The sequence below is a fragment of the Mustela erminea genome, chromosome 3, assembly GCF_009829155.1.
Source record: "Mustela erminea isolate mMusErm1 chromosome 3, mMusErm1.Pri, whole genome shotgun sequence".
Taxonomy (NCBI): domain Eukaryota; kingdom Metazoa; phylum Chordata; class Mammalia; order Carnivora; family Mustelidae; genus Mustela; species Mustela erminea.
In genome coordinates, this window is record NC_045616.1 from 97,765,265 (window position 1) to 98,341,980 (window position 576,716).

Sequence of the window (576,716 nt, forward strand, 5' to 3'; positions counted from 1 at the left end):
GAAACCAGTGGTCCATTTAACCATTTGATGAAACACTAAAAATTTTAATGATTTATAAAGGATATGTATAGTGGAATCCCACATATTGTTTACTGAAATATTTTACTTAATGACATTGCTTTGTCTAATTTTCAGGAAAAATCTTTTAGCATTTCCTAAAAGTCCCTCAAAATTTGAGGAAAACTCTAAATTAGGACAGATCTCTCTTCTTATAGATACAAATGATTTTGAGGACTTTGGTCTAAAGAATGGCAATACAGGATTTTTCAGCATGGTATACAGAAGTACTGAATAAATCTTCACCCTTACCTAAGATTTCAAATAAAAATACAAATAACAGCCAATTAGAGATTTAAAAAAAAGAAAGGTTTATTGGGTCTTCTTTCCCTAGATCCACAATTTATACATACCCCTACAAACCTAACCTTGGGGTCACTTTTTGGCTACCATTTTTTGTTTGTCTGTTTTGGGTTTTTTTTTTTTTTTTTTTTTTTTGCATTTTTCATTAACCTGCCCTAATTCTTGCCTTTAGTATCTAACAGATACCTTTATAAAAGTAATAGAAAACATACAGTACTCAACACTAATTGGTCAATGGAAGAAGAAAACAGTGTCCATTTCATTTTAAGTGAGAGAGACTAGAAACGAAAATAACAGCTGAAGGCAAAATTTGACATTCTATAAATTTATAAAAGAGGATATATGGATGAAATTTGGTTAATTTCAGAAGGCACCTCAAGGCTAAAGGCTTTTTGTACTCCTTTCATCAATCACAAAATAACACACTTTTATTGCTATTCAAGTAGCAAAGGAAAACTTTACTCTTGTGAGCTTCAGTCCAACAACAAGGAATCATCATCATTCATTAAGACTGAAATACAGAACTGACTAAAACTGAAGTCTCCATACACATATCAGTGGAGCAACTTCCCTGTGTGCTTTCAAATTAATGAAAAAGTGAAAGAAAAGTCACAGTTCGCCATTGTGATGTTAATGTGTCATTGAAGATTTCAGTGACTTCACTAGGCACTCAAGTACCATCTAGAGGGCTGTCCACTGTACAGGGCCTTTAAGAATAGAAGGTAAGGACACTCTGATGGTTCCCACGGACGAGGAGAATTGGTGGTAGGTCCTTCGAAAGAGCTTCTAACCACGCCATATAGAGAGCGCTAGAGACAGCACCTTTCCGGGCAACTGGCAGACTCCTGGTATCAAAAAAGAAAGGAATGAGACCATGCATTTAAGTTGGAAAAAAAAAAAAAAAAAACAAACTGTAATAAAAATTATATATTGAGTCACTAATAATAGTAACTAAGAGTACAGTGGTTATATAAATCATTTTGGAGTGCAGGCAAATTGTGAACATGGTATAGCAGTGACTATACTCATATCACTATTCCCCCTTTTTCATGTTTGAACAAAAGCTTTTTAAAAATTCACCTAATAAGAGCAGAAATGAGTATTTCTATAAACGGCAACACATTTGGTATCTAACGTTAAACCTCTCATTCGCCCTTCCTCAATAAGGATAGAATTCTTCTAGGAGAAAGGAATGTTTCTACCTAAAGTAAGAAAGCAGAAACCACACATGGGTAAATGAGATTCAAACATAATTAATTCTACGTATTAATTTTCAACTTCTCCTATCTTTCTGGGCTTTGATTTTTTTTTTTTAAAGATTTTATTTATTTATCTGACAGAGATCACAAGTAGGCAGAGAGGCAGGCAGAGAGAGAGGAGGAAGCAGGCTCCCTGCTGAGCAGAGAGCCCGATGCGGGCCTCGAGCCCGGGACCCTGGGACCATGACCTGAGCTGAAAGCCAAGGCCTTAACCCACTGAGCCACCCGGGTGCCCTGGCTTTGATTTTTATCTGTAGATAGTGGTAGTAGTAACCAGCTGCTCTGGGGAGTGTTTCCAGATTTCTGTTTTAACATATTCCATTACAGATATCTGATCAGCAGCCGCAAAAGCTGAAATTTCCTGCTGTATTGTTTTCTGTTAATCAAAATAACAATCATCTGGTAATACTTTATTTCATCATTTGCCCTATTTTTGGAGGCCTGAACTTTTTTTTAACCTATCTAAGGACCCTGGCTCCATGATGGAGAAAATCTGGGTTCAAGTAATATGTAACTAATCTGACTCAGTAAAAGAACAGCCAGATAGCCCCTAGATTCAAGAGAGGACAGAACGTCTGTCTGTATAATTTGTGTGTGAAACACAGGGGTGTAGACTCAGACAGGAACCACTTTTTAAATTTCATCCCCAAGATAAGTTGATGGTATTATTTCTATAAGGATGTTGTCCTGGGTCCAAATTCTCCTTTTTTTACACTTTTTAAAAAAATTATTATTTGAAGTACACTCTACCCTACAATGTGGAGTTTGAACTCAAAACCCCCACATCAAGAGTCAAATGCTCTGACTGAGCCAGCCAGATGTCTCACACCTCACCCTGGGGTCCAAATTTTAACTTGAGGCCCTCATACCCCACGAAGACTTAATGGCTATGTCGTGGTGTCCTTCAAGCTAAGGAATTTTTAAAAGGTGGGAAAAAAGATAAAATAAAAATTCCAGAATAAACTATTATGAAAAAAGAATGACTTAGATTCATATAAACTTAAGGTTAAGATTTTTGTTTTACTTTCCTCCCCCCTTAAATGATTTCTCTATATGCTTAAAGCAAAGTATATTAACAAAAGTTTGTTTTTTCTTCCTTATAACTGTTAAGTCATTACCGAGGTTTATGTAGGTATGTACTTGGCATGGAAATTGATCCAAATTGTAACATCATAAAATGAACGCTCAAGAAAATCTTAGTATAGACAGTACTTACATGACAATGATATTAGCTGTACTTGAATGTTCCTTTAATAATTCATTTAACCTGATCTGCCGGTAGGTCTGAAATGAAACAGGACAAAGTCATTCCTGAACCATTTGAAAAGCGGAATTTAGTGTAGTTCATAGAGCTATAAGTAAACAAAAAGAAATCTTTTTACTTACTTTTTGTAAGTAAACAAAAAGAAATCAAAGAAATTTTGCTGTAATAAAAATATCCATCCCTTAATTTAGAAAAGAACTGAGGATTTATACACACTGTTCACATACAGATCCAATTTAGAGGAGACTGAATTTATTCCTCCCGTAACAAATGACAGTTCCTGATACTTGTGTCTTCCTTATTTTTTAAAAAATCAATGGAATATTAAGAAAAAGAAAGCAGAAGAGACAGAATACCTTGGTTTTATAGAGTTCAAGCTCATTGTCTGTTATTCGCCATGGTTCATCTTCTTTCATTTTATCTGCAATATCTTGTTCTTTGTCATCTTCATGAAGTCTGTATGGCTCAATCATTTCATCAAAAGCTACAATACTTAAAAAAAAAAAAACCCAGAAAGATTACTGACAATTAACTTCAATTCAAATTCCTTAACCCTAAGATCTCAAATGCTAAATTAGTACTTGAGAAGTTAGTGTTTTCCATCTATTATGCTCTTCCCCACACCCTAATTTATAACCATCACTTTGGCAACCTATTTAGAAAATAGCAACTGTTAGTTTCTCAAACTGATAAGAAATTTATTTTTTTTTTAAAGATTTTATTTATTTATTTGACACAGAGAGATCACAAGTAGGCAGAGAGGCAGGCAGAGAGAGAGAGAGAGAGAGAGGGAAGCAGATTCCTGCTGAGCAGAAAGCCCGATGTGGGACTCGATCCCAGGACCATGAGATCATGACCTGAGCTGAAGGCAGCGGCTTAACCCACTGAGCCACCCAGGTGCCCTCAAACTGGTAAGAAATTTAAAACTGGATTCACAATAGCAGAATTGCAATTTCAACTGCTCACACTCACCTGTCTATATTTAACCCCTGCTCCTATGCCCACCACCCCCTCAACCTACATACATTTTCATCACAGCTGCCAACATGATCCTTTTGAGCAATATGTCAAATTGTATTGCTCCTTTACTCAAAATACTCAAATGCTTTCCTAGTTCAAGTACCAATGAGCAAAAAGAGGAATAGTAGTAGAAAAGGTACTAGAATATTCTGAAGAGAGGAGTGGGCAGATAATGAACATTTAAGAAGATGCAGAATTAATCTCTAGATCCAAAGATACTTAATAGGATAAAAGACAGTGAAAGAACATTAACAACATTCTAATCCTCTATGAATGTGCAAAACATTTTTCAGTATCAAGCCTCATACAAAGCTCCTGGTATATATTATTTTATAAAAGGAAATAAATCCTTCCCTGATCCTAACCTTAAAAAGTGTACCTTGTTATTTTATATTTAATTCCTTATACCGGTTTCATCATTTATTCAACATTTATTTGAGAATAATTAAAATTACGCCTGGTGGTATAATTATACACATAATTATAATATCCTCTATGTGCCATTTTCAGGTAGACAATTCCATGAAGATACTTTTCTTTGACTCTTGAGAATTCTGAATGCAACTATTATGGGCAAATTCTTAGATTCTCCCATTTTAGTAATAAAGCAAAATAGTAAAAACGTAACATATAACATGGAGTAGGGATTGAGTGGTGGTAATGAATATAGGCATGAACAATGGAAATGTAAAGAACCATGTGGAATTTCTGTGGCATTAGGATTTTCAGAAATTACTTAGGCAACAGTTGCTGAATTCTCTGAAAACTGAAAGCCCTTTAGACTTACCCTGGTATCTGCTATAGGCACGCCAACCATCAGTGCCAGATTAAAAAGAGTTAACTTCACATGTAATAACAGAAGACAAAACCCCAGGTAGTTAAAATTGAATGATTATCTCAGTAGGTGGTCCATAAAAAAATTTAAAAATCAGAAATCTGTACAGAGTAATTTATGCAACAACTTACTTTTCTTTCTTTGGCTTAGTATTAATATCTCCTAAGACCATGATATCAGAGAAGTCTATCCGGAACTTGCTCAGCAAAGTAGCCATCCTAAAACAAAAATGAATAGCACTGAGAGACATGAAAGCTGTATGTAAGTATTTTTATTCTATTCGGGCCGAATCAGTACATCTGAAGAAGCAGGATTTATAGGAAAACGGAATCAGGTGCTAGGCAAAGTCCATCTGAATTAATTGACATGGTATGTTCAACTAAGAAGACATTTAAATCCCCTGAGTAGAGACTCCTCTTACATTCTTTTACTTTCTCTGAAATCGTCTTAGTATCCAATAATGAATGGGTAGAGCAAGACATTAATAATGAAATCTGAACTAGCTTTTAAATTTAGTTTTTGTTACGGGGAATGAGAACAGACCTCCAGTTACAGAGCGAACAAACCACAAGGCTGGCAGGCATAGCCTGGGGAGCAGAGTTAAGGGTATTTACTAGTGCTGTACAGTGGCCGGCAGCTGCTCCACCTCTGCGGGGAGCACAACGGGCCACACGGAGACACTGAATCACCATGCTGTCCATCTGCAACTAATGGAACACCGTGAGCCAGCTCTAGTTCAATAAAGACTTTTTTAGACAAATTATACTGGTAAGTATATGGATTTCAGCAAAAACTAGTAAACACTTGTAGGTTTAATTATTTTTGGATTATTCTTCCATCCATGAAGAATGTATCTCAAGGTCTAAACATGAGTTTCTTGGGGCCAAACTAAAGCTATAACTGATGCCAAATGAAGTTCACAGAATTCTGAGGTGGCGGGACTGGGACAGACATGAAAAAGGGGCTCCAATAAGTCTTTGAGCTTCCAGTAAAGAAATCCCTTTTCACTGGGGAACCTGGGTGGCTCGGTGGGTTAGGCCTCTGCCTTCAGCCCAGGTCATGGTCTCAGGGTCCTGGGATTGAGCCCCACATTGGGCTCCCTGCTCAGTGGGGAGCCTGCTTCCCCCTCTCTCTGCCTGTTTGTGCTCTCCCTCTCTGTCAAATAAATAAAATCTAAAAAAAAAAAAAAAAAGAAAAAAAAAAAGAAATCCCTTTTCGGAGGCATAGCTGGCAGTGAAGCCTTGGTGACAACAGCAGAAAAATGGAAGGAAAACCAGTTAGCAAAACAGAATTCTATCTTTAATCACATGAGTTTTCTAAATTAGGATATTAGAAAACAGACTGACTACAGGTCTAGCTTTTAAATTATTTCTAGTATTTCTTGCATACTTCACTGTTTGAGATGAGTTTACACTTCGCTGAATTCTAGTATAAAATGACTATGTGTGTATGTGTCAGGGCCCACAAAACTCAAATCTAAGGCATGAAAATAAATATGAAATGAGCCCCAGAATGCAATGAATGGTACCAAGTATGTTGTTTTTCAGGAAGGAAGGGTAACAACTGATGGGGAGACAAGGATTAAAAAAAAAATGAGGGAAGGTGTTATGAAGAAAGTGATAGCAATGCATGACGTAGAGGACGGAGTATTTCCATAGAGAAGGGAGGGAAAGCTAAGAACTATTTCTAGCAGAGATTAGGAAAGAGTAGGAAGGAGTACATGTCTGAAATGGCATGCTTGTTTAGGGCAGGTGCAGAACTGTAAAATGAAGTGTAAGGCAGAGTTGGGGGAACAGGGCATGTAACAGAGACGAAATTGAAAGTGATTTGGGCAGAGGAATCATATGAACAGAGCTCTGGTTTCCAAATGTGAACACAGGAGCAATATGTACAATATATGCTGAAAAGGTCCAAGACAGGACATGGCATACTTAGTGACGCACTGGAATCAGAGCTAGAATAGAATAGCGCAGCAGAAATAAGACAATGGGTGAAAATGGCATCCTACATTTCTGTTGTCTTCAAGTCTAAAAAATGTATCTCATATGTAAATATGTAATCCGGGGGACATCCCCTGATTTTGTTTTAGAAAGTTGCTTAACAGTCTAATGCTCCAAGTTTTTAATACTTTCTAAAATGTCAACGTAGGAAAAAATAATAGGTATCAAGTAACACTAAGTACCTATAACTTAAACATGAAGACTAAATTAAAGGGAATATGGTTTTATTCATGTAACTAGAACTTTTAGTTTTAGTACAGAACAGGGCAACATGACTGGCATTTTCTGGATTGTCTCTGTTTTACCCTACCAAATGTATACTGTAATAATGAGATAGATATTATAATAAGATAAATGCTCTTCAACTTAAATAGACTTACGCTCTCCGGTCATGGTCTATTCGATTTATTTTCCCACCAATGAATACTCTGATTTTACAGTCTTTCCACTTTTTCTTGGTAGTCAGAAGATAAGGTATCAATAAAGTCAAACCTAAATCATAAAAATATAAAAAATCATTTACTATATGCTAATGTCTCAATTAAGAGCTTTTAAGTCAATTTAATCTTTTAAAAAACATGTTTACACAACTTCATATTTAAAAAAAATTTCTTTCCATCCTTCCTTAATAATTCAGTCAAAAAGCCATGAGGTAGGTCTTAACAAAGAGGAAAGCCCAATGGAATCCAGGCCATGTGAGGAAGGCAGTGAGGTGGGGAGAGTGGCCTGGCAGAGTAAGGCGATCAGTCACATAGAGCAGGAGTGAGGGAATGAGAGAATTCACTGAACATAATGGGAGCCAGGTTTCTTACTGAAATGAGAAATACAAGAAGGGGGAAGCTGGACTAAAGTCTGCAGCGTTGAAGTGGAATTGGTTTTTAATCTATACCTACACATACAAACATACACATGTGTGTTTCTGGGACCCATCCACTGAGAGGGCCAGGGAAAGCAGGGACATCCTAGTAGCAATAAGCATATTTAATGCCAAGATCATTGTTCCTAAATACTATTCTCCACTAAAAGCAGCTGGGCTCCTTGTGTAGATGGTCATTCAACGGTGGTGCAGGCAAGTACTAAAGTGAGCCTAGAACATCTTGTTATATCAGAAAATAAAAAATGGCTGGGAAATGCCAAACAGACATACAAGTTGGCCTCCACTGGATCTTGTTGGCCAAATACGGGAACAAGGTGAACACCAAAACAAATCACGAGAATGACAAATCATCTCCTACTGAATACAGTGGGAATCAATGAATCCTCAAGTATAGAAATAAGAAGGCTCCTTCCTTAGAGTAAAATACCAACTAATAAATGAGGAAGAATTAATGGGATTGGAAAATCATCATGTGACAACCACAACCACACCACACCAACAGTAACAAGAGCCAAAACTATCAACAGGTGCTAAAGATGGGGGGTGGTAAAAGTTGCAGTAACAGTGGTCTATTTACATAACCCCTAAATGCCTTCCAATCCCCTCATACATGAAACTACACAAAGGCAACAGTCACTTCTCCTTCTAAAGATCTAGTGAAACCCATCTTACTGAGTGGTCACGTAAACCACACCAATGATGAGGTAAATCCACATCATGTGCCCCCAATGTAGACAGAAGAGCAAGGCATCACTTCTGTGAGATTTCTACCAAAATGACACAACTTGAAACAATTATGATAAAAGATCAAATGGTACTTCAAATCTAGTGACATTCTAAAAAAAGTGAGTCACATTAAAAAAAATATATATTAAGGTCACGAGCTCAGGGAAGAACCAGTCAACTTCCAAAGTGAATGACACTGAAGAGAAAACAATTAAGCCCGACACCTGATTCTGAAATCCATCCTATTGTTTTGGGGAATGTTGTCTATGAGCAAAGCATACATGCCATTTTGCTGTACTAAATTCCCACAACCTCAGTATACATAAAATTACTAAAAAGTGTATCAACAACCTTACCTCCATCATCAAAAAGCCACCAGACATCAATAGTATTCTTTCCTTGTTTTTTCTGAAACTGTGTACTTGCTTCAAGAAGCTTTTGGTCAGCTACATTTAAGGGCACAGCAGGGCCTTTGGATTCTAAACGATTAACCAGAAAAATAAGATGTAAAGGAGATAAATATTCAAGTCCCTTTTGCTGAATTCCTAGAGTTTCCTAACTTTTGTGTATTTAAATGTTTATAATGAAGACAGTTGTATATGGAGTCCATCATAAGCTTTCAGTTGTTTAAAATTTAAATATACTTTAAAAAATGGTTACAGGTAAATGTATCTTTACAAGAGCTAAACTCATCCAAATTATCTTGCTTAATTTAAAATATTTTAAAGCACTGTGAAGGAAAGAGAATCATAAATACCAATCAAGAAAATTATAACTGACTGCTAGATTTTCGTTTTTGGGAAGCCATGTTAGGCTAACTGGACAAATTAAGTTTATGCCTATGCTGTGAACATATTTCTTTTATAATGTGGTTCCTCAATAATATAAAGATCAAAAACATTTCTTACACATAATGTTGTTATCAATAATATAAAAGACAGAAGGAAGTGGAAGACAAATGAATACAATCTAACGATTCTCACAGTGAAACCTCCAAGCCTAAGGAAGGACAACTTCATCTTGACCTAACTTGTCCCCTCGGTGTGTGATGCCCAAAGAAAAAGCCATGTAACGACACATCTTTCTTTGAAGCACAGAAAGATGGTAGGAACTCCTTGGAAGGGCCCCACTGGCTGTAGATCTCAGGAACAAAATACCAAGGGAGTTCCCATTTACATTCTCAGGAATCAAAAAAAAAAAAAAATCAGCACTGACTCTATGAGCAAGCAAATGACTATTATGAGAGTCCTACACTAACTGTTTATGAGCAGGAATCCACAGGAGGAAACCTGCTCACGTCTGCAGGCTGTGTCCTTCACTTCTCATGCTGCCATGATGCACGCAAACGTGATGAATGATTTTGCATGATGACATAGTATGGCTGCCAAACCACACTGCTCCGTAACTCTCACCTCTATCTCCTTCTCATTAAAGTCATGCATGGGGACATGACTGTGTATCTCCCAAACGCAGCAGGGCTGTGAGAAATATTATAATTTTTGAAATGAAAAATATATTAGTATCAAAATTAAGGGCTTGGCTGGGTACAACTGATGGTAAAGAATGCAAGTGACACTGGCAAAGAGACCCATTTCAGTGTCTCTGCTTATCATCTGAACCATGCAGTTTAAATTAAAAAAACCAATATTGACATTCAGTGTTTGGGCATTTCAGAAATGCTATGATGATTTAAAATAATTTGTCTTTGATATAATACCTTTCCCTGGGATGATTTAACTTTTTTTAGGTGAACTAAAGATTTTTTTCTAATCTGCATTCAATAAATAACTGTAACATCACCTTACCATGGAGATAAAACTCAGATAAAAAAAAAATAGCAGAGTTGGAGTTAAAGAGTTAACAGTATGAAAAGGGGATTAAAATAAAATGATGAAAAATGCCTGCCTTTTTTCAACAGTGGTTGAGTTGGAGTCTTGCCATCCTCTTCCTCATCTAGATTATGTTCAAAAAACACAAAATATAAGTTAATTGCCTTTATATTAGTAAAATAATGAAAATGTAAATAGAGCACATTTATAAACAAAGCACAGTATGAAGAGACAGTCTGTGAAAAATAATCAAGACTGAAGATAGATATTTTCTGCACTGAGGGTTGAGGATTTTTAAAAGTAAACATTTTTAGAACCCCTCCAAGAGGGCCACTAATACTCACACCTAAATTTTATTCCTGTAGAACTGATAAAAACTTCAGCAGGATTTTTAAACTTTTAAACTTTCATACTTGAAATCGACTGAAAAGATTCTGAACTATGGCTTACAGAATAGAAATATGACATTAAAAACTGATATTGCAGATAATACATAACTTTTAATCAGTGCCACTGCATCACTGTGCAAATGACTGAAAAGTAATTTTAGAAATATATAATGGATATTTTGTATTTACAAAAATTAATCACTTGAAATAATAAGGAATTTGATCAGAGACAGTCTTTGGTTTATATAAAATACCAGGTTTTATTTATATATATATATATATATATATATAAAATATATAAGCATATCTACATGTTTATACATGTACATATATATGTACTGTTTATACATGTACATGTACGTGTACATATATATGTACTGGTCCTTCTATATTTCAATATGTGTAAGTATTTTCTTGGAGTTAACAGTTTTCCTAACCTCAGATTTTTTTCTTCATAGAAGCTTCTTTTAGTTGTTCAAGGAATAGAGAACTCCCAACTTGCACAGGAAAGAGTTCACTGCTCTTGAGTTAGGGGCTCCCAGGATTCCACTATTATTACCTTTGACTCTTTTACTGGCTTTGTGAGCTTGAACTAGTTAACTCCTCACCTTCCTCGTTAGTAAGAAGGGTGAAGGATACCTACCTCTTCAGATTGTTACGTTGCAAGCATGAAAGCACTCATCTCAGTGTCTAGCACAAAGTAAGTACTCTGTGTGCCCCAATAACTAAGACAGACATACCAAACATCTAGGATTATATTATAATTACACAAGAATGTTTTTTAATATTCTGAAGACTTTTCAAATTATATAAACTTTTCTACAATTTCTATACTAATTTTGAAAAGAACTGGCTAGAGAGGAAATAAACACAAAATAAATGAATGCTATTTTTGAACTCTGATTTCTTATGCCTATGATAGAACAAGAAACATTTCAATGTTTACATTTGATTTTATAGCATTAAATATTATTGTTCTTATAAAGTAGGTATTTGATACTATCTGCTTTTGAGGATAATAAAAGTATATGGGCACACTGTGTATTCATTGTAAAGAGGTCAAAAAATGTCAAGGAAATCCTGACAATTAAAAATGAATTACGCTAAGGTAATTAAAGGTATTACAGGTTTTTACATTTTTATAATAAAAAGGGAGTAGTTTCCCACTCTGTAAAAATAATGACTTCACAGGACTGTGACACACACACTGTCATGAGCTAACGTATGGATAATGCCCACTGCAATGTGGGAGGCACAGAGTGGATGCCTGATGATTACTAATTACTTCTTCCTTTCCTATCATAGTTTTACCTATCCATTCCTAATGGATTCTCTAAAGAAAGGGTCTATTTTAGGAAAAAGAAAATGGCAGTAAAATTAAAAAGTAGGAGGAAATGAAAGCATGTATACCATAAACTAAAAATAAATGCAGGAACATAAGAACAGTTATCAAATCTTTTATAGTTTTGCGATGAAACAGGAAAAAATTATAATTGATACAACAAAGAACTTAAAGGGGAAATGGGTGTTAACTAAAGCCTCAACTATCACTACTCTAAGCATACAAGGTGAGAAAGGAAAGAAATAAAAAGCAACAGTATAATTTGGAAAAGATTAATTTCAAAGAGACAGAATTTGTCCAAGGTAATCAATTTCAGAAAAAGAATGGTACTTCTTTGATAGGAATCAAAAAAGTATGATATGGTTTGATGATTTACAGTGCAGATTTTTCTTGTGGCATGCCAGTTGGGGCTAGGACAGATGGAGATACTGGCCTGATCAGAGGTAGGAGAGTGAGGGTGGGAGAGTAAGATTTGGAAGTCATCCCTCTTTCCGTCTGATAAACATGACATCGATAGATATATGGATGAAATTATCTGAAAGCCTCATGAGACTTAGAAACCTGTGTGTGGCTTAAAACCAGGGGTAATATGTCTGCAATTATGGCCTAATAGTTCAGTAACCAAATACCAACACCTTGTTCCTTCAGAGAAACTAAAATGAGGAACAGAACTACATTTGATTTTTTATTACATGGTTTTACTTCAACAACTCCAGGTTCAGTAGATGTTAAAAAATCTGAATTTCTTAGTACATAAATAAAATCCCTGGTATTTCAACACCTGGGTTGAACACAGAAAAATTAGGTAGATTATTTTTATCAATTTTAATCCTTTCAGTGTTATCTTATGCTCTACTCTCAGATTACATTTCCTTCCAAGTTCAGATTTAACCCATGCTTCAAGCTAAACTGTTCAAAGTATAAATAAAAACATGCAAGAACATAGGAGTGTGTAATTAATGGGCATGTTTTCTGTTCTGCAATATACTTTAATAACTGAAAAACAGCTAGTCATTTTGTAGTCATCCATTTTACCTTATCAACTAGAAATGAGCAGTACTAATTACAGAAGAGGTTACTTAATAAGACATGTTATATAATAAAACCCATTTCTCCCAAAATTAAACATTATCCCAGATAACATCTTTTGTCTGAATAAAAATTACCTTTGTGTGTAACAGCTTTCTCATCAGATGGTTTTGAAGTATCTAAATCCGATTTTTTACTGTACTCCATACTTAGTACTACATCCTTAACACCAGGAGATTTCTCTTGTGATGACAGTAATTCTTCTATGGACATGAAAGTAATCAAAATGTTATCTAAATCTTATTTTAAAGACTAATGAAAGCAACATGGCATAGTATTAATTAAATGACAATTCATAGCAAAGTTTATTATGAAATAATAAGTTTACAATAAATAAATATTTCTTATGTGAACATATGTGATCATCTCTTTTGAAAGGACTATTCACTCAAACATTCTGAGCCATAGTTAAGCATCAGACATTTGAATCAGGTGCTGGGGAATTCATAATGTTTGAGATTCAAGGAAATTAAGAATGTGGTAGACAAAAGAATGATGTATAAAATATGAACGAACTCTCAAAGTCATTTACACATGTAAAAACTACAAAATGTGACAAATATTCACATACCTGTAAGATGACAGAAAACACTGAAAAATTACACTCCAGACTAGAGAGCTGAAGCCAGAGGATAAGCTCATGGTAAAAGTACCATTTCTTCATTTTTATTTAATTTTTATTTTTTTAAAAGATTTTATTTATTTGAGAGAGATAAAGAGCGCACAAGTAGGTGAGGGGCAAAAGGGGGGAAACCTGACATGGGACTCCATCCCAGAACCCCGAGATCATGACTTGAGCTGAAGGCAGGTGCTTAACCAACTGAGCCACCCAGGAGCCCCCATTTCTTCATTTTTAAAGCACTTTGGCAAGGAGTTGGTAAACAGTTAACTTCCACCATGAAAACATGCATCACAAAGACAAAAATACATGAAAATGGACCATCCACACATAATCTTCGTCACTGATTTGTGTATATCATGAGAAAGATCAAGAGAAACGACATTATCGGAGGTACCAACACTATGCTAAGAACTTTACAAGCTATGTCTTTACAACAACCCTTATGAAGTAAGTACTATTTGGGGTTTTGTTTTTTTGTTTTTTTGTTTTTTTTTTTAGTTTTATTTAAGTAATCTCTATACCCACTGTGGGGCTTGAACTCATGACCACAAGATCAAGAGTTGCATGCTCTTCTGACTGAGCCAGCCAGGTGCCCCAGTGAACATGTCTGAAGAGATGAGGAAAGAGAGGCTTGGAAGTCGACAGATACGCCCAGACTGCACAATTACTGTACTAAGAGAAAAAGGTGGGATTTTCAAAGGAGATCCGACTCCAAAGCCTCTGCTCGTAATCCTGTACTGAACCAAATTCCTGTCTCCAAATCCTGATAATGAGTAACAAGACCTTCAAAATAATTTTCATAATAATTATAAACACTGAAAATATTTTCTTAAAGTTCCGGTCACATTCAAATCTCAGTAAATTACAGAGCTATAAATATAATTTATTAGTCAAGCTGTGATACTTCTGAGAGTGAAAGGGAACACTACTAATTCTGCAGTGTTGACAAGTACCCTAAACCTCAATCACTCGTAGTGCAAGAGAGAACTGAAATAGTGTTTTGCAAGGCCTACTCCAGAGGAAGAAAATGCATTTTCAGCAAGCCATACTTTTGTGTTACTGGATAAAGACTTCAAAGCGTTCCTTTCAAAACTGCACAATACCCTTGAAATGGTGGGAGGAGGGGGAGGATTACAACTGTTTAAATACATAAACAGATGACAAAAGTTCATGATGTGCCTCTCAGCTATTTAGGCTTAGTTATTTTTGATGATTTCGTTAATTAATTGATAAGGGCAAAATATTAGGTATGCAATTTTCTTCAGCTTATTCGTTCAAGTACTAGAAAATCATTAGAGGGTACGGAATTTTCCACAGTTTTTATTAAGGTAGGCAAAAGTAACCAGTACACCTTAATTAGATTTTAAGCTTCATCTAAAAACTTTTTTTTTTTTTTTTTTGTAAATGCTTTAAAAATTACATACTTGGAGAAGAGATTAGTGTCACGGATTAATGACGGGGAAAAGACAAAGTCTTTGGGGGCTTAAAGGGGTAGTACAGGGAGATTTTTGTGGCGATGGGAACAGTTAACGTATCTTGAATCTGGTGTTTATATGAATCAGGCACATGTGTTACATGGCAGAGAACTACACATGTGTTCATGAACACATGCACACACAAGTTTAAGTAAAACCTATGAAATCTGAATAAGGTAGGTAAACTGTCCCAATGTCAATTTCCTGGTTAGGACATATAACAACAGACATACAAGATGTTACCATTGGGAGAAACAGATGAAGGGTACTTAGGACCTGTCTACTATTTCTTTTTTAACTTCTTAAGATCTGTAATTATTTCAAAATGAAAAAGTTTAAAAAATGATTCATAATTCGTAGGGTCTTATGTCAAGACAGAGTAAATGTTATCACCAAGTTTAGTTTTTCATTATTAATATAACTCTGTAAAAAGGCATGACCTTCAAGAACGTGAAAATGTCTGATGATTTAGCAGTCATTATTTTGTCCTCTATTTTATTTATTACATATTTTTACAAATTTGGCCAATTTTAAACCATAACTAACCCTTGTTTCTCTTAAGCTTTTTAGATGGTTATGACTGAATTTTATTCTCTCTGTTAATAACCACCAGCCATCATTCATGTTGGTACAAACTGTTGCAGCCAAATAGATCTGATCTCCACATGCCATACAGTAAGTACATGACTGAACTGACAGCGAATGTTGAAGTTACTGAAGAGTATGTGAGAATGCCATCATTTTCTAACAAAGTCACTTCAGTTTTTAAAATGAAAAACTTATTCAAGCAAGATTTACCTTGTCCTTGTAGATGAGATATATCCAGACCCTCTTTTAGGCGGATAACCACTACTCCATATTGTATGTCAAAGGCGTCACTGTAAGAGGGGGAAAAATCAAAATCACAAACATTTTTGTGTCCTCCTCTATAAAATGAAGGCAGTAAGAGATTTTTCTTTCAGCTTTAAATGTCTGATTTTTAAAATACACTTTTAAAAATACAGTGAGGCCCATATGATGATGCTTTCAAATCCTATACCATTTCCTTTTCTTTTTTCTGTAATTCTTTTAAAAACCACTTAAGTATAGATCTTTATAATACTGATACTCTACCTACACCAGGCATTTAAGAGCAGTGCCTGTGCTAATATCATATCCTATCAGAAACAAATCAAAATTATAGAAAAATAACATCAGTATTCCCACCATACTTTATTTAGGCTTATACCCTGAAAGTCAAGATAAATACATAAAGACAAAAGAAAATCTACTGAAAATGTGAACAGGCTGGAGAGTATAAAGGGATCACTTCTGAAAGGAGTCAGTGTATTTTTTTTAACTTTGAGCCAGTGTATTTTAAAACAATTCTTACGTTTTTACAAAAATGGTTTAATGAGTAGTCTAAAGATTTCATATGCATTTGCAGGCATATATTCATATGTCCTTTCAAGTTTTTAAACACAAAAGGGAGCATCCTATAACACACACAAAATATGTTAAAACCTCGAAGACAATTCTAAAAACACAATTCAACGCTGGAAACTGTTGAGATGATGAATCACGCAGATCCAATTCTTCTCAAATCTACTGCAAGAATACAAATTTCTAAACCTAGCTTGTTGCCCAGAGTGTAACAGGCTCGATTAACTTTTATTTTTCATTTTTATTTTTACCTTTGGAAGCAATAAATATTCACTATATGCAAAAAAGTGATATATAATCTATAGTTACATATAACAAAAAGAAAAGGCTAAAAGCTTAAAAAAAACAAATTTTGGTTCATACTGACACACACAAAAACATGTATCACTGTAACAGGTCTTTTATTGGTGTTTTGTTTTTTTAAAATAATGGAGAGACAATTTTGGCCTCATTCCTATAATGAATTAACTAAGGTCTAAAGAGATTCATCAGAAAAAGAAATTAATGGACATATTAACCTACCTCTGTTGTATATTGAAAGAAGTAACACTAGAGAAGAGTAACGTAAGTATTTAAAAAATAGTTAATAAATCCCAAGTGAATTAAAATCAATTTGATTAAAACAAATCCAGAGAATATAAATTCCTGAGCTTACTTTGGATTAAAATAGCTAAATGTTTTTGTTGTCAACCATAGGGATTTCTATAAGCTACATAATTTCTCTAAGCTATAAAAACTGATCTGGAGTTTCAGACCCTCCATGCTGTCACTAGGCACAGTAAATAAACGTCAACTGCTCTAAGTATTTTTAAACGACTAAACTGAAGTGCCATAAGATAAAAGGATATGCAATATCATTGCTTTAAAACTGCCATCAGTCGCCAAGGCCCTGGAAAACCAGAGAGAGTTATTTTCCTAACTTTTAATTGCTGCCTGCTGTACAATACTCAGAGTAATATTTGACTCACAAACATTCACTTCAGTTCCTGGAGTCAGAAAGATCCTTTTCTTTCAGTGTTCCCATATGAGCTACTACAACTAACAGTGTAAAAATTATTTATAAAAATTGCACTTTTTCTATTTTCTCTAACAATTACTCCATCTTCCTGGTCTTTCATCTTGAGAAAGAAAAAGTACAGCCCATGGAGGATGGCCCACATGATTTAACCTTTCTTTTACACCCTCCTTCCTTTCCAAATTCCCATATATACAGAAATATACAGGGCAGAATTAGAAAGTAGGATGAAATGAGGCTTACAAAAATGTAATAACCCCAAAGCTAAAGAACAGTCACAGCACTTGAAGATCCAGCAGGGCTTTAATTTTACTAAGAGCACTTAAGAATTATTTGGGTAAAGTACTTATTCATTGTATACTTTACTAATCAATATAAAGAGGTGTTTTAAATCTCCTTATAGGATTATGGGTGATCCTTCAAAGTTATTTCAAGGTAGCTATGAAAACAAAACTGTCAGGGCGCCAGGGTGGCTCAGTCAGTTAAGCAGCTGTCTTCTGCTCAGGTTGTGATCCCAGGGTCCTGGGACTGAGGCCCACCTCAGGCTCCCTGTGGAGCCTGCTTCTCTCAGTGGATAACCTGCTTCTCCCTCTCGCTCTGCCTGCTGCTCTACCTACTTGTGCTCTTTCTATCTCTCAGTCAAATAAATAAATAAAGTCTTTAATACAAAAAAAAAAAAGAAAAGAAAACAAAACAAAACTGTCTTATATGCTACAGGTAAATAAGAATTGGTTCCAATGGGAGTTCCAGTAAGGGAAATAACTCCGGTGAGTTAAGGGTAATCAGATCAAACTTCAGAGAAATAAGATTTGAATCTGGTCATAAGACCTACTTTGCCAAATACAATTTTTTTTAAAAAGGACAATTGTTTGTACATAAAGGGAATACTTTATAAGAACAAATGAACAGCTCTATTTTACCAGCAGCTGTAATAAGAAAACACTATTCTTCTATCAAGAATGGTGGTGTGGGGCACCTGGCTGGCTCAGTGGGTAAGAGCATGTGACTCCTGATCTTGGGGTTGTAAGTTCAAGCCCCACATTCGGTTGAGATTACCTTAAAAAAGAATGGTGGTATAATAGATTCCTAACCACTGAAAACAGTTGCCAGAGCACAGTCACTAGGGGGATGGAATAAAGAGGTGATGGGGATTCAGGAAGACACTTATCATGATGAGCACTGAGTGACGTAGAGAATTGTTGAAGCACTATATGGTACATCTGAAACTAATATGTTAAAACTGGTATGTTAACTATATTAGAATTAAAATAAAACATTAAAAAAAAATGGTGGGGTGAAAAGTCCCCTTTATTCTTTAAAAAGCTGTTTGAGAGAGATAAAGAGACCCGTTAAGCAAATTCCAGAATACTAGGAAAGGAAGTACTTCAAAATTAAGAAGAAAATCTGGCAAAAATAAAAAGAAATCTTATTCTTTTTATTAAATAACTCTGTTCCAAAAGCATTTGCGGTAGATTAAGCAGATGCATTCATAAAAAATCAATTGAGACATAAACAGACTAAAATCAGTAAGAGAAAAAAAAGACAAAATAAAAACAACAACAACAAAAAGAATGCATTAAACAATCCCTACAAAGGCAGCTGAAGTCATGTTAACCACAACTAGGATCACTGATAAGTATCCTTCATTTGAAATACCACTAACAAGTGAATAGCAGACCCAGAATTTACCCTCAAGAGAAGAAAAGCAACTCATGTAAGTACACTAAAAAAAGAGAAAAGAAATATAAATGAGCTAATGCATTAATCAATTAACTGTAAAACCAGTTTCCAAGGACAGCAAACTAAAACTTCTGAGGGTGATATCAATGATGATATGCCTTTCTCAGCTCCAGATATTATAATGATGTAACAGAAGGTGACGGATCTGACAACACTGGGAAATCTGCTCAGCAGTAGCTACAAGGACTAGAAAAAGCTTCCTAACTTAAAGGGGAAGCCAAAGTATGTACATGTGTGTTCATTTGTATATGTGTGTGAATGTTTGAATGTATGAAGTGACATAGAAACCTCAATAAAAAATTTTTGTTAATAGCTCATCAACTGAAAACCTGATAACCTCATCAGATTGTTTTTCATTCTTATGCTTCTACTAGAAGAGACTATATGAGAAAGCTTTGCAAACAAGGCTTCAAAAACCAGCAAGTTTTCACTTTCTGAGTCAAGTTACTGAGTTGAAAGGATACTTACTGAAATATGTTTATGTACATATCCACATCTCGCATATCTGCTTGCAACCAGTCTTTCTTAAATCCAAGGACAAGTGTATTGGGCTTCATACGCCCAAGACCAGCAGCCTAAAGTACAGGAAAAAATATAACTTTAAAGATATACTATTCAGCAAAATATTTTTTAAAGGATCTAATCCTCCAAATGGATAGACTATAAACATTTTTAAGCTGTGCACCCTTATCAGCAAAAACTCTTGAGTATCTAATTCACGCATGTTTAATAAACTATATATATTACATTATCACATATTATGATGAAACATATGCAAAAACTGAAGATAAATGCTTTAAAAATTCTAAATGGACAATTTCATACTCCTATGATTTGCCATAATTTCTCTATTTTTAGTAAGAAAAAGATAGCAGTATATCTAATCTTTTTCATAAAAATCATAATGATAGTGTTATCCTTGGGTTTTTGCTAGCCATTAACATCCAGAAGCAAAAGTCCAAATGGAAGGCAAGCATTATTTGTTGCAGTTCTGAATTCCACCACTAAATTTTGACTTCTTTTGATCAATCATGCACAAGTTTCTCCTAAGAAGTGGCTAACTTTCTTCCTCAAATGTTCCATCAAATTATTTTTTGTGTAACTTCATCAAAAGCTGTAAGTCAATATGCTTAACATACCCCAAATCCCATGAATCTCTTCTTTTGTAAGATAGTAAAACACAGATTTTTGAACCCCACTACATATTTGCAAAGTTTTCTCAGAGCCCCAAATAAAAATTTTCTCACCATAAAAGAAGTAATTACTCATTTCTTGCCTCCCTCCAGGTCCTGGTAACATTTAATATACTTCTGTCACTTGAATTTGCTTGTCCTCAATGTCTGCCCCTTGTGACTGGTTTATTTTATTTAGAATCATGTCTTTCAGGTTCATTCTCATTACACCATCTATCAGAACTAGGGGCTGAATGATATTCCACTGTTTGTGAGTACCACATTTTGTTTATCCATTTATCTGTTGTTGATGGAGGCTCACCTTTGGACTATTGTGAGAAATGCTATCAACACTGACATACAAAGATAAAAACCTGTTTGGCCGCTTGCTCCAATTTCTTCACATGTATGTCAAGGAGTAGAACTGCTGGTCATATGCAGATTCCATGCTATGCCAAGGAACCACTGAACTGTTTCCCACAGCACCTAAAGCATGCTATGAGCCCGCCAGCAATGCATGCATTTCAATTTCTCCACATGCTCAGCAACACTTGACATTTCTTGTTTTTGGTGGGGGGGGGGGGTGGTTGGCAGAGAGGGGTTGTTTTAAATTATAGATATCCCAGGAGTATAAAGTTATCTCATTGTGATTTTGATAAGCATTTCCCTATGACTAAGGATACTGAGCATCTCTTCATGCATTTATTAGCTACCTTTAGATCTTTCTTGGAGAAACGTTTACTCAAATCCTTAGTCGATTTTTAACTAGGTTGTTGGTCTTTTTCTTCCTGTTTTAGGAATTCATATGTTCTGGATATTAAACTTCATCAGATGCATGACTTACAAGTATGTTCTTCCATTCTGTAGGTTGTCTTTCACTTTCTTGATGTCCTTTGATGAACGTAAGTTTTTAATTTTGATGATGTCCAATTTATCTACTTTATTCTTTTGTTGCTCATGCTTCTGGTGTCATATCTAAGAATATACTGCCAAATCCAAGGTCCTGAAAATTTATCTCTATATTTTTTTCTAAGAGTTTTATGGTTTTAGCTTCTATATCGCTGATCTATTTTGAGTCAATTTTGGTGCATGATGTGAAGTCACATTTATTTATTTTTTAAAGTAATTCTATTGTCAATGTGAGGCTCAAACAGAAATCAAGTGTCACATGTTCTACTTGGTGAGTCAGCTAGACATCCCCACACTCAAATTTTTAAACAGGACATACTTAAATCATGTTTTGCAACGATTAAATTAACTCAAATATATATTAAGTGCCTACCATGGCCCACTCATGGTCCTAAGGACTTGGGATAATTAGAAATCTTTCTAACCATTTAAAACTTCAATTCATTCTCAAAAAATTCTCTCCATGCACAAGTTTCTTTCAAAAAATAAGATTTTTTTCCCCCCACTCAGTATTAAAAACCACTCTTTGCCTTCAAAGGACAGATAAAAAATTACCATTATTGTTTTTTACAACTATCTGTTAGGTACCAAGATAGCCACTAACCCACACAGTTTTTTTGTTTGTTTGTTTGTCTGGTAAAAGTAAAGCAAGAAACATCTTTGAGTTTTAGCACTTTTTAAAGAACTAAGCCACAAGATATCCAGTAACTTCTTGATGGCACAAAATGTTGTCCCTGTAATCCTCTTTTTATTTTCTTTTTCATCACAAACTTTTGTCACAATATTATAATTAAAATGTTTTATTTTTATAAAATTAATAGTAACATCCCACAGCACTCTGTGCCCGTTTCAACTTCATTATTTCAATAACTTTTCCCTGAATGACTGAGCAAAGAAATTTCAAATGTATCACTCATCCCTAAATTCTCTGTAAATTCTAATCCAAGTAGCTATTCACTCACAAGTAATGTTTTGTTTCCATAAAACATCATGTGTTTTAAAGAATCATTTATTCCTGAAAATATGTCTTCTCTAGAACAGATTTAATGGTTCATAAAAAATCAGGTTTTTATGGAATTCCACAATTGAAACCAATCAGGCAGAATGCAGTCCTCTGAAGCTCATCTCTAGTTTCAAACATTCCTGTAATTTGTTCCTCTGACTCTTTAGCAATGTTTTCTGTTTGTCTTCTACCAGAATTTGCTGATGAGAAACGTATTTATTATATTTTTCTGGGCAGTATCATAACCATTCTTACTGCAGCAGAAAGACCACTTAACGTCCACAATGGTACATGGCTTTTATTTTTGCATTTCACTATTAAGTAAAAACATTTCCAAACATTATGCAGTTAAGTACTGCTGTGAGATTTGTATCACTTTAAAAATCAGTGAGAAAGAAACCTGTAGACTTGTGGCTCCTTGTCCTGGATGGTTAAAATGTTCAGCTAACAGTGATGGCTTTAAATTATCATTAGCAATTATCCCATGGCTCCGTAGATTTAGGATGTTGCTATAGGATCTGGACATAATTTATATTTCAAATATTCTTATTGGAATGTGAAATCATTTTGGTCTACTTATTTTAGAATAATTTAAAAGAAATGACCATTTACCTTAAAATCTGGCTAATGAAGGGGAAAGGTGCCAGAAACACTCCGTATATATTACAGAGTATACTTCTAGGCTATTTTTGTCCTGGAAAAAGTTAGAGTTATGTCTATAATGAGATTCTGAATGAGATCCACTGATTTAAAGGGCCATCATAATCTGTGATCTGAATTTTCAGTAAGAACTATTAGATTTTCATCTTTATACATGTAAGTTTCCCTAAGGTACACATGTAAGAAAGGGATGTCCTAGGATGCCCACAGTTTCAAATTTGCAGGACACTGCCAGGTTGCTGCCCCAAACGGTTGTCCCATCTGTGTTATTACAGCAGTGCCAAGATTTCCAAGTGCTCTAACTGCTCCTAACACTTTCAAGTGGCAGACCAAACTCTAGTCAGTCTAATGGAGTAAACATGTATTGTATTATATTAATACATCATATACATTGTAATAATGTAATTACGTGTACATTAATTACTTTAATTCATACAATGTATTGTTTTAATATATCCATTGCCATTTATGTATCCTCTTCTTTTCCTTTATTTTTGCTCCTATATTTCCCTCTTCCTGATTTACACGATTTCTTTACATATTCTGGGCCATATTCTTTTCCTAGTAACATGTTGTCTCTCTGGTCTGTGGTTTCCTATTTTTGTTTTCATGGGTTTTTTTTTTTTTTTTAGAAGGACAAAGTTCTAAATTTTAACTAAAGAATACTTATCTCTTCTTCATAGTTCAACTTTCTCTGTCTCATTTAAAAAAATTCTTCCCTACTCCAAGTCACAGAAGTATTCTGTATTTTCTTCTAGTAGTTTAAAAATCTGCCTTTCATATTTGAGTCCTTAATCCATCTAGAAATAGTTTTTATATAGTCTTTATAATGATCTGTTACATCACTTTTTTACAGGGATAATTCATTATCCCAGACCATCCTGGATTTAATGCTACCTCAGTCATGTATTCAATATCCTATACAAGTGGTTCTATTTCTCCTGTTTTATTCCATTAATTAAATTATCACTACTTCAATACCACTATGTCTTAAGTGGTATTGTAAGTGGTGTTTGTAGTTTACAATAAGGCTTTCTATCTGCCACAGAAAGCCCACTTCCACCCCTTATTATTCTTGAGGATCACCTCAGATATTCTTACCCTTGTACTTGTCAAGTGTGAGAAATGTGAAACATTCAAAAAAAAGGGGCGGGCGCGCACATACACACAAAAACAAAACAAAACAGAAGGAGCACGGATGATAGCACTCTGAGCCTCCCACCTCTGCTTTAACAAAGTGAATGGGCTTCCAGATAAGCTTTCTTTGAAGAAAGGGATTCCTACAAAAATAAGATAGCAAACACTATCTTAGCCCATTTATTTCTTCCCACAACCTTTAGGGCTGATTGAGGAAATTAAGTTTCAAAGAAGATGTGTAACTTGCTCGAAAATATCATAATAAGGAAGTGGCAGTGCTAGCATTTAACTCCAGGACTAATTTCAAATCCCATGTAAGTACTGTGTCATACACAAAAATGAAAGTGAAGTCTAAGTTTAGTAAATAAATAGAAATATAGTAAGGAACTAGAAATTTAAAAAAAAAATTACATAAGAACTGCCATTACTTACCACTTAAAAAAACCCCAGTGAGGTAGAGTGGAAAATGACGGGGAAATATCTTAAGGAAATAGGTAAAGATAACTTCCAGATAGATTTTGCCCTGCCAACCAACAGCACACTATCTCTGTAGTTCTTTAAGCACTCAGATTACACAAATCTTAATAGTAATACAGATATTTCAAAAGATACACCATTTTTATTAATATGAAGAATGACACCTAGCATGCAAAAGGTTTTAAAAGCTTACACAAAACTTGAATTTTGTTATTTGAAAGATGTAACGTATTTACCTGCATTAAATACTGTGCACCTTCTCTCAAATCATCTGCATGGACTGGAGCATAAAAAGCTTTCATCTTGTTTTTGATAAGCCACCGCTGGTATTTGGCTTGATCAATGGACATCTCTTTCATGGCTTGTCTTCGAGGGCCCTTTTGGATAAGAATATTAATAATGCCTTTAACTGAGAGATAAGCAGTCTACATTTATGAAAATCACCCTGTTATACTAGCTTAAATAAGGTGCCTAAACCTTGGGGATGGGAGAGAACATTTCATTTCCATGTCAGTGAATTCTTTCTACATGTAGCCCTGAAGATTATGACAAGTTAGGGTTGATGGAACAGTTAAGGCACAGGAGGCACCATGAAAAGAGAGAAGAGAAGAGGAAGAAATACACACTGAAACATAAATAGGAAGTTTTGCAATACACTAAGTAAATGAGAGAAATAAGAAATTATTGAAAATGGAGAAGAGATCATTGGAGAAAAGTAAGAGCCTTCTGTTTTTCTACAAAAAGTTTCCCAATTTATTGTTTGTCCCCAATGTCTGCATTATTAATTTTGAGGAACCTGAAAATATCACTGAAAAGGCAAGTTTGCTGTAAAATATAAATGCATTTTTTCCTTCATACTTCTGTTAAATGATGAAGAACAGAATTAAGGAAATGAGATTTTCAACTTGGAATTCTATTTTGATCCTTGCAAGCAACACATAAAATGTGTTATATGCAAATGTATATAAAGCAAAAATCTAAAAGTAGGTTTAAGAATACGCCTTGATTGTTCATGAAAAAGTAAAGGAAAAATACAGTTTGTTTTTCCTAGGAGGAAAATTGCCTCATTTGTAATTTCTTGTGGTCAAAACCCCAACCTGAACTGACCAAACCTAGAGACAAATTGAAAAACTCCACCAGTCCTAATGGGGGACCAGGAGCCAGTGTCTTCGTGTTCTCTGCCAGACCGGCTTTGACTTTGGGTCTATACAAGTGAGAGGGCAACTCTAGCAGGAGCTGAGACATGGGGCATCCAACACACATTTCTAACAAGATGCACAGAACGGTTTGGGACAAAAGCTCTTTTGACAAATACTCCAATTTCTCATGCAGAACAGGTGACCCATCATCTAGCAATTCTTCTCAATACACAAAATGCCAAAAATAGAAAACGACTTTTGGGTGAAAAGTTTACCACTATTTTTAGTAATGTTAGTACTCATGGTTAAAACACAAATGAAGAGGAAATTAACAATGTTCGAGCTTGGAAATTTAGCACTCTGCTTTTCTTTCGTACTAGATGTTAGCTATTTACCACAATTCATCTACCTCCTTGAACCTCTTTTTTCCTCTAGTAGTAAACATTCCTTGTGTTCTCAGAACAGTATGAAAAATATTAGTAAGAAAATGCATATAATGTATTTCATTTAGACTCCTTACCAAGAATCTACTTTTCTTAGCCAAGCCATTTTTTAAGAAAAATGTAGTTTGGTAAAATCTCATATTAAATAAGAAAAAGAATGAAGATTCAAAATTCTAAAGTCTTTTCTAAAATGAGGTTTTGAGACTGCTTAGAAAATTTTGAATATTTTGAAGAATATAACTAACTTCAAAAAAACCCCAAACTCAACAGATCCATCTTGTCAAATTGCTTCATACTCAGAAAAGCCCCACAAATTACAAGTTATACACACAGAGCAAAAATACCTTAATATAAAAAAACAATACAAACACTTACCATATGTACATGACTACAGATCATCAAACCAACATTTTTTGTGAAATCATGAACAAGATGAAGTAAAGCTGGGCGTGAATTTGGAGCACCTGTCATAACAAGACACTGTGGCCTAATTTAAGATTAAAAAATAAAACAAAATTAGAGGATTTAGATTTTTGATAACATGGACATGTTTTTAAGTTGCTTCTCTTAAGAATGTATTATTACACTAGAATCTCCTTTATGCAACTGTCTTCAGGACAATACACCACAGAATTCTCAAAAGAAGAGGACTTTGAACCAAGGTTTATCAGTACATGAGAAATGCAAAAACAAAACTTCTTGGAACAAACATCATACCAAATGTGCTTCTAAAATAATAGGTAATATAATATATCAAGATTCTGGTAGGTATTGCAAGAAGAAATAGAACAGTAGGGGCGCCTGGATGGCTCAGTGGTTATTAAAGCCTCAGCCTTCAGCTCAGGTCATGATCCCAGCATCCTGGGACGGAGCCCCACATCAGGCTCTAGGCTCAGCAGGGAGACTTCTTCTTCCTCTCTCTCTCTGACTGCCTCTCTGCCTACTTGTGATCTCGGTCTGTCAAATAAATAAATAAAATCTTAAAAAAAATATATATATGTAACAACTTTTCACCATCTAAAGGTAATAAAATATTCCAGGTTCTTTCACAGAACTCAAAAAACTTCCTAAGAATATGGCGTTCTCTTCATGTACAAACAGGTCACCTTCCTTCTAGCTTGATCACATAATAGTGATTTCTACTTCATAATATCAGCTCTCTCTAATCTAGCTTAATTTTCATGACAGCCATCATATAAGAAAAATCAGCTACAGTTGATTTGAAGATTTTATCTGAGTAAAAGTTTTAATTTTAATTATGATGAAAATCAAAACTAAACTGAATTGCCTTTGTAGATAAAAAACAGTGGTATGACTTTCACATATTCTTAACTCTTGATTTTAGCTGACAAGAAATGGAAATCAATGTTATTTTATGAAAAATATTTAGGTATCCATTTTAGAAGTTCAAATATTACCATAAATTCTTTAAGTTCAAATATTACCATAAATTCTTTAAAGCAAGAATTTATATTATTAAAACAAACTTTAACAAAAGGCAAATAAACTAAAATTTCTGATTTAACCACTAAATTAAATCTTAGGGTAGGTCCTAATCTCATAAAATAAACATGAAAACTTGAATAAAGACTATTAAAAAAAAAAAGAAAGAAAGAAAAACCAGGGCTCCTGGGTGGCTCAGTGGGTTAAAGCCTCTGCCTTCAGCGCAGGTCATGATCCCGGGGTCCTGGAATCAAGCCCTACATCGGGCTTCTGCTCAGCGGGGAAACTGCTTCTTCCTCTCTCTCTCTCTGCCTGCCTCTGCCTACTTGTGATCTCTCTCTGTCAAATAAATAAATAAAATCTTAAAAAAAAAAAAAAACCCAAAAAACAAAACCAGAACAAAAACTAACCTATCCAGAATTTTAGTAAGCTATCTGAAAAAGAATTCTCCCTGTCTGGGAGAATGGCTTGGGAGAATCAAACACGACATCATCCTCTACAGCCCAGTCTGCTCGGTCTCCCCGTCTGAGCTTTAGCAGGTTAAATAGCTCTCCACATAGAAATTACATAATTTCTAACCTTCTTGGTAGCTTACAACTGACACTCTGAGTGACTTACAATCCATTTCCTCTAAAAAGGAAGCAGGCTACCCTTCACACTTTGTTTCCCTTTCCTGTAAGCTACACCATGGATGTGGTGATGACTTTGATCACATGGACAAAAACATCTGCTAGGAAATGACAGACTGACAAGATGCAAGAAATGTGGGGCCTGAATGAGCCAGTGCAGCAAGTGTGCCGGCCATAAGCCACACATATGTCTCTGGACTATCATGTACCAGTGATGTCTGTCTTGTAGAGCCACCGCATAAGTTAGTATATTTTAATGGTAGTTTAACTTACACTTTAACAAACCTAGTCCTACAGTTAAATAACTTGTAGTCCCTATCTTTACTAAATGGTAAATATACCAGACAGGCTTAATTTGGTATAGTTGTATCATGCCAAAATGTATAGTACAAAATATATTAGAAATGATGAGTACCAAAGACATCTGTTTCATTTTAACTCCTTCCTCAAAAACGCCATCGTATAATGGGATTTTTAAGGCACAAAAATCCACAAAAATATGAACAGTAATACAGAAATACTGAAAGCCAGAAAGCAGATGGTAGAACAAGAAAGGATATAACAAATCAAGAAGAGGCTAAATCTATGAGCAAGCTGTGATGCTACCTGATTTTATGCCTAAAAAAAAATCACCAAAATGCCTACGAATTAGAGGTGGTAGGTGCCTCCGGAAGAGGAAGGGGCCATGTATTAAAGAGACCAAAGTCAGAAGCAGTGGTTTCAACTCGGCACAAGACACCACTAGACAGAACCAAATCATTTCCATCCCTATGATGAACAAGTATCTCTGTCCTCCCCCAATTGTTAGGCTAGGGCTTATTTGCCAGAAAGGGCTCAAAATCACAACGTGGTATCACTTCCTGATACTCAGAATGGCTAGTACCAAAAAGACAAAAAGTAAGCGAGGATGTAGAGCAAAGGGAGCCCTCATGCACTGGTGTTTGGGGAATGAAAATTGGTGCAGTCACTATCGAAAACAGTTTGGAAGTTCCTCAAAACACTAAAGAGAGAGTACCAGAGGGTCCTGTAATTTTACTATTGTGTATTTTGGTGATGAAAATGAAAACACTAATTGGGAAAGGTAAATGTACCCATATGTTTATTGCAATGTTGTTTACAACGGTCAAGATACGGAGGAAACCTAAGTATCCAGTGGTAGATAAATGAATGAAAAATATGTGGTATATATACACACAATGGAATATTACTTGTTCATAAAAAATAATAAAATCTTGCCATTTGCAACAACATGAATGAACCTAGAGGGTATTATACTAAGGAAGATAAGCCAGACTGAGAAAGACAAATACCGTATGATTTCACTTACATGTGGAGACTAAAAAAATAAGAGAAAATAAACAGCAACAAAGGGAGAAAGAGAATCATAGAGAACAAACTAATACAACAACAACAACAAAGAGAGAAACAGACTCATAAATATAAACTGCTGGTCACCAAAGGGAAAGGGATTAGGGAGATGAGCAAAATGGGTGAAAGGATTAAGAGGTACAAACTTCCAGTTATAACGTTAAGTCTTGGAGATGAAAAGTACAGCACCGGGAAGAGCTGATAATACTAAAATACATGTATCACGGTGAGCACCTTCATCATGTACGTGATGGTTAAATCACTATGTAGTATACCTAAAGCTGATTTAGATTTTTAAAAATTTTTAAAAACCTTGTTATCATTATTTTTTAAAGTAAGTTCTATGCCCAATGAGGGGCTTGAACTCATGACCTTGAGATCATGCTCTACTCATTGAGCCAGCCAGGTGACTCTAAAACTAATTCAGTATTATACGTCAATATACTTCAATTAAAAGCATTTTTTTTAATTAAAAGAGAAAAAAGAAGTCTGCTGGTCTGTGAGATACCAGCAACAACCAAAGGCAAAAGCAGCTACTTTCATCAGGGGAGGAGTGAGAACACATTTGCACACTGAATCTGGAGATCTCCCAACCTCCTTTCCAACCTGACTAAGAACTCTGGTAGCCAGGACTTTTATCAACAAGCAGAATATTAGAATATTCTTTCTGGGCAATCTAAAAAAAAAAAAAAAACCAAAAAACAAAAAACAAAAAATGAAAACAAAAAACAAAAAACGAAAGTCTTCAAGATGACTTAAATTTCTCAAAGAACCAGTAAAACCACATTAATCTACAATAAGGGTTTTACTGACAAGCCCCACCTACAAATGCAGTTTCCCTGGCCATGGACCACAGTTACTTCAGACCAAGCTAAATCTAGGAACCCAAATTAAAGAAACAGGAAACAGTGAATAGAAGACTTCAAAGAAACAGAAACTATGAAGCTCAGAAAACAACATCTTTCATGAAGTTTGGTGAAGGGTGGAGATGCTCATGTATATAAAGTTAGGAAGAGAAAAGAATGGCTCCAGAGGAAACAAGGAAGGTGTACAGACAAGAAAAAACAATCATAATTTACTACATGGATCAGCTGGGAATCATTTTAAAAAGTTATAAAAATATAAATATGAAGTACGACCTAATCAAAATAATGACATAATAGTATACTATGAGGATGGGATAAAGGGAAGAGCGCAAGTGTATGCCACCACATGCGGATGAAGGGCATGCACAGATAAGGCCTAAAACATCAAAAATACAGTGAAACAATAACAATGTCTGAGAATATCAAGTAATTACTAAATGGATCAGTGAAGAGTTGAAAGTGGTTGCCTGTGGTAGGTCACAAGGGGGGACACAACAGATTTTCATGACAAACCCAAGTTTCTTCTCTCTCAACTATGTTTATGTGTAATTCTGATAAAGATTTAAGAAGTTATTTTGGAATAAAATATGTCTTTTCAATGTTCCCATTCCTATAACGAAGCAAAGCAAAAGGTTTTCATTGATGGCAAATTAACTTTGATTCTACTTAGTAGTTATAGAGTACTTACAGAACTTCGATGGCTGCAGAGGGAAGAAACAATTCACTTTGTGAGCACTGACACTTAAAAGCCTTCATATGGGAGACTTCTAACACTTTCACTCTCATAACATTTTTGTAAGTTAGATAATTCACCTCTTTGTCAACTTTTTGTAACTAAAAAATCTCATCCTTGTTTTTGAATAAAATGCCCAACCAAAGTCCAGCCAAAACAAAAAATAATCTATGCTTTCAGGAAACCTCTCATGAAGTAGCAGCACACAAAAATGTTACTGAATATTAAGTAAAGAATGGACTGCCATATATGACCAATGATTCTATGCTACCTTACTGCTCACCTAAAGTTTTTCACATGGTCTTCCACTCCCGAAAGACGAATCGAATGTTGCAGTGCATTTAGGTAAGTCAGAGCTTGTGTAGAGGATCCCCAGTTCACATCTGTGGGAAGACAGTGTTCATGTAGCAACACACCAACATTAACCAACAATCAAGAACCTATCTGAGACACAGAGAAGTAAACAGAGCTTTCATATATTAAAAAAAAAATCAACTGCTAAAATAAACCACTGTACTCTGAACTATAGCATGACACTATGCTAATCTGAACTGTAATTGCTTTTAAAGTAAAATGTAGAAAAAACTAAGGTGACAAGGCTGCACACATGCCAGGCATGCAACTAAAGAAAGTACCACAAGTAGTTTTTAAATTATTACAAATATAGCCAGACATATAACAAGAAAGAGGCAGATCTCTGAAAGATTTCAAAACTCTGAAAGGACCATTTATAGTACATAACCGTATAAGTTATTTGTACAGGCAAATTTCATTCTGTATTGAATAAACAGCCTGGACACCAAATATGATTTTAGACATCTGTTATTTTAGAGAAATAATTGTTTTTAAGATGGTCAAAACATTACCTTCTTTGTCCATTTCATTTCTAAGGCCAGCACTCTTATCCAAAACCTCATATCTGGATTACAAAATGCTTCCTCACAATTTCACATGGCAACATGTGAACTCTTCTTTTGGGGCCCAAATTTGTCAAACCTTTTTTACTGGTTCTTCCCTCAGAGTTAGAGGTCACCGTACTACACTGGATCAACATACCCAAGTGTCATTGTCTTATGTGGAGATAGACCCAATAGTTATCAGTGTGACAACTTCCGGGTAATCTTTAACTATTTCCCAGTTAAAAACACCTTTGTCGGGAGGCCTGGGTGGCTCAGTGGGTTTAACCCACTACCTTCCGCTCAGGTCACGATCCCGGGGTCCTGGGATGGAGTCCCACATCAGGCGCCTTGCTTGGCGGGGAGATTGCCTCTCTCTCCACCTCTGCCTGCCTCTCTGCCTGCTTGTGTGCTCTCTCTTTCTGACAAATAAATAAATAAATAAAATCTTTAGAACAAAATAAAAACAAAAAAATCCACCTTTGTCAAATCTTCTTTCTAATATATTGTAAATTCCATGGTACTTACTATACAGCAGGTACTAAGACTACAGTAGTAACACATATATTTATGAGACTAACAGTTACTACAGGAGCTATTTCATTAAGTCTAACCCTTCAAAAAAAATTTTTTTTAGGTATATTGAGGGCCACCAGCATGTTAATAATGCAAATTTGTCATTTTTCTGTAAGTAGGATTAGTTAAGTCTAATTTACAGGTAAGTAGGCATTCCAGAGAATAAAGTTATTTCCCTAAAATGATATGTATTTGGAAATGAAGCATTTTAGGTTTTATAAAGCACCTTTCAAGTACACAAAAGATGATGCTTCGATATAAAATAACAAAGAACTTCTAGATGTTTTCTAGCTTGAAATAATAAATGTGAAAAACTACTGACCTGGTTTTTTGTAGGTAACATAAATATACAGCCCAAGGACTATTACATATGTTAGCAATGCAGCCCACCAGTTAATAACAAACATCACTATGCAGCAAAGAATCGCTCCAAGAAGTGATATCCACATGTTGTAGTATTTGAATGCAGGACGCCACCCTAACGGTCACAAATAAAACAGATATATCAAAGTCACTCAGATACCTTATCTGCTTTAGACAGTGGTACATATGTATGCACAAAATAACTTTCTTTGTGGTCACTTTAAATAGTAAGTATAAGGATAATGTGTAACAGTAAAGCCATAGGGCATTACTAAGCCCAAGATCTGAAGGCCAAGAAGAGAGCCCATCTGTTTACTTCTGTTTTATTCTATATTACTAGTTTCTGTATTCAATAAATTCTTCATCAAAAAAAAAAAGTTTAAATCAAACTATCTTAATGAATGGTTAAAAACTACAAAAGACTGAAAGAAGTTTTCAAATCTAGCCCTTAATAGTGTAGTTTTATGTTCTGGATTTTAGCAGAAGACATATCTATATTCTAATGAATATACAAGAGAGTTCAAACAGAATGTTCTTGAAAATTGTTAGAAGTTGACCTACCTGCTAGAAAAATTAACAGTTAAATATAGAAACTTACCTTTGGTTAAGTATTTAAGAATTAAGTTCACTCTAAGAAAAAAAAAATGCTGAAGACCACGTTTTAAAATTTTTATTTCAGAGCCAAAAAATATTTTTAAATCATAATTTAATATATTTCATATTCTTTTTTTAAATTAAGTTTCACACAAAGCTATGAGAAAGAATCCAGGAAAATTCTGGGGACCTTTTACCTAATTTCTCTCAATGATAATATCTTGCAAAAGGATACTGTAATATCACAACCAGGATACTCATATTAATAGAGCCAAGATAAAGAAGAGGCCAGAACAAGTATCCCTTGTGCTGCTTTTTACAGCCACACATACACTTCTAAAATTTATATTCTTAAAGTTCTGAGAAGTTTTTAGGTCCCTAGAAGGAAAAGTGCTTTTTGTTCCTTCAATTCTTTCCCTGGTATCCAACTGTTGTCATGGTTTGTAACAAAAAGCCATCAATAAAAGTATAAGAGGCACTTTTTCAGTTGCAAGTGACCCTTTATAATAGAACTCCATAGAACTTATTGTGTTGAAAATATTTTTCTGGGCAGGAAAATATAGCTAAGAAAATATTTTTCTTAGCTATACCATTATAATGTTCTTAGAACCTAAACAGAAATCAGCTAAATAAACAAAAACAGGGAAAGAAAAGCACAATAATTCTTTCAAAGTGTTAGAATTTGAGATTAATGCTCTTACATGCTTCGAAGACAAGAAACAGTATATTACTGGGAAACTTCATGATAAAGAGATCTTTTAAAACTCACTAAATTTGACTCATCTGTGAAGGCTGACTGAGCATTAATGGGCTAAACACTCACAATACCATCTTTTTTTTTTAAATTTTAAATTTTTTATTTTTTTATAAACATATAATATATTTTTATCCCCTGGGGTACAGGTCTGTGAATCGCCAGGTTTACACACTTCACAGCACTCACCATAGCACACACCCTCCCCAATGTCCATAACCCCACTCCCCTTCTCCAAGCCCCCCTCCCCCCAGCAATCCTCAGTTTGTTTTGTGAGGTTAAGAGTCACTTATGGTTTGTCTCCCTCCCAATCCCATCTTGTTTCATTTATTCACAATACCATCTTTTAAAATGCGTTAAAGTTGGGGTGCCTGGGTGGCTCAGAGGGTTGAGACTCTGCCTTGGGCTCAGGTCATGATCTCAGGGTCCTGGGATCCAGGCCTGCATCCAGCTCTCTGCTCAGCAGGGAGCCTGCTTCCCCCTCTCTCCCTGCCTGTGATCTCTCTCTGTCAAATAAATAAATTTGTGATCTCTCTCTGTCAAATAAATAAATAAAATCTTTTTTTAAAATGTGTTAAAGTCTTATTTTCTCTAAAATCAAAGACATTGGTGCATTTACAAAATTTTTTAAAAAACATAAAATCACCTGGAGATTTTGCAAGTGATGCATGGAACACCGAAAAATTGATCAATGCATATGATGCAAGGAAGAAGTTAGAGATAATTGGAGCAATAACATTCAGCTCAGCTGCAAAAGAAACACGAGGTGTTACTTTTTGACTTTTTAAAAAATGAAATTATTTTAAACCTTTAGATGACAGCCTAAGGAATAGTCCAATATCCAGCATTCAGACTTAACGGATACGTATATTTTGTCATATATAGTTTGTATACTTTACTTTTCAAGAATCTAACCTTGGGTCCACAGTTGAAACCCTTTATACCCCATTCTTCCAAAGTTGGTATATTTTTTTCCAATGGTACTACACAGTTTTACTAAATATATATAGTTCACAAGCATTAGGCAGTTCTGTTTTGGGTATTTTAAAAGTCAGACAAATAATATCACTATATTTATTATTCTACAACTTGACTTGATGCATTTGTTATACTGGAGATTCATTCATGTTGATATATGAAAATCAATTTTATTCATTTTTTTTTACTCCTGAATATTATTCTGCAGTTTCATTCTTTTGCTAATAGGTATTCAGTTTGCTTCCATTTTTCACTATTATAATTAATGGCACTAGGAACATCGTTGCATGGGTCTCCTTGGGTATATATTCAAGTTTCCCTAGGGTAAATATTCCTAAAGAGAATTGCTGGATTGTGAGAAACTTAACTCAACATGCTAATTTGTTCTCCCAGAGTAGCCTTACCAAATAGATACCTAGCAACATTACATGAGAGTTAGTTTCCACACATGGTGGTATCATCAGACATTTAATAAAAGCCCACTGTCATCTTTACCAATGAAGACCCATTTAGTTCACTTGCGATCAGAGGCAAAAGTGCCCAAAACTAGATTACTGAAGTCTATACCTTCAGAAGGGGGACCTGAAATCTTTTCCCTTATGCTATTATCTCATTTGTTTCAGGGACAAGAACCTAGGAGTTCCCTCTCATGAGGCTTTAATGACAGCAATAATTTGAGCAAATATTTACTGAGCACTATTATTTGCAGTATTTTCTATATGCTCTTTAAATTGATCACAAAGAAACTAACTTCATTTAGTAAGCAAAGTAAGGTTTTCTATTAGCACGCCATGTATATGACTAACCAATTAAGATGAATCCAAGGGCAATTAAGAATGTTAAGATGTAGCCACGAAGAGGTTCATTATTTTTCCCATAACCTTTAGCAAACATCTGGAAAGCTGGGTAGATGTTGTCCTTACAAAGGGCCTAGGGAAGAAATGTCAATATTAGAAGGAAACAGAATGCAATTAGCTGTACATATTTCTTACAGTTTTGATAGGTTATTCAGGAATAGAACACAAGTTCCTAATTCTTGGTTCTCTTTCCTCCCCTTGGATGACACTGCTTTACCTACAATCTGTAAAGGAGACCATGTATTTCAAGCATCAAAAGGTGGCTGGTTCAGAACACCACTGAAGTTTTTATCTGTCTAACCCTACCCTCACACTGAAATTCTTCCATGAAAAAAAAAAAAATTTAAAAAATCTGAAAACTTAGGGTGACATAAGTATGACCTACATTAAGAAAAAAAGTCTGAATCCTAGATTTAAAGCATATAAAAATCCCAATTATAAACTTAACCACTTTTCTTAAAACTTTACTAAGAACTGTTTAAAGAAATATATTCTACATTTATGTACTGACTGGCTACAACTTCAATATTAAGAACAAGGCTGCAGAATCAATGTTTCTTTTTTGGACTTAGTAAAAATAAGTATTTCCTGTTCAGTATTAGCTATTTATATCATATTGATTAAAGGGAGATAATGTCTACTTTATGCAACTTTCTACCCTAAGTAGTTAACAGAACATGTGGCATATAGTAGGCATTCAAATATCTGTAAAGTAAAACATAAAGGTTGACATACTGCTAAGAGGGACAAGATCCTTTAATTCTTCTGATTTATGCTTGGAATGCATTCATTAATCTTGGTAAGACAACAGAAAAAATTAGCAAAGAGAGTATGTCAAAAAAAACCAAAAACCCATCACTACTTCCAGAAAGACAACTCAAGGATTACATCCTGACAGTAGGTTAATGCACTAAAGTTTATAAAAATAGAAACATTCACATTCAAACACACAAAGTTAAACATCTGGCTTGAGATATGTGTGTATAAGTCATATACACACATGAGGTTGTAGAGGTAAACAAAGGATTTGAATAAATAATCCCAAATTGAAATGTGCTATCAAAAATTACCCTTCAATAACATCTGTAATATGAAAATACCTACCTGAAATATTTTGGGAGCACTCACAAGGGATGCTAATGCAGAAGAAAGAGTGGCTGAAAAGATACCAGCAGAAATTAATGGTGCAAATCCTGACACCATGCTCATTACCTTAAAAAAGGGACAAAAATGAAAAATTAAGTCTTGCAAACCACTAAAAAAAAAAGTACTATACATATTTATTATGCTAATGAAGGAGACTGATATCAGGGAAATATGGTAATAATGAACAGGAATAATAGTTACATGCATTATAAATTTCTGAAACAGAAATTTTCTTAGCCTTTACCTTCAATCTTTTTTTTTTTAAGATTTTATTTATTTATTTGAGAGAGAGAGAGAGAGAGAGAGAATGAGAGTAGAGAGGTCAGCAGGAGAAGCAGACTCCCCGCAGAGCAAGGAGCCTGATGTGGGACTCGATCCCGGGACTCCAGGATCATGACCTGGAGTTGGTCATGAAGGCAGTTGCTTAACCAACTGAGCCACCCAGGCACCCACCTTCAATCTTTTTATTTGGTAAAATTTCAAAGACATACAATGGTAGAGAAAATACATAATGAACAAATCCTCATGTCACTGTGAATCAAACCCCAGGTATCACTTAATGCATAAATGTTTCAGTACGTACCTCTAATCGGTAAGCACATTAAAAAACCGTAACGGCAAAGCTGCTGTCACAGTTTGAAAAGTAATTCTTTAATATCACCAAATAGCCTATTAGCATTCCAATTCCCCCAACCTGTCCATCTTTTCTTGCCTTTTTAAATAGTTTGTTTCAATCAGGATTCACAAAGGGACCACACATTAAATTTGGTTGATATGTCTCTTAAGTCTTTTTCAATCCACGAGTTCACTGTTTGCTTCCTTTACATTTTATTATTTTTGGGTCACTGTCTTGTAGAAACCTCACACTCTGGATTTTGCTGACTGCACCTCCAACTTGTGTTATTTAACCTGCTGGTCTCACCTCTGTATTTCTAGTCAACTGATAGACAAGATAGAACTAGTCGACTGATAGGTCATCAGACTGAAGCCAGGTCTTCTGACAGGAATATTTCAAGATGGTACAATACACTTCTGTCAGGTAGTTCTTTCTGTTTGTGGTTTTGTTTTGGTTAAGGTAATAGACCTGTACTGTGGTTATGTTTTTTCTTTTTAAAAAGAGACCTTAAGGGCACCTGGGTGGCTCAGTTGGTTAAGCAACTGCCTTCGGCTCAGGGTCATGGTCCCGGAGTCCCATGATGGAGTCCCACACAGGACTCCCAGCTCCGCAGGGAATCTGTTCTCCTTCTGACCTTCTCCCCTCTCATGCTCTCTCACACACTCTCTCTCAAATATATAAATAAGACTTTTTTTTAAAAAGAGACCTTAAATACTGGACCTAAATGTGGAAATATTTCTGCCTGAAAGGATCTAAATCTATGATTGGTCTTCACATAATCCGGGAAGTAGGAAGTTACAAATAAAATGAAGTCAGCCAAGCACTGGTGACGGGTAAAGCTTGACAATGTATGCTAGCTAGGTACATTACACTGCTTTTCGATCTTCGTACATGTTCAAACATTCCCCTACTTAAGTTTAAAAAAAAAAAAAAATGGATTGACCACTTAGATCATGACATGACAACCAGATAAATCCAAACTCAGAGGCAAAATGCAAAGTAACCTGCCTAGACTCTTTAAAATATCAGTGTCCTGGAAGATTACAACAGGCAGGCTGGTAAGTCCCAGATTAAAGGATTTTAAAATAATAACTAAATGCCATGCATGACCTAGATTGTATCTAGGATATAAGAAAAATAACTAAAAGAGACATTACTGAAACAAGTGGGGAAAGATGAAGGTGGAATATATTTCGGTAACAGTATTTTATCAACATTAAATTGCTTAAGTGGGATAACTATACCACACTCATATAGAGTATTTCAAATACTCTGATAGGCATTTTATGATATGTATAATTTATTCTTATATGTTTGAGGAGAAAAAGAATATACATATATTCAAAGATAAAGCAATGGGGTAAAATATAAACTAGTAATTTTAAGTGAAGGGGTAGGTAAACAGGTATTCACTGCACTGTCCCTTCACATTTTTGAAAACTGTGAAAAAATAAAATTAAGCTGGAAAATACATCTGGTAGATTCAGGTACTGCCATCTTGACCCATCCATTAAAATTTCACCAGCAGTGAAATAGTGACCATCACCTAAATTCATTATTACTTCCTTAGGAGATATTTACGTGAGTATGTGTGTGTGTGTGTGTGTGTGTGTGTGTGTGTTTTTCCCTTTGGTAAAGTAAATTTGCATTTATTATAAAGGAAATTTCTATCTGTAGAGAAGTTTCCCTCTCTTTTTTTAATATCTTAATTTAATTTTATAATTTTCAGTGTTCCAAGATTCATTGTTTATGCACCACATTGAGTACTTCATGCAGTCCATGCCCTCCTTAATACCCATCACCGAGAGTACTTATTTGAGAGAGAGAGTGTGCGTGCCTAAGTGGGGATAAGGGGAGAAGGAGAGAGAGAATTTTAAACAGCCTCCATGCCCACCTCGGAGCCCTACACAGTCCTCCATCTCACAACCCCAAAATCATGACCTGAGCCAAAATCAAGAGCTGGAAACTTAACTGAATAAGCTACCCAGGCATCCCTACTTTTCATTTATATTGACTGAGACCATGTGCCAACTGACACCAAGGTGATAAGGAAATATGCTGTTAAGGTATTAGTGACTATTTTACACTTGACTGTAATTTTATATTTTAAGCCAGATGTAAAGTTAACTACAGGCACAATCCTTGGCGATAATGCATAAGTCTGGTTATAAGTGTATATAATTCCACCTTGTTAAAAATCCCCCCGTGTACCTTTCAAAAGACTCAATTTTAAAAATGAAAACTACATTAAAGTGTTTTAATGAACATTAGTATTGTCCTCTCTAAGCATTTCAAGGAGAAAAAAAATCCTGAAAAGATCGTTTTCTATTCAGCCCTTTAGTAACAACTTGGTTAGCTATATGCCATGTGTTTTGCACAATCACTGTATTTCACAGCTATTAATACTAGATCAGCATTGCCAATTCTGTCTTTAGGGAAGAGATTATAAAGAACATATAAGATGGACCAAGATCAAAAGGAGCAGACTTGATTTCTGTTATATATACTTATCAAACACATAATGACCTCAAAGATAAGTGCAAAGACAAATGAAGAGAGAAAGTAAGGAACAGAGAATATGATAAATTGCTGGATTAAGGCAAAACAGACACCACAAGCATTATATGTATCTGTAACATTTCATCTGTCATGTTTTGAGTAAAAATTCCATTTTTCTTCTTCCATTATATCATCTCTTCTACCATGAACAGAGGTAAATAATGCTCCACGCTTACCTAAACATTATGCTTCTAAAATCTGCCAAGTTTCCTGTTTTCTAATTATTTATTTACCTAATAACCTCTGCATTTTCCACCATTTAAAGTTAAAATATGAGTAGTAAAGATAATGATAATGAATGTAAATAATGGTAACACCAGTGTTGTTCAGAAACAAAGATAACAGAAACAAAGGTCTCTCTAATAAGGGGCGGGAAAGACAGAAGTCCAATAAAATGTAGAAAAGTGGCAAGTAAAATGAATGGTAAGATTCTGCATGGTGTGTCTGTGTGGGGGTATGTGTGTGGGTTGATGACTTGTGATTTAGAAAATCTTTATAAAAATGGGTCTCCTTGAAAGCAGGAAGATTTGGACAAATGTAAAGAAAAAAGCAGGTGCATTTCCAGCAGAGTGAAGCACCGAAACAAAACAAAACAAAACAACCCTAAGAGAGTGGGTTAAACATGTATGCATGTGTATGTACACAAACATGTAACCCCTCAAGTTCAGTATGGATAGAAGGCAGGGCGATGTTAAGTCTGGGTATGAAGGGTTTTGACTGATAGAGCAAAGAAGCTCATACTTTATTGAGCAATAAAGCTTAATAGTCAGGTTTCAGATGACATTAAAATATAGAACTATATTCAGAAACATGAAGATTATATATGAAAAATAAAAATTAAAAAAAATTGAACATAACTTGAAAAGAGTATTGTAAAATTTAAAAAAAAATTAAGAAAAGTAAGGCGATCCAAATCACTTTTCCTCTTAAAGTATGAAAAGTCAATTACATGCAAAACAGTGTGATCAAATGTGGCTTTGTATAGACTTCATGATTAGATTCCAACTTACAGCCTCCTCAGATACATTCTGTTCGCCATTCTTCAAATGACAAGCAATTTGCATTTTTACAGGATTTTTTTCCAAATTAGTTTTACTTTACAAAGCACTTAAAAATTGTTTTAAAAATTTATTTAATTATATTAGAAAAGCAGCTTTATGTAAACCAAACTACTCTTTGGTTTCATGAGTCCATACCAGACTTGATAAAGACAACACACTTTTGTATTTTAAGGCAACAACACAGAAATCTGATTGGCATTTTTAGTCACTGGGCAGAGATCAACATTTGCGCTTTTCATACACAATATCAATGTCAGAACTGGCCTGAATCATTAGTGGGATATGAATACTTTCTTTCATTCCTACAACTATGCCTAGTCTTGTGACTAGAACAAACAAACTTCTCTTACATAATTGGGTTCAATATTTATAACCACTGAAAATGTAGTCAATTCCTTAAAACACAAAATAAAAAAATACTGCCATTAAAAATTTAAGTCACAAATTTATTATAAAATTTAAGTATTCTATATAAAATGTATATTGTTCTAAAATATAGTGAACTCTCAGTTACTCTGTTTATGTTTATACTAAACTGTAAAAACACTAGAATCAAAATTTTTAGTTTTCACTCTGAATTAGTATAATCTTCTCTGTAAAAACCTATAAATGTTAAAAAATTTCATTTCACTTTCAGAACCTTACAGAGGTAATAATAAAAAGAAGAAGGACTGATATTCTCTAAATACTGGACAAACAGTATTGTGTTTTATATAGCTCTTGTGTTTTAAAAGGTCACAAACTTTCAAGAATGCATTAAGAATTTTATTCTATTGTTCAATGGGAGTTTAGCACAGCATGAATACATGGGCCTTACCTAATAACAATACTGATACTCACCAATACTTTCTTAAAAGGGAAGTTATTATTAAAGCAGTTATGAAGACACCCCAAAATAGAAACTCAACTCATTTCATTGAGTGCAGAACTCATTTAAAATACTTAAAGGGTGGCCTGGCTGGTTCATTGAGTGGAACATGCAACTCTTGATCTCAGGGTTGTGAGTTCAAGCCCCACATTGGGTGTGGAGATTACTTACAGGAAGATTTTCTAAAAAATAATAAAATACTCAAAATAATACTTAGGTATAAATACTTAGGTATAATACTTAGGTATACTTGGGTATAAATCTAACAAACACATTGAGCAAGTACTCGTATTCTGAAAACTATACAACACTGATGAAAGAAACCAAAGAAGATCTAAATAAATGGAGAAACATACTGGGTTCATGGATTAGAACACTCAACAAAGTGAACATGTCAATTCTCCCCAAATTGAAACACAAGTTTAATATGTTCCTATCAAAAATCCAGTTAAGACTTTTTGTAGATAAACATCATTCTACAATTTATGTGAAAAAGCAAAAGGAACTAAAATAGCTAAAACAATTCTGAAAAAGGATAAAGTGGGAGGAATCGATGTACTTGACTTTAAGACTTATCATGTAACTACTCTTAACAAGAATGGATGGTACCGGTGGACTGATAGATGAAAATGCCAAAGAAGAGAACAGAGAACCCAGAAATAGACCCAACAAGTATGACCACATGTGAGATGTTTCCTTGCTTTATGAATCTATTCACTACATATATTACAAACGATCATCAAAGTGTTGCCTTCGTGAGTCCTTTAGCTCTTGAACAGCTTCAGATTTTACCCTTTAAATTACTTATCTATTTGCCCAATTACTCATTGACAGACTTTTCAAACAGCTATCTGAGTAAAAAATAACAATGGTCCTACAATGGTCCTCCCTTCTAAGTGAGCGCTGTACTCTGAATGCTCAGGTTTGACAGCAGCCTGACGTCTAGGTATACAATGTCAGCAGAATAGAAATATGAGGCTCACCTGGAAATTGTTCATTAGGCCATAGTAACAAGGATTGCTTTCACAAGATGAAAAGTCAAAGTTTAATTTGCAGGCTGCAGAAGTACAGTTTGTTAGCTCTGTTACAATAGTGTCATTAACATTCCCAGTGGCATCTCGAACAACACAAGAACCTGAAGGACAAGAGACAATAAGAACAAGCAATAACTAAAACTTATATTCATTTCAAAATTATATATGTTCATAAAGGGATTTATGGTACTGACTGAACATGAACTGGTTAACAGTATTTACATTTTTAGCATTAACAGTTTAAGTAGATTTACCTGAAACAGAATTGGAATAGCATCATGGCCCCAAATATTTAAGTAGTGAAATAAAATCTTACAAAAACCAGTATCTCACACATGCACACTTAAAAACCCCACACATATAACTGTGGAAAATGGTAATGAGCAAAACTGTTGGGTTAAGTAAATATAAAACACTATGTTGGAAGAGTTCCAAATGGTAGAAATGTTTTCCTGTACTCCAAGTATTTAATATGTGAAACATGCCAAAGATCAGACTTCAGGTAATATCAATCTTCTGTGAAGGGAAACAATTTTAACATTAATGAGTTATAATTCTATTTAAACCTTAGGCTCAAGTAAGTCTATCCTGATAATAAGACAGTGTGTGATTGCCGAGATTTGCTTAAAAATAACCCATGAGGCAGAAGGAATGGGTACAGGTGAATCAAGATTAACCATATATTTCTATTCCTTGATAACTTTGTTGAAAGTAGGTGATGGTTCATTAGAAAAAGCAGTCTAACTTCTCCAATGAAGGCATGCAAATGGCTAACGGACACATGAAAAAATGTTCATCATCACTAGCCATCAGGGAGATCCAAATCAAAACCACATTGAGATACCACCTTACAATACCTAGAATGGCCAAAATTAACAAGACATTAAACAACATGTGTTGGAGAGGATGAGGAGAAAGGGCAACCCTCTTAAACTGTTGGTGGGAATGCAAGCTGGTGCAGCCACTTTGGAAAACAGTGTGGAGATTCCTTAACAAATTAAAAATAGAGCTTCCCTATGACCCTGCAATTGTACTACTGGGTATTTACCCCAAAGATACAGATGTAGTGAAAAGAAGGGCCATCTGTACCCCAACGTTCATAGCAGCAATGGAAAGAACCACAGTGGAAAGAACCAAGATACTCTTCAACAGAAGAATGGATAAAGATCTGGTCCATATATACTATGGAGTATTATGCCTCCATCAGAAAGTATGAATACCCAACTTTTGTATCAACATGGACAGGACTGGAAGAGATTATGCTGAGTTAAATAAGTCAAGCAGAGAGGGTCAATTATCATACTGTTTTACTTATTTGTGGAGCATAAGGAATAACACAGAGGACATGAGGAGATGGAGAGGAGATGGAGAAGAGAAGGGAGTTGGGGGAAGTTGGAGGGGGAGATGAACCACGAGAGACTGTGGACTCTGAGGAACTAACTGAGGGTTTTGGAGGGGAGGGGGGTAGGAGGTTGGGTGAGCCTGGTGGTGGGTATTTGGAGGGCACATATTGCATGGAGCACTGGGTGTGGTGCATAAACAATGAATTCTGGAACACTTAAAAGAAATTAAAAAAATAAATAAAAATTTTTTAAAAAGAAAAAAAGAAAAAAGCAGTCTACTTTTGTGTAAAATATAAAACTTCCATATTACAACATGACATTTAAAAAGTTTTCTTGGAAAAAAGCACTTGGTTATTTGGAACAATATGATGTGTAACTATTAGTAATTAGCATTCTTTAGACATTGGAGGTACTTTTACAGTCCTATCTCATCATATAGGAGGTAAAAATTTTAAACATTGCAGCCAAAAGTGAGCAACAAACAGAAAGTTAAGTTTGAAAGGGAGAATATTTTAATGACCAGACATACTGTATCAAGTTTTTTTCTTTCTGAATTTCTTCATCTAACTTTTGGAGCAGTGTTTAGAAGGTACTTGTGAAACCATCTGGGGTGAGGGGAAAAAAGAGCCCTGTTTACCCTACAGCAGTAATGCTCTTATGTGTTTCCTACTCTAATGTTCTACATTGCAGGTGACTGGGGGAAAAGAGGTTCCCTTACTCTGAATGAGTTACACATCCACTGTTGTAAATACTGGCCCCACTCCTGACTGTCACAGAGGAAGGGCTACTCCTACTGCTCCAAGGGCTAGTACGGACAGAATGAATTAAGTATGACAGCTCGCAGCCAGAGAGTCAGAAACAAACAGAAAACATTTATTTGGTTTAACTAATTATTTTCTGATTTGAAACATAATCAGCTATATCATTCTTTAAATTAAAACTAAATTTTCCTGAGCCAGGAACTTTTAGGGGAACATGAAAATGTTTTTGCTAAGCTTATATATATATATATATTTTTCCTAAATATATATTTATATAGTATATAAAAATATATAAATCTAAAAACATACATACATACATACATATTTTATACACACACACACACACATACACACACACACACACGATTTTTGTTTCTAAATGAATTTCAGAGATCCTCCTATGGACTCCAAGAATGAATAGGGGTGCCTGGTGGCTCAGTCAGCTAGGCGTCTGCCTTCAGCTCAGGTCATGAATCAGGGTCCTGGGGTGCAGTCCTGCACTGGGTTCCCTGCTCAGCGGGGAGTTTGCTTCTCCCTCTCCCTCTGCCCCCCGCCCCCCACTCATGCTCTCTTCTCTCTAGCTAACTTTCTCTCTCAAATAAATAAATAAAATATTTTTTTAAATTTTTTATCTATAGTCACTGCAAGTAAATTATATGTAAATCAATACTTTTTCTTGGGAACATTTCAGCTAAAGAAACTACTTTACTAAGAGTCTTTAAAGAATTGACTAAAAGACAAAATAAAAGTCCTCTTTGCCGGAAAACATTCTTTAAATCAAGTGTGAGTTATCTTTAGTAAGGAATCACTAAGCTTTCAATTCTTCATGTGTACAACAGTGATTTAGAGACTGGCTGACCACTTAAGCCCTTTCCAGTTCATTTAAAATGCTATGATTTCATGAATGTAATAAAAAGTTGAAAACCAGGTTCATTCAATTTAGTTAAGACTTCAGTAACACTTTTCACTCAAAATAGATTACCCTGTTTATCAAAATCAAAATTTTTTTTGGTAAAAAACACCAAACGTTGCTTAAATGTCTTCAAACAATCTTCATACATAGTAAGATTAACACGCAATACAAAATAACCACCATAAACAAAAACATTAAAAATTTTATAAAGGTCACAGAGTAGAATGCATTTACTTCTACTACATGAAGTGTATTTTTTATAAATTGTAGCAAAATCAAATCTAAGAGTTTTCCTAGAAGAGTTTACATAATTTTTAATTTACTTTAATTCATAAAGATCCTACAGTAAAAAACACTAAGGCATCTGGGGTATTAAGTAGTATCTGTAAAACCACTAGTAGTTTACTTAAAACTCTTTCTGAATTAAAACATGCAACTCTTAATCTTTTTTTTTTTTTTTTTCAAGATTTTATTTATTTATTTGACAGACAGAGTTCACAAGTAGGCAGAGAGGTGGGCAGAGAGTGAGTGAGAGGAGGAAGCAGGCTTCCCCGCTGAGCAGAGAGCCCTATGCGGGCTCAATCCCAGGACCCTGGGATCATGACCTGAGCTGAAAGCAGAGGCTTTAACCCACTGAGTCAACCAGGCGCCCCGCAACTCTTAATCTTTTTATTGAAATATATCTGCAATTAAAAGTTAGAAATACAATATTATGGAAATAAATATTTAAAGTATGAATCATGAAATTTCTGAAGGAGAAATGGAAGACTATTTACCTACAGATACTGCAATTCCTATGTAAACCACCGTAGTAATTAAAATGGCTAAAAGTGTTCCTTTGGGTATAGCTGACTGAGGATCCTAGAAGACAAGAAAAAAATTTTAAGTCTACCTTTAAAAATAAATATATATATACCATTTTTAATACAGAATGGATACAGTACTTCATAATACTTACTGCAAGATCACCTGAGATATTTGCTCCAGCAAGAATACCAGTTGCAGCAGGAAAAAAGATGGCAAATACAGAAAAGAAAGTTTCTTCCTCTCGAAAATCTGGTCCAAAGTTCTCATTAAATATTTCAGCTGTGGAGAACAAAATATCTTTGGCAATTATTGACAGCAGATTAGACTCTTATAATTTAGGTCAAGTGCAAGTGTTCAAGTTCAAGTACCTGGTAAATTCTTGAACATTTCCTAGTAGAAGCAGGGCATTGCCTGTTTTCCTTTATGAGGGAGCAGTTAATAATCAAAATGATGATTTGACCTGGGTCATGTCTACTATTTTGTGTATCTTAATAATTATGTTTCAAGCACCTTTAACTTGATTGTTATCACTAGTACAAAGGTCAGTCAAAGCATGGATAAACTTATCAACGTCTGGGGTCAGTAAAAGAGACAGGAAAGGAGGTAGGAAAATAAAAAACATCATACTCATCTGTATCCTTTTTTTCCCCTTATATCTAACTTATATACTATCTGTACAGTTTTCTCTTTCCTTGTGGTGACCTGTTTAATTTTTAATGCTGAATTATTCATCAGGCTTCCATATAATCTTAGCTAAGGCAAACTAGTTAAAGTCCCTTTCCATTTTAACAATAATGAATGCTTCAACTAGTCTTACTATTTCCATCTATTCTGATGGGCCGTGACAGTGAAACAACCAGTTAACTGTCATCCACCCATTTATCCATCATCTGAGTACTACCATGCACCAGGGTCTTCTACTGGAACCATGAAGTATCTTACTACCTTAGTAAAATGAATGACAAGGCAGCAAAGCAATATCAACCACCAAAAAGGAAAAGTCACATTCTGAAGTATATTTAGATTTCAGACTGAGAAAAATCCCAGATATGCTACTTATACATTATTTATTACTATACTAGGTAATAATGCAATACTTTTTTTTTAAAGATTTTATTTATTTATTAGACACAGAGAGAGATCACAAGTAGTCAGAGAGGCAGGGAGAGAGAGGGGAGGAAGTAGGCTCCCTGCTGAACAGAGAGCCCGATGCGGGGCTCGATTCCAGCACCCTGGGATCACGACCTCAGCCTAAGGCAGAGGCTTAAACCCACGGAGCCACCCAGGAGCCCCAATAACGCAATACTTTTATAAGGGGCCAAGGATCTGGGAAAAAAAAAGAAGGAAATGAAAAACATGGTTTAGCAGATATTTGCAGCTATTTTTAAATCAATGGAAGTCACAAACAGAAAATATATAATTACTAGGAATTTTGTAGAAATAATCATCCCCTAGAATTTTTAACACTTATTTTAGAAATAAGGTTGTAAAAAGAAATGTTAAAAAAAATTATAATATAAAAAATTTTTAGTAAAAAATCACTTGTAAGGACAAGAAATGTCACAAATATAATTTATGGAAGCGTAAAATGTAAAAATATATCTACCCAAGGGATGCTATTAACTTTCACTTCTGGCATGGCTAGTCAACACCTTTTCTCCCAATCCAGAAAATCAGGAATTTAAAGTCCCTTTTATAAGTAGGCACAAGCAGGGGAACCTGGGTGGCTCAGTGGGTTAAGCCTCTGCCTTTGGCTCAGGTCATGATCTCAGGGTCCTGGGATCGAGCCCCACACTGGGCTCTCTGCTCAGCAGGGAGCCTGCTTCCCCCTATCTCTCTGCCTGCCTCTCTGCCGACTTGTGATCTCTCTCTCTGCCAAATAGATAAATAAAATCTTTAAAAAAAGAAGAGTTAGAAGAAGAGGAGGAGGAAGAAGAGGAAGAGGAGGAAAAGGAGGAGGAAGAGGAAGAAAAAGAAGAAGAAGAAGGCGGTGGCGGCAGCATGAGCAATAGTAGTAAAAATAGGTATCACACTATCAACCCAGGCAGGACCAGTAGGCACAAAAAATGGGTGAGTGTCACTGGTTAAGGTAGAAACCTTGAAACAATTCCTATCAGAAAACTAACCATGCAACTAAATCAGTGTCTGAGAGAACCAAACCAGTGCCACTCACAAATAATGAAGTACTGCATGTTGTTACCAGTGAGCCAAAAGATTAGTAAGCTTACACCCAAAGGTAAACCAACCAGATCTCTAGGACCCACAGTTTGGGTCGCCTGATTTTTTTTCCTCTAGTAAGACTTTGTGAAGGAAGAAGTGCTCTGAAATACATCCTGTATCTTTCCATAGGTCTGTAGGAGTTGCTCTGGGCTGAATGACTAGGACTACTGCAGTTAGGCCTCTTCTTCCAGGGCTTTAAAACAAGGAGTTTCTTGAGTAGTTTTGGTCACCTGAAGACACATCTATTACCCTAAGTGGTAAACCTCTCTGACACTAATGCAAGTGTTCTTCCTGGCGCCATTTCACCCTGTGCAGACGCAGGTGCAGACTGGTTCCATTAGGTGGAGAGCAGGGGATGGTAACGGGGTGGGAAATAGAGAGAGAGACTTAAGGAAATAACAAATGCAAGTAAATTACACCAGCAGGGACAATTAGAAGCAGAATGAAAATGGTCACAAAGATTAAAACTGTAGAAAATCCTCACAATGTAGGATGTAAAACTGTCAAATAACCGAAGTGGCCATTATACCATGAGTGTTTCCTTCATGGGTACAGGCATGTTTAGACTGCTGTGCTGAAATACAGCTAACAGAATGAAAAAGCCACGTGAGCATAAAAGTCACCATTTCAGTCACAAATTTCTAAAATGGCAGAGAACAAAGACACCTTTCCTCAGGAGCACTGATTTTTCTACATTCTAACATCTTTTGATGCTAAGAATGAAAAACAGAAGACATAAATAAAAGTAGTATTTTACTCTGATCATAACATACATAACAGAGACAACACTAAATTGGATTGTTAGTGTGAGTCACTCCAACAAGAGCAATTATATTACAAATTATCTACAGTGTATTCTTTGTTTACTAGTAAAATGCTATAACATGCACAAAATATAGAAAAAAAAATGTCAAAAGGACAGTCTATATTTTTTTTACTTACATTTATAACCAAAGAAACCTTTGGGCTTCTTGCTCTCCAATGGGATAAATGTTCCTATGACGAAATCAGCAATTGCAAGTAGGAGAATCACCAAAAGAACAATCTGAGCCTGGAATTTTAAACATGAAAAATCAAAATCAAATCTCTCATGTCTCTACACTGATTCAGTTTCATTACCTTATAACTTCTGTGACTGAAGGGATTTGTCTTGTTTTCCCAGTGCCTCAAAAAGGTTTTTGAGGCATTCAATAAATTTATACTATATAAGTGATCTTTAAAGAACTATCCTAAAATGTTCAATATACCAGGGGAAAAATGGATAGTGTAAGTAGGATCATGCCAAATATTTCTGAAATAAATTCAGGATGTGCATGCCACCACACAAATCACAAAGCACTATAAATTCCACAACTCTGCAGGCTTTGTATCCTTTATCATTATTTACCGTCCCCTCCAATGGAAGTACAATCTTGACATGGGGAACTTGTTTGCTACAAAAACAAGTTTTACACCAGGTCCAAGCACAATGTTGAATGTCTGACAGCCACAGGAAAAGAAGAAGAAAAAAAGACAGAAAAAAGAAGACAATATCCAGAAGGGAGACTGAAGTAGCAAGGGGACTGAAGGAACAGTCTATGAGAACTTCCATCTTTCCTCCTACACTCTTTTTGTTCAGTGATATACAAATGACATTGTAACAATCTATCAGTTTCTGGTGTACCACATAACAATTCAATATTTATACACATGTAATTGTAAAGTGATCACCCCAACAAGTCTAGTTAATATCCAGGACCATACATAATTTAAAAACTGTTTTTTCTTGTGATGAGAACTTTTAAGATCTACTCTTTAAAAAAGCAACTTTTAAATATGCAGTATAGTATTAACTCTAGTCACCATGCTGTACATTACATCCCTCTGAGATTTATTTGATAACAGCAATTTTATACATTTGACTCCCTTCACTATTTTGCCATATTCCCCCACCTCTCCGCTTCCACTCTTTACCTCCCAATAAAGTTAGGCAGATACTCATGAAAACCTGGAAACCATGGAAATAAAAAACTGCTTAAATGCTCATCCTGTCCCTACGTAGGATGAAATTCTATTCTTTTCAGTTAAGTCAAATGGTTAAAAGTATAAGTAAATGAGTTAATTATATACTAATGACTTAAAAAAACAACCTTGGGAAAATTATTCTTTCCAAATTGCCTAATTTTTGATATGATAAATATTATTATTATATGATCATATATATGATCATATAATAATATATATGATATATTATATGATCATATATAAGATCATATAATATATGAGCTTACATGATATATAAAAGGAAATATGACACCTAGAGGGGACTTGGAGATCCTCAGCAGATCCATGTGGACACGCAGTCAGGAAAACAGCTGTACTGAGGAATATTCTCTCAGATATAGAGAAATAATGCCAGGTGCTCTGCCTACAAGTTATTAACATGTGACTTTAGCAACTTTTCCCAGAAACAGCGGTCCTGGCTTTGGTAGCCATGATTTCTGAGACGTCAACAGCAAGGAGCGAGATGAGCTTCTCTAATCTCTTACAGGCACTAACTTGACATTTATTACCCCTGTATTTATTTTTGAAGTTGAACTGTTAAGTTACAAAGGCAAGAGTTTAATTTGGGCTACCTAACATATTGACCTGAGTGATTCTAAATAACTTCAATCAAGATTAAGGGAGGGGAGCGGAAAAGAGGGAGAGGAGAGGGGGCAGGAAGTCCAAAGTCAGAAAGTACTGTATTTAAGTGGATGCTTAGACTGACTGTTATCTCTGAACATTCCCGGCCTTGTTGGATAGAAAATAACCTGATACATAAACTTCCCTGAAAATGGCCACTTAAGAAATATTTAAAATCTAAAAATATCACCACACTTTGAGTAGTCCCTAAACAAAAGCTCCAAAAGTTCTTATGTTAAATACATACAGATATTCCAGTGAGTTCATTACTTACTTTTGCTTCCCATTCCATTCCAGCCACTGAGATACCTAAGAGGAGCACTACGGTAATGGCTCCAATAATTCGAATATCATTGATTTCATCTATCATAAGTATGGAATGTTCCTAGAAAACGAAAATTATAAATATAATGAACAATTTCAGTTATTCAGATAAATTCTTTAATTCTTCTGGAAACACTTCAGAGATATCAGAATTTCTTACATAAAGAAGTAGAATAAATACCTATGTAAGGAATAAACAGGGAGGCCTAAGAAAAAGGAATAAATAACTATGTACTATTGAGGCACCATTCAAGAAACTCAAGACATCAAATATATGATCAAATTAATAATGCTATATTTAATACAGACTTAAATAAAAAATGAAATTGCTAACAAGCAAATAAAAATCATAATACACTTAAGCAGGACTCACAGTTAGCATTTTTTAAAGACATATATTTTGTATTATTGTGATTAGTAAACTCATGTTTTTAATGGTCTTTTATGTTGCATAAGAAAAAGAGATGAAGACATGTTCATGTAGATGTCCAAAAACACACACTGTTCCCACTCTAACAAGCAAAAGTATTTGTGGTTTAATATCTATGACATTAAAAACATGCTAAATTAAATAACAAAAGAATATTAACTCTTAATATTTATACTGCTTGCTTTCTTACAGCCCTTGCTTTTCTCATCCCTTAGGCCTATACAACTAAGGTCAATGCCAACATAAGTGCCAGGCTCTCTCAAATCTTACACTTCCTAATGGGCAGCTTCTGACCATAGAACAGAGTTACAACCTAATCTAACATGATGGACAGCTATTAAGTGTCTCTCCAGGTCGCTCTCAGTTAATAATGGTGAATCCTATTTCACTTCTGCTGCTTTAACTACACACACACCTTAACTCTTTTCAAACAAATCCTCTTCTCAATGCCAGGGCAGTATTATCAACTACTTCCTGGCCAGCTCTACTTGGCTATACCTCTCTCTGGTTCTTCCAATCAGACATCCCAAATTACACTGTCCTGTGCTGGTCTTTCTCAGTGAATGCCATTACCCTCCATTTAAACCTCCAACTCAGAAATCTATTTTTTGTATGTAAATCTATATATCTATGTATTTATATATATGAATCTATATCTATAAACCTGAAATCCTTTCTCTTTTCTCTGATTTCCCTTTCTCTTTCTCTAATTTGCTATATCTCAATAATCATCAAATCCACTCATTTGACTTTCTAAAAATCTCTCCAGTTCACCAATACCTCTCTAGCTACACTGGTCATTGTTTGAATGCACACCACCATCCTTTTTCCAGGATAGCTATAACTTTCTGAAAGGTCTCCCTCTACACTGGTGATCCCTCAGATCCATGCCCTATACTATGGTTCCATGTTTCTTCAAGCCCCAATATGATCTTATTTTAGCCCCTAACTCCAACTGAGATTAAGACCCCAATTTAGTAGCAAATAATAGCTTTACTGATTTGACCCTTTTTTGCCTCTCTAGTCTTAAATCTCTATTTTATGCTACAATTATATAGAAATATTTACAGAATTAAAAAACAAACAAACAAACAACAAAACCACACCATACTCTACCCCTTCTGGGCCCTTGTTCCCTTTTTTCTCCTATTCCCTCATGGCACATCCCACCTCTCCTACCTGCCTACTGACTCCTAGACTCCCTTCCTTGGAAAACCCTTACTCACACTCCTTTGTGACCTTTGCCCCTTTCCTAGGTGGTAGTAAGTGATTACCTTTTGTGCTGCCAAAGTCTTCTATAACTACCCACTTCTGACAAGGTATTATCATTACTTTGTCTATCTCCTATACTAAACTTCTTGAAGGACACGTTCTGTGTTCATCACTGCGTTCCTAGGATCCAATACGAGGAGTGGCACATAGACCTCAATAACAATTTGGGAAACCAATGTCTAGAAGTGGAAATTACCTTAAGCAACTCCACCACGGTTTCTGCAAATCCAACCACATACATAGCAACTGCAACAGCATTGGCAAAAGCGAAGATCAGTCCAATTGCACCACCAAATTCTGGCCCTAGACTTCTAGATATTAAATAATATGCTCCTCCTATGGGAAAGGGGAAAAAAACCAAAAACACTCAAGTTAGGAATTTAAATGTCAAACAATCCTCTTAATTACACAAAAGAGTTCAGAAAGCACATGCCTTCAATAAGCATGACTGTTAAATTAATAAGCAAGTGCGTGAGCATATTTTCAGGAAGAAACATCCCAAAAGAATTCTTTACAACCCACTTCATTCATTAACAGTGCTCAACATTCTGCCCATATCAAATATAAAATCATCTGGCCTTTTAAATCCCTATTCTCTCTTATAAAGCTTAGATGAGAATGGACAAAAGCCTCCTTCTCATATTCATTGATACCAATATCATCTCCTAATGGTTTTCTAAGTAAAGTTTTAGTCTTAATGTAAAATCACAATTGAGATGATTGCAATAACCTAAATTGGTATGGTAATTTGTTGGTAACATGATTACTAAGACTCCAAAAAATTTCCAAAGAAATCGCAAAGAACAGCAAGTATAAGGTGATATCCTAAATAGATATAATTTATAGTTTAATAAATCCTGACTAAATGCAATAGTCAACAAGGACATTAAATGAACTATCATGAAACATATATTTTTCTAACTTAAATAATCAGTATTATGATTTTGAGTTCATCTAATGCTTAGTTGAAATCTCTTAAGAATTCTTCTAAAATTCTATTTTATTTCTGGCCTCTAGGTCATAATCAAACTTAGTTTTAATAATAACGAAGTTACACAAACTTATATACATATTCTTAGATACTGATGAACTGCTTAATTCTTAAGGCCATAGGAAGAGGGACGCCTGTGGCTCAGTCAGTCAAGCATCTGCCTTTGGCTCAGCTCATGATCTCAGGGTCCTGGGATGGAGCCCCATATCAAGCTCCTTGCTCAGTGGGGAGCCTGCTTCTCCTTCTGCCAGCTGCTCCCCCTGTTTGTGTTTCCTTTCTCTCTCTGTCTTTGACAAATAAAATCTTAAAAAAAAAAAAAAGACCATATGATGAAATGCCATTTAATACCTGAGTATTTCTCCTGTTCTCTCAGTATAATAAAGACAAATATAACAAAAAATTCTATAGTTCAATAAAGTACAAAGCATGCCAACTTCATTCTGGAAATACCTGTAATATGTTTCATAGTTAATTCTATCAATTCTCTCAAAATACACTATAAATCCATCCACCCTAAACTTCCTTAGTTACTTATTTCACCATAATTTCTATCACCTTGGAATCCTCAAGAAAAAAATGCAACCTGATCATTTGTAATGACTGATCTTATGGTTTTTTAATCTGATGAAATTACCTAGGAATTTCCCAGAAATATTTCTGAACACTAAAAAATTCTAATGGACTTAAAGACAAATTTTTCATAAAATAAAGATCTTAGCCTAAGACATTAAATTCATTATAATTAATCACAAGAAAAATCCCTGAAATACTTTAATTATCAAGACTATATTTAACATATATGTTCACAAAATTGATTTACGCGATTTCATTTACTGCTTATACAAACAATGAATTACATTTTATCCTGACTTCACAGATGAGAAAAGTAGGTCACCATGAAAGGTTAAGTGATATCCAGGATCTAGGTTGGCATCTGGCTCCCTGCCAAGTGGGGAGTCCTCTTCTTCCCTCTCCCTTGCTCCTCTCCCCTACTTGTGCTCACTTGCTTGCTCTCTCAAATAATAAATAAAATATTTAAAAAAAATAAATGAGACTGAGAAACATCACAAATAGGACCTATAAAAACAAAGAATTAATTCATGATGTACTTTATAGTTTTGATTTCAAGTCTCTTTATTACTAAGAAGAAAAAACAGATATCTTAAGGTGAATTTAATATGGCAAAACATAATGGGAAGGGCAATTCTCCCTGGGAATTATGAATATAAGTAGGCAAATTCTGATATTTCAGAACTATTTTTAAATAGTTTAAAATATCTACAATTTAAAATATCTAAACCTTAAAGCCCCACACCTAGTTTTGTTAATTTTTAAAAGATTTTTATTTTTTTCCAAGAAAATAAAGAGTTCATGGATAATAAAGAATATAAGAGTATCTGCTAATCTCACTACACTTTTACTCCTGACGAAAAGCAAACATTCTCTGCCCTGTTTCTTTCACTTCTACTACTGTTTCCTACAGACAACCAGTTTTAAAAGCAGTTTTCCTTTTTTGTTTTGTTTTGTTTTGTTTTCATCAAAATCAAAGATAGTATTAAAGACCTATCACTTAGAGATACTGGTCTGGTATTTTTACTAATACGCATAAAGCAGGTATTCATCTTGAATATAAAATTTCTATTTTGTTAAGAATTACATTTTACTTAATTCTAGCTAAATACTGTTCTCATTCCCATTTTACATATGAGAAAATCAAGGCTTAGAGAAGTTAAGTAAATTGACCAAGGTCATACAAGCAGCCAGGGAAGAACTGGATTTAAACTCAGGTCTGGTTTGAGTCCTTACCATACAATATGCATGACAAATATCAGTCTTTTGTTATGACTGAAAATGGCAATGAGAAGGAAGAATTACGAATGAGTAAAAGGCATCAATAGACAAAAATTACTTTCTTTTAAAAAAATCTATTTGTCAAACAAACACAGAAGTTAATGTTGAAAAAATATTCTTCACGGGGTTTCATAATATGGCCATAAACTACACCCAACTCATGTGTGTAGAGGACATAAATGAGTCAGATACCAGAGTACTAAGTAATGATTCTACATACAACTGGGTTCCATTTTCATCACATATTGATTTGGGGTTGTATGTCCCTATAGCTCTTCCTAAATTTCACATCAATAACAAAACCCCAACTGGGTTAACCAAGAGCTTAAGATTAAAAATGTATTATTGGGGACACCTGGGTGGCTCAGTTGGTTAAGCAGATGCCTTCGCCTCAGGTCATGATCCCAGCGTCCTGGGATCGAGTCCCACATCGGGCTCCTTGCTCAGCACGGAGCCTGCTTCTTCCTCTGCCTCTGCCTGCCATTCTGTCTGCCTGTGCTCGCTCTCTCTCCCTCTCCCTCTCTGATAAATAAATTAAAAAAAAAAATTCTCTTTAAAAAAAAATGTATTATTGGCTATAAAATAAGTGTCAGCAAATTTCAAAGATCTGAAGTGATACAGTTAATGTTACTGACCACCTAAGAATCAAATTAAATGTATGGAAGTTCCCTAATATCTGTAAGTTACACAACATACTTTAAAGTAAACCACTGGTTAAAGAATACACCACAGGGAAGTTAAAAAGTACTTTTAGTGAATGATGATGAAAATAGAACATATCAAAATTAGTGGGATATACCTAATGCAGAAATTATAGGGGAACTTTTTCAAATGTTTGTATTAAAATGACATAAAATCAATGATCTAATAAGAAACTTAAAAAAAAAAAAGTAAATAAAACCTAAAAGAGAAATAAAGTAATAAAGAACAGAAACCAATAAAGGAAAATCAGCAAAGACAAAAGTTGTTTTCAAAAACATTAACAGAACTGGTAGACAATGAACAAGACAAAAACAAAAAAGAAAACATAAATAAACCAAATCACTAATGAAAAAAGGGACATACAGTTATAAATCCCATAGGCAGTAAGTTAAAAGGTAATATAATCAATTTATTACAATGAATATGCAACTCAGATGAAATGGATGTCCAAACTGTGGTAAGAAGAGGAAAATGATTAAATCTTATAGCTAACTAAGAAATTAAATTTATAATAAAAACCTACACACACACACACACATACACACACACACACAATTTATAAAAACTACAGGTCTAGATAACTTCACTGAAGAGGAGGTGAAAAGATCAATTTGACACAAATTCTTTCAGAAAACAAAGGAGGAGGAGATGCCAGCCAATATCCCTTTTAAGATGGGCATCATCCTGATACCAAAATCTGACAAAGGTTATTAGAAAGAAAGAAGATTTCAGATGAATATTCCTCATGATCTTAGACTCAGAAATTCTTAACAAAATGTTAGCAAATAAAATGTTGCAGAAAGTGTAACATCTCTTAGGAAGTGGAACCTACAAATGCCAGGTTAAGATTCAAAAAACCATATTAATTTGTGAAAGTAACAGAGTAAGGGAGGAAAACCATATAACCATGTCAAAAGATGCAGGAAAAGCACAACAAAATTTAATATCCACTCATGATAAATACTCTCAGCAATTTAGAACGATAACTTTCTCAATCTGACAAATGACATTCTCAAAAAACCCGTAGTCAACATCTTCTTACTTGTGGTATGTTGAACTTATTCTACATAAGAATGAGCACAAGGCAAAGATGTCTAGTCTCATCACTTCTATTTACCACTGTATAGAAAATCCTAACTAATTCAACAAAAGAAAGAGAGAGAGAAAGAAGAGAGAAAAAAATTCTAAAAATTGGCAAGAAAAAATATAAGCCATGTCTATTCACAGATGACCTGTCTATTTATGTTTATCAAGATCACAGAGTAATGGTGTCAAAATACTAAAGGCTATTTTACTTCTCTGTATAAGAAACAAAACATGGAAAATAAAATTTACAAATACCATTTATAACCAAAGAACATGAAAAACTTAAGGATAAATTTAATAAAATATAAGCAAAACATATATACTGGAAAATATAAAACACTACTATAAGAAACAAAAGATCTAAATAAATGGAGAGAGACAAATTTTCATAAACTGCAAGATTCAGTATTATTAACATAACCATCCTCCCCCAAAATATTTTTAAGACTGAAATACCAAACCTCATTAGGATTTTATGGGCTTTTTGTTTGTTTTTAACAGAAATTAGTACACCTAGTCCAAAAATGTAGGTAGAAATACAAAGGACCTTGAAGAGCCAAAACACTCTTAAAAAAGAACAAAGTTGAAAGACTTAGAAATTATAAAGGTAAGCAATCAACAGTAACTGGCAAAATTACTTCCATAATTCTCCCATAAATGGGAGAAACAAACTTATCAAAGGAACAAGCATATAGTCCAGAAAATACACAAACAATTGATTTTTCAACAATGGCACCCAAGTTAATTCAAAAGAGAGAAGAAAGCCATTTTAATAAATGGTGCTAGACCAAGTACTTATGCAGGGAGGTAGGGAGGGAGGAGAAGCACACTCTCTGTCTCACTAATACGCAAAAATTTGAAACTATTGACAGTCAAAAACCTAAGTTCAAACTATAAAGATACTAGACAAAAAGAAAAAAGAATTTCTTCATAACCCTTGAGATATGCAAAAGATTTCAGGTCACTACAAAAAAAAAAAAAAAAAAAAAAGCCCTAGCCATAAAAGAAAACTCAAGAATCTGGATTTCTTCAAAATGGTAAACTTCTGCACTTGGTAAAAAAAGATTAAGAGAATTATAAAGTGATGAGGCAAAGTTGAAAAAAGGGGAAAAAAATACATACATTAAACAAATCAACTGTATTGAGAATATATTTTTTTAAAAATTCCTATAAATAAATAAAAGATAAGACAACTTAAAAATCAGCAAAAGATTTGAATATATTACAAGAGAAGATGTACAAAATGGTCATAAGCACATGTAAAGATGCTTACTATAATTAATCATCCACAAGAGTAGGTATAATTAAAAATACATAACAAGTGTTGGTAACAATGTAGAAAAACTGGAAGTCTCATATATTGTTGACGGTAGTATAAAATGGCACAACCACTACGGAAAACATTTGACAATTTTTTATAAATGAGACATACAAGTACCTCACAAATCAACAAATCCACTCATAGGTAATCTCCCAACGTATGTAAAACAATACAACCACAAAGACTTGAATAAGACTGTTCCTGTCAGCTTATTCATAATAGCCTCACCCTAAAAATAATCCCAGTGTCCTGCAATAGGTACTAAATAATTTATTGTTACTATAGGTATACAGTCATAAAATAGAGTAATGTATAGTAATGCTACACTACAACAAACTACTAAACATATAGAATAACATGGATGAATCCCCAAAACTCTATATTGTGGTAAGACACAAAAAGAGTACCTTCTGTAGAACACAATTCCATCCTGGGCTAGAGGAGAGAGAATGATTATAAAGGAAACTTCCAGTATGATGAAAATAGTATGTATTTTTTCTGAGCTAGATTTATATACTTATCAAAACTCAAAGAACTATAAACTTAATGTGTATATTTCACATGTGAGTTTTACTCTAATAATATTGACCTAATTAACTATAAATCTATTGTCAACAACTACCATTTCAAAATTTAAAAATGGTACAAAATGATATAGCAAAAAAAATTTATGTGCTAGACTTCAAGAGAAGATTAAATATGTCTTAAGCAAGTTCATCGACTCACTGCTTTTAATGAAAGGAGACAGAAATTACTTCTAAGCTAGACCATGTGTTAAATCAAAGTTTTGTTTTGTTTCGTTTTTTTCTTTTTGGGGCCTTTCTTAAAAGGCAATTAAATAAGGGCACCTAGGTGGCTCAGGAGGTAGGCATTCAACTCTTGATTTTGGCTGAGGTCATGATTCCAGGGTTATGGGATAGAGCCCTGTGGTGGGCTCCATGTTCAGCAGAAGGTCTGCTCAAGATTCTCTCTCTCCTTCTGCCCCTACCCTCTGCATGTATATTCTCTCCTTCTCTCAAATAAATAAATCTTTAAAAAAAAAGAAAAAGCAATTAAGTCCATAAATTCATCTACATTTTTTTTGGTAAAAACAACCCAACCCAAGTTCAGGATTAGCATCAAACATCTGCCAAATGAACAGAGTTGTGCCCCAGATTCTTCATCACCACCTAGCACCAACACTCTCCATTCACTTCTGTGTTTGTTAGGTGTAAACCTCACAGAATCCTAGTACTGTAAGGCAATTCACTGGTCATCAGGCCAACCTCCTCATTTTACATAAGGATACAGAGATAAAGGTAAGTAGTGACTTGAAGCAACAGTGATGGATAAAGCCATGGAAAGACCAAAGTGATGTGTTGATTAGTCCTACAAGTAAAATCAACACTAAAATGACTGCCTCATCTATTTCATATTGTTCTAAGAATTGATTTAAAACTCCTTGGAAAAATAAAGCCCTATTAAAACTCTATTTTAAATTCGTGCAAAATACTAAAAATCTTTATCCTTGGCTGTTACTAACATACAGAATTCCATGAGTGGTGTATAAGTGTAACAAAGGTTTTTGCAAAGCAGACAACATTTTATTTTTAAAAAATCGACTTTATCCTGTTTCTTTTTTCAAACAGGTGTCACTGGATTTGAAAACTCTTTCCAAGAGCTCTGTCTTGCTAATTTTTGTTATAAAGCATTAATCAATGATTTCCTTAGTTTCTTCTACTAAGAACCCGGAGTTAACCAATGTGAATGTGCATGGTCAGTTTTACTTTTGATTAGGAGTACATTTATCAATCAATCTTTGTAGAAAATGGGATTACCATACACAGCTATTATGAACATTCAGGACAAATGAACTGAACTCAAATGGCACCTTCAAAATAAAATACACAAAGACAAAAACCCCCACGCAACTAGGCAGGAAGGAAGAAGGAGTGCTTACTATCTTTTGAACATGCACTCTGGATGTTTGACTAACAATTATGCCACAAAAGAGACATTTCTTAAACCACACAGGGCTCCTAGAGGTTCTCATCACAAGGTAAATAACATGTTTTTCTTTGTTTTCCCTTGTATCTATACAAGATGATCGATATTAACTAAACTTACTATGGCAACTTATTCACAATATGTGTAAGTCCAGCCATTACGCTGTAACACCTTAAACTTGTTCAGTGCTATATTCGGATTATATCTCAAAATTCTAAGGAAAAAAAAACTACACGTGGTTCAATTTAGTACTTGCTCTTTTTATCTGCTAACATGGACTAAATACTGTATATTAATGTGAAACATTTTTTAAGCTTTAGAAATACATTAACTTCCTTTGAACTATTTCACCTTCTTTTCTTGTAACTCTTGTTTACCCTTGATAAAAACTGCACAAGAAATCTTAACTGTCCAATATGCTGTTGAAAAATCACGGTCAACATGTGATCCAGCACATCCTCAGTGCTGTAGGTATGGGGTAAGGAAGTCTGAACAGAAGCAAATCTTGACCCGTTTTTCTACCAAAATGAACTTCCCCAAAGAGTAACTTGAAAGTAATTCAATTTAAAATACAAACTAATCCAACTACGAGGTAGAAAAACACATATAAAATAAGATAAAATTGGAAGGGTAATGGACTCCAGTTAAAATAAGTTAATTTGGGGCACCTGGCTGGCACCTGGGTTAAGCATCTGCCTTTAGCTCAGGTCATGATCCTGGGGTCCTGGGATTGAGCCCCTCCTCAGGCTCCCTGCTCAGTGGAGAGTCTGCTTCTCCCTCTGCCTCTCCCTTCTGTTCGTCCTCTCTTGAAAATAAATTTTACAAATCTTTAAAAATAAATAAAATTTTTTAAAAAGTTAATTTAGCAATGTGACACTGTGAGGGGATAATTTTATGTGTCCACTTGCTTGGTCCTAGTGCTCAGATACATGGTTTCCATAAGGGTGTTTTTAGATGACATTTACAATGAACTGATGGACTAAGAGTAAAGCAGATTGCCCACTGTAATGTGGGTGGGCCTCATCCAATCAGCTGAAGGCCTGAACAGAACAAAAACAAACTTCTCCGAGCAAGAGGTAAGAGGGAGGTGGTTCTGCAGTAGACAACCTTTGGATATGAACTGCAGCATCACCTGTCCTCTGGATCTCCAGACTGCTGACCTGCCCTGCAGATTTTGGACTTCCCATCCTCCACCCCATTATCATATAAATGAACTTCTTCAAATAAATTTTTCTTTATATATACATACACATCATACTGGTTCTGTTTCTCTGGACACCCTATTATGAAAATACTATAAGGTAAATATACAGAAATCCATATTTCCATTTAACAGCAACAAATAGTAAGAAATTAGAATTTTAAATAGTAACTTTACAATAGCACCAAAACCCAATTAATACTTTAAGTATAAATCTAAAAAAATATCTGCAAGATCTGTATACTGACAACTGAAGAACTAAAAAGAGATAAATGATATTTATGAAATGGAATCCCTGAGAGTTAAGATGTTAATTCTCCCCAAACTGACCTCTATATTCAACAGAAGTTCAAACTAAATTCCAGCAAGACAGTTTGCAGAAACTGACAAAGTAATTCTAAAATTTATATGGAAAGGCAAGAGAACTAGACCAGCCAAGACAATTTTGAAGAAGAACAACGTTGAACAAACTTCAAGAAATACTATAAAGCCACAGTACCAAGGGAGTATGTTATTAGATTAAGGACAGATCTTCAGAAAATGTACCAGAAGGAAGTCCAGAAATAGACTTATACATGCAGGGTCCATTAATTTTTTTCCAGCTTTACTGAGATATAACTGACATACGATTGTGTAAGATATATCCTGTGAGGTTTTGACATACGTACATGTTGCAAGATGTTTACCAAAATAAGGTTAATATATCCTTCACCAAAGAGAATTTCCATTTTTGTTATTGTTTTATGGTAAGAACATTTAAGATCTACTCTCAGAAAGTTTCAAGTATGTAATACTAATTATAGTCTGCATCCTATATGTTAGATCCCCACAACTTCTTATAACTGGAAGTCTGACCAACATCTCATCATTTCCCTTACCCATCAACCCCTTGTAATCACTTTTTTACACTCTGTTCCTAGGAGTTTGGCTTTTTGAGATTCTACATAGAAGTGAGATTATATAGTATTTGAGTATTTGCCTTTCTCTAACTTATTTCACCTAGTATAATGCCCTCAAGTTTCATCTATGTTGTTGCAAACAATATCTCCTTTTATTTTTATGACTAGATAATATTCTATTTTTTGTGTGTGTATGTGTGTGTGTATGATTTTATTCACCTTTCAATGAATGCTTAGGTTGTTTCCATGCCTTAGCCATTTTGAGTAACGCTGCTCAAGGGGGTGCCAACATCTACAACAAATAGAAATTTCATTTCCTCTTAATAAATACCAAGGAAGTAGGACTGTATGACCATATGGTAGTTCTGTTTTTTTATGAGAAACCTCCATACTCCTTTCTACAGTGGCTGAACGAATTTTCATTCCAAACAGTGCACAAGGATTCTCTTTTCTCCACATCCTCACCACGACTTATCATCTTTTTTTTTTTTCTTAAAGATTTTATTTATTTGACAGAGAAAGACACAGCGAGAGAGGGAGCACAAGTAGGGGGAGTGGGAGAGGGAGAAGCAGACTCCCAGCTGAGCAGAGAGCCCCATGCAGGGCTCCATCCCAGGACCCCAGGATCATGACCTGCGTAAAGGCAGACTCTTAAGGACTGAGGCACCCAGGCACCCCCATCTCTTGTCTTTTTGACAATAACTATTCTAATAGGTACGAGGTATTAACTCATTGTGGTTTTGATTTGCATTTCCATGATGATTAGTAATGTTGAGCACCCTTTCATGAACTTGTCTTCTTTGGAGACATGTCCATTCAGGTCCTTTGTCTTTTAAATCAGATTATTTGGTTTGTTGCTATTGAGTTATAGAAGTTCCTTCTCTATTTTGATATTAGCGCCTTAACAGATAATATGATTTGCAACTGTTTTCTTTCATTCTGTAGGTTGTCTTTTCATTTTGTTGATTGTTTCTTGTGCAGTGCAGAAGACTGTAAGTTGATAAAGTCCCATTTGTTGATTTTTGTTTTTGTTCTTGTGCTTTTGGTGTCATATCCAAGAAATTCACTAGGAAGACCAAAGTCACAGGGCTTTCCTCCTGTGCTTTGTTCTAGGAATTTCCTGGTTCTAGGTCTTAATTTCCTGGTTCTAGGTCAAAATCTATTTTGAGTTAATTTTATGAGTGATATAAGAGGTCCAATTTCTTTTGCATGTGAATATCCAGTTTTCCCAACACCATTTAAGAGACTATCCTTTTCACATATTCTTAGCTCCTTCATCAAACATTAGATGAGTGTACACATGTAAGTTTATTTCTGGGCTCTTGATTCTATTCCACAGGTCTATATATCTTTTAATGCCATTACCATACCATTTTGATTACTATAGGTTTAAAATATAGTTTGGAATTGGGAAGTGTGATGCTTTGTTCTTTCTCAAAACTCTTTGACTATTCAGGGTCTTTATGGTTCATGATAATTTTTCCTATTTCTGTAAAAAAATGCCCTTGGAATTTTGATAGGGATTACACTGAATTGATATGGAAGGAACATAAGTGTCCATCAGTAGACAAATGGGTAAGGAAGGGGTGTGTGTGTGTGTGTGAGAGAGAGAGAGAGAGAGAGTGAGTGTGTGTGTGTGTGTGTGTGTGTGTGTGTTGGAATATTACACAGCCATAAAAAAGAATGAGACTGTGACATTTGAGACAACATGGATGGACCTAGGCAAGATTATGCTGAGTGAAATGTCACAGTGAGAAAGATAAAACTTATGATTCCATAAGTGGAATTAAAAAACAAACAAGTGAATAGACAAACAAAAAGCAGAATCAGACCTATAAATACAGGGAACAAGCTGATGATTACCAAAAGGGAGGAGAGTAGGAAGGTGGGCAAAGTGGGTAAAGGGGAGAAGGAGATACAGGCTTCCAGGTATGGAAAGAATAAACAACTGAAATAAAAGGAGGCACAGCCTAAGGAATACAGTCAATGATATTGTAATAGCGATGTAATAGGATGGATGGTAGCTACACTTGTGAACACGGCCTAATGTATCAACTTGTTAAATCATTAAGTTGTAGATCTGAAACCAATGGTAACACTGTGGGTCAACTACACTAAAAAAAAAAAAATTCAAAATCTCTAACTAATAAAACATTTCAAAAAGTTGTTACCCAAGAAACAGGGGAAAATGAGAAGTTTGCGACAGACATCCTTTATCTCCCATGAAGAAATGATCAATGTACATAATATGAAACATCTGTGTATTTTGCAGTATCTGTGGAAATTGTGTAAAATAAAGGTTATTGAGGAAAAAAAACCCTCAAAAGGTGAAGATAGCAAAAACATAATAAAGTTATCGATGATAAAGTAAACTAACAATTTTTGCTCAGAGTTCATCTAGTAGGATTAGAAAATATACCAGAATTCTTATAGCACTAAACCACCTACTTCTGTAAACTTACTAAACAATTTATCGAAAGCCACCTTGTGTAAAATTCCAAGGAACCATTTTGAGAATACAACAGAGTTCTGAGAGATCCAAATGGATCCAATAGCCATGTTGATTATTGTTCTAGTTAATACATTTTAATACCCTGATCTACCCATATACAATGATCTGTCTGCATCTTAACACTGCACAAATTTCCTCTGTTCTGTTGCTATTATTAAGGCAAGTAGAGAAAATGTGTTAACCAACATTAAACCTTCAGACTAGGACTGGGGGCTATATTATCATTATGACTGATCACATGAATAAGTTAAATTTGAAGAGTCAGGACATACTGCCCTAATTCTGCAGCAGAAAATTTCAAAACCAAGTTGAAGTATTTTTAATCATCAAAGACTCACAAAATTGAAATGCCACCAAATGAGTCAAAGAGAAAACCCAAGTCAAAAATTATTTATAACTGTTTGCCAGATTCACATTCAAACTATTTGTGGTTTGTAAGTAGTGTTTTACTAAACTGAAAACAATGTTGTGCTTAAGTCTAATAAAATCTCAAAATACAACTGCTAGAGAACTGCTCGTTACAGCTTCTTCAAACATTTCACTGATCTGAAAAGCTATAATTTGAAAGAAATTCTCAGTTAAAGAAAAGAATTATGGAGCTTAATTCTAAGTTACAAGTCCTCTTTGGTGATGACAGGAATGAATAGTTTATAATGGACTAAACAAAAAACCTGACAATCAATATAGAAAGCACTTTCTGTCACAATCCGTTAAAAAAAATGTTAGTATTACTTCTCATGTTACTTTCACCTATATAGAGAAGGAAGAGGTCTTCAATTATTTCAGAGAAAGGAAAAAAATATACAAAGACAATTCTGACATAATGCAGACACTTAAAAAACTTTGGCCAGTAAAATTTGGATAAGATTTAAATTTGTTGAAAAAATAATAATTGTTTCATTTCTTCTCTCTTCATCCATACAAATTATACATATGACTAACAACAATGTTGCATTAAATCTGATAGATAATGTATATCAAGACTACACTGTCATGCATAGCAGTTATGTTTCATGTATCAGGTCTAGCAGTTAGGTTTCAAAAAGTAATCGCACTATTACCTGAACACAGCTCCAAGAAAATAGGATCTTCCCTGACTTTCATTGTTACAAACCTGCTGCCCATCACAGAGAGCTCAATAATTATCTGCTGAATGACTGATATACAAGTAATATAAAATTTCACCTTGGTCATGGAATAGACAGGTTTATATTAATTTTACATTTGCAGAACTACCTATTTGAATTTGATGGTAACCTGGATTTTTGTTTGAAAGTATACTGAACTTTCAACTTAATGTTCAACACATACAATGCAACACCATTCAAAAACTAGCATTTCCTATTTCACAAATGAGACCGCGTTCACAGACTGTTTGAGGATGGAAGAACACCTGTCTGAGGCATCTAGAAAATACAGATCTTAAGTGAATGTGACTGCTGGCCAGCACCCTCTTGGAGAACCTGCTGCATGTGGCCCAAGTAAATTCTGTAAAACCCAGGCCTCAGAAACACCTGATAAGATGAGCACAACAGTAAAGAGCTCTGGGCTCCCACAGCAGGCCACAGTCATCTGTAGAACCTATGTGTGTCTGTTGGGCCAGGGATTATGACAAAGATGAAGGTGAGAGGTACCTGCTAAAGTTACTTGGCACTGCTATTCTTATTCTGTGCAGAGGGCATGATTCTCTAACCTGCTAGTAGCTTTTAGCACCTAAGAACCTTTACTAAAAACTAACGAAGACTGAAACTATGCATCTTTTATTTTCTAAATTTTGACTCTTTTTTTTTTTTAAAGAAACCTTGAATGTTAACATATAATTTTTATCCTAGATTTCATACTTGGACATAATTATATTTGTTTACAAATTGGCAGTTACTTCATATAAAAAAAACAGCTGCACTTTTCTAGTGTTATCTTTTTAATCTCTAAAATGTATTGATAAAGCCAATGTTAAGGTAACTTGGCAGTAAAATTAAATTTCTCCAAAGGCAAAAAGCACATAGCACTAGGAAGAGTATGTATTTCACATACTTCCAAAGAGACAGAAACGTACCCTATAAATTGAGAATAAATATTATTCAATATTAACAAAATATAAATAAATTTTATGATTGAGTTAAGAATCAAGAAAAACTATTCAATATTACCTCAAAATAGTTCGTTATATTAACAAGATAATGAGGCAAGTTCAAAAGATCTCTGAATTGAAATTACTATATTGAGCAACCAAAACCTTCAGGTAAAATATTTCCTTATTAATTCCCTTAATAATCAACCTCCAATTCATGGATAATTCAGATGGATCACCAGACATCACTATTTCCATGGTATCCTTCCATTTCTCCACTCTAAGCCTTTGGCACCCTGACCTGTGGCTATTTCTAGCTGTAGTCCTCTCTTCCCTGTGTAGCCATTTTAGGAGAAGTAAAAAATCAAGTCCTCAGTAATTGGACTAGAGGAGATCCAAACCTGGCACTCTTGGGCCTACCCCACTAAAAGACAAAACAGTTTTTTGTTACAAATGGCAAAAAACCCACACCTATAAAGTGCGTCTCTCACAGTTTGTTTTAAACCATAACTTCCACTCTTTCTTTCTCCTTGGAAAATTTTGTCAAACAAGGATTCCTGGGGTGCTTGGCTAGCTTGGTTGGTGAAATGGGCAACTCTGGATCTCAGGGTTGTGGGTTTGCGTGTCACGTAGTATGTAGAGAAAACTTAAAAAAAAAAAAAAATTCCGTGTTCCAGAGAGATTCCTAGTCTGGAATTTACTGTCATCATGCTATAGGTCATTTAATATGTTGCTCTCTCTTCTGTATATTCTCTGAAATGCTTCTTTGAGCTACAGGCATGATATAATTCTGATTCAGTCCCTCGAGAAATAATATGTCACATGCTTTTACTGAGTAAAGAGCTTATAAAGTTGAAAGATTTTGATTCTCTTTCCTTTTCTTGCTACGTAGAACAGTTATCAAATTAAAAAAAAAAAAAAACCGTCAGGCACCTGGGTGGCTCCCTAGTTAAGCGTCTGCCTTCGGCTCAAGTCATGATCCCAGAGTCCTGGGATGGAGCCCCACATTGGGCTCTGTGCTCAGCTGGAAGCCTGCTTCTCCCTTTCCCACTCCCCCTGCTTGTATTCCCTCTCTCTCTCTCTCTCTCTAATAAATAAACAAAATCTTAAAAATACAAAACAAAACTCATCAGTTTCTTGATTACAGTGATTTTAGGTAAGGAAATTTTCATTCAGAAAAACTTGATTCCACATGGGTTTCTTCATATTTATCAATTTTCATTCATAGCATTCTTCAAAGGTAAAAAACAAAATTTTGTGCTGTCTGTGAACTTACGAATTTTATCATACATTAGGTCTTCATTTAAACTAGTTATTATTGGTAGTAGTATTGCTGTTCAAACTATCCAAACTTAAGTCAGCATTAGCTCCTTCAAATTGGCTCCTGGGTCCTTCTGACCTGAACTAGTAGCCTCTGTTACACATCCTTTATTTTCCAATGTGAAAAATGTCTAGGCTCTTAAAGTAAGTTTCCTGCCCAGATTTGGAACCAATTATTTCTCCAAGGTCCTCTGGTATTCCTCTGAATGAAAATACATCACGTGGGCACTAGGGGGGCTCACTGCTACTAGGCTGGTTATTTGTTATATGCAATTTTTGCATATAGAACCAAGCAACACATACTTTGGGTATAAAATGATAAAGTCACACCAATACTTTCAATTTAAATCATGACTACAGGGTAATATATTCTTGCCAGATTTAGACCTCTATCAACTTTATCATATGGTGAAAATACCGTTTTGTCATGAAACCAAAACAAATCTCATTAGGACTGTCCAAGTTCCATGAAGCAGATAAAGGGATGACAGAAGGGGCTTATAGTCATTGAAAAAAATCTCCAAAAGGCTTTCACTGCAGATGATGATACAACTTGCTTGTATTCAGTAAAGAATCAGCCAGGTTTCCAAAGTCACCAATTGACAAGTGAAAAATGAACTCCTTCTAACAAAGTTTCAAAGTATGTGCTCAAATTCTCTGAGCTAGATGTATTTATGAATACATACAGAAATTGGTAATTTTGAAAGATGAAGTGGCTTTTTAGTTACAATGCAGGAAAAGCTATGGTTCTCCTACGTTTGAGTTCACATGGAGAAAAATCTGTAGGGTTTATGCTGCCAGTGGCTTCATGCCCCACTACTCCCACTGAGGCTTACAACCTTGATTGGAAAGCTTGAGGACAAGGAGAAATACTTCGATAATTTGCTAGTCCACCACATCCACTTCTTTCACTACCATTCCCCAGCAGTAGCAGAAATAAATGAAGCATGGGGTATGGTACATAAGAAGCCAAAAAGAATCTCTGTGTTGTCTGAGTAACTCTTTGGACATATCCACATCTTATACCCCAATATAGCTCATCTAGACTCATGTACACATAGAAGTTGAGCCAAGAGTCATGCATGCTTAGCACAGTCATATTGCTACCAGTATCCCCCAGGGCCATAGTGATCTGGATCTAGCAGTATATAAGAAATATGAAGACAATGAAGACAAATGAAAGGCTCAATTTGGTTCCCTCTCTAAATACCTGGTGTAGACAAGGCAGAAATTGTGTATGTCTAATGTCAAATATGGATCTGTAAAACAGGTGAGGCAGATGTTACAAGCAGATTCTCCTCTCGGTTGATTGCTATGACAACTGTATAGGAGCTGGTAAAGTCCATTTTCTTTCCTTTCTCCAAGAATATCCTCATTCCATTTAAATGATGAGTTTTGATTTGGAAAATGCAATTTTTTTTCTTCTTGTTCACAGGCGTCCCAAGGCCATTCTTCTGGTCTCCTGGGTGCTTTCCCTGGGAAGGTAAAATCTCACAAAGCAGATCTTGTGGATTCTAATGAAAGAGGCCTTAGAGACCTGAAGAAGAGAGCTAGAGTTGATAGTATGGATTCAAAGTCCCAGGTTTAATTTACACAAGCTGTCAAATTATGGGAAAAGAATTCTAAGTTTCCCTAAAAGGGGAGGAAAGAGATTACACCTGTATAACCAACCAAATACAGGATGCAAGCTCCTGATATAAGAGCTAAAACCAGGAAGGAGGTAAGAGACAGCCCAACAGAGAAGAAACCAGGTCAGAATCTCCATTCTTGCTACCAAATACAATGAACATCCTAAGTAATTTCAAGCATATATGTTCGTGTATGGGCCAAAATTAAATTTTACATTCTAATATGCTAGTTTGAAAGTGCTTAGTAGCAAGTTTCTCACCTATACAGACCTATGCTGTTTCTAAGATAAACATAATTAAAAAATTTAAACCTCAGTTTACTGAGTAACAGTAATCTAGTGACAACGATGTGAAAAGACTGAATTTACCTCCACGTACAAATCCATTAGTAGCTATTGCTGAAGTAGACAATCCCGTGATAGTTGTCACAACAGTGGCCATTATAATTACAACAACTGACAGACCTTTAGGGCAAAAGAAAAGAGACTGAGAATATTTATATTTATTTCAACCTGCCTTATCTAGAATTGGTTAGTATACAATGTTTACATTATATTTAACAATTACCTCATTTCTATCCCATTGTAGAAATATCTACTCAAAAATTTTTAAAAATTAACATTAAGACAACACTCTGACACAACCAAGAAAATAGTTTAGAATAATGCCAATTGTTTGAATTTTATGAGGTTCACAACCTAGACGAGCACATGGTTACTTTGCTTTTTCATTCGCAAATGAATCAAGTAGTATGTAACTTTGCTTACCTATTCCAGCTTGACCCACAATCCATGACAATCTAATGAAGAGCATAACACCCCAAATGTTTAACATACAACGTACCTAGGTAAGAAAAGAGGACAAGTTTCAGATGAAGGCAAATGATCAAAAATAATACATCAGTAAATGCGAAACTAGCCAAAAGGCGGACAACATCCATTTAAAACTATAGAAAGTCATTTAAAATTTCTTATCCTTCTCTTTTTAATACTTTTTAAAAAGAACTTACTGAGAGAGCTAAAATGTAGATAATTTAAGTGTAATATAACATCACAAAGACCTGAAATAACAAAAGGTACTAAACAAGGTTTAAGAAATATTTTATCACTTCAATCCTAAAGAAATAGTTCCTATTCCTATTTATCCATGCAACTAAGTTTAACTTTTGCTTATTTTTTAATAACATCCTTCTTTCATTTCTTCAGAAGATTTAAGTATTGTAAAGTACATCAAAACAAAATGCTAATTGTTCATACACCTTTTTTTTTAGAGTATTTATTTAAGTAATCTCTATACCCAGGGTGGGACTCAGACCCTGAAAGAGTTGTGTACTCCTTTGACTGAGCCAGCCAGGCACTCCTCACACATCTTTTAAAACTCTGAACTATTTGAGAGAGTTTCCAATTTATTTTTACTTTCCCGTATTATGCTTATATACAGAACACAGTCATCTAAAATACTAAAATCTAAGAAAAGGCAAACAATATTACCTGAAGCTTCTTCACATTTATTCTACTGATTAAGCAATGAAATTACTACTGGAACTGGGATTTTCCCTTTGCTTCTCTCCTAAATGTCAACATGACTCAAATTAAGTTCTCCCAATATCTCAATGGGAGGTCAGTTAGTCTACCACTCTCCTCCAGTCAGTTCCTTAGTGCCTATTCCAACACAGAAAAACAGAAGTACATCTGGAACTTAATCACCTGAACCTATCTAATGAAGTAACCTCAACACTTAAGAAAACGATTCTCTTTCCCTGTTCCATGTTAATTTTCATACATTTCTATTCAAAAAATAACGAGGAATATTTAGCTTTACTGCCTGCTCAGCTTTCTTAATTCTGATGCTTCCATCAATTTAATAGTTTCATACTGAATTTCTGAAAAATGACAATATGTGAGATTTATAAGAGGTAATAAAATAAAATTTGGAGGAAATCAAGTATAATATGACTCTGTTAATACATATATTCTGTTTCCTTTACTGAATTTAATATCCACAAGAAAAGGAGGTACATATAATTAATTTGGTTTTCCATAACATTCACATAAGAAGAGAACGAAGAGCTCTCTTAAGAAATGATGAGAACATCAGAAAGATTTTATACTAAACAGAAATGCTCTAAAATTCAATCTATAGGTACATACTAATACACCCTTGATCCAGCCAAACTTCACAACTCCTTTACTTTCCGCAGTGTACGTGACCACAGCATCTCTGGTTGGAGTACTTTCTTCCCCATTCGCAAAGCCATCCTCAAAAGGTTCCTGGTTAGAAAAGGAAATGTGAATTATGCCTAATCATCGGAAGTTTAAAATCACCTGATGAAGACAAATATCACTAAACACATTTATCATATTTACGAGAACACCAGACTTTCAAGAATCAAGGATGTCTGTATACTTCACTTAAAAAATAAATAAATAAATAAATAAATAAGTGAAAGAAAACCCTAATACTGGTGTTGAAAAAATGTAAATCTTATCATGACAGCAAACCCATTTTAATAATTTCAAATTTTAATTACACTGTGGTGGTATCTAGAGAACAAATAAGTAAGTACAGGTTTAACTAGAAGTCAGTTCCAATCTGTCTCTTCAGCCACAACTTTAGAGTATCTGGTTGGCATCCTTCCCACAAATGTAATTTCAGCATTAACAATTTAAAACTCCATCACCAATGAACAGTTCTCCCTCTGTAGTCCATTACAGCAGGATTCCCATGGATCCCAAGATTCATTCCTAACTCCTGCCTTTACTCATTTTGTATCTGCATTCAGTCAGTCACTCAGTACTCTTCATTTTTCTCCTCATAATTTTTCTTAGATTCAGACATAAACTGGTGTTAAGGCTTCATGTCTCATTGTATTTTTAGTTTTTCGCTCTCTCCATTCTCCTTCCCCTCTCACTCCCCCGGTTCTCTCATACTCAATACACTCAAGAACCAGTAACACTGTGTTAAACAGATCACGAGAGGTGAAGGGAGGTACTGGGGCAGAGAAAATGTTTTAGATCTAGAATAATGTCCCTGATACTATCACCATAGTTTTTCCTTACCCATATGTCAAGAGCAGGGAACAAAATACAGCTGTGTTTCCAACATCATTCTTTAAATAGAAAAGCCAACTAAATCAATTATTATTTAAGCCTGAAAATTACCATGGAGATTTCCTACCATACTTTTAAAAACCATTTCCCGTGATGCATACCCTCTAGTGAATTCCCAATATAAATTTTTTTAAAAGATTTTATTTATTTGATAGAGAGGGACACAGTGAGAGAGGGAACAGAAGCAGGGGGAGTGGGAGAGGGAGAAGCAGGCTTCCTGCCAAGCAAGGAACCCGATATGGGGCTCGATCCCAGGACCCTGGGATCACGACTCAAGCCAAAGGCAGATCTGTAACAACTGAGCCACCCAGGTGCCCCAATATAAATTTTTTTTTTTAATTAGAACGGAGGTATATCAAGTTCTGTGTTACTGGGGAGAAAAATCTGTATCATAATCCAAACTTCCCCTTTTCCCTTGACCAGTATCTGTAAGCCAAGTAAACACATTTAATTATATTTAAAGTACTAATGCTATATGTAGCAATATGTATCAGCTTAGATTCCATATTTATACAGCTAAATGACTGCTAATTCTTAGATTTTTATGGCATAGAAGAAACACTGCAAGTTAGATGCAATAATTTCTTTTAGTGTATTTTTTGAAAACTAATTCATCTAGGCTTTTTAATGACCAGAAAAAAATCAAATTTCCAGCTAATCCTCATGTTTGCATTGAAAGACGCAGCAGTAACTTCAACTATGTGAAACACTTGGAAAACAAGTCATTCTAGGATCATTAAGAACTTAAAGACGAATGCTAATGTTAACCACTCCTGAGAATTGACAGGTCTTTAAAAACACAAAATCACAAATAGGCAGAGAGGCGGGGGTGGGGGGAGGGGAGCAGGCTCTCTGCCTGACGAGGGGGCTCCACCCCAGGACCCTGGGACCATGACCTGAGCGGAAAGCAGAGGCTTTAACCCACTGAGCCACCCAGGCGCTCCAATGTGTGTCTTTTTTAACAATGTAAAAGCATGCAGGAATTATAAACCTTTTGCTGTGGGTGCTTATCAGAATTTCACCACAAAGTTGAAGATCTAGAGATAATTATATAAGTTTCCACTATACTACAAACAACTGTATTCAAAAAAATGAAGATTTTCCAGCATATGAAAACAGTATTTTAAAATAAACACGAGTCCACATAAAATGAAAGTTTACCTTCCTCTCCATATTCCAATAGCTCTTTGTAAAAAACTATTTGTTATTAACCTCTAAAGTACAATTTAAAAATTATAATCAAGTACTTATTACTTGCATTTCAATCAACATATTTATATATAACAAAATTGGGTTAAACTGTATTAACTTCCTGCAAGAACAGGAAACCAAAGCATAATACACATACTGTGTTCCTTTAAATACATTAATTCAGGATAAATAGGGAAATGGTGTGGTATTCTGTCTACATACAAAAAAAATTTTTTTTAATTTTATAATCCAGAAAATTTCACATTTACAATTATGAACTAAAATTATGCTCACACAAAGCTGCATAAATAACATCTTCAATCTACCTAACAAGTTTCAAAAAATAATCAGTTTGTGTTTTTACCTGTTTTTCACATAATGAATAAAAGGTCAGAAATAACATGAGTGAATTTTATTGGTAATGCCATATTAAATGAGATGGACCAAATGAGTCAAATTGATTTGGATTTATTTGGGAGGAAAAAATGTTTCCAAAAATAGCACGGTGATTCTGAGTCTACCAAGCAGGGACTAAGGATGGGGTATGAACAGAATGGGGAAGTGAGGAAGAGACTGAGAAAACAATGGAAGACCCAGAGAGCTAGGCCCACAGTAACTGGAGGCATTTCTGAATCAAATAAAGAGATACACTAATAAATTACGGCAGCCTTATTTTAGTTAGACATGCTGAATTTGAAGAGTCATGAGACAACTGAAGAGTTCTATCAGACTATTAAAAAATTCATGATTGGAACTTAGAAGAGGGGCCAGGGATAAAGAGCAAGTGGGTGAAGCTATGAAACAGAATGAAGAGAGAAACTTACAGAGAGAAAGCATGAAGAGTTGAACATTTTTCTGAGGATATAGAAAATACAAGAATAAGGAGGTGCCTGGGTGGTTCATTTGGTTAATCATCTGCCTTCTGCTCAGATCATGATCTCAGGGTCCTGGGATAGAGTCCCGCATCAAGCTCCCTGCTCAGCGGGGAGCCTGCTCATGCTCTCTCCCACGTTAGTCTCTCTTATCTCTGTGTCTTAAACACATTAAAAAAAAATCTTTACAAAAAGAAAAGGAACTCTGGTCTCCACAGCCATTATTTCTTTGCAGAGAGTAAAGAAAAAAAGTTTTTGCAGTATGAGTAATCTCTTCTCTCCTCTGTATATTCAAATTTCCACCTCAACTGCATCATTCTTTCTCCTTTAACCATGGTTAACTTTTCACTGCACAATGACTCCCCCACACAAAAACACCATTACCATCAACAAATGCCCCACCAAATTTGCTCAACTGTTATAGGACGTTAATGACTGCAAACCTGGTTTCACCCCACCACAACACCAAAATAGTTTTAAGACATCCCAAGACTTCTCTGCTGCCAAATTTAATGTACATCTTTCAGTCTCTGTCCCGCTGGACTTATGAAATGGCATATGATACTGTTCACTACTCTCTGTTTCTTGAATCATCTTGAAATGCCATACTTTCTCTGAGCCTCTTCTACCTAGCAGTTAAACAGGAACACTTGGTCCCAGAGCCATCTCCTTTGCTCATCCTGTATTTTCTTTCTACAATCAATCTTATCATCTGTAACGTATAGCCTTAAATACTATCTATATGTTAAGTAATAAGCGATGGCGCCTGTTCATTTGTAGATCAGAACCACCCTCTTGAGTGTGAGTCCTGAGTGCGAATTCTAATGTTGCCACTTGGATATTTTTTTTTTTCCTATTCTAATTCTTACCAAATGAGAAAAAGAAATTGTCAGTGTGTTATACACAGCAACTTTTCTCTAAATGAAAAGAATGAAATGATTTTTCTTTCTTGGATCAGTTGTGGTGAACACTTAACTATCAAAAAAAGAATATGACGAGAAAAACAATAAGGGCTTAATAATTAAAATCCTTTATAACATAAAAGTATGTTAGATTCCTCAATGGAGGTCTTAAAAACTGTTATGAAGTTTGTTCAGTTTCCATATTCAACAACTAAACTTGTCTTTCAATTCTCCCATTTAACTTATCTTTTACATATCAAATGTCATATTTCAATTCTGACCAAAGAGAAGACACCACCTGTAATACATTGACTGAGTTTCCTCATTTTTCAGTAAAAAAGAAAGAAAAAGAAAAATCTCATGAAATCAAGCTATTGTTTCTTCCCCAGCAGAAGAATTCTCTTCAGATTTTTAGAGACAACATATGATGAAACCAGATTTTTCCGAACACTGGACAAAAATCAAGCTTTAGGAAAAAAATACTTAACCAAATTTTTTTTTAAACTGCCACTGAAAACTTTAATACTGCTTTAAACTAGCTCTGTAAGCTGGAATGCAAAGTTGTCATCTGCGTACAGCCTTCTCAGTCCCCAAATATGCACATCAACGCGCTTCTCGATGTTAAATGCTTTAGTTCACATTTCATTAAAATGTCAGTGATTTCTCTTTCTTTGGACATCCCAGTCACTAAATCCAAAGAGTTTTCATTTCTGGAACAAAAGGTAGCAAGGAGATCTTTACAACTATACAGACAAGGATGTTAATAGTCACAGAAGAGGACTGTGCAGTGAGTTCTGAACATGTTTTTTTGCATAGTAAGTTGAAAAAGTGTTTATTGTTGGGCAGAGAAACATCAAGACTGTAGTGCAATCTCTGAATACAGTTAAGTACTAATAAAACACATTTCTAGAAGTGTTTTTTTTTAAAACTATCTATTCATTTCAATAGGAATTTAATTTTTATAGTTAAACTGGTAAACACCTGGTAAAAGTGTCTTTGCTCAACAATTTCAGGTCACAATGGGCAAAAGATAATGTTTGCTATTTTATTTTGTTTTATTCATATTTTATTTTAAATATTTTATTTATTTATCTGACAGAGAGAGAGAGATCACAAGTAGGCAGAGAAGCAGGCAGAGAGAGGAGGAAGCAGGCAGAGAGAGGAGGAAGCAGGCTCTCCGCCAAGCAGAAAGCCTGATGTGGGGCTCGATCCCAGGACCCTAAGATCATGACCTGAGCCAGAGGCAGAGGCTTAACCCACTGAATCACCCAGGTGCCCCTGTTTTATTCATATTTTAAAGAACTAAGCAAAGCTGCAACAAATGTCTCTTTAGGCCTAAGGCTGCCACAATACTATTTCCAGTTAGACTTAAGGATGCTCAAATATGAACATGCTACAAAAAAGAAGTGTTCCAATCCCTTAACTGTATTTAATATATTAAAAAGTCCAAAGTACCATATAACATTCTTCTGTTATTTGAAGACTCTACATTTACAAAAAGCCACTTCTGGGTATAAATCATAATCACATCCTTCTACTCATCATACAACATATATTCATTCATCAGTTTTATCAATCACCCTAATAGGTACCTTCCAGCCCTCCTAGACTTGTTATTTTTATACTAAAGGCTAGAGATGAAAGGCAAGTCGTCTACCTTAAATGTGGTGCATTTTCCACTATATCAAAGTAGTCGCTAGTAAATTAAATGTTTAACTCATTCAAAAAAAGCTAGGGTCCTTTTCAATAATACCTTATCTCAAGTCACTGCCTTTCTGTGACAGTAACTCTCCCAAACTATAAAATGGAGATAGTAGTCCCTGCCCACCAGTACCATCCCCTTGCAGTCTTGGGGCTCTCTAAATAATGATCAGTTTCTGGTAATGCAGCCTCAAGAAGCAGTTGACATTTCTCCCTTGATGCTATAAAGCCAGCTGATGCAACTAGACTTGTAATCTAGAAGTCTAAATTTAAATGCGAGTGCCACGTTAGAAATGTGACATTATGGGGTGCCTGGGTGGCTCAGTGGGTTAAGCCTCTGCCTCCAGCTCAGGTCATGATCTCAGGGTCCTGGATGGAGCCCCGCATCAGGCTCTCTGCTTGGCGGGGAGCCTGCTTCTCCCCCCCCCCCCCCCCGCCTGCCTTTCTGCCTACTTGTGATCTCTCTCTCTCTGTCAAATAAATAAAATCTTAAAAAAAAAAAAATGTGACATTATGACTCACCTATTTCAAAAAAATTAGAAAACTTAATCTTAGGTGTCCTGCTTTTTCAATGCATGACCACTTTTCAACAAGAACAAGATTACACACTCAGTTGACCCTAGCAGAGCCAGGACAGCAGTTTCCCTAGGTCTCCACAAGTTCTCCAGGCAATGATGTTCCCGTGGCACCTGTTGAGAAGCTCTAACCTATCCCAGCACCGGAAGACTAAAGCCCGTGCCAGTGAGCATCACTTAACTGCTCTTGCAACTAGAGATCCTCTTCCTTTTGTCTGCCTACTGCCTCCCTGAAATATATACTGCATTAAATCTTGATCATGTTGTATGGACCCATTGTGAGTCTATGTTTCTGTGTGAAGGTCTGTTTATTTACAGGAACAAAATTTGCTTTTGGTATCACCTTTGCAACTAGAAAGTGGTTGTGACACTAATACGTTAATTTACACAGTTAATGTGAAGATCACATAAGGTATTCTTTTACAAAAAACAAACAAACAAAAAACCCAAGACTGATTATTCACTGAAGATAAGGTTGCAAATAAAAAACTAGATTATGACATAGTTTTAAGTTTCTCAGTAAGACAAGTCTATAAGTATTAACTAATCATTTTCTTGCTGCCACAAAATAGGAGTCAAAAATTCATTTACCCTGCCAAATGCTACCTTGCTTTCTAGCATTTTAACCTTTGAAATAAAATTCGGATCTCAATCACAACTGACATTCTTATGCAGTAAATCAACCTTACCAAATAATCCAAAGTGACAGGAAAAGACCAACATGAACAGGAAAAGAATGTGGAGGCAAGGGTGGGGTGTTGATACACAGCTATAAAGTTTTAATGCATTTAACAATTACTTATTCAGAAGAAGGTGCTAGGTACAGTGTAATAGCCACAGTAAAGAATACAGAAATTTAAAAATATGCAAAAACATTTACCCTTATTTTATTGTGCAATTCCCAGTTTTGCTGGCAGATGACACCATTTAAATGTTAAAAAATTCTGCTAATTACAACCATTAAAATGTCACAACTCCAACATTAAGGGAGATCTCACATAAATAAAACAGTAATTCCTTCCAAAAGTTTTAAATTCTATCCTGTATTAATGCTTGCACTGAAAGAAAAACAAGATAGAAAAACTTCCTTAGCAGTGTCCTAAGCTGCCTTAGTACACTTAGTTCCCTCTATTTCCCTATGTTTCTGAGCAATCCCCTTACTATTTCCTCTAAGCACATGACATTTGGAAAATATAACAGATATAATGGTTTCTTCCCAATTACTTTCAAAGAGTTCAGTTCTGGATGAGAAATGGTTTGTGGGTTAAGAAATAGTCTGATTTTTTCTTTCATATTGGGGGGTGAGGGGAACCCTGGCACTGAATCTGACCCAATCAAACCAAGTCTACAATCATATACACCAGAATTTTCCTACTAACCGAGCCAGATACAATGAAACAGTTTTTCCTGCTTTCAATAAATAGAAGTTTCTTATAAAATGTAAGTTGTATAAAATCTAGGTCTGTTTACTCATTACCTTTGGGATAAACTAAGAATTCTTAATATATGAGACCTTCATAGTCTAACTGACTTATTTATTTATTAGATTTTTATTTGTTTACTTGAGAGAGAGAGAGAGAAGGAGATGGCATGCATTCACAAGCAGACGGGGCTGGAGAGGGAGGAGCAGGTTCCCTGCTGAGCTGGGGAGCCTGATCTGGCTAGATCCCAGGACTCTGGGATCATGACCTGAACTAAAGGCAGATGCTTAACAAACTGAGCCACGCTGTGTCCCCTATCTGGCTTACTTTAGTAACAGCCACCATTTACCAAAAACCTGTTTTTGGTGTGTCAGATATTTCCCTAAATGTTTACATGTCCTATTTCCCTAATTTGGCACATCTTTGAGAGGCAGGTAAAATCTTCACTTACAAAAATGAGGAAACAGTCTTTTGAGAAGTTAACACATCCCAAACCATAAGCTATTAATGTGTTGGTGCAGAGACTCTTCTAAATGGTCTAAGTCCACATATTACAGTGAACCAGTTAAAGTATTCTGGGCAAGGGGACAAAGACAAATCACCCAACTCTGGAAAGTGATCTGCTCAAACTTCACAATTCCCCAGCCATTCTCACTGTTCAACCCTGTTTCATCTTTCCCTCCTTCCTCTGCTTCCAAATCTAAAGATGCTTTTGACATCGTCCTCCTAACAGAGACAGAAACTCTGCACTGGATGGTACCACAGGCGATTATTTCTAAATCTGTTTGTACTTTGTAGAAATTCCCCCAGGATCTACAATATCTACAAAACTTTTTGCCCTACAAGATTCTTACAGACGGCTGCACGGGACCACCTATGGAGGAGAAAGAATGGCCAGCATCTAGACATAATCTATCTGGGAAGGCATATCAAATGTTTAAATATGAAATTATGTACCAGATGGAGCTGTGTGTGTTACTTAACTTTGGAAGTGTATTTGGAGGCTGTTGTGATATGAAAGGTAGGTAAAATAGGCCTGTCATTCAGTTTCTACATTGTCCAGGACTTCCTTTTTCCACTTAAAAACCGCATTGCCTGTTCCAGCTAGCAACTCCATTCAACCCAATGTTCCAGGTCATACAAGTTTCTTTCATCCGGTATATCTTTACCATTGTAACCTTTTGACCCCTGTACCCACCTACACATCCATGTTTTGTTACAACTCACAGTAAGATTTGACACAATTAAAGAAAAGGGAAATATTAGTCAGTTTTAGAAGTTACTGTGTTTTTCCAGTCACAGACTATTTTCCTATTTCTATTAATTTTGCTTGAAAATTTTGTACCTGCCTTATTCACCCTCAAACTTCTGTCCTAGAAGTGAGAAAATTATCGACAAGGTTCTAACTAAAACATTTACTCTGATATAATACTGTTTCACTGCTGAAATACTGGTTTAATTGTACTTTCTCCTGGGGAACATTCTGCTTGTTGCTCCCCCAGCTTGTAACACACTTTGAAGATGAATTTGTCCCTCACATCCTCTAGGTCTGAGATTAATTGGAGCCTCCTCTTTTCTAGGCTGCCCACCTCCACTCCTTCAGAATGTATTAAAATGGAGCATCCATCCACAAGGGCACAGACCCTTCCTGTGATTTTACTCACAGACAAAGCAGATGAACATTGAGTCTTTACAGGCCATCTCTACTTTCCAAATAATGTCCTGAAATGGTAAAAGTAAAATTCAAAGTGTCTCTGAGTCAGTTTTAGGTTATAATTCCAGTTCTACTATTCAGTATCTATGTAAACTCTGGCAAGTTATTTAACCCCTCAGGCTGTCAGTGTCCACATCTGTAAAATGGAGAGAATAATGCCAATTCCATACTGTTTGAGAAGATGAAGTGAAAAAAACATGATGACTAAAAGAACACAAAAACTCATACACTGCTGGGTGGTACCCTAAATTGGTAAGCAATTTTGGAAAAGAAAACTGGGCATTATCTTTTCAAATTCAAAACATGCATGACTATAGATATAAAATACTTATATGAGGGACGCCTGTATAAAAATGCTCATATCAGCACTATTTAATTGCCAAATTTATATTCAGCAAATTATGTAGTAATTGCCAAAACAAGTAATAATCCAAACATTTATAACTGCAGAATAAATAAATTGTAGGATTTCATACAGTGGAAGATGGGTAACATTAAAAATGAATGAAATATAAATACAACCATAGCAGTGAACTAAAGATAACAGATAAAAATATACTGCATGATTCTATTTATATGAAGTTATAAAGCAGGCACAGCTAGACTAAGAGTCTTCAGGAATACATAAGGATGATAAAAGGCATTTAAAAAAAAATCAAAACCAAATCCCAAGGAAATAATCACCATTAAGTCAGGACCTACTTTCCGTGGGGAAAGAGGACTTGAAAGGGGTGCAAGAAGGGCATCTGGGGTACCAGTGATGTTCTATCTGTTTATCTGGGTGATGACTGCATAAGTGTTCACTTGATTAAGTTATACATTTATGCTTTGTGTTTTTCTGTTATAACCCACAATTTTAAAAAAATGACTTAAAAGGTTCAACAAGAACATGTTTTAAGTGCTTGGTGCATTGCCTGACATTAACAAGTAATTACTCAATACGTTTTAGCTATTACTGTAAACAACTAATAAGCAATCTATTACTGCAACTGTCCTGTTGTGCACTTAAATAACCAGATGTTGAACAAATGTAAAAGTAAATACCACAAAACAGCATTAATCTAGACTCTACTACACAGCTTCTTATAAATGGTTAAGAGCAGAGCTTAAAATTACCCCTGGAAGAAAAAAATAAAAAAACAATGACTGTTACATACAAACAGGATCACCGTTCTGCCTGGTGGTAAATAAGACACAGTGCAAATATCATGGCTTTTATTGTTAAGGATCAAACTGCTAAAAAGTTTTGCAATTTACCTGGTACTGAAAAATGGGCTTACTAAGTTAGATAACTTCCTCTCTTCACTATTTCCCTTAGTGACAAATGATAAGCACTTTATTTCAACTAGGGTTAATGTCAGGAAGCACTGTCTGAGAAGACAAGCAAACTTCTGGGCCCAGCTTTATTTATGCCAATCAAATCATCATTAATGACAGGCAGAAGAGTGAAAATTTTTATTTCATGACACTATTAATAAATATGAATTATTCTTTGTTTATAAGCAGCTTATTATTGATTTAAATAAACCCAAAATTAAATCTAAAAAACATTAAAATTCACAAAAAAATGCAATTTAAATCCTAAAAACAAACTTTTTTTTTTTATTTTATTTATTTATTTTTTTTTTTATTTCCAGCATAACAGTATTCATTATTTTTGCACCACACCCCGTGCTCCATGCAATCCGTGCCCTCTATAATACCCACCACCTGGTACCCCAACCTCCCACACCCCGTCCCTTCAAAACCCTCAGATTGTTTTTCAGAGTCCATAGTCTCTCATGGTTCACCTCCTCTTCCAATTTCCCCAAACTCCCTTCTCCACTCTAAGTCCCCATGTCCTCCATGCTATTTGTTATGCTCCACAAATAAGTGAAACCATATGATAATTGACTCTCTCTGCTTGACTTATTTCACTCAGCATAATCTCTTCCAGTCCCGTCCATGTTGCTACAAAAGTTGGGTATTCATCCTTTCTGATGGAGGCATAATACTCTATCCCCAGGGGTACAGGTCTGTGAATCACCAGGTTTACACACTTCACAGCACTCACCAAAGCACATACCCTCCCCAATGTCCATAATCCCACCCCCTTCTCCCAAACCCCCTCCCCCCAGGTGATGCAACATGGGGGCTAAAAACAAACTTTTGAACTAAGGTATTAATAAAGACACTTTAAAGATGAAAATCTCTCATATAATTTAAAAGCCATCTGTTTACTAAGATAAGATAAAGTATTAAATTAACATCCTAAAACATAGCCAAAACCAGTAACTAAAAATGGATGTATACATATGCACATTTAGATGCCAAAGTGGCTGGGTTTATTCTAATAATTTTTTCATCACGTACTAGCCAATTAGCCAAATAGCCAATTATATCATCCCAAAGCTACCAACATTTCCTATCCGTGCTGTCGGTGATTGGTGTATTCAGTGTAATGCTCCCCATACAGACTACTCTCTCAAAACAAAGTATTGTTTTACAGGAATCCAATCTGCTCTGGTTAACAATGGTCTATTAATATCCAGTGGCATTAATGCAAAGCTCAAAACTCAAGTGCCACAGATAAAAGTGGATGGTGTGACCATGTGACTTTACAATGAACCAAGTCAGAACTGCTGATTACAGTCAAAGAATTCAGTACTCTACCTAGCCCATCATGTTCTTTACTAGCCATTCAAGACTGAGTTACAACACTGTGCATTAAAAACAGCATAATGCATGCATGATTTCAAATCCCATAAAACTTGCTAACTTCAACAAATAATTTGAACCTAACTCAAATTATCAGAACACTTACCACTCCCACTATCAATTAATAATATGACTCTGTGATCTACATTTCAAATTGTTTTACTTTTAAAACAAGAAGGACCAAAAGTTATCAAGGATAAAAATACATGACCAGTGGCATCATAAGTGGGGAAAATATTAGAAAAGCAATATAGAGAACCGTGAGACAACAAAAACTACAGCTAGGGCATGGCATGCACTTGGTATTTCATGTACTTCTCACTATGAATTACTGTCTTTCTCATTTTCTATAGCAGGAAGCCAAGGACCAAATGGGGAAAGTCCTTTTCCTGAGGGGCACACAAGTATTAAGTGGAAAGACCAAGATTTAAATCCCTGACTGACAGCTCAACTACACAGGCAGGGTAAAGAACCTGGGGCAGATGGAAAAAAACAAACAAGTATCAGAAAGGAAATGCTCCTGATAGATGCAGCTACGATGGATGAGATCCCTCAGTATGATGCCTTTTTTACTGGAGACGATTCCCCCAAATGTGTGTAACTCAAATGGATGGAAGCCTAAGTAACTAGAAACATCGGAGAAGACAGTCCAAAGCCAAGACAGGAAGTGAGATTTAAGTGGCAATCTCCAGAGGAAAAAATGGAATGATGTCAAGGGTAAGCCCCAAATCTTGGCTAACCATTAAATTACACAGGTATAAGGAAGACCTCCCCACCCCAAGGAGGCAGGCTAATAAAAGCAGCAGCTGAAAACCAGAAAACAGAACGGTTATATCAGCTAACACAGAGCTGGAAAACAGGAACCAGTTTGCAGTCTGAACCCAGGCAGTCAAATACCTGATGGAACAAAAAGCAATAATCCTTAAAAGAAAATAAAACCACCACCACCACCACCGGAAGGCACTATATAATGTATTACCTCCATGTTCAATTTTCACTTCTAAGTATTAATAAATAAGGAACTATAGCTCGTAATTAGGAAAAAAAACAACCATTAGAGATTAATGCCAAGTAGGTCCAGATGTTGGATTTAGTTGATAAAGACTTCAAAACAGGGGCAACGGGGTCACTCAGTTGGTTGAACGTCCGACTCTTGATTTCAGCTCAGGTCATGATCTCAGAGTTTTGGGACTGAGCCTAGTATCAGGTTCCCCACTCTCTGGGGAGACTGCCTGAGATTCTCCCTCTCTCTCTGCCCCCCTCCCACTCACTGTCACTTGTGCTCTCTTTCTCTCAAATAAATAAATCTTAAGAAAAAAAAAAGACCTCAAAACAGCTATAATAATATGTTAAAAAAACTAAAGGTGAATATGATTATCAATTAATGAAAAGGGTATCTCTACAGAGAAACAGAAGCTATATTTTAAAAATTACAAATTCTAGACCTGCAAATTGCAAAACCTGCAATGAAAAGTTCATTAGATGGACTTAATAGCAGAAGGTAAATGGCAGGAGGAAGCAGTGAAAAGCATTAACTTACAGACAGAAGAAATTTAACAAATTGAAAAACAGATACATACACACACAAACAGCCCTATATACAAATGCTGAAAGCTACAAGTAAAGAGAAAATGACATGGTTAATGGCCTTCTTATCAGAAACAATGGCGGTGAGAAGACAGTAGAGGTACATACTCAAAGGGTTGAAAGAAAACCCTGTCAACCAAGAAGACCACATCTAGCAAAATTATCTTTCAAAAGTAAAGTGAAATAAAGACATTTTCCCATTAACAAAAATCATTTTTTACCAGTTGACCTCCTTTACACGAAGTACTGAAAGAAGGAAAGGGCTACCAGCACCATGATCTACAAGAAGAAATAAAAATGAATGGAAATAAATGAGTATAAAATACCATACATCTATTTTTATTTTCTTCTCTCTTTAAAAGCCATATGGTTGTTGAAAGAAAAATGTACAACACTGTACTGGGGTTTCTAATTTATGACAACCAGAGCACTAAGAAAAGGACTGTTTTAAAGTTCCTATATTTTAGCTGAAGAAATTCAGTATTATCTCTAAGTAGAGTAACCACTGAAATAATAATAATAATACAAAGAAACATATCTCTAGAAAGTCAAGAGAAGAATTAAAATGGAATACTAAAAAATATCTGATTAGCACAAAAATTGTCAGGAAAAGAGGATTAGGGAATCACAAAACAAATAAGGAAACAGTGAACAAGTATCAAAAACACCAAAGCCTATTACAACCAAATTGCAATAGAGGTAAATGGAGACTAAATAAGTCAGCAGAAAATGCAAGTTATGGTTATATACATCATATATAACCATATATGGTTATATACATGTATGGGAGTATTACCCAAACACTCACTTAAAAGAGCAGATTACTGTGGGTGACAGAAAACTTTTATTACTTACTTACTAATGATTAGTTATTTAATGCTAGGTCAAATAAAAAAACAGTAGTTTTAAAATGCACACAAAAACACAAAAATTTTGTAAACTTTCCCTATCTTCCAAAGCTTCTATATTTTCTTTTCATAATGAAATAATAACATTTTAAATAAAGTACAAAATGAAGTGTCTGGAGTACATTTTTAAAGTGTTAGTTTTAAAAAGGATTACTCCTCAGCCTCTTAAAATTCGGTACTCTAGGATGCCTTGAGACTGAAATTTCCTCAAATTGTGTAGTTCGCTGACTCTCTTTTGTATTAAGATTTAAAACACTGTTTAAAAAAAATTAAAAAATAAAATAAAACACTGTTGTAAATGTGTGCCTGCACTATGCTGGATGGAGATGCTACAATAACCAAAACTCAAGTGGTGTTCTTTGCATCCATTCTAAAGGGCTACTCTAGAGTGCTATTTACTGAGAACTTTGTTTCTGCTTTTCATGATTTTCTTATCTTTCGTCTCTATGACACGCTGGCTGTCTCTGGCTCCACCTCTGCCATGCTCATTTTCCCTTCTAATTTATTTTGTGCCATACTTGTTATAACTGTGCATAAAGTATAACTATATAGTCCACAAGCATAGGTGGGGTGAAACTCTCTGATGTGAAAGCCTTTATGTTAGTGCTGTTGCTTTGTTTAATTAAGAGATCAGCTTTTTTTCAGGTGAGCAAATCTTCCAAATAATTGGGACTGAAAGAAGTGAGGCAGTTTAGTAATTTCTCCAAACCCACAAATTTACAAATTTGCCTATTATTATTTCTAGAAATTTACAGATAAGTCAGTGCTGCAAGTAATTTATCATAAAGCTTCACTTCTAAAACAATAGAGCTTGGGTGTTTATGTCTGCAACCATTAGGTTCTACAAAAGAGAGATACGAGGCACAAGGGTAGGTCAGTCACTTCAGCATTTGACAAGTGATTTCAGCTCAGATCATGATCTCAGGGTCATGGGTTCCAGCACCACGCTGGGCTCCCCACTCAGTGTGGAGTCTGCTTGTCTCTCTCCCTCTGCTCTTCCTCTCACTCAGGTTCTCTCTCTCCATCTCAAATAAAGTCTTTAAAAAAAAAAAAAAGAGGGGGCAGTACCTCTCTCTGGAATAAGTCTAACTATTCTACATGAACTCTTCAGGATTCAGATTTATCCTTTAGTACTTTCAATGTCTGATTTCCCTACAGGATTTTAATAGGCCACTGAATAAACATACACGTTTGTCCTAATACCTCGCATGTGAGCTATCCATTAACATACCCAGGTTTAAAAACAGCCATCTGTCACTTACAGGCTATGAGACTTGGGCAAATTGTTATAAGCCTGAATTTATCTATAATTTACCTGGTTTGGAAGTCTATCATACCCAGACTATGGGAAGCTCCTGAAACATGGCAGATCTCCAATAATTGGTAACTTAATGTAATGCAGTATAGAGTTACTGAAAGGTTAAAGTCAGATCTTTGAGAGTTACCACTTATCCATATAAGGGTATTCCAAAGTTGAGTATCACCACATCAAAAAAATAACAAATGTAGGGGCACCTGGATGGCTCAATGGTTTAAGCCTCTGCCTTCGGCTCAGGTCATGATCTCAGGGTCCTGGGATGGAGCCCCACATTCGGCTCTCTGCTCTCGGCGGGGAACCTCCTTCCCCCTCTCTCTCTGCGGGCCTCTCTGCCTACTTGTGATCTCACTCTGTCAAATAAATAAATAAAATCTTAAAAAAAAATAATAAATGTACTACTGTTATAGACATAACCAAAGTGTAAGACTCTCAACATGCTTTGGGACACTGGTTCTCAAACCTATCTCTCTGTGAATCACCAGGAAAGCTTATTAAAAACTATATATATATTCTGTGGTAAAGAGGTAATTTTTGTCCAGGTGATTCTTTTAAAAATTTTGAAATCACTAGTTCATAAAAAAAGATAAGGAGAGAAAGACCCAGTTTCAGAAAGATTCAGCCTAAGTATTACTTGTATGGCTGTAGGCAAACCACAACCTTGTGAAATCATATTGATACTCCAAGACCCTCTTAAAACCTACTTCCTCCAAAGATATATTTGAACACCAAATACAGATATATAAGTTAAAAAGCTTTGGATACTTCAACACTTCGTACAATATTAAGAAATTCTTCAGAGCCTTTCCAATTAAAGACCCAGATTTCCATTCTCAGATGGAAATAGGTTTATTCCACTGATCCAACAAACACTTCATGGATGGAGTAATATGTTTAAACACCTTTATGTAAGGAAGGATGCCACGCAACATTACAAGAAAATTTGACTTTAATAATTTTAAACTAGGGATGACTATTTAATGTGGAAGAAAAGAAAGGAGAAATGAAAAAAGGAAAAAAAGTCCCTTTAAATATCACTTTCTTTGACAGCACTAACTGATCTTTCTGTAATGATAAAAATGTTCCAGCTCTCCAATGATCCAATACCATAGCAATTAGCTCCATGTGGGTATTTGAGCACTTAAAATGTGGCTCTAGTAACTGAAAACTTGAATTTTTAACTTAAATTTAGACTTAGTTTCACAGCCATATATAACTACTGGTTATTGTATCATAAGGCGCAGCCCTAGAACATTTAAAAATGTAGTCCTTTTGAGAGATGTGTATCGATAGGGAAAGGCAGAGGAAACAAACAAAAACTAAGATTCCATTTATAACAAACTTTCTTAGGGGTACCTGGCTCCCTCAATGGGTAGAACATGCGACTCTTAGTCAGTGGTTGTAAGCTGGAGCCCCATGTTGGGTGCAGAGATGACTTAAAAGTAAAAACTTAAAAAAAAAAAAAAAAAAAAAAAAAGAAAAGAAAAGAAAAAAAAGAAATTTCCTTATGTAATTTTTTTGAAAATTTTCCAACTTAAAAAAGATACATTCATATGATAAAATGGACGAGTCCAAATCTTTTCTACCTTATCTTCAATGAGCTAAAAAACAACTGTCATGGGTATTTTAAAAAGAAAATAATCATAAAGTAACAAAAATGTACACAGTATTAAACTATATCATACTGGAATTAGCACCAATTAAGAATCAGAATATTTGCTCCAAGTTCCAACCCTGACTCAGGAAAATCACAAGTCCTATAATTTTGGACAGGTTACTGAGCTCTTCTGCTGCTGCTTTTTTCCCCCAACATTTTATTTATGTGTTTGAAAGAGAGAGAGAGAGCACAAGCAGGGGGAGAGGCAAAGAGAGAGGGAAAAGAAGATGCCCCACCCACATTGAGCAGGGAGCCCAACACATTGGCTGGATCCCAGAACCCTGGGATCATGACCTGGGGCGAAGGCATATGTTTAACCATCTGAGCCATTCAGGTACCTCTGAGCTCTTCTGCTTCTTAAACTCCAAATGTGAGTTATCACGGTAATCTGTCAAATGTCCTTTAGAGACTCTAAATAACAAATATAGGGTATGTCAAAGAATTTTTCTTTTGTAGTCCATTGATTTACAAAGAAGGAGTTCCCTTACTGAAAATGTATTGATTGAGGGTCTGCTACCTCAAGCCTATATACAAGGTACTAGGGACACATAATGGTAAGTAGCCACATAGTCTGCTTCTCATGGACGTTGAAGTCAACTCAAGCCAATTCAAATAACCACATTTATAAATATACTATTATTAACTGAAATAAAGTATCTCAGGGAAAAAGTGGTTTGTCCTAGCTAGAGAATAAAAGCTTCCTCTGAGGACAATAGGACTGAAGCAAAATCTTAAAACTGAAAAGTTAACAGTGTGTGTATGGGGGAGAAGGGAGCAAGAGTTCATGGACAGTATCATGTACAAAGGCCCTATGGAAAAGGAAGTACTGTGACACTGAGTAACTGAAACACTGAAGAAGAGGTAAGCCAGACCTAGACAATGCAGGGCTAGTTTTAAGCCAAGGGATAACATATCAATTTGGTTTTAAAAATATTCTGGGTACAATAGTGATGGGAGAGCACAGTGAATAGAGGACCCAGTTAGAAGGCTATAGAGGGACATGCTGCAGTTCGGGTTTGGATAGTAGCAGTGAAGATGAAAAAAAAACTTTGGAAATAAAGGTGATAGAACTCGGTGATAAACTGGATGTGGAACGATTAGAGAAAGCATCAAGGACAACTCATACACTTCTCACCAGTGTAACACAAAGAATAGTGGTACCATCCATGCAGACATAGGGCAAACTAGAAGAGGCTTAGGCTGATTTGCTTTTGGAACGGGAGGGAGAAAATCCTAAATTTGTGAGTACATGGTGTCTTTAAGATTAGAGAAAAAAATCCAGCAGTCACTAGATGTCCTCAATTCAGCAAAGGGATTGTAGGTAGGACACAAAATTTTGGAATTCATTAGCCTACAGATCATATAGCATAGAGGAGAAAAAGAAAGACAGGGCGAGGAGAAATGGCAGAATCTAACCTTGAAGATGGCCAATTTGGAGAAAAAGGAGACTGCATAAGACACTGGACTGAAAGAAACACAGAGTTAAAAGACAAAATGGTGCTACAGAAGCCCTAGAAAAGAGAAAAAAGACCTCAACAGAAAATCAAATACTGCTGGAAGGTTGAATGTTGATGGGAGATGGGACAGGGGAGGGAGAAGGTATTCTTCTGGACTTGATAATAGGGTGGAGATCACTGGTAACATTGAGAAGAATTAAATAAGTAAAATGATGGCATAGATGTTCAGGATCTGAATGGGTCCTTTAAATCTCCACTGGAAAAATCAAGCCTACCCTAAAAAGCCAACTACCCTCCAAAAGTGCTGAAATGACTCAGATACTGAACTATGTTAGAAGCCACATTGTCGAAGGAACTAATTCACACGAACCTAACAAAGAACCATCCCAAATGTTTCTGCGATTCTTAACCTAGGTGAGTATTTAATTAGTCAATGTTCAGGAACAGTATAGTGAAAATTTAAAGCAGGGGAATTTCGAGCCCAGGGGCACTACAAATCATCTGCTGTGATTAGCTTTTGCACAGAGACAATATTCCACTAAGCTATTTTTTGCTTTTCAGATTCTCCCCATCTTCTAAATAGACATCCCTGAGTTCTCTGTCAGTACTCAGGTTTTCATAATAGCTTTTAGAAAGCAGTAATACAGATTCTAGTAAAATATCAAAGGATAAAGTAGCCAGCGGTGGAAGATAGATTTCATATTTATTTATTTATTTATTGTTTGTTTGTTTTTGAAGATTTTATTTATTTATTTAAGAGAGAGGACAGTGAGCAAGAACATGAGCAAGGAGAAAGTCAGAGGGAGAAGCAGACTCCCATGGAGCTGGGAGCCTGATATGGGACTCGATCCTGGGACTCCAGGATCATGACCTGAGCCGAAGGCAGTCGTCCAACCAACTGAGCCACTCAGGCGCCCCTTCATATTTATTTTTTTAAAGATTTTATTTATTTATTTGAGAGAGAGAGAGAGAGAGCATGAGAGAGCATGTGTGCATACACGCCAGAGAGCACCATGAGAAGTAGGCTCTTAGCTGAGCAGGAACCCGACAGGAGGCTCCATCCCAGGACTCCAGATCATGACTGAGTAGAAGGCAGCTGCTTAACCAACCTAAGTCACCCAGGTGCCCCCAGCTTTCATACGTTAAATAGATTCGATGGATAATTTTTTAAGATTTGAAAGAGAACAAGAGCACATGTTGCATGCGTGTGTACACACACACACACGGCACACACGCAGGCAGAGGGAGAGGGAGAGGACCTCCGACACCTTGCTGAGCACAAAGCCCACCGCTGGGTTCCATCGCATAATGCTACGACCAGGACCTGCACCAAAATCAAGAAATGGATGCTTAGCCCATTAAGCCATCCAGGTGCCCCACCACTGATACATTTTTAACTTGAATATTTTAAGTTGTTTTCCTTCTTGTCCATCCCTCACCCTTTCACCTTCTGGAACTGACCCACTATGTTGCACACTTTGAAAACTATTGGTTTTTCACAACCTTCCCTAAAATCTGAAGTATAAAAGCACATTTTTTATGATACAAATTAGAACCCATTTCTTAAATACTATTATTTCACAAACCAGTGGATGCAGTTTTATTAATATTTGCCCCATTATAGAACTAATTTGCAGAATGAAACCCTACTGAGTCTACCTCCCAAACCTGCTTTTCCGACAGTCTTCCCATCTCCATAAATATCAACTCCATTCTAAAGAGGGGAAAAGCCCTGGCATTAATCTTTCCATACACCCCTCATCGAAAACAGCAACAAATTCCAATAATTTTACCTTTTTAATACACCCAGCATCTCAATACCTCTCATTATATCAAACATGGTTATCTCAGGTTTGCTCCTCATTATTGTTCTGACCTCTCCTATCACTCTTCCTCTTGCTCCTCCCATCTTGCTGGGCCTCCTTGTTTCTGTAACACCAAGCACACTCCACCTCAGGGTCTTGATGTTCATCATTCACCTGCCTGGACTGTTCTTCTCCCAATATTTGTAAGGCTTGATCCCTCACTCCTTCTGCTCAGCATCAGAGAGGCCTTCTCTGACTACCCTCATAGAGCACACTGGCCATTACCATCTAGCCATTTGGACCTATTTGCTTACTGACTCCTACGACTAGAATGAAATCTCCGAGACTTGGCTGTATTTGTAGCTCTACAAATACAGCACTTAAAACAGTGCTGTTGTTTGTGCTCAGTAAGGCTGTTGTGAGTAAATAAATTCATGTCACTTCAGCATGGAACCAAAGGATTAGTACTTTGGACTTTCTAAACACTTACATAAAACATGTAAGTAAAAATTATTTAAAACAGATACACTTAACATATAAGAACTGAGATACGTTATTCCAGTCTCATGGGATTGGGACTGTGAGTATAGCAACACAAATACATATAGAGAAGACATCAATTATGATTGCAGTGTACAGTTCTGCCACATTTTAAATCCCAAGGTCTCGTCTTTCCTTCTACCCAGGCAGTCAGCTGGTGTGTACCTGCGTGACTACATACAGTGTTATGGATAAACCACACTTCACCTCAAGTGGCATGGGTTTAGCATGGTAAAGCAGCTGCCAAAAGTGCACAATCTTTAATATTTGACTTTGATATTTGACTTTGCCATGTGCAAATATTTCTTATCATGGTCCTACCTTATTCAGTCTGGGAACTCCTCTACTCCTCCCCCCGTTTATGGGATGTGACCCATTCTTTCCTTCAGGAAACTTCAAGGACCGAAGTTATGTAATAAAGTCATTAGTAGTGTCCGAAATTTCTTGTCCCAGAGTCAATACAGCTCACTAAAAGAAGCAGCTACGCAAGTTAGTGGAGATGACGTACTGTTTAATGTTTTAAAGTCCTTCTTAAGAAGGAAGAACTGCCTACCCTGACACATTCAGTGAACAAATGTATATTAAGTACCTGTTCTATGTGTGGAGATACATGAGACACAAGCTCAGATTCTACGAAAGTCACAGTCATATTTATCACTAACTACACTATCGCAATCATTCCTCCTCATTTCTCTCAGTTATATCATTTCACTTTCACGAAGTCAGGGCAGAGGGATGATGCTGATAACCCACAGTATGTCCTCTTCAACATCCCTCCCATCTCCGAGCAGGTGGAGCGGAGTGGAGGGGGGGACAGGTAGGAAGAAGAAGAGATAACAAAGAGAAGCTACTATGTCCTGGCATGAATCACACCCAAAACTCTGTGATCTACCAAGCTCCCATGCCTTGACTAAGGACAACTGTGCAAAGGTAATCGTACCTGTAAAAGGGTTTTTAATGATGCTTTAATCCTGTAGAAGCTATTACGGGTCATCCACTCAATTTTTCCACATTTGATCATGTTTTCCATTACATGTGTTGAAGTTGCCCATCAAATATTAATTTGTTTGACCTCCACTTTTAAATTTCTCCTTGTAGGGGCAAGAATCAGTACTTTGAACTTACAAAACTTACTTTTTGAAAAAAGACTAAGAAACAAAACAAACAAACAAACAAAAAAACACTTCCTGGTAAGAGCCCTGCGGAGTTTCTGCCTTCTTTAAAACTCCTTTCTCAGCTTCCCTGACAGTGCTATCCTGGCTATTTCTCACCAGCCTAGCAGCTCCTTCTTGCTTCCCTTTTTAATGTCTCCACAACATCTAACAAACCTTTATACATTCTCTACACCTAAACTCAGACCCCATTTCTTTTCTGTTACCTTCCCACTCTCCCTAAGTCATTTCAAGTCCATGATTTGAGACTCTCCCTATCTATACATATATATACCTACACTTCTTTATATTAGATATCCAGTGTATATACACACATACATATATACACATACATGTGTACATACCTGTGTGTATATAAATACTTATATAAATACATACGTACACACATTTATACAGATATAACATGTATTCTGTCCCCCTCCCTCAAAATGATTCTTGGACTAAAATATAAACTACCATTCTAACACAATTCCTTCTTTCCGCTCTCAAATCTAGTTCCTCTCCTGTATTTGCCATCTCAGTAGTAACACCATCTATTCAGTTGCTCAAGTCCAAAACCTGGGAATCAGCTCCTCTTTCACTCCCACATCCAATCCACCTGCATACGATTCATTCTGCCACCAACTCTTATTATCTGTAACTCGGTAATAGCTTGGATCTCCCTGCTTCCATTGTTGTTCCTGCCAATCCATTCTTTATCCAGCAGCCAGAGATGGTATAACAAAACAGATCATGTTGCCACCTCATAAAAATCCTTCAATAACTTGCCCACTATGTTTATAATAACATCTTCTCCTGGCCTCTTTATAGTTCTTTGGACATACAACTCTCTCCTCTCAGTATATTTACATACAGGGCCTCTTTGGCCTGGAATGCTATCCTGCCCTATCATAAACTAATACTTTAGGTTTTAGCTTCAATGTCTCACTACTTGAAAAAGGCCTCCCCAACCCCAATTAAAATTAGGTCCTTTTATAGCCTTACTAGTATCTTACACTTTCCTCACAAAGCCCTGAAAATAAAGCTTGTACCTATCTTATTTGTGCAACCATTTGGTTAAGGTGTATCTAGACAAAGTCAGTATATGTTCTGCTAACCACTCCATCATGCCACAGTACCAAAAGCCATATGGCCAACACTTAAGAAACTCCTCTCTCCAATAAAATTTGACAAATGGAAAACTCATGAGTCCTGGCTCTACAAAGGCTGCACAAGACAGTAACACACACCATGGAAGCGCCCTATTCCACTTCACGTGGATTTTCAGGGGAAAAATCTTTAAAGTCACAGTGGTGGGTAAAGAAAGGAAAACAAGAGGAAGAAAGACTATATAGTCCTCTCCCCTAACAAGTTTCTAAAGTGCTTGTCTTTTACTTCTTTTGATCTTTTGTAGAGCCTGGTAGAGAGTTAGAGTTAAGGTGCATACTGAAGCACTTATTAATCAAAGTAAATTATGTGACATTCAATCAGGCGCTAGAATTAAATGTTACAAAATTCTAAATATTATGATTCACTGAGGGCTAGAAGCATTAGAATAGGCTTCATGGAGGTAAAAGTAAATCTAGGCATGGTGAGGATCTAGTCAAACTATGCTAGAACCTCTCCTACCCTCCTTCAACAGCGGTCAGTCTCCATAGTCAGATCTGTACTCCTTAACATGACATGTTTCTTCAGTCCATTTGTAAAATTCTGAACAAAATTATTTTCCATATGAGGTACTATGCTTAGTTACTATCTAATAAACTTTTTAAACTGACCATAAAGGTCACTTCTCCCAAGTGGCAGAAGGTTAAAACAAAACAAATCAAAACTACAAAGAATTCCATATACTACCTGTTGCATAAATGGAGCTATGAACATAACATTTACACACTACATTCATCATGTAGGAATTAAGAGAATCTAAATTGAAACCCTAGAGTTTGTGTACTTTCTGATAGGCCAAGACAGATCAAAATAATAACTACACAAGCCATTATCTTCTAGGCACTGAACATGAGCCTTGATGTCCTTTTCTTTTCTAATCTTCAAAATAACCACGGAAGCTGAGGAAGATGAGGCTCACAGGTTGGATAGTTGCTTCAGATATACAGCTAACTAAAAAGTTTTCTTTTTGAGACACTGTAAATGGATCAAAAATGCCCAAAAAACCCTCATGTTTTGGAGAACTTGAAGAGCTCTGTTGTTCAGAAAACTTAAGAGTAACAAAAACTTTCCTAGGATATTTACAAGTTCAAGGTATATAATATCCTTCAATTCAAAAACCCTTTTAAAAACTTAGGGGTAAATATAGACTGCCTTACTACTTAACTGTTCAGCTTTGGTGCAATCAATCCAAAATAAAGCTTATGGTATTTTTAATAATAAAATTGCTATAATGAAAGGGAAATTACCAGCTATACATCTACTTTACAGAGATTTGGAGTTTGGCAGGGATAAAAACAAATTACAAGTTTCTTTCTTTTGAAAGAAACTACAAGAGTATAAATAAGTGTCTTAAAAACTGTTTTTCTTCTGATATGACAAAATACTGTAAGGGAGTAACAGGAGTAGTATTATCCAAAGCTAAATGATGTCAGGCTTTTAAAGAATCAGTAAGCTGTTAAGGATTGAGACCTCTGTAATTATTTCAAAATGTATGAATGTTTCATTATCAAACACTAGGACAAGTAGAGTCTTGCATGAAATGAGTCTATGAGAGCAAATAATCACACCTGAAGAAATTACATACTTTCTCTATTCAAACTTTTCCACACTATGACATCTCAGCCTATGGTGGTACCAACTCTGGATTCACAAAATTTCATCAACATAATCCTTTTACACTTGTTAAAACAAACATCAAATAATCCCAACTCATAAAAGTTAAATATTAATTTTCAAAAGCACTGAGCTTATCTCAAAATAGTAATTTTACACCCTGAAGAAATAAAAATTGGATGTGGCCATAAAAAATAACTATGTGGAAACCAGTAGACTTTTAGGGATGGTTTTCTGTTCACAAAGTGTAACTACTTATGCAAGACCCCAGAAGATCTTTCTATACATCCTCCACAGGAAAAAAAAAACAATTCTCTTGTTTCTCTTTCAGTCTTTCCCCTCCCCCTATTTTACACTTTGCAGTCCCCCAACTTTTTATACAGTCCTCTCCCGAAAAGTTTACATACTAAAAAATAGATTTATGCCATTACCAGGAAGAGCGCATCCCAAGATTTTTCAAAGGATATTCAAGAGAGCAGTAATTGAGCCTTAATAATTCATAGACCACAAACACACCCTGTTAAGATTTTCCCTTCAAACACCACTGTTCCCACTCTCGGGACCCCTAATGGGTATACATAAGCCACACAATACGACCTTTAAAATGGACACAGATGGCAGGTGCTCTCCACTCTCTCCCCAGAGACACCCTCACCAAAACCTCCCGCCCATTCCCTCCTCGGGGCCCACAAGCACAGTGTCATTCAGAAGGATGACTCTTAAGGGTGAGTGAGAAAGAAAGCGTACACCAGATACACAAGTGGATGGTGAAGGTTGTTAAAAGCAATCTCTCTTCTATTACCTAACTAGCTTAACCCGCTGCAAACTTTTAAGAGATTAAGTTACATTCCTCGGCAGTTCCACCCTTGACAGCTGACCGCAGAGATGCCAGCGAGTCGTGCCCGTCCATTCCTGCCACCTCAGCCGCGGCGAGCCAGCGGCCACATCCCGCGGTCAGCGAGGACCAGTGGTTGGGGAATGAGGGAGGGCTGCGAGAGCTCACCTTTTCCAGCTCATCGTGGAGCTCGGCCAGGCTGGGCCGGAGTAGCTTCTCGCCCAGCTGCGCTGCGGTGTGCCGGTAGTGATCGATCCTGGGCACGGCGTCCATGGTGTTGTGGCCAAAGGTGCGCAGGTAGTAAGTGTTGGTGTGGGTATCATAGTAGTAGTGCTGGTGATGTCCACTGCCGCCGCCACCGCCGGAGTGCAGGCTGCTGCCCTCGCTGAGCACAGTGTCCCCGCCGTTCTGGAAGCTCACGTTGGGCCCGTCGCCTCCGACCCCTGCCGCATCCGACAGGCTCTCGTCAGCAGATGAAGAGGCAGCCGGGTCCACGAAGTTCACGCGGAAGCGGCCCTTGGCTTCCTCGCTGCCCTTGCCTGGCCCGCTTTCGCCGCTAGCTTTCCCGTCCGCTGGGGTCTCCTTACCCCCAGCCCCTGCACCAGCCGCCGTGCCCGCCGCAGCCCGCCCCGCGTTCTCGGAAACGAGGTCCACCTGGAAGCGGCTCTGGCTCGGGGTGGGCCCCAAGGGTCTGCCCAGTCCGTCCCCGGCCGCCGCGGCGCCCTCACCGCGGACCCCGCCGCCACCCCGGCTCGTGGCCGCAGCATCCTCCGACACTGAGGGCACGGCCGTGCCGGGCAGGTCCACCCCGGCGGCGGCCAGCGCGGCAGCTGGCGGCGTCTCCCCGACCCCGGCCAGCCTCGGGGCGCCGGAGGAGGGCGCCGTGGGCCCCGGTTCCATCGCTGCCAGACCCCCGGCAGACTCCGAGAGCTTGGCGGACGTCGCGGGCTGCACGCCCTCCGCGCCCCCCGCCGGCGGTGCCCGCGGCCGCAACGCCAGGTGACGGAATCGCTCGCCCCTCCGCCCGCCCGCCCGCCGCCGCTAGCCCGGACCGGCACAAACGCCGCCGGCAGCCGAATCGGCGCGCGAGTGCAGTGGGCGCGGGGCGGGCCCCGCTGTTTAAAGCCTCGGCGGGGCCGCAGCGGTGGCGGCTCCGGCAGCAGCACGCGGGAGGCGGGGTCAGCGGCTCCTCCGCCCCTCAGCCCGCCCACCCGCGGTCCCGCAGTGTCGCGCGGCAGACGCTCCCTCGCCGGTCCGGCCCTCCCGGGCTTCTGCCAGACCCCACGCGAGAGCTGCCTGCGCGAGGATCGCGTCCGTCCAGTCCGCGCCCGGCCTCGGGCAGCGCGAGCAGCACGAGCGGCGCGATCAGGGAGCAGGCGCGGCGACGCGCAGCCTCACCGCCGTCGCCGGGATCTCCGCGCCGCTACCTCCTCTTCCGTCGACCTCCTCCCACTCTTCCACCTCCTTCCCCCGCCCCCTCTGCGGCGAAAAGGAGAGCCCCCCCCCCGCCCCCCCGCCTCGCCGCGGGCCGCCTCCCTCTCTCCCCGCCCCTGGGGCTGCACGTCAATGGGCCGGCAGCCCAGGCCTCGGCAGAGCAGGCTGCGGACGACGCCCGGCCCGGCGGACGAACGGGCGCCCCAGTCCTGCCTCGGCGCGCGCCGATTGCTGATGCTCCCGCGGCAATTGCCACCACAGCCAGGGCTTCAGGAGCGCACCCTCCCTCTCTCTCTCTCTCTCTCTCGTTTTTTTTTTTTTTTTTTTTTTTTTAAGTTCTGAGCTCGCAGTACTTGGGCCGAGCCGGCGAGATCTCGCGAGATGTGGCATGGCTTCAGGGCCGCTTCACCTCAGGCTTGTGGTACCCGAAGCGGTGCTAGAGCTGCGGGTCGCCCCTAGCTCCGGTGGGTGAAGCCGGGGATTTTCCCGTCGGGCCCGCAGGTGCTTCCGGAGTTGCCTGCGAGGTGCGCCCCGGGCGAGGTCGGCTCGCAGCTCGCGCCGGCCGCCACTGCCGGCCCTCACTCCAGGCCTGAGCCTAGGGGGAGGCAGGATTTCCTCTGAGCCGCCTTTGAGGCGGTCGACACCCCGCCTGGCCGCGTTAGATTTGCATAACCAGAAACACTCCAGTGGAGATGCAGTGGGTGTGTCCACACTTCGATGACACCTTTATTTTAAAAGCTGTGATGTTTGAAGGTGAGAAGGGAGCTTAGTTGTGATACCGGATCGTTTCAAAACGATTCTTAACTTGAGGCATTTCCAAAAATGATAGGAAGCTCAGCTCAGAAGCGAGTACACAGCAGTTAACTAACCGTAGACCCGTGACTAACCATGGAGCACTAACCGGGAACTTTCGGCACGATTTAGGATGTGAAGAATTCCTGTTTACCTCCTCTGTTCTGCAGACTTGTTTTCTGTGAAATGTAGGGCAATATAGTGATTTTGCAACTTTCTTAGCAGCGGAATCTATTTTTAACCTAAATTCTATGCACAGCCCCACAGAAACGCAGATAACGACCACGATTGACTTCTTACATCACTTGTCTTTTATTTATTTGTATTTATTTATTTTAAGTTTTTATTTCTGGGGGCAAACACCCTCCTTTGCCGAACCCTGGAATTATGACTGAAGAGCTATATAGTTCTCAGAATTGTTTGGAAATGCTGTGAAGAAAGTTGCAATCAGACAATTCTCAAGAAGTTGTGATACCCATGATCTTAGTTGACCTTGGCAAACTTTTCTTCTGGATTTATTATTTCTGTTGTAAAAAATGGAGAGAGGAAGGAACCACTCTCGGATCATGTAGCCGCAGTTTTTAAAGTCCCTCTTCAGCTTGTGATGGTGGCTGACAACCAGAAGAGGCCAGAAAAATCAGATGGTCCTTAAAGCAGTACAGTTGGTACTGGGCCATTGCTGCCTCAGTATTTGATCCGTGTGGTACTGAAGCTAAACTGGTACCTGTTGGAAAACATTCACTGAGCAGAACAAACGATAAGCACCTACTATGGGGTGCTCTGTATTTTGGGACTATGAAGGCAAAGCAGACAGTTGCCTCTCTCATGGAAATGATGGTCTAGTGGGGGAGAGAGAGGCAATAAAGTTCAATGGGTACAATATATAGGGTACTTGTAGTGAGCACGAAGGAAGGAGAATGGGATATGTGTGTGAGATGGAGGTGGCAAAATTTGTCATGGAAGGGCCCCACTGAGACGGTGACATTTGCGTGAGGTAATGAGAGATATGTATCTTTGGGAAAATGATGTTCCAAGCAGAGGAAAAACAAAAACTGAAAGATGAGAGCATGCCTAACTAGTTCTCAGAATTGCATATAGGCCAGTGGGGCCTCAGAGGCCTGCTTAAGGGATGGGGAGAATCAAAGGAAATTATGTCAGAGTTTAGGGGTTGGGGCCATGATGGACCAGAAAGGACCTCTTTGGCTTTTGGAAGGACTTTGGTTTTTAATTTGAGTGAGATGGTATGTTAGTTTGGACTGTCCTAACACAATACCATAGACTGAGTTGTTTAAATAATAGAAGTGTATTTCCATACAGTTCTGGAAGCTGGAAGTTTAAGAGCAGGGTGCGAGTATGGTCAGCTTCTGGTCAGGGCTTTCATCCTGGCTGGCAGGCAGCTGTCATCACTGTGTCCTCACAGTCGGAGAGAGAAATCTGGTGTCTCGACTTAATAAGAAGAACAGCTTCGTTGAGTCAGTGCTCCACCTTTACGACATCATTTAATCTTATTCTCCAAAAGGCACTATCTCCAATGTAACACACATGGGTTAGGGCTTCCACATACGCATTTGGTTGGGAAGGTCATTTCACTCCATAACAGATGGCAAGTTAGTAGAGAATCTGAGTAGAAGAAAGACATGATTTGACATATGTTTAAAGCATCAATCTGCCTTGTAAATATACAAGAACACAAATAGTGGGGCCAAAGAAAGAAAGAAGGAGACGTGTCAAGAGGTAACCCAACAATCCGGGAAGGGATGATATGACTTTGACCATGATGGGTAGCAATGAAAAGGGGGCAGGGGGTACAGGGGGGAATAGTTGAATTCTGGAGAGGCAATAGAATTTCTGATAGTTGTGGAATGTGAAAGAATCCAAGGGTTTTGGCTTGAGTGACGGAAAGAATAGTGTTGCTATTTTCTGAGGTGGAGGAGTTGGTGAGTGGAGCAGGCTTGGGTAGGGGGCATATCAGGAGCCCAGTCTGAGATGTCTGTTGGAGGAAACAAATACATGTGTAGTAATAAATAGCAGTCACTCATATAAATAGGTAATTGCAGACTGAGAAGTTCTAGGACAGACTGGAACACGGTACAGTGAGAATGCGAAATAGAGGGACCAGTGAGGGAGGAAGGGATTTTTCACCTGAGGTCTGAAGGATAATTACTTGTGGGGGTGGGGGCCAGTTCAAAAAAGTGAAATATTGTGAGCAAAAGCCCTCGTGGACTGAACATGGCCTGACTAAGGAACTTGCAGCCAGTTTGGTTAAAGCATAGAGCCCAAGGGATGAGAGAGATAGGAGATGAAGCTATCTATTCTAAAAGCCTTATACAACCATTAATGGGTTTCCATGGTGATAGAGGGGGGCATGATCAGGTGTAACTTCGTTAGAAGTCTCTAGTTACATTGTGGGCAGAAGATTGGAGAGGAGCAAGAATAAGAAAGATAGGATACAACTTCAGTATTCTAGGCTTGGGATGATAGCAGTACTAGTAGCTTATATTTATATGGAATTTGTGCCCTGGATTCAGTGCTAAACTCTGCATTCATAATGTTATTTAATTCTTAGAACAACAGCATGAAGAAAATCATAGCATTACCCCCATTTTGCAGTGAAAAACTGGGTCAAGGAAAGAAGGTTAAGTGACTTCTCCAAGGTCACTCAGCCAAAATCAAGATTTGAATTCAGGAAGTATTGCTCCACTAATCAAACTCAACATTATGGGAGATACACGAGAAATGAGGAAAGGGAAAAATTTGAGAGATACTTCAGAGGTAACTCAAAGGACTTGGAAATGGATTGAAGGAAAGGAGAATAAAGGATGAATTTTGTAACTTTTTTACCTGGAGTTAGATGATGGTAACGTTGGTGAGAAAAAGAACATTCCAAAACTAGGTTTGGAGATAAATATGAGAAATTTGGTCTAGAACATATTGGGCCCGAGGTACTTTTGAGACATCTGATGGGAAAGTTAAGAAACTATTTGACTAGATGGGTCTTGGGCTCAAAGAGTTTGTATGACAGAGTACCAATGAGTGAGTTTTCTGCAAATAGATGATAACTGATACCGTGGACATGAATAAAATCAGTCAGGGGATTGGTATAGAGCAGCAGTGTACAATAGAATTTTCTGCAGTGGTGGAAGTATTCTATATCAGTGCTGTCCTATACAATCACCATGGGTGACTTGTGGCTATTGAGCACTTAAATGCTTAGTGCAACTGAGGAACCAAATATATAATTTTATTTTCCTGAGTTTATTAAATAGTCCCATGAGCTAGTGGCTACCATATTGAACAATGTGGGTATAGAGTTCAAAAGAAGACCTAGAGTCCAGCCTCGTGTAATTCCAACATGTAAAGAGGATGAAAGGAGAACCTGATGAAGTCATTTTTGAAGTAAGATCAGCTGAGTTAAATTGGGCCAAGAAATGGAAAAAAATGAAAAATGATACTATATTGAATTTAATAACATATATTAGCCAACACAATGGGAGGATTATGGGGGAGAACAAAGGTTCCAGGAGATAGAATCAAATTGTGCATTTGAAATTTACAGAAACACTGTCAGGAGAGGTCTCCATTATTTCACTGTCAGCAAACAATTGGTTATCAGATTTACCATGTGTCAATTTAGAGACTAACCTTGAGGAGAACAGACTAGTTGTCATTGCCATGGTGGAGTAGCCCCATCATTTTGCTCACTTTCCCCTTTTGCCAAAAAGCCTGTGACATTGCATGTGTCAATGAATTTACTAGTATGGATTGAATATACTTAGAATTTAGACTAGAAGGGGCTTAGGTTGTTATTCCAAGCCTTTCAGTTAACAAATACTAAAAATCCTAAAAGGAGACATAGATTATGTTTAGATCTACAGCTTTTCATATCTTCAGATTTAGAACAAGTGAGATACAAAACTGTTGACTTTAAAATCAGCATTTGGGCTTTGTTGTTGTTGTTCATAGTGAGTTTTACTTGGATGTGCTGTGTGTACTCATAGTCCACCTAGTTATGGTTTTCTTTTTTTACTAGCTGGCATTCTGCATACAGATTAGGTCAGTGGTATTTTTCTTGACCAATGAAGTTATTATCCTATCATGGAAAAAAAAGTTACCCTAGAGAAGCTTGTTTATGCTGTAAATGTCATAATTTTGTTTTCTTACTCAAGTCTCAATCACATTTTTTTTTAAGATTTTACTTATTTATTTGACAGAGATCACAAATAGGCAGAGAGGCAGGCAGAGGGGGGGGGAGCAGGCTCCCTACTGAGCAGAGAACCCGATGTGGGGCTCGATCCCAGGACCCTGGGGTCATGACCGGAGCCAAAAGCAGAGGCTTCAACCCACTGAGCCACCCAGGCACCTCTCAATCACATTCTTCTTTAAAAATTTGTATTTGTAAGTTATATCTTTCAAAAAAGACAGCTCAAGGTTTTAGTGAATTTAAATCTCATTGAAGTAGTATGTTCATAGTAAACACATTTAAAATAAATGTAGTGTCAATCTCTTTTCATTCCCTACTTCCTCTTATGCTTGTATTTGTCATAAAGCTAGTTAGGGAAATCTTTTTTCACTCAAATTTTGTACTGGAAAAGTTATTTTCTGTTTGCACAGATTTAATACTTATAACTCTATAGGCTGTGAACATTTGCAAACCTTGAAATTAAAAATTATTGTCAAATATTAATATACAGAGTAAATACTTTTACAGAATAGCTTAGTGGTTATAGTCATGGTCTCTCCTTGGCCAGACTACTCTGGATTTGAATCTTAGCTTCCCTGGCTCCTAGTCTTATCACTTGGGCTAGTGTGACTTCTGTGCCTCATGTAAATTAGGGATACTAAATGTAGCTACCTCATAGACTTTTGAGGATTATATCTCTTACTACCTGTAAGGTGCTTAGAACAGTGCCAGACACATGTTAACTCCACATGTATACAAGCATTAAATATTTTATTAAAAAAAAAAAAAAGAAAGAGTACTCAGGCAGAACTTTTAAATTGTATCTTTTTTGTGGGTGTTTCCTATTTAGTTTTATAATTTTGCTTCCTGTTTTGTTTTTGAGGCATTTAAGTGACTTTTTGAGTGGTTTGTAAGCTCCTTTTTTTCTGTTACAGAGTTTGTAATTTTAAAGCAGTTGTTAGCATCATTTTCCTGACACTTATTTGGAAGATGAAAAACAATACCCTAAACTGAGGATTTTTTTTTAAGGATGAGGATTTTTAAGGATGTTCACCTTAAAGCCACTTATTCTTTTTACTGGGCACTTTTACAACTAGTGGTTTGTTACTAGAGCCATTATATATTAAGTGTATGTTACATACTAAAATATGCTATAGTAGTATTTTGTCTGTATTCACTGTATTTACTATACTTTCAAAAAAATAGAGGTTAACAGCATAACAGCAACACTTAAAAAATACATAACCTAATAGTTTAATTGCCTCTTTATGGAGTCAAATATCACAATGTATCCCATAACTAAATTCACTATTCATGAAAAATCTCTAATTTCCTATCCTTTATTATACTCATTAATGATTGATTCATTTTTCACTTTCAAAAAACTGTAAGTGTAATTGAGATACGTTTTTATAGTTGTTCAGGATGCCTGAAATACAAAAAACCCCATAAACATGAAGGGATCTTAAGGATTATGAAGTAAGCCACTACTTTGAAAAAGATAATATTTTTCCATTGGCACTTTTAAAAAATACTGTTTCTTATTTTAAAGTATCTCTACATCCAACATGGTACTCAACCTCACAACCCTGAGATCAAGAGTTGCATGCTCCATCAACTGAGCCAGCCACGCACTCCCCAAAAAACTTTTTTTTCTTTAGTAACAACACATTGTAATGATTAGCAGCTCTTATAGCTATAGTATTAGACATGTAATAAACACTCAAATACTTATTTAAGAATAGGACATTCCTCCTAATGGCTAAATTAAAATTTTCTACTAATAATTCAAATTTTTCTTGTCCTACTCTTCAGAGTTTATGGTAACCCATAAAATGTAAGTTTTCTTTTTATTTTAGTTTCTAAATGATTTCCTCTTACGAGTCATTATAGAGCCCAATTTCTAAGTACATAATTATTTTTATTACTTTCCTCTGGGCCCTTTCCAAGCAATTTAATCTGCCTTTAAATGTGGGCCAAAACTATTAGGTACAGTATTCCAATTAAAAAAAACAACAACTGATGATTGTAAAGGTAAAGACAGACTTTTACAGTACAAGTAATTGTTTTTACTTAAAACTGGGCTTATCACATCAGACTTCAGATTTGGCCCAACAGTTAACTCTTAGATTAGTCAAAAACTATTTTTAAAATTTTTAAAGAAATTTTAAAATTTAAAAATTAAATTAAGAAATTTATAATTATTTTTCTACCAATTTCCAAAGACCTGAAATTCTAGACTATAAATTAAAAATTTCATATTTATGAGGTCCATTAGATATTTTTCTAATTATAAAATTTCTAATTATAAAAGTAATATATATTTAATACAGAAGTCATAGGAAAAATAAAAGGGAAATATAATGCCATCGTCCTAAAGATTTGCCATTTAGTTTTAAACAATTTTTTTATCTTTTATAATTTTTAAAACTTGACAATAACAGGAACATCTTTCTGTGTATATAATCTTGCAACTGCATGATTCCTAATGTCTTCTTAATGTTGCACCATTTGGGTTTATTATAAGTTACTGAATCTATCCTATTTTCTTAATGTTTTGTTTATTTCCTTCCTTTATAAATATAGCAAGCAGTGCTGAATTGCTTTGTGCATATGGCTTTCTTCATAATGGATTATTTCCTTAAGATAAATTCCTAGAAATGAAATTGCAAGGTATGTGTATTTTTAAAACTTTTGGCATACCTTGCAAAATTGAGTTTCCAAGGCTTATATCAATGTATTCTTCTATCAGCATTGTACTTGAGTGCTTGTCTTCCAACACTGTTACAAATTCTGAGAAGGGTCTTCTTATCTTTGTCAATCTGATTAGTAAAAAAATGGTTTAATTTTCAATAACTGAGTGCTGGTGAGGATAAACTTTTTAAAATTTATTAATAATATGAATGATTTTTATTATATATAATATATCTCAATTGCCTATTGATATCTGTAGTATACTGATACTGATAGCAGATATTGATATCTGATGTATCCTGAAGTCTGCCTTCCTTCTGCCTTGTTCTGGTAATAGCGTACATGTGTTTTTTTGTTTGTTGGGGGGAGGTATGGGAATGACCTCTTTAAACAGTTTTGAAGGATATAATATTTAAGGACCTTACCTACCCCAGCCAAATTGAGAACACATTAACAAATGTACCATCTGGCTCTCCCAAGAGTTTTGGATTTTGAATGGTGTGATGCAAAGTCAGAAAATAAGTCCAGTTGCTAGGGCTATTAGCTGCTCATTCCTTATTGCCTCCCTCACTGGAGAACTGCCTTGCCTGGGGGCAGTCCAAGGCAGGACTGGCTAAAGGGACAAAAAACACAAAGGCCATTGCTTCTGTTTGGGACTGCTCTAATGAGCACCCTGTAGGACTGGCAGAGGCTTCAGCTGTATCCTCCTTGTGAGTCCGCTTCTCCCTCTGCCCAGTCCTGCCTACAGCAGTTCCTTATGGGTATATCTTGTGAGAGCACTTCCCAGCCATCCTTCTCTGTGCCATCTCCCACTTCTGTCTGCTTCCAGGAACCTGCCCATTTATTCCAGTGATAGCACTCAAGGAAAACTGTATCGTAGTTCATGCTACCAAAACCCCCAGGAACTCTTTCTCTTGTCCTTTCTGCATCCAATTCTTCCTTTTAACTTTCTCACACTTTAAGTCAACCGTAGTTGGTTCCTATGGCTTGCAAACAAGAATCAGTATTTATACAATGCCATTTTTCTGTCTTTATCAATTTTATGAGCTTTTAAATACCACATGTATAAACCTTAAACTAAATTGGTTTTCTTCCATTTGTCTGTTGCATTGTAGTTTTGTTCATGTAGTGTCGACATTCAATTATTTAAGAAATGTATTGCTCTCAAATATTTCAGTGTTTTTCTTTGTTATTTTTACCTTTGGTGTCATGTTTAGACAGGTCTTTGACATTACAAGCTTGTGTACAAAGAATTAACATGTATATGTTTTGATTTATGGTTTTATTTTTAATCTCCTAACTCATAAAATAATTTATTTTTGCTTTTGTATGAGACAGTGATTTAGCAATTTTCTACAAATAATTTAACTGAGTTTTTAGGTCCTAATGTTAGAGTATACTTTAACAGTATCCTCGAATTTCAGAGTTTAAGTGCAATCACAATATATCTTTTACTCAGACAGCAGTCCGGAAGTGCTATGTCTCAAGCTTGCCAGGCAGCTCTGCCTTCTCATCACAAAGGACGCTTGCATCTCTGAGTCAGAGGCACTTGCTTCACTTCTTGCTACTTTTCAGTTAGTGGGAAGGGGAACTAGAGACAAGCAACTTCTTCAGCATCACACAACACATGCACACACACATAGAGGCATGCACACACACGCTGGCATCCTATTGACCAAGATTTAGGCACTTCACTATGCATAGCAGTTTGGGAAATACATTTTACTGGATATTCATGTGTACAGCCAAAACCTATGGACTTCTGGTATTTTCTATGATAAGGAGTCCTGCCAGTGGGTAGAAACATGCATTTTAAAAGGTTATAAAACATCCTAATACTCTTATTAAAATGGTAGTTATATTGAACATGGAAACTGAAAATGTACCTAGAAACATCAAGATTAGTACATAGCTAACATTGTAAAATGCTGTATGTATGTGCACGCTGTGCACATGCTGTAGCAATTCAAATCTTTTCTTCCCCCTCCTTCACCATCTCTACCACCATAATATTTGAATATTGTGCATGAGTTCAGAAGGGTTTTTTTTTTTTTTTTTAAACTAGATGCTTTTAAGGCTCTGACATGCTTCATGGTACCTCTTTTGTTCAACTCTCAGATTCTTTTTGTGCAGACTAGGTGAATATGAGCAGTGATGATAAAAAGGATACATTAGTCTGATTGTTTAAGAGGATTTATAATTTATGAAGTAAATTCATCAGGAAGTATAATATTCTTGAAAAGATAAAATATTTGCCTAATTCTGATTTAGGAATGAATATTAAAGATCTAATAATGATGAAGAAATCAGAAATTCTATATTCTCATCTAAATACAGAATCTGTTCTTAGTACAATACAATTTTTATTGTGATAGTTTGGACACAGTTTCATATTCAGTCTCTCTGTACTTTATTTTGGGTTTATAAGTGCCCAAACTTTAGAATCTATTCTATAAGCCTTTGACTCCTTGCCAACTAGAATAAGATGTCCTTTGGAATAATGTTGGTCTATGTGAAACATGGTTGTGATGCAGAGTAGTTTTGAATGCTTTATTTTTGCAGTTTTTATTATGACGTATAACATATATAGGGAAGTGTTTAAGACATATATGTACCTTTTGATAAAAATTGCAAAGCAAGTATCTTTGTGAGCCTCCATTGAAGTCACAAACCATAATATTACCCAGTCCCCAAAACCCCCAAGTATGCCCATTCCAGCTCACAACCCTTTTATCCTACTCCTAGATAAGAGAGTCCTTTCCTTCTTTTTATATACATGTATGTCTCTAAACAGAATATAAATAGATTCATATTACAGGGGTTTTTTTGTGTGTCTTGCTTCATTTCAGCTTATATTTGAAGAGTTGATCCATGTTGTGTGTGTTGTAGTACATTCATTTTCACAACACTATAGTATTACCTTGTATTGATATACCCCAATTGATGTAGCCATTCTGCTGTTAATGAATATTTTGGTGGTTTCCAGGTAGTTTTGTTTTGCTATTGTGAACATTGCTGCCATGAAAAATTTAGTATAAATGTTGTAGTGAATATTCGTAAGTTTTTGTAGGTTCTATATTTAGGAAGGCATTGCTGGCTCATGAGGTATGTTCTTTACCTTTGGTAATCATCATCTATCTATAGAAGGGGACACACTGTTGTCCAAGTAAAGTGGTTGTACCGAGAATGGTATTATTTTTAAGGTTCTTTAGCATCTCCTCAGATATTTGCTAAGTTTCTTGTGTGAGGAATGTTATGGTATTGTATTTTATTATAAAAGTTAAAATACCTTGTAGAAAAGATGGAAACCAATTTTTTTCCAGTCATTAATTTAAAAAGATATCTCAGTGTGGATAAGATCTATCAATCTACAGTTTAAAAATACATTATGGGGGTGCCTGGGTGGCTCAATGGGTTGAGCCTCTGCCTTTGGCTCGGGTCATGATCTCGGGGTCCTGGGATCGAGCCCTGCATCAGGCTCTCTGCTCGGTGGGAGCCTGCTTCCCCCTCTCTCTGCCTGTCTCCCTGCCTACTTGTGATCTCTGTCTGTCAAATAAATAAATAAAATATTTTTTAAAAATATATATTATGTGTCATATATAGTATGTTATATTAATACACTATTATTATTAACGTAACAGTATTACATTGGTTGGGTATATGATAATTTATTTACGAGGCAAACTAATTGATAGATATTTAGGTCATGTCCAAGTTTTTATTATTACCAGTGATGGATCCATAAATACCTGGTAATATTTGAGGGCTTATTCATTAGGTATATTTGTAATTACAGAATTATTGCTCGTAGTGTATAAGCATTTTAAATTTTGATATATACTGCAAAGTTGCCCTCCAAAAAGCTCTATCAGTTTATCTTTTAATCAGTTACTATTTTTCAGCATTGTATATTGTCAGAATACTTTATGTTTGCTGTTCAGATAGTTGAAAATATAATTTGGTTTGCATTTATTTAATTATGAGTGAAGTTGAGCATGATTCCATTTATTCTCCTTTTTCTGTCAACTGCCCATTAATATCTTTTGCCTATTTTTCTGTTGGCTAGTTGCATTTTTTCCCTTAGTAATTTGTGAAACTTACTCCAAATTAAAGAAATTAACATTTTTTTCTATTATGTGTTGCAAATACTTTTCCTATTTTGTGGTTAGTTTGTATACTTTGTAACTTTTTGCACATAGGTTTTATTCTTATTTATGATTTTCATGTTGTGCATAACTTGCAAATTGCTTGGAAGCTATTTCATGTGTTGTCATTTGCTTTGTAAATTTATAAAGACAGCTAAATTTAGCTCACAAATAGCTTAGCTTTTTTTTTCTTTTTTGCAAAGACGTGTGTGTGAACATCCTTTTAGGAACCACTATAGATTGTGACTACAGTGAAGCTAAACAGTTTTGGTCGTTAAACAAAAATGTGGTTAACATTTAAATGACTACTATTTCCTTCTTCCTTCAGTGGCCTTAAAAGTCAATGGGTAGGAAAGTATTAGTAAAGGACAGTATCTTCTCGACATAAAGTATTACCCTAAAAAGTTAGAGAATACCTTCTCTCCAACCTTCCTTCAATTTCATGCATTACTTCATCTGAAACACCATATCAAATACTGTCAGAAGTACCAGCATCTCTTATAACAATCTATTCATGGATAAACTTTGATTTGTAATAAATGAAATTGATTTATATGGACTTTATATTTGCCTTAGAAACCCTATAATAGATATTTTAATAGCATATTTAAAGAACAGATATATGAAGTTCCTCAAAACACTTCAGGACATCCAAATGAGTTGTTATTTGCATATAAGGAAATAATCTATGTGAACCTAGCTCAGACTCAGTTCTAAGCTAAAATGACTTCTAGTTCAATCCAAATTAAACTAAGAGATATAACAAGTTCAAATAAATAGTAACACTTATAAGTAGTGGGGAGCAACAAGCCATGCCAGACATTTTTAGCTTATGTTCTTGTTTCATTTGTATTTTAAAGCTTTTTATAAATTACTTTGTAAAATTAGCTAGTATGACATCAAATTTTATCTTTGGCTTTTGTTCAGTAGACTAGAAACTCAGAGCCATCAGAGAGTTCCTAGTTGGAAACATGACATTCCATATTGCCTCAAACTAATCTTGTTCTCTCCAGAGTTCTTCAGCAGCCTATATAAAAGAAGCATCAGGCCAGTTTAGACTGGACCTCATACTTTTGCTTTTAAAGGTTAAGGAAAGTTGCAGTTGGACTGAGGGAATTGTAACTATCCCAGGTCTGACATTTAAAGATGACCAAGATTTTCTAAGATTCTGAATATCACAAAGCTTATTATTTTCAATAAATGCATCTTGTTAAATATTTAACTAAATGCTATTTAATTTATGGCTTTGTAAAACTTTATCTTAAGAGTTTTTTTTAACTGCATCTTAATTTTTACTTAAGTACTGTTGCATTTATAGTCCCATGAGAAAACTACTTATTTGACTCCAATTCTAGAAATTAAATAAAACTATAATACCAGTTACATCATACATTAAAAATGTTCCTAACATATTTAAGTATCTTTACTTAAAATGTATATTTCTCATTAAACTCTGGGATTAACTTTAAAAAATATTTTGGACTATAGTATTATAAGTTGAATTGAACACTAAATTATGCCTCTACTACAGAAAATACAAGAGTCACTTAAGAATTAGTTTATTGGAAGGTAAATAAAATTTTTCTGTTACTGGACCCTATCAGAAATAAACCTTTCTCAGTATCAGAAATTTCAAAGTAGCTGAAAACAGTTTTTTAAATGTTGGGATTTTAAACTGCCTTTAGAAATCTCTCTCTATATATTATTTCCTCTGCTTTTTAAGGGAATACTGAAGATACTTTTCTGGTTCAGGTCAACTTTTGGAAAGATAAAGCTATCATAACATGCTGAAGGTGGTAGCTATAGGTAACGAGTTTAGATTTATTGAGAGACAGTTCTCCATTCTTCATGGATCCTTTGTGTTTCTACATATCTTGCAGAGACGTGGCCTTCATTGCAGCCTTTTTTTTTTTTTTTTTTAATGTTTGTATAGTAACCAGCCTTTGAAGATTGAGATAATGTCTCCCTGGGATCAGAGAGCCGGCCATTATAGAAGGTTCAGGTTCCTTAAGCTCAGGTTCCCTAAATTCCTCTCAGTAACATAGCCACTGTATGTGCGGGTTTTACCTGGTTCTCTTCATGTTGCCTTGTGGGAATGATTGGGGCTTGGGGAACTCATGCAAATGCTGATTCTCTCTGACTGCTATTACTGTGAAAAATTGTCTTTTGTTTCTGATCGTATGGTCTCATGTCTTCTGCCACCACTGATGAAACTATAGCAGGCTAAGCTGCTCACTTGCAAATAGGGTAAAAGTCTCAGAATCTTTGCAAATCTTGACAAGATGATATAGAATAAGGTTCAGTAAACTTTTTCTGTAGAGTTAGATAGATAATCTATCTGTTACATATGCTTCTTTGATTTTTCTTGTGTATGTACATGGTCCTTTAAAAATGTAAAAACCATTCATAGTTCGCAGGCCATACCAAAATAGTCTTGGGCTCAATCTCACCAAGGGGCCATATGTTGCTGATGTAGATAGAGCTCTGATGGACCTCCACTGTTGAACATGGAATTAAGTGGCTCTTCTGCTTTCCTAGCAAGTTCCTCAGAACCTAATTATTATGGGTTGCTTTTTCACACATGTTTTTTAATGATTGATGATAAAATGGAGCTTGTACTGCTGCATATCTGCTGGGAAATAAAATACACAAAATTAATTAGATAATAAAAAGAAAGGCAGTGTTTTCCTAAGTGATTTTTCTGGAACATTTTCATCCTTACCCTCACTCTTGGCAGTCAGTTGATTTGTGAGCGTATAGCTCTGATTTATTTGGTACTAACAATAGAGGACATGAACTTGTCCCTTCTATGACACAATGCTCACAGTAAAAATTTTCATTGAGTTTTTGGGAGGGCTTATTCTAAAAATGTGTAATTTATTCCTTTGAAAGCAGTCATACGTTGACCTATGATGTTCTTGTTTTGTGTGAACAGAATTTTTCTAAGCGTATGAAACATCGGGTCAGAATCAGTCATCTAGTATTGATATATTAGATAATTTTAGTCAACCTTCTAGGACAAATTAAAAAGCTATATTAAAACAAAACAAAACAAAAAAACGTGGGCATCTCACAGTCAACAATAATGAATTAGCAGGCTAGGATCTCTGGGAAGGATGAGAACTCGGGAAATGGTTAGGTAATGGGGCTGCTTTTCCCCTAGGGGTAGAAGTGAAGTGGCTGGCCCATGGTTTTGCAGCCTAGAATAAGCACTTAAAGGCATAGAGATGGGAATCCAGTGCCCACTAAGCAGGAACAGTGGTGAACTAGTTGTTCATCATCAGGATGGGAACCAAACATTACAGCTTAGAAGAAAATGAGAACCAGAAAGGAGATAAGCATTTCCAGGGACTACCACCAGCTTTAAATTATCTGTTTTTGGTCATTTGGAGGCGATCCTGGATTGCCAGTATTCCCAGGAACTTGGAGTCATTCGCTGTAAATCTCTTGAGAAAGATAACAGCATTCTAGACCTCAAGTTATTTTTACCAATTTTGCATGAGGGAGCAAAACCAAAGGGATAAAAAAAAAAATAAATGCATTACAAAAAAGCAATGGAAACAGTAGAAGAGCTACATAGCTACGTAGGGACTTTTACATATTGGAGTTAACAGGCATATGCTCTGTTTATCCAATTATACTTTTCATGAGGCTAAAAGATTGAAAATTTATAGGAAAGCCTGGGTGGCTCAGTAGGTTGGTTGAGTATCTGCTCTTGGTTTTGGCTCAGGTCATGATCTCAGGGACCAGAGATCAAGCCTTGCATCCGGCTTTGTGCTAAGCATGAGGTCTGCATGAGATTCTTTCTCTCTCCTTCTGCCCCTCTTCCCCACTCCCACTGTCTCTCTAAAATAAATAAATAAATCTTATTGAAATTTTATAAATTATAAAGAAGCAAGTGGAAATTCTAGAATTGAAAATAAAATTGAAGTTAAGACATGAATGGACAGACACATCATGTAGAGAATTTGTGAAGTGGAATGTAGGTCACAAGAAAACATGCAGAGTGAAGCTTGGAAAGCTCAGATACAGTCAAAGTGAAAATTAGTAAAATTAAAGAAAGTATCCAAAATAAAGTTAGAGAGAGAAAAGGATGAGAAATAGGTAAGAAAGTATGAGGGACTTAGAAAATCTAGTGAGGTCTCAGATTCTTAGAGATTCCCAGAAGTCAAGGAAAGGAAGAGAGGAACAAAAACCGTATTTGAAGAGATAATGACCTAGAAATCTTCAAAGCTAATAAAGACATGATGCTCCCATTTCAGGGTGGCTAGGAAGTATAGGCAAGAAGAACAAAAATAAGACTTTACATCAAAGAAAAAAAAAAGTAGCTGAAAATCAAAAACAAGAACACTTTAGAGCAGCCGGGGGGTGGCGGGGAGAACAGGATTGCACAAAAGTGCAACAACTGATCTGAGAGCTAACTTTTTTTTTTCATTGTTCTAAAATATATATAACATACAATTTACCATTTTAACTATTTTTAAGTCTACAATTCAGGGACATTAATGACATTCATAATGCTGTGCAACCATTACTACTTTTCATTTGTAGAACTTTTCATTTTCTTGAACCAAAACTCTGGACCCCTTAAAAAGTAACTCTCCATTCTCTCCTCCCCCCAACCTGATGACATCTGCTGTACTTTCTGTCTTTATAAATTTGCTTGTTACAAATATTCCATACAAATGGCATCATAACGTATTTGTCCTTTTGTGACTGACTCATTTTACTTAGCATACTTTCAGGGTTTATCCAGTCTGTACTTCATTAATTTTCATGAGTGAATAGTGTTTCATTGTATGTGTGTACCACATTTTTTTATTCATCTATTTTCTGATATACACATAGGTTGTCTGCACCTTTGGGCATTATGAATGACGCTACTCTGGACAGTGCTATGAAAGTGTCTGTTTGGATACCTGTTTCCAGTTCTTTTAGGTGTATACCTAGGAGTGGAATTGCTGGGTCATATGGTAATTCTATGTATTTTTGAACAACCACTCAACTGTTTTCCAAGAGCTGACATCATAATAAAAATATATAAGCCAGAAAACAATTGAATACCATTTTCAAGATGCTGGTGGGAAATAACTACCAAACTAGAATTATATATCCAATGAAAATATCCTTTCAAAATTATGTTTTCATACAAACAAAAATTAAGAGAATTCACGATCAGACATGACTTATAGGAAATACTAAAAAGAATACTCTAGATAGATGTAAAATAATTTCAGGAGGTTGAAGATGCAGGAAGGAAAGAAACAATGAAAGTGGCAGATATGGGGTAAAGGGATATAAAGGAATACTGATAGTATAAATAAAGATGATGATGATGATGATGATGATGTGGAGTGAAATACAAAGACAATTATAATACCTGACAAGAATGGCATATAAGTCAGGAAGGTGTTGAGTTTCTAAGGACTTTGCTTTGTCTGGGAAGAGGGTGAATCTATTAAATAAGAGTAGATTTTGATAAGTCAATCATACGAGTTCTAATCATTAGGAAAATTGGTAAAAAGAAATAGTAAAAGAGTATATAACCTTCCAGTTAATATAAAGGGTGAAATAAAATAAAAAATCCAAATGAAGAGTAAAAGGAGACACAAGATAAATAGAAAACACTACATAAAGTGGTGATTTTTTAAAATTAATTAATTTTTATCTTTAAAATTTTATTTATTTATTTGAGAGAGCATAAACCGGAAGAGGGAGAGAGAGAAGCTGAACTCCCCACCACCACCCTGCTCCCCCTTCCCATCCCCAGCTGAGCAGGCAGCCCCCCCCCCACAGGGGCATGACCTAAGGCTCTTAACCAACTGAGCCACCCAGGTGCCCCTGGTTTTTTCTTTCTTTCTTTTTTTTTTTTTAAATTTTTCAGCGTAACAGAATTCATTGTTTATGCACCACACCCAGTGCTCCATGCAATCCGTGCCCTCCATAATACCCACCACCTGGCTCCCCCCAACCTCCCACCCCCTGCCCCTTCAAAACCCTCAGATTGTTTTTCAGAGTCCATAGTCTCTCATGGTTCATCTCCCCTTCCAATTTCCCTCAACTCCCTTCTCCTCTCCATCTCCCCATGTCCTCCATGTTATTTGTTATGCTCCACAAATAAGTAAAACCATATGATAATTGACTCTCTCTGCTTGACTTATCTCTCTCAGTATAATCTCTTCCAGTCCCATCCATGTTGCTACAAAAGTTGGGTATTCATCCTTTCTGATGGAGGCATAATACTCCATAGTGTATATGGACCACATCTTCCTTATCCATTCGTCTGTTGAAGGGCATCTGGGTTCTTTCCACAGTTTGGCGACCGTGGCCATTGCTGCTATAAACATTGGGGTACAGATGGCCCTTCTTTTCACTACATCTGTATCTTTGGGGTAAATACCCAGTAGTGCAATTGCAGAGTCATTTTAATTTCTTGAGGAATCTCCACACTGTTCTACAAAGTGGCTGCACCAACTTGCATTCCCACCAACAGTGCAAGAGGATTCCCCTTTCTCCACATCCTCTCCAACACACGTTGTTTCCTGTCTTGCATAAAGGGGTTTTAAGCACAATTATATCATTAATTGCATTAAATGTAGAAGAGCTAAATGCTTCATTAAAAGGCAAACTCAAGATTGTACTATTTACAAACATGATATTTAAAGTGTGAGGATGCAAAGAGAATAAAAAGATATTAAAAAAATGCAAATACTTACCAAAGGTTTGCTAAGGTAGTGGTATAAATATTAGAGAAAGCACACTTTAAGGTAAAAGGCATTACTAGAAATAAAATGTAGGCTTCACAATAATAAGCATTTTAATTCAGCTTAATGTATATAAAATATTTATGTATAAGTATACAGCATCAAATATATGAAGCACAAATTGATGTAACTAAAGAACTAAAATTCAGAATCAGAAAATTTTGACACACACCTCTCTCAGTAACAGAACAAATATTTAAAAATTGTGTGTGTGTATGTGTTCAGCAAGAATGTAGAAGATGTGAACAAGATTAACCAACTTGACAATAGATCATTACACTGGCAGGAAAATTCTAGACCCAGGCTTTTATCAAACATTTAAGGATGCCATATGTCAGTCTTACACAAGATCTTTCAGAGAAGACAAAAAGAGGAAACATCAACTTGTTTTTGGAGACCAGAGTAGTCTTCATACTCACACCTTACAAGCAAATAATGAGAAAGGAAATTAAAAAACTACCTCACACATACATAATGTATCAATGTTAATGCAAAAGATTATGCACGATGACCAAACTGGGTTTATTTCATGAATTAAACATTGAGTTAATATTAGAAAAGCAATCAGTATAAATAACCAAGTTAATAGAATAAAGGAGAATAACTAATTGTATCATAAGCTCAATAGATGCAAAAAGTGTTTGAAAAACTTCAACATCAATCTGTGAATAAAACGCTTTGTAAACTAGAAGTAAACAGAACTTCTTTCATATGATACATTAGTAAAAAAAAAAACCTACATTAAATACTATATTTATACTTAAAGGATTGAAAGCTTCCCTTTTGAGATAGGAAACAAAATAAGAATATCACATATTTTTATTATGTTGAATTGAATGTTATTATGTTGAATACTTTTCTTCAACATTGTCTTGGAGTTCTAGTCATAAAACAAATAAATAAAATGAATGAGTGAAAAATAAGTACTTGAAAGGAAGAACTGAAACTGTCATTGTTCATAGTCAATATGCATGTGATTATAGAAAATCTAAGAGGATCTACAGATAGAAGAAAATATTAGAAGAAAATGTGTTTAGCCAGTTTGCTAGGTTTACACGGAATATACAAAAATCAACTGCATTTCTATGTACTGGCAAAAAAATGAGAAAAAGTAACATTTTAAAATATTATTTATAAGGTGTCTCGGTCAGTTGTTTAAGCATCAGACTCTTAATTTCACCTCAGATCATGATTTTGGGATCAGAAGATTGAGCCCAGCATTAGGTTGTATACTCAGCAAGAAGTCTGCTGGAGGTTCTCTATCCTCCCCATCTGCTCCTCCACCTCCCTCCCAGCCCCTCTCATGCTCATTTGCTTGCTAACTCTCTCTCAAATAAATAAAATAAAATAAAATGCTACTATTTAAAACAGTATTAAAAAGAACCATGGATTAGATCTAACTAAAGATATGCAAGCCCACCACGCAGAAAACTATCACATTTTATTAGAACCATTAAAGAAATCCTGCAGAAGGGTATATTATGCCTATAAATCAGAAGACTATATTGCTATAAAAAAGTTATTTCTTCCTTGAGTTGATCTATTGGGTCAGTAAAATTCCAATAAGAATCCTAACAATTTTTGTTTTAGGGGAGTCTTAACTGGGGAGAAGCACAAGTGATAAGCTGACTCTAAATTACATAAGGAAATGCAAAAGGTTAAGAATAGCCAAAATACACATGAATTGAAGAACAAGGTGGAAGGACTGGTTGATATTTTTGACTTAAGAGAAAGTTATTGTAATTAAGACTATGACATATTGGCACAAAAAAGACCAATGAAATAGAATAGAGATCTCAGACACCCCCCCATACACACGTGTGTACTTGATTTCCAAAAAACATACCACTGCCATATAGTGTAGGAAGAAGGTCTTCTCATTATATGCTACTGCACAAATGAATTTCCACATAGAAAAGAAAATAAATGACCCTTTCCTTACATTTTACACAGAAATCAACTTAGTGGGATATTACATCTAAATTTAAGAGCCATAACAATTCTTCCAGAAAATAATAAAGGAGAATATTTTTACAAATGTATGGAAAGGACTGATTTCTTAAACATACCACACACACACACACACACACACACACACACACATACACTGATTATAAAGGCAAAGTTTAGTAAGACTATATTAAAATTAAGAACTTCTCTTCTTAAAATTAACAGCTTCTCTTCATCAAAATATACCATTAAGAGAGTGAAAAGTCAAGACAAACTGGGAGAATGTATTTGCAACACATATAATATAAAACAGGTTTTATTCAGATAGACAGATAATCTCCCTACAAATCAATATGAAAATGCTATAACAACATAGTAGGAAAGTGGGCAAATGACTTAAAGAGGTATCCAAATGGCCAGTTAGCTACCAATATTGAATTTCATTAGTAATCATGTTAATTTTGATTAAAACCAAAATAAAATTTCTGCATACCTAACTAGATAGGCACACTTAAGAAGGCAGCTAATGGGGGCGCCTGAGTGGCTCAGAGGGTTAAAGCCTCTGCCTTCGGCTCAGGTCATGATCCCAGGGTCCTGGGATTGAGCCCCGCGTTGGGCTCTCTGCTCAGCAGGGAGCCTGCTTTCTCCTCTCTCTCTCTCTGCCTGCCTCTCTGCCTGCTTGTGATTTCTGTCGAATAAATAAATAAAATCTTAAAAAAAAAAAAAAGAAGGCAGCTAATGTCAAGTCTTGATGAGGATGTAGAGCAAAAGAAACTCTTCCATTGCTGGAAGGAACATAGACTGTTATAGTCACTTTGGAAACCAGGCTGACAGTATTTCCTAAAGCTGACCATAATTATCTTCAGTAATCTGTGATTCTCCTACAAGATATGTACCCAACAGAAATGTGTATGGAGAGATATGCACAAATATGTCCACAGCATCATTATTCACAGTAGCCAAAAAGGGGACATAAGTCACATGTGTATCAACAGTAGAATGAAAAAGTAACCAGTCACATAGTCATACAATAAAATATTATACAGCCATGAAAATGAATGATCTACACCTACATGTGAGAACATTGATGGATATCACAAATGTAGAGAGAAGCCAAGCACAGCGGGTCCATACTAAGTGATTCCCATCATGTAAAATACAAAAACAGGCAAAATTTTATATTTTAGGCATCCACACATAAGTGGTCAGCCTATAAGAAAATGTAAGGAACTGATTACCACTGAAGTCTGAGCACTGGTTACCTTCAATTGGTGCGTAGGAATTAGTGATTTGAAAACAGTACAAGTGAGCATCTGGGTTGCTAATAAAATTCTATTTCTTGAGTTGGGTGGTGGTTACACATAGTGTTTTGTATACTTTTCTGTATATGTTACATTTCACCAAAATGAAAAAAAAAAAAAAAAAGATTTTAAAGCCATGGTTGGAAGAACAGGAGTTGGGAAGCAGTGAGCTATTCTGTGACTTCAAAAATTTGTTCTGATGTTACAAAAATGTTAAATGATTATTATATTTTTCAGGATGCTTTTGGTTTCAAGCAATAGAAACCTTTCTCAAAATGGAATGAAATACTTAAGCTAGTACTATGGAACTTCTATTAGAAACTCTAGTGATTGATCCTGGGACTCAGTATCAGTCATCTGTCACCGGCCAAGACACATAATAAATTTATTTATTGAATAAAAGTCAGGCTCTTTCTCCAACTCTAGATTCTGTTTCTCTTTCCATGTTAACATGGTTTTTCTTCTACTGGTGAAAAATTCCTCCGTGTGGTAATAAAATTGCCATAAGTCATTCCTGACATTGTCCTTAGGGCTTGCACTCACAAAAGAGGACTTCTTTTGAAAGAATTCAGAATATGCCACCCTAACACACATCAATCTGGCATATGGGTGATTTTGAGCTGAAGGTGGTTGAGAAAAAGGAAACAAAACAAACCTCTCAGCAACCCCCATCCCCACCCCTTCACTGTGAAGGACAGAACAATTCTTAATCACTGGAGATAATTCTAGACTATTACTTGCTCAGAGATGGCACCAGAAGAATCTATATAACAAACCTTGCTAGCTAGACTTTACCTTCTTAGTTTCCCTCGTGTATTTTCCTTCCCAAAATTTGCTACCTTTGAAAGCATGAACATTTTTCCTTTGTCTTGTCACTTCTCTATCACACATTTATTTTTCTTTTGTTAAGATGCAACATAAGCCCAGTTTCTAACCACTCCTTTGAGTTAGTCATCACTGAGTTCTCCCATAATGTGTGCAATATACACATTAATAAACTTCTGGAGTGTTTTTCCTTATTAATCTGTCTCTTGTCAGTCTACTTTGTAGGACTCCAGCCATTGAACCTAAGACCATACACTTCCTATTGACTGACAGAAGCTTCTCAGAGAGGTCTCCACTCTGCTTTGGATTACTTTGAACTGGGTCATGTGCACACTGTTAGGACTGGCGCTGGGCCGGTAGGGGTAGGTTCAGCCTTCCAGAACCTAGAGGGATGGACACTGGCAAACTGACTGAACGACTGCATCATGAAATCCTTTTCATAATAAACATTTTGGTCTAAAGCAGTGCTTTTCAACTCAGGCTGCCTGCTAGCATCACCTGGTGAGGTTTTAAAAAATATTGATGCAGATACTCCAGACCAGTTAAATCAGAAGTTTTTGGATGTGTGTGGTGGAGGGGAAGGCATTGATAATACTTTTCTAAGTTTTCCAGATGATTTTGATGTGGTATTTCATGTTGTGAACCTTGGGATTATTGTGTAAATCAGTGAGCTAATATTCAAGACATAAAAATAGAAAAAAATATTTGTAGATATTAATCTATTGTCTCAAGTGAGTGCTACAGTTACTTAATGTAAAAATTACTTTTTTTTAATTCATAGGTCGTGATAACCTGTGATTCCAATTAAAGATTTTAAAAAAGAGGAGTTCAGCCCTTCAAGTATTGGTTTGCCCTTCTTAAGCCAGAGGTAAATATAACACCTTTATAAACTCTTGATTAACAAGATAATCGAAGTGAGGTTAACTCTATTTGCACATAAAAAAGGAAAGTGGTTCACATTCTGCTTTAAACCAACAAGAAGTGGATTCATTAGCATCTCCTAGAACCTACTGGTACACATTAGTTCATCAGCAATATAGATGATTGATTGTTCTCTGAAAGGAATTATTTGAAAAATGCATAAAGTTTCCATACTATCCTGTTTTCTCATGGGTTATAATTGCATTTGAAATGCTGTTTTTTTCAAAAGCAGAAGCTACTCCTCTGGAAATATAAAGGATCAGACTGTAATAATTCATCCAAGGCTATGATAAGATAATCTTACAAACTCAATATGAAAAAGGGCTGCCACCATTTCTGAGTTCTAATACCATATTGATAGATAGATTCTAATATTGTATAACAGATGCTACTATTGTGCTAGTCCAACATGTCCATGCTTACCCTTTGTGAGTGGTAGTAACTGTTCTCTCTTAATGTTAGACTCACTATGCTTTTGTATGCAGCAGCATGACACAGTGAAAAGTAACTTTTAGGATCAGATACATCTGGAATTAAATTCTGTCTGCTTTTCATCAACAGTGAGGCCTTGGGAAGGTTAACTTCTTCTTTTTTTTTTTTTTTTAAAGATTTTATTTATTTATTTGACAGACAGAGATGACAAGCAGGCAGAGAAGTAGGCAGAGAGAGAGTTGGAAGCAGGCTCCCTCCTGAGCAGAGAGCCCGATGTGGGGCTTGATCCCAGGACCCTGGGATCATGACCTGAGCCGAAGGCAGAGGCTTTAACCCACTGAGCCACCCAGGCGCCCCGGGAAGGTTAACTTCTTAATGTCTTATTTCTCTCTACTGTAGGATAAGAATGGGACCCATCATGAGCCTTAGGAATGACAATCACCATCATTCTACCATTTTGCTTCAGAATTTTTAAAAACTTATACAAGTATGAAAATGAGTAAATGTATTCTTCTTGTACAAAAAAATTAACCATTACAGAGAAGGAATTTAGACTTTTAAGACCACTAATATCAGTCTGGCACATTTTGAGAGACTAAATAAACAAACAAACAAGGGCCAGACTATATATATAAATAGAACTCTGATACACAACCTCTGCAACAAGCAGGCTCATAAGCCAAACCACAAGATCTGCAGCAACTGGTCCAGAAATCTCAGAAGCTTGATCAATCATGGTCAGCTTCCAACACAGGAGCAACCCAAATATGCTCTCCAGACCAGTCACATATGACCCCTGACTTGTAGTTAGTCTGTCTCTAGCTTCCCATGCCAATGATTTGCAATCACAACATATCTGAAGCTTGTTTTCTTTTTTCTTCACTGTAACACTTCTTTCCACCACTCTTCACCACTGCCTGTCCTGTCCTTGCATCTCTGCCAAACACCAGTGATGATAGTTAACTCCCTTGCAGCTGCAAGCTCTCACTAAATATCCTTTGATTGTTCTCCTTTGGTGGTCTTTCTTTACTTCCACAATATCCTTCCAGGTCTTTTACTGTTATTTACAGATGGACATATCTATTTAATCCATAGAAAATTCATTCCACCTTATGGGTTTTTAAAAACAAAAATATTGTCATTTGGTTCTGTAACTTGACTTAAAAAATATCCCGGAAATCTATCCCTTTTAGTTCATCCATATTGTTTTCAGTGGAGGGTGGTAGTGATATTTATCCTACCTTCTTGTAACACGGTTAGGTCTCTGGTGCTAACTACTCTATAGAGTTTTATAGGTGGTTTGCTTTCCCGTGCCCATCACAGGGGACTGTCTTTTCCATCTAGGCACTGACATCCCACTTCCCCTCCTCCTCCCCAGGCTATTCCTCCTTTAATCCTCATCCTGGAGCTGCAACTGATTCTCCATGACCCGGGCTGGTCATAGAGAATGACCAGCCACTACTGGAAAGACCCCTGGACGGTCTGCTAGTAACAGCCATCCTAGGGCCATTTCTTCAGCCCTGCAAGGTTAGGACATACCTAAGGGTGAGGAGACATTGGTCTCTGGTGGATCTAGGTCCTGTGTTTGTCTGCTCAACTTCCTCATTACCCATGTGTGACAAATGCAAGTCTTAGTCATGCTAGATTCTTTTACCCTGAGTCAGTTTTCCAATTGTATGTAAGGAATTTCTTCCAATGGTTAACCTTAGAAACCAGTTTGAGGAGGAAGTAAAATTAAATGCTTCATGTATCCTTGCTTTCACCAAATAATTTGGATAAACTTTATAGTTACCCAAATAATATCCTCTCCAGTGAATACCAAAACATTCAGAATTAAGACACTGATGGTAGGGTCTTGGAAGAATTGCTTCTATGATTTGACAGTTCACATGGGATAGTAGAGACTTTAGATCCAATATAAACAACTTAATGCATTTTACGAGTGTATATACCATGGGACAATATAGCTTTGTATTTGAATCATGACTCCTTGGGTTCAATGAACTTGAGCAAGTTTCCTAGTTTCTCTGAGTCTGTTTTCACATGTCCACGATGAAGATGAGATTTACTTGCTTCTTATGGTTCCTTGGAGGAAAAACTTTCCTCCACCCTCTTGTGTTCATTAACTGGGGACTTGTGAATGAAGCTGAAAAAAGACAGAATAGCAAGAGAAAAGTCAACTTTTATTCACCTATGCAGTGGGAGCAGAGATGTGACTCCAAACAACTAAAGACAGGAGTTTAAACATCTAACTTATTAAGGGGAAAGAAGGAGGGAGAAGAGACTCTAATGGAAAGAACAGATGGGTTTCTAGAGGAGCAAATGGGAGATAACAAAGTCTGTGCTAATATTTGTTTATGCAGGTGCAAGTGGTCTTCTCAGCCCTCTTTCCAGCCAGTAAAATTCCCCTGCAAGGGGATTTATGGCAGCCTCACTCCCAGAAGTTTCTGCCTTAAGCTAGATAAGAGAATCTCCAAAAAGTCTTCTTCCTGTATCTGTTATATCTCAAATGTCTTTGGTTTAAGATAATTTTTATACCAGCTCGTGATCCCCACAGGGTGCTGTGAGAATGATCAGGGTAAATTTGGTGAAGCTCTTAGCACAGCATTCCAAGTAAAACTTGCAACTTATTATTGATATTTGAAAATTAGACTTTAGGCCTTGCCTCTGGTAGCACGTGGGAAATTATGGTGTTTTTTTTTAGTACAAATGTTGACCCTTTGCATAGATCTCAGCTGGCTTGCATAATTCCTGGATCAGCATTTCTTGTATTCAGTTGCTGATACACCACTTTTTGCTCATAAATCAACCCAACTTTCCCAAATCAATTTCTTACTGATTGTTAAACTTGCCATAGAATTCACTGCAATTGTCCTAAATAATTTGGGTGGCTTTAGAAAACAAACATCTTTTAAGAATCTTTTTTTCCCTAATTTCTTCCTGACTTCCCATGGATGTTCTCTGGTGTCCCTCAAGGTGTTTTTATGTTTTGTTTTGTTTTTGTTTTTATTTGTCTGTAGGGTTTTTTGTTTGTTTGCTTTGTTTTGTTTTCATATTCTCTTCATCTCATTTGGCTTCTTGTTCCTCAGAGGAGAAAAAGAAAAATGGTGTATTTGTTTTTGTAATCCTCTTACATCATCAGTTGTTTATAAATGATTAGCATTTATAGGGCCACTCACTATGGGTTAGTGGAGAAGATGCATCTTACCAATAGATATCTTTTTTTGCCATTCGATAATGTCATGGACATCTACAGAAGTTTCATGAAGTTGGTGTGAACAAAATCTTAATATAGTTAAGGTAGGTCAGAAGATATGCATATGGGGGTATACTGCTTGCAGGAAGATAAGTAACTTCTCTCAGACATATAATTAGCCAGTGTTACCTTCTGCTGCCTAAATTCCCTGGATAAATATTTGGTTTACTTTTCTTGGGAAAGCATTACTCATAATAAAAATACCTTAGCTGTTCCGTATACAAATGCAGTGAAATATAAGCATGCATATTAACTCACTATGTTGCATCAGTAATTGCTATTTTATTGGTCAATAAATGTTTTATTTATTATGATATTAAACAGTTGGTATAGATATATAAATATAATTATTTACTAATTTCTAAAAATATAAGCTGTATCTTACTTATGAAAATGCATTTATAAAACACTTGAGTTGGTCATTGACATGGAACATTATTCCTTTTTGTATTCAGCATTGCCACAAGAAAACATTTAATGCCATCCCTGAAAACTGATAAGTTTATATTTGTTGGGCCACCAGGAGAAGTAAATTCTAGAGCTAAGAACTCCTCACTGATTCTACAGTCAACTGGAGTAAAATAAGATCAATATCCATTTAGTTGAGCACATAGCCTGGCAAAATGCGTAAGAAAGAACTAGTTTGGTAGATATAGGAAATATGATTATTAACAAATTTTTCAATATATTCAATTAAAAAAAGCAGTATGTTGTTTTAAAACCAGTTATTTTCATTTAGTTAAGTCTTTTCATATTTGAGAATTAGAATGGGAACTATGAAATGTCAGAATGGACATCAGCTTTTGTCTTGGGCTTTGTGGATGGGGAATGTGTGCCTGGCATTTGTTATAAGACATGGGGTTGTAGAAGACCTCTTTCTTGGGTTTTTCTCTATCCCCCAAGAAAGAAATTGTACCCTAAAATGTCACTTAAAATATTGCCAGCCCAAATCAGAACATCATTTACAATAGAAGGATAATGGCTCAGGTTTACAACCATAGTTTCTTGGGTAATTCAGGATAGGAACCACTCATTTTTCTAAATTGCCAAGATAATGGAGGGGTTATGGAGTCAATTAGCCTGAATTACTCCAGTGGTTGACTGTGTAATTCAACTAACTTGATAACTCTATCTCCATACTTTGTCATTTTGAGGCTTATTTTTAAAAAGTGGCATTTGTTCAGTTTTCAGATATGTTATTTAAAACCGAGGTGCCTCTTATTGAAAACTACCACTAGTTAGTGACTGAGGCAAAAATATATATTTTCTTCTGCCTGATGGGATCTTAAAGATCTTGATGATTATTTTTAATTATATTATTGTCTGTGTATCCCATAGCATCTTATTTTCTTCAGCTAACAGATGAAAAGTCTGAAAATTAGTCTTCTTACCTGAACAACTGGCCATCTTAGAACTCACAGGTACAAAACTGAATGTTTACAAGACAGACAGATCAGGAAGAGGTCTCACTTCTATTATTTTATTTTATTTTAGAGAGAGAGAGTGCCCACAAGGGCACTAGTGGGGGGGGGGGGGAGGGACAGAGGAAGAGGGAGAAGCAGACTCCCCACTGAGCAGGGAGCCCAATGTGGGACTCCATCCCAGAACCCTGGGATCATGACCTGAGCCAAAGGCAGACACTTAAATGATTGAACCACCCGGGCACCCCGGACCCTGACTTCTAAAAGACTGATGATCCATCATTTTAGTATAGAGGGTTCCATATAAAAGCTGCTCAACATGGATTCTAGAAAAAGCAGCTATTTGGCTTTGGAAGACAGACCAGAAGTAACACCTGGATAGCCTGTCTCTATATGATTGTCATCCCTGCTGACCTGCCATTCTAGGGTAGAGGTGATGCCAAGCCCCAGTAAAGGAGCTGGGCACTGCTAAGCAGGATTTTTTACTTCTAATGGGGTACCAGAGCAGAATGAGAACCAAAACTAAGGCAGAAGTTCAGCCAAACAAAGTAGTGCCAGGGACACAGGGTTGAATTCTGTCATCAGAGACATCAAGTAGCCACACAGAATTCCTGACTCTTCAGCTTTCTCAAATCTGCTTTTCTACCTCCCCTATTTCAATAACTGGTACTGCTACCTATTGCCACTTAGGCCTCCATATCAGATCTATTACTTCTTTATTTCTCAACTCAAAGGTTCCATTCTTTTCTTTCATGGTAAAGCTTGATTACATATTAAAACAATAGCCAAAAATCAACATAAAAACTAGTTTCATTTCACTAAGGGCAAAAAGAACTTAGTTATACAAACATGGGACCCACTTCCACCCTTTTCAGGAGATGGGAAATATTTGTTTCATGTCCTGAGGGTGCAAAAATGGAGAAGTGGAAAGGTACTCTTTCCCATGAATTGACTAGCATGTCCTCCTCCTCCTTCTTCCCATACTACTACTACTACTAAACTACTACTACTACTACTGCTGCTAATTTTTCTCTTCCCCCACCTCCTCCTCCTCTATCTTCTTCTTCTTCTTCTTCTTCAAGATTTTAAGTTATCTCTATTCCCAATATGGGGCTTAAACTTACAACCCCGAGTTCAAGTCACTTGTTCTACCAACTGAGCTAGCCAGGCAATGCTAGCATGTCCCTTTTAATACTAAATTTTAGAGGGAAAATATTCTATATTAAAACAGTCTGATTGTACTTTAGTCACTTTTTATCATATGTGAAAAATTGGCCACTGGTATGATAAATAAATCTTCACCTTACTCTGGTTGAGCTGAGATGAAAGAGTGTTAAGAATCTGACACCAGGGGTACCTGAGTGGCTCAGTGGGTTGAACCCTCTGCCTTTAGCTCAGGTCATGATCCCAGGGTCCTGGGATGGAGCCCTGCATCAGGTTCTCTGCTCAGCGGGGAGCCTGCCTCCTTTCCTCTCTCTGCCTGCCTCTCTGCCTACTTGTGATCTCTGTCTGTCAAATAAATAAATAAAATCTTAAAAAAAAAAAAAAAAAGAATCTGACACCAGAAACAACACAACAACAACAACAACAACCCCACAATAATTTGATACCATCACCATATGTGCTCCAAAGGATACCAGGTTCCTGATTTTCAATAACCACAGAAGTATAGACTTTCTTTTGCCTGTACCAACAAATTCCACTCTTCATTTAGTGCCAAAGCTTATCATATTGTGGTGAACATAGAGAAACTTTATTTAAGGTTGGTGAATATCATTTCATGATCAGAAAGAGTTAATGTGACTGAACATTCTAGATGTCTCTTTAACAGCAGGCATTATGAAGAATAGCGCTTATTAATATATTCCGTTTTGGCATAGATTTTGATGAGACTCAGGAACTGTCCCCCTGAACACTTTTATTACTGTTTAGTATGTGTCAGTTCTTGGGGTGGGTACCATGAAGAGTAAGACATAATCCCAGTACCTAGAAAATGCAGAGTCTATTTGAGTAGAGACTCTTGAATTTTTTTAACCTTTGATTTGTTTCTGTGAAAGTGTTTTTGAGAGGACACCACCAAAGAAGCAATAGAAACAGCCATCAGAGGTTAAAAATGTTTATCGTTGAATGACTGAGTGATTGCAGGTACTTTTATATTTCTGAATTTTTGTTTATTTGTTTTGTAAGAGTATATTTAGTATTTTATAATCAGAAAAATAAACACCAGCTTTTAAAGTGATGAACAAGATCTTATAGTACTTTTTCACAATAGTGTGCTCAAAAGAATATTTGTTAAGTGAATAAGTACATTTTTCAAATTCTCAAACTTTTCTCATTTAAAAACATTAAGGACATTTATTTTGGGTCAAAAGAACTCCCCAGATTTCTGCCAGAGGAGTTATTCTGCTAACTTTATCTTCAACTTTTGAAAACCACTGACCAGAAAATAAAGAGCTTGAAAAATTCTTTGGATGTTATATTGTACCCAAAAGATAAAAAAGGTGAATTTATTTTATCTCCTCTCATTTTTAGAACACTCTATAAACAAACACCATTGATGTGTTGGACATATACATAGTTTGAGGGTCATGATAACTTGAACTGAATACAAAACTGGCCAACTTCTTCCAACCCGTCTTGATGAAATAGATTAGAGAAGGGAATGTAAAAAATGTCTTAGTTGTAGGACATAAAGATAAATAAATGTGACGAAAACCAACTTTAAGTTACTTGAATGATTTGACCTGGATCCAAGGGTAAACTATTTCAACACACAGTCTAAAAGTTTAGGTTAGTTGGCTGGACTGTGAGAGCTAATGAGTCCAGTGTTCCAACTTTAGAGAGTTCACTCACTTTCTTTATTTCTTTAGCAAGGGACTGCCCAGCAAGCTGGTCAAACTTCCTACTTCCTACACAGATGTGCCATAGTCTTAAGGAAAACCAGAATAATGGGAATATAATATATTGGGAATATAATGGGAATATATTGGGAATATAATATAATGGGAATATAGCAGCAGCATCAGAAAATAGTTCAAAATACAAGGTTTAAAAATAGTGGGTGGGGAATGTTTTTGCATCATTATTGGGGGTGGAGATGGAAAGTTGATAGTAGTTATGGGTAGAATTCCCTACTAAATAGATTTATGCCACTGAGACATTTAGACTCCCAATGACTATATTACTCCCATTGGTAAGAGACATATATAACAATGAAGTCATACCATACATCATATTCCTTTTGTAAGTTACCCAGTTCTTTCTGTGCTATGTCTTTTAGGTACAACTGGACAAAACTCACATAAGCTTGAAACAGTTACCTGCCACTTCTTTCCCAGAGCTTCTCTAATGCTTTAGGGAAGTCCAGCAGAACTGCACATATATATGCATGTGCAGTCAGAAAGTGCAGGGGAGTTTTTGCCAGTAGAGTCATTTTTAATCAGTGAGGGACAGGAGCTTATAAGTAAATATTTCCTCCTTTTATCTCCCCTGTGGATTTTCAGAGATGCATTTCACAAGGTCATTAGAACATCCTGGTAAAAACTGATACCAGCTATCTATAGTGGTGGCCAATTCAGTAAGTTATCTTTGAACTGAATGACCTTGCTTCTTTGTCCCACTTCCCCAGGCTTTCAATTGTGCTTCTTGGGAGCACTTTCCAGTGATATGCAAGCCTATGTCTTAGCTCTTCTTTTGAGACACCCACTGTTAGACAAGAGACCATAATTGAAGAAAGATGATTGCAAAGAGCAATTGAGAGTTGGATATCAGAAGCTCTATGAAAGAATTGATAGAACTTATTAATAAAGAAATGAAGAATGAGAATAGTCAGTTTGGTGGGCAGGATGATGGGTTCTAGTCTAGATAGGCCATAATTTAATGGCATTGGTCAGCAGGCAATGGGAGCTAAGTTTTAGGAATCAAGTGAGAGTTGAAATCTTGTGAGTGAATGAGTTCTCTAAAAGAAGACTTTATGAAGAGGTGACCAATGGGCAATAGACTGAATTTCTAGTAATTACCAGATTTCAGGAGCTAACAAGAAAAAGAATTGGCAGCTACTTGGCACTTAGGAAATAGAAGAGTTAAGTGTTATGGGTAATGGTGGGTGAGTGGAGAGAACGTACATTTCAATTCCACCATCAAGTCAGAGACCAGACTGAAGAGGTTTAAGATGAAAATAGATAACACACAGTAATACATAGTAAAAAAGGTGAGGAGGACAGTCATACAGATGGAGTAATGTACAGATAACGTTGCTGGAGATAGTTGACTCCTTAATGAGTGGCAATGGGAACTAAGTTTCCAGGATGTAAAGAATGGACAAAAGGTAGTGGAGCTAATTTCCCTATTAAAAACAATCCTGAGCTTATTTTATTTCTAAATAAACACTATTGAAATCATTAATTAATCACATAGAAATTCTGAGATTTATCTTACTCTCACATTTTGATACCTTTTTATTCTCAAGAACACTCATTTAGAAAAAAAAAAAAAGATGAATACTCTAAGCACTTTCTCTAAGATGTTGGTCTACAGAATGGCATTATTGAAAAGTACTTCTCTTCCAGAAAATATTGGAAGAATTCCACTTGAATAAATATGGCATAACTCAGTGCCTACTGTTACATACCCATATTTGTGTTAAGCTAATCCTAGTTTCCAAAAAAAGGTTTTTGTGCTGTTGAGAAGCATTTCTGAAATACTGCCAACCCCATCTTGTGATTAAAGTTCTCTGGTAGAACACAGGTTAGAAGGGGTGAGATGCCAAGCAGGTATTTAGAGAGAGAGTTTGATATTAACGTTTTATATTTGAGTGAGTCATGGTTTAGATAATCTGTCTCTGCAAAAATGTTTTCAATATGCAATCTGATCATTTTCTACTTTTTCATTGAATATTTTCTTTTTGATCCTTCCCAACCATCTGCTTTAATAGTTAATGGTAGTGTGCTTAGTTTAGCATACATCAGCCCTCCAGGATATGTTTGTTATCTGTTGAACTTAACACTTTGGATCCAACATTTACTGAATGAGTGAGATTTGAGACAGCGGTTAATTGCCCATAGAGCATAACTGAGCCTTACAACCGCATATTATTTATCCAATTAGTTGTTATAAGCCTGTTGTTTTTCTTTACAGTTTAACTGAGTCAAACTATAATTCATTTGCTGGAGGATTTGTTTCATTGTTTGTTGTTTCCTCTTTTCATGATCCTTGTATTATCTGGTTTTAATTGATATTAAGCCACTGCTCACTTTTCTGTCTTTTAATTTTGACAAATATTCTTTTTTTCAAAGATTTTATTTATTTAATTGAGAGAGAGAGAGAGCAAGCAGCGCACTAGTAGAAGCAGGGGAGGGGCAGAGGGAGAAGCAAGCTCCCTGCTGAGCAGGGAGCCCAGTGTGGGGTTCCATCCCAGGGCCCTGGGATCGTGGCCTTACCTGAAGGCAGGTGCTTAACCAACTGAGCCACCCAGGGGTCCACTTCTACAGCTTTTAGTTTTACTTACTTAACTTGCAGACTGACAAACATTATACATTATTATTTTAATTTTATTCTTGGCATGAAACTTTATTTGTTCTTAAGGTACAAGAAGTACAAGTTCCTCACTGATAATGAGGTTGTTGTTGTGTTGGTTTTTTTTTAAGAAAGAAGGATAATAAAAAATTTTTTACAATCCCACCATTTAGAGAGAACCACTATTGACATTGTTGTTTATATGAAGCCATAATTTTGTATGCCTATATATGAACAATTAAAAACAAAAATGTGATCATATAAAACATAACCTTTCCAAACTTGTTTTTTTTCATTAACATGTATCATAAACATGTAGTCCTACCCTAATAATACCATATAATGCAATTTGTGTTGGGTATATTATGGATGTACTAATCTGTTTTTGTTAAATATTTAGTGTTTTTAATGTTGTTATCAACAGCTTCTCAGTTAAATCTTTCCTGATTTCCTCAATTAATCCTCAGAATATATCATTAAGTAATTTCTGTGTTAGAACTCTTGTTTTCAAGAAACCCATTTGAGTTTAACAAGAAAAAACGACTATATTAGAAGTACATAGGGGTATCTTGAAGATCTCAAGGACAAGAAAGTTGTTAGAAACATTCTTTGGACTCCTATGTATATGATTCTCTAGATTTGTGATTCATTACCTCCTTTGCACCCCAAAGTCTCCCTCTGCTTCATACTACATACATACGACAAAAGCATGGCCACTCATAGCAACCAAGTTTATACATCACAGGTCCAGCCGTCCTGAGGAAAATGAAATCATTCCCAATCCTTTCTTGTGGCCCCACCCCATTCTCCATTCCATTTCCAGGTTTAGCAGATGCTCACCTTGACCGCTTCAGCTGAGGCCAAGGGATGGCCTTTCATGAACATGGTTGCCAGGAGTCACTCTATAGCCATAGCCACGTGAAGGATGGGGCGATCAGGAAGGTCTGCGGAGGCCAACCATGAATACCATCATATTCTTATTACTCAGTACACTTATTTTTATTAAGAGACACTTATTGTAGTAAATTGGCACTGTTAAGCCAGTAAAGGAAAGGAAATTCTTTTTTTTTCTTTCTTTAATAAGAATAGATTTTTCTAAGACCAAGTTCATTTCATCCATCAGTGGGCAATAGCACCTTCACATGTGTTTGAGCTATGCATCTACAAAGGAGATACCATCCTCTGTGAGCACTCTCTGATTGAACTGGAATGCCATCCATTGTTGATTCATCATGAGAATAAGAAAATTCAATCATGGAAGAGAGTTTTAAAATTTGTTAACTGTTCTTTTCTAGAATTAACATATGTAAAATCATACTTCTCACATAATGCATTTTATGGTTATTCTAAGAAAAGTACATCTAGTATTTAAGAATAGAACATTAACATTTTTAGAGAAAAATCACGACCAACTTAAAGTAAATCTGAATTTTCTCTGGACTTTCATCATGCAACTAGAAATATACTTCTACAGGAGAGTGAAATCTTCCAGTTGAATGTGCTGGAAACTTTGGAAGAGGGAGGAATTAATGGGATGAAAGGCCCAAGGCAAACTAAGTATAATAGAATTCCATCAGTTCTATTTTCTAGAAAAGTCTATAGTGTTACATAAGTCTGGGCTCTCTACATTTTCTTCAGTTGTCTTAGTCTCTACTATGCTGGTTATTTACTGCTGCATAACAAATTACCCCCAATTTAGTAGCTTAAAACAACAAACGTTTATTATTGCTCACAGTATCTGAGAGCCAGGAACCCAGAAGGAGCTTAGCAGGCTGGCTTGGGGTATCTTATGGAGTAACAGTTAAGCTGTCCACTGGGGGTGCAGTCCTCTGAAGGCTTGACCTAAATGGGGGATCTGCTTCTAAACTCACTTTGTGGCTCTTAGCAGGAGGCCTCACTACCTGGGCTTCATGACAAGGCAGCTTCTTTGCCCTGGAGCATATTATCTGAGAGACAGAATTGGTGGGCAAGGGTTTGTAGAAGCAACATTGTCTTGTATGACTTGGCCTCAGAACTGGCAATCCATCACTTCTGCCATCAGCTGTGGCACACAGAACTTCATACCATGAGGGTGCGGCTCTTGGGGTTGGGGTATGTAAGGCATGGGTACCAGGAGGTAAGCATCACCGGGCATTGTCGTAGAGGCTGGCTACCACATGTCATTCTCAGATCATAAAAATTGACTTTCTAATTTGATGTATATTTACATTTCTAGAACTCTGATTCCCTTCTGTATTTTTTGTTTTCTTTGCATTGGAAATAATGTCACAAATCAATTGTAATTTTATAGTTTGCATGGAGACTTCCTTAAAATGTTCCTAAAGTTTAGGGCTTGGGGTTTAGCAGTTTCTGTCATTTTTATCAATGTTCTCTACCCTAAATTATACATATTATGCTTATTTTAAAAATAGATTAATTAAATGCATCTCTTTATTTAGGCTGTCATTCATTCATTCATTCTTTTAGCAAATAATTATTGAGTTCAGGGAATTGTGTTTTCTTTATTGTTTCAGTATGTCACCTCTGTGTTCTAGCCTCCTTTATTTTAATTTTTCTAATTTTTTGTGAATGAGTGAGTGAGAGCGAGAATGCACATCCGTGAACTGGCCTGGGGCAGGGAGGGGAGTAGGGGCAGAAGAAGAGGGAGAGACTCTTAAGCAAGTCCCATGTTCAGTGCTCAGTTGGAGCCTGATGGGGGGCTCAATCCCCTGACCTGGAGCTCATGACCTGAGCCTAAAGCAAGAGTCAAACACTTAACCAACAGAGCCACCCTGGTGCCCTTAGCCTCCTCTTTTTAAAAACAGCTGTATTAAGGTATATTTCACATATCATATAACTCACTCATTTCACTCATGTAAAGTATAAAGTTCCCTATTTCTAAACTACATTTTTAGGGGTGCCTGGCGGCTCAGTCAGTTAAGTGTTGGCCTTCAACTCAGGTCATGATCCCGGGGACCTGGGATCAGGCCACGCTTCAGGCTCCCTGCTCAGTGGGAAGCCTGCTTTTCCCTCTCCCTCTGCTCCTCCCCCTCTTTATGCTCTCTCTCTCAAATAAATAAAATCTTTTTTTTTTTAAAGATTTTATTTATTTATTTGACAGACAGAGACCACAAGTAGGCAGAGGCAGGCAGAGAGAGAGGAGGAAGCAGGCTCCCTACTGAGCAGAGAGCCCGATGTGGGGGCTCGATCCCAGGACTCTGGGATCATGACCTGAGCCGAAGGCAGAGGCTTTAACCCACTGAGCCACCCAGATGCCTCTAAATAAAATCTTTAAAAAAAAAAATAAACTACATTTTTAGAGCCTGACAATATCTAAGTCACCCTACATGTATTTAAATAAAAGGTCCATCTTTAATACTCCACAGATACATGTTCTTCTGCCAGAGCAAACAGGAAGACATAGATATCTTGTTTATTCTTTCTCTAAGTACTCTGTGGAACTCTGGAAACCTTGCAGGTGTGTTAACTGTGTAGCAAACAGGACCAAACAAGTAATTTCAGTGGCCTGAAAACCTTTTTGCCAGTCAGAGTCCTGTCATTTTCCCCTAGGACTAGATAAACGGCCAAACCTCAAGTGACTGTATAAAAGGCTATGTTTACCAAACTACCAGGACACACCCAAATGCAGGGCTCTAGATAATCCAATCACTAATGAATGGAAATTATATTTTATTTAGTGATATTCCAGAAAGTAAGAGATGTGCTTTTCAAAAAACTATCACATAAAAAACAAAGCAGGTATTCATCTTAACTGAAATGTAGTATATATTCTTTTGTTTTCTTCCTTTGGTGTAATTTTTTAAATATTAAAAAACTATGCAATTAATACACATATATTGCTGAAAAAATAGAAAATGTACAAAAGCAAAAGTACAAAAAAAGAATTCGTAGGCATTTTAATCCTGTTATCCAGAGATAGCCTGTGTTAAATTTCAGTGTATATCCTTTCAAAAAACAAAATTTTAGAGGGTATATATTTACATAAATGATAACTGGCATATTGTAAGCTTTAATAAGTGTGATTAAAAACTGGGATTGTATTAATACTGAATAATCTGATCATTTCTCATTATTGCGTATTCGGCTTGTTCTGATCTCTAGATGTCCACCACCTCTTTTCTCCCTGGGTCTTTGTTCACTGTCATAATGGCCCCTAAAGGAGCCTTGCCCTTAACAGCTAATGGTGCCACTTGCCTTCATAAAGGGATCTTCCATCTCACAGTGCTCAGAAACCTGTGAACTATCTCATGGGTCTCAAAGCAGCACTGACATGTGCTAATTTTCTAAAATTTCTAATTTTCTAAATCTTAAATTTTCTAAAGAAAATTGCTTCTTCAGCTTCTCAGACCACAGCTCCTGATTTTCTGTCAGCAAGCCTGAAAACAAATGTACACACTTATATATAAGAACAAGTCATATTTTTAGGACAGCAAGATCTCAAGCCAAATGTATAAAACAAATCATTTCTCTCAAACAGAATAACACCTGTCATACACAAAGCACTATAGAGGCAGGCTCCTGAGTGAATCTTTTTGTACTAGGACACTCAGATTTGGGGGGCTCAGCATCTCAAAACATCTTCTACTCAGATGAGGGATCAGCTGAATTCTCACATAATTAAATGGCCTATTTAGGATTTTCAGATCAAAGAAACAATCTGCCTAAAAGTTCATTGAATCCTGCAGAACAAACACTAAAAACCAGTTCACGCCTTTGACAGTTTTATAGCCTTTTATCTTTTCCATCCAGGTTTCAGTTGGCCAACTTTCAATAACGGTACAAGTTTAAGGTTCTTGTTTCTTCATTAGTAGTCTGGGCTCCTACCCTCATTCTCTGAGGCGGGCCTTAACTATGCATGGAGGTGGCAAAGGGAAACTCCATTGTCATGCTTTAGGCAGACGTATACTTTTAAGTCTGCAATGAGAATATATTCAGATATTGGTTACATAATTAAAAAAAAAAAAAACCTACCAACATCAAATTAAAAGTAGCAATCGGGCCACAACACTGAAGCATTTAGAGTAGAGCTCATGGTATATCTATTTCTTTTCTTTCTTTTTTTTAAAGGTTTATTTATTTATTAATTTGAGATCGAGAAAGGGAACATGGGTGGGTGGGGAGGGGCAGCAGGAGAGGGACAGAGAATCTCAAGCAGACTTCCCTCTGAGGGGGGAGCCTAAGGCAGAACTCCATGACCCCAAAATCATGACCTGAGCCAAAGTCAAGTCAGCGGCTTACCCGACTGAGTCCACTGAGGCGCTCCTCTCTTGCTAATGTTCTATTAGATAGTTTGTGGCGGCTTCATGGTCCAGTGGGAAGTTCAGAATTCAGTGCACCTGGCTTTGTGAGAAATGTGCAGTCCTTGGGTGTGTCACTGCATCCCTCGTTTCCTTATGAATCCTGCACTGTATTAAGTGTTGAAGCTTCTCGGAATTCCACCATCCTGTAGTCTGCAGGAGTCTCACTTGAATGCTCTGGTTGTAAGTAATGTCACATTCTTTAATGTCTCCAAATAAAATTTAATCTTCTTGATTTCTTTTTTACCAGGTGGTGGCAAAATTCAATGTCCATCTCTTTTCAGATTTCTCTTCCCCTAGTGTAGAGTTCTGTCAGAGTCCCAAGGAACATTGTGCAGGACACATGCAGGAATAGACCCACTCGTCTTCAACACCAAGCACTGGTAATCTACTCTCTGGCCATTTCTGCAAATTCGTGAATGGAGGTAGCTCAGCTTCTTTTTACCTTATTTTGACTGTGAGAATTCTTTTTTTTTTTTTTTAATAAAGATTTATTTATTTATTATTATTATTTTTAATTTATTGGTTTGACAGAGAGAGAGATCGCCAGTAGGCAGAGAGGCAGGCAGAGACAGAGAGGGTAGCAGGCTCCCCGCTGAGCAGAGAGCCCAATGCAGGGCTCAATCCCAGGGCCCTGGGACCATGACCTGACCCGAAAGCAGAGGCTTAACCCACAGCCACCCAGGCACCCCGACTGTAAGAATTCTTTACCAACATTCTAAGACATTTCTCTTAAAGTTTATTGCTACGTGTCTTAAACTGGTCATCTGTCTGTTCGCTTTCAGTTCTGCTGCTGCTGCTCTTTTTTGCTCTTTCAATATTCAAGAGAGCTGCAAGTCTGCAGGTTACATTTCCTGGTGCCCCTTGCCAGTGGGGTCCTAGTCAGGACTGTTAATGGGAAGCACTGGCGGGATACTAGAAGTCAGGAAATCAGGGAAAGGGGAGAAAGGGATTTATCTATGATTTCCCATTTCTGACACCATCTCAGGGAGCAATGACAGTATTTGTTCACAGGTATAGGCCTGTGAATCCCAGCCCAGGAATTTTGGCAGATTCTATTCCTTGGGTGTCACTCTTCTTGGTTTTCATCCTATACCTCCGTTCTTTCCCTATTTTCTCTCTTCCATTACTTTTATACCAGCTCTGTGAATTAAATATTTTGGAATCTTTCATTTGCCTTCTGTTTTTTTTTTTTTTTTTTTTTTTTTTTTTTTTTTTTTTTTTTTGCTAGAAGCTGATTAGCAGACCCCTAGGTCTGTAACCCAGTATCCTTGAGCTGCACCATCACAGATCTAGTTACGTCTTATGGGACTGTGTGTAAGGGTATGATGTTGTATCTGCTATTCTCATATCCAAGGAGACCTTTCTTACTGAAGATGGTTTTGGTTGCAAGTAACAGAAACTCAACTGAGAAAATGTAAGACAAATTTGAAAATTTATTGTAAGACTTCAATTGCAAGCCTTGGAACCTTGGTGCCAGGGTATATCCAGACCATCAGAACTGTGGATAGAAGTGCTGCAGGAAACCATATCAGCTAATGCTGCATAGCCAACCAAGACTTAGTGGTGTATCATAACAACCCAAGAATTTGTGGTTTGTAGTAATAACCATTTATTATTCTTTGTAAGTGTATGGGTTGATTAGTAGTTCTTTTCATTTGAATGAGGTCTGGATGATCTCAGCTAGGTTGCTTCATATCTCTTTGGTCAGCTGGTATGTGATTTGGGGGCTGGCTTGTTCGGGTGGCCTTGGATGGAGCAACATAGCTATGGTCCTTATCTTTTCAGTAGCCAAGCATGGATGGGGTCAAAGGGAGAAAGTGTAAACATGTAAGGCTTCTTGTGATCTAAGCTTGACACTGGCAGTCTGTCACTTTCACCAAGTCATAAGTTCAGTCCAGATTCAAAGGGTGAGATACTAGGCTCTAGCTCTTGATGGGAAGAGCGGCAAAGTCATGTAGTGAAGAGAGTAGAGTACAGGAAGGGGAATGAAGAACTGTGGTCTGTTTTGCAATCTGTCCACTAGAGTAAACCCAGGAAGTGACTTTGGTTTTCTGTAAACTTTGCTTTATTATTATTATTATTATTTTTTTTTCACCACACACTAGTTTATTTCCTTTCTTCCTCCCTCCCTCCCTTCACACACACACACACACACACACACACACACACACACACACACACCCCACCTAGCTTCCTCCCTCGATCCCTTCCTTCATTATTCCACTATGGTAGAAAATGGCCACTGCTATTAGCTTCTAAGTTTATATATTCACTACTGAAGAAGATAGCCAAGCTAAAACGGGAACCTCAATCAACTCTATATATTCTGGAAGAGGTCCCAGTGAGTCATCTTGAGTCAGGTGTGCACTCTTGGATCAATAAATTGTGGTCTGGAAGACAGGGTCAGATTAGTGCTTTGACTGTAGACTTATGCATGGAAGGAGAGTAGAGAGTAGTTATCTGAGAAGGAAGCAGCGAGCCAGTGTTATGCGAATAGAGCCACAACACTTATAAAGTCTTCCAAGATATCTTTCATTTTATTTTTAAGAGGAATATCTCTTGCAGCTATGACTAGGTTGTGAAGAAGAGAAGAAAATGAATTCATGTGGGGAGCAAGAGCATGGACTCTGGAATAAGACTGCCTGTGTGGATATCTCCCATCTGCCACGTTTTAGCAGTCTCATTACTTTAATAGCAAAACTGGAAGGAAAATGATTCTTATCCTATAGATTGTTGTGAGGATTTAATTCAGGTATGCATACTGTGCATACAACAGTGTCTATGCATAGTAAATGCTCAATAAATGTTAGCTATTGATATAGTTATTACCACTAAAGAAAAGCACTGAGCCCTGGGTATAAGAATTCATCAGGACAGTACTTGTGATTTCTATTAAACTTCACTGTCAGAATTATTTGCTAGAGATCCCTAGTTTGAAATAAAAATAAACTCACCATATGATATCCTCACTGGAAATCCCAGATTTGTGTTTACTGTTCCATTAGTCATCTTTTCAAGGCATTCCTTCAGGTTTTTGTGTTGCTTACCAAAGACACAGAGTTAAGTCAATAGGATACAAAGCCCAGGAAAGCCAAGACATCAGCGATGAAGCTGTGAGCCCATCAGAGGGAAGGTAACAGAGAGTGACTCTGTTTGAGGCTACAGTAAGTCAGAAAATCATATAATTTAGAAGAAAAAAAAAATCTTTATCTGATTGTCCCCCAACTCTTACACAAAGCCCAGAAACCTGGAAGTGTTAGGATTGTATACCCAGTAATACTGACTAAAAAGGAAAAGAAAAACATTTAAATATTGAAAATTTCACTATAAATCATTTAAATCATACGATGTAGAACGCAAGTATCAAGGAATGTAGAAGACTCCAAATCAGGAGCTTATTTTAGCGAAAATAGAAAGATCTGTCTTCAGTTTTTCTTTTAGTTTTAATGTAATGTAATTTTTTGATGGTCAGATTGTATCCAATGAATTCAGTTTAAAAGTATGTGCAAGATGTTATGAAAATGTATTAAAATAGCTTCTTCTGTTTTATTTACCACACCTACATTCTTCGTGCATATTCACATAGGAAGCAGCTAAGACTGAGGGCAGGCCATTCCTTTATAATCGTATCAAAAATAGAAGCCAATAGTTGTAATGACTCATTTGTTTCCTTCTGCTTTCAATCTTATCTTGGGACCACAGATTGCATTACAATTGGTAAGTAATTGTGCATCTTTTGTGAAGCACCTTGAAATGTTCTGGCATGGTAATAAATTGGCCATGCTTTAGAATTCCCAAACAAAGCCAAGTTTTTTAACCGAGTCCTCTCCCTTTAATATAACACTTCGTAGTATTTTGAGAACCTGCAGCGAGTCGCTAGAAAAAAAAAAAAAAAAAAAAGACCAGAGCCAAGTACTTAATAAATAAACAACTTAGTTTAAAAAGAGATTTCCTGGGCGCCTGGGTGGCTCAGTGGGTTAAGCCGCTGCCTTCGGCTCGGGTCATGATCTCAGGGTCCTGGGATCGAGTCCCACATCGGGCTCTCTGCTCAGCAGGGAACCTGCTTCCTCCTCCTCTCTCTCTCTGTCTGCCTCTCTGCCTACTTGTGATCTCTCTCTGTCAAATAAATAAATAAAATCTTAAAAAAAAAAAAAGAGATTTCCCTATAGTGAAATCTATTTATGTAGTAATTTTCTATCATGAGCATGTCTTATTGTAATCTCTAGGTAACCTGATGCTTACAGATATTATTTTTTCCTTTGTACCATCCTTGAGTCCAATTTATTTTTTTCTCTGCATGAAGTACAGAAATACTGTAGTGAAAACTACAAATGATGTTAGTTTGGGTGAGGGTCCAACTAGGATTAAATAAATTCCTATGAGAGATTTGATGGTTAATTCAGTGTTAAAATATGTGGTGTGGAGTATGAAAGAGACTGCCGGTTGTTCCCCCAGATTCACTTTTCACTTATTGCCTATTAATAAAGTATTCATATTCATCTGGACACATGGTTGCCCCAAATCAAGGGTGCATCTCCCCTCTTCCCTCCTGTCCTTTAGTTCTGGACAATGGGATGTAAGTGGCAGTTATCTACGACCATTTCTGGACTTTGATGTCAAAGAGAAATAAACCACTGTTACCCCCCACCTCACCACCCACATGCCTCTCTTTGGGTAAAGTGATAGTGGGAGTAGACAATAAGGTGAGTTCTTTGTCATGAGGTGCAATCGAAATAAAGCACTCTGAGAGAGAACTACACTTCAGTCTGTAATCAGAGTGACAAGTGCTGAGCCTTCACCAACAAACCCAATTTCAATAGAAACAACGTATTTGTAAGCCACCATTAACAGTACAAAACATCTTTTTGTGAACTGACATAAACTCTTCTTCGCAAGTTACCACTTGTGCTATAAGGAAAAATTTAGAGAAGAATTTAAAGATAGTAAAGGTGATAAAGTGAACAAATCTTAGTAAAAGATTTTAATTCTGCTTGTATTTGATATAGGATAAACAGCTCCATTTTGTAAGTGTGGTTTCTCCAAGTGTCTGTCTGATATAGACTTCTCTGAGTCCCCTGAATGTTGCCTCTATTTAAAATTCTAGAGGACCTTTTTTGAGAACAAAAAGTACAGTATTTTTTTATTCTTGTCTGTAACTGACATTACTTGGAAAAAAATTTGTATTTGACTTTAGACATAAGTAATTCTTAGGAAAACTAAAACAAACAAACACACAAACAAAAAATAGCCCGGCGCACTGTCTTGCAATTTTATGTTGTCAAGCAATTTTTAGGTAGAGAGCTAAATATATATTTAATTATATCAAAGGATCCAGTTAAGCTATAATCTCTAAGCCATGTTATAGGTCATAAATAGGACAAAGTTATCCTCATTGTAAACTGTCAATATTTTTTTAGAGCATCACATAAGATTGGCTGTAATTATGCTGTTCTTCATTAAATTTAGAAGTCTATCAACCACAACACACATTTTTTTCCACCAGTCACTTTAATCAAGTCTGAAAACCATAGGGCAAACTTTACTGCATTTACTTGTCATCTATGCCCTTGGGACAAATAAGCCTAAGCAATTCTTAATTCTCTTGGACATGAGAAAAGAAACAAATCTCAGAAAACATGTACTTCCTTATAGTGGCCTATGCAGATTCTTGAATGCTGACCATCTTTCACTTTGAAAAAATGAAGTGGGGCACCTGGGTGGCTCAGTTGATTAAGCATCTGCCTTCAGCTCAGGTCATGATCTCAGGGTCCTGGGATCAAGTCCTATCTGGGCCTTCTCAAAAGGGAGTCTGCTTCTCCCTCTCTCTTTGCCCCTCTCCCTGCTTATGCTCTCTCTCTCTCAAATAAACAATTTTTTTAAATCTTCAAAAAAAAAATGAAGTAATTGTCACTTAAAAAAATGAAGTTATTGACAAATTTCTGATAGCAAAACTGATCCTAATTTTTGTTGCTTGAAAAAGTCCCAGAATAACCATATTTCTTTAAGTGTAGTTTATATCTGGGCAGCCAAATCTCAGAGGTCTTTTTCCCCTTTAATTTTATAAACACTTTTTTAAGATATGATAATTGTATCAGCAAATATCTCCTCTTCTCCATCTTCTAATTTTTTTTTTTAAAGATTTTATTTATTTATTTATTTATTTGACAGAGAGAGATCACAAGCAGGCAGAGAGGCAGGCAGAGAGAGAGGAGGGAGGAGGCTCCCTGCTGAGCAGAGAGCCCGATGCGGACCTCGATTCCAGGACCCTGAGATCATGACCTGAGCCGAAGGTAGCAGCTTAACCCACTGAGCCACCCAGGCGCCCCATCTTCTAATTTTTGTTTAAAGGTTTTATTTATTTATTTGACATAGAGAGAGATCACAAGTAGGCAGAGACGCAGGCAGAGAGAGAGGAAGGGAAGCAGGTTCCCTGCTGAGCAGAGATTCCTGTTGCAGGGCTCCATCCCAGGACCCTGAGATCATGACCTGAGCTGAAGGCAGAGGCATAAGCCAGGCGCTCCTCCATCTTCTAATTCTGATTGTACTTCACTTATTATACCAAACACTGGCCAGGATAAAAACATAATATTATTAGAGGGGCATTTCTGCCAATATCTTAGCATGATAAAATGAATTTGATTAATTCCCTTAAATGAATTAGATTAACCAATTGTCAATTAAAATGGGCTAGCTTCCACTTATAGAATGAATAAGTCACAAAGATGAAAGGTACAGCATAGGGACTAGAGTTAATGGCACTGGAATATCATTGCATGCTGACAGAAGGCAGCTATATTTGTGGGGAGCTTAGCATAGCATACAGAAAAGTTGAATTACTGTGTGTGAACCTGAAACCATCGTAACATTGTGTTAACTATACTTCAATTAAAAATTAATAAATTACAATATGCTTTATTTATATTTTTAAACAAACATTTAAAAATATCTACTTAATATATTCAATATATCTCCCTGGTTTTTACTTTAAAACACCATAAAACAGAAATAGTAGCACTTGGGGCACCTGGGTGGCTCAGTGGGTTAAAGACTCTGCCTTCGGCTCGGGTCATGATCCCAGGGTCCTGAGATCGAGCCCTGTATCGGGCTCTCTGCACAGCAAGGAGCCTGCTTCCTTCTCTCTCTCTGTCTGCCTCACTGCCTACTTGTGATCTCTGTCTGTCAAATAAATAAATAAAATCTTAAAAAAGAAATAGTAACACTTGTGGGACAATTATCATGGGAATTTGAAGTAGATTTTTATTAATGCTCAAAGAAATGCTAAGTATCCATTTCATCTCTCTGAAATGAGTGGATTGTGTATGATTATTTCATATTTGAGAATTTAAATACAGAACCACTAATTACTTGGATAAACTGAATAATGAACAAGTCTGCAATTCATTACTAAAGGAATATATATATATATAATATATATAAATATATATAAAATACATATATTTGCAGACTCTACTACTATATCCACTGAATTTATCGATACTTAAAACTTTTGGAGAAGAAACTTGGAAGTATAGGGGCCTTTAATTTATTCAGATTATCAGAAATTATAGAAATAAAACCATTCCAAGGGTGAGCCAGATTTCATAGTAATTCAAAGTTTATTTTTTAATTTTTTTAAATTTCTTTTTAGCGTAACAGTATTCATTGTTTTTGCACCACACTCAATGCTCCATGCAATCCCTGCCCTCTCTAATATCCACCACCTGGTTCCCCCAACCTCCCACCCCCTGTTCCTTCAAAACCCTCAGATTGTTTTTCAGAGTCCATAGTCTCTCATGGTTTACCTCCCCTTCCAAAGTTTAGACGTTAGCCGTCCCCATAGTCCCCAGTGTTATTTTTCTCGTTCAGAATGCATTAATCTTCTCAGAATCCACAGCTCTTCTCATTTCCACTATCAAGTGTCTCCCCCTCCCCAACCCCCTAGTCACCCACCATGCCTCTATACTACTGATTAATGGCACAGCTCATTCTGACCTTTTCTCCACCTGCTGCCCACCAGGCACTGAGGCATCTCAAGGGAATGCAGAATCCTGGGGCCCCAAGGAATCAGAGCGATCTGTCCATCCTCCACAAAATTTGTCTTGGTTTGTTATCTGGAGCCCTCATCCTTTGTCTCTGGAGGTGTTGATGTTTATGTTGTATAGTAAATGTAGTTCACATTTGTGGTTTCAGATTACTACAGATTTCACCCAAATGAAAGTATCAGTTCCCACTGATGGCGTCTTTGACTTTCAAATAAGAGCAATTACCTAAAAGCTAAACTGAATCTGAATCATGCATCAGAAGCCTTTAATTCATTGCATTTGTCTCAGGACATTTATTGCCACTTTTAAAAATTCTTGGCTGATCTATATTGACTTTACAATTCTGCAGACAAAATAAAATGCCAAATAATTTGGAAGATGAAGTACAGTTGCATCAGCTGCTGAATGAATACAGATAAGGAAAGAAAGAACTGAAATTTTAGAAGCACTTCATTTATATTCAAAAGCCAAGTGCTTCAGCCTGACTAGCCAACAGCTGTCTTCACTTTCCTGAGGAAAATTGTCAGAATGGAAGATCCTAGTTTCTTGATTTTAGCTGACTGCTAAGGGACGTCAGAGAATAATAGGTAAACTTTAGGCAACCAAAGGCTGCAGGGCAAAATATTGAGGGCATTCTGAGTCATGCTTAGTTTGAAATGATAAGTTCAGCAACTATGAATACTCCACAGTAAGCTAAAAATCTTGGTGATCTTCAGAAATGAAAAAAAGAAAGGAAAGTTAGATAGGCAGGAAACCCAAATGTGCAGACAAAACATTGTTCAAAAGTATGCCTTTGTGAACTGACACCGTCTAGGGTTGTTTCTGTAATTTCCAGATGTACTTGAAAATTACATGCTTTCAGTTGGTAAATCTCAAATCTTATACGTCCATTCACAGTTAAAAAACATTGTCATGTTTAATCACCTGCTCTTAGAGAAACAGCTGTACCGAAGTCAAGTTTTGGGGTGTTTTCTTAAAAACTACGCTGCATCCATCAAAAAGCTGAAAAAGGCACAGTACTAACCTGCTCATTTCTAGACTCGCTTTTCAATTACACGGTTGCTCTGTTAGCAAATGCATCACATTCAAGTCAGATGGATTTTTGCCACCGCACTGCTGTATTCTTCTGGTGAATGTGAAGTATTTAATAACCTGCCACCAAATTCTTTAACCAGTTCATTATCTGAGATGAAAGTGCTAAATGTTCATTCTAACACTAAGTGGGTTTTCTCCAATTTAACCTGAGAAATGTTACAGACAGCAGACAAGGTTTTGCTAGCTTTATAAATGCGTCAATGCATTGGTTCTAAAATTCCTTGCTGCTTTTGAATTATTCATGATACTGTCATTCGATTAAGAATTCTGTCTTGATTTGTTAGAGCAATTTATTTTTAAATCGCAAGAAGAGTGAGTAAAAAGACATTTATGTATGGAATGAATGATATTGGCTTATTTTATCTTTAAGTTCCTTTGTAATGCAGAAGTTCTACAATTAATATTTCCTCAAGACTCAGAAAGTCTCAAGACTTTTGCTTGATTACTTTCATATAGTAAGTGATATTAACTATTCACACCCATACCCAAATCTTTTCTTTAAAATGCACTTTAAAGCCTTGCATTGCTAGTGTATGCTTAACAGAGTACAAGGCTTCCTAGAGAATAATAACATTTTGAATTATTTTCTGCTTCAGAGCTTAAATATTTGCTGGAATCCACCTCTTTTTTTTTTTTCTCATTTTATTTTATGCTTAAAAATCATGTATGTGTCACCATAGCTGCATGAATAGATTCTAATGCAAAACGGTGGGGTGCTCAGCATTTGGACAATCCTTAATGAACTCTGTAAACTGAGGGAGGATATGTGGCCATCAGTGAGAAAGATTATGCAAATTCACATCCAGATATCAAGAGAAAATCCTTTTATTTCCTAGTTAAGAACCTTGCCCTGAGACCTTCCCTGTGAGACTGTTACTCCAATTCTTTTAAGTGTTTTAATTGGAAAGAGCCAAGCCTTATATATCAGTTTTCTATTGCCATAAATTACCACAAATACAGATGTTGAGATCCACATACATTTATTATCTTACAGCTCTGCAGAGGTCGGAAGCCAGACATGTGTCTACCTGGATTAAAATAAAGGTTTTGGGAGTCCCGAGTTTCTCTCTGGAAGCTCTCAGGGAGATGCCATTTCCTTGTGGTTCCCCCCGCCCCTCCCCCAATAGCTTCTAGAGACCATCTGCATTCCTTGGCTCACATTCCCTTCTACCATCTTCAAAGCCAGCAATGGTGGGTCATGTCCTCATGCTGCCATCTGTCTGGTTCTCTGCAGGAAGGAAAGATTCTCTACTTTTAAAGCCTCAGGTAATTGGTTTGGGTCCATTAGATAATCCAGGATACCCTCCCCATTTCAAGAGCTTTAAATTTAATCACACCTGCAGTTTCCCTTTTGCCAAGGAAGACAGCACATTCACAGGTTCTAGGGATTAGGGGATGAACACCTTTGTGTGGGAGGGTTGTTATTCTGCCTATGATACCTTGATAGCCCTTTATTTGCAAACCCTTTTTCTTCTACTCCTCTCTGTACTGACAGGAGGGACATTCTGTCTTCCCCTCCCTCCCTCCCTCCTCCAGGAATTTCATTTACTGTAATGCATTTGACACCCATTCAATGGCGATGACTTTTTATTGTTGACATACAATGGATTGAGCATTTAGGTTTTAATTTTAATTAAAAATGTGAAGTCAATAACTGACTGTTGCTTATTTCCATTTGTATGACATGTCAATCAGTAATTAAATAAGTTTTAGCCGATTTAGTTGGTTGTAACAACTGTACAAACTAAGCTTGCTTTCTTATCAGCTTACCAGCTCTAAAGTGACTATTTTCTCAGTTCTTGTTACTAGTTGGAATTTTTTATGTTTCTGGTATTGCCTGAAATGAAGGGGCAGCTGGCTCGTTGCTTAGACATCTTGGATTGTCCAGAATGTTGTTGAATACGGATATTTTTGCCCAGGGGTCCTCTCTAGTAGGTGATGGGAGCTCTAAGATCAAATTTCTTTCTTTACTTTACCTTTGCCATCAAACCTGATGCTTTTCTTTCTAGCTCTCTTGGCTGTGTGAGAATGTGGACTAAAATTTAAAATATATTACAGGGATAGGAGTGAACGATAGGGAGTAGAAGGACCTCAGTGGCTTAGATTAGATTATTACCCTTACTACTGCTATTTGTCAGGTACTCTAGTTCCCGGACCCTTTGATTTCAAGTCACTAAACTACTGGCTTTAGAACTAATGTTGCCAGATAATTCCGCACACCCAGTTAAATTTGCATTTCAAATAAATAATACATTTTTTTTAGTATAAGTATGTCCCATGCAATATTTGTGACATACTTATACCAAATAAATCTCCCAGCTCGTTATCTGTAATTCAAATTTAACTGAGTATTCTGTAGTGTTATTTGACAAATCTGGCAACTCTATTTGGAACTAGAATTTTTACCAAAAATGTAGTTGGTGTCTCTGATGAAGAGCAAGTTAAATTTGCCTTCACTTGTTTCCACTAAATTTCTAATGAGTACACTTAAATTAAGGATGGAATGATAAAACCATATATGGGTTTAGGGAAACTTGAGTTTTTCCTCTTCTTTCCTTCTAGGAATTTTGTGGGAGATGAGAAGTTTCCTAGCTTCATGCATTTTAATTTTTCTGTTTGAAACACAGGTTGGTCACCTAAATCAGAGACATTTTCAAGTATACTGTAGAAGACAGTGCAGACCAACCTTAGAAAATAATTCCAAATATGGATGATATTAGTAGATGGGGTAGAAGAACATGGATGCCATTTTTATCATTTTTCCACAACTTCATTTTCAATAAAGCTATTTGCAAAGTTGCCACATATCAAATTCCCTTATTACTACCAGCTCTAAAGTGACTGCATTTTTCTCAGTTCTTGTTATCATTTGGAATTTTTGATGTTTAAGATGTTTCTTGAAATTAAGGGGCAGCTGGCTCATTGCTTAGACATTCTTGGATTGTCCAGAATGTTAGCTGGACAATTTTTTTTTTTTAGGGAATTTTTTTCCCCCAGGAGGTCTTCTCTAGTAGATGGTTGGAGCTCTGGGATCAAATTTTTTTCTTTACCTTTGCCATCAACCCTAAGGCTTTTTACATCTTCATCAGTAAAATTTAGTCTCCTTCTAAATCCTTCAATCTCTGTAATGTCACATATCTTCACCTTAAGCAAATTGTTTGCACATGTGAGCATGGCATTATCTTGGATTTTGCCATCATAAATTTCCCAGAGACTGTGAACAAAGCCATTTCCTTTTCAGGACCACATTCTTATAGCTGCTATCTTTTCTACTTCTCCTCTATCAGGCAACTGTGATCCCTTCCCCCAGTGAAGACCTCCTTGACTCCCTGGAACTCATTCTCTGCCTATCTTCCATTCTGACCATTCCAACACTCTCTGTTACCTTCCCTCTTAAACTTACCATGACCTGAGCACCAGTTTCAGGCCTTCTTCTTTGGCACCTGTTCCTTGGCAAGAGATTTCTGTTAAAGAACAAAAGATACTGTGGGCTAGATGCTCTGCAAAGCCAATTGTGTCATTAAAAAGATTACAGGTTATGTCTAGAGCTAGACCAAAGTATGAGAAGCATGCAAAATCCAATCAGGACTTAAAAAAATTAGGAAAGTTTGCAGGATCTCAGGAGGCAATAAATAGATTAATAGAATCCAATCAAAGAATGAAGGAAGCTAATTGCAACAAGAGTGAGGGTGCAGAATTCTAGCCACAGCAGTTAGGTGATTAAAATAGATTTGATGAGTGGCACGGGCTTATTGGCACAGTTTATAAAAAGAGGGCACTGTGCATTTGTGACTCCAGTGAAATCATGGAAATGTAGAACTCATGTCTTACTTCCTGGTCTTAAATTTATGAACAAAAAGTAACTGTATGAATGTCCTAGAACTTTGATTTATTAACTTACCTGCACTTGAGATGATAAAGCTCCATTAATCTCCATTAATTAAGCCTTCATATTCAGGCAGGTTTAGAATTAAATATGAATACAATGAAGTAAACCAAGCCCATGATACTTACACTTTTATAAAGGAGCATTTTGTACAATCATTAGGAAAAGGTATATATCTGTTAATCTAAGAGATTTGCACTTGTGACTTCCATTTGAACTATGTATTTGGTTTAGATATGTGATAAGTGGAAAAGTATAATAGAATGTGAATAATTTAAAAAATTAATTTTATACTACTTATGAACAATTATGATTCACATTCATTTAATTTATTTGATCTGTAAGAGTTATATAGGAACTGAGGAAGAACTTACTTGCTGGGATTTAAGTATGTCTGCTCAAACATTTGAAATCCTTACCAAGAATCAAATCTATTAAATATTTAACTTAAAATTGGGATAAAATGTATTTAAGGATTTAAACAGAACTACTTAAAGTGATTTTAATCTGTTTAACATGAGTTAATTGAACATTAACAAAAATATGTTAGTTTCTTTTTTTGTTTTATTTATGTGACAGAGAGAGAGCACAAGCAGGCAGAGTAGCAGGCAGAGGGAGAGGGAGAAGCAGGCTCCCTGCTGAGTAAGGAGCCTGACCTGGGGCTAGATCCCAGGACCCTGGGATCATAACCTGAGCTGAAGGCAGTTGCCTAACCAACTGAGCCACCCAGGAGCCCCTAACAAAAATATATGAAAGTGATTTTTCTTGTTTTATATAACAAGTATTAGATTTTTAGAAAAAGACTTTATTTATTTACTTGAAATAGAAAGCGAGAGAAAACGAGAGAGAGCAGGAGCAGGGGGGCAGAAGGAGAGGGAGGAGCAGAGAGAGAGGGAGAAGGAAGAGCAGGCTCCCCGCTGATCAGGGAGTCTGACTTGGGCTTGATTCTAGGACCCTGAGATCATGACCTGAGCCCAAGGTAGATGCTAAATCGACTGAGCCACCCAGATACCCCAAAAAGTATTAGATTTTTTTAAGTGGAAATGTGGCTCTTGAGCTCAAAGGCTTAAGAAAACATTAAATCAAAAAACTTTTATACATTCATTTAAAACCTAAATAGCTGTAAATTATACTTTCTGAACACAAACTGAACAGCAAGCCTAACACTTTGTACTGTTGATTTTCCCTTCCCTAATTTGTTTTTCCACTGCCAGAGTACACTGAACAGAATACCCTTTTCTGCCCCCAATACTTCTTTTCCTTCCCAACCCATGTGAGGTTCTGCCTCTTCCAAATATCTTCCTTAAAATCCAGCTTTCAATAATTCCTCTTTGCTTTGTGCTTTCAGTACTTTTTTTATCTGCTTCATTCACTTTGGACTGACCTGTTAGAATTTCTCAGCCAAAACAGTGTCTCAACCAACTGGAAGGCAACGTCTTTGCATTTTTATGCCTTTGGTGCAGTATTAGATAGAGAGTTGCTTGCATCATATCCTTGACTGGGTGATTTTATATAAGATGTAGTCTTCCTCAACGTTTCTCTTCCTATCAGGGATCAAAATCTCTTCCAGAAATCACTCCCACAGAAAATGTCCATTATTTCTGTTTGACTGACACTGGGTTACATGCTTATTCATAACCCAGGGTCATAACCCAGTCTCCACCCAATGAGGATGGGTTACCTGTTTACTTAGAGCAATTATGCTTTATATTCTAAGGCTGGGTGAGAAATACAAGTCATTTTATGTTGAATCCCACTATTACCATGATTCATTGGACAGTCTTTAGAATCCACATTGGGAATGTCACTTTCACTGTCTGAGCCTCAGTTTCCTGCTCTGTAAAACAAGGGAGTTAATGTTAGACTGGATTAGGTAAATCCAGCTCAGAAGACACCTTGGCATATTAGAGATGTCCCAAATTTTCCTTCATTCTAGTGGGGATTTTGTGGGGCTCATGTCCATTCTTACTTGATTCCAGCAACTGCAACCAAGGTATAGAGGTAGAGAAGGGAGGAAGAAAGTTTTCTTTTCTTTTGTCTTCAGGTAAATCCACTTTTTCCCTCTTTTTTTTTTTTTTTAAAGATTTTATTTTTAAGTAATCTCCACACCCAGTGTGGGACTCAAACTCATAACCCTGAGATCAAGAGTCACATGCTCTAGGGACTGAGTCAGCTAGGGGCCCCAATCCACTTTTTCTTCATCTAACTTTACTTGGTGTCACAGCCTGATATTATCTTGAATTTTAACATACCTCTATTATGGTAGCATTGAAGGAATTCAAATCATGATCTTCAATACTAAAACCCTTTTGTTTAAAATATGACTTTGTGGCTGGCTTGTCTGCTATTTTAAAAGCACTATGGTGCTTAAATATTCCAGCTGCTAAATAGGACAGGTGTCTGATGATTCTCAGAGCAGTTGTCTAAAAATAGAACTCGAAGCCAGAATACATTCTCTGGCATTAGCCATAGGCAATCAACACTATAATTAATGTAAATGAACACCGGATAGCTTTTTTTTGTGAATTTTAATGCAGCACTAGATTTTCATTGTTTATGAAAAAAATGTAGTTAAATCTGAGAGATTAGAAACTAGGGTTTTATGATTTAGGGGAAATTTTTTTTGGCCTATTGCAAAAAAGGGTAAGGCAAAAAATATTGTGTGCCAGAGGATGTCCATTTGATATTTTTCCTACAAACTTCTTAATTTAAGTGGCATGATGAGATTGATTTTTTTGATCTCCACGAAGATGATGGGCATGGAGGCTGAAAGTCTGGTGGAAATGGGGGTTGGGGAAAAGAAGGATGTATTTTGCAAGGTTATGGAAAGCTGATGGAGATAAGAGAACAAACGGAGGGGTATTTATTTGGCATTTATATCAAACCCACTGATATCCTAAGCCCTTGATTTGCATGATCTCACATAATCACCATAGAAACCCTATAAAGAAAGTACTATTGTCCTCATTTTACAAAAGAATAAATTGATATGATTAAGTAAATTTCTCAACCTCACACAGTTATTAACTGACAGAAGTAGGATTTAAATCTACTAACTAATTTCAAAGCCATGCTTCTAACCACTGGTCTATATTGCCAACCACGGAGTTATAGTTCCATTTTTTAATAAGTGATTTTGACGTATGTTATCTCTCATTTTAATGTCAGAGAGGTTCAGTTTAGGTGCTATGAAAGAGTGTGGTAATATTGTAAAATAGTGTACAAAAGCATCCAGGTATATGGATTGGCATAAAAAGAATCAGAATAGCTAAGCTCGGTGGAAGATTGGGAACTCTTAAACAGAGATTGATTATTTTGGGAATTTGGGAATGGGTTGGAGAACAGGAAGTTGTACAAAATAACAGGGAGATAATGTAGTACTTAAGAAAAAGAAATGGAAAACGGTAGAATTCAGCGAAAAAAGAGAGAAAGAAGGATACTGGAGAGGAGTGATGAATATAGCATGAGAGAACCAAGATGGCAGATCAAGCTTTCAGGGGCTTGTGACAGCAGGGGGAACAGAAGTCACACATAAGCTGGAAACCAGAGTTGGTGCAAAGATACAATCCCTACTGTTAAAGCCAGAGATAAGAGCCAGTTAAATGAAGAATTTGGGCCCCATGGAAAGGAATTATAAGGGCTAGAAGGAGGAGGAGGTTTATGGAAAATGTTATGTGGTACTTTAAAGCTTAATTGGTCATTGGGAGTAAAAGCAACAAACTTGAACACGTAATTAAACTGACTCAACAATGTTAACTGTAGTACTGTGGTTTTATATTCATATGCACTTGGTCTATAGGAGTTGTGAAAAAAAGTATCAATGGATGTGGAGCCCGAGGATTTGGGTCAAATACTGGATAGGCTGTTTACTGTCAAGCTCTGTGATGTAGTGTAAGTCACTTACCGTCTCTGAGCCCCTTTCCTCATCTATAGGATGGGTGGTTGATTGCATTAAATACAATTAGGAAAGGAAAAGAGTTAAATACATGGTGGTACTGAACTGTTTGCTATGATACTATTTTTAAGAGACTTTAAGTGAAAAAAATAATGAAATTTAACATTAAAAGATCCCCAAAGCATAAAAAAGTGTATGGTGAAGAGCGAGTCTCTATCCACCCACAATAGTCAGTCCTACTCTCTAAAGGCATTCACCATAGACTCTTGTATCCTTCCAGAAATATTCTATTATATATAAAATCTCCCTATTTATTTTTCCCTTCAGTGGGGATATTCTATACAGGTGGTTTTTTTACTTAATAATATATTGTGGAGATTATTTTATAATAGCACATGGAATTACACTTGATTATTATGGTGGTTTGAAAGTATTGATTTATTTAACCACTTCTCTTTTGATGGACACTTAGGATATACCCAGTCCTTTGTTTATTACCAACCGCTGTGCAATGTAAAATCACATTGCAATTTAACAAACATTAAATACTTAGTGTATATAAAGACCTATTTTTAGCATTAAAGATTTATTTGTTTATTTGAGAGACAGAGAGAGCAAATGGGAGCTTGTGAATGTGAGGGAGGGGCAGAGGGAAAGCTGAAGCAGATTCCCCACTGAGCAGGAGGGCGGGTCAAGGGGCTCCATTTCAGGACCCTGACATCATGACCTGAGCCAAAACCAAGAGCTGATTGAGCCTCCCAGGCACCCCCTTATTTTTAGCATTGTTAAACTAGACATGTTTCTTGCCATCAAACAACTCTTAACCTAGTACAAATAGTTGGCTGACAGTGCATGGCCTGTGCAAAAGAATACAACTCTTAAACTAATTAACATTGCTCTTTACCAGAAATACCTTTCCCTGTCACCATGTTGCCACTTCACTTAGAAAAATCCCAGTCTGTCTTTCTCTTTACATAAGATGTACAGAATCCCACCCCCCACACAGCTGTTTTGTTGGTCCCTTTATATTTCTCAACTCTCCTTTATATTTGGTAGGAGAAGCAAAACTTAAACTCAACCCATCTCAGGTTTTCAGCTGGGACTCTTTAACAAAAAAAACAAACAAATGAAAATAAAAACAGATTAACAGGCGAAAACCAAAGAATTCATTAACTTGCGCAATGCACACAATGGGGGAGAAACTTAAACCCAAACTAACTCAAAATGGCAGCATAGAATTCTAGGTAATAGCTTAAAAATACAGCTTATACAGCATCTTTTACAAAGAACAAGAAATTTGTAGAGTAATGATAGGACAAAGGAAACTAGTTTTAGACTTCCAAGTGTGATGAACCACGGGAAGGTAAATATATAGGGGGAAATAATGGAGTAAGTTTCATTTGCAGGTTCCTTTGGTGCCATTTCTGGGCTAGTATGTCTTCTTCCCTCCTGGTACAGGCAAGGTACCATTCACATGGGAATTTTATGTTCCCTTCCAGTAAGAAAAAGGTGGATTAGTGTCGTAATTTTTAAAAATATCTTTAATACAAAATAATCAATATGCAAAAGTGGGCCACATATTCTGGTTTTCCTTAGTAGCAAAGGTTTGCTCACCAGGGAAAATTGTTGTAAAGGATCTGTGAGCTCTTACCCTTAGCACTATGAATCATCAACATTCTGAGAAAAAAAATGGAGGTACAAATACTATTGCAGTATGCAGTTGTCATGTAGATTACAGATGCAGCTATGACTGAAAACCCTGTGGATATAGCTGCAGCAGCTAAGATCTTGGACTTTGTTGTTGGACAGAACTTTCAGCGATTCCAACTCTGGGTCCTATTGTGTCTCAGCTTGCTTATTTCTAATGATAAAGAAAAATGCCCATCTCACAGTTCTGTGATAAAGAAGAAGTGGGACAGCAAATGGGGAGCATTATCTATATCCCTGCATACAGTAATCACTTGTTAAATTGAGCTATTACTGAATTTTTGATAGGAATAAAAACTGAGCGTGAGTTAGTGAGAAAAGAGAAAGTACAGGTCTAATCAGCTTCACTGGGTAAGCATGATTATAAATAAGACTGTTTTCCTTGGGTCTAAAGAATGAATCTTTGCAAAATTAATTGCACAGATCAGGAAAAAAACCCTGCAGATATAACCAAATGCAGGTAAATATAATAAAATATATAAAACATAATCAAATAATGATATATTATTGATAATACCTAAAATCATTATAGTAATTTTCTTTTAAAACCATTTTAATATGTAGAGTCCAGTCCACCAGATTACTGGATAAATAAATGGACTCTTAAGTATACTTGGGAGGCAAAGCTTTATGGTTATAATCCTGAGGAAATAAAGTTAAAATAAACTTCAGGGTTTTAGAATCATAAAATTTTAGTGCCAGACAGAATTTGACAGTGTGATCAATTGGTTCTAAAAGTTCTATGAGTCTTAGATCCCTCTGAGCATGTGATAGATGCTCTATTTCCTCTCCTTAGAAAAAGAAAATGTAATTTTGTAGGGTCCACAGATATGCTGAAGCAAATCCATGGCCTTGTAGAGAAGTGTTTTGTTTTATTTTTAAATAACTTTATTGAGATGTAACTTAAATCCCATAAAACTCACCCCTTTTCAGTGTATAATTTAATGAACCTTAGTATAAGTGCAGAGTTATACAACCACCAACACAATCTAATTTTAGCATCTTTCCATCACACTGAAAAGAAATCTTAAGTCCATTTACAGTCACTCCCCATTTCTATCCCAGTCCCAGGCAACCACTAATATACTTTCTGACACTGCTGTATTTTTAGGGCTGAATTTAATTTTTTTTCTTCTATCCATAATAAAAAATATGTTTAGCATCCAACTCATAGATGCACATTCAGACACAACAAAAATTCATAGAACCATGCTCTTATTCTGTGTAATATACTCTGATGTATTCCCTTCCATTACCAAAATTGATTTTATGATCCACTGAGTTACAACCTCCAGTTTGAAAAACTACATCCTAGAGGGTCTACCCTAGGTAAAAATAAAACCAAACTTAATCCTGAAGCAGATGGCATCCTCATTTAACAACTAAAGAGACAGGTCCAGAAATGTGATTTGCCCAAGGCAAAGTCAGAATTAGAATTCAGTTCTCTTTTGTCCTTCATTACTTGTTCTACCTCTGATTTCCATGAGATAAAAACACAAAAGAGGTTTTTAAAAGTCATAAAAAAAATTGCTAAGCGTTCAGAAGAAAAAAAGTGTTAATGTGCTATAGTTTGGGGCAGAGGAAAAGAACCTTGGTTCTTCCTAGGGGATGGTGGGTAGTCTGAATGGCAGAACAGTGAGTGGTTGCTCTGGACCATGCAAGAAAGGCACACCTGTTGCAAGGTGACCAAAAGCATACCCAGGAGGCCAATTGCTTAATTGCCCAGTGTAGTGTTCAGGTAATTACAGGTGAAGCCAAGCAGCCTTTTCCACTGAGACGTCTCCTGTGACTCTGTTGCCCAGGAGGTTCTGGCAGGAGTAAAGATGTTTATAATCTTCTTCAGTGACTGCAGCCTGCTTTGTGCAGTGGCTGTGGACTGGCACCTCATCTACATTCAGAGCACATGCCTACAAGGGCATCGTCATCCTTATTTGCTTTTGCTGCAAGTTGAAATGTTAGCTCTCCATCGACTGAATATTCAATGCAATGATTATGAAACTTATTGCCTGTGATCCATATTTTGCATGACAAGCAGCAAAATAACAAGTGGTGGTAGGTTCCAATGTTAAGAATTCAGATGTTGAGCAGATAATCACTCCAATAATTGATGAAAACTGTGAAGAGGATTATGAAGGATAGGTACAGAGCCCCCTGAGAGCCCATAACAGGGGTTACCTGGGTACACCTGACGGATGATGAAATCCAAGCTTCTAATCATTCTAGTTTACAAGATGGGCTCCTTGGCAGGCACATGTATGATTAAACACTTTGTCAACCAAAGCAGTTGTGGGCAGGTGTCACAAAGAATGAAAATTCCATTTGAGATTCCAATCCTAGAATGTCTTAGAATCCCTTGCTCCTAGCAATAGAGCTAAGGGTAAATTAGAGATTGTGTGCCGTTCTTCTTCTTGTCCAAGGGAAGAACTGATAAGCAGGAATTAAAGGCAGTCTGGCTTGAGCAGAGTGTGAAGGAACTTAGGGAATAATAATAATAATAATAATAGGATGAAAAGTTCTTGTAAATTGAGGAAATAAAAAACCCAGGAAACACAGGATTCCAATAAGATGGCAGAGAATCGCAACTGGAATGAGGAGAATAAAAAGTAGAAAAATGTGACAAGAGGAAGGGGAGATAAAAATCTATCCCAAGGAGGAGTAAACCCAGGGAATGCAAAAATGTGAGCCTCTTCATACTTGAGAAGTATATGATAATCTGGATTATCTGCAGAAGAAATAACATGCACCCTTCCAACAATAATGATGAATCAATAGTTGGCTCTTGAGGAGGGAGAGAAAGAGAATGTGAGTTGGAGGAGAGGGAAAAGGAAAAGAATGTGGAACTGAGAGTGGACTGCTGACCTGGGAAGAATGGTGATTCATCAAGGAGAACCTTAAGTACTGGGTGAAAATTAACCTTTTTTAGTGAAAAATGAATGATAGGATTCCCTCTTTGTGGCTACATGCCAATTTGATGTGGCCCATCGTTCGTCTTGCCCCAGGGCCACAATTGGGTGGGGGGCAAGTTTAAAAAGACTTGTTGGGCCCATTTTTGGAAAAGAAAGCAGTATGGAAGCATACTTGGGAATAGTTTCTAGGACCAAAAAAAATGATGTACTTTAGGTGTAAGAAAATTGTCATTCATTTTTTTTTCCCCATTAAGTTCTGTGACTTTACTTGAATGATAAGGATTTAAAAGATAAGGATTCATTACCACCATGGGATCTGAAAATGGGTATTCAGGTCTTTAAATCATGGTTGCAAATAATAGGAAGATAGACATTTGGCTGGGGGCAGGAACATCTTCCTCGAATGGAGAAGAATGCATTTGCTTGGTTTAAAGTTTTTTAAACTGAAAAACTGGGAGATGAAGAGAAGGTGAAGAGAAACACCCAGCCCCTCTGGGGAAGTGCTAGTTGACATGGAGAGAAGATTAGGGAAGCTTGTCAGGTTTTGATAGCTGGTAAGGGCCCAAAAATAACACTCGAAGCCTTAGACATCATCCCTTGTGTAATATGACTATAGATAGCAAGCAAGGTGAACAAAATGAGCCTCAGATTATAATCAGCAGGTGTGAATTCAGATGCATCACTCCGTCTGCAATATCGGAGCCCTCATTGGAAAAGCATGATAGGCTGGGCAGGGCGAGAGGAGAGGTAATGTGTGTTAAGAAGCTACGTACCTGGGAGGGAATCTTTCTACCTACTAGTGCAAGCACCCTGGAGAACAGGAGAGAGGATGAAGCCAAAGAAAAGTGTCTCATTGTTCTACAAGTAGGGTCAAGGCCATCTGGTGAGATAGATAAAATGAATAATGGATTCCTGATCCTGATCCTAAAATATTCACAGAGAAAATATATGGTAGTGTCTCACTTGTTTAAAGTTAATCAAGTTCTGGTCTGTCAATAAGGACAAGCATTTTCACCAGAAAAATCATTTCTGTAAGTCAGTGGTACTCTTTCTTATGCAATGTGGGTCATTTGATGGCCTCAAACCGTGTGGACAGTATTTTGTACCTGGAGAACCACAAGACTAACACCAGATTGCAGTCTCACAGAATCTAAATAAAACTTAGGTTCAACAGTCAACTGACTAAAACAATCAAAATAATCTATAATTTTATCTTCCCATTTAAAGAAGAAATTCTCTTCTATTGGTCATTCAGATAGTATGTGGCATCTGCCCCCTTCCTTTTTCATTCTAATGGAGGATAGATTATGAGTTTCCATTCATCATTACATGACATGCAGAGAAGGGAGTGAGAGCACTGCACCCTGGGCAAATGGTGTACCAGACAGCAGTCTTCAAAATGGTGTGTTAATTAGATGAAGTAAGGAGACCAGTGTGACTGTAGTTGGCTGTAGCATTGATTCGAGAAGGAAGTGGAAGGAAGTAAGATAGATAGATGGCAGTCAGTTTGTGAAAGTCATGAGTGCCAAACCAAGTTGCTGGAGTTTTATGTTCAAAGTACTGGAAGTCTGGAAATGTATGAGTGGGAAATGTCAAGATGAGAATGATCTTTAGTAATATTAATTGGGTTGCCATTGCTAGGGTAAATTTGAGGAGTAAGGGGTTTGGAAAGATACTGAACATAGGGAAATCAGATAGAATACTGTAACAGTGCACGCCTGATCTGGAAAAGGCTGGAACCAGACCCAGGATAAGGGCAATGGAAAAGAGGTGGAACAAAGATGATGTAAAAGAAATGTCAGGGTTTGGTACATGAGAAAGAGGGAGGCCAGACTATGCTGAAATTTTGAGTTCAGGTGACCGGGGTAATGAAAGAGAAGATGAAGAATGAAATAATAGATATATGACTTCTTGGTGATAGAAAGAAATCCAAGTATAGGAGTCTGGAAAACTGTGTGAGACAAGAGAAAGCAGAAGGGGTCCAAAGTTGAAGGTAGAAATAAACAGATTTTGAATTCATTTTCACAGAGTTAATAGCTGAAGCTACAAGAATATAAGATTTTTTTAAGATTATATTGATTCACTTGAGAGATAAAACACACAAGGTGAGGGGGAGGCAGAGCAGAGGGAGAGGGAGAAGCAGACTTCCTGCTGAACAGGGGAGCCAGAGGTGGGGCTCGATCCTAGGACTCTGGGATCATAACCTGAGCTGAAGGCAGGCATTTAACTGACGGAGCCACCCAGGTACTCCTAAGAATGTAAGTTTTAACTAAAACATTCATACAGTTAGAACTTTTTTTTTTTTTTTTTTGGCCAAATACTTTTTTCTCCAGCAAATACAGTCTAAGGTAGGTTTTCATGCCTTTTCCATGAAGGTTCAGTTGTAGACAGCAGAGTCTAAGCAGAAAGGTCATTGGCTGTTACGAGATTTGTGAAATCATTTTGGAAGAGGGAAATGAAGAAACAGACTGTAGGCAAGCTTCTAGGTAGGACTCTCCAAACCTCATTACAGAACTGGACATCCAGGTGAGCTATTGCAGCTTTCCTCCCCTGGGGCCAGGATCAGGGGACCCCTGTCACTGCTGATGACCACAGTTCAATGTTGGGTCTGCCACAGACCTTGACAGGAAAATACTCATGGAACCCTGCTTCTCTCTCTGACATTCTTTTGGAACCATAATCCAAAACCAGAAATTTAAAAGGACCAGGGCATTTTGTTTCTAAGTTTTCCAGCTTTTGAATTCTAGAAGAGATTTGGCATAAATGTTGAGTAAGCCAATCCACAAAATTTAACATAGTGTTTCAGCCTCATTTTCTAGGGAATACCTATTGTTAAGTTGGGCCTTTGGTTTATATGACTCTTTATAAATGTTGAGTAAGCCAATCCACAAAATTTAACATAGTGTTTCAGCCTCATTTTCTAGGGAATACCTATTGTTAAGTTGGGCCTTTGGTTTATATGACTCTTTTTTTTTTTTTTTTAAGATTTTATTTATTTATTTGACAGACAGAGATCACAAATAGGCAGAGAAGCAGGCAGAGAGAGAGGAGGAAGCAGGCTCCCTGCTGAGCAGAGAGCCCAATGCGGGGCTCAATCCCAGGACCCTGGAATCATGACCTGAGCCAAAGGCAGAGGCTTTAACCCACTGAGCCACCCAGGCACCCCTTGTACGACTCTATTAATCAGCCCAATGAGACTGCAGCCCCGATCAGCTTCGTGTTTCCTTGTTATTAGCATATTTTCCACAGAAATGCTAGTTCAGTCATGACAGCAAGGGCCAAGATTCTGAGGTTGTGTCCAGGATCAGTGGAAAAGCATGTCAACATTGATTAATAATGTCTGCCCAGGATGGGGAGAGGGCAATGGTACCTTTTATTTGCTATCTCCATACTAGGTCATTGCTTCATTCGTGGTAAACTTACCGCTTTATGACTATAGACCACTCTTCATGCATATTAGAAGCAACAGCTCCTCCAACATTTTAGTGACTGAAAATGTTTCCTACTGGTAGAATGCATACTAAATCCTAAGTACCCTGAGCATATTATTTTGTTATTTTAACTATTAAAAAAAGCCCCAAACTCTAGTCTTATCCAGTAAGACCCACCCTGCTTCCTCTATGACTCCTTTGCTGATTTTGCCTGATCTTTTTTTCTAATTGCTGCTTGGAAGGGTCAGGTTCCTCTGTGTGTACCGGTGAGAGGGGGAAGAAATCACTTGGTGTGGATAATGCTAGGAATGGCCTACAAATAGCAACTTCCTGTTCTCAAGAAGGGAAGTAATGCTGGCCTGAGGGAATGAACTCTTCTGCTTCTATGGGAAGGGTTTACTCACTTACAGGGATCTGGTGGAGTCAATCTTCGGTCTTCCGAATTTCTCTTTCTGCCCCTTGCTACTCATACTTGAAGGGCCCCTGCTCTCTGACGCTTCACTGATGACTTCTCCCCATCCTCACTCCAGACAGAATTAGCCCCTCCTTCCTCTGTTTTCTCATATTACTTTGTACACACACCCTCTGTTGTAGCAAATATCAAATGACATTTTTTAAAAGTAGGCTCCATGCCAAAGTGGGGCTGGAACTCATGACTCTGAGATCAATACCTGAACTGAGATCAAGAGTTGGGTGCTTAACTGACTGAGCCACCCAGGTGCCCCTCAAATTACGTTTCAATTGTTTATGTACATGTCATGTTTTCAAGTTGAGCCTTTGAAAAACTACTACCCAACGAGCATTTTACATACGTTATTTCATTTGGTTCTTAAAATGAGCCTAAGAGGAAATAGGCGAAGAACAGCTAAATATCATGCTGCATTGTAAGTTAAGTGCTTGACAGAAACAGGGATGAAAGTAGGTCATGTTTTATGTGTATACGTAGCCCAGGGCTTGGCACCGGGCATGGGAGTAGAGGGTATGCCAATAAATGGTCATCAAATGGGTAAGTGGTAGTTAAGTGAATAGGCTATATCCTACAAACTACAAGGAAACCTTTTGATTTCTAGCTGTAAACATGTCCTTTCAGTTACACTTGCAGCTCTGAGCATGCTGCAGACTTAATTCAAACCAGACCTAAATACCTAGGAAGAGGAGGATATATCACAGAACAAAATTATTGGAAACAAGGCAGCTAACCACCTCACTTTAGGTCATCTAGTGAGCCTGGCATTCCCAATAATGTTCTTCTCATCATAATGATTATTTAAAGATTTGATTTAAAATGTTAATACTGCAGTGTTCAGAAATGTACAAACATGAAGAGAAGATGGAATGAAAGAAGGCTTCGTTTCATGACATGAATTAAGCTTTGTCACGCACTGTGCTCAGACGAGAGGCTTTCTTTTACTAAAATAGACTGACCTAAGGAACTCTGATGGAAAACTGATTTCCCTATGTTTGTGCAGTCTTCATCGATGACTAGCTTTTGGTACCATTATCTTCCACTGCCCCAAAGGAGTATGTTGCTCTGATTTTAACGAACAAATGTATTTTACAACTAGGGTAGCTTTCGATTTAACGATCCATTGTTTACTGTGTCATTAATAAATGGAGGTCAGGTGTCTGAGTTAGTTTTTGGCTTGGCTTTTCTGCTGCCATGTGGGTTTTTCCATCACTAGGTCTTCTTTCACAGTTATCATTTGGAGGTTAAGCAGGGTGGGGGGTAGAGTTTGGGAGTGGCCCTGTGCTTCCAGGGTGCTGCACCAGGAATGCTGGACTCCCCAGGGTCCATGAGCTAACCCTGTTTCCATGTGTCACCACACCTGTGTTGGATCCTGGTGGAAAAATAGTTGGGTTTGAGTGGAAATAGCAGGGAGTGGGACAGCTGCATTTCAAAGCTTTTCATTTCCTTTTCCTCTGCATCTAGCATATGGCTCAAATAGCATTGCTGACTATATGGTTCTTTGTAGCTTCCCCCTTCACTTCATTTTCTCTTTCACCCCTGTGCTGACACAGTCCCTAATCTTAAAAGCCAAATCACATTCCCATTGTCTGTCTCTTAGGAATATGAGTTTTATTTGGATTCACACAATTTAAGAAATTCAGGCTTTTAGGAATTCTGATGTAACCTAGGAGTATTTTTCAAATGATCATCCACTATAAAATTTTTTTTTTTTACCTTTTTTTGAGGGGAGAGTGGACGGAGGTTTGGGAAGAGGCATTTTCACATGTGATGGTCCTGTGGTAGTAGAAATGGAGATTTGTTTTCTGGTCCTAACTCTGCTTCTGATGAAATGACTATTTCAGACACTTTTTTTTAAAACTTCTGTGTCTGTAGAACAAAAAAGTTGAAGGCTAATTAGATGACTTCTAAAATCCTTTACAGATTAAAAAAAAATGATTCTGGGATTTTATTTATTTAGTTTGAGATTTTTGTTTGTTTCCTAGGATTTGAGTGAAAAAATTTGGAGGAGATACAAAGTGTGAATAAGACTGTATTTATACAATATGGATTATCTACCATAAACATACTCTCTATCGATTTGTTGTTCTATACATTTTCTGTGAATCAGATTCTTTAAAATTATCTGTAGTTCACAATGTGTTTAGATCTGTTGGAATATAATTAGATCCACTTAAATGACTTTCAGATTGACCATTAAATCATCTCTGAAACTATATTAGTTTAAAGAAAATAGAACCTTAGTGTCTTCTTAAGAAGAAACAGAATCATTTGTGTTAGGAAGAAACTTGCTAGAATGGATCAGTCCGGGAATTTGTGCTCAGGATTCTAGCCTTTGTTACATCTTCCTTTCCTTAATTTTATACTTGATTTGCTACTTTAGCCTTCAACAATCACTTTGTCTCTCTAGGCCACACACAGATTGCCCAGCTAATAAATAGTGGCATTAATTCAAAATTGTGTAGAACTTAAGGGTTACAGAATAAATTTCTGTAACATGTTTTGAGATATTCCAAGAAAAAATGATAAGGACAATGTCTTATTTTAGTTTCATTTTCCTCCTCATGCTATTAAAAACGTTCAACATTAGAAATGCTATTTCTGCCTTCCAAGCCAAACTTTTGAGGATGTTGATGATATTAGCAACACTTTTTAAAAGAAAAATCCATCAGGTATTTATTAAGTATGAGCATTCACATTATTTATTAAGCTTCATATCATTAGTATTAAGTTCCCCCCTATTTTCCTGGGAACTGTCCAATTTCTTTGTATATCTTGGTGATTAAAGGTATTCTATACCCACTAACAAGAGAGTGACTTCACTTTGTGCCAGATAGAAACTGTAATTCTCCCTAGAGAGTTTAAATTATTTTATTTTGTGTAGACTGGATCAGAAGGATGTCTTTCTTAGTTCTATGAAGGCCACTTTTATCCAAGGACCTTTATTCCCTGGCTGAATTTAGCCATAAGTGTCCTTTAAAGATGACTAGTACTGATGATTGATAAATGAAATCTGCATAGAGATATAGCTAGGAACAATCCAGAGACTCTGTTCTTTATCTTTGCCAGGGGATTTTCAAATCCACCTATCTTTGCAGATTATATACTTATCTCCAGGGATGAATAATTTAAAACATCAAAAACTTACTTTGCTTTGAAGTGGCTGCATGTGAACTAACTACATGATTGCCATCCAGATCCTTTATTATTTTATTTTTTCATGGTTTTCAAATGTTACAACAATTGAAGGCCTGCTGGGTCAGGAAGATGGGCATTTTATCTGCTGATGTGTATCCAGGTTTGAGCGGGGACTATCTCGGTCTGTTGAGACCTCTATAACAGAATACCATCGACTGAGTGGCTTATTAGCAACAGAAATTTATATCTCACAGTTTCAGAGGCTGGGAAGTTCAAGATTGAGGCACCTGCCATAGGCCTTCTTTCTGGTTCATAGATGACTATGTTGTCATTATGTCCTCACATGATGGACAGGGCAAGGGAGCTCTCTGCGGGCTCTTTTATAAGGGCACTAATCCCATTCATGACAGCTCCACACTCAAGATCTAATCACCTCCCAAAGGCCCTTTCTCCCAACTGGAAATTAGGATCTCAACATACTAATTTTGTGGGAGGCATGTTCAGTCTATAACAGGGACATAATTGCAGGACTCTTTAAGACAAAACAGGAAGTACATATGAAAAAGAATATATATTTAGAAAAAAGAAATCATATACGTGTAAAATTTAAGAGCTGACAAGTGCCACAAATTAAATCAAGTACTAGAAATGAAACTGCCCTTTCCCCAGTATTTTTGGGTGTATGCTCTTCGATTACCTCTTCACATGTCAACAAATTTAAAATTTTTGTATCATTTTTTGTAGAGAAAATAGGGTAAAATAATCTTTGTTAATCACTAGAATGGTTGATTGAAATTTGTTTTTTTATCATTGTGTGTTTACAGATGTTTCTTTATTTCCACAAACCAGTTTTAGTCACGAAAGTTATAGGTTGTTGTCAAATTTAGGAAAACTCTTAAAGTTTCATTACCATAGGCACTTTCTGCAGCATTCCTCCAAATGCAGAAATTGCAATAAACTTTATTTCATGAAGTTGCCATTGAAAGGAAAGAAATATATAGTGTGTTTATAATAGTATATGCTGCCTTACTGAGTATATGCTTGACAGAAAGAAAACTTCTACTTTCATTAGTCACTTATGGGAACTGCAACTTCCACCCCCAATTTTACAAGTCTGATGACTGGGATGTTTTTCCACAGAGATTTCCTTCTTCACCCATGTCCTTCTGTAGTGGGGTGCTAGAGGACACATTATGTCACAATATAACCTCTAACTCTGTACATATGTGTTGTGATACCAGTGAGCACAGGAAACATTAGCAATATTCCCGAAAACGATTTCTTACCTGGGGATGGCTTGCAGTCATATTTATACACAGAAGTGATTGTGAATCCATGAACGTATCTCACTGAAGCCAAAGTAATTGTATTTATACTCTATTCAATTTCTCCTTAATTGGAGAGTAAACATGCTTACAGGCAAGTTACCACCACCAAAAAGAAAAGTTTAAGTGACCGTTGGGACAAAGGAGTGGAAACAGACAATGGTCTTAATTAACCACTGTTAGAAGATGTCATGTTTTTATATTTTACAGAAATATAAATCCTCTGAACAAATTGCTGGCATCCCTCCCAGAGCCTTGGAAGGTACCTATGGAAGTGAGGGTTGCGAACTGTATATGCTATTAACTTCAAAGAAAACTTTAGTCTGGCCAAGTGCCTGGGCTTTTTGCTTTTGGAAATACTGTTCTTTATATCTCTGGTCCAGGTATAAATAACCGCTAGAGGCACCAGAGCGTAGTGTAGATGGCAGGATCTGTAATCATGGTAGCAGGAGTATACATCTCTTTCCCCCTCCTTTTGTTTCTGGTATTCCCAGAGCCTAGCATTCTACTTCCTACACATCATGTGGAGAAGCAGGGAGATGGGCCCATTTTCAGGGTTCAAATCCCACTTCCATGATCTGGCTTTTGGAAAATTCATTTACGTTTCTGAGTCGCACTTGTAAATTGGAATTAATAATCCGTACCTTTAAAGGTTTCTGTAAGGGATGCCTTCAGCTCTGGTCAGGATCCCAGGCTCCTGGGATTAAGTCTCGCATCTGGCTCTTTGCACAGCCAGGAGCCTGCTTCTCCCTGCCTGCTCTGTGTGCAGCTCTCCCTGCTTGTGCTCTCTCTCAAAAATAAATAAATAGATAAAATCTTAAAAAAAATAAAGGTTTCTGTGAGAATCCAAGGTAATGCAAGTCATTAGTTAATTTTTGTGAGCCTTGGTTTACTCTTTTATAGAATGAAATTAATAACAGAGATCTTGAAAGGTCATTTTAAGGATCTGACATAATGCATATAAATTAACCTGCGCAGGGCTTGGACTATAGATAAGATTGGTCAGTAAGTCATCCCTTCTTGTGGGACATGCTCACAAAATATTTTTCAGTTCTTTTATGCTTCCTAGCCTACCTTGCGGGATGGTTGGCATCATGTGACTACATCTGACTAATGAAATGTGAGGGTAGAAGTGACATTTATGGGCCAAGACAGTTAAAAGCCAATACATTTTCTGTATTGTGCCCTTGATGATGGTGTAGCTAGAATACTCAAGGAGCCTGGATCCCGCATCACTATCAAAGCAGAACTTCACAGAACTTCTGGACTGTACTGGATTTTGTGTGAACATGAAATAAAATTGTGTTAAGGCATTGTGACTTGGGTTTTCTTTTTTTAATTGCTGTAGCTTAGCCTAGCATTATATGTCATTATTACTGTTGTTCTTTTTTTTATTAGTGTTACTTTTGAATTAAGCAGAACAATTCACAAACATTGGCACTTTTAGTGGTACACAGAGCCAGAGTATTGGCTCCTGTACTCGGCAATGGGGACATAAAAATGTTATTGTTGCACATAAAACCCCTGGTTCTTCACAAACATAGATTCCAAGGAGGTCAAACTAAAATAAAATAAGAAGGAGGAAAAAGTGCATTAAATTTTCCATTTGGCTCACCAGCTAATCCTCTTTATTCAGGCTACCTTATTTCCTTGAAACCCTGACTCCAAGAGTCAATGCATATTTTCATGACTTATTAAAAAATGACGTCCCTTTCTACCAAAGTTTTGGAAGTGGTGTTTCCTCCCTTCTAAATTTCATTGGCTCATCAATGCTCCATGCCTTAATAAAAGGTCTAATTAGAGTGTTGTGTGTACTACCTTTGCCATTAAGAATAAACTCCATAGTCAAAAATCCTTAGATGGGCAGCTGGGCATTCAGAGTTTAGCCAGCAGCAGCAGGCACTAGCATAGAGTCAATATTTGTGTTTTTATTTTTGGAGGGGCCATCACTTAAACTGCATTGAAAACCTCCATTTAACTACTTTTTAAAATGGTGTGACTCAAAACCTGATGCCAGATGCCTGTTCTGTTGGGAAGACTGGTAGAAATGCTAGCTTTTCTTGAGACTGGTAGAAATGCTGAGCTGTTTCTTAGATCCTTTGCAGTTGTTACCAAGAGCTCCCAGAAATAATGCAAGGGACCTGAGCAAATTATGGCAGGATGTTAGGAGTACCTGAAGGAGTTTAGGACATGCTTCCCCCTAAAATGCCATTTTGGAATCTGGATTGTTTTGAGCGGAAGGCACCTGAAAACAGCAGATGCAGGAAGAGCTCTCTGACTTAGCCTTTTCTTATTTTTTTTTTATTTTTAAGATTAAAAAAAAAAAAAATCTGTTGAGAGGGAACAAGAGAGTGCATGAGTCATGGGGGAGAGGCAGAGAGAGAGGGAGAAGTAAACTCCTGGCTGAGCTGGAAGCCCAACACAGGACTCGATCCCAGAATGTTGGGATCATAACCTGAGCCAAGGGCAGACTCTTAACTGACCAAGCCACCTAAAAACAGGCCATGAAAAAGATAACTTCCCTGTAGCAGGAAGAGACAAACCATCTCTTAGGGACAGAGACTGGGGATTAACACTGAAACGGAGCTGTGCAAACAAACGGACTCAGTTAAGCTCATTTTATCTGAGGTGATAAGAGATAAGAGAGAGACCTCTCCCTGTCTCTCCCTGTACTTCCACAACCTCCTGCCTTCAGCTGAGACCACATTGTCTTATTATTTTCCACAACTTACCATTTCTTTGTCCAAAAGGTATAAATGCTTTCTGCTCCAGTCACTTCTTCAGCTTCTCATTGTCTCGTGAAGTCCACTCTCCCTCCCCACATGCATTTGTCAGTTTCTAATAAAATGTACATGCTTTTCTCTGGTTAATCTGCCTTGTATCTATTTAATTCTTAAGCCCAGCCAGAGATCCTAAAGGAGTAGAGGATAATTTTTCCTCCCTTACATTACCATAGTAATGTCAGTTTGGAAATTCCTGTCAGGCTCCAGAGAAGAGGCAATCGCACAGGTCAGGACGACAGGAAGTGAGGCGGGCCATAAATGCTTGGGGAAATAAGCCCTGAACCAAGGAAGAGAGGGGAATCTTGCTCTTTCTGAAAGCTGCCTGCACACCAGGGAAGGTGGCAGGCTGGCAGCAGGGGGGAGGGGCAGGCTGCCGGCAAAACGATATAGAATTAAGTTAGACTCTAAGTCCAGTTTGAGAAAAGGGAGAATGCTTTTGACATATAGGAAAAGTTTTAATGTTCACTCAAGATGTTATAAAAGAAATATAGCTGCATGGACTTAAAAAATATTATCACTTGACAGCATTTGAGGTTAAGGGTTTTTTTTTTTTTTTTTTAAGCCTAAATATAGACAGAGGGCTTTATTATCAGCTTAATATGGTCATTGGTTCCAGACATTCCATGACAGAAAAAAAGAGCAAAGACAGAAACAAACAAACCAACAAAAGCACACAAACCAAGCAAAAAGTTCCCACACATCTAACGAGACTGCTTAAATCTCCAAATGAGCCGCTGTGATGTAGAAATTCTTGGATAGTCGTAACAAGTGGGTCTAACTCAAAAAGTCTTTGGACAGTCATGAGCTATGAATGTACATTGAGAAGGATTTGAAGAAATCTACACAATAAATTGCAGATACATTTCTAATAGGGAGAAATGCAGAGGGACAGAAGAAGCAGGTATTCTGAAATTAGGAAGAGTCTCTGTGCCTGTATTATGGGCAGAATCACCATCCAGAACTCCGACAGCTTTGCTTTACTCACAGATGCAGAAGACACCTAGTTCCCCTGAAGCAAATAAGAACTCCTCCAGGAAAAGGAGAAGAAAATACACCCCCACAGACTGTAGTGCGTTTCCCTCTTTCTCCAGCAGCTGCCTCCTGCCAGAGACCTGCCCATGGTCCTCCCTCAGGTCAGTTCAGTTTGGTTAATCACCTGCAGGCAACTACCTCGGCTCCAATTCTTTCCTAAAGTGGGGGTTTGCAAAATGTAGCATCGGAATCACCTGTCCAGTTTATCACAGCACAGATTGCTAGCCCCACTCCCAGAGTTTCTGAGGTGGTCGTTCTGGTTGGAACTCCAGAATTGGCCTCTCCAGCTGGTCTCCTGGACGTGCCCTTGCTGCTGGTCAGGCAGTCACCCTTGAAGAAATGCTGCGGTGATACATACAGTAGAGGTATTTTTATAGCAAATTATATTTATTAACTAAGTGAATCCTTTTCTGTGATCCCCGAGCATGCCTGCCAATCACTTTCTCTTGCTAGATGCTGAGCCCTTAAAATGTCTCTGAAGATGTGTGAATTATGAAATGACTGAATCTTTCAAGTGTTGGACAAACCATACAGGGCCAGATTTTCTAATTTTGTTCTTTATTGCCTTTCTATTGGACTTTAAACAGTTTTACCATTTGTGCTCCAATGCCATATCCCTGGACTTGGTGGAAAAGACTCTCATCCCCTCCAGCCAACTCGCTGTTTATCAGGGACAGGCTCGTTCTTCCTTGTTTTTCCTCTTCACAAGTAAGGATGATAGCCTAAGGAATACATTAACTTTAGTAAAACCATCATACATAGATAGGATATTATAACCTGTTCTACTTATCTCCTCTCCATCTCAGAAACAGCACTACTCAGTCCTGGGTGTTTTTCTCTTCTGTTATTTGATCGTCTATTATTTTTTCCTCAATGGAAAACATGATATCATCCTCACAGATGAGAATCTAGTTGAATTCCTTTTATTCTGAAAATTCTTTTTTCTTTTCTCTAGGTTCATGACAAGGTAGCATCAGTCATTTTGTGTCACACGGTGTCTCATGCTTGCTTTTTGCATTTGCTTGTTTTCATTGTATGTATATATGTTTTACTGTGGAAATATGTCCATAGCAAAGTTTACCCTTGTAACCAGTTTCAAGGGTATAATTAGGTGGCAGTAAGTACATTTACAGTGTTGTGCTACCCTCATCAATACCCATTTCCCAAACTTTTTCATCATTCCAAAGAAACCCTGTGCCCATTCAACACTCACTTTTCATTCTCTTCTCCCAGCTGTCCCCAGGGACACCTCTTTTACTTTCCATCTCAATGAATGGCCATTTCTAGGTGCCTGTAGATATTCAGTGGACTCCTACAATATTCCCCCTATTGTGTCTGGCTCATTCCACTAACAAGAACCTTGTCTTGTTTTCAAGGTTCGTCTCTGCTCTTGTCCTCTGTTTTTCTTCTTAGATCTCTCTGATGGTGTTTGTATTTTCTGTCGTGTTCTTTTGCATAAGAAAGCTGTTGTGATTTCATGACCTACCTTCCTTCCTACCTTCATGCCACCCCTCTTTTTTTTTTTTTTTTTTTTTTGAGAAAACTGGGTGTCCCTATACTGAAGGTGAGGATATTCTGGAATTGTTAATTATTGTTTGGCGTTTACTAGCAGGTGAAGAGAGTTTTGTGTGCTAATTATTCATTCTGTGACTCAGGAGCAGGCCTTCTCTGAAATCTCTGCTCTCATCTTGATGCATAACCAGCCACAACAAGCAGAGTCCTCCGAGAACATTTTAGGTGTCTCTGAGAATTTTCCAAGAGCTTTCTAGACCCTTTTAGAATAATCTCCAAAGCTGAGGACTTCAGAAGTAGGATAAAAAAGAAAAAAGTAGGGGTGCCTGGGTGACTCCGTTGGTTGAGTGTCCAAATCTTGGTTTCAGCTCAGGTCATGATCTCATGGGTCATGGGATGGAGGCTCACATATGGGCTCCAGGCTCCGCAGGAAGTCTGCTTGGAGATTCTCTCCCTCTGCCCCTCCCCCCACTCACAGTCTCTCTGTTTCTCTGTAAAATAAATAACTCCTTAAAAAAAAAGAAAAAGAAAAAGTACCTGTTAAAAGTCATATTGCATGGCCTCATCTGTAACTCAGCACTTCTTTATACTTTAAAGTGGCTATTTTTTTTTCCCTCAAATAATGAGTGAAGGAAGTTAGGTACTAAGGTGGTAAAGAAGTTTGAAAGATGGGAGAGACCTGCATTTTGCTTCAGATAGTCTGTCGCTCCCATGTGACAGGGCAGCAGCACGTGAATCTCTGTCAAAGGGAAGAAAACCAACAATCTCCTAGATGCAGTTAGAACTGGAGGTTACCACTGTTTTTGATTACATGAGTTCAGGCTGTGTATCCATTTGTTAAAGCTGCCTCCAAGGAAAGTAACTAGCACAGCTAAAAGCACTAGATCCAAAGAAATCAAGTTTTCACCAATAGCAGTGGGTTCATTTTACATTCTTTAAAAGTCACACTAACTTAAAAACTGCTTGAAAATAAGGCTGTGCTCAATGATTGCCCCACTATCAGAGGATATCTAGTATCCAATCAAAGACTATTCTGTTCATAATTATTTCATATATATATATAAAACTGCACGCATAATTTGAAAAAGTCTAGGTAGCTACTAGTTTTTTCTTTTTCAAAAGTGCTTCTTGGTACTAATGAGTGAGTGAAAGTATAGCAAATAGGACTCTCTCTCTCTCTCTTTTTTTTTTTTTTTTGTATATGACAAACTCCATGCACACAGAAACTATAGAGACTATGCATCTTTTAACTGGATTTGTAATTCAGTAGGCAAGCTTGTCTTCTTTCCTAAGTTCAAAGTTACTTCAGCAAAGTGGGAAACACAAATAAACCTATATATGCTTTTTTATAAGCAGATAAAACAGAAAGCACTTACCTGGAAATATCAGCTTGCACATTCATTTTGCCTCAAACCTTGATATTACATTAACCCCATCATCATCATGCATCTAGAAAATTATGTTTGAAAAATGGCTCACACTACAGAACAAGGAATGAGGAGGTGATTGCAAAGTTAGAAGTTTTATTCCTCTGCCTATCTTGAAACTCCGCTTCCAGTAAGAACTTGAAGCATTTAATCTGTGTTGCTGCTCTATTTTCCAGCAGGGAACTTCTTAACAGTTATTAAAAAGAAAATTTTCTTTCTATTTTGAGTGCTTCATTCAGTCTCTAATACCTTGAGCACTAAGATAATTTAACTCAATTCAGCCAAACAAATATTTGAAAGAAACTTTGTTAAGCCCTGCTTCCTATTTGAAGATTAGTGAGCAAAATTCTTCCTGGTAAAATGTTCACAACTTGGCAAAGTTAAGGGGGAAAACAAGGTGAACACACACATTTAGTTAATACAATGCAAAGAAGGTAAATGCTAAGGGAGAGTGCAAAGTGCTCTCTGGGTCTGAATGGCACGAGAGGTCAGGAGAGGTCAGGCTCCCTGGGAGGAAACTAGGTGATAACATTTGATATACATCTGGATTCTCTAAATTGACTGTGCTTCAGGATTATCTGAGGATGTGTTAAAATACAAATTGCTAGGCACCGCACTCAACATTTTCCATTCAGGACGTCTGAGGTGGAGCCTGAAAATTTTTATTTCTAACAAGTTTCCAGGTGATTCTCATAGTGCTTTTCCAGAGACAGTGCTCAGAGAACCATTACCCTACAAAGTTTGAAGAAGAATGGAGAACCTTTCTCCCAGAGAAAGAGATGAGCATATTGGAAAGGCAAGAACTGAAGGGCACTTTGAATAGTAATAAAGACGCCTAATGTTTTGAGCTTCCCTTTTTTTTTTTTTTTTAAGATTTTATTTATTTATTTGGCAGAGAGAGACCACAGTAGGCAGAGATGCAGGCAGAGGAGGGGGAGGAAGCAGGTTCCCTGCTGAGTAGAGAGTCTGATGTAGGGCTCAATCCCAGGATCCTGAGATCATGACCTGAGTCAAAGGCAGAGGCTTAACCCACTGAGCCTCCCAGGTGCCCTATTTTGAGCTTTCTTAATTTTGCCAATGAGGAGATGAGGTTCAAAGAGGTTAAAGGGCTTGCTTGCCATCATAGCCAATAAACAGCTGAGTCAGGATTTGAATTCATGGAGTCCACAACCCAGAAGATGATGTCTAACCACTATGATGAATAGTAGCAATCAGTACAGCTTCACTGACACATTTTGTGGGAGTCCCACAGTAATGGGAGTTCAGGCTTAGCATACAAGTTGCAGATAGGTTTCAGAGGGTTTAAATGTCAAGGCAAGGAATTTCATACTCAGGATGTTTAATAGAGATGTGTTGAAAATTTTTTATCTAGATTCTTTATCTAGATTTTTATCTAGATTGACTAGAAGTGTATGTAACCAAGAGAGGCAAAAGGATGGAAACCTAGTAAGAAGTCTTCCATGACAGTCAAGTAAAAGGAAAGGAAGTCAACTAGGGCAATTGCAATTGAACTTGTGATAGACACGAGCTATTTTGTGGGTCAGCAATAGTGGTGATTCCCAGTCTCTCTACTCTGATTCCATAATTCCGAAGATTCTGTTAATGAAGCAAACTGGATTTAACCAAGCAAAGAAAAAAAAAATGTTCCATCGAAGGTTATTATTTTTCCAATTATAACGCATTCAGATTGTAACAAACAGTTGATAATCATCTAGGGCTCAAAGTCACATTATTGTCCCGATTGTGATAAGAAGCAGCAAATGAGCAGATCTATAAAATTTTACTGCTTTCAGTTGGAGATCTTTGTTACTATACTCACATGCAAGGTCAGTTATATGATGGACATTTAAAATTTAAGTCTGATCTACAGTTGATGTTCAGGAATTTTTTCTGATGCCATCAAGAGCCAGTGGAATGTTTTAATAATCCTGGGATAATAAGTTACTTTGCTGATGTAAAATAATCCCAGCTCAAACAAATCCCTGTCATTTTGTGGGTAAATATGTAATTTACACTAGGTATTTAACTGAATATATCTTTACTGTCTTACAGTTTAAAAAAATACAGCATTTTGCTACCTGATAAGGTGTGGGTGTGTGTGTGTGGGGGGTGGGCCTGTGAATAGGAGCTGAGGAAGATTCTCTAAATTCAGGCCAGGGGAGTATTAAAACAAGACAGGAAGTTGGGAGAAGAGTCCCATTGGGAAGAATTTGGTGCTGAAGGAGAAGTAGATTAGGACATGTTTGTTGGGATGTCTCTTGAACTTAGGACTCCAAGGCAGGGTATTGTTACCTATCAGCCTTTATGAAAAGAAGAAATATTGAGACTTTTTAGAGTCAAGAAAACCACATTGTTATTTCTCTGCCATGTGAAATATTTTAACTTTTAAAATGCAGCTTTTAAATAAAATAAAACTTTTCTAATGTGGATCAAAACGTTCCACTTGTACTCTCTGTCACTGCCCATACCCCTAAGCCCTATGGAAAGAAAGGGAGAAAAAGAAAAGGTTGATGTTTCTTTTCCACCTAACTATGGTGGCCTACATGTATGTGGTCATGAAATAGTTAAGCAACAGGCCGCTGGTAGTTGTAGCCACAGAAAGCTCCCGGTGAGGTGATCCATTTTTGCACAACAGGATCCAGTTTCTCCCCATAGTACAGTCTAGGCCCGAAGGCAGTCATTCTCCCACTGTCAAAAGCCAGGGCACCTGAAGGCAGTCATTCACAGAGGGCCTTGGAGAGTCTCTCTCTACAAGTCTTGGTATGTCTTCCCTAGCAAATTAGGAAGAACAATGGCAAGAACTATAAATACAATTTGTTATGCATATTTGGAAATTGACTTCTGAGTAGTTACCATCAAAGATACTGACTATGCACTGGGAATGAGCACATCAACCTTGCTAAAGGAACTAATAGCCCTGACACATACTAGGGTAGAAAATGGAACAGCCCCAGCGTAGAGGACTCTAGCAGATAACATGTGACTAAGATGATGAGAAAAAAAGAGGGCACAAGTAAGACCGTAGCGGGTGTACGATTCTCAGTAGCTAAATGCAGCAGATGCATTATTCTTAGCCACACATGGCTACATGAGTCACCATTCTCTAAAGAGGAAGAATCCGAAAGAATGCTAGAGGGGAGAGTAACCCCAAACTCGGTATTACTGACAATGAATATATGTAGGTATGCATGTATTTGCTTAAATGAACTGTTAGGGAAGCTCTGTTAATTATTCCTCAGTGGGGGCTGAGTCATCAACAATTAAATTTCTACTGGCTTCCTGGAGTCCGCAAGTAACAGAATGTGGTGTGTTGATAAGCAGAACCCAGTGGATCCAAGCAGCATTTGCAGCCCAGGCTGTGGTACCCAGCAGAGAGATGAGGGAGCATCCCTATGTGTCTGAAGCTCCGGGAGCCTACAGCTGGAGTCCCTGTAGCCTTGGCATCTTGACGGAGCACACCTGGGGACAAATGAAAGCTTTAAGGATGAACCTTTAGTTCAAGGTTAACTAGAGAGCCTGAAGCAGAGTAATGAAAGCTATTACATCTTGTAATTAAAAGGGTTTGCTGTGTGGTTGCCCGACATAGTTACTAAACGGCCTGCGTGAAATGACATGCAGCACTCTGCAGTTACTGGGAATTATCTTATATTATCATCATGCCTTGGAAAGACAAAGGAAATGCAGGGAGAAGCTTTTAGCAGCAATTTGTAGCAAAGATGTTTGGAATAAGAACACTTTGCTTGTTACCACTGGCTCTTATGTTGATCACCTAATTGCAAATTGGCTTTCATTAATGTCTGGATACCCCTGAGATAATCTTCTATCTTTTCTAGTCGGATACCCTATTTATATTTATATTGAACATACCTGTACATACAGAGTTGTTTTGTTTTTTTTTCTTTTCATAGGCATTAAATGGCACCATTTTTTCCTTTTTACTTGGAGGCAGGAAAATAAGACTCATGAGCCATGAGGCTGTATTTCAAACTCTAGCTCATAGATAGAATATAATATAAAAATGGAGGTGTTCTAAAAGGCAATACATAGATCTTTATGCACAGAAAAGCCTACCATCAAGTCCAAAATTCTGGGGAAGATATTTGCTGCTTTTGAATATTGCTCTTCTTTTATCATGGTCCAACCTGGCATTGTGACCTTCTCTCCTTAAAGGTAGGCTGGAAGCCACACTTCGCTTGCTGCATTCTAAAGGGGACTGTCATCTTCTGTTCATGAAAAAGGACAATACTCAGCTGTTGCTCGTCAGTGTACAAAAACTAGAGAACAATCTGCCTGGTTAGCTTGGCTCCTAGGTGTGTACCATTCTCCCTAATCCCATGGAGCATGCGGGATCGACACCTGAGTACGTCGAGCTTAAGAGGACCAGTTTCCTGTTGGCTAGTTAGTGCAGTGTTCTACCAAAGGAAAGGCACAAATGTACACGTGGGCTTGGGCAAATGTTTTTCTAATCCTTCTCCTCCTTTTCTTTAAGCTTTTCTCTAATGTAAAATAGGTTTTCTATAGAAAATCACGTAGTAAGAAAAAAAAGTATAAAGAAAACAATTACCCCTCCTCTAGTCTGAAATAACCGATGTAAGTGTTTTGCAACCTTTTAATCCATTTTTCCCAGATTTATTTCTACTTTCTGATACTTCCAGATATATTTTTAAATTCATTATCTAAAATGAACTTGTATGTTTACCAGTCGGGAAATGTTCTGAGCCTATAAGGACTGATTTAAAAAAAAATCTTTTAGGTCAAGATAGCATATAAATTACAAATTACTTTTATGAATTCACTTGTAAGGGCAAAGTGAGTGGGCAAAGTGGACAAAGAAAATGCAAAATTGTTAATCTATTATTCTATTTGTTGCTTAATACAGTGCCAATGTGTATCTCTGGTTTTATGGGTTTTGTTTTTGTGTTTTGTTTTGTTTTTGGTTTTTTTCCTTGTTTTTGTTTCTCTTTTGTTTTGTTTTGTCTACTTAAAATACCACAATCACCTTGATTTTGAATCCACCTACTCCCATAATTTTCTTTCTCATAGCTTTGGGTTATATATTTTAACTGTCTTAATCAATTTATCTTATCTTGAAGTATATTTAATTCAACATGTATCTTTTATGAAAAACAAATATGTCTTATAAAATTAACCTTAGGGAAATAAATAGAATACACTCAAGTAATAAGGAAGAAGGGTAAAAGAAAAAGCCATGAATGTAGCTTGAATTTTCAGTCTTACCTGTTTCATTAAAACCGTCTTTAATCTCACGGGTGCCTGGGTGGCTCAGTTGGTTAAGCATCTGCTCAGGTCATGATCTCAGGGTCCTGAGATAGAGACCCATGTTGGGCTTTCTGCTCAGTGGAGTGTCTGCTTCTCTCTCTCTCTCTCTCCCTCTCTCTCTCAAATAAATAAATGAATAAAATCTTTTTAAAAAACCCTCTTTAATCTCTGAATCACAGAAAAGAAACATATGTTGTTGTCTTAAAATCATGGCTAAACATCAACTTAGTGGTTTCATTCCTGGTCGCTAAAAAACCCTGTTTCTCTAAAACAAGGGTTCTCTTCTTTATAATGGGCTGAACTTGTCAATATATTTTTCAGAAGCTTTCTAAAAATTAGTCTGCTGAGTAAGTGACAAAACCCTTTATCTCTGATTCAAAAACTTAATGACAGAAATGAAAATGTAGAAGGAAGGAAATAGGTTTTTGTCAATAAGTTTAAGTGGGATTAATGAATGAATCCAGTTTTTGGTCTGTAAGCTTTTGCCAGTTGGGGTTTTCCAGTGACCTTCTGGAGATTGTCTGGTGACTTCTGAGGTTTTCTGGTGACTTTCTCAACTAACTGTTATTCTGGAAGCACATGGGTTAATCTGGGCTGCAAACTAGTTTTCCTAGGATACCCTTAAATCAGGAGTTTTAGCTGAAGCCTAAATTAAGCTCACCCAGTATTCAGGCCCAAGTAAACAAGTCTGAAAAATTTGCAAAAAGGAGGTAAGGGATATGCTGTGTTTATGAGTATCCTGAGCAAAATTTCATTTGCAGAAAGAATAGGTAAGCAGTCCTAGAGAAGAGGGATGACACTGTGCCCCCACCCCTGAAATTAGTCCCTAACACTCAGACTCATCCCTGGTTCCTGTGTAATAGCTGCAGCAGCTTTGCCAGACAGGGTCCAGCAGCTTCAGGAGATAGCAGTCTCGGCTCAGGGTTGTACAGCCTCAGTATGGGACCTTCAGCAGTCATCGGTGTGGGCCAACAATTTCACAGTGGGCGTGAATCTAGGACAGGAGAAGAGAAGGATCAGGAGAAGAAAGATTTCTTGTGGAACACAGAAAAAAACAGTTTTTGAGAATTTTCATACTTCTTGGGAGTAACAGATGCTGATTGCGGGCAGAGTCAAGAAGTACTGTTTTGTGGGCGCCTGGGTGGCTCAGTGGGTTAAGCCGCTGCCTTCGGCTCAGGTCATGATCTCAGGGTCCTGGGATCGAGTCCCGCATCGGGCTCTCTGCTCAGCAGAGAGCCTGCTTCCCTCTCTCTCTCTCTCTGGCTGCCTCTCCGTCTACTTGTGATTTCTCTCTGTCAAATTAATAAATAAAATCTTAAAAAAAAAAAAAAAAAAAAAGAAGTACTGTTTTGTGATCATTTTTTTCACAACATACTTATTTTTCTGGCTGCAGTGACCCAGGAAGCATGAGTTTTCCTCTCAGTTAGACTTTGTGCAAGAATAAAGATGAGCCAAGGAGGGTAGACAAATCACCTTAGGGATGTAATGCGTTTGAGACGCTCTTAGCCAGTTTTTATGTAAGTGAATTGCTTGTATTTTACTGATCTGCATGGCCCAAGTACAGTTGGATATTGGGTAGGATAAGTCACATCTCACATCAGAATGTCTATCAACTAGTAAAATATGATTTATTAAGACTTCATGTGAAGTGTGAGGAACATATACATTAACAGTATGCAAGCAAGGTCCGTGTGTCAAATGTCTACCTCCAGTGAATGTGCCCATAACTGTGTGTTAGGCAGTTGTCGATTATGGGCAAAATGGCTACCAGTAACTGTTAAGAGTTGTTACAGATGCCACTTCCTACAGAAGAAGTGTGTCTTTCAGTTTCCCATTGAAAGGCTGTCAAGTCCTGGGCTCCCATAAGCAAGAGCTTTGATGGAGATACAGGGCCCAGGTAGCTGGTAGAAAAGATCAGAGGGACAGCTCTGTAGTCAGGGAGATAGAGCTTATCAGGAGAGTATGCTAGGTGTAAGCTCCTGGGGCTGGGAGTCTTATTAGTTTTGTTCACTGCTAGAGCCCCAGCGCCTAGAGTAGTGACACTCACTAAGTTATTGTTGAATGAATAAATGGACATTGAATGGAAACAGTGCAGGCAGCAGAGGGACTGGCTTAAAGCAACCTAGATGAGCACAGCTCAGTTTCAACTGAAATTAGAAGTAGTCAGACTAGGAAAGGACCATACAGTCTTCCCTAGGAGGCAAGGAAGGTGGTTTTGATTCTGGGGTAGCTGGACAGAAATATTTAAATCAAGTGCCACTGAAAATCCATTTGGACTCTTCATGAGCTACCTGTGTCCCCAGTTGCCTCTTTCATGCCTATAGTCAGGAAAGTTTCGTAGAATATCTATTGTGAGAAGGAGTATAGGCTCTGTAGTTATATTAGTTATCTGTTGCCGAGTAACGAAGTTACCATGAAATGTGGCAACTTATTTTGGAACCCAGGTATAGTTTAACTGGGTGGTTTTGGCTCAAAGTCTTTCATGATAATGCTGCCAAGCAGTTGGCTGGAACTGCGGTCATGTCACAGCTCGACTGGGGGTAGTGAGTCTGCTTCCAAGCTCACGCACACAGTGGTTGGTGGATCTCAGTTCCTCACTGGCTGCTGGTAGGCCAGCAAGTTCTGATCATGTGAACCTCTTCCTAAGGCTGCTCAGACTCAGCACAGTGCTTTCTCTGAGCGAGTGATAAGGCAGAGGCTGGAAGGTGGGTAAAAGCCCCAAGGGAAGTCACAGTCTCTTATCACCTGATTTCAGAAATGGCATCCCATGATTTGTGCCATATTTTGTTGTTGGAACTTTGGAACAAAGTGTCAGAGAACTGTTTTGGTGTGTGAATCCCGGGAGGCAGAGATCATCAGAAGCCATCTTCGAGCCTGGCTACAGTATCAGCTATGAGCATTGTTTCAAGAGAGCGTGTGGCCCCCCAGGACCCCCCTCTCATCTCACCCCTCAAAACAAAATCCAAAGATCCCTCCCACACGTTTCTGCTACAGTATCTGAAATGGAATGCTTCTGAAGCCATGTAATTTTGGCCCCAAGGTCAGAAATTTATTTCCAATCAGCATCTCTGGATCCCTCTTGTCTGTTCAGACTGTCAGAAGGAGCAGAAAGGAGTGACCTTTTCCATTCAGTTTTTATTAGTTCATTTTCTGGGCAGGGGAGTATGGGTAAATAACTTTGATCAGGCCAAATTCTCATTTTCTGGCTTGCACCACCTCTTTCTGATGTTGGGATTATCGTCACTTTAGGGGCTCCCTCGAACCTCTAGCACAGCCTTGAGGAAAAGCTGTATATCTACTTGGGAGAGCTTTAGGGCCACAAGAGTCTCACAGATCCTGCAAATAATTCAGAAGTCATCCGACAAGTAAAGACTTGCGCCTATATCCTCGTGCAGCTGGAGAGACTTCTGAGATCCACTAGGCGGGCTTTTTCCATGAGTTGAACTCAGTAGGCTGTCCCCTGTTTGGAGTGTGTGTGTGTCTTCTCAGGACTTGGTGAGGTATTGGTCCTGTAGCTGTGTTTCCACAGGTGGGAAAGTTTTGCAGAGTAAGTCCCAGCATATCCTGTTCAAGATTCACATTTGAGCACAGATGCAGACTGAGTCCAGCATTCTGCTGGGTCATGTTTCCTCCTCCCACCGCCAACCCCGTCCCTGCTATCCAGATGGACAGCACCCCAACGCTCCCTACTGCAGACCTGGCTACACCACAAGGAGTTAAAGCTGTCCCTCTGTGCTCTGCGAAGCCACACCAGAGCAAGGGAGGCTCTAATTGCTTCTCTAGAACCGGCAGGGGGATCAGTAGATGGAGTGATCTAATAGTTTTTTTCCACAGCTATTGTTCTGATCACATGAGAACTATTGGTTGTCCTGATAATCCAAATTTTCCAAACCCTGGTAATTGTCATGGTTTGAGTTTGAATTAACCTTTAAGCCATTTTGTTCCTTAGATCCTTAAAGCTATTGTACAGTAAAAGTACAAATTGCTAAACTTCAGCTGTTTCATAAAACCACATCTAGATAATTACAATGGTCTTTTCCATTGCTTAGATAAGCTCTGTTGGTATGGACTAATAAACTTTATCTCAGCCTTCTGATGAGGAAGTGTTTTTATTAAACCACTGAGTTTGAGTCTAGCAATAGAATTCTTTACAGTAACATTAATGTAGGAAAATCTGATTCTAGTATAAAGGGATGGTCAGGTCACTTATCAAAGTTTACTCTGGTCTAAATTCCAATTAACTTAATACTTTTTCTTCAGTAAATCTTATTATAAGGACATTGCCCAAATTGTAGACTAGTTATAGAAGTCATTTCTGCCAACTGGGAGCTAAGAAAGTCACAATTTAAAGGATTTTTTTATGTAGGTCTCTGATGAGAGAAAATAGTGCCTTCATTTAACAAAAGGGAAAGAAAACGAATGAGTATTTTTGATGACCATATTCTCTTTCTCTGCTCTTCTTTGTCCCTAAGAGCTTATTTCCTGATTTTACCTATTGACATGAGGTAGGACTGCTTGTCAAAAGCCAGTGTGTTTAGTATATTCCAGTTTCCAAGGAAATACACACAGATTGTCCTACCTTTAACAAAAATTCATTAGCCTTGCACATAATGCTGTAAGAACTCTGGTGGGAACATGACAAAAAGCAGGGTTCACATGGAACTATGGCTGCAAAATACGCCCAAGGCTATCTTATCTCCTGGACAGGTACCTCCAGGACACCCACGATGAGTTCAAAAAAATGACCTTTACAAAGGTCACTTGATTCGTCTGCTAAGAGTTAATGAACACTTGCTGAATTTTACTTCCTGTCAGGCAGGGATGTGGGTGCCCTTAACAATAGATGTTTAGTGTAGTTATTAAGAGCTTGAATTTTGGATGCTAATTGCATGAGTTAGGTTTTTATTTTTGACATGCTAATTGTGTAGCCTCTGGCAAGTTATTCAACTTCTCTCTGCCTTGGTTTCTTCAGCTGTAAACTGGGGATAATAATAGTATCTATTTCATAGAGTTGACATGAGGATTTAATGGGTTAACATTTAGAACAGTGCTTATCATCTTGTATCACTGTAGGTTTTAGTTATTACTGATATTATAAATATTACGTAAATGTAATCTTAATTGGCTATTTTCATCTAAATCTCTCCCCATCCACACTTCTCATAGCATTTCTTATAGTCAATTTTTTTTAAGTATGTTCAAAACAAATTTTCACAAGGGCTTCAAGAATTACAGCACTTTGCAATGTGAGATCCTTATTTTGTAGATGCAAACCAGCCCTGGAGAGGCTATATGAATGGCTCAAAGTCAAAAACTTACTGGTTGCATTGCCAGGATTAACATCCTGTTTATGCCTCTAATACCTTAATTGTAGCTTAAAGGTCAAGATGGCATAGCTCTGGGGGCCTGAGCTCAGACCTAAGCCAGAGAACTTCAGGCCCACTGCCCTGTCCACAAATCAGCATGCATCCCTCCTCCACCAAAGCCAGACACTGTGGCTTTGAATGTCCCTTAGAAAAGATTCCTGACCACTTTTCACAGCCCTATGCATTCCTATAGCTAGCATTTAATCCAAGCACAAAGAAAACGTGAGTTTCTTTGCCTTTTTCTATGGGTTAGCCATTGCCCTGATGACAGAAACCAAAGCAAATTAGCTTACACAAAAAAGATGTATAAGAACTGAAAGATGTATCTTGAGAGATCTCCAGAAGACTAGAAGTAGTTTCCATTCCATCACGAGTCTCCTTGTCTCTCAGGTCTGCTAGACAAGCTGTGAATTGGTTTAATTGTGTAACTCACCATTCTCTGCATGTTAGGGACCTAACAGCTAACAGTTAGGGACCTGTGGCTACCACAGCTCCAGACGGAGGTTCCTACAGCTTTCTGATTATGTGACCTAATACGGCTGCTTCCACTGTGTGCCCCTCACTGTCAAGGAGAGGAGGAAGGTATTACAAGCACCCATTGTGGGATAGTAGAGCAAAGGGGAAGATGGAATTACCAACCATCATCCTTTTCTATAACAAAACTTTCTCTGACATTTAAAAGCCCAACACACCCTTCTGGATGGAAAACCTAGCAACTTGCCTACTGTTTATCATCCCTTAAAATTTTGTAAGAGCTTATACTTGGCAGTACATGGCTTGTTTACAAATCAATTTTATAAATGAGAAAACCAAGGCTCTAGCTTGCTGATGGTTACATATTTAACAACTAATCCAACGTAAAGTACAACTGGGTCATTTTGTCACGCCAAAGATTGTTTCCACCTATTTTACTGACAAGCAAGGGTATTTATTGTTCAGTTTATAGGGAAAAAAAGAAAACATTAAATATAGTGTGCTAGGAACCTGGTTCAGCGTACGAATCAACACATATTTGTTGAATGAATGAATGTCTTGCCTATGTCAGAGAGCAAAGCCTTAACAAGGTGACAAATACAAATGAGGGTCTATGCAATAATGAAGCCCACCAGCTTCTCTTGACATGTGACCCCAGCACTGGCACTCTTGTTGAACGAGTACTGGCTGAGGGAAGTTTTTCTTTGTTTTCTTTCCTGATTCAGATTGACAGATCCTTGAGTTGGACTTTAAATTGATTATGACAGCACGTCCTGTTTACTTGGATTAGTTCACAATTATTCTTTTTGTCTTCTGTTCTATAACACAGGGTTACTTTTTCATACCTGCCGGATGCTTAACATGTCCTTTATGTGTTTGACTTTGTTTAGTTCTTGCAAATATGTTTCGTAACTGTGTTTAATACCCAATCAGTGCATAGGATTGGGGGGTGGTGGTAAGGAGAATGAAATGCTACAAGCTCTTTTGCTTGGCTATTAATGAAATGATTCATTTCATATTAAGTGTTACTCAAAACAGTTCTTAAAGGGATCCAATTTACTAATTAGATCCATCGTGAGGTCCTCACTGAGAGTTTTGATTTCCAAAATCAGAACTTGATGTAGTGAATAGGGACTGGAGAATATAGTTTTGCAAAGAACCTACTTCTGTTTCAAACCTCAGAAATCACTGACCAAATCTTAGAGAAGTTAGAACATAAACCCTATGCTGCATAATTATCAGTGAAACCAGTTTTTTAAAATGACACCTCACCACCAAATACCCAACAATGGAAGTATTTCATAATTGGCAGCAGCTAACCCTTTTCAACTTTCATCGAGATGAGAGCTGAGATTCAATCTGTAGTTTTCCCTTTGAAGCTCTAAGCTCTTTGTAAAGAAATGAATTTACCTTTCATGGAAGTGAGGACTTGGCCCAGACTGTACGCTGTGGAAAATTTCCATGTGCCATCTTGTGGAGCTGTTCAGTTAGTGATCAGAGAAGTCAGTATACATTCTGACCAGATCCATGACTGCTTACTGACCTGATCCATGACTTGCTGTGCCACCTCCCATTTTACGTAATTATGAATGCAAACACTGGGGTATATAAATACTGGCTTTGGGCAAACCTGGGTGGCTCAGTCAGTTGAGTGTCTGACTCTTGATTTCAGTTCTGGTCATGGTCCCAGGGTTATGGGATGGAGCCCCAAATCAGGCTTTGCACTCAGCATGGAGTCTGCTTAAGATTCTTTCTCTCCTTCTCCCCCTCCTCCACTCTCCCTCTAAAATAAATAAATAAATAGATATTTCCTTTATTTTTATTTTTTTATGTTCAGTTAGCCACTGTATAGTACATTACCAGTTTTTGATGTAATGTTCAATGATTCATTAGTTAAGTATAACACCCAGTGCTCATCACAACATGTGCCTTCCTTAATACCCATCACCCTATTATCCCCTCCCCACATCTGCCTCCCCTTTGAAACCCCCATATTGTTTCTCCAGGTCCATGGTCTCTCATGGTTCTTCTCCCTCTCTGATTTCTCCCCCTTTGGATCTCCATCCCTTCCCCTGTGGTCCTCTGTGCTATTGCTTATCTTCCACATATGAGTGAAACCGTAAGATAATTGTCTTTCTCTGCTTGACTTAACATAATCCCGCCCAGTTTCATCCGTGTTGATGTGAATGGTAGGTATTCACAATTTCTGATGGCTGAATAATATTCCATTGTATATATGTAGCACATCTTCTTTATCCATTCATCTGTTGAAGGACATCTTGGCTCCTTCCACTGTTAGGCCGTTGTGGACATTGCTGCCATGAACATAGGGGTGCACATGCCCCTTCTTTACACTATGTCTATGTCTTTGGGGTAAATACTTAGTAGTGCAATTGCTGGGTTGTAGGGTAGCTCTATTTTTAACTTTTTGAGGAACCTCCATATTGTTTTCCCGAGTGGCTGTACCAGCTTGCATTCCCACCAACAGTGTAAGAGAGTTCCCCTTTCTCCACATCCTCACAAACATTTGTGGTTCATTTGTATTGATTTGTATTTTAAAAAAATAAATAAATACTAGCCTTGTACCTAAAAGGAAACAATTAGCTCTATATTTAGGATCTTATTTCTAGATTCTCACTCATTATTTTTTTCCAGGATAAGTACATTCACTAATCTGGATTATCTTTATCTATTGAGGAATTTCCCCTTAAAATAGCATAATATTAGTAGTTTTCTTAGGGCATATACCATGTTTCAGGTACCTTGTTTGTTCTATCTTCCTTGTTCTCCTATATAAATTTTACTTTGCATGTTTTTATTCATTCTCTTTTTTCTTTCTTTGTTCTTATCAATCTTTTTTTGCATGTATTTTTTCTTTTTTTTTAAGATTTTAGTTTTATGTAATCTCTATACCCAATGTGGGACTTGAACTCACAGCCCTAAGGTCAAGAATAGCATGCTCTACAGACTAAGCCAGCCAGGTACCCCACACATATCTTTTCTATAAATTTTCTAGTACGCTCTTGGTTTCTATCCATTCTTTATCCTTTTTTTCATAGAATTTCCTGGTGTTTCTAAAGAGATCTCCTTGGAATGATAAGTATTTAAAAAAAGAAGCACTTAGGTCCAGTAGCACTGTTAAGTTTGGCTTTTGGTCTTCAGCGTATTAAGTTTTCTGCCAGTCATTCTAGTAATACCTCTGAGTGAGAAAACTTCTCAGTTTCAGATGGTTCTACCAACAGTTGTAAGTTCTATAAACCATGTCATTGTCCTCATACTTCTAAGAATTAATATTTTTCCATCTTCTAGATTTGTTTCTAGAAAAAGACAAAACTGCCCTCTGGTCTTTGTTATCAAGCCTAGAGCTAACTTATAGTGAATTATTTAGAAGTGGAAGATCCTAGTCATTGCCTGGCTTTGAGGCTCTGATAGATCATGTGTCTGTTTCACTGCAAGCCACTGTGGGACTTGAACAACTCCAGGCATAGACATTCTGTTTTTGCTCAGGACCTCTTCTCAAAATACTACTTAAAATTATTGGCTATCATTTAGACCCTATTCTTTTTGACCATCCTGGGTGAATTCCTCTGCACACTGGGTATTAAATGAAAGCTATATTTCTTTTATTCGTTTCAAATAATCTCCTGATACCTTTCTGATTTGTTCACCTCTTCTGTGTCTCCACGAACACTAGGGAGCCAGGGAGAGGCAAGAACCTGGCTTTCCTATCCCAGTAAGGAAAGAAAATGAGTCTGATTAGCTCCCATTGCCTCTTATCTTCACATGTCATCACTGAATACTGCTCTCAGGAGACATGGTGCTTGTTGTACCTTGGTTGGCTGTATGGTTCTAGACTGATCTAGACCTTGCCTAGGACTCTGAATCCTTAGAGGGAGTCCAGCATCTCTCTGAACACTAAGTTTGCGCCCACATAGGTACCTCTCAGGGTATTAGTAGGCATCAGGTTGCTGGGTTGATGTCTTGCCATTTATAGGCCCACAACTATAGGCCCACAAGATTGGGAGAGGCTCCCTACTCTCCTTTGAAATCATTGAAAGAGTTTGATTTCCTCATACTAAGAACAATTGTTCAACCTCTCTTCTGAGGATACCTTAATAACTCAAAGATGTTTTATCCTCCAAGAAGTTTTCAGAATGATCCCAGGAAAGTACACGGAGGATCATTTTCCCCAGGGCATAATCTCCAGTGATATAAAGTTGATTTTATGGCAGTTTTCTAGATGACTATATAGTTTGCTTAATTTGCTTCCTGAACTGTGACATTTCTGAAGGGGTACTATTAATAGTTATGTCAGGACTCTAGGACTAGGCAAACTGGGATGTTTGTCCCCTATAAACTTCTTTCACTAGAGAGGAAGGAAAGAAAATTAATCTGTGGTGGACATTCTACTACAATGGACACGAATGTACTAACTTTTAAACATTGACAGAAAAATGAAAGTTTGTCTTCAGACAGAAGTTAATACTATATTACTCAAACAAAATCCCGCAACTAAGTCTTCTTTATATATGTAATCAACATTTATTGAGCAACAACTACATGCCAGGTGATACTAGCCTGGGGGATACATGTATGAATAGATATAGTTCCTGCCTGCTTTTTTGAATAAAAAAAAATATGTCAGCTTTCACATCTGGTGTTTGTCTTGTGAAATTGCTGGTGTTCCTTAAGTTATATGAAAACTAAAATTATGTTTGATGACTTAGTGAATTTTTTCTTACTATTTTATTTATTTTTAAAAAGATTTTATTTATTTATCAGAGCATGTGCACCCAGGCATGTGTGCATGCACAAGCAGGAGGAGGGGCAGAGGGAGAGAGAGAGAAGCAGGCTCCCTGCTGAGGAGGAGCCAGATGCAGAACTTGATCCCAGGACACAGGGATCATGACTGGAGCTGAAGGCAGATGGCTTACTGAATGAGCCACCCAGGTGCCCCTTTTCTTACTATTTTAAATTTCCTCTCATATTAATAGCATTGAAGGAATGGTTTGATTTGGGGATATGCCAATATTTTATTTACCTTCAAACTGAAGAATGTGATAATTCAGAAAACATGCATTCTAGCTAGCTAGCATCAGTCATTCATTTTCCTGGCTGCATTCCGTGTAAATCTTGCCTAACCTTCCAACTTAGAAGACAAAGGGCTCCCAGTTTTACGTGACAGGACCTGGAGTCTTCAGTTGTACCTCAGGCTGCTTCCGAGTAACTTGTGAGCAGATGCCCTGCCCACATGGCATAATTAGATTCAATTGAATATAAAAATGTTGGGATTTATAATAACTCTTGCAAACATTGATCAACAGTGGAGGCCATTTTGTTTGCATTCCACAAAGGATGATCTTTTGTAAAGCTTGCTATGCAGGAGAGATTTGGGACTGTCTTCCAAGATGACTCAGCTCTTGTCTGAGTAGTCCTGTGAATCAGTTACCTGGAAAATAATGTAAATTACATTTACAATGGTAAGTTACAAGTAGGGACAACTAGCAAACAGGTCATTAGCATGCAGAAAAAGCCCTACCTATTAGGGTAGGCATTTAGGTCAATTTGTCCTGCTGTAGAGGCAGATTTATGGAATTGTGTTAACAGGCATGTGTGTGAGAGTGTCATGTTGGATGCACATTGCAATGTTTTGAGCATAGGCACTGACCACAACCCTCGCTCTGCCCCCTCTGGAGAGGGTGCAACAAGAGCAGTATAAATTGATCATCACTCCTAAAAAATAACTCAAAGCTCTCCAAATTCTAAAATAACCATTGTGGTTGAAAAGCTAACATATTACATGCTGCCTCCTTTGTTTTCCTTGATTGTTTTACCTGTGACAATCTTAGGTATCTAGAGAGGTAGTTAGAAGATATCATCATCCCAAGCAAAACTTGGAAGTGTAGGGATCTGATATCGCAGTCCTTTCACCTCCTCCCTCTGGGAATCCTCTGCCACCTCCTGAAGCCCTCAGACTTGTTATTACTGGTTGTGTCCTCTTTCCTCTAGTAGGATGTGATGCTCTAGGCCTAGCCAGTATGACCTTTACAATTAGGCAAATCTGGTTAAAATGTTAAATCAGTACCCACTGTGTGACCTGTGGCAAGTTCCTTATCTCCTGGTTTCCTCATCTATATAATGCTAAAATTACAGGGTGGTTGTGAGGATTAAGCCAAGTGAGGTATTGAATGCCTTACGCAAAGCCTAGCATGAGTTACCAGCATAATAGATGCTACCCTTTTTGCTTCTCCTTCCTCATGTCCCTCAGTCCTGTTCTACCAACACAATACACTATCCTCACTGGCATTTTCATTTGGCCAGCTCTCATAAATTACATCTAGTAAACAAAAAAAATGATGTCTTCCTGGAGATGAAAAAGCTTTAGACTACAGGTTCTCAAGGTGTGTTCTGCAGGACCTCATGTACCCTGGGAGCAGCCCACAAGGGCACCCAGGAAGTAGAGGGGATGGGGCTCTGCCCCTTGACTTCCTTTGACTACAGAAATACTGCATTTATCAATTTTAAATAGTGAGATTTTCATAAGATGGCATTTTGAAGATTTACAAGTGTTTGAGAAACAGATAAAGGAGTTTGCAAGGCTGCTTTGGCCAGTACTTAATTTGCTAGGTAAAGAAAAGGAGACCTAGAGAGGTTAGAGATCACTGCCGTGCTCCATCCACCTCGCCAAGTCATTGTACTCTTCCCCTGGAGCTCCTCCTTTGGGCCACTTTCATGCCGCTTGACTAGACTCTATGAGGAGCTGTAGTCATGTGATCCTTGTTCAGTCAAGATTTGTTAAATTTAAATTCCCTCAAAAGTTTCCCAACTGTCAGGACGCCTGGGTGGCTCAGTTGGTTAGGCAGCTGCCTTCGGCTTGGGTCATGATCCCAGCGTCCTGGGATTGAGTCCCACGTCGGGCTCCTTGATCAGCAGGGAGCCTGCTTCTCCCTCTGCCTCTGCCTGCCATTCCGTCTGCCTGTGCTCGCTCTCTCCCCCTCTCTCTCTCTGATAAATAAAAAAAATCTTTAAAAAAAAATAAAGTTTCCCAACTGTCTAGCATTAAAGTCCCTAGAAAATTATTTACATAATTCTTATTAAGGCATTAATGATTACTAAGACTCTTAAGTTTCATTCAAAAACTGAACAAATCTTTAACAATATTTTTGTGTTTTCTCTATGTCCTGTTTTTATTTTTTTAATTATGTTCAGTTAGCCAACATATAGTACATAATTAGTTTTTGATATAGTGTTCAGTTATTATTTGCGTATAATACTCAGTGCTCATCACAACACATGCCCTCCTTAATAAAAATATTTTAAGAGAATTACTCAAGTAATACATAGGCATAAACTACGAAACATTCAAACAATGTATGGAGTTAGGGAAAGTGTTTCTGAACCCATCATATTGCCCATGAGCAAGCCCAACAAGCTCCCTATTTCACTGTTGACCCATTGTTATGTGTTTAACATAGAGCTTACCAGACAGTATTGTAGTACCTGTATATGTTCATATACAGTTTTGGTCTATTCCCTATAAATAAAACCATCTTCCTCAGATTATTTTATGACTTGATTTTTCCCCTCCTAACAATGTCTTAGAGCTATGTCCAAGAAAGTACATATATCAAAGTTACTCTTTATTTATATGCTCCCAGTATTTCCATTACATTGTATGATATGTCACTAAAAATGGGCAAGTAGATGGTTTCCTTCTTTTCCCCATTATAAATATTCTTGCAAAGAATATGCTTTATATTCCTCTATGTATACACTTGAAGGGGTAGTTTTAGGAATTTTCCAGATATTTATTCAATTTTGTTAATTAAAAATTTTATAGATGTGGATATGTTGCCCTCAAAATTTCCCTATTTATTTATATTCCCATTAGGAGAGTATGAGAGTATGTATTTCCTAATAACCTCAATTATTACAGAATATTTAAACTTGTTTTTTTTTTATTTTCAATTTTACAACTTTGTTTTTTTCTAATCAGAAAAACTGAAGTGATATTTTAAGTCTTTATTGAGGAGGTTGAATGATTTTGCTTTTTATTTCCCCTTGTAATTTTTCTATAAATTATCTATAATGTAGCACACTTTTCTTTTGAATACTTTGTCTTTTATTGCTTTGTAGTTTCTTTATGTATTTTGGGTATTAATCTTTTTATACACCCAAAATACATCTTATCTTAGTCTTTTGTTACATATGTTACACATATTTTCTCTTAATTTGTGATTTAACTTTTGACTTTGTTGATGGCCCTTCTGATAAACTAGATTTACTTTCTCATACAGTCATATCCATTGATCTTCTCCAGGTCCTGTTGACTCTTCCTCTCAAATCCAAACCCTTCTCTTCATCTTTCTTTCACCTGTTCTTGCTTAAGACACTATCGCCTCTTGCCAAGACAAAATGCAATCGTCCTGAGTAGCCATCTTCCACTCTTGCTTCTCCACAGCTCACTCTCCACACCTATTCCATTTAAAAATGTGTATTAGATATTACTCCTCTTCTTAAAATTCTTTAATTCACATCACATTTAGAGTGAAATTCATACTTCTTAATCTTGCTTGCAAAGCCCTGAGTGGTCTGGCATACCTCTTAGACTTCATTTATATGGGTACGGCCCTTTATCTACATAGGTATTAAGTTACTCAAGCAAGCTAAGTTTAGTTTTAGCTTATGGCCTTTGCCCTAACTATTGTGCCTGAACTGAAAGCATCCCTTCCAACTCTTTGAATGACCTGCTTCTTCCCATTCAAATCACAGCTTCAATTTAATCTCTTGCAAATAGATTTTTCTCCTCAAAGAACCAAGGTAACTTGATCTTCACACCCAGCTTTAATTCTCACCACAACCTACACATCACTATTTGATCTTCTATTGTTTGTTGGTTGTTGAATTTACTTATTATCTATATAACTACTCAACTCTCTGTCCATCTACCCATTTACGTATCTGTCCACCTACCTATGTACTTCTCCGCTGATCCATCCCTTCCATCTGTCCATCCATCCCTCCGTTTATCCTTCCATCCATCCACTTATCCATCCTTCTCTTCTCTTGGGCCATGTGACTAAACTATTTAAAAAATGTATTTACTGCCATTTAAGTGGGGCTTGGGGAGGGAGTAAAGCTAAGTGTTAATTTTAGGATTGCCATATAGTTCATCATTCAAACTAGGACACTTTGAAAATAAAAGGAATTATAATTATACTGGGACAGGAAAGGTAACCTGGGACTGTCTTGGTCATATGCTTATCCAATTAACTATCAGAAGTCGTTTTATTTAAATTACTGAGACTTCATAACATTTTTCTATGTGGTGTGCTTTTATTTCCTTTATTCTTTATTTAATAAGGCTATTGTCTAATCTAATGCTTTCATTCTTCCTGATGAACTTCTCATTAATATTATTGAATTCACATAACTCTATGTTGAGCTTTTTCTTGGAATTAAATTATATTTACAGCAGAAAAAATATTGTTGAGGAAGATATATTGAGTTTGGTCTGAAATGACACTATGAAGAAATATAATGTATCTTCATTTATTTTAGTTTTTAAGTATATTTCAGAATATTTAACATTTTCTTCATATGAGCACCATATAATTTTTTGTTAACATTTTTCTAAATTCTTTTGTATTTTGTTGTGCTGATATAAATTCAACATTTTCCTACTTTATTTCCTTATCTATTGTTGATATGTAGGTAAGATTTTAATATTTGCTTATTTATTTTGTAATCATTTAAAGCCTAATATCAGATATACATCTCTTTCATCCCATGTTATATGTGTAAGAAATATATTTGTGCTATTAGGGAAGACTGTATTTTTCAAAGATGGCTACAGTAGCACCCCCATCCCATGTGCTCTTCTGAATGTAACCTTGCCACTCCACTGAGAGTCCCCTTCTACTGAATCTGGGCTTGGTGACTCATTTGTCACTAAAGAAAACATTGTGTAGTATTGGAACCATTTAGCTTTTGCTTAACTCTCTTGACATACTCTTCCTCTGGATGTCCCTTGTTGGGATGCTCCTCCATAGATAGATGCTGTACTGTGAGGAATCTAAGCCACATGAAGAGGCCAAGGTATGTAGCTATTGTGATTTACAGCCTCAGATGAGTGTTGTCATTACGCTTGCCTAGGCATCAGCCATGTGAGTAGAGAAGCTTCCAAATGATTCCAACCCCAGTGATTTTTAGTCACCCCCAGCCATTCTGCCTAGTTGGGGCCCCCGACATTGAGGAACAGGCACAGGTCATTCCCCTGTACCATATCCAAATTCCTGATCTTCTGAATCTGTGAGCATCAAGTTTGAGGTTCTTTGTTTTGTAGCAATAGGTGAACAAAACACTCCTGAATCAGTGCATAGAATAAGAAGTCATAATGCCTCTACCATTTATTAGCGTTAAGACCTTCATCATGTCAGTTAAGCCTTCTTGGACTCAAATATCCTTATCTGTAAAGTGGGGACAGTGTTATCTGCCTTTCCAAAACCACAGAAGACTGGTGAGAGTCAAGTGAAAAAAGACATAAAAGCACTTTATAAAAGTGGATGTGAAATTGTAAAGCACGCCCCATAAATATGAAGACATGCATAAGCATAAATAGAGAAACTAACTTTTGAACCAATTATATATATATCTTTTCTGAAAGTTCAAATAGGCTTAATAATTTCCCTGAACAGAGCTGGCCTAACAATACGGGATGGGAGAACTTGATCCCATGTGGCTGCATTCTCTAGCTCCAAAACATGAAGAGGGCTCTGGAGTTGATTGATAAATGACTAAAATTGCTTCCAAGAAAGTTAAGATGTTGTGGGTCTCTTCAGGATTTAAGAAATCTGGACATCTCAGACATGACCTGAGCTAAAGCTAAAACTGCCAGAGAGAATCCCACCTTTGCTGAGGTTTTTCTTTATACCTAAGTTCATTAAAAGTAGTGACAACTGCTTGTGTAAGAGCTTCTTCCCATTGCTGCTCAGAGGCCCCCTCTAGTCTGGCCACAGTGGCTTATGTCTTCAGCTTGAAGTGCCAGAGCCAGAATGACTGAGCCATGGTCCCAAGGAAACAGAGTTTGCTAAAGAAAGTATTTGACTTTTAGAAGAGCAGTGAGAGAGGTCTCTCATTCTAGTGTCCACTCTGTTTTCTTATGAACCTCAGAAAGGAAAGTATACAAAGTATGAAGACTTGAGCTTCCTGATTTTTATGCCTGGGTTGTTTTCAGGTCCAAATGCTACCAACCCTTTCTTTAAGGCTATTCATTGTGCTATATCTAAAACCAAGGGAGCATCTTTGCTGGTTGCTGGTTTGTTTTAGGAATTTTAAAGCCATGAATAGGAAAATGAATAGGATTTGAGGCTTAAAGGCGATGTGATATACTGCAAAGGACGTTCACTTTTTAGCAAGACCTTAGTTCAAATCATATAACACACATAATTGCATTAACTTCAGTATCTACCTAAACTCTCTGAAGCTCAGAAATGGGGTAAAGGGGATAACATTTACCTCCTTGTCCTACTGTGACAATTAAATGACCTCTTACGTTTGGGGGAAGCAAAGCCATGTTAACAATTTTACCCTAACTTTCCTGGATCAGATTCTCTACAAACATCAGTGCTCAGTATATCAGTCATCTCCTTCCTTTTTCTCACTTTGCTCCAGGTATTTCTGGAACTTCCTAGGTGTTTCTACAAATGTTCATGGGTAGGTCTCAGACCTCATGAAGTTGAAAATACAACAGTCCCTCAGCTTCAGCCTCTCCCCTAGTAGGCTTCAGGCTGGAGATTAGACATACTATCCTCTCCATAATCCTATTTTCCTTTTCCTTCCTCATCTGCCTTCTTGTTCAAGTTCATAACTACCTAGACTTCCCAGTTCCTAAGCACAACCAGACTCTGAATCCTGATTTGGGCTTCCTGGGAAACCTGGCACATAGATTCTGCCACAAGCCTTGTCTGATTCCACCCCAAGAAAGGCTAAATGACCCATTTGAGATCACATTATGAACTTAGTCTTGAGTCTTAGGTCACCACAGAGCCTCTTCTATATGTAAGACTGGAGTTAGGCTCTGGAGCTAGATTGCCCACCTCAAATCTGGTATTATCCCATTTTTCATCTGTGACTTTGGAAGAGTTTACTCTAGGACAGTAGATTCACAATCTATTTTGAGGCTTAGCCTGGTAGCTGCCCTCCATGATATTGACCTCTAAAGGTCATCCTGAAAAACCTGTGACGCCTTTCTTACTCAGTAGGAAAAAAAAATCACATCTTTATTTTTTCTCCCTCAGCAAATATGTGAGTGTACTTTTCCTGGGTAAATAATCATTCTTTGTGTTTCATTTCTATTGTGTATTCACAGTTTCCGTTTATGGGCAGAGTCATGGCTTAAATTAAGCCGACCTCCTAGGATTTCATGTCCAATACTTTCCCTTTCCTGTTACATGTTGTTAAAGCACTGGGATGTTTTTTTTGGGGTGGGGGGCGCGGACACTGGCCAAGAAGCTGGGGAGTGCTGTCACACACATCCATATAGAACAATCCAGTGATTTTTGATCGCCCCTCAAAGGAGCAGACCACCTGGCTTCCAGACTCAGGTGCACAGGACATGGAGTTAATGCTCCTGGGAGTTAGCTAAGAAGCCAGCTGACTCCCATGAACAGCCCCCTGTAACTCAGAAAACCAATAGGTAGAAAATCAATACAGCATTGATTTCCAGTCAAGAAACTAATAACTGTTAAATTATCAAAAGAGATGCCTAGTCAACTAAAATAATCCTTCCAAGTCCCTTTTATGAAGAAAGTATGCAGGCTTCCCCGAGTCTGAGACAAATATTTTCTGCCTCTGGAGGATCTGGGCTATAGACATCAGAAAAGTACTTGAAGCTCTTGGCTCTATTCTGGGGACTCCTGAAGGTAGGAAAAGCATAGTGGCATTACTTTGTGTGAGAAGAGAGAAGATTCCTGTGAGTGGAAATACCATATCACTATTAAGTTCTAAACAGGATGTTTATTTATTATTAGGTATATTTGGTAGAAAATGTCTTCTGAAGAATTTATGTCCTTCCCTCATCATTTGTATTCAGATTTTACTTCATCTCTGAGTTTCTTTAGAAATTTTGGGCAGGCATTTAAACCAAACTGCAACTTGGATCAAAAACCATAACCACCAACAAACTTACTAACCCTGAACCAAAGATAGATTGGTCAATCAATATTGGCTTAAGGTAGAGGCTAAATGAAATGATTTGTTTTTCTTTTTTTCTTTTTTGAGATTCAAACAAATAGGTCTGAAATGAAACACATTTTTGGGGGGGCCAAGAACATCAAAATAGTCTCAGAAATAAACTGAACAAAAGATAGGGATTTTTAATTCCAAGGTCTGCAATCAAAGGGAGAGATTGGGATCACTGCTTAGGCTTTCAGAAAGAAACATCATATCACTTGAGATGTAGGGAAGATTAATAAGATTTTTGTTGCCATGGCTCATTTCTTGCCGGTTCCTCTACTTGACTTCAGGAAGTTGATTATCTGAAACTTGGATTGCCTCCTACACTTTCCTTTTACTGTCTTGACCAGAGAGTCCTTGGAATGGCTAGGAAACTGTTAACCAATGAAATCACTATTCAGTGGACTCCTCTTAGCTCCTGAAGTTTATAAAGGAGATTAGGTGCAGCTCTAACTTTCTGAAAAATAGAGGGAGAAAAAAGTCTAATTTCAAAAGGTATTATAGAAAAGCTCTCCCTCTTATGCTTGCATTATTTAAAATAATTGCTGTAACACCTGCACTTAGCCTTCTCTAAGGAGACCTCAATTTTTTGTACTAGACAAAAATAAACCCCAGGTCCATTTTGTATGCTGAAATTTGCAGGGAAACAAGACTCTCAATTCAGCCTGACATTTCCATTAGTGTTCAAATGAGTGATAGTCAAGCAGCTCACCTTAGAAGCCCTCCAGTCTCAACTCAACATGATAGGAAATTACTCCCGGTACTTCTGGGGACAATTGTTCTCTACCCCCTACCCCATCTCTATATACTGCAAGTTCCACTGTTGTCACCTATGTTGATTTTGGTTCAGTTTGTGCCAGAGATAAGAATTTCCACTTTAAAATAACAAGAATGACTGACATCATTTGAGTGCTTTCTGTATGACTAGTACCATCACAGGTACTGGAGACATTGACTTACGTAATCTTTAACAGAACCTTGTCAGGGAGATGAAGTTGCTCCCATTTCATACAGGGAGAAAGTAGAGGGCTATTTTACATTTCTCGAGTGTGTAGGCTCTGTGAGAGCCTGACTGGTTTCATTCCCTGCTGTTTTTTTTTTCCCCCAACATCTAGAAAAATGCCTGGATCATAGTAGATGTTTAACAAATATTATAGAATAAATAGATGAACAAGTGAATGCACAAACACCCCAAGGTCACATGGCCAGCAGTTCCCACACTTACCCCAAGATCATGAGGCTAACTAGGACCCTGATGCAGCTTTCTGACCCAACACCAGTGCCCCTTGCAGTCTCAGCATACGGTTTCAGGCAGGGTGGCTGTCCTGTGACCTTGCTCAGTTCAGAAGAAGATGTGGCTACCTCCTCATTGACATAGGAGTTTGGTCCAGCCAAAGCAGGACCAGATTTAGGTCCTTAGGGCTGTCATTGCTACTTCGTTGGGTTTAATATAAATAGTCTGGTGATCTGAAGAGGTAACACAACTCAGTGTGGTGGGATGAGGTAGAACTCAACATCTCAATGTAGCGGTTCCATCATCTGTAAAATAGAAGTAAGTATAGTTTCCTCATATACATATTGCTAGGATTACTTGGGGAAAATGTAGACAAACTATCTAGTATCAGTGTCATGCACATAGCAGACATTCAGGAATAGCTGACTTTTTTCTACTTCTATCGAATATGAGACTGTGTCATCTATTTTTTTTTTTGAGTGGGGAACATTCTCATTCTTCTCTCTCTTTTTTTTTTTTTTTTATCTCCTCTCAAGGAAAATGTGGAAGGGAAAGCCCGAACAAGGACATCACCTTAGGGTATAGAGGCGCAAATGTACTCAATTTGTACTGACTGTTCTCCTGCAAGTGTAAATGTTCCTTTCCAGATATTTCAGCACATGTGTAAAATACTCTGAGATAATTCTGGCATTCGTCTGTGTAGAAAAAAGGCCAAGCTGACTGAGGGGTTGTAGAGGCTGGATTAGGGCCTAATTAAATAGGTTATGAAACTCTGTAGGTTATGTGCTAAGGCCCTCACTGGTTTTGAGGTTAAGGGAGGCAGCCTTTTCAGAATTTTTATGAAGAGAAGGAGGGGTTCTAATTAAACACACAAATTTAAATTCAAATGTGATTCCAATCACAAAGGATTTGAATTTTAAGAACCTGCATTTTAGAGTCCATAGTCTCTCACAATTCACCCCCTCTTCATGAAAGACTATAGACTCTGAAAAACAATCTGAGGGGTTTGAAGTGGCGGAGGGGTGGAAGGTTGGGGTACCAGGTGGTGGATATTATAGAGGGCACGGATTGCATGGAGCACTGGGTGTGGTGAAAAAATAATGAATACTGTTTTTCTGAAAATAAATAAATTAATTTAATAATAATAATAAAAAAGAACCTGCATTTTAGAAAATGTACTGATGGAGCTAAAACTACTAATGTGAAAATATACCTTACCAAAAAACAAAAACAAAAACCCACAACAAACCAAAACAAACAAAAACCAACCAACCAACCAAAGGAGTGGCTTCCTAAATTTAATGGCAATGAATGTGAACTTTTTCCTTGACTACAACATGGGATCCTGTGTGGAAAAGAGCAAAGTGGGGAGTTCCTGGAAGTGTAGGGTCCCTTGCGTTGCCTCACCCTGGGCCTGTTACCTGAGCTGAGCCCTGCTGCAGGAGCCAGTTTGGGAAATGATTTTGAAGACACTACTTGGGAAGAAGAGAGGAAAAAGGATGCCTGTTGAATTGCACAGGGGTCCTGAAAGTCCTGCTCAAGAACTGCTCCTTTGGCTCACAGTGTGTTGCTCCAAGCTTGAATTTCAGAAGAGAATGTTACAACCCAGAACAGGACCTTCAGCTAGAACCGAAGCACAGCTCCCCAGACTGGCAAACAATCTCTTTTTCTGTTTCCTCAGTCGTGATCACCCAGCTCCCTTGCTGGGTCTCAGTAACTAGACTTGGAGATTGCAACGGCTGCAGGAAGGCCTGTAGTGGAATGTTCTCCCCTCAAGATGAGGGGTAATAAAGCCAGATTTAGGAATGGGATTTAGGAATAGGAAAGATCAAGTAAACACGAAGTCCCATTTGTCTCCTGTCTCCTGAGGGGCTACGTCATGTAGCCGTGTGAGGAGGGTTGTCTGCTGTGTTTGTATCTCATTGCCATGGCTACTTCAAGTGTCTTCCTTTGGCCTGCCATCTTCTTTTATTGGTGTCTTTATTTATTTCCACCCCTCCCCCGCTTTCCAGCAGTTTAAATTTCCAGTCTTCTGTTTTCTTTCTAACACATTCATGCAAGCCTTTGCAAGCTTGATAGGTTTAGTGATTGACATCCTCTTTTCACCTCTCTCAAAGGGTTAAATGCAAGGAATTTGCTAGAGCTAATTGAAAAGAATACTTCTCTAAAAACGTGTTTTGTTGTTTGTTTGTTTGTTTGTTTGTTTTTTAAATGGAATCCCTTTTGCAATAATTTGTTACAGATTGGGGTGTAGCAAAAGGAGGACCTCTGCATACCAACACTGGAGATCTTTGTAGATCCCAAGCAACGTTAAGTGGGTTTGTCTTCAGTCAGTACCCCGATAGCCCTAGATAATATTGAAGTATAATTTAGATGTGTCTGAACATGTTTTCTGTGAGGACAATAGCTCAGTAAATTAGCAACTTTGTACCTTCATAATAGGATTATCAAGTTTATTTTTTCTGATTATCAAGTTTAATAAGAACTTGAAGGATCTTATTCATGTCTCAGCCCTGAGTGCCTAAATCAAACTTTAAATTATTCATGCATAGTTAAAACAAAGCATTTGGCATTCTCTTATTACAGAGCCCTCTTCTTCTAAAACATTTTTAGGCAGGTGACAGTGTTGCAAAATCCTTAATATGATTGAAATAATACAACTACATGTCTAATATTAATTATTTTATTGACAGATATCAGAGTATCTGTCTTCGGGGATTATGCCTTTTTCTCTTTCCCAATAACCCTGTTCACTTCTTTTTTCTACCCATCCTGGCTTGTTCATTTATTGCACAGATGCTGAATGCTTGCAAGCACATAGAGCTCTGGCCTGAGAATCAGTAATGCAGTGGTGAGCAAGCAGACGTGGCTAACATTGATGTGTTGTCTTACGTGCTTTCCTTCTTACCAGCCTCTCCCTGACTTCAAGAAAAAAAAGCTCCCACTCTTTGAGGTAGATACACACACACACACACACACACACACACACACTGCATCTTCTTTAGTTCTATATATATATAATCTCAATTGTATACCACTCAATCATCAAAAAATGAAATCTTGTTATTTACAATGATGTGGATGGAACTAAAGAGTATTATGTTAAGTGAAATAATTCAATCAGAGAAAGACAATTATGATCTCACTCATATATGGAATTTAATAAACAAAACAGAGGATCATAGGGGAAGGGAGAGAAAAATAAAACAAGACAAAATGAAAGAGGGAGACTAACATGAGAGACAAACCATAGGAAACAGAGGGTTGCTGGAGGGGAGAAGGGTAGGGGGATGGGTTAACTGGGTGATGGACACTAGGGAGGGCATGTGATGCAATGAGTACTAGGTGTTATATAAGACTAATGAATCACTCAACTCTGTCTCTGAAACTATTAATATACTATATATTAATTAATTGAGTTTAAATAAAATAAAATATACCCCCAAAACCCCCTTTCAAACAAAGGCATGGTAGTCTTTCAAATGTCATGAATTTTATTTGGAGTTTGGCTTATAAGAATGTTATTTGAAATCAATAATTTACAAGCTTTGTAAAACATCTACAAAAAGGGTGTGAATCACTGATTATGATAAGATATATTGCAAATAAAACCCAGATGCAATGTTTGAGGAATGTATGGCATATACATGTATATATTTTTATCTTTTTCTACTTTTGAGTTTGTTTTTAAAGTTCTTTTTTTTAAATAGATATAATTTACATACAATAAAATGGACAGATTTTAGGTTTTCAGTGGGATAAATTCTGATAAATTCTTATGGTTATATAATACCTACCTCTATTAAGATATGAAATACTCTTGTCATTCTAGAAAGTTCCTTTCTCTTGCCTAGTCAATCCCCTGCCTTTCTCCAATCCCAGGAACCCCCTCTGTTCCAAATTCTCTCGTCAAAGATTAAGTTTGTCTGTTCCTCAACTTGATATAAATAGAATCAAATAATATGTACTTTTTGGTTTCTGAGTTTTTTCCCTTACATACTAAGTGTTTGAGATTTAACCATATTATTGAGTATATCAATACTTAGTTCCTTTTTAATTCTGAGTAGCATTCCATTGTTTGGATATACCATGGTTTGTTTACCCAGTTATTGATGGACATTTGTATTGTTTTTAGGTATTATAGTAATGCTTCTTACTACACAAGTCTCTTTGTGGACTTTTTTTTTTTTTTTCCATTTCTCTTGGGTAAAGATGTAGAATGAGATAACTAGGTTATGGAATAGGGTTGTTGGTTTTTTTTTTTTTTAAGATTTCATTTATTTATTTGACAGAGGGAGAGAGATCACAAGGAGACAGAGAGGCAGGCAGAGAGAGAGTGGGAAGCAGGCTCCCTGCCGAGCAGGAGCCTGATACAGGGCTCAATCCCAGGACCCTGAGATCATGACCTGAGCCAAAGGCAGAGAGGCTTAACACACTGAGCCACCCAGGCGCCCCTAGGTTATAGTACACGTTTATGTTTAACTTTGTAAGAAACCGCCAGTTTTTCCAAAATACTTACAGTATTTCATATTACTATTAACAATGTATGAGAATTCTCGTTGCTCCACATCTTCACCAATAATTTGTATGTCATTCTTTTTGTGGTTGATTTTTATGAATACTTATATATTATGACATAGGTCCTAAGTTAGAAATATTTATGTGAATATTTTGTCCTAGTCTGTGATTTTCTCATCCGTGTTCTCCGAAATTTGTTGCTATGTGCTATCTATTTCTATGCTTCATCCTCAATTAGTTTAGATTTTTGAAATAGAAAAGTTAGGAATTGGCATTCCTGGGTGGCTCAGTTGGTTGAGGATCTCCCTTTAGCTGAGGTCATGATCCCAGGGTCCTAGAACTGGACCCCGCATTGGGCTCCTTGCTCAGCAGGGAGCCCTTCTTCTCCCTCTGCCTCTGCCTGCTGTTACCCCCTGCTTGTGTTCTCCCTCTCTTGCTATCTCTCTCTCTGTGTCAAATGAATAAATAAAAAATTTTTTTTTAAAGTTAAGAATTCAAAAAACTTTTTAAAAGATTGTTATAACATCTGTCCTCTGAAGAAATAAACGTAAGATGCCTGTGCTAATTAAATGGAGGATAGGCCAGTAAGTATAAAGCAATTAGGAGTTTAAAATTTCAAATGTTCTCTTATAACACAGGATTGGAAAAATTTTTTTAATAAGAGAATGGAAAGATCTCTACTGAGTTGTAGACAGAGAACAAGAAAAGAGTGATGAGAAAGATATGAGAGAGGTGTAAGAGGGGAATAACTGATGGAGCCAGGTGGATAAAGAAGTGGGAGGAGATAATCTAGGAGGCAGAGATGGGGTTCATTTAGGAAAGATACCTGACACTTTACCAGAGAGAGAGGTAGGGAAGAGAAAGGTGAAAATATAAAAATATAGTGAGAGAGAAAAGGGAATTTGTAGGCTGTCCTGTCAAATGGCTTTGATCTGAATAAAGTATAGGATAAGTCTTTCTAGAGACTGAGAAAAGCATAGTTTTCTGGGAGCTTGAAGAGGAGGTATTGCTTTGGGAGGTCTGAAAGAGATGAAGGAGAGGACTGTCAATCAGAAATTAAGGGCTGTGATATAAAAGGTGACCCTTGGGAGACCTGAGTGGCTCAGTTGGTTGAGCATCTGCCTTTGGCTCAGGTCATGATCTCTGGTACCTAGGATGATCCAGCTCCTTGCTCAGCAGGGAGCCTGCTTCTTCCTCTGCCTGCTGCTCCCCCTGCTTGTGTTCTCTCTCTGATGAATAAATAAATAAAATCTTAAAAAAAAAAAAATGAAAGGTGACCCCTTGGTTCACTGGCCAGAATATCTGCAATAGCTATTTTCAGATAAGGAAGGGAAAATGGGTTAGTGTAGACATAGGCATTTAAAAACGTAAACAAATTAGTAGGACAAGATGGTGAGGAATATCAGATTTAGAAAAAAACATCAATGAAATGGCAGACAGAAAGTCTGCCTCTATCCTGAGGAAGGAACTTTTAAGACCAGAGGAAGGCACCAAAGAATACAGAGCTCCTGACAGCACATGTATTAAATGATGTTGGAATTAGTTGGATTGTGGGTAGCCATATGTCTTGAAGGCCTATTTCTTCTTTCATGGGAATTTTCATGAAGATATGGCTGACTCAACCTTTATTATGGCATTGTAGAATTCTATTCTTCATGAAAGGTATTGAAAACCTATCTAGAAAAGGATAAAAAGAATTGTACACCATGACCAAATGGTACTTGTTTCAGGTAGGCAGTTCTGGTTCAACTTTCAAAAATCATTTAGTGTGATCTATCACGTTAACACACTAAAAAAGAAAAATCACATAATCATATTAATTGATGCAGAAAAAGCATTTGACAAATCCAACACTCCTCATGATAAAAAGCTCTCAGTAAACTAGGAATAGAGGACAATTTTCTCAACCTGATGAACACTATCTACAAAAAACCTATAGCTAACATCACAGTTAGTGGCAAGAAACTCACAGTTTGCCAGTAAGATCAGGTACAAGGCAAGTATGCTTCCTATCATCCCTCCTTTTCAGTTTGTCCTAGAAGTTACAGCTAATGCAGTAAGGTGAGAAAAAGAAATGAAAAGTATACAGATTGGGAAGGAAGACAGAAAACTATCCTTGTAGCTGACATGATTGTTTATGTAGGAAATAAAAAAGAAATGACCAAAAAATTTTCCTAGAACTCATAAATGATTATAGTGAGGTTGTAGGATATAAGGTTAATATAAGAAGTCAATTGCAAATCCTATATACCAGCAACAGAAGAGTGGAATATGAAATTAAAAACACAATACTGTTTATATTAGCAACCCAAAATACAAAATACTTGGATATAAATCTAATAAAACATGTACAAAATCTATATTAGGAAGACTATAAAACTCTCATGTATGAAATCAAAGAAGAACTAAGTAAATGGAGAGATAGTCCATGTTTATGGATAGGAGGATTTAATATTGTCAAGATATCAGTTCTTTTCAACTTGATCTATAGATTCAAAGCAATCTTAATCAAAATTGTAACAATTATTTTTACAGATACTGGCAAACTGATTCTAAAGTTTATGCAGAGAGATGAGCTGGGTGGCTCAATTGGTTGAGAATCCAACTCTTGATTTCAGCTCAGGTCATGATCTCAGGGTTGTAGGATGGAGTCCACATTGGGATCTACACTCCATATGGAGTCTGATTATCCATCTCCCTCTGTTCCTCACCCCATTCTCTCTTTCTCTTACCCTCCCTCTCTAAAATAAATAAATAAATATTTTTTGGGAAAAATAACAGACTTGATATAAAGCTACAGTAACCAAGCCAGTGTGGCATTGGTAAAAGAATAGACAGTGGAATATAATGAAGAGGTCAGAAATAGACTCCTATAATATAATCAGCTGATCTTTGAAAACAGAGCAAAGGCAGTAAAATGGAGCAAAGATAATTTCTTCAAATGGTGCTGGAACAACTGGTCATGCACGTGCAAAGAAATGAACCTAGACACAGGCCTTACACATTTCAAAAATATTAACTCAGAATGGATCATAGATCTAAATGTAAGACATAAAACTATAAAACTCTTGGAAGATAATATAGGCAAAAACCTAGATGATCTGGGGTCTGGTAATGCCTTTTTAGATGCAATGCCAAAAGCACTATCCATGAAATAATTTGTAATCTAGACTTCCTTAAATTAATTTTTTTTTGCTCTGCAAAAAACAGTATCAAGAGACCTAGAAGACAAGCCAGACATTGGTAGCACATATTTGTAAAAGATACATCTGGTAAGTGACTGTTGTCCAGAGTATACAAAGAACTCTTAAAACACAGCAATCAGAGAACAAACAACCTGATTAAGGGCCGAAGACCTTAATAGATACCTCACCAGAAAATGGCAAATAATAATGGCAAATAAACATGAAAAAATGCTCCATATGATATATCATCAGGGAAATACAAATCAAAACAGCAATGAGATGCAACTACATATCTACTAAATAGCCAAAATCTAGAATACTGACAAAACCAAATGCTGGTGAGAATGTGGGGCACAGGAACTCTTACACTTTGCTGGTGGAAATGCAAAATGGTACAACCACTTTGAAAAACAGTTCGATGGTTTCTTTGAAACCAAACATACTCTTAACCATACTACCCAGCAATCATGCTCTTTGGAATTTACTTAAAGAAGTTGAAAACATATGTTCACATATAACCTGCACGTGGCTGTTTATAGCAGCTTTATTTATAATTGCCAAGACTTGGAAGCAACCAAGATTTGTCATTTAGTTGGCAAGTATGTAAGTAAACTGTGGTATATCCAGAGAACAGTATTTTTGGCTTTACAAGGAGATGATCTATCAAGCCATGAAAAGACATGAAGGAAAGTTAAATGTCTATTACTAAGTGAAAGAAGCTAATCTGAAGAGGCTACATACTGTGATTCCAACTATATGATATGCTGGTAAAGAAGAAGCTACCCAGACAGTAATAGGTCAATGACTGCTGTTGTGGAGAGGGGGTAGAGAGGGATGAGTAAGTGAAATACAGAAGGTTTTTAGGGCAGCAAAAGATGGTAGACACATGTCATTATACATATGTCCAAGCCCATAGAATGTATAACACCTAGAGTGGACCCTAAAGTAAATGACGGACCTCCGGTGATTGTGATGTGTCAATGTAGGTTTATCCTTGGTTAAAAATTAAGTATCATTCTGGTGAATGAGAATGTTGATAATGGGAAAGTCTATGGGGGCAGAAGGTATAGGAAATTTCTCTACATTTTATCAATTTCCTTGTGAATCTATAACTGCTATAGAAAAATCAAGTCTTTAAAAAAGTTCTGTCAAGCATGACTTCTCGAAAGTGATTCTTTCTTGCTGGTCATTTAGTTCCTTTCTTTTCAACAACTCTTTCTCACTGGTAATTCTGTTTTACATTTGGTGCTACTGAGCTTGCATATTAAGTTTATTTTTGCTTTGCAGCACAGCTCCATATGTCTTGTAGAAAATGAGATACTAAAAATAAAGGGAGAATAAGAGAGAAGGAAGGCAAGACATATGGGATCTTTATGGTGTTCTAGGTGAAGCAGTGTATCTCATAATGAACCCCTCTCAGAGGTTTGAGAAGGTTCATTTATAAGATTTCTCTTTAATGTTCTTCGTGTCTTAAGTAAAAGTTTCTAACAGTCATTGAACAAATTCCATTATTTGCTTGCAGCTTCTAATTTTCTCTCAATCTTGCAATAAATACACTCAATTATTCTGCCAAAACACAGTCAGTCTTTTGTGAAGATAAATTTAAGAGTAAAAATGAAGGCAGGAAATTGAACTTACTTTAGCTCTGGCTTGGTTTGCAAGAGAGTTCTCAATCTGACTTTCCTCTAGTACTAGTTGACTATGCTTATTCACTACAAAAAATTAATAATTCCTCTGAATCACTGTTTGACATAATAACAACCCAATAGATGCCTTGACTAAATATTTCCATTCCTCAGTTGATGGTTATTGTCATATAAACCCAGATTTTCCATCCTATTTTCTGTTTGGCCTAGGAGAAGTGGCTTGTCAGTTGTATCTAATTTTAGAATTTTGGTATTTGGTCTGGTATTATTATTTATCTGTTATCTATTATTACCCTCCTGGAGTCTATTATTATCCCTCCAGCTTTCATTATTCTTCCTTTAAATTGTTTCAGACCAGTGGGCAAGTATCCTCATCTCAAGAGAAGGACGTGGTCTTGTGACATAATCCAGGAACTCAATAAATTGCACTGTTTCAATTTAACAGTAGTGAGGAGAAATGCAAGGTATAAAAGTCCCAGTCCTCAAAGATACAAGCATCTAGCTAAGGAGGCAAGATCCATGTGTGAAAATACAGCTAACATATAAGTTTATTAAGTACCTAATGCTGGTTTTTAAATATGTGCTGTAGATGGGGTGCCTGGGTGGCTCAGTGGGTTAAGCCTCTGCCTTCAGCTCAGGTCTTGATCTCAGAGTCCTGGGATCGAGCCCCACATTGGGCCCTCTGCTCAGCAAGGAGCCTGTTTCCCCCTCCCTCTCTGCCTGCTGATGCACCTACTTGTGCTCTCTTATCTCTCTGTCAAATAAATTTTAAAAAATTAAATATGTGCTGTAGAAATTTAGAAGCAAGAGAAATCACTGAGGGGCTGGAGAACTCAGGAAAGATGTTGTGAAAAGATGGACACTGGAGGATAAATGGGACTCTGAGAAAAAGATGGAGGTGGGTAGGCAGTCCAGGTGAAAGGCCTTGTACAAGTGAGGGTCAGAAAAGGAAAGGTGTATGAGTACATGGGAAATGATTAGGACAAATTAGCTAGAAGGGATGCCTGAGTGGCTCAGTTGGTTAAGCATCTGCATTCAGCTCAAGTCATGATCTGAGGTTCCTGGATTGAGCCCTGCATTGGGCTCCCTGCTTAGTGGGCAGTTTGCTTCTCCCTCTGCCCTTGCTTGTGCTGCTCTTTCTCCAATAAATAACTAAAATCTTAGCAGCCTAGCTAGAGAGCAATATTTGAGCTCAGAAATGGAAGATGAGATGAGAAATCTAAAGTGGAATGAGCATTGGTTGATCTTGAATACTACCAGTCCAGGGACTTTGGAGTATGTTGTGTGGGATGTAGGAGGCTATTTTTAAAAGCAGGAGAGAAATGAAAAACTTAAACCCACTTTCTCGATCATTCTCAGTGGACAAAAAATTACTGTTAGCTTTTGTCTTCTGTGTACTAAAATTTTAATTTCCTGTAACCTAATTATTAAATTATGTTTATCTCTTCCTGGAATTAGATGCATCTCTGAATCCATCCCGCATTCTTTTAAGGGTACATTTCACCACAATTGAGAGCCTTAACAAGACATTATAGTTTTTGTTTTGCTGCTGGAGATGTTCGAGTAAGAACATCTGACTCAACTGTCCATTATTAGGCTGACTCAATAAGTCAGTGGCTGTGTGGCATGAACTGTAGGGTACTGATGCCTGGTATTTAGTTTTACTTTAATATTATTTTTTTTTCTATAGAAAGGTGTTTTTTTATTTGTTTGTTTTTTAAAGATTTGTTGAACAGAAAAGAAGAGGTCAGTTTTCTTTTGGTGCTGTGAAATCCTCCCAGATGGATGATGCTAGTGAAACTCAGAGGGCCCAAGTGGGAACTGCTTGAGTCTCAGAACAGAATTGTCTGAGAGTGATTGTTCATGGGTGGAGTGGAGGGGGGCAGGGAAACAACCGCATACACTCTTCTGGACCTGCTATCTTTCTGAGTGACTCAGTACTGGCAGTTGCAGAGATAAGCAACCTCTCAGTCTTCGCTAGAGGAAACTTCCCTTTTATTTGACCCTTCCTGTAATAACCAGGTCAGAGCATCCAAAGCCCTGCTTTCATTCTCGTTGGAGGCTGATCCTATTCGGACCTTTGCTGTTGATGGCCACTGAATCAAAGGACAGAAATCTGATGTTAGTGGGGCCAGGACTGTGAAGTAAGAGTCGCTTCATTTCAAAATGCAGTTTCCTGGCCCAAGCATTGCCCCTTGCTTCTGCATCTCTTAGTATCTCCTAAGCATTAGATTCTGGAAAAATGTTAACCCTGCTCTGTTAGATAGTGAAGTTATAACTTAACTATATAACCTTGTTGAATTGCATCTTCGTGATGTAAAATGTGCTTTATAACAGAGGTAGTATATGAATAGATTGTCCTTTGGGTTCAGGGAACACTGTCATCATGCAAGCAGCCACCATTTTGTATATATAATTTACCTATCTTTAGAATTTTATAGAATTTTGGATTTTATAGATCATTCATTCTAGCCATCACATTTTATAAAGGAAGAAATTAAGGTTCAGAGATGGCAGTTAATATGGTGACCAACCCAACCATCATGATTTGCCCTGAGCTGCAATGCTTTCAGTGCTGAGACACATGGGGTTGGGTTGGTTATCCCAACAACCAATTAACTAACTCAAAATCTTGTAGCAGTTATTGATATACTGCAGAGTAAAATTCATTCTTTCTGACCTCTGGTATAGAGTTTTCCCCATGACAGTATAATGTGATAAAAAATACTTCCCCATTCATGAGAAACATATTAAGATTCTAGAATACTGTAATGATCAGTTTGACTTTGTGTTCTAGGATAGGTATGAATGTTTTCTCCTACTTCTGATTCAGACTATCTCATCCCTAAGAACTCAATATTAGCACATCAATTTTTAATATAATTTAAATTTAATAAGGATAGTAGGCTATTTGTGTCTTTAGTGGATGGCCAAAAAAAAAAAAAAAAAAAAAAAGAAGAAGAAGAAGAAGAAGAAAGAAAAAAATCAATGAAGTATTTTGAGGATAGCCAAAGAAAGTATTCATTCTGGAAATTTATTTAGAGCTATAATTATGGGACCTAAAATACACAAGGCTTAGATAAAAAGCATAAGGCTGTGGGTAGGAATTCTTTATTAATAAAAATGAGAACAGTTAACCCTAGCATGGTTACCAGTTACTAAAAACTCTTCCAGCTCAAGCTCTTGTGGATGTAGCTCTAAAGCATTGAAGTCAATTCATAAATGCAGCTTTCAAATCACCTCATTAATTTATAGGTCCAAACTCCTACAACTCCTTTGGCCCCTTGAAATAAGGGTGAAATGCTTAATAACCCATTGATAACATGGTTGATAAAAGTTGCTAACCTATGTGAAGGCCTTCTTCTATTACTCCTTAACTATTGATGATGTGTTAGGTTCCTCTTAACCTTCTCATGAGACATGTTGTCTGGAAGCCAGCTCATCTTCACCCATGACTTCAACTACTACTTACAACAGGGTGAGTGGATGTACTATGTTCCTGCCACCACACATTTTTCCTGTGCACACATGGCTGATTTCTCCTGGTGCTCATTCCTGCTTAACCTTGACTTGGCCTTACAGTCCTTTCAAGCATGTGTCTTCAGTCTAACACTACAGATAGACTGCTTAGATTTGGCACCAGATCTATTCTTGGACCTACAATTAGTTAACTTTGGAGCCAGTTAAATTAAACTTGTGTATCTAATTGAGACCTCCTTCAAGCTGTGTATCTGAATGTTTGACAGCACATCTCTGCCTGGATGACCTCAATTTCAACATGTCCAAACATGAAATCCTCATTTTTTTACCTGCAAACCGGTTTCTCCTGTCTCCCTTTTACTTACCATCTAGTTAGTCATCAAAACCTGTATTTTATTCATTCTTGAATCTTTTTTGACTCCTTCTGCTACTTTCTATCCCTACTATCACTGTTTTACTCAGGTTCCTGCAAAACCCCCTTGCTAGTATCTCTGACTTCATTTTTCCTGTCTTCTTTCTACACTACTGTAAGAGGAATTTCTTTCAAAACTGCAAATCTGACCATGTCATTCCTCTCCTTAGGAATTCCTATAATTACTCTCTCCTGGCCTTCAAAATACATTTCAAGCCTCTTAGCTCAGTTTATAAGATCCTTGTCATTCATCTGTGACTCTTTCCAGAGGTGTTGACATCTCATCCATTTTTATATTTGCTGAAGTTTTCACTAATTTGCTTTTCAAAAAGACAACAATAGTTTGTTTCACTAATCAAGTCTTTATTTCCTAACTTTTAGCATTCTGTTTATTTGTATCCCTAATTTATTCCTAATTTATTTGTATTTTTCCTCTAATTTCCTAATTTTCTTATAATTTCCTTATTTCCTAACTGTTGGTATTCTGTTTATTTGTATTCCTAATTTATTCCTAATTTATTTGCATTTTTCCTTTAATAAGTTTCTTAATATGATGCTTAGATTATTTTCAATTTTTATGTTGTCATAAATCATTTTAAGGCTCTGGATTTCTTATGTATATTGCTTTGGCCACATCTTGTAGGTCATGTTCTCCTTGTCACTCAGCTCTCATTTGTTTATACTTTTGATTTTTACTTGGGATTTACTAAAGATTTATTATAGAAAGATACTTAATTTTTTGTCTTCTTTCATTATTCATTTACTGTGCATCAGGGTTAGAAAAATGTAGCTGAAATAACTCCTCCATTTTGAAATGTACAGAATGTTTGTATATACGTGTGTATGTAAATTCCATACATGACCAGTTTTTGGAAGATATTCATAGAACTTAAAAATAATGTATATTCTCTTATTGTTAATGATATACTGTTCTCTCTACATGTATTAAATGAAACTTGTTCATTGTGATATTGTGATATTCATATATTCTTTCAGAACAGGTTTTTTAAATATACCTTTTCTGAGTAAGGATAGTACATGCTTTCCAAATATTTACCTTGTTCTTATCTTTTTGTGAGAGCTGGGCTAGGTATGGAATTCTAGGTTCAGTTGGCTTTCAAAATTGTGATATGGTTCCTTTGTTTTCCAGGAACCCTATTTTCGGATAAATTCAGTATTCATCTAATTCTGTTTCCTTATTGGTATACTCTTTGTCTCTCTGAGGTATACACAGATAGTCTCTTTATTGTCTGGGTTCTGAAATTTGACCAGGTTGAGCTGTGTATGTTTTATTGTTGGTGTTTTAATTTGCAGCTTTTCATCTAAAGATCTGATAAGTGTGTTTTATTATTTTCATTGTTTCTTCCCCTCCATTGTCACACGTCTGGGTTGGTTGGTTTTTAGGATTCCTACTAACCGGATGGTTCTTTTTCCAGATCTCTTCTTCCTAATGTTCCTTAGGTTTCCCCGCACACTGTCCACCTCTAGATCTTTCCATACTACATGGCCGAGGAATTATTTGTCTCTATCTTCCGCTGATTTTTGACTCTCCAACTGTGCTATTTGGGCCATCATATTTTGATCATATTTTCAGAGATCTCCCTTGTTGTTTTTGCATTGGAATCTATTTTTCCTTTTGAACACAATATCCCTTTCAACCAACTTGAAGGAATTAACTATGTTTATTTGGCAGTTTAATTTCCTATGTTTATCTAATTTTAAAGTTGAATTTGTTGTGATTCCATCATTTCCCCAGGGCCTCTTTCTTCTACTTGCTGAGTTTAGAACTTTGTGATTATTATTATTTTAAAAAAATTGTATATGATGTCTTTTCTGTTGGTCTTCCTCAAATATGTAGACATTCAGGTTGTCTGTCCCCAGCCATGGATGTGAGTCCTTACCAGAATTAAAATCACTGCTCATGTAAGATTGAAACAGGTTCTGATTATAGGAGCCTGGCTCCAGCAGTTTATGTGGGGAGGTGGGGAGTATGTGTGTGACCATAGTGCCAGGAGTCTTGTTCCCTCCGGTAACCACAGGCTGCCTGTAGTATTGCTCTGTTTCTCTAGCCTCTGCTACTTTGGAATTTCCTATCCTTCAACTTGAGTCTGCAGACCAATCAAGAGTAGCTCTTGAAGTAACCACTCCCTTCAGGACTGCAGGGACGTGGGTGGATACTGATGTAAATGTTTTGTCATTCTTAATTAGTCACCTCACCAACTGCCTTCATCCTGCTCTTTCCCCTAGTTCCCACTGTTGCTGTTCTTTGGATTATTCTGGGCACAGTTGGGAAAACACACAGTGTTTGACCTTCTCTTGCTTCTGCATGAGACTGTGACTTCCGTAGTTTTCAGGTTTTACTTTCAATCTGGTCTGAATTGCTAAGTATCTTATGGAGATAAAGTTGATGGTATCTCTTTCAAATTTGCCACTCTAGTATATAGATATAAAACATATAAACTCCCTTATTTTATATATACATATAAAAGTCTGTAATTTTAATGGGATTTTCTTTAAAAAAGAGTGGGAGTAAATCTAGTATTTAGTTAGCCAACTTAAACTGGAAAACCAACTCTTTGTTTAGGCCTTCAATATGTAAGCATTTTCCATTTTATTGTTCCCCCTGTTGAAGAATTTAGAACAATGTCTCAAGGTCAAGTCAGAATTATTTTGGGCTTTGCTTCTTAGGCTCTTACCTGGTTATGATCAATCAGAGTCCCTTGCTGAGCCACATCTTAGATGTCTCTTTCTCAGACTGAGAATCTGGAGACCCACCATATATCACTATTTAGGGAAAATGTCTTTCAAAATTGACTTCACATTTATCTCAGGAAGTTTCAAGACCTTTATACCACAAGGACTCCTGGTTGTTTATACTTTCATTCCAGAGTTTCTGGGGAGGTTATACAGATTAGGTCCCCTTGAATTAACTTTTGTTTGTGGAACACTTTGCACTTTGCCTAGACTTTCACACTGATATTTCATTTGAGTGTCTTGACACATTTTCTCCATGGATAAGAAATATTGTCCTCATTTAGCACATAGGAAAATGGATTCAGACAGGTTATTTGCTGAATTAGACAAATAAAAAATGAGGGAATCAGTCCTCCAATGTTGTAATTCTTTGTCTGGATAGACTTCATGTGGACATCTTTAATGGCCAAGATGAAACACATGTCCTTAGACAAAAGCTGGTTTCAAGTCTAGATGAATATCCTTCAGGCTAGACAGGACTTAAACAAGACTGTAGGGTTGAATTCTATGTTAATTGAGAAAAATATGCCTTATTATGACTGATTAGGACTTTTTTACTCTAAAAAGTCACAGAATCAATTATTCTTTTAAAAAGCTCCCCTGAGGAGTGCCTGGGTGGCTCAGGCAGTTAAGCACCTGTCTCCTGATTTTGGCACAGGTCATGATCTTGGGGTTGTGTAATTGAGCCCCATGTCCAACCCCACACTCAGTGGGCACTCTGCTTGAGATTCTCCCTCCCCCCCAAATATAAATAAATAAATCTCATTAAAAAAAATTTTTTTTAAAAGTTTCCCTGAGAAGCTTTTTAAAAATTCTGAGCATGATTATAGGAAGTACTGCTTTAGAATGCTTGATCATTTGCATTAAGTCCATATTTCTGTTCAGGTTCCCTCTGTTGAGTGTATCAGTTACTTATTGTTTTTTAAAACTCCCTGCCCTGAAGCTTTTGGCTTAAAACCATCACCATTTATTCTTGCTCCAAAGCCTTTTGGTCAGCTGGGAAGTTCTGCTGACCTGTCTAAGCTTGGCTGATCTCAGCTGGGCTCACTCATGTGTCTGTTTTCAGCTTGAGTGTTGGTGGTGAGCTGGTTGCTCCACTCACATGTCTCATGGTTGGCTGGCAGGCTTTTGGTTGGAGCAATGTCTTTTATCATTTAGCAGACCATCAGGGGCTTGTTCATGGGGTAGCATCAGAATTCCAAGAGAGCATGTGAAGTCTTACCAGGCTTCTTTAGCCCTAGGATTAGAACAAGCACAGTGTCACTTCCAATATATATTGTTGGTCAAAATAAATCATAAAGCCAGTTCAGATAAAAAGGGTAGGAAACTGCAAAGTCGTATTGAAAGGAGCATGAACACAAAGGAAGATGATTTTTTGCAAACAAAAACTAATTTTTGCAAACAACCTATCATACCTGGCTATTGTACTCATGCCTCAGTTGCTAAAGGCTCACAGATGCCTCCTCTCTCCTGGTGAAGTGCCTTCAGCTGACGGGGGCTGCCTGCTACAGATTATGCCCCATTTTCCTGTGAGGAGAAGGCGGTGTGGTCCTCCACAAATGACTGATGGATATTGGAACACAGGCCAGCCCTTTTGCCCCAAAGGGCAACTACTCTGTGGTGTGATTTAAGCTTCAAGACTAGACTAGACGTGAGACCATATCCTTGCTTTGCTTTTACCCCTTCTGCATCTTACTTTCCTTGTCCCTTTACATGTTTCCCCTGAAGAGTACTCCCCTGGTCATTCACAGACTCCCAATTCCCTGACTCGGGCCCTACATCTAGGCATGCCTTCCAAGACAGATGTTTTATGATGATATGATGATAAAAGAGAGCAGACCCTTGTCATCAATACATATTTATAAGCAAAGTTGCATATTTTAGTTTAGTGGCAGTCTCTTTGAGATTTCAAATTGCCTTTTTGCACTTTGGTAAAATGACAGTGGGTAATATTTGCTGAGTACTTACTATATACTGGGCTTTATGCTCAGTATGTAATATGTATGATGTCATTTAAAACTCACTATGAAAGAGCTACTGTTATCAGTTTTTATACTAGTAGTGTTTTCTAAGTCATTTTGTATCTGGGTTTTGTTGTATTATTCTTTAGGAACAAAAGCCTTCTGAGTCTGCATAAAAATACCCTTTGACACATGATATAAGGCAATACCTGGTTAAGTGTCACAAATCAGAAAGACAACTTGACCTTCCTTCAACTTGGAGTATCAAACCTCTCTGGGTTCATATTGAATAGTATTGAAAGGGAAATGCAATGGGCAAGGGAACATCCCAGCTCAAAACACTAAATCTTTTCGTTAAAGTCTTTTGGTCATTTTGATGAGCAATTTTGGCATTGCAAACTATTTTGCAAAGTCGTGCATTTGTGGGTCCAGGCATATCTAGCTTCATTTTAAAAATCTTGTATGTGGGGTGCCTGGGTGGCTCGGTGGGTAAAGCCTCTGCCTTCAGCTCAGGTCACGATCTCAGGGTCCTGGGAGCCCCGCATCTGGCTCTCTGCTCAGCAGGGAGCCTGCTTCCCACTCCCCCTCTGCCTGCCTCTCTGCCTACTTGTGATCTCTCTCTCTCTCCCTGTCACATAAATAAATAAATAAAATCTTTAAAAATAACTAAATAAATAAATAAATAAAAATCTTGTATGCTGTCAGGTCTCTACTAAGTAAATTTCATTTATTCCCAGAGCAAGCATTAAGTTTTCATCATGACATATTAACTGTTTTCTCTCTATATCCATCTGTGGACATCTATATAGATAGATATAAAGATAGACACACTTACGTATATATAAATATACATAACATTAAATAAAAATATAAAAATGTATAGATATATAAAATAAGTGTTGTGGATGTCACAGGAAGATGAGAAATGAGTCAATAGTAACTGTTCATGTGAGTGGACCCTTAATTTCAGCAGCTGCAGCAGGAAATAGGAAATCTTATAAAGGGAGGGTCAAGGAACAGGCATTAATTCTTTGTGAGTTGTGTGGCAATGCTTTGTCTTTCTCAGTTTAGCTGGAAATGGCCTCTGACTCCAAGGGAAAACCCAGAAAGGAAGACCTGATAAGACTGTTTGGCATGGCACTAAGCCAGAAACCAAGGGTGGGAGAGGTAAAAAGAACCATCCCCAAAGTGACACAGGTAGCAAGTGGTGCGATTGAAATTTGCACCTGGCTGCTTCTCAGCCTGCTGAAGTATCAGGCAATGAAAGAGTGGGCAGCGTGCTGACAGGTGGAGGGTGCCTTTGGAGAGCAGCTCATGCAGTGCAGTTTCTTCTGTAGTAACAGTGGGGAAGACTGCAACAGGCAACTTCCCACTTAACAGCCATGATCCCATCTACCTGAGCTAAACTCCCATGAGTTTTATTTTGGGGAGATTTTAACTGGATTTAAAAGTGAACTCTAGTAGTTACTCAGAAGCAGAACAGGTGTTCTGAGAGAGAGAGAGAGAATGAAAGAGAGAGAGAGCTTGAGAGACAGAACTGAACCATCAATGTCTTTCTGAGTCTGGCTTACATGAAACCTCTGTGAAAACTGACAAGAAACTAAAAAAAAAAAAAAAAAAAAGAAAGAAAGAAAAAGAAAAACTGACAAGAAACTACCAAGAGGCTTAAACTTTAGAACTTTCGTGAAGAAAATTCCTCTGGAAAGTGATGAAGACAAAACTTCTTCAGTGAAAACACCAGAACCCAATTGAGCAGGATCTTGAGTACCTCCTTATGTATGTAAGGGGTCGGAGCTGATAAATTGTCGCTGGGGACTCTGTGGCATTGGGCCCATGAGAGAACCACCACCTTGCACACCACCCAGGAAGGATCCCCAGGAAGAACTCAAGCTCCCAAAGACTAGTTGTTTCATCTAAGAGAAACACAATCAGCCCAGAGCCCCATGAATGAACCATCTACTTTCACCTTGCAGTGGATTTTTTGTGTGTTCCTCACCTTGAGGACAAAGACAACAACTTATTTTTAAATCCATCCAAGTGGTATCTTTCCATTCTCTGAGCAGGCAGCCAGAATACCCAAGTCACTTCTATTACCTAACATGCAGGAGGAACCTTAAGGAGAAAAGCGAGAAAAGAAGTGAAAGCATAACGCAAAAGGATTGGAGAAGATAAAAAAAGAACAATAGGGCCCTGGTGAGCAATCCTTGGCAGAGTGCCCAGAGAAGCTTCAGGAGAGGGACAGAGTCAGAAGAGCATTTCCTGCTCTGGGTTAAAAAAATAAACCCAGCCAGTCTCTGTGAGGTGGTCTAGCCGTCCTACGCAGCATTGGGTCATTAGTTCAAAAACTACAGATAGTAATAAAAACAGCAGTCACTTTCTTCATGCCTAGGTGAATGGGGCTCTCCCTGCATTGCCCGCTACACACCTGGGTTACATTAATCTTATCTTGTGTGTGGGTGGTTTCTCCCAGTTTCAGTCTTGGCAACATTTTTAACGGCCTCTCATGCTTCTAAAACTTCTCCTACGTTTCCTCTCTTCTATTTTTCTCAGCCTACACTTATTCTTGATAGAGAAGAAGGGTAATCACTACATCAGCAAGGAAGCGGCAACTGTTCGTGACCATAATTATTGCTGGAATTAGTAAAATCCCAAGTTGGCTTCTGTCATAGAATGCAAAAATGATTTCATGTTTTCTCTACTCTTTAAAGTTCATCAGCTCCTCTCATTACCAGTACTTTGGAAGTTTCCAAAACACTTCACGCTGTCTGTCTAGATGGCTTTCCCTCAAGGAGCTGCTAAGACTGGAAACCTTGGACTTGGGGGGAGATTTGCCTTAGACCTCCACGTTTGTTACTATGAACCATTTTCCATGTAAAATTTTCCTGATGCTTATACAACCTGTAATAAGACCACAGACCTTTGAACTCTGAGCAGGTGTAGGGTTTTACAGTGCAATATTTTAAGATAGAATTTGTTTTAATCTTCCAGTTAAGCCTCTTTATACAAACAGAGCTGCCAAGAGAACAAATACAATTCCTTTACAAGTTGTTTGTCTAGTTAACAGTAAGTACGCAAATCAGTTTCCTGTTCACACAAAGGATTTTCTTGTGTTTGAAATCTTTGACCAAAGGGACATTGGCTTGGATTTTTATAGGGAATTCGCAATGGTAACGATCTATAGTGCTCTGTGGACCAGGATGTGAGGTGACTTAGCAAGCAGCTGGTTAGCACCAAACAAGTATGTTGTCTGAGCTTCTGAAAAGGACCTTTGTGTGCCCAGTGCAAAGGCATCACAAAGGGTCTACATGGAAACAGAGGTTCAATGCGCAATGAAAGATACCAGGAAGTTGGAGGACAGCACAGAGGAAAGGAAAAGGAAAGCCTTATTGTCAAGATAAAATTAGGACAAGGGTTTGCAAATGGCCTGTTTCCCTCAGGTTTTGTGTTCAAGGTTTCCCCCCCTTTTTTTTTTTCCTTATGTATTTCTTCCTTTCTCTTTAAGAAACATGAAAACATTCACATTAATATGTATTCCCAAAGAGCCTCTTCAGTCTTGAGGTCCCTGGGAGGGTTAGATTATTTTTGAAAGACAAGTCGTAAGCAGCATTGATAGCTGAAGCCCTGCGTGCTCTCGGAGGGACGGTGTCGTGGGATCATTGCTGATTTGTACCCTTGATCCAAAACAGAGGTGTTTTATTGGTATAACACCCACCCGCCAATGAATTAATTGGTGTACTTTGCCCTTTTTTGCTAGGTTCTTTCAATCTCTTCACTTGTTTACCCAAATATATCTCCCTTCAGCCTAGATTAGTTAAATAGAAGTTGCCTATTGCCCTGGGGAGACGAAGATGGTACAGAAGCTGAATAACAAGTAGCATGTTTTTATTTTTTACATTCAAAACAGCTGGTTTTGATGGCAAATGGAAACATTCACAATCATCCACGTAGAACTGGTTTCTCTTGAGACCAGGTCCAAGTAAATGCAGACATGAAGGAACCCCTTGTAAGTGTGCAGTTTGGAAAATACCGAGAACCAGGATTTGGATGAGGAAATAGCAATTCTCAGGGCAATGTCCCCTCCCCCTAATTATGACATTTTGATTTGACAGCTGTCAAGTATTGCTAAGAACTGATGGTACAGGGGATCTAGGCGGGAGTGAGAGTGGAGACAGTTTCCTCGGCTCTATGTGCAATTGAGGTTGTGGACAAAGGCACTCAAATTCTCCCTAATCTCTAGAGCGGGTCACTGACATAAGTGGAGGGGAGCCTCTGGCCTCTGTGGGTATTGTGGCTGGAATGAGGGGTTATGTCACTGCCAGGAGATTGAGGTCACATGTTAGCAGAGAGATACCAGGATGCTATGTGGGGGCCAGATCAATATCTGTGGCCCTTCCAAGCACCACTAATGAAATAGGATGAGCCACACGTGGAGCAGGAGGCCAGCCTGGATGGGCCTGACACAGAAGTAGAAGCCTATCGCCTGCTTCCGCAGGGGTGCCATCTGTTTACTTCCTCTCAGAGCTTATTAGCATCTATGCCCGGAGAAGGATAATGAGGAAACCATCCAGAACAGAGTGAAGTTTCTTCCTATTAAATTTTTAATTTGAGATCATTGGAGATTCACATGCTGTCAGAAGAAATGATACAGAGAGATCTTGTATCTCCTTTACCCAAACTCTCCTATGGTGACAGCTTGCAAAATCAGTATAATGTCACAACCAGGACATTGACCTTGATACAGCCAAGATGCAGACCATTTCCATCACCATCAAGGTCTTCATGTTGCCCTATTATAACCGTACTTACTTTCTTCCCCAGTCTTTAACATCTGGCCACTACTAATCTGTTCTTCACTTCTATAATTTTGCTATTTGGAGGAAGCCTGTGTTTCTCTGTCACCTTGAAGAATAATGTTGCCGATATAAAATGCTAAGTTGGTGACTTTTCTTTCAACAGTTTAAATATTTTACTCCACTTGGGGTGCCTGGGTGGCTCAGTGAATTAAGCCTCTGCCTTCAGCTCAGGTCATGATCTCAGGATCTGGGGATTGAGCCCCAAATTGGGCTCTCTACTCAGCGGGGAGACTGCTTCCTCCCACTCTCTTTGCCTCCTTCTCTGCCTACTTGTAATCTCTTTCAAATAAATAAATAAGATCTTTAAAAAAAAATTTTACTCCACTCACTTCCTGTGTGTGTGGTTTCTGATGAGGAGCCCAGTGTAATTCTTATTCTTGTACCTCTCTAGATAAGGTTTTTTTGTTTTTTTTCATCTAGGTGCTTTCAAGATTTTCTTTGTCTGCTTTTTGCTGTTCGAATATGGTATGCATAAGTGTGTGTGTGTGTGTGTGTGTGTGTGTGTGTGTGTGTTACATTTATCTTGCTTGGCATACTCTGACCTTCCTGGACTTGTGATATGGTGTCTTTCATTAATTTCAGAAAGTTCTTGGCCATTGTTACTTGAAGTATTTTCAAATTATTGAGCAATTCCAGTTACTTTCCCTTTACATATTTTAGAACAATCTTTTCTATGTATCCAAAAAGTCCTCCTGAGATTTGATCAAAATTGCAGTAAACCTATATCATTTTGGGGACATTTAATGTCTTTACTATTTTGAATCTTCCAATCCATAAACACAAGGTATCTCTCCATTTAAGTCTTCTTTAATTCCTTTTATTAGTATATAGTTTTCAGTATATAAGTCCTATATGTGTTTTCTTAGCTTCACATATAGAAATTTTTAAAAGCTTTAAGTGGATTTTTTTTTTTTTGTATTTTTTTCTTATATCCTGGGACCTTGCTGAACTCATATATTAGTCCTAGGACTTCTCCATACATCTGTACTAGTGACAGTTTTACTTATTTATTTCCAGTCTACATGCCTTCTATTTCTCTTTCTTGCCTGATTGAACTGGCTATAACTTCCAGCACTGTGTTGAATAGTAGTGGTGAGACCAGACATCCTTGCCTTGTTCCCATTCTTAGGGGAAAAATGCTTAATCTCCCATTATTAAGTATAATGTCATCTGTAAGGTTTTTTTTGTAGATGTTCTTAATCAAGAGAATAAGTTCTTCATAAGAGAACAAGTTGAAAATTTCCCACCTCTATCACTATATCTCTGAGAGTTTTTAATCATGAGTGCATATTAAATTTTATCAAATGTTTTCTTCTGCATCGATTAATATGGTCATGTGATTTTTCTTCTTTAGCTTATTAGTGTGGTAGATTATACTGATTGAGTTTTGATTATTATATCAGTCTTGAATCCCTGGAATAAATCTCACTGAGTCACGACATGTCATTATTCCTCATTATTGCCAAATACTATATTGCTAATATATAGTGTTCCTTCCTTGTGATGGTTAATTTCCTGTGTCAGTTTGGCTAGTACACAGCACCCAGATATTTGGTCAAATATTATTCTAGATGTTTCAGTGGGAGTATTTTAAAAAATGAAATTAACATTTAAATCACCAGACTTTGAGTAAAGCAGATTACCCTCCATAATATGGGTGGCCCTCATTCAAACAGTTAAATATCTTAATGGAAGAATATGACCTTCCTTAATGGCTGGAGAATTTTCTCAGTACACTGCCTTCGGACTTAAACTGCAGCACTAACTCCTCCTGGGTCTTCTGACAGCCAACACATCTTGTAGATTTTGAACTTGACAGCCTCTGCAATCACATGACCCACTTTCTTAGAATCAATCCCTCCCCATTTCCACACACACACATACATACTCACAGACACATGGATACACACACACACACACACACACACACACACACACACATTCTGTGGGTTCTATTTCTCTGGAGAATTCTAATACACTCCAATATATTTTGGACAAGATATCATAGAACTGGTGTTAATACTTCTTTAAATATTTGATAGAACTTGCTGGTGAACCCATTGGGCCTAAATATTTCTCTTTTTTTTGAATTTCAAAATTATTAATGCAGTTTCCTTACTAATATAGAGCTATCTTTATTATCTGTTTCAATCGGGCAGAGTTGTAGTGGTTTGTATTTTTCAAGAAATTGGTCCATCATCTACATTGCCAAATTAAGGTGGGCAGAGTTGTAAGCAATATTCTTACATTGTCCTTCAGTGTCCATATGAATATCCCCAGTTTTGCTCCTGATATAACATGCTGTCTTCTTTACTTTTTCTTTTAGCTATATTGTTCTGTTAAAAAAGAAAGAAAGAAAGAAAGAAAGAAAGAAAGAAAGAAAGACCCAGCTCCTTATTTTATTGATCATTTCTATTCTTTTTCTGTTTTTAATTTCATTGATTTTTTTCCCTGTTATGTTATGATTTTATTTTTCTGCTTGCTTTAGTTTATTTTGCTCCTCTCTTTCTAGGCTCCTTCTATGAGAATTTAGTTTTTTATTTGGGAATTACCCTTTTTTATAATGTATGTACTTGAAATTGAAGATTTCTCTCCCAGCATTGCTTTAGCAATGTCCCACAAATTTTGATGTGTTGTATTTTCATTTTCATTCATTTCAGGGCATTTTTCAATTTCTTTTGGAACTGCTTTATCTCATGGATTGTTTAGAAGTGTAATATTTAGCTTTCAAGTTGGAGATTCTCCTATTGTAATCTTGTTACTGATTTCCAGTTTGATTTCATAGTGGTCAGAGAATATTCTTCATGTGATTTCATTTCTTTTACATGTGTTGAGATTTGTTTCATGGTCCAGGATATGGTCTGTCTTGGTATATGTTCCATAGGCACTTGAGAATAATGTTTGTTCTCTTGTTTGAGGGAGTGTTCTATGAAGTGTTGATTAGATCCTGATGGTTATTGTTGTTGCTGAGTTCTTCTGTATCTTTGCTGATTTTTTGCCTACTTGCTCTACCGGTTGTTGAAAGAGGGTTATTGAAATATTCAATTAAATCATGATTTTATTTCTCTTTTTAGTTCTAGAAGGTTTTGTTTCTCATATTTTGCAGCTCTTTTGTTTGGCATATATAGATTTAGCACTGATATATTCTCTTGGCAGATCAACTCATCACACTATAATGCCCCTCTCCAGCTCTGTAATTTTCCCTGCTCTGAAGTCTACTTTATCTGATATTAATATAGCAACTACTTCTTTTATTTGATTAGTGTTTATGTATCTTTTTACATTTTTAAGTTTCCATTTATCTATAATGTTACATTGGAATGAGTCTCTTAGAGGCAACAGATAATTCAGACACGGTTTTAAATCCACATTGCCTTTCTCTGTTTTAATTGGTGTGTTTAGACCACTTCCATTTATATTCAACTGTTGCTATATTAGGTTTTGTTCTGCTATTTTATTTTTTAATTTTCTGTTTGTTCTCCTTGGTTTTTTGTTTGTTTGCTTGCTTCTCTGGGTTTTTGTTTGTTTTAGGTTTATTTATTTAAATAATCTCTACACTGAATGTGGGGCTTAAACTCATGACCCTGTGCTCTTCCAAAAGAGCCAGCCAAGTGTCCTTCTGTTTTCTTTTTCTTATTTTCCCTTGCATTATTTGAGCATCTTTTGGAATTCCATTTTGATTCATCTATGCCGATTTTGAGTGTATCTTTTTGTACAGCTTTTTTCCTTCGTACTCTAGATATTACCATATACATTTATATATATCTTACCAAATTCTGTTGTTGGAGATGAGAAAATATTGTACATTATTGAATTCATTTTAAATGATAGTTCTTTTAATCATGTGTGGATAATTTTCAAGGTGAGAAGTATGATAGTGCCATTTCATTACCCAGCCCCCTATGATCCTTTAAAATTCTTTCGAAGAAATTTTATCCACTGTGATTCTATAAAATTATTTCAAAGAAATATACCACAATGAAGACTCTCATAAGGTATTGTCCGCCTGGAAGGAAAGTTAAGTTGCTTATTTTGTAAAGCTTCCATAATACTCCCTTTAGTTCAGTACAGCTAAGGTCACCAGGAAGAATGAAAAAGCATCTATGAATATCTAATATACATAAGACATGTATTTTCTCAAGTTGTCTCACTTTATGGCAAATTCTAATTAACTTTACTCTGGGGAAAAATTCTACCAAATTCATCTTAGAACAAATCTCACTATTACAAGTGCTGGCTGGAAATGACAGAAAATATTTAACTCTCTCTTTCCCATTACCTGGAGAAGAGCTAAGAAGTTCAGATTGGCAGTTCCCTGTCCAGTCTTTAGCTGTCATAGTTAATTACGCTTGCTCAAAACACATCTGAAAGAACCATAATCTAATCATCCATATAGAAGGCTAACTATGGTAGTGCCATGGGCAGGGGTGAAGGGAAACTTGTATCTCTAGTTCCCCTTTAGTAACACAGAATTTCTCGTTTCATCTAAGGAATCATTACTCCTGTAGAACATTCATTAAAGCAATAGAGCATTGGTATGTTGGGACTTAAAACTCTTAGAGATTTGCCACATATTTTCCTGGGGGGGGAATAAAAAATATTGCAACCCATTAAAGGTTAACACTAATAGTAGAGAGAACAGATGGGGTTTATCCTCCAAAAGGGTTTTCCATCTTTGGTTTATAATTTAAGTATTTTATTTTCTGATTTTAGTTACTAAAGAAAAGAAATTTCAATATAGACACAGGCTCACTTTTTAAATCTAATTCTGTTTTCTTAGTATGCATTGTGTTCTCCAGTTCTTACTGAAAAAGTAACAGATGGGAATTTGTTCCCTGAAGTTATACATCACTCTAGAGGCCTATTCAGTTTCAATATTTGATGAGGTCTCAGGGATCTGTCAGTATGGTCTGATGCTTGCAACATCTCCCACTGTTATGGATACCCTCTTCCACAGCCCGAGCCCCTGATTTCTAAACATTTTAGGAGATAAGAACCATGTTTCAAAATTGGGAAGGGATAACAAGATGGAAAATTTTTTTTTTCTTTGTTTTAGGATGTCCAGTTATTCAAGTTCTTAGCAAAAAGCAATCTAGAAAAACAACTGCATGGAATGAGTCTAAGTTTCTATGGTAAAATAGTAGGATTGAATAACTCCCAGAGGATAATCAGATTAATTTAAATTCTTGGCATCTTTGTGAGGCTGGAGGTAAAGTGAACAAAGGGAACCACAGCCCTTCTGCATCGGAGACTTTCCTGCAGGCTTCTGAGTCTGTAATTTGCAGCAGATTGCACATGGCCTGCCTCTCTGAAGGCCATTCGCCTCTGCAAAGTAGCATTCATCCCCTCAAGAAAGTCTGTGGAGGCTTTCAAAAAAAAATTTCCTCTCACCAATTTCAAATGTATTTATTTATAAAAGGAAATGTGGCATAGAAAAACTCCCCTTCTCCTGATTTCTTTTTTACCCGCCATTTCTTGAACTCATTATTTAATAAACTTAAAAGGTGAAGTAAACAACTTCGAGGCTGTATGTAATAAACTATTAGTCTCTTTATAAATTTGGGATAAATCTACACATCTGACATGATTGATAGAGCATACGATAAGTACAAGCTCCTAATAAGTACTCAGTAAATATTTGTTGAGTGAGGGGAAAATATACTCTAGGTATTAATGAGTCCCCCCAAATGGGAAATTTTACCAAAAGTGACAGCGTATTGAGGAGGTTTTGACTTAAATTATAGTGCTCTGTATAGTCTTCGAAATTGGAGAGGATGATAGGACAGAGAAAGAGACTTTGTTTTCTATAAAAATTGCCATATATGTTATCAGCAGCTCTATTTCTAGAGTTATAGTTTTAAATCATCTTTGGAGAAGCCTTCCTTTGTATTAGAAGACTCACAAAAATAGTCATTTAATTGCCAGAATATAAAGCAAATACCCACTTCTCTTTTTTAGGGTAAAGTCAACATATATATGAATATAGATGTGCAAGCTAAGAAACTTATTCTGTATTATATTGAGTATATATATAGAGAGAGAGAATGAGAGAGAGAGAGAAAGTGAGTAAGTATTCTGGAATATATTGAGAATATTTCCTCAATATATTGAGGGATGTATTGAGAATATTTCCTCCTAAGTATAGATATCTTTAAGAGTGTCAGTATCCCACAGAGAGTGTTATTTAAGTGTGAATAACTTGGGTTCTAGGACATATGCTTAGAGTCCATGAAGTCAGACCACAACTTGTAGGTGGGTTGCAGTTATCTCCAGAAAAATATTGTTATCATTAATCATCCTGGGATTCAAAGTGAACAGCTTTGGTTGGGTGAACTGTTGACCTGCTCCTCTCTCTGAGAAAGGAACAGAGCATCTGCAGTGAAATGCCAGCAGTGGTAGGTAAGCTGATGTTTGCCACATGGAAAGAACAAAGAAAAAGCTTGAGATCGTAAGTTCAGGCCTATGAGTCAGTTGAAATAACTGTGTGGTATTTTACACCATATTTTGGGTGTTCCCAAGCATTTAATAAAGTTTTGTTAAATATCACAGTCTGGGGTGTCTGTGTTTTGGGGAATTGAGGGAGATGCTTCTGTTTGTGGCCTGAGCCCATCCCAGTACCACAGTAGAAGCATGGGGGGAAGGGGGTAGGAAGGCTGTCATAATGTGGCAGGAGGTGATAATCATTCTCTGAAGCTATAGACAATCAGAGTGAGGATGCTGGGCTGAGGTGTTGAGTCACCAACAGTGGAATCTTCATAAATCTTTAGGGGAGAGGAACTCAATGGGATGCTGGACCCAGGAAGAATTTCTGGATAGAGGTATGGAGACTTTGTGCATTGCATTTTTAATGTGGACACTTAATAGCTTGGCTTATGTGAATCTCAATCTGGAAACTCATGTCCACACTAATTCCTTTTCTTTATTTTCTATAAATTAACTGAGTATTGACTGTAAGCCCTTATCTCACGAGGGAGGCAGGAAGTTCACCCTCAGTCATACTGAGTCTTCCATTTCCCTGGCTTTATGCCAGAATTCTTGATTCTGAGATCTTTCTTTGTCACCTGATGATGCTGAGTTCCCTGTCTTTCCAGTCAGCTTGGTCTCCTCAGGTCTTCTGCTTGCTTACATCCAAGGTGCATGTGGGTATGGGGCTCTTCATGGGCCCTAACGTCCTGGGCCTCCAGAATTCAACCTGCCTGGTATTCCATATAGCTTATCCTTCTGAGATTGTGCTACATCCCTGAAGTAATGTCAGAGAGCAGGGACAGGCTCCAGCTGCCGGTGAGACACACATGCCTCTCTTGTTGTCCTTTCAGTAGTGGTGGGAATCCTTCCCTGACTCCCATGTTCCTGTCAGAGGCACTTTTTCATCTCTTCTCTCTTCAGTGAGCTTAGACTTTGAAAAGAAAAATCTAGAAAGGAAGTTATCTCATGGTCAGCTTCTCCTTATACTCTGTTCCTTTTACACAGAGCTTCTGGGTCTTAGGCACAATCACACAAAGCAAGCCACCTTTCTATTGTGGGAATAAAACAGATCAATACATGGAGAAAAATGTATTAATAATTTGAAAAAGCATTCTGCTACAGGATGACAAAAGACATATGAGCCTATTTTTTCAGTCATAGTCTAGAGGAATTTGAGGAGCCCTGGATGATATATATTTTTAGGATGCCAAGTTGAGAACAAATCTGTGTCGAGAAGTGTTAGTTCCCTGATCCCAAGGAGTACTCTAACCTGGAGTAAGAACATCAGACTCAAGCCCAGTTCTGAAACTTACTAGCTCTATGACTTTGAGTAGTTCACTTAACTTTTGTCATAGAGGCTCAGCTATTTAGGTTTGCTGGTCATAGGTCTCTGTCACAACTACTCAATTCTGCCATTATAGCAAGAACAGAGCCCAGATAACACCTAAATGAATGAACATGATTGTTTTCCGGTAAAACTAAATTTATGGACAGCAAAATTTGAATATCATATAATTTTTGTTCCATTAGTTATTCTTTGATTTTTGTTGTTGTTGTTCGGTTGTTGAAAAATAGAAGAATTCTTCTGGGCTCACTGGCTATGCTGAAACAGGATTTGGCCTCTGGCTATAGTTTGTGGACTCCTGTTGTGGACTCTGAGATCATAGCTCTAATGTCTAGGGCTCAGTTTCCCCATATGCAAATGAGAAAGCTGTAACTCACAGGATCATCAGGATAAATAGAGGCATAATATTTTACTTTGCTTTATAAATTTAAGGCATTATTGCATAATATGCTCTATGCACTGAGGAGACCCAATGCCTGCATTTAAGATCAAGCAAATAGAGCTACAATGGATAATCTTTCCAGATGCCCGTAACTGATTGTCTTTGTTTTTCCACCTGTGTAGCATAGAATCCATGCCACTGACTTGAAGGGAGAGTTTTGTTGTCTTTAAAAGTGGACTATGTGTGGGATTCCTTCCTTTAGAAAATGCCAGTTCTGGTAGTCATCCTTTCCTTGCTTACTTGTGTTGATGATGTGGATAAGATGACTTTTTGCTATCAGAATTCCCGTCTTCTACACAGCACATCAAAACAGAAAAATTCAGAAGCTGTCTTGACCTGATGAGGATTCTTGATTAGTTACTTTCTTTAGGTCTTAGTTGTGTTGTCTCTGTTAAGCTTATGAGAATATGCATGAACATTGAATGTAGGCTGTAATATACTAATTTTGAGTGTATCCATTACATTCTAAATCAAAAGATCAATGTGGTAGAATTTTTTGGTGACAACCACAACACATCAAAATTATCTGCGAATATTTCCAGCAGGAATTCTAAACCCATTTATGTACAGGGCCAGCCAGATAAGATAAATGTCTTAAGGAGCCTTAAGGTGTAAGACAATTGAAAATGGTGAGGTCTAGAGAGAATTGTACTGTGCTGCCCCAGACTCTTAAAAACATTTATTTAAAAATCAATTTAAAAAGCAAAAACGTGGGGAACCTGGGTGGCTCAGTTGGTTAAGTGCCTGCCTTTGGCTCAGGTCATGACCTCTGGTACCTAGGATGATGCAGCTCCCAGCTCCTTGCTCAGCAGGGAGCCTGCTTCTCCCTATAGCCTGCCGCTCCCCCTGCTTGTGTTCTCATTCTCTCTCTCTCTCTCTCTCTCTGACAAATAAATAAATACAATCTTTAAAAAAATAAATAAAAATAAAAAGCAAAAAACATAATAAGCAAACAGACCCCAAAACACTATTCTGGCTAAACCCAATAAATTGGTTAGTTGAATGTCTTTGTTTCTGTAACCACACAGAGACAGTGAATGTTGGAAAAGTTATGCAGTCCTGGGGGCCACAAGTCTGGGTTCTAACATTTCCTAGTTGTCAACTTTGGGATTAGATATTTGATAAAAACATACCTGATGAGGATTAAGTAAGATCATCAATTTGAAAATACTTTGGTTAACTATAAATTGCACTGAAAATGTTAGCTGTGTGCCTATATACATAACTGATGGCTCGTAAATGCAGGCCCCCAACAAGGGCTTCCATTATTTGTGTTTTTTTTCGTACCAATTTAATTTAATTAGCAGCTAAGCAAGAAGGCACAACTTTTATTTTAAGACCTGTGATTATATTACCAACCTTTTTTCTTTTAACTAGAACTTACTGTTGTTTAGACCCCATGTGACAAAGCTGGTGCTGGGATAATTCTTTCTCTCCTATTCTCCTATCATCCTTTGTCTGTGCTGTCATCCTGTGAAAAAGGTGATATCAGATAATAAACTCTTGGTGGGACTTATTTATGACATTTGGGAAAATGAATTCAGGAGTTATTAGATAATATGTCATGGGATTTTCCCACCCAGGAACAAAGATTTGGGTATTTTTGGATTTGAGTACTAAGGGTCCTCCTTTGTTAAACAAAAGTAAATAAGTAAATGTAAATCTTATAGTTGGATGTGGTCAGACAGTTAAATGTCACCTTACCACAGGTTTGTGTTATTGAGAATGTATTGAGTATCTGATTCCATATACTCAATTTCTTTGAAGCCGGGAATATGAACTGTTTTTGGTTTTGTTTTGTTTTTCCATAAAAGTTCTCATTTCATTAGGTATGGGAAATCTCATGGTCCTGTCTTTTACTGTGAACTTTGTCCCGTTGTACTAGTACTTTTATTTAAAAAAGGTTATTTCCTACATGAACTTGATTCTCCTCTGTTTAGCAAAAAAGCTTTCTTGTGTCTGGGAAATCTTAATAAAAGTTGTTGTTGTAAGAGCAGGGGAAAATTATCATACTCATTTACTCTTTACAATTTCCTTTTTTCTTTTTTTTTCTCTAATTTTTTTTTTTTTTTTTAAGTTACTGGAGTCAGACTTTTTGAATCTCAGGCATTTGATTAATCAAGTCTTTTAAAAATGTTTTCTTTCATCATTTGGAATAGTGTTGTCTCTGCAGTCCCTCTACTTGATAATTGCTAAATAAATATTATTTTGGCTTAGGCCTGCAACATTCATCAACACTTCTCCATTTGTTGCATTAAACCCAAAATTCTTTCCTTCAGTGTAATGTGGAAGGGAATGGTTGGATTTGGGGATAAGCAGGGAGGAGTGTAGGAGATAATTAAAATTTGATTCAATTCATTCTTTCCCTGAAATGCTTTTAGGCAGAAAACATCATAATTTCTTTGCTTTTGCTGAACTTCAAGGAATCCTAGGGCACCCCCTTCACATTTCTGAGCTGGTTTCTCCAATGACATGGCTTCCTGATAGTCTTTAACAAGTCATTTTCTATGATTTCAGCTTGCCATGAAATATGTAAAAGAACACCAACATAATAATAAAACTAAATTGTTAAATTCAGCATTTATTTAAATTAGATGTTACACATTCAATTAAACTTTCTTGCTGAGAAAACTTAATGACTTGTGAGAAAAAAGGCTTGAAACTATACATATATTTCTGTGAATGTTAGGAATATTAGAGAGCTTCTTGACTTACTTGTTAAGTGTTTTAATTTTCTGAATTTCTAGTTGTCAAGCAGATATGTTACCTGAAGATTTGCTAAATTTTCGTTAAGAAGTAGGGTCCTCAGTTTGCTAATTGTCTTGTAATATTTACACCAGATATTTGAAAGATTATTAGGTTGCTTCAGCAACCTGGCTTATAAGAAAATAGACTTTGCTACATTGTGGAGCATAATCTGATTTTTAGTTCATTTGAACCAGGGGTTGGGGGTATAGAGCAATGGTAGAGCATTTGACTGCATTTGAACCAGGTTTTGAGCACAACTGAAGATTACTATTCACTCCTTTAGAGGAAGAGCCAAAAATGGAAATGAACTTTGGGGGTATACAGTGGTGTAAATCTCCAGCTGGGAATGTGAATTTTCCATTTAGAAAAGCCTCAGAGGACAGCAACACCTCTTCGCACTACCACTCCTCCTCCCCCAACTATCCCCATCCCACCCCATAAAACCTGGATATTTAAAGAATGCTTCTTACTAAGATTCACTACCAGAGATTAGTCTTTTCATCTTTAGATGGAACCTTCTTCCCACTTCTGATTTGGAGATCACCTGGACCTGAGTCTAGTAACCCAGAGGACCTTCTTGTAAGGATGGTTTTGCCAGGTAATGAGAGCCTTGATGTTGGCTTCTTCACTGGCTCATCTTGGATATTTAGAGGTGACAGGCTCAATTAATTATTAACTTCATTTCTAGCCCTGCCTGTTATTTTATCTCCATTGTCAGTCTGCTTTCCTTCTAAGGGCTCACCAGGGCATTTGGAAGGGGAAATTGACCTAGAAGTTAACATCCCCCTATCTGGGATATGATGGGATTTTCTGTTCTCTCCTTCTCCACTTTCCATCTTTCTTACTTCCCACCCCACCCCATATCCCTTGGGATTAAGACAATCTCTGGTAAAATAAAGAGCTGGAAAATTGATAATCATAACAGCTCAAAATTGTGGAGATAGTCCTTTGTCTTGGAGATAGTCCACTCTTCAGAAATAGAGATTTAAAGCTTTCTCACAGAAATACACAATGAGAGCCATGTTGTTTGAAACAATGGGCAAAACTTCAAGGTTGGAAGTTTTCTGGCTCCTAATAGCTTTACAACACTGACTCAGGTGTTCTAGAGAAACCTAGTCGGGCCTAGAGAAATAGAAAGTGACCTAGTCGGGCCTAGAGAAATAGAAAGACCCAGGACATCATGGGGTTTGAGGAGGTGAGAAGGAGAAGAGACCAGAGAGAATGGATTTCTGAAGTGGATTCTATAAGGGCTGAAGCACACTCCATGGAAGAGGTTCTTTTTGGAACCACGGAAAAGTACCTTGAGTCACTTTCTGGTGTAGATGTGTATTCATGATCAGGGAGTTGTAAATTGGTTTCATTTCGGATCATGGACTGTACCTGTACATACTTGCTGACATTACATGTGAAACTCTGAGATTATATACAAATATAGGAAGATTCTAGCTTTGTATGAAACAGTACTTACTGGCAGAATCTGTGTGTTTTGTTTTGGAATGAACACCTGAGTCAGTGTTGTAAAGCTATTAGGAGCCAGAAATTCAATCACTCCCCTCCCCCCACCGCCTTTTTTTAAGTCAGATTTGGAATCTTTGTTTTATAGATAGTCAGGATCCATAACCAGATTATGTACAAGTTGCATTTTGTAGAAGACACTTCCCACTGGTTTGCAAGAAGCAATTTTCCTTTTGGGAATAGTCTTTTTTCTGGGAATAAAAGTGTGACAGCTCTGCTTGAATTCTGCCCCAAACCAACGTATCTTGAATTGTAGGAACTGAAATAACATTCCGCAGGAATACCACCTGTGTTAAAATGCATGTTCCTGGGGCCTAAAACCAAAGACCAGAAATTTGAATTCTTGCTGTTTAATCATGCTCAGTAAATTTGAGAGCCTTTGTTAAGGAGCGTTAATCAGGTTTATTCTGTTAAATTCTCTCTTCCATTTCTTATCTCCCTTCCATTTGAAGAGATTCATGTGTGTCTATGAATTCTTGCATTATAAAAGTAGTGGTGATTCTCATGTTTGCTGTGATATTTCTGACTTCTATTGTTGTCTCTGGTAGACAGAAGAGTTTCAGGGAGTATTTGTTGAACTGGTCTAATTAAATCAAGAAGTAGTGATGTAGTCAGACTTATGGGAGAGCTAGAGCTGTTTGCCTGAGTCATTCTGTACTAGCCCAATAAGAATTAAGTCCCAAAGTCTTTCCCAAAGTTAGTGCCTAACTGCTCCCTTTGTGTGGGAAATAGTTTACTTGAAGGGGATACGTGAAAGAGGAATGGGATACAATTCCTTCTAGCCCATTAATTACAGGGTAGCTTCCCTTTACCCATCCTTTATTTTTCCCGACATAATTTTGTGCTGTCCGCACCTCCTTGATACAACAATAACAGAAGAGTATATTTTGTTTTGGTCCGAGTTTGGGTCCAACAGGAAAAATCAGTGTTGTCTGTTTTCCCAAGGAGATGTTGTCCCAGGACACTTTTCCCAAAGGACCACAGTGCTGATTCACCCATTCTTTATTTATTTTTATTGCTTTAATTTTATTTCACTTCTCCACTCGCTAAGTGCTAATAAAAGACATGCCATAAAGAAATATAGTCTAGAGGATATGAAAAAACAGACCTCATGGCTGTTCACTCTGCTGGCAATGATTCTACTCTTCAGTACCCCCATTTCCCCCAGTTTGAAGCTTGCCTTTTATGACAGTTTTCTGTCCACAGGTGAGCTGCTTATGGATACAGGTATGGTGCCATCTTGCAATGTGACAAACCTCTGATAAGACAATGATACTATGTTCTTTGACCATCAGTCTAGCTGTGTGTTTTTCTTTGTCCCGTGGTTATCTGGGATATCTAAAAACATAGTATTCTGCAAGTGTATAGGTTACCTGATGGCTGATGTCTGAAGGGGAAGTATTCAGGAATTACTCCTGAAGAATCCCCTTTGTTTTGTTTCCTTCTAATACAAAAGCTATGGGATCTATTCAAACCCATCATCTTGAACTTGAGTTTGCTACTGGGGAGACTAGCTGGGTTCTGGACTTTACGCTGGTGACACTTAATAAACATTTATTATTTTCTTACTAGGAATGCTTACATATCTTCATCAGAGACCACGGGGGTGACCCTATTATTAAAGAAAATTGGGGCTTCTTGTAAACATTCTGGAGTGTCCTCAACCTCTTGGAAGGGCTGGGATCCCCGCTCAGCTTCCAGCTGCTGAATTTTCCTTTCCTTTTCCTCTAAAACATCTTCCAGCTGGGTGATCTTCTCAGTCTGAAGGGAAACCTGCGTCGACAACTCCATAATCAGGTTAATTTTTCGATCACTTTCTTCCACAGGCGGGAGACCACCACAGGACTCTTCCCGAGCATTGTCTTCTAGGGCAAAGAAGAAAAAGAAAGTCTGAGCAGTTTTAATTGGACTTCCCAGAACTCAAAGAGAGGGAAGATGAAAAAGCTTTATTTCTCACGTTCTTAAAAGGGAACACAGATGTTGCGTCATCTGGTCAGATAGACAGAGAATGGAATCTGGATCCGGTGAGGGGAAAGTTTCTGGGTGCTCATGAAAAAAGAACTTGGAAGCCTCCAGAGAGGGAGGAGAATCAGTTTTTGCCAACTCTTTTTGGTACTCATTGAACTTTTAATTAACCATGGGAATGAGCACGCCTTGAAAATCCAATCTATAAACAACAGCCATCCCAAGTTTCACAGTATCCTTTTGCCTAAGAATCTTTCACAAAAGTGACTATCGAGTAGAGATACACTTTAAAATTGAATTTTTCACTCAACTCGGAAAACAAAAAAAAGTTGTTATTGCCCCTTCTGGAGGATGTGATGAGGAAAGACTAGTTCCTTAACCCAAGTCAGCTTTACAATTGGCAGGGGTGTAATTTGAGGTTATCCAGTATGTGCCATTGAGATTCTTTTTTTGAGGTCTGAAACTTTCAGCATCTCAATAAAAATTACCAGTATCTCCTAGAGGTAAAAGTTTATCCTTTATAACTTCTGACCCTTCAGATAAGGATAAAAGCCTGAGGAGAGAGGGAGAGGGAGGCTCCAATAAGGAGATAAAATTTTGGTGGCTGGCAGTAGGGAAACCGAAAAAAAAAAAAAAAGGAAGTCCCAGTAGACCATCAAAAAATGTAGCTGCTAAAAGCAAACCTCATCCTACTGGGGTTTAGTAGGATCACCCTGCTTTACCACTCTCATCCTGGAATTTTCACCATTAAAATCATGTCTCTATGTTACATAAAGTACAGACATTAGTTTTAAGTAAGGGTTGTCAATTGCTTGGGTGTCATTGTAGGAATAATGGAGCTAATAGCGTATGAATGAATGGTATTGACAGCCGATTACTGTGGTTAAAGGTCCAACATTTACTCAGTCCTCAGTGAACACAAACCCTACAGCTGCACCCTAGGGAAATCTAACTGCAGGTCCAGGAGACAGATGCCTGTTAATATTGTGTGAAGATGGGGCAGCTTTGCTGTGATGGCCCATGCAGGCAGGGAATCACCCACTTCTCAGCAAATAAAACTCACTTTTGTTTGTTTGTTTTCTAATTTCCCCCAGGGGATCCTGGGATGAAAGCTTGAACACTGACGTGCACAGTGGCCAGGATGCTTTGGGCCTCCCAGAAGTGATGAGAAGGAAGATCAGGATGTTCTCTGCTCTTAGCAATTGTGCTTAGTGATGTCTTACATTTCGAGAATCTGGGGGGGAGGTTTTTTGTTCTGAAGATGGGAAATTTTAACACTAATACTGAAGGAGATGGTCGTTTGCCCGCCTTTCTTTGCAAGCTATGAAAAAAATCTCCATATCTCAAAGGAGCATGTAGTTTGTTGTCTGAAATGAGATGTACTGTGAATATAAAATACACATTTGATTTTGAAGGCTTAGTGTGAAAGAAATGTGAACTATCTCATTAGATTTTCAAAATTGGCTATGTGTGAAAACAATATTTTGGATCTGTTGTATAAAATAAGATACATTTTAGGACAGTATTCACTCATTTGTTTTTCTTGTTTTAAAAATGTGGCTCCTAGAAAATGGAAAATTTTGTATGTGGCCTACATTGGTGGCTCTCACTTTTCTGATGGCTGGTCCTGGGCTCGAGTTTCCTTTTGGATAAGCACTTTCTGAAATCCAGGAAGATGGGTTCCTCATAGGTGTCTCTAGCTAATATGTATGGTTGTTATTTGGGAGGGAGGATTGTTGACTCTCAACCTTTAGCACACAGTTCATTTTTCTGTTACTTCCAAAGGTGGAGGTATGGAAATCTGGGCTTGGGAGAGTGGGTTCTTGTAGGTTGAAGTGCGTTTCCATGGGAGCAGAGAGAAAAGACAGAAAGTGGCAACAAGAGGCAGTGAGAAGATAGAAAGGAAAGGAACAGTGGGCAGGATAGGGAAGGCAGGGCCTTCGTGAGGCTCCGGGATGGAGAAGGGCCTCGGAAGCCTCCCTCCTTGTTGTGCCGGCTTGTCCTCTTTCTCCTTGACCCCTTCTTCCGTCTTTTCTTTCTCCAATTTCTCCTCTTTTTTTTTCAGGGGGAGTTATTTCCTACCAATTTACACAACTAAAAAAAGGTGCCTAGTGCCATTACAGAAGGCAAACTGGTCAAAAGTGTTTGTTTTTTAAAAGAATGCAGTATAGGTAGAATACTTTGTTCATCTGATTCTAGTGATAAAGGGGTAAAAATGCAACAGGAGGGCATTACCTAGGAATTGCTGTTACTAGGTCTACATCTGTAGAGTGCCCTCCCAGAGAGAGTAATTGAGAGAGAAGGTAGAGAGAGAATGAGGGAAAGAGAGACTGGGTGTATTGGTTAGTTCAGGCCGCCATAACACAAAACCAAACCGTTGCCAGGGGAGCTTGAACAACAGAGATTTATTTTCTCACAGTTCTGGAGGCTGATAGTTTGAGATCCAGGTGCAAGCATAGATGGGTTCTGGTGAGAACTCCGCCTGGTTTGCGGAGAGCAACCTTCCCACTGGGTCCTCCCGTGGCACAGAGAGAGACCACAAGCTCTCCGATGTTTTCTTCTAAGGTCACTCATCTCATGACCCTACCCTTATGACCTCACTGAAACTTAATCACTCCCAAAGGCACCATCTCCAAATGCTGTTGCACTAGGGTTAGGTATTCAATGTATTTCGTTGAGGACACAATTCAGACAATAGCACAAGTAAAAGACAATTGGAAAAGGAGAGTTAGCACAAGGGCCTTGATTCTCACTGTATTGTTTTCATGTATTAAATGGAAATGCTGATAAGCATACCAGCTTTTTTAGATTCCCTGCTTAAGTGATACCTTATAGTATTTGTCTTTCTCTGTCTGACGTATTTTACCAAGCATAAGGTACTTAAAACCTGACCTGATCGAAAAAGAATGGAGTGGTATTTACTAAGAGATGGGGGTTAGGGAGCGAAGAATTGGAGAGGTATTGGTCAAAGTGTACAAATTTCTAGTTATAAATTCTGAGTAATGTGTAACATAATGATGATAATTAAAAATACTGTACTGCAAATTTGTAAGTTGCTGGGAGAATAGATCTTAAATGTTTGCTCCACAAAATAGAAATGGTAATTCTGTGATGGGATGGTATTCTTAGCTAACTTTGTGGTGGGATTGTTTTGCAAAATACACATGCATCTCGTGAATACATGGTGCACTTTAAACTTGCACCAGGTTTTAGGCCAATTATAATCTCAATAAAACTGGGGAGAAAAAAGAAAAAAAGAAGTACATATGCCAAGAAGGAAATTTCTCATACAGCTATATTTTACAGTCCAATGACCTCTTCACACATACAATGAAAATATTTTTGTTCTGTTTCTAAGCACATTACAAATCACAGAAACATTTTAAACTCTTCAATGAAGTGGGGAACTCCAGAATAGGGACTCCTATCCTATCTGTAGTGGAAATAGCCCAAGGCCACCCCAGTGATTTGTCCAGACTCCACCACTAATCTCTGCCTGATCTGCTGTGCCCCATTCTTCTGGAGTCAAGGCTCCTTACCCGGAAGCTCCTGACAGCTCTACTCATCCCCACATCTGAAACACTGGTGGTCCTTCCTAGATTTTCATTAGCAGCTCATATAGTCTTGCCAAGGTCACATCTGCCTGAAGCATGGAGGATTCTGTCATCTGACCAGATAATCTCAGGAATGGTTAGCCCCATTCCCAGGGACTGAAGGAGACACAGAGACAAGAGAAATTCTCCTGTCACAGGGAAGGAGAAAACCTGATTAGCCATAGTCAGGGTATGACAACCCAGTTGCTACCATTGCAGAGGTTTTTACAAGTACATGCTGTTTTTCATGATTTCCCCTCTTTCTGCTTCAATTTAAAATAGGCGTGAAGCAAGAATGAGAATGATGGCTTAGGGTCATGGTGACAAGGAAATGGGAGGTGGCAGTTGTGCAAGGTTAAAAAGGTTTAGAAAAGACAGACAACAGGGGCACTCTTTTACTCACAGCTGGGGCAGGCTGGGCTCACTTTTTGATGTAGCCTTGAAAGACAAAAGACCCAGAAAAAATTGTGCCATTTGCCTTGGACCATTTCCAGCTTCTCATTCTTAATAGCATTAAACCCTTCATGCTCTTAGCAAAGTGCTGTATGTGAGTTATATCAAAAATACCAGTAACTAAAGAGATAATAGCAGAGGCCATTACAGTTTGAGTAGCTTAGAGACTTAGACTCAGCTTAGAATTGGTATTTGGGACCATCTGATCTCACCTGCACATTACACCTGAACATCCCTATTAATTAGGGAATTCCATCTGCAACATCCCTAACTGATGCTTTTTTAAGTGGCTCTCAGGCATGAGTGTCTCTCCTGCCCTTCATAGGTCAACTGCCAGTAGTAATCAATGAGTAAAATTTGCCTTTTATCGTCCATGTGGCTTCACATTGTTAGAGAGATACCCGGTGGGTAGAAAGCTGTGACGGGCAGACTGAAGGAGAGCAGGATACGGCTTGTTGCTAATCAGAGAAAGGACATATGGTGTAATACTAGGTTCAAAGACCTAAATCACATGGAAACATTGCTTTGTGCATCCGGGAAGTTAGTAGTTTCATGTCCACAGTGATACATTGCTGAAGGGTGACCCAGTGAATGTCTGGGAGGCTTTTTTTAGATTTTCTAAACACTTGTTTCTAAAAATGGGTGTTTCCCCTTTGGATCCCTTCACTCATGCCACCAATGTAAAAATGTTGAATGAACACAGAAATGCTAAGAACCAGTGATCTAGTTTCTGCTTCCCATGCCTTTCATGATGGGAAGCACACATCTCCCCAGGCAGGTCTCCACAGTCATTTTAAAAATTAATTCATTAGTAATTAGTCACTGGGACCCTGCATGTAGAGAACAAATGAGATGCGCACTTGGCTCCCACATTCACAGTTCCATGCTTGGGCAGGAGAGAGGCGGCGTTGAGTTGGGGCCCAAAGGACATTCAGGGTTTAGCCTAAACAAACATCTGTGCTGCGTACCACCTCATCAGTGTTTACTTTTCTCTCTGCTTTTCAAGCTAATGACCAAGATTGCCAAGTGTTTACTCAATAAGAAAGACTCTTCCTGGTGAGGTGATTAAATACCTTATTTCATCAGAGCCACCCAGGATTACTGTTTGGCCTAAAAGACTATGTCAGCTTCCTCCTCTGTACAAATGCCCATCACTCTGACTCACCTTCATGTGGTTTTGGAAGCTGTATATATTTCTCAGTAACCACAAGGGAGTCCAGTTTCATCTACTGCCATACTTGGACTTGAAAATTGGCTCATCCTTATAAATAAGCGCTCTCTCACTACTTGAACAATAAACAAAACTTCAACAATAACCTTCCTAGTTTTCTGTCCTTCTCTAGACTTTCACAGTTACCCTCCAAGGATAGTACTTTTCTGCAATAAATGATTTGCTTATTTGGGGGGTTCCTATAGCACAAGTATTTTACTTCTTGAAAGTCAGATTAGGGGACGCCTGGGGGGCTCAGTTGGTTGAGCTGCTGCCTTCAGCTTGGGTCACGATCCCAGGGTCCTGGGATTGAGTCCCAGGCTCCTTGCTCAGCGGGGAGCCTGCTTCTCTCTCTCTGCCTCTGCCTGCCACTCTGCCTGCTTGTGTTCTCTCTCTGACAAATAAATAAGTAAATAAAATCTTAAAAAAAAAAAAAAAGAAAGATTAGTCTTACTACTTGAAGTTTTCTCTGTTTGCTCCCTTCAGTGTTTTTATTAATACGGAGACCAGGGTCTCTAGTGACAAACGGCCAACTTCAAGGAGTTTTTAGTTACTTTCTATTAATGCTGTGAATGCTTAGAATACATTTGAAGTTGGCACGTGTTTGTTGATTTGGAAATGAGAACAACACTAAAAAAAAACAGAGTTAATTGGGGCACCTATGTGGCTTAGTTGGTTGGGCATCTGGCTCCTGGTTTCAGCTCAGGTCATAATCCTGGGGTCCTAGGATCGAGTGTCACCTTGGGCTCCAAGCTCAGCAGGAAATCTGCTTGGTTATTCTCTCTCTCCCTCTCCCTCTGTCCCCCACTCCCCTGTGCTCTCTCTCCCTCTCAAATAAATACATATTTTTAAAGAAGAATAGATTTAATTGGCAAATAAGTTTGGTCAGTTAAAAGAACTGAAATGTCATTTGATAGATGCTTATAAATTTTCAATGTGTATTCAAAAACTTCCCACATCTTAGTGATGACCACTGTTTCGATAGGATTTTATATTAGCAGAAAAATCTAAGATGCAGTGGTAGACTGGAGCAAATATATATTTTCACCCAGCTGCAGTCCAAGAGCCCCACACCTTAGATCCTGAACACATGTGTTTTAGTAAATGCTTTGGAAGGAACAAAATACTTAGTTTAAAACTACGATGGCAGGGATGCAGGGCTGATGACATGGGAAGTGCTCTGGAGAATGAGCAAAGAGCTTATAGAGCACTTAATGAAGAAAACACTCAGGAAAAACAAGGACTGAGAGAGAGTATGTAGGAAGCATTTGTTGCTTCAAGTTTTGGGGCCTCCCGCAGATGTTGGGCCCATGCCAGTCCCCAGAACCAGCATGAGGGGTCTGGCTGATGTGGATGCTTTGAGGACTTGTACAGTGTTTGAGGACCAGGTAGGATGAAGAACACTCACCTCCAGCTGTTAGCATTGTTCTTGTGGCTGTAGGATGCTCTCACTGGGAGACATGTTGAAGAAGTAAATGGGTTGAGGGAACTGCAAATCCCTACCCTCTTCCCTTTGTTGACTTAGAGGCATAAATGCACATGATGCCCATGTTTTGTGTTTATTGAAATGGTTAGTTCTCTCTTGCCCAGCACAGGTACTGTAGTTGAAGGATTGCAATAGCTTCATGTCTGCTCCTATTGCTTCTGTGACCTGCCCTTTCAGTTTGGTTTCAGCTCTGTACAAAGAGGTCTCATTCAACTTTATGTTGGTCTTGACAGTCTTTTGTCTAAAATCTTCTGATGATTTTTCATCACATGTAGACTAAAAACTCAGCTTCTAACATACTATGTGATCTGGCCCCCCTTTACCTCACGAACACATGTATTCTTTCTTTCCTTGTTCCTAACAGGCTAGGCATGTTTCTACCTCAGGGCCTTTACATTTGCTACTTCTTCTGCCTGGATAATTGCAGCTTGGATGCATACAAGGCTAGTTCCCTCAGTTCCTCGGGTCTCTCTTCTCCAAAGTCACCTTCACCCAGTGAAGTCTCCCCAGATGTCTTGCCTACAATTTCAATGCAGTCCCCACTCCTGGACAAGTCAGATTCTTGTTCCCGGCTTTTTTTTTTTTCCATAATGTTATGTCTGGCTATTCATTTTTGTCTTCTTGGTAGTCTCTTTCTACCCCACTAGAATGAAAGCTTCTTGAGGGCAGAAATACTTGACTGTTTTGTTCACTATTATGTCTTCTCTATCTAAAGCAATGCCTGGCACGTGTCTTAAGTCATTTGTTAAGTGACTAAATGGATGAAAGTTAAGTGCATATATGATCCAAAACCATGGTAGCAATGCACCAGTCTAAAGGTTTCCATTGGTGCATAGTTCCCAGATTTCCTCCCCAGGCACATATTTTATTCACAGAAAGCTTTTCACTACTGCATCCCAGAAAATAAACTGTTGTTATTGTAGAACATTGTACTTAACACTTGTGAATTTAAGTTTTTGTTAAATGGGAAAATGGAAATGTTAGAATAACTCTCTTCCAGATCTGTGACTTAGATTCTATGAGCTATAAAAATGGTTCTTCACACTGGCACTTGGGGAGTTTCATCAGTATGGAGAATCCAAAGTCTCACTGCTGAAAGTCTGCTTGAGTGAATCTAGGAGGGTGTCTGGGAATTTATAGTTTTACAGAGTGCCCTAGGTGCTTCTGATGATTGGCCAAGTTTTGGCAGATGAATTTCTGCTGACCTGTAATAAGCATGGGGAGCTAAATTTCTGGCTAAATCCTAAAAGGTAGGCCAGAAATCTTCCAGGCATGCCTCTTCTTGACAAGGCTGCAGTATGCATAGCAGACGAGAAATCACATCTATTATACTCTCAGTGCCTCTCCCTTGTTACTTGACATGGCTCTGCCTGTGAATATTACCACTGACTGAATGTATCCATGGTCTTCTCCTCCCTCCCTCCACTATTAGCTTAAATCTCCGCAACAATTTGCCAGGTCTAACTTGGCAAGTTAGACCAAGAATCATCTCCAGAATCCCAAGAAAATTATGAGTTTGAAGGTTTGTTTTTGCTTTTGTTTCTGTTTCTCAGTTGGTGGTTGGATCCATTTCCTCACAAGCTAGTCTGGAAAGGAAAAGAGGTGTCTCTAAAAAGAGAGATGATGCCTTGAGGGCAAGCACAGTGATTCCCCGGCTTCCAAAGCTGCCACCATCACACAGGGAGCAAGTGAATTCCCTTCAGCAGATCTGAATCCAGGATTTTCTTTCTGGAGCTTCCTGAAGCCAATTGATCTGTCCCCAAAAGGCTGATAAGAATATTATATTAGAAAGATGTGTGAATACCTTGGTACTAGCTTGGGAGGTGGGAGAGATTTGTGTGGAAGAGCAAATGAGGACATCTCAAAGATGGTGCCACAAAATGAATATAGGCTGGTCCATGATGGGAGAGAGGGGAAAGCAACCAGTGGCCAGACACTAGGTGGGGGCCTAGTGCAGTGCTGCATTCCACCTTCTCTCTTTACCAGGTGAGGGTAGAACAATATGGGTTAACTTAGTCCTGCTCCCTTTCAGGGACGGGTGTCTTCCTACCCTCTTCAGGGTCTTAGATCTTATCAAATTGTTCTACAGAAAGAGTTCTTCAGCAAGATTGGGAAACAACACAAACACTGTTAGCATCACAATGCACATGAGTTATGCCTAAAGGAAATCAATCTAAGGGGAAGAAATGTTTTTTATTGGAATCTCTTCTACATTTCCCAGTGAGCAGGACCTGAAGTCCCCTCCTATAAATCTGGTTGCATTGAAGAGAAGAGTGGTTCAAGCACAATGACTGATGCCTGGTCAGAGGCCGAAAGGTGAAAATGGACTCTGGTAGGGGAAAAGGAAATTCATAGGAGGGAGATACATAGGAGACTGAGAAAAGAAGAAAAAGAAGAGATAGTAGATGAAGGACTATTTCTATGCTTATTGGCAGTGGAATAAGTATGAACTCAAAGGCAATTGGAGAAATAAAAATAAAGATAATTTTATATTATTTGGACTGCATGTTGTACTAGAGTGTACAACTCTCCTGCTTTTCTTCTTGATTCACAGGGGTTATATGAGGCCAAGTCTATAGAATGAAGAATACCAATTTGGTTGTTTGCATTAATTTTCAGTTATTTGTTACAATTTCTGATGTTGCATGGCTTTGAGAATTTATATAATGCTGTAGTAAGAACAGTATTGGCAGTGTTATTCTTTGACAGGGGCAATGAAAATTTTCTTTTTAATGGAGAAAGGTAAGATAAATAATTCCTCATCTTTGTGGATTAGGGATTTGCTTGTATCAACAGGGCCTAAGAATGGGTTTTGTGGAGAAGAGTGCAAGTCATTTTGGTTGAGTTGACTTGACAGTGCTATTAAATGTTCCTGACAACAGGACACTTGGATGTGGTCATTTGGAGTGACATGGCAGCTATATCTCACCACATATGGGTTCTTCTCTGCCTTAAGTCTTATCCTATCCCTCAACTTCTTCCTTTTGCTTAGCTTAGTGATGGTATCATGGAATTTTACCAGCCTCCTGGATTCAGTGCTAGGTCTAGACTCAGTGCTTCTTGGATAAAGATAAGAAATATATGCAGAAGATATAATAAATTGCAAAAAAAAAATACTACTGTAACAAAGACTCTTTTCCTAACCAAACTTTACTTAGGCTCCTCTGAACTCATCTTTCAACCTTGTCTCCAGGTGCCCACTTGCCGAGTGAAGTCTGCTCAATCAATTTTTGAGAATCCCCACCCTTAGAATCTGATCATCCTCCAGATCTGATGAAATTACTTATCCTCTACCCAGGTGACATCCTCCAGATCTGATGAAATTACTTATCCTCTACTATAAATCCCCACTTTTCCTTGTCATAATGTAGAATAGAGTCACCCTTTCTTTCCTACTGTGTTAGTCTGGACACTAATTGCCATCAGTAGCCCTTAATAAAGTCTTCCTCACTGTTTGCCCGGATGTCACTATTGCTGTTTTCTTAAAAATAGCAGCTGAAGGATCATACAGAATTTATTCAGATTGTTGATGTATTTCACCCTAGAATCCTAAAAATGATAAAATCAACTGCACCTAGTACTGTCCAAGTTCAGTTTTCACATCATGTAGAACGGTTGTCCAAGTGGTGAACACTCCTTCTTTTGATAATGACATTGCTCAGATTAATTACTGAGATTTTTAATTATGTAAAACATTAAGCAGAGGATGCTCTCCTGGCTCCATCCATTATTTTAAACAAGCTTCTCAGAGTACTTTAGAAATAGAGAGGTAGGGTAGGCAAAATACTGCCCCTCCCCAATGATATCCACACAGTTATCCGGAATAATGGGCCCCCAAAGATGTCCCCAGACCTCTGAATAGGTTTCTGAAGATGTTACACTGCTGCCTTTGAAGATGGAGAAAGGAACCACAAGGCAAGAAAAGTATGTGGCCTGTAGAAGCTGGAAAAGTAAAGAAACAGAATCTACCCTAAAGCTGCCTTGTGGCAACAAAGAACATAGTCTGTTGATGCCTTGATTTTAACGTGGTGACACCTGTTTTAGACTTTTGGTCTTCAGAACTTTGAGATAATAAATCTGTACTGTTTTAACCCACTAAATTTGTCATAATGTGTTTTAACAGTAATGGGAAGCAAATATAGAAGGGAAAACTAAGGAACATCTAAGTAATGAGGAAAATCTATAGGATTCCCAGAAAGCTCATTTATGTGCAAAGTCAGCAATGGACTTGGATTTCAGCTTAGGTTTCCAGACATCCAGAGAGAACTAGATTCCAGACCCTCCTGTATCATCTAGAATCTCATGCCTTTGTTATTCTCCATTCCTTATAAGTTTTAACCTTTCCCCTGACTCTAACTCATTAGCATGTAGTCCTCTGATGCCATCTTAAGAAGGAAATAAAACCTGGGGCATGTGAGAGGCTCAGTCCCTTAAGCATCGGCCTTTGGCTTAGGTCACGATCCCAGGGTCCGGGGATTGAGCCCCACAACGGGCTCCATGCTCAGCAGGAAGACTGCTTCTCCCTCTCCCTCTGCCTGCTATTCTGCCTGCTTGTGCTTTCTCTCTCTCTCTCTCTCTCTCAAGTAAATAAATGAATAAATAAATCTTTTTTAAAAAAGGAAATAAAACCCTTTTACTACTTAATGCCTCTTCAGTTTTTGCTCTGTAACTGTTCTCCCTTTTACTATCAGATCTCTTGGGAGAGTTGTCTATACTCTGATTCCCTTTCTCCTTGTGAACGTAGCACACTCTAGATTTTGTTTTCCATTACATTATTCAACTTCACCTTGCTGAACTTACTGATGTCACTAAATCCATTGGACTTAACGTTCATCCTGTAGGGCCTCTGAACTTTGGCGGTTGTTGACAGCCTCCCATAAGACACTCTTTCCCTGACTTCTGTAATATGAGACTGTTTTCCTCCAAACTTTCTGACTACTCCTTTGGTCTCATTTTGTGGGCTCTTCCTCAGAGTAATTACTGCATGGAGATCCTTTAAACTCCTGGTCTTAAGCTTTCTTCTTTCTCTCTATAGGTCTTTTCTGTGGCCTGGGTTGCATTCTGTTTGTATGAATGATGCTCCAGTTTCCAGCTCTAGGTGAGACCTGAGCCCTGGACCTGGGACCCCTTCCTTTGAGACCTCTCACGAACATCTAACATACAATCCATCCTAAACTGAACTCATTATCTAACCTCTAAAACTGAGGTCCTTTCAGTATTCCCTAGCTGAGTAAAGTGGCATCACCATGCCTCCCCTTGCTAGAGTCAGAAAGCTGAGCATTATTTTAGGTTTCTCCTTTACTTTCATGCTCTTCCATTTCTCTTGTCCCTAAGTGCTATTGGTTCAAACATCTAAATAACTCTTAACTTTGTCTAGTTGTCTCCATACCTATTAGATCAGGCTATGTATTCCTGTAATACCTTTCAACTTGTAATTCTCATTCAAAAACTAAGTTCTTAATCTCCATGGGGTACTATTTTATCAAGGACTTTCCCAAACTCCGTTATTCCTTCCTCAGTTTTAGTCACTTGATGGAACTATAATAGATAGCCATAAGGAACTAACGGTTGGTGGGACCTACTTTTCAGATGACAGAAATGGACTTTATAGTGACACACCTGAGCATTTGGACATTTATTGTTGGAATCTCCAAGGTTTAGTTCAGAAGAGACCAAGAGAAATGTGGGTTTCAGAGAAGAAGCCCTGAAGTTCCTTTAAGTACATAAGAGGCAACAGCAGAGTTGAAGTGGGTAGGTGATATCAAATCTCACCCTTGAGAAGAATAGCTCACAAAAACAAGGATTGCTTCTCTGTGCCACCTCCTATACAAGTCTAACTTCATTTTTATTAGCTTTCTTTTACTGTTATGCAACTTGCTATTTGTTTACATTTCACACTAAGAAGACAACAGTAAGAAATGGACTCTGGGAAGGGTGAATGCCAGGGATGTCTGTGCTAACTGAAATCAACAGGTTAAATATGTTCTGTTCTTGACAACAGCCTATGGAACATGGTTCTTTCAATTCCTCCTCCCAGTGGAATGACATTCCAATTTTACCAGATTTATTTTATTTTTTTGAAATTTCAAGATGTAATTTCATCTTAAAATTTCAAAAGATAATTCAGAAGTGATGGAGAAATTCCTCATGAGGGAATTCAAACAAGCTTTTCTTTATTTAGTAAATCTGATATTTGGTACAAATGTTAATTTTCATTGATGTTTTCCCCATTAATTAACCTCCTTTATCATGTAATTTATATGCCTTCAGAACATTATCAAAGCTAATGTCAAAGGAGTTATTTTCAGGTTGGGCTTAAATTGAAGACACCATAGAGAAACACAAAAATGTATCTAGGAGACTACTGAAATTCTTAGAAATTTGCTTCTCATACTGGAAAATTTTGTGGTATACTTTGGATGCATTGTATATTTGTATTTGAAAAATAATATTTGTAAGTTTTAGAGCTATCAAAGAACTCCCACAACTATAATTTCACTTCTTCCTCTTTCTATGCAACTCCCCTCCATACTTGTAAGATAGGAGGAAAGAGAGAAAGAGGAAGTGGGAAAAGAAATAAACATTTCCACAGCACCTATTGTGTTACTTTACTAAGAACTAGTTCAGTTTTTTCTGAACTAAAAAATGCTAACATAATAGGAATCTTAGGAACTGGCAGCTAGATTACCATTAAGACTTGTGGGCATTTGTTCTGGCTACTTTCCAAGATGACCCTCCCAGTGTCTTCTGGTTTGAACCACCTGGATAAACAAAAGCTTAGAGACACTTTAATCTTCAGCAGGATAAGTTCTCATTTTGTTTCTGGCTTAAGGTACATCATTTAATTATTATTTAAATTAGTTAAATTTCATCTGCCTTATAAATGAATTGGTTACCTCTTTTCTTCACATTACTTAAACTGAATGTTTAAGTAATGATAATGATAAAGTATACCTAAAATTGTGAAAGTATCTGCTACATTTTTAAGACTCAGATTGGGTTTAATCAATTAAGATTATTTTTGCTTGGAGACAGCCTCAAAGAATTAATATTGTCTATGAATACAGGTGGTACTCAAGGTCTGATGGCTCAACTTAATGATTTTTCAGTTTTCTGATGGTGTAAAAGTGATATACATTCAGTAGAAACCATACTTCAGATTCTGAATTTTGATCTTTTTCAGGGCTAGTGATATAAGATATGATACTCTGTCTTGATGTTGGGTAAGTGGCAATGAGTCCCAGTCCCCGTCAGCCACATGATCTTTGGAATAAGTAATTGATATACTTGCAAACCTTCTTTACCCATACAGCCATTCTGTTTTGTAATTTCAGTACAGTGTTCAGTCTGTTACATGAGATAATTCCACACTTTATTATAAAGTAGTCCTTGTGTTAGATGATGTTTCCCAGTTGTAGGCTAGTGTGTTCTGAGCACATTTATACCTATCTAGGCTAAACTACTATGGCTGTTCTGTAGGTTAGGTATATTAGACACATTCCTGATTAACAATGTTTTTAATTTACTATGGGTTTATCAGAACATAATCTCATTATAAGTCAAGGAAGATCTGTACATTAGTCAGGATTATTTCAACTCCAAATAAGAGAACATGTGGCTATTGCCAGCATAGACAATGGGAAGTTTATTACTGCACCTAAGGTGAAGTCTGGGGAATTCCAGGGACAGCTCATTTTGTGACTCAAGGAAGCCAGGTTGGATTCCCTTATTTCTCTCTCCTATTTGCAAAGTGGCTATATTCTTCACAGAATGCTATCTAAATGTTGGAAGAGAAAAGAAAGTCTTGTCTCCACCCAGCCTTTTTTAAGAAAGTTTTTTAATTAAAAAACACTTTTTATTATGTTTAGTTAACCACCATACAGTGCATCATTAGTTCTCAGTGTAGTGTTCAATGACTCAATAGCAGCATATAACACCCAGTGCTCATCACAACACATGCCCTCTTTAATACCCATAGCTGGGTATCTCTCCACCCCACTCCCCTCTAAAATCTTCAGTTTGTTTCCCAGAGTCCATAGTCTCTCATGGGTTGTCTCCCTCTCGATTCTCCTCCCTTCGGTTTTCCCTTCTTTCTCCTATGGTCTCTTGTGCTACTCATTATGTTCCACATATTAGTGAAACCATATGGTAATTGGTTATTACCATATTACCATATGGTAATCTCTGCTTGACTTATTTCACTTAGCATAATCCCCTCCAGTTCCATCCATGTTTGTGCAAAGAGTGGGTATTCATCCTTTCTGATGGCTGAGTAATATTCTATTGCATATATATATACCACATCTTCTTTATCCATTCATCTGTTGAAGGGCATCTCAGCTCCTTCCACAGTTTGGCTGTGGTGGACATTGCTGCTGTGAACATAGGGGTGCATGTGCCCCTTCTTTACACTATGTCTATATCTTTGGGGTAAATATCTAGTAGTGTAATTGCTGGGTCATAGGGTAGCTCTTTTTTTAAAGTTTTTGAGGAACCCCCATACTGTTTTCCAAACTGGCTGTACCAACTTTCATTCCCACCAACAGCATAAGAGGGTTTCCCTTTCTCCACATCCCTGCCAACATTTGTTGTTTCCTGCTTTGTTAATTTTTGCCATTCTAACTGGTATAAGGTGGTTTCTCATTGTGGTTTTATTTGAATTTTTTTGATGGCTACTGATGTTGAACATTTTTTAATGTGTCTGTTAGCTATATGTCTTCTTTGGAGAAGTGTCTATTCATGTCTTCTGCCTATTTTTTTGACTGGATTATTTGGTTTTTGGGTGTTGAGTTTGAGAAGTTCTTTATTGATCTTGGACATCAGCTCTTTATCTATACTTTAATTTGCAAATATCTTCTCCCATCCTGTGGGTTGCCTCTTAGTTTTGTTGACTATTTCCTTGCTGTGCAGAGATTTTTATCTTGATGAAGTCCCAAAAGTTCATTTTTGTTTTTATTTCCCTTGCTTTTGGAGATGTGTCTTGAAAGAAGATGCTATGGCTGATGTCGAAGAGGTTACTATCTATGTTCTCCTCTAGGATTTTTTTTTTTTAAAGATTTTATCTATTTATTTGACAGAGAGAGATCACAAGTAGGCAGAGAGGCAGGCAGAGAGAGAGGAAGGGAAGCAGGCTCCCTGCTGAGCAGAGAGCCTGATGCAGGACTCGATCCCAGGACCCTGAGATCATGACCTGAGCCGAAGGCAGTGGCTTAACACACTGAGCCACCCAGGAGCCCCTCTCCTCTAGGATTTTGATGACTAGGATTTTGATGAATTCCTGTCTCACACTGACGTCTTTCATCCACTTTGAGTTTATCTTTGTGTATGGTGTAAGAGAATGGCCCAGTTTCATTCTTGTGTATGTAGCTGTTCAATTTTCCCAGCACCATTTATTAAAGAGACTGTCTTTTTTCCATTGGATATTTTCCCCTAATTTATCAAAGATTAGTTGACCATGTAGTTGAGAGTCCATATCTGGGGCCCTATTCTGTTCCATTTATCTATGTGTCTGTTTTTGTGCCAATACCATGGTGTTTTGGTGGTTACAACTTTATAATATAGCTTGAAGTCAGGCAATGTGATGGATGCTCCCAGCATTGTTTTCCTTTTTCGATGTTCCTTTGGCAATTTGGGGTTGTTTCTGGTTCCATACAAATTTTAGGATTGTTCCGGCTCTTTGAAAAATGCCAATGACATTTTAATAGAGATGGCATTAAAGTGTAGATTGCTCTAGGCAGTGTAGACATTTTTTTAAAAAAATTTTATTTATTGGGGCGCCTGGGTGGCTCAGTGGGTTAGGCTGCTGCCTTCGGCTCAGGTCATGATCTCAGGGTCCTGGGATCGAGTCCCGCATCGGGCTCTCTGCTCAGCGGGGAGCCTGCTTCCCTCTCTCTCTCTCTCTCTGCCTGCCTCTCTGTGTACTGTGATCTCTCTCTGTCAAATAGGTAAATAAAAAATCTTTAAAAGAAAAAAAAATATTTTATTTATTTACTTATTTGACAGAAAGAGAGATCACAAGTAGGCAGAGAGGCAGGCAGAGGGGGAGGGGAAGCAGGCTCCCCGCTGAGCAGAGAGCCTGATGCTGGGCTCTATCCCAGGACCCTGAGATCATGACCTGAGCCGAAGGCAGAGGCTTAACTCACTGAGCCACCTAGGCGCCCCCAGTGTAGACATTTTAATGTTTATTCTTCCAGTCCATTAGCATGGAATGTTTTCCATCTTTTAGTGTCTTCCTCAATTTCTTTTATAAGTGTTCTGTAGTTTCTAGAGTATAGATCCTTTACCTCTTTGGCTAGGCTTACTCCTAGGTATCTTATGGGTTTTGGTGCTATTGTAAATTGAATCAGTTCCTTAATTTCTCTTTCTACAATTACATTGTTAACATATAGAAAAGGAATGGATTTCTGTGCCTGCCTTTTTTTTTTTTTTTAAGATTTTTGGTTTATTTTTGATAGAGAGTGAGCACATGTGGAGGAGTGGCTGAGGGAAAGGGACAAGCAGACTCCCCGCTTGAGCAGGGAGCCCAACATGGGGTTCAATTCCAGGACCCTGGGACATGACCTGAGCTGAAGACAGATGCTTAACCAACTAAGCCATCCAGGTGCCCCTTCCCTTTTTAAGAGTTAAATACTCCATGATGCACTCAGAATTTACCTTTTTTATTTTTGTCCATAGTTATATCATATTCCTAAAGAAGCCCTTGACAAAGAAACAGAATCACTATGATTGATTAAGATTAATAAATATTAATGTTTTGGGGTAGGTTGGAGGGTCCCTGAAGCACATTATCTACCCAAATGATGAATAAAGTTGGAATTGTGTTAAGAAGGATGAAGAATAGTGTCTTTTATGTAGGTGACAAATAGCATCGGCTGCAGTGAACAAAATTTTTTAATTAAAAATGCCAGTAGAGGTGCCTGACTGGCTCGGTTGGTAGAGCATGTGACTGGTGATCTCAGGGTCATCAGTTCAAGCCCCACACTGGGTTTAGAGCTTGCCAAAAAAACCAAAACAACAACAACAACAACAACAAAAAACCCCCAAAAAGCCAATAATAGTATATCATTCAGTAATATTTGTGCTGCAATAAAGCTGAAAACCCAACTCTAACTGGTTTAAGTAATAAAGAGAAAGGTTAAATCTAGAGGTAAAGGCTAGTTTCAGGCAAGAATTGAACTAGTAGTCCCAGTAACTGGGGACCCCAGTAACTGAAGATCGTTTGGTCTTTCTGTTCTTCACAAGGTGAGCTTCTCCCTAAGCCTAGCTCTATTCTGGTACCCAGACAACTGCCAGGGTCTTCCTGGGAAGACTCTCCTTTCTATCTAGGGTTTCTACCTTATTTACTATGGAAAAACAGGAGACTTTTCTATCCCTTAATCTTCAACAAATATCCATCATGTTCCATTGGCTTATATTAGGTTATAAGCTCATTCCTGAATCAGTGCATGGGCTGTGCAACTGATGTTTAAGCTTATAACACTGTAATATATTTAAAGCAATGCTTTTTATAACAGTAATTTTCTGACAGAAGTGGAAAAAAAATCAGGAAGACAAAATGAATGAGTGAATGAATGACTGAATGATGAATAAAGACCTCTCTCGGGGCACCTGGGTGGCTCAATGGGTTAAAGCCTCTGCCTTCAGCTCAGGTCATGATCCCAGGGTCCTGGGATTGAGCCCTACATTGGGCTCTCTGCTTGGCAGGGAGCCTGCTTCCCTTCTTCTCTCTCTGCCTGCCTCTCTGCCTATTTGTGATTTCTCTGTCAAATAAATAAATAAATAATCTTAAAAAAAAAATTTAAAAACCTCTCTCAATTATTATGAGTAGCCATTTCCCTAGCAAGAGTCTCAATAAATTGAATAATTGTTGCCTGGAAGATAGCTAAAACCAAGCAATTCATAAACATCAAATTTATAGGAAACATCTAGTGAAAGCCACATGAGCCTCAAAATCTTAGCAGAAAAAGAAGCTGGTCGTTTTGGATGCAGTTGTTGGTTTTGAAAAAGATGAAGTTATTCATTTGACATTTTGATATTGAGGAAATTGAATTAATTATTTCTTGGCTAAAGAACACACACAGAATTCAATTCGTTTAAGTTTAAATTTGCCTTTGATATTCGTTTATCATTTGAAGAGACTTTTAAAATCTAAATAAATGAGAAGTGTTTTTAGTAGCATGGACTATTTAGTGTGCAAAGATGTTTAATGTCAGAAACGTCAACATTTCTAAAGTGACAACTATACACACCACGAAGTAAAACATATATGTGTGTGTGTATATATATATACACACTTACACATATATTACACATATATGTATACATATATACAGTATATATACACATATATACACAGGTATATAAATATATATGTATAAATATAAAAATAAATATACATATATAAATATATATAAACATATACATATTTATGCACTCTAAAATATACCCTTGGACAAATTAATAGTGTCTAAGAGCCAGAGAGTGAACTACATAGTTCAGTATAGGGAGAGAAAGTAGCTCTCAACAGATGCAAGGGGAGGGTTCACAGCCTACACTTATGGATTGCCACTGCAATAATTACTTCAACTCGTGGACAAATCAGCTCCTCTGTGCATGGGCCTCTTCATTTATAAAACATAGATGTTAATCTTTTTTTTTTTTTTGACTGCTGAGTCCTATGATTGTATTAAAAATGTTGAAGTTCCAGGCATACATTCTAAACTATTTTCCAGTAACACAATGTGTTTGTTGGTTTATCTCTTGGCATTTAAGCTCCTTATGCTTGGTATAACAACCCACACTATGTACTTATTGCCTATAGTGGATACATGTTAAGTGCCAGATTCTTGTTGAATTAAATGGAAAGCAATGAAGCAATGACAGTGATTATGACCTTGTCTTCTTTAATAGATGGAACGGTAGGAGTGAATACCTTATTTAGAATTCCTCTAATGTCACTATGACCCCCCAAACTGCTTGTCAGTCTTTTCTTATAGAAAAACAGCCAAAGGACAGAAGTTGGACAGAAATACTTCTTTAGCTTTTTCATCCCCTGGAAATTAGGACCCTTATTGATGATAAACCACAAAGTTATATATTTGCCTAAGAGCATGAATCTCTCACGTGTGGAAAATAAGAATGCTGCCAAGTAAGAATTTCAATTAAAATTTTAAAAAACACTTTTAAAATTTGTTCTATAGTATTACTACTATAATATATGTTTGAAAAGCCAGTAGGGCACATAAATCCTTAGATTAACATCTCTCTGCAAGGGTGACATAGAGATGCAGGTGTGTATATCTGTCTGTGTGTAAACAAGTGTCTGTGTGGTCGAAAAATATCCAGAGAGGAAGTAGATAATGTGACACAAGAAGTAAGAGAGGGTAAGTGGCTACAACCCAATGGGGATCCTTAATCTGGACTTAACCCCCTTAATGTTGTACTCTTTATTGGAATAGCTGATCCTGCCCCTGTAGTATAAGATGGATAGAAGTACAGAGGGACAGAGAGAGAGAGAGAGAGCGCTAGAGAAAGAGACCGAAGGGAAAGAAGGAGAATGAGATATAGCAAGGCACCGTAGTTGAGGGGAAAAGCTACAAGACTGAGTAGTCATTGGGCAAATTTTGCAGAGAATGCTTTGGAAAAGAGTAATTCCTTTTTTTTTTTTTAATTTTTTAAAATTCAATTTTGTGTGTGTGTGTTCCATAATTCATTGTTTATGCACCACACCCAGTGCTCCATGTAATATGTGCCCTCCTTAATACCCACCACCAGGCTCATCCAATCCCCTAGCCCCTTCCCCTCCAAAACCCTCAGTTCCTTTCTCAGAATGATTCTTTAAAGTCTCGGCACTGTATTAGGTAGTAACAAAGTAGAATTTGCTATAAAATCCTAGTGACAAAGACTCTGTCTCAAGGAAGAACTCTGTAAAACTGCAGATAGAGAAGCTAAGAATTCTATGCTTTGTGTATAGTATAAGAAAGTGGCGCTACCATATACAGTCTGAAACTGGGACAGTGCAAGGGATTGGAAAGAAGAGTGGATCTTGCGGATCAATGGTAATGATGCAAAGTATGGACAGAAGCAGGAAGGAGTTGTTTCCTTATCCACAAATTCCTTAATGAATAGGATTGGAAATTAACATAAGAACTACATACTTTGCTCAAGGTAACTTTAGAAAACTGTGTAGAGTGTGTTCCATTGTATGGCTTTAGGCCTTCCCAACCTTTCATCTTTACAACATTCTGAGTCAAAGAACCCTTTAGATAGTATTAGAGATAGTCATGGGAACCAGGTGGAAGCATGTGACTATAGCAATCAAGCATCTGGAGTGGTAAGACTGGATAGGCAGCATCATTTTCCAAGTGCTGGTTGAATAAGTCCTGATCCTATCTGGATGTGTCACACATTCCATGTGCATATGTACATTATATATGTATATATGTATAAGCATGGCTAGGAGTTGGAAGAGAAGAGTACAATCATAGTCAACCAAATGCAAAGTTCTTAAACACCCTTCTATCAAGGCTATACTTTTATACAAAAACAGATTAACATATAAGTTTGATTTCATACAAAATTCTAATGGATTAACATCAATTAAGAGAGAAGTCTAAACAAATGGAATACTATAAATGAGCATTTCTGAATGGGACTTACTTGTTTTGGAAATGTGGATACATTCATTCATCCCACAAAGTGCCCATTATACACATACCTCTTAGTTAGATCTTAAGGATAAAACAGTGACTAGAAACTAGTCTACCCTGAAAGGGAAAATATAATTGCTCAGTTCTTCTTCTGTTAGTCATAATAATCGTGTTTGTGTCAGCACTCTCTTAATTGTCTCAGTTGCAAGGCAAAGAATTGCAAATGTTCTCCAATACCAAACACACGCCGTGATGAAAGCAAGCATCCTAAGAAGTATTGAAGTAACTGTACGTGTACTATATGTGCCTTAGTTTCCTATAGTCAAGAGGAATGTGAGTAGAATGATATATAAGAACTGTTCTCTTTCTGTAGAACTTAACACTAGAGTATTAAGATTCATGGAAAAGAGAAATCTGTGTTCAAACCAGGGCCCTTCCAATCACCTTGCTGTGTGAACATGACAGAATTACTAAGTCTGTGCTTCAGTTTCTTCATCTGTAACTAGGTCTATCAATACATCAGTATTGTACCTCATAGAACTGTAAGAGACTTAGGTAGGTTAATTCATGTCAAGCTCTTAAGATAATGCCTGTCACATAATATTTGCTAAAGAAATGTTAACTGTATTACTGTTATTGTCTACCTACGTTTTCTAAGCATATTCCCTGAATTAAAGTTTCCCATCTTTCTATAAATTGATAGATGAAAATAGATGTTTCCATCTAGTAGAATGCTCAGATAGAAGTTTCCGTTTGTATAGGTTCACAATCCTGTAGCTCTATTTCCGAAATCCTAAAAGTTCTGGAAAAAGAAAGTTTTTCATAGCTCATCTGGTGGCAAAATCTGACCTGACCTGATCTGAATTCATTTGGCAGCAGAATCTGATTTGAGCTGATGGGAAGCTATTTATAGCATTATATAACCCATTCAGTGTAAATATTATTTGAATATATTTGATTATGGAATATTGTCCCTATAGGGAGTACCTTTCAAATTTGAAAAATTCAACCTTCTGAAGCATATTTGATAAGAGATTGTAGAGCTATACTAGTCAGGATAGACAGTATAGAAGAAATTTCCATCTGTGGTTCTGCAAGGCAAGATTTATTAAGCAAGGATGTGCGTTTCTCCAATTATAAACATCCTGAACCAATCAGCTCTCTAGATCCAAAAAATGTGAAACTTGTTTCCTCCATGACATTCATTATCACTAAATCAGTCTTCCCTCCTACTTGTTCTTCCTGCTGTAATTTCCAAGGGGCAGTTATTTTGGTTTGGGAACATATATTAAATTATAATAATTCTACCCCCTCCACTTGTTGTATGGTCTTACCTTCTCCAATCTCTCTCCACATTCATACAAACACATCATAAAGTACAGGTTAAAACAGATTGAAACTGTTGTCCAATCACTATGTTGTACACCTGAAACTAATACAACATTTTATGTCAGCTGTACTTCAAGTAAAAAAAAAAAAAACCCTCAAGTGTCATGTTGGTGGTAGGTATGTATTCCCTCAGCCCTATTCTTGATTGCTTTTTCCACCTTCCTCAAGCTGGGATAAGTGAAGGATTTAAGAAGGTTGGGTCTTACTAAGCATATGAACTCCATTTTGCCCTCCAGCAAATGTCCTATTATGCCTGAGCTATTGGTTGGAAGAACTGTCTAGTCTTCAGGCAATTCATCTGGTTTTATCTCAGGAAGTTGACAGTAGATCTCAATCTAAAAGGCCTATTCTTTTAAATGACTCCTAAGATCTTCAGAGATGTCTAGGAGAAAATTCTTATACAGCTCCTTCCTCTGTGTCTCCAGGGGATCTAAAGTCATATATTTTACAACTCTCCAAAATAGACAATCTCCACATCAGATTAACTACAGTAACTACAGCTGGATTTCAAAATCTGATCTCATCAAATTACTTAGAGAAAGCAGCAGTCTAGGTAGAAGTGAACCTGAAAATCTTTTTTCCAGTGTGCTCAGGATGTTTTCTTTTTCTTCTGCAGTCAGGGAGGCCTCAAGATGTACAACTATGCAGTTACCAAGATGGCCAACAGTTAAGAGGTAAATGTAGGGGGTGCCTGGGTGGCTCAGTGGGTTAAGCCTCTGCCTTCAGCTCAGATCATGATCTCAGGGTCCTGGGATCGAGCCCCTCATTGGGCTCTCTGCTTGGCAGGGAGCCTGCTTCCCCCCCCCCCCCCCACCCCTCTCTGCCTGCCTCTCTGCCCACTTGTTATCTCTGTTAAATTAAAAAAAAAAATTTTTTTTAAAGAGGTAAATGTAGGCTTATTACAGATAGTCATCCAAATGAGTGGGGCATTCAAGCTCCAGTGAGGTGCAGACCCAACTTTAAAGGAAATATGTTAAAATGATATCTGCATTTGAATTCTCCCTGGGCCATTTGTTTATTATGTATCCTGGAGTAAAGTACTGCTCTGGGCTTCATTTTCTTGGTCTGTGAGATAGGCATCCTCATACTGCTTTTAGAGAATTGCTCCACAGTATAGCAGAAAATTACTCAGCTGGACTTCAAATTTAAATCTCTTTGACTCCAAAACCACTGATCTTGTCATGATACCTCTGGAAAATTCACACATAAAGCACAACATTTCTGCCTCTGCTGAACACCGTGGGAACGTATTAACAGACTGTGGAAGAGCTTTTGGATAGTGTAAGTTTTGGTGAAAGGACATGGTGCTGATCAGGGCTACATGCAAAACATAGCTGTAGTCAATTTTAATTTATTTTTAGATTGCAACCACCGCCTTAAGTAATGAGGTGACAGGAAAAGCAGTCAGGAGCTGGTCATGGATAGATGTAAACCCAGTGAGATGGTACCACATAGCAAACTTTAAGAAGTCTCATTGCAAGCATTGTGGAACTCATTGAGAGGTGAATGGAAGAGAAGGAACTGTAGCAGAAATGTCACCTGTTTATAAAAATCTAAACAGAAAGTCACGAGTCCCTCTTCCTGAATAATCCCCAGGTGTCTCCACTGAACACCTTCTTATCACCCAAAGGAATCCAATCAAGATAAGAGGGGGGCCAGTTTTCTCCCAAGCTTTCTGTAAAGGCAGAAGCCCTTGGCTACCTGGAATGCTTTAAATTCCACCATCTCTTTGGTATAAACTTTAAATATCATACTTAAAAGGAAAAAAAAAGAGTAAAGTACAACTTTTCTTCCCCTCTAACCCCATGAACTTGTTCTCATTGGCGATAATAGGAAAACAACAATACATCTGTTGTTACGATGAGGATGCCGGTCTTCTGTTTTACTGGAAGAGCAGTCAGAAGATACCACCATATGTGAGTAGCATTCTTTGCTTGATGTTTCCTTGTTCCCTGACAAAAACTTTTATTGGCAGGAGATGGTGGGGGCTGGGGGTTAAGTGGGTCTAGTGGTTAAAATAAATGGGTAAAAGGCTTAACATGAGGCAAAAATAGGGAATTGTGGTATCACTTCTTTCCCTCTCTCTCGCTTGTACTCTATGTGGTCATCCCCTCTGTGGCCCTAGAAGAAAAAAGTCTCTCTATGAGTATCTGTCAATCAATACATACAAGTTATGGAGCATACCAACTTGTGCTGAGAGGAATACCATATATGTGTGTGCATTTAGCTTCCCGTGATCACTTTATGGGAGAGGGTATAGGATATGTCCATTTCGATGACAAATAAACGGCACCATCTCTAGAATCATGAGGATTTCCCAGGTTTAAATAACGGCAGCAGGTTTGTTGCCCAGTTTTCCTTCACACTTCAGAACATGGTGCATGATTATTAGTATTTGCGTATCTCCATCTGCGTTCCTCCTCTGGCTTGTAAACTACTTGGGGACAGAGACGGGGTATCACCTGGCTTCTTACCTCCAGGACTTGAACACCTACGTGGCCCACAGTCATGTTCCGCAAATGTGGTTTGACGTCTTCGCAATATTTTGGGACGCACTGTTCGCCTTGTGAAATTTAAGAAAGCAGTCTCCGTTCTAGGATTTGATGATGCGACTGGTTGTAAAGGGGCATTGTGGGGAGCTATTTTGTGTTCTTGTTGGATGATGTGCTATATATAGTTTGAAGGTCACATTTTACATTAAAGTAAATATCTCAGTGGGCTACTATAAGTCATTCAGAGCAAGTTTGTTTACGTCTAATAAAATTACACAATGCATGAAGCTACAGGAAACTCATATTCTATCTTCATTTTCCAGCTAAATTAGGCTCCAAGAAAGGAAATAGACTTCTCTCTCACAGCCTGCCACTTTTAAACAACCTCAAAGGCCTATTCCCCATGGATTATACTTTGGCAGAACACTGCTGTTAGCCTGCATATGGGGTCATGTGAAATACTGTGATCTGGATAGTCAGTGGTCCACTGTTTACTACTGGACACTACCTTTCCATGCTCCGGCATGGGAACAAAAATCCCCATGTTTGCTACAATGGCAAAACAATGGGAATGATTGGGGCAACTGTGCTACATACAATTATTTAAACTCCTGTATATTTATTCAGTTCCGAACAATCACTCGTTCAACTCTGGGAGCTTATTGTTGTCTGGATTTCCCTATTACACACCCAACCCTTTAGAAGCATAGCTGGAAGTTTCCTTTTATACTGTTTCATTCTGCACCACTTACTTGCTAATGAAGACGGTTACATTAACCAGCAAATCTGAGAAAGGTACAGCATTGGTCCATTTGATCGTGAATTCTTCTTAATTACTTAGGAAGCCAAAATCAAATGTTGCCACTCGTTCTTGTCTGTTGAGCTTTTGAATTTTCTCTTACATGAGGATGCCAAAGGCTTCTAGGGACCCACTTCATAGTGATGGGGCTTAAAGGTAGATAGAGAATTTTACAGTATATCACCTTGAAAGCAAAATAGGCATATGTAATTTTGCAGATGTACAAACAAGACAGGAAGGGTCTTGCCTCTAGCTTCAGGGAGAAGCTAGAGATCTGAAATCACCTTGAGGCTGTGGAGATTCAGGAAGGTCAACTCTTTGTAATACATTCTGATTGTCTCCATCTTCTTAGACTCAATCACTCCCCCTGTTTGTTCTGTTTGACATGTCTCTTTCACACAGGTGCTTGCCTTGGCAGACATAGCAGAAGGAAGGAAACTGTGCCAAATTAAAATGAGCACAGTCTGAAAATACTGAAATTTGATCCTTATACTGATGCTTTTTCACAGGAGACGTAGTAAAAAAACAGACCAGAATTGAGATTCTGTTCTTCTCTGAGAAGTGAAATAATATATATAAGCCATTTAATCAAATCTTGAATTTTTCTATTTGTCTCTCTTGACCAGAAAAATAAAAAAAAAAAGAAGCCATTTATCATTAGCTCAGTGAACTTCAGTGTATCATCATCTTTGCACTTTATAACTAAAACTTAAAAAACAAACAAAACAAAACAACAAAACCCTCTGTTTATTAGAAAGCACTCTTGGTCTAGTGTCAAAAATGACAGTGCAGTTTATAGTTCTTTCACTAACCGGCCCTATGATGACGGACAAATTGTTTAGCTTTCCAGCATTTATAGCTGTTGAGATTGGGACCATTGAATATGAAGGGCATAGAAGTCTACAAAGAAGACAGCAAATTAAAAAGTTGCATATAGGATAAAAATAGGAAAAAAAATGTTTCCTAAATGCAGCACATCTTGAAGAACATATTTATTCATGTCTGGCATGGTATGCCTCAAAATTTAATTGATGTCTTGTTTTTATTGATCTCTTATTTTCACTTGGGAGCCAGGGAAAAATAGTGAACCTCATTTTGCCCACTCAGGGTTGCTATTTCCTTGCAGTTGAAAATAGTCATCTCTCTGTCCCTGTAGGAGTGAGGTCAGTTCTGGGGTCTTCTCACCTTCTTCTTCCATACTTTGCCGTTATGACTACCATACTGCTGTGGTTTGACAGAAAGCTGCCTGATACTTGTACAGTGTTGCAGTGATCACTGTTGTCCCAGTGCTCTCCTGAGTCCATAGCTGATTGGTGTCTGAGATACAGCTGGTTTTCCCTGCTTTTCAGATGTTACAATGGAACTGGCCATTGGACGGGACCTATTCCCTGGTTTCTTCTCTAAATGTCAAAACTGTCTTCTTGCCCCAACCCTAGCCCTCTTTGAGTCTCCACTCTTTTGCCCCTGACTCCTCATCCCAGATGGGGGCGCAAAGGAATTCCTGTTATTTCCTTGGCTAATATCTAAGGCATAGGGGATCAGAAGTATTCCCACTTCTGGCCTTTCAGCATGGGGTATCTTGGAGGGCACACTGCTCAGGCTATGTGGTAAAGCAGTGAATCTGCCCCCGTTTAACAGGGTGTTTATACTACTGCCTATTGCTTTCTCCTAGAGATTTGACCTTGTGTCTGTCTTCACATTTTTTTCTTTTTCTTCTCTCTTTGGCTCTTCCCCCCCAGGGACAGTAAATTAAGAATTTTCTTTATGTCACCCCACTTAATATCCTTTCCTTTTCTAGGGTATTGTCTTGAGCCATCTCTCCAAGCTTGTGTTCTTAAAATATGTTGTAGGATATAGGAAGAGTAATAATAGGTTTCCATTCTTATTGGTAAAAAATGCTTGAATATTAGAAGCTTCATATGAATCAACCTATGAAAGAATATGATTTTGAGAATCTGAGATAATGACCCTTTTTGAACCCTGATTTTCAAAACTATTATCTTCTTATGGATTTAAAAAATCTCAGTTTGAATGCCAAAGTTAAACAATTATTCTTTGTACTATACAGTTGGTACTCTGCCCTGCCCTATTCTAAGGAGTAAATCTTAGTCTCAAGGTCTACACTTAATGGCAAAAGGAAATTCGAGGAGAAATAAAAGTAAAAACAAGTTACTAAGACTAGAAATTATATCAGGATATTTCAAAACACTTTACTACTGCTACAAAAATTCAAATAAAAAAAAAAACCAGTAATAACAGCTCTAAGTTTTCCTTGAGCAAGTAATATGATAGCACTAATGTACTTTTATCAGGGAGAAGTATTATTAAAATTTATTTCTGTTCTAATTTATTTGGAGTTTTTATTCTGTTTTGGGAAGGTGAAAGATGAGACAAGAATGAATGATAATGTTAGCTCATAAGTAATCGTTCCTAATACTTCTGTAAAAATTCAGATGTAGAAAAACATCTTCATATAAACTTTATTTCATTTAGTTCTTAGTAGAAACCTTTAGACCTTTAAGTTCTAAAGGGAAAACCTGATCTGGCCCAAGTCAAAGAGCTCTCAAATTACATTACCAGGGGAAATTACTGATCTTAGACTATTACTGCATTTTAAATATTTCCTTCTTTTAAAAAAAAAAATCATTGGTCCTGAGAAAGAACCATAAAGTTTGCTGTCCTAGAGATGAACAAGCTATGAGTATGTGTGGAAGATGCATCAGATGGCATGACTCTTCTGCAGAAGAACAAAGTGATGGCATTAAGCCACTCTGAATTGGGAACATATTCTTAGAAAGCACCAACCCTGAGTAAACAATAAGCACCTACATTCCTTCACAAATATACTTCCTGTTTATTACAGTCTAGCTGCCATATCGGCAGAGTTTATACACTGTTGCTATTGTGTCTAGAAGGGCAGAATGCTGTGGGCTACTGAACCAAGTATCTCACCTGTCATTTCGTATTGACTCAGTTGATTACAAAGGGGATAAGGATTATTACAGGTTTCCTTGGTTGCGCCATTTAGTGAAGAGTCACCACAATACCAAAAATTTTTGGTGACTTACTTTTTTTTCATGTTTTGCCTACAAGTTTTAGCTGCTGCTAGTATACTTAATGGAAACTTGAAACCTCTTGAAGTAAAATTGAGGTTAAATATTTAATTATTTGAAGTAGCTGATTAAGATAGAGCCAATTTAAAGTAAAAATTTTAAATAGGTGTTAGACTAACATCTAATTATCTAATTCTTTCAAGAAAAAATAATTGAAAGATTTTGTGATGTATCTAAAAATTCTGTGATATTAACACTGAATTACACTGACTAAAAAATTATAATGTGCAAAAAAGCTTTTTGATGTGAATGACTTGAGACAAATTTATAATCTAAATCTAAGGCTTTAAGGTAAATGAAACATTTCAGTTTGTTCTAAAAGAGAAAATTTGAAAAAATTTTGCCCCTATATAAATGAATTATTTACTTGTGTTGCTTTAAAAGGATTACAAAGCTAACTTGTGGGTTAGTTCGACATTGTTCATTGGTGTGATTCCTCTTGTAAGCAGGAAGTCAGATGTTTTCAAATTCAGAAAACAAGTGACACACACACACACACACACACACACACACACACACACAATAAGGTAACATTTCATACCCATTAAGATGGCTACTATGAAACAAAAGAAAACCACCCACACCCCCCAAATCCCAGAGAATACCAAATGTTGGCAAGGATATGGGGAAATCAACACTTGCACATTGTTGGTGGGAATGTAAGATGGTACAGCATCTGCAGAAAATGGTGTGGCAATTCCGCAACAAACGAAAAATAAAATTACCATATGATCCCAGCAACTGCCCTTTTACATGTATACCCACCCCCAAAAAATTAAAGGAAAAACTCAACAAATATTTATACACCAATGGTCACAGAGAATGCTGCTAGCTATATTCGTGATAGCCAAAACATGGAAACAAGCCTAAAGTCCATGGGCAGATGAAGGGCTGAATAAATGTGGTACATGCTTCCGATATATGATTACTTGGCCTTAAAAAGGAAGGAAATCCTGACACATATTCCAACACAGATGAACTCTGAAGATACTTTGCTTAGAGAAATAGGCCAGTCACAAAAGGAAGAACAATGATTGAGTCCATTTAGAAGAGGTACCTAGAAGTGTCGCAGTTATAGGGACAGAAAGCAGAATCTAGTTACTGAGGGCTGGGGGAGGGGAGGGAACAATTCATGGGCACAGAGTTTCGGTTTGGGATGAGGGAAAAGTTCTGGAGATGGATGGCAGTAATGCTAGCTAGCTACATTATAATGCTAATAAGTAATGGACCAAATTATACACATGAAAATGGTGGAAATGGTGAATTTTTATATTGCATGTATTTTATTACAATTAAAAAGATGTTAGTTTTGGTTCTCTAAATCGAGATTAGCCTTAACAATATAGCTACTTTCTGAATTTCCTGTCCCTATTGGTTACTGGCATAAACTAATAATCCTCAGTTTTGTCTTCTATCAAATGAGCAAGAGGAACTGGGTAATCTCTGGCTCTTCTTGAGCTGTTATTATCACTCTGGATGATTAAATGGAAAATATTAAGCCATTTGTCTGTTTAAAATGGACTGATTTCAGGTTTACTTGTTTTGCATTCCGGTTGTCTTAGGAAAGCATTTCAGACTATGAGTTTACTTTTCCTTGTCAGTTATACTTCTAGATGGCCATAAGCACACAGTTCAGCTAAAATTCATTGGTATCTTGGCAGATATCTTAAATGTAAAATATTGATAGAAAGCAGCAATTTTCATCCCATAAATATAAATCTCCATCATACAAACTTAACACTGAAAGTGTAGAATCTCCATTATCATTATCAATCAATGACAGAAAAACAAGACTGTTGTTTCTTACTTAACAAAACACAAAATTCCTTTCTATTTTCTAAATTAAAATTCATTACTGTATGATGAAAACAACACAAATGAAAGGAATAGTCATTTATAGAATATTGACTATTTTCCCAAGTGCTGTATAAATTACCCATATCCCAGTTGTACATACAGAGAAATTGAAGCATAAATGATACAACTTAATAGGTTAATAAGAGAGGGAATTGCAAAGTAGTTTCCCTATTGAGCTAGATTGGTTGGTTCCTTTGTCTCCTGAGATAGCTTTATTCTGATTAAGTATACCAGTCAGGGTAGTCTTGATTAGTCTATAGGAACAAATAAACCTGGAAATGTCAGTAGCTTAAAATACAAAAATTTATTTTTCACTCATGCACAATCTGTTGCAAGCAGTTCTCCAGGCAGCTCCTTTTCAGCAGACTCTCAGGGATCCAGGCAGGATGTTTGTATCTTAGGACACTACCATTTCTTCAAGAGCCTTCCAGTTTTCCCAGGCAGAGAACTAAAGAGCTGGGCAGGGGAAGAGCAGGGGCATTTCATTGTCTCAGCCTGAGATGCGATCTGTGTTACTTAAGTTGGAAATCATATGACCCTACCCACCTGCACAGAGCTGGGGAAGGTGGGTGACACATGCATGTTCAGTGAGCAAAAAATGCCTCTGCCCAAATGGGGCTCTTCAGTCTGAGCTATTCCAAGTGGTATGAACTGATTGCATCCTAAGTGCCAGAATAATTGTGAGAATTTTTTGCTGCTGCCTAACAAAATGCCACAAACAGCAGCTTAAACAAGACGAATTTACTCTTACCATTCTGGAGGTCAGAAGACCAACATAGGTCTCTTGAGCTAAAATCACAGTGGTGGACAGTCTGTGTTCCTTCTTGGAAGCTACAGAAGAGAATCTGTTTCTCACATTTTCCATTTTCCAGAGGCTGTCCACATTCCTTGGCTCCTGATTCCCATTCTATATCTTTAATGCCATTTATGTTAAATCTCTCTGACCCTTCCTCATGATCATGTTTCCCTCTGACCACAGCCAGGCAAGGTACTATGTTTTTAAGGAGTTGTGTCCTGAGGCCCCACCTGGATCATCCAGGATAATCCCCACATTGCAAGGTCCTTAATATTAATTGCATATGCAGAGTCCCTTTTGCCCTGGAAAGTAACATATCCACAGGTTCCAGGGTTTAGGATTAGAATATCATAGGCAGGTAGGTGTTAAATTTAATGTTACTAACTGGTTGCCATCTTAGAGCAAAATCATTTTCGGTAGAAGTTTTCATTTCCCTGGATTTTATTTCTCTTAAAAACTATTGGTTTAAATATGGTACGGTAAGACAGAACTTGAGACCAAGTTTTTTATCATGTCTATTTGCAGTGTATAGCTATTTTTGTTCGTTCCTATTAGTGCTACTATTATTAGTAAAACCAGCTTAACTTTGTTTGGGTGATTTCCCCTTTTCTGCTCTCAGGCCATATAATTCGGGTGCAGATGACCTTGTTAAAGGCTCCATGGTGCCCATGTAGACCAAGCATACCCATCTAAAACTTCACATTATCCAATTGTAACAATCTACTTAAAAAATTTCCCCGAGAGAGTGAATTGCAGAACTTTGGTGAGACGGCTCTAAGAAAGGAGTTCTTGTCTGATGGGGGGTGCTAAGCATATGCATTGCAAGTGGGAAGCTACTTGCTGGTGTCCACCTCAGTCCAGCAAGTGGGGAATGAACCCACTATAGAGGAAAGCAGGATGGAAAGACAGGGACAGAGTCCCGGATCCCGCTGAGATTATCCACGCATCTAGACCTAGCCATGCTTGAGATTTTTATTATAAAAGTCTACACTTGCTCTTTTTGGTTTAAACAAGTTTAATTTGGGTTCCTGATACTTGCAACCACATGTGTCTTGACCGATGAGCCAATAATCGGTACCTAGTACCCTGAGGCACTAGGGTATTTCATAGGCTCTGCCCACCCAGAACAACTGGTGTCATCATTTATACTTCTCTCTGCAATGCCACACAGACCCAGAAAATTGTTCACAGCCATGGCAAGCAGAAATTTTTGTGGGTATTTACTTTTCTCTTTATAGTCATGCAGAGTGTTGAATGCTCTCTTGACGACCAGTCCAACAATACTTTCATGGCCAAGTATGATGTTTGTTCTACAAACGCATAGACATAGGAGGCATTCGGAAATGGCATTAACGATCAAGTAAGCAGTACTTATGACAGTCATTTGAAGAGCATTTACTAAACTATTTGAATGAGGGCAGGAAGTTGTTTTTTTTTCTTTTTTTTTTTTTTAACAAATATGTTGTCAATGTCGGGACCAAGATTCAAGAATGGAAAATACTGTTTTATAGCTTCCTACTGTTGCTAGACTTTTCAGTTATGGTTAAAAGAAAGATTCACATCCCTCAGCAATTATTCTTTTGTATATATAACTTATTTTCCAAATTGGGGATCCCCATAGTACTGAAGTTTGAAAGATCTTATTAAAGTAACAGAATATATAATACAGCACTTAAATTATAAAACTATGTATGAATATAACATTTTATTTAGAAAGAGCTAATATGAAGAAATAATATTTTGTTGGGACAATGAGATTATGAGTTACTTTTATCTTAAAAATTTGGTTAATATTATTAATGAAATAGTTTTTAAGTACTATATTTTTAGTGGAGATAAGACTTATCAGCTTATATGTAAGAATGCTTATCTAAATATGCTCTGATTTTTTGGATGTATGTAACAGTTTCATGGGTCTTTGATTTAAAGTGGACTACCATTAACTTTCAAACAGTGTTACCGTTCTCTCACTCCTATAACATTTTCCCCTGACCTCTGTTTCCTAAGGGTCAGAAAGAACATGGTCCTGGTAAACTGTCCTAAACTTGCCTCTTAAAATCCGCCATGACTTCTGAGCAGTTGTAGAAGTAACATAAAGACAATTTGTATTGATCCCCTTGTTCTAACCATGAAACAGGGATAAGGCACTGGGAATCAGTTCTGAGTTTCCTGACAGCAGTTTGGTGTAGAGAGAAGGGCCATAAGCTTTCCTCAAGTCCCAGGAGGATAAATGAAGCTATCTGCCATATTAGAGTCCCTATGTTTCTAATTTGGGATTTTGTTTTGTTTTGTTTTCTGAATTTTCTGAACTGAAGTAAACTAGGCAGAAGAGGTTTTCAGAAACATCTCTCAGATTTATCAGAGGCTGCTGGTCTTCCCTCGCCACAAAACCCAGAAGGCTCTCCAGCATGGGTTGAAAATACAAATTCCTGTATGGGCTAGTGAGGTAAATGTGAGTGAGCGAACAGGGTTAGTGAGGGCTGTAGTGGACTCTGGAACACACGCGATCTCAAAAGGAGGCGACACACAGCTCTCGCCATTTATCCTGTGCATGGAAAAACACCAAATCTGAGAATTGCTTGGAATCTTGTTAAACAAGTGGATTCCAGGCCCACCCCAGATATTCTAATTTAATAGGTCTGAGGTAGGCCCACGATTTTGCATTTGTGTCTCTCATCCAAAGTAATTTGGATGCCAAGGGTCCCGAATCCTTCTTTGAAAAACACTCTTGAAAGTTGCAGACTGAGGAACAGAACTTTCCAGGTTCTAATGGGTGGCCAGTGAAGGAGATCAGAACACGCTACCCCAAAATATGCTGCTTTGGCATGTTGGTTATTTGGAGCTGAAGGAAGTTGAGAAACAGCAGAGACAGGAAGGACGTTGTCCCCTCCCCCTTTCTCCCTCAGAGCAGAGCAAAAATTTCCCACGAGAAAGGTACCTTCCTTGTGCCATCCTTATCACTAGAAATACAGAGTTGATGCTGAGCGGAATCTGTACAAACAAACCTTGCTAAATGACCCCAATCCTTCATTAATTTTTCCCTATATGTTTACCTTTCCACAACTGACTCCTTCTAAAAGCCCAACCCTTTGTTCTTTGTCTCCAGCATATCACCCTTTGTTAAAATGGTGTCTGAGCTCTCAGGACTAACCATGCTTTGAGGTTTTCACTTCTTTCCTGTGAAGCTCTGTGTCATATAAAAATATTAACATCAAATATATTTGTATGCTTTTCTCCTGCTCATTGTCTTATTTCAGTTTAATTTACAGGCTCCAATTACAGAACCCAAGAGGATAGAGAAATAGGTTTTCCTCCTCTACACTAAGTCTTGACTCAGTTGAAGAGTGAATTCCCTGCCAGCTCCTTGACCACTTTGCCTAAACCATTTAAGACCATTTACTATCTGTGATGGAGCCACAGGCCTCCATCTCCCTAAATAAGATGTGTGTGTGTGCAGGGAGGTCAGGAAAAACTGATTTTTATTTATTTTTGCTGGACCAAGGTTGGGGATGGTACCTGGTTAGTGTTGCCCACTTTCAACTTTGGTCTTGGTGCAGAAATTTGCTCCAAGGACCTTTATAAAAAGAATACCTTGAAGAAAGCTCATACGTTTCATCCAGCTTATTACCCTGATACTCTCTCATCTATGCCTCATTCCACTTGGCACATTTCCATGTTGAGAAAACGAGGTTGCTCACTGCTCCTCTGGCTCTGTGCTTGAACGACTACTGTAGGTAGACTCCTAACTTGGGTTACTGGGGTTGGTTTGACAAAGCTTACAAATAGGACAATTAGGTAATGATAGAGAATAGAGCACAATCACAGGTGAAAATAGGAAGCATTTGATTAGGACTACAGGTCAGGGAGGAACCAAGTTAAAATAGGACTAGAATGTTGCAATCACTCCAGTGTGGTGGGGTTTGAGATGAACCATCAAAATTGTGTGTGTTGGGACACCTGGGTGGCTCAGTGGGTTAAAGCCTCTGCCTTTGGCTCAGGTCATGATCCCGGGGTCCTGGGATCAAGCCCCACATCGGGCTCTCTGCTTCAGCAAGGAGCCTGCTTCCTCCTCTCTGCCTGCCTCTCTGCCTCCTTGTGATCTCGGTCTGTCAAATAAATAAATAAAAATTTTTTTTTAAATTGTGTGTGTTGGGGATTGATAAAAGGTGAAAAAGTGAGCATGAGAGGGATTCTTGACATCTCTTAGGCTTTCTTTAAAGCTAGTGTAGAAACAACCTCCTTCTTTTTTCTCAGTCCATCATCATTGAATTATTTTTGGTTTTATTTTTAATTGTGTTTGCTTTTCATATCTAAACTAATGTCTCTGATTTATCTTTTAGTTTCCAGACTGTTTATATTTGTTTACTTTTCTAATCAATCAAATTCAATAGGGATGTGAATCTAGTTTTATAAGGTGTCTGGCACCTCATGTATATATTTTTCTCATCAGCAAAAACTTTTACTAATCATTCATAAAAATGAAAAAGAGACACAGGTTTGGCACCAAACTCCTAGGCCCTCCTCCTTTGCCTTACGTCTATCTAGAAGAACTGTGGATTACTAATGATTGTTCATGCCATTTCAGTTTTTGAAATGATTGATTTTTTGCCATTTGGAATGGAACTATTTTTTGTTGTTTTAAGTTTTTGTTTATCTATCTAGGAGAGGGAAAGAGCAGGAGCAGTGGGGGAGGAGCAGAGGGAGAAACAGTAGGGAGTAGGGAGCCCAATGTGGGACTCAATCCCAGGATCCTGGGATCATGACCTGAGCTCAAGGCAGACACTTAATCGACGGAGCCGCCCAGGCGCCCCTGGAATGGAGTGATTTTTCATGCCATTACCTAGCAATGCTATAATTTAACGAAACAGTTTAATTTCTTGAGGAGCAGTCCAGTGAAACAACATGGAATGAGTAGCAAGCACTACGTAAGCTTCATGAAAACAAGGAATCTGTTTTTCGTCTGCCCCAAGTATATGCTTAGTTTTATGGTGTGAAATAAAATTGATGATAATCCTGTCTAATTGTTTAGATTAATTCATATTTCTGCTTAAAAAATAGCCTATATAAGACTCATGTTTTTAACCAAACTGTATATTGTCTTGAGAAAAACATTTTATCCTGAATCCGGTAGTTAAAGTGTTTTTCTCGAATCAGTCCTTTTGCAGAAGAGACACCAGCTATTCAGTAAGACCTGAGCCACGCAGCAGCAGCATCTCTTATGGCACATACTGCTTTAATAAAAAATAATTTGAAAGGAAGCCCAGTTAAATAAAAGAGTTTGCTCTGTTTCTCTTACTTGGTATTTAAGCCTGTAGGAGGCCAAGCAATTATGTCCATGAGGCCCAGGCTCAGGATTCTTATCTGTTTATCTGAGTCTCTGGTGCACTTATGAGAATGTTTTACGATACGTAATATGTGTTTCTCTTTTGTCTTCCTGAATCCCAAATCCTTTGTACTCATCCACTCTAAGTATTTATCGGTCTGAGGAATAACTGGAATTTGTTACAAAGAAAATAGGAGCAGACTCTACTCTGCTTTGGACCTTCAAAATTGGGTTATGCAGCCAGCCACATGTGGATGACCATCCTTCCCAAAGATGGCCAAGGCAATATATCCCATCTCATGTACTCTTCTGGAATGCAAACTGGCTACCACCTCCTATCAAGATGTAGAATCTAATTTCCCTCCCCTTGAAACTGGACCAGCCTTAGGGACTCTCTTGTAACTAATAGAATAAACATTACTCCATTTTACCTGTACATCTGAGTTTAGGATGAACTGAAATAAGCCACATGGCTTTATGGGTGTAGCATCTCTAAGAAGAAGAGATGCCTCTGGGAAAAGGAAGTGGCGTGGAAGTTTCCATCTGTTTTTTTCCCAACAAACTCTTAACAATGTTATTCCAGTTTTAGAGCAATGAGGAAACGGGGGCACAGCCGAACTATTGGGATTAGCAGAGCTGGGATTCAGATCCCTGTTTTTCATTTTCTGTTCTCCCTCCTGAGAATGAGATATTCAAGACAAATGTTAAAATGTCTCTATCAAATAATGGATAAACTGCCACTGATGCAGGTGCTTTTTGGATCTGGCTGGACACTTTTCTCTGGGGATCTGAGGCTACTACTTGAGCATCAACAGAAACACGGACTTGACTGAGGTTAACCACTCAGGACACCTATCATCCCACCTGGAATTTAGAGCCCCTTCCTCCTTATTATGCTCATTGCATTTCCTATGGAATGTTCACACATTCATGATATCTGGGCAAATATTCAAAGACAAATGTGCAAGTTCTTTTGAGAACTTACATTTGTGGAAACACTGCACACAATGAGTCTGGTAATAGAAGATTATGATCAAGCCCGGATCTTCAAGCTCACAGATGAGCTCTGAATCTGCAGGGTCTCTTGCTGGATGACTGGGTTTGCATGGACAGTAGCCGAGTTCTCCTTCATCTCATTGATCCTTTTTCTTTTTTCTTTCTTTATTTATCTGTGGTGGGAGGGCATGTGTAGCCCCCTTTCATATTTATGGGTGGCATTTGAGAAGTTGTATATATATATATATATATATATATATATATATATATATATATATATATATGCCTTTAAATTCGGAAGCAGGCCTTCTGCTTGCTGACTTTAGAGCTTTATAATTAAGTCAGCCCTGTTGTTCCAGAAACTGTCTCTCAACATTTCCTCTTCTGCAAACATTGTGTGAGCCGATGGAGGCTCATTCAGCAGCCTCAGAGCAGAGCCTGGGTCTCTGCTTCTGGGTGTCTTCATTTTTCCACTGCTTGTCTTCTACATCTGTCCTCCTCAAGCAAATGTCAGTTTAGGATGGTTGCTTTTTTAGCCCTCTTTTAACCTATCTTAAACCACATCTTAAACTGTTTTATGGGAAAGAAGTCTCCCCTATACCACCCTTATGCTCTAAAAAAAAAAAAAAAAAAAAGCAAAACAGAAAAATAAAAACATCATTCTAACTTTTAATCTGGAGTTTAAAATAACCAGCATTCTATAACATTGGAACTCCACTTCAAAACACATCCGTGACTCATGAGTCATTTACTAAATTTTTATTCTCTTCCTAAAAAGCTACTTCACTCTAAGAAACCCACTCTCTGGATGTTATCACTGCCCTGGAATCCGGAGCAGGCGCCACAGAGAAGGCAAAACTGAGGTCAGGGACCCGTGCTCACAGAGCAAGTCTGTCTTCCTCAGAAGTGACCCACGTGGTCCAGAGCCCCAAGTCTTGTTGAGAAACCATAGTTCTGTCCTAAGTACAGAATTGCTACAATTTACCCCAGAATCCTTTTGGCCCCAGCGGCCTCCATCCTTCTACCCTCTCCCTCTCTCCCACCCCAAGCCTGAGAGCTGGTAGGACAGTGCTGGGGATGTACATCTGGAAATGGGCCTCACTGTAAGTCTGGTCCTTCCATATCCTGCGTACTTCATGGGATCCAGCGACCTTTCTCACTTGCTGTGCTGTGTTAGTGCCCATCTCCTCCCTGTTTATCCTACTTCTCCCTTCTTCTACCCCACACCAACCTTCCTGCAAAACAGGGCTACTTAATGTTGCCTAAAGTAGGGCATTTTTTTTTTTCTTAAGTTACTGCACCTATAAACAAGCCTCTAGTACATAGGGAACTCTGATTCTGCTAACTAACTCAGCTCTCCTACTCTACTAGCTAGTATTTGGACCACATTAAGAATTCTTTCAGACCCTTAAAATATTCTTTAGCCTGTTTTAAAGGTATCCATTTGCTAAGTTCCTATGTTAATGATAAAGCTGAAACTAACTTTTTAAAACCTCTTTTAAAAACTGCTACTGTTGGGGCACCTGGGTGGCTCAGTGGGTTAAAGCCTCTGCCTTCGGCTCAGGTCATGATTCCAGGGTCCTTGGATCGAGCCCCACATCGGGCTCTCTGCTCGGCAGGAGCCTGCTTCCCCCTCTTTCTCTCTGCCTGCCTCTCTGCCTCCTTGTGATCTCTATCTGTCAAATAAATAAATAAAATCTTTAAAAAAAAAAAAAAAACCCGCTACTGTTGTACTACCCAGTATCTTAAAGTTCTCCTTTGATATCAGGAGGGGCTAAATTACTGGATATAATCATGTCAGATAATTCCTTCTGAAGCATATTAACCTATGTTTCAGTATTATAAAAGTTACTTTTGAAGTAAAACACATTAAAAAGACTCTTAAATATTTTCACATCCTCAAGTAATTTTTTAAAGGGCTTTCCTAAAGTAAAACATCTATTTTAAAGCAAAATGTTGAAGGATAACAAAGGAATGAGAAAATCCTCTCAAGTTAATTCTTAGGAGAAAAACTGAGAAGAGAAAACATTATATATGCCCCTTTCTGAAAATTGTATTATTCCATATATGCATAAGGTTGGTTTCCATTAAATGATACTAAAAATCTTCCATGGCCTTACCTCTTCTTCTAAGAGTGGCCTGATTAGATATGCCTGCTTTCACATCAAGAATTGCTTTATTGTTTGCACTTATAACCCGAGAACCTGAACTTACACATTCAAAACTAGACTACTGGGAATTCAGCTCTGCTTCTATGAAATTCCCCTTCTTTCTTGTTATCTTCTGTAATGTGGTATTACTTCTGCAGACTTTCGGTATGGATTAATTGAAGACAGATATTCCTTTTTTTGGTGACCTTTCCTCTCTAAGAAACTAATATTTTACCTCACTTTTTTTTTTAACCTTTTTTAGACTGAATATAGAATTTTTCCCTTTAAAACTACTTTGAGTAAGATAAGCTTAAGTAGATTCTGCTCTAATATAGCATATGAGATCTAGTTCAACTGGGTGGAATCAAATCATGGTCACATGGGAGGGAACTACTGTGTAACAATATTTATTTTGCTTTTTTGGTTATATTAAAAATCTGTCTAACAGGCATAGGAGACAAAGTATAAAACCTGTAAAAGATACAAATTTTAGGGAAGAAACAAAACAAGTTGACTTCATGTTTTAAATCAAAGTTTTAAAAATTCATGGTAGACTTGGTTCATAAAGGACTATTTTTTTTTTTTTTTTTCAGTTCGAGTTGAATTTTCTTCAATTCAAAGCAAGTTTTCTTTAGGAAGAGTTGCTGAATCCATAGACATATAGAGTCCATAGAGTGGGTAGAAGATACTATAACCATTAACCTAGTCACTGGAAAAAACATTCCAATAGAGCAATTATGTTTAGTGAATTACATTCAGATCCCTCTACTCTGTCAGTTGTATCTTCTTTGGATTTTTCTTTCATAAACCACAACACAGAGAACACAAAAAAAGAAGGAAGCTAATGCAGGGACCATGGTGAACATCCATTCTCTGAGTGAAGAGGACAGAGCCCCATGCTTAAGGTCTGGAGCTTGAGATCAGAACTGAATATCTGAAAGTGACCTCCTACTGTGACAAGTATAATAAATCACCTGTGATACTCATCAAAAATGCAAATTCTTGCATTTCACCATAGCTTTAGTAAGTCAGGACCTCCTCAAGAAAGGGCCTGGGAATTTAAATTCCACTAATTCTCCATGTGGTTCTGAGTGTGTATTAACATTTGGAACCCAAATAAAGGCAGTTTAGAAATTTTTAAAAAAATTATATGATCCAATTGCCTGAAAATAATTAGGCCTCCTTTTAAGAATATATTTGTAACCTAGGATTACAAATTTTATAGTATTTTGTCTGTGGTGCCATTACTTTTTACCTAGATATTTCATTCCTTATAGATATTGCTCTGGATTGTATTTTTCTGCTTACTTGATCTCTTCAGAAGTAGCCAACACTCTAATACTCATCAAAGACTTTCTAAAATGGGAAAACAAACAAATAAACAAACAGCTGTGTGGGAGAACTAGGTCCAAGAGCTAACATCAGTCTTTTGATCTCTCTGAGCTTTGGTTTTTATCTCCTCTCAGATATGGTTTGGACTCTAGCAGGAGCTGTGAAGGTAAGGCCAGTGTGTGGAACTGACCTGAGTAAGCCCATCAGCAATGATGGGAGACGGGCCATTGGAGCACACTCACTGCATTTAAGGGGGCTACAACTGTTCAGTTCTAACAAAAGGCTAGCAGGCAAGACTTCAAGACCCAGAATTACCATGGTGTCCTGATTTTCCAGGGAAGCTAGAAGTCCCGCTTATAATGGGAAATCTCCTAATTGTTAAAGGATTGAAACTAATGCAAAATATCTATCATATAGCACAGGCCCGTACTTCAAGGAGTAAATAAAGCACTTTGGTTAACAAGATTTAGCCTATAGGCCTCCTTACAATCCTTCCTAGTTATGGAATCCTTTCCATCTCCTACCTTTCTCAGCCATCCAGATCTAAGTTACCATATTGGCAACTCTAGGCACATGAAGATTACCTAAACGATAACTAGCAGAAACCAGTTAGAGGGTATTTTCCTAAAAACATAATCCTGTCTAATTAAAAAAAAAAAAATCACATTAATTTTTAAAAGGGCAAGTCTAAAGAGGGCATTCAACAGAGCAGATGCCTGATTGTAGAAACTTAAATTGTTCCTCCTCATTGATTATGTCATGGCCAATGACTGTGTCTATAAGGTACGTTAGCATTAGATAGGACTGAAAGGTCTCAGCAGTCAGATTGCCTGTGATTCATTAAGTCTGTCATGTCAGTGGTAGGGCCTGTATTTCCACGTTAGGTACACTGACAATGGAGATAGCTAATTAGGACAGATAAACATTTCAGATGTCTTACTCTTTGATAAATCATTGTCTTCAGAAATCTTCCTTTACCTTCCTATAAATTCATTCAGTCTTTGAAGTTTTGAAGTTTTTTTCTGTCTTAAAAGGTAGATATATCTAACACAATCTTGTTGAATTAAAAAAAAAAAGGCCATTGTGTACTTAGAAAGCCTACTTTGGCATCTTGGGGCACCCGAGTAGCTCATTTGATTGAGCTTCCCACTCTTGGTTTTGGCTCAGGTCATAATCTCAGGGTCGTGGGATCGAGACCCGAGTCAGGCTCACTCAGCATGGAGTGTGCTTGGGATTCCCACTCTCTCTGTCTTCTTCTGCCCCTCCCCTGCTAAAATAAATAAATAAATCTTAAAAAAAAAAAAAACAGAGTTTTGGCATCCTCTATGAAGCACTGAAACCCCATCTCCACACACATTTATGTATGAAAGATTCAGTTCAGGAAGTTTCCCTCAGTAGTATTTAGAATGTTTGCACCAAGTTACTAGATTTCTGCTCCTTCTGTTCAAGTGTCCTTTACTCTGTTTAAGAACTGGAAAAATCTGGAAGTTCCATTTGGCATTTTATACAGTAGTGACTCATTAAATATTTCCAGGTTATTAAAAGCCCAAGTATTTATAGAATAGTGTATTACCCTTACCACACTCATTTTTTGGGGGGAGGAAGTGTGACTGGGGATCTCTGAGGATATATTGAGGATACACTTGGATTGAAGAGGGCTTCCTTGTTCTGCCACTAATCCCAGGATTGGGGAGAATAAGACTTAGCATTTGTTGATTCTCTAGGTGCCAGATGCTTTGTGCACTTTATTTCTGACATCATAGACCCTCTCCAAAATAGTTACTCCCAAGTTGTAGCTGAAGAAATTAGAGTCAGAGATAATAAGGGGCTTGTCTGAGTAACTAAGCTAGGTTCAGACCAATTCTGTGTGGCTCTAAAGTCCATAGTCTGTGCATTACTTGGCTGGTGCCTCCCAGCACCTGCAGAGTGGAGAGAGGGTTTTCTAGGCCCATTCTTCTCATCTGCAAAACATGGGAGTTGGACAAGATGATCACTAAATTCTGTTTCACTTCTAACATCCTATACTGGTATTTCAGAGCTCCATGCTGCAGAGAATATGACTCATTCTTAGGCGAAACCCTTTGGATGTTTTCAGATACCTCTGATCCTGGCTAAGATTTTCAAACAGGATGTTGACAGATATACTTAGTATTAATCTTGTCTCCCATGGCATTTGGATGCCTGCCAATTCTTTGTCACTCTGAACAATGGAGAGCATTATTTTCTCTGTTCTTTTATTTTCACATAAACCTACTCTCTACTGTTTCTTTTCCTAATGCTGGCATGGGTTTATATTTAACCAGACTCTGACTTTTTTTTTTTTAAATCTTTATTTGCACATTTGACCAACTCTCATACACATTTCTAAAATTTCTTTTTAAATCCATAAAAATCTAAGTTTTTTCAGAACATCATGTAAAACAATACTGTACCTTCGTAAGACTGGACAACAATGATAATGTGATTTAGAGAACCACTGCAAGTTGCCAAGTGAACTGTTAGATTGATAGAGATTAATTCTCTCTGTATCAGTGATGTATCTAAAAAGCTATGTATGCACTTCGAAGTACTTCTCATTATACTAGGAATCTGTATTAAGCTCACATAGATTATTCTAAGGCATTTGGAAATCTAGGCTGCATCTCAACTAAGGTGAGAAACTTAGATACTAAGCCAATTTTGTGTAAGTTAGAAATGACTGCATCTGTACTTTACTGCTAGTTCCATCTAGGACTTGATCTTTCTGATGATTAGATTTACATGGTAACAAAACTAAACAATGACAGCAGCAAAACACAGGCCCTCAATTATCTCAGGATTATCCACCTTTTCTCTTGAGGTAACAAGGTTCTATAATGTTGAGTTTGTTAACTTGGGGGCTTTTAACTCTGCTCCCAAACTGTAATGACACCTTAATTCTGATAAAAAGAACTTAAGCAAGGCACCTGGCTGGCTCCGTCAGTTGAAGCCTCTGCCTTTGGCTCAGGTCATGATCCCAGGGTCCTGGGATCCAGCCTGATGTGAGGCTCTCTGCTCAGCAGGGAGCCTGCTTCCCTTCCTCTTTCTGCCTGCCTCTTTGCCTACTTGTGATCTCTGTCAGTCAAATAAATAAACAAAATCCTTAGGGAAAAAAGAAAAAGAAGAAGAACTTAAGTTGGGGCTTAAGTGACTCAGTCTGTTAAGTGTCTGACTCTGGTTTCAGCTCAGGTCATGATCTTGATGTCTTAGGGTGGGGCTCAGTGCTCAGCGCTCAGCTCAGCGAGGAGTCTGCCTGAGATTCTTTCTCGCTCTCTTTCCCTTTGCCCCACCTCTCCCGCTTTGCATGCCCTGTCTCTCTCTCTAAAATAAATCAATTTTTGGAAAAAAGAACTTAAAAGTCTTCAAATAATAGTTTTTGAAATTCAAAAGTTGGATGCTTAACTGACTGAGCTGCCCAGGCACCTGGGCATAACATTTTTTTCCCCCATTCCTAATAATGATATTCTCCTAAAAACCAACACATGTTGACTATTTTCTTTATGCAAGGCAACAATACTTGGTACAGTGAGAGAATACAAATATGCTAACAGTGTAATACAATTCCTTTAAAGGGCTTATGGTGTAGTAAGTAATAAATGGACACAAATGGTTTATAAGCCAGAAGAGGTAAAAGCCATTAAAAGAACATAAGTGCCTGAGGAGGCCTGAAGAGGTGGCATTTCACCTGGGACTTGAAGATCAGGACAATTTTGAACAGGGATATGAAGAATTAGGGAGAAATATTCCAGGAAAAAGAAATAAAACAAAAATCATCATGACTTTTATCACTGGGTCCTTTCTTCTTCAATTTTCTTCTGTATCCAGCCAACTCCCATGCATCTTTCTCTAAATGGTTAACTCACGTTAATCATTTAAGCCTCATCCCTCAGGAATCCTCCTTCATCCTCAAGGTTATGAACTCAGTTTGATTGGGATTAAGGTATGTCTTTCTAAGTGTTCCCCATTTCATTCAATTAATCCCCTGCAATTTATTTTCACAAGTTAGAATCCTAGGAATCATCTTTGTTAACTTCATATCCATCCTCACATCCAATTCAACACGTGTCTCACTAATTCTATTTCCAGAGTAAAGATCAAGCCAATTTTAGATAAAATATGTGGCACATACATACAATGGACTATTACTCATCCATGAAAAGGATCGTTGTTTTAATGTTTACTCTGACATGGATTACCTTGAAAACATTATGCTTAGTGAAATTAGCCAGAAACTGAGGTATAAACATTGTATAATCCCTCTTATATGAAGTACCTATAATGGACAAAGTCCTAGAAACAGAAAGTAGAGATTACCAGGGGCTGGAAGGAAGGGCGAGTTATTGTGTAAAAAGAAGAGAATTTTTTTGGAGATAATGAAAAAGGTTTTAATATCTTTAGTTGTGATGGTCACACAACACTGTGAGTGTATTAAATGCTCCTGAGTAATGCACCTACCAAGAGTTAAGATGACAAATGTTTTATGTCTATTATACCACAATCAAAACAATTTTTTAAAAGTTAACTGAAATCCATTCTATTCAATTCTGCTTCTTTGGTCCCAGCCACTACTAACTCTCACCTGGACTACTGAAATACTCAGATTTGATCTAGTCTCTGCCTATCCTTACACACTCATCCTGTTATTTTCCCCCCATTTACTTCTCTCTGGGGATATTAGACTTGTTACTATTATGAAAAAACACAAAACTACATTTCTGAAACAGTTTTAAGACTTGCTATTTCCATCAGAAAGTACCCACCATTTGCATCGACGCTGAACGAAATAAGTCAAGCAGAGAAAGACAATTATCGTATGGTTTCACTTACACGTGGAACATAAGGAATAGTGCAGGGAACCACAGGAGAAGGGAGGGAAAACTGAATGGGAAGAAATCAGAGAAGGAGACAAACCATGAGAGACTCTGGACTCTGGGAACCAAACTGAGAGTTAGGGAAAGGATGGGGGTGGGGGGATGTGGTGACTGGGTGATGGATATTAAGGAGGGCACATGTGGTGGTGAGCACTGGGTGTTATACATAATTAATGAATCATTCAACATTACATCAAAAACTAATTTTTGGCTAATTGAACATAATTTTAAAAAGAGAAAAAAAAACTTGCTATTTCCTTTTGGAATATGCTTTTCTTCTGCCTCTCTGCTTCACTGACTCTTTCTTATAATTCATGTTTCAGTTGAAATGTCCTCTCCTTCTTAAAGAGTTTTTTTGCTGACCTACCTCATTAGTGTGTTCTTCCCTTCTATTCCAACCTTTACTTTATATCATAGAGCTCCATTTATTTATTGCAGTGATCTCAATCTGTAGCTTTTCTTCTTACCAGTGTATTTCGATTGAGCAATTGGGTAGTGGCGATGCCATTGCCTAGGATGGGAGAAGATAGGAAAAGACCATGTTTGAAGCACAGTTAAGTTGGAAGGTTAGATAAACAAGAGGAAATACAAAGTTCACCTGCAAGTATATGAGTCTAGAGTCAAAAAGTGAAAGATGGAACTGAGATACAAATATAAGAATTATTAGACTATCAGTGATATTTGAGGCCATAAGAATGAACAAAATAATTCAGGGAAAACCTGAAGATTCAGAGGAAGAATGGGTCTTGAACTAGGCCTTAAATATCTTTAGAGATTCTATAAAGTAGATTTCAATAAATTAGACAAAGAAGTAACTAATAAGGAAGAAGAAAAACCAGGATTCTGTGGTTTGACATAGGCCAGGAATGGAAATCTGTCAAGAAGAAAGGGGTGGTCATTTGTGTTATACAACACTATAAATTCAAGTAACAGGAGCACAGCAAGGTTTACACTGGCTCTGGCATCATGAAGGTTGTTGGGGACCTTGATTGCACTTTCAATGGAAGATGATCATCTAAATGGGGTGGAGGGACTAAGACTGGTGGATTAAATGGCAAATGGGAAGGGTGTGAGCAGTTGAGGACTGTAGAGTTGCTTATCTTAGAATAAGAGTGGGAAAAGGTACTGAATGATGAGAAATCAGAGCAAGTTTTTGCAGAGATGTGAGATACCAACATGTTCCTATGCAGATAAGAATGATCTGGAAAAGAGGAGTCTGTGATGCAAGTGTGAAGCAGGGTAAATTTTAAGGGACATACATAGGAAGGTAAGAAGCATGGGGTCTAGAGCACTAGTGGAGGATAGAACCTTGAACGTGAGGAGGAACTTTTTCCACTGATAAGAAAAAGCAATCAGGAGAACACATGTGACAATATGAAGCAAGAATTTAGTTTTGGTAGTGGAAAGATGAGAGAGTCCCCTTTTGACAGCCGATGTATTCATAGTAAATTATAGGTGAAGTCATCAGCTGGGTGTAAGTGTGGGGGAGGGGAGCAAGGTTTGAGAAGAGATAAGAAGGTAGAGAATAGTTGTTTTAGAGAGTGAGAAAGCAGCTTCCTGGAAAAAAATAATCTCAGCCCTTTGGCTGGGCAAAGTTAAATGCTCATCTGAGATCTGTAATCATGCAGAGTAAAACCAATCAGGCAGGTTTTGTTACTTTGTCAGCAGGAGTAGAGACCAGAGATAGAGGGCTTCCATCATAGGTTTTGTCGGCAAGGGATGGAGAGAGGGAATATGAGTATGTAAAGGGAAATTTTAAGAAATAAATCTAGAAAGATAAGGTGAGTCTACTTTATGGAGGGCTCTGAATGTTGGCTAAAAAAATGAATTTTATTTCACTGGCAATGGGAAGCTGTTGAAGTATTTCTGACTATGAAAAATGATATTACCCAAAATCTACTTCTGCATGATTTATCTTCCCTTAATGTAAAGTGCTGAAATGACTGAAGAAAAGAAACCAATGAGGCCATTTGTGAAGGACCAGGGATTAGATAATCATGATTTAAATGAAAGTAAGTAACAGCTGACTTGAGCCAGATCACTGAAGGTTAAATTTCTAAGAGATCTTGGTATCTATGGGAACCAGACCAGCTTGATGGGAGCATCAGGCCACAGGGGAGAGAATCTTAATGTCTGGGCTAGGATTAGGCAGGATATTACCTAAATATCTGTCTGGAATCTGTCTGGATATTATCTAAATAAATGTCTGGAAGCAGATATACATCAAGGGATATATTGGTCAGTCACTAAATGAGTGAGAATGCAAAATGTCACCTAAAGTATTAAAACCAAATAAATCATCATAAAATTGTTGACCAGTGATAAAGCTAGAAGATGTCAAGAAGAGTTCAGAAAGCAGGAGGCCCGATGAGCAGGATCAGGGTGGCTCAAGGTATAGGCTCTAGCCAACACAAGAATGCTGGTTACAGGTCCGAACAGCTGAGTAGGGCAGGGAGACCAGACAGTTTTAAGAGTAGATATAAAGGATTTTGGAACTAGTGGTCAGTCCAGTTTTACAGGATTGACCAATGTAATGACAAGCCCCTGACTTGAACACGGGTGTCAGATTTTAAGCCATCTAAATATATGTACATGACATTGGTCACAGCTGAAATAGTAAAGTAAAAAGTCACAAAATAACACAGCTAGAGATAGGTCAGAAGCAACTTATTATGATACAGTGCAGCACAATCAGCAATCGTTCAAATCACTCACAGGATTTGATAATCTACTTCAACCTGGGAGCCAGTAGCTGTGCTAACAACTCCGTGGGTATCTGAAAATACAATTTGTTCCCTGGGAAATCTGCCATATGGGCCGGTACTGAATTTTTAATTTAGTAGGCAAACTCATTCCATCACCTAGCAATTCATAAACATATTAAGCAATAGAGCACCAGGACCCATTAAGTTTTGTTCAGTATCCATCCATCTAACATTTCATGACCCTGAAGCATCAGGCACTGTGCTAGGCTGTGGATACAAAGAAAAATAAGACACCATCTCTTGTTTCTTTTTAAGAAACCTCAAGTCTATTGGTAATAAAGAATAAGCAAAAAGATACTTGTAATAGATTTTATGACTTTGGTATACTCAAGATCTATTGGTTATGTAACTCATGGGAAGGCCAGGGAGTGGGTGGGGAGATGCTAGGGGTGGTGGAAATGGCTGCAAAAGAGATTCTGAAAAAGGATCAAAAGACAAAAGAAGGCAAGGTTGGGAGTTGAGAAGAAAGGTTATGACATCTTAGAAAGAGGAAGTGGCGAATGCAAAGCCTTTAGGTAGCAGGCAGCATGGTACTTTGGGGGAAAATTCCTAGTCGTTGAATATGGCTGTCATATTTCAATTAGGCTTGAATTTTGCTCATTTCATGTAGATTTTATTTCTCTCATATAATCTTTTTATTATATTTTCCCCTCCTGCGATTTGAAGTTCAATCAAGATTTTTTTTACCGTTGCTTCACTTTTATAAGCACCAAATAGTGTTTAATATAATGGATGCATGTAACTCCAGGAATAATATGAATACAATTTCACCAAAATAGAAATACACATGTGAAACCAGTCATTAAGAATGGAGAAGAGTGTTTATTACTTTAAATTAACCCAAAGGAAAGCTGATGTAATTGAGGCAATAAGACTATAGGTCTATCACTTTTCTTTGGGAATGATTTCAAAGGACCAAAGTCTTTTTATATAACATTAATAGGAGTGTTCATCATGTGCTCACGGGGAAGGAAAAAAGAAAACCTCAAACCAGTTTCCATTTCCTTAAGAATTTATTCGGAACTGAATTCTTAGCATATTGGTACTGCTTTATTGACAAATAAATTAAGGTGCTTTATTTTACTTGCCAATATTCCCTCATATACATTGTTGTTTGGAACTCACAGCTTCTGCTAAATAAATTACTTCCCTTTGGCTTTAGATCAAAAGCAACTTCAAAAGAAGGACATCTTTTCTCAAATTCAATTACTGACTCTTGGGACTTATATGGAAAAGTTATGATTATGGAAAAGAAAAGATCATCCACTTGCATCTGGAAATGTTTATAGCATTAATATAGATGGATTATATAAGGTCTGGTTCCAATATTTTCTTATGAGTAATTAGTGGAAGATAAGCCCTAAGTCTTGCTTTCAGAGTAGGCAGCTCTGTGTTTCGTTCCATGTCCCCTGACATTCTGCTGGATTTGTGGTGTTAATTACATTCCACTAACTTTCTCTTCTAAGACCCCGGGACTCTTAGCTGCTAAGGTTCACAAGTAAAATCAATTAGATAAATTTGGCATTTCAACTATCTCATGTAATCCTTTTTAAACTCTTAGTGATAACTATATATGGGATTCTGTAGCACAGTCTTGGTTTCAAATAGTTGTGGGTTTTTTTTTTTTTTAAGATTTTATTTATTTATCTGAAAGAGAGAGAGCGAGCGAACCCAGGAGCATGAGTGGGAGAAGGCAGGGCAGAGGGAGAGGGACAAGCAGACTCCCTACTCAGCAGGGAGCCCAATGCGATGTGATGCAGGGGTGATCCCAGAACCCCAGGATCATGACCTGAGCTGAAGGCAGATGCTTACTGGACTGAGCCACCCAGGCACTCCCTGGTTTCAAATAGTTTTTAGTATGAATATAAATTTATATGTTAGATTTTATGGCAGTCAGTATCTTGATTTTTAGTTCTAGTAATATGATTTCTGTAGGTATGTGAGATATTAAAACTTAATTGAAAGTATATATTCAAAGAGTTCTCCTTTTAAAACTCCAGGTAATCTTTGAAAGAGAGCCAACAAAACTGATATATGGATTAACATTATATGTAACTTTAAGATTTTTTATTTATTTATTTGACAGAGAGGCAGGCAGAGAGAGAGAAGAGGAAGCAGGTTCCCTGCTGAGCAGAGAGCCCGATGAGGGGCTCGATGCGGGGCTCGATCCTAGGACCCTGAGATCATGACCTGAGCTGAAGGCAGAGGCTTTAACCCACTGAGCCACCCAGGCACCCCACATTATATGTAACTTTAAATGAAAATGAATAGCACCTGGTTGTGGCATACTTGGAAAAAAAAAAAAAAAGCATATTGAAAATTAACTACCTTTTATCGGAAATTTACTTAGCAACCTGGGATAAAACTGTACATTTTGGCACTCATCCAGAGTTGGAAAAACCTGTTTACCCTAAAGTACCACCAAAAGTGTTTCTCTAGTGAGCTGGATAAAGCATCTGGAAAGGAATCTTTGTCAAATAGGTTTTGAACTCTTGGGATCAGCTCAGAAGATGAGACTTTTTTATCATAAGTCAGAATCCTCTTGTATACATAGCTCAGTGTGGTAAAAGTTTTATTACCCATTACCTTATAAATTTAGGAATATTAGAGTGAAGGTAATGTTAGGATTCTATAAAACTAAGAAGGTTTGATCCTATTGACCTGAGTTTTGTAAGTGCTTTTTTTTTTTTTACCTTTGAGGCCTCATAATTTATAATCCTTGCTTTTGGCCATTCGTGAAACATACATGTACCTCTCTACCATCTGTCTTGTATCCTTTCATTCTTTAGTTTCAGAAATTTCACCTTTTGGAATTATAATTGATAAGTTCATAAGAATTCAAGATCGGTTTGTGACTAAGGGGTCTTCCCACTTTTGTTTGCCAAGTTTGAGTCAACATCCCTTGGAATGGGAACAGTGCTCTTTCCTTATTCACCAGGGTTAGCCAGTGAAAAAAAATGGGCCCATGGACCATGCTTAGACCATCTTTGTGGAGCTGATGTTCTGCCAGTGGGCTTAGGTCTAGAAGACAGCTTGTCATGGCAAGACTTCCAGGTCTTACTGGAAAAGCAGAGCAACATTCTCAGCTGTAATTTCTGGGATTAAGGAAAGCATCTCTAGAAGAGCAAAACTGTTCTCAGATCGTACAGGCACCAATTATTATGCCAGCTTCTTCTGGATCTAACTGCATATTACACAAATCAGGAATAATGATGTTCCTCTTACATTCCCTCTTGATTTCTTCTTAGTTACATCTTTTTTGTCCAACATGAAATTGTGGCATTATTTGATAAGATAATCTGGTCCAAGTCAGGGTATCTATTTTTTTCTTTTTTTAAAAAAATTATTTTTTTAATTTCTTTTCAGTGTTCCAGAATTCATTGTTTATGTACCACACCCAGTGCTCCATGCAATACATGCTGTCCATAATACCCACCACCAGGCTTACCCAACTTCTCGCCCCCCTCCCCTCCAAAACCCTCAGATTGTTTCTCAGAGTCCACAGTCTCTCATGGTTCATCTCCCACTCCAATTTCCCCCAACTCCCTTCTCCTCTCCAGCTCCCCATGTCTTCCGTGTTATTCCTTATGCTCCACAAATAAGCGAAACCATATGATAATTGACTCTCTCTGCTTGACTTATTTCACTCAGCATAATCTCTTCCAGTCCCATCCATGTTGATTCAAAAGTTGGGTATTCATCCTTTCTGATGGAGGCATAATACTCCATAGTATATACGGACCACATCTTCCTTATCCATTTGTCCATTGAAGGGTATCTTGGTTTTTTCCACAGTTTGGCAACTGTGGCCATTGCTGCTATGAACACTGGGGTACAGATGGCCCTTCTTTTCACTACATGGCAGTGTATCTTTAAAAACAAATATTCTTATAGACCAACACAGTGCACATAGGGGGATGTATCTAATAAGTATACAAGAGTATGTATCTAACACTATCCTACTACCAGAAATAAATCCTGTGCTTTCAAACAAAAGACCCCCACTTGTCCAGTGGAATCTTGCTCTGTGCATCCTTTCTCAATTTGATGAGCTCAAGCCCCCCAAAAGTACCCACTCATTCCTCCAGACTTATTCATATGACCAATGTAGCTATTCTCTACTTCAGCCTCCTATCAGGAAACACTGAGTCATTAAATGAAATCATACTGAGGTTTCTGGGGAATGCAGGAGAGAACAGCATTCACTTTTTCTACTTGGGCACCAAGATGTTTGTACCCGGAAAAGCTACACTGACTGGTGTTCCAGCTGGCTGACAACTGTTTGCAACCCCACATTCTCCAGTTCATCTTATGTTGACAAACCTCTGTCCGTTGATGTTTGACAAAGGAGCGTCCCACTGTTTATCTGCAAATTGTCTGCCTTCTCAGCTCTAATCTGGGTTGTTTGACAACATTGCCAAACAGCACATGCTCTTCTGGTGATCACAACAGTCTCCATGGTTAAGTAGGAAACCTTTAAAATTGATCAAGGTCCAATTCCCATGTGCCTGGTTTGACATCAGCTGGTGCTTGCCCTTTTATCCAACTTCTCTGGATCTAGAAGCTGGGATACTTAAAAAAAAAAAAAATTCCTAAGGGATGGACAGAAGGAAGGGACACCATTTCCGGATAATAGTATAATTCCAAAATTAGTCTTACAAACAAAGGAGGGAGGAGACCTTGAGATCATTGAATTCCCACAGCTGGTATAGCTAGCAAAGGTCCAAATTTTGGACCCCTACCAAAAATCTCAGAATGGATCTTCTTACCCTTTGTTAATTATAAAATGAATAGATTTCCAGGCCTTTTGCAAAGGAAGGGCCTAAATATGCAGTTTGAAATTGAAAGTAGATAAGTTTTGTACTTTCCTGACAAGATATGACTGATGCTTCAACTCGTGGGTATCTTCTCTAAGTTTATAAGGTAAACTAAAATAGATTAAAAGAGGATAGTGAGAAGTATTTTTTGTCTTCTGTCCAGAAAGCTTTCCCATTTACCTTTTTCTGATAACATTTCCTTGCCCTTGACCTCTGGCACATGACAAAGGTATGGTCAATAATAACATCCCATGGCCTTGGCCACAGCGATTGATCCATGGGTTAGAATGTGATACAAATCCGGTTGATCAGATTCCTTCCGTGAAATACTGAATAAATACTGTGAGAAAGAAGTTCTGTTCCCTGGAATTGGGTGTAAGTTAAAGTTCTTTGGTTGTCCAAGTATTATAAGCCAATGCTTATTAAAGTTACTTAAAAAAAGAAAGAGAGAGAAAGTTAATCAGAAAGAGGGTAAGATAGCTATTCACAAGGCTTCCCTTGGCTCAAGGGGGAAGGGACATTGTGATGAACCATCGCACTGGACTTCAGAGAATGGAAGAGGAACACAGGAGATCATGCTTCTGCTACGGAAGAAAGAGGGAAGTGGTTCTGAGCAGGCAGAAGCACATCTTCACTCAAGATGAGCACAGCTGGGCCGTCCTTCCTGATCTGCACCTGAGGTCGTTCAACTGGGGCCAGTAGCAACGAGGAGCCAAATGAGCCATCCAAAAGCCCTGTGTCTCTGCCTCCTTCCTTCTTTTCTGCTTACACTTGCATTTCGGTTAAAGTTTCATTTTGGTTTTTGTCACTGGCAACCCATAAAGTCCTCAGCAACACCTAGTTCTCACATGAGTGATTTTTCAGGCCGAGAGGTTTCCAGAATGTCCTTTTAAAAATTAGAATTGCCCTAACTTTGCCCATAGTGAATAAGTAACATATCTTGGGATCTTCATGAAATTTCTGCAGGGAGTCCTGGAGCAGTGGCTTATCCTTGAAGGAAACCTGAAATCAGACTTTGGCTGTGGGGTTCTATTTTAGGAAGCTGCTCTATTTCAGAAGGACTTCAGTGGACTAAAGAAGAGACAACTGACAGGAAATCTCTTAGTGAGACCTAGAGATTATAAAGATAAATATAAACTATTTCTATGAGGTAAATACTGAAACTCCTCAGGAACGTCTTATACTTAGCACATGTTGAAGTTACCACTCCTACGTTCTCTCATTGTCCCTGTTGTTAACTACCGACATTTATTGGTCTACAATGTAGAATATCCCACCTTGCAATAGCTTCTATTTTTTGAGGATTAGGTAGAAGTGCTTAAAAGAAAACCCTTTTCTGAAGATGTTGGGATAATGTGTATGTCTGAGGGGGGAAATCTCCACTTTTTGTTTTCCTAAGTTCTTGTAACCTCTGTCCAAGATAGTCACACCCTTGACAGTGGTAGGGAAGTATAGGCTGTCTGTTTACGCTTCCACCAACCATCAGATGAAAGCCCATGCAGCCTCAATAAATGGCTGGTGAGGAGAGCCTGGGTGGCTCAGTGGGTTAAGCCTCTGCCTTCGGCTCAGGTCATGATCTCAGGGTCCTGGGATTGAGCCCCGCATCGGGCTCTCTGCTCGGCAGGAAGCCTGCTTCCTCCTCTCTCTCTCTCTGCCTGCCTCACTGCCTACTTGTGATTTCTCTTTATCAAGTAAATAAATAAAATCTTTAAAAAGAAAAGAAAGAAATGGCTGGTGAACAGTATGTTTTGACAAGGTCCCACCATTTGAAACAGTGAGATCCCAGGGCCTTCCTTGATACTTTCTTTGAAAACTCTGGTAAGATAAATATCTGTGTTCCATAGTGAAAGGATGGTTGTATGTAGAACTATTGATCAAGTAATTGGTTCTTCATCTGAGGAAGAACAGCCTTTCAAAGAGCTAGGCTGATAGAAAATTAAGAGCACAGGATGGCATTGTTGAAAAAACCTAGACCCACATGGACAACTACACAAGATAAACAGGAATATGACCTCTTTCTGAATGCTCGGAACTCTACCAACTCAAGATTTTACTTGGGCCCAAGGCACTCTCATTAAAATACACTTAAAACTGACAGGGTGTTAGTCATTATATCCTAGTGAGGATCGTTTTTCCCCCGGTTGAGATAAAATTCACATAACATAAAATACACCATGTGTACAATTTAAGTGTATAATTCATTCATTTTCCTATATTAACAATACTGTGCAACCACTATCACTGATTAATTCCAGAATGCTCTTTTCACCCTCAAATCCTAGGGTTTTTTGTTTGTTTGTTTTTTAATACCTCGTTACAATAGGAACTTTGATCCAGGGGAAGTTTGTAGGAGGACAGAGAGTAAGAGGCCTGAGTTCCCTGGGGTGGACATCCTGATAAAAGATACTCTTGAAAATATTGATCACAGTTGGCTCTGGGATGTTGACAAAGAGATAAATCTCTTGATTTTTTTTTAACAATATAGCAGCAATAGTCTAATTCTTAAAATTTAATAGTGTTTAAAAACCGTCTTGGGCCCCTGAAAATCACTGTCGTGTCGATCGATCGTTGTTCATGCCTCCCTGAAAAGAATGGCTGGCTCTGGCCGGACACGGAGTCCTAGAGAAGCTTGCTCTGGGATGTACCTGCATTGACTCGGAGCATCTTCTTAACAGGAATAAAACCAAGAGATGACTCAGTGCTGATATGGCTGTTATCCGGGCAGTGAGAGTTTGCACATTGGGACTAGATACCTTGCTTGGTGTAAGAGCTGTGCATATTAGGAGAAAAGAATTGAAAGAAAAAAGAAATCCAGAAGAATGCATCATAAACTGGCTTGAGATCTATGAACCAGGTCCCTGATGTTTTGGTCAAAGATAAGAGCTTTCATCATAGCAAGTGACCTAAGGCTCATGTACCAGCAACACTTAGTCACGAATGATTTTTGCAAAGTAACTTTGCCCTCTTCAGACAAAAGAAACAAAGACACTTTTTGAAATTTAACCTTAGCTTCCTGCATACTAAGGTTTACTAAAAGGTGACCCTGAAGGGGTACAATAGACATTTCACTGAATTATGCTAGTAAATAAAGCCATAAGCACTTTAGGTGCAGGCTGTGGAAACGTAGGAAGGAATCTGCCTTGGGCTGTGATTATTTGCACAAAGCAAAATCAACAAACAACACTCAGGCTGTAAGTAAGTTTCCTGCTGTGCCAGTTTTATAATAAAGGTGTTTTTCATTTCAGTTGAACTTTCCATTGACTTAAATCATTTATTTCCTTGGAGGTAATTTAAGTACATGGCCAATGAAGAAGTTTACTGTGTTTATATAAAAAAGTTTGGTAGCTCACTGCTTCATCAAATTGAGAATATGCTTAAAGGTATTCCTAATATTCTGGAACACTCCTCTGATTAGAAGAGCTGAGCAGCAACCTAATATATATAAACTGACTTAGAAAATGAATCAAGCAAGGGGGAAAATGCACATTTGGGTAAAAAAATATTCTAATTTATTTGGCAAAGTCTTAATCTGCTTGTTAGAATATAGGCATCAATCTATAACTATAATAGAGAAGTAGCTTTATGTTAATCCAGGTAACACGTCATTTAGAATAAAAACTTTTTTTCCCTCTTGCAATTTCAATTGTTAAAATAAAGCACGCCTTCAGAGTAGGCAACCATGGTGTCACTTGATGGAGGCTGGAAGGGGATTCCTTTCCCAAAGTGGTTCACTCTCCCTTTTTATGGGGTCTGAAATTGTATCATGGGACATTTATTACTTGGATCACAAAGGTCTTTTGTTCATCAAGAAGAATCTATTTAAAAAATGCAAACACTCATAGATGGGTGACTCATTAAGCATTACATTATATTTTAACTTGACCACTGTTAAGAGTGTTTAGGACATGTGGGGTTTGTCCCTCACTCTTTCTTTCTAGGAATGGTTTATCTCTTCCTTTAAGTAAGTGCTTCTCTCCCAATCCAGCCCTGTGCTTCTGGTGGGAGCTGCCAGTCAGAACATTCTCCTTTTCCACCCTGATTTTCCTCTGCCCTGCCACCCAGTAGCAGGTGCTTGACTCAAGCTTGTCCAACCATAGTTCCCTACCCTTGGCCACAGACTGGTTCATGTCCCTACATGGGAACCCACACAGGGACAGAGTGCTTTATTATACTTTTTCTATCTAGAATTGGTGGGAAAATGCTTTCTTTTTCTCTCTGGAGGAAAGATGAGAACAGCCCATAGTTGCTCATGGCCATGTTTCCAGTCTCTTCTGACATCCCACTTGAGCGAATTAAGTCTCAGTGAAGAGAGAAGCAGCTGTGAGAGACGCAGAGTCTTTTGATGGTATCTGAGACCCTGCATCTATTGTACTATATATGGTTAACGGCATGCCCTTTCTTAGTTTGTTTACACTTATGACAATAAACTACCCTTTCTTCTTAAGCTGTAATGTATGACTGGAACATCTGTCATTTGCAAACAGAGGTCTGAGAACTGAAAACATTTTATAAAAGGACACAAGATAGCTAGGGGAGGGGTGTTGTTCTGGTCTAGGAATGTGTGTGGGAGGTGGGTCAATCCTCATTGTTGTATGGCTAAATGGAGGTCATTGTGTGTTAAAGTAACCAACATCTTTGCAGACTTTACTTTCAAATATGTTGAGAGGTAGAACAAGGTGACCAAAGTCTCTGAGAATGAAAGCTAATAAGACTCTGGGGCCAAAAGTGCTTTGACATTCTCTTGGGCTATTGAATTCAGGTTGAGGGGCATGGGAGCAATGGGAGAGCAATAAAGTGCAAATATTTTGTTTAACTCAGTGCACTGACTCAGTTTTTCCACAAAATAAAAGCAGCAACATATGGTCCAAAAGGAATCACTGTTTTCATCCATAACTGACCTTGGAATACCTGTCTTTATTTAAATTTATATCTGTTCATAATACATTAGGGTTTTGTATTTTTTTTTCCTGTACTGGTAGTTGTTTTTTGTGTTTTTGTTGTTTGTTTGTTTTTTAAAATTAGAAATATAGAGAGAAAATTGACAAAGGTAGGATTTCATGTTTCCTATCCTCTCTCAAACCATTAGAGTCCTCGTACCTCTGTTATTTTGATTTTGACCTACTAAAATATCAGAGGGACAAAATTGTTATTAGACAACAAATGGTATTTTTGTCAACAATGAGAATTATATACCTTGCAATAAGATCTTTTTTCACTAAATTCAAAATACAGTTGGGAAGTTGAAAGCTTCTCTCGGGTAAACTGGAGAACTTTCTCCAACGTGATGTACAATCATTATCAGCTTCTTGTGATGCAGCTTGGAATCTGGCTATGATGCCCTAGAATAAAGACCTTTAAGTGGATAATATCCTTGAATGGATTTTATTCTCTAAGTTTTCATGGTGGTAAAAGTAAATTCATAAACTATCATTATGTTCTGTGGAAAGGGAAAAACAAATTGACCTTCAGCATGTGTTTCAAGATGACTGTGTTGCATGCCATTTCAACCCCGGGAAAGTGCTATTCAGAAGAGAAAATTAAAACCAAACTCATTTTAAAGGTTTACCACGTGGCCAGGATGCGGACGTGTCTCCCCTTCTGAAGCCACCACATCGCCTACTTTCTCCTCCTCCATTTATTTCCACGGTCCTCCTCTTTTTCCAGAATTATTTATGAGTAATAAAGGAAGCCAGGGTAAGAATAATAGCATGTTTCTGGCTTTATAAGAGTGCCACACATGAAAGAAAGACATTTATCCGGGGGAACCACTGTTTTCCAAGAGATTCACCAGGCAGAATGTCACAGCTGTAGAACAGAGATGAGGATCCCTGTGCGTGGGAAGGGTGCAGGCACACTGGGGAGGGTGTAAGTGGCTGGCAGGAGCTTCCCTGCCTGGGTGTTGCTCACACTTATTTAACCTGGGGCAAAGTAATCGACATCCCTAAGCCTCCGCTGATTCCTCAGGAATCCATAAATGAACTTACTTCAGAGGTTATTCTGAGAATTAAATACACGTGAAGTGCTTAGCCAAACACCTGGCACATACTATTAAATGTTCACTAACATCATTCCTGGGTACAACGATCCAAGGGTTTTTCCTCCCGCACTTAGAGAAGACTTGTTCAAAACTCCAAACCATAGTGGCCATTACAGGTTTTCAGAATCACCCAGATTTCATCCTCACTCAGCATTCCCTGCTTGTTTCTGGCTCACTCATTCACGGGTTGTTCCAACACTCACTTCTTAACTTCCCTGCGCCTGCCCCAGCATATAAGCCTGTCTACACTTGAAGACAAGCTCCTCTCTTTGCCCCACTCCAGAGCTTCATCGCTTGGGTCTTCCTTAGGCGCGCCCTTTCCCTCGCTGCCACCCGGCTCATGCAAAGACCCTTCTCAGATCCATTTAGTCCAGCTCTTCAGCTTCACGGACTTTTCCTCTAAGGAACCCTTTATTCATTCCCTACCTCACGGACAGTGAACGCGAACCCAGCCTGGAGTCAGTTATTTGTGTCATGTCTGCTGTTCGCAGGGAATGGAGGTGGGGTAGGCCAGGTCAGCGTGCTGCTGGGCCAGGATTCTTCCTGGCCCTGGGGCCTTGCCTTTTGATCTGTGGCCAATAAAAGCATATACCTCACTCATGCCCTAGGGCCAGTGTAACTGTCACGTGGTAATACTGACCTCTAGGGGCTGGCTTCCCTTCACATAGAGTCCTTATCTTCTCATTGAGCTCCAGGACTGTGATGGCAGCCTCTTGCTTAGCTGTTGCCAAATCAGTTTGCAGCTTTTTCAGTTTCCTTTTGTGCTTTAGTTTCTTGAAAAAATAAGAGTTTCCGTCACTAGAGACAGACGCATCAAAGGAATAAAAAGAACTAATGAAGTCTGAACAAACATGGCCTTTGAAGCCCAGCTTGGGTAAACTAGTCCCTGTTTATCTAGCTTAAGTCCTTTCTGAGGTCTGTGAAACAAGTGCATGTGCTCCCGTCCGAGAGTTCCAGGCCCCAGCTCCAAAAGTCACTCTATACATCAGAGTATCTTTTACCCTCTTCAGGGTTTTAATCTGCAGCTGAACCTTGTATTTTGGTTGCTTATAGTAGAGGCAATTAGAGAACAACTCTAGTTGATGGTTGGCATTTGACCAGAGAGGTGCCCATGCCTAAAAGTGCCTGATTTTTTTTTTTTTTCAGTCTGTAAGTAAACTCACAAGAAATAGTGAGTGTGTTTCAGAGAGCCTTGCTTCTGTGTCATTTTCTACCCTAATACCATCAAGGTTTGCCTTCCAATAAACTCGGAAGAGTGTGATGCTACCATTGAAATGCTGATGTTTACAGATATTTACCAGGGTGTCTCTGCAGGGAAAGTGGTCAAGGGTACAAAATCATTGAGCAACAGAAGACAGGAATTGCTTTGCTGTAAAATAGTCTGGTTTATGACATCTAAGCCTTTGAAAGAACTACTTGAAGTTCTTACCTAACCAATTCACCTGGAGACTTTATGACTAGAAAGCTCTGTTTATAGATCCCAGAGTGAAATCGCTGTGTCAGAATTAGATTTATCTGACACTGTGGAAAAACTGTCTGTTGTGCAAAGTGTTGTATTTATACTTATGTACTGCTGCCCTGCTGCCTTTCCACTGAAGAGCTCACTTTGCCAAGTCTTTGTGGACTGGTAATTAGGAAGCCCAGAATATAAATGACTAACATTTCTTATCAGACATAAATCTTGAGATAGGGAAACAAATGGTTTTTCCACATCAGGGAAAACTTCAGGTAGCAGGGAATCACTTCCTTTTTTTTTTTTTTTTTTTTTTTGAGAGTAAAGCCAGTAGAATCAGTTCATCAAAGATGGGATTCTATAGTTGTAGACCACCCATTTTAAAGAGCACTTGTCTTTCAGACCAAAGCAGTATTAGGATTTCACAAAAGCTGAATTAATGGCAGACAAATGGTTAAAAGAGAATGTATTATTAAAATGGGAATGGTAGTCATGGGAATTTTTTAGTGGGAGTTGGCGGGGTAGAATCTAGCATGGTTCACCAACACGGTCCAGGAGAGAGGTGCCCTCATCCACAACATGAGTTCCTGGTCTGTTCAGCAGTTCTCTTAGAGTGTGGTTAGTATGCATATTCATTTCATCTTTGTACTAATTACGAAGCACCCCTTAGGTGTCAGGCAACTGTTGAAATATCAGCGCTGATAAGGCTCCATGCCACTAAGACTTTCTTACTATTTCCTTTCCTCTGGGTCTCTCTGTTCACCAAAATCCTTCAAATTTGACCTGTTTTGTAGATTAACTCAGAGAAGGAGACTGAGCTGATCAAGAAATATCTTGGCCTGGGTATTTGATAGCTAGCTGTGTTTCCCACAGGAAATTACTAGGTTGGCATGCTCGTTGATACCTCCCCCTCTTGTAAGTTGGTTTGTGCGAGTTCACTCATGAGGACCTTGTCCATCCCAGGCCTGAGATGATAATGCCTATGAGGTCCCTTGTGGTCTTCAGCATCCTTTCCTGATACTACTTCAAAGACTGTCCTGTGATCAGATTTTTCACACTTTGTTTTTTACCATTTAGAACCCTGGGGCTAGAGAATGGGAGGAATGATATAGAAATGAGGGACAGAGTGGCAAGGGGATTCAGAAGAGAGTGCTAATTAAAAGTATCAGAAAAGAACCAATAACAGTGACTGTGCAAACTGAAGCATGAGGGTTAAGCGTGTGGATGAACGCACCTTACATGGGCATGTGTAAAAAAGTAAGATGGAGTGATGGACGGAAGGAGATACTGATAAACAGAATGAATGGAATTGAGCAAAAATGGTACTTGTGTCTAATTATTAAGCATATGGGTGTTTACTATAAAATTCTTTCCACTTTTCTGTGTTTGAAATGTTTTATAATGAAATACTGAGAGGAGTAAGAAGGAACGTTTGCATTTCCTTACATTGCTTTTCTCTTAACTCTTAGTAGATAGTATTCACATTCTTTTCAGAATGTGTCATAATGACTCATACGTGGATCCATACCTTTCTGGAAACTTTTCTCAAAGTAGACATTGATAGCAAATAAAGCAAAAACTAAAAGCAACTTGGAGAGACTTGGTGAGGCAGACACTGTCAGGGAGCTGGAGCCAAGAAGTCGTCTTTCAGGTTTCATTTCTGTTTTGGCCGGATGACTTGATGGATGGAGTGATTTGATAGCTATGTCTTAGTGGAAAGACATGATGCTTCTCAATATCATTTAAACATTTCAGCTTTTTGGTTAAAAAAACCTTAAGTCCCTTAAAAAAAAAATCCAATTTTCAGGGGCGCCTGGGTTAGCTCAGTCAGTTAAGCTTCTCTCAGTTTTAGCTCTGGTCATGAACCAGGGTTGTGGGAATCCCCCCACATTGAGCCCCTTGTCTGGCTCCAGGCTCAGCAGGGAGTCTGGTTGGGATTCTTTCTCTCCCTCTCCTTTTGCCCCTCCCCCTGCTCATGCACACGCTCTCTCTCTTTCTCTCTTAAATAAATAAATAAATAAATAAATAAATAAATCTTTTTAAAAAATACAATTTCGAGACCACCTTTTGTCTTATGGTGATCATATGTTTTGCCTTTATTATTGTTATAATACTTGTATATTTGCCATATGATCTGAGAAAGAAACAGGATATTTGGTTTGGAGAGGACGGTATACAGGGGAGTTACAACATCTGACTTCAGTAATCTAAGGTATTATTCAAGAGGAAAGGAAGTTGAGTTAAACAGTATTATTCAAGATATACCATGGGGAACAATGGGTAAAAAACTCAAGAGGAGGCAGATTTTGGCACAGCATGAGAAAGCACCTCTAACAATCAGAGCTGTATTCATAACAAGATAGGATGGGTCCTGGCAAAGGCCTCCTGTTCTGGGAATGATCAAGCAGAGACTGGATGAACATCCTCAGGCAGGCCCATAGTAACCTCTGGGACCTGGGTCGAGGGGTAATTAAAGGTCTGGCTTACCCCCAGTTCTTTCTACCTCTGGCTTCCTCCAGCCTCTGAGAGGCAAAGCACATGCTTGAATGGACACCTCAGTCCTCAAAGTCTCTAAGGTGGGTACAGTTTTCAGGGATCCCTTAAAAATAATTCCAGAACTTGTGGGATGTTCCATCAGAGGGCCAAAGAGGCTTGTGGGGCCCTTAGAACTTAAGGATGACTGTGACTCAGAATGTGCAAACTTCATTATTAAGCTCCAAAGGAAAGGTGAAGGAACATTTAGATTTAAGTTAAAAATTGAATAAAGAACGTAAATTGATTTCTCTTGGGACCTCTCATTTATTCAGATAAATTTTAAGGGAGTTTAACATCTTTGTCGTTCCCCCCCCCCACACTTTTCTCCAGACAGAACTGCTGTATGCCATTAATTCATAGCTCTAACCAAGCCCTTTGGGCATTTCTAAAAATTCAGTTTGCCAACATGTTTTTTATTAGTCATAGACATCAAATGATTTCAGTAATGCTAATATTTTCCTTTGCTTTTTTGGCATTTTCTAGCCAGGCAACCCAAGTGTTGTACTTGAACCTAATGGAGTCTGTTATTGTCTCCTTAGTAACTAGGAACTCCCCTCCATGATTACTGAAAGGGGAGGAAGGCTTTATAGCTTGGAGGTAAATTCCTATTACCTTGCTCTTTTCCTACTTCTCCTACAGGGTGGACAGAGAGAGGAAATCATGTATTTGTGCAATGTTTTGAAAAGGAAATATCTATCCGTATCACATTGCTGAATAGCTCGCATTATACCAAGTCATCGGGAATTAGAAATCATCAGGGAACTATTTATAGAGAAGTTTCAACACAAAGTTGCCAGCATTGTTTAAAATTTCTTGGTCTTTCCACACACTTTGAACTGTGGTGTCAGGTTCTAAGGCTGGGCTTTGTCAACTATTGGCCCTGAAAATTTGGGCTGGACATATGTTATCTACAGGCTCTCCATTCCCTATATCATATAGGGGATATCATATAGCTGGTGGGGAGTCAGTGACCTAACACATAAATGACAATACTCAGTGCTATGTTTGCTAAGTGGCAGGTTGGTCTTTCTTTTTTGTCATTATTTCTTGAAAGACATCAGAGGAGGTCTCAACCCTCCACTAAAAACTCAAGAGTATCTTTTCTAAAGATGTCTTTGTCACACTTTAGGAAATAAATTTGTATTTCATTGAAAACAAGATTTCTCTTTTTTTCAAGATTTGCCTTGTTTTCTTTCTTTCTCCTTCCCCATCTTCCACCACTTCCTCCTTCTTGTCCTTCTCCTAAATTAAGCCTTCTCTATAATTGCATTGCTCTCCTCCTTACTTCGTAGACAACACTTAATGTCCTGAAGACAGATATGCAAATACCCTCAATCCAATCTCCTGCCAGAGCTGGCTCGATGCCTGGCAAAGTAGGTGGCTGCCTCCATGGAATGATGTGAGGAGCTTTCTAAAGCCCTACCTCTTGATGCCTGTGGCATCTGTGGCAGGCTTGCTGGAGCATAGCTTCTTCCCACCTTGTCTGAAATCCACCCAATTCAGCCTACCTTCTTTACTTAGCATATGAAACAAAGACTGGTTTTGTCTCCAGAGGGCCCCTGATAAAATGCTCCCTTCCAAGGACATATCCGAGAATTTGATTTGAATACAGGACCTCTAAGCAGATTTCTCCTTTCATATCTTTTCTAATAATCCATTGTTAATACTAAAACTATTAAAAAGTGATGGTAGCTTTTGGCTACAACGTGGCTTAAAAAATCAATTTCACAACTCTTACTTTGTTTTGTATTAATGCTAACCTCAGGTAAGTATTTTAGAAGCCCAAGAATGGCAAACACATGCCTCATAGTTTCCTTTCTACTCCAAAGGCAGGCCTTTGATTTGGGAATTCCTTCACCGTGGGTTGCCTGCTTGCCTTCGCCATCCTTGATCCACAATCCCAGCAGCCACTGCTCATTGATGATACCTAATTGTTATGTATGATCCTGTCTCTATTTTGTAGGTGAGAGAGTTGAGGGCCCTCAACTCTCAAGTTCACTAATCACCACGACTTTACCATTACTTTGTTTAAGTTACTTAAAGCTAGCTTTTTCTAGTTAGAGCGAGAATGGCTCTAATTAGTAGAAGTAGGCAATAAACAAGATTTAGTTATTAAAGAGTGACACTGAAGCATGATGGAGAGACACTGGAAGCATGGATTGCCATGATCTTGCCAGAGAGCCTAAGAAATAAAGGAAGGATCTGATGAACCCAGCTAAGGGCTATCTGTGTCCAGTGTTGCTTTGAGCCCTCTTAGTGTCTCTCATCAGAAGGTCTGGAATTATCCTGGAGATTGTAGCCATTCTGTTCAGTCCTCTAAAGTGACAAAGAGTAGATTAGATGAAACTCTTGGTATAATGCCTTGAATGAAAGACCAAGCACAAAAGCAAAATGTAACTTAGTCTTCTTTCATTTAATAAGGTCATTGGGGGAATTGTTAATACATAAACCTTTAGGCAGCATCTCAAACTTGACCAAGAATTGGGCCCCACATGACCACTATTGACATTTCATGACCAATAGTAAGACTTTGGAAATCATAGCTGATACTGTTCAGTTCTTTGCAGGTATCCCTCTGATTTGAGTAGCTTATTTTTGTTATCACATGCTATAGAAAGAAATTTTAATTCTGTTCCCTACACCCAGAGGGTTTGGAATTTCTAATTAAAGGAAAAGAAAATCCCAGTAATTAGACAAACATCTTGACTCACTACAAGGGAAGAGTTTACCTATAGCTGGAGCCAAGTGTTTTTTCCCTGTATGGGATAAGTAATTATTAGAGACAGAGGCGGAGTTTGCCAGTAGATGTCCTAGTTTCCAGAAATGTCTATGTAAATGTTTATGTAAGACCAGTTACAAATTAATACAAGATAAAGAGATAACTTATACTTGGAGTGAATTCCAGTGATAAGACAGATGTTTCTAACAACACAACTGTCCAAAAGTCGGAATTTGTTACCCTAAAAGACCATAAGCTACCCTTCCTTCGATGTAGTATATAGGCTACTATTGGAAATATTCCAGAGAGAAGCTGATACTTACCACCTATAATATGCCAGGCATAGTTCTGAGAAGTTTTTACATACTAGCTAATTTCATTTTTGTAGCAACCCAATGAAGTAGAGCTATTATTAATTCCATTTTTAGGTGCAAACACAGAAGCACAGAGAGATTTAAGTAACTTTCCCAAAGTCAAATTTTGACTCACAATTTAAATCTGAGTGATCCAGCTCTAGACTATCCCTTCCATCCCTTTGCCATGCATGCCTCAATGTCCTACTCAGGTTCTTACATTGTGAGCAGTTAAATAATATGACATTTCCTATTTATAAATCCATTTCTTAAAGCAAGAAGTGTCCAATTTCTGATCATGAAGCTCTGAGACATAGGCTGACCCCCCTCAAGCATGATTTAGGAAAACAGAATCACTTAATCTTCAAGGGAACAGAATTGAGTATAATCTTTGAAATCAAATTGTCCATCCCTAGAACTGTAGGGATGCTGAAGTATAAGCAGAGAAAAATTACATGATTTGCCCAAAGTCACAGCTAATAAAACTGCAAGAAACAAGACTCAAGTTCAGATTTTCTGACTCCTCATTTCAGTGTTGGTGGGTTGCCCCACCACCAACAACAACTGTATCATGTTGCTCCTTGGCCATACAAGCTGAAGGGCCATGAAATGGGTCTATGATTGGAAACTGGCCAGTAACTAAAATCACTGGTGTACAAGTTCCTAGTGTCAAAAATAGTTATTTAGGGAGGCTCCCTTCCCTTTAATCGCTCTTCAGACAGAAAGCCAGGACGGACTGGATCCAGGTCAATCTTTACATTTCATAAAGAGAAGAGTTGTTAGGTAATTGAGATCCCACTCACTTCAAAGAAATTAACTGGACCAATTTTGACCAGTCAACTCGCCCTCAAGACGCCTGGAACATCTGTACTCAAACCAACTCATTCCTAAGATTAAGGGGTATTGTCTACAAGCTCTTTTTTGTGTGAGTATAACCCTGCCTCATCATTCTTACCCAGTAAGCATTAATCAGGCTGACAACCAAGGTCTTTGAGAAAGAAAGAACTTACAGTGGCAGCAATGCAATAAATAAGTTTTCATACTGGCTGAGCATAGCACAGAACAAAACCAAGTGTTCAGTAGGTCTCTCTCAAAAAAGAAAGTGTAGCCAGTGCTTGCTGAAGCCAAATCCAGTTTTTGGTCTCACAGTCTCAAATCACACCCTGAGAACAGAGAGAGGAGTGCACTGTCACACCTAACAGAGGCTACTGGGAAGGTGTTTTCCAGTCTAATATTCCCTGAGGACAGAGAGAACCCAAAGGGCCAAAGCTGTACATGAAGCAATTTCAGCTTCTCAGCCCCACCTGTACAGGTGTTGGTGTCATTGGCAAATTGCTATAAAAAGTGATGTGGGTGGAAGAGAACAGAAACCAGAGGACAGAACCTACAGGTGGGGAAAAAGAATTCCCATGTCTGCCTTGTGAAAGTACTGCTAAGCTCTCCTAACATGATTATAAAAATGATGCACAATTTTTCTCTGCAATGACTTTATAATTGGGCAGATACTTTTGTTTTGTTTTGTTTTGTTTTGTTCTGTCTGTGCCCAGAATTCCTTTTGAACTTGACTAAGGCTGCCTTCTGGGAGGAAGTCACCAGCTATTGGCCATCGGTGACTTACCTTGAATCATAAAGCAAAGGCATGTGTTTGAAGGCTGGAAAATTGAGATGCTGGAGCACCAAGGTGCTTAAATCACCTTGAAGGGTTTTATGGTGTGATAAAGAGAACCTCATAAGTTAACCTTCTCAGTAAGTATTTCTCTCCTTCAGAAACCCCATTCTTCCCTCAAAGCAGAGAAATTACAAGGCCTCCAGACAACTGGCCTTGTAAGTATAAGAGCTGGCCTCCAGACAACTTCAAAAATGATAAGCAGCTCTAAATGGAGGGAAGGAAAATAATCATAAGAGGAAAAATGATTCTCATATAGCTTGAAAAAGCTTTGTATAGTGTATAAGAGAAATTAGAGAAAGCAAACTGCCCACCTGGGAAGTTTTCCTCAGTATGTATGTTTTCCCAGGAAATACAATGTTTAAAAAACTGCAGCTTTCTGGGGCACCTGGGTGGTTCAGTCAATTAAGCATCTGCTTTCAGCTCAGGTCATGATCTCAGGGTCCTGGGGTGGAGCCCCACACTTTGAGCACCCCCAACCTCCAGTCCAGCTCCCTGCTCTTTGGGGAGTCTGCTTCTCCCTCTGTCCCTCCCTCCCCCCACCCAGCTTGTGTTCTCTCTCTCAAATAAATTAAAAATCTTAAAAAAAAAAAAAGTCTTCTGCCTTCTTAATGCAGACTTGAAACTATTTTACTGCAGAAACTTCTTTTAAAAGATTTATTTATTTGGTGGGGGCAGGGAGGAGCAGAGGGAGAGGGAAATAAACAGACTTTGCACTGAAAGTGGAGCCCCATGTGGGACTCTATCTCACAACCCTGAGATCATGACCTGAGTCGAAATCAAGAGTCAAATGCTTAACTGCCTGAGCCACCCAGGGACACCATAGTGCAGAATCTTCTAGGTTTAAAGTGAAATGGACCTAATTTCATGTGGAAAAAAAAAGTATTTAATATGTTAAAACTCTGAGAGTGAGTGTTTTGTACATTGCTGATGTTAGTTAATGTTAACACCATCACTATCTTAAAATCTTTACTCCTTAGAACTTCTGAAATAGCTGTTCCTAATAATGAATTATTGAGAATAAATCTTTATGGTAATATCCATCAAATATTGTATAGCTGGATGAAATGAGTTATTTGTCTATTCTGTAATTTTTCAATTGCTTTAATCTGGAAACAAAAGTTTCATAAGGGCTAAAAATCTCAGGTCAAATTTCCCAATAAGAAAATTTAAGTGTTAATCAGGTTCATTGTAAGCAATGTTCGACAGTTAAATTGACTAGGGACATTTAAATCCATGTGGAGAAATCACCAGAAATTGAAGCATTGTACTTGGTTCCTAGCTCAAGATGTGATATGCCTTTTAACTCTAATACTTTAAAGGGGAAGAAAAAAAAAGGATTCACTTCACTATTAGACTAATAGAGTAATATAAATTCAAGGGAATGGAATAAGTTAATGAAGCTGACAGTGGGAAGTCACAACCACCTAGTACTACTGAGCCATAGAACAGGAACCAGTGATGTATAGTCTGTCTCTGTCTTCTCAGTCAGTCACTATTATTAAGAGGAAGTATATTGTAAAAAAGACTCAGGCAGTATAGCAAGTATCTCTAAACCTGTGTCCTGGCCTTCAGTTAGAAAAACCAGGTTCCTCAAGATGTTTGAGATATGAAGCAAAGAACAACTGCTGATGAAATAAATTACAACCCTATAGTCTTGAGGATACTTATAACCCAGTGATTAAAACTGAACTACCCTGAAGTTCATTTGCCCACGATCAGCAAGGCAAGATCACCTTGGTGGTCTTCTTTGAGAAAAAAGAAAGCTTTTTTCTTGACTTATACTGAGGATGCCTATGTAGTACATGACATTTTATCTAGTGATTGTGACATTGTGGTCTGTGTCTGTTGATGATAAGAAAACCACATTTCCAAAACTGCAACAAAATTACTCTTTTCTGAGCTAAAACCTTATACTTGGACAATGTTTTCTTAGTCTCTTCCTTGGGGTTTCCCTGCAATTCCTGTTCTTCACCACTGGGGCAATCTCTACCAAAAAACTTTAAAGATGAGGGAAGAAACAACTGTGGTTTGCCACATCTGGAAACTTCCATACCAAATGGTGTCAGTCCTGCTCTGTGGTAGGGGCTTTGCATTTGGGGGAAATGGTCTCCACAGTAAGCAGTATTTGCAACTGAAATCCAGTTTCTTCCTCATAAACATTGTTCCAGCTGTGACTTGAACATTTTTGTCTTGTCCTCCTCCACTATTTAGAGAAGCTGTCTTGTTCATGTCACGAAGCCACATTTCATAGGTAGAGAGATGAGGATATTTGGATTTATATATAGTTAGTTTCAATATTCCTTAGAACAAAAGATTATTTTCAGAATCTGATGTTATGTGTGAATGGAGTTATATGCATGCAAGATGGGGCTGTAAAAGCATAACCCAATAAAGAAAATATTTGATACTTGTGAATAGTCTGCAGAGAGAGAGAGGAAAGGAAAGGCGTGGTGATGATGTGAACTTTGGCTATGTAGATATTAGCTAGTTTCAGATTGCATATTTTAACAAGTCTAGACAAATGTCCTTGTTATAAAAACAAATCATTGAATACAGATCGTTCCTTGGTTTTGTTCCACTCAAGAGTCTGTCTCTCTTATTTCACTCTTTAGCAAGGTATTTTCTCTAATTCCATTAAGCAAGCTAGCAGTGAAAAGATAGCACATGAATCTGAACTCTCAAACAGAAGTCTAATTAGATTTCAGAGTACTATCTGGTAGACCTCTAAGCCTGTTACCATCAACACACCCTCATCTCAGATATGAGGATAATGGGTAGGGAGGGAACAGTGGACTGGGCTTAAAGCCATTTGCCTCATCTCTTGCTAGTGACTAGCAATGTCATAACTTCCCAGAGTCTGACATTGCAAGATTTAGGGATAATCAGATGAATTGTTCAACAGGAACAGGTTGAAGATGTCCCAAGTTAGACAAATGGGGAGTCATTTATTGTGGTCCTGACCCAGAAAAGCCTTCAGGAGCCATATTTGATCAGCTCTGTTTTAGCCTAGAACTTCCAGTGATTGTTAGTAGTAATGGGAACAACACTGGCCTTACAGGAAACCACTCAGGTCTGGAAATGTAAGGACCCCAGGAATATACATTTGCTATACCCTGGACTGAATCTAATCCTCCCCAGATAAGAATGAGGCTGACCCAGAAGCCAGTCAAGCTTCTATAAACCTAACCCAGGAGATACACAAGAAATATATAGTTTTTGACTGTCTGGATGAATTAATAGATAAGTAATATGGTCCCTAATTTTGCTCATATATCCTGTGTCAAAGTCATAACTGACTTCTGCTTGGTTTAATTTCAATTCTATAGTGCCTTATCTAAACTGGCAGTGTCAATTACTGAGTCTTGGTTTTCAACTGAAGACGTTTCTTTTTTTTCCTTTTTAATTGTGGCAAAAAAACACATGGAATGAAATTTACCATTATAACTATTTATAAGTTTACTATTCAGTAGTGTTAACTGTATGCACATCATTGTGCAACCAACCTCCAGAACTTTTTTATATTGAAAAACTGAAACCCCACACCTATTAAATAACATCTCACCATTTTCCCTCCTTTCAGACCCTGGCATTCTACTTTCCGTTTCTATGAACTTGACAATTCTCATACCTCATATAAGTGGAATCACATAGTATTTGTCTTTTGGTAACTGGCTTATTTCACTCAGTCTAGTGTCCTCAAAGTTAATCCATATTGTAGGGTGTGATAGGATTTCATTCCTTCTTCAGGTTGAATAAATTCAATTGTATGCATATATCAAGTTTTGCTTATCCATTCATCTATCGGTGGACACATGGGTTGCTTTCACTTTTTGGCTCTTGGTGGAAGACATTTCTTGAAATTGTGATCATAGCAATACACTAATTACAATACTTGCCTTTCTTACATGAACTAAAACTTTTCATCTTTTGATTACAAATTGCATTTTCCTTTCCTAAAAAATGTTTCCTTTTTGTTTTCATTGTTAACCAAGTACATTGGTCCTAAAGTGGGAAGACATTTAGGAGCCTCCCAGATCATGAATGATTTTGGTAAGACAATTTTCTATCATTAGAAATCTAATCCTTGGGGCACCTGGGTGGCTCAGTGGGTTGAGCTGCTGCCTTCGGCTTGGGTCATGATCTCAGGGTCCTGGGATCGAGCCCCGCATCGGGCTCTCTGCTCAGCCTGCTTTCTCCTCTCTCTCTCTCTGCCTGCCTCTCTGCCTACTTGTGATCTCTCTCTGTCAAATAAATAGGTAAAAAAAAAAAGAAATCTAATCCTTTCTGATCCTAAAACCAGGTGTTTTATGTCTGATATAGGGCCTTCCTTTTTTATGGAGAAAAGGTGTATACTCCTATCAGTATGACTTAAAATTCTTTTATGAGGAAATGCAGAAGTCCACTGCAAGCAAACAGGCCTGGAGTCATTAAGCAGATACAACTCAAAAATGCAATAACCTAAGAAATGGGGTGAAAATTGATAGATATCCTGTGGTTGTTGGAAAAGAAACACATAGGAGAAGATTATTATCAAGCAAGCTAACTCAGTGATGAGCTGTCTTTCTCTTTCATTGACCTTGCAGAAGGGGGCTGTTAAGGCTTCCCCTACTGTTCTGTACTTTGACATCTGCACATCAGATCCATCTGAGGAGCTTTTGAAACAATACATCAGCTCAAGCTTCTCTCCAGGCCTCCTCAATCAGAATCTGAGGGTTTGGATGTGGGATGGATAATCTAGTTTTCAAACTTTTTGGATGGTTCTGCTGTGTACATCTGTGAAGGCTAACTTGAGGAGTATCTATAGACAAGAGCCAGGTGCTGGCCACAAAGGAAATATGAGTGTCCTAAGGACATGTGTGTTCTTGTATGCATAAGGGCACTGAGGCAGGCATGAGTGTGAGCTGGGAAGTATGGACAGCAGCAACTCTGGAAGGTTGCAGATGGGGGAGGTTTCTGTGCAGGCTTTGTCCATGTAACATGTCTATCATTTTTTGATAGATGGCCCATTTCAGCTATAGAAAGAAAGGAATTAATTGGAGCAAGGAATCTCAGGTTCTGGAAATGATACTATGTAATGGCAGTGCAGTGAGGGAACCTGTGGGGTCTATCACCTTCCTTCCTTAGAGTAAATGTGAAGAGATAGTTATCACAGTATCCAACTGCAACCAAGCCACTCAAAGTTCCAGTACTACTTCCCTCTTTGGCTTGGAGGAAGAAAAAAACCCTCCATCTCTTTGATTCTTATTTCTTACTCACAGTTCCCTTGGAACTCTTTTCAGGCTACCAAAGTTAAGGAAATTCCCATCCCTACTTTCACACTCATTGCATTGTTCAAAGTTATTTCAGTGACTTTCATAAGCTTCATAGACGTCTAGCAGGGAAATTCTAAGTCCTTTTCCTAATTCTGTCAACAGCACAGTAATCTGAGGCAGGTGCCTGATGTTCACTTTCTCTAATGACAAATGGAATTTTTTAAACCACCTCAGGTTTTACATATGGATGAATTAACTCATCCTGATTAAATGCATTAAGCCTCAAATGTTCAAAATGAGATGGGGAACAGAGACAATGAAAGGATATTTCAAGAAAATCTTATTTTTAGCTTTAAAATTATATTTTATTTTATATTACATTTTATTTTTCTTGTATAAAAATAATCGAAGATATTTTTAAAAAGTAATTAATGGTTCCTGAATGCTTTAAATCCCATGAAAATCCCTGTATGCACTTAACACACACACACACACACACACACACACACACACACGGCTGAAAAGAAAAATAAATCATTTTTGTGGCATTAAATATCTCAAAGATATTTGAAGGCTAGCCTAATTTTGTCCACTATGGAGAAAAATCTTATAGGACCTCAAAATACTCCAAGGTATTCGAATATATGAAAAGGAGGAATCTAAAGAAGTCTGAAAAAGTTTAACATGGAATATAATTACTAGCCAGTCTTTGCTCATTTGTATTGTGTCTGTTTAATTTTTTTTCCTATCCCAACCTGGATTCATACTGTGCATAGTTTAAGGAGAGAATATACTATATCTAATTGTTTCTTTATTACTTTTTTTGTTACTTTATTACTTTTCTCTTTATTTTTCATTGGGACTGTTACTACTATTTTCTATGAGAGAACAAATGAGGGGAAAAAACTATAAATTTGATAAGGAATTATACTAGAAGTGGTATTTCTGTCAACCTGACAACGCCAAGACAGCATGTCCACAACAGTTGAATATTTCTACTGGATTGATCCCAATTTTCCAAGTACATAATCTACTAAAAAAACCTTTAGATGAAGACTTTCAAGGATGTGTTTTTCTGACCAGGTTGAATATTTCAAAATATTATCAAAGCAGATAAAACTTTAAGAGAGAATCCAGTTCATTAGAAAGAGCGATTTTTCTGGAATTCTCAGTAATTTAGTTTAGTTCAACAAATGTGTTAAGTGCCATCCTCTGAGGCAGATTTTGGGAATACAAAGATAAAACATAATCCCTTCTCTTTGGAAGCTCTTGTCTTGTGTGAGAGACATATATATTAACTTTCACTATAATGTTTTGTGGCAGAACACATATAGGGTTCTTTGGGTGCACAGATGAAGGATCCCTACCCCTGCCTGGAAAGTCAAAGACAGTTTCCTGGAGGAGATATTGTGTGATCTGAGTCTTAAAACAAGCATAGGATAGGTGAAAAAGAAAGAGGTGCAAGGACAAGGTCATTCCAGTAGACGCAAGACTAGAGTTCATGAACATTGTCTATACAGGTAATCTCATGAGGTCAAGTTCAAGATAATTGAGATAAAAAGCAGGAGAGATATAGACTAGATAATGGGTGATCTTTTATATTCTAGGAAGTTTGGGCTTTATCTTGTAGAAAGTAGAAGAATTTTAGGCTTGGACAAGTAGATGCTGTAGATAGATCACCCTGATGGTATCAGGTGGGTACAATTTTAAGAAAGAAAATCTAAATGCAGAGATTTCAGTTATGAAATAATTTCAGTGGTTCAAGTGAATTGGGGTTTGGAAAGGCAAGAATATTTAGGAAGTAAATTGAATTTGAGTCACAGGCTATGTGTTTGTGGGGTGGTGAATGTGGAAGAGTGGTAAAAAGGAAAGTATTGAATTCCATAATGCAGTAATTTTCAAACTTCATGTGTGATTTCCAAAGCCTAGTGTCTATAAGATTTACATCGTGAGTTTGTTAAAAGTGTCAGTCCAGACTGTTGATTGAGATGACAGATTGGATTGATTTGGGGAGACACCCTTCCCACACAAACCGTATGGTAATACAGAAAAATACATTTCCCATATAAAAATATATGTTAAAAAGTCCCAAAGGAGAAATGTGAACTATCTGGATTTTCAAAATGCAATTGAAACTCAAAACTAGTAATCTTGAATAAGAGTGGAGTTGAATTAGCTTTCAGGTGTATTGTGAGCAGACCTAAAGCTTAGGGGTAGGAATTATAATGGTCATTTAGAATTGGGAGTCAACCTTTGGAGTCCTTGTGCCTGAAAGGGGCTAGAATAGGGCTGCCTTCCTCTAGCATGTAAATTTGAGCTAGGAAGAGTCATTTGATTTGAGAAAATGGCTGAAATATATCCCTTAACAACTCAAGGGTGTCTCAAGAATGCAGGAAAGATGTCTCGGAGAAATTTGAATCTCGAATCCATGTTCTTTATTGTGTATGGTTCTGATTCATATTTATCTTACCATAAAGAAACCATGAGCCAAAAAGAAAATATAAAGAATTGGTTCCAGAATTAATGAAACATGAAGAGAGGCAAACTTGAAACTGAGTATTAGGCATTCTCTTGGAAATAATCCCCACTGAATATAAACTCACAGACTAAAATTCCAAAGTACAAAAGATGACTCACTGCACTGAGAAAGAGAGGGAGTCTCAGCATACACAAAAAAAGGGAAGAACCATACCTGGAAACTCTTTTCTTTTCATTTTTTTTAAAGATTTATTTATTTATTTATTTGATAGACAGAGATCACAAGTAGGCAGAGACACAGGCAGAGAGAGGAGGAAGCAGGCTCCCTACTGAGCAGAGAGCCTGATGTGGGGTTCCATCCCAGGACCCTGGGATCATGACCTGAGCCAAAGGCAGAGGCTTTAACCCACTGAGCCACCCAGATGCCCTGGAAACTCTTTTCTTGTTTAAGATTTATTTATTTATTTTAGAGAGAGAGAGTGAGAGCAGAGAGAGCAAGGAGAGGGAGAATCTCTAGCAGGGTCCCACTGAGTGGGGAGCCCAACACAGGGCTTGATCTCACCACCCTGAGATCATGACCTGAGCTGAAATCAAGAGTTGGATGCTTAACCAACTGAGCCACCTGGGCACCCCCACCCAGGAACTCTTAATAATGGAAAAATCTGAAAGTGTTTTAGTGTCCAAAAATAATTTTGAAAATCATATGACAAGAATAAGGGATTATGGGGGGGGAGAAGGAGTATAAAAAAGAACCAAGTGAAAATTTGAAAATAAAAATCATTAAGGGGCACCTGGGTGACTCATTCATTTAAGCATCTGCCTTCAGATTAGGTCATGATCCTGAGTTCCTGGAATCGAGACCCACGTTGGGCTCCCCGTTCAGCAGGTAGTCTGCTTCCTCTCTCCTTCTGCCCTTTCCCACCACTCATGCTCACTCTCTCAAGTCCGCTCTCTGTGTGTGTCTCTCACATAAATAAATAAAATATTTTTAAAAAATCTTTGAAAAATATATCTATTAAATTATAGAGTAGATAAAGCAGAAAAAAGACCTGGACATTTGTAGACAATCTAAGTGAAATCATGAGAACCTACAGAAGTGAAGAAATAGAAAATAAGAAAGAATATTTAAGAGATACAGAGTAGGGAGAAGAATCTCTAATTTAAGATGCTTTCCAGAAGGAAGGAAAAGGGGATGAGGTAAATTTTATATTTGAGGTAATTTTTGAGGAAATATGTGAGGTATTTAAGGTAAAATGTGGAGATATTTGAGGTAAAAAAAATATGGAGAAATTTCCAGAAATTAAGGAAGACATAATTACCCAGACTTATTACACTGAGTTCTGGCAGCCAATGTTTAAAATAGGCATTTTGGGTCCTACTCCTAGAGATTCTAATTTACCACATATTTATTTTCCTTTCATATCTCCTGGCACACCTAGAACCCATTCTTGGAACACACAGTACTCTGACACTCCACTTGGTAAACTGTGAAATAGAGCAATACCTCAGTCATGTGGGCTCAAGACAAACCATTTTATTTCGCTTGGAGCTATGCGGTCATATTCAAACATTGACAGGAGGGATCTAGTTGAGATGAGTGGCTTAAATATACCAGAAAACAATGAATAGTTGATATTCTAAGATTCCTAAAATGGTGGGACAGGATTGGATCCCACACCAGCTGAGCGTTGGCCCAGAAGTATGTGCACCTATGTATGTCCTGGTAGGAAGGTAGGGTCTTGTCTGGTAACATTTCTAGGATAATTTTTAGCTCTATGCAGTGCTCTACCAGCCTCAAAACTCTCCCTATCCTAATCTCTGCTCAACAATTTTATTTAAACCATTGAGACCAATTTAAATACAGGAAAAGCTGAGAAACTTGGAGAATCAGACTGCAAAACAAGCTGGACACAAAAAAGAGTTCACAGCAACCAGCGCAACCACTGAACTCACTGGCAGGACTGGGCTAGAGTCATAGGCAGCCCTGCTTGCAAAGCCTTCACTGTGGCACTGGGTGATGGATGCTTCTCCCACCTCCTGTTAGTCTTCCCTCTGCTGCTTTGGAAACTAGAATTTGCTGTTGCTCAGAGGAGTTCTCTCTGCCCTTTCCTGTGCATCTCCAACCCCCAGTTCATAGTCCAGGGAATGTAAAAGTCACTGACCACATTCCTTTACCCTGGCTACAAGGGGACCTAGAAGGTTATCCAGCCTGCTACACCCGGTGTGCTCTGTTTCTTCGAAGGTCTATATAACAGAGAATTTCCCCATTGTGGGTAAGGGGGTCATAATTCTGAGAGCTCAAAAGGTCCACCAAGATCACTGCTGCATCCCAAGGAGTACCTTCACGGGAGTTAGTAAAAGACGCCCACAGAGGTCGGCACATCTTTGTGCATTAGATGGAGTACCTTTGGAAGAATTTTTTTAAAGGACCCTTTCCTCTAGGGGCATCCTTTCCTGAGCCAAGGTGTTCATTTAGATAAGAAATGGAAACTGGAAGTGAGTCCCCACTTGCCCTTCAGCTGTGCATCCGCTTCACAGCATAACCTACCCAACTGTATGTGTGTTCTTGATGGCTCCATGCTCATCAAAGACCAAGAGATTAAACATGATCAAGAAACCACATGCACAGAAGTGGCAGGTTTAGGTGACAGCCCTGATCCCAAACTGTATAATCAGTATTTATTTTACAACCATCCTTAAAGCTACAAACCATTGCTTACAGTCATTTGGCAGATGTTATCAGGAAAGGCAGATGAACTCCCTTTTTTCCTTTGGTTGTTGCTGTCCTGATCGGACCTGGCCAGGCATGATAAGTTCAAGTCTTGTGTTCACTCAATATTTGAAACATCTTATTTGAATTTTCTGAGTCTGTGTTGAGAGAATCTTCTTCTTCTTCTTTTAAATTATATTCAATTAGCCAACATACATTACATCATTAGTTTTTGATGTAGTGTTCAACAGTTCATTAGAGAGAGTCTTGTTCACAGGAATTTCTTTAGCTTAGGAAACCCTGAGCTGTAGATACCTGGGTGGCTTAGTCGGTTAATCTATCTCTGGCTCAGGTCATTATCTCAGAGTCCTAGGGTGGAGCCCTGAGTCCGGCTCCCTGCTAAGCCTGGATCCTGCTTCTCCCTCTGCCTGCTGCTTCCCCTGCTTGTGCGCTCACTCTCTCCCTCCCTCCCATTCTCTCTCTCTGTCAAATATTTTATTTATTTATTTGACAGAAAGAGAGGGAGCACAAGCAGGGAGAGCTACCAGCAGAGGAAGAGGGAGAAACAAGGCTCCCTGCCCGACATTGGGCTTGATCCTCGGATCATGACATGAGCCAAAGCCAGATACTTAACTGACTGAACCACCCAGGCACCCCAAGAAATAAAATTGAAAATAAATAAATAAATAAAAGGAAACCCTGAGCTGTTAGTCAGTTCAGTCCTTAAAACAGGACTGGCTTTGGGAAAATGTACGCTGAGAAGCTGAAGATTAGTTTCCACTCCCTCCACCTTCTATCTCTCCCTACCTCTCATGGGTCTTATGTGTCTCTAACCCCAGCTGGAGATAAATTACTTGTATACCAGGGGCTGGCTGGACCTTTTGTGACTGCCCTAGATCAGAGTATCCAGGATCAGTCAGTATCCAGCCCCTGTGGGCTGTGGCTGGGCTGGGAGTACACGGACATAAAACAGTAGCTGGAAATTCTGGCTAAAGAACTAGGGCCCAACAGGGTAATCTATATTCACTCATTTCAACTCAATTCAACATAAGGTGTAAAGAAAGATTTCTAATGTTTGTACAGAAACCTTTATTTCAGGGTAGGTGATCAATTACTCCTATTGTATATGTTATGTTCCATGTGACATTCACAAAACTAGGGTTATTCCAATTTAAACTATGGATACGGCCTTTCCTTCCAGGATGAACTAAGTGTCTCTAAAGTAATAATGAGAGTTGCCATATATTCAGTGTTTTCTCGGTGAGGTTCATATAATACCTTGTGAGAATTCTAAGAGCCCACATCGGGCTCTCCTCTCAGAGTAGAGTCTGCTTCTCCCTTTTCCTCTGTGATCTCTTTTGCTTTCACTCTCTCTCAAGTAAATAAATAAAATCTTAATAACAAGAACAAAAAAAAGGCAAGTCCAGAAAATGGAAACACGCTGTGGAAACTAGAGGATTCAGTTCACTGTCAAGTTGGTTAACGACTGAACTCCTCCACAGCCCACCTGTTGTGAAGTTATATGATGACTTTCAAGATACAAGAACTGGGAATGTGGGGCCATGTCACGGGTTTACTACAGGCCAGTTCTAGAGGACCTACACATGCTTCCTCAAAAGTAATCACAAGAAAGAACCAAGTCTGCGCTCAGGAGCAGGAAAGAGGAGAAAATAATATCGCTCAACAGCTTAGCCATCAAATATGGAAAAGAAAAAAAGCTACTTAAACTAGAAAAGAATAAAGGAAATTTGTTTTATTTTACAGTGGTGTTATTAAAGGAAAACCAATTACGGTGGATCTATATTTTCCTCCTAAGTGAAAACCCTTATGTTCTGTTCAAGTCAGGTTAAAAATAAAACACAACCAAAGAGGTCAGATGTCCCTCCATCACTTATTTTTACTTCCTATGATTTAATTCTCTGGTAGTGATGGTAGACATGTCAAAATCAGGTCCTGATGAACCTCAGTAGTGGCTCCAGAATTTCTAGACCAGGGGCTTTGGAGACAGTAATCCAGATGATGTATTTGGCCAGAGCACTGGCTTAGGCCTGTTTGCATAGAAAGCACACTCTCATAAGATAGCTCATGGTTTTATCTTGGGGTGCTTGGGGGATGAGGGAATTATCCCCCAAGCCACCCTTGGCTGCTACCTCTGACTACACACCATGGAAGAAGGAATGTCTTTCGTTTCCCATCCATTTCCTCCAAATCTTCACAAATACGGTCAGCACCTATGTATTAATGCAGGTTGCCTGAAGACATATCCTGTTTCATGTTCCCTGACCCCAGCCACTACAAATCTTCTGGCTGTGGAGAATGGAGAATTTATTCACTATATCCCTTCATGGGCCTTCTTCCTTTTTTTTTTTTTTTTTTTGAAACACAAACCGCATTATCTAGAAGAAACTAATACATGGCATACAACCATAATGAATGAGATTTATTTACTGAAGCACCTACCAATTCACATTAAGACCATATTCCTGTCTGAATCTCAACTTCTTTTTTTTTTTAAACATTTATTTATTTATTGAGAGAGAGAGTGAGGGGGGAGGGACAAAGGGAGAAGGAGAGAGAGAATCCCCAAGCAAACTCCATGCTGAACACAGAGTCTGACGTGGTACTCCCTCCCAGAACTGTGAGATCATGAACTGAGCCAATAACAAGAGCCAGTGGTTCAACAGGCTGAGCCATCCAGGTGCCCCTGAATCTCAGTTCTGATGAGGAAAACACTGGAGCAACTGAGGAGTTAGACACATAACGGGGCTGACGCAAGGAATAATTTTGTAAACACAGTTGGTATCTGCATTAAAACGTTTTAAAGATGTTACTTTCCTTTCACAAAGGATATACTAACTTACATTCTCGCAAGCTATTTAAAAGTGCCTCTCTCTTGCTCCTCTTTTTCTTTTTAGGTATTTATTTATTCATTTAAGTAAGCTCTGTACCCATTGTGGGGCTCAAACTAATGACTCTGAGATCAAGATCTCATGCACTTGAGACTGATCTAGCCAGATACCTCTGTCCTGTTTTTTAAATCAAGCTTTTGTATTTTGCCAACTGGAAATACAAGGAGTTATTCTGGCTTACTGAAATCTAATTATAAAGTCAAATATACTATCTGTTTATTTGTTATGGCCATATGATTTAATAATACTGGGTTTAAATATTAACTTAAATTTGCTATTTTATCTTTATCTTATATCACTAACATTGTTACATATCTTTTAAAATAAGGGTTTTTATTTTTTGAGAAATACTATCAGTGGCAAAAAAGTAATTAGTCACTGTATGAATTTTAAAAAATGAAGCTTATTGGAAGATGGATTAATAATGATAGGAAATGTGAAGAGTAATTATAACTTTACTATATGGGCTAAAAGGCAAAGTACTCTAAGCAGAGGAAGCAGTACCAGAAAAGTCATAAAATTATGAAAATATGGGCCAGTCCTGAATGGCAAAAGTGCAAAATGGAAAGGGACAAAGCCCAAAGTGTAACAAGGGATTAGAGTCTGCAAACTCTTAAAGGCCACGCTAAGGAAATTTATTCCGTAGAAAATAATGGCTCATATTTTTAGCCAGTGAATGGATATTTGGAAATAACACTGGACGAGTCGGGAAAAATTTGGGTCAGTGATCCTAAATATAGGACCAGTACAATAATCAGGTTGAGAAATGATGAAGGCCTGCACCGACCAGGACTGTGGGAATGTTGAAAGGGAAAAGTATTGATCAAGCTTTTTCCAAGATAACAGTGAAGGCTGTAGGAACCAGATAGTCCTAGAAATGAGGGATAGTGGGGCGGGGGGAGGGGATTCATTGTTCTTCCCCTATTTTTTTTTTTTTTTTTTTTTTTTGCTTTGTTGACTATGTGGATGAAAACACCTTTAATTGCAATAAGCAAAACAGAGAAAGATCAGATTCTTTTGTGAGGGTGGAGGTGCTGGAGGGTGAGAATGGGTACAAAGTGAGTCCCATTTTGATTTTAGGAGGTCAAGGGAAAGAGTCAGCCCTGTTTAATGCAGTCATTCATTCAACAAATACTGAATGTCGATTCATCCAGGTCCTGTTCTAGTTTCTGAGATGCTGTTGTAGAAAAGACGAAGTCCTGGCCTTTATAGAGGTTATAACCCAGTGAAAGTAGCCAGAGTATTAATTTCAGATGCACAAGGAATAAGTTTACTCCCTATGTACTCTGAGGTACATGGAAGCCTTTTGTATAGGTAATATGCATAGCACATATATGTTCCTCTTGACTTAGCATGATTTTTTTTTTAAGTTTTGTTTTATTTATTTGAGAGAGAGAAAGCACCAGGGGAGGAGCAGTGCAAGAGGGAAAGAGAACCTCAAGCAGACTCCGCACTGAGCACAGAGCCCCATGTAGCACTGGATTTCATGACCCTGAGATCATGACCCGAGATGAAATCAAGAGTCTGACGCTTATCTACCTGAGCCACTCAGGGTGCCCCTGAAGCCACAGTTTTACTCAGCAGTGAAATCCTCATTTATTACAAAGTTCGTATAGGAAACTGGGGAATACATTATAAAGATTTGTTTGATGACAGTCTTAGAAAATTAGAGGTTAAACTAGCCTCCCTCAGCCTCAGTTGCCTTATTTGTTAAATAAAGAGTTTGCACAGCTGATCTGAATTGCCGCCTCCCCAAGCTCTGGTGAGTCCCTCCGTTGGGCTTTCTTGTCCTGTCCCTTTAGCTCTCTTCTTAATATTGCCCACAGCTTTCCTCCATCATCCTCCCGTGCACGCCACCCCCGCACCCGCCATGCTTCACTTGGTCCTAGCCTTCCTGGGACCAACATCACTGCTACTACATTCTGTGGGAGAAGAACCTCACAACCTTGCATTTTAATGACACTCTGCAGGGGTCTTGGTTTCTAATATCAGTGAATTCCCAAAATAACCCAGCAATTCTTTTGACTCTCTGCTGCTGCTTGCTCTCCTTTCCAGCAGTGGCCAGCTTAGGCTCTCGTTACTACTCACAAATCTTCTAAACAAATTCTCCACAGATGACTTTGCTCATACAGAGAAAAAAACAAAAACAAAAAACAAAACTCACTCAGGGAAACAATTCAGACAGGAGCTCCCTCAAATTCAGGCCCCAAAGTCCGTGGTTACTTGCTTTGGTGTCTGTCCTTCTCTCCTCACCTTGCAGTCCCAGTGGAGGAAGTGCCCTCTGTCTCCATGTGGCTCATCCCTCCCATTGCCCTTATATGCTCTGGGTCCCATCTCCTCCTCCCTTCATGGGGACTCTTTTCTTCTCTCATATCCCTTCTCCTACAATCTTCAGACTATCCCTCTCTGGGGTCATTCTTTTTTTTTTTTTTTTTTTTTACTTTAAATTCAATTAATTAACCTATCAGGTATTATTAGTTTAAAGGTAGAGATCAGTGACTTCTCACTCATATATAATACCCAGTGCTCCTTACATCACATGCCCTACTTAATGCCCAGCACTACCACCCACTTCCCCTCCAGCAACCCTCAGTTTGTTTCCTATCATTAAAAGAGCCCCTTATGGTTTGTCTCCCTCTCTGGTCTTGTCTTGTTTTACTTTTCCCTCTCTTCCCCTATGATCCTCTCTCTGTTTTGTTTCTTTCTTTCTTTTTTTTTTTTAATTTTATTTATTTGACAGAGAGAGAGATCACAAGTAGGCAGAGAGGCAGGCAGAGAGAGCAGGGGAAGCAGTCTCCCCGCAGAGCAGAGAGCCCGATGCAGGACTCAATCCCAGGACCCTGAGATCATGATCTGAGTCGAAGGCAGAGGCTTAACCCACTGAGCCACCCAGGCGCCCCCTCTGTTTTGTTTCTTGGATTCCACATATCAGTGAGATCATATAATTATCTTTCCCTGATTGAGTTATCTGACTTAGCATCATACCTAGGATCGTTCTTTTTTTTTTTTTTTTTTTCCATTAACGTATAATGTATTATTAGCCCCAGGGGTACATGTCTGTGAATCGCCAGGTTTACATACTTTACAACACTCACCATAGCACATACCTTCCCCAATGTACCTAGGGTCATTCTTAACAGGTATAAATATATATAATGTTTTCCTTTCTTAAAAACAAATTAACAAATGAACCCCCTTATTCATCCCACATCTTCCTCCAGCTGTTACTGTCTCTTTTCTACCACAACCAAATTTCTGGAAAGGCCCACACTTACTATTTCCACTTGTCATCTACCACTCATTCCTCAACCCTCTCTAGAATGGTTCCCATCTCCATAACTGATCCACAGGTGTTGAGTAAATGAAAATATGTTTGATTGATTGAATAAAATTAAACACCCCAGGTTACTTTCAGATTTTTAAAAATTTATGAGATTCTAAGTAAGGAAAGCTATACCAGAACATCTTTCTTCCTTTGAGACAATTTACACTGGATCAGTCATTCTAAATACTCAATTCCGTTCTTTTGATCTAAAGCATTTCTTCTCTCTGAACTGGTCATTTAATGAAATCTAAAGGGGAAAAAAAAGACTATCCTTTGATAGACCAGGTTTTGACTGAAAAAGGACTCCATTCCACAGACCCAGTATTTTGAAGTAAATATGGAGATGGAGTTACACTGTGAATGGCTAAAACTGCTTTCAACACGAAACTATAACCTCTCTAGTAGAAGTCATTGCCTGTCACAGATATGCCTGCAGGATACTCTTGTTTTGGACTACAGTGTTTCTTCACTAATAGAACAAGGCTGAAGCATATAGGTAAATAGGAAAGGTTTGCTGGTCTTACACACAATGACTTACGTCTCTTTACTGCAGCTGGATCCCAAATGCAATCTTTCTTATGATCTGTGCACATACACCATGCATCTCTGAGGAGTAACACACTTGATACACCAAGAAGTCCTATGCATGTCACATAGTTTCTTTGGATGATAGCAGATCTTCCTTAAAGTGAAAATTTCTTCTTCTCTGCTCTGCTTGGGTGCTGGCATTCACTTGTTTCATTCCAAATGTGATCTTTTCAAGTCAGTCCAGCTCCCTCACTTTTTCTTGGGGTTATTTACCTTCCACACATAACCCTTCTTCAGAACAGAGAAAAGCAGTGGAATCTTGCTGTCTTCAAAGAACCACAAAGAAAAGGGTGGCACCCTTTGGTTTAAAAATAATAAACAAATAACAAAAGCCAGTGCCCTGTGAAATAATGGCACAAGGCCCTCTGTGACCGCAAACATTACTTCCTCCTGCCTTCCCAGGGCTACTTGGTATTTTAGGGGCACCTGCTGACGGTATCAGCTGGCAGAATATTGCTGGCACTGCATGGTACCCAACAACAAAGGAGCAAACATAGGGCACTGTTGGCCTGGCGGCCCGGCAGGCTGCCACCATGAATACACAAAGAGCAGCCACGCCATCCACATCCTGCTGTGTCCCCAGAACATCTCACTTGTCTGCCACATAGCCTTTCCCCCACCAAGTTTGTCTCTGCAAGAAGGAAATCCAGTCTAGCACTGGACATCAAAGATCCAGAATGATCTGAGGAAGAACAGACACCCTTACAGGGTAGGGTACACATTCCAAAACAGAACAGAACAAAACAAAACAAAAAACACCCTTAAATTAAATCCAACCCGTAATCTGGCTTGGACTAGGTCTCTGTTATATTTAAGGTACAGGTTACTTGTTTTTGACACTTTACTTGGTGGTCCTTTCTTACCCATATAACCCATACAATCTTTCAACTAAGTTGTCTGTAAATCCTACTACTCCATTAAGAAGTTTAATCTGTTTTGAAAATCAGACTTTGAGGCATACAAGGGTGGCATGATCATACGAGCAGCCTCAGATGTACCATTTTACCATCAGAAATACAACCATTCCATGTTTCAGGATCTGTCCAAATACCTACTCAATTATGAACAGTCCACCAGAGTTCTCATAGGTCCCAGAATTCCACAGAACAGAACAGGAAGAAAGGTATGGAAATGGGGGCATGAAATCAAAGAAATGGAAGCTGGGGGAACTCTTGAAAAGATGTTATGGTGTTTATTTCACATTCTTAAAAAGTAAGTCGAGGTCCAACCTACAATTAAAATTTCTAAAGAGAGCCAATCACTATACTATCTGGCAACCCAGGAGAGCATTCTTTTCCAATGTACTGATTGATGATAAGGGAGATTAAAAGTCATGCTAGAAAATGATTATACATTTGAGAGTGTTATTTTCCCTGCCTCTTACATCACGTAGATTGTTACCAAAGCTGGTGACATGAAACAAGGAAGAAAACAAGAAATTGCCCACATAAAAGCCTGCAGCCCTTGGGTAGGATCTCTTAGGGTACCTCCTGCAGTAGGCTGGTTCTTAGAAGTATGGAGTCCTGGCTCAATCAAGAGATATTCCTTGGATAATTACTATATAAATCACAATAGAATTAATAATGGCTTATAATCACTAGGAAAAAATAGAAGTCACCCAAAGAGGAAGCAAACTTTCTTGGCAGATCCACCATCTAAGAAATTCAAGTCCTGATTTAAAAAGTACACACTGCCACAGATGCCAGAAAACTCGTATTCCTCAAGGATGGTAAGAAGTATGTCCAGGAAAAGCTGCTCCCAACAGGCCCAGGATAGTGGGTGTTCTCTACGACAGCCTGTGTTTCTATTTTCAGTCCTTGTGACTGTTCCCTCATCCGGAGGATAAGGGGATTGGCCAGGTTGCTTCGAGATCTCACAGCTCCAAGTGCTAATAAGATTCAAAGATAATCCCTGAGATGACACTCTACAGGGTTAAAGTCTGCTGCCCACTCCTAGACCTGTTAGCTTGCAAATGCTTTGCCTTCACCACATTTAAAAATTTGAATTGCCAGTATTTAAAAATTGGAATATGTTACCGAAAACCATGGATGCACAGCTTTTCTTGAAGACAGGACTGGCTACATCATTTGAGGAGCCCAGTGTGAAAGGAAACATGCAGGCATGCTTCTTCAAAAATTATTAAGAAATTCATGACCGGGACAGCAGAGTGTTAAAGCAAGTATGGGCCCTTCTGAGCAAAGGCATGGTGTGCCTGTACAGATTGTGTGCCCAGCCACACAACCAGCACCTGTTGAGAATTCAGAGGAACTGAAAACAGGCTCACATTCCTCACATGGCAGTCAGTAGTAGGAGCCAAGGGGTGGCTGCCCCTTTAAAAAGGAGCCTACCTTCTTCCAGCCACCACAGCCTCCTTCAGTCTCTTTATCTCCTCCAGTGATGCCAAGTGTTGGTCAGCATTTGTCATTGCACTTGCCTGACTGATTTTTTTCACCATGGCTTCACTGAGCTCATTTAAACAACCTGCCTAGGCACTGTAGAAATAATGAGTTTGTGCCCTGTGGTCCAAACTGCCCATATGAGGTCATGCTTACAGAACACCTAGTGGTGGCAGTGACCCACAACAAGGCTTTTATTGCTAATTCAAAGTGGGAGTCACCCCCACACGGGTTGGACAACTCTTTTGGCTCTAAGACAGTGAGGTAAAGGGGGGAGGGTGAACATATGATAAGAAGCAGGTCCGCGTGACCCACAGGGGTCTCCCTCCTCCATGACCTCAACATGCTTTTCCTCCCCCAGGGGAATGACAGGGAATAATTTAAGACTATAAGATGGATGAAGCCCCTTTTGCTCTAGGGTTTGCAAAAGTCTATCATTTTATGAAAACCTCCAAGATTCTGTTCTCAAAATTAAAACCAAAAAGAAAAAAAAAAGGCAAGCACAAATACTGATTTTAAAAATCACTCTTTTGAAATCAATACCCATGCAAAGTGTTGAATGGCAGTCATTCCACTGACCCCATCTGTTGTACTTTGATGAATCTTTCTCCTTCCAAAAAGAAGAAATTATGCTCCTTGGGAACTTGGAAGACAGATCTAAAGGGCTTTGCTCTTCCTGAATGGTAATATATCCCCAAATGTCCTTTGCTCACTGGAGCCTCAAAACTTCCCCAAAGCTTGAATTTTATTACGGACCCCAGTATAGCTGCTGGCTGCTGGCTGCACTCTAAAACTGATAGGCTTGCTAGGAGCACATGAAAACTGAAGGAATATCTTTCTATCAACAGTTCCTTTTGCCCTTTGTTTGACCTCTGTGTGATTCCTGGCACCATAGTGTATTTCATTTTTCTGGACCATTTCCAGACCAGGCCTTGCTTCAATACAAAACCTGAAAAGGTTCAGTGGTCAGGGTTCTGGTTGACTCATTCTGCCAGATTTCTCCCACTTGGTCAACATTCTTTATTTCCTAGCAGTAGGTTTTGCCAGCACTTTTGCACTCATCTAACTTAGGCACCCACATGGTAAATATTTGGTAAATACTTTATATGTGAGTAAATAAAAACAAATAGATCCATCCTTTCAATGACCAATATGATGAAAAATATTTTGTAATGCTTTTAATAACTTTCTTATTACTGTTGCTGATAAGCCAAGATTATTATGAATACATTGTATTCAGTCACTATAGTCTTTTAAAGAAATGTTTGAAGAAAAGCATTAATTTCCTGGAACCTTGGTGTAGCTCAGGAAATGTGTGATGATTTACTAAAAACATATTTTTAGCTTATCTCCATTTTTCGCTTATCTTTTTTCAGCACTACTGCAATATATGCATTTAGGCATGTAAATTGCAAGTATTCCTGTATGCATATTTTTATTTATCATTTTATTCATTCATTTGCTTGTTTGTTTGTTTTTTAAAGGTTTTATTTATTGGACACACAGAGAGAGTGAGTACACAAGTAAGGGAGTGGGAGAGGGAGAAGCAGGCTCCCCACTAAGTAGGGAGCCTAATGCAGGGCTCAATCCCAGGACCCTGGGATCATGACCTGAGCCAAAGGCAGTTGCTTAACAAACTGAGCCACCCAGGCACCCCTGTATATTTTTATTTTGCTCACTTGTTTGGAAAGTCTTTAGGAAAAGACACCACGAATGTGCTTTTAACTTGTGGCTTCCTCTCCACTATGCCCATGCCACTGCAAGGCTCTCTATAAAATAGATAAGTGAGATAAATGAGATAATTTGATGACTGCAATACTTAAAGCCACTCAACTTCAACTTGTCTTCCTCTTCCTCTTTTTTTCTCTTCAAACCTCAACTCTTCTTACACAGTTATTTGGGAGTTTCAAGTTTTAGGATGCTACATAATATTGCTTTCTAAAACAATGGCTCTATTTTCTATTGGTAGCTTTCACATCTAAGCAAGCAAAGGTAGGGCATGCGGACTTCCGGTCTTCATAGCTAGAGTCATTCTTCCCTAATGCTCACCCACCTTCGCCCTTTCCTCCATGTTAGTCTACTTGCCATCCTGAGACCTCTCAAACTAGAATCTCTGCCTTCACTCTCAGGGTTTGTCTTGTCATAGTCCCAGCTTAAGTGAGTGTGCCATAATGGCTCACATTTTTTAAGCATTTATTAACTGTCTGACTTTTCTAAGAATTTTATGTATATAATGTTATTCAATCCTCACAAAAGCGTATGGAGTAGGTACAAATATTACTGTATTGCATCAGTGCTCTGACACATTTATTTCACTTTTCTTAAATAGGAGTGTGGCTTAAAATGGAATATTGGCAGCATTTTAAGAAACTTATTGGCACATAAAGTGGTGGTGTATGTATCTTACAATCCATGGAATCTTAAGTTCGATGAAATATATAGTATCCTCATTCACTTGACCAAGAAACACAAGCTCAGGGAAGTTAATCTAAGGCCATGAGGCCATACGTCTTATTCCAGAGTCCTGTGTCTTGACTACTTCTCTGCAACTAGGGTAGTGATCTTTGGTACTTTTCTCCCTCATTTCCTTTTCGTGATCAGATTTAAATGTATAATTAAAAAAAAAAAACAGTGATTGTTTTCATTTTGTGATTTTAAAACAACCATACATTCATTATAAAAAATTTAAAATGCTGAGCACCTGGGTGGCTCAGTGGGTTAAAGCCTCTGCCTTCAGCCCAGGTCACCATCTCAGGGTTTTGGGATTGAGCCCCGCATCTGGGCTCCCTCCTTAGCAGGGAGCCTGCTTCCCTTCTTCTCTCTCTGCCTCTCTGCCTACTTGTGATCTCTGTCTGTCAAATGAATAAATAAAATCTTTTTTAAAAAATTTAATGCAGAAATTTAAGGAAGAAATATAAATTACCTTGAATCCTAGTAAAATATTGCTATTGCCAATGCTGATATAGATTTCCCTGGCTTTTTTTTTTTTTTAAAGTTTTTATTTATTTATTTGACAGAGAGAAATTACAAGTACACTGAGAGGCAGGCAGAGAGAGAGAGAGAAGGAAGCAGGCTCCCTGCTGAGCAGAGAGCCCGATGCGGGACTCGATCCCAGGACCCTGAGATCATGACCTGAGCCGAAGGCAGCGGCTTAACCCACTGAGCCACCCAGGCTCCCCACCCTGGCTTTTTTTAATAGCATTGGTAACATAGCATGATGTGGTTTTGCATCCGTCTCTTTTCATTTAGCATTATATGGAGAGCATTTCCCCATGTTCTTACATGTCCTATGAGCACAAGACTGAATGGCCATCTAACTAACCACTATAAGGTCATCCTATAACTGAACACTTAAATGGTTGCCAAGTTTCACTGTAAGTACACGTGGTGGGCAGCCTTATTATCACCTTAGGGTTTCAAGAACTTCCTTTTCAGTTATCATAATATCCTTAGCTTATCAGTAGAATTAAGAGTATGTGCCACTCATACAGAAGGAGAAATGTGAGCCTCAAGTGTCTGAAAAAGCCAGAGCTCAGTGGCCTACATTTCCCTAAAGAGAACACACTAATGACTTCTGTGGAGTTACTACTCAGCATCATCTAGCCTCTTCGGGGGGGATTTCATCCTCCCTAGAAAATGCTCAGGTGGCCAAATGTGGTTGAAGTTGAGTTACCATAGCAAAAGAGTCTTTGTTCCATCCAAGCCCTCATCATATCATTGACGTGGAGGCAGTGAACTGGACACTGCTTTCACAGTGTTGGGTTCTAGAAATTGGATGTCAGAACTAGAGAGGCAATCTACACATAATTTTTTTAGTGCTCTTCATTTTTTGGCTTCATTTTCTTTTCCCCTCTTTTTAATACTGACAAGAGAGGAGGAAAATCAGCAAGTAATCTTCATAGCCGAGATCAATCTTGAGAAATGTCACAGTGAACTGAACAAAGGGAGGTTTAAGAAAGCCCATGGGAAGACTGCACCCTTCTGACAGCCTATCCACTAATCCCCAGAAAGACATTCTGTTCATAGTCCTACCTTCAGAGAATAACCGCTGTCAACTGTGGCTTTTATTTCCTGGGTGCATTCAAGCTTTCTATTGTTATTACAGTGTATCTTAAAAAGTTAATGTCCTTTGAAGACTCTGGTATTTTCTCAGTATCCCCAGTGGAAAGTCTTCTATAATAAATTTTAATTTTCAGCAGAACAATCTAGAACTCAGTAAGAAACCTTAACTTCCTCTACAAAAAATGAAAATAAAGCACTGTACTTTCTCTAACTGTTCTATCCTCAACACTTGCTTCATGTCAGCTCTGTGTGTGACACGTGCTTGATGCTCTACAGACTACCAAGTACAGATATCACTTTGCCAGAGGCTCTCATCTGAGGCAAAGTTTGAGACTGTATTTGGTATCGGGGGGATGAAACAGAAGAGCAAACAAAGTTGCTTACCTATGGGGTGGGGGGCCATTCAGGTAACGTGTATAACTAATGCTTTCTAGAGTTCGTGTTTCAGAAGCCTCAATATAGATTCTGGCCTAATGCGTATTCTTCAGTATCAAATAATGAATTTGTTTTGAGACTAGTGGATGCCGTTTTCCAAGGTGACTCTTACACATAATCAAAGTGTAATCCCTATACACAAGGTATTTACATTCTAATAAGGGGAGAGGGATTTCTCCAGAAGCACCATGACCCAAGGCGTCATCTGAAAAGGGCCATCAGAGAGATCCAGCATCCAAAGGAAGAAAAAACTGTTTGGTGAAGGGCTCCCTAGGGACCTGACTGTACCAGTTGATTAGGAATTTAGCCTTAGAAATTGAGCAAAAGGAACCCGATGAGAAGACTCCAGAGGGGAAAATAACAGAGTAAATTTGGGAAATTTTGTAGATTCTTGGTTGACTGCTCAACAGTATGGGCTATTTCCTCTTGTGTGAGACCAATTTCTCTTTAATATTTTAGTTTCAGTAAATGTCCCACCTATTTGGGAATCCCTCTGAATTTCTTGTAGAATGAGATGGGAAGGATATATACCTGATACATACCAGAGAGCCACATAAAAAGAACTAAACTTAAAAAATTTTTTTTTGTCATGCCTGTTAGCTTAAAGAGGATTTAAAGCCATGATCATTATTTTTAATCTCTTCTCTTAAGTTGCAGATGCTTGTTGAGACAGTTGGTAGGCTTTGGCTGGAGAGAGAAAATTTTTTGGAATTATGCAGTTTTCATTTTTTATAACAAGTTTACCAATTATTTAAAATCTACTTTCTCTGTGTTGTGAAAGAAAAATGGACTCAGGGCTCTTTAGGCTACTGGGACACTGAACAACACGTTTATCTGTATTTTATTATTGTGCAATCACATTTTCCTCACTCATTAGTTGATAATGTTTTTATAGGTCTAAGACACTCACAGCTGTCTTACCTTCACTTGAGACTCAGGCAATTAGCAGCTGACCCTAAGGGAAGGGATTGTTTGATTCTACCCAGGAGAGGTAGTTGTTTGCACAAGAACAGTTGATCTCTTTAAAAAATTCTTGCAGTGATGATTTTATACTATTTTTCAACCTGAAATCCTTGCCTGAAAAGTTGCTATGATTATGACAAGTTACAGGATAGAGCACACTCATATGATTTGTAAAGTTTGAGCACTGTAATAATTCACTGATGAGAAAGTTTCATTTTTATTGTGATTTCCATTTTCTTGATTTCTAATTACTTTTCTCTTAATCCTGAATGCTTAGTAAAATATGTGTAAGTTTTCGGTATGTGACAAAAGAGACATTTTCAAGGTCTCAGTCTTGGTTGGAAATTAAGAAATTTCCTGAGAGACAAAGAATTCAATTTGTTTTTACATGGCTTTATTCTAACACTATTCTAACTAAGTGCAGTGATTTGATCTTATATAACTAGAAAATCAGCTCATTATATTAACAGGTTTATTAATTCTAAGAGTATACACAGCAATCATCTGCAAAAAAAAAGTACTGATTTTAAGCCCTGGAACTCTCTGAAGGTCTATAGATATATAACGTTGCTTTGGTAAGGGGAAAAAAAGAAAAAAGTATTCTGCCTAACCAGTCATTTAAGCAGTAGGAGATAACTGCTATATGTAGCAGAGTATGCAGAAGATAATATCCCTCAATTAGTTTACTATTTATATTTATAATATAGCATAAACAGAGACCAGAAGAAATAAATCAAAGAATCTCACATCATTATGTATATTGAGCACCTAATGTATCTAATATTGGATACTAGGATGGTGAATTAGAAGCTTAAATCATTTTGAAAGTGATGACCACTTAAAATAATTCTAACAAAATAATGAAATAATTCAAATAAAAGTCCTAGAATAGAGGGATAAATTACATGCTATAGGAGAATTAATTAGCTGAGTATCTGCTATCATTTTATCAGTGAAAGGGAATAAGGCAGGACTGTGAGATGAGAAAGAAGAGGCAGATGCAAATGTTGCCACTTGAATTTTGCTCCAAGCCACATTTGCTGAGTAAAGAGTACATGGAGTGGAGGGGGGGTCCGGGGGTGAAGCAACCAAAGAATAAGACTAAGTCTTAAGGAAAGGGGAAGCCTTTGTAGTGACACTGTAATTAAATATTTCCCTCAATTTCCATCAGAATAACCCCTCTTTTTGTCTGAGTTGAGAATAAGTGCTTTAAAAGGCTAGTTATTTGGCTACCGTTTCAACAATTGGGAGATTTAAGCCCCAAGAGGGTCCCCAGTAGATTAGGGCTTGGACAGAACCTGCTGGCACATTTCAGATAACACATGTGGCCTCCAAGATAATTCACAGATGCCTAGGCTCTCAGGTACTCTGGCTTGGCTGGGTTTAGTTTGGTTTGGTTTGGTTTTTCACCTAGATGTGAACAGGATATAAATATGTAGCTTGGCTTCTGGTGATTTGGTTTAGACATTATATAAATTACCATCAAGATAGCATTTTACCAACAAATTTAAAATCCACTTTGTTCAGTACCCACTGCTACTTTCCAAATTTCTTTTTCCCCAGAAACAGCTACTACTTTGAATTCCTTAGTTATTCTTTCAGATTAAGATTTTTATAGTCTATGTTGTTCTATTGATTCTTCTATTTGTACTTTCACTATAGGCATTTTTCTGCCTTCATTGTTTAATGTGTTTTTTAAAAATTCCACATTAGCGAAATTATACGATTTATAATAGTGTGTGTGTGTGTGTGTGTGTGTGTGTGTGTGTGTATTTCTATCTTTGTGATTCTCCTTCATTGATTTTCCTGGTGCAAGAGCTTCTCTAAGAAATATACCCAGAAGTGGAATGGTAGGGATTTGGATGTGCACATTTTCATGTGTCTAGCTATTGCCTGATACTTCTAGAGTGACTGTACCAATATAAACCCTTGCTAGCATTTTGTGAAACTTTCTGTTTCTCATATCCTCTCCAATATGTGATGCTTTTCCTAGTTTATCTATTTTATCATATGAAATTGCTTCTTATTGTATTAATTTCTATTTTCCTAATTACAAGTGAGATTATAAATATTTTCACATATTTATTGTCCATTCAGTTTTAGTTGTCAGTTTTGACAAGTAAATCACTTTCGCTGATTTTGTTTTCTTTTTCCTTTAAAAAAAAACTGACTTGAGGAATTCATTATTTTTCCAATTTTTTATTTCATTCCTTCTATTTTGAATTTATAGTTTTATTCTTTATCTAGCATTTTCAGATTAACAGATAAATGAAATTATTTTCAGTTTTTAAGAAATAAATACAGTTAAAGTTGTGATTTTCCTTCTAAATATCACTGTAAGTTATATTCATAGGATTTTTTAACATGCTATTCTTACTGTAATATTTTTCTAAGTATTTCATAATGTTCCTTGGTGATTTATTTTAAACTCATAGGTTAATTAAGAGTGAGTGTGTGATATGTATGTGCATGTGTTTATATAGTTAGTTTTCAAATGTATTCTTAACTATCTTTTTATTAATAAGTTTCGTTAAAATTTCATTTCAGTGAGAGATCATGGCCTACATGATAACTGAGTCATTGGAGAAGTAGCCAGTTTTTGAAAATGTTTTATGTGTGCTTGAAAATGATATACTTTTGCTCATTTATGAATTCAGGGTTCTACATATAAGAAAGAGTTTGTCCATCATGTTTTTTAAAATGAACATATAATGTATTATTAGCCCCAGGGGTACAGGTCTGTGAATCACCAGGTTTACACACTTCACAGCACTCACCTTCCCAGTGTCCATAACCCAACCACCACTCTCCTTACCCCCCTCCTCCCAGCAACCTAGTTTATTTTGTGAGATTAAGAGTCTCTTGTGGTTTGTCTCCCTTCTAATCCTGTCTTGTTTCATTTATTCCTTTCCTACCCCCCAAATCCCCCACGTTGCCTCTCAACTTCCTCATATCAGGGAGATCATATGATAGTTGCCTTTCTCTGATTGACTTATTTCACTAAGCATAATACCCTCTAGTTCCAGCCATGTCATCGCAAATGGCAAGATTTCATTTCTTTTGATGGCTGCATAGTATTCCATTGTATATATATATATATCTTCCTTATCCATTCATCTGTTGATGGACATCTAGGTTCTTTCCATAGTTTGGCTATTGTTGTCCATGATGTTTTTGAATGTTTGGTACTCTATCATTTTTTCTTACTTACCCATTGTTTCTGAAAAAAGTATATTGAAATATCCACCTGTACTAGTGCATTAATCTCTTTTTCCTTTTAATTCTATCAGTACACACACACATAAACAAACACTTTTCTTGGTCACACTGAAAGACTGTTCATGTTCATTGAGTCAATGTCTTCTTGGTAAATTGTTTATCATTATGCGGTGTCTTTTCCTATCACTATCAAACCTTTTTGCTTAAGATTCCATTTTGTTTCTTCTCAGTATGATTATTATTTTGGTTATGGTTATTATGTGGTTTTGTCTTTGCCTAGTATTTTTTATATATACCTTTGTATTTATATGTATTTATATATATACCTCTGTATTTATATATATACCTATATATTTATTATATATCTCTGTATTTTTACTAATTCTATGCTATTTTGCCTTAAGAGTATATCAGGTGAGCTGCTCAGAGTTGGATTTTATAATGTTAATCCAGTCTGTTTGTCTGTGACATTTAGTGCTGATGTTAATATGTTTGCCACTTATTGTGATTCACGTTTGGACTTGTTTCTGTCATCTTATTTGATATTTTCTACTACTATTATTTATCTTTGTTTCTCTTTTTTTTCTTGTTCTTTCAGGCCTTATGCCGAACTGATCAGGTTTATTTATTTTTTCTCTCTCTTCTTTCTTTCTTTTTTTTTTTTGCTTTCATAATTCTCTCATTTTGTCTCATTTTTTTCTCTCATTACTAGTTCGATAGTTAAATACTCTAGATCCTCTATTTTCCTTTTAACTTTTATTTTTTAAACACATTTACCTGAACTAACAAAGTCTAAGATTACTTGGTTTCTTTATGTTATATTCCAAAAGTGATGAGGACATTAGGATTTTTTGACCCAGATCTCACCCCGGCACCTACAACCTTCCATGTACAGATTGTTATTAAAATGATAGTACATCAGTTCATTGTACCACCAACTTTTTATTTTGATCAATGTCAAACCTACAGAAAAGTTTAAAGAAGAGTATAATAAGCACAGTGTACTCTTCATTTAGATCCACAAATTAACATTTTGCCACCTTTGCTTTCAAGATCTCTCTCCGTCACGTATGTTGTTCACATCATTCAACACTACGCCCTCATGGTTCAGGAAGGATCCCCTCAGAAAACACCCCATCCCTGTATGACCATAAAGCTTCTCTCACATCCAGGAAATTCATAGCAATGTAGGAAAATCATCCAATATCCAGTCCTTATTCTAACTTCTCCCATGACTCTGAAAATAGCCCTTATAATATTTTATTTTCTAAATCCAGCATAATTTCAAGGATCATGCACTGGATTTTGTTGTCCTATTTCTTCTTTAATCTGGAGCTTTAATCTGGAGCAGTCCCTGCCCTTTAGTTTCTTGCATAATCTGACATTTTTTGAAGAGTTCAAGACAGTTTTCCCATAGAATGTCAGATAACCAGGATTGATTTATTTTTCCTTATGATTAGGTTAAGCATTTTGGGCCAGAAATCTGGATAGACAACATTTTATGTTTTCTATCAGGAGGGACATAATAACATATTGTGTTCTTGTGCTATTTTCCAGACAGCATTATTGTAAATGTTTTTTTTTCCCCATTTGCAATAAGTAAGTAATCTTTTTTTTTTTTTTTAAAGATTTTATTTATTTATTTGACAGACAGACATCACAAATAGGCAGAGAGTCAGGCAGAGAGAGAGGGGGAAGCAGGCTCCCTGCTCAGCAGAGAGCCCAATATGGGGCTGGATCTCAGGACACTGGGATCGTGACCTGAGCCCAAGGCAGAGGCTTAACCCACTGAGCCACCCAGGTGCCCAATAAGTAAGTAATCTTTAAGACCTCCTATGCTTTAAGTTTTTGTTTTTAATTGTCGAATACTGTGTAGAAGAAAAGTATGTATATTGTTAGTGTGTTCCTTAGTAAAGTTTCACAAACTGAACATAATCATTTAAGTGACTGGACTGCAACCTGAGATCTAGAATATCTCAATTATTCTAGAAGCTCCCCTCACACCCTCTTTCAGGTACTTCTTCCTTCAGGGATAACTACCATCAGAACTTCTAACATCATGAATTGATTTTGCCTGATTTTACACTTTGACTAAATGTAATCACACAGCCTATACCTTCCTGTGCCTGGATTCTTTCACTCACTGTTATGTTGGTGAGGTTCTTGTGCATTGTTTCATGATGGCTATTTTTTCTTCATTCTTATTGCTATTTAATATTCCAGTGTATGGGATATAGAAATTATTTGTCCATTTTCCTCTGATGGGTTTTTGGATCATTACCAGAAGAACATTTCTTCTGGTTCAATATGTGCACCTTTCTATTTTGATATATTCTAGCCTAATGGATTTGCTGGGTCACAAGTTATGCCAAAGCTCAGTTTCAAAGTGATTATATTAATTTACCTGCCTACAGGAGTGTTTAAGAGTTCTGGTTATTATTTATTCCTTGTCAACACTTGATATTATTGATCTCTTTCATGTTAGCCATTGGGGGGGGCGGTTATAGTGGAGTTCTACCTCATTGTTAAAGCTCTATAACTTAGTCTACTGGAAAACATTTTTAAACAGTCAATACTAAATTATATATGCCAAAATCTTTTACCCGTTTCTGTGCTTACCATTTATTTTTACATCCAGCTACTGCTTTCTTGGTTCAGTTTCCTTCCTGATACAGAACTTGAGAAGTCCCTTCCATGAGAGAATAGTATAATCTTTCTAACTCCATTGATCTTAATTTCACTTTCACTTAAGTGAGAATGTAGTTGGAATTTGGGGATGACAACTATCTTCTCTCAGCCCTTTAAGGATTTTTTTCCCATTCTTTTTTTATGATCATTGTTGATGCATAGTCTGATATCAGTTTAATTGTTTCTTTGCAGACAATATATCTTTTATTTTTGGTGACCTTTAAGATTTTCTCTTTTTGACATTGATATGTCAAAATATCACATCATTACCTTTTGCCATGCCACTATAACATACCTCTATGCAAACTTCCATTGTTTTTATGGCTGAAAACAATGAAATCCTTCAACTTGGAGATGTATGTGTTTCTATTATATACTAAAAGACATTCATTATTGCTTTAAATATTGCTTCTTTATTCTCTTTAAAAACTCTGAGCTCTTTTCATTCTTTTTGCCTTATGTCTTGAATTCTCTTGAATACTATTTATTTATTTTGCATGATTCTCTTGGATTTCTCTTTCTAATTCACTTAGTCTCTCTAATTATATTACTCTACTGTTAAATTTGCCCTTTTGGACTTTGGAAACTATAACTATGTATTTTTATTTATAGAATTTCTGTTATGTTTTAAATCTTCCTTTTCTTTTTCATACTGCCCTGTTTTTGTCTTATAGCTTTCTTTCTGAGCATTGTAAATAATTGGAAGTCCCTTTAAAGTTATTCCATTTTCTCCATTTCTAGTGTATTTACAAATCTGCCATTTGTTTGTAAACTCACTCTAATGTGGTTAATTTATTCAGAGAGGTTGTCATTCTTTTAAAATGATTAACTCTTCTTTCATAGGATTCCATTCCTGTAGCAGTCCTATTTGCCCTATCTTTGGTAGATTTTTTTTATATTAATTTCTCATATGGAGGATATAGTACCTTGTGTATCACATAAATTCAGACCTTTATTCTTGAATGGGGCAGGCTTAGGTTTTCAATTTCTTGTGATTGGTTATATTTCAACACATAGTAGTGGGTAAATAGCAAACTTCCTTCTAGTTATTCCAGGAAATTCTTGTTTCCATTTCATTTATGAAACAGTCTTACTTCACCCTTGGGTTTATGCATGAAGCTCGGTTCCAGCTCTCTGCTCCCACGATTCTATGTCTAGTGTCCCTTCCCCATGTAATCTAAGTCCCAGCCATTAATTGATAACTTGTTCCTGATTTCCCTTAAGCCTCTTGGCACTGACTACAATTTAACATGCTCACTTTGAAGTACTAATCATGTCTGGTATCTGAGAATTTCCTTCTTTGGGTTTCAGTCTGGACTATGTATTTAAGGTCTTTTATGGGGTGGGGTGATTGTTAAATATTGCCCAACATTTCAACATCTATGCAGCAGGTTGGGAGATTTCCTTATCCAGTATGTCTTCTACAAATGCTGAAAGTCCTGGGTCATTGTTGTTGACAGGCTACTCCTTTGCCTTGGAGCCTACTAAGGGAGTTACTACTAAGATAGATGGATTAGGCATCTACTTCTTTGATAATGCCCACCCTTACTAATTCAGTATCCTTTTGTAATGAAGGGAAATCGTCAGAGAAATAAGAAACTTGAAGTTTGACAAGTATCACTGGCAGAGGAAGGACACCAAGATTAATTTCTACCACTATGCCATGATACTTGACATTCTACAATTAGGAAGCACTTTTAGGTAGTTATTTTTTCATTTTTAAGACTCTTAAAAACAAGTATGTCAAAATCAGTGATTAATACTTGCTAAATTCTTTATTAGCATTATCTGATTGTTTTCTAGTAACTATTTTAAAAACATACATACAATATAGGAATATTGTTTTCGATGGGAAAAAAGCTATATAAGGAAGCTCATACTAAAAAAATGCCTCGCATGCAACATGGTTCGCTCATTTAATGACTGAAGAAATACACACTCACACACACACAATCTTTCTTATATTTGAAAGCATAATTTCTTATCTAATTATAGATTGATTTTAAATTTATTTAATCTTTTACTATAGCTAGTGCTAAATGCTTATGAATTTTAAAAGATGTAACATTTCTTAATCTTTGACAGCACAAGAAATGCAAAAACTTTGGGACATAAGAAATAATTGAAGTTTTAGGGAAAAAAACATTTATTTTGTTGTTAGGACTTACCTTCCAAACAGTCAATTCAATTTAGAAAGTCTCTAGTGCTTCTACAAAAAACACAAGCTACAGTTTGTACAAATTTAGAAGTGACATCCCTCAGAATTAACTATAAACAACTCACCAGCCCTGGAGGTTTTGCCTCTTTGCCAAGCTTGCTAGGTGAGTTTGCTAAACACAGTGCATTAACAAATACTCAATTATGATTGCCATGGGTTGCCAAACTGTGTCCTTAAGCTATCATTTTACATTCTGTATTTAGATAAAGTTTTACTTTTCCATAAAAAAGAATCTTTTTAGTTCATTTTTTGGATTGTAAAGTCACAGAAACAAGAGAAAACAGTGTTCAATTCTTCTTGCTTCCAAAACCATTAGAGTTGTTCTTACTTTCCTGCCTATGAATTTGAGGCAAGCAAGGTGTTAGGGGCTCAACTCTGTCTTCTCAAAATTCTTAGATTGAAGTCCTAATCTTTTTAATATCTCAGAATGTAGCTAGATTGTCTCTTGAAATGAGGTCTTCAGAGAGGCAATTGAGATCTCTAAAGATCCTAAGGACCCTAAGGAAGATCCCCACCTCGTCTGCCTGGTGTCCTTATAAGAACAACATGCATGTATAAAAAAGACCATGTGAGGACATAGTAAGAAGGTGGCCAATGCAAGCCAAAGAGAGAGACTTCAGGGGAAATGAACTCTATTACATCTTGATCTTGGACATTTAACCTCCAGAACCATGAGAAAATAAACTTCTTTTGTCGAAGCCATGCAGTCTGTTATGGCACTTTGTTATGGCAGCCCTGCAAAGTAATACACAGAATAATCACCCCTTCTGTTCAGTCTCTGCAGTAATTAAATGAAAACCCCTGCCAGAGCTCACTTTCTCTAGTGGCCTTAAAGGCGTGGACAAGACAAGAATGTATCTACTAAAGTCTTGACAAAAACAAAACAAAACAAACAAACAAAACACACTGGATGAATCCTTTATTTTCTTAAGAATGCAAAAGGCACCTGTGTATTTTTTGTATGTGAGCATTTTGTTGGTTTTTGTTTCTTTGCTATATAGCATATATAATTGATCCGATAATGTCAACTGCTTTGAAAACCACTCAGGTCTTAGAAATAAATTTGGAATGAATCAAAGGTAGATGAGAAATATGAATTCATATTTTTCATTCTACTTCAAAATGCAAATTTTCAACTTTTTAGGAAAATGGATAATGTACTGAGAAAAAAGTACTTTTTTTCATGACCCTTCTCAAGCTACCGATAGGTTATTCTCAATTGCCAAAGGTCCCTGTCTGTGTCTAGATTATCATTAGTAAATAGTTGTGAGGATTACAGAAAGGATAATATTGCTGTATTAAAGTATATTTAATGGCTTCCATAGAAGTCAAGAAAGACACAAAACACTGAATCTGAAAATTATTATTATTTTTTAAATATTTTATTTATTCATTTGACAGACAGAGATCACAAGTAGGCAGAGAGGCAGGCAGAGAGAGAGGAAGGGAAGCAGGCTCCCCACTGAGCAGAGAGCCCGATGTGGGGCTTGATCCCAGACCCTGAGATCATGACCTGAGCTGAAGGCAGAGGCTTTAAGCTCCTGAGCCACCCAGGTGCCCCATGATTCTGAAAATTATTAATCCAAGAAGTAGAGTAGACTTAAAAAAAATAAAGAATAGGGGCACCTGGGTGGCTCAGTGGGTTAAAGCCTCTGCCTTCAGCTCGGGTCATGATTCCAGGATCCTGGGATCGAGCCCCACATTGGGCTCTCTGCTCCGTGGGGAGCCTGCTTCTTCCTCTCTCTCTTTCTGCCTGCCTCTCTGCCTACTTGAGATCTCTGTCTGTCAAATAAATAAAAAATCTTCAAAAAAAAAAAAAAACTAGAGTATAAAAACCCAGTAAAATATTGTACTTGCTTCATGCATCTAATTTTTATTGCAAATATTTTATGAATAGGAAATATTTTATTTTCTATATTTTAAAAATACATCTCACAGGGTGGCTGTTCCTCACCTATATAAAATAAACTTCCTGTAGCAGTTTATTTTGTTCCCTATTGTCTTTTCTCTCTGGTTATCAGCAATAATGTTAAACAAGCTCATTAGAAATTACAGTGCTGTCACAGATATTTGAAGAACAAAGGTGGGAGATTGTGTTCTCTGGAGATTCCAGAATAAGTTTACAAAGTTAACTAAGTTAACTACCATAAAACAGTTCTAAAAATATATATAAAAGAGGATCTAAATTTCCCATTTTGTTACTTGACTTGTTAAAACTGTTTCCAAGCCCATTCTCATTTTTCACTTTAGATCTGCTTTTTCAACTTACTCCAGACCATGTGCATTTTACATATCCCCCAGGCAATTCAAAGCCAGTGTGTTTAAAATCAAATTAATTATCTTGCCCCCAACTTCTTAATCAACATCTTCTTTCCTCAGTGAGTAGTACCACCTGCTAGTTCCTTGCCCAAGCTCTCACTTCCTATCAGTTTCTCCTCTCCTATGACCCTTCCACACATTTCTAGTCTCTCATGGTCCCAAATATGTTGCCTCCATTTTCAGTCCCCCTGGTGTCTGTCCAAGGAAAGCCATCACCTCCTACCCGGATACTGAAGTAAGTGCCTTTGGGCCATCTTCTCCAGTTGATTTTTCCTCATTGCCCTCAGTTTGACATTTCTAAAATACTAGTCTGTTTATATCCAAAACCATTCACTGGCTACCAACTGCTCTTGACAATGTCTACCTCTTTGGTCTTATTTCTGGACACCTTCCTATTCCAGAAAATGCCCGTAGTCCTTTTCTTTTAAGATTTTGTTTATTCATGAAAGACAGAGAGAGAGGCAGAGGGAAAGGGATGAGCAGGCTCCCCGTGGAGCAGGATGTCCAATATGGGACTCAATCCCAGGACCCCAGGATCATGACCTGAGCCAAAGGCTGTCACTTTACTGACTGAGCCACTCAGGTGCCCCCATAGTCCTTTCTGAAGAAATGAACATGATAGTCTCTCTCACCTGTATTCCTATGTGCTGTCACAGATATTTGAAGAACAAAGGTGGGAGATTGTGTTCTCTGGAGATTCCAGAATAAGTTTACAAAGTTAACTAAGTTAACTACCATAAAAGAGTTCTAAAAATATATATAAAAGAGGATCTAAATTTCCCATTTTGTTACTTGGATCTCAGGTTCTATGTGATTTCTTCTGGGAAACCTCCCAACTACCCCCAGTCTCAATTAAGGTCTCTTCTTAGGTGTTGTCACAAAGACATATGTCTTATTCATGCATATTTACCCTATTTTAGCACTTTTCATACTACATTGCAAATGGCTTAACTTGGTCATGTCATCTACCAGTTTGAAGATGCCAGAAGACCAAGGCAGTTTTTATGTTGTTCATTGTTGTATGTGCACACAGCCTGGCATATAATAGGTAATTAATAGGTATTTATTAAATGAAAAGAAGTAATCGGTAAACAGAGATTACACTATTTCTGATGGACCTTTTATTCTGACTTCTTGTTTGGATATTTTAATAAAATAAGTGGTCGTTCAAATGTAGTTGAAAAATCCAGAAGTAACTTTAGGTGAAACTTTATCTAATTCCTCATACAATTCTCAAGGACAGTATAATGATAGGGAAGGAGAATTAAACGGTACAGATTCCAAATGGATCAGAATGTTGACTCATTAGGCCATTTCTGTTACTTAATAATAGAGCAAGTAAATAAGTGCCATGACTCACTGTTCTTCTCAAGTGTAATATATTTTTCCCAGTGGTTTCTAATTACTAAAGAGAAGTCAAGCCTTTTTCCCAGACTGTATGTATAGAAAGTGAAGGATAATTTAAATGTCTTGAAAAAATGGGAAAGAGATTTTAAAATGAATTGATAATAAGGATATATACACCTCTTGGTTTTTCTGTCCAGGAACAGTTGGGACTACTCCAAAGGAGTAAGGGGTTACTATCTGAGGGAAAGATCAAGCTGGAGGCAAGAGTTCCTTTATCCTTTATTGCTTTGACATTTAATGTTGGTCCAGTATTTTAGGACAGTCTTTGTACGTTGCACAGCTGTGTCTAGCGCAGGGGAGACTTGCCAGCATTAATGGCAATCAGCAGCACAAGGCATTCTGCTGACCGCACCTAATTCTTTTACACTGATTAAATATTTAAGAACAGAAAGGTTCTGCATTTAAAAACACAGTAAACCATGATAGTCCAAATCAAAAATTTTAAATTGTCATATATCTCCAAGACTTTACACTCATCATTCACCATTAGAATGATAAAATTTTCCTAAACTGAAGTGAGTTTTTAGATGCTTCCATTAAGAATGTCTAAAGTGGGGTGCCTGGGTGGCTCAGTGGGGTAAGCCTCTGCCTTCAGCTCAGGTCATGATCCCAAGGTCCTGGGATCGAGTCCCACATTGTGTTCTCTGCTAAGCAGGGAGCCTGCTTCCCCTCTCTCTCTGCCTGCCTCTCTGTCTACTTGTGATCTCTGTCTGTCAAATAAATAAAATTAAAAAAAATTAAAAAATAAGTAAATAAATAAATAAAAAGAATGTCTAAAGTGGAAAGAACTTCAGGCCAACCTTTCCTTCTTTCAGCCTTTATTCCCAAAGGATGCAATGAATATTGTGTGGGGTGTCAAAAACTAAAAGCAGTAAAAACTACTCTTTGAAGTTTACTACCAGGATCCAATGTCTCAACAGACCAAATGGGTGTGTACCTTCAAAGAAACCTGTACTCCTTTAACTCTTCCTAGAAGAAATTAAGGTACAGATGGACTTCTCTGGAAAAGGCTCTGTGCCTTGGTAATTTTTATGCCTTACTTTGTGGAGCCTACCCAGCCCTACCCATATATATCTTGCTTCTATCATTGCCAATGTCTTGGAACACAAACCTTGGAGAAACTGCATAGGTGACTTTCTTCATCTACTTCCCTAATAATGATTTATTCAGCCTTTCTATTTTATCTTGCTTTATCCTATCTTAAAAATTAGTATAACTATTTTAATATTTGATTTTAAATTATCTTTATAAGAGTACACTGAGCAAAACATGGTTCTTTAAATATATTTCATTAAAGTTATCACCAAGATGTCATCAGGACATTAAAAGGTAGAAAAACTTGAGAAGCAGTCTTTATTCTTGTTATTTAGTAAAAGAAACTTATTTCTAATGTCTGTTTTTACAAAATTCAGTTCGTGATTACTGCAGACCAACTTCTATTCAGCATACTATTGGAAGTCCTATCCACAGCAATCAGACAAGAAAAAGAAATTAGAAGCATCCATATTGGTAAGGAAGAAGTTCAACTGTCACTATCTGCAAAAGACATGATACTATACATAGAAAACTCTAAAGACTCCAAAAAACTTTCTGCAGTAATAATGCATTCAGTAAAATAGTAGGATACAAAATTATTACCCAACAATTGATATTTACATGTACCAGTAACAAAGTAGTAGAAAAAGAAATTAAGATAATGATTCTATTTGCACTTACACCCAAAATAATTAAATACCTAGGAATAAACTTAACCAAAAATGTGAAAGACCTATACTCTGAAAACTGTAAAACACTGAGAAAAAAAACTAAACACACAAACAAATGGAAAGATATTCCATGTTTGTGTATTAGAAGACAATATTACTAAAATGTCCATATTACCCAAAGCAGTCCACAGGTTCAATATTATTTTATTTAATTTTTTAAATTTTAAATTCTTAAATTTTAATTTAATTTAATTAATTTTAATTAAGTCCTTATCAAAATACCAACAGCATTTTCACAAACCAGAACAAATAATGCAACAATTTGTATGGGAACCACAAAGGACCCCAAATAGCCAAAGTAATCTTGAGAAAGAAAAACAAATCTGGAGGTACTGCAGTGCCTATAGTAAAGCAGTATGGCACTGGCATAAAAAGAGACACATAGATCAGTGAACAAAATAGAGAGCTCAGAAATAAACCCTCAATTAAATGTATCAATTCATCTATGACAAAGGAGACAAGATATATACTGGGGAAAAGACAGTCTCTTCAATCAACTGTTCTGGGAAAGCTGGACAGTTACATGCAAAAAATAAAACCAGACCACTTTCTAACATCATACAAAAAAGACCTACATGTGAGACCTGGAATCCATAAAAATCCTAGAAGAGAACACAGGCAGTAAATTCTCTGACAATTGCTATAGCAACAGTTTTCTAGATATATTTCCTAAGGTAAGGGAAACTAAAGCAAATAAATAAATAAATAAATAACTATTGGAACAACATCAAAATAAACACTTTGTACAGCACAGGAAACCATGAGTAAAACAGAAAGGAAACATACTGAAAGGATAGGGTTATTTGCAAATGATATATCCTATAAGATGTTAATATCCAAAATCTATAAAGAATTTCTAGAAGTCAACGCCAATCAATCAACACACACACACACACACACATACACACACACACCCTCGATTAAAAAATGGGCAGACGTTTTTAAACGGCATTTTCCCAAAGAAGATACATAGATGGCCAGCAGACACATGAAAAGATGCTCAATGTCTGTAATCATCAGGGAAACAGAAATCAAAACCACAATGAGATGTGACCTTACACCTGTCAGAATAGCTAAAATCAAAAAGAAAAGAAATTGCAGACATTGGGGAGAAAGTAGAGGAAAAGGAATGCTTGTACACTGTTGGTGAGAATGTAAATTGGTACAGCCACTGTGGAAAATAGTATGGAGGTTTCTAAAAAAATTAAAAATAGAAATATCGTGTGATTCAATACTTCTACTGGGTATTTACCAGAAGAAAGTGAAAACGCTAATTTGAAAGGACATATGCACACCTTTGTTTATGGCAGCATTATACAATAGCCAGGACACAGAAGCATCCTAACACATCATCAGTAGATGAATGGAGAAGGAAGATGTACACACACACACACACACACACACACACACACAGTGAAATCTTATACTGCCATAAGAAAAAGACAAGATCTTGCCATTTGCAACAGCATGGAGGACCTGGAAGGTATTGTGCTAAGTGAACTAAGTCAGAGTAAAAGAGACACATACCATATGATTTTACCCATATGTGGAATTTATTAAAAAACAAACAAACAACTGATGTGAATAAACAAACAGAAAGTGGAATCAGACCTGTAAACATAGGGAACAAACCGATGGTTGCCAGAGGTGATAGTGGTGAGGGATGGACTAAAATGGTAAAGGGGAGAAGGGGGTACAAGCTTCCTGGTTATGAAATGAGTAAGTTATGGGAATAAAAGGCACAGCACAGAGAATACAGTCACTGGTATTGTAATACTGATGGATGGTGACATATGGGAGCTACACTTATGGTCACCATAAGTATAATGTTTAAACTTGTTGAGCCAGTATATTTGTACACCTGAAACTAATGTAACATAGTGTGCCAACTACACTCCAAAAAAACAAACAAAAAAAGAACTATGGCCAAAACTCCCTGAGGAGAATGACCTTGAGAGGACACAGAGATTGAGCATAGGACAATCAAAAGAAGAGAAGAATTTTGTCACTCATTTAGTCTCACCTATGCTAACAGGGTTTCTTTGGCAATCTGACTACATCCTTAGTAAAAAGCAAAAAGGCTCATGTTTAAATGTCTCTGACTTTAGGGTGTTCTGTGGTTCAAAGAAGTAATTTTTCTACTTTTTAAAAAAATTTATTTGAGAGAGAGAGAGCGCGCAAGCAAGGACCTGAGCAGGGGGAGGGGCAGAGGTAGAGGAAGAGAGGGAATCTTATGCAGACTCCCCCAGTGAATGCAGAGCCTGATGTGAGACTTGATCCCAGGACCCTGAGATCATGACTTGAGCTAAAATCAAGAGTCAGATGCCCAACCAACTGGGCCACCCCAGTGCCTGAAACGTTTTTTGTTTAATTGTGGCCCACTTTAGTGATGGGGGATTAGTGGGAACTAAAAGTTCTAGTCCATCTACACAATTCATTCCTCCTTTTAGACTAAATAACACATGGATAACAAAGGAAAAAATCAATATTCAGTGTGAGCTTATACATGTGTACTATAAAATACCCTCTAAGCAAAAAAAAAAAAAATTATCACACTTATTTTGATAGTATGTTGACACTCACTCATCCGTACAAATTCAATTAGTACATCTACCATAAATGTGCATGTTATTAGCCATTGGTGAATGTAGGTTGAGGCGGTAGTATGTGGGTTGTACACATCTTCTCTAGCATTATAACATGAATGATTCTTATTTAAACCTTAATATGCACATATATTAACAACTAGCTATTTGAAATATAAGCCAAAATTACCATTAATGCAAATATTCATTAACAAATGATAACCAAATTATCTTCAACCACATGATCCTCAATAACCAAAAAATGTTTAGTAAATTAAATTGAGAACAATAAAGCTAAACCAACAGTAATTTATAAATATGAAGTGAAAAAAGCAAAAATTAAAAATAAAAAATAAACCACAAGATTAACGAAGTTCTGAGAACAAAGCATCCTGATTGTTTTCATGCCTATTACTAGCTTTCCAGTATTTTGAGCACTGAAGCAACTGACTACTTATAAAGTACCTCATTTCTTAAATTCTATGACGTGCTGAGTTGTTTATGATCTTCAAATATTAGTAATCTATAATAACTCACTTATTATTCAACTGGTGGAAAATCTTAGTTCTATGTAAAGGTTAATATATACAGGATTATACTTTTTTTGGTAATAAATGAAGGAAAGGATTTGCATTTGGGGATCATTTGGAAGCCCACCAGAAGTCTTTTCCAGAAGCACCTGGAGATGTGAACCATTCATTCTTTGGGAAACAGCTATTACCTCCTGTGGTGTGAGTTGAAAGGCTGATTAACTGCTGAGCACCAGAGTCAGGCCTATTGAAGGATGTCATCCTTCAAGGACTGGTATGCTGCTGAGAGATTCCAGTCTTTCATGGACTTTGAGCCAGATGGCCTCCAAGTCTCCCACTGACCCTGGATGTCCCCATTTATGACTGACGAGGAGATGTTGACACATGTTTCTGCTAAGAGTTTCAGCTACACATGTTGTTTCAAAGACAATACTCTTTATGTTCTAGAGAGAGATAACACTAATATGATTTGCTGGTTTCTGGGCTGTATCTCCAAACTGATACTCTGATGCCAATGAGAGTTTTTATATTCATTGTAAATTGGGAATGAGTTTCAGTGGATAAAACAGAAGTAAGGGCTGTTAGCAATCCCTTTCCAAGTATGCTAATAGTTTTTAGTCAATCCTCCTCCACAAGCCTTTTCAAACTAATAGTTAATAAAGGTGCCTTAATTTTCAGTTTGATGACGATATCAAAATCTGGTCAAAGAGCTGGATGGCTCTGTTGTGTTCCTGTCAAGATATTCAGATTATCTTTTATTTTTATTTTTTATTTCTTTATTTTTCCAGAGAATGCACACGGAGGTGGGGGGAGAGGCAGAGGGAGAAAGAGAATCTTAAGCAGGCTCTGCGCTTGGAGCTTGATCTCATGAGGGCATGACCTGAACCAAAATCAAGAGTTGGACGCTTATCTGACTGAGCCACCCAGGCGCCCCAAATTATCCAGATTATCTTAAAGAGCACCTCATGTGCTTGAAAAACTACCAAACTTGCCCTTTCCATATTAAAACCTTTCATGAGAACTTTCATTGTTTCTCTTGAAATGAGGAGGTTTGGCTTCAAAGATTTGGCATAAACACAACTTCATTTATCTTAACATGAGTGGTGAAAAAAATAGGCTATTTTGTAAGGACCTCTGTGACTTCCTGAACATTCTCTTTTCCAGGAGGACATGACCCTGAGTGAAGGACAGTGTCTCCCATGAGGCAGGAGGAAAGAAGGCAGGTGAGTGATATGGTTAAAACTCATTCTACAAAGCACACAAGGCTTCTGTCTCCATGGGTCACGATAAATTTTTTAACACAGACTTTGATTTCATCTCGATCTATCTAGGACAATGTTGAAATTAAATGGTATCCAAAGTCTAGGCAACAGTATCTTTGTCCTTGGGTCTGTGAAATTCCACAAGAAAAGTGCTCAGAAAGAGTTGCAAGAAGTGAAGGATTTAGGGAGTTTAGGAATTATTCAAACAAAACCAGTTAAATTTATAGGAATCCCCAATGAGGAATGCATTAAGAATGGGAGTTTTGAAATGAAAATTTTCCACATTATTTCAGAGGTCCTGCTTCCTGACTGAATGTTGCTTGTGTTTGCTCTTATAAATAATATTTCTTCCAACTGGCACCCTTAAACAGGATCCATTCAGACAAATTTCATGGGGCATTGAGCAATTCCGGTACCTTTCTCAATCAAAACTAAAGGTTATGTTATTCTCCTTATCCTTTCCTTTTGAGTGGCTACAAAGGAAGTTGTTGATATTATTGTTAATGTTTCAAAGAAAACTAGAGCTGTGAGTTATTTTCTTATGTGAAGCAGGGCGCCAGCCTTGGAAATGTCCTTGAAGAAAGGCTTTTTTAGGTGTCACTACTCTTTCTCACAGGGCAAAGAGTGGTAATAACAGTCTTTAGTTTTCCACTAGTTTGCTGTCCTTTCTTTGCTGTGTTAGGTTAGGTTATGGTTAGGAATCTCATTCTTGGGTGGCGGTGCACACAGCTAGTGTGACAATTTGGTTGGCCTGGTGTGCTGGGAGGCACAAGGAGGGAGCCATCGGGAAATGCCCATGATTTCCATCAACAAAGAAAAAATTGGCTAGTTGGCAACTGAGGGTCAAATCAATAATGATTCTTTTGTGTGGGCACAGTTGGAACAAAATGCCTTTCACCAATTTTAATAAAACCTCTGAAACATGATTGTAAAGGGGCATTGGGGAAAATCTTGTGACCTCTTTGGAACATATAAGAAGGACTCTCAAGATGACCTTTGAGTTCAGAGATGAAAGAGCCATCTCTGGGGGTGGCTCTTTCCAATGAGTGCAGACCTATATGCTCATTGACTGTTTCAGAAGGAAGGAAGAGACTTCAAGAGAAAAAAAAAAAAATAGAGGGCACCTGGGTGGCTCAGTCCTTAACTGTCTGCCTTTGGCCCGGGTCCGGATCCCAGGGTCCCGGGATAGAGCCTCCCTCAGCAGGGAGGCTGCTTCTCCCTCTCCAGCTCCCCTGTGCTTTTGTTCCCTCTCTTGATATCTTTCTTTGTCATAAATAAATAAAATCTTAAAAACAAAAGAAAAAAATAAAATTTATTGGGTAGCATGGGAGACAGAGTTGGACTCATATAACCCTGTGCCCTTTAATCCATGGGGTGGAAAGAGGCTAGTGTACTAGTAAAATAATCTTCAGTGTGGGATTGAGAAATTGGGGAAATAAGCACAGAGAGGAGAAGACTATGTTAGGGAATACTAAAATGTGAATTTCACTGCTAAGGTGGCATAATGGAGACTTCTGGATTATCCCAAGGGCATACTGGCACTCAGTAATAAAAAAACAAAGGGACTCTTTCTGACCAAAGACCTGGACAGATGGTAGGGGAAAGAGGTGTGGTTGCAAACAGCCCAAGGCTTTTCAGTATCAACTGTACCCACAGGCTTGAAAAGACTGACATTACCCATACAAAATGTGTATGGGTATGATCAGATTACCATCTGTCCTATTGTTGTCAATAACTACTCAGAGGATGAGTACAAACCAACCAAACGCCATAATAGCCACCTTTAGGGGAGGGCAGGTGTGCCTGGATTTTTCTATGGCCACGCAGAGCTGACAGGCAAGGGATTTTGCTGGTTTGGGGAACTTCTCGAGAAGCATAGAGGGGCAAGGGTTCCTATCCTGGAAATTTTGCCTTCAGGCCTAGCACCAAAGAAAGCATGTAGCCTATGGCACAGATATTGTCTAAATTTGGAGCTGTCATTCACTGTGCCTCAGGGGCCTGAGGGAGTTGGAACAGCCTCTGATTGCCCGCAGCAGCCCTTCATACTTGAGGGCCATTCCATCTGTCATACTTCAGAACTTTTCATCTGCAGAGGTCTGTGCTCTGAAGCCAAGCATGTGGCCTTTGCACTTCCTGGGGCTTCAGGTGGAGTGTCCTTCCGCCAACGTTCCCAGAACTTACCCCCTGCTGTCTCTGCTCTGATGATATCTCACCAAAAGCAGCCTTCTCTTGTCATTCTATATAAAATAAATCCTCTCAGGGCACCTGGGTGGCCCAGTTGGTAAGCATCTGCCTTTAGCTCAGGCCCTGACCTCAGGGTCCTGGGATCAAGCCCCACCTTGGGCTCTCTCCTAGGCGGCAGCCTGCTTCTCCCTCTTCCATTCCCCCTGCTTGTGCGCCCTCCCTTGCTGTCTCTCTCTCTGTCAAATAAATAACAAAATCTTAAAAAAATAAATAATAAAAAAATAAACCCTCTCTCTTAGGATCCCTATCCCGTTTCCATAAATTTGTTTTTCTCCTTGGCCTTTGCACCATCTGTTACTTTATATATTTACTAGTTTATTTGCTTGGCCTATTTCTTGCACCACTAGAATATAAGTTCCATGAGGGGAGGGATAATTTGTCTGTTTTGTTTACTGTAATATCCTGCCACTGGCATCTTGTGACTATTTGGAAAATGAATGAATGGGGCCATAAGTAAAACCTTTAATTCTTTCTGATCTGTCTCAATTGACTCAGACCTGTGGGCTGCTTGGGCCCCAAGGGGGAACAACAGATGTAAAGGGCTTTTTTTTTCTTTTTTTTGGCAAAGTGTATAACCTAAACTAATCTATAGACCTAAGCAGCAAAGTGAAAGGTCTTCGCTCTGAGAAAGACAAACTGTTGTCAGGGTTTCCTACTTATCTTTCCAAGGCAGGGTCCTACCACGTCCAGAATTTTGTGCTTGGAGTGACCGTGACAAATTTCTGGTCCTCAGTGAAAAAGAAACAGGACAACTGGGTCGTCATACATGCCCCTGGCTCATGCCAACATCCAGTCATGATAGACTTGTCTCTGGATTTTAAGGTCTTTAAATCTTCCTTTTACTGTCCCTCGATTTAAGGTTTTGAAACCAAGGCAGCCAATAGAGCTTAGGAAATATTTATAGTTATCTTAAAATTGTTTATAGGAAGATGCATAAATGATTGTTCGCCCTTCTGTTCCATGGTTTCTGAGTATCATCTTCTATTCCAAGGGCTTTGATGGCAGTTATGCTCATGCTTCCATGGAGGAAACTTGTCACCCATTAGAAAAGATTCTCCAAACATCAGTGGGCTTAAGGACCACCCAAAGTAGTACTTGAACTCTCTAGTTCTCTTCTTTGTAACTCTGAATTCCAAATGTCAGAGACAATAGATTTGAGCTGGGTTTGATGACTTAGTGCAGGATTCCTGGACAAGCTTAGCTTCAACATTAATACAATGGAGATCAATCCATCAAGTCTGTGAAAACCTGGTTACCCATCTCCACATTAGAGATCTGGTAGGAATTTAGAAGAGATTCATGGGATCCTTAGAAAGATGAGCTCTCTGGTCTCTTGTCAACTTTGGATCAAGAAAAGGAGCTAAGATAACTTTTCAGATTTCTTAAAATAGGCTGGTCTTGGGACGCCTGGGTAGCTCAGTTGGTTAGGAGTCTGCCTTCAACTCAGGTCATGATCTTGGGGTCCTGGCATCAAACCATATGTCAGGCTCTGCACTCACTGGGGAGTCTGCTTGTTCCTCTCCCTCACCCCCCACCCCCGCTTATGCTTTCTGTGTCTTTCAAATGATTTCTTTTTTTTTTTACAAAAAGAGGCTGGTCTTTAAATGGTGTCTCCACCAGCACCAGGATGCCCTATACAAGTCACAGCACCCTCTATCATTAGCAAGCACATCATAGCCTCAGTCAATGAATATTCTGGAGGCAGCTCATACAGGTGTGTGAGAGCACGTTATTAACATTTCGGGAAAATTGGGAACTGGTTGATCTAACATCACTGGCTTAGAAGGGGCCCTGGTGGGAGGGAGTAAGTAAGCCACTGAAATAAGCCTTCTCCAGCACTCCATGGAGCTAGTTCTTAAACATTCACCAGCACTCCACTAGCCTGCAACATCCCTCAACATTACAGTAAGCCCTTTGCCTTCCTGGGTTGTGTGTGTCTGTGTGTATGTGTGTGTGTATGCGGACATGCTTTAAAATATTTTGTAAAAACAAAAAGGATAAAAGTATCCCAGAAAATGGAGATGAAAGTCACCTGACCAAGTTCAAGCACCTTACAGACAATGGACTATTCATTCATGCTGAGGAGCTGGAGTCTAACCTTCCTTCCGCATATTCCAAGTATGACACCAGCAACTTTCCAGTCTTAGACCAGCTGTTGACTCTCCCCATAAATTGTGGGGATCCAAGCAGAGAGTTAACTCCTTTATGAAAGCATGTCAGTGGCCATGAGGCCATATACAATATATGTTTTATGAACACATCTAAAAAAGAAACAGTCATCAGAAGATCTGGCTCCTGTACTAACTTTCACTGTAGTGTTAAATGTTTGCCAAGATGTTAAGTTTCCTCCTCTTCAGATTTTAAAAATCTCATTATAGTAGTGACACCCAGCTTTACTAAAAGAGAATGTATATGATCATATCAATGGCTCCACCACATGAGATAAAGACAATCTCCCTAGAACTTCAAATATTCTTGTGGAAATAACACATGCATTGTTTATCCTACCTGAGAACCACCTCTATTTGAATAGCAGCCTAGAAAGATATTAAGAGTACAGGGTTGGGCCCCTGAAGCAGGGTCTGTTGACATTATTAGGTGTTGACTCCCCAACTCCCAAAGTTCTTTTAGCCATGAGAAGGAAAGAGACACCTCTTGCTCTATAAGGAAATCCTTTTCAGTCTGTTGCCTAGTGATTGCCTAGTTTATGCCTTTCTGCTCTAGGGTACTTAATATAAGGACACTAGAGGATCTTCACCTGGCACCAGGGGCTCAAATGCTTCTGGAAAAGCAGCTTTGCAATTGAGATGAGTAGATATGAATTAATCATTTTATTTATTTTTTATTACAGATTTATTTATTTATTTATCTATTTGAGATAGAACGAGAGAGAGAGAGAGAGAGAGAGAACAAGCAGGGGGAACAGCAGGCAGAGGGAGAAGCAGACTCCCTGCTGAGCAGGGTGCCCGATGGCAGGACTCAGTCCCAGGATTCCGTGATCATGACCTGAGCCGAAGGCAGACACTTAACTGAGTCACTCAGGTGCCGTCTTTAACTAGTTTAGAAAACAAATCACTCCAGGATTCATGGCAACAGCTATTCAGTTTACCAGGAAAGCCCAGCACTACTAGATTTTCTTCCTCTCCGGTCAGTCCGTAATCCAGAGTACTAGGATATTGCTACCTTTCCTCAAATGCAGGAAAATAGGAAGGTTCCATGACCTGAAAATCTCAGCTCTGACAACTCAGGCTGGTTTCAGAGGAAACTTCCAGTGGCTGAAACCAGTTACAATACGCATAACATGTCTGTTGTACTTTCGGACTTAGTCCTTTCCTCAAGGTAACATTTGGGTTCTTTCCTCTCCTTGCACAGGCTGCTACCTCTGCTTAGATCTCTTCTGCTCACCTCCATCTTCACTTGGCCAGTTGCTCCCCATATTATAGTACTCAGCTCATTTGTCACCCCATGTCTGAAGGCTCCCCTGGGCAATCCTCATCTCCAGCCTGGGATAAGGAAGGTTCCTCTGAGTTTTTATAGTAATTCTTTATTATTGCCATCACACCATAGGCCATAACATGCAATATAACCTCTGTATGATTAATCTCTTTCTTATAGCAGTGGTTCTAAATTTTGGTTGCATGTTAGGATGATCTAATACATAACTCTATATGCTATGCCATGCTCACCACTACTGTCTCTCACCATACAACACTATTACCATATCATTGACTATATTCCTTATGTTGTGCCTTTCATTCCCAGAATATTCATTCTATAACTGGAAGCCTGTATCTCCAACTCTCCTTCAGTCCTTTTGCCCATCCCCCTTCTCCTCTCCCCTCTGGCAACTATCAGTTTGTTCTCTGTTTATGGGTCTGATTCTGCTTCTGGTTTGTTTATTCTTTTTTTTTTTTTTTTTTTTTTATTTCACATGTATATAGAATTACATGGTACTGTCTCTATTACTCTGACTTATTTCACTTAGCATAATACCTATCCAGCCATGTTGTCTCAAATGGCATGATCGCATCCATTCTTAAGGGTGTATAGTATTCCATTGTGTGTGTGTGTGTGTGTGTGTGTGTGCATGGGACACTGATATTGCTTCTATATCTTAGCTATTGTAAATAAGGCTACAATAAACACTGACATGTATATAACTTTTTGAATTACTGTTTTTGTTTCCTTTGAGTAAATACCTTGTAGTAGAATTACTGCATCATATTGTATTCTTACTTTTATTATTTTTTAGAAACCTCCATACTGTTTTCTACAGTGGCTGTGCCAATTTACATTCTCACCAACAGTGTACAAGCATTCCTTTTCCTCTACATTCTCCCCCGTGCTTGAAATTTCTTTTCTTTCTTATTTTAGCCATTCTGACAGGTGTAAGGTCACATCTCATTGTGGTTTTGATTTCTGTTTCCCTGATGATTACTGATATTGAGCATCTTTTCATGTGTCTGCTGACCATCTATATATCCTCATTGAGAAAATGCCTATTCAGGACCTCTGCCCCTATTTTAATCGAGGTGTTTATTTTATTTTATCATTATTATTATTATTTTTTGGTGTTGACTTGTATAAATTCTTCACAGATTTTGGATATTAACCCCTTATAGGATATGTCATTTGCAAATACCTTGTCCAGTCAGTAGGTTGCCTTTTTGTTTTATTCATGGTTTCCTGAGCTGTACAAAAAGTGTTTATTTTGATGTAGTTCCCATAGCTTATTTTTGCTTTAGTTTCCCTTACCTTAAGAAACATATCTAGAAAAATGTTGCTATAGCAAGTGTCAGAGAATTTACTGCCTGTGTTCTCTTCTAGGATTTTTATGGATTCCAGGTCTCACATGTAGGTGTTTAATCCATTTTAAGTTTATTTTTGTGTATGATGTTAGAAAGCAGTCTAGCTTTATTCTTTACATGTAGCTGTCCATCATGGTTTTTTGAAAAGACTGTCTTTCCCTCAGGGTATATTCTTAGCTCCTTTGTCATAGACCATAGTGTTTTCAAAGCTCTTCCATCTTGTAGCATGGATCAGTACCTCACCTCTTCCTATGGCTGTTACCAAACTGGCAACTGCTAAGTTAGTATAAATAAGTGAAAAGATCACACTGTTGTCTTTGTTTGACAAGTTAAATCCAAGCATAGCAAAGGATAAGATTTAAAGAAACAAATAGCAAGGAGTAAAGCATCACTGTTTTCCCAGGGGACAGCTGAATACGCCTCAATTTCTTTTTGTCTCAGAACCAAGAGTTTACCTGGCCAAGGAACCAGATTCTTAGTTTGCCAGGCGTAGTGAAAATATGCCCTTCTTTTTGCCTTCCAATCATTTTGAACGCTTTTCCTAAGAGTAGAGGTTTCCCAACGTTACCAGTTCTCACCTCAAGGTAGACATCTAAACTTTGCTACCTCCCTTGCATCCTCAGGTCAGGCGTGGGACCTCCTCTACCAGCCAGAAGCATCCTTGCCCAAATTCCTGTCTGAACAGTTTTGGATGCACTCCACTCACTGCAGAAATACCCTGTGCAGGAAGAGATTCTAGGGGAAGCTTCCAGAGCTGGCATTGGAGGTAGTAGTTGGAGTGATGCAGTGGTGGGCTGTTCCCCTGGGGCAGTTTTGTCATCAAACTGGGGCATCACCCCCAGTTTCAGCTTCCAAGTCTGGTCCTCTCGAGAGGCCCCCCTGGAGAGTCTGGGAGTTAATCATGATCTCCAGTTAATTCTTTTTCTGCTTAAATTGGTTACAGTGTATTTCTGTCAAACAAGAAGAGGATTGCTATCATGGACTCTACCTTAGAAACCCTGAACTGGTGCTGAACTGTAAGGAGACGCTTGCCCCAAATTCACTAATTAACTTTAGGGCCATACCAATCTCTTTTGCTTGCATGGCTCAATTTGACAAATTCTCTCTGTCACTCAGAGTATAAAAAGTTTCACAGGTGCAGTCTGAATGATTGTGATTGTGACATTTGACACTAATAAAATAATAATCCCCCCAACAGTATTTTGTTGTCTCTGCAGAACACTCATTCTGAATCCTGATCTTTTTACCAAGTCCACCGTGCATGTAAATTCAGGTGACCTTATTTCTTTACCACCCTTCCTGACCCACTATTTTTCTCACACACAGGGGCTTTAAAATATGCTGTCTAATAGCTTTATCTGAGTATCAGTGATGGATAGAAAATTTTGAGACACACAAAAAAACCCATAAATCTGTGATTTTTGACCTTGGTATGGACATGTTATATAATTAATAACATCTGATAAGAATGTATTCAACTGCTGATTTTGATAATATTCCTTCTTATACTTTTCTGTGTAAAAACACTCTCAGATTCCAGTGGGCAATCTAGAAGGCCTGCAAGAACATTGTTTTTGTGATGCTAAAGGTAACTTCCATGCAAGAACCTGTCAGAACATGGAAGTTATGTCAAAGCCCCTTCTCTCTCTACCCCACTTCATCTTCAAATGAACTACTGCACAGATCCAGCTTTAAGATACCATGTTTTGAGTTTCTGAGAGCACTCTGGAATGAAATCTGAAAGGAGAGAGGTAGCACTTCAATTGATATTCTGACATTTCTCCTCCATCTACCTGAGATTTATTTTATTTCGGCATATGGGAGACTACAGAAAATATCACAAATATTAATGGACCTTTCCAAAAATATACAGAAGCTGATGATACAGTAGCTCAAATACACATGGTGTATACATACACCATATGGACCTAAGAATATACCTGTGACCATACCATTCTAGATTGAGAAACCCTAGCCTGAAGTCTTAGTACCATGCATTTTTAAGGTGACATGTGGCCATTACAAAAAGAGAGAGACCTTGCTGTCATAATATTTATTCATAAGGGTTGTGGAGAATTATATTTTTAGGCTAAAATTTTTCCCAGAACATATGGTCTCATATGTAAAAATAAAACAAATAAAAACCCATCCATGAAAATGAATCAAAATTAAAGTATCCTAAGAACAAGAATTTGCCATACTTAAAGAAGATTTTTTAATACAGCTCTTTGTCCTTAACAATGTTTAAGATAATACAGATATGTAAGACATAAATGGGAGACCAATGAGAGCCAAGTAGCATATGATTTCATTGGCATGAGTTCCCAAAGGGGTCAGACTTGAAACTGACCAGCAAGAGATCAATTTGTTAGCAAATCATTCTGAAATCTTAAGTTCTATGGTAAAGTCCATGGCCAAATGGTAAATTAATACTTCAGGCAACACACTTTTGGAGAAATCAAAAACCATCTTCTGAGTCTCTCTCCAATTCAACTTTTCCAAACTGTACATCTATGAGCATTTAACATGCTAGTTGTACAGGCTTAAATCCACCTCAATCCTGGGTTTCCATCCAGTGTAACTTTTATCTACAATAATGACTAGTTGAGCACTATAGCCTTTTAAAGGGTTACTGTGATAGAACTCTTTAATTACTCTGGTTACCTCATGAGCTCTGTCTCTGGGGATGAGTGTGTTTCAGGCGTGGAATAGTGTTGAGGGGGAAACATTCCCATGAGCTCAAACTGGACATAACTTGTTTTTAATGCTTAACGTAAACATCTAGCTATATTCTCATTAGCAATTCCACAAAGCAGCATAATGCCTCCTATTCTCATTTCCGCCTATTCCCTCCTCTGAGCTTCCAGTTTGACTGACTACGTTGTTCCAACTCCCACTCACAGCCTGGTGCACTATGCAGTTTCCCCTACACTGGCAGTAGCCTCCCTGTTTGACCACCTTGCCTCCTCCTCCTGCTCCTTCGAATCCTTCCCGTTAACCATTTCTTGCAGGAGGACAGACAGTAACATTTCACAACCATGGCTCCCAGCACCTATTAAACTGAAGGATAAGAGACTGGCTTGCTAGTAACAGCAGAAAGAATTGAAGAATGATCACTTAATAACTATTTCTTTTGGTTTTGTAATCCATAACCTCTTCCTAGAATCTTGTCATTTACTTGTGTCTTCTCTATGAGAAGCCCAAATCTTCCGTATTTCCTGCAACATCGTATTGCCATAACTTATTAATGGAAAAAGTTTAAAAGGTGTGGAGTTATTATTTTTGGTTTTATTTTTGAAATGACTCATACCTAAGCCATTTGTCAACTCTGTGACCTGATTGTCCCTTTCTGAGAAATCACTTCCATTTAGATGAGTCTGTCTAAATCATTTATTTGTATGGTTGCTGACTATTATTACAGGTTCTAAGACTATAACAATAACTTCTCATTTATAAAAGCTCAAGAGATCTCTCCCAGACCCTTCTTCCTCCCTGCAGCCTCCTGGTAGGGTTTATGTCAGCTCTCAGTGACACTACAACCAAGGGAAATGATTGGACAAAAGGTAGAATTATTTATATTTGAAACACTACAGATGTTAAACATCTACACATAAGCAGCTACTTAAATTACCATTTAAAATTAGGAACAACTTCCTTTTTTATTTTTCAAAACAGGAGATTGACATCATCAGTAGTATCTAGGAAACTGTATTAAAATTTTAAAAAGTAAATCCTTGACAGCTCTGAAGTTTCTCATTCAACTCAGTTGAGGGTGCTTCTGTCCTAGAGGAATTCCTCACGGTTTTTTGAAAAGGGAAGGCTAAACAGAATAAGGACAGAATAAAACAGGGCAAATTTAAGTCATATCTTAGGTACTGAAATCAGGAAAGTGAAGAACAACATCAGAAAGGTCTCATAGAAAGTTGTGTGCCCACAGACCCACCTCTGCCTTCCACTGGCTCTCCCACTAAAGACACATTTATTTCCAGAAATGTGCATCCAAAAACGAATGTCAAATAAGACTTTGGCTAACCCAGCTGCATTTCATTTAGCACTACACAGGGGCAATATGCGTCATCAAAACTCCCAGTGAGGATCTTTTCTTTAAGGGGTCAAGCAAGAATTGGACAGAATCAGGTAGGACGACATTCCCCAGAGGACTGAGAAAATAAAGGCTGGGAAGGCAAAGGTAGAAGGGCAGGAGTATGGTCAGAATCGCCTCTGAGCATCAAAGATGATCTATTCCAGTTGCAAAACTTTTCAGCAGTAGTTTTCCATTCCCTGTGGCAATTGCATCTGTGTAACACAATCACTATGTTCTTGCTCAAGCGAAGGTGAGCAAAAACACCCTATTAGCTCCTCTGGGCTTCCTTTGGCAGGTGCAGATGGTCTCCAACATGCCCTTTTCAGACACAGAAAGAATAAGTCCTTATTAAGAATAAATTCTTATAAGCATTAACACTTCTTTGGGTTCAGTAGGGACATGTATTTATTGTGACTACAATGAAGTACTTGAGAGTTAAACTCAATGAAATGGATTTTGGTACTGAAAAAATATGCTTTTTGACTTATATAAACATCAAAGAATATGTAGCAAATGAAGATCAGGGTAAAGCAAAAGAATGGCAATTCTTCATGGGCTATGCCCTCGTCACAATTTGAAGCCCTTTACCTTTATCAACTCATTTCGTCCTTTCAGTAACCCTATTAAGATGGGTTCTATGATGATACCATTTTATAGATAGTAAGGATGCTGAATTTTCTCATCAAGAATGTTGTTAAAACTCAAGAAAAAGCCATAGGAATGTTTGCTGTTTTGTTTTGTTTTGGTGGTGGTGGTGTTATTTTTGTTGTGTTGTATTAGTTAGCAAGCACTTGTATAAAATTTACAGCACGGCAGGTACTGATCTAAGAATTTTCTAAGTATGACACTAACTAACTCATTTACTCTTGATGATGACCCATGAACTAGATCCATTTATTAGAACCATTTTGAAATTGTGGGCTCTGAGGTCAAGCAATCTACCCAGAGTCATATGACTGTTAAGCTAGAAGAGTGGTGCCTTGACCCCAGGTAGTCTCTTTTGAATGTGCAGTGGGAAAAAAGTGCAAGCAGGTAATGCTTAAACATTTCTTGAATACTTAGCTAATATGCTCAGTTTATTGTGGGCTCTGAGGTCAAGCAATCTACCCAGAGTCATATGACTGTTAAGCTAGAAGAGTGGTGCCTTGACCCCAGGTAGTCTCTTTTGAATGTGCAGTGGGAAAAAAGTGCAAGCAGGTAATGCTTAAACATTTCTTGAATACTTAGCTAATATGCTCAGTTTATTGGGTGTATGTGTGTGGAAGGTGTGGGTCATGGGAAGGAGAGGTTGAGGAGGGGAAGGTAGGTGCTTATCCTCTCTCTCTCTCTATCTCTCTCTCTCCCCTTCCTAGACCTTGCCAAAGACTCTGTTATACCTCAAGACTAGTGTGAGAGCTCACGCTTTTTCTTATGGATGTTACTGTCTAATATACCTAGTAACGATGACAGATGAATCCCTGGGGATTGGAAACTGAGATATGAATGAAAAGTCAAAGTCAATTTCAAAGCTAATAGCTAAAGTTAACAGTTCAGATTTTAGTTTAATCAGTAATCATCATACTTCTTCACATTGAGCAACAAAACCAACTAAAAATACACTAAATTTCTACTCAACTATCTAAGCATACATTTCCACATAACTCTTTAGACAGTCTGAGTTTCACATAAATCCAACCTGGAAACAACAGCTTCATAAAGAGGAATTGCCCCTAGGCCAACACCAACACCACCCTTGATTCCCATGCAAGGGAGGGAAATTGACATTCATTGATGAAGTTTTGAGCATCTGGAAAAGCCTTTGGCTGAGAGGCTTTGTCTCATTAATAAGAGAACCTAAAAATATCTCAAGTAGAAGAGAAGTGGAATCTGGTGCTTTGAGAAAGAAAAGAAAGTAAACAAACCTGAGAGGAGGAAGTTGATTCATCCAAAGAGAGAGGGTGAGGTATTGGGGGTTCTTCAGATGGCAGGGAGCATACTCCACTTCTTCCTAATTCCTTTGGGCAACAAGACTGCAAATAGGCAGGTGTGCTTGGCTCTGACTGCTATGTATAGGCCAGAAGCTCCCACAAATCTTCTATTAAAACTTAGTGCTCCACCGAAAGAGCCACAGGTCTTCGTATGGACCCATACACATGGGCACAGAACAGAAAAATGGCAGCCGTAAAGAACATAGTGCTCCCCAGCTTCTGGCGAGTAAAATCCCAGGGGTACCTTGGCAAACCTCAGAGAGGAGAGGGAACCATTGTTCCTACCAATAACTGAGACCGAATTTCTGGATAACAGTGACAGTAGGGGCCTGAGTCAGATTTGATTTTATTTAAGGAAAAAAATACTATATTTTATACATTCTCATGAAGTTAGACATGGAGGTAAATTGTACATTCTCTCTCATACCTTTTGATTGTCTGGTATTTACCTGTTTAGTAATAGTTTTACTTGGTTTAGTAATAGTAGTAGTAGTAATAATAATAAACCAATTTCTCATGTCCTTTACTCTGAGGTAAAGTTGTAAATACTTATAGAACCAGGATAAGTAAAATGACTTAAACTCTGGTGTGGTCAAATCTGATACTTGCTCACCAAAATCCATGCTTCCCTCTTCTTCCTGGGTATACAGACAGAATACCCTTCCCAGGATTCCCTACAATTACTGTGGCCTCACAACTAAGTTTTAGTCAATGAATGTAAGAAGAAGTTAGGTGCATCATTTGCAGATAGGTAGCCCCCCTTATCGGTGGTTTTGCTTTCCACGGTTTTAATCATCCAAGGTCAGCCCTGGTCTAAAAGCAGCTGGTCTTCCTTCTGGTGTGCTGTCAGAAGGCCAAAAGTAGCCTCATGTTACATCACAATGCCTATGTCAGTCACCTCACTTCATCTCATCACAGAAGCATTTTGTCAGCTCTCATCATCACAAGAAGGAGGAATATAGTACAATAAAATATCTTCGGAAGGAGAGAGAGAGAGACCATATTTATATAACTTTTATTATAGTATATTATTGTACATGTTCTTATTATTAGTTATTGTTATCTCTTACTCTACTTAATTTTTAAAATAAACTACATCATAGGTATATATGTGTTAAAAAGTGTGGTATGTATAGAGTTCAGTACTATCTGTGGTTTCAGGCATCCACTGCAAGGTCTTTAAATATATCCCCCATGGGATGAGGTCGAGAATGGAGACTACTCTTTAGGTCATTATAAGCTTCCCAAGTACATATCTCCATGATCTCTTCTAGTCTGACCGTCTAGAAAGGGGATGATCCCAAATCATCATAGTGGGAATCTACCCTTCGAAGATATTGGAGGCTTTGTTAGTCTTTATCACTAAATGACCTTGAGTGACAAAGAATGAGCAGAATCTCTGCACGAACAAGAGCACTCACAATACTTGAATAGGCAAGAAATTTCTTTTGTGCTAAGCCACTGAAATTTTGGGGTCTATTTGTCACAACAGCTAGCCTGTTTCTAACTCAAAAAACTAGGGTGGCTGGAATAGCAGCTATAAAAGCAAACTAATTCCTTCTCACCTACATTCATGACACAATCATGTCCTCTGTAAAGAACATCTCTCAAAATTGTAGAAAAGATATAAGAAAATGGTAGCTTAAAATCCATTCTAAAATTCATATTTAGGCTACCTATAAATGTGTTTTGTTTGCTACACAGAGCATTCTATTTTTTTTAATTAGTTGCCAACATTTATAAGTGGGGAAATTTCACACAAAAATCTGGATTTTCGTCTTCTGAAAAACTTGATAATCTAGCCAAGTTGGGCTTTAGTCTCCCTCTTATGGAAGCTATGCCCCCTCCAGACCCATATGACTTATTCTGGCCATCTTCCTTCTTATGCATTACTTACTTGGGCTTTGAATGCAATTGAATGTTCCTGTTGAATTATCATAAAGAACTGGGGATTTAAAAAAATATGCAATACCAACTAGACTATACTTAGAGTGAGTAACGATTATTTTAACTATTTACATGCTACATCCTTGGCTTCTTTTGATGGGGCTTATAGAACTAGTCATATAAAATCTATAACTGCATTTGTTGACCTGGTATTACTGACAGTTTTTACCCTCTGATTGTATCTCTTAATATTCCCAATATAAAGTCCAACATAAAATCTCATTCAGAATTAACTCACTAGAAAATAATTAATAACATCCTTCCCACAGTACGATAAGAACTACTCATCTATCATTTTCTCCATTTTGCCTTTGGCTGTTAAGAACACATAGCTATATTTCTGCTTCAAGTATACTGCATGGGAAGTTATGATTTAAACATGTATATTCAATTTTTCTCCTTTTAATGCTATTTTGTTTTAATATATATTCTCATTTATAGTTATTTATGTACTTAAAAAATTCATCTATTTCATGCGTACATTTCTTGTAGCCTATCTCAAATTCTTTGTGAAGTTAAATAGAGTATAAATAAATAACTATGGTTAAATTAAACATTATAGTTAATGTTTAATAACAGTATAAAATTATATCAGGAGAACATAAAGTTTAATATTCATAAACTATAGGCCATATCCATTTGAGATATAACATTTTTTTTGCTTTTGTTTCTTCACTAGGGAATTATTAATAAGTAATTTCTTAGTATCTTTTCTAGGTGATTTGCTATCAACTAGAGGGGCACACTTAATTTGCTTTTTATTTATTTTTATTTTTATTTATTTATTTACTTATTTATTTAAGATTTTATTTATTTATTTGACAGAGAGAGATGACAAGCAGGCAGAGAGGCAGGCACAAACAAAGGAGGAAACAGGCTCCCTGCTGAGCAGAGAGCCCTGATGCAGGGCTTGATCCCAGGACCCTGAGATCATGACCTGAGCTGAAGGCAGCGGCTTAACCCACTGAGCCACCCAGGCGCCCCTTAATTTGTTTTTTAAAATTCACATTAAATAGCAACTATCACATACAGATAGATTCTTATATTTATTTGGTCATTCATTCAACAAGGTATTTATTGAACTTACTTTACACCAAGAACTATATGAGATTAAAGCAAAGTCTCAGAACTGGGGAATTCAACTAACGGAGTAGAAGTGAGCCTAAAGGAAAGAGCCATAGAATATGCACTAGAGGGAATGATAGTTACAGCCTGAGGAGTCCAGAGAGGCATGTCAGTTGGGGGAGATGTACTCCTGGTTTTGAAAGGCAAGAAGTGGGTGAAGTAGCAGAAGGAAGGGTCCACCTTGGGAAGGGTTGGAGGCCAGAACCTAGGGGAATATTTAGTGAGTCCTAGATCCTCAAATCACTGTCATAGTTGAGTGTCAATTGTCAGTAGAAGGCAGGAGACAAGGTCAGGAGTTCAAACTGTCAAAAGAAAAGTAGTAAGGATCTGGTCAAGGTCCTTACCTGACCTTTACTCTCTTACTGTTCATAAGCAGCCACTAAGAGATTTAAGTAAGAGACTTACATCTTTGAATCTGTCGTCAATGGAACCAACTCTGGAATCAGTCTGATTACTTCCTTTATGATTCACTGATTTCCTTTGGTAATTATGCATTTCAGAAAAAAATTAGTATAGCTTGAAAAAGTAGGTATATTAAGTTAGAGGCCGCTGAAATAAACTTGAAAGATACGGTAAAAAGAATGTAAAGGCAGGAAAATAAGATGGAGCAAGTTCAGAAGTTTGGTTCACACAGTTCATGTCCTGACATCCTACCTAAACACTTGTTAGAGGTGAGGCACAAAGAACTTGACTCTCAACCTTCTGGTGGTCAAAATAACCATTTATAGAGACAGAATCCATGGAGTAAAAGTAAGCCCAGTGCTTAATGAAGGTACCAGTATTTGTGGGGCAGATGGCATATTCTCTAATATAATAATAAACTTCCTCAATAATAATCTGACAGTAAACAATAATGAGCTTTATAGGACAGGTTTTTTTTTTCTTTCCTTCCTTTTTTTTCTTTTTTTTTTTTTCCTTTAAAGATTTTAGTTATTTGAGAGAGAAAGAGCACCAACAGGGGGAGGGAACAGAGGGACAAGCAGACACCCCACTGAGGGCAGAGCCCAATACAGGCCCTATCTCAGGACTCCAAGATCACGCCTGGAGCTGAAACCAGGAGCCTAACTGACTGAGCTACCCAGGTGCCCTTAAGAAAGCTTTCTTATAAAGTCTTCCCAAACTAAGTTATTAGCATCATGCCATACGTCTTCTCCCACATTCATTGAAAACATTTCTCAGGCAACTTGATACAGTGTAGGAATTGGCTGTCTGCTGACCTCACTTAATTGAGAAAGGATTTTAGGATGTCTCTCTAAAAGAAAACATGGACTTTATTTCAGGAAGTCCTCTGTGATATGCTTTCTCTCATCCAAGCTTTTTAAACCTAAGTATGGAGTGATACTACTGGTTAGACCCTAGAGTACAGTGAAGCCCAGAGCTCTCTCGTAGAAATGGCCAACTATGCTGGGGATATAGCTGATATCCTTTCTTGGAAATTGTGGGACCTGAAATGATACTTATTGAATTCAACTTACATTCATCCACTCACCCACTGTCTGACTAAGTCATTTGACCCCTACTTATTGAGAACCAACTGAGGAGCAGACATCAGGAATTAGATGCAGGCTCTACTCTTAGGAAACTTATAATGCAGAGAAACAGAAAAATTACAAGGAGATAGTTCTGCCAAAGGCTTAAAAATATATTCACCAGGGAAAGAATTGAGCTGAAAAAGTGCTGATAGAACACAACCAGATTCTCTTCAGAAAGTAATTTTGTCTTTAACTTCCTAGTACCCCCTATAAAATAAACTGGCAGCTAAAATAAGGTACTTTATTCTATAAGGCTGTTAACCACAGTCCCATAAAAATCGTGAAACAGTTCATTTTAGAATAACTGTTAGTAGATTTTTTGAACCTTCATATTTGTTGGGCACTCTGCTAACTGTTTCATACATGTCACCCTACTTCACTTTTAAAACACCCTGTGAGGCCAAGTGATGTTATTAGCTTCTCTCCACAGATAAGAGGAACAGAACTTTAGGAACCTTTGCCAGGTCCTTCAAGTCCAGGGACTGGCTCTCGGTTACTACCCTCTCTCTGGCAAGAATCAGATAGTGGGGCCTTTTAAAGAGCCCTCATGAACTATATCAGAACCTTATGTTTCTTTGTAATGGAAAAGTATCATTCTCACTCATCTTAAAGTGATTTGAATTCTTAAGAAAAAATAATGAAAATATAATGTATTACTAGATTCTGTTAACAATAGTACAGTTTGAGTTCTGTGTGAGCATTAATGGCTAGATTAATGCAGCTCAGAATCAAAAGTGAGAAAATGCTTTGTGTAATCATACATTATTCCCATCTGGTTTTTTGACAAGTAGATGGAGATTATAACAATGACCTATATTGGATGTTTGGACCTCTAAAATTTGTGTATTTCTTTGATAAAATGTTGGTGTGAGAAGTACATGCCTACCATATAAGGCACAAAAATAAGTGTTTGAAGAAATGCATAGGTAGCTAATAGGTATTTACCAAAAAAAAGTGAAAGCATTATACTCTGTATCCAACTCAGTGGCAAAACCAAGATCCAGCACATGTGATGGTTCTAAGAAGGTGGAGTGGCACAAATTGTCTTTGGGTGCTTATTCAGCTTAAACTTAGTTATCATCTCTGGAACATGAAGAATAGCACTCAGATCTGGTTGAGGGGAAAGTGAGCCTCTTGGACATCAGCCAGAATCTAGGCTTGCAAGATGTGACCAGACTCATGCGTTAGGTCACTGTACCTCCAACTGCCCTCATTAGGAGATCCAGCAGCTAAGATTAGTGGTTCCCACAGTAATTTATTGTGCCTCTGATTTCTAGGCAAAAGAAACAGAAAGATAAGTTGAATAAGATCCTGATGGAGTTCCAAAGTTTTATTTTGAATATCATCTCATCAGTATTTAGAATTTAGCTACTTAATCACATCTTACTACGCCAGGTCTGTTTGATGGCTCAAAGTTCAGAGAGCACTGATTCTAAATTACAAGCATCCTGCTGGTGTGAAGTGAGAATTCAGACCCTTTCCCCTTCCAAGCCCACAGAGAAGTTTGGTAGTAACATTTATCCATGGTATTTGAAAGCCTCTGTTACTCTTCTCTGATTTTTAACCTCTCTAGCTCAAGCATGTGGGAGATGAACCATGGAATAACCAGGTATGGGATTCAGAAGAGGGACCACATAGTCATCCAGTCCAGACAAACCAACCAAAGAAGGTGGGATGCAGAGAGGGTTGACTATAATATAATCAACTAATGTGATAAAAATATTTCTGAGATTTATTCCACACGCAACCGTGTGGTGTTCATAAATAATCATAGTGGAATTTTCCATTTTGATCAACATGTCTGGCTCTAAAAGAATGGCCCCATAGGGCAGGAATTTCCCCATTGCTCATTGGCTTCAGGTAGGTAGAGCACCATGTGCTTGTACCATCAAACCCTCTCAGGGTAATTAACAGCCAGGAGGTCTATAGAATACAATACAGCTAAAAGATCATAAAAATGAATTTATTGACACACTGGCTTATGCATGTAGGCATATATATTCAGCAAAAATTCTGATTTAAGTGTGAAATTTTAAAATGTGAAACCAAACTTATGCATCAGGGATCCTGAAGTAAATATACCTATGTTCGAGTCTTTACTTTGCCTCCTACTAAAAGTTTGCTGTGAGCAGGCTTCTTACTATCTCTGACTCTCACTTTCTTCATCTGATAGAGGAGTAGTAATACCTGCCTCACAGGATTGTTGTGGGAAATGAATGACATAATGTGGGTGGGAGCATTTAGAAAACGGTAAATCGTTAGAGTACTCTAAGGTGTATTCATTACTGTCACTTTATCTTAGAATTAGTCATGACAAGCTTTGGAAATGAAGTGATACTTTGAGTACATAGAAGTATGGGATTTGGATTGGAAGAGAAGGGAGATTGTTCCCATTTGGCTCATCAGTTGAACAAACATATCCTATGTGCCACAGTCCCAGCTTGCTGTATTAAGAATCAGGCCTAGAGATGTTTCACAGAGGTAGGAGCATGAGGACAGAGAGGTTGGCCCCCAACAGCAAGATGCTGTTCAAGGATTCTGATTCTTATAAAAATAAAGGGTCCAGGTTGAAAGTGGTAGGCTTTTATTGGACAGTCCAGCACTTCTCAGACATTAGCCATCATCACAATCACCTGGAGGATTTCAAAAGCACTATCGCTGGGTCTGCCTCCAAGTGTTTCAGATTTGGGAGGTATGAGATGAGGCCTCAAGATCTGTATTTCAAACAAGTCCCAGTGACTCTGATGCTTCTAGTCCAGAGGCCACTCTTTGAGAACTACTTGAACAGCATAAGAATCACAACTTCTCATGTCTAAAAACCTAGTGTGATTCTGACTAGTTTAAAGAAAAAGGGAATTTCTTCAAACTGTGAGGATTGTTGGATGGTTCCTAAAATGCACAGGAATCACATTCAGAAATAGACGAACTAGAGCAGTTTTGGTGCCAGCAGCACAAACCCCTTCATCATGCTTCTTGGACCGGAGCATCAAAGAAATATCACTTCCAGGTATTCTTCCTCTCTTGCTTCACCTGAATTAATATTCAGAATCTAATTGGCTTAGAGATGATGCCCACTCCTCAGCTACTATATTGATAGGGAATTTTGAATTATAGACCCTCCAAGACTGTGCACGATGAAAGAGATATAACTGAAAAGGATATGAGGGTACAATTGCCAGATATGTTAATGGATGCTTTTGTAGCCAAGAAACACAATAACAACAAAAACAGTCCATGTCTTCTATCATACTAGGAAAAGACCAATTAACAGAGGGCCTGGAATCCTAGGGGAGAGGAGTTTGCTCTTGATCTGAACTGAGGGCTCCTGTAGATTCTTAGAAGGCAGCTGATAGCTTCTTTGGAGGAGGAAAGAAAGAAGTGAAATCAGCTCTTCAGGAAAACTCTGTCTTGGGTACCCACGGTGGGCCCTCCCATGCCTTGTTTTCCTGATTCCAAGCTTCAAGATCTTTATTGCTTAATCTTTATTGCTTCCAGGTTTAACTATGTCCTAAGGAACTTTAAGTCAGGAACTTCTGATTTCAAAGAAATACTCATCTGTCCTACAGCTTGAAGCATGCTATACAATTCATTGGAATGGTTTCTTCTTCTGGATATTCTTAACTTTTTTACTTTACTAGAAATATGTCAAGCATACAAGACAGTGCAGAGAATAACATAGCACTTGAGTATCAACCTCCTAGTTACCCAGATTTCTCTTTTTGAAATAATCCTATTGACTATGATGGAACTTTTGACCATGGTCAGGTCTTGGGGGATAGCTAGAACAAAAGATGGGTTGGCCATTGAGATGGAAGTGAAGCAGGGAGGCAAAACTCAGGGTTACTGCAAGTAATCAGATCATCAGCAACAGAGTAGATAGACACAGCTAAGTACCTATACCCCCAAATACTAAAAACAGTAAAGCAATGGATTCAACAATTTGGAAGGCACTAATTTTAAAAGGATATTTTTCCTTAACGTACCTAGTCCTGACTCAAACTGCCCTGACATGAACAATTACCTTTGAGCGATTATAAATATTTGCTTCAAATATTTGTTTAATCTTGTGTAGATCTCTAAGTAGATAAGTAATCATGTGGGAAGGGTTGATAAAAATGCCTCGGGCAGGTCAGCCCTCTGGGTGGCTGGAGTGGGTATTCATGTGTGCACTTATGACCCTTTGTAATCTTTGAAAAGTGTAAGCTGTGACTACATAAAGTTAATGAGATGAGATTTTAAGCTTCCAAATAATAGTAGTGACAACTCAGACTGAAATTTTTAGGCTTCTGTCTTCTCTACATTTTATAGCTATCAATTTAATTATATGAAAATATAAGTCACCTTTTGGGTAATAGGAAAGCAAACTCTGAATAAAAGAAAGCCACAAGTTGTTAATTTTCATGTTAAGACCATAGTTTTCTTTGGATGTTCTTCTTTCTTCTTTTGAAATAGGGGTTTTGCAGAATTGTACTCCTTTTGCTACTACTTTTTCGTTCTATTTCCATTCTAAGAGATCATTACTTTTTGTCCTTTCCTTGTTATTCCTTGAAAGTATCATATTCAGATTATGATAACACCTTATGTAACTGTATTTTTAGGAAATAAAATTTAAAGTAGATGGCTATAAATACCAGAATAACTTTGTTTTTAATTTAGCCATTTTAATAATTCATTTCAGTGAAACCTGTAGAAGGTATTGAGCTACACCCTGTGAGAGGCATAAAGATAAAGAGACTTGCTCCCTCTTCTCCATGAGCTCACAGTCTTGGGGAAAAGCTAGTTCACATTGCTTAATTCTCGTATGCGTCATAGTGTGACAAGCGACAAAAGACAGGTATAGAGATGTGCTATGAAAGTACTAAAGAAAGAGATCACTTCTGGTTGGATGGTCAGGATAAACTTCCTGGAAGGAACAATTCTGATGAAGAATGGGGAAAAAACTGGCATTCTTCATCAGAATTGTTGGTGGGAACTGATATTCCAGATTGAAAGAAACCACGAGTGTAACCCCTAGGGCAGGAATGCATGGCATTTTTGGAGTCACAGATGTGTGATACGGATGTGTGATACAGAGAAGTCGGGGAAGGGGGTCAGAGCCTCATTTTCAGTGTGATAAATGCTATGGTCAGGAGGTTGGACTTTATTCTGGAGTAATGGGCAACCATTGTCTTACTCTAGGCTTTGAAATGGGAGAAATGACATGATCAGAGTAAAATTCATTTCAGTTTAGCAGATATATTGAGTGGCTGTAATGTGTTTAGCCCTGTACTTGCAGTGATAGTTACAGAGACATGCTCTTGATGTTGCCCTCAATGACCTTTGAGTCTAGTAGGGGACAGATATATGAACAGATAATATCAACAAAAAGTATTATTTTGAGCTCAAATAGATGTATGTACAGGAGGTTATGGGAGTCCAAAGAAAATAACCTGGGGGCTAAGGAAGAGGTTGATCCCTGATACAAGTCTTGCAAGAAGAGTAAGAATTATTTGGATAAAGAGCAGAGGTAGGAATAGTCCAGACCAAGAGAACACAGAGAGTAAACTCACAGGGCATCAGCTGGCATGGGATGTATAAAGAAGACAGAAGTGCCATTTTATTAGCTTGTTCAGTGGGGGGGGGCAGAGTGGGAGTAGGGTAAGAGTGGAGAGATTGGGGTAGGAATGGTCCTTTGGAAATCTCTTACAGGGCAGAGGCAGGGAAGCCAGAAGACTACTACAGGGTCACATCCTGCAGTAGTGTGACATTGAGGAGGCACAGCCCAAAAAAGGAATTCCAAGCTTTCTACATGATTCCTAAACATTTAGGGGGATTCAAATATATACTGCCTAACAATTCCTATTAATATTCTGTTATTTCTTTTTTTTTTTAGGTTTTTTTTTTCTTAACATTTTAACATTTTTCTTAATCATTTTTTTTATTAACATAGAATGTATTATTTGTTTCAGGGGTACAAATCTGTGATTGCTCAGTCTTACACAGTTCACAGAGCTCATCACAATATATCCCCTCCCCAATACCCATCACCAGCCATTCCATCCCTCCCACCCTCCTTCACTCCGGCAACCCTCAGTCTGTTTCCTGAGATTAACAGTTATTTCTTAATATTAGGCATCCCTAGAACTCCCAGGAGCCTACTAGTGTCCTATCCCAGAAGGACCCTCACCCCATATACAGAGTTCTTTTCTGACCACCTTGGTCCTTCAATCCCTGTTCTCTTTTCGGCTGCCCCAGTAGGTTTCATCCTCCCTTTGAACATTACTCTTTGTCTCTGTTTGGTTTTCTGCCTCCACCCCGCATCTTCACACATGAGTTTTACCCCTTCTGTGCTCTGCAAACAGGATTTGATGGTGTGAGAGCAAGAGGATTACATTGTGGTTTGGGTTAGGGGGATAGAGAGCAGGAGCTTCTGAACCTGAATATGTTAATATTGGGGGGCCAGTAGCAATAAGATGAAAGATGGTGAGAAAGAGTTAGGGATATGACAGTATGATGGAATAGAAGACATAGAAGTGAGAAAACTTTCAACGACATATCCATAGCCTGACAACTAACTAAATGTGGGATGGAGGCAGAGAGAGGTAGGATTTTAATACTGGTTGGTAGTTTGGATGTAGAATAAACGACAGCGGTGTGATATTATTCACTATTGTGGGGATCCAAAAAGAGGGACATATTTAAGAGATAGGATTAGAAGATGATAAATTTGACCTTGTGTATGCTGAGCCTAAGGTGTCAGCAAGATACTTAAGTCATATGTAGCAAACATACTGCTTTAATTTGATGCAATATGCTAGCAATCTCTAAACATTTGTGCACTCATGGTCAAACACCCTTGGAAGAAAACATACTATGATCCTCTCTTGGAGATTGATTATACACTGATAAATCCTGCAGTAACTAAACCCATCTAACTTAACTTCATTTCCAGTGCCCCTCCCAATTTTTTTTTTCCCCCAGAATACCTATTAACATCATTTGGAAGGTTATTTTCAAGGAACCATGTTTTAAGAAATTATTACAGTCCTAAGGAGCTTTAATTAGGGGATGATTAGGGTCAAAAGAATTTGATGGGGGTGGAGGGGGTTGTTTATTTGCATGGAAGTGAGAGTTGCAGCATTATGTACTGATGAATCACTCAGAGTGAACAGAGAGACAAGCTTGCAGAAAGAACTTCTATAAACACCATTTGATACCTGAAATGGCGTGTAGAGAATACAGTTTGGAGAGACAGCAAATTGTGCTTGCAAAAGCATGGGTAGAATTGACATGTGTAACAAGTGATCTAATCTCTAATATTGTTTTCCTACCTGAAAAATAATGCCCACCTTGTTGAGTTGTATTGAGACTTAAAATAGAAAATATATGAAGCACCTATCACATAATAGACACAAAATCTACTCTCAATAAACACTGTTATTAATATTTTCATTTAAATCTTCTTGGTGGGTTGAAGCAAAGCTTTCGCAACCACCCTGCTCTATTAAAACCTAACTTTGAGCAGTTACATAGCAGAAATCTCCATTGTGGGTATCCATACCCTAATACAAGAAAGTAATCCCAGTTCAGACAAGCCCAGGCCAGGACCAGCATGGTGCAGGAATAGACTCCCCACAAGCTAGGCAATGGAAGAAGACACCACAGGAATTTCCTAAAGGCATTTGTGACTATGGTTTTGTTTTGTTTTGTTTTTTAAATCCGCTTTGCATGAAGAGACGCTGGAAGCTAATATCAGAACCTTAGTGAACAATCTGCTCTCCTTAACAAATTTCTGAGCTAAACCCACCCTGGGCAAATGGCCTGCAGCCAGTATCAGTCTGGCATGAGACTTCTCTGACAATAGTCATTATCTGGCACCCTCAGGGGCAGACTGGGGTGGGACCAGAGGGTGGCATCTGCAACAGAAAACTGAGCTAATGAGATATACTGCTGTCTGAATATGTCACCATGTCACAAATGCAGGCCTTAATCATTTTCACGCTTGGTCAGTTGAGCATACAAGGCCAAAAGAGTTCTGAAGTTAAAGCTAAAAGCTCTGCTAACCGCCACAGCACATTAGCTTTTCTTTCTCCATACCCAGCCCTCAGTCAATTACCATGATTTATCCAGATTAGCTTATTTCAAATATCAAAGGGATGGTGATGAGAATTTGTTATTTTGCAGTTATTTCTGTAGGACTTCTGGACAGCAGTCTCTCAGGTCTCAGATAGTATAAGACCTTGTTGTTATTCAGATTAGCCATTTAACATGACCAGCTAATATACGTAATCAGGAAGTCCTCCCCCAGCGCCCAACATATGATAGAAGAAATCATTGAAAAGAGGGTGAGCAAGTCTTCTGGGAAACTTGTAAAATATCAGAATTGTTCAGATCCTTGGGAAGGGACAGAGGCAGGGTGACAACTGGTTTATGTGTGTGGAACATGCAAGGATCTTGTGGCAGGAGATGCTCATTCATTCTCTGAGTGAAGATAGGCCAAAGTGTCAATGAAATACACCCTAGAGGGGCGCCTGGGTGGTTCAGTGGGTTAAGTCTTCTGCCTTTGGCTCGGGTCATGACCCCAGGGTCCTGGGATGGAACCCCGCATTGGTCTCTCTGCTCAGCAGGGAGCCTGCTTCTCTCTCTCTCTCTCTGCCTGCCTCTCTGCCTACTTGTGATCTCTGTCTGTCAAATAAATAATATCTTTTAAAAAAAGAAAGAAAGAAAGAAAGAAATACACCCTAGAATTTCATACAGCCTCTCTCAGTGGAGTACTTGCAGGGAAAATGAACAGTTCTGCATCTCTTATGGTCACCTGTCCCAAGAATTACTAGACTGGGGCAGAATGAATGCACACAATACAGTGCTACTTGAAATGTGGTCCAAAATTGGCAGCATCAGCATCACCTGAATCTAGGATCATCTGGAAGTACAAATTCTCAGGTCCTACCCAAGGCATGCAGAAATCAGAATTTCCAGACAGTTTGTTTCTAAAAGTTTCCCAGGTAATTCTCGAAACACTGAAGTTTAAGCAACACTGTTCTAAGCCTGTATTCAATGTGCCAATCATTTCCACTTTCATTCACTCACTAAACCTGCCTGGTTTCCTCATCTTTCTACCCTTAGTTTCTTGTTCTCTTATCCTGGTGGTCCCTGATTAGACCATGTGGTTATAGATAACACATCAATTTTATAATTTTTACCATCAGCAGAAATCAGCACTCTATTTATGGAAAGCAACTTCATAGAGGCAGTAAAAATACTGATTCTTAGACTTGTGATTTTGTATGCAGCAGAAAGACAATAGTTAGAACTTCTGAAAAATGACTGACTCTTCATTCCCAGGATAACCGTGATGTAAGATAAGGGATTAAAAAAGGAGAAAACCACTTACATGGGCTGTAAGTTGCTCTTGGGAAGCTTTTACTTCAGCTTGTAATTTCTCAATGCACTGAAAAGGAGAAAAGTTTAGAAACAAAGAGTATAACTCTTCCTTTTACATATTCAAAAGATTCCAGATAGAAATAGATACTAGTTCTCAAATCCTATTAATGGCAGCACTAACTTGCCTACATACTTTGGAAATCATCATTGAGAAATCCTTGCTCCTATCCCTACTTTTTGTCCAATCTATTGAAGAGCCCAACAACAAAGAACACAAATATGCTAAGATTTAGGAAACGAGTGAGAAAATAATGTTTGCTTGATGTATTGAAGGTATTGCTGACCTGCTTTATATTACATATACATATGTGTAGGATCAAATGGTTTATACCTACCTTTGGAACATATGGATATGTTTTTGTGTGAAAATATATATATATACCAAAAACGGATACAAACCCATTTGAGTTGAACAAGAGAAAAAAAAAAATTTTACATAAATGCCCAGAGAGTCCAAGATTATTAACTTCTTATCATTGATTTAAGTGCATGACAAACTTCCTGATCTATTTATTTTACTACACAGAAGCTATTCATTGATTAAGTTCAACCTGAAAAACAAGGAAACCTTTGTGTAGTTCATGCCACTTACAAGTAAGTAGAATATTCAGCTAATATGGTCCAAGAGGCTCCATATCAAACAAACTTTTAAAATATCACTAACAAAATTAATTTTTATATGTGAATATTCATCAGGAAATACAATTACATTTACCAAATACAAATATTTTTATATGCCATCTTGAATTTAAATACGAACTTCCAGCCTATCCAGAAAGGACTACAGAATTGTCAGTTCATATAAGTTCAGGTAACTTTTTAAGAGAAAGGTTATTTTTTCTTCTACAACATACCTGGTCTTTTGCAAGAACCATTTTTTCATATGGTTCCCCACTGTCTTCCTTATGGTTCAGAGTCTCTAGTTTTTCCTCTAGCCAGGAAACTTGCTCAAGTAGTTTTGCTTTTGTTCCTTCAGAGGCTGCAAGCTAAAGACACTTCTTGTAAGTAAGGGCGTGCAAATACAGTGATTTTTTTTAAAGCTCCTTTTAAAAGTCTAATTATAAATATTTTGCATACCACTTATATCTATTAAATATGATAATGCTTTCTGGAATATTCCTCATAGCTGACAAAGATTAGTATAGAGAGATAAGGAAATAATGTTGATTTTATTTTTATTAATAGATCTTTCGGTGTAAGAGATGAGACTACATGGTTACAACAGGCAGAGCAATTTCTAGAGCAACAAGCTCAACACTCATCTTTCTTATGTTTTAAGATTATACTCTATTTGTACAGCTGAAATCTGAATTGTGGCTTGTATGTTGTTCTTGGAACTTAACTCTTGGGGGACTATAGCTCTTTAGAAAGAGTAGGGATTCTGACAGCCATGAATATTCACCATATAAGCAGCTGAAGGGAAATGCAGGAATTTCAAGGTAAAGTCTGATTGAAGGTAGATCTATGCTGAAACATAAGCAGAAAATGTCTGCGGGTGACGGTCTTCATTCTACTGTTTGCGGTTGCCTCTTGAGGAAAGGGTAGTTTGATAGTGCCTCATTCCTTAATTCCCTTGGAGAGCCCCTGGACTAGCATTTCCTTTCATTCAGACAGCTTATTGTGCATTTTCTCTATAGCTCAGCAACAATTCTGAAAGAGCCTCTGGAAAGGGACACACACCTTGTATTCATTCCAGTTCCCAGTGTGTCCTTGGAGGCATGAACTATCTTTAAATATCTCTTTCATATGACTCCAAGGGTCTCTGTGAAGCCTACTGTCTCATCTTGAAAAGTGCAGCAAGTTTTTAAAGACAGTTTACCAAGTGGGGTAGCAGAAGCATGAAGAGGTTGGTCTCCATGGAAATGAGGTGGGCACATCACATATACGCTGGCATAGATCCAAATCCACTCATCCTCGCAATTATTCACTTTACAGTTATTTGTTTAGTTGTCACTCTCCACAGCCGTTGTGTTATTCACTGGAGATTCCGAAGGGCAATGTGGAGGACCAGAGGGGCACGGACGTGATCAATGGCTAGCTACACCTTTCAGCTCTCAGTGACATGGGAGACCTGTAGTGCTCCTCACTGACAGTGATGCATTTAACTCTAAAGTACATGATAGTTTAGAGATGGAGCCTGGTTTTTCTAGGCACCCTTCTATTTATTCCACAGCACAGTGTAATGGCTAAACATACAGACTCTTGAGTCAGACCGTTGGGGTAAACATCTCACTTTCCTATTTACTGTCTGTGGGATTTAAGCAAGTTTCTCAGTCTCTCTGAGCTTGATTTTCCAATCTGTAAATGGGAATGGAGATGAAAAGAATAGTACTTGCCTCACAGGTTTGTTTTGAGGATTATATGGGTTTATGTAAGAGAGATACTTAGAATAATGCTCAAAACATATCCTGTACTCAGTACCTATCATTGTTATACTTTCTTCTACCTCCTCTAGATTATAGTAAGTATTGATAGGGATTTTATTCAAACATTTATTATTTATCAAATTATAAAACAATGTGTCTGAAGACATCACTGCATTTTTGAGCCAGTTGTCCTAAACTCGAGTTGCATTCAGTTCACTTACTTCCTGCAACCACTCTAGTGTTCGGGGGAAAGGCCTCACTAAATCTGGCAATTTTTTCATTCAAATACAGTTTTTCTCAGGCTGGCCTATTTTATTCTCATTATCCTCCCTGACCTTTCATTGACCAGTCACCATTTGGTTGTCTTTCTTTTAAATCTACGTTCTATTGTTTTCAGGCTTTTATTTGTTCACTCAAGAGATATTCATTTATTCACTCATTTGTTAAAGAAATATGTTGAGCACTTATTATATGTAAAACTTTAGAGGTAACACATGAGAGTGATATTGCTTCTATGCTCAAAAACCTCACAATTTACCTAAAAAGGCAGACTATTTTAGAACTATTATATAATATGAAAATACATCGGTGAATAAAAATGACATTAATAATTTACTGGGTGCTAACTACTTATCAAGCCCTCTGCAGAAACTTTTGTTTTCACTTTTATTTATCTCAGTTCTGCTTCCTACCCATTTTGCAGGTAAGGGAATTCAATAAGTTCAGTAAAGTTGTGTAAGGTTGTCCTTTGCCCAAGGGCAAAGCAAGTAAGTGTTGGAACACAAGCTTTCAGCAGCAGACATTGGATCTGATTCCCTAAACCCAAATTTGACCCCCAACTCCTAAAGCAGGGCCTGAGAATCATGAAAACCCCATTCCCTTTGCTGCTGATTGGTTCAGGAATCAAGGTCTAAACCAAGTAGAGTCTGGCTTTTCTTTGGCCACAGTTAAGTATGTGAAGAGAGGTGAACTAATTTGGACCCCTCACACTGCACAGGAGGAAATTTGATGATTTGGAGAAGGATTTTTCTCTTACCTACCAGATATGAATGCTACTGTCATCATCCTATAAACATCAAGGAAACCAGTATATGGTAAAGCAACACTCTGATTAAAGGGTGGACAACAGTATTGAAATGTTTTCTCAAATAATCTTGAAGCACATCCTACCTTGGACTCACTGAGAGTGAGCTAATAAGTTTCCTTATTGTTTAGAAATTGAATTTTTTCTTACTTGTTACCATAAGCATTCTTTTGGTATACTAACTGATTCCAAAGTTCAAGCTCTTGGCCAAGTAAGTCAAGCCTATGGAACAGCAGCTGTAATTAACATTTATTTAGTAGCTATACCTTACCATGAATTCTGCGGGGTGCTTCTTGACATAAGTTACCTTAGTCCATTGTTCAAAACTCTATAAGGAGTTTTGCTTTTATTTTTTGTTAATTATCACCATTTTAAAGAATGAGGAACTAGATACTTTTTGGAGTGAATTAGCTTGCCCACAGCTAATAAGAAGAGGTTGGATTTGGGTCTACATTGGTCTGCCTCCAACTCTGGGTTCTATATTATATCCAAACCCCCTAATGCTAAGGCTGCCTGCACAGATGAGGCCTATGATCTGAGCGCCACCCGCCTCCATCCTCTCCTAACTACATGACCCTCAGCATTCTTTCTCAGCATGTTTACCTATTTACCTGAAAGAAATTTATTTTCTTTTATTCTAAGACCTGAGAACTGTGTCCTAACATCTTGCTTCTTTTTTTCATAGACATCAATACCATCTTTTTTCTTTTCCTCTGTCTGAATACCCCTTTGACTCAGGTATATTTACCTCACGCTTAGCTTTCCTCTAAGGAACTTTGACTGGTAGTCAAGAGATCTATGTTTTAGTCTCAATCCTACAACTCACTAATACTAGGACCTTGGTAACCATAATAGAATTTTACGTGCTACTTTGCTCTATTTTTATAGGGTATTTCTCCAGTCATATGTATTCAAACTAGATTATAATTCTCCAGAAGGATGAATGGAGAATTCTGTCAAAACTTACAATACGTAGTCAAATTGGCTGGGAAAAATCTTTGCTAAGATCATTCTACTTATTAACTTTGTAAACTTAATTCTCATATGTATGTACCATCACCTTACAACAGCAGAATAAAGGAATATTATTTTTTCTTCCACATATAGATACATTGGGGGCAAGAATTAATAATTTCCTGTTGCATTCCCTTTTATAGTGGTGAAAATGTTTATCGGCTTAAGACAATATTTCTGAGCTCTCTTTGAAAATAGCCTGTCAAATAAGACTGATAATCCAAAAGGATAGAAGAAAAAAGAGATGGGAAGTAAAATGAAATAAAATAAACGTTAGACATCAGAGTTTTTTTTTTTTTTTCTAAACTTAAGCACTGCCTGAACGACTGTGCTCTATTGCTGAGTCACAACATGTTAGTTGCCATTTTGAATTTATGCCCTTGTTTAGATGGGGGTTTTAGGACTTTTTAAAGTCTAATTTTCAATTCAGGAAGCCTTTAGGAATGCTGCCTAAATTCAAATTCAAATTATGACACAGGAAAAAAAAAAAAAAAAGCATCAAAGTAAGTAAGAGGAAACCCAAAGTTACCCGACAAGATATCATAATTGAATTTTTAAACTCTGGGGACTTTGGGCATTGCTTCTTTTTTGTTGCTTTCTTTTCTTTTTTCATAAAAACCACTTGGTTTTACAGAGTAATTGTTCTGGGGAGCATGGAGACAGTTTAGTCCAATTAGTGTCAGTATCTGCTTACATAAAGAGAGTAGAAATATATATCTTCTTTAAATGACCAATTTTCATATATCCTAATTATCTACTTTGCTGAAACAGGTTCACATGGTGTTGGAATGCTAATGTTCAATTTCTGACTCTTTTTGACAAACAGGTACCTTTCCTTCTGCCTATGGTTTTAACAAGTTTGGAGGCAATAGATGACTTTAAAAGTATGAATAATATTTGTGTAAGAATTATAGAAAACAGAGAGGCAACATCCATATTATACCTTTGAGGCTATGTAAATACACTAAAAATAATCAATTTCCAATATTTATCCCAATGTTCCATAAAAGAGCATTAAAGAAGTATTATAGCTAAAAGTGAAAGAAGGTAAATTTTATCCATTGACAGGGATTGACAGGGTCAAAGGGTACTGATACATTTTAGAATTGTATTCAAGATAGTGGTTAAAGCAAAACTACTTGGACTTCACCGAAGATGGCAGAGTAGGAAGCTCCAGGAATAGGTCCTTCCACTTAAATAAGTATTGAGCTGGCAAGACCTGGTAGAGCCAACCATTTCAAACTCTGGAGTCTAGTAGAACACCTGCAGCATCCCAGGAAATAATGGATGAAGAAAGAGACTGGCACTCCAGGAAATCTCTGTCAGGTCACCTTTGTAACTATAGAGATAATGGAACAGGAGACTTCAATGATCATATATGAGAAGAAATATAGTCTTGGAAAATTAATTTGGAAAAGTAACCAAACAAATATACAACTACAGTCCTGGACAAGCAACAGCAGCAGTTCTTGGTTTAAGGTCAGGAAAGAATCTGATTTCCAGAGTTATCACAATGCAGTATTCAAAATGTCTAGTTCTCAACAAAAAATTACAAAGCTTACAAAGTAAAGTATGGTGCATTTACCAAAAACAAAACAAAACAAAAAATCCCCACAACACACACACACAAAAACCACCTTGATGAAAACTGTACTGGAAGAAACTCAGATATTGGACTTTTGGACTTATTAGACAAATACTTTAAATCAAGTATGTTAAATATGCTCAAAGAGGTGAAAGAAACCGTGGAGAGGGATAAAGTAAAGGAAATCAGAAAAATGACTTATGAGCAAAAAGGAGATAGGAATAAAATAATAGAAATTATGAGAAAAAAAAGTAAAAATTCTGAAGTTGAAAAGCAAAGTAGTTAAAATGAAAAATTCTCTAGAAGAGTTGAAGAGCAGATATAAGCAGGCAAACAAAAGAATCGCAAGCTTGAAGGTAGAGCAACTGGAATTGCCTGGTCTGAGGAGCAGAAAGAAAAGAATGACGAGAAAGGAATGGACTTAAGGGACCTCTGGGACACTAAACAAGGCATACTGGCATACACATTATAGAAGCAAATAACTAAAAAAGATGCAAAAAACCAAAAGTGAATCAAAATGGTATACTAGGAAAAATTAAGCACAAAAGAAGGCAGCATTGGAGGACTTGAGGAAAAAAAGGTGTAAGATTTATAGAAAACAAATAGTAAAGTAGCAGAAGTACGTGCTTCTTTATCAGGAGTACTTGAAAAGTAAATGGTTGAGGGGGTGGCTGAGTTGGTTGAGTATCCTCCTCTTGATTTTGGTTCAGGTCATGTTCTTGGGGTTCCTGAGATTGAGCTCCACCCAAGTCAGGCTCAGTGCTCAGCGTGGAGTCTGCTTGTCCCTCTCCCTCTACTCTTCACCGTGCTCTCCCTCTTTCTCACTCTCTGAAATAAATAAATCACATCTCTAAAAAATAAATAGAAGTGAATGGTTTAGACTCACCAATTAAGTGACAGAGAATTGTGGGATGGATGAAAAATATTATCCAACTATATGCTGCTTGCAACAGACTAACTTCAGACTATTTGAAGAAACAAATAGGTGGAAAGTAAAAAAAAAAAAAAAAGAAAAAAGAAAAAGATATTCCATACAAATAGTAGCCAAAAGAGAGCTATGGTGACAGATAAAATAGATGCTAAGTCAAAATTAGCACCAATTACAAAGAAGGGTATTATATACTGAAAGAGGTGTCAGTTCATCAAATGTACAAACATACATGCATCAAACAATAGAACCACCCCAAATATATGAAAAAAAAATTGACAAAATTCAAGGGAGGGATAGTGGCAGTAAACAGTAATAGAATAGAGTAGAACTGTAATAGAATAGTATAGAATAGAATAGACTTCAATACCATACTCTTAATAATGGATAGATCATCTAAGGAAATGGACTTAAACAACATTTAAAACTAACTAGACTTAATAGACATATATAAAGGCAAATCGGGAACATCAGCAGAATACACATTTTTCCCAAGTGCATTTAGAACATTTTCCAGAATAGCCCATATGTTAGACATAGTGTTAAAAGAATTGAAATGATACAAAGTACTTTCTCCAACCAGAATGGAATGAAGCTAGAAATCAGTAACAAAAGGAAAACTGGAAACTTTGAAAATGAATGGAAATAAACAACACATTCTTGAAGAGTAAGTGAGTCAAAGAAGAAATCACAAGAGAAATCAGAAAGTACTTAGACACAAAAGAAAAGAAAAACACAGTCTCCAGGGACTCTATCCCAGGACTCCAGGATCATGTCTTGAGTCAGAGGAGGATGCTTAACCAACTGAGCCACCCAAGTGCCCAAAAAAGTGTTGAACTTGAGAGAAGTGGTGGTTGCACAACCTTCTGAAATCCATTCAATGCCCCTGAACTGTGTCCTTCAAGATGGTTAATTGTGTGCTATATGAACTTCACCTCTGTAAAAATACAATGGCTTTCTAGTCAGCTCTCAGTGGTCATGAAAATTATTAGCATCACCCCATTTCATGGAATGCTATTAGGAAAAAAAAAAAATGACAAAATTGGATTGACTGCTTTCAGTTTAACTTCATGAACACAGATCTCAGGGTTGAGTACTGCTGCCCTGAAATCAAACCGTCATTCTATTTTTTTCTTAGTAAAGTGCATTTCCTCTTCTCTGAGATACTATTATGCTCTATTCTTTCCTCAGATATCATTTCTTACGTTCTCTTTCCTCAGATTTCCACTCACAACCCTCAACCCCAAATGACCACCTCATCAATAATTTACTGAAAGAACAGAAGCTGCCAGACGGCTGCTCCCTCCCCTTCCCACCAGCCAGGATATGAACCTTACTGCAGCAGACACTGCTTATTCATTTCCCAACAGCTTACCTATTTATCCCTTGCTACCAGGCACCCAATTTGGATTTGCTAGTAGCCATGTGTTTAGGGGAGCTTGGCCTTGTCTAGTCCCAGGGAATGAATCACAATTAAACTAAGCCAGCTATGTTGGTCTCATTCCCAGGTATATAAGATTATTTTAGGCCTGGGCCTGCACCCAGGAGAGGCCTCTGGAGCCCCAGGAAAAGGATTTTACCAGATTTTTTTTTTTTTTTTTTTTTTTAAAGACACACAGGAGGAAGTACATCACTTTTTCTTGGTATCTTTTGACTGCATTTCATTCTTGAAATTGCAGCACATCTCCTACAAATATGGCACAGGGGATAGTGGAGTGAGAATGAGTAACACCTGTGATCTTGGTGACATTCTTGAGCCACTGAATTAACCAATGTTGGAACTGCTTCACCTAAAAAGGTATTCTTCCATGCTGGCCTTACTACATTACTTTAATTGGATTTCTGTTTCTAAGAGGGGAAGGCATCCTTTATTACACAAATGGAGAATATATTCTTCTAACAAAGCCCAGCACTTTCAATAGGCTTTGAATCCCATCTCCTTGATCACAAAGCCTTCAGCCCTGTCATTTCTGCCCCCCCACCCCTCCCCCATCCATTCCTGCATTATCTATCTCACCCCTTCTGGTTGGTTTTGGTTAGCATGTAAACATGTTAATAGTAATTCTCATGAACAAAAAATGTCCATTGACAGCCTAAAATAATGGCTTTTCTTAAAATAATTGCCTACCTACACTGTTGTCACTTTCTTAGAATATTCCCACTCTTCTGTTTAAAAGAAAAAAAATATTGGCTTATATAATTGGGGAGCCAGAAGTAGATTTTGGTTTCATCCCAGCTAGATGTACAAACTCAGAAGCCATCATACTCTGTCTCTTTTTACCTCTGTATCTGGTATGAATTGGCCTTATTATTTCCCAGTGCAGACAAGCTTTCTTCACACAGTAAGGAAAAAAAAAAAAAAAGTTACCCATAGCTTTCCAGGTTCGTGACCTCAATGGTAAGACAGTTTGTCCTCCAGTAACACACTGAACAAGGACTCTTTCTGGCCCATCTTAGTTAATATGACTTCCCCAGGATTAGTCCTTATGATCAGGGAAATTGTATATCATAAATAGCTAGAAAAAAAAATAATGGACTAGACTAGAATCTAGGTCATGTGCTCAATGATCATTTCTTTGACTATAAGTGACAGCCACAGAATTATTATAAGATTGGAGCCAGGAAAGACATTTCTCCAGAAAAGTTAGACACAAAAACAGAGGCCAATTAAATTAAAGTCAAGCCTCTGGATATTAAGCACAGTTATACCGTGGTCATAAGAATATGCTTTTCCCACAGTGCTCCAGCACAGGATGAAGTGTCTATTCTCCATGAGTCCAAAAAGGCACTCACCCCTCCCCCAAGAGGAGATAACCAGGAGTTATATCAAGTTTCTGCATCTAGCTCCACATGTAGATCTCCAAATTATGAGTATTCTACCCTGAGTCACATGTAGATGACATTCATCATGACATAATGCCTAAGGATTTAATAAAAAAAAATACCCTCCCTAAAAAGAGCACAGTCATAATTTAATTCCCCTTTTAAAGAAATGGAAAAGGGGAAACAACATACAGTTGTCACTGACCATTGCAAACACCACATAGTACTGGCCAGTGATAACAAGGCCAGTCCTGACTGTGCAGTGAGTGACGTTTCTGATGGGTTTGAGTCTGCTTCTAACCTCTGGGAACCTTCTATGTCCTTTTCTTCTATGGCCATTGTCAAGAAAAAGGCTAGAGGGTATTCCTTTGGGTGGGGGTGTGTGTGTACTGAATTCGAGTTTCAGGTATGTCACCAATTCCTCTTTTTGTCAGAACCATTTTGGTTATGTTACAGAAATCCAATGCAAACTAGCTTAAAGAGAGCGTAAGCTGGTTTATTAACTAGGAAGTAGAGACACCTCTATGTCCTGAGTCTTACAACAGATTCTCAGAATTCTCTCACTTCACCATCCTTGGTGTGCCCTCTCTTTCTCTCTCAAACTATAAGAAAAAACTTCCCAGGCACTGAATTTTATTTCTCTTCTAATCTCTCTTCAGTTGCCTTCTGCCCTTTACTAATCTACTGACACTGATCTTACCAACGTTACTTATGATCCTCATTTTACCAAACATAATGGACAAGTTTCTAGTCATCTTATTCAACCTCCCAGTAAAATGTTATAAATCTGAGTCCTCCATGCCTCTTAAAACACTCTTATGGTTCTCTGGATTTCTTCTTGATTCTCAATTTCTTTGGTTACATATTTTTTTTCTTTTACTTCTCTAAATATTGAAACCTAAGAGTTGGGTCTTGGGCTCAACTGTGTCCCTTATCTATGCTCATTCTCTAGCTGATTTCATTCAGTGCCATAATTGAAACATGTTGGTTACTCCCATATTTTAAATGTATAACCACTTAGCTTCAGCTAATATGTATATATACCCAACAACCTACTTAATAGTGCCACCTGAATGTATATGAGGCATCTGAAAAGTAATGTATTAAAAATGGACTCCTCATGTTTTATACATTCCCCAGACTTCCTTCTCATAATAAATGGAATGACCTATCCAGTATGTGTAAGCCACAAATACAGTTAAAACTTCTCCTTCTCTCATCATCCACCCAATCCATCATAGAGTGTGGTTATAAAAACCATCCCATTAATTAATGTGAATTTTCACATTTATCTCCTCTCATTGTCTTTTCTCCTAGAACTCCTACACAACCCATACACATACATATAGCAAATAATATTTCAAGAAAGGTTTCCAGTGTCACTAAACAACAAACTGAGTCTTGACAAACCTTGTAAAACTTATACTAGAGAGAAAGGAGTGATTTCATTCAAAAACAAAAGTTTTCCTTGTCAAAAATGCTCTGAAAGCTGATCTGGACTAGTACTAAAAACTGTGAAATATTTTGGCAATAAATAATGGGGGTAGGCACTTTAAAAATTACCTATTCAACCTGTGGAATGACAGGCACCCCTCTGTCTGAGGATACATTTAGTTCACAGAACTCGGTTTGTCTTGTTTCACTTTTACAGTTGAAAGCAAACAACACATTCCTCATCCTACCACCATCCTAGACAAAACAGACTTTTACATTTATTAATATTTCTGCCTTTACAAAGTTATTTCTAGCCATTTCTAGGTTCATGCACATCTTAAAATAGACTTCCTTAGGCCTATAATTTGGAAGTGTAGTTAACTCTGTATTAGTTTGCTAAGGTTACTATAAAACTAGGGGCACCTGGGTGGTTCAGTAGGTTAAGAAGCTGCCTTTGGCTCACGTCATGATCCTAGAGTCCTGGGATCTAGCCCCACATTGGGCTCCTTGCTGAGCAGGGAGTCTCCTTCTCCCTCTGCCTGCTGCTCTGCCTACTTGTGTGAGCTCTCTCTCTCTCAAATAAATAAATAAATAAATAAACTATATGCCTTAAACATCATAAATTTATGTCTCACATTTCTGGAAGCTAGAAGTCCAGGATCAAAAATTTAGTGGGGTTAATTGCTTCTAAGAGGTATAAAGAATCTCTTCTATAACTCTCCTCTGGATTCTGGTGATTTGCCGGCAATCTTTGACATTCCATCTCTTGTAGAAGCATCACCCTGGTCTCTGCCTTTGTCTTCATGTGACTTTCTCCCTGTATGTCTGTGTTTAGGTATCTGCTTTTTGTAAGGACACCAGCCATGTTGGATTGGGGCCCATTTACTCCATTATGTCCTCATCTTAACAAATTACATCTGCAACAATCCTGTTTCCAAAAACAAAAACAAAAACAAACCCTATTCTGAGGTCCTGGGAGTTAGAACTTCAACATTTGAATTTGGAAGGGGCACAGTTCAACCCATAACACCCCTAAGTTGTTCAGGGAAAGAAACTCTGAGTAAAAAAGGAACATTTAAGCTCTAAGTGAAAACAGAGAGAAATATTTACCAAAAGATCAATCGATAATTGAAATATAAAGTCCCAGGCATAGAAATTCCTAAGATTTCTTTAATCTCCAAAAATCTCGCTGTGTCTTATCAACAGATAAGAATATCAGAGAGAAATGAGACATGGAAAAAGTGAGGCAATTTATCATTGACTTGGATATAAAGGTCAAATGCTTGGAAGTAAACATCAAAAAGCAATAATACCAGGTTCAGAGAAATTAAAGTCAACAACTTAGTGGCCTAGGACTCATTCCTAGGTTACTACACCGTCGGTCCAAGTTCCAGCACATTCTCAGAGCACTTTCACACAACAGGACACAGACTCCCCCTGCTGGTCGGACTCAGCTTTGACTCTGCTCTCTGGTTTGGGGGCCATCATTCTGCCATTCTAGAGTTTCTTCTCCTCAAACATCTTCAACATCTAGCTTCATACAGCACAGCTGGATTCTGATACCTGCTCTATGTTCAATCTTTGGTGTAACATCTGGGAAACCTCTGCTTGTTAAAGAATGATAGTAGAAAAGGCCAATAACATGTTAGTAGTATTATGCAAATAGTTTTGACTTTGAATATCTCCTAAAGAGTAACAAGGACTGACCTGCCACTGTGCATCCATTCAGTCATGGCAAGAGACTTGCATTTATAGAACTCCAAGTTTAAACATTAAACGGTTCCTGAGGTTAATAAATGAGATCTTCATACAAAACACACGGTCATCCAAAATTTTCTCCAGGAAGACTCTCCTTGAAAAGTGGGGAGGAGAAAAACCTATTGCTAAAATGTGGGTTAAGGCTCTGATATAATATCAAAGGACTACAATATTCAGAAGATATAACTGAGGAAATCTAAATTACAAAGCTTTGAGAAGAATCCAGACCATACATGGCGTAACTTGAGCCTACATAGAGCCTTTCAGAGGAAATGAATCACCTTTAATATTTATTGATTCAAATATAAGATAGTTGGGGTAACCACTGATCACCCAGTCACCTAAAACTTGGGATCTGTCTTGACTATTACTTTTCCATTAATTAAACACTAAATCCAACTGTTAAATATTTTTTGTCTCTATCTTCTCCTCAGAACTAATAGGCAGTTATCATTTCCAAACTGGATTTTTGAAAGAGCCTACACACCAATGTGCCTGACTCTGGTCACTTCACAGATATGTTCATCTTAGCCTCCTCAGTGTTTTCTAAGTGCAAATATTAATATGCTCCCATTTAATGGCTCCCCCATTGTCCATAGGTTGACTCAAATTGCTATTTTGGAAGGGCTATGAACTTTGACACCAGAGAGATAAGTGGTTGGGTTTGAACTTGATTTGAGACTCAGAGAAGTCTCTCTCTAAACTTCTTCCATGAGGCACACTGTATAGCAGGATAATTACAATTGATGTGGAAATGGGAGATGGATTATGAGTACCTAGGAAGCCTATCTGACCCCAAACTGAAGGAAGAAGAAAAGCGTTTTTGAGGAAGCAGCATCTAACTGAAGATCTGAAAACAGGAGTTGGTTGGGATTTTGTGGATAATGGGAAAGAAGATAAGAGGAAGTAGTGGGAGAAATTCTAGGCAGAAGCAGAATGAAAAGGATATATGAAATACAACTTGACCGTGAGGAACAAAGCCTTTCGTTTTTCCTTAAATGAGAAAAAGGTAAGAGAGAATATCGTACACGCAAGGAATCAAAAATGGTATAATGCAGATAAGCAGTGAGTGTTGTAAGAGGAAACTGAAGGAACAAGTAGGGACTCTGACCAACAGTGATTGTAGGATCAGTTAAGGAATATAGATTTGACCCTGATGGTAAAAGGCAACTAATTTAGGAGTTAAGCCAAGGAGAAATATGTGTTGTGGAATCTTCCCTCTGGCTGTAGAGTTGAGGAGTCATTAAACAAGGACCATAAAGAAAGCTTCTGCTATTGGTGGCCTGAACAAGGGCAATGATGGTAGCGATAAAGAAGAGAAGATGGATTCAAGAACTCCTTGAGAGGCATCATTCATAGTACTTAGCAATTGACTGGATGTGTGGGATGAGGAAGAGACAAGAATCAAAGCAGCAGAGATTTCTGATATGAGTCACAGGGTGGCTGGGGACCCCCGTCCCAGTCTTAGGGAATGTGGAAGAAGAAATAGGTTTGAAGCAGGAAGCTAATGAACAGGTAGAGCTTGAGTTGAATGAGAACTTTGGTGGTACTATTCAGTAGGTAGTTGGATATTCCATTCTGGGGTAATGAGGAAGATCAGGACTTATGATGAAGAGGTGATTCTTGGCAGACTTTGTGCCCTTAGGGCTGGTCACCAAGGAAGAATGTCTAGGAAGAATCGATAAGAGGGCTGCAAACCCATGAAAGAGTTTCCTTTGCAAAATGGGGATAAGATTTCCCAGGGCCTTCGGAAGAAATGCATGAGCCAACATACCCGGAAGTACCTAGCAAAATGCCTGGGTCACAGTACAGGTTTAGTAAATATTTACTGAATGAATAAATGAATAATTGATATAATGCATATACCTAATTTACTAATTTCCTTGCAGAGATTAAGGAACGTGAGAGTTAGTTTGCCCTCTCTGAGAAAGCTTGTAAAGAAAATGTCTATGCAAAAAGACACCTGCTTTTATCACCAGAGCCATGACTCATAAGGGACAAGGCATTTTGGCTTTTTCTTAGACAAGAAAGTCACATTTATTAGCGCCCAGTCAGCTATTTAAAACTGACCTCTGTTTGATCTTGACATTTACAAGCAAAAGGAAGTCTTTAGTTATGTAACAGGCCAGCAGTCCATGCATCCCGCCTGTAACAACAATAGCAACAGAAGCCCATTTGTCATTGTGCCTGACTCTATTCAAAACAACACATCTCTTCACTAGCTTGTCTTTTTTCCCTTGCATTCCCTTAAGCTCTCAATTAATGTCCAGCAATCCAGGAGGGGGTAAAAATTGGCACCTGCTTAGATAAGAGGGTGTGTGTGTGTGTGTGTGTGTGTGTGTGTGTGTGTAAAAGAGGGAATTCTGCCATAAACTCAATGAGAACAAAAGTGTTAAATGAAGTTCCCAGTAACTAGGTTTCATGGTGATAAGGAAACCCATTCCAGGTCAAACAGACTGCTTGTGATTTTATGGCATTAAAGTAGACTTCCAAATAGACTGGAAAACAAAAACTCATTCACAAAAACTCATGATTTCAGATTGGCATGTCAAGCATAATTTCTGAGCATTTGCAGAAATGAATACTCCTACCAAGGGCACATTACTTATTTCAAACAAACTTGACATCAAGGGATCTACTGTTGCATTTAAACAAAGAAAAAAGAACCAGAACATTTTTGGGGGGCAATCTCAGTATGTATCAAGTCACTTTTAGCCATTCATACACATACTTAGCATCTAAAAATTTGCTGAAGATCTTTATTTTTTTTCTATTCCCATACTTAAGGGAAATATTGATTGACTACTAAGAAGCAAATAATAGGAGTTTATTTTAGAGCCTTAGGTAAAAATTGATAAATAATGTTGGATTATTAGAGTCAAACGTAGTCTTTTGTCTTTGTGCTTGTTTGCTTACTTGCCATACTAAATGCTTAAGGTAGAAAACCAGTTAGAAGAGTCATTCAGTTTCCAGCCATTGTGTAAGTAAGAGAGGTCCACTGTGCATCTCACAGTAAAAAAGGATTAGTAAAGGACCCAGAAGACCAAATCTAAATTCCCTCTCAAAAATTTTTGTGGGATTTCCAACCAAAAGCATCTGCTAAAAGTCACGGAGTTATAGAGCAATGGAATGGAATTGAGAGTCTACAGAATCATGCATCTGTACACAATTGATTTTTGATAAGGCTGTCAAGACCATTCGGTGGAGAAAGAGCCGCCTCTTCAACAAATGGTACTGGGAAAACTGGATATCCCATGCAGAAGAATATCGAAGTTACCTGGACAAAGCACCAAGTGCAAAGGTATGGTCAAGGGGTTGGATGAGCTAGGCAGAGATCACTATTTGCCAACCTAGTATCTATTTTCCCCTCCTTAGAAGAATCCCCATACTCTTTGGGTGGCAATGCACCCAACTAAATATTTGTTTTCTTAGCCTCCACGTAAATAGCAGTGGTCAGTTTGAGAAAAGTTCTTAAAAGTTCTTGAAAGGAGCTGCACAGCTGGCAGTTGTCCTTCCCTATTTTGCATCTGCTTTTTGCTTCTTCATGCTGCCTGACACGTGAATAGAATGGCTGCAGCAGGGCACCTGGCTGGCTCGGTCGGTTAATCGTCTGCCTTGGGCTTAGGTCATGATCCCAGGGTTGTGGAATCGAGTCCTGCATCAGGCTCCCTGCTCTGCAGGGAGTCTGCTTCTCTCTCTGCCCCTTCTCTCAACATCTCTCCTCTCAAAATGGCTGCAGCAGGTATATGTTGGATGCTGAGAGCAGAAGCCGTGTTCGTGAATGCATGGAGAGACATAGCCCAGGCTTTTGAGTGTTGTGAAGCAGCTACCACGCCTGTCCTGGGCTGCCTGTGTCCTGACTTACATTATATGAATGAAAAATAAACATCTACTTGTTTTGGCCACTCTTTTGGGGGGTTGTTTGTTTTATGTTCCCAAGACTAGTCCTAACTGATTCAATCAGTTCTGTGCCACTGGGACACAAGACAAGGTTCAAGAGGACCTCTCACCCACAGACTGGGTTAGGACTAGAACTTTACTTCAACTTAGAGTGGGAACTGTGAAAAATGCAAATTGTTGGCCCCCACCCCAGATCTAATGAAATAGAAACTCTGAGGGTAGGGCCCAACAATCAATAAACTCTCCAGGTTCTAGTTTGGAGATTAATTTTTGCTCAGTGCTGCTTGAGCGGGAAATTTCTTTTAAGTGCCATTGGCTTATGACTGTGTGTTCTTAACAATAGGGACTATGACTTTAAAAGCCCTTAGGTTCTAATGTCAGCTTCACCATTATTAATTGTATGATTTTGGGCAAATGACTTAATGTCTTTGAGTCCCATGTTCCTCCTGGGGCTCATCATAATTGTGGCCCTCCTAGCATTCTTGTGTTGGTTAAATGAAGCATCTGTACATCTAAACCCACTACCCAGAACACTGTAGGTGCTTAATAAATATTAGTTCCTCTACTCAGTGGCTACCATTTACAGTGCATTGCAGGGGTCTGGCACAAGGTATGCATTCCTGTGGGATTGCTTAGACACCCTACCCCACATCCATCATCCCCCTTTCACACTTTATCTCCATTATTGCTTCTGTTATTTTTTAAGATGGATGTTGATGTTAGGGAGATACCAGGGAGAGAAAGTAAGGGAAAGCAGTCCTTTTTGAATGTAACATAACTGATCAAGTTTGCTACAGTCAGGATACAAGAAGGCCCTGTTACCAGTTTTATTTAGGGCCTTTAGAAATGTCTTTCTTATCAGGTAAGGGAAAAATTATGCATAGCTGGCACATGAGCTGTTACCAAGAAGGAAAAAAAAAAGGCTCACACAAGCTTTTTCCAAAAACTGGGAAATACTACCATTTTCTTCTCCATTGAAATGTCTCTGTATCCTGAGGAGTATCAGCAATAATTCTCTCTTTATGGAAACAAAAAAGGCAAAGTTAACTCTATGCTGCAAAACACCATAATGGGGTTCCTTCCTTGTTGTGGCTTGTCTATGTCTCATTCCTACCTGGGAAAAACAAGGCTTTGGAAAAAAAAAAAAAAAGTCAAGTTTCCCACCAAGCTTCCCACCTCCTAGCTCTTGCATCAAATTATGCCTCTTTCCCAACTAGTGTGTAATAATATTTTGTAACTAATGTAGCTAATATTTTGCTCGGTACTATATCGATAAGACACCTGAAGCTAAATCTGACTATGTAGTTGTTACTGGCTTCACCTCCTTGGCGAAGGAATTATTACAAATCTTCCCTGCTCCCCAGTTTCCCCCCTAAAACCCTGAAACGACCACATCCCAGCGCTGCCCATTTAGCTCCCATGTGGAGCAAAATCAGAGAGCAGGAAGAAACAGAAGACCCAAGAGATGAAGTAGAAAGGATGAACAAGGTGAAAGTATTCGGGTCCCTTTACCACATGAATAGCTGAGAAAGAGTAAAAGAGAATGCTGGATCCTCATATAGCCAAGCTAGGACAAGGGGCATGGAGTGGGAGGGGAGCTCTCCTGCAGAAAAGATTCTAAGGTTGTGAATGCTGAAGAAGTGCTGTGTTACAACTTAAGTGTCTTGCAAACACTTTGAGAGACACCAGCAACAATGAGAAAGTCCTTATACACACACACACACACACACACACACACACATATTAGCCCATGATACATGACACAGAGGATGGTACATATTTTTGTTACAACTCCTGAAAGTAGAGATGAATGAAACTTTGTTGAAAAACTACTAAAAGTCAGATATCCCTCCCATTTAAACTTCACAACTGCCTTTGAAACAAGTATGTTTACCCCCACCCTTTTAGTATTATTTAGATTTGTTTATTTATTTGAGGGCTTTGGGCAGAGGGAAAGAGAGCATCTCAAGCAGATTCCCCGCTGTGCGCAGACCCCAAAGTCACAGGGCCCCATCTCGTGACCCTGATATCAGGACCTGAGCTGAAATCAAGAGTCAGACACTTAACTGACTGAGCCACCCAGGTGCCCCCACCCCACTTCCAGATATGACAGCTGCCTGAGACTTGGAGAGATTATGTGAATTGCTCACCTTCGTTAAGCAAGCAAGTAGTGGAGCCTGAGCTCTCCTGGGTCTGCTGCTAGGAGCTGGGAACCAGAAGCTGCTAATGAATGAGAGAGACATGGCCCAAAATTGTAGCCAAAGGAACTGTCTCAGGAACTTCCCTGCTGAGTCCCTCTGCACTGGGGGAACCTCTAGATCTGTGCTCCATTGTCAAACTCTGGGCTTTCCTGAGACTCTCTTAACATGAAAAGCATTGGGATCCCAGCACAGAAGCAGTTGGGTCTATTTGTTCGGTCATAAACTACAGCCCACCGAAGCCCATTTCTTCATCTTCTCATCTGTACTAGTGCTAGAAGCCAGCACACATGGAAGAACTGCTTTTTGTTGTTTTCTCCAGAGACCTTTTTATTCTTCCTTCTGTCTACTCCTCTAACACTTTCCTTTGTTTCTACCTGCCCCTCCTGGTCCTTTATCTACTACCAAAATTTCCAGACATTTCCTCCCACTGATCTCAACCTGCTAGAAATATAATCAAGTATTTTCTTTCGCAAAACTTGCTAATGATGAGTTATTTATTGTATTACCTAGGATAGGCGTTTGATTCTCATGGCCCTTTCTTACTCTGGCCCCCTGGGTTGTTGCAAAATTTTTACAGCTATAAATAGCTCAGACTATAAATCTTAATTGCAAGTTGTACTGATCTCATATTGTGTTTATTTTGACAACAGAGACATTACAGCGGAAAAGTAAAGAAAAATTTGTTAGCTAGAGGGAAACCAACAAAGAATTCTGTTTACTGTATGATGTCGCAGAGGAAGTGGGCACAATCTTCTTATTTCCTCACTATTTGTAGGTTTCTTCTTCATAGTGAACCAGCAGAGAACTTGCTGGACCTTGCTGACCTTAGAAATGTTCAGTGCAAGTAAACTGAGGCACAGGACCAATAGATTCTTAGTGCAGATGAAACCTTGGGCACCTATACCTTCCATTCTAAGTTAATTTTATGTTCTAGTCTAAGGCAAAGCCAGAAAGTAACAATTTGGCTAACAGTGAAATTTACTCTTTACCCAAAGGTGGTATCAACTATTGACAATACCATGTTCCACTCTTTGATTCCAGCACAAATCTCTGTCCTCACCATCTCCTCTGCTTCCCCTACCTGTTTCTAGCCTACCAGGCCAGACTGCCTGGCTAATATTCAGCCATAGGGCTGGCAAAATGATTTGGATTACCAGTGAACGCCAGCAAGCATTTCCCACCATCCTTGTAACAAGTCCTAAATTAATAATATGTAAAAGAAGATTTAACATGTATACATGGATACTGACAGAAATATTCCTACGTACACACACACACACACACACACACACACACACATCATTGTCTTAAATATTAGTGACAGCTTCTCTTTTTGCAATCACTTAGTGGCACAGCCTGCTAAGGAAGACAGTGGCACCCAGTGGACAAACGTTTGATTGTTTGACACAGGTGTCCCATTTTGAAATATTCTCATTATCTTAGCCTTAAGAAAGGTCAGTTGCCCCCCTTCTCTTTTCCTATTCTTCTGCCATCACATTTTAAAAAAAATATCTCTTGAATTTAAAAATAGAGGGAGAGGGGAATGTTCTTAAACTTTTTATCTGCTCAAGAATAAGACTAAGCTACAATACTGAAGAAAGCAAAAATTTCAGGATTAATTCCTCTGAGAACAGTGTCTCTATTTAATTAACCTTTTCAACTATAATAGAGACAGCCAAATCTAATAAAGTACTCAATTTAATTAAAAACATAACATTCAAAATGCCTATAATGTGCTTTTTTTTTTTTTTTAACATATCATACCTTCCTTTTCTACAAACCATTACCAACTTCCAATCAAAATCACTTGATTAGGCAAATTTGGCAACTCCAAAAGCAATACTTCAGGAAAATAACACATACAGACCCTGCAATTTAGTGCTATTGTGCAATCTATCTAAAGTCATACAGATGGCCGTTTTCACTCACTAACTCTTTCAATGATTCTTTTGGTTGTGAGTTACTTGGGTACAGAAGCCCTCCTTTTATGTCTTTCTTCTCCAAACACCCAACCAGCATCTTACTCATTGTAGGTACAAAGAAGTTGAGTAAAATCCAGTTTCCATTTTATATATTTAATCTGCTAAATAATCAAAAAAATGGGAGTAATTGTTTGATATTACAGATGATATCACCAAGCTAAGAATCTTCAGTATTAGGGGCTAACTGTATTAGATAAAAAATATTTCAGGGGTGCCTGGGTGGCTTAGTTGGTTCAACATCTGCCTTTGGCTCATGTCCTGATCTCAGGGACTAGGATCAAGTCCCACATCGGACTCCTTGTTCAGCGGGGAGTCTGCTTCTCCCTCTCCCTCTGCACCCCCAACCCCACTTCTGCTCTTTTCTGTCAAACAACTAAAATCTTCAAAAATACATACTTTATAAAAAACAAAAGAGATGAGTGGTGAATGGGTGAATCAAATTTTAGTGGTTTAAATGAGAAATTATGAAAAGACATTCGATTGCAAAATCTTCTCAGTGCAACTAATCAGGACTGGGGTGGCCTGTTTCTGTTAGCCATTCAAACTTTCTCCCAAGTTTGCAGGCTCTGGTTCATCAGCATAATCTTTATAATTCATAATTTTGCTATAGTTTGAGACTTGTTTTTGTTTGGTTTAGAAGAAAGACCCATTGGTAAGCCAGGGTTAGGGCATGTGGCTAACAAAGAAACTTTTCCAAATGGGTCTGGGCCTAAGGTAACACCCTTTGTTTCATTGATGTAAGTTTTTCATCAATCATACTTGGTCAGTAAACAATAAACATATCCCAAAGTAAGAGATGCACTTTTTTTGTAAATTGGAAAAAGAAATGGAGGCCATTTGCATGTGTCACCACATTACATGTTAATTATATTTCTTTTTTTTTTAATTTTTTATCTTTTATTTTTTATAAACATATATTTTTATCCCCAGGGGTACAGGTCTGTGAATCGCCAGGTTTACACACTTCACAGCACTCACCAAAGCACATACCCTCCCCAATGTCCATAACCCCACCCTCCTTCTCCCAACCCCCCCTCCCCCCAGCAACCCTCAGTTTGTTTTGTGAGATTAAGAGTCACTTATAGTTTGTCTCCCTCCCAATCCCATCTTTTTCTTGTAACACAGGCACATCTCTCCTACTTTCCGCCAAAAAATCTTATAAAACTTTTATGCAATCCAATTTTGCTAGACAGACCTTGTTATGAAAAGAAAACTTAAAATTGTTTTTCATAATAATATACAACAAAAATATACCAATTCATGATAAATCAATAAATGTTTGTAACATTTCTGTCCTTTTTCCTCCACGGTGATCACCAGAAGTGGATCACAAGACTCCAGGTAGTTTTGCCCCTGGGGCCAAGCCTCCCTGCTCTGGCAACAGGGCAAGAGTGACATTCAGCTTTGCGATATGCACTGTGCTATTTGCAAAGCACAATACTGGGAAAAAGGTCCAGTCCCTGGTCTGAGCTTTGCTGATACCCATAGTAAGTGTCTCTGGGAGCAGAGCTCTGCTGTGGATGCAGGTCTCCACTAGAGTGTCCAACACTGCCCACTTTCAGGTTGGCCTCCACAGCTCCTGTAGGTTTTAAAAACCCAAGAGGGAAGCCAGTATTTGAAAAAACTTTATTTCCTCAGATAATTTGAGAAAATTTCTCCAGTGTGGTTACTGTAGGTTTTATCTTACCTTTGGGATTATCTGTGTATAATGCTGATTCAGGAGAGCCACTGGCTTAAAGATGGCTTCCCTACCTCATGGGCTAGACTGAATGGAAATCAAAATAGAAATGTAAAAGGAGTTTTAAAAGCTAGGAAGGTCCATAAAGATTAAAGTATTGTTATATCTAAAATGAATGAAGTCTTCTGTGTGTGTGTGTGTGTGTGTATCAATAGGTGGAGAGGTCAAAACACAGATTGATTGATTGATTGATTTACCTTGAGTATAGTTGGCACAAATGTTACATTATTTTCAGATGTACAACATAGTGATTCAACATCTCTACAGGTTGTGCTATGCTCACTGCAAGGGTGGCTACCATCTGTCATCATACTGTACTATCACAGTATCACTGACTTTATTACCTATGCTGTGTTTTTTATTCCCATGACCTATTTGTTCCATAAATAGAAGCCTGTAGCTCCCCCTCCCCTTCACCCATTTTGCCCATCCCCTGACCCCCTTTTCCTCTGGGAACTGTCAGTTTGCTCTCTGTATTTATAGATCTGTTTCTGGTTTTTGTAAAACATGTATTTAGACTCACACTCGTTCTACTGAATGCTTGGCGAAAATATATTTCTAGTCTGAATGACAGGTATTACCTGTTCAGATAAGGATTTAGCCTTTTCTTCTGCTTCCTTCAGGCAAATCTCCAAGGCCTCAAGTTGAGCCAAAGTAAATGCCATCTGTCCAGTTTCCAGGGACTCTTTCTTTAAAACAATAATCAAGTATTACTTTTTGATATGGATAGCTTCCTGAGTGTATCTTAAGCAACTTTATGGATTAAGGACAGGGTTAATAAACTCATACAAATCATCTTTTCTTCAACAGAGTAATAAAACAGTGAAATGTTATAAAAAACAATAGTCTTACTTAACAGTTTAATGTATAACGGGAGGGTAAAAAGCACATATTAAAGTATGACAACAAATGACTTTGGAAAGTGAGACTAAAATTACCCACACTGGAATTTGGTTCATCTGCAGCTTTTTGTTCTTGATACAAACAGAACTTCCCTTCAAGAGGCCAGAACAAGAATTTCACATTTCTAGTGAGAGCTATCACCTAGAATGCCTTTATTTTTAGCATTCACCTGTCCTGAGGAACAGAACCATGTGAACATAGAGAAGCTGGTTTCCTCTGATCATCACTTCCTTATCACAAGTGTCATTAAAGCAAAGAAACCACAGGGTTTAGAAACCACAGGGTTTAGATTCTGACCCAGAATATGGCTAAGATGACTGGAATCAGCAAATGTAGAGAGACTTTGCCTCTCCAAGTTTTTCTGCAGTTGATCTTTCTCATCGCCAAGCAGAAGAGTATACATTAGTATGGAAGTATCAGTTACAGGCCCTGCTGAGACTAGAGTACTTCCTGACGACTCTGGCTATCTTGACAATTAATTAGTAATTACACAGCAATGTGAAAACTTGAAAAGGGAGACCTCATAAGTGCTAAGATCATGACCTTCCTCCAACCTTGGGTGTGTCCTGTACTCTTGTGAATGCTCAGGCTCCTATAGTTGCTTCCAATTAACCCCATAAAAGAAAGAACTGTGTTCATTCTTTTCTTTTCCTTTTTTCTTTTCTCTCCTTTTCTTTTCTTTTCTTTTTCTTTTTCTTTCCTTTTTTGTTTTTTTGTTTTTGTTTTTGTTTTTGGACTGCTGCTTTTTCTTCCTTTGGTTTAGGAGCCCACCAATTTAAAACGCATTTTTACACATTTCCTAGTGGTATAGTAGAGCCATCTGGTGGTAAATGGAACCAGCCATAAAGATAAAGCATTCATTCAGGTCCTGTAGTTGTTTGTACAGTACTCTGAACCCTAGGGCCCTGCCATGGGCCTCTGAGAAATTCCAAAGGATACAGGGCAAAGAAATGGTGCTACGTTCCAAAACAGCCTGGATCCTAGATCAAACAAGGCTGAATAATCTCCCCCAACCCCGCCCCCCACACAGAGCCGACTTTGGGGGATGAACTTCTTGGGCTACAACAATATTTGGAATAAATCAATGATCCTCAGCATCCCATAATGATTCCAATACATTTCAAAAGTCAGTCCAGAAAAAATAAATCTCAAAAAATGAGCCTTAACACAAAACTCTTGTGTATTTACACCTATAGATAATTCATGCTACAAAACATTTTATGTAGAAAGGGGAAATGTCAAGAGGCCAAACTGTTCCAAAAAGGTTGGGAATTCTGGATCTCGTTGCTATTTCCAGGGAGAAAACTTCTTGACTAACGTTTGCTCTCAAGAGGAAGTTTCTTAAATCTTTAGTGAGTAGATCAAGCAAGATCAACCAGTCTGTTTCTCCAGAACTTTGTCTCCAAACATCCCAGATTTCGCTAGCCAAGAAGGACAATCATTCCAGTAAGAGAGAAGCATTGTAAGCCAAACAGACTTACCTGAAAAGTGCCAGTAAATACCGTAAGAATTTTTATACACGTGGTTTTAAGAAATCGCCCTGTGTTGTGGAATGGGGAGAGTCTGAGCAAACTGAAGAATGGGGTCTATCTTGGACACCTGTGCTCCAGCTGTAAGCTATCATTCTCTACTCTCTGACTGGCCTTCCTATTCTCGAACTCCCTTAAGGAAAGAGCCATAAAAAGCCATATATCTGCACAGATATAATAGGCAAGCACTCTTTTTTTTTTTTAAGGTTTTTATTTATTTATTTGACTGACAAAGATCACAAGTAGGCAGAGAGGCAGGCAGAGAGAGAGGGGGAAGCAGGCTCCCTGCTGAGCAGAGAGCCTGATGCGGGGCTCGATCCCAGGACCCTGGAATCATGACCTGAGCTGAAGGCAGAGGCTTAACCCACTGAGCCACCCTGTCACCCCAGGCAAGCACTCTTTAATAAGAAGCAGCTCCCATTTACCAAACAAAGGAATAAAAATGAAACCAAGAATAGTTTCAGAAACAAGGCATACATGGGGTTCGAAGTTTTAGAGGTAGGTGTGTTGTTTCAAGGACCCTAAATAAGTTAGGTGTAGTTAGTCACTGTCCTAGTTTTGCAGGATGGAAAGCCAGAAGAGCAGAAAAAAGGACTTCTACCATTAAGTTCCTTCTGCCTCAAGTACATGTGGACAGACCCCCACATAAAGCCACTTATGTTTATTATGAATATAAAACTGTTTCAGTAGCTAAAGTAACTGATGAGTGAATTATACTAAGCAAAAGTCTTTTAAATGCCATCACATGTTGAAAATATATGACACACACAAGTGTTTGGGTTTTGATCCTGTCTGTGGATTTTTAGGTGGTAAATTCTAGCGATCAATGGGAATTCCCGTTTTTAACTTCTACTTTTTGTCTTAAAAACTTCGACCTAAATATCAAGCCAATCATCTGAGTACAGGTAACTAAGATAACCAAGATGAGTGAACTAAAAGAATGCTACAAACTAAGAATTCAAATTAAACTCTGCCTCCAATGACGACATGAGAGTCTTATGCATATGTGTTAAAGTTCCTCATTTGAGGATCTGGAGAAAAATTTATTCTTTTTTTTCTAATTTTCATTGTCTTATGATGACCTTGCCCTTCTTCCTCAGCCATACACACTCCTTGTACTCTTAGGGACTGGTTCAAGGTCTCTGAACCAGATCCTCCCCCTACCTCTCAATCCACATGCAACACGGGTAGAAAGGGTCCTGCCTGCAGAAGTCAGACTGCACAGTGCTGAGCATTTAGTAGGATCCCATTAAGTAGCTATTGATGGATTGAAGGCTCAGGCATCAAAGACGGTGGTTGCACCAGGGGAGCACTCCATCCTGCTGAGAGGCTTCTTTGAGCAATCCTTTCCATGCATCCAGCCTAGGATGCTGGCATGGGTTAGAGCCCTAGGGAAATTCTGCTCACCAAAGACCAGGTAGAAGCTTAAGTAGCAGAAAGCCAGGAGGTGACCATGAATTGGGTGATGATGGCAGGGTTGTTCTGAAGACTGAGTAGGCTAAAGCAGGTAACTACTTAGAAATGCTCAGTTCATGTTATTACTAGTAATTCCATTCCCCCAACTCCTTTAAAGAGAATCATTTGATATGAATACTTCCTAGCTTATTTTTAAACCCTAGTAAAAGAATGTCCCTGTAAAGGCCCTTGTGCTACAGCAAATGATCAAACAGCAGCAGTGGGGAATTCAAGCATGCAATGAGAACAAAGTTAATGTGTTAAATATATGTGTGTGCATTTGTTTAAAAATACGACTGCTAAATAAAGGTGTGCTTATTGCCAAGAAAGTCTTCACATGAGAGAATCTTGATATGGGTCAGTTGAAGACAATTGAATGTTTCCAGCAACCCGGAACTTCAAATGCGGAGGGATGCCCAGCAGCCCTCACTCAGTGTTGCAGTCACTTCATGCCAGATAAAACATGCTTTCAACACATTTCGCAATGGTCAAGATTCACGCTTGATGTCTCTTCTATGCTTTCCCCCTGCTTGACTGGCACTGAAGGCTGTAAACTTGTTTACCTTACTATGACTTGCTCCTATCTCTCATGCTGATGGAAGGTTTTCCCTAGCCTCCCACCTCAACCCCTTACTCTGGACGGTTGATGTTATCCCTACCCACCCTGTTTGGTGATCAGAATTCATTTTACGGTGGAAATTTCGTCACTGTCATGCCCTTTTATGCTTAACTTTTGCAACAGTATCTTGGGCTAAATTGCCAGTTTCTCTTTAGGCAACCATTTAAAAACTCAATATTTTCCTCATTTCAATCCATTCTAATGGAAACAGTATTCCTCTTTGTTGGAATTGCCTAAATAGTCTGCTAATATGATATTTTTTATTCAAAATTGAACACAACTGCGACTCTTGTCAAAGTCCAGGGGAAAGAAGATTCTAGAAAGTGCCTATCTGGGGCGCCTGCGTGGCTCAGTGGGTTAAAGCCTCTGCCTTTGGCTCAGGTCATGATCTCAGGGTCCTGGGATCGAGTCCTGCATCAGGCTCTTTGCTGGGCGGGGACCCTGCTTCCCCCTCTCTCTCTGCCTGCTTCTCTGCCTACTTGTGATCTCTCTCTGTCAAATAAATAAATAAAATCTTAAAAAAAAAAAGAAAGAAAGAAAGTGCCTATCAACATGCCTGTAGGGAGATCAACATTGGCAGGATGACAGATGAGCATTGACTAAGCATAATACTGCTTGTATTCTGGTAGGCCTCATTCTGGACTGGACTGCATCCCTTGGGCTGTGTGACTTCTGGGTTTCACTTCTTGAGGCCTCAGTTTTTCATCTTTAAATGAGGCATGTATTGAGCACATCTCAGTGGGAAACAGTCACTCCAGTGGAGTAGTTGAGGGGAGTTTAATGAAGGGACTGTATGCAAACCTGTGCACACAGTTAAGGGCAGAAATGAAAGATGGCGGGGCACTCCCAAAAAGTGAAGGTCATCTTTGCCTCACCTTGAATTAGAGGGGTAGGGAAAGAGATAATGCAGAGTATTAATACGGAATCTAGAAAGAGAGATTGAGGAGAAGGCCATGTCTATGAATTGTTATCCTGGATAGAGAAATAGGACCACTATGCCCCTGTGCTCAGACCTAGTGGTGGACAGACCAACGGAATAAACAGCCTGATCTCCTTTTCTCTAACCACGTGTTCTTCTGTATCTCCCTTGCGCTGAGCCCAAAAAAGGCAGAAGGTGAGAGATCCTGAATGACAACTCTAGAGAGACCAGCTAGCCTGGAAAGGAGCAAAGTAAGGAAAGGGTACAGAATGGACCTGGAAAGGGAAACAAAACCTCTGGGCAAGAGGGTTTAATAATATGAGTGGTTCCCAAATGCTAGCCCATAGATCCACATTGGTTTGTGATAACATCTCCACCCACAGCAAGGAAAAAACGGAAGTAAAAATTTTTTAAAAATATTATGAATTTTTCATGAAACCAAATTTATCCCATTTAGAGAACTGTCCTTTATTCTGAGATTATGATCATTCTATATATTTTGGTGTTAAGAGGATGTTTCTTTAACAAATGATGGTGATAATATATGGAAATTATTCTTTTAGTGAATTTTCTTCAAAAAAAAAAAAAAAAAGAAAAGTTGGCAGTGTTATGAGATCTAATCCCAATTATTGTTGAGGTGGAAATTCTTGTGGAATCTTATGAAATCTAAAAGTATAGAGACCCTCTAAGTCATCTCTGTTAAATTATGAATTGAATGTTTTATCAGGCAGTCTTTCCAGAACTATGGTCTCTGAATTCCCCTGGACCAAGCCCAACATGGACCTGTATTCAATATCAAGTTTCTGTAACAATGTCCAGGATACTACTTTTCTAGAAAAAAAAAAAAAAAGAGCATTTCTAAAGGTCAACCTTCCATCCTGTGAAAGATTTAACTACTTTTTCATTTCTATAGCATCACTGATATAAAAAAGAATAAAAGAAGAGGGATTCAAAAGGAATTGTTGACTCAGATATTAACTTATTAAAAGATTGTTGCCATGGAAGTTAAAGAGAAATGACCATATGACATTTGATAGCTTTGTAAATAACTTTAAAAAAATGGCTTACCGGAAACTCTTAACAAGCTAATTCTTGTTTTAATTCAGTTCAAAGCATTTCAACTCATTAAGTTAAAAAAGTATTTATTAAAGACTCACTCTTTGCCAGATATGATGCTAAACAATGGGGAAATGAGCAGTAAGAAGACTGACAGTATTAATACCCTCGCCAGAATTCTTAGCTTAGAATTTATCTCCAATACAAAAATCCTAGGATTTTAGTTTTAATGTAAAACTCAAAAGAATGTCAGAAGTTTGGTGATTAATTTAATCTTTTTATGCTCATTCATAATATACAGTTCTTGGCTTTGGGGGCTTGTTCTTTTCTCTTTGATGAGTATTCTGGTGGATGTTAGAAGGAGGTGAGAGGCAGTCCTAACCTGTTTTCAAGTATTCCAGATCTTTCTCAAATATATCACTTTATGGCTTCTTAGAGACTATGTATGTATAGTATCAGAGGAGAAGAGGGACCTAGGAAACAATATGTATCTTCTGTTGTTCAAGGTCAAATTAACAGCAAAACAGGGACTGGTTTTCAGGTGTTCGGGTAAGAGGACTCCTGGATTTGTGTTCGTATTATGGTACAGAATTTGTTCTGTGACCCAAAATAACCCTCCATCATTTTCATTTTATGAGACAATTTCTTAGAACTGTGAGTATCACAAACCTCTTTTAGAACCTGATTATATCCATGAATTCTTATTAGAAAAAAATGCAGATGCATATGTTGCTTGCACATGCACACATGCCCACACACACACACACATGCACATGACCACAATTTTGCACATAATTTTAGACTATTGAAGCATCTTCTTCAATGATATTCATGTGGCCCAAATTATGGATTCCTTGTTCAGGAATTCATTTTTATTCCAGCTACCTTTAATTTTTATTTTGAAGTAAAATATCAAATTTTAATGAATGAGAGTATCACTGCATTCTGGCTGTCTCTACTGTTAGTCATGGAAATGAATAAAAAAAATAATCTTTTCTTCCTAAGGAAATGACCCAAATTCAAAACAAACAATACAGTTTCTCTTTCGGGTGGGGAAAGCAAGTAGCATGTCTTCCCAGGGGAACCTGATTCTAGTCACTGAAACCTCACAGCAACCAATGCTAACACATCCTATTGACCAAGAAGCAAACATTTTAATAATGTCTCTATATTTCCTTCATAATAAAAAGGACACAACAAGATAATTTTCTATTAAAAACAAATTTTGATTTCTTTAAGAAATGAATGAGAGGAAAAAATAGGGTCTTAATGGATATAGAGTTTCAGCTTTGCAAAATGAAAAAGTTCTGAAGATCGGTTGCACAAAAATGTAAACATGCTTAACACTACTCAACTGCACATTTTAAAAATCATTAAAATGTGATGCAGATTTTATGATTATTTTAAAAAGTAATAGTATAAAGCTAGTTATACAGCAGATAAATTATGGAGTGAAGGAATTAGCTGACATTAAAATTAATTCAATTACTCTTTACCTACTTCACAGGATTGTTGTAAGAACAAAATGAAAAAATCTTGGATTTTGGTTTAATAAAAAAAAAACAGAAAATGCTATTTGTTTTTAAATCAAACTTTTGTTCAGTGGGACATGTAATAATACAAATACTTTTCCCATTAGTAAAGACACTATTTTGAATAGTTGAATCTTTTTGTGACAGGATTATTTCTTTTTTCCACACATCATACTTGGGTTGAGATTTTGAGTCTTTTGGCATATTAACCAACAATGTTTTTAGGTTCCTACTGTATCCCAGTCTTTCAGGAAATGCACTTGCCTCTCAGAAGAAGGATTTTCAGCATGGTTTATGGGGGACGTTATGGCTTTTTATTGCCCAGATTGGCTGTGGCTTTTCAAACAGTTTTGAAAATAAATTATTTCTATACTGTGTATAATCAACAACAGTTTTGTGATTGTTCGGTGTATAGGTCATTTTTTTTTCCACCAGCGAATTTTAGCCTCCAAATAAATAAACTTAAAAATCAAAAAAAGCCAAAAAATTTAACTTTAATGGTAAGAACTTCTGTACTCTAATGATACTGTTCCAGAATTTAGCTAGAAGATCCTCAGTTGAACTTGATGTTCCATGAGAAACCTTTTCCATGAAAAGCCTTCCCCCACCCCAGCCCAGACTGGCATTTGCACAGACTCCTTTCCTTACCAGGATCTAAAGGAGAAATGTGTTATGAATCCTTTCAGATCAGATAAAAGTTCAGCAAGAGTTTCCATAGTACATTCCAACATGATAAGGTAAGCAGAGGACAGATGGGAGAGCTCTCTTTTGCTGTGAATTTCCACTTCTTTTAAGGTCCTCAGTCAAAATATGACTAAGAAGCATGGCCAGCATATCAAAGAAGAGGACACAGCATGCCCAACATTAGCTACTCAGTAGGCTTCACTTTCTCATCTCTGAAAGGAGACCATTATACCCAATTCATCTTGTACCCTGAGAGAGCCATTTGTCATGCTGTTTTGATGGCCGAGTGTCTTTCCCTGTTTGGATAATTTCCCATCTTATGAATCTCATCTCTCCAAAGTGGAAAAGTCAGGAACTCCCTCTCAAGCATCCTTTGCATCCAAAGTGTAGGCCTGTGACTCAGGCTCCATCAACCAGTTGCACCTCCTTGAGACTTCAAGGTGGACGAGAGTGGTATGAAAAAGGTAACAAATAGAATGGAATGGGGCTGGGTAGACAGGGTCATCATCCTGTTTGCAGAGGCTGCCGTGACGGAAGACTCAGAAGTAAGCCTCATATTCAGGGGATGTGACAAGTGATGTGGGGCCTATACCCTGTGGCGCCAGTGGTAGGTACCTCCCCAGAATCTAAGGTGGCTAACTGGCCGTGATCTCCAAGCGTGGTTCTCCAACTTTCCTAAAGAACCCATTGAAATACCTCATATCTTTTAGTAACTCATTTTTCCCTTCATATAAACTGGAATGAATTTTGTTCATTCAACCTCCATTTCCTCACCTCTAAAGATGGAGAAAATGTTAAGTCTGTGGGGGCTGCTGTAATAATTAAATTTAGGAATACTGAAAAATACTTAGTCTAGCCCCTGAGCCATAGAAGAAAGTTTTTTCAAAGATCATCATCTTTTTAACCTCTAGGTTTTCAGGTTTCTAATGGGTAGCTTCTGGGATCTCACAGCCTCGGAAAGAGCTTAAGGGTTGATTACAAAGGCCAGCAACTCTTACAAACTCTAGTGGTCTTGGCATCATGTGACTATACCTAGACTGGTTATTCTTTCTTGGAAAAAGTAAATCATTATGCATAATGTAAGAGCAAGAATTTGAAGCATAGTACAAGAGGTTACTGCCTGTACCCTCTTCTGCCTGGTCAAGAAAGTTTTTACTATGTCAGCTCAATTTCTTCCCTTCCTTAACTTTCTTGCTAGCCTGTTGTTTTGGGCTTTTGAAATGAAAAGAGGGAGGTAGAAGTGGAGCAAGAGGAAGCAAGTGTAATCTCTACACCCAACATGGGGCATGAAATCACAACCCAGACACCAAGAGTCATGTGCTCTTCCACTGAGCCAGCCAGTGTAAAAAGGCTAATACTTGTGGAATCGACTAGAAATACAATACAATAGCAAAATTAATAATCTTCCTTCAGTCTCCTATTATGTTGCCAAAGGTATTGAATCATTTTTCAAGGTGTAAAAGGGGAGACAGTATTTTTTATATTTTTGGCTTTCACTAAACATGGTTGAGAATACTGCATTTTTCGTCTTCCATTCATAATGCCCAAAGAAAAGAAAATTGACAAAGGAATACATTGCCCAGTTCGTAGACAAATCAGAAAGTGAAGATGAAGAGTCCCACTCTTGAATGGTACTGTGCCCTGCACTGGCCATTAGCCATATGTGGTTTTTGAGTGCTTGAGCTGTGGTTTGAACTGAGTTTGTATTGAACTGAGATGTAGTGTAAGTGCAAAACACACAAGATTTTGAAGACTTAGCACAATATATGACAATATAAGATATTTCAGTACACTTTTAAATTGGGTCCATGTTAAAATGACAGTATTTTGGATACATCAGGTTAAATGAAATATATTGTTAAAATTTGCTTTAAACTGGGCGCCTGGGTGGCTCAGTGGGTTAAAGCCTATGCCTTCGGCTCAGGTCATGATCTCAGGTCCTGGGATAGAGCCCCACACCAGGCTCTCTGCTCAGCAGGGAGCCTGCTTCCTCCTCTCTCTCTCTCTGCCTGCCTCTCTGCCTACTTGATCTCTGTCTGTCAAATAAATAAATAAAATCTTTTAAAAAATTTGCTTTAACCTATTTAAGTGTTTAATGTAGCTATTAGAAAATTTTAAATAACAGATATGGCTTGCAGTTTACTTATTTTGGACAGTGTAACTCTATAAACATTAATGTTGATAATAGAATTAATCATGCAAGTGAAATACACTATACATTTTCACCTCATAACTTCCTAGAGACTTAGATGAATATCCTCAAACTCACAAATCAATGAATGAAAAACACATCTCTAAGGACTAAATAGGAAATAGGGTATTTTCTTAAAAGACAGAGTCTAACATAATATTTTTTGACAAGAACTTGGACTTTCCTTTTTTACTAAGAGGATGGATAACCATAATTTCCCATCTTCTATGAGTTTATGTGCCACAGTTTTTACTAAATAACAAAGATATTTTCTATGTTTAAATTTTTTCAAATGTTTAATGAGTTTTTTTTTTTAACTATGCCTTTATTCTTCTGTAACTTATTTAAAAAGAACTTTAAAAAACTTAGTTGGGTTTATTTGATCCAGATGGTAAATGATGACGATTTTTTTCCCTGTACACTAAGGGTTAGGAACTTGAGGAATTTAAAAGGTATCTTATGGGTACCAGACTGTTCTTTCTTTCTTTTTTTCTATTTTCTTAATTTATTTGGGGGACAGAGAGAGAGCATGAGTGGGGAATGGGGCGGAGGGAGACCTCTGGACCCTGGGATCATGACCTGAGCCAAAGGCATCTGCTTAACCAACTGAGCCACCCAGGAGCCCCGTTGACTGTTTCTTTTAAACCTCAACTCAGTCTTGAGATTGGACCATTTCGATCTCAGCATTACATGTTTGGCAGCCATAAAGAAAGTTATGGGAGACTTTTTTCTAGATTTTCAGGGACATGATCATCAAAAAAGAATGTCAGAACACATCTGAAGGCAAGAAGCCCAAATGCTGCTTTATTCAGAGGGAGAAAAATTAATACGATTCAGAATATAGTCACCATGGACATAGATAATTCTATTTTAAGGAAGATTCTGAGTAGAAAGAGCCCCTAGGGAAAGCAGGCTGTTCTAGAATTTATAGCATTTTCCTTAGGCAGTTGAGGGAAGCAAAACAGGGCTTGCTCCTTTCCAAAGAATGTTCTGAACCATATTTATTTTAAAAATATCTTACAATTTAATTTTCCTTTGCATTAAATGTATGATTCAGGAACATTTTCTTCCCTAAGTGAAAAACACAATATGTCCAGTTATTCAAAAACAAACACATGAGAATCATTCACGCATTTATTGAGCTCTTTTTTGTGTAGGACCTAGAGCTAAACCCCAGGGGAATAAAGATGAATTAATCAAATCTGTTACTCTGCAAGAGCTCATAATGTGATATATAGGTTGATAAAAGGAGGAGAGATAAAGTAGACTTCAATTTTATAAGGATAGGAAAGGAGAAAGGGAAAAAGACAGGTATTGACATCATCTCTGTGCCATGGATTATCTGTATATTATGTCCCAAAACTTCAGACATGATGAAAGGTATAAAAATAAAGTGAAAATCCTCCAGATTCCTACCACCCAGAGACTGCTGCATGCTGTGGACCAAATGTGTCCCCTGCCCACTGGAATTCATAAGTGGCGGTCCTGACTTCCAGTGTTACAGGAGGTGTGGTGTCTGGGAAGCCATAGCGTTTCCATGTTCTCATCCCGGTGGGGTCCTCATGATAGGATTAGTGTCCTTAAAAGAATAAAGCAGAGTAGTCTGTCCCTCTGGTACCTTTCCTCTCTCTCCCTCTCCTTTCCTTCTTCCCTTTCTTTCCCCCGGCCCCTGCCTTCTCCCCAAGACAACAATATGAGAATACAATAAGCAGACAACCATCTTCAAGCCAGGACTTAGCCATGCTGACATCTTGATCTCTGACTTCTCAGCCACCAGAACTGTGGGAAATAAATGTCTAGTGTTGAAGTCACCCAATCTGCGGTATTTCATTATGGCAGCCCTAGCAGACCAAGACCACAGTTGGTGCATTACTTTCTGTTTTGGGTGTGTGTGTATGTGCATTACTTTCTAGAATTGTATATGTCTACTTGGGAGATGCATAATGTGTAAAACATCGATTCACAGTATACATGATTATATATGGCTAAATTGGAATAATTTGCAATTAGCAATGTGTCGTAAGTATAACCTATATTTGAATGATAATAGATGTTCTATACTGTAATTATGTATGTATGTATTTATTTATTTATTTTTAAAGATTTTATTTATTTATCAGAGAGAGAGAGGGAAAGAGAGCGAGCACAGGCAGACAAAATGACAGGCAGAGGCAGAGGGAGAAGCATTCTCCCTGCCGAGCAAGGAGCCCGATGTGGGACTCGATCCCAGGATGCTGGGATCATGACCTGAGCCGAAGGCAGCTGCTTAACCAACTGAGCCACCCAGGCATCTCTATACTGTAATTTTTTAAAGTAAGTTCTACACCCAGCTTACAGCTTTAACTCATGACCCTCAGATCAAGAGTAACATGCTCTAATGACTAAGCTAGTGAAGCGCCCCCATATTCTATAATTTCTAGTTTAAAAGTTACCATCTATTTAAAAGTCACAATAAATACTACTTTGTGAATATAATTTTCTCTACTATTGGAGAACCCTGTAATAAGCATATTTATACATCCTTGTGAACTTATTTTTTATTTTCTTAATACAAATGTGAAAGTGGTTACTGGATTTTGGAGAGTATATACTCTTTAAAGAGTATATACTTACTTATCTTTAAAGAGTATATACTTGATACATATTTCTTTTTTTTTTAAAGATTTTATTTATTTGACAGAGAGAGAGATCACAAGTAGGCAGAGAGACAGAGAGAGAGAGGGGAGGAAGCAGGCTCCCTGCGGAGCAGAAAGCCGGACGCGGGGCTCGATCCCAGGACCCCGGGATCATGACCTGAGCCGAAGGCAGAGGCTTTAACCCACTGAACCACCCAGGTGCCCCTCGATACATATTTCTGATAACATCCCCAAAATTAACTACAGGAATCATAGTTTTCATACAACTTTGCCAGTAATGACATTCTCAATACTTTTTTTTAGGTATAAAAGACATACAATATTACGTTAGTTTCAGGTGTACAGTAAAGTGATTTGACATTTATGTACCTTGCCCAATGGCCACCACAATAAATCTAGTTACTGTCACCTTAAAAAGTTAATACAATGTTATTGACTATATTCCCCATGCTGTACATTACATCCCTATAACTATTTTTTGTATCCACAAGTTTGGGTCCTGTTTTGTTTTGTTTCTTTGTTTCTTAGATCTCATGTATAAATGAAACCAAATGGTATTTGTCTCTCTCTGTCTGACTTACTTCACTTGAAATAGTAGCCTCAAGGTCCAACCATGTTGTTCAAATGGCAAAATTTCGTTTCCGATTTTTACGACTGAGTAATGTGTAATATATATATAATGTAATATGTTATATATATATATCTCACATATCACATATATATATCATATATATTTCACATATGGATATATATACATATATATATCACATATGAATAAAGAAAATGAGAAATATCTATCTATCTAGATAGATATTTATAGATATCTATCTAGTCAAAGAAAATGAAAACACTAAACCACCTAAGTGCCCATCAAAGGATGAATGGATAAAGAAAATGGGAGATATCTATCTATCCATTCATCCTTTGATGGGTGCTTAGGTTGTTTCCATATGTTGGCTATTATGAATAATGCTGCATTGGACATGTGCGTGGCATATATCTTTTTGATTTAGTGTTTTCATTTTCTTTGAATAGATACCCATACTTATGTATGTTATACATAAGTTGACCATATATATGTGGATTATTTCAGGACTCTTTCTTGTTGGAAAACTCTTCATCTCTTCTTCAGATATGAATGATAAACTTGCTGGGTAGAATATTTTTAGTGAGCAGTTTTTTCGTTTTTGGGTGTTTTTTTTGTTTTTTTTTCACTTTGTATATGTCATAACCCATTCTTTTCTGCTTTGCAAAGTTTCTGGTGAAAAAAGTGTCGATAGCCTTATGGGCTTTTCCTTGTACATAATAATCTGTCTTTCTCTTGCTGCTTTTAAGATTCTGTCTTCAACTGTCGACATTTTTATTTTAGTATGCTTTGGTGAGGCTCATTTGGTGTGGTTCATTTCATTTGAAACTCTCTAGAATACCTGAATCTGGATGTCTGTTTCTTTCCTTAGGTTAGGGAAGATTTCATCTATCATTTATTTCTACAAATAAACTCTCTACCCCATTCTCTCTTTTTATAGGACCTCTATAGTGCGAATGCTATTTTGCTTTATATTGTTGTAAAGGTCCCTTAAGTTATTTATTTTTCTAAAAATTCTTTTTTTTTTTTTCTGCTTTGTGAGGTGAGTTCCACTGCCCTGTCTTCGAGCTCACTAATCCATTCTTCTACTTTTTCCAGTCTGCTATTGAATCCTCTAGCATGTTGTTCCCTTTGGTTATTGTCTTCCTCAGCTCCATGACTTCTATTTGGTACTTTAGTTTTTCTCTTTCTTTGTTGAAGTTCTCACTGCATTCAGTCGTTCTTTTCCTGAGTTCAGTGAGCATCTTTATGACCATTGTTTTGAATTCTTTATCAGGAGGGTTACTTATCTTCATATCACTAAGGTCTTTTTCTTTTGTTTGGAATATATTTCCCTATTCCCTCATTTTGCTTAACAGTTTGTGTTTGTTGCTATGTATTAGGCAGAACAGCTATATTTCTCTGTCTTGAAAGAGTGAACTTGTGAAGGTAATAATCCTTCTCTTTCAATTTGCCCAGCTCTCAGTTGTCTCTCGAACTTCTGTAATTGTTTTAACTGCCTGACTTATTCTTGATATGCCCCCATTGTTAGGTGTGTGTGTGTGAAGACTTATCAGTCATCCAAGGGAAGGAATCTTATTTAGTACCTAGTTCCAGGTTGATTGGAATTCAGACTCCAGCATCAGCTTTTAAAGTGTGCCAATATACACAATTCTGTGGGACTAAAGTTGTAAACTCTGCTGACTTCCAGACCAGGAGATCTAACGGTGTTCCCTTGATAAGGGTTGCGAAAATCAGGGCTCCAGACAAGTGTGTAAGTCCCTTTCTGAGAAGTGTTTTGAGTCTTACTGAGGCCAAGTGGTAGACAAGGATTGTATCTCCCTACTTGCATTCCCTGGATTCACTTCCTTAGCCCTAGGTGTGTGGCCAACCTGAAGCCTCTTTGTCAGACCGAAGCTCCAGACTAAGAAAATAAGCATTTTTCAAGAAAGACTTGGGGTATGTTTCAACCCACTATCTATACAGTGCCCTCAGAGTGGTGCCTGATAAGAACTGTCTTTCTGGTGGCTGTGGTCCTGTGAAACTCTGGATCATTCATCCTCAAGACCACCAGGTCATCAAGGAGTTTCCCCTGTGTGAACTGCATGCATACTCTGGCTTTAGTAAGCCTGCTAGAGAGTGTGGCAGAAAGGACTTCAGAAAGGTGGTGGGGACATGGTTTGATTGTATACAGTAGGCTTTAGCAGTGCAGCAAAGGAGTGCCTTGTCTGTGAGAGCATGCTGGCCTTAGGCTAGGCATAGGAGAATGACACAACTGTTTGCACTCACCTGGATGGAGCCAGGGATCTAGGGAGCCTGCAACCAACTGTGCTGTCCTGCCTCAGCAAATGTCCCAACTGCTCACCCTTGGCTGTACCACCAAAGCATAGGAGGGTACAGGATTTGAGCTCATCCACTTGCCCTAGCAGGCTATGTGGAAAGTGCCACAATGGTGTTCCCCTATACCTCCATCTCTGAGTAGTGTCTCAGACATCCCCTACCCACCCCCACCCCCCAGCCAATGCCTCAAGATCATTAAATAAATCTCCTTCACATATACTCTAGGTACTTTTCAAGCTATGTTTTCATTAGGTCTTGGGATGAGACCACATGTGAGCCCCCAAAAGGGGAAATTTTAGTTTCCTCTGGCACTTTGGGATTCTTGGACATCTGCCCTGTTGATTTCCCGAGCTGGGTATATTGGCAGCCCATCTTTCCAGTGCAGATACCAAGAGCTGGGGTGCCTAGTGCAGAGTCCCAATACCTTGCTCCTCTAGGAGACATGCCTGTCTGATGAGATTCTTCCCTATTTCGTTTGTGGTAATTGGTGAAAGGCTTATGAGACTATGTTTCTGCCTCTCCTACCCATATCTTTTGGTCCTTTGATACTTTGCTTTAAAAAGTAGTTCATCTAGTGTTCAGATCTTTTCAGAGGGAAATGATCCATATGTAGCTATAGATTGGGTGTGTCTATGGGAAGAGGTGAGTTCAGAGTATTACTATATTGCCCCTCCTTCTGAATGCTTTTTATATCTGTCACACTAACAAGTAAATATGATAAATAAATTTAAAAAATTTTAGTATCTTTGCCTTCTATTATTTGGATGTATTATATGATATTTGCAAATTTGGACATCTTATTAGATATCTGTATGTCCCAACACTTCTGTAAATTGTGATTTGTGTCCTTTGTCCACTTTCTTTTTTAAGGACTGATTTTTTTCCTCACTGGTTTATATGAGACCATAACACATTAGGGATATTATTTGTAATAGATGGTACAAATATTTTCTATTACTTATTTTGAATGTATATAAATGCCTCATAAATAGGTTGAAATAGTCAGAGACTAAATTAGCTTCTCATCCTTGTGTATTAATGCATAAATCTGTCCGAGGAGAGAATCAACTTTGTGAAGAAACAAACTCTAATCAAAACTTGGAGAAACATTCGATTTCTCTGAACTTCATTGAGTACAGTTTATTAGCCATATTTGAAATAACTAATTGACTGTGATACTTGATCTAACACAAACAGCTCAGCTATTGACACAACGACCTGGGCTATTATTCCCAGCAGCAAATTTCAGTTTGACAAAACTATCAAAACAAATTAAGCTGATGTTATTCTATCTGCCTAATGAGACAGAGGGCAGCCAGAGGCCAAACTTAATCCCTGAGAGCCTGCATCCTTGTGCTTCTCCCTCAGGGGTCACTCTTCCAGTCTCAAGGAGACACTCCTTTGGGAAAGGCTCCATTGAGTAACTGTCCTAGCCCTTTGGGAGGATATTCTTTTTCAGGGAAATTTTGAAGTTTTTTATTTTTCTTCAGACCACAGCAATTGAAGAGTGCTCTCAGAGTTAGACTGATGGATTAGATGGTCTGAAAACACACTTCCCCCTTGCCATGTCTTCCTCTGATCTAAACCTTCAGATTTGAGACACAGAAATTTTTACATGAAAATTAGGTTTATTCGGAATACTAAATCAAAGTAGCCCTGGAAGTAAATTAAATATGTACTTAAATTTTATCTATTTAAATATGTATACATTTAACTTCTGCCCCATTTTTGTATTTCACAACTTCCTTCCTTCTATACATACAGACTTCTCAACATTTCCACCCTCACAGAAAATAAAATGTGTCAGCACTACACAGCACAAATTGGCATGCTTTCCCCAAAGAGTGCCCGTTGTTTGAAACTCTTTGCCATTTGAAAGAGCCAAATGGAGAAAAAAATGTCATGGGCATTTGATGAAACAAATTTGCAGACACTCAAATGCTTCAGCCACTGATGCCTCTTGGGGAAATTCTGAAAAACATCCTATCTGTAAACAATCTGGTTCAGTGCCACATGTTTTTTAAATTTCTTTGCCTGTTGACATTTAAAAAAAAAAAAAGGAAAACATTTGCATGTGAAAACAGGACCTTTTGTTTCTTAAACATGTACTGTATCATAGAATTAAAACGAAATAGGTCATCTGGCCCAATTGCTTGTGAAGGATCATTTTCTAAAGAACTCTTCCCAGTGCTTTGGCCAACCTCATCTTGAACTGCTAAGATCTTTCTTATGGCCATGTTCTCAAGTTAAAAGAACTTATTATTAAAATGAGAAATTCCAGAACTAATGTTTTCTCTTTTATCTATCTATAGCATTTCTTTTTCTTTTCCTTAGATTGGATTCTTTTTTTTTTTAAGTAGTTTTATATTGCTGTAATTTTTGTCCATCAACATATTTCTGAAAATTCTCCAAGGCTCATGATATGATTTCAGCTCCCCAGCTTCTGAAGCTGTTTTAAGCCACATGACTTCTTTGACTAATAAAATAGGAGAAGTGGTGCATTTAACTTCCAGCTTATGCCTCCTTCATTTGCTACCTGCGAGGACTGCAGAAGTGCATTCCTAGGTGATGTTTCCATTCAGAGGGTCTCTTAGTAACTATGATGAATAGAGTCCCTCTTCATCACACCTTGGATGGATGTTGTAAAGAAGAAATAAATTCTTCTGCTAAATAAAATATTAAGCCATTTGCCACCTGTAACTGATAGCCTGCAAAAATTTTAATGACAAGCAAATTAAATTGAAATGAACGGAAGATTTGGTCTTTCTTGATAATAACCAAAGGAATAAATATCTTTCTCACTGACTAAGTCTAGCATCACTGCCACCACGTGACACACTATGGATCTGAAATCTCTGTTGAAGTTGCTTATGTATAGCATTTAAGCTGTATAGTTTAGGTTAGGTGAGCTTGAGATGATTGTACAGGGACAGAGTGGGGATAAGGACAGGAGAAGATGGTATGAATCAGGTCTTCACTTATTACAAAATCTCAACATGAAAGAAACTGTATGACAGGTTGAATGATGGGTAAAGACTGCACCGGATATGTTATGTCACATCCCAGCCTCTAGGAAGATAACATTACTCTTCCAGAGAGAGTAATATTAGATACTATCTAGATAACTAGCAGTTATCCCCAGAAATAAAGACCCAATTTCTATACTATTTGTATTCTTTTATGGGGAGAAAATCCATATCAAATAAATGGATATTATCATACATTATTAAATATTTTGCTTCCTTAAATTCTGCAAACGTATATTCATTAAATCTTTTCTATGAAGGAATATTTCTCTGAAGGGCTATCGAAATGACAATGACAGCTTTTGTCTTGCCCTAAGTGACAGCACAGTGGCTGTTTTGCATTTCCTATGAATTTCCATTTGCAAAACCTTATGCATTAGGTTAGACCTATTTTGATTTTGTGATTCTATTAGGTTAGGGACCCTGGGGAGCAGATTACTGGAGGTGGCTCTTGGGAGTGACACCTGTAAAGGAAGGGGAAGCAGAAATGCAATAGCAGCCTCAGCAATTCTGTGGGGGTTGTGAAGCAGGTCTGCCTTTCAGAATTGCCCTCTAAGGAAAGAGACCTGGTCTTGTCTTCAGTCTAAGGAAAGAGACTGGCCAACCAGTCATTGGATACAAGATGATCCCATGAAGAGGGATGACCCTGGAGCATCAGAGCTCTTTCAGCTGAGGGAAATTCCTAGAGAGAGACTCAGCTTTGAGTCATCATCAAGCACAATGAACTCAAAATCAATCAATTGATCTAAATGTAAAACCTAAAACTAGAAGACTTCTGGAGGAAAACAAGAGAAAGTATTTGTGACCTTGGGCAAAGATTTCCTAGATCAGATACCAAATGCCTGATAAATGAAAGTACAAAGTGATAAATTAAACTTCATAAAAATTAATAACTTCTGCCCTTCTAAAGACACTGTTAAGAGAATGAGAAGAGTAACCAGAGACTGGAGGAAGTAACTGCAAAACACATAATCTGAAAAATTACTTGTGTCTAGAATACATAAAGAACTTTAACCCAATAATAAATGACAAGAAAGGGACAAAAGGTTTCAATATATACTTCACCAAATAAGACATAAGGATGGCAAAGAAATACAAGAAAAAGCACTCGACATCATTAGCTATTAAGGAGATGCCAATGCAAGCCACCCCGGGATAGGGCTACATCTATCAGAATGGCTGGAACTTAAAAGGCTGACCCTAACCAGGCTTGGAGAGAATGTGGATAAACTGAAACTCTTGACATGCTGGTGGAAATAGTAAAATGATACCACCACTTTGAAAACCAGTTTGATGGTTTTCAAGAAAATTAAAAGTATATCTACCATTTGATTCAAGCACTTCACTCTTAGGTATTCACCCAAGAGAAAAGAAAGCATATGTCCACACAAACACCTGTATAGGAATGTTTATAGCAACTTTATTTGTAAGATTCAAACACCAGAAATAACCTAAATGTCAGCAACAGGTGAAGGAATAAACAAACATACATTCAATACAGTGGAATACTATTCAATAAAAATGAATTATTGACACACACTACAACATAGATGAAGCTCAAAATAGTTTGGCCAAGTGGAAGATGCCAGTAAAGGGGGTATGTACTGTGTACCTCCACTTATGTAAAGCTCAAGGAAACATAAAATAATATACAGTGACACAAAACAAACCAATGCTTCTTTGAGAATGATCTATAGGCAGGTAAGGAGAAGTGGGTGAGAGAGATGAGTATGAGAAACTCCTGGGGGTGATGGATAGTTTCCTTCTCTCTCTCTCTCTCTCTCTTTTTTAAGATTTTATTTATTTATTTATTTCACACAGAGAGAGCGATCACAAGTAGGCAGAGAAGCAGGCAGAGAGAGGAGGAAGCAGGCTCCCTGCCGAGCAGAGAGCCAGACCTGGGGCTCGATCCCAGGACCCTGAGATCATGACCTGAGCTGAAGGCAGCGGCTTAAACCACTGAGCCACCCAGGTGCCCCGATAGTTTCCTTCTCTTGACTGGTTTGTACATATGTCAAAAGTCAAGTTTACTTCAGTAAAAGAGAGACAGAAGGAAGGGAGGAAGAGAAGGAGGGAAGGACGGAGGGAGGAAAGGAGAAAGAGTAAGGAAGGAAGGAAAGGAGGAAAGAAGGGAGGACAGGAAGGAAAGGAAGAGAGAAAAAAAGAGAAGGAGAAAGAACAGAGGAAAGAAAGAAATCCAAAACAGAAAATTTTGTGACATCATTTCTCATGAATTAAAGTGGAAAATATATATATATATTTATATTTATATTTATCTCCAATTTTCTAGAATAGATACAAATCTTTGTTTAAATATACATAGAAATAGAGTTCTATATTGATCTCATTCTAAGAATAAATAGGAATATTTCCTTTAAATCATTTGAAATGGTCCTTTAAAACACAAGTGATATATTAACAAATGATTTGAAAGTTTGGTCCTTAATGGGAAGAATATTCTGAAAGCCATTTTAGAACATTAAAATTTAGAAATACGAGAATGCGATGAAATACCTGCTTCCTACAAACATAATGCTATATCATACCAAGTATTAAAAGAACAGATTTTATACAATTTCACACAATTTAAGGCATTGCTTGCCTTGCCCAGTTTATCAAATGCAAAAACCTTTCAGCTACTCCAAAAGGTTATTTTGGAGAGCTGTCTTTCTATGTTGTATGCTATGAATTTGACCTCACAAAAATTTTTAAAAAGGTGCTTTCAGGGGCGCCTGGGTGGCTCAGTGGGTTAAGCCGCTGCCTTCGGCTCAGGTCATGATCTCAGAGTCCTGGGATCAAGCCCCACATCGGGCTCTCTGCTCAGCGGTGGGCCTGCTTCCTCCTCTCTCTCTGCCTGCCTCTCTGCCTGCTTGTGATCTCTGTCAAATAAATAAATAAAATCTTAAAAAAAAAAAAAAGGTGCTTTCATTTTTTTTGGCACCTAAGATGATTCTTTAATGAAGTCATCACTAAATTGCAACTTGGAAGCTAAAGGGTTTGTGAGATTTTATAATAAGCTTAGTTTTGCACAATGGGCGAACTACTTCATACATATTCTAGCATTGATGAATTCAGGCCCACATCCTCACTTTTGGAGGATGTCACATAACCAGTGACATCATGTGTTTTACATAATTCATCTCCGTGTGTCACAGTTGGCAGGAATGGTTCAGAGGGAGAAATCCTGAGCCAGGTATCCGGTTCAGGTCAAGCCTCCTTGCAATAGAATTTTTATTTCCTAAACAGCTTTGAATGAGATGATTTATATGTACTAGCTGCTCTCTGTCAGAAGATATTAAAATGCAGCAAAGGCAACAGTTTAAATAACATCTGCATCCTCCAACAGGCCCAGAAGAATAGGGTGCAGATAAACAGGGACAACCTGGCCCCTGAGTTGTGGATCTAAAAAAAAAAACAAAACTAACACCTCATTATGCTGGGATGTTCCTCCTATCGGGTACACACATATTCCTTGATCACTCAACAGCTGAAATCATTCCCCTCCTCCCCGAATCTGAATTTCTTAATTTCTAATGTGGTAATAATGAAAAGGAAAGTGTCAGTCAGCGAGTGATGATTCTGAAACCCACCACCCTCTGCTGCTGTAGGGAATCAGCGGGACGGCCTCTGTTGATGACCGAGGACTATACCTCGTGCTCGGTCCATTTGTTCTGTTTCAGACAATGATGACTGAGTGCTGTTTTGCTCTCACAGACTCTGTCCTGTGGACATAGAGATGAACAAAGAAAGGCCAGTTCTCCCTCTAAGAATGTAGTTTACCAGGAGAGTCCAAAAATTAAAGTAGTGTTCAAAGAAGAGTACAGTAAAGACAAAATAGGGAACTACCACATCCAGATATCCAGATGGGAGGAGCTTGTTTCTATATGTGGGTGGTGCAGACGTCCTCACAGAATTCAACAGATTTCATCCTTCAGTGTCAATGTCTTGGGCGTAAGCAAACTGTCACTGTTTAAAAGACGCATCTGGGATCCACCTGCAAGCTAGTGTGTACCGCCTGGTACACAGCAGAATGAGGCTCTGCTGAGTGACCATTCTAAGAGTTGCAAGACCTGAAAGGCACTGTGGGATGAGCAGACAGCACTAACTGTGGATGTCTTATGGCCTTGAGATCTCTAATTCTAACCTCCTCCAGCTAAATGTATTCTTTTGGAAATGTAAAAACACTGTAGAACCAGCTACGTGCAGCCCCAGGGCTCCCAACTGTATTAAATGTAAATTGAAAGCATTAGATTCTGAACTCCAGGAAGCTAATTGGGAGCCCTGGGCAGAAATCTTACATGTGGTAATTGGCACCTTGTCCTTTGCCGTGTCATACGCAGCCAACCAGAGGGTTATCTCTAGGGTGCTAATTGATTAGCATTGTTAGAGGGAAAGGCAGTAAATGGAATTGGTGAGCTGAAGTCTGTAAATTTCCAAAACTGCAATTTCACTGCTAATCCAAGGGTTCCAAGAGGAGAAACAAAATGGTTTCATATGGTACTGGTGAGTAATACTTTCTCTGTGGACAACAGAATTATAAACAGCTCCAACATATGTATTAAAAATCTTCATTATTAGGCTTTTTTTTTTTTTTTTTTTTTTTTTGCCAACTGACAAAAAAAGGCAATGTAGGATTAAAGGATCACTACGGTTAGTAAGTAGATTTTTAATAAAATCCATGTTCTACTAGTCTAAGCTGGCCTCCCTTGATGTCCATTTATTTAACAAAACCCTCCTCCTGAAAATAAGTATGGATTTCAGAGATACAACCAGTCTGTCTGGGTCAGGATAAGTGAACGTAACTCAGAAAAGAGATGTTAATGTTTTTGAAAAAATAAGGACAAGAATGGGCTTCTGGATATGCACTTCACTAGATCAGTGGTTCTTAGCTGGTGATGCTGAGATGGGATGGGAGTGGTAGGGCAGAGCTGCTGAATCCAGAAAGAAATCAAGAAATCCAAGAGCAAAGTCCCCCCAGCCCACAGGGGAACCCATTGGAATGCTATTGATTCTAAATAACTATACTTCAGTGCACCGGTAGGTACACCAACCATTTCCACAACCCAAAATCATATTCAAAGTAGAAGTTCATCATCCTGATTTTATGGATGACATACAAGACCCTGAGAGCTTAAATGACTTGGTTATGGTCACATAGCTCGGAGGTGAGACACCTGAGCCTGATTCCTAGTCCTGTGATCTTTGTTCCATACCACACTGCTACAGGGAGTAGCTGAAAGGGTTGTTCCATTAGAGCTGAAAGGGTTGTTCCAGAAATGTCTATAGTGGAGTCTAAGGGATCCTTACTAAAACTGAATCAGGGGTGTAAAGATAGCTTCTTTTTTCTTTTTTTAAAGATTTTATTTATTTATTTGAGAGAGAGAGAGAGAGTATGAGAAGGGGAAGGGTCAGAGGGAGAAGCAGACTCCCTGCCAAGCAGGGAGCCCGATGCGGGACTCGAGCCCAGGACTCCAGGATCATGACCTGAGCCGAAGGCAGTGGCTTAACCAACTGAGCCACCCAGGCGCCCAGCTTTTTTTTTTCTTTAAGAGAAATTCTCAAATTCTCTCATAAAAGTGGAGGACTAGTGTAATGCGCTCCCATCTCCCCATCACCCAGCCACAACATTTCTCAACAGCCTTCACACTTGCTCTCTGAGGCCGAGATAGGTACAAGATGAGGCTCAAGGTAAAAAGAACCTCGCTGTCTGAGGGCATAAGAGAGCTCACAGAAGAGACAAGATCTCAAGGGTCAGAACTAAGTATGCCATCATCCCACTTGAAAGAGCATGAACTAGAAATATCTAGAATAGACTGTGATTTCACCCTTAGCCTAAATAAACCACATAATGTGATTTACCCAGTCTGTACCTTGTTTGAATTCCAGAATTTCCTCACATACAAGCAAAGACTTTGGAGTAACCAGAATGTCTGTGATACTGTAGGGCCACACCACAGCACCCCTAACTTACCTACTGCCCAGTAATATTGCTTAGTTGGCACTCTACCCACTTGGCCGCATTCTACCAGACAAAAAGATATTCCATGCTTTATTTTTACAATCCTTACTAATAAAATGAGAAAGCAAACTGTATCAGGAAAGTCTCAGCATTAATTAAAGAAGTTTCCATTTTATTGACTGTAATGCTTAAAAAAAAAAAAAAGAATTCAGGCAAACTTCATCTCTTACCGGTTTTTTGTTCCTTTGTTGTATATTTGACTCTGAACTTGTAGACGTGGTGCTGAAATAAAGTTAAGAGTTTAGAATTCCAAAATTTTATTTCAGGTGTGCACATACTTGTATATACACACACCCCCCACATCAAATAGATCTTTACACTGTGTCATTGAAGGTAATTGTTATAAAGTATTTCCTCCAAATGTCAATTTCTGAACTTTTCTAAAGGAAATCAAAACTATGGAATGTAAACTTCACTCAAAAAAGATAAAATAGCCTTTAAAGGTTCTCTTGAGAATAAGCAGTCTGAACAGTACAGTCTGTTCTGAAAACCTGCAAAATCTCTTATTTCAACTAAAAAAAGAAAAAGGAAAATGTGGAAGAAAGCATACCATCCTGCAAAACAGCAGATGTGGGGAGTTCTTTGTCTCCTACACTCTTGGTCACTCAATCTCTCTTTCTAGGATCATTTCCAGTAGTTTACAAACATGCTGTTATTTATTGCATCTTGAGCCCTCTTAACCCTTTACTTTCTGCTTGATTACCCTGAGCCCCTTTATAATGAGGATGTATTCTCACTGCCTCTCCTGTTTTCTGTTAAGGCAGCAGCTCTGCATCCAGACTCTCACAAGCACTATTCCACAGAAACTGCATCAGCGATCTCCACATCACTGTTGTAGTGATCATTTGTCACATCTCACTTTACTTGACAGCTTTTGACATGATTCTTGCTTCCTCTTTGACAGGCTCTCTGCACTTGGCTTCCAGGATGTCCTAAGGTCCCAGGTTTTCTTTCTGCCCTCCCCCTGCTGCTCCCTCTCAGTGTCCTTTGATGGTTCTTTCTCTCTCCCTGCACTCTCAGCTTTGGCATACTCCAAGGCCTCCTCTCTCCTCTAGTCACATGTCATCCAACCTCATGGCTTTAAATTCATCAAGATGGGGGCCTGGGTGGCTCAGATGGGTAAGCATCTGCCTTTGGCTCAGGTCATGATCTTGGAGTCCTAGGATCAAGCCCTGCACCAGTTCCCTGCTTAGCAGGGAGCCTCCTTCTCCCTCTTCCTCTACTATTCCCGCTGCTTGTGCCCTCTCGCTCTTTCTGGCAAATAAATAAATAAAATCTTTTTTAAAAATTAAAAAAATGGGGCACCTGGGTGGTTCAGTGGGTCAAGCCACTGCCTTTGGCTCAGGTCATGATCTCAGGGTCCTGGGATCGAGTCCCACATCGGGCTCTCTGCCCAGCGGAGAGCCTGCTTCCCTCTCTCTCTGCCTGCCTCTCTGCCTGCTTGTGATCTCTGTCAAATAAATAAATAAAATATTTTAAAAAATTAAAAAAATAAATAAATTCATCTGTATGCTAATCACTGCCAAATATGCATTTCTAGACTTCTCCCTTGAATTCCAGATTCATTCATGCAATTGCCTTCTTGACATCTCCACTCTAAGATCACTCTGAGATCTCTCTAATCGAGATCTCAGTTTCACCATTTCCAAACCTAACTCCTAATTTCTACCTCCAGTCTTCTGCTTGCAGTCTTCCCCATATCAGTTGATGATGACGGATTACCTTCCACTCACTCAGACTGACACCTTGACTTCTCTCTTTGTCTCAGAATCCATATCCAATCCAACAGGAAACTCTTGGCTCTATAGTCACAGTATATCCAGTATCTGGCCAACTCACCGTCTTCACTGCTAACACCCTGGTCCAACCCTCACACTACCATCAGCTCTTGCCTGGGTTATTGCATTAATCTCCTAAATGGTGCTCTCTGCTTCCAACTTCACCTACTATGTTCTATTTTCAGTACATTGACTATAATAAAAATTATTTCACTGCTCTGCTCAAAACCCTCCAGTCAGAGATCTCATTTCACTCAGAATAAAAGCCCAAACCCTTATAATGGCATATGAAGTCCTAAAGATGTCTCACCCATTTACCCTTCACATCCATTATAAGGCTCCATTCTACTCCCTCCTTCCCCCTCCCATACAACTCCACCTTTGCCTCTCTGAATTCATCTGATATTCTCCTCAATCAGTCCTGCTGGTTTCCTCACTCTTCTTCAACCTCCTCATTAGACTTTCATCTCAAGTCCTAATGACAGGAGCATGTACTCCATAGTTGTCTGCTTGACTCTTTTCCACTCCCTTCTTGTCTTTGTTCAAATATCTTTTCTCAGTGAGGCCTACCATAGGCACCCTTCTTAAAAATCGATCTTTCAGGGAATCTGGGTGGCTTAGTGGGTTAATCATCCAACTCTTGATTTCAACTCAGGACATGAGCTCAAGGTCATGAGTTGAGCCCCAAGTCCAGCTCCATGCTCAGTGAGGGAGTCTGCTTGAGATTTTCCCTCTCCCCTTCCCTCAGCCCTACCCCTGACTTGAGCACTCCCTCTCTCAAATAAATAAGTAAATCTTTAAAAATATAAAATAAAATTGACCTTTCTGCCCTCTATCCATCCTCATGACCTTGCTTAATTTTTCTTTGCTGTACTTACCACCTTCTAGCATACTGTGGAATTTGCTTATTAATTATATTTATTATGTCTCCTTCCAACTGAAAATGCAAACTCCTTGAAGATAGGGAATTTTTTTCTATTGTTATTTTGTTACTCTTTCCTTCACATCTTGAACAGGGCTAGGATGGTCAATAAATATTTTTTAACGAATGAATTAATATGATGGGTGATTTAGTAAACCCCCAATCTCAAAGTCTTGTTCTGCTGCCAACCAATAAGCCTAACTTTAAAATCCCAGAGTACTTTTATCATTTTCTATCCTACTCTTTCCATAACAAACGTATTATTTGATTTCCATGTTACTGTGCATGTCTTTCACTCTTCAAAAACCTTAAAACCTTTTAAAATGTTCACAAAGTAATCAGTGACTATTGAACAAAATTAATTAGATTCCCACTCAGTGGAAGGACATGCTGGGGTTCTAATGTAATTGCTCTTGTCTCCTCCTACCAAATCAGTAAAAACCAGTATTTTGGTGTTTCTACTTGACAGTACCTCTTTATCACAAAATGGAAAACAAATTTTGCCATCACGTTGCTGGACAAAACAACAAATGGTTTTGAAGGACCTTAATAAGGGGCCTCCTCTTCCCATCTAACTCATTTTATCTTCTATCAGTGCCTCTCACAAACATGATATTCTCATTGAACTGTACTACTCAGTGGCCCCAGGCTATGTGTTTGTCCTTTTCTTTGGTTGTTTCCTCTGACAAGAATGCTCTTGCTCTCTTCTCTGTTTGTAAAATTCCTACCTATTCCTCACACCATGACTCAAATTCTACCTCTTCCTGAAGCTTCTTTGATCCTACTGGGCAAATTGTTTCTTGCCTCTGTGTCCACAAGTAGTGTGTGGATATCTGTCTCTTATTATAGCCCTGATCACATTTCATCATATAAATAATTATTTGTCAACCTATGTTTTTGCAACTCCTCAGTGATACTTCCTAGCAGACAAGGAATATCTTCGTTTGTTTTTTATTCATCCGATGGCATACCATCCAAGAAACTAATATATAGTTACTGAATGAAGCACAAAAAAAAAAAAAAAAAATACAAAATGTTGTGGGTACAAGTACCCGTATATACATATTCAGATGTGCCACAAGTGTACAAGAGAAAGAACTATTCAAAACCACCTTCTTTTAATAATGCCTGAAACAAAACTACTGGTCTAAATGTGAGGGAGCTTTGGCTGCCTGACAATAATATTTAAAGGTCATGAGTCATGGCCTCAGAGTAACCATAGCTACTCAGCATACACACAGTACGAGTCATGTTTGTAGCACAATTCAGGAGAAAAAAGCTTCAGAAAGCCTATTAACCTTGAGAGAAAACAAATGAGAATTAACAAACATATTTGTGAAGCTTGTTTTTATTGCAATGGTTTTGTTTTACTTCAGGGTTCCTGGAAAAACTGAGAAAATCCTTTAAATTTCTATCGGCAGGGAGTATTAATAGGACATTTCAGCTTTACAGTCATTTTTTCTCTGTAAGTGACAAGAACATAAATATTTCCTTCCTCTGAGTGAAATATCTGTTTTTCAAACTTTTTACCCCCCCCCTCTTTTTTTTTAACAGGAGTAGTAATCAGTTACCACTTAGTCCGTGTGAATAAAAGATTTTAATAAAACTGGTTTGGAAATATAGCTAGTGAGCACCCAAGTCTTATGGGAAAGAATTTCCTGGGAAAAATGCCTTCTTTATTCCCTAGGTTAATTGCATCCAAGGCCTAATCCTCTTTTCTTGGACTAACATAGGAGCAAATTCCCAATTGGTTTCTATGAACTGTAGAGAAGATCTGTCTCAAGGGCCTGAGAAGAGAAGAAGGATGGAAAAAGAAGTAGGACAGACCACCGGGCACATGGGACAAGTTTGCTCCTCCTTAGAACTGAAGGAGCTGAACGGAACCCACCTAAGGGTTAGCCAAGGTAGTATGTACTCGGCAGTGTCCAAGCTCAAAACCCTGCTCTCCACTTGCATAAATACTTAGTTCCATACGATTCCATATGGAGACCAAAACACCAGTGATAATTTGCAGTGAGAGCACAGTCCTGTTCCTCATTTGGCTTCCCTGCTGGCTGTACACGGGGCTATTTATTTCAAAGTTGTTAATCGCAGGGCATTTTCTCTTCATTCAGTAACATTATGTTCACCTCTTGGATTGTCAGCACATTGACATATTATCTCTTTAGGTGCTGTGTTCAGGGAAATTAAAAGAAAATGAGCATTTGCTAAATTTCATTTTCTTTAACAGACAAAAGACTCTCTCCTTCCCAAAGACTATTAATCTTTTGAAGGTCACAGACCTTTTGCACACAGAAACAACATCTCACAAAATGTTTTGGGGAATTTGTGATTTTCCCACAGCATCTATGGACCATAGACCCCAGGTGAAAAGCCAATAAAAACAAGGCCCACACATTTCATGTAATGAAAATAACTTTTAAAGCCTAACTAAGCAGAGCTGTAGTGTACATATCACAGGATACCACCTGTCACAATCTAGCTCTTTCTACAAAGGAGATATGGCTGTCTCCTATTCCAGGCTTAAAAGAAAATGCGAAGTCGCAGGTGTTTCCACATTTGAAGGGGAAATGCGTATTGTGCCTACTTGTGAATTTCCCCATGATTAACCGTAGATCAGTTAATTACAGGGTTGAGTTTTACGTCCATGTCGGTAGCCAGAGATGATCTGAGTTTTTATTTGAGGAGAGTTGTAATGACCTAGCTTCTGTTGTGGGTATCTCCTGGCAAGGGAATGGTGAAGGTAACATTTCATTACAGTGGTTCCAGTAAACGGCTGGCTCGGCCTTCCCTCCCCATGCCAATAAAATGGTTGGGGTAAGTGTGTGATTGTGATTTTGAGAAGAGCAAGTAAGGGACATTTTATTCATTCAACAAATATTTATTGAATATTTGTTGTCTATCAGACCCTGCCCTATGAAAGCATCATTCAAAGAAAGGGGTCACTTTTCAGGATCAGGTGAAAAGTCTGTCTGATGTTTTCCCCCAGACTTCAAAGAAAGGTTTTCTTTGAAGCACTGAGTAAGATCTCCTTTATCTAGAAATTCCCATGAGTTTTTTTGCGACAGGCGGAGCTGGGAACTCACCTGATTCTCTCCAGGGTTTCAGACCCTGGGGCCACAGATTTCTTGCTATAACATTCTCCCATCTCAGGTCAGGCCCACTGATGTACCCCGTCCATGGGACAGACATCAACTATCCCCATTCCTTAGCTTCAGAATCCCTGTGACTGGTCTGCTGTTCCCTGTTGCTAGGCAACCACAATGGTTGTGGGAAGAACAGTTACTTCCCAAGGGGAAGAAAAAAAAATCTCAATTACAAAGCCACAGTAACTCTTCAAAACATCTCACAAATCAGATCCAATCATGAGTATTCATGTAGAACCACCACAGATTCATCATTTCTTGAAAACGCATTCAAAGCGGGCCAGAAGCAGTGGTTTTGTGCTCAAGCCATGTCCTGCTTGCTTTTGGAACCAGTGCTGACAGCCATGCTGCTGGTCTAAGAGGGTTGCATCCACAGAAATGGGTCGGTTTGCAGGCTGGCAGTAGTTTTTGCCCCAGGCTCCACGCACCCGCCCCCCCCAGCCTTGTGATGATCTTCTTTCCCTGGAATCCAGAGACTGCAAGGTTCTACCTGGCCACATCCTGATGAAGGCTTCTTTCCTGATGCAGGATTGCAGGGGTGGTAAATCGTAGCTGATGAGCTGGCATTCTCTTCACTGTCACAAATTACCTGCACTGCTGCTCCTTCTTGCCTTTGTTTATCCAGAGACACTAGCCACTTTCTTCCAGCAGGTTGCTGTATCTCTCCCTGGATGTGTTCATGGTCCCAGGTCAGCCTGTCTGCACCACACTTCCTGCCCCAGCAGGAAGTGAATGTAGGACTTCTGCAGTCTACAGTTGGGAATCACTTCTGGGTTTGGATTCTTTCTATCCTAGACTCATCCAAACCAGATCACATAGCCTATCCCAAAATAACTTAGGTTGAAATGACAGCAATTTTTCTTATCACAGAATTGATTTCTAGGGATACAGCATATTAGATCAAATAACTGTAAAAGTAGTGAGCATAGTTGGTTGGAACTTATCAGTTAAAGGGTGTAATTAACACTTACTTCTACAATAGGATTTTAAGTCACCCCGATCCTTGGTTTAAACAAAACAAAACCTATGAATAAGTTATGAACTGTGGGGGCACCTGGGTGACTCAGTGGGTTAAGCCTCTGCCTTCGGCTCAGGTCATGATCCCAGGGTCCTGGGATCAAGCCCCACATCGAGCTCTCTGCTCAGCGGGGAGCCTGCTTTCCCCCCTCTCTCTGCCTGCCTCTCTGCCTACTTGTGATCTCTGTCTGTCAAATAAATAAATAAAATCTTTTTAAAAAAAAAGTTATGAACTGTGGAGCGGTTGGTATTCTGAGTGAAAAAGTCCCCTCTAACTAGGTAGGGGTGGAAATACAAAGACTGGGTATTGGCTTCATATCTAGTTAGTAGCCTCTGGAATTCAGAAAATCATCTCACCTCTCTATGCCTTAGCTCTTTTATTTATAAAAGACTTACTTGAGTTGTTTCTGTCCACCCTTCCAACTCTTAACATTCTGTTCTGTTTCCTTACTCCTCTTGTTAAAAAAAAAAGAAAAGAGAAAAAAAAAGAAAAACACAAAAAACAAGAAAAAAAACACAGGGTAAATTATGCTTTAGTGGATTTTAGAGGAATGTGCAGATGTTTGACATGTAGCTGGTTCATAACAACTTATGAAAAAAAGGTCATCTCAATAATGGCTGGTGAAAGGCGATGTAAGCACTAATTATTTATAATGGTTATTAATCTTATCTTACATCTCACTGATCAAAAAGAGAGGTGGGGAGATATGGCTGGTCTAAAAACAGACTTTCAAAAAGTCCTTGAAAAACAAAGTGACTTTTCCACTGTTAATCCTCCTTAAATGAGTATTACTGAAGGATTTCAGAAGGAGGTGGTGAAGAAATTAGCAGGTTTATTGAAGATATGTTGGTCTGCAGAATTCTTGGCTGGCCAGGCTAAATAATGAAATAAATGATACTTAAGGAAAAGTTCTTCTTTACAAATATCATTGAAATTGTCTTGTTTTTTAAAGCTGGACTGAATTAAACAAAAAAACAAAAAACTACAATTTTTCCCTCTAGTTTAAAGGACAAAGGGATTGTTTCAACAAAACTTCTAGAAATATATATAAATCATTGGTACCTCCACCATTAACAATATTTTAAACTAAAAAAACTGTAAACTTGTCAGGGCTTTTGTAGACTACTACATACAATTTGCAGAGTCACCTTGTGATCTGTCAAAAATGCATCTTTCCTGAGAATCACAAATCGCATATATGCATACAACAAGGAGGAATCTTAATGAGTATACATACTTAATGTGCTCTTGGGCTAATGCTTACTTATCAGGAAGCCTTATCAAACTTCGATGAGTAAGCGTCAGTAAGACCAGAAAGGAGGGAAGAAGAGGAAGCAAAGCAATGAGGAAAGACTAAGAACAGACAGTAGATTTACAATGAGGTGGTGCAGCTGAAGAGAGGAGAGGAAGCCATAGTGGAGGTCTTTACAGGCGCTTTCGTCTTCATCTCTCCACTCACTTTTAATCGTTTATTTAATTATTCACCAAATATGTTTTTGAAAACCCATTGTGAACGAGGCATGGCACTAGGCATGAATGAAATTGATACTGTCCTTCTCATGGAGCTGATCATTCTCTCAGGGTTATCATCTGGCAGGCATGAATATTCTATTGGGAAAAGAGTCAATGAAGCAGATCTTGTCTTTCCAAAGGGCTCTTCTAACTTAACAGATCCCAAACATCAAAAAGAATAAATAAATAAAAGCAAACAGAAATACCTTGTAGGTATTCCTCCTGCAGTGATACAATCCTGTGGAGACAAATGGCTGCTTTCACAGAGCTGACCTAGGGAAGTTCACTAAGCTTTCACTGTGATGGACCCAAGGTGACTGTGCCCATGTCTGAGAGTCTGGGTATGTCTATGCTAGGAGAAGAGAAGAGGGGAAGAAGATGAGATAGACACCAAAGGAACATGGCACAAACAAGTACACATCAGTCCATGAACCACAATAACCAAAACATCTTCTACTGATTGCAGAGGCTTTCCTTCTGTTTCTCTCAAGAGTTAGCCAGCTCTCTTGTCATTGTTTTTTTGTGAGTTCTCCACTGTCTGCTGATTGCTTGACACTGTGGGTCTAATTATCTCTAGGCTTCCAACCTATTTTAACGGAGGGGGATGTTTATCTGTGTGAGCAGAAAGACTTGCCCACCACTTGATCTGAAAGTTTTTCCTCAGGAAACATAGGAATAAAATTGAAATCTGTTAATTGATAAGTAGGAATGTTAACTTTTCATTTATGGCATTTTTTTTATGGCAGGAAGTAAACATTCCTTTTTCCTCCTTATAGTTCTGTACTGCAGTGAGCATTTGCTATTTGGGGACGCCAAATAGCCCCAGATTTCCCTGTGGGAATTGCCTTTCTCCTCTCATATTCTCTTCTGAAAGGACAATAAATTCAGGTACTTACTCCCTAGCATATAACCCTAGATGGGGCAGACCCTGTCCAGACAAAGGGTTTGAACTTGGCTATTTAGCAACTGGATCCTGGGTTTAAGAATGAAAGAGGGGCACCTGGGTGGCTCAGTGGGTTAAAGCCTCTGCCTTCAGCTTGGGTCATGATCTCGGGGTCCTGGGATGGAACCCCACATCGAGCTCTCTGCTCAGCGGGGAGCCTGCTTCCCCCCTCTCTCTGCCTGCCTCTCTGCCTACTTGTGATCTCTCTCTGTCAAATAAATCAATAAAATCTTAAAAAAAAATAAAGAAGAATGAAAGAAACCAAGGGTACCTGGCTTGTTCAGTTGGTGGAGCATTTGACTCTTGGACCCCAGACTGGGTGTATAGATTACATAAAAAGTAAAATCTTTAAAAAAAAAAAAAAAAGAATGAAAGAAACCATTGAAGGTCTAGTTATCCATTTGCTTATTTACCCCACAAATATTTACTGAGACTCTGCTATGTGACAGATATTTTTCTAGATGTGGGTGATACAGTGACTACCCCGAGAGAGTTGCTGCTCTTGCCCATTTCATATGTTAGCAGGTGAAGGTAACCAAACACATGCAGAAGATATTTCAGACAGGGACAAATGGTGTACAGAAAATAAAACAAGAATATATGTAGGATTGAGGAGGTAACGAAGGAGAAGGAACCAGCCTGGGGACACTTCCAGTCAATGGTTAGTACCGTCATCAGAGAAATACACTAAGTAGTAACATTAAGAGACAAGCAAACTTCTCTTGATCTCATGTCCTTCTATCTTCCCTTTTATGGAAAAATTCATCAAGACAGTTGCTTATTTTTCCATCTCTCTTCAACTTCCTCCAACCAAACATTCATAGTCTCAAGTGAAATGACTTTCCCTCAGGTTACCACCAACATTGTCACCTCTTCCTTAAAGAGCTGCACCAACCTTTTCCCTGTTACAGGCCTTCTTCTTAGTTTTTGGAATGGCCTCTTTTTCTGTCTATTCCTCACCCTACCTGCAGCCTCTGTTGATTTCCTGAGCCCCAGTAATACCACCAGTTAATTCTCTTTCTCTTTTCACAGCAGAATTGGCTTTTGTTTCCAACCAATAAAAACCTAATGTTTGCACTTCCATTTTTCATATGCTTTTGGAGTTTTATGCAGGAAACCCAAAATTGTTTCATTTGCAGCTCAATCTTCAATTATTTTTTTGTTTACTTTCATTGCTTTCCTTAAACTTCTTCCTGTTTTTTCTACTGCTTTGATACTCTAGGCTCTATAGAATCTATGCCCTTTGTGTCACTATTAAATTTCCTAGAGATTTGTTAGCTATAAAATTAAATATAATTTTTCCAAATATTATATTTTCATTTCCTTATCTTTCCAATTAAAAAAAAATCTCGTTGCAAGTCAGTAAAACTGAGGTGACAGTAGGGAATCATAGGGAAATTGGAAGGGGAGGTGAACCATGAGAGACTATGGACTCTGAAAAACAATCTGAGGGTTTTGAAGGGGCAGGGGGTGGAAGGTTGGGGGAACCAGGTGGTGGGTATTATGGAGGGCACGGATTGCATGGAGCACTGGGTGTGGTGCAAAAACAATGAATACTGTTATGCTGAAAACAATAAATTAATTAAAAAAAAAAAAAGAAGAAGAAGAAGCCATGTCTCAGAAAAGCCATCTATGCCCAGATTTTCTCACATCTCACAGCCAATGGATGACCATGTTTTGATGGATATTGTACAGTGAAGATACTTTCAGTTACAAGTAACAGGAAAGGCAATTCATAGCAGTTAACTCATAAGGGAATTCACTAGAAAGTGCATAGGTTATAAGTTTTTCAAGGTTAATCAGTGATATTATCACCATGTAATAATCTCACCAGTCTTTCCATCTCACCAGTCTTCTGTCAACAGGGTTGGCCTCTTCTGAAGGCTTGTTTTCTCCATGGGTAGAGGATGTTTGCCAATAATAACTGGGACTACAGGTGACTTTGTTTATGACAGAAGATAGAGAATGATACTTGATTTCCATAAGCTTAGAACAGAAGACCTATGTTTTGTTCTAATTGGGAAATCCTAAATATCTGATCACTATGGTTGGGGACATGCTGATTGACTTAAATCTGAACTGTATGTTCTCTCCCAAATAAAACATTGTGGGAAAGGCAAAGAATCCATCAGGACTCATCCTTAGAATTCATAGTAGGATCAATTCCTTTCAAATCCCGTGAATACTACATTGTGGGGAAGGATGGAATATTTTTGAGAGCCTCTGAAACTCTCCTATGTAGGTGTATACTTGATATACTTGCATAATTGGTATATATTCACATATGTATTCAATATTTGATATTTTATTATACAGAAATAATAAAAACCACATCTTTACTAATATAGGATATTTCCATATAAATACTTTTTATATATTTTCTCACATTATCTAGACTAGGAAAATTTTCAGTAAGATTAATGTACCATTTCAACCCTTACTGAGCTGTATACCACCAAGGGAAACAAAAAGTTAAAGAAGAGGTGAGAACACTTAAAACTCTGCCACAAAATATAATTTGAGACTCACTGTCTTAAAACTATGAAGTTAATGAACAGTAACTATGTACTGGTTTATAGATAATTTATTTTTAGATTATAATATTTCTATTTAGAATACTTTGTACTCACTAATCTAATTACATTCATAGGGTTACCAATCACCTTGTAGCTATAGCTTAGAAATTATTTTGAATTTTTTATTTTAATGTGTTTGTTTAACTTAGAAGAGACATCCATTTTATTATTTTTTTAAAGATTTTATTTATTTATTTGTCAGAGAGAGAGAGTGAGTGAGCACAGGCAAACAGAGTGGCAGGCAGAGGCAGAGGGAGAAGCAGGCTCCCTGCCGAGCAAGGAGCCCAATGTGGGACTGGATCCCAGGATGCTGGGATCATGACCTGAGCAGAAGGCAGCTGCTTAACCAACTGAGCCACCCAGGCATCCCGAGACATCCGTTTTAATCTCTTTATCCCAAAGAGTAATGAACCATCATCCAGACCTTCATAAGCCAGTAACAAGTGAAAACATCTTGATCAGCCTGAAAATTCACTGAAATCTTCCTTCATATCCTTTTGTATTTTACTGTAGTTTACTTCATTAGTTATTGCTTTATCTTTTCAATTATTCACTGAATTCATTCACTTAATTGAATACTTCCTCTGTGCCAGGCACTCTACTTGGCACTAAATGTATTTGTGTGTGTGTATGTATGTGTGTGTGTGTTGCTTGCACAAATGGACAAGGATTTTGAGAGGCTTCTATACCTTTCCTGAAGTACAAAGAACATTGAAGGTGATGTCAGAAGATTCAGAATTGGGATAAAGACGGGAGAGAACAGAGATGTGATAAAAGTACACATATTTCCTTTAGCAAAGTGCTAATACAAGGCCACTGAATAAGAGGAAAGAGTTCTCAACTCCAAATACCAGAGTCTGAACACCACAGACAAGCCACGTCTTTAACCTGTAGGTCACATTTTCATCATTATCCTTTGCCAAGAAGACAGCACTTTGGAACTTGATGTGAATGTGAGTTGAAAGCAAATGACTGGTAGGAAAGAGAGTCTGCACCATCAGTACTTATTCAATGCAGAGAACGTTTCCCCCATTCTAGAAGCAGTCATCAGCATGAGCCAGCAATGCAGTGGAGAAATTATTCCTCTCAGAACTGCCCATTTCAGCACAGGGCAATATTTAATTCACAGACAACTTTGGACAATTATCCAAAGATCAGCTAATCCTCAATAACTAAAAAGTCTTGAGAAATGTATTTGTAGTTTCAATTTCGAGGATGAAAATAATTATTAACTGCCATCTAAGTAAAAAAGAAAAGAAGTCTGAAACTGAAGATGGTGAATGCATGACAGGTCAGAAGCAAGAAAAATTTTTTTTCAATAGTTTGAAAAGTAACGCAGGTTTGTCAATGTTCTTAATATCAAATAGCAACACACTCAACCTATACCACATGGGGAAAAGAATGCTCATGATCTACCAGACACATGATTATTATTATTAATATTAATATATAATTAATATTATATTAACTATAATTAATAATAATTAATATTATAATATTAGTTATATTAATTAATATTATAATATTAATAATAATATAATCCAGTGAATTATTGCTTGTCCTTGTAAGACATTAATGATTATTTTATTATATATATATTTTATTTATTATTATTTATTATTTTTATTTTTAACTTTATTATTATGAGAAGGTTCATGGGATACTTGCTAAATCTAAAAACAGTTTAGCATGAGTGTGAACTCCCAAAAACTGGTTAGATAGAGCTACTTACCTACTTTCAGTATATCATACTCGTTACTTATCATTTATGACAGATCATTTGAGCCATTCTGTCTTGCATTAGCAAAAGAAGTTACGTGAACAGTAAATCTCAAGATTAGGTAGAAATTATACATAAGAGGAAGAAAATAATCAAAAGAATGAAAGATGGAAAACATGATTAAGTATAGTAATGGATAGCATTCTTAATTTTTACCTACAATTAATATTATTTGCTTTCATCTAAATGGAAAATTTAAATTGGAAAAATGAACAGTAACTTCGGAATTGATTTTCAGATTTTAGGTCACTAAATAAATTTTGCTGGACTATGCTATGCTACAAGTATAAAGAATACAAATAAAAAATGTTAAGAAATAACAGTTACATTGCCCAGCCTCCTTCTTCAGAAGCATATTGCTTACAAATAAAAATGCCATATACATTATTATAAGGATTTACTATTTAAAATTTATCAGACGACTGTGCCCAGCCTTCTAGGAACCATTTTGCCATCTGTGCTGCTAGAAACAGACAATAATCAAAAAAATTTTTTTTTAATTTAAACTTTATTTTTTCAGTGATCGAAGATTCGTAAACATCGAAGATTGTTTATGCATCACACCCCGTGCTCCATGCAATAAGTGCCCTCCTTAATACCCACCACCAGGCTCACCCAAATATTTAACAAAAAGATATCTTCCTTACAATAGGAAAACCATTAACAGTAGTAAGACAACTTTGTCAAGAGAAGACCCTTCTCCATGTAGCAGACATCGGCTGTCTCTTTCATCAAGACATAGTCTGATAAAGGGGAGGCTTTCTGAGATTGCTCCAAGAACAAAATTATCCTCATGATAGGACGGTTCCGAAAATAAGCTGCCATGTTTGGCTTGTCTCTGTGGGTATATTGAATTTCCTGAATGATCTTGCTGTCATTTCACACATGGCAGATGCAAAATATCAGCAACCAAACAAAATGCCTGCCAGTGAAGGTTGTTTCTCCCTGTTAATACGGAACTGCAAAAAAATTAAAAATTAAAAATTTAATAAATATCATATGGACTATGGATGTAGCTTATGAAAAAAAAAATGAAGCAAACAATCAGACTTCGTTAGTTGACCTAAAGCAGATCAAAACCACAAATGCGGAAATAACCTGAGTTATCCTAGGGTGACAATGTCTCCTTAAGTTATTTCCCTGATTAATTTAAGATTTCATAAGTGAAAATTCACAAGTTTCCTAATAGCTAAACTGTATCTCCTTGGGATTTTTTATATCTCTCAAAACATACTTTTGAACATATATTAAAAGGTTATCATTGTGATTTGTTTTTATTAGTAGGAATATCCCATTCTGCTGGCAGGCAAGTCTTCAGAGTCTATTACCTCTTTGTTATTTTAAAATATTGAGATAGTATATTACATCAACTTTAATGGGGTATTGAGGCCAGGGGTGAAGCCAATAATTTAGTGATAAACTTGTCACATTACTCATTGATTTTCAGATTTAAATATTCGATTACTCCCAGTAGATACTGATATGCTATGAGAATAAATACTTTATAGAAATTTCTGAAAAATACTTACTGGAAATACAAAGTTTAAAGAAAAAAACTCTTCTGGGAGAAAAAAAGATCACTGTGTTTGCTGGTTCTTTAGTACAGGAAAAGCATTAAAGGAAAAGTATTAATCAGCTGGTGTGATTCAATAGTAGCCCCTGACAGAAATTCTGAAAGTATATCAGGGAGTGCTCACTAGATGAAAATCTTCTAGGGACAGCATGGATAATAAGCGTGGGTTAAAAATAATTTTATCTAGCAAACATTGTGGCATTTCACTATGTTTCAGACACATTAAATACCAGTAATCTGTATAAGGTACTTCACTAAAACTCACTACATGAAAATTAAGGGTTGGTTTATTTGCAATATTGAATGTTTATTCATTTTTTTTTTAATCTCAGCTTTGCTAGAAGAGGTCCGTGTACCCCTTTAATGATACACAAAGTTTTGTCCATGTAAGGACTTGTGCATTGGGCCAGAAAGAGGACACACAGCTGTCATGAGGTTTTCAAAAGACTATATGTTTCAATAGTTTAAAAATTCTATGTTTTTAGTGTAATGCCCGCCCCTCATTATCTGATTGATTTATTTTGTTTTACAAAAGGGAATATACCCACATAAGAGAAAAATGTTGCTATAAGATGAGAAGTACACATATGTGTTAATTATGAAAATGAATGGAATCAGAATATCATTAAAATATCTTCCACCGTCTCTATTTTTAAACACTTAAAGGGTGCATCAAAACTAATACAAGCAGAGTCACCATTTATTGAGATCTTACAATGTGTCTTAGTTCTATTTATATTATTTCATTTTAAGTCTTAAAACTGTGGTTGGCAATCATTATGGTGATTGTCCCTTCCCACACGTAGAAATCCAGACTTGCACCAGTTATGTACCCAAGATCTCACAGCTAGTAACTAAAAGGCCTAAAATTCAAATACATAACTTTTTAGAACTAAAATCCATGCTCTTCACTGCCAAGCTATAGTGCATTTCCTCCAACCTACCACTGCTCAAAATATTGTAGGTCATGAAGTACAGTACTCAGATTCACACACTGAAAATTTATCAGAAGGCCTAACAATCACAGTATATACTTTGGGAAATTGGTAAGATTCCCCTTCCCTCCCAACTCCCTGCCTCAAGTCTTTTCAAGGACAAATATTAGTTAGTACAAACTCAAACGTAACTTTTTTTTAGGTTCACTTTCTGGCGAATGCAAAAAAAAAAAAAAAAATGTGGTGACTTAATTCAAGGGTTGGTTTCTTAAACTCGAGTCATCAGAAAGGGTTGTCATTTATGTAAACAACCAGCCAGGCTTATTTTAGTTGTGTGTGTGGTAACTGTACAAACTTTACAGGGCTCTTCTGTGCCAGGCATATCTTTAGATGTATCCTCAGGGAATGGAATGAAGATTCAAATCCTTCCTGCTGCCTGTGAGTGGCAGTTACATTTCTGTCACCGCATCTGTGTTTGGACAACTAAGTCAGGCTGCTTCTCTTAAGATGTTGTGGAATTTATACACACATGTAGCAATAAAAATCATGAGTGTAATGTGGAGAACAAGATATTTCACACTTTTTAGCCTCAGTAGATTTCAAAACAACATGGCGACATAGTGGTGAGAAAACTGAGTTGTCAAGAGTTGTAATGACGTGTTCATATGGGTGGAAGTACTGGGTGAAATCACTGTGTTCTGATTCCAAATTATGTCTTCTGTCTCCATCATCCTTCGTGGCATATCTGTTCGTTCTGGAAGTCCTTCAGTAAAGAAGGGAGAAGGGAAAATTTGTCCCTTCTTAGATATTAATCACTCATCAGGGAAAAAACCTGAAGGCATTTCTCTTCTTAAAGTGTTCTATAAATGAGGACTGGAGCTACTCATAGTGGATTAATCCCCATCTTCCTACTGAGATGTATGTTCTGTTGAGCTTTCCTGTGACAACAGTCTTTCCCCCTTGTATTTCTGGCTCATATCTGGAGGTACAATAATCTCTCCACTCTCTGTTGGATGCTCAAAAGTTTTATTTCTTTAGACGTGCAAGGCTGGGAACTCTCTTAGCCTTTAACACAGACTTTTGGACTTCTCTCTCTCTCTCTCTCTCTTTTTTTTTTTTTTTTAAAGATTTTGCTTGTTTATTTGACAGACTGAGATCACAAGTATGCAGAGAGGCAGGCAGAGAAAGAGAGAAGGAAGCAGGCTCCCTGCTGAGCAGAGAGCCTGATGCGGGGCTCGATCCCAGGACCCTGGGATCAAGCAGAGGCTTTAACCCACTGACCACCCAGGCACCCCTTGGACTTCTCTTAATAAAATAAGATGTTAAACCAAAATAAGATAGTAAACTTGGTAATAAGAAGAAATCTGACTTTGGGTAGGAGGGAAGCAACCACACTGTTTTGTTTAAAACAGAATGTGTAGTGGTCACTCAGACATGGCTTTACCAGGGCTAAAATTATCAGTGAGATGACATGTTGCCCCTTCATCCCTCTCCCTTCTGAGCTCTTCTTGCCCACATCAATCCACCTGTGGCTCTCACCTTTCAGATTCTTGTGTTGTCACCTTCCTTTGCATGAGGAAAAAACATACTTGGTGGATAAGAACTTAACACTTGTTTTGTTCACTGCTGAGTTCACCATTTTGTAAAAAGTTGGTGAATTTCACTTGGTGGATGTGTGAAGATAGTCCCTATAAGGTATTTAAAATTTTTCTTCTAACTTTCCTCTTCCTCCTTAAATGAGTGGAAGAAAACTGTTGCCCTCCCCTCTCCCAAAGCATCTCTTGAAGCAGCATTTAACGTGGTGAAGGCAAAATCAAGGAGTCAAGGAATGGAAGCAATGTGGAAACGGAAGAGAGTTTTTCTCTTTTCCCACTGTTATAATTTCTCTACCCCTGACCATGCCTCCTAGGCAGAGAATCAAAGGAGAAGTCATGGATAAATCCCTTACATTGATAAAACTCTTCAAGTTTTTAAACACTTTCACCCACATTAACATAGAAATACTGAGGGACAAGTATTATTATTCTGGAGAAGGAAGCAGAGATACCCTCAAATCCTCTGGAGGCAGAATGAGAGAATGGGTGTGCCTTTATACAACCCAGCTCCCCTGCCAAGAAACATTTCCCAGGGGAATTAGGAACCCCAGGATCAAGAAGTAAGAGATTTATCTTTTTTGCCTTTCACAAAATCTAGACAAGTCCTGACACAGGTAAGTACATGCTGAAATCTATGTAACTACAAGTACATGCAAATAAATTGTATAGAATTTCCAATCTTTATTGTGAAATCAAAGCAGAAGAGAGTCATTAAGAATCCCCATTCTAAGGGTGCCTGGGTGGCTTAGCCGTTAGGCGTCTGCCTTCAGCTCAGGGTCCTGGGATTGAGCCCCAAATCAGGCTGCAAGGAGCCTGCTTCTCCCTCTCCCACTCCTTCTGCTGTGTTCCCTCTCTTGCTGTGACTCTCTCTGTCAAATAAATAAATAAAATCTTAAGAAAAAAAAAAAAAGAATCCCTGTTCTAGCTGAAAAGTAAAATATTGAGAGGGTATCCATTAAGTCCTATAACAAAAGTAACAAGCATAAACATAAGAGTTGCCTTTAGCTTTTTGGTCAAGAATAAATAAATCTCAGGCCCAATTTCCTTTTGGCTATTCTAAAATGCTCATATTGCTATACAGTCTATGATAACTTGGTTATATAGGAATTTCAAAATAAGTATTTGAGATTTATACCACAAGACAGAATATGTTCAAGTCACATTTCCATACATTGGAAACTTTGAAGATAAAATGTGCCACAGGGGGAATCTCATTGTGAGACTACACAGGACCATGGGATGGAGATAGCTGTGGCTATGATAAAGCTGGCCACCAGGCCCAGCCACACATCTGAAGACAGAGCCGGGAAAAGAACCGATCTCAAGCTTACATGGCTGTTGGTAGGATTCACTTCCTCCAGGGCTGCTGGAATGAGAGGGTCAGTCTCTTGCTGGCTCTTGGCCAAAGCCTCCTGCGGGTTCCTTGTTACATGGGCCTCTCCAACATGCAGCTTGCTTCAGCAAAGCATGCAGCCAAGAAGCCATAAGGGAGAAGCTGCTCACAGATGGAAGTCATGATGTCTCATAACCTAATCACAGAAGTGACATCCCCCCGCCCCCTTTGCCACGTTGTATTGGCAGGGCAAAGGAGGGAATCACAAGGCCAGCTCACTGACCTCAAGGGGCGGGGGTTCCAGAAGGTTGTAAATACCAGGTGGCTGGGATCATTGGGGGCCATCCGGTAGGCTGCCCACCATATGAATGCATTTTGGAAATTTATTTAGACAATGACTTAAATATTTAGAAGAGGGCAAAAATACAGTTTCTAGCAAAAGAATAAGAAAATGATGTCTAAGAGCCATCTTTTAAATTTTTTTTAAATTGAATAGAAAAAAAAATGTTTTTTTCCATCTTTATTGGCAAATGAAAGCAACATATCTCACGTGTCAAATTGGAAAAGATTAAATATTTAATTGTTAATACCCATTGTCGGTAAAGGATAAACAGGCACTTCGTAATCTGTTTGTGGGATTAAACACTTCTTCTTCTTCTTTTTTTTTTTTTTTAGATTTTATTTATTTATTTGGGAGAGGGGTGCCTGGGTGGCTCAGTCGTTAAGTGTCTGCCTTAGGCTTGGTCCTGATCCCAGACGCAGCCCCAGTCAGGCTCCCTGCTCTGCAGGGAGTCTGCTTCTCCCTCTCCCGCTGCTTGTCTTCCCTCTCTCTCTCTCAGTCTCTCTCTGTCAAATTAAAAAAAAAAAAAAATTTCTTATTTGAGAGAGAGAGAATGAGAGTGACTGAGCATGAAAGGGGGAAGGTCAGAGGGAGCAGACGACTACCCACCCCCGCACCCCACCTGCGGAGCAAGGAACCCGATGGGGGACTTGATCCTGGGATTCCAGGATCCCTTTTTACCTGGGATTTTGCCTGAAGTGAAGATTAGGAATCCATTGATCTTAAGCTAGAGAAGTGGTCTGGGTGGTGTAACCTAATCACATTAACCCTTTAAAAGCAGGGTGTTTCGTAACAAAAGAGAAAGCCAGAGAGCCTGAGCTGAAGGCAGTGGCTCAAAATGAGCCACCCAGGTACCCTGTTTGTGGGGTTAAACATTTCTGAGGGCAATCTGGAAAGAGCAAGATTTGCTCACTTTTTTACTTCTCACTGGTACTTAGACATACTTAGCTTACAGAAATAAGTAAGCCAGAGTACAAAGATTTATGTACCAGGGGGTTATTACAGTGAAATGTATACTCAAAAAAATTGGAGATGATTTAAAACTGAAGATGATTTATTTAGTCAGCCCATCAGGAAAGGCTGACTAAATAAAATTTGTTATTACAACCACATAAAAAGCTATATTACAGCTATTAAATTTAATGGTTCATAAGTACGTTTATGATCCTAGAACTCTGTCTATGGTATACTTTTAAACAAAAGAGGCAGAGTATAACAACTCTATGTAAAATTATCTATGTAAAATTATACATGTATGTGCTGGTATGCTGTTACTTGTGGTTGCAGAGAAAAAAATCTGAAAGGATACATATCAAAATATTAATATTGATTATCTTTGAGTTGTGGGATTATGGATTATTTTTTCTTTTTCATACTCGTGTGTATTTTTCTTCTTCTTTTTTTTTAACCTTAAGCATATTCACATTTCATAATAACAAATAACAATAAAAGTATTTCCAAAATAATCTTTTTTTGGGGGGGACTCCTGGGTGGCTCAGTTGGTTAAACGGCTGCCTTCGGCTCAGGTCATGATCCCAGCGTCCTGGGATGGAGTCCCACATCGGGCTCCTTGCTCGGCGGGGAGCCTGCTTCTGCCTACGCCTCTGCTGCAACTCTGTCTGCCTGTGCTCACTCTCTCTCTGGCAAATAAATAAAATCTTTTAAAAATAAATAAATAAATAAATAATCTTTTAGCCCCCAAAATAATCTTTAATATCATTTCTTCCTATACCCTATGGGAATATTTTAAGTTTTCATCATAATATATGTTGACTGAAACATACATCATAAGATTCTTTCAATCTTAATGTATTAGCTGTTCTTATTGATCAATGAATATATTTCAAGTCTTCTTAGCAAATTATACTTGCTTTAAAAAAAAGAACTCTGGAATTTTATATACACATAAGTATCATCAATCAAAAGGGATCTGAATATTAACTGTCAGCTTTCCCCTTAACCAGACTGTTCTGGAAAAACAACTCACTGAGGGAACAGCACTGAAGACTTATATTAGTTAAACAAGAAAATAAATCTTTGGTTGTCAAAGTCAATCATTTACTTATTGTTTATCCTTCATTCCTTCAATATTTCTGATTATCTACTATGTGCCAGGCATTAAGCTGAGTGCTGGGAATGCAGCAGTAAATCAGAAACACACTGTGCCTGTTTTCACAGCCCAATAAAGACAAATCAAAGAATTTCACTGCTGAAGATGTTTCAAATATTATCGTCCAGAATTTCCCAACCCCGAATTCATGAATTTGAGAAGCACATTCATCCTTTCTTTACCCATTCTTTGATAGCCACTCCAACACATTTCTCTCTTCCATCCTGTGGCAGGCAGAATTCCAAGATGGCCCCCGCAGTCACCCCCCCAAGTATTATTCTCATGATTGTGTTATGGTAAAAGGGATTTTGCCTGAAGTGAAGATTACGAATCAATTGATCTTAAGCTAGAGAAGTGGTCTGATCAGATGAACTCTTTAAAACCAGGGTGTTTTCTCTAGATATAACAAAAGACAAAGCCAGAGAGATTGAAAATGTGAGAGGAAGGAAGTCCATGTGAGGAAGGCTCTCCATTGCTGAGATGGAGGGAACTAAAGGACATGAGAACATTCACTAGGAGCTGAGAGCAGTACCCAGCAAGAAAGTGGCAGCTTCAATCCTACAACCTCAAGGAACTGAATTCTGCCAATAAAAGGGGTGAGTTTGGAAGAGGACAGCCCAAGAGGATACATTGAGAATGTGGTGAGCTGCCACCTGGATTTCCACCTTCAGCAGAGAACCCAGCCATGCCATTCCTGGCTTCTAGATTGTGGAACTATGTGAAAATGAATATTTTTAAGCTACCGAGTTTGTGGTAATTTGTTACACAACAATAGAAAACTAGTACATATTCTTTTTCATCTTTCTTGGGGACCAGGTAGCACAATAACTGCAGCTGAGTGTGATTCCTGGGTTCAACTATTCTCCCTTTTGTCCAGGTGGTGAAATTGAGGGCCAAGATTTCAAGCTATTGGCCCTTACACTTTTTAATTAAGTGATTTATTTTTTATTTTGCAAAAATCTCAAACTTGTAGAAAAGTTGAAAGTATACAGCACAGAATTTTTTCCCTTTAATTGTTTGGGTGCATAGATTACTGATGGGGTGTTCCATTACCCACCCCCCACCAAAACCTTAAGTGCATTTCTTATAAACAAGGGCATTTTCCTCCATACTTGTAATACAACTATCAAAATCGGGAACTTCATGTCAATTCATCTCTCAGATCCCATTCAGTTTTTTATATTGTGTTTAAGAAATGTCCTAGCCAAAGGTCCAATTTGAAAGTTACATATTGTGTTTAGTTATCGCCTCTCTTGGGTCTCCTTCAACTTGGAACAATTTCTCATTCTTTCTTTGGCTTTCATCATCTTGAAATTTGAAGACTACAGGCCAATTATTTTGGAAACTGTCCCTCTGTTTGGATTGGTCTGGCTTGTCTTCATGACGGTTGTGCATTTTGGCAAGAACCAGAAATTATATTGTGTTCTTCTGAGTGATTGCTATAAAATAGCAGACAATTTCAATTTATATGGTGACTAATGATGTTAACTTTGATCCCTAAAGGTGGTATCTGCCAAGGTTCTCCATTAATTTTTGTTTCCTTTTTTTAATTAAGAAATATTTTGTAGGGAAGTAATTTGAGAATATGTAAATATTTCATTCTTCACCACACTTTGAATGTTTATTCATGTGTAATAATTACATCTACTAGGGACTTGTTTCCTATTTTTATTCCATTTTTTATTCAATCTTTTATAATGTGCTATTTTCACTATATATTTTGATACTCAAATTACCAGAAATTTGGTCAAATTAATTAAAGCTGCCTTTGCTTCAGTGTCATTTTGACAACTCCTCTCTATTCTTTGAGGCCTTTCTTACATGTCTCATCTTATACTTGTCCTTCTCCTGTCCTGGGATTGTCCATTTTTCCAGGGAGTCCTCATTTTTATTAGTAAAGGATGACATTTAGAAAACAGGATCCACACCATCTTTAGAGTTCTTGCTGCTTCCAACCACATTGGGCCTTCTTTAACTTTTCCAAAACATTGTGCTCTTTCCTTCCCAAAGCTTTTGTACATGTTATTCCCTTTACCTGGGATACCCCTCCTTCCTCTTCACACAGTGAACTCTTCCTACTCATCTTTAAATCTTGTCTTCAAGGACACCTTCTGTTAGCACCTGGGCTAGTTGAGGTCTCCTGATAAGCATCATGTTCTTTTGGAAATGTTTATAGTATGTTGTGATTTGATAACATAGGTTTCCTCCTCACTGAACAAGTAAGCTTTTGAGGACAAAGGCTGTTTAGTTTTGATCAACATGGCATCACTAGAGCCTGGCATAGTGCACAACACATAGTAGTCATCAACATATATTTGTGGAAAGAATGAATGAATTTGTTGGTGAATGAATGAGTGAGTGAGTGAGTGAATGAATGAATGAACAAATTAATTACTAAAGCCAGAACTAGGTCTCAGTGCTTTCCCAGTTATTCCACAGTAGAGCTAAAACTTTTATTTATTTATTTATTTATTTATTTATTAATATTTTATTTATTTATTTGACAGAGAGAGAGAGAGATCACAAGTAGGCAGAGAGGCAGGCAGAGAGAGGAGGAAGCAGGCTCACTGCTGAGCAGAGAGCCCGATGCGGGGCTCGATCCCAGGAACCTGGGATTATGACCTGAGCCGAAGGCAGAGGCTTAACCCACTGAGCCAACCAGGCGCCCTGAGCTAAAACTTTTAAAGGTAAAAAACTCACTGAAACAGTACTCAGACATAAAGGCACAATTTGATTCTTTCTGACAAAACCCTGAATTTTGGACACTGAATCAAATAATTTTCCACACTGATTCTGAAGTTAGTTTTTGGAATGGATTCAGACAAAAATGGAAAACCAAGTACGCTCTGAAAAGGTCATAGAGTTTGCCACCATTGATTTAATCACTTGGTTTTATTCTCCATTGGATTTATTATATTCTGAGTAACTTTGCTAAGTTGTTAAGAAAACAAAAAGCTGCAGAAGAATATTTAATTTGATTGCATAATGCTAAATCTTTGCCACCTCCTGGGTCCCTAATTAAATCTTGTTTTTGCTCGACGCCTTGTCCTTGAATATGGGCTGCTCTGAGAATGTCAGGAAGGGAACTCAGGATAGAGGAAATCCAGAAACTTGCTTTGAGACAATGTGGACGCCTCATGGTCCTCCCATTGTCTCTACAGGAAGGCCAAACATACAATTGTCTTCTTGGCTTCATGCTTTTATGGTTTTCCTCTGGTTTTGAGTCAGACCTAGACTCAACAAAGAAACAAAGACACACCTATGGTTTCTGCCTCTCCCCAGTAGTAACTCTATTAACTGTGCCTGGGAATTATGTCAGACCTTTTGGCATCCTATGAAACATTTGATTATTGAATTCTGTTGACTCACTAGAAGGAAAAGTGGGGTCAGAAGGACATGCCCAAAATAGTTATAGTTCTTTCAGTCCTGAGAGATACAGTAAGAGAATTTTCAGAAGACTTTTTCTGATTGTACATTTTCTGAGATGGGCTTCTGGGACACTTGGTAATTTCTCTTCCATTCATTTTATGTTACATGGTATTTATTATAAAAACAGAAGCTTAAAGCAGCTTATACAATGGAAAATGGTTATTCAACTATTTTTCCTTTTCCCTGACTTGCTTTGTGGCTTTCTTCCATTCGAAAATGTCTGGCTAAAGTGAAGGTCTCCTTGAAAAAAAAACTACCTGTGGTTCTATTCGCAAGAGCTGAGATGAGCAGAACACCTCCTCTGTTCCTCTAAGTCTGTAGTGAAAGAAAGATTCTTGGCCACCTCAAGGCTCCTGTAACTTAATATTTTAATACTTCCCCACCATAGAACTTAACCAGTATCTACAAATTCAAGAGAAATCCCTCTACTCATTAGCTCCCTTCCAATGGTATATTTTCCTCATTTGCTTACTCATGCTTCAGATGGTTTAGCATTTACTCATGACCCATTTAATGTGGTTTTAAAAAGGAGCAGTTATTAGCATATCACATCTCTAAAGTGAGTGTGATGGCAGCAATTCATGGATGTGATTTAATTAACTAGAACTCTTTACCTATGCTGAGAAAATTATAATGTGGGCTTTACTAAGCAAACTAAAATATCCTGACCAGCACCCATTTGAGTATTCAAAGAATCAAAGGCAAAGAATGAAAGCAAGCTTACAAAAATCTCCTGTAATGAGAAAGCTGTTGGAAAATACATTGTTCAGCTTTGAAGTGAAAAACAGCTGAGCCAACTAGGCTCTAACACTTTCTAAACAGAGATACATTTTAATTGTTGGATCACTTTTGAATTAGAGAAGGGAGCTAGATTGACAGTTTAAGTGCTATTTCTAGCAAAGGGAAAAGAGAGATCTTTGCCATCTTCTGCATCATGCCTTCAGTAATGGCCCAGAAGACAGAACTGCAAAAGTCCCATTCTTCTCTCTCGAACTTCATTTGTCAAAATAAATATGCGCTATCCAGTCATTCCTAATATTTAGTGATATTCTCCCAGGTCAGCAGAGCATCACTGTGTAGCAGACATTAGCAAAGTAGAGCACGCTGATGAGAATGGAGATGCTGGGAATATTGTAGCCTTGCCAAATGACCGTCTGGCCACGAAGGATGTTTGTTGGGGTTCTGTTAAATCACCTGAAGAATTATTAGCTATCTGGTTTATTTGTCTGTATAGAGACTCATTTTGACATCCTACTGAAAGCTATTTAAAGGAAAATAAATATCCTACAAGGACCATCTTTCTGGGAGAACTCTAAAATATCTCTTATCCACCAGGACAGAAGAGTAAGGGTGATGTTACTGATGGTACATGTGTATGTTTCCGGCATAAATGTCTTCTTGCCTCTGTTTGTCAATGATCGAGCAGTTTCTCTGTCCTCCCACTTGCAGTCATAGGATATCCAGGGAGTCCTGGATATCCTAGAGTCTTGGGATGGAGTCTCACATCAGGCTGTCTGCTCAGCTGGGAGCCTGCTTCTCCCTCTGCCTGTTGTTCCCTCTGCTTGTGCTCTCTCTGTCAAATAAATTAAAAAAAAAAAAAAAAAAAAACTAAAAAAAAAAGAAACTACAATTTGTAAGTTCTGTGAGATCAGAGACCATTGTAACCTCAATACCTAACTCGTAGTAAGTAGTTAATTATCATTTGCTAAATGCATGAATAGACAGAATATTGACAAAATCAAGGTCTTATCAGTAAGATATAAGTAATAATAGAAAAATCATATAATTATATAGTTCTTTTTATAATTGAACATAATTTTGATTTATCCAGTGGTATTCCTAGTGAATTTATCTATATCTACAAGAAAGACATTCTGGGAACTTACATTATTATGGCTGGCATTAATAATATTTCCAATTATTCCTTAGCATGAATCTCTATATTGATGCTGTACTGGCCTTTCTTTACTTTATTAAATGTATTTGCATGCCTGTTTCTTGTAGAGAAAATTTTAAGATGGCAAGGATAACGGACTCTGAAAATAGTATAACATGCTGAAAATGAGTAATAGTAAACACAGAAGCAAACCAGACTGTTTACTTGGCAATCTTAAAAGCTTGTTATATCTGTGATTGTCATTTTATTATAAATCATATGGTCAAAATTTAGAAAATTAGAAATATTCATTTCTGTATTTCAGAAGCCTGTTTTGTCTTCAGGAAACAGAAATCAAACTGTTGTCAAAACTTGAGAAAATAATTTGAAACAGTGACTTTCACATTTCTTTTTAAGCTAGTGTAGAACAATGAATCAATATTTAGCATCAACTATATACCAGCAGCCATGCTAAACACATCACAGTATATGGAGTATATGACATGGTCAATACATTGATGTGACATATTTCTTGTAGGGGAAAAATATAACTAATGGCAAAAAAAAAAAAGAAGAAAGAAAAAATAAATTAGAAGATCTAATGGGCTTTTTCAATGATTCATGAATTGGGCAGCATCTCTTTCTAACCAGAAGGATCTCAGCAGACTTTTCTAGGCAGACGGAGTTGGAACAAGGAATACTAATAAAGAGCTGATTATTTCATGCAAAGTCACCTTCGTTTGGGGGGACCCCCGGGGTCTATTTGGTGGATTACCTCACTATAACTGTCCAGGAAATTCCAGGCTGACTGGTTAAGATTACATTCCTGGTGCTAGTATCAAAAAGACAATGGATAAAGAACATGTGAGATATATATGTATGAAATATTATTCAACCATTTAAAAAATGACATGTTGTGAGAACATGGATGGACCTAGAGGGTATATGCTGAATGAAATGAGTCAGAGAAAGAAAAATACCATATGATTTCACTTATATGTGGAATCTGAAAAGCAAAACAAAGGGACAAACAAAAAGCAAACAGACTTAAACACAGGGAGCAAATTGGTTGTTGCCAGAGGAGAGTAGATGGAGGAATGGGCAAAATACTAGAGGGGATTAAGAGGTACCAACTTCCAGTTTGAAAATAAATAAGTCACAGAGATGAAAAGTACAGCCTAGGGACTATTGTCAATAATGTAATAATGTTGTATGGTGACTACCTTAACATGGTGAGCATTGAGTAATATATAGAACTGTGAGCATTGAGTAATATATAGAACTGTAGTGAGCATTGAGTAATATATAGAACTGTGGAATCAATCTGTTGTACCCTTGAAACTAATATAACTAATATGCATGTTAATTATACTTTGATTGAAAAGAAGATTACATTCCTGGAAGAAATTAGGTTAGGTGTTAAGTCTTGGTTTGGAGATGTGGCACTAGCACAAGTGACCCCATTTGGCTTCTGTTGTCTCTTTTTTTAACACTAACAGTTATGAAATGGATAATAACTCAAAACAGAAAGAATTAAGTCTTAGCTAGTTAGAAAAGAAATATGCTTAGGAAAGATGTCATAGGTGGCTAAAATTGACCTTATGTCTATGGATGAGATCCAGAAAAATGAAGGACAGTTGTGGGCATGTCCAGCCTGTAGACAACAGGAACATGTCAACAGAGGGAAAGCACATTGCACGAATAAAATCAGAATACTGGCCCAAGGAGAACTAGTGGTGTTTTATCAGAGGAGTGTAGGACATGCTAGAATCCTTTTTAGGGCACCCTACAAATTATTGTCAGCAGAGCAATGATGGAAGGATTTTTGTTAGAAACCAAGTTAAACCTGAATAACATTCACCTGTCAGGGGGACCATTTGAAATACCAGGTTTTTTTCTTTCTTCCTGTACCCCTTCCATGATGGATCTTGAGATATGGGCCTGCCATTTACCTAGGATCTGATGGGGCTGGAAAGCAGACTCCCAGTCAAAAACATTGAAGCAAGTATAATGTATGACCAAAAAGATTTGAGAAGAAAAACAATCTGGTGAAGCAGATTCATGCTCCAAGCCAGAAAACCTACCCCAGACCAGAAAACCATCTAAGCTGTATAGGAAAGGGATCAAATTTGGAAGAGAATCAAGAACCTCTAGACTTTCCTCTGTCTTGATGCCTGACCCTGACCCTTCCCATCACTCTCCCTACATACAAAGGTGGGGAAGGATACAATGGAATTGTCATTTAAATTTTGGTTTCTGGGGGTGCCTGGGTGACTCAGTCTATAAAGCATCTGACTCTTGGCTTTGGCTGAGGTTGTGATCTTGGGGTCATGGGATCACGCTCTGGGTCAGGCTCTGCAAGCAATGTGAAGTCTGCTTGAGTTTCTCTTCCTCTACACCACCCCCACTCGTTGCACACATAACACTCTCAGAAACAAGTGCTCTCTCTCTGAAATAATTAAATCAAATCATAAATAAATAAATAAATAAAGTTTAGTTTCTGATACCAAAAGGAACATCTCTTGCATCACGGGTGAGGCTCAATGAGAGAGCAACGAGCATGGAGAAATCACTGGCACCATGATGAGGGAAGAGAATACCTCACTGGTCCAGTCTGACTTCCTGGAGTTAGCCCCCAAGTCAATGTTCTCCTTGAGAACAGAGTTTGAAGATAATAGAGCAGAGGTGGGTAATAGACAGTATCGGGGACACAGTAAGAGACTCTGATCATCCCTGAATCTTGAATCTCAAGATTGGGCACAGGGGGTGGAGGAGAGAACTAGGACAAGAGAAAGAAGACCAAAAGAATCCTAGAGGTTGAGCCAATGAAAATGTAACATGACAACCAGAGACCATGGCAACATCACAGACTACTAAATGGATAAACCCTGAGCAGTGGCTGATCACCAAATGACCAAACTTGAACTATAAAACTGTATGTTCTGGTGGGCGCTGAAACACAAGATATGCCTGAAAATCAAAGCAAATTAGTTATATCTCAAAGGACATTTGCATAGGATCAAAACACATCAAAACTAAGAAGCAACTGGCTTCCTTCCCAGCAATATTGCATAGCTTTTGAGCAAGTTTCTTTACCAACCTACCTTAATCCTCCAACTTAGACTCAAATCCAGGGAGAAAAGCCAGAGAAAGCTTTATCCAGAATATGCTTAGATTATCATTATTATAAGGTGCTAGGATTGCCTGAGAAATCATCATGTTTTCACTGACTTTACCTAGAATAAATTATGATTATGTTTATGCATTTGTACACATGAACAAGTAAAGACTCAAAGTCAGAAAATCTATTGTAATTATATAAAATTGTGTTATATTTTTTAACTTCATTCCAAGTCCTTGAAACGCAAGCTTGCTAAATTCCTCATCAGGGTCCTTCAACTGCTGGTGACTTCAATTCTCCCCTTTGACTTTCCCTACCCATCCATGCTTCAGAGAACAAGAATACAGAATTATTTGGCCCAAAAAATCAAGAGTGCTTCTTTTGAGTAAGGCTGTTGTAATGAAATTCTCTTCATTTCCTTAGTGATAAAATGAATATATTAGTTCTACTTTTACCTGTGGGCAGAGAAAACAGAAATAATTTTTCTGGATTTGTCCAAGGATCTGTAGTGTTTGAGTGAAACCCTGAAATTTCCAAGGCTCATCAAGCTGTAATTTTTGTCCTTAACCCACAGAATATTGACAATTATGAAAAGTTTTTTGAGTTTTTCCTTTAATCTGCTTTGTTATTCAGTGTCTTTATGGGACACCTCTGAAACACCAGTCTGCTTAGATGTGGCCTAATCATCATCATCATCATCATAATGATATAAGCCAAAGCTGCCATTCATTGAATGCCTACTCTGTGTTTTACTTTTTTTTTAATGTTATTATAGTCACCATACAGTATAGCACTAGTTTTTGATGTAGTAGTGTTTCATGATGCATTATTTGCGTATAATACCCAGTGCTCATTGCAACATGTGCCCTCCTTAATACCCGTCACCGGGCTACCCCATGCTCCTACCCCCATCCCCTCTGAAACCCTCAGATATTTTCCCAGCGTCCATAGCCTCTCATCATTTATCTCCCCCTCTGACTCTACCCCCCTTCAGTTTTCCCTACCTTCCGCTAATGTCCTCCATGCTATTCCTTATGTTCCACATATGAGTGAAACCATATGTGTGTCTTACTTTTGATATATATTTCCTCAATTTATTTCCACAACAACTCTATGAGACAGGTTTTACTATGCTAAACCAAGGATCAGAATGAATAATTATCATTCCAAAGTTCATGTCACTGGTAAGGGGCAGATCCAGATCTATCTGATGATAAAAAACTGTTCTAATGACTGCTCTATACTCCACTATCCCATGCCTACCATTTTTTCATTAATTATTATAATTAACATATCATATACCACCCTCTTGCAGTTGGCTGTGCTAGATGGTTCATATTACTCTAACCCCTATGTTCTGACTCCAATTTTGAATCAGATCCATCTAGAAATGCCTTTGTTTTTGCACCCTCACCAGATTGGAGATGAGTATATCCTAGAATGTCAACTCAAACTTCACACACACCCCAGTTTACACATTCCCATAACAATGTAGTTTGGAAAGCTCCATTTTCTTCCTCTGTCTCCCATTCATGCTCTCTACAAGTTTCCGTCTTCCCCTGCTCCTGAAACAAACAGTTCTAAACCTGGGTCTGTGACCTTGGTACCCATTCTTTATGCCCATTCTTTGTTATTCTTTGTGTAATTTTGTGTAAGACTGTGTATCAACATTCTGCTGACATAACAGCATTCCAGCACCCAAATCTACAGAGATAAGACTTTTTTTTTTTTTTTTTTTTTTTTTTTTGCTATAGCATCCCTGCTTATTTGGGTCTAGCATATTATATATTTATTGGTCTGTTATTTAATAATATGAAAATAAGTGGTCTACAAATAAATAATTTATCTCAAATTTTACTCATATTCAAATGGCATCTGAATGATAGGGCTAGGAGATTTCTACCTTTGTATCTTTATATATCTGTCTGTGAAAAATAAAGTCAGCAAAGCCAACATAGATGCTCAGTGCTCAATATAGTCCATATTTTCATGACAACAATTAGTTTAATTTGGTGGCCTAAAATTTGGAATGGTTAGGATTGGCTGTGATACATACTACCTGTTACCTTGTTCTTCAGAAAATTCCTCCACTACTCTTCACTTCCTAGCCTACACTTAAGTTGCAGGTCTTCACATAACCACTCCTTGGTAAACTATTTAAACTTAAAACAAACAAAAAAACTTGTTATTTTAAATAATATCACCCTTGCCAAAAAGTTGCAAAAATAGTATTGTACTATGCCAATATGTCTTTTGCCCAACCTTTCCATATTACTTTACTATTAAATAATCTACTTATTTTGTTCAAATTTTGCCAGGTTTCTCCTCATATCCATTTTCTGAACTAGAATCCAATCCAGGACCCCATGCTGTATTTAGTTGTCATATCTCTTTTGTATCTTTCAATCTGGGATGGTTTCTCAGGCTTCCTTTGTCTTTTATGACCTTCACTCTTTTGAAGAGCATTAGCTCGATGTTTTGTAAAATTTCTCTCAATTTGAATTTGTTGGATGTTTCTTCATGATTAAGTGCAGTTGTGCATTTTTGGCAAAAATACCAAAGACATGATATTGTGTCCTTGGTCTAGAGATGAAGTCAAGGGTGTAACTGCAAAATCTTTTGAGACCTCAGGAAGATCAAAGGTAGTGCCTCAGAGAACTATTCAGTCATAAAGAAGGCCCTTTGAGATTAAACGTGTATGAAAAGGACAGAAACAGTATAAAAGTACAAAGAGACAGTTAGATTCCCCAAAATGTCAGAAATTAGGCTGGGAAAGCTACTCATTTGCAAATGTATGGTACCTTTCATGAAAAAGGAAGGATGACTCAGCAAGCAGAAATAAGAGTCCTGTTTTGGATTAGAGCATGTCTCCCGAAATTCAGATGTTGAAGTCCTAATCCTCAATGGAATTGTACTTGGCTATAGGGCCTTTAAGGAAGTAATTATGGTTAAATGAGGTCGTAAAGGTAGAGCACTAATTGGATAGGACTGGCATCTTTTTTGGAAGAGGAAGAGACACCAGATCGATCTCTCTCTCTCTCTCTCACTGCACATGCGCAGAAAGAGAGCAAAGGCCACTTGAGGATGCAGTGAGAAGGTGGCCATCTGCAAACCAGGATAAAAGATCTCATCAGACACCAACACTGCTGGTCCTTTGATATTTGATTTCTGGCCCCAAAACCGTGAAAAAATAAACTTCTCTTGTTTAAGCCACCCAACCTATGGTACGGTTATGGTAGCCTGAGCTGACTAAAACAGTCCCAAGACCAAAGCCAAAAGCCATGGAGAATGATTGTGGGACCCAATTAAGGAATTTCCAACATTTTGTCATTTAGATTTCTGAATTGCTGTGCACCGAGGTCTCCTTTATGACTACCATTTTTTCTCCTTTTCTGACCACAAATGCTTATAATGGTTATCTTATACCTGTTCCACCATTATGTGTTGAGTGTATCAGGAGAAGATTACATAGACCTTTAGTTTCATAGGTCTTTATGTTGAGAGAAACTGCACTCAAGTTGCTGGGTGGCTCAATCTGTTAAGCATCTGCCTTTAACTCAGGCCATGGGATCAAGCTCTGCCCCCACGTTGAGTTCTGTGCTCAGCAGGGAGTCTGCGTCTCCTTCTGCCTCTCCCCCAAGCTTATGCTTGTGCTTCCTCTCTCTCAAATAAATAAGTAAAATCTTAAAACAAACAAAACAAAACAAAAAAATAACCACTATGCCTTAATGAGATAGAAGCCTCATATACACCTAGCCCAGATTTAGATGATGAGACTCTAGACTTTAAGCTACCGCTATAATGGAATGAGACTTTGGGGACCCTGTAAGGGGGTGAGTGTATTTTGAATGAGGAAGGAATGTGAACCACTGGGGCCTAACATGCAGGCTGTAACAAGCAACCTCTCTTATGGCCCCCCACTGGGCCTCATCTCCCAGGTATTTTCATCTTATGTCATCCTCTCCTTTGTGGCCTGGACTTACTGACATGCTTCTAAGAAACAGAACACAGTAGAAGCAATGGCATGTCATCTGAAATTAGGTTACATGAAGATTGTAGCTTTCATGTTCAGCTTGCTCTCTCAGTCACTCTCTAAAGAAAATGACTGCCATGTGTGGAGCTACCCAGTGAGAGATCTATGTGGGCAAAGAACTGAGTTCTCAGGCCAACAGCCAGTGAGGATCTGAGACCCGACAAGAGTTGCATAAATGAGTTTGGGAAAAGATACTTACCTAGTTAAGCCTTAAGATAATTTAAGCCCCAGTGAACAATCTGATGGCATGAAGGACCTGTGTAGGACCTTGGTCCAGAAACACCCACCTAGGCTGTCCCCAGGTTCCTTTCCCTTGGGATTTTGGGATAATAAATATTTTCTGTTTTCAGCCACTAAATTTTGTTCTAATTTACTGTGCACTGAATGATAACTAATGCATTTGTTATCACTGCATTTCTCCATCTTAAATTATCTCTAGGATACCTTTAAGTTTGTCTTTCAACCAATATTTGCCTTTGCCCTCTAATTTTTAGTATACAAATCTCTTAGATTGGCTTATGCTAACTATATATGGTTGTATATAGTATAATTATTATATAATATATACAATTCTTTTTATTTTATAGTATATATTAACAAATTGTATATAAATTATATACTATATATAAGATAGAACAAAATCAGTTATTAGAGATTGTTTTATAAACATATACAAAAGTAGAGTGAAAAAAATGGAGCACCAGGGTGACTCAGTTGATAGAACAGCTAACTCTTGATTCTGGCTCAGGCTATGATCTCAGGGCCATGAGATCTAGCCCTGAGTCTGGCTCCACACTCAGCGGGGAGTCTGCATAAGATCCTCTCTTTCTCCCTTTACCCCTCCTACCCTACACTGTCTCTCTCTCTCTCTCTAAAATAAATAAATAAATCTTTTTTAAAAAGTTGAGTGGAAAATGTAATGTGCCACTGTGTAGTCATCACCCACTTTCAACAGTCATGATCAATATTGACACAATACAATACTGATACAATTAGTCATCACTACTGTTTCATCTCTTGCTCTACCCATTCCTCTCCCCCAGAGTATTTTGAAACTAGCCCCAGACCTATCAGTTCTTCTGTAATATTTTCAGCTTGTATTACTCTTTAGAAAAACATTTTAAACTTATGAATTGATCACACAAATTATATCATGGAGTGTTTTGGTGACAAAGATAATGTCTTCACAGCAGAGCCTCATATAGCCACTTCTGGTAATATTCTTCTATTTTGAGATATAGATAAATTATTATACAGGAATTTGGGGGTTAAAAATTAGCAAGGTGAAGAGAGAGGGGAAACAGTTGAAGGAAGAGAGGAGAACCCAGCAACACAACAGTAGAATGTGGCCCAAGTCAAATATACAACCAGTGAAAAATAGCTGTAATGGAATGGTCCACTTGAAGAACAAGGCTGTCTAACACTGAAGGTTAGATTCCATCAAATACGCTGTACATTTTACATAACTGTCCTATACGCTGGCAGATCTTCAGGAAAACCTACTCTACACATAGCCTAGATCCAGAGATATTTGGATAATAGAGAGATTCAGAGAGTGTAAAACAGAGTGAAATAGTGCAGAAGGGCCTGACAGATAGCAAGTGAAAGACCAGGAAGAGATTGAGAATCCAATAGAACAAGAACCAGAAGTCAGAAGTTCTCAGAGAAGATGTAAGCAACATCCCTCACCAACCAACCCCAACAAAAATCAGTGTCACTGTTGGAAAATATTCTACATTTCCAGAAAGATGTGAGGAGTCAACAAACTTTTTGCTTAATATTTATATTGCTTAATAATAATAAGCAATTTATATTGCTTAATATTTGCTTAAATATTAAGCAAAAAGTTTGTTGACTCTAGAAATCTAGCATATGCGTAATTGCTCCAAGAGGCAAATGTCTTGGTTATACACCCAGACACAAAGGCTCAGATACAGATATAGGTCCTATTGATGGAATCAGAAACAATACTACTACTGATGGCCTTTATAACATCTACAACTTCATATTGGGTTTTGCAAAAGAAAAGAATCAATTTTGCCACCTGGTTCTGCCATGTTGGTCAACTTCCAGATATGATAGTGTGCAAATAGCATTGCTCAGCTGAGTACATCTGCAGAATACAAACATGGCTGTTCCTTCGCAGGTTGCTCACAGAGGGTTGTTTAAGATACAGTAACAGACCTAGAATATCATTTTCAATTGACAAGAAATAAAATAGCATTTAAATCCTAGTCTGTGGGTTACAGTAGTTTTCAGTTAAATATGAAGCAATATCTTTCTACAGGTTTTAAAATTCCTGTGGCAAATCAAATCCAATTTACTATGTTTCAAAATTTTAAAAAACAAAAACAGAAATTTTGGCCCCTTTGTTTTACACAATCAAAGCAGCAGAGAATATTGTGAATTTTATATAAGAATTTTTTATCTTGGTCACAGAAACCTAGCTTTTTTAGTAAGAGCATCCATGATTCACAACTCTACTTCAACCCATAAAACTGGAAACTTTCATCTCAGTAACCTAACTCACTGTACTGGAGGAATATTTTATTTTTCTTGGATTTTATTGCCAAACACAGAGGGATAATATCACAGAACAATTTTCTTTCTATTGCTCATAGTAATGATAAACCAAAAATGCATACAAGTTAAGGGTAAAGTATGATGTCAATCAAAAAACAATCTATTTTGCCATATAAAGAGTTCTTTTTTAATAAAAATATCTTCCTAGAGTAAGTATCAGCCTGTCCTTGATTTCTGAAAGGAAGATGGTTTTGCTGGTTATAGTCAAGGGCAGCCAATTCCTTACTTCTCTCTCATAACCTCTCATTTTATGGGTCATTCATTGCAGATTCAAAAATTACAAATTGAGGGTGCCTGGGTGGCTCAGTCACTTAAGGGTCTGACTCTTGATTTCAGCTCAGGTCCTCACCTCAGGGTCATGAGATTAAAGCCCGCATCAGTCTCTGTCCTGGGAGTGGAGCCTGCTTAGTGTTCTCTTTCTTCCTCTTCCTCTGCCCCTTCCCCACCTCCCACTCTCTCTCTCAAAAAAAAAAAAAAATTTACAGATTGTCATCTTCCAGCAACCCATCATGTTTGAGTTTATCAGAAACATCTTAATAACTTGTGTAAGACAGGTATTATTTGGAGATAAATCTATGTGTACACACGTAGTACACATTCATAGGCAACCATAAGGATGGATGGATGTAGGAATGTGTGTATGCATATACAGAAAGCAGGAGGGAGGGGTACTGAGGGAGAGAAGAAGGAGAGGAGTGAGGAATACAAACCATCATACCATGCTCATTTCCCCTCTCTGGGCTCTCCTTCATCTTCAGCTCGTTGTTCTTGACTGTTGTATCCTTCCTCTCCTTTCCTCGTCCAGCTTCTCTTTCTCGCTTAGGACACTCTGTGAGTCTCTCCCAGCCCACACTGCCCCTCTGCCTCCTCCCTCTTTCCATCCTCCTAGTATACAATCTGATACACCACATGACTTAGCATTTAACTGCACACTGACTTTTCTTACTCTCTGTTGTATGTGTCATTTTGTCTCCCCAACTAGATTATGGATGACTCAAGGGCAAGGACTCTATGGTCATTATGCATTACAACATTCTCTCTTGTATGCTGGATCATGGATACTCAGAAAATGAGCATTGATATAATGAAATAACAAAATTTCCATTTAGCTTGTAAATTTGATTAAGGAATTATAATTGGCTTTTACAGTGGGGCCTAAACTTTTGAGACTGTTTCTATGCATTCCAGACACCCATGCTCTCCATTTGCAATATAATATAACTTAGTGGTTAAAGCCACACTGTCTTTGGGGTTTTGTTTTTAAGTTTTTATTTTAATTCCTTTTAGTTCATATACAGTATCCACACAGTCTTTGAGTACCAGCTCTCCAACTTACTAATTGTGGGATCTTGAGCAAGTAACAAAAATGTCCTCTGCTTAGACTTAATCTATAAACTATGGATAATGATAGCATCTAACTCACAGAATCCTAGAATATTTAAACACATTAATTCATGATCAGCATATAATATACCTAATAAGTAGAAAGCATTCTACAAATGCTATTATGCTATGGTTGAATGAAAATCATAGGTCATTTCTAAACTAGCAACTTCCACAAAGGGTTGGCTCTTAGTAGCTTGGGAAAAAAAGTAAAACAATGTCATTTTAGGCTCAGTTTCTAGAAGAAACATAATATATTAAGAATATATAGGGAGGCAAGGTCTGAATGAAATCATAGGAGGTTTATGCCAAATACAAGTTAAGAATGATCAAGGTTAGTTTCTGCCAAAAGCCTAAAATGTAATCTTTCCCCAGGCCTAGACATTTTTTAATTTTGTCACTTTCCAACCTAAGAGAGTTTATACCAAATTAGTATGGCAAAGTTGATTTCAGGAGAAACCCAAATATAATAAATTGATGTTTGGAGGATTAATATGCCCAGTAGCCTAAGCAAGCATCTTAAGCTGACAGAAATGGGGTTTATTTTGGGAGGGGGGGGATAAAAATTTATAAATATAAATTTATGAATCTACTATTTGCCATATTCCATATACATTTCTCTACTTCTTGACAACTTCATTAAGAAGAAAGATGTTTAGGATAAGTCATAAATGTTTCCCTAGGCCATTTTATCACTTAATAAAACCCTACCACAGCATGAACCCTGAAATATACTTCATAAGGCTTTTGTGAAAACTCAGTAAGATAATGTTTATAAAGCTCTTGACATAGTATTTGGCCCATAGGAGAGGAATCAAGTACTATGAGTTATCTTGTATTATTCTAGTATTACGGTTAGAAAATAAAAACTCAGATGCATGGTAGTTTCTCTAAATCCAGTTCGTGGCAGAATGACCCTCAAATTAAAACGGGAATTTCTTACTACCCCTTTCTTACGGTGATTCCCTTTCTCTCCTGTCTTCTGTCCCTTCTGAAACCTGGATAGGCCTCAGCTCAGGAGTCCCTCATTCTAGCACTGCCAGACCTGGCTCTCCCTCCAGGTCCCTGCGTGGGCCCCTTTCTCATTCACCACACCACCTTCTTTCCTGTCCCCTCCGACTGCAGCATTCCTCAAGGCTCTCTCCTCTCCCTGAGCTTGGTTACATCATTGGACACCACCATTCAGCGATCACCCCCTCAGAACCAGTTCCCAAGTTGTTGTTTGTTTGTTTTTTTTTAAAGATTTTTATTTATTTATTTGACAGAGAGAGAGAGATCACAAGTAGGCAGAGAGACAGGCAGAGAGAGAGAGGAGGAAGCAGGCTCCCTGCTGAGCAGAGAGCCTGATGCGGGACTTGATCCCAGAACCCTGAGATCATGACCTGAGCCGAAGGCAGTGGCTTAACCCCCTGAGCCACCCAGGCGCCCCAGTTCCCAAGTTTTTATCTCCATTCTGAGTTCTGTCCTGCATGCCAAATTGTAACTCTTCCTTCACAGTTGCAGACTACATATTTCTTAACAGCTATTCCACTGGTGCCTGTAAGTCAAAATGAGAATCACTCCTTGATCTTCCTCTCTGTTCCCTCTCTTTCCCCACCCACTTACATCTAACATTTCCAGTTTTAATAAAGGAGTCGCTCTTCTTCTTTGAGACTCAAACCCTCACCTATTCTTTCCCTTCTACTTCCAGGCTCCAATAGATCTATAATCTATTGTTATTCTAGAATTACAGTGAACAATATGGTAGGCACTAGACTCATGTAGCTAATCAAGGCCGTGAAATATGGCTAGTCTGGATTGTGATGAGCTGTAAGGACAAAGTGCACACCAGATTTCAAACACTTAGGATAGTAAGCAATAATGTAAAATATCTCACTGATACTTTTTTATATTGATCACATGTTATGATGACAATATTTTGGATGTATTGATTTAAATATATTATTAAGATTATTTCTCTTATTTTTTATCTTTTGTTTCAATGTGGCCACCAGAGAATTTAAATTATATGTATGGATTGCTTTATATTTCTATTGGACAGTATTGTTCCAGATCATTCTAGTCTTTTTCTCAACAGTTGTTGAATCTCTTTCATTCCACTCTTACTATTATCATCGATTAAATCTTCCTGAAGTGCATGCTAGCATGTTTCTCCACCTGTATAGTCTCCTTCCTCCCCTGCCTGTCATGCATGCTGCATTCTGTCTCTAAGTCAGTATTCCTAATGAAAGGTTCAAATCAAACCATTTCCTACGCAAAAATAAAAAACAATTACTTCTGTCTGCCTAGCAAATGAAGTCCAAACTGTTATAGCATTATAGCTCCCCAGTTTCTTGCTTCTTCTTATATGCATTGGGGTAATAAGGTAATGCAGAGTGAGATAAAACTCTTTTGGATGGAAAAATTTCCACCTCTCCTTGTTCTGAGGTTGTGGAAGTTGAATCGCATTTCCACAGGAGTTGTTCAGTGACTTTAAGTTTAACTCTGATCTGGTTCAAAGAAAGTTGTCTTTCACAAGTATTTCACCAGCTGCAATAATACATCTCCTTGCCTGAGTTCTTAAAGCTACCAACCTGTTGACAAAACCAGCAACCTATGTAAAAATAGGATAGAAGGAAGGGCTTCTGATGCCATTTGAGGGTCTTGGCTCCTCCTTTGAGATGCCAAGATTGATAATATTGTGACTTAAAATCTCAAACGGTGGAACAGATTCCTCTCTGAGAAGAGTAAGAAGTAACCAAACTTGTCTAAATCAACTAATTGGAGCAACTGGAAATACAGAGGAAAGAGTGACAAAACCCCATGCAAATACCTGGCCATTCAGTTCTGTCTTCTCAATGTCTGCCATGGGTGGAGCGGACCCCAAAGTTCCTTGAAAACTAAAATCTAATACTGTTTCCATATTGGATATTGTTATTATTGCTAATATTCTTCAATCTCAGTATGATATTTAAGATCAAACTCTATTACTCTCTCTTTCAACATGGACCCTCACACACCAGCTCCTCCTGATTATTGCTCACTCCAGACAATCCGTACTAATTCCACGCCCCATCAAGGCCATGAAATGGTAATGCTGGGAGGTGGGGAAGGGTGTTGAAGAACACCTAGTCCAATCCCTGATTGTAAATGAAGACCCTGTGGTCCTAAAGCTCATGAAAAGAGTTTCTGACAATGGCCGGAACTCAGATCTACCACTTTCCAGACCTAGGCCTCTTAAGTCACGTCATTCATTCTTCCTCTTTCTTCTGGTTTCGCTTATTGAAAGTTCATCTACTCTTCAAGATCTAAGATAAATGGCACTGCCTTCATCGTTACCAACCAGCAGGGACCCATCTTTCTTTGACCATCCTCAGTCTGTAGTCTGCCGGATATTTGTAATCCTTAAATTTCTTCTTAGATTTTAAACATATCAAAGCCAATCATGCTGACACGATGTACATCCAGTACAATGCCTTCCACACAGGAAACTCTCCATGCCTTTTTTGGTCAGATAAATGATTGAACAAAGGAAAATGGCATAGCAACTTCGAGCCTTGGCTATCAGATTGGTAGTATGAGAAAACAGATGCATGAGAATGTAAAAAGCATAAGGCATAATGCAATGAATTTTGATCTCCTTGAACAAAAAGGCCCCACATTCATTTTAAAGTGTGTTATTGATTTTTTTAACAAAATAATTTCATCCCTCCTCTGTAAGCCTTTCCTTTCATTTGAACAAGCAGAAGGGAATTAGTGAATTATAACAGAGACCAAGCTGTAAGGGGTTTAAAGATTAAGTTTGGAAATCCATGTGTCTCTTTAAAATATGAAGAGTGCCAGTTCAGCTAAGTGCAGAAAGGCTTCTGGCCAAAAAGATTCAGTCAAGTTAAACTGAAAAAGAGTTAGTTAGTTTTTGCCAGTGGATGTTTAAATGTAAGATAATCTATCATTCCAGTTCTTCTGTCCTGGTATGTTTATTAAGTAAATGTTTATTATACTAAATTCCATTTCCAACTGAGGCTGGGGAGTGACTTTTAAAAAGCTGAAATTTAATATAAGATGGGATTAGCTTAAAAGGGACAGAACCATTAATATAGTTCTGTTTTTAAATATGTCATTTACATAGGGCTCAAAAGATGGTTAGAAAGCAAAATTTATCCCTGATGAAAAGTAACCCTGAGGAAAAGCCCACACAAAAAAACAAAATTTGCTCACAGAGGGCCTACTAGTAATTTTTTAAATGGGAGAGAATGGTAGAAAGGGGGGTTTAAAAAAAAAAAAAAGGCAGTCACAAGTCTGCCATGCTTTTGACCTTGAGAATCAGAGGATGGAAGTTTATCACCACCAGTAGTTAGTGGCCACAGTGATAAGTAGGCATTTGGGCACCCAACTAAATTTGCTTCTGTGCTATGTGACAATTAGTGCACATTTGTTATATCTAAAGCAGTATGGTGGCTAGGAAATATGAGGTAGATAAGGATGATAACAGTAATCCTTATCCTGAAATTAATCGGAGCTTTCAGACAGTGTGGATACTGTTTACAGATTAGGTAATCTGAATATCAACCCTCTCCCCCTTTATAGACTTTAGCACTGGTTCCTTAGGGGAGAAGGGGTCTGGATTACCTGGATAACTCTTTTTCCCACCATTTGCTTGCTTTAATTCAACTTCCTAGAATTTACAATTCTTCATTTGGCCTAAATCCAAAGGTTTTCTTTAAATCCACTTGAAAGACATTTCTAGAAATGAATCATTGGGTAGTTCTGGGATATGAATACCTCATTTCAAGGTATTTACATATATCAGTAACATTTGCTCATATATTGTATTTTACTGAATTTTATGAAATGCTTTAAAATTATATCCATTCAAAAAGAAATAGAGTGTAATTTATTGTCTCTAGAAGGTATATTAAAACACAAATCAGGGCATCCAGGTGACTCAGTCAGTTAAGCATCTGCCTTTGACTCCAGTCATGATCTCAGGGTCCTAAGATTGAGTCCCATGTCAGGCTCTCCACTCAGCAGGGAATCTACTTCTTCTCCCTCTATCTCTGTGTTCTCTCTCTCTCTCTCATAAATAAATAAAATCTTAAAAAAAAAAACCCACACAAATTTAATTCAAGAGGCACCTTGAGCAAAATTTTATCAAAATGCTAACTTCTTCAAAAATTACTAAGTAGTGAGTCATCAGAATCTGAGCTTCTTCCTGCTTCCCACCTAGAGTGTATGCTCCTTAATAGTCAGTGCTCTGTGTTTATCTCTGTAAACCTAACAAGGACCTAGCAGAGTGCCTGATACCCCTTAGGCACTAGTGATACAGGTTGATGAATGAATTAATAGATTAATGAAAATTATGATTTTGCAGCTTTTGGAAGCTTTTGCTTCTTTAATTGAAATTTCCCAGAAATGTAAGCAAAGGTAGAAAATGACCTGTTAATGCAGAACAACCAAGGAAATAGGCAGGTACTTCCTAGTGCAAAAGAGAGAGATGACATTTTGAGAAACTTCACTGGGTGGTGTGTGGGGGTGGTGATAGCAGCTGACCATGGGAGTTACTCCACTGAGCCTCCCAGTGGTATATCCTATAGCATTCACCAATAGGAGGTTTCTCCCCAGAGGTGTTTGCCCCATAGAAACCTCACTACAAAAAGCCATGGCCAATAACCTGATATCCTGGAAAACTGTCCAACGTCCTGAGCAGAGCTATCCAATTTTAAGGAGTCAGCCCAAGTTATTGCCAAGAATTCCTTTGCAAAAGTTAGAGGACATATCATTCTCATATTTTGCCCTCCTTGGTGAGATATTTAAATAAACACATAGTTTCATTCCTGGGTATTCTTTGAAACTTCAGTTACAGATCACTCAAAGGAACAGCGTGACCTCCGTGAAAGCTCAGTCTTGGAACTCTGCGAGGAGGGTAATCACAAGATTAATGTTTTCCCTATTTAAAACTAATTTAAAACTAAAAATAGCGGCAACAGCCTTTACTTATCTTAGAGGGGGAGGCAGGCTGGCAAGGGGCAGGGATTATCCTGCTAGAAAACATCCACAATCAATTCTCCAGAGTTTCAGCATCAAATATGTCACTCAGGGACTACAAAAGTAGCATTGGCACCATGTGCAATGTTTCTTGTTTTATCAATAAAATGTGTGCTTAATTTACTTCTTTTTGGAACACAAACAGAAAGTCATTATTTTTAAATATTCATATTTCGATATTTAATATGAAGGCAGGATTTTAAGCACTCAAAAAAAGATCATTGATGATTTTCTAAATCGTCCCATTTATTATTTCCTTTTTATAAGGGACCATGAAGGAATTCAATTGACTTTATCAAGGTCACCAGCAAAACAATGATGAGAAACCTGAGAGTGAACCCTTTCTGCTTCCAAAGATTTTGCAAGTTGGCTCTTGCAAAGAAAAAAAATCTTATGATGAAAGAGTACCTCTGGGGAATGGAAAAAGAGAAAGCTTGTGTCTCAGTGCCTAGAGGTCTATGCTAGTTCCAAAGTTAAATCTTTTATTATAACATGAGCAGAGCTCGAAGGAATCGTCACTTAAAATGGACATTTTCCACATTATATCCTCAACTTGGAAAAATAAATGAAATCATCACAAAAGCACAATTTTATCAAATTTGCCCTCAATGACCTAGTTTTTAATGGCAGAGTTTTATGTTTGAAGCATATAGCTAAAGGACACATATCTAAATTAGCATCTCAGTGAGATATGCCAATAAAAGACCCCACCCACATTGTCACAATCATTAAGCCAAAATTTGTTAAAAGCTTGCTAGTCAAGTACTAGTCTCAACTTCTCATTTAGTCCTTGCAAAACAAACAAACAAACTGGGTGGCATCACAGATGCTAGGAATCTCATACCATTGTACAGATGAGAAAATGAGTCCTAAGAAAGGTAACCCATTCTCCCAAGGTCACAAATTTAGTGAGGTTTGGAGGCTGAATGTGACTAGGCTGAGTATCGGAAACAGAACAAAACTCACTATATTAAGACAACCTCCAAGCCGTGGCCAAGGCCACTTTTTAGCCCTTAAAAACCTCGTTTCCAGGTAGTTTCTTAAAAATAACAGTAATAACAACTAAACCTTCAGCAGAATGTTGGTTCAATGAGTATTTCTAGAAAATGTGATTTCTATTTCTGGGGTTTCACTTATTTTTAGAGTTTTCACTCTTGGTCTGACTCCTAGTGCTATTTTGTAGAGAGGGAAGCATTCAAGGCAAACTGGGTTCACATATTAACGTTGCCCCCAACTAGCCATGTGACCTGGGCATAGCATCAGATTCCTTAAGTGCCTTTCATATTGGCATTCCATAAAGGATTCCCCAATTTCTAGCTATAGCTGGTTTTTTTTTTTTTTTTTTTTAAGAAGTAAAAGGATATTTGGAGATTTAGCGGTCTAACATCTCAATTTACAAGTAAAGTGAGGCCCAGAGGAGTTAAGTGACTTCAGAAAGCTTCCCAGCTCCCTTGTCATCCTTGAACCAGTAATGAACCCAGGCTGTCAGGGAACCAGGCAGGAGCACTTTTCCTTAGTCCGAGCCTTCTCATCTGGATTAACATATGATTGATGATCTCTGCCACAGGGGGAGAAGTTTTCCTCAGGCAGCTATTACATGATCATTTTCATGTAAACCAGAGTGACAGCGGTTGGGCAGAGAGGTGGGTGTCGCCAAAAGTCTTTTCACTGCCTCTTGAGTCTTAAGCTGGAGGGAATGTGGATCCAGTCCCTTATTGACATTTGTGTGACTCCCACTTGCCAATTTGGATCCCTAACGTTTCAGCTGAGCACTGCAAGTTACACAAATATCACTTTGGCGGTTTCCCTGTCATCTTAAGCTCTGCTGCAGACTTAAATGAGTCCTCCTGCTTCCTGCTCACCCCTCACTGAGCGTCTCCATGGAGCGTCTCCATGGAGCTTCTGTGGGGAACAGTTGCTTGCAATCACCACTGCCAACTCATGCCCGAAACGCACTGAGATCTCCATGGCATGGCCCGGGGCTCTCCCCTCAGCTCCAAGATGCTCAAAGTTTCATCATTAATTCGGATAAATATATAGATGGCTTACTCTGCCAATTTATGGATGTTGCAAAGATGGTGAGCCCATGGAAGAGGATAATGAAGGAATCAAGTTATAAAAAGCCTAGAACAGTAGTCCAAAGGGAATACAGCGAAATCACAACCGGGAAATTTTAAATTCCTGGACTCAGGTGCAAAACTTAAAACCTGTACAAGAATAGGGTGGGAACTTACATTTGACATAACATTGGCATACATTAATTTTCCCCTTGGGGTCAATGAGAAGGCCCCAGAGTTTAGGTTGATGGTGAATTCGGTATGAATCAACAGCAACATGGCTGCCAAAAAGATCGTTTCATCTTGGTCTGCCTCACAACTTGTGGCTTTCAGAACAAAATAAAGGACAATTTGTTTTCACTCATTTTAGTTATATTGCGTGTGGACGGTTATTTTCCTTTCTAGGCAGCAGAGACAGAGTTAAACCGAAGAGCATCCAGAATATTTGATAAGAGCAAGAGATGATTCAAAACACCTGACCGTAGGAGATGGTTAAAAGAACTGCATCTTTTTTTTTTAATCCTGGGGGAATGCTGATATGTCAAGAGCTATGAAGGAGCTGAGGTTTTACCGTACTTGGAAGCTGACAGTTTAGCCGGACACAGTTTCACGAATGCTGGCAGAAGACGTGAGGCTCAGAGACAGAGGAGGGTTCATCACAGCAATCACAGCCCCAACAACACCAGCATTTTCTTGTGCCAGCTCCCCAGGGCAACACAAAGAAGCACCAGACGATGTCTGCCCTCTGTGGGTTGCATTGCAGGAGAGGAAACCTGTCCATAGAAAATCCCACTCTTTCATGATAGTGTCCAAGCAAACCCATCAACCATTTTCCTAGGGGATGACAGAGCCTATCTCTCAACACACGTCTTTGAAAAAGAACAAAGTGCTGTCATGCCTCTTCCAGAAGCACAAGCAGAAAGAGGATAGATCCATACATCGTTTTCAACAAAAACTACATTGGATCACTTCAGAGGAATAAAACAATGTCCACTTGGTGAAAATTGACCAAAAGACACATTTATGGTAGATAGGTAAATATTTCTATTAAAAAAAAATAGGCAGAACAGAACAAGAAAGAAGAAGCAGAATAAGCTCCAAGTGCAATGGACTCCAGAAGAAGTTGGATGTGGTCAGGCAGAAGCCAGGCAGCCATTCGTGGTGACTGTTAAGGACTATTAATACTCACATACCAGAGAAGTGCTGCATTCAATGTTACATTGAGCTTCTTCTAACACTCCACTTATCAGAAAAGAGAGGGAAAGAAAGAAATGAAGTAACTAGGAAAAAATGCATGACAAAAAGGGATAAAGAGTACTTTCAAACTTGAAATACTTCATTGTGTATCTTCTGAAGCTCTATCTGGGCCCCAAGAGGATCCAGACGTCTCTTTGATAAGCCAGAGATAGGGCCACAGCCAAAGCCTTTATGAACATCATGCTGTAATCTCCCTCGTCTGCCTCTTCAGCTAAGAAAAACCACTCAAAAATCTACTTGGAAATAAAGACCCTTTGAAGCTTTACCCTGGATTGGTTATCCTGAGTTTTGAGAAACAGAATCTTTGCTAAGGGATCCTTTACAATCCACCTAGAAATATTTCTGGGTGTCTAGACATTTAAACTAAAGTTGGAGAAGACCTCAAAAGAAAATACAGTACCCATAGGGTTTTTGTTGTTGTTGTTGTTTTAAGAAATAAAATGTTTGTTTTCCCCCTCCGAGAGAGAGAGATTACTTAAGGATAGCCATCATGACAGTTAGAACATGGACATCTTTTTACCTTGTGGATTTATTACCTGCCCGTTCTGTTTGAATCCCTCTTCACACCATTTACATAAGGCAAACAGCTATAACCAGTAGGTGGAGATGACAGAGCGTGCCTCTTTGACCTCTTTGCCTCTCCATTTCTTCATAAGCGAGGTGAGGGGCTTGAAACAGACAGCAGCAGTGTTTCTTTCTAGCTCTTCAGGCTCCAAAGAATCCAGAGAGAGGCACTTTCTTAAAAGCTGGCATAAATTTGGAGCTCTTAGGCTGGGTAATAAGGCTTAGAGAAAAAGTGAGGGTGGAAATCACCTTTGAAAGATGGTTTAAAGGGAATCTCTCCTGCCTTAAAGCACAGTAACATCAATCAGGATACGGGGAAATGAGACAGGATGGAGGGATAGAATAGTATCTTGTGATGCTTTGTGACAAGATGTGAGCATAGTTTATGGCAGGAAACTGCAAACGAAACTTCCATTCTATACTAAATCCAGCCAGGGAATGCTCTTCTCAAAAATGACTTTGGAAAGGGCCCCCAGCTGGCTGAAATGTCGAACCCTGGCTCATCCAGCCAAACCACACTGTAGGACAGAGAGGCCTTGCTTCTGATGAGGAAGATATCTCATATCTCTCTGGAGATAATTCACTGATTCTTTTAAGAAACAAGAGATACAAAGTTTAGAGACTCTTTCTATCAAACCTCACAAAGAGCAAATAACTTGTCACCTGGGTTACTTTGATCCCAGATTGTACATACAATACATATTTAGTGATTTGGGCTCTTCCGAGATCCTGGCTCTGCTCTACAATTCTGTGACTCATCAACAATTGAGACTCCCTCAGTTTGTTTCAGCAGACCCACACCTCAAATCTCATAAATCAGAATTTGTTCAGGGCTCTGGGGTTAAATGATTGGGTTTTAATATGCTTTACATATTAGCTTCGAAAGTTGACATCTTCTTCACTACAGGGTTTTTAAAAATTATTTACAGTGGACAAGTAAAATTTCTTATCTCCCCAAATTTACTAATACATTTACAACAGGAAAGCTCCAGGGTTTCAATAAAACACTATGCAACGAAGCCAATAAAAAAGGAACTTGAATGCATATTTTTCCTACATACATAAGCATCTGTTCCAACTTCTGCCTCCTAAAACTTGCTTATTTTGTTTCAGCTTTAACCCTTAAAAATAGTAAAAGAATGATCTGGCTTGGAATGTTCATTACTTCAACAGCAGGAGTCAAGTTAATCTGCTTCACACCCCATGTCAGACTTACTTTGTTCCATGCTTAAGATATTTAAAAGAGGTCTCTTGGAGGGAGTACCGATGATCTAGAACTTGGGGTCCCTTGGGGGCATCGACCGGGCAGATCTTAGGCGGACAATGAGTTAGCCATATTTTTCTGAATCAAAAAGCAGCTCTACTCCAGACTGACCTTGGGAAAGTAGTTTTTTTTCATCCTGGGATGCAGATATACACGATAGAGGGCAGCTGCGCTTGTTATAAATATCTTGTAAGGTAGGCAAAATGCTGCACTGTAACTCCTGAAGCCAGAAAGCTGGGAAAGAGAGGGCTTATGTGACCTTTGGAGAATATGCTGTTCACCCCAAGGAGCCATGAGTAATTAAAACAGAGAGTTAGCACTTCTCACAGGAGGGATCGATTTACTCTGAATAGCCCAAAGCTTCTTATCACTTGTTATGGTCCTCCTGCTCTGGACAAGGGAGGGGTGGAGCACGGGAGACCCAGTGAGGGCAGGCTGAACAAGGAGCAGTAATCTGAGAAGGGGAAAAAAAATGGGGTGAGGAATGAAGGGAGGGAAGAAAGAGGAGCAGGCTTCCGGAGGCCCCCTTGCACTTACTGGCAATCCTGGGCTCCAAGCCTCAGAGGGCAGGTGGCTATTTCAGTCCATTCCCATTATAGAAGCAGATCCCCACGTTGCCCCGAGGAAGGCTGCACAAACTGGAACTGACAGGCACCCTTCTTGTCATTTTCTTTCTCGCCAACCTGCACTGACTCCACACTTCATTTTGCTTTTAAGGACACTCTGGTGTTCACCTTTATCCCTTCTACACAAACTCCGGCTGCGCCCCAACCATCTTCCCCAGCCAGGCTGCTCTCCTCGTGGCAGGCTCCACACCCACAGAGTTTTCCTTACTCTGTTGTTTTCCCTCCTCTCCTCTTTTGCATATATCCCAAACCTCTCCATCCTGTTAGGTCAAGATATAATTTATTTCATAATAATGACTTCCATTGCAAAAAACTTTCTACCAAACATTTAAACGTGGACCATCGCACCTGAATCATTCTGTCCCAGGAGAGTTCCTTGAATGTTTTGGCCCATGTCCATCACTCCCGTGTTCTGTCTCCCATAACATTTGTTCACGGACCCAGGTCCACAGAATCAGCCTCAGGGGATGGATAGCTGTAGCACTCTATATTTTCAACAACCTCCCCTAGAGAAACTGGAATTGGAGTGACCTAAGAAGGCAGAATTTTGACTATGGACACTTACTTTATATTTTTCCATGACCTTCATACATTTTTTACCATGATCATGTATAACTCTTATAAGAACAATTAGTGGGGGTAGGGGGGCATATATATCTTTTAAGGTCACAGATGATTTTGATACCATGGGAGCCCTAAGTCCATACTGGTCATTTGAACAAGGATTCAGACACAAGCCTTCTCTCATTTCTTAAGCCTCCAACGAGTTTGAAAGGTACTAAAGAGCAAGAAGTGGCCCTGTGCTGGAAAGGCCAGGCTCAAAGCAGGTGCTTCATTAATACTTGAATGGGTTTAAAAAGGAAAAAATTGGAAATAGGAAAAATAGGAAAAAAGCAGGTGCTTCATTAATACTTGAATGGGTTTAAATAGGAAAAAATTGAATAAGGACACATGGGATGTGGTACATTTCAATAAAAAAAGAAAACTTTTTAATTAAGTGGGTTAAAGAAATATGTATTAGTAAAGCAGAAAAAAAATATTCAGGTGACATCACAGACCACAGGATGACATGTAGCTCAGCATCGGTATTTTGCTTTAGATCTAGAAGCAAAGGATCTTCAGAGGCATCAGTAAACTAGCAGCATGTAGATACCACAAGGTAGTTCTCTCCTTTTAATGTGGCTCATTCTTGAAGTGGTGTGTTCCATTATGAAGTCTATAGCTAAAGAAGAAATTTGGGTCATTGGAGAGAGTTAAGAAAAGAACCAAAAGCCCCGTACATTGCCGGTGGGAATGTAAAATGATGCAACAACCACTTTGGGAAACAGTCTCTTCCTTCTTCAAAAAGTTAAACATAGAGTTAGATATAACCCAGCAAATCCACTTCTAGGAATACAGGCAAGAGGATTGAAAATATACAAAGACTTGGAAACAAACGTTCACAGCAATACTCATACTAGCCACAGTATAACGGTGACAGCCAATAAACCAACAAAACATGGTACATGTTTTGGTACATGATGGAATAGTATCTGGCCATGCAAAGGAATGCTACCACATGGATAAACCAACCTTGAAAACATGCTACTGCAAAAAGCCAGACACAAAAGATCACATATTCTGTAATTCCATTTAAATAAAATTTCCAGACTTGGCAAACCCATAGAGACAGAAAGTAGATTCAAGGTTGCCAGGGGCTGGAAGAAAGGGGTTGGGAAATCGCTACTAATGGGTTTAGAATTATAGAATTAGGCAGTGGTGATGGTCATACAATTCTGGAAAAGTACTAAAAGCTGCTGAATTGTACACTTTCAAAGTGTAAATTTTGTGGTATGTGAATTATATTTCAATAAAGCTTTTATTATTTTTTTTAATAAGAAGGTCAAGAGGGATGTCTGGCCCACTCAGTTGGAAGAGTGTATGACTCTTGATCTTGGAGTTGTGAGTTCAAGTCCTACATTGGGTGTAGAAGTTATTTTCAAAAAATTAATTAATTTTTAAAAATTTAAAAACGAAGTCAAGGGGAACATGGGGAGATGGGAAAATCCGAACAGGAGGCCCTCCAAAGAATGTTTAAAAAAAAAAAAAAGACAAGGAAGCAATTTTACTAAGGGCTGCTTGTTCAGGCATAGTTGACTTTTTGAACTTGTTTAATTATTTAAAAAAATAGGATGGCTAACTGAGGAGAAAATTAGAATACAGAGATTATAAATATGGCCTCAGGGGCTTAGTTTAGATACAAGGTTTTCCTACAAGAGAAGTTGGAATAAGAGGTGTGCACAGCTCTCTTTTCAGTGGTCTTAAATAGTGCTTAGAATAGGTTGTACGTGTACAGGACAATGTGTGGGAGCCCTTTCTGAAATGGGAGAGGGATGAACTCGATGACCTTGCAGCTTTTTCTGTCTCTCGAACACGGCTCGTCCCCCCGCGCTCAGCATCACACGCGGCCACCAAGGCACTCGTCTCAGTGAAACAGGAGAGAAGACACTACCGTTTCTTGAGAAGTTTTATTTGGCTTCTCTATTCTGTCACAAACATACATTCCTCTTAAGACTGTGACAGTCTTCTCTTCTAAACAATTAGCTTTTTATTAAAAACACACATACACACACACACACGCACAACAACAACAACAACTCATAACTGTACTCACAACCCATTATTTTAATCACTTGCATCAAGAAAGTCAATTCAGGTTATGTATAGCTACATCTACACTAATAATTAATATGAATACCTAGAATGTACTTGGCCTGGTGTAGGGTTTGCAAATCTCCAACAGCCTTTGAATTCAGTTGTACTTGAGAAATAAAAATGAGATCAACATCACTCATCTTTTCCAGGGAAGGAACCATCTGTGCTAAGCGCCCCCCAGCCCAGTCTCTCTCTGCCCAGAACCCAGATTCCCATGTAAATAAGTCAACTGAGAGACACTCAGAACTCAGAACTCAGAACAAGAAAGCCTCTTCATGGTGCTGTGACCAGATCTGCTTCAGATCCTTCCCATTCTTCATTCTCTGGTTGGGTGGGAGAGGGCTTCATTTTATGGCAAAGTTTGTGTCAGTGCTGATGCTCTTGCTTTCCCCATTGCACATGTTCAGCAAATTCATTCACTGAGTCAACATGGAAATCCAAGGCTTCCTATTTTAGGAGAGTGTTATAAACCTTCATCTCCAATATCCTTCAAATGCTTTTAACTTAACAGCATGTTTAATAAATGAGGGAGGTTTAGGACAAGGTGCTGTCAAAACTTAGTTTGTTGAGAACACTGACTAAAGAGAATTCCTTACCAAGACATGCCACACGTCCCCCTTTCAGGAGGGGAATCCTGCCTCCCCTCTGTTAAGCAAGGGCATGGTCAAACTGCCCCTTCTCCAGCCCTTCAAGTCCATCAGCCCAGGTTGAGGTCGGCATGCTCCGATATGGGTCCAGAAGAATCCGGAAGCACCTGACAATGAGGATGCCCAAGAAAATGAACAACAAAATCACAAACACAAATGTGGTTTTTTGCTCCAGAGACATGCTAGAATCTGCTGATGCGTTCTCAAGGGGCACTAGGGGTGAAGGGACAGGCTGTCCTCCATCCATCGTCCAGAGAAGCAGAAGAACGGGATCTCCCAGTTTCCTTTTCTCCCATCATCAGTCTGCTGAGATCATGGTGGCTGCCCCGTGGAGACGCTGAGTTATCTGCAGGAAGAATGAAAGGCAAGGAGAATCATAGAAAATGATTTCTATGCTTACAGTCCTATTCGTCAGAGAAAACAAGGAATCTCTAAACTTTTTCACCAGACGTGCTACATTCTGTGTAATTATGAGAGAGAATATTTTACTCTTGCATGAAATTACCAAACTGTCCTCAGAGCAGGCACCTGGGGCCAGGATGGCTGGGCGGGGAAGACAACCAAAGTACAGAAGATGAGAAATGCGCAAGGTAATGTTGACCTCAGGGTATGCTGCCAGCTTGACATCCAAACTGAGTGTCCCCTGCCAAGTCTCTTCCAGATTCCCTCCAATAATATGACTTTCACATCATTCTCATAATGATACCATTGATGGAAGATCAGCTATGTGCCAAGACTATAGCTAAACACAACATAGGTTAGCCACTCTACTACAAGCTCCATGAAAGCGGAGACCTCTAAAACCCCAGTATAAGGAAACTGAGGCTGGAAAAGGTACTTAACAGAGAAACTCTCAGGGGTTCTGAGCCCAAGCCTCTGGCCTCCATTTTACCACTCAATGAGTATGGGCCCTTGATCACTAAGCCGAAAAATGGAATCAGAAATGCCTGTGTATCTCACGGTGCCATAATGAGGATGGATGTCTGCGAAAACACTTAGAAAAAGTATACAAAGAAGAAAAACAAAACTATGAGTTGCTTCTCTTCAGACATGGCTGTGGAAGCCAGGATGTTCCTCCTTTGCTTTCTCTTGCCTAGACCAAGGGAAAAAGAAGGCATCTCAGACTCCCAGACCATCAAGCTCCTGCTGCTTTTCTTTTTTCTTCAGAAAACAAAGGCCAGGTCAATACTTGACCCAGAGAAGCACCTCAAGAACGGAACTAAGGAGAAGGAATTGATTGGCTGCATTTTTTTCAAAAAAGCCTTACAGTGGCCTCCTACTGCTTGAGACCATTTGATAAAGAGGAGGAGAAGGAAAAAGATAAGTTATCACTATTTCCATTTTACTGGTGGAAAAATTAAGATATGTGGATATTACTGTTTGTCTTTAAGGGCAAGTTAGAGTTTACACAAAGGCCATAAAAACTCAAGATGTTGAACTAAATTTATGTGTGAGTCTGTTTATACGAAAAAATGCATAGGAGAGTACTCAGCTATGGGAATTAACATGGATTCAAAAGAAATTACATTCAGTGAAATAAGCATCCAAATAAAAATAGAAATTATGACTTAAAGCTCGAACACAATATTTCTACAGCTAACTTCTAATTGTTGCCTTGAAGTATAGCATTAGTGATCATAATAACAGCTTGAACGTATGTTGACACTTAAAAGTTTATAAAATCACAGTTTAGGACACCGTTTATAAAGGGATTTACAACCAGTGTCTAGAAGGAAGGAGTTACAATTTGGGGGGGAAAGAATATTCTGCAGCTCTGTGACTAAATTTTGTTTAAGGCTGGAATAGTTGCAGTAGATTTTGTTTATCATTCATTTTTATTCTGAAGCAAGATTGGGATAAAATTTGATGGTGTTTCTTAAAAATAAGCTCCTTGGGGATATGGAAGATGTTGACGGATTGGGTTTGGTTTGATTTGCTTGCTTTTAAATACCCTCCCAACCTTCGTTTTTTTTTTTTTTTAATATATATATAAAGATTTTATTTATTTATTTGACAGAGATCACAAGTAGGCAGAGAGGCAGGCAGAGGCAGGGGGGAGCAGACTCCCTGATGAGCAGACAGCCTAATGTGGGGCAGGACCCTGGGATTATGACCTGAGCCAAAGGCAGAGGCTTTAACCCACTGAGCCACCCAGGCACCCCCCAAGCTTGGTTGTTAACTCTTGGCAGATAACTGGGTTGAAGGGAGGGGGCAGGAAAGGGTGGCCAGCAGCAGTCCTTAGTACTTCCTTATTACTAGTCCCTAGTACCTCCAGCAAGGGCCGTTTGCACACGCAAGAGATACCCAAACTAGACTTGTTCATACCGCATATAAAATTCACCAAGGGCTGGGTCAAAAGAAAGTTGTGTGCTGCTCAAGGAATAAATGCCTAAGCTCTCCTGTCATGTTCCTTTTTGTCCTTCCATGTCCTACTGAGCATCCCATCACTTTGACCCTGCCCTCCCCACAGACTTACCAGGAGTCCCACTCTACGTCCATTTCCCCTCCAGCCCAAATGAGGCTAGAGTCCCTTTCTGTGTCTGTATCTGCTCTTGACACGGCTGAGACAGCTATGCATTTTTAGGACATTCTCTATGAAACCATTATGTAATCCAGAAAGGAAACAGAGGAAAACGGAAGCCCATTAACTATGTAAGCATACGACATAAAGATTTCTGGGTCTGTGAAGTTCATCAAAAACAGTGAGCAACCAGAAATAGGACAATTTGAGGCTACGATGACTCCCTAGCCACAAGGTGGGGGATCAAAAGAGTGATACCTTTCTTATTCAATCCATCCCTTCTCACCCCCAGGGCCCACTTGACAAGAGCCATCTTGATGCCCAGGAGCAGTCTTTCCCAATTCGTCCAAGGCAAAGTACCAATTCCTCTTCTCCTAACTTCTCATCTCGTACTGCCTAGACTTCCTCCATCACTCACCTTTTCGAGCTGGTTCACCATTCATGTGGGGGCTTCAGGCATGGGTGACCCTTCCAAGAAGGCCTACAAGTAACCCAGTCATCCTGATTCAGGTTATGAACCCCATTTCCCTCTTCTGTTGCCCTATAAATGAGCCTGGACCCTGGCTTCTTCCCAGGGAAGCCAACCCTTAGAAAGACGTAAAAATCAGTTTTAATTTGCACAGATGCCACCCTGTGCTGATTAAAAGGCAGATGGAAGAATACGGTTAACCCTCTCTGCAGCCTCCTCACTGGTTTTTAGAAGCCCGCTGAAACAGAAACACAATATCCTCTAACCCCTTCCTGATAAACCCAACTGATGGGAAAACAGAAAGGAAAGCATTTTGAAAATGCCACAGCTCCTTATAAATCATCACAGCATACTGTGATAACCCAGTACCTGTTAAAATAACTTCATTTGGCTAACTCTTCAAAGCCTTTTATTAAATTGCAGTCTTTTACCAAGGAGAGTGACACATTAACACTTAGCAAGGATTTGTCTGGGAAAATTGTTCTCACTTGAAGGAGGGGAAATGTGGTAGATAGTAAGGGGGCTCATGGGTCTTGCTGGAAATGAGGGGCCACTGGAGTTTGGGGGGAGGAGACATGGGGTGCTGAGGGCCAATGGCCCAGGAGGAGAGAATTCCTGGGGAGGGTGGGGAATGGGAGATACAGTTGAGAAGATCTGGAGATGGTTATAAAGGGATATGGAGATACAGAGACCAAGGAAGAAAAGCCAGGTCTCTCACAGTTTTGCCTGGGATGGATGGAAATCCCTAGAAGAGCCTGCTTGATTTTAAACCCGCCATCAGCTAATCAATAATTTATAAATCTGGAAAGCTCCACAGCACATTTAAGTTAAAGGCAGCATCGGATAGAGGAAGAGGCAGAAAAAGAAAAATAAATGTGATCCCTGGACTACCACAGTCCCCAAATATTCAAAGACAGCAAAATTTTTAAAATGTCTGCCTTGGAGTGAAATGTCCCCTTTCTGAAAAAATGATCCTTGTGAAACAGTCACGATGGCTTCTACCTGAATAACGAAATCTTCCTTTTAGACAAATAGAGAAATCTGGGCAAGTAAATTATTTCAAAGGATTTCCAACACAATCATCCTAAGTGGTAATAATAACAAAAGGCAGTTGTGTTAAGTATTAGAGGACCACAGTTTCTCATGTCCCTATTTCAATCCTAATAATCTTCCCCATCATGTGGTACATGCCTGTCTTCCTGGACCTCCATCTGTGTGGGCTCAGGACATAATAAAGGCTCATTTTAATACTGGACCAAGGAAAACTGAATTAAAAGATGCCATTCTCAAAAATCTTATAACGCATCCCCAGAGTCAAGCTCCCTGGACTCCGATCACACAAAGTGTAGAACCCTCTGCATTACCTACGAAGCCCAGGGCGAGCAGTTCCTCTCAGCCCTAGTCACTCTCACCATCAGCCACGGGCCCCACTTAGAATGATGTACACAGAGGCCTCACTTTCTTTCCTCATGCTTCCGACATACCACACCAAGACCCAGCCTTCTCAGCTCAGATCTTACCGCTGCTTCCCTCCAGAAAATCTCGGCGCCCCAACGACCAAAGACCCTCACCAGCCACTGAATCCCTCCCGGACCTGAGAGCCCTGTTTCCTGGATGACCAATGAGGTCATATTCCGACAATGGAATTTTTGTAAGATAGGAATTTCTTTTCCTCCTAAGTTCGAACAGGAACACACGTCAAATTGCATTTGGCTTGGAGTGCAAGGACCAAGAAGAACAAACTTACGTGGGATGGAGTCTGCAGACACCTGAGGAGGCCGTCCTCACTGGGTCTGCGCAGCAGCTCTACCTAACACGAGCTGTTCCTTAAACCCCTCCAGGTTTCCCACCTCTGAGCTTTTAGTCACAGTGCTCTCTGCCTGATGCCCTCCTCCTCGCTCTATTCCCGCCTGTGGGTTTCACTCCCTCCCTCAGGGTTCGCACCAAGTGCCACCTCCTCAGTGGGTCCTCCGTCTCTCCCTGCACCAGAGGGATGGGGTACTTCCTGCTCTGTTCCTCCCCGCCCCCCGGGGAGCCCTGCACCTGCTTTCTGCCGCAGCACCTCTCACAGGACCCGTCTCCACCGGGTGTTCAGCTCGGTCCCCTTACTAAATAGCAAGCTCCTTGAGAAATTCCGGGCCGTTCTGGGGTCACTGTCTTTTTTTTTTTTTTTTTTTTTTTTTTAAATAGAGGTTGAGTCAAATCTCTGGCGCCTTACAATCTGAGGAACTGAATTTTCAAACTTTGAGGGGCCAGCTGATAGAAAGAAGGGGTAAAAAAGCCCATGTCATCCAGCCAGCCTGGGATGTCAGACCATTGTGTTTGAAATAGATCTTATTTCAAAGAATTGTAGCTAGTCTGAGTCACAGTGACATGTTAATAGTCTCCGATTTCATGATTTGAAAAGCAGTTATTTGGCTTTTTACATTTTCCTGGGCTTCCAGGCTGATGGGTCGAGTCCCATCGAATACAAAAATTAGTGGTGGCCCTGCTGTTCCAGGGCTCAAGCCTTTCTGAGCTCAGGGGCTCTGCTCCTAGGGAAGAGCAACCGTTCCAAATATCCTGAAGCCAGACGCCTTACCTGGAAACCACACATGTCAACATGCACCCTCCCCAAGCTTGGATCCTTCGGGCATTTCATTTTGTTAGCATCACATTATACAATTTAACAGTAGAGGAAATTATTTTATCTGAAGAAAATAGACCTTAAAGCAGTGACACATTCCTTTTCTTATTTTTAAAGCGACAGCAACAGAATGAGTTTGGTGCCTTTGGCACATGGCTCTGTGGAGCTCTGTGGTCCGCCCCCCCTCCACTTTTGTGGCCAGTAGCTCACAGACACCCTCCCCCCACCCTTCCACAGCAGTTTGCAGTGGTCATAGTTAAAACAGATGCAGTGTCTGTGAAGTCCTGCCTAGCACATTGTAAGCGTTCAATAAATCCGTGCTGATGAATGAGCGCTTCCTCTGTATACCATTTGTGTGCAAAACAAGTTTCTTTCTAATTTCTCCTATGCAAATAAGCACACTGGGGAATGGAGATTATAAGTAAACCGCCCCAAATCATAAAAATCAGTTACCAGAAGAGAAGCATTCCCCGAAGGCTGCTGACTCGCAAATTTCTCCCCAGCATGTAGGAATGAGTAGCAAGCCAGTCATCCCTCGGCAGCTCACGGTGTGCAGGGTGCCGTGAAGCCATCCTGCCTGTATTTTAAGTACCTCTAAACCACTTAAGTGCCACACCCCGTTTTTAAAACTTCTAGGCCAGAAACCTCATTATGTGACTTGACATGTTTTCCAAAAATAGACGCAAAAACAGTGGGTCTGTTGAGCAAGAACACTCACAGGTTTGTAGAGTTTACATTAGCCTGTGACAGACAGGACACTCCATCCCACAAAGCCATCCTGTGTATCTTATTTATATTTATCTGGCGGACTCGTGAGGCCACTCTGCAGACTGTACCAGGAAGGGAATTGACGAGGTGGGCAAGACTGAATTTGCAATGTCTAACAGATACCAAGTTCCTCCAAGTGCCACATTATTCTGCAACAGTTCTGAAGCTGACTGTTGAAATGTTAACATGCCTTTCAATGATTAACATAATACATATGATGAGAGTGAGACTAAATAGAATCGTCTCTGCTTTTTGAGCTAAACGAAGCCTTGGCTGCATTGCCGTTTGCAAAACTGAAGGCTCCAGAGATGAACTCCACCCTTCCTCCCAACCCTCACACCCCAGACGTGTAAACATCCCAGTTGACCCTATTACATATCTTCCCCTATAACTGTGAGCCTTCCACAAAACCTACTTTATCATCTAAGGAATCAGATCACTACATAAACAAAAGTTATTACCCATGAATCTTGTAGAACTACTGTGTATGAGCCCAGGGAACAGTAATTTGCATTCCAGAATATATGCACAAGGATGCAAACTATTTCCTATAAATTCAAAGAACTCATGGCCCTCTTGGTGACCAGCCCAGAGATTCAGGTAAAGAGTTCCTGGCTCTTTTTAGGTACTTCATATATTTTAACCAACATATACCTCCCTTTTTTTTCCTCTCTCTCTCACATAAATACATAGCAACTTCCATATTTTTCTTTTCTGAATACAGCCCTCTTGATCCAGTGCAAAAGCCCTGATGCTTCAGAATTCACAGGATGGCTAAGGACAGATAGTACTTTGTACGCCCAACAAAAAGACCCACGGCTACTAGAAAGCGCGGAAACAATGGCTTGACACACACGTGAGTGTGGTCAGCTACAAACATCAACAGGCAAGTTCGGAACCGTCACCAACCCCCACTGCTGCACTGGGAAGTCTGTTCCCTCAGACTGTCACTGCCAAGTCAGCCTGCTTGGGTTTGGGAGTGGACCCTGTTGGTCCTGGCTCGCTAGCTCTGGGTCAGCAGGAGACCTTTCTCTTCAGTCTGAGCCCTACCCTTCTCTTTACTTCTTCCCCATCTTCATCTTCCTCCCAACACTTGCTAGAAGAGTTTTAAAGGGACTGCAGGGGAAGTCTGCAGCCTTGCTCAGAACAGGAAAACCCCACGTGAGTGCCCAATCAGGAACTGGGGGTCCCAAAAGGCACCATTAGCAAACTGGAACTTTTCTCTTCAAACGATAAACCTTACTAGAATCCCCGGTTTGCCTTCTCTGTCCTTGCATGTTTCCTAGTGAAAAACAGTGCTTGCTGATACCTCAAAAGACTGGGGCTGCACCGTGCTGACCACCCAGGGACACCAGGGACAGTCAGCGTTATCATTAGGAGTAGTTAAGTTGTGATCCTTTGTGAACAAATTAAAACATCCCCATAACATTTTGGAAGGTTTGATGTTTCGGGTGAATGGAAGAATTACTATAATGGGCAGATAGCTTTCAGGAATAATTTACTGCAGCTTAGCAAAGAAAAGAGCCTGTTTTACTACTCCTTTTCCAGTATCGGTAGCACTGTAAACTTAAGCATGCTTTAAACATCAAGGCATCGTTCCATTTCACCCCCTCGTTATTAACTTTACCTAGCAACTGTTTAATTAGACTTCATCTGACATGTAGATCTAAATTCAGAACTTGGATGCAAAAGGCATCTCTGTGATTATCGCTCATGCATACATCGTAAAGTTAGAGAAAAGCATTAATTAGCCCATCAAAGACCCGGTGTCAGTCAAGTACCTGAATCTGGCTGAACAAACACTTGATCCATTTCCCGGTGGAACAGTTACAGGTAGTTACAAGCCTCTTTAGTTTCCATTCTTCCCGACCAGGCTGGGTTGAGGCAGGAGACAGTGGCAGCTGCAAGCAGCTAATGGCACACCCCAGATCTCAAGCCGTTGTTTCAGGCTTAGAAACTTCCCATTAAAACCCCCGAGTTAAAGGAACATCGTCTTTCTGTGTGAGGCATCGTTAGCGGCCAATACGGCTGCTGCTTTGTGGCGAGCCATGATTCTGGTTCTGCCTCAGCAACTCTTCAGAGGATTCTGCTTCAGTGAGTAGAGGCAGTATCCTAGCAGTGTGTCTGAAATCATCTTCAAGAAAGCATTAACATTCGAAAGGAGTACAGGGTGGGGGAACATCACTGGGCATTCCCGTACCTTTTCGAAATCAAAGCCATAAATCTACCGATGCTCACCTCTTCCCTATTGATTGTTGACACTATTCCTCCTTGGGGATGTCAATTAGCACCTTGCAGTACCCGGCCTCCATATTGATTATGGTTTGTGACCTTCGGGCCAACTTAATTAAGGGGAAGACTTCTAAGGAAGGGCACCAACATAGTATTTGGGAAGCCAAGGGAAGGCCCTTTTTCCTAAAAACAAAAACAAAAACAAAATTGACCTTTCAGAAAAGCAGTAATTATGGGAGGCAAAGAGGAAAGAACAATTTTTTAAAAATCACATTTTTACCACCTGTTTGTACATTTGCTAGGCTGTGGGTAGCCAGGTCCAGTGTATCCTTTGGCCGGCCTGCATGACTGTGACCTTGACAGGTACCCCCACCCCACCCAGGCTGTCAGAGACCACTGATGAATAAAGAGAGAACTTCAGTGAGAGAAAGTTGTTCTAATTCTACAAATTCTAGTTACATGGCACAATAGTTGAATTATTTTCCTTGGATAGAATGCCTAAATAAATTTGGAAAATGTTTTAGGATAAAATTTATCTTTTTTTTTTAAAAAAAGTGCTTCTCTGGAAAAAATTCAACACAGTCCTTAAGATGGAACATCCTTGTTTTTTGGCAACTCACCACTTTCTTTGTTGAAGTGGAAGCACAGTTAGCAACAACACCCACCCACCAAATGATGGGGTGCACGATATTTAAAGCTCACTCTGACTAGGCCTGTCAGCTTTGCTGTCTCTTTGGCTCTTTCGAGAGGCCGGCCATTACCCAGTAGCTGTAGGGGACTGGGAGAGAGCTCATTGTCTATGAGGAAAATTTCCATCTGCTAGCAACAGACAACAACTCTGGCTAGACCTCAGACCCAAGAAAATGTAAATGCCAGATGTTATGATCTAATGTCAGAATCAAATGCTTGACATTAGGAGCTAACCTCACTCAAATAGGAAGGTTCTCTCCCCATAGGTTTTCCAGATTTTTAACCGTATTTCCTTTCCAGTGAGCTTCTCTGACTGTATTTTCACACACACACAAACACACACGCATGCACACAGAGCAGTGGAACAAATGAAATCCAACAGAGCACTATCGTTCAATACTAACTGGTATCCTTGGTGCTCTTCAGCCCACAGCGCTGGTGGAGGCAGCAACCTGTCTCGGTAATGCCAACAGAGGGTGGCTCAGGGAACATTCTGACCCCACCCGTTCTTATATACTTCTCATTCCATGGGGTGAGAAAGCCCTCTAGTTAGACAGGAGCTGGAGTTACTGTGAGCTCACCCTGCCCAGGAGGCCTCCTCAGATATTGTTTTACCCTATAGACTCGTAGAGGTGGAAGGGAACATGAGAGGCTGTGCCTGCCCCTCAGCTCCTCCGCAGGCTGAAGCCGTGCCACAGAGACGAGTGTCTGGCCTATTTTTAAAACTCTCCAGAGAATTAGATTCCATACCCCACTCTGACAACCTCTGTTTAAACTAACTTCTCCGTTGCTTACTTAGTCTCGATGGGATGGCGTATTTCTTTTCATTCTACCCTGGTTGCAAAGTCGGTCAGGAACCACCACACAGTTTTGTGAGAATGCTCTTTCGCCGAGGAAACCGAACTAGGGAAACCAAAGGATGTTTGGTGAAGATCCTGCAGCCAAGTTTGGGTGTTGCTTTTATGAGGTAGTTGTAAGTGAAATGATGGGAGCGAGCCCATTCCCCCCATGCACTTGTTACGTGACTCACTGTGACTTCTGAAACAGCAAATAAGGATTGGTGGAATGTTGAGTTTCTTGAACATCTTACAGTAGGTCCTGGTTCTTTAGTCTTTAATACTCTTTTCCTCTTCCTCTGAATTCTTCTCAAAATTTCTGCTTTCTGGTCCAGCTTTAAATCGAGAACCTAGAATGCTCCACAAGGCTATGCAAAGCTCAGACTCCCATGGATTTGCGGGGAATAGAATGACTTCGTGCTCTGCCCCTCTTGCACACTCTGATCCCAGGGTTACAACTGGGTGTTAATTCAGTCTTTGTAGCCACACATCATAAGGCAATTGTACTAGAAATCTATTTTAAGAACTTTCTCTATATTCTAATTTCAAGTCTCACTCTTGAATATTCTCGATTACAGTTCTTCCCACAACTTCCCATGCTGCATTTTTTCATAAAGTAACAGACAATGAGTATTTTTTTTAAAAAGTTGCTTCATGAACCATCAAGCTTTATACCAACATGAAGCTGTTATTATTAGCATTAGCATTACTGTAGTTCTTTGTCTAATTCTCAAAATCAAATTGATTCTTGATAAAATCTTCAAAATAGAAACCTGGGTTTCTTCTCATGTTCATCCCTAGATTCTTGATAAAAATCTAGTTGCTTCCTTTGTGTCCATTTTTCTTTCACGTAGTCAAGAAACATTCACTAGTTTCATTCACTCAGCATCAGATATATATGTTCCGTGTTGGGTGGGGTAGGATGACAGATACGGAGACGTCTGTGTCTGCTTGCGTTTGTTCAGGTTGTCACAGCATAATTCTGGGAGGCTCCCTGGGAAGGACCCAGAGGTGCTCCACATCTAGCTGCAGTTGACCAAGCTTCTGGGCAGATGAGCCCCTCCACTGTTTTCCACTCCCTCACCTCCTCCCTGCTCAGCCAGCAGACATCTGAATTATGTCCTCATTTCTCTACAGGACTTGATCTCACAAGGTCATCTGTGGCTTCTCATTGTCTCAGGCAAAAAAAAAAAAAAAAAAAAAAAAAAAAATCCAAAAAAAAAAAAAATAAATACTTGCAGTATTGATCTTCCTTGCTCTTTGTGGCAACTCTGAGATATAGCTGACCACTGTCTTTAGGGAAGTGCTAGATAAAAGGACACAAAGTAAAATGGAGTAGCAGAACTGATATCTCAGCCCTCTTCCCTCTTGGTCCACCCCTCTGCCTGGTGCCTGCCCCTTTGGTTCCTCTCTCTCCATAGTCTCTCATTTACCCCTTAGAGGCTCAAGCCATGTTTAACTCATGTAACCACCAGCCACTGTGAAATTAAGGGTGGAAAGACAGGCAGACTTTGATACATATTAACGGGTCCTGCATTTTTAATTCATAAAAAGCAGTGAGAGTCGGTTTATGGGTTATTTCTATGTTTCTGTCTTCTTTGTTTAAAAAAATAAATTGATACATAATGTAATATAAAGTTAGGTTGTTTTTTAAATCAAGATGAGCTCTAGTTCTAATATCCCTCTGATTTGCCAGGTCTACATATAAGTTTATTTATCCACTCAGCTATCTTCACAGGTCAATGAACATTCAAAGCACAAGGGAATGGTAGGGAAGGTTTAATAATATTCACATGAAGCCCATAAATTAGGATCTATATTCAAGCATTATTAAAAGCAAGCAGGTTAAAGTCCAACTGCAAATTGGCAGCCTCCTGGTTTGATTTTTTTTTTTTTCTTGAATGCGTTCTGTGGTATGTTGAATGCTCAATTAGTAGCTGATGAATCTGGAACAGAGTAGTATTTGAAATAAAATGAGAATCAAACAATGCTGCAACCCATTGGAAATGCATTTGGAAGGAAGGAAACACTGATAGAATGTAATATTTGCGAGCAACAAGGCTTGCCCCATAAAATGAACAAGTTTGTTCATTTTTTCCTTTTAAGTCAAAAACAATAGGGCATCAAGGAAGGAAATGCATCATGAAAAAGCTGATGTCCAGCCCTGTTCTATTTAGAGACAATATTTGCAAACTTTCAGATATTAATTCTCATTACAGCATGAAGGTATTAGAACATTACTATGGGTTCTTCACTGTTCTAAAGAAATTCATACCGAGAACTGAACAACCTAGTGGGTGAATTTATTCTTTTTATATGTCTTGTACAATAATAACAATTTTCTTAATGACTTTGAAATACTTAATGCCTTTAAAATGTCATATAAAGTACCGATTAGAGCTTTAGACACACCATTCCTCTCCATTTTTATGCTCTCATTTCGGCACTGTTCTTTCTGTTCAACAGCTGCTCTTTAGAAGGGACCTTTACTGCATGAACACTTTGAGGTTTGAGCAGATTAAAACATTAAGATGATTTAGAAAATGAAATAGAATCAGCCTGAGAATTACTGACCTGTTAGCCTGACTTTCATACCTGACAAAATTCTGGAACTAAAAATCTCACCACTAAAAATCAATTTGAAAACACCCAGAGGACAAAACTAATCGTACAAAGCAGTTTAAAAAATGCTGGTTAAAAAAAAAAAAGGAAAAACCAATCTCAACTTCTGAGATTTCAACTTATGGAAATGATGGAAAGGAGACTGAAGAATGAAAAAAATGGTCATAAACAGAACTTATGATCTATGGTCACTGGGCACAAATTCCAGCTGCCTTAATGCTATGTCTTATGAATGATGTAATCAACTGCTGCTTGAAAAATCATTTAACTTTACATATATGCCAATATTCCAGTGGGATCAATCAAAAGTTCCAGTCAGGTAGCATATTATTTTAAGAGGCAGACACCAGAGGCACCTGATCGGCTCAGTGGGTTAAACCTTAGATGCTTGATTTTGGCTCAGGTTATGATCTTGGGGTAATGAGATCAAGCCCCACATCTGGCTCCGTGCTGAGAGGGGAGTCTGCGTGAGGTTCTCTCTCCCTCTTTCTCTGCCCCTCCCCCTGTTCACTCTCTCTAAACTAATTAATTAATTATATCTTTAGAAAAGAAAGGCGGACATTACGAGTACATCTTTCTCTTCCAAGCCTGCATTTCAAACTTTGCTAGCAGCCTATCATCTATAATTTTGCCTGCAAATAGTATCTATTACATATTTATATATAGCATGTGAATAGTCTCCATCATCTGTATTTCTATTACATATGATATTAAATTACCTCATGAGCTTGTTAACCATGCAGAATTGAGGGGCCCGGGCTCACAATTTTTAATTCAGTAAGGCCAAGAATCTGTATTTTGAGTAAGAAACTTGTATGATGAATGACTGAGGTAGGGCATATGAAGCCTACATTTGGAAAATGATACAGTTAAGTATCTTTTTCCCCTTCTTGATGGGCCAGATTAGGCATTTTATTTTATTTTATTTTATTTTATTTTATTTATAATTGAAATACAGTTGACAGACAATGGTAGTGTTAGTTTCAGGACCATAACATAGTGATTACACAACTATCCTTACCCCAAGATTAGGCATTTTAAGTCCTTGAGGGAAGAGCCTTAAGCTTAAACTTGGAAGTGTTTCAGATCTCTTGGATTAAATCTATGGACCCATCGTTAGAAACATGCATATACTGTACCCTCCTTAGAGAACCTCTGCCTGAAATTTCCATTGAAAATACATGCCTCTTCTCTTTCTTTCTCCCCTTCTTTTCTCCAATAAAGTGATAGTGAACAGCGACCAGGATAAAAGCCCATAGTGACGGAGACAGCAGAGTGGAACGAGAGGCAGAGAGGAGCTTGGTCTATTTCTGGGACAGGAAATGAATGGAGGAGGGATGATTGGTGGCGTGCTCAGACACCCGTGGACAGGGGAAGCTGCAGCTGGGAGAGGGTGTCTGCCCGTCAGGGGACACTGAGGTCAGGCAGGAGATGTGGGGCCACAAATAGGAAGAAGTGCCAGGTCTGGGGATAAGGGAGTGTTCCCACTGCCTTCTGGAGCCGTTCAGCCCCTTGTGGGCCCGAAATCCTGGTGTCATTACTGGGAGAGGCAGCCATGAAGATTGACCCAGACTGTCACCTAGGGCAGCAGGGTAAGAATAGGGAGTGTCAGCATTAACAAAACAGACAAGTGTGGGGTCAGTTTGTTAATGAGACAATTACCAGAGAACTAAAGAGCAACCATTAAAATCTGTTTCCACCTGGGGTGAGACCTGAGAGGTGAGGGTTGCACACCGGAGCGCTATTTGACATTATTAGCCTCTCCAAGCAATTTGACTGTTTAAACGTGCGCATGTTGTGCATTTAACTATGTGCAATTTCACTTGCCAAAATCCATCAGAGTAGTATGGGCAAACCATTAAAAAAGAAACAAAACCCTTGCTTGAAACCCAGGCGATGAGTCTCATGATGGCATCTTAGGGGCCAGCAGCAAATAGTGGATAATTCTTTGAGAACAAGGGGCTTCCTTGAACACCTTGAAACTCCCCTTGAGGACTGTGGTCTATTCTGCTCATAAGTAAAGCTAATCCTTCTAGATGTTCTTCAGACCTCTTGTGTATACTTCAAATGTGATTTCTTGTAATCACAGGCAATGCAGTAAAATCTAAACTATTACCCTCGTTTTCCCCTACCATTCAGATGTCATCTATTTTAATACATGTTGTTTATTTATTTATTTAACTGACTGCTATTCTTTGTTCATTTATTTATATTTATACCCCATTAGATTTCAGAAACGTTTGAAGAAAGTTATGACGTATATGTCATTAGTGGTAGCAGAATATCACTGTTACTATGTATTAATAATTAATTTTTCCCATTGCTGATCTACAAAAGGCTGGATGTACTAGCTCACATTTTGAAAAATAAAATCTTTTTAGAATGGTTGCTTGGTTGAAGAACTAGACACCACATTTAATCTTAAAAAAAACTTGTCTTTTATAAACTTTATTTTGCAGGAATGATATATAAACAAATGCAATAATAAGAGGTACAATGTATATTACTAACACCAAGGTGAAAATGCTGTATGGGTAATTAGTCGAGGTTGAATACTAATTTGGGAAAATTTTTCAAAGAGCTTGTGAAAAGGCAGCTCTTCATTTTCAATGCTCAGGAATAGCACCTTTAAAATAACCTGAGGCAGAGAAGATACCAACTTTCATTTACTTCCATCCTCATGAGAATGCCCTTCAGCATGACTTCTAGGAAGGGTCCTTGCTCTGGTTCTCAACATTTCTCTTAATTCAGAAATGGATATGGAGGCAATTGAGAAAAATGAACATTTAGTGTTGCCAATAGCCTAGCAATTGGTGTTGTGTATCATGAATACGATCAGGGGCTCGGGTCAAATGCCAATACAATATTCAGTGGACTATGGGTTACTAATGTATAAGCCAAGAAAAGCTGTATTTGCAAATGAGAAAAGGATGAAGAAAAATCTCTATCGTTCCCTGCACATGCCCACATTTGTACACCAAGTCAGGATGGGAGAGTGGGCCATTCGTCATTAACAGTCACCCCTTCTCTGGTCCTGCCTTTGAAAATTAGCCTCTATGATTGGAGTTGAGCTCTTGCTGACTCCTGGAACATTGTCTTGATTTCCATCTAGAGATGAAGTCCATGCCTTCTTTGTCTACCTGATTACAGCTCCTTATACCTTTTTTTTTCCCCTCCAAAATATTTCTCCTTCTCCAGAACCCCAACTTTCCCTAAGTCATCTGTTTACATCAAACAACAAATTATCCTTCCCCCATCATGGATGGTCCATTAAAAAACTACCTGGCTCAGGAAACTAAATACGACAAAGAAGAGGAATGGAACTTATTTTTGGAACTCCAGTCAACAACTACTCTTTTTATATCTTCTTAATATCTAACACCACAAAAGCAACAATAAAATATTAATTAGAATTAAAATAATAATACAATCACAATAACAAAATTCAGCCATCTTGTACCTTTGGTCTCCCTAGACTTTGAACTCTTACAGTGGTGAGATTTGTACCCTTTTATATGTTTTTATCCAGTGAAAGTAATGTGTGTGTGTGTGTTTGTGTATGTGTGTGAATTTGTTCTCACTTCCTGATTAGACTGTAAGATACTTGAGAATAAAGAAGGCTGGGCCTCCTATTAATTAATTTATTAATTTATTTTGACTGGCTATCATATTAGCAGAAATAACAAATTTACCCACGTATTTCATTCTCTGTTACAAATTGTCCTAAATAAACATTACAGTTGTATTCTTTCCTACTTGTTTTCTCTTACAACATCATTGTCATACTTTGCCTGCCATATTAAAATGAGTCTAACCAAGCATAACCATTAATTACTAGCTTCCAACCAGTAATCTGCATTTGTACCAGTCAAGATGGGCCCGATAATGCTGTGATTAAAAAACAAACACATTTTCAGTAACAAAAAAAATAACAAAATTTATTTTTTGCTACATGTTCATTATGGGTCACTTAAGGAGTCTTCTCCAAAGTGATCATTCTCCTCATTCCAAAACCCAGACCAAGGGGACAGCCCCTGTCAGCTATGTAGGTGGAGGGAAAAGACAGAATGGCAAAGCATGTCATGATTCTTACAGCCTCTACAAAGTGGCTTAAATTACACGGACAAAGCAATCTCATGGCCACGTCTGAATGTAATAGGCTGAGAAGTATAATTCTTCCCTAGAGAGGAACATGGAACTCTGTCAAACAGTGACCTTGTCTACCATTACATTTAACTGGAGTTGTACCCTTTACATAGTGACTTCCCATAGATCACACGCCCATGATCACCTTTCTCTGGCATACAAATGTCACTCTTCTCAGCATCCTTGAGCTTCACCCAACATTGTCTCCCATCCAGTCAGTCATTGCTCCAGGTCCCCCTAACCTCAGTTGGACCTCCTGCTTCAACCTCCAGGCCTCCCCTTTGCTTCTCGTCTCAGCTTAGATCTTGTTGCCTGGGTTCATTTCATTTATTTAGCCTCTGATCTCTTAGGTCCTCTTTTAGAGTATGTCCTGTCTCCTTTCTAGCTTAGCCCAAGGAGACAGTCCATTTTGCATGTTGCCCTTCCAGTGCAGTCCCAAAGCTATTTGCTCTTTCGGGAGTGGGCCAAGTCTCAGCCTGACATTTCTAGATCCCCTCCATTCCCAGTGTGTTTATTTGGAAATGATTAATCGTTTTTATTTGGTATTTATAGCCTCGTTTTTCCACCATCCCCAATGTGTCAAGTATCATACTGAGTACCTCACAGGGGTCATACCATCCCAAGACACGTTACATAATTATTCCAATTTTATAGGTAAACAGACAAGGTTTGGGGAGATGAAGTGGTTTGCTCAAGAACACAAAGATCACATTTAAAATATTTTTGCCTACCTTTCTTCTGTATAGCCTCAGATATATGGACATGGCAGTGTTCTAAATAACTCAAAGTTTGATGGGAGACTCTGGAAAGACGTTCATTTCTTAGTGGACAGGGCAAGCGGATGTGGACATACAAGAGACGGCATCCAATCTGGAGTTTGAACATTAACCCTCTGGTTTGCAGAAGTGTCTTTGTGCAAACAAGGAGGGGAAGGAGGGAAAGAGCATGGGTGTGGGTGTGACCGGGAGGGGGTGGAAGGTGGTGAGCTGGATCCCTACAGTAAGGCAGCCAACCATTTCTTGGGTTGGAGATCCCTAGAGAAAAGGATCATGATTTGAACCCACCTGCAGCGTTTCAAAAATAACTTTTTTGTTCATCAGAGATTATTTTTGTCTTCCTTGTTCTCCTCTGCCATCTTTTATTGTTCTGTTGTTTTTTTCCTAACTGCACATCCCCATAAAATCCTTGTAACCATCCTGACCTTGGCCACACCCTATCCTGGATGCAGGTAGAATCAGAATTTTAAAACAGCAGCAACATTTCTAAGAAGATGGAAGCATTAGTATAGACAACTAGAGACTCCATAAGGCATAAAGATTGTTTAATGGTTCTGCTGCTTCTCTGTCCTCTGAGGAGAACATAAACCTGATGCTTTCCTCAGTGCAGAAACAAAAAGCTCCTCAGAGCAACCGAAACAAAACAAAACAAAATACCCTCCCCTTATGTCAGTGCTCTTGGTAGTGACCAGCTCATTTACCTTCCTGTGGAGGTTTAAGAGTTTTGAGGCTAATAGGGGTTTTGAAGAGGCCACTGTGTGGCAACACCACTAACCCAACTACTAGACAGCTGAGTTTGGTGGTCCTTTGCTCCCTGTCCCTACCTCTTACACTGAGACAGCTGAATTTGCTCTTGAGTTCAAATATTTCATGATAGGTGCCCCCCACTGAGTATAGCCTTGGGTCAGGGGTTGGATGCAGGAATAGACTGTCTAACTTATAAGCCCACAAAACTTACTATAACTTGATTTAAAAAAGACATTTCCATCAATATGTTTCATGTTTTTGTTTAGTATTATAAAACCATTTCTCTGGGCGCCTGGGTGGCTCAGTCAGTTAGGCGTCTGCCTTTGGCTCAGATCATAATCCCGGGGTCCTGGGATGGAGCCCCCCATCAGGCTCCCTGCTCAGCGGGGAGCCTTCTTCTCCCTCTCCCTCTGCTGCTCCCCTCTGTGCATGCATGTGCTCGCTCTCTCCTCTTTTCCTCTCTCTCTCTCTCAAATAAATGAATAAAATTTAAAAAAAAAAAAAAACATTTCTCAGAACTGTACTCTAATTAGCTTGGAACCAAAAAGACAGCTCCACACTCCATCTCAGGGACATTTTACTGCAGGAGGGATCAACAAATAAGGCAATCAGAGTTCTGCTGGTTTAAGAATATTGAGTTCCTTTATATCAGGGAAAGTTTTTTTAGTCTCTGGCTATATTTTATAACCAGAATGCAAGCAAGCTGCAGTTTGGAGGGAATCTTATGCAATTCTGGACATGATAACTCATTCAGAGCAGTGCAATCTACCACTGAGAAAAGACAATTGAAAGTTACTGGAAGACTCCTGGGTCCTTTAGAATGGGACCTATGGGAAGTAAAACAGTGCACAGAAGACTGAGATCTGCATTCTCACAGTGGCTATGGGCCGTTACCCTAAGCCAGCTATCCCTTGGGTCCTGCTTTGCTCAGCTATTAAATGAAGGAGGTTATAACTAGACCTAAAATGTTATGATTCTAGGTCTATCATATGCACACAAGAAAAACATCACCACTGTCTTCCCATGCTTAGATGAGCTTCCCAGAGCACTCACCATCTCCATCAGGAGACCTGGAGGGAACCCCAGCTCTTCAATAGCTCCACCTTCCCAGGGTAGAATGGTTCTACCTGTATTTCAGGAGGAAAATTAGAAGGAAATTTTCACCTGGAGGATGAGAGAGATTTCTTGAGTGTTCTTGGATGGATAGCAGGAAAAATCAAATCTGCAAGATTGCCTTTGCCTGTTGTGGACAGGCACAGTAACAACGTCCATGCAGTCCTGCCTTGACCACTGAAAGCATCGAATATCCGGAAGTATTTCCCAAAATCCATATAAGTATCAAAATAGTTCAATGTTGCCTATAAACCAATCAGAGGTAATTATATTGTTATTCTAAAATACTTGAGCTATCTTCTTACTGATAAGTTATGGGAAAGAAAATTCAGTTCTGCAAGCATGTTTTCATAAACACAAAGAAAACTAATTCAAATCCATCATGATTTGAGTAATTGGTTCAATTCAAACTTAGTGGCTGGTAACAGCACTAGCTACATTCCTTTCAAAGGCTACCATTTATAAAATGAAAATAAATTCAGTGGATTTCAAGCAGAAGCATATTCTGGGAAGACCTAAATATAAAGAGTCATTTCAGAGAGTAATTAGAAATTATGATGCTTTCATCAGTACTTTCAATGGAAATTTTCTCATGATGCTTTGCTTGATGAGTTTTTGCCATTAGGATTCCCCCATACAACAACTAAGAACCTATACTCAAGCATTTTTACCATTTTGAAGTCTGGTCATAGTGAACCATAATGTAATTTCAAGACTATTTCTTTTGTCAGCAATTGTCATTTATGTTGGCTTTTCTAGTTCTCTGACCTCTTAATTATCTCCAGAAACCACTCGTCCACTATAGTCCATTCCTCAATTAGCTTGGTCCTGTCTCCAAATGACCTTCCATAAAATCCACAATCAGCAAAATCTTAATATAAATAATTCATAGATAAAACTTTGCTTAAAATATTATGCAAATAGATTATAAACATATAAAAGAATGAGTCTAATGGAAGGACAGGAGTTCATAGTTAACGACAATGTAAGATGTAGAACAATCCAAATAATTGCATTGTCCTGCTTCTCTTTCAATTTCCCTGTGCTTGTATTCTTACACACATAAAATGGGGTTAATAATAGTACCTACCTGTCTCTGAGGGTTGTTGTAAGGATTAAATGAATTAAGTTCATATAAAAGAGCTTAAAATCATTCCTGGCACATGAAAATATAGGCTATTACATAAGTACAAGCTATTACATAATCACAAATATTACTTTCATCTTTTGTCTTCTGATTGTACCAATGATAATAGCACATCTTCCCATGATAAAGTACATTATAATTTTTCATTTCAGCATAAAGCCAGCAAATTCAAATGCAAGTATAATTTTAAAACCTACTGCCTACGCTCAAGTTGGAATGGAAACCTTAAAGAAATATTGAGGTCTATTCTGAATCATTAATGTTTAGATCACAGTTATTTTTTATCAAATCTTCACTCTGTGCCAAACACTTCAGAGATGCTTCCCGTGTAGTAATTTATTTAATCCTCACAAACAAGGTATTGTTGTCCTGATTTGGCAGCTGAGACATAAACTGGTTGTAGAACTTGCCCGATATCACACAGATAGGAGGGGATGGGTGAGGGATTCACACAAGGGCAGCTGGCCTCTGGAGGCCATTTGATTATCCTCTATGCTGTTTTTGATATGGATTGAAAATTTCTCATTTCAGTTCCTGAGCTAATAGTTACTATTGTGCAATCACAGACCAGTCAGTTTTAAGTTATTCTTGGCAGAATTGCCCAAGTTCAGATCCTTACAAGGGGCACGATTTTATTTAGCAAACTTTTATAGAATCTATGTCCTATCCCCCTAATTACACGTAAACCTCCATGAGGAGCCTCGTATCCTCCAGAAAGTCAAGTTTGGTCTAAGGCATATAAGAGGTCCTCCATAAATATATGGGTTTATGGGATGATTGCCCCATCTGATTGTAATTCCAGAATTTGGGTCCCATGAGGTGATCTTTCCACTTCTGATTTAGGACTGGTTTCCCCCTGAAGGTACTTCTCCCCAGCACCGTACATCTGGTCAGTCTGCCCCACGTTCCATAGAGGTCCCCACCTGGCAAGGCTTTGTCTTCATTCTTCTGAGAGCCATCTGCCTCTCTCATACTTTTAAAACAAAGTTATCACTCAGCCCTTGATGGAAATATGGAGCTCTCCACAACACGTTAGCTAAAGATGTCAGGTGGAGACATCAAGATCTTCCCAGGAATCCTGGGTTGGGCAACACAGGTCAGATCATGCATTAAAGGACAGCTTCCTTGCAGGTATAGAGTGTGCTAAGTTCCTATATTTAACCTCTGTCCAACAGAGACAGCTCAATCTATACATGTAGCTTTCATTAAATTCTATGACACCAAAGTAGCTGTGATATAGAAGCAGCTCAATAATGCAAATAATTCCACTCAATAATACAAATTCCAATTCTGCCAGTTCCCAAATTCTACACACTTGGGCAATTCACTAACGTTTCCAAACCTCATTTTTCCCAGATGGAAAATGAGGATGGGTGTGCTAACCTTCCCCATAGGCTATCCAGGAGCATGTTCTTGCACTTTATTTAACTCCTGGGAACATTCAACAACAGAATATGCCTTTTAAAAGGCTTAGTGCATAAGGCAATAATGAGGAATCAGAATCATCATTCGTGAAGACTCGTCCTATCTTCCCTTTCTCCCTGACTTTCTCCTCTTCTTTGAAACACTAACCAGTAGACTGGCCTTTCAGAAACTTCACAGAGTAGTGAAACATTGCAGATGTCCATCTGAAAGCATGTATCCAGCCAAATGGTGATTAAGACCTATCAACCAAAAACAACCTGCAATGGGTTTATGCACTGTAAGCATCCTCAGCCTCAAAGATGAGGCACTGCAATATGGCTAAGTTGACTACAATATGGCTAAGTATGTAGAGGGGCAGAGGCTGGGGATTTGGGAGTCAGCTATGTGGGGAAATCTTCGGGAAGCATTGCCTCTCTGCCCATCATTCTTTCAGAGGCAAGACCTGAGGCCCAGAGTCGTCTTCAGCCACTGAACTACCAAGGCTCTCCAAGGGACAGTGGAAAATTCTCCAATTCTGTTAGCAACACACATTTTTTGATATAAAGCAAATGTTTCCTCTCCTGTGGATTCAGTATTCTTATTCATGGTGGCAAAAGCCATTTCCTTCTCATTCACTCTAATTGTAGAGCCACCTTAGCTTGTATTTGGTTGTGATAGTTAAATACTATTGATAGGGGGGAAAAACTCCACAAATATGAGATGTCTTCAAAATATTAAGTACTAATAAAAGGTGATGGAAAATGTAACCTCCCCAAGGCAGTTAACTCACTTCCCCTCAGGGCATCACTTTCTTTGTGACTGCATTTGAGAGCTCACTATTTTATATTGCAATTCAGAGGTCAGCAAATTTCTCCTAAATGGCCCAAGAGGAAATATTTTCAGCTTTGTGGGAGAGACCATCTTGGTATTTACTATGGAACTCTGTTGGAGCATGAAAGCAACCATAGCTAACGCACAGGCAAATGAATATGTCTGTGTTCCAATCATACTATTTATAGACACTGAAATTTGGCTTACATGTAATTTTTCATGTGTAACAAAATGCTATTTTTCATTTGACTTCTCCCCCAATCATTGAAAACTGTAAAACCATCCATAGCATACCAGGCGGACACAAACATGTGGGCCAAATCTGACTCCCAGGTCATAGGTCCTCTACCACTGTTTTAATTCATTTGTAAGTTCTTTGAAGGCAACAACTATATTTTCCTCAATGAAGTACATGAAAATCAGATGCTTCTAATGTCAGCAATGAGTATAAATGGTAAGGAGCACATGAATGTGTGAAGCAAGACAAGGAAAGAGAGAGGAAGGAAGAACAGGGGTATGGGTAATTGAAAGGTCACATCCTTAAGAGATGCTCAAATTGAATGCACCACTGTGCAAGCATTTCTTGATAAATTATTTGGAAACATTACCTTTGCTTTTTACTTTTAGAATTCGGGTCACAGTTGAACATGGATTGCTCAGCAGTGCTTCAAGAGGCTGCTGGGGCCTCGCCGTGATTAGCATCAGAACTGAAAAGATGGGCTACGAGCCATGATTGTTAATGGAAGCAACAGCTTTGTACCATTATCTTTCTGCATGACAGGCAGAGAGAAAACAAATCCAGATAGAAAGAAAGAAATCTCAAGCCTGTTTATGTGCCTTGACTAGCCTTAGTGTTGAAGAGTGTTTTCAGAATAATTCAAATAAGGCTCCATCTCTCTGAACCTAGGAAAAATCTTGAGATAAGAGATTTCTTCAGAATTGCATGGTGCTTGTGGGTTTCAGTTGGGCCTCTTTAGCTGCAGTGAACGCTGCTGGTAACTTGTGGTGTCAGTTTATCTGGTGCCCAGGGGAGAAATGGGCTCTATGCCAGTTCAGAAAGTTTCCTGCTTGTTACTATCCTGATCACCATAGATACATCCTTTCCAAATGAACAGCAAGATCCCTAGGAGAGCTAAAGCAAGGCAAAAGATAAAATCTTGAACTTTCTAATCTATATACCTTTTAAAGAAATCACACTATTTCAGCTAGAAATTCATACAAATGAGTGCCCACCTACAACTCTCAGGGCCCCTAAAACTTTAGCAACACCATACATAGAAACTCCAGACTATTTTCACTCCAGGAGGAAAAAAATCTCAGTATTTTACCAGATTAGAATAAACATTGGGTATCAGGTAGCATTCCTCAACATTTATTAGAAAAATACTTAGGTGACTTAAGTTGGAAGAAAACCCCATGTACTTTCCATACACACACACACACACACACACACACACACACGGTCTCCTGTCCCAATATTTATGGTCCTCCCACAGTAGATAATATTTTTGTGCCTAATTCACTACTAGAAGGCAGTTCACCTATTAGATCTTTCTTTCTTTTTTTTTTTTTTTTGGAAATTCACTGAAGATTATGCTAGCCCACAATACCAATAACTGAGGAAAGAACGTTGAAAATTTTGATGAGTTTTAACAACTACGTGAGTCTTTTTCTCCTTCTGCATTGGTGACTAACAAAAACATGGGAAATTTTGCTACAAGAAAAACAAGGTATGAACATGACTCAGAAAAATCCAATCAAAAAGTACAGTCCTGGGGTGCCTGGATGGCTCAGTGGGTTAAGCCGCTGCCTTCAGCGCAGGTCATGATCTCAGGGTCCTGGGATCAAGTCCCGCATCAGGCTCTCTGCTCAGCAGGGAGCCTGCTTCCTCCTCTCTCTCTCTGCCTGCCTCTCTGCCTACTTGTGATCTCTCTCTGTCAAATAAATAAATAAAATCTTAAAAAAAAAAAGTTCAGTCCTGGAACACTCCTCTCATTTAGAAATTGAAGTGAAAAATAAATTTACTTTGTTTTATACCTTTCAGGAGCAACCCAAATTTGAACCTAAAGCTCTTTCTTTGGCTTTAATATAAACTCATTTTCTACCTCACATAATGCAAGCTCTTCTTTCATGTTCCTTAGGCCAACCACACTTCTATCTTCTCTCTCCAAATATACAGCTCTTCCAACAATATGCATACCCTAAAATCTTGCTAGCCAGCACTGAAAAAATGTGGGGGTATCTTCCAAATCTACTTACTCTGACTATGTTGTCTCATGATTCTTAGTTTACCTTCTAGAATAAGTAAATATCTACTAAAGTAGGTAGATTATATCACCTTTTTCATGATACAGTGTGAGTATTTATTTAGTGGAACTACTGAATTCTTAACATGTCTATCTGTGCACAAATTATATGTTTTAGATTGAGATTTAAGGTAGCATAGGAACTGAGTTTAACTTATTTTGTTACTCAGAGTTGTCCCTAGACACTCTCTTTGGGGTTGACCGCTTGTATTGTTAGTTCACATGATGACTTGTGAAAGAACTTTCTGTATTTCCCTGTATCAAAATTTAACAACTTTGGGAGTACCTGGGTGGCTCTGTCAGTTACACATCTGGCTCTTGATTTCGGTTTGGGTCATGATCTCAGGGTCGTGGGTTGGGCCCTGGACTCAGCATGGAGTCTGCCTGAGATTCTCTCCCTCCCTTCCTTCTGCCCCTCCTGGTACTCTCACTCTCTCTCTCAAATAAATAAATAAATAAATACCTAAAAAAAAAAAAAACTTACCAATTTCAGAGGCACTCTGCTCTGAACTAGCTGTGAGTTAGGAGGGAGTTGAGATCAGTACAATGATGTTAATGGATATTAATGTCTTAACATATTGCTTTCTCTGGAATATTGTGCTTTAATCAGGATCATATTGAAGAAAATCAGAATGGCAGGAATAAACCTATATCAGAGATGGAATTGTAGGCAAAGAGGGAGATATAGTTCAACCTGAGAGCTTTCTCAAGGTTCTCATATACAAGGAAAGAGGCACCTCACTTCCCACCAAAGCTAGCTTAAATAGCCTAGCCCACTGGAACACTTAACACACAATCTTGATAGTAATGACTATATGCACAGATTGTAAGTGAAAAATATTCATGGCAAGTAGTAGACATGGCAATATTTTTAAGGTTATGATTGTAAAGGGCCTCTTAACATAATAATTCTCGATAATGAAAAGCCTCTATGTTGAACTTATTTAAATAAAGCTGTAATTATCTGAACTTCATCCCATTGGCCATATGCTTCAACTATGCATGGACTTACGAAAGTAATTAGTCAATTCACGAATTTCAACCCACTTTTACTCCTAATCTCAAAACTTAATTTTAAAAAATTTCTTGTGTAAGTAATTCAATCTTAAGTAGGTCATTAGTTGCAGTGAGAAAGGGAAAAAAATCATTTATTTGCCTTTCAAGTAACTCCTATTTCAGCCAGGCTTAGCTAATGTTTGCCCCTGTGGTCTCTAATAAAGGCATAAGCAAATGTTTCTTAAAAAGGTGTTTCGGCCAAAGACAAAACAGTGATCAATGACCACATCAAGGAAAAGTAGTTAAAAAATTCATAAATCAGTGTTCAGTTTATATTCCTATGAATAAAAAGGTAAACAACGTTCAGGTTAAGCAAAACCACTGGCCTTTATTACAGGTATAAATATTTGAGATTATTAACTGAACTTGTCACTGCTATTAAATTCCTATGAGCACTCAAAATTTTAATGAAGGCAGAACATTTTGCATTAAATAAACAAATGTTTTGGCAATGAATATGCATATTTAAATGGATCTTAAGTCATAAATGTGTTTAGGTTTTCCCTAGATGCAAGTAATAACAAGAATTCCCTTTTTATGTGGGCCATGCATAAATATATATTTATTTAGACAAGCTTTCAGGAAGAATTTAGAAATGTCTTTAGAAAAAGTGACATTGTTTAGAAATAGTGACAGATATATTTTATAAATATATATCCAAAATATTTAAAGGGGATGGCTCCTCACATTTTTAATTATATTCACTGACTTTTTGATGAGAGAAACTCTTTCTGCCAGAATTCACTATTTATTGCTTAAAATGTCTCATTTATTCTCACAGACTCATTTAGAAGTCATTTATTTTAATAATTACAGCTGAAGGTAGGGAGTATAAGTCTCTCTCTCTTTCTCTCTAATTCTCTTTCTCTTCCGGTAAGAAGGCAGAATGATTTGAGGAGTAAAAGAAGGAAATCTAGCTTTCTACAAGACAATACAATGTTGCAGTCTGCCCAGAAACACTACTTTGTGTCTAATTCTTAAGATACTTGTATCCATTCAGGCTTAATTACTGTTAGTTGGAGGCTCTAGGGATCAAAAAACAGGCTAATGGATATCTGAAAGAAAAAAGAGCATAGTAAGCTTGAACATGGCCACATTCATTTCTAGATCCCCTACTGGCCTGTGGGGAGCTGAGGGACTGGTGATGGGTCCAGACAGGAGAACTGACTTGAGGACATGAGTAACGACAAGATAGGGGCATGCTTTATCCAGACCTAGCTTGCTTTTCCTGGGAGTAAAGGGGCCCAGGCTCCTTCAGACATATTATACCAAGTATTTCTTCCAGAGCCCTGCCAGCTCATTTCTGCGATCCCTCTAAATGGACTAGCGAGGTGGGAATGATTCAGTACACCAGGAAACTCTAAAATCCACACTCTTCTAGCAATAATAAATAAACCTTTAGAGTTCTGATGGTCAGGCAATTAAAAAAAAAAGTCCCTTTACAAAGAGTACTGATGATTTATATTTTCATGCCAGGAAGGCAAAATGGACAGTTTGAAAAAGATTATGTTGTTTCTTTTTTTTTTTTTTTTTTTAATTTTTTTTTTTTAAGATTTTATTTATTTATCAGAGAGAGAGGTGGGGAGAGAGTAAGCACAGGCAGACAGAGTAGCAGGCAGAAGCAGAGGGAGAAGCAGGCTCCCTGCTGAGCAAGGAGCCCGACGTGGGACTCGATTCCAGGATGCTGGGATCATGACCTGAGCCGAAGGCAGCTGCTTAACCAACTGAGCCACCCAGGTGTCCCAAGATTATGTTGTTTCTGAAGGGTTTTGATTCCAACAGGACAGCAAAGGGAAATTCCCTATCACCTCAAGGCCATGCAGCTCAAACTCCCTCCAGGAGTTTGCCCTTTAAAAGTCCCTTTAAGGCAGGAGAGTTTTGATAGCATTCCCTTTCCCCTCTCTTTCATGAAATCAGGTGAGGAAACCTCAAAGCCTGAGGTGCTGAGGTGTGGGGACAAGAGTGTGTCACCTCTTGACACCTGGCATTCCGAGCTTAGTGTAGAAGATGAGGCTACATCTCCTCAGGGAATTTTCCACAGCAGCCGATTAGCTACACCCTTGCAATGGGATTTCAGGGTATTCAGGTCTCATTCTCTTTTATCTGTTTGTGTCCACTGGCACACACACAAGACAGCAGAGAAAAGCACAAGATGCATTGGTGTTTGAGCTGGGCCATAGGTCCTCAGAGGACCCTGAAGGCCTGAGGAGAGGCCGTGTGAAAGGACAATGGACCGGCCGGGGAGGCATCAGCACATTAGTCACAGCTCCCATCAGGAACACTTCTGGGGTGAGTGGGTGTGGTGGTGCAAGTGTGAATGAGAAGTGGGAATGCTCTCACACTTCATTTATGGATTTCACAGCATGGCGATGGGGAGTGAAAAGATTATTCACAGGAGTCTCACCAAAGTTTTCTTCTAGACTAATGGTATTTCAAAAACATATTCACCTAAGTATTTTGAATCATGGGGGAAATGCTGAAATGGATAGCATTAATTGCTTTGTATGAGTGTATGATATATACACACATATATAATCTTACATCATTTCAAACCTATATTGAGTTACAAATGAAAATGCTGTCAAGTTTTAAAAAATAAAAAGAAATAAAAATAGAAAAGCTCTAAGTTCAAATAATAGAAATATAGTATATATATTAATATGTAAATCCACAATACACATAGATATATAATATGTAAATCAATCATGAGTATATTAATATGCAAATATGCATTATTTGTTAATGTGTGGGTTCATATTCAGATATATATATATACATGTATAGATAGTCTGACTATTCTAATCATCTTATCTTAACATTAATGGGCCAGTCATCCTCCCTCAGCACTGTTTTTCCTTCCACGATGGACCTAGAAATTCTTAATGACCAGGAATTTGAAATCTCCTCAGCCACTTTACATATTCTGGGATCTTTAAACTAGACTTAACATTTGTATTCCAAAATATAATATTTCATAAAATCATCCTTTACAATCCCATCCAAAGTGGTAGTCCAAAGTAACAGAGTCACACATTAAGCAGGGTACTTTGCTGAGTATATACACACAGACATCCAGACACACAGACATACACTTGACTGAGTGACAAGCTGAAGTGACTTTGCACATCGGGAGTAAAAACAACGGCCTCTCTCAATCCCACCCCCAGGCACGTCTCATCTCTGGGAGAATAAAAAAGAGGCAGAAACCTTAGCTCTGACTATTTACCCAAGAGATTGGGATTTAATCTGCAAGTAACACAGATTGCCTAAAAGTAACTGGATTTAAAAAAAAAAATTCTGCTATTTGGCAAAATGAGAAAACAGAAGCATTCTATCCCAAGTTCAAAATTAAAAAATAAATGAAGTTGCATTTATTTTTCACCCTTGAAGTTTATGACTGTAAGTTACGCAACCAACGGTGTGATTTTCCACTTCATTCACGTTATAAGATTCAGAGTTGATGTTCAGAAACTTTAGGAATATCAAATGGTACTCAAAAGAGTTGGTTATACATAAGATAGGAGTTTTGCTGGGTGAATGCAAGCAGTTAAAACTCTTTTGTCTTTAAAAGAAAATTTTGATCTTTTAATTCATATGCTTTGTGAAAGTTACTGTCTGAGAGTTTCAAAGTGGTCTTGTCCTCCTTGTTGATTTTCAACTAAATAACAGGATTACAGCTTATGTTTTCTAGATATACCAAAGAGACTCTACAAAACCACCCATGACAAATACTATTTTCTTAAGGATAAACCACAGAAGATATCAGCTAAGAAATACATTTTTAAAATCTGATATCAGAATTTGAGGCATAAAACATTAATGTAGAAACTACTTTGTCATAGGGACAATGAGAGTCCTCTATGTTAGCAAATAATTCAGGGAAAATGCAGCTGAAGTATTTCTGATCTCTCCTAGTCACGCAAAAGTTAACTTAAATTGATTTTTTTCTTTAACATAACAAAAATCATCTTCAAACTTCACTAGTATCTTTTATAAACAAAAATAAAGACAATTGTTTTCATTTCAATAATTCCCATTAGTTATCATTTTTTAAAGATTTTATTTATTTATTTGACAGGGAAAGATCACAAGTAGGCAGAGAGACAGGCAGAGGTGGGCGGGGTGGGGGAAGGAGGCTCCCTGCTGAGCAGAGATCCTGATTCGGGGCTTGATCCCAGGACCCTGAGATCATGACCTGAGCCGAAAGCAGAGGCTTAACCCACTGAGCCACCCAGGTGCCCGAGTTATCATTTTTTATCTGCCAAATCTCACCACAAAAATTAAGGAGACACGACTTTAATAAACTGAATAGATTAAATTTGACAGCACTGTTCAAATTGTCTGAGGGAGAGCATGGATCACAATCAGTTAGGAAGAAAGAATACCCACCGTCATGGGTGTGAAGGCATGTTCTACTTACTGGGTGTCATTGTGGCTGAGGGTGCCATGACACATCCTCCTGATGGGCTAAGGCAGGAAGAAAAAAAATACATCACCCATGAAATTCTCAAAGACGTTCCCTAATCCTAACTACTTACATGTTCTGAACTGACTGTAGTTAAACTGAATAGCATTAATCTACACAAAAGGAAGCCTACCAGAACAATCTAATAACTGCGTATTTCTTTGACAAAATTGCTAGGATTCTAGATCTTAAGACTAGTAAATATAGGTGCATGATTTTGGAGTGGCCCATGTGAGGAATGGCAATCAGAAATTTCCCAGAATTGAAGTGAAAATCACAGATTCATATACCTCACTTGCCAGCATGAGAAAAGATTCTATGTCTTTCAGCATAGTTCTCCATACAAAGATCAGGGGATTCCTTAAAGCAAAACTGAGCTACAGACCTAGTCCTTTGTTATAAGGACCCTGTTCTCACCCACTGCTCCATCAGGGAGAGAGATTCCCATCCTTCCAGATTCCCTACCAGGGATTACTTTGATACCATCCTTGATTCTTAATTATCATTAGTTAAGGATTAATTATTATGATCTCTTAAAAGTGGCAACCAACACATTCCCAGGAGCATACCCAACCCTCATTAATAGAGAAACAGAATAGAGAGTGAATGATGGGATATAAAGAAGATTTACTCTTATTCAAGCAGAATTGTGTTTCCCTCTTCATTCTTGCCTATGGGAACAACAAGCTCTTACCAAGACTGCAATAAAAAAAAAAAAAAATGACCTGATCTTTCATGTACACCATAGTATTTTACTATGCCATCATTTGTTCTCATTGTATAGTATACCATTGTGGATCGCATCAGTGGTTTCAATGATCTGCACTGTATCTATCTCTTCCCTCTGGGTGCAGGGAAGGCTGGCAGCAGAGGAAAGCATGATGCACTGTCCTTGGCTACAAGTTTTCCATCTAAAGCTGTGGCCCATGCACCCTGTATGAGGAGGAGAGAGAAAGTGAGCAGCCTTCTTGGAATCTCTCCTCACTCTTGTCCTAGAAGTTCCTTTTCCCTCTCTTCTGTGCTGGGTTTCCTATTTGCTGTGTCCCATGTTTTTCTCCTGCTCCTTCAGTTTGGCTGGATCACAGTTTCTGGAAAATGATATCTGTCATGTTTGATCATGTCTATATTCTCTCCTCTCATTGGGCTGACATTCTGGCTCTGTATTAACTTCTATAAGGAAATTATATTCTTTCTGAGTTTTGAGGAAATGCTCCTTTTTTCTCACTTACAGAGTTGATATGCTATTTAACACTTTGTATATGACTGGTTTTTCCATCTGGATGCCTTGAGAATCTTCCCTGTGCCCAGTTCTGAAATTTCACACTGATGTGCCTTACGGAGACCCATTTTCATTCATTGTTTAAGCCTCCTAGGAGCCACTTTAATTTGAACATTCATGACCTTTAGTCCTTGGGAAATGCCTTCCATTCTTTTCTTGATGATTTCCTTTCTTCCATTTTCTCTGTTCTCGTTCTTTTCAAAATTCTATTATTGTATACTTCTATTTCAATTATTATAGATGTTCTAGACTGTTTTCTAAATTTCTTATCTCTTCTCACCTGTTTTCTGTTGTTTTTGCTCTACTTTCTCAGCTGTTTCTCTGACTTTATTTTCAACTCTTCACTTTTCTATATTTTAATCTCCAAAAAGATGTTGCATTTTGTTTGTTTTCTGAAATCTTTCTAGCATCTTATTCTCAATTCATGGATTACTATCTTCTCTTAACTCTCTAAAATATTTATTAAAAGGGTTGAAAGATGTCTTTTTCCTCACCTGTTTCTTTTTCTGCTGAGTTGTTCATTCCCTGTTTGTTCTGGTTTTTATCTTCCACCTTGAAGGTCTTCTGTGGCTGGAAGCTGTGAACACGGGTGTGAGGCTTATGGACTTTGAGCTTCATTATCGTGTGATGTGGGTGTGCCATTTGTCAGAAAACTATGACGTCAGTCCCTTTAGGTCTTTTAGGCTACTCACACTCCCCACGGGACAATCTTTCTGGGTCCTATTTGAGTGAGGGAAGCCTGGTGGGGCATCCAAGCCCTCAGCATCCAAGATGCATGAATTCACCTGAGCCTGTTGTTTGCGGGATGGACAGCATATCCCCCATCTGGAGACCAGTGGTCTAAACTCTCATTGCTGCCCCTTTTTTGACCTCCCCGTTTTGTTGTGGAATCCGTTTGAACTTTGCTGCCTTAAAGTATTAACTGTGAGGAATATATTTCTGTTTCCTTGACCACATGTGGTCATTGACTCATTTACTATTCAGGTAGGACAGAACACATGAAATGACTTCTACATACAGATGGGAAAACTGTCTCAGTGGTGGCACGGGATCTTCTATCCAGGAAACTTCCCTATGTACCTGGAAACCCCAATAATCTTCTCATTTCTCAAAATTTCATGTTGCAGTGCCAGCAAACTGAAATTAAACCAGTGCTTGTACAAAGTAAACACATGCAGCTCTGGCAAATATTTAACGTTAACTACAAACTAAACTTGCACTTTCTTTTAGTGCTGTTGATTAACAATAGCCTTCTTTTCCTTAAAGAAACTAGCTAAGGGAAACAATATGAGATGTTAGTGCTGGTGACGGACATAAGCAATTCCTCAATAGTATATGTCCTTCAGTCATTTCTATAGTAATTTTTCACACCAAACACTCATTTTCCCTATGGCTTCCCCTTCGTCTCTATATTTTTATTTATTATAATATTTCTCTTCTGTTTTGGCATTTTTTTAAAAGATTTTATTTATTTATTTGACAGAGAGAGATATCACAAGTAGGCGGAGAGGCAGGCAGAGAGAGAGAGAGAAGGAAACAGGCTTTCCACGGAGCAGAGAGCCCGATGTGGGGCTCGATCCCAGGACCCTGGGATCATGACCTGAGCTGAAGGCAGAGGCTTTAACCCACTGAGCTACCCAGGTGCCCCCTGTTTTGGCATTTTCTATGGTTTTTTCATTTTCCTCATTTCTTCTCCTCCAACTCCGTTTCTACAAAACTTTCTCTTCTCTATTTACAGAGTAAATTCATGATCAGTGACATCTTCTAGCCAACGGAGCTCCACAATTATCAATAAATCAACCAATAAATGATTGAATAGAGAGAGAGAGGGAGTGTGTGTGTGTGTGTGTGTGTGTGTGTTGTATGCACGTGTGCACACACATGCACACACACACATGGGGGTGTGGGAGAATATATAAATCCAGGAAATAAAGCATGAGAGGTATAAGAAGCCATCTTCATGAATATTCTATTGTTGCAAGGTGTTTTCATGCAAACCAGTTTTGATAAATGTATATAAAATGTAACATAAAAACATGGGAGATGGATCCCTGATTAAATTTCCTCCAGCTGGCACTTTGCCTGCCCCTGACATTGTTAGGGATGATTAGCATTCCACAACAGCCAAGTTCACGGTGTCAGTGGTTGTGTGCTTGTCCAGATGAACAGAAAGTCATTCTTGTTCTGTTAATATCATTAACAAAAAAATAATGCTGGCAAGATTTGGGTTTGAGCTTCCGTCCTTTATCTGCCAAATTTCCATTTTAAATGTAATCAGAACATACTTTTAATACTGAAAGCAGCTCGGTAATAGCTGACATTTATTGAGCATTCACTATAAGCCACTGAGCATACAAAAAACATACATTATCATATTTCATCCCTTCAAATCTCTGAGAGGTACTTGTGATTACTCTGCATATTTTACAAGTGGGAAAACTGGCTCTTAGATTAATCATGTGCCCAAGGTCACATAGCTGGAAAAATGTAAAATCTAGTTTGCATGGCTCCAGTGTCCATCCTCTTAACTACGATGCCTTTGTGTCTCCAATATTGGATAGAATATACTTTAAACAATCCATTAGAAACTCAGGGTAATAGTCTTCTTGTTCCTCCACGTCATTTTATTAAGAAAACATGATAGATCCTAATAAATAACGAAGTCATCCAATCGTATGAATCCTGAAACATTCTTCGTATGTCAAAACTGAGTAAGCATTAGAATCACTACCTCTATTAAGAATGTATTAGTTATATATTGTTGCCAGATATGAAAAACAATCCTGGGTTTATTCTACTCTACTAAACCCTTCTGACACCACTATGTGATTGTCCACACCAAGCAATTCTGATACTAACTGCCTAGTGCTACCGCCAACCCCAGGGTCAGCAGACTGCCCGCCACTTCAGATGCCAATCACAAGTAGTGGGTCCCCAGGTTACTCTAACATCTGTCTGACTCAGCTACAAATCAGCAGTCCCAGTGGCATAATGGTTTTGAAAGACCAGGAGTTTGGACTCCATATAAAACCCTGACCCCACTGCTTGAAAGCTCAGTATTTCAAGCATGAGACTTTATCTGAATTGAAGTCTTATCATCTGTAAAATGGGTACTTACATTGCAGGTTTGTGATGAAGAGAAAGAGAAGCAGAACATATAAAAGTACTCAGCAAGTGGCTGAGCAGTACACGTAGGTTTGCCTTTATCTTTCACATAATTGTAAGAGGTTGAGACCCTAGGAGAGAGAAGAAATGCCCCCAAACTCTTTAAATCACCTGGTCTGCTCTAAATGATGGGGTTGGGAAGAGATGTATTGTCTATAAAGGCTGTCTAGGGTCATCAAAGTGTACCTATATGAAAAAAAAATTTCTCTGAACTTCCAGAAATAGACAATGCTGTTCAAATTAGCAGTTGATTCTATACTATATTCTACTATTTTCTAATCGTCTTTATGGAAGGGTGTTTTGTCCCTAAAATGCCTTTAATCCTTCAAGGAATTTTCCTCCAGTTCTTTCGTGTTCTCTACTGATTATAGTAGTTTAGAGCTACTGCATCTTTTTTTTTTTTTTTTTTTAGATTTATTTGTTTATTTTAGAGAAAGAGAGAGAAGCGGGTAAGGGGCAGAGGGAGAGGGAGGATCTCAAACACTCTTCCCACAGAGCAGGGAGCCTAAGGCTGGGCTGGAACTCACAGCCCTGAGATCATCACCTGAGCCAAAGCCAAGAGTCCGACTCAACCAACTGAGCCACCCAAGCACCCTGCTATCATATGTTTTCGCAAAAAACAGGGACACAGAGTCTGACAAACAAATGGGTCTTTAGAATTTTTTTAATTTACATATAAATCCTGCTAACATTATACAAACTTAATTGTATTAGTTATACTTTTGATTTCCCTTTTTGAAAAAAAAATCCAGAAAACTGTCCACTAAGATCATAGTGTGCAGCTGTGGCACTCACAATCCCCAGTATAGTTCTGGGTACTCTGTACCTCTTGCTTTCACCTAGAAATCACAACTCTTTGGAACTAAGAGGGGATTTCCAGAGTTGAGAGCTACAAAATTGACTTCGGGGCTGGAGGAAAACAGGCATCGTTTCACCGAAGGCTTGAAATCTCAACTGAAAAACCAATCTGGTAGCCATTAAGTAGCCACTTCTTTCCAACCCCAATATCTTTATCTAAAGATCGTACGACAAGCACATAGTAAAAGGTACTCGAGATTGGAGAGCCTGACCTACAAAATCAATATTAATAGTAAGAGCATAAAAGGAACATTGCCAGGAAAAAAACCCCAGCAGACTTAAAGGTTTTCTAATTAATGGTCTTAAATGTCTAAGACTAAGTAATCAAATGGGCAATGGACTGTGTGGAAATAGCAACATTAGGGCAAGAAGAGCTCATGGCCACATTGTGTATTGATCCAGTATGGTCCTAGGAGGAGGTCGGCTGCTTCTCAGGAAAAGGACTTTATCACGGAGATGTTTTCTCTTGAGGAGACTATGAGCCCCAGTTGTGTCCAGGTGAAAATAATTCACATTTAGTCACTTCCTGCTTTGATTGCCAATTACTTCTCCATTATGGATAAGCCTTCTAATACTAGGAAAGAGGCATCCAAGATATTAGATCTGACATCCACCAAGACATTATAATAGTCACAAACATTTACAAAACTAATCACATCGCTTTAATAGGAGCCAAAAGGTGTTAGATATTCAGGGGGGAAATTGACCAAGCCAAAATCCTACTGAGAAAATTGAAGATAAATTTCTTAGAAACTGTTAATGATAGAGAAGTCATAGAGGACTGGAGGTTTAGCATAACAAGAATGAATATCTACATTTAATCAGGAAATAGAGAGTATACATTATTTTCAAAATAATTGTGAAGTAAGAACTTGAAAACAATTGACATAGCGGGACCAAAATAATCTTTGTTAATCAAAAAGCAGAAATCACACAGACCACATTCTCGTGGCTATGAGGTAATAACTTTATAAAATAGTGAAAGGAACAAAGCCTATGAAAATTGCAGTTTAAAAAAGTACTTCTCTCAATGACGCAAGTTAAAGAAAGAAATTAAAACTGAAGTGAAGAGGCTATTGCCCACAAAGTAAACTGTGATGTTTTAGTCATTAAAGCAAAAATATAGATCGAAAGTACAGAACCCAGAAGCAAGCACCGGGGTTTTTGAGTTGATGGGGGAAGAATGTATAATTCCAAATGACTATCCATTTGGAAAAGGAAAGAAAGCAGTAGTTCCTTTTCGCACTGCGGGTAACAATTAAGTTTATCTGGATTACAAAGCTATCTTTTAAACTGTAATTACCTTAGAAGGAGATGTAGGAGACATATGTTGTAATATTATAAAGAGGATGTCCTTCTTAGGAAAGCCACATAATTTCAAAGTCATAAAGATAATTTTTTAAAAAAAGGAAAAGAGAAAAGAAAAAGGAAAAGAGAGTCATGAAGACAAAGATTTGCTTACATAAAAAGCATAAAACTCCATTATGAAAAACAACAGTCTGAGAGAAATGATGGCTTACAATACACCACAGACAATGGGACCCTATTCAGGGTTCCCTATACTAGGGAACCTAAGAATAAATAATTACCTTTGGTCCTAGACGCCCCATACAGACTGAAAGGTCAGACCATAAATAAAACTAGAACTCCAGCCAATAGCCCAGTAGGTCACTTACCCTGGCAGCAATTGGTCCAAAACAGTCAAGACTTGATTATGAACCGGCAGCTTCCCTAATTTTAACCCTGCTCCCATCTTTGGAACAACAGGAAAAAGCCAAATATGTACCCCCAACCCCTCCTATGGGACGCCCTACTCTGAGGAGCCCGCCCGCAGCTCCCCCACACCAGCAGCCTCCAGTCAGTGCACATCTGAAGCCTTCCCTCTTCCAGTGCTAGGCTTTCCATCTTCTTTGCCTGCCTTTGAGTCTCTGCTAAAGGCACCACCATCACTTGATGGTGGCTCGTTCCCTCGTCGTAGCAAACTCCAAATAAATAGACTCCTGTTCTCTCTCCTGTGGGAGAGTCTTCATTTATTTCCACAGTGGGGACTCTAGTTGTTAATTTTCCACGTAGGTGGACTTCGAGAAAAAGCCGTGAAAAGACATATTCCTGATTGATCACACATCGATTGAGGATTGAGGCGTTTTCACTTTTCTCTTAAACGTGCCTGTGTGATTTGAAGAAGGTCCAGAACTTTCTGTTGTGTTCCACTCTTCCCTGGTGAGGTTGATGCTATGGTTCCAGTGCCTCTCCCGTGGATTCCATGCGAAGGAGAATAAAAGTAAACCTGACCCAAATCTATGGTTTAGGTCACTTGGCAAGGTCCTAGAGTTTCTCTTACTCCATGGCCCAGGGAACAGCCTGGCCACAGAGCCGCATTTAAAGGGCTCAGCACACACACTACTATTTTGCTTCTCTAAATCAAGTACTGAGCTGTGCTAGTAAGTGGCTGTCTTAAAAACAAGCAACTAAGGAAGGCCGAATCATAGCAGAGCCAGGAAGAGCCATGTTTCCCCTGTGTGATGTTTTTGGTTGGATAGTTGGGTTGGGTTGGGTTTGCTTTGTTGTCAGAATGTGCCAGAAAGAATGAGTATGCAGCCCTAAACAAGGAAATCATAAACATCTGGACACCAGAGTCCTGGGTGACTTTTCCCCAAAACACAGTGACAAAGGACAGGAAGCAGAGTTGGAGCCCTAGGAGAAGAGCAGTCTTCGGCCTAGGGAAGCCTCAAGGCTCCTGAACTACTTTGTTTCAGAAACATAGCTCATGAAGGAAGAGTACAGTGAGTCCACGACCATGGGACTGATGGTCTGTTGGCCATATTTTAAAGTAATCAGTATCCAGAACTCCTGGGTGCCTCAGTCGGTCAGACAGATGCTCAGGTCATGATCACGGGGTCCTGGGATTGAGCCCTGAGTGGGGTTCCCTGATCAGCAAGGAGCCTGCTTCTCCCTCTCCCTCTGCCGCTCCCCCTGCTTGTGCATTCTCTCTCTCTCTCTCTCTCCCTCTCTCTCTCTCTCTCTGTGTCAAATAAATAAATACCTTTAAAAAACAAGCAAACAAACAAACGAATAAATAAATTGGTGTCTGCTAGAACTCTCACAGGTCTGAGGAGCCCCAGGCCACTTCTGTTTACTGAAAAAAGAAGAAATGCCAAAAGGGGGATGCACTGTTGTGTCCACATTTTTCATGCTTGGTCCTGACTGTGTAGCTTTGTGTCTACCTGAACAATGTTTGTGAAAGGAGCCTGGAAGCCACACAGAGGGAAGAACAAAAGTTCTTGGAAGATTAGGAAGATAAGGATCCATCCTCTTAAGTAGTTGTATTTTCTTATTTTTAAGGAGAAATTAACCTTTATTAACTGATTAACCTTTACATTTTGGTCTTATTAGTGTTTGTTTTCTTCCACAGTGTCCATGATATCAGCTGGTAGGCTACTATTATCCGAACACCCCATGTCACCTTCCTAAGCAACCCAAGGCAACTGGAATGTTCTGTCTTACTAGCCCTCCAAACTTACCATTGAAAAAATTCTGCTTAGGGGGCGCCTGGGTGGCTCAATGAGTTAAAGCCTCTGCCTTCGGCTCAGGTCATGATCTCAGGGTCCTGGGATCGAGCCCTGCATCAGGCTCTTTTCTCGGCAGGGAGCCTGCTTCCTCCTCTCTCTCTCTCTGCCTGCCTCTCTGACTACTTGTGATCTTGGTCTGTCAAATAGATGAATAAAAATCTTAAAAAAAAAAAAATGCTGCTTAGGTATCAGCCAAAATCAAAGTTGCTTCAACCTCTATTCCAGCCCAACGTCTTCAAGCAAATTTTGTTCCATTCAGATCATTTATTCTGAGAAGTAAAAATGTTAAGAGAACATATTCTAATTCCAGAAACATTATCACAGATGTCACTGACAAAGTTACTAGGAAATAACTATAAATTCTTGGAAAGGCAAACTGAAAGCAATTTGTCTCCCATAGAATCTCGATGAGTTTCAGTTTGTAATTTATGAAGATGTTTTCCTGCACCAGGATATTGTAGTGTAGTGAATAATAACCCAGTAGCAAAAATATTGAAAAACAGATTACAAAAACAGTGCCTAAAAGTACTTTTAGGATCTTTATAAGTAAAGGTGACTTGGAGAACTTACGGGATCATTCCATGAACCACAGAGATGCTTATTCTTCTCTTTTTAATGCATTTCTAAATATACAAATGTTTAACGAATTAATTGTAAAAATCTGTAAGTTTTGGCTCCCGATTTCTATGTATAACTAAAGACTTTATAAGGAAGTTTCCTTGAGGTTACTTCTCTCTCTCTCTTTTTAATTTAAATTTTAGATAGTCAGCTAGAGTGCAAATTGGCTTTTGGAGTAGAACTCAGTGATTCATCACTTGCATACAACACCCAGTGCTTATCACGAGTGCCCTCCCCCTGCTCATTCCAGCCCAGCGCCCACCCACCTTCCTCCATCCAACTGCAGTTTGTTCTCTGTCTTTAGGAGTCTCTTATGGCTTGTCTTCTTCTCTTCCTTAGGGTTTCTTCTAGCTGGAAGTCTATGGATGGAGTTTGGCGTATGTTTTTTACCTAAAGATGTTGTCTCTGATTTACATTAATCTGCATTTGTTAGTGGTCAAAGAATGACTTTTGTGAGATCAACATTAGCACTAATTCTGAAATGTGTCCATCCTACTTTCCTCCATCCCAGACAAGATCCACATTTACTGCTGGGACTTCTGTGTCAGGGGCTTTTCCAGATCCTGCATTTCCCGGAAAGGACAAGACCTTTTTCCTGGGAGCAGATCTAAGGACCATGGGCTCATGTTAGATATCATTCATGTTTATCTCATCCATCTAAATATTCCCCAAATCAAGGAGAAATATTAATTCATGTGCATCAAAGTCATCACCTTTTTATATCTTCTATGAAACAATAACTCTAAACCCCTATTTCCTTTCAAATACATAACACGTTGGTATAATGGAAAGAGAGGGGAAAAAAAAAGAGAGAGAGGGGTGTTTGGGGTGAATCACTTACCCTCAAGTTTCATATGTTGAAGGCCCTGGTACCTCCGAGTGTGGCTATGTCTGGAAATAAGGTCTTTATAGTTGTGATTAAGTTAATCTGCAGCTATCAGGGTGGGCTCTAACCCAGTATGGCCAGTGACCTTCTTTATTAGAAGAGATTAGGACACAGACATGCTGCAGAGGAAAGCCCACACGGATATACAGGGAGGAGAAGACAATCATCTGCAAACTAAGACGAGAGGATTCAGAGGAAAGCAACCTCGCTGACACCTTCATCTCGAAGTTCTAGCCTCTAGAATTAGAAGGAAACAAATTTCTGTAGTTTAAGCCACCCAGTCTGGGGCACTTTGTCGTAGCACACAAATATAGAGGATAAGACCTCAATTTATAGCCCAGATTTGCTCTTTACTTGGATGAGTGACTTAAGCCCTCAAAATACCAGGACATCTATCCCCAAAGTGGACATAATGCTTTCATCAAAACCTCCTAACAGTTCTGTGGTTTTAAATTCTGTCTCCACATGGCTGACACTAAATGTCTTTTACCTTTTCCCTAAATCTATACTGTAGCCATCTACCCCCCCTCATATCTCCACCAGGGTGTCTAACAGACATATCAGATTTCATATCACTGAAACAGAACTCCTAATATTCCCCACAAAAACTGAGTTCTCTGTAGGAAGTGGAAACTCTCACATTCTGGTTGTTCAGGTCAAAATCTTAAAGTCATGCCTGACCCTCTATTTCTGACGACCCACATGAAGTTCATCACCAAAACCTGTCATCTCTACCTTCAAAACATGTTCAAGTTCATGAATTGAGAGAATTTTTAGTGGAACCAACTGTAAAGTCAGGAATTTATCTACTTGAAAACAAAAAAACACTATGAACAAAATCAAATGACAAGTGACAAACTATAAGACAATGTTTGCAGCATCTACCTCAGGAAAAAAGGCTGTCATCCCCAATATATAATACATTTTTTAATTGAGAGAAAATATTCTATAGAAAATTGGGCAAGAGTCATGAACAGATGATTCACAAAAAGGATCTAAAAATGTCGTTAAAAACATATGAAAAGATGTTCTATTTCACAAGAAGTGCAAATTAAAACTACACTGAGATACTATTTCTCACTCATCAAACTGGCAAAAATGCAAGAGCTTGACAATACAATCTCTTGGTAAGGCTGTGGGGAAATAGGCCCTCTCATATATGGCTGTTGGGATTATAAAGGGGTATTACCCTGAAAGAGGGCAGCTTGGCGTGAAGTAACAAAATTACCCATGGATTTACTGTTGATCCAATAGTCCCACTTCTAGGAATTCATCCTGAAGATACATGTCCATCAATACAAAAATACAGAGGATAAAAAGTTATCCTTTTACAGCATCACTGGTAAGTGTAAAACATAGGTAACTTCCTAAGTGTTCAAGTACAGGAGATTAAACAGATAAACTACTATACTATACCCAGGGGAATACCAAACAGCTGTGATTGCCAGGAGATAGTAGTAAGTTGGAAGAAAAGGCACGTACAAAAGACCATACTTAGAATGCCAATATTTTCATGATAAAGTGAAAATAAGAAAATATGCATGTTTTCTTATCATTACAAAAAAGAACTCAAACCAAAAAACACGCACAAGAACAATAAACCCAGAAAATAATGAAGTTGGTGACCAATAAGGCAGAAGGAGGAGAGGGGAGAGAGGAGGGGGTGACATTTCTCTGAGTACATCATTTTGTGTGGTTTTGGGTTTTGAAAGCATCTTAATATCCTACATTGCTAAAAATAAAGTTAAATCAATATGGACAGAAAAATGAAATTGACATGAAAGCAAATTGAAACAAATGAATCTAAGTATAGGTCAAAGGAATGGCACAACTACACACGAGGGAAGGAGAGAGGGCAGGAGGGAGGAAGGAAGGGAGGAAGGAAGGAAGGAAGGAAGGAGGGGAGGGGGGAGGAGGGGAGGGCCTTATCGCTATGGCTTCATCTCATGTGACCCAGTCACTTAGCTCCAGACACATGGACCTTCCTGAAGCTCCTTAGACATGCCAAGCAGCACCCACATCCGGGTGTTATACAAGTTTACAGGGCTCTTCTCACTTACTTTCTGATGCTGTCCTAAGTCACCATAATGGAGAGATCTTGCCTGCCTACCACACTCCCTTTTTTCCTCTTTGATATATTGTTGTTTTCTCTAGCCCTTACTGGAAGGTACTTATATACCTATATAAAATATAGGTGGTGTGTGTGTGTGTAAGAACCTGGTATATAGGAAATGCTCAATGACTATGTGGTGATTGAATGGCTGGTATTGTTGGCCCAGACAATTGAGCACAGGTGCAAAGCCCCAGACACCAAGCAAATGTTATTTCCCATTCTTCATGTGCCCTTCTTTGCTTTGGGGATTTCCTTTTTAAAGCCTAGAACCTAAAAACCAGTCAAGAAATGCAGCAAATAGAGCAGGAAGAGATGTGTTCTGCCTCTAGCTCTTTCTGACTAATCAACTCAGCTTCAAGGGCCTGGAGGAGCTATTTCTCTTCTTCCTATAGCTCTTCCATTTAAAATGGTAATCCCAGGTCTCATTTTGTATTTTCTCCTGTACCAGGATGTGAAGGTCACCCACTTAGAAAACTCTTCAGTTGATGTGAAATGCATTTACAAGCAGCAACTAAGGCAATATAAAAGTGAAGATGAATTGGAGTTATTTATATTCAGGAAAAATGTACTGGAGGAGTAAGGTAAGAAAAATGTGTCTCTCCAGCGGGAATGCCTTATACATGGTTACAAAATACCCATGGGCCACCAACTGCAATTATAACCTCCCTTTTCTCCCAAAGCAGCTGGGGCAGGCAACAGGCAGGACAAGGAGGATGGGCCTGGGGCACTTCCAAAGGAGAGGCATTAAAGGTCTGAGGAAAAACTTGAAACAATTTTGTAGGTTGAGGGCATTAAAGTGCTAGCCAGTGGAAACATAAGAATTCAATGGATTTTCTATGCTTATTTCACAGTTTGGTCTTTGGTTTTCAAGTGGAATTCTGGAGTAGAGAAGCATCTTAATCTTTCTGGGCTTTAATTTTTCAAGGTGGGTCATTCCAGGCTTTTCTAGACACCCATTCTGCTCTTCTGCAAGTCTTAACTCCATCCTTCATTGGTCAAAACCTTAACCTCCCCAGTCATATCTTCTCCTCTGACCCAGCAGAGAGCACTTTCAGAAAGTCTTGAAGCTTCCACCAGGTGCAGACAGACACAGTATTTTTCCAGAATAAAAATAGCACTTGTAACTTATTTTTCAGGGAGGTGGAGGTTGTGGGGGGAGCTGGGAGGGGTGGGATATTGCTCACAAAAGAAAAAGATACTGACATTTGATTCCTTTAGATACATTCATTTAGCTGGTATGGATACCCTGGATGGAATTCTTTATGTGCTAAAACATAATCACAGGTGTTCATAAACAGTAGAACAGATTCCATTGGAACGTGGGGCTAAACCACCTCCGCAACTTTTTAAAAAATTATTTAAAAATTCTTGTGGATAGTCTGTGTCACTCAGAAGTCATTATAAATCTAAGAAAAGTAAATTTAACAAAAAAAAATTTAAACCATAGTCTTCATGATTCAAGAATTTAACTTTTTAATCTTTTTATAATAGAATATGTTCAGATAATTCATTTGAATTACCCAGAATGATGGTTTTTTTTTCTTTCCAACTCAAAATAAAATGGATTTTTGTGTCATTTCATAACACAATGTTTGTCATAGTGCTGGTCATGAATTGATTTAGTGGGTTATAAACGAGTAGTCTCTTAAAGAAATAGAATAAAATAGAATTAACTGAATATCTCTACAAGAAGGGCAATTATTTTTCTTAAAATTTTGTTTTTAAACTATGTAAATGTGTATCTATACTATGCTAGGCTGCCCTGTAAAATGTAGTTCTTACTGTGGATTGCAGAAAAAAGGTATTTTGTTTTATTTATGAAAAACCACAGATTGGAGCTCCTGGGTGGCTCATTCAGTTAAGCATCTGACTATTGATTTTGGCTCAGGTCGTGATCTCAGAGTGGGGAGGTTGAGTCCCACCTCCTGCTCTGTGCTGATCTGCTGAAGATTCTCACTCTCTCTCCCTCTGCCTCTGCCTCTCCACCCTCCACCCAACACAGGCAAGTGGGCACACGCACCTGCCCCTCTCTCTCTCTAATGACTTTTGGAACACTGAAAAAAATAAAATAAAATAAATATTTCCTATAAAAAAAATCTTTAAAAATTAAAAAAAGAAACCCTTAAGAAAATCATGGGTTTAATATTTGCACCTTCATAAGCAGTTAGCAAACACCCACGGTAACAAATCCAGTCTAATTCTTAGATTAGCTGAAAAAGAAACACTATTTATGTGAACTAATTCATAGAAAGATAATCAAAAATATTGGATCTTTCTCAGGAAAAATAAGTACTTTACTACAAAAAAATACATCCCTAACTTCTTAAAAATTACTGCCCTCAGTCAGTGTATAAGCTGAAGGGTTTTAAAAAAATCTTACTTACCTTAAATAAACTTAAGATTTAGGATAACTGGGCTTTGTTGGCATTTTGAGGATTAATTTGAAAATTTTTTATTAAAAGGAAATGCAGACAGATTTATTGAGAGTTAAGTCTCAAAAGAGGCCTTTTCAGGGCTTATTTCATTATGACAAAAACTGGTGAGCACTCAGCAGTGAGCATGACATCTTTGGCAACTTGATGAGGGATGGGCACTTGACAGATACTGCCCTGGACTTTTACCCTGGTTCTGGAACCTTCCATGGCTTCCTGTGTTAGAATTCCCCAGGGAATCAGGCGGGGAAAGAGGGCACTTCCCATGTCCTATGGCAGTCCATATCAGCAGAGTAAGAGTCCAGTGTGGCAGCTGCTCTGAGAATGAATGAAAAAACGTGGTATGTGTACTTATAGACTTCTCCTTGGGATTATGGCATTTCCTGGGAGCCACTGGGATGCCCCCAGACTTCTGAAACACCTTGTGTATCGGGGGTCATCCCTGTACCGGCCTGGGATGTGGTGCTCTGACTGTGACCATTTATCCTATTTTGCCCTCCGTTGCCCAGTCTAACATTAACTGCTGTTTGGCAGTGTCTTCCGAACTCATTTGTCCCTATGTCGCTTCAAGGAACGCTTTTATTGTAGGCCGCCCCCAACCTTTTCTGAATAGAAAATCAGCATAGATTGTGGTACCTGAGTAAAAAGTAAACAGTTGACAGAAGTACTTGATGTAATGCTTTCAGAAAAAAAATCTTGGTGTAAAAATTAATCTCGTCCATCAGTAAGAATATTTGAAGCTGACTGACCAGCTTCTAGAAGCCTTGACAAGTCATTTTCAAAATGGCACAGAGTATAAATGGGAAATGGAAAATGTTGTTTTGGCTGGGAAAGAGTCCAAAAAACTAAAGTACTCCTAAAATTTATTTCACAGCATTTCAATATCCCTGCCCTCATGCTCTCTTACAAGCAGTGGTATAGGTTTAAAAGCTAAGTTCCCAAGCCCAAACACCATAAATAAACCTTTACCAGAGAGACCCTCTGTGAGACAAGATGGTGTAAATATTAAAATTATAACAGTGGTTGCAGCTTAAACATTTTCTCCTCAGCTATAAGAATAGTGCCTGCTAATTCTAGGGCATTCTGGTGCCCTAGGGTTCAAAAGAAAGCCTAGTGAAAAAAGTTTTGAGGGATACAGAGCATTTGTTTCCTATGCTATACAGAATGGGATATGTGAAGGCCCCCCAAAGATGTCTGCCTCTGATGTCCAGAACCTAGGAATACATAACCTCACATAGCAAAATAGTCTTTGCAGCAGTGATTATGTTAAGGAACTTGAGATGAAAAGACAATCCTTGTTATCTGCCTATGTCCAGAAATCACAAGAGGACTCATGAAATAGGCAAAGGAGAAGTCAAAGTCTGAGAGACAAGGTGTAAACAAGAGTTGGAGAGGAAATAAGATGTTATGCTTCTCACTCTGAAGCATGGAGGAAGGGGCCACGAGCAAGGAATGCAGGCAGCCTTGAGAAAAGGCTGAAAAGTCAAGGACATGGATTCTCCTCTTCAGGCTTCCAGAAGGAAACAGCTTGGCCAAAACCTTGTAGCCCAATGTAGCCCAATGACACTGATTTCTGACTTTCTGAAGAGCAGAGAAGAAAGAAATCTGTGTTGAGTCCCTGGTTTCAAGATGAATTATTATAGCAGCAATAGGAAACTAATACATTTATCAAGCTCCTAAAAAAAAAATAAAGGAAAATAAAGAGAGGAAGCCCCTTGCATCACTTGAACTTTGGGCGAAGGTATTTGATTCTTAGAACACCTACAGGAGGGACACCTGGGTGGCTCAGTGGGTTAAGCCACTGCCTTTGGCTCGGGTCATGATCCCAGAGTCCTGGGATCCAGTCCCACATGGGCTCCTTGCTCGGTGGGGAGCCTGCTTCTCTCTCTGCCTCTGCCAGCCTCTCTGCCTGCTTGTGTGCTCTCTCTCTCTCTCTCTCTCTCTCTCCCTCTCCCTGACAAATAAATAAATGAAATATTAAAAAAAAAAAAAAAAAAAGAACACCTGCAGGATCTGCTTCCCCCCGCCCACCTTCCGAAATCCAAACAGGCTTTAGCCTTCAGTTGCCACTCATCAAAAAACAAAATAAGGAAGATGGGAAAATGTCCTACTCACCCAAATAATCTGAAAAATTCCATGATGGGGAAAATGTTTTGGCATAACATCTCAGACAAAGTGCAATTTTAAAAAGGTAAGTATACATACGGAACAGGTTCAGCACAGGAACAATACCAAAGATATGGGAACTGAAGCTTCATGTATACATAAGACTTCCATGAATGTTGTCTTAATTTTCATGATTCCTCCTTAAATATGTATTTATATTATAAATATAATGTGTATTTAGCTACTTACTCTGGACTGAATCAGGTAATTCAAAGGAAGTACAAATCAGCCACATTTGAACAAATGAGATCATTTAACTATTTTTTTTTAAGATTTTATTTTTATTTATTTGACAGACAGAGATCACAGGTACGCAGGCAGGCAGAGAGAGAGAGAGAGAGAGGAGGAAGCAGGCTCCCCACTGAACAGAGAGCCCAATGTGGGGCTCGATCCCAGGACCCTGAGATCATGACCCGAGCCAAGGCAGAGGCTTTAACCCACTGAGCCACCCAGGCGCCCCATCATTTAACTATTTTAAATGAAAACTTATTAAGTATTTTCTCTATCATTAAAATGTCAAGAACAATTTCATGCTGTCAGAGACATTTATTCTCCAAACTCTTTTTTCTTCTTTCTTAGTTTAGAATCCACCACTAAGTGAAAGACTCTCCCTTAGCATCTTACCCCTGATGTCAGGGTGCTTCAAACAAGGTCAGGTAAAATATAAATGACACATGGTTCTGATCATCTATTAATGTTGGGCTTTCGTATCAAACACACACACACACACACACACACACACACACAAATAGTAAGGAGAAAGGGAATGTCAAATTCTCTGGATTTTGATAGTTCTGCAGTAATCTGAATGAAGCAGATAGTTCTTCCGGTTCAGTGAAAGTGCTTACAAAAGATAAAGAGAAATCCTGAAAAGTCAAATTTGCCTAAGATTTGAAACAGAAAGGTCCAAATGGTAGAATTCAAGAGTTTGCAGGAAAACCTAGGTCATTATGTCATCTTATCCGGTTTCATTTTGTCTTTTCGTTTTGTTTTGTCTTGTCTTTGTTTTTCACAGGGGAGAGTTAGTCCCCATGTAAAATACAGCCTGGGGTCCAGAAAGTTCATGCAAGAAAGTATTCACCCTAAGAACTTGCAAATAAGAAAGGGCCATGCAGCAAGCTGGCAGCAAAATGAGAAACAACCTCTCAGAGAAAGGTCAAGAGATGATGTAGAGTGAAAAATCTCCAGGGAACTGTCAGTTTCTGAAAATGAAAATGACAAAAGTGACAAATTTCAGAGAGTCTGAGGAGAGCAAAGGACAGAGGTTGAAAAACACAGAATAGAACCACCGGCCCTCTTCCTCTGAAAGACCAGTCAAGGTCGTTTCCTCAGAATCCCTTAGGAGTTCACCCCTAAAGAAAGCAAAGGGGAACCTCATCCTGATCATTGTTAATCAAGAAGAGATTCTTCCTGACCAAGGTGAAGCCAGGAAGGCAGAGATCAGGGCTCTCTGAGCTGACATCCACAGCCCCAACCTTATTACCTGAGCTCCTTAGGTGCTTTTTTCTTTAATATAAAAACAGGGGGGCCTGTGTGACTCAGTCAGTTTGATGAAGTTCTAGAACCTAGGTGAGGTTTGGTGGGCTGAGGTCCGGAGCCGATGACCAAGAAAGAATTCTTGAGACATCTTTGGTGCAAAATGGTGGTTTATTAAAGCACGGGGACAGGACCCATGGGCAGGAAGAGCTGCTGCTGCCCCGGGTTGTGAGGGTAGGCATGTTATATACCCTGCTGTTGGGGGAAGGTGAGGGGAAGGGAGGTTTCAGTGGAGTTTTCATATGCTAAAGAGGGCCTACAAGGTGCCAGGATGTTCCAGGCCTGCCGGAGGCCTTGCCCTTGCTGCTGGATCAATGTTGTCTTTAGACCAGCCATTAACATTAAGATAGTTGGGAGACTTTTTGGTGGGGTGTCACAATCCTGCTATCAATCGTCTTTGTTAGTGAGATTTAGGACATTTGTAAGCCAATGGAGACTCCTGTCTAGCAGGATTGTGAGCTCTGCAAGTTAACTGTTTGCTTATTGTTCATGGCAGTCAGGGCTGCCTGAGGGATGCTACACTTATGGAGGGAAAGGGTGAAGAGGGGGTGCAAGGCGCCAGCTTTTGCTTTGTCCTCAGCCAGCCTCCTGCTCCCTCATCAAGTTGAGCTTCAGACTCTTGATATTAGCTCAGATCTTGATCTCAGGGCTGTGAGTTCAGGCCCTGCATTGGGCTCCATGCTGGCCATGGGGCCTACTTAAATAAAAATTTTAAAAAATTAAAATTAAAATTAAGAAAACAATAAAAAGACATAGAAGTGTCATACAACCTGTTTCGTAGTGATCTCCTGAGCACCGATGACCAAGGTTAAACCTACACCCACAGTACACACACACACACACACACACACACACACACACACAAGCATGCACACACAAACTCACAGTAAAGAGTTATTAAGCCACTCCCCAGCTGGTGACACCTCTCCCTGTCACTAGCAGAGGATACTTTCTCTCTCTTCTTTCCCATCCTATTGTCTCTTTACATCTCCCTCTTCATCTAGGTACTGAGGGAAGCATTCACAACATTGACTTGAACTGCTGATAATATTCAGCAATTTAAAAGCTTCCCAAGCCCTACCCATTGTTGCGTTTTTAAGCATTTTGAGAAACAATGCAGCAACTCTGGTGGCAGAGCTCCAGGCTTGGGGCCAAATGGAAGCTGAACTGAGAACAGTCCAGAAGGTTTTCACGTACAGCCTGCCTATCTCCCAACCAGGCACTCCAGCCTCAAAGAGATAAAGACGTGAAAAAGCCTCTCTTTAAAGAACAAAATATGTAATATTTGTCCAACCATGAAGATTCTTTGCTTTTTTATTATATCTTCTCCACACTTGGGATATGGTTTAAAATGCACAGATAGCCATCACTTAACTACTTTGAGATAAGTTTATATCTTTTGGAGGTTTAAGTCATTTCTTTCAAAAGTTATTTTTAACGATGTTCATTTTTGAAGAAAACGCTAGAATACAATGTCATTCTGCAACAGCGGTTTTACATCAAATGCTTTTTACTTTAAGTTGTGAAAACAACATCGATTATACTGCCAAATGTTGCTTAAAAAAACCCACAATTCTGTACCATAAAAGGACTTTGAGTCTTGTTTATTATCATCTAAATTGTACATCGTACACTTGACGGCAACAGATTGTATGCTAAAAAGCCTTCACTATCTCGACCAATAGATATTATAATAAAACAACTCAGAAGTTTTTGCAAAAGCCTGATTTGGTGGATTCCTAATCTAAAAGAAATCTTTTTGTTCCCCTAAGACAAACGCTGATTGTGTCCCTGCCTCGATTGTTCCGCCCAGTGGTGTTTGGTAATCCTGGTCACCCAGAACAGCATTGAAAAGAGATGAGAGGAAAGGACAGAGATGTTGAACATGTCTGAATTCCATCCCCAAAGGGCCGCACCCTGAGGCACAAAGGCTGGTTTTTGTCTCCCCACATTGCATCACACATAGGTATTTTTATGTTCCTCCTGGGAAACAGCAAAGAAATTTCAGAGGGACAAATCTATTAGCATCCATTGAACGAATCCAAGAGTCTGTCCTCGTCTGAGCTAATGTCATTTGCCTGGTTTCAAAGTTTACTTGCCTTTGGAAACAGAGTATGAGTCCAGGTTCCCATGGTGGTGACCACATTTCTTCAACAAGTTAGATGAGGGGAGCCAACGGTATTTCTATGTCTAAATAGAGGTTCAGAGTGTCAGAAACATGGGGACCAATCTCATGATTTCCTAACATCACTGCAAAATCCAAAGATTGACTTGGAGTTTGTGCATAATGATATGTTAACATATAGGCTAGTCCTGGATAAAAAAATAATATAGAATTCACTCAGCTGGCTTTTTTGATGCAGGAAAAACCTGGTTTAGCTAATGTCTTATACTGTCATATATAGAACTTAATGGAAGACAGTAATGCTGGATTTGATACCTGCTTATGTCTGCTTTCTTACAACTGACAGAATATTCTAGGCTGAACTTGTACATTGAACGTGTACAAGGATTTGAGTTATACCATTCTTTTAAAACTCTTGCATTGGCTCTATTGCCATCAGAAAACAGAAGCTTTATAGCTCTTGTATTGTCCAAAGATATGTCTCATCCAACTTGATCTTACGGATCTTGTCACTTCCTATCAAGAGGTGGACTCTATCTTTCTCTTGAAAGGTGAAATCAGGCTCTAAGATTCTGTAATTCCCTGGTTTTTCCAGTAGACAGCAATAATAATTAAAGACACATTGATTCTCCTAATGACATGAACAAAGTTTCTGAACAACTGACTACGGCCTTAGACTGAAAGGGTTTCCCTGCCAGCCTTTAAGGCATCCTTTATTCATTCTGATACTTGCTGAACATGATCTAATTTGCCTGACAATTCTGGCTTGGGAAGTTTTGAATATACGATATGTCTAAAGAGTATGTTAAAAATAAAGCTATCATATTACGGATCAGCATTAGCAATGAAACATTTGAAACAAGACCACAGCCATCCCTAAATCTTCCTCTTGGATACACGCAGAACTTAAATAGATACCTGCTATAAATAGTTAAGAAAGAAAACTTGGTACAGCCAAGCTTACGGGATTCGAAGGTGCCTAGTTCTATTTTTCTCAGAAGAAAATGTTTCATTTTCTTATTTGTTGTTTCATCTCTTATTTTATCCAGGTGTCTTCTCCCAGAAATGATTCATTGTTTCACAAGGCCTATGAAAAGAAAGACCAAATTCAGGGATCGTCACTAGAGTCTGATGCATGGGGACAGCTCAGTGATTTAAACCACAGGACTTCCTTATTTTTCAAACCAGGTTCTAGCTTTTACTTCAGGCATTCATAATAAATTCATGAAGATGAGCTCCAGGCTTGTTTTCCTCACTTGTCTATCCTGTGTTTGCAGGTTCTTCCATATCTTTACATGAGCATGGCTCCCAGCAGGAACTACGGATTTCTTAAATTTTTCAAAGTCTTCTTGGGGCCATTACATCAGCACTAAAAACAACTGACTGTTGAGTGGGAACACACATTTTTTGGCTTCCCAATAATAATTATCTGCAGTGTAATATGGAACTGTCTGCTATACTCTACTAACTGGGGAAACAAAATAAGGTCCCATTGTTTTTACTGTTCAAATTAAGTTGTCCTAATTCTCCCAGTCCACCTGTGGGGCAAAGCATTTCTTCCATTCCTGGGGTCTTTATTCCCAAAAGAAGTTCCTAGACTCAGGGGTGTTTGCTCTGTGCATTGGCCCAGTTCTGATGACCAGCTATCCCAGGAGAGAGCCTAGAACACCTCCCTTGGTCAGAGTCTTAGTCTGTTCAGGCTACTGTGTGAAAACACCATCGACCATACAATGCGGCTTACAAACAAACACGTATTTCTCACAGTCCTGGGGGCTGGCACTGCCAGGCTCAAGACCCTGGTGGATGTGGTGTCTGGTAAGGGCCCTCTTCCTAGATCACAGAAGGCTGTCTTCTTGCTGTGTCTTTATCTGGTGCTGGTATCAAGGGAGATTTCAGGGGTCTCTATTATAAGGGCACGAGTCACTCCCAAAGGCCCCCACTTCCAAATACCATCATTGGCAGCTAGGAGTTTAAGATATGAATGTTGGGAGAATACAGATATTCAGTCTGGATCGGTCAATCCAGTAGTCAATGCTCTTCAGCTATCGTGGTTTGATTATCACTCTGCTGATGCAGTCCTTGCCTACGGAACAGCTGCCAATGCTGACCTGATAGGAGTTTCTCCCCGTTCAGGGAAGGGCAGTATGGAGGTGTTGTTTCACTGAGATTGTTCTCAGACCTATAGCTCTGTAGACACTCAGCTCCTCACCCTCCACACAAACTAGGTCACAATCCCAAGGTTACTCCTGATAGCAAAGGAGCTGACTCAGAGGTATCCACTCATCCAACACATGTTCTGCTCAGAATTGCATCCCCCGCCGCCCCCCCCCCCCCCCGCCCCGCGCAACGGCACTTACTACTTGGGCTTCATTGGGTCACAGTCCTGGGCAAATGAGTCCCCAGTGCTGCCTCACTCCAGGTAGGGGGATAAGCCAGCATGAGGCCGCATTCGTTTTATAGGTTAGGGATGACCGATGGCAGTGTGCTCAGAACCTGTGGAGAGAGGACTGGGATTGGGAGGTGCTCACTGGGCACTGAAGTTCGAATGGGATGAGACGGGAAGCCACCAGAAAGTTTCCTGATGAGTAGGAGGAGGCATGGTCAGGGACCACACCTCGGTTATAATTTCTGCATTTCCCCCTTATCTCAATGCCAAATACCCCCTGTGATTATCCTTTAGGGTCTCCATTATCTTGCAAGGGTGAAGAACGCTGCATGTGGTGTGAAGCAGGAGACCCTCCCCCATAAGAGATGTCCCTTTTATGATTGCCTCCTCCACAGGCCCAGGGATTTAGAGCACTGTAAAGATCTTTGAGGGAAAAAACGCAACTTTCTAAAATCCATGAAGGGAAAACTGTCAGCTCTCTTCCTGAGGAGTCAATTAATTAAAGTTAAGTCCTCTCAAACACCGCCAAATGCCAGCTCCAGATGAAAGGACATGCACACGCATTATGCTTTGACCCCTTGTCTGCAGTCGAGTACCTGGCAGATTTGTGGAAAGCAGATTGTGTGCTGATCCAACAGAAATGGGTATTAGCTCACAAGGAAGGAAGATGAAGAGCTCAAGGACGATCTCAAGTATTTCATGTTTGGGACTTTTCATCTTTTTCCCCCTCTTCTGTTCCTCTTTGCAAAGTTTTCATCTTTTTTCCCCACCCACATGTGTATGCCTTGAATCATGTCAGTATTGTCTTCTCATGGGGTTGTGTCTGGGATGAACACTACTCTGAAGCCTGTCCAGTTTGGGGTCTGAGTAGGTGCCTCTCTCAGCTAACGATACCTCCCCTTTCAGATGTTAGAGATGCAATGTGATCCTGAAGCAAAGTTCCGAGTTCAGCGCCAGGTGCACAGGCATACAGAGCAGGTCACCGTCATCGGCTAGAAGAGTCGGGTACCCACATCAGAAAAAAGGTGCTTTTGCCACCAGTGGAACACCAGCCTAGTGGAGGTACTTACTGTGGTCCTTCCAACCCTAACCCTGTCCCATCAGGTTGACACAGGTGGGAAAGTTGAGGATTGGAAATTTCTTCTCTACTTTTCATCTTTCACATTCCTGTTGAAAGGCAGTCTCCAGTCTCAGCAATTACCACTCCTTTCTACCATTAGAGGTTAATTTATTAGACTACTTTCCCAAATAAGTAGAGGAAACATGGCATAGAACAGGAAAGTCGGAGAATGCCTGATATCAAGAGTTGAAAGAGAAACATGGCTAGCCTAGGTGAAGTGGGAGACAGGAACAAACAGATGGAATGCCCACTACAGACCACAACAACTCAGTTAAGTAGCTATCAATCCCCCTACCATAGGTACACATTATTTTGTTTTTTTTTTTTTAAAATCTTTTTTCTTATCTATTTATTTATTTGACAGAGAGAGATCACAAGTAGGCAAAGGCAGGCAGAGAGAGAGAGAGGAGGAAGCAGGCTCCCCGCTGAGCAGAGAGCCCGATGCGGGACTCGACCCCAGGACCCTGAGATCATGACCCGAGCCGAAGGCAGCGGCTTAACCCACTGAGCCACCCAGGCGCCCTATTTTGGGGTTTTTAAACATAAGAAAACTGAATTTCAGAGAGGTTAATAATTTTTGCCACCATGGACTCAGGAGCTAAGATTGAACATCAAGACAGCCAATCCTTCTGCCATGCTACTACCTAGGGTCATACTCATCCCTTCAATCCTTTTCTGGAGGAAGCCACAGCTGGGAGAGTCCCCATCACCTTTGACTTCACCTGGGGAGGAAGGGTTGCAGAGCTCCCTCTTCAGACGCCTGGAACTGCCCCTGCTTCTTCACCTGCTGGTTGAGAGTCTAATGGATCTGTGTTAAATCATACGCTGTGCAGTAACAATTAACCATAACTAGCATAATAATACTATTGTTTACTGAGGGTTGTGCTGTGCTAGACACGATGCCAAGCAATTTACAGACACTGTCTCAGAGAGAATGCGACTTAAGCAAATACCATTACCGGTCATTGGCATTTGACCTTTTCCTTGGAACCTAAAAGCCACACCATCTCAATGCGTGTTCAGGTCATGGAACCAGCTTGTTAATTGATCTAGAAGCCAATTCTATTTTATTTTTTCTCTGCTGATTAAACTCCCTCACCCGCCCTCTCCTGACCCTGAAATAAAACTTTAGGGATGTTTCTGATTTCCAATCATGCTTAGATAATAAAAGTTCTCTGGTTACCTTCAAACATTACTGAGTCTGGTCCAGTGGAAAACTGTACCATTTAGGCAATTCTAGGAGAGTCACAAAATTCCAAACTCGTTCAGAGTTGAAGCCTCTCATTATCACCCCATCCGTGTCTGTTCTGCCCTGGAATTCTGCCATGAGGAGGGGGAGGAGAAAATGTTGGGCTTCTTAACCTCTTGTCCTCCCTTCTCTCCCCCACAGTTCCTGCTCTAATTGCTCTGTGATTAGGCCCAGGGATAGGGCTAGGGAGAGAAGTTACAGAAGTAAATTGGTGTTTGTGCCCTTTAGGCATGGGGCATATCTCAGGTGGGCTTGATTCTAGCAGGGTATGGCAGCAGGTTCTAGGAGAAGCCAGTTGGAGCCTTTGACCACAGTGCCCTTGAATAAGCAATGCCTCTTTCGTGGCCACCTATCATCCCGTTGGCCTCTGGGCTTCAGAAGTCTATGCCTCTGTGGGATCCTTTTACTACTCCAGACTATCCTCATGGATAGGCCGGCTCTCTCCTAGAAGGCCCACATCTGATCCATGGAGACCACCATTTTGCACTGCCATCTTGTTTGCTCAAGGAGGTACACTCTCCCATTGCTCCACCAAATCTGGGCTGATCTAGCCTCACATTCAAGCCTGGGGACGGGGTGTGTTCAGCTACCTAAGTGGTCCCTTGAAGCTCCTTTCACTGATCATAAGGAATAAAACTCCTCCCTTTTCAATAGCAACACTCAGGATGAACAAGGGAGCTTCTGCCATCTCCTTAGCAAGTGGGATCTGATGTATTTGGGACCTCCTCTTTTATTCTCTGGTTGGGCAGGCTTCACTGAGACAGCACAGGAGATTTTTGAAGACCTACTACACTCCAGCAAGTCATGGATTCACATTCCTACCCTTGTCTTCCACCCCTCCCACGTGAGAGAGTCTGTGCTTTGTGACAGTCAGAACTCCTTCTATTGTCAAGTTCTTGAGCAACAGACACCCTGCTCTCTCTCTCACATGTCATGACTGCATGCAACTCCCATCAGTTGGTTCATGTTCCTTAAATAGTTTACCATAAGCTGCTGAAAGCCTTTTTTATTTTTTTTTTAAGAATTCCATTGTCAGCCTTACAATTCATCTCTTATGGCAGAAGGGAAGGGTTATAGTCTGTGCTCAAAAGAGTCCCAAAGAAACCGCAAAGACAAGACTGGGCTGAACTCCACAATAGAGAAGACACCGGCGCATGCAACCAGAAGTATATACAAATGCAGGACAGACAGAGGGACAAGGAGAGGCATGAATGAGAGCAGACCCATAGATCTAAGGAATGGCAGGAGATAAAGATTTTGCTACCAAAACCTGGAAAGTACAAGAGAGACTCACAGTTATTTTCAAAGGTGAGGCCACACCCAGCCATCTTTAACTGTCATAAAACTAACACAGGGACCCAGACTGTACCCCTGATATGGTCAGACATTGGGTGTGATATGAGTGGCCACTGAGAGAATATAAGGCTGAAAAGTCATCATTTCAGCTCTCAAATAACACCCAGAAGTTCCTGAAAAGTTTATATAAAACTACAACCATATGAAGCAAGTTGGCCTTGCTCAACATTCAGGGCCCCCAGAGCTGGTGTGAGCCTTTCCATCTCATAAATCACTGTGGCCAAACCTATGCTTCTAAGTGGCAGAAAACATCACAAAGAAGCCAACTACTTAGGAGTGAGAGTTTTTTTTTCAGGTGTCTCCCAGTTTAGAGTCAGCTTATTTGCTAGCAGTATTCAGCTTTCTACTTTCCAGAGATCATCTTTGCTTGGAATTAATCTGTAGATAATCTGGATTAAGGAGTTCTAGTCTCTTAATAAAATGGATCACCTCCACCTGTTGATGTGGCAGGTACAAGATTATAGAAACCTAGTGGTTCACTGTCTTCTACTCTCCTCAACTTTCTAAGGAAGATTCTCAGAACTGCTCAGCTTCCCAGCCTTCATCTCTCAGAGAGCGTAGTAGGTAAAGGCAAGACGAGTACTTAGGGACACTTAATTTCTTCACATAAATTCAAAGAAAGAAAGAAAGAAAGAAACTGAGCTCTCTAAAAAGGAAAACTTCCAGAAATAACAGGGAGAGGAGGAAGCAAGCTTAAGCATCGAGAACACTGAAGAGCGAGCCAGCAAATCCTACAGATTTGTAGAGACCGTTTGTTGGGAGAGCTTTCTAGGAACCTCTGCTGGGCCGGTAGGGCTTTTCAGAGATGACCAGGTAAAGAGGTTTCCAGGCAGTTCAGTTGTGTGTTATGTGATGTGAACTCCCTCTAGACACCTTCACTAAGGACGCACATTATGTTTCAAGACTTATGGAAAGCAGAAGTGTCTCTTTGATATGTGCTATTGACTTGAGCTTGACCTTAGAGTTTGGATGGCATGAAAAAGGGTCACATTAATGAGATGATGACAGTTGACCTACCCTTGAGAATGAAAAGTCAAGATCATTTAACCCTAACTCACATGTGCTTACAAGCAAAACAGAAGAGCAGCCATGTGACCTGCCCCCGCATCCTGCTCCTCTCCCCTCAGTTGGACCCAGGCTGCCATCAAACATCACCACAGCAATGGTTGAGCCTCACATGTTGGTCTTCTACTACCTCATGAAGGCCCCACCATGTTGTTTCCTGGAAGGAATAGTCCACAAACATACAACCATTTCTGACTGTGGATGATTTACTTTCTTTCCTGGATTTTTCTGTACGTCCCAAATATGCTGTGATAAATAATGTACATGGTTAAAATTCTTTAATATGCACACATAATATTTTAAAAGAAAGCAATCGGACACTTGGATGGTTCAGTCAGTTAAGCATCTGTCTTCAGCTCAGGTCAAAGGAAGAGTGAGGGGAACAGAGTCAGAGACAGGGAAAGATAGAAGGACACATACATGAAAGAGAAAGTAAAAGGATAATCATTTTGCTGGTTTTGAGTAAAGAGGCTTTGTGAAGGTCTGCAGACAAAGGGGAAAAAAAGCTAAGAAAGATGTAAAAAGAAGACATCAGCAAGAGAGAAGACTAATGAGAATAATGAAGCATCATTCCAGAAACGGTGGACCAGGGAGGGTTCAAGAAACAGCATGACTCAAGACTCACAAAGACTATGTAGAAAGTAAGAATGCTGGGGGTACCGGGGTAGCTCATTTGGTTAAGCATCTGCCTTGGGCTTAGGTCATGATCTCAGGGTCCTGGGATTGAGCCCAGTGTCAGGTTCCCTGCTCAGTGAGGAGTCTGCTTCTCCCTCTCCATTTGCCTCTCCCTATTCATGCTCTCTCTCTCTTTCTCTCATAAATAAAAGAGAGAAACAAACAAAAGCAAGCAAATCATCTTCTTAATTGTTATGATGGTTCAATAGAGGGTCAGTCAATTATAGTTGCTTATAGAACCAATGCCTATGGACATTTCCAAAGAATAAAATTAATGACTTCGACTTTGGTGATTTGAAAGTTAGCCCTCTTGGATGCATGGAACTAGAATGAATCGTCCTTAACCATCCCTTCTTTCTCTGTAATAAGGAAACTCTGCTTCCTCTTTGAGCTTCCTCTCTGCCAACCTGTTTTTATGCTGCAGCCTGAAAGATCTATGTCAAATGACACACACTCTGGCTATCTTCAGACTCCTACAGTGTTATTAGTGGAATTAAAGCCACGCTGTTCTGCCAGGTTTTTGAGGTCTTCCATACACCGACCACATCACCTCCCAGATCCCACCAACCACAGCCAGCACCCTCCACACATTGCTGCCCCAGCCCTGGGTGCATCCAGGCTAGCTCTGCCCCTGCTGGTGTGAGACCCCCCCCCTCCCTCCACTGCCCACATCCACTAGACCATCGAAGGTCCAGCTCGGATGTCCTATCCTCTGATGCACCATCCCCTTTCAACCATAATCCATGCTGTGTTGAGAGCTTCCATCTTTAAATTCCTTCGACTTTAATTACTTGTACTATTTGCAGGTTTTTTTCCTATCTCTGATTACCTACTCAGTCGTCCTGCACGATTTAGCCCTGTAGTATATTATAGGATATTATAACAATCCTACTTACGATGCTGTCATTGCAATGAGAGAGAACTGGTATTTGCATGTCTCCCATGAGCGGGCTTTCCACAGCACCTTTTGGCAAGGAAGCTCACCTTGCCGTTCTATGGTCGTTCTTTCTTGCCTGTTGAGATCCACCTACTTCAGATTCCTATTTTAATGGTTCTGGAAGGGCTCTTTTACTAAGATTAAAAAAGACAACCCAAAAAAGTAACCTAAGAACCAATGGTTTCCCATGATGGGCTACGGAATGAATCCTATTACTGAATATTTAAGTGATGCATTTAAATTATACAACAAAATGGATCCAAAGTTTGTTCTTTGAGATATTTATAGACATCATACCTACCCACGAAGAACGGGTAATGGGCAAATAAATTCAGTAAATACTGGGTTAAACAAACACGTTCCTTTCCTGTAACATTTCTTAAAGTGTCAAAACACTGGCACTGGGAATCTCCCTGAACAAGTTAGCTTAGCGCATGTGGGTATTTCTATAAGGGAGTTGACCACAGGCCCATTTTCCTATAGAGTGACTTCTAGGGGTGCGTTCCAAGGCACTCACTCTGTCTGACACTGACGTGCCTCGCCTCAGATGTTCCCTTCCTAAGCCCCCTCATCAGGATCTTCCCTGAACCTAGAGCAAGGGGCCTCTAAAGGGAATGTTTCTTTTCTGTTCCTCCCTTCTCCTGTGCTCTGTTCCCTGCTCTGGGCGAAGCCCTTTGCTCTTGTTTTGCACACCTCACCCTTTTCATGTTTAGTGTTGAGTCACGTCCCAAACTGAAGATACCTCCTGGCCTCTTTCTGCATTTGTTCAGTTTGAATTCCCACGCAGTGAGGCAGCCTCATGTGCCGACTAACACGGGTGGCTCTGGGGGCTCATGGCCTGGCTTTCACTCTGCACTGCAGCCGCTCTGTAAGCCAGGGACATTTCCTCAACACTCGGCACCTCCTCGTAAGTGGGAACAATTACAGAACATGCTTCAAGAGATTTTGTGGGAGGTCAGTGTATGTAGAGCACTCACACAGAATCTGACCTCTAGTGCAGGCTATTGGTGATCATTAGTGTTAATCCTCAAGAATTCCATTTCTCAAATGAGAGCTACTGCTGTGACTCTTCGCTATGGTGGGGATCCGGGTAAATCCCCAACCATCAGGAAGTCAAGCTCACAATTTTTGAAAATCACTTGCTGTACTTGCCTGAGAAGAAGTTTCCTCTTATTCTTTGGTGGGGAAAAAAAGAAAGAAAATCAAAGAGAAGAGAGCAGCCTCTGGGCTGGGTGTGACCTCAAGGAGTTACTTTCTAAAATCCTGCTTCAGTGGGTCAGTAAACTTCTCCTGTCAGTGGCCAGACAGTAAATGTTTTAGGCTTTTCAATACATAAGTTCTCTGTGGTAACTCCTTGAATGGGCATGGCGATCTTCTGGTGAAATTTTATCTACGAAATCAGACAGCTGTCTGGATTTCCCCCACAGGCCTTATTTGTTGACCTCTGCTCTATTAGTAACAACCCCGAATTTCCAGCCGGGGTGTCTCTGTCCACCAGATGTGGGAAAGGAACCTGACTCCTCTGGGAACCCGTAGAAATGAGAGAAGCCAGTCCAGGGAAAAGGCCAACAAATTTTGGAGAGAAGGGCCAAAACGAATACAGTCTCCATGACACTTTAGACTTTTGGGTCCATTCTGCCAAAGGCCATCCTACCTCAGGACTCTTGGTTATATAAGCCCATCAATTCCCATTACTGTTTAAGCTGAATTGAGGCAGGTTTTCTTGTCATGGGCAAACCAAGATCTTGTACCGAGACAATGTGATTAGAGCGACATTAAGTCCATCAGTGACCACTTAATGGTGGATGCTCTGGGTGTTGGATTTGTGTTTTATTTGTAGTTAAAACTTTCACTGAGTGACTCAGAAAAGAAATTTAATGACGAAATCCGATTCTGGAATAAAGTCAGAGTCATGCATCTAAAAATGTCTAAGCACTTTCGTCATTTCTAAAGTGCTTGGGGGCATTATCTTTCAAGTATCTATTATTTCTAGTTTATTTATAAAGCGCTCTTATATTCTGATTTTATTGCTTCTGGCTCTTCTGTTATTCTACATAATAAAAACAAGGAAATTCCTCCATCAATCTATAACCCCTTAAAGGTCTGACTGTAGTTGAGAGGGACTCTGAATAAATTCAGCAGAGGCACTGGTCATGCCTTCGTCAATCAGCTTTTTCTTGTCAGGTTTCCTTAACACCTCAGAATCAGCCCCAAACAGAAAGCTCCAAGATCCTATGGCCACCATTTCTCTCGTTTAAAGCAGAATAGGTGGTGAGGGCACGCAGACGGAGGGTCTGGAAGTATTTTCCAAGTCCACTAGAGACTCTGCCTCTTGAACACAAGAAATGGTAAAGGACTCACTTAGGGTATTTACCCCACAGCTGGGAACCATGCCTGTGAGGTCTCTGAGCATGTGGCAGAAACTCCACCTTAGACGGCACCAATCCTCACGCGCCCACCCCCTCAGACATTCCCTGTGTTCATGGAACCTCACTGACTTGCAGACCATCTCTGGAGCATTGATGATAAACATGGTCCTCGCCTTGTGCATCAGTTGCCACACTGGTCAAGTGACAGCCCTCATCAGACAAGGTCCCTTTTGGACATTAGGGATGGGTCACTGACTTTGTTCATGTGCTGAGTCAGTTGTTTGTGCTGCTGTAACAAATTACCATACACTTAGTAGCCTAAAACAATACAAATTTTGTACCTTACAATTCCGTAAGCTGAAGAATGATGTCTCACTAGACTAAAAACAAGATGTCAGCCATGATGCATGGCTTCCGAAGGCCATAGGAGAGAGTTTCCTCATCTTTTCCAGCTTTTAGAAGCTCCCCACAGTCCTTGGTTCATGGCTTCTTTCAATTCCCCAAACCAGTAAACAGGGATGGAGCCACATTGAATCACTCCCAACTTATTTGCTGCCTCTCTCTTCCATCCCGCTAATCCAGAACAATGTCCCCATCTCAAGGTCAGATGATTAGCAATCTTAATTCTGTTTGCAATTCTCAATTCCCCTTTGCCATGTTAGCCTAATGCATTCATCAGTTTTAGGGGTTAGAACACGGACAACTTTAGGGGCCATTATTCTGCTTCCCATGAGACGGATAGTTCAGGAAAAGCAAAATATATTGAATGGCAGATGATGTTAAGTGCAATAGAGAGAAACAAGGCAGGAGCAGGAACCCGGCATGTGGGATCTGTGTGTTCTTTTATACAACTTGATCGGAGAAGGCCTCCAGGTGAGGGGACCTCTGAGTAAAAATCTGAGAGATAAGGGAACTAACAATGAAGGTGTGTTCGGGGAAAGCTTTCCTGCAAAAGGAGCATGTCAAGTCCCCGAGGTGAGAGCATGCTAGGGGTGTGGGAGGACAGACGGACCCGAGCAGAGTCAAAGCTGGGGGAGGCCTGGAGGGGATGAAAGATGGACAGAGAGGGAAGGAGCATCATACCAACCTCACAGGCTAGGGAAAAGAGCTTTGGTTTGACTCAGAGAGCACAAAAGGGAGACATGAGGTTTTCTTCTTCAATGTTTTTAGAAGCATTTTCTTTTTAAATAATTTTGGATTTCTAGGAAAATTGCAGTGATGATCCAGCAGGATCCCATCTACCTTTTACCCAGCTTCCCAATGGATTAACTAAGTAACCCTGGCAGTTACCCAAACTAAGTAATTAGTGTTGGTACAAAGCTATCAACGAAACTACAGACCCTACTCATACTTCACTGTTTTTTGCATTCATGTTCTCTTCCAGCTCAGGATCCCATGCTGCACTTTGTCATGTCCCCTTCGTCCCCTCTGAGCTAGAATAGCTTCTCATCCTTCTCTTGCATTTCATGACCTTTATGTGTTTGAAGAGCCCTGGTCAGGTCTTTGGGAAATGTACCTTGATTTATGTTTGCCTGGCATTGTCCATGGTTACGGGTTGGGGTTATGGGTTTGGGGGAAGATTCCATAGAGATGAGTGTCCCTCTTTTCACATATCATGGGGGGTATGTGATATCACTGTGGTTAACTACTGGTGGTGTTAAATTTGATCCCTTGATGAACGTGTTGTCTGCCAGGATTACCCACTGTAAAGTAACTCTTTCCCCCTTCCACACTCTGTTCAGTGGAAGTGAGTCCTACGTGCAGCCCACACTGGAATGGAGTGCAGTAAGTTCTACCTCCTAGACTAAGGAGCTATCAAGAATCTGTGATTTAGGGGCACCTGGGTGCTCAGTGGGTTAAGCCTCTGCCTTCAGCTCAGGTCATGATCTCAGGGTCCTGGGATTGAGCCCTACATTGGGCTCTCTGCTCAGCAGGGAGCCTACTTCTCCACCTCTCTCTCTCTCTGCCTGCCTCTCTGCCTACTTGTGATATCTCTCTCTCTCTCACACTCTCTCAAAGAAATAAATAAAACCTTAAAAAGATTTTAAAAAGAATCTGTGATTTATGTTAAAACTGCCACAGTATGTAATGTGCATTTCACACATTTGTAGATACTTTGAAGCTATGGAAATACCCTGCTTCTTAAAGCTGTGCCCACTAATACTATCTCTCAGTGGATCTTGACCATAACAAGTAGTGTTTGAATAGTCGTCTTATGTTTCCTTCATTCCAGCTATGTTTTATGTTTGGAATTCTTCTCTAAGGAATATTTATCCTTTCTCCTCTATTTATTCATTTGTTTATATCAGGACAGGCTCATGTATAATCGTTTCGTTCTTTGGATAATCTAATACTACCATAATTGCTTGGTTATTCCAATTGTTCTGGCTTTGGACATTGGGCACTCTTTCAGATTAGTTCCTGTGTCCATTTGACATGCCCCTATTTCTTATTTTGTTCTTAGCGTATTTGCATATCTTGGTACTGTAAGTTGTAGTAGTATTTCCTTGGTCCTACAAGATTTTTTGGTACTCTAGGCTCATCATGAATTTTCTCTGTATAGCCCTAGAATCAGCTATTGCTTTTAGCAGCCCTGGCAACTACAGTTGGAGCATGGTATTAAGAAACCAAGATCTGGGGCACCTGAGTAGCTCAGTCAGTTAGGTGTCTGCCTTCAGCTCAGGTCATGATCTCAGGGTCCTGGATTCGAGGCTCACATCAGGCTCCCTGCTCAGCTGGGAGTCTCCTTCTTCCTCCTTCTCCTTCTCCCTCACCCTCTGCCCTTCCCCCTGCTTCCAATGCTGTCTCTCTCTCTCTCTTAAATAAATAAGTAATCTTTAAAAAGAAGATGAAGAAGAAGAAGAAAGAAAGAAAGAAAGAAAGAAGCAAGCCATGATCTGGGTACAAGTGTGTCATTGGAGAGATTTAGGCTGAAGAGAGATATGCTCTGACTTATGTTTTTAAATGATCAGTCTTATGGCTAGGTTGAAAACAGCCCCATGGGGATGACAGTTGCAATACTATTATCCAGACTTCCTGTAATCTAGAGAAGTTGTATGGTGACTAATCCAATCACTGCGAGGTGCCTGAGGTCCCCTTCCATGCACCCCCAGGCCAACTGCAGCTATTCTTCATGCGTCAAACTTTTATTGACCCCCAATGTGTACCAGGCACCATGCTATCTGCAGACGATGCAGATATGAAGAAAAGCATTCCTTCTCCCTGGGACACTCACAGGTGCAGCACAGAGTGATAAGGAGGGGAATGAAAATTTGTAAAAGATCAAGTGTTGGCATAAAAGAGAGAATAACTTTTTACTGGAAGACCACGAATGCAGAACACAAGGTTGAGAGGGTAGTTTGGAGTCATATTCACAGGGCTGGCATCTGGGTTCTACAATGTAGATGACTAACAGATGACTAACAGATGACTCTTTTCTTTGAGCCTCGATTCCCATACCTGGAGGAAATGACAAAATCTCCTTGCAGAGACCATGCCACACCCACCATGAAGTTTTGTCTTCACCTTCCATTTCCTGGTTGTCCTGCAGCTGGAGGGGGACCAAATGTCAGACTGTGGCCAAAAGAACGTGGGGAGGAAGTGGGATGGCACCCAGAGACCTGGCCCCTAAAAGCTCCTTGTGATCTTCCACAAACTCCCTCCCTTCTACGCAAAAGGCTTCAGGACAGTTGAGGCACAACAAACCACATGCTCACTGCTTGAAAGAGCTGCACAGCCAGGAACATGGGCTGTGACTTGGCGGGAGAGCGAGAAACACCGACTGCAATTCTGGGACGGCCTATTGCAACAGTTAGCCTATCCGGATTCGTATAGCAGCCCCGAGTTTGCTGGACCGCCTTAGGGAGACAGTAAGCACATGATCAGCTCTCCATAACGAGAGCCCTGGTCAGCTCAGCTATGATACACAGAAGGGGACCCACTAACGAGAGGGGACTTGAGGGTATTTGCTAGGTGGCTGGAAGGTGTGAGGAGTCCAGGGTTTTGAGGAGAGAATAAAAAAAGGACATGCCAAAAAAAGGAAGGGGGAGAAATAGGGTAAGAAAGGGAGGAGGGGGGACATATGACATGAGACAAAGGGAAGCAAGAGCTGTTCAAAAAACTGCCAGAGCATCTGTCCTGGGCAGGTGTCCTCCCCCTCCCTTTCAGGTCCAGCCCGTGACTCGGCCGTTGGTGTGGCCAGGCTCCCTGTGCCTGACAGAGCTGCCCAGAGCCTCGCTGGTACTCCTCCCTCAGCTGTGCTAGATACAGACAGAGAAATAGAGGCCTGGCTTTTTCATTTGTTTGAACCTGCTGGCAAGATCCTTCCTGGACACTTGTTTTTACTATTTGGAATGTGTTTCTTTCATCACTTTCCGGTCACAGGAACAGTCTTAATGGAGTATAGGATCCAAATTGGGAGCAGGAAGCCTCACTAAGGAAAAGCCAATCAAAAAAAGGATAGAGGTGTCCTTTGTCTCTCTGAATGGTCAGGGAACAAAGGACAAATGTGTAGAATAGGGACGGAAAAGTGGCAAAGGATGCTTTTCCTGAATGCCTCCCCCTGTGAGCAACGCAGACGTTTCCCTGGGGCTTTGGGGCTCAATCTGCAACCAGTGCAAACATTTTTCTCTGCACACAGGAATGTGTGAGGAGAATCCCGATGCTTTTAAAAAGCACTGCCTGTTTATCTTTCTCCTAAATTTAGGAGTGTTCACGGAACCAACAAGTCATTGTTGAAGGTTGTTGGGCTGTAAGGATGGTTAAGTTACTGCTTCTGCATAGGTGATGGGAAGGAACCATGTCCACAAACAGAAAATTGACACCCAGCTGATTGGAGCAAATCTACCTCATTTACTAGAGAAATCTTATCCCTCAGAAAACCACATGTTAGGAAAAATATAGAGTCAGTGTTTCCAGGCAAAAGGACCACCCCCGCCTGAAAAACAGGAAATCACTAAAACAAAGAAAACCAGATCCAAATAAAATTTGGAGGCATGTGAAATTTATGAACTCTTTACAGCGAGATGTTTACGTTCCGGCCTCAAAAATTCCTGTGTCCCTGTCTTTCCCTCCCACCTCCTTGTCTTGAGGGTTTTCCAGATTTCCTGTCTACCAGTAAGCATTTGGGAGCAATACTTCCTGCCGAAGGACTCACTTTGAGCAAGGCCTGACTATAATACGGGCTTCTAAAAGAGCCCCGTGTGTGTAAATTCAAGCACATTAGCCCATCCTGCCCTTTTCCTGGAAAGGAAATCTCATCTCCTTGTGTGTATCTGTAAATCAAAACCCACTGGCCTATGGTGTTCTCTTGAGGCTTGGCTTGGATGAGGGCTGAGCACACAAAGATCTATTCACGCCTCTGGACTTTCAAGAGAATCATATGGTCCAATCAAGGAGGACCCTGACAGCACTTACAAACCCCTATCTTAGGGACCGCCACAGCCCATGTTGTCTTCTCTTCCCAGGGGCCTTGTACAGCTGACCTGACACGGGGTGTGCCTGGGGTGGCCAGGTCCCAGAGGACCAGGGTACTCTCTCAGTAGTCAGTACCTGTCAGCGCTCAACAAAAGCAAAGAGAGTTTTGTGGTAGATATTCACTTCCTTTCTGTTTTCCCCAAAACACAAGGCTCTGGATTAGGGAAAACCTCACAGGTCAAACAATGAGTCTAGTTTTGCTTGGCTAAAGTCAAGTAAGATCTTGGCTCCAGGGTCAGCCCCCAGAGACAAAGCCTAGGGAAGGAAACTGGACCGTTAACAGCTTCTTTATGACCCTGTATTTCTGTGCCATCCCTCACAAGGTTACAAACACCAAATGTCCGAGCAGCTTTACTAAATTTCAGCAGAAGAACCTAATATCTTGGTTTCATAGAGACACCTGTACTCTACTGGGGAGAGTGGGGAATTGTATTTTGCGGTTTTGCTATCTAGGAGAGGCATTGGGTCCACACCAGCTATTTTGTTGCAGAATCTGAAATACAACCATATGCAGAGTTGATAGGTTTCGCACATCATCTTGCACAGAAGAGGAAAATAAGTAGTAGCAAAGACCATGTAGTCAGACGAGTCTGTGAAAACCATCAATTCTGCGTTATCTCCAACTTACTGGATTTCTGAATTAAAAGAAAACTCTGAAAACATTATAAACTCAGTAGCAGAAACGAAGCTAATAAGGATGAGGTAGTGGGAAAGCTACCTCCTTGCTAGTCTTTTTCATGTGACCTTTTGCTCTATTTCAAGAATGTTGGGCACTTTAATACCTAGAGATTTTACGTGCATCTGGTGCCCTCTAGTGGCAGGGAGTAATCTCCAGCCATGCAAACCTCATTTTAAAGCTTCAAGCAATCCACTCTCCCTAATTTAACCTAGCCCAGATTTACAGAGAGGGACAAGAAAATGAAGGAGCCAGAAGGCAAGAAATTGTTTTGGAGTACCTTTGTAATTTGAAAGGTAAATCCCAGCAGGTAACCCTGGGTTTACAAGATAAGGGTCTGAAGACCTTTCTTGGAGGGTTCAGCTTTCTTCCAGAGATGAGGACAGTATTCTGCCAGGTATCTTCTGGGAAACTTCATAGCTGAAAACAGGTCTCCCAGGTTGTCTTAGAAAATTCAGATAAGCTCCAGAAATCACACAGTTCCTCCTGGTTCTGAGAATGGTGAATAAGGGGGCAGGCCTCAAACATGGCACAGTCCCTAGCCAGAAGAGAACATGGACCTCCTGGGAGCTAAAATTCCCACCAGCCAGCAGGAGACCAGAGATAATAGCTTACCTAAGTCTCCTCCGTAGTCCTCCACTGTCCAAAGTCTTTCTTGCTATCAAAGTGGCTCTTAGACCTGGAGGACCATCTTCACTGCTGGTACCCACCTGTCCCCAGGGCAGAGCATACCCTCCTTCCAAGCCGGCCTCAGCACCTAAAATTTCAGCATCTCTCCCATTCATCTCTCTTGGACACTGCACTTCAATTCAGGCCTTGGTCACCTTGCATTGTGACTCAGTCACCTTGCACTGTGACTTTTTTATATCTTCCAAGTTGGGTACCCTCTGCCCTGCTCACTCGTCTTTTACATGGCTCCTAGCTGGGTGGTTGGTTGCTTGAGAAAATTTATTATCTGGTGATCTTAGGGAAAAGTACAATAAAATGACATGACCTCAGGTCGCTTCTTGAGCTGCTGGTTCCCTTTCCCCAGCTTCTCTTGCTGTGCCCACACATGCTTGGCCTTCTGTGCAGAACATGCCAGACGGCTGGCCATCCTTCACTTACTGCGAATGTCCTCTCCTCCAGGAGTCCTCCCTAGTACCGTAATGGCTCCTGCCCATGATCCCACACCAGCTGTTGGGACAGCAGCGCTCTTCACAGCAGTTCTGCTATCTCTTGCTTATGCATTTATCTCTACCTCCTCCAGAACCAAACTGTAGATCTTTTTTTAATTTAAAAATTACTTTATTATTATAAAATACAATGCTCAAAAAATTTGCTTAAACTATTAGAATTATATAACCGAACATGCTTGTTAAAAATTTTTAGATACAAGAGGCACATAACATTATATTATATAATTATATATTCTATTTTTTTTTTTTTTAAAGATTTTATTTATTTATTTGACAGAGAGAGATCACAAGTAGGCAGAGAGGCAGGCAGAGAGAGAGAGAGGAGGAAACAGGCTCCCTGCTGAGCAGAGAGCCCGATGTGGGACTCGATCTCAACACCCTGAGATCATGACCTGAGCCGAAGGCAGCGGCTTAACCCACTGAGCCACCCAGGCGCCCTAATTATATATTCTATTAATTATGTTACATTACATTACATTATATTAGTTTCCAGATTCAAGATTTGTGTATTGTGTAGTGATCCCTAGAATAAGTGTTAAGAACATCTGTGACCACATATAGTTAAACATTTTTTCCCTGCAGCTCCTGGGTTGATCAGTTGGTTAAGCGTCTAGCTCTCCATATCAGCTCAGGTCATGATCTTAGGGTCCTAAGACTGAGCCCCACATCAGGCTCCTCACTCAGTGGGGAGTCTTTTGCATTGTCTCTCTCTCTCTCTCTCTCTCCCCCTCCCTCCCTCCCTCATGTAATGTGCTTGTGCTCTCTTTCTAAATCTTTAAAAAAATTTTTTCATGATGCTGAACGCTTTTGAAACCTATTCTTAGCAACTTTGAAAGATGAGATACAGGATTATGGTCACGATGTTATACATTACATCCCTATGACTTATTTATTTTATAACTGGAAGCCTGTACCTTTTGACTATCTTCAGAAATTCCACCCACCCCCGCCTCCCACCCACCACCGCCTCTGGGAACCAATCTGTTGTTTGTATGTATGAGCTAGACTGTGTCTTGTTTTTGTTTTGTTTTTAGAGATTACACGTGCGAGATCATAGCGTTTTTGTCTTTTGACTTACTCTGCTTAGCATAATCAGGCTTCTCACTTGGTTTGGCTGAGTTGCCTGGCAGATGGTAGTGAGTGTGTGCGTGTGCTCATGCAAACACACAGACATACACACTCTATGTGTGTAATATTACACAATTGTGAAGGTGAGCTTCATTTTATCAGTATCTCAGCAGTCAAAATAGAAGGAGCTTGGAATTCAGTGCCTATAAGGATGGGACTTAAATCTTCCTGCCACTTCCTCATATCTGTGTGCCTTTAGGCGAGTAATAAACCATTTTGAGCTTCCGTTTTTCACGTGGAGAAGGGAGGTAATAGGACCTTCTGTGAAAAGTGAAGACTAAAGTAGTTAGTATGTGCCTGGTTTTATCGAGAACCGGGCCCTCACTGAATGGAGTTTTATCTGTCCATCTGATACACAGTATACACATGGCCATAATTCACTGGATTTGAGCTTTCTGCAGCGACAGTGGAAACTCAGAAAATTTAGTCCCTCTGATCTCATGCTGAATATATATTTTCCACCATGATTCCATGCACATTTTCACTTGAATTTGGCATAGACCACTTTTTTTTTTCTTTTTTAACTTATAAACGCTTACGCAAAAGGCAATTATTACTTCATGGAAATGTTTGTCGACCATTCCTTAGTTTCATACCAAGAAGCAGGGCAAAGTATATTTTTACTACTAAGCAATTGAATCACTTTCTTTCCCCTCTCACCTTCTATATATCCACTGGGGCGAAGTCAGCTGAAAAAATAATAAAATCATATGCATAGACCTCTACTTCATCATCTGGTCTCAGGAACGCCTGCTGGCAACACATAGGTCATATACCCAAAGTGGCATGTTCTAAAGGAGACAGATAGACTCCGTCCCGCTAATTTATTGCCTGCCTTTTCATAGCATCAGATTCATAAAACATCGCCTGGGTGGCTGGCTGTCTCACTGTCTTGAGGCTGAAGCAAGGCACAGGGGGTCCAGGAAGGAGACATGAGTTGCCAAGTCCCTGCTGACAAGAATACTTGCCTACACCCTTTTAAAGCATTTCACATAGGCAACGTAGCAGGGGAAAAAGACCCAGCTTGCCAACAAACCATTACGAAAATCTAAAAATGGGGTATTAAGTTTTGCTCCATAAGTGTTCTTTCCGCGACAAGCCCTGTTGATTAAGCTTCAAAACTCTTTCAGTTTTTATGTTATGGAAGAGACTTCAGAATCTCATTAGCTCTGTTGGGTAGAAACACTGGAATTTTTTCAACCCGTTGTTTTCATGTTAAATAAAGCAGTGATAAGGAACAAAGCTAGAGGGATGGTTTTAGGCTGCTGTACTAGGTCCTGATATTCTACAAAGTGTTGGGATTTATCCTGGGTGAACCAACTTCGCAAAGGCAGGAGGAAACTCATCTTTATGTTTGGTGGAAAGCATGGGAGCAACAGCCCAACAATAGGAAAATAGAATAATAGGTCATCTTAGTGGCAGTTGAATTGAACTGATCTCAATATGTACATGTTATGTAGCGTCCCTTGCAATTTCTACCATGACCAGATCTGGAGTTGGTACAGTCCTACACCTTAGGTCCATACCACACCTAACCATCCTACGACTCCACATTTTAGATTTTTTTAAATTATTATTTATTTATTTGACAGACAGAGATCACAAGTAGGCAGAGAGGCAGGCAGAGAGATAGAGAGGGGAAAGCAGGCTTCCTGCCGAGCAGAGAGCCTAATGCCGGGCTTGATCCTAGGACCCTGGGATCATGACCCGAGCCGAAGGCAGAGGCTTTAACCCACTGAGCCACCCAGGCGCTCCCGACTCCACATTTTAAAGCTCTCAGGGGAATCGACAGGTAGATTTGTATAATCTGTTACATTCCAATATGGTCTCAACTGGAAGCCCAAAGCCTAGATCCCCACCCTCTGTCATTTGTTCTTTGGTCAGGGTTTTAGGAATTGGGCAGTTGTATGTGACAATCCAGATATGTAGGTTGTCTTGAAAAAATTGGTCGGTCTGGCCACACGAAGGCCCACAGTCCCATATGACAGCACTCAGCGGAAGCTGAAAGCACCTGTGTCCCATGGGTGGGGGAAGGCTTCTCCAGGGTAGCCCCTCCGTGCATCTCACCTCTGCTGCCTTCCTAGCCCCTGCACACCCTGGACTGGACAGTGGTTTACACATGCTGTTTTATATACAGTGACAATTAGAGACTGTGTTCATTTGCTAGGGCTGTCATGACAAAGTGCCACAGGTGGCTTAAACAACAGAAACGTATTTTCTCCTGATCCTCTAGAAGTTCTCAAGGCTGCAAGTGCTGACATCAAGGCGTTGGCAGGATTGGTTTCCTCTGAGGTCTCCTTGGCTTGCAGAGGGCTGTCCTCTCCCTCTGTGTTCACATGGTCTTCCCTTTGTGTTTCTGTGTCCTAATCTTCTCTTATAAGGGCACCAGTCATCCTGGTTGAGCACTCGTCCTAATGGCCTTATTTTCATTGCCTCTTTTAAGACCTTATTTCCAAATACAGTCTCAACAATTAAAATTAAAGGGGCACAGTTCAACTCTAACAATGTCTTAAAGGTTACAGGTGAGCCAAGTATTAAGTTCTTTTCATTCTGCTACAACCCACACTTCCGTAGCAATTAGTTAACGACAAAAATCAGGAAATGGGTAGATTGCATAATCCGGACATCTGACTGATTTGTTTAGCACACCCACATTCAACATCACAAACACAGGTGAGGACTGGAAGCTCTAGAACCCTACACTGGTTCATCCCGTGTTGTTCTTGTTGGCTTAGAGAGAACCCTGCTCTCACTAGGAAGTGCTCTTTACATAGTTTTCCCCCATCATTCTGTATTTCGTCCTTTCTCCATAATTCGGCATCCTCAACCTTTTACTGCTACCCTCTCTTGACACAAAGCTACCTTCAAAAAATTTTTTAAATTGAGATGTAATCCATACGTTTTATTAGTTCCAGGTGTAAAATACAACCCAACAGTTTTATATACTGTGAAACGATCCCCAGGGTCATCTACTTAACATCCACCACCGCATATAGTTTCATAACTCTTTCATGTGATGAGACGTTTTAAGATCTACTCTCTTAGGAACCTTCTCATGTATACTACAGTATTAACCATAGTCACCACGCTGTATGCTGCATCCCCATGACTTCCTGTTTTGTAACTGGAGGTTGTAACTTTTGACCCCTTTACCTTTTTCATCTAACTCCCACCCCTGATCCCTGGCAGCCACCAATATGTTTTCTCTTGAGTTTGGTTTTAGGGGTGTTTTGTTTCCGTTCTTAGATTCCACACATAAGTAATATCATACAGTATTTCTCTTTCTAGTTCTGACTTACTTAACTTATTGCCCTCCACCCATGTTGCACATGGCAAGATGTCTTTCTCTTTTGTGGCTGAGTAGTATTCCATTGCATCTACATTCCCCATTGTCTTTACACATTCGTCCATCAGTGGACACTTAGATGGTTTCTCTCTCTTGGCTGTTGTAAATAATGCTGCAGTGGACCTGAGGTGCATATACCTTTTTAAGTTAGTCTTTTCACTTCTTTTGAATGAATATCCAGTAGTAGAGTTGCTGGATAGTATGGTAGTTCTATTTGGCTTTTTGTTTTGTTTTTTTTTTGTTTTTTGTTTTTTAGGGTTTTGTTTGTTTGTTGTTCTTGTTTGTGTGTGTGTGTCAGAACTCCATACTGTTTTCCATTATGGCTGCACCAATTTATATTCCCACCAAAAGTACACAAGGTTTCCCTTTTCTGCATATCCTCACCAACACTTGTTATATCTTTCTTTTCCAGTTGTTTTGGGATATAATTAAAATAGAGAACTATATAAATTCAAGATGTACAGTATGATTTATGATTTCAGCTGCATAAATTATGAAATAATTATCACTAAAAGTTCAGTTAACATCCGTCATCCGATGTAGATAAAATATACATTTCTTCCTTATGATGCAAACTCTTAGGATTTACTCTTAACAACTTCCATATATTATACATATATATATATATATATATATATATATATATGCTGCAGGTTATGCAGTGGTGTTAACTGTATCCATCACTTTATAGATTATATCCCTGGTGCTTATTGATCTTATAACTGGAAATTTGTACCTTTTGATGTCCTTCATTTAACTTTCCCCACCTCTGGTAACCACAGATCTGATCCCCCCTTTTCTATGAAGAGTTTGGTTGGGGTTTTTGTTGGTTTGTTTGTTTTTATTCCATATACAAGTGAGATCATGGAATATTTGTCTTTGACTTATTTCACTTATCATAATGCCCTCAAGTTCTATTTATGTTATCACAAATGGCAGGCTTTCCTTTTATTTAAGACTGAACTATATTCCATTGTGTGTGTGTGTACACACACTCAAACACATACATACTCATCCCACATTTTCTTTATCCATTCATCCACCAAATGACACTTAGGTTGTTTCTGTGTCTTGGCTATTATAAATAATGTTGCTATGAACATGAGAATACAGGTATCTCTCTATTGTAGTATTTTTGTTTTCTTCAGATATATTCCTGGAAGTGGAATTTTTGGATTATACAGTAGTTCTATTTTTAATTTTTGGAGGGAACTCCTTGCTGTTTTCGACAGTGGATGCACCAATTTACAATCTCACCAACAGTGCATGAGGGTTTTCTTCCCTCCAGATCCTCACTAGCATTTGCTAGTGGTCTGTTTAATGTTTGCCATTCTGACATACACATGAGGTGATACATCATTTTGATTTTGATTTGCATTTCCCTAATGATGAGTGATATTAAGCATCTTTTCATGTACCTGTTAGCCGTGCATATGTCTTCTTTAGAAAAATGTCTATTAAGGACTTTTGCCCATTTTTCAGTTGGATTGTTTGGGTTTTTTGCTATTGAGTTGTAGAAGTTCTTTATGTATTTTGGATTTTAACTCCTTATCATAGATATATATGGCTTGCAAATATTTCCCATTCTGTAGATTGTCTTCCCGTCTTGTTGATCCTTTCTTTTGCTGTGCATAAAATTTTCAGTTTAGTGTCTCACTTACATATTTTTTTATTTGGCTGCTTTCATTTTAGTTATCACAACCAAAAAGTCTCATTGCCAAGCCTCATATCAAGATGCTTTTTTCTTATTTTTCTTCTAGGAGATTTATGGCTTTCAGTCTTATATTTAGATCTTTAATACATTTCAGTTCGGTTTTATGAGTCATGTGAGGTAGGGGTCAAGTTTCATTCTTTCACATGTGACTATCCAGTTTGCTCAGCACCACTTATTGACAAGATTGTCTTTCCCCCATTGAGTATTCTTGGCTCCCTTATCAGATATTAGTTAACTGTGTATACATGGGTTTACTTCTGGACTGTAGGCTCTGTTCCACTGGTTTATGTGTCTGTTTTTATGCCTGTTTGGATGAGTATAGCTTAATGGTATAGCTTAAAATCAAAAGGTATGCTGTCTCGTGCTTTATTTCCTTTGTCAGGATTGTTCTGTCTACTAGGGGTCTTTTATGGTTCTGTATAAATTTTAGGATTGTTACGGCTCTTTAGAGATGCCATCAGAATTTTAATGGAGATTGCCTTGAATCTGTGGATGGCTTTGAGTAATACAGATATTTTTACAGTATTCTTCCAATCCATGAACATGGGACACTTTTCCATTTATTTATGTCTTTGATTTCTTTCATCATCAGTGTTTTATAGTTTTTAGAGTAGAGGATCTTTCACCTACTTGGTTGAATTTATTCATAAGTATTTTGTTTCAGATGCTATTGCAAGTGAGACCATATTCTTTATTTCTTTTTTAGGTAATTTGTTGTTAGTGTATAGAAATCCTACTGCATTTTGTATGTTAATTTGTACCTTGCGATTTTACTGAATTCATTGATGACATCTGAGAGTTTTTGCTGGTGTCCTTATGATTTTCTTTGTATAAAGAGATCTCTCTACAGATAGAGATAATTTTATTTCTTTCCAATGCTGAGTTATTCATTTCTTTTTCTTCTTTCCTTTCCTTCCCTTCCTTCCCTTTCTTCCTTCCTTCCTTCCTTCCCTACTCCCTACCTCCCTCCCTCCCCTCCCTCCCTGACGGGTCTAGCTAGGACTTCCAGTACCATGTTGAACAGGAACAGTGTGAAGAGACACCCTTGTCTTGTTCCTGATCTTAGAAGAAAAGCTTTTACCATCTTTTACCATTGAATGTGGTTTACCTGAGGGCTAGCTGTATATGCCTGCATTATGTTGTGGTACATCGCTTCTGTTCCCATTGTGAAGACATTTCGTCTTAAATGAATGATGTATTTTGTTGGATGCTCTGTCAGCTTCAGTTGAGATGATCATGTAATTCGTATCTTGCTTTTTATTAATGTGTTACATAGTTTCATTGATTATGTATGTTGAACCATCCTTGCATCCCAGGGATATATTCCATTTGATCTTAGTGAATGATCCTTATAATATGCTTCTGAATTACGTTTGCTAGTATTTTACTGAGAATGTTTGCATCTGCATTAATCAGGGATATTGGTCTGTAGTGTTTTGTTTTGTTTTCTGGTACTGTCCTTATCCGAATTTGGTGTCAAAGTAAAGCTGACCTCATAAAATTAGTTTTATGGAAGCTTTTGTGGAAGAGTTTGAGAAGGATTGGCATTGATTTTTTAAATGTTTGATAATATTTGTCCATGAAGCTGTGGTCCTGGGCTTAACTTTGCTGGAAGGTTTTTCTGCTACTCATATGATCTCTTTACTAATAATTGGCCTGTTTAGATTTTCTATTTCATTATGTTGCAGTTTTGGTAGATTGTATGTTTTTAAGAATTTTACCACTTTGTCTGGATTATACAGTGTGTTGGCATATACTTATTCATAGTAGCCTCTTAGGACCTTTTGTATTTCTATGGTAACAGTTGTATTGTCTCCTTTTTCATTTATAATTTTGTCCATTTGTTTCTTCTTTTCTCTTTCGTTAGTCTAGCTAAAGATAGTCAATTTGGTTTATCTTTCCAAAGAAATCAACTCTTAGTTGTGTTGATCTTTTGTATTATTTTCCTGTTCTGTATTTCATTTTTTCTTCTCTAATTGCTATTTCCTTCCCTGTGCTAACTCTGGGCTATATCTGTTCTTCTTTCTCTAGTTCTCAGACCATAAAGTTTGGTTATTTATTTGAAATCTTTTTTTTTTCCCCCTTAAAGTTGGCATTTATTGGATGAACTTCCCTTTTAGAACAGCTTTTGCTGCATTCCACAAGCTTTGGTATGTAGTGTTTCCATTTCTGTCTGTCTGAAGAAATTCGTTTTCCTCCTGTTGCTGACTTTTAATTTCATACCATTGTAGTCAGAGAAGATACATGGTACGATTTCATTCTTGAATTTGCTGAGGTTTGTTTTGTGGTCTAACATAGGTCTGTCTTAGAAAATGTTCCATAGGCATCTATGAAGAATATGTATTCTGTTGTTATTGGATAAAATGTTCTGCTTATGTTTGTTAGGTCTATTTGGCTTATAGTTTTGTTCAAGCACACTGTTTCCTTATTGATTCTCTATCTGGGCGATGGATCTAGTATTGACAATGGAGTATCAAAGTATTAATTATTATTGCTATGTATTTCTCCTTTTAGTTCTTAGTTGTTACTTTACATACTTAGGTAGTCCTACATTGGGTACATAAATATTTACATATGACAAAATGTTTATATATAATATATATACATATATAAATTAGAGATATAAATATGTAAATATATGTATAAATATGACCTGTTTTATATATGTTTTATATATATATATATTTATTTGTGTGTGTTAATGAATCCACTCCTTTTATCATTATATAATTCCCCCCTATGACTCTTTTACCACATGTAAAGTCCATTTTGTGCCATATAATTACAACTACACCAGTTTTGGGGGGGGGTTGGAGGGTTGTATCTGCTTGAAGTATCTTTTTCATCCATTCACTCAGAGCCTGTGTGTCTTTTATTTTTTTTAAGATTTTTTATTTATTTATTTGAGAGAAAGAGACACAGAGTGGGAGAGTATGAGAGGGGAGGTCAGAGGGAGAAGCAGACTCCCCATGGAGCTGGAAGCCCAATGTGAGACTCGATCCCAGGGCTCCGGGATCATGACCCGAGCCAAAGGCGGTCACTTAACCAACTGAGCCACCCAGGTGCCCGAGCCTGTGTGTCTTTAAAGCAAAAATTAGTCTCTTGTAGGTAGCATATTATTAGATCTTGGTTTTTTATCCATTCAGCCATGTGATCAATTTCCTTTGATTGGATAATTTAATAAATTTATTTGAGGGCAAGTATTAATATGTAAGGACTTAGTGTCACTGTTTTGTTAATTTTCTGGGTATTTTGTAGATTCACTGTCATTGTTTTGTGGTGTGAGTGTGATAATCACTATACTACAGAAACTGGCCCATTTTTATTTTTGGTACCCTACTATTTTTGTGTATGCTTTGGTATCTTTTAGTATGATACTTTAGCATGATATGCTTTGACTTCTCAATTTTTTGTGTGTGTGTAATTACTGTAGGTTTTTTCCTTGTGGTTACCATGAAGCTTACATAAAATATCTTAAAATTAGCTTTGCGCAGTGGCAGTATCGTAGCCAATGAGGTTTATCCGAGGCGCGATTATTGCTAATTGAAAATATCTTAAAATTATAACATCCTACTTTTAACTGACACCAACTTCAATAAGATCTCTAAATTTTATACTTCTCCTTTCTCTCAAATTTCAGACTATTGATGTTACTGTTCACATATTTTTCTATTGAGCAGCTAGTAACAGATTGTAGTTAGGTTTGTTTTTACTATGTTTATTATTAACATCTAAACTAGAGCTCTAAATGAATAAGGCAGTATCAGTACCATATTTCAGAATCTAACTTTGAATATATATTTAACATTACCAATAAGATTTTCAATAGTTTCTTATGTTTTATGATGTTAACTAAAGAACAAGGCAGGTCTAGTAGTGATGAATTTCCTGAACGAGTGTTTGTTCAGGGAAGTCTTTCTCTCTTTCTCTCTTTCATTCCCGAAGGACTGTTTTGCCAGGTTTAGACTTCTTGTTTGACAGGTTCCTGTTTCAATATTTGTAACATATCATCAGATTCTCCCCAGGTCTGAAATATTTCTCTTAGAAATCTAATAATCTCATGGGAGTTTCCTTGTAAGTAATTTCTTTCTCTCCCAATGCTTTCAAAATCATTTCTTTGTCTTTGAACAATTTAATTACATTGTGTCTTTGTATAGCTCTGTTCAGTTCAAACTCTTTGGGTACTTTGGCCTCATGGAGTGGGTCTCATGGATTGGATGTCCATTTCTCACCCAAGTTTCGGGAGGTTTTCTGCCATTATTGCTTAAATATGCTGTAAGCCTTTTCTTTTCTTTTCCTTTCCTTTCCTTTCTTTTCCTTTCCTTTCTCTTCTCTTCTTTTCTTTTCTTTCTTCTTCCTATCTATCTATCCATCCACCGAGCATGGGGCTCAACCTCATGACCCTGAGATCAAGAGTTATATGTTCTACCAACTAAGCCAGCCAGGCACCTCTTTAAATGTATATTGCTGTACTATACTCTTTCTCTTTTGCTTTTGGAATTCATATAATCACAGTATTGTTTCTTCTGATGGTATCCTGTTATTCCTATAGGTTTTCTTCAGTCCTTTTTAGTCTCTAATTTTTTTTGTTGTTGTTCCACTGACTGAATAATACCAGATTTCTTGTCTTCAAGGTCACTGATTGTTTGTACTAAACGGTTGAGTCTGTTTTTGAAGCTCTTTTTCGAATGTTTCAATTCAGTCATTGCATTTCCAGCTTTAGGATTTCTGTGTTCTTTGTGTTCTTTGTGTTTTCTTATAGTTCACTAAAGTACTTTAAGAGAATTATTAAGAATTCTATGTTGGTCAGTTATTGGGTCTTTATTAGTTTCCTTTGATGGTGTCATGTTTACCACATTTTTTTTAAGTGGCCTCCTTCATCAGACTTTACAGGTTGGCTTTGGCAGAGACTGTTTTTTGTTTTTTTGTTTTTTTTTTTCCCCCAATCAGCTCAGGTTGGCTGTCTGAATGTGTCTGCTGCTAATGGCTTTGAGCAGTTGGGGCTTACTCTCAGGGTCTATTTTTAAATAAGGTTGCTGCCAATGCTCTGAAGTCAGGAAGAAAGGACATGATGCTGGCTGAAAGGAGCTGGGTAGGATTACTGACTACATGGGGTTATAGGAGGACCTATGAATTTTCCCAGGTTTTCTTGTCAGGCTTATCAGACAGGCAGACTGGGTATTAGGTTCAGCAGTAAGCAGGGTTATGAATTAGCTACTCTGCCTTGGGGGGGGTAGAAGGGTGCAACCCAGGCCCTGAAAAGCTTACTGTTTGCTGATACTAATCAGCCAAGACTGTGCATTGAAGTCCCTGGCCAGACAGGACCAACAGTTCTGCTTCACAAATGGGGAAAGTCACAGGCTATGCTCTGTATTCTAGTATCACTGTAAGCAGGGCTGTTGGATGCACTGTGTAGCCTAGGATGTGCTTTGGTTGGGTTTTTTGGTAGGGTGGCCTGAAAGCTATATTGAGCAGTGGCAGGGATATAAATTAGTTTTCCTACCAAGGAGCAGTAGAACCAGCTCCAAGGCAGGTAAGGCTTATTGTGGTCTTGACTGTAGCTGACCAAGGCCCTAAGTTCTCTGGCTGAATAGGGCCACTGGTTTGTTCTGCAGACTGTCAGCTATGACTGCCAGACTCCAGCCAATTATTGATGGACTATATAACTTTCCAGTTGCTCCCACCAGGCTTCTTATCAGGTGGGGTTGTGATCTCTACTCATCAGTGACTGGGGCAATGACTGTGCTCCCCTACATGGACAAGGGAACACCAGGATGCAGGTGTTTACACATATAAATTTAACATATATATTATTATTACACATATAATTTACACATATAAATTCCGCTTAGGAGGATCCAAAATTGGCAGAGCTGCACCCCAAAGAGTTCCGTGGTCTGGGTGTACTATGGGCTTGGTTCTACTCATGAGCGAAACTACTGGCTGGGACTACTACTTGAGTGCTTCAGGTAGGAAATTAGTTGACCACTATCTGAGTTATGGTTTGCTTCTCCTCCATCACAATCAGATTTCCCATGTTGAAGCTCTGCAGACACTCCTGCACTCTCCATGGAGTGAGATCTGAGTGGAGACTCCCAAGAAACAACTCTTTGCCCCCTGAATGAACTCTAACTTCAGGGAAAACCTCAAAGCTTGTGTTCCTGTGCCATCCTAGGGGAGGGACAGTGCAGTCAGCATGTAGCCTGTGCTCTTGCCCTGCTAATGCTATTTTTCTGGGGTTCCTTAGTGCAAAAGGGTGCTTCACTCTCACCCTCAAGTTTTAGTGTTCTCTCAGTGGTATCTTGTTCAAGAATCATTAAGTGTGTGTGTGTGTATGTGTATGTGTGTGTGTGAGAGAGAGAGAGAGAGAGAGTGTGAGAGAAAATAAGAAATGTCCAGTGTCACTACCTTGGTTGTTCATTGTTGTCTTTTTGATAGTAGCCATTCTAACAGGTACACAGTGGTACATCATCTTGATTTTAATACAGCTTCTCCCTGATCGTGAGTAATGTTGAACACCTTTTCATGTTTCTTTGAATATCTGTGTATGTTCTTTGGAGAAATATCTATCTAGATCCTCTGCCCCCATTTTAACCCACTAAGCCACCCAGGTGCCCCCTCTGCCCCCATTTTAATGGGATTATTTGTCCTTTTGGTTTTGAGTTGTATGGATTAGTTATGTATTTTGCATATTAACGCCTTATTATATCAGTAATTTGCAAATGTTTTTCTCCCGTGTGATAGGTTGCTTTTTCATTTTGTTGATGGTTTCCTTTGCTGTGGAGAAGCTTCTTAGTTGGATAAAGTCTCACTTGTTTATTTTTGCTTTTTTTGTCTTGCTTTTGGTGTCAAATGCAAAAAAGCATTTAGCAAGACTGAAGTTAAGCAGCTTAGTGACAGTTTTTTTCTAGGAGTTTTATTATTTCAGGTCTTGAAATCTTTTTTTTTTTTTTAAATATTTTATTTATTTATTTGATAGAAAGAGATCACAAGTAGGCAGAGAGACAGGCAGAGAGAGAGGGAAGAAGCAGGGTCCCTGCCGAGCAGAGAGCCTGACGCGGGGCTCGATCCCAGGACCCTGAGATCATGACCTGAGCCGAAGGCAGAGGCTTAACCCACTGAGCCACCCAGGCGCCCCTCAGGTCTTGAAATCTTTAGTCCATTTTGAGTTAGTTTTTGCATATGGTAAAATATAGTAGTTCAGTTTTATTCTTTTCCATGTGGCTGTCCAGTTTTCCCAACACTATTTTTTGAAGAAGCTATCATTTCTTCATTGTATATTTTTGCCTCCTTTATCCTAAACTAAATGATCATTTATGTGTGAGTTTATTTCTGGGCTTTCTATTGTAATACGTTGATCTGTGTGTTTTTTTTATGCCTTTGTGATACTTTTTTGATTACTAGATCTATAATACATTTTGAAATCAGAAAGCATGATATCTTTAGCTTTTGTCTTCTTTCTTAAGATTGTTTTGACTTTTAGGGGTCTTCTGTGATTCCATAAAAAATTTTAGGATTTTTTTTTTAAAGATTTTATTTATTTATTTGATAGACGGAGATCACAAGTAGGCAGAGAGGCAGGCAGAGAGAGAGAAGCAAGCAGGCTCCCTGCTGAGCAGAGAGACCAATGCGGGGCTCGATCCCAGGACCCTGGGATCATGACCTGAGCCAAAGGCAGAGGCTTTAACCCACTGAGCCACCCAGGAAATTTTAGGATTTTCTATTCTCTTTTTAAGAATGCTATTGGAATTTGGATAGGGATTGCATTCATTCTGTAGTTTGCTTTGTGTACTATGCATATTTTAACTATTGATTATTCAGTCCATGAGCATGAAATATTTTTCTATTACTTATATTTTCTTTAATTTATCACATCAATATCTTACAGTTTTGCATGTACAAGTCTTTTAACTCCGTAGTAAAATTTGTTGCTCAGGTATTTCATTCTTTTTGATGCAGTTATAAATGGGACTGTTTTCTTAATTCCTCTTTCTGATAGTTTATTATTACTGTATAGAGATGCAACAGACTTTTGTGTATTGATTTTGAATCGTACAACCTTCTGAATTTGTCAATTAGTTCTGATAGGTTTTGGTAAAAGTTTTAGGGTTTTCTGTATAGATTATCATGTCATCCCCAAATAGTGACAGTTTTCATTCTTTCTTTTTGATTTGGATGCAGTTTATTTCTTGTCTAACTGCTCTGGCCTGGAATTCTAATACCATCCTGAATAAAATTGGTAAGAATGGGTATCTCATTTCCTATTCTTAGAGGAAAACCTGTCAGCTTTTCACCATTAATGTGAATCTGTCAGATATGGACTTTATTAGGTTGAGGTACATTCCCTCTATACCCACTTTGTTGAGTGTTTTCATCATGCATGTATATTGAACTTTGTCAGGCTCTTTTTCTGCATCTGTTGAGCTGATCATATAATTTTCTTTCATTTTGTTACTGTGGGACATCATATTCATTTGTGAATGGTGAATTATCTTTGCATTGGTGGAATGAATTCCACTTAATCATGGTGTATGATCTTTTTAATGTACTATTAAATTCAGTATGCTTATATTTTGTTTTATTTTTTAAATTTTGAGAGGGATGTGGGAGGAAGAACAGAAGGAGAGAGAATCCTAAGCAGCCTCTGTGCCCAGCGTGGAGCCCAACATCTCTCAACCCTGATTGAGATGGTGACCTGAGCTAAAATTAAGAGTCAGACACGTAACTGATTTAGCCACCCAGGCACTCCCTCTCTCTCTCTCTCTCTCTCTCTCTCTCTCTCTTTTTTAAGTTTTTGTTTGTTTTTACTTTTTTTTTTAATTTTTAATTTTTTTTTATAAACATATATTTTTATCCCCAGGGGTACAGGTCTGTGAATCGCCAGGTTTACACACTTCACAGCACTCACCATAGCACATACCCTCCCCAATGTCCATAACCCCACCCCCTTCTCCCAACCCCCCTCCCCCCAGCAACCCTCAGTTTGTTTTGTGAGATTAAGAGTCACTTATGGTTTGTCTCCCTCCCTATCCCATCTTGTTTCATTGATTCTTCTCCTACCCCTTTAACCCCCCATGTTGCATCACCACTTCCTCATATCAGGGAGATCATATGATAGTTGTTTTTCTCCTGTTTTTACTTTTTATAGTAATCTCTATACCCCACATGGGATTCAAACTCAGGACCCTGAGATCAAGAATTCATGCTCTTCCAACTGAGCCAGGTAGGCACACCAGTATCCTTATATTTTGTTGAAGATTTTTGCATCTATGTTCATCAGGGGTGGCCTGAAATTTCATTTTCTTGTGGTATTCTTGTCTGCTTTTATTATCAAGGTAATGCTGGCCTCATAGAAAGGGTTTGGAAGGAGTCCCTCTTCTTCAGGTTTTGGAAAGAGTTTGAGAAGAATTAATATTAATTTTGCCTAAATCTTTGATGGAATTCACCAATCAACCCCTCTGATGCCCTTTGAATTCTTGGAAGGCTGCTAATCACTGACTCAATCTCCTTACTCTGCTCGTATTTCTTATTACTAATTCATTCTCCAGTAGCTTGCATGTTTTGGGGGGAGTTGTTTCTCCTGTGTTGTTCAGTTTGTTGTCATACAGTCCATAATAGTATCTTAGGATCCTTTGTATTTTCCTGCTACTGGGTTGTAGCATCTCGTCTTTCATTTCTGATTTTATTTGACTCTTTTTTCTTGATGAATCTGTATATAGCTTGTCAACTTTTTCAAAAAAAATAGCCCTTAGTTTCATTGAGCTTCTCTATTGTCTTTTTTGTCCTTATTTAATTAATTGGGCCTTTGTTGTAACCTTGTTTCTACTAGCTTCAGGCTTCATCATTCTTTTTTTTCTAGTTTGAAAAGTAGAGTTCCTTGTTTACTTGAGAGCTTTCTTGTTCTAATAGGGGCATTATTGTTATGACCTTACCTCCTAGAACTGTTTCAGCTTCAGACCATGAGTTTTGATATCTTGGTATGTATTTTCATTTGTCTCAAGTTACCTTTTTTTTTTTTTCATTTCTTCTTTGACCCATTGGATGTGTAGCACCATGTTGTTTAATCTTTACATATTTGTGAAATATCAAGTTTCCTTATAATTGACCTGAAGTTTTAAACTCTTACAATCAAGGGCACCAGGGTGGTGCAGTTGGTTGGGCATCAGACTGGTCTGGTTCAGGTTGTTATCTCAGGGTCATGGTGTTGAGCCCTGCTTGGGGTTCTGCACTCTGTAGTCTGCTTGGGACTCTCTCCCTTTCCATCTTCCTCTGTCCCTCCCTACCACGTGCATGCTCTCTTTCTCTCAAACAAAAAAAATAAATCTTTAAAAAGTTTTAAACTGTTAACAATCAGAAAAGCTACTTTTTATGATTTCAGTCTCCTTAAATTTATTAAGACTTTTTTGGGGGTTCTGGGTGGCTCAGTGGGTTAAAGTCTCTGCCTTCAGCTCAGGTCATGATCCCAGAGTCCTGGGATCAAGCCAGGACACATCAGGCTCTCTGCTCAGCGGGGAGCCTGCTTCCCCCTCTCTCTCTGCCTGCCTCTCTGCCTCCTTGCGACCTCTCTCTCTGTTGAATAAAAAATATCTTTAAAAAAAAAAAGACTTTTTTGTTGCCTAATATGTGATATAACCTGGAGAATGTTTCATGTGCACTTGAGAAAAGTATGTATTTTACTGCTTTTAGATGGAATGTTTTGTGAATACCCATTAAGTTCATCTCACCTAATACTTCATTTAAATCCAGTGTTTCCTTATTGGTTTTCAGTCTGGATAATCTGCCATTGATGAGAGTAAAGTATTGAAGTTCCCTACTGTTTATTACTATTTATTTGTCCCTTTTGGTTTGTTAATGTTTGCCTATCTATTTAATTACTCCAATTAATTTGGGGTGCATAAATATTTACAAGTGTTTAATCCTCTTATTTGCTCATTACTGTATAATGACCTTATTTGTCTCTTAATATAGTCTTTCTATTGAAGTCTCTTTCCCTTATATAAATATAGCTATCTCTGCTTTCTTTTGCTTTCCACTGGCACAGAATGTCTTTTTCTGTCCCTTCCTTCTCAGTCTGTATGTATCCTTATAGCTGAAGAGAGTCTCTTATAGGCAGTGTATAGTTCTGTCCTTTTTTAAAAAATTCACTCAGCCACTCTCTCTTTTAACTGGGTAAGTTAGCGCATTTATTTATTTTTTACTTGAGAGAGATAACATAAGCAGGGAGAGGGACAGAGGGAGAAGAAGGGGTTGTAGACTCTCTGCTGAGTGCAGAGTCCAACACAGGGCTTGATCCCAGAACCCTGAGATCATGACTGGAGTAGAATCAGACATTCAATCAACTAAGCCACCTAGGTGCCCCTACTTTTTTTCTTAAAATACCCTCGTATTTTTAAGTAATTTCTATACCCACCATGGGGCTTGAACATAAAACCCCAAGATCAAGAGTCCCAAGCTCCACTGAGTCTATTAACTTTTAATTATTCGTAGGTATGGATTTAATGCCATTTTGTTAATGATTTTCTGCCAGTTTTATAATACCTTTTGTTCTTCTATTCTTTTTCTGCCCTCCTTTTGTGATTTGATGATTTTCTACAGTGATGTGCTTCGATTCCTTTCAGTTTATCTGTTGTGTATCTACTAAAGGTTTTGGGGGCTTTTATTTAAGTATAATTAACATAGTGTGAGGTATTAGTTTCAGGTGTACAACATACTGATCTGACAATTCTATAAATTACTCGGTGCTCACCACGATAAGCATTGTCACCATGCATTATTATGATATTGTCTATATTCCTTATGCATTATTTTTACTTTGTGACTTATTTTAGAACAGGAAGTTTGTATCTTTTACAGTCCATGAGCATTGAATATCTTTCTATTTGTGTCACCTTAAATTAATTTCATCAGTGTTTTATAGTTTTCAGAGTATAGGTCCTTACATCCTTGGCTAAATTTACTCCTTGGTATTTTATTTTATTTGATGCAATTTTAAATGGAATTGTTTTCTTAAATTCTTTTTCTGTTTCTCCATTATAGTGTGTAGAAATACAACAGATTTCTGTGTATTGAGTATCCTGCAACTTCACTGAATTCATTTGTCAATTATAATGGTTATTTTATTTTGCTTGGTGTGGTCTTCAGAGTTTTCTCTACATAGCACTATGATATCCACAAATAGGGACGGTTTTACTTCTTCCTTAACAATGTGGATGCATCTTACTTATTTTTCCTAGTCTGATTGTTGTGGCTAGGACTTCCAGTACTATATTGAATAAAAATGAGAGTGGACATTCTTGTCTTTTTCTTGATTTTAGGGGGGAAAAGAAGTCTGTTTTTCATCATCAAGTATGATGTTAGCTATGGGTTTGTCATATATGGCCTTTATTATGTTGAGGTATGTTCCCTCTTTTTTTTTTTTTTTTTGGAGAGGTGTGCCTCTTTTTTTTTTTTTTTAAAGATTTTATTTATTTATTTGACAGACAGAGATCACAAGTAGGCAGAGAGGCAGGCAGAGAGAGAGAGAGAGAGAGAGGGAAGCAGGCTCCCTGCTGAGCAAAGAGCCCGATGCGGGGCTCGATCCCAGGACCCCGAGATCATGACCTGAGCCGAAGGCAGTGGCTTAACCCACTGAGCCACCCAGGTGCCCCGAGGTATGTTCCCTCTTAACTCACTTTGTTGAAAGTTTTTATTGTAAATGGATGTCTTGTCAAATGCTTTTTCTCCATCTATTAAGAGGATCATAAGATTTTTATCCTTTCTCTTGTTAATGTGAGGTATCACATTGATTTGATTTGTGGATACAGACTCACCCTTGAATGCCTGGGATATATCCCACTTAATTGTGGTGAGTAATATTTACATCTGCTATGTTTTCTCAGGGGATTGATCCATTTATCATTATATTATGCCAGTTGTCTCTTATTATTACAGTCTTTCTTTAAAGTCTATTTTCTCTGATACAAGTAGAGCTTCCCTGCTTTGTTTTATTTATCATTTGGATGAAATACCTTTTCTCATCCCTTTATCTATGTCTATGTCTCTTTAAGGCTATAGTGAGTCTATTACTTGTATGCAATGTATAATTGGATCTTGATAGTTTTTTCCCCATACTCTGAGCCATTGTTTTAGAAAATTTAATCCATGTACATTTAAAGCAATTATTGATACTTATTGATAACTATTGAAGTAATTATTTGATATTGGTAAGTAATTTTGTCATTTATTTTCTGAGTGTTTTGAAAATCCATTGTCCATTGTTTTAAATCCTCTCTTGTTTTGTGTTTTGATATTTTTTGGTATCGGTATGCTTTGAACTGTTTGTAATGTTGTTTTGCATAATTACTATAGAGTTTTCTTTTGAAGTTACCATGAAGTTTACATAAAATATTTGAAAATTGTATTTTAAACTAAAAATGAACTTGAGCAGCATTCTTAAACTTTACACTTTTTCTACCTCCGTTTTAAGTTACTGATGTTACAGTATGCATATTTTTAAATATGCTATATCTAGTAACAGAATAGTGCAGATATGGTTGTTTTTATTATGTTTTAAAACTTTTAAACTAGAAGTGTAAGTGTATTATGTACCAACATTCCGTATTACAGAATCTGTCACTATATATTTGCCAGTGCCAGTGAGTTTTATGCTATCTTCTTATGTTTCTATGATGTTAATTGTCTTCTTTGTGTTTCCACTCAAAGAACTCCCATTAGCATTTGTTCTAAGGCAGATGTAGGTGAACTCCTTCAGCTTTTGTTGACTCAGGATCAGTCTTCATCTCTTCCTCATTTTTGAAGAAGAGCTTTCCAGGGTATAGAATTCTTGGTTCAGATTTTTCTTTAAATATTTTGAATATGTCATCCCATTGTTTCCTGCCTGGAACATTTCTTTTGAGAGATGAATAGTCTTTCGGGTGGGCGGGGGGGGGGGTCCCTTGCCTGTAACTTTCCTCTTTTCTCTTGCTAGCTTCAAAATTATTTATCTCTGACTTTTCACAATTTAATGATAATAAGTCTCTGTGCAGCCCTATTTGGGCTCAACCTACTTTGAGTCCTTTGGCTTTTATGTATCTGGATTTTGTTTTCTCTCCCCAGCTTTTGAGACGTTTTCAGCCATTTTTTGTTTTAACATACTTCGTTGCTTACTCTTTCTCTTCTCCTTGTAGAATTCCCATGATGGTGGGTAGTATTTCTTTTGATGGTGTCCCATTAATAGTAGGAGATATATATTAAAAAAATTTTCCCTGATTGTAGAACTTCTAATGTTCTTTCAGTCACAGATTATTTCTTCTGCATGGTCAAATCTGCTTTTGAAGCTCTTTTTTGAATTCAATTCACTTGTCATATTGTTCAGCTCTAGGAATTGTTTGGGTTTTTGTTGATGGTTTCCTTCTTAGTGGAATCTCTCATTTTGTGCATGCATTATTTTTCAAATTTCGTTAAGTTGTCTGTGTGCTCTTGTAGTTCACTAAACATGTTTTAATTTTTTTCAATTTTTATAAATTTATTTTTATTATGTTAGTCGCCATACAGTACATCATTAGCTTTTAATGTAGTGTTACAGGATTTTTTGCTTATAACACCCAGTGCTCCATGCAATCCAGGCCCTCCTTAACACCCAGCTCACCAAGCTCACCCATCCCTCCACACACCCTCACCTCTAAAACCCTCAGTTTGATTCCTGGAATCCATAGTCTTTCATGGTTCTTCTCTCACTCCAATTCCCGCCCCCCTTTTCCAAACATTTTTAAAAGGATTATTCTGGAAAACAAGATTGGTGGTTGTGGGGGGGGAGGCTAATTCAGCATTTTTATCTGGTAATTGATAGATCTCCATTTCTTTAAAGTCACTTATTGGAGCTTCAGGTTTTCTTTGGTGCTGTTATCTTATCTTTGATGATCTTGATTCCTTATGTTGGTATTTACACATTCAAATAAGGGATTCCTTTTCCATTTTTCATAGGTTTGAGTAGGCCTAGACACTTCTCACCAGGAAGCTCAATATGGCTTTCTGGAAATATCTGCTAAGAACATCCTTGTGGTAGTGGGACTTGCTATCTGGGTCTTTTTGGGTGGAGGCATCTGCCCAACCTCTGAAGCTAGGGTAGGGAGGTGGGGTGTGGCTGTCTCAGAATAGTTGGATTAAATTGCTGGCTTGATTCCTTGCCCAAGTCAAGTGGTAGGATGGGCTCCGCAAGTTGCCTGGTCTCTCTGGTCGGCATACTAGACAGTTGGGACTGTGTACTATACTTAGCAGCTGGTGGGACTGTGAGTAGCTTCCATGCCCTGGCAGGACAGCAGGCCAGGGCCCAGGACACACATGGCACATTGATTGGGGACCTGAATCAGGTAAGAGTGTACACCGAATTTCCTGACCAAACAAGGCCACTGGTTTTTTTCTATGAATGGGGGCTAGCTTCCCATGGGCTCTGGCTGACTTCTCTGAGAAGGCAGGCTGAGGCCTTTATTCAGCAATAAGTGAGGCTACAGATTAGTTTCCCTGTCCTGGCACAGGGGGAAGACTAGCTCCAAGGCTGGAAAAGCCTTTTTTTTTTTTCTCAAGCCAACCCATTTCTCCAGTTTCCTAGCTCAGCAGGGTTTCCAGCCTTGCTCTGCTGACTATCAGCTCTGCCTTTCGGGTTCTCCACTCCAGAATTGATGGACTACGTAGCTTTCCAGGTGTTTGAGTCTGGCTTTCTGGTTTGGTGGTGTTGGGAGTTTTATTTAATGGTGAGTAGGGTATGAATTAGCTCCTCTGATGGGGCAAATCAAGGGAACCCTCCACTACCTGGCACTGGCTTCATTCTGTGGATGGTCAGCTCTGCCTGCCGTACTGTCTGCACAAGGATTGCCAGGCTCTGCAGCTTCCGGGGGTTCCTGTGTGCCTTTCTGGTTACCCTTGGCAGAGGGCTAGGCTCTGGCTCAGCTCCCCTGCCTGGGTGAGGGAAGACCAGGATCCAGGGCTCGGAGGGTACTAATTAGAGGACCCAAAGGGGGCAGATCCGCCCTGTGGTGAGTTGCCAGGTCAGACTGAGCCACATGCTTGGTTCCACAGGTGAGCAAACTGCTGATTGGCACCACTGCTTGGGTGCTGTGGAGAGGAAATCTATTGGCAAAGATGGCCAAGTCCTTTAGTTTCACCCACAATTTCTGGGAGTTGAGACTAGAGTAGAGGCTCCCAAGAAGCAACCCATAATGCTGGGGTCACTGGATATCTACACTGGGATCTCCTTTCCCTGTGAAGCATCCAGAGGCTTGGCAGGGGTCTCTCTGTGCCATGCTCTGCCGGCCTCGGGGAGGACAACATAGGCAAGCAGCTGGCAGGGTCTCTCCTTCTCACACAGCGTCTCTCAGTCTCTGTGGTGCAGGGCTGCTTCAGCCTCATCCCCATTCTAGGATTCTCTCAGTGGTATCTTGTCCAGGAAGAGTTGCTAGTTGCTCTTCTTGTGAGGGAGGGAGAGTGAGGTCAGGAACAAAGGAAAGACCTATGCTATCTGGGTGATATCCGTCTCTAAAATACCTTAGGACATGAAGAATGAAGCAGGAATGGTCTCACAGCAGTGGTTCTCAAGTGTGGCCCCTGGAGCAGGAGGACTCAGAACATTAAAATATATTTTACGAGGTATGTGGTATCGTTCTTGAAGACTAGTTAGAACATTTCTGGCTCTAATCCTAAAAACAGTAAAATGTAAACCTAGTTTCTGGTTTCTTAAATTTGGGAGCAGAATATTCAATGACCACAAATATATTCTTAGACCAGTGGCAAAGCCCAAAGCAGTACTTAAAACTAAAATGAAAAATATGGAATAAAGAGGGGGAGGAGTCAAGATGGTGGAGAAGTAGCAGGCTGAGACTACATCAGCTAGCAGGAGATCAGCTAGATAGCTCATCTAAAGATTGCAAACACCTGCAAATCCATCGGCAGATCGAAGAGAAGAACAACAGCAATTCTGGAAACAGAAAAACAACCACTTTCTGAAAGGTAGGACTGGCGGAGAAGTGAATCCAAAGCGATGGGAAGATAGACCCCGGGGGGAGGGGCCGGCTCCCGGCAAGCGGCGGAGCAACGGAGCACAAAATCAAGACTTTTAAAAGTCTGTTCCGCTGAGGGACATTGCTCCAGAGGCTAAACCGGGGCGAAGCCCACACGGGGGCAGCGTAGCCTCAGGTCCCGCAGGGTCACAGAAGGATCGGGGGTGTCTGAGTGTCGCAGAGCTTGCAGGTATTGGAACGGGAAAGCCGGCTACAGAGACAGAGCCGACAGTAAGCTCGCAGCTCGGGGTTACCTTGAACTGGTCGCAGGCTCCGTGAATCCCAGCGCAGCCGGAGGTCAGGCAGACGGGAGTTACTGGGCGCTGTTCTCTAGGGGCACACTGAGGAGTGGGGCCCCAAGCTCTCGGCTCCTCCCCGCCAGAGACCAGGAGGCCGCCATTTGTATTCCCGTCCTCTGGAACTCTACGGAAAGCGCTCAGGGAACAAAAGCTCCTGAAAGCAAACCCAAGCGGATTACTCAGCCCGGCCCCTGGTAAGGACGGTGCAATTCCGCCTGGGACGAAGACACTTGAGAATCACTACACCAGGCCCCTCCCCCAGAAGATCAACAAGAAATCCAGTCAAGACCAAGTTCACCTACGAAGGAGTGCGGTTTCAATACCAAGGAGAGCAGCAGAATTCCAGAGGAGGAGAGCAAAGCACGGAATTCATGGCTTTCTCCCTGTGATTTTCTTTTTTTTTTCCCCTGTGATTTTTTTAGTCTTGCAGTTAATTTAATTTTTTTCTTTTTCATTTTTTTTCTCTTCTTCTGCTAAATTTTTTTTTAACTTTTACCCTTTTCTTTTTTAACGTTTTTAAACTAGTTTATCTAATATATATATTTTTTCCTTTTTATATTTTTCTTTATTCGTTTTCTTTTTTTAAATTCTTTTATTTTATTTTTTATCTTTCTTTCTTTTTGAACCTCTTTTTATCCCCTTTCTCCCCCCTCATGATTTGGGATCTCTTCTGATTGGTTAAAGCATATTGTCCTGGGGTTGTTGCCACCCTTTTAGTATTTTACTTGCTCCTTCATATACTCTTATCTGGACAAAATGACAAGGCGGAAAAATTCACCACAGAAAAAAGAACAAGAGGCAGTACCGAAGGCTAGGGACCTAATCAATACAGACATTGGTAATATGTCAGATCTAGAGTTCAGAATGACAATTCTCAAGGTTCTAGCCGGGCTCGAAAAAGGCATGGAAGATATTAGAGAAACCCTCTCGGGAGATATAAAAGCCCTTTCTGGAGAAATAAAAGAACTAAAATCTAACCAAGTTGAAATAAAAAAAGCTATTAATGAGGTGCAATCAAAAATGGAGGCTCTCACTGCTAGGATGAGGCAGAAGAAAGAATTAGTGATATAGAAGAACAAATGATAGAGAATAAAGAAGCTGAGCAAAAGAGGGACAAACAGCTACTGGACCACGAGGGGAGAATTCGAGAGATAAGTGACACCATAAGATGAAACAACATTAGAATAATTGGGATTCCAGAAGAAGAAGAAAGAGAGAGGGGAGCAGAAGGTATACTGGAGAGAATTATTGGGGAGAATTTCCCCAATATGGCAAAGGGAACAAGCATCAAAATTCAGGAGGTTCAGAGAACGCCCGTCAAAATCAATAAGAATAGACCCACACCCCGTTACCTAATAGTAAAATTTACAAGTCTCAGTGACAAAGAGAAAATCCTGAAAGCAGCCCGGGAAAAGAAGTCTGTAACATACAATGGTAAAAATATTAGATTGGCAGCTGACTTATCCACAGAGACCTGGCAGGCCAGAAAGAGCTGGCATGATATTTTCAGAGCACTAAACGAGACAAACATGCAGCCAAGAATACTATATCCAGCTAGGCTATCATTGAAAATAGAAGGAGAGATTAAAAGCTTCCAGGACAAACAAAAACTGAAAGAATTTGCAAACACCAAACCAGCTCTACAGGAAATATTGAAAGGGGTCCTCTAAGCAAAGAGAGAGCCTACAAGTGGTAGATCAGTAAGGAACAGAGACAATATACAGTAACAGTCACCTTACAGGCAATACAATGGCACTAAATTCATATCTCACAATAGTTACCCTGAATGTTAATGGGCTAAATGCCCCTGTCAAAAGACACAGGGTATCAGAATGGATAAAAAAACAAAACCCATCTATATGTTGCCTCAAAGAAACTCATTTTAAGCCCGAAGACACCTCCAGATTTAAAGTGAGGGGGTGGAAAAGAATTTACCATGCTAATGGACATCAGAAGAAAGCAGGAGTGGCAATCCTTATATCAGATCAATTAGATTTTAAGCCAAAGACTATAATAAGAGATGAGGATGGACACTATATCATACTCAAAGGGTCTGTCCAACAAGAAGATCTAACAATTTTAAATACCTATGCCCCCAACGTGGGAGCAGCCAACTATATAAACCAATTAATAACAAAATCAAAGAAACACATCAACAATAATACAATAA

The 576,716-nt window shown here is 38.4% G+C and overlaps 3 protein-coding genes, 3 long non-coding RNA genes and 1 pseudogene across 16 annotated transcripts; 3 read left to right on the forward strand and 4 right to left on the reverse strand.

Annotated features, from left to right (window-relative positions):
• Positions 1–344: 344 nt before the first annotated feature.
• On the reverse strand, positions 345–101,073 carry SLC12A2 (solute carrier family 12 member 2). 2 transcript variants are annotated; one of them, XM_032336837.1, is made up of 27 exons: positions 100,235–101,073; positions 73,998–74,117; positions 72,615–72,690; positions 72,216–72,311; positions 54,476–54,615; positions 52,528–52,638; positions 50,532–50,640; positions 47,521–47,648; positions 47,339–47,423; positions 43,495–43,646; positions 37,366–37,473; positions 36,211–36,334; positions 35,073–35,174; positions 33,038–33,193; positions 31,527–31,626; positions 26,580–26,691; positions 24,859–24,999; positions 19,733–19,839; positions 15,886–15,965; positions 13,068–13,193; positions 10,247–10,294; positions 8,698–8,820; positions 7,119–7,230; positions 4,870–4,956; positions 3,240–3,375; positions 2,836–2,903; positions 345–1,205 (listed from the first exon to the last, which is right to left on the reverse strand). In XM_032336837.1, the coding sequence occupies exons 1-27, from the start codon at positions 100,964–100,966 to the stop codon at positions 1,070–1,072; spliced, it is 3,615 nt and encodes a 1,204-aa protein (XP_032192728.1). In that variant the 5' UTR covers positions 100,967–101,073; the 3' UTR covers positions 345–1,069. The 2 variants fall into 2 exon arrangements, with proteins under 2 accessions (XP_032192728.1, XP_032192729.1); XM_032336838.1 differs by lacking the exon at positions 10,247–10,294.
• On the forward strand, positions 4,893–21,340 carry LOC116586632. 2 transcript variants are annotated; one of them, XR_004284087.1, is made up of 4 exons: positions 4,893–4,999; positions 15,650–15,762; positions 20,651–20,707; positions 21,234–21,340. It is a non-coding gene; the product is annotated as an uncharacterized LOC116586632 (long non-coding RNA). The 2 variants fall into 2 exon arrangements; XR_004284088.1 differs by having other exon boundaries at positions 21,304–21,327.
• Positions 101,074–124,938: 23,865 nt separating the features above from the next.
• Positions 124,939–353,021, forward strand: LOC116586637. Its single transcript, XR_004284092.1, has 4 exons — positions 124,939–125,019; positions 263,915–263,972; positions 265,132–265,214; positions 352,408–353,021. It is a non-coding gene; the product is annotated as an uncharacterized LOC116586637 (long non-coding RNA).
• CCDC192 (coiled-coil domain containing 192) lies at positions 239,556–434,205 on the reverse strand. 4 transcript variants are annotated; one of them, XM_032336841.1, is made up of 7 exons: positions 433,709–434,205; positions 428,093–428,144; positions 403,030–403,137; positions 380,490–380,621; positions 379,586–379,642; positions 301,305–301,437; positions 239,556–240,416 (listed from the first exon to the last, which is right to left on the reverse strand). In XM_032336841.1, the coding sequence occupies exons 1-7, from the start codon at positions 433,768–433,770 to the stop codon at positions 240,133–240,135; spliced, it is 828 nt and encodes a 275-aa protein (XP_032192732.1). In that variant the 5' UTR covers positions 433,771–434,205; the 3' UTR covers positions 239,556–240,132. The 4 variants fall into 4 exon arrangements, with proteins under 4 accessions (XP_032192732.1, XP_032192731.1, XP_032192734.1 ...); XM_032336840.1 differs by having other exon boundaries at positions 239,556–240,419; XM_032336843.1 differs by lacking the exon at positions 433,709–434,205 and adding an exon at positions 409,312–409,402 and having other exon boundaries at positions 239,556–240,419; positions 428,093–428,138.
• Positions 434,206–478,667: 44,462 nt separating this feature from the next.
• CTXN3 (cortexin 3) lies at positions 478,668–489,821 on the reverse strand. Of its 6 annotated transcripts, none has more exons than XR_004284090.1 (3): positions 489,207–489,564; positions 480,991–481,387; positions 478,668–478,922 (listed from the first exon to the last, which is right to left on the reverse strand). XR_004284090.1 is itself a non-coding variant. In XM_032336846.1 (2 exons), the coding sequence occupies exon 2, from the start codon at positions 481,286–481,288 to the stop codon at positions 481,043–481,045; it is 246 nt and encodes an 81-aa protein (XP_032192737.1). In that variant the 5' UTR covers positions 481,289–481,387; positions 489,664–489,821; the 3' UTR covers positions 479,697–481,042. The 6 variants fall into 6 exon arrangements, 4 of the variants coding, with proteins under 4 accessions (XP_032192737.1, XP_032192736.1, XP_032192738.1 ...); XR_004284089.1 differs by having other exon boundaries at positions 480,438–481,387; positions 489,207–489,561; XM_032336846.1 differs by lacking the exons at positions 478,668–478,922; positions 489,207–489,564 and adding an exon at positions 489,664–489,821 and having other exon boundaries at positions 479,697–481,387.
• Positions 489,822–532,523: 42,702 nt separating this feature from the next.
• Positions 532,524–550,624, reverse strand: LOC116586636. Its single transcript, XR_004284091.1, has 4 exons — positions 550,467–550,624; positions 534,901–535,036; positions 533,508–533,630; positions 532,524–532,608 (listed from the first exon to the last, which is right to left on the reverse strand). It is a non-coding gene; the product is annotated as an uncharacterized LOC116586636 (long non-coding RNA).
• Positions 550,625–560,699: 10,075 nt separating this feature from the next.
• LOC116587316 lies at positions 560,700–560,858 on the forward strand (annotated as a pseudogene).
• Positions 560,859–576,716: the final 15,858 nt, after the last annotated feature.

What these genes read in the sequence shown, in the direction of transcription:
- SLC12A2 (XM_032336837.1), bottom strand. Translation starts at nt 100,966, where the DNA reads ATGGAACCGGGGCCCACGGCGCCCTCCTCCGGCGCCCCGAGGCTGGCC. An exon ending in ATCTCATCTACAAGGACAAG is followed by an intron (nt 13,194 to 15,885) that starts GTAAATCTTGCT and finishes TCATGTCCATAG; the next exon opens with AAGAATTACTGTCATCACAA. An exon ending in GAAAGCTGTTACACACAAAG is followed by an intron (nt 10,295 to 13,067) that starts GTAATTTTTATT and finishes AACATAATCTAG; the next exon opens with ATGAGGAAGAGGATGGCAAG.
- CTXN3 (XM_032336846.1), bottom strand. Translation starts at nt 481,288, where the DNA reads ATGGATGGAGGACAGCCTGTCCCTTCACCCCTAGTGCCCCTTGAGAAC.
- CCDC192 (XM_032336840.1), bottom strand. Translation starts at nt 433,770, where the DNA reads ATGGGAGAATGTTATAGCAAGAAATCTGTGGCCCCAGGGTCTGAAACC. An exon ending in GAAACCCTGGAGAGAATCAG is followed by an intron (nt 428,145 to 433,708) that starts GTGAGTTCCCAG and finishes ACTTTATTTCAG; the next exon opens with CACCACGTCTACAAGTTCAG. An exon ending in AACAAAGGAACAAAAAACCG is followed by an intron (nt 403,138 to 428,092) that starts GTAAGAGATGAA and finishes ATTGTTTTAAAG; the next exon opens with AAAGAGTCCCTGGAAACTGG.